The sequence below is a fragment of the Poecilia reticulata genome, chromosome 2, assembly GCF_904066995.2.
Source record: "Poecilia reticulata chromosome 2, P_reticulata-male-v2, whole genome shotgun sequence".
NCBI classification, from domain to species: Eukaryota; Metazoa; Chordata; class Actinopteri; order Cyprinodontiformes; family Poeciliidae; genus Poecilia; species Poecilia reticulata.
The window spans coordinates 41,382,242-41,955,424 of NC_088831.1; the positions used below are offsets into that span (position 1 = coordinate 41,382,242).

Sequence of the window (573,183 nt, forward strand, 5' to 3'; positions counted from 1 at the left end):
GAGGAGATCTGAGAGGAGCAGCAGGAGGAAGAGAGTGAGGAAGAGGAGGAGTCCTGCTGCTGAATGAACGGCTTGTTGGAGTGAAGAACAGGATCTGATCAGAGACTGAAGTTCTGCTGCTGCTGCTGCTTCATCAGGTTCCTCTGCTGCTGCATCAGGTCAGACCTGCTCACTAACTTTCACCTTTAGCTGCTTTTTGACCTCCGACCTCCGAGGTGGGCGGAGTCAGAGCTGCTTCACCTTCATCTTTAATGTCTTCATGTCTGAAAACAACCTGCAGATGATCTCAGTTTCCAGGTCAAAGGTCAGTCTGATGGCCTTTCTGCTGCATGTTCTCCTGATGTTGGTGATGAAATGAAGAGTCTGGTTCAGTTTCCTGTTTTCTTCTGGCTGCTGCAGAGAAATGGAGATGAAGGATCATCAGTCAGACTGAACTGCTGCAGCCTGTTCAGAGCTGAGATGAGATTCAGTCTCACATGATGGAGAATTATCACCTGGAGGCTCTTTAAATGTGTTTTATCACATTAATGTGTCTCATCTGGCTGTTTCTATCAGGATCTGAGCTGATGACCAGAACCAGATCAAAGCTGGTCACTGATCAGAGTGAGATCAGCAGCTGAAGCTGTTTACAGTCAGACATCATGAATCAACCAGCAGCTTCATCACCTGATGGTTTCCACCTGATCTCAGACTCTGATCTGCTCTCTGGGAATCAAACGTGTCGTTTCTGTGTGAATCTCTGAGGCTGAATGTGGAACCAGAATCTGAGTCTCTCAGCTGTGAAGGATGTTTGTGAAACGGTCGACTGACAGGAAGGAATCTGCTCTGATTAAAACCTGCAGCATGATGAGAAGTTTTCAGGACAGAAAAGCTTCAGAGGAACCTGAGGATGAACTCAGTGCAGCTGATGGAGGTTTAGATCTTTAGTCAAGTTGATCATCATTAACTGTTTAACTAGTCGAGGAGAGAAGAGCTTGAAGAAATTAAAGCTCCTGATGATAAAACTGCAAAGAAAAATAGATCTGCAACTTTCAATTATTTTAGAAATTGATTATATAACTAATGAGAGATTTTTTTTTTAAAAAAAAGGTACATTCTGCATATTTTTAATTGAATCACATAAGCCTTTTTTATGCAATATTAGAAATACATTAGTAGATGCAAATAAATAATTCAGTTCTTTTTTTAAAATAAATTCAGGGTTTTAAAATGCAATAGCATCATTCCTTTAGTTAATGGCTGCTGGTTTATAGCAAATGAAGCATCTGCAGCTAAAATAACACTTTTAACATAAACGTGAGAATTTTTTGCTTCACTGGACATCAATACAGTGAACAGCTGAAATGTTGACTATTTTAATTATCGGGCAGCAAAATGTGTTTAATAAATGATTTGTTTTTGTACAGAATTTAATCCAGTTGAAGCTAAAACTGCCACTTGAAGAGTTACGGGTTATTTTAAATACAAATACATTTATTTTTGGGAAATTTTACAGTAATTAATTCTCTCAATGTGACGTTATTTTAGAAAATGATTTTTTTTGTCTGTAAGCTTCTGTTAATAATTCTTCAATTACTGAATTTGTTGTAGATTATTTAAATAATTGATTAATAATGATTAATCTAATGAATCATTTCAGCCCTAAAGAAAATCCATCTTTGTTCTTCAATGTCATTTTTCTATTTTTCATTCATAACTTCTTTCTTCTCCTCCTGAAGCTCTTCAGGTTTTCTTCACACCAAATTATGATTGTGTTATAATTTTAAAGCCTATCGCTGCATTCCCTCCAGGTAGATGTTATTAAATGATAAAAGCAGAAACGTCCTGCTCTGTTCTGAACAAACTCACATTTTCTGAACTAAGATTCAAGTGGTTTATTATCAATGACAAGAATATTTTCTCCTTATTGAGTTTATTCTTCATGTCTTTTCAGTTCAGAAATTAAATTTTGTGTAACCTGGAAAGAAAATAGATGGACTCATTTCTGCACAGTTTATTAACGGGACGCTGATGTCACAACTTCTAAATGTCAAAGAATTTTGTGTAATGTGTGGTTTGAGAGCGACCTCTGGTGGCCACAAGTAGGAACTGCAGTTTCTTTAGCATCATCTTTCTCTGGGTGGAAAATGTAACAGACAAATGATCCACAGCTCCCAACTTTCCCTTCCTTCATTTATTTTCTGACTCAAGTCTTTTTAGTTTTAAAATAAATAAAATTAGATTACCATAAAAAAAACATGTTGCACACATTTAATAGCTTGAGTTTGATGTAGGAGCTGTTTGTTTGGGAGACATGGGTCAAATCATTTAAGTCATAACTGACAAAACCTCTTTAGAAAATAAAACTCATTTACATCCATCCTGTGTTGAGCAGTCAGTAACTGTACAGATGAATTTATTCAGTTATTGTTTGATTCTAGTGTCTTCAGCCTTATTGTCAAGGAAGGAGACCTGGTTATTGTTTCAGGCTGAATAATGATTATTAGCTCTAGTTTGATTAACTTTCACTAATCATTGATCTGGAATATAAGAACAATATCAGTTTACTACAATTCAAACATTTATTGATTTAATACTTACATGAATTATTTCAAGTTGTGTTTCTTGTGCTCTGAATTTGCTTTTACTGCACAGAATGTTATTCTATGTTTGTTAATTTGCATGTTTTGATTTTTCCTGTCGCTTTGCTTCTGGTGTAGTTGAGTTTATCAGTAATTTCTATTCCATTCTGGAAAGTTTGAATATTACAGAAGATCAGTGAAAATGTTATTTTAAACAGAAATGTCAGCGTTCTACAAAGTGTGTTAAAGTATGTTTTGCTTTCAACAGGAAGAGGAAGATGAGCCACCAGAACCTAAAATGTATTTGACCTGAAGGTCGTTGTCAGAGCAACCTGGACTTCCTGAACATCCCAGTAGAACCACAGGCTGATATTCATCATGGCTCCACGATGATTAATGAAAATATATTAGTGTCACTTTCTGAAACAAGAGACAAAAATGTTACTATTTCATTCAATTAGCATGTTTTGAGATGTACCTGAATATAGTGACATTTGAGGTTAAACATATGGAATAAATACTTTTAATAATCATTTATGAAATTTAATGTATTACTAACATTTTCCTCATGTTTTGAAGAATAAATGCCATTAAAGGACATTAATAGCTGCAGTGTGAAAACATGTCATTGTTTTCACACTGATTCTCTCCCCAACCAAACACTGAGTTAAAAACAGGATCAACTTATTTCTGCAGTGAGTCTTTAAATATCAGAGAAAAGTTATAAGTTAACTTTTAATTAATCACAGCTGATATTTTTTTACAGTAAATCATGTGTAAAACTGATTCTTACTAACAATAATTACCTGAACTCCTCTTTTGATGTGCAGTCTGTATTTTCTACAGTTGTGCATCAGAGCAACCAAATCATCCAGTTAACAAAATGAGATTTTCAGATTTTAAACAAATTTTAGTCTAGAAATGTTCTTTGATCACATCTAAGAAATAGTTTTTGAAGGCATTTCAGGAAGATCCTGTAGAGTTGATCTCAGGTCAGGGTTTGGTGTGTGTGTGTGTGTGTGTGTGTGTGTGTGTGTGTGTGTGTGTGTGTGTGTGTGTGTGTGTGTGTGTGTGTGTGTGTGTGTGTGTGTGTGTGTGTGTGTGTGTGTGTGTGTTTGGGTGTGTTGGACCTGCTGATCCAGTTTCTGGCATTTTTTTATGTTCATTTCCAGAGAACTTATTATGAATCAAACCAGAAACTCACCTGAGGGGAAAAATGTGTTTATAGAAACGAGTCATCAAACTTTTCTTTGTCTCCTGAACTTGAACCGATTTATCTGTTAACATTCACCATGTATGACTTTAGGAAACATGATATTGTTTCATATTCAGTGGATTTAATGTTAAGGGCCCAATAAATATTCTATTTATTTGTTTCTATTTTGATAATTTATACGTAGTTTGTTCATTATTGTCTTTAAGGTCTTACTTTATCGTTTAATTTTCTTTGTTTTACTTATTTGTCTTCTGTTCTGTAGACTCTGGTTAGACTCTTTTCTTTAGTTTTTCTCTCAGTATTTAAACTCCTTAGTCTCCATTGTTTAGTTCTAGTTTCTTCCATCCTGATCGTCCATGTCCTGTTCTTATGTCATCGTTATAAGTTTATTAGTTTTCATTATTATTACATTATTCAGTTACATCTGGTCCTTCTTCAAGCCTCTCAGGAAAACATTTTTTTTCTGTTAAAAGAGTGGATCATAATTAATTTTTGTTTAAAATACAGTCATCCTGTATTTAGGCAAGTCAACTGATTCCCACTACTGTCAGATGGATGATTATTATATAATTTTAATTTAACTGGTATATTTGCTAAATTAGATTCCACTCTAGACTGCAGCAGTGACTTGAAACCATTCAACTTTTTTTAAAGAGCTAAAACAAATGTTTTTGCAAATATCTTCATCCATCATCCTACATAGGAAGAAGCTGGAAGCAAAATGCACCTTAAAGAAATTCACTTTAGTTCCATTCAAATCAGTAAATAAATGGAGCACCAACATCTGTGTTAAACATAAATTTGATCGAACCATCATTTAATCTGTAATTCTTGTCCGGGCTTCGTTTATTTACATCCCACCAACTGATCTGATCCAACCCGGAACAATGAAAACTGGTTTTACTAGGAGATCTTTGATCAACAGCAGAGTGAATTTTCAGGTTGCTTTCAGTTTGTCCAGAGAAACTTTTTCAGTTATAAAGAAATAATTTAGCAAAGACTTGGTGTTTTATATCAACGAAGATGGAGTTTTATGCTGTGTTTTTGTTCCTGCTATACGGTAAGATTTTTTTTCCTCTCTATAAGCTTAAGTTTATTCAGCTGCAGGTATTTTTTTACCTTCTTCAGAGTCACTAAAGTAAGATTAAGCCCACGGCAATGTTTTAAAATGTAGATCATTGCTCTTAGTCATAAAAAATGTGATTCTTTCAAGTTTATTGTGAAGTCATTTTCAGAATCAGCAGAAAAAATATGGCAAATAAAGAGTCTCTTTACAGTAAATACATCATCTAGAGATATATAGCATCACTGTAGCATCATGTCTTTTTAGAAGCTTAACAAGAAATAGTGTCAAAGTAAAATCTATATCTCTACTGTAACAAGTTCTGACACGTCTGATTGACAAGAGATTACAATCTGCTTCCCTGTGAGCTGAAAGTAGCCGTTCACAGTAGAAACAGAAAACTGTTTAGTGGATCATTTTACCTCAGAGATGCACAAATGAATCTATTTTGCTGTTTTTCTTTCCCCTCATTAGTAGATATAACTGTGCAGACTAGTTTTGGTCTGCAGTTAGCAGCAGCTATGTGTAGCTCTGGTTTCCTCTGAGGTCACAGTTTTCTTCTATCATGGTTACAACACTGGATTAGGATTACAGGAGTAATGTTAGAGTGGCTCCACTCTTGAGTGACAAGACACTTTGTGTTAATGTTGTCCATGTTTATTCCACTTCAGCACCACTTGCATGCAGGGTTCCACAGGGTTTGATTCTGGGGTCACTTTTATTTCTATTGGGTCTGTTATAAGGAAGCATGATCTTTGTTTTGGTTGTTAAGCAAACCCAACTGCAGTGAGACTTCTGTGTGAACAGTTTACAATCCCAAAGCGACCCAATTGTTCAGAAGAAGAACATCACTGAAGTAACAATAAATAGGTAAGGTAAGGTAAAACTTTACTAATCCATAGGAAAATTAAGGTTGTCTGTTGCTCACACATTAATTCACATCCACACAGCATTAAAAAAAATCTATAAATGGAGCCATTTATGGATCAGTTTTAAAGTTTATTCAGCAATGGGAGCCGACAGTATCATCACAAGATCAGAACACAAGGGAAGCTAATAAACATAAAGTACAACTAATAGCAAAGGCCTTTTGTGGAGCATCGACTGCAATATCTGTAGGGAACTGTAGTCGGAGCCAGGAGGGGTTTGATTGTGATGTGATTTAGTGACAACCTTCTTACATAATAATAATCATAATCATAATTTTCATCTGTTGTTTACATTCTGGCTTTTTCTGCTACAGAATAATGATGCATGTCTCATCAATGACATAAAAGTCACATAAGATGCAACATGACTGTTTTGACTGCAAATACTTTGAAAACAATCAGATTTGTATCTGAATTAGTGTCACTCATTCAGATACAGTGTTGGATTGAGTGACTCAGATCAGATTTTTCCAGAGGTCAAAAAATCGAATGTGGGTCATAAAGACTGAAGTGAAAAAGTCACATACAGCCCACATATCAGCAAAAAATAGGATTTGGTCGTATTTGCTTGCTGTGTGATCGTAGCCTGTCTTGGGGTCTGGTCTCTCTTTCATTTACTCCAGCTTGTTCAGATTGTTACAGCTCAACTCTTAACAAGAACTCATAGGTTTGAACCAATTTAAAGTATATTCTGTGATTCTATCGGTCACAGAATATAGTTTAAAATCCTCTTATTGACTTATAAATATTCAAAGAAGAGTTGTATGCATGGTTAGTCTGAAGAAGTACAGACATCCAGACCTGAAGCTGTTAATAAAACGGCTCTACCTCACGTTAGCTCCAGCTAACGTGAGGTAGCTGGAGCTACCTCAGGTAGCTCCAGCTACCTGAGGTAACGATCCGATTCCATTCAGGAATCGGATCGTTCCTGAATGTCAGATCACTATATTAGTAAATTTATAATTTACTAAAAGTAAACTATAAATTTACTTTTAGTAAATTTATAGTTTACTAAAAGTTGTTTTTCAAAGATCTACATGTTGTTAGCAGGTGATTCTGTCCTCTCTGCCTCTTGCATCCTCAGCTATCGATAGTATTATTCACATATGAAGAAATGCAGGATTATTGTAAATAATTAACTAGCTGAAATTGTGAAAATTATTATTTTCTGTTTTTCAATCACTCTTTATAACACTGAAAAATTGTTTAGAAATACAAAGAAATGGGACACAGTTTGATCAATAGTAAATTACGGTAAATATGTATAGACTACATGTTTTTGGTTTAAATGCATTTATTTTAACAGACTGATTTACATGTTCTTTATTTATCTTCCAGCCTCTCAGGATTCTTTGGCTGTGACAGTGGAGGTTCAGGAGGGAGAACCGTCTGTCGTTCTGCCCTGTCAGTACAACCAGAGATTACAAGAGATTGTTACAGTGAAATGGAGTCGCTTTGATCTCAGTCCCAACACTGTCCATCAACGGGACGAAGCAGACGACCTATATGGACAAAATCAGGTTTTCAGAGGAAGAACTTCAATGATACCTGAGGCTCTAGACTCTGGTGATTTCAGCCTCACTCTGAGAAAACCTCAACTTTTAGACAGCGGCATCTACATCTGCAGCCTGACTAAGAATCAGGAGGAAACAGCTCTGTCTGGGGTTCAGCTGCAGGTCAAAGGTCAGCTACCTTTCACACCTCCCAATTATTAAAACCAGTTGTTTCCTGGTTTGTAATGTCTAATAAATAATCTTGGTTAAATATGGTCACTCAGCAACCATCCATCCATCCATTTTCTTGCACCCTTGTGCCTTAGTGGCGTCAGGAGGTGCTGGTGCCCATCTCCAGCTAACGTTTCAGGCGAGGTCGCCAGTCCGTCGCAGGGCAACACAGAGACACACGGGACAAACAACCATGCACACACACACCTAGAGGCAATTTGGAGAGGCCAATTAACCTAACAGTCATGTTTTTTTTGGACTGTGGGAGGAAACCGGAGTACCCGTAGAGAACCCACGCATGCACAGGGAGAACATGCAAACTCCATGCAGAAAGACCGGGGCCGGGATTCGAACCCAGAACCTTTGAAGTTCTGGGTTCAAAAAAATTTCAGGCAACAGCTCTACCAACTGCCCCACTGTGCAGCCCCACTCAGCAACTATCAGTGGTGGAGAAAGTACTCAAAAAATGTACTTAAGTAAAAGTACAAATACACAGACAAAAATGTACTCAAGTAAAAGTAAAACTACCACATTAACATTTGTACTTAAGTAAAAGTAAAAAAGTACTGGCTTTTTAAAATACTTAAGTATTAAAAGTAAAAGTACTTGCTGAATGGATTAATTGCTAATATCATTAAGTGAACCGATTGTATTTAATTTTAATACATTAGAAATGTGCCATTTTAATGAACAATGCCACACAAAGCATGTTTTTATTGTTTACTCTGTAATATAGTTTAGACTTAGATATGTGATTCTATGCATCATAATTTCAGGGATGGAAACATCTTGTCTCCTGTCCTAACATAACATGAACTTCACTTTTTTTGCCACTAATGGCATTTATTTTGAAAGAAATCCAACAGAAAAGGGATGGAAAGAATGTGGGTGGGAGAGGACAGGCAACCAAGGAGCCACGTAGCAGAGTTGTAGTCAAGACCAGCACCCAGTGCTACGTGACACAAAAAATTAACTTTTACCTAGCAAAATTACTTCTCAAATTGATCTGAAAGATCCACATTCCCATAAAAAAACCTAGATATTAAATACTTAGAGCTGAAATAAATTTAATCAGTAAAGATCCGTCCAGAAGAATCGGATCGTTCCTGAATGTCAGATCACTATATTGCACTTTGGTACCAGCGTTGTCCCATATTTGCCACACCTCAGTCAACACCTCCACACAATAATTTAGCATGAGTGACTTTTTTTCATCGCAGATGCAACATGTCTCCGTACAGCTACCTTTGCTAGCATCTCGTCCACGGAGCTTATCTTTCTTTAAGCTTTCCTTCCAAGTGATGCTAAAAGTTGGACGAAGTCCCCACCGTCTGTGAAAGCGAAGCGCTGCTGATTTTACATGTCGCCATATCAATTTATGCAGCACTATTATATTACTGACGATTAGACAGACATCGCCTCCCACTCAGAGGAAACAACTGCGCATGTCTCAGAGCTGCGTGCGAGTAAAGGTGGACGCGATGGTGCTGTTCAGTCTCAGTGACCAGCTTGTTGAAATAACCAACAGGTTGTCAAAGTTTATAATCTCCACACTCCAGTTGTACCAAATGTATGAACTGGAAGGGACAAAAATTAAGAGTTTAATCAAAAACAAACAGCATGTTTGTTGACTAGCAGAGATAGTCAAAAGGAATCCAGCAAATAATAATCAATATTAATGATGACAATATCACTCCAATGCTGGGCTGGAAGGGAAATTTTCTGTTAGCGTTGACCAACAATTGTTCACACATATTGTTATCCTATCTAGAATTATTCACACAAGAATTGATGTGATGAAATTGTGAAAATGATCCTTTTTCTGGATTTCATTAACTCTGGAGATTTTCCCCTATTGCTTTATAACACTGCAAAAAGTAGTAATGTAGAGAACTGGGATTATGTAATTAAATGGTTAAAAGAAAAGTTTCTAATGTTTAAATTTAATAATTTTGACACACTGATTTATAACTTCTCTATTTGTCCTTCCAGCCTCTCAGGATTCTTTAGATGTGACTCTGGATGTTCATCAGGCGGATTCATCTGTGGTTCTGCCCTGTCTGAACAGCCAATCATCAGAAGGAATTCTCACAGTGAAATGGAGTCGCTTTGACCTCAACCCCAACACTGTCCATCAACGGCGAGAAGGAGACGACCTACAAGCTCAAAATGTTCTTTTCAGTGGACGAACATCAATGAGGCCTGATGCTGTAGATGTTGGTGATTTCAGCCTCACTCTGAGAGAACCTCAACTTCTAGACAGCGGTGTCTACATCTGCAGCATTCGTCAGGAGACAGAAGAAAAAATGCTGAGGGGCATTCAGCTGAATGTCAAAGGTCAGCTACCTTAGTTTATGCACACATTCACGCGCGCGCACACACACACATGCACGCACGCACGCACGCACACACACACACACACACACACACAGTATATATCCAAAAGTATTGTGTAATGCATCATTTCTCTCTCTCCTTGGGCTGCCACCTTATCGTGGTGGAGGGATTTGAGTGTCCCAATGATCCTAGGAGCTATGCTGTCTGGGGCTTTATGCCCCTGGTAGGGTCACCCAAGGCAGACAGGTCCTAGGTGAGGACCCAGACAAAGCGCAGCCCGAAGACCCCTTATGATGGACACAAACTTTGGACTTGGTTTTCCCTCGCCCGGACACGGGTCACCGGGGCTCCACTCTGGAGCCAGGCCTGGAGGTGGGGCACCATGGCAAGCGCCTGGTGGCCGGGCTTTCACCCACGGAGCCCGGCCGGGCTCAGCCCAAAGAGGAGACATGGGTTCCCCTTCCGATGGGCTCACCTGTTGGAGGGGCCAAAGGGGTCGGGTGCATTGTGCTATGGGCGGCAGCCGAGGGAGGGGACTGTGGCGGTCTGATCCTCGGCTGCAGAAGCTGGCTCTTGGGACGTGGAACATCACCTCTCTGGTGGGGAAGGAACCGGAGCTAGTGTGCGAGGCTGAGAGGTTCCGGCTAGAAATAGTCGGCCTCACCTCGACACATGGCTCTTGTTCTGGAACCAGTCTCCTTGAGAGGAACTGGACGTACTTCCACTCTGGAGTTGCCCACGGTGAGAGGCGCCGGGCAGGAGTGGGCATACTTGTTGCCCCCCATCTGGGCGCCTGTACGTTGGGGTTCACCCCGGTGAACGAGAGGGTAGCCTCCCTCCGCCTACGGGTGGGGGGACGGGTTCTGACTGTTGTTTGTGCTTACGGGCCAAACAGCAGTTCAGATTACCCAACCTTCTTGGAGTCCTTAGAGGGGGTACTGGAGAGTGCCCCTCCTGGGGACTCCCTTGTTCTACTGGGGGACTTCAACGCTCACGTGGGCAATGACAGTGAGACCTGGAGAGGCGTGGTTGGGAGGAACGGCCCCCCCGATCTGAACTTGAGTGGTGTTCTGTTGTTGGACTTCTGTGCTCGTCACGGATTGTCCATCATGAACACCATGTTCAGGCATAAGGGTGTCCATATGTGCACTTGGCACCAGGATGCCCTGGCTGCAGTTCGATGATTGACTTTGTCATCGTCTCATCGGATTTGCGGCCGTATGTCTTGGACACTCGGGTGAAGAGAGGTGCGGAGCTGTCCACTGACCACTACCTGGTGGTGAGTTGGCTCCGGTGGTGGGGGAGGAAGCCGGTCAGACCTGGCAGGTAGTGAGGGTCTGCTGGGAACGTCTGGCGGAGTCCCCTGTGAGACGGAGCTTCAACTCTCCTCTCCGGCAGAACTTCGAACACGTTCCGGGGGAGGTGGGGGACATTGAGTCTGAGTGCACCATGTTCCGTACCTCCATTGCCGAGGCGGCCTATCGGAGCTGCGGCTGCAAGGTTGTTGGTGCCTGTCGCGGCGGCAACCCTCGAACCCGTTGGTGGACACCTTCGGTGAGGGATGCTGTCAAGCTGAAGAAGGAGTCCTATCGGGCCTTTATGGCCTGTGGGACTCCAGAAGCAGCTGATGGGTACTGGCGGGCGAAACGGCATGCGGCTCGGGTTGTCGCTGAGGCAAAAACTCGGGCATGGGAGGAGTTTGGAGAGGCCATGGAGACAGACTTCCGTACGGCTTCGAGGCGATTCTGGTCCACCATCCGGCGTCTCAGGAGGGGGAAGCAGTGCAGCACCAACACTGTTTATAGTGGGGATGGTGTGCTGCTGACCTCAACTCGGGACGTTGTGGGCGGAATACTTCGAAGACCTCTTCAATCCCACCAACATGCCTTCTGTTGAGGAAGCTGAGCCAGGGGACTCTGGGTTGGGCTCTCCAATCTCTGGGGACGAGGTCGCCAAGGTGGTCAAAAAGCTCCTCGGTGGCAGGGCCCCGGGGGTGGATGAGATCCGCCCGGAGTTGCTTAAGGCTCTGGATGTTGCAGGGTTGTGTTGGCTCACATGACTCTGCAATATCGCATGGACATCGGGGGCAGTTCCCCTGGACTGGCAGACTGGGGTGGTGGTCCCCCTATTTAAAAAGGGGGACCGGAGGGTGTGCTCCAATTACAGGGGGGTCACACTCTTAAGCCTCCCTGGTAAGGTCTATTCAGGGGTCCTGGAGAGGAGGGTCCGTCGGATAGTCGAACCTCGGATTCAGGAAGAGCAGTGTGGCTTTTGTCCTGATCGTGGAACACTGGACCAGCTCTACACCCTCAGCAGGGTCCTGGAGGGTGCATGGGAGTTCGCCCAACCAGTCTACATGTGTTTTGCGGACTTGGAGAAGGCGTTCGACCGTGTCCCTCAGGAGGCCCTGTGGGGGGTACTCCGAGAGTATGGGGTACCGGGCCCTTTGATACGGGCTGTCAGGTCCCTGTATGACCGGTGTCAGAGTCTGGTCCGCATAGCCGGCAGTAAGTCAGGCTCGTTTCCGGTGAGAGTTGGACTCCGCCAAGGCTGCCCTTTGTCACCGATTCTGTTAATTACTTTCATGGGCAGAATTTCTAGGCGCAGCCGAGGTGTTGAGGGGATCCGTTTTGGTGGCCTTAGGATCACATCTCTGCTTTTTGCGGATGATGTGGTCCTGTTGGCTTCATCGGAACGTGATCTGCAGCTCTCACTGGAGCGGTTCGCAGCCGAGTGTGAAGCGGCTGGTATGAGGCTCAGTGCCTCCAAATCCGAGGCCATGGTCTTGAGCCGGAAAAGGGTAGAGTGCCTTCTCCGGGTCAGGGGGGTCGTCCTGCCTCAAGTGGAGGAGTTTAAGTATCTGGGGATTTTGTTCATGAATGAGGGAAGAAAGGAGCGGGAGATCGACAAGCGGATTGGGGCAGCGTCTGCCGTGAAGCGGGCGCTGTACCGGTCCGTCGTGGTGAAGAGAGAGCTGAGCCAAAAAGCGAAGCTCTCGATTTACCGGTCGATCTACGTTCCCACCCTCATCTATGGTCATGAGCTTTGGGTCATGACCGAAAGAACGAGATCACGGGTACAAGCGGCCGAAATGGGTTTCCTCCACAGGGTGGCTGGGCTCTCCCTTAGAGATAGGGTGAGAAGCTCGGTCATCCGGGTCCTCCACGTCGAGACGAGCCAGTTGAGGTGGCTCGGGCATCTGGTCAGGATGCCTCCTGGACGCCTCCCTGGTGAGGTGTTGCGGGCACGTCCCACCGGGAGGAGGCCTTGGGGAAGACCCAGGACACGCTGGAGGGACTATGTGTCTCGGCTGGCCTGGGAACGTCTTTGGATTCCTCCGGATGAGCTGGAAGAAGTGGTTGGGGAGAGGAAAGTCTGGGCCTCCCTTCTGAAGCTGCTGCCCCCGCGACCCGACCCCGGATAAGCGGAAGAAAATGGATGGATGGATGGATGGATGGATGGATGGATGGATGGATGGATGGATGGATGGATGGATGGATGGATGGATGGATGGATGGATGGATGGATGGATGGATGGATGGATGGATGGATGGATGGATGGATCATAACATATAATCAAATTCAGATGTTTCAATCACTTCCTTGGTTGCTGATATAAAATCCAGCATGTAAACATTCAGGTTATAACCAACATTAGTTGCTCTGAGAAGGTCAGTGGATTCTAAATTGGCATCTTGACAGGATCCAATTCAAGTTCAATTCAGTTTATTTATATATTTACATATATATATATTGTGTTTTTTACAAAAATAATTTAAATTCAGTCAAACATACATTCCAATTAATTCTGGAAATCAAACAGTTAATTTAGTTCAGTTTATTATTCAAATTAGTTTAAAGGTTTTCTATCTAAGGAAACCCAGCAGATTGTATCAAGTTACTGACAGGATGAATCCTGTGGAATGAGTCTGAGATATTCTCTCTATTATATGTTTGACTTTAGTGATAAACTGACAAAGAATGACAGACAGCAATATGAACCGATGTTAATAGATCAGCAATCTAAATGTTCACAACACAAGTCTGGATGCCCAGATATGAGTTTTGATACGGATGTTATGAACAACTCATCATTATTTCTGTAGGATTCTCCACTCTTGATGGTTTATGCTTCAGTTGTTTTATGTCTAAAGGGCTTTGCTGGACACCAGCATGATCACACAGGGTGAAACTGGTTGTATTCATCCTGAAGTGATATTAGAGATGTTTTCACTTTATTATTGAGTGGTTTGCAGAAGTATTTACTAAAGTCATAGGATCTTAGGATCGAGTCCGACTAGAGTCACAAATTTTAAAACTGTAAAATTTACTTTCACACTAAAATCTCCTGGCTGGACTTTGACTTGAACCCTGATAACTTTCAACAAGCAGAAGGTTTGTTACAATGGAAACTTACCTAATGCATAACTGTGGATCCTCACTTTCTACCAATATATTCTCATCCTGTTATTGTCAAGTTTTATCAGGTTTGCTTTACTGTGTGATTCCCCACTTGAAAGGAATAGTCTCTACTATGAAACTTTTAACTGGTTTTCACTCAAAGAGTCTTCAATTTAGCTGATCCATTTTTATTTTTGTATGATGGTCACCATGGTGATTTAGCCTTTTTCCAACATCTGGTGAAAAACCTCAGAAGAAACATAAACACGTCTATTACATTCTGAAATTAAGAAGATAAATACATTGTGAAATAATCAAACAGATTTCCAGCCCTTTAAACCAATTATTCCAAAAGTGTGATAAATTAATATTTTATAGTAAAATTCAACACCAATAAATAAATTAGCATATTTATCAACAATTTGTTAAATATGTTTTTAGTCAAAATTCTATTCAACATTTCTTTTTCACTTTCTACCACAAACAATAAACACCAATTTTTTAAGTTACTCCTTTGATTTCAATGATAATAAAAACTGTTCAGTTCAACAATCGGAGCCCATTTGCTGCTCCAATCAGATTCAGGAAATGAACAAAAGCATCGTGAGGCTTAGCGGCTGTCCTTCAGTTTGTAGAAAACTTTTGCACAGTTCTGAATCTACATGCTACCAGCACTGTTTGCTTCTTGTGCTGTGGTACTTTTTTCAAACAGGAGTGACAGATCAGTCACAAAAAACAGTAGCACACTTTCTGATTATATGAGATTGAGTCCACCTGGTTCTCATCACCAGGGGTGAAAGTAGTTTTAAATTCTTGGGGGTATGATGAAAAAAAAACCATACATATATATATTTATATATAAATATATAGCTTCTTTGTGTGCTTTGGAGTTGCTGATTAATGTTTTGTGAAGCGATAAAAGCTGGGTAGCTCTTGAATCGTTGCAAAATAAAGCTGTATTTCCTTCAGCCCACTGGTTGCAATGTTGACACCTTGAGATGGCATGAGACCTAAATCCTGTACACCATGGCATGGAGTGCATCCCAGTTTTCCATGTCTGGCATATAACCATTCATTTTAGCTTTTAAACTGGTTATATTCATCCTGTGTCCAGACAGAGGGATAATCAGTAGCCCAGCATCATGACCTGTTTGTTCTGAAGATCCTGCAGCTTCCACTTCTCTTCCTAACATGGCGCCTCCTCACCCCCGACTCTCATAACCATAGAGCTCTGTTAGGTTAAAGCACATCTTCTGAAGTTGGGATATTTTTCCTCCAACAGTTTCCAGAGGAATCACCTCAAACCAGATGTTGGACTGGATTTTATTTCACCGTCATTTTTAACAGTGGAGCTATAAAGGTTGAAAAAGGTAATCATTTTGGAGAAAATCTCATCAATATTTCCACTAAATAAGAGGCAAAAAAATAAAAATAAATAAAATAGTTTGATAAAGGAGAAGCCTCTCGGACTTGGAGCCCGACAGCACCAAACTATTTTTTTTACAATTAATTTCACATAATTATTGTGGTAGAAGCCATTTGTTTGTTCAACACTTAATGAAACATATTTACCGTGTTTGATGTTTGTTGTAAATGACGTAAACTCACAAAGAACGAAATAATTAGTTCAAGTTTGTCGTTTATTGAACGTTCAGAAATAACAGCGGCTGTGATGAGCCACAGCAAAAAGTAAAACAACCCGAACAGGTGATCAACTCTAAACCACTCGCACCTTTTTACTCTCCGTCTCTCTCTGTCGTTAAAGCACAGCCATTGCCATGGCAACCTCCTGCGCTCCAAAAGCTGAGCAGATATTACTTTAAAAACATTCAGTCCATTACGATATTAGTGTGGCAACACTAAGATAGGAGTCTGGTACTCTGCTCCTCACAGCAGGGTAACCAGAAGTTGTCAACAATGCCACCTTGGGAATTGCACCCAAGGAAATACACTGCCAGAAGGCTCGAGGTTTGTGACCAGAGAGAACAAGACTTTTCCAAAAAAGGGATTACATTTATTGTTTCATGTTAAAAAGACAATCACAACATAAGGAACACAATAGGAAGGGGTTGTACAGTACTGAGGCCTACCAGCAGCGGGAGGGCGGTCCAAATGGGAACTGGGTCCTAAAATAAATGTATAAATCCAAAATAAATAACCCCAAACACTTGTGAACAGGCATTCAATCGTGAAGAAACCCCAACACCGGCCACTCGCACAACACACAGTTCCAGTCTCCCAGGAGGCCCCTCCCACTACCGTCAGCTCTCAGCCTGGAGACAAGAGGGTGGGGTTAAACAAGCAAATACAAAAACACAATTACTACAATTTAAACTTGGCCAAAGACTAAAATGAGGTTACCTCCAACATAACCAATTAAAATCATCAATGCTTTAATAGAATAATCTAAAACAATCCATGGCTGTTACCTGCAGCGAGGCTGGAGGCTACACAAAACAATAGAATGTTCCAAAGTAACAAATTCAAACCAAAGAAAACCCAAAACTAAAGAAACAAAACAGATTAAACAAAGCAGTTGCAAAAATAAAACAAAGTCAACCAATGAAACAAGATAAACTAAACAAAAAAAATTAAAGAAAATACTGAAACAAAACAGCAGGGTCTCCAGTGAGCTGCAGCAGTGTCAGAGCAGAGCTGGATGACTTTACCCCAAACCAGAGGATCCTTTCCAGCCCACAGCAGGAGGATCAGCTTTCCAATATGTGCCGTTTTGTGTGAAAACTGCACTGGGGAGGGTAAATTACAGCCACACCCCAGTACCAAGCAGGAGCTTCCAGTGGTTTTTGATGTTAGAGCTTTAAACCTGCATGCTACCCAAGCAACCTTCCCAGCGACGTGCGACCAAATGACAGCATAAGCAACCATCTTCTTTTTCTTCTTCTTCTTTAGGTTTTAACGGCAGCTTGCATCCATTTATGTTGCACAACTGCCCTCTATTGACTCCTACCATCTACCCCTCAAATTCTCTTAAAGATCCCAGTGTTTTTAAAAAAACGAAAAATCTTCTTTTTCTCCTCAATACTATTCAATTGGTCGATCACCTTCTCAAATACCAATTCCCTACTAACACCTAGTTCCGTTTTTAATAATCTTCTTTGGCTTTCATACTTTCTACATTTGATCAAAACATGTTCCACCGTTTCTACATCATCACACCATCTACATAAACCAGTAAGGTGTTTCCCCATCTTAAAAAGAGTTCCATTTAGGAAACTATGCCCGGTTCTTATTCTATTTATAATTACCTCCTCCCTCCTGTTTATTCCTCTGATCCTTACTACATCGACTGTATTTTGTATCCTAAATAAATGTTTACCATTTATTTCATTTACCCACATAGCTTCCCATATCTTTTTGCTTTCTTTCAAAATTATACTTTTACCTTCAGATTTAGATAACTTTATTTGCATGTCAATATCATCTTTTTTAATCGTCTCCTTAGCCAGCCTGTCTGCTCTTTCATTCCCTATAACACCTACATGAGCAGGAGTCCAGAATAATATAACATTTTTATTTTATTCACATAGCCTATGATGAACCGCTATAATCTCATATAGAATATTTTGATGATTTTTTGTACGTCCCTTTCCGATACTCATCAACGCAGATAGAGAATCACTACAAACTATTATTTTATTCCTATTAGTTTCCTCCACCCATCCTAAAGCTACTAAAATAGCACACAATTCCACTGCGAATACACTCAAATAATCAGATGTTCTTTTTGAAATACTAATCTTTAATTCAGGAATCACTACAGCTATACTGGTTGCTTCACTTTTAGGGTCTTTGAACCCATCAGTATAAATTTGCAAGTAGTCATTATATTTATTCTGCATTTGATTATAAAATTCTTGGCAAATATCTAATGTGTTTCTTTTCTTAACATGTGTTAGTGTTCCGTCTACATTAATATATTTCCAAGTCCATGTAGGTCTCAAAGGCCACAATACAGTTGGACTAAATTCCTTATAATATACATTACAAATTTTCGCTCTATCATCCTCAACCCACCCAAAGCTATCAATTTGTTTCTTTCCTCTTTCCCAACACTTTTCTAATACTTTCTTAACTGGGTGATCTGCATTATGTCCTTTTAAACTTATCCAATAATTGACTATTAGCTGCTGTCTTCTAATGCATAATTGCATTTCTCCTGACTCTACTTGTAAAGCACATACTGGCATTGATTTAACTGCCCCTAAACAAATTCTCAATGCTCTGGCTTGAATCACATCTAACTTTTTTAACCTGGTTTTGGCTGCTGAACCATACACCACACTCCCATAATCTATTCTTGATCTAATTAGTGACACATATATATTTTTTAGGGAATCATAACTTGCACCCCATGTCAATCCTGCTAAACACCTCATAATGTTTAGAACCTTTTTACTCTTCTCCATAACATGTTCTGTGATTTCCCCAAGTTAGTTTCTCATCAAAAACTACACCCAAAAACCGAAACCAATCAACCCTTTCTAACTCTTTCCCATACAAATACAACTTTTTATCAACCCCTATTTTCTTATTTGTGAAAAACATTACTTTTGTCTTTTCAATTGAAAATTTAAAGCCCCACTTTACCCCCCACTTACCCACTTTATCTATACCTTCCTGAAGTTTAATAAGATGTTCCACATTTCTTCCCCTTTTCCATAGTGCTCCATCATCAGCAAAAAGTGACTTACCAAAACTGATAGATAAATCTTTAAAAATGTCATTTATCATAACTGAAAATAATGTTGGACTTACCACACTTCCTTGAGGGGTTCCATTTTCTATTTTACATAATTTAGAAACATGATATCCTATTTTAACTTGAATATTTCTATCCCGTAAAAAATCCCATATCCAATTAAACATATTACCTCCTATACCTATCTGATGTAATTTAATCATTAACCCTTCCCTCCATAGCATATCGTATGCTTTTTCCACATCAAAAAACACAGCAACAACAGTTTCCTTATTAATTTGAGCTTTTCTAATATCATCCTCTAAACATAAAATAGGATCTATTGTTCCTCTCCCTCTACGAAAGCCACTCTGATAAGGAGCAATTAAATGTTTTGACTCCAAATATTGTGTCAATCTCTCATTCACCATCCTTTCCATCAGTTTACACAAATTAGATGTTAAAGCTATTGGTCTGTAATTTCCAGGGTTACTATGATCTTTCCCAGGTTTCTTCAACGGAATAACAATAGCTTCTTTCCACTTACAAGGCAGTCTCCCCTCCTTCCAAATCTTATTGTATAAAATTAATAATTTATTTAAAACTTCCTCACTTACATGTCTTAACATAATATAACACACTTCATCTTTACCTGGAGCACTATTCCTAGTTCTATCCAAAGCTCTTTTCAGCTCTCCAATAAGAGAAAGGATAATTCATCAGATTATTATTACTCTTTCTTCTTAAGATTCCATCATTTTCCTTTCTAGTTCTCTCCCTTCCCTCTATTTCATTAACTGATAAATTTTTCCCACTATAAATCTCTACAAATGCTCTCACTAACATATCAGCCTTTTCCTTGTCAGTTACAGCTACTATATCATTTTTTATTTAGTATAGGATAACTCCATTCCCTTCCATCTCCTCCCATTTTTTTGATCATCCCCCAAACATTCCCTAGTTTTGTACTACTGCCAATTGTGTCACAGAAACCTCTCCAGAATTCTCTTTTTGTGCTTCTTATTGTTCTCCAGTGGTGGAGAAAGTACTCAAAAAATTTGTAAAAGTACAAATACACAGACAAAAATGTACTCAAGTAAAAGTCAAAGTACCACATTAACATTTTACTTAAGTAAAAGTAAAAAAGTACTGGTTTTTAAAAATACTTAAGTATTAAAAGTAAAAGTACTTGCTGAATGCATCACCTAATCGCTAATATCATTAAGTGTACCGATCATATGATCATATGCCACAGATAGAGCATGTTTTTATTGCGTTTATTCTGTAACATAGTTTAGACTTAGATATGTGATTCTATGCATCATAATTTCAGGGATGGAAACATCTCGTCTCCTGTCCTAACATAACATGAACTTCACTTTTTTTGCCACACATTTATTTTGAAAGAAATCCAACTGGCACAGGAGGACATGGAACCAAGGAGCCTCGTAGCAGAGTTGTAGTCTGGACCACTGAACCCAAGACCAAATCAAAACCAGCACCCTGTGCTACATGACAATAAAATTTAGTGCACCTATCAAAACTGCTTCTCAAATTGATCTGAAAGATTCACTTTCCCACCTAGATATTAAATACTTAGAGCTGAAATAAATTTAACCAGTATCATTTCAAACTCTTCTTCATTCTGTTTTGCTTTCTTCTCTGTGCCACAATCCACAGAGGTCTCCTGCCATCCCTAAAAAAATAACGCCTTGTGCGGTTGCCCATATTGCCAATGTCAGAAATAATAATTGTCTGCACCATTAAACATAGCAATTAACAACGCTCAACTATGAACACTGTCCAAGGCCCAATAAGCAAGAAGTAACCAAGCAGGAGGAGCACAGTGACTGTTCTCATCCTCCCTCCTGCTGCAACGTCTGCCACCATGACAGGTGATGAAAACAAAGAGCAATGAGCATGCTCTGTGTTCCTACGTTCTTGTTTTATTTATTCGCCAATTAAATATAAAGATATTTTTCATGAAATAAAATAGCTACTGCAGTGTACGCAGAGCATTACAAGAACAAAGAACGGCTCTCAGTGAGGCTTCAGTACTATATGACTTAGTCAAGATCCGTCCAGAAGAATCGGATCGTCCATGAATGTCATATTACAATATTGCACTTTGGTCACAGCGTTGTCCCATATATGCGACATGTCAGTCATCGCAGATGTAACATGTTCTCAGTCAATACAGCTAGCTTTGCTAGCATCACGTCCACGGAGCTTACCTTTCTTAAAGCTTTCCTTCCAAGTGACGTTAAAAATTGGACGAAGTCCCCACCGTCTGTAAAAGCGAAGCGCTGCTGATTTTACATGTCGCCATATCTTATGATTTATGCAGCGCTATTATATTACTGACGCTCAGAGGAAACCACTGCGCATGTCTTGGAGCTCCGCGTGCGAGTAAAGGTGGAGCCGATGGGTGACAACAGACACTAAGTCACGTTATTGCTCGGATTTTACGGCGCCACCTTAAGACCCTGAACTTCACATTTTAACGGGAAAAAAACACAATGCGACTTGGATGTAACGAGTAACGCGACAGTTTTGTAGAAATGTAGTGAAGTAGAAAGTACAGATATTTACTGTAAAATGTAGTGGAGTAAAAGTAGAAAGTATCCATTATTAAATCTACTTAAGTAAAGTACAGATACACGAAAATTGTACTTAAGTACTTCCCACCACTGTGTGTTCTCCTGACTTTTGCTTGTGACTTTTTATATTCAATTAAATGTTGAAAATTATGAGACCTTTTAACCAATTTAAATGCTTTATTTCTTTCTCTAACTGCTTTTCTACACTCTTCATTCCATCATGGAACTACCTTTCTCCTATTTTTCCCTGATGTTTTTGGAATAGACTCCTCAGCAGCAGTTAAAATACTCTGACTAATCTCTTGGTTCATACTTTCAATACTCTGATCATTTTTAACATTTAAAATTTTCCTATCACATAAGTTATAAAAGTCCTCCCAATTTGCTTTCTCAAATATCCACTTTCCTCCCATCATTTCAGGTCTATGCACCTGGCCCATCCTTATTTTGCTGATTATAATGTAGTGGTCACTACCAAATGTCTTATTTTTAACTTGCCACACACATAATGGAGCTAAACAGCTAGAAACAAATGTCAAATCTAATACAGATTCCTTACCTGAATTTATAACAATTCTTGTCTTCTTACCATTATTCAAGCAAACCAGATTATTACCATCTAGAAATTCTTCTAAAATTTTCCCATTATAATCTACTTTTCCACTACCCCATAATGAATGATGTGCATTAAAATCTCCACACCAAATAACATTTCCTTTCATATCCATCTCTTCAAGTTTGCTTAACTCAAGCTTTTTACAAGGATTGTAAAAATTTAAAATCAACATTACCTTCTCTTCCACCCATATTTCAATTGCAACATACTCCAAGTCTCCTTTCCTTCCAATAATTTTATATGGAATACCTTCCTTAATCAAAGAAAGACATCCTCCCCCATTTCCTTCTTCTCTATCATATCTAACTGCAATATATCCATCTATTTTAAAATCCAAACAAGGCCTCAGCCAAGTTTCCTGTATACAAATTATATCAGGTTTCTCTTTTAATTCATAAATAAACTGTTTAAAATCTTGCCCATTTGACAAAAGACTCCTCGCATTCCATTGTAATATTGAGACTATGCTTCTTGACTTGCTTGACTACACAGCTCTCCCCTTATGTCTTCCCACCAAATATTCTTTAAGTCTAAGCTATGGCATGCTGCCTTCACAATAATCTGAATCCTTTCCGTTTTTGATTTCACGTCCGATGTTGCATTTGTAATTCCTGCAATAAAAGTCACCATTTTCTTTTTTTTCCTCTTCTATTTTCTTTTCAATCATTTCCATAATTTTTGAGATTATTTGCTTTTCACCTGTTAGAGATTTCCCATTTTGTTTCCCTTTCTCAACTACTTTACATGCTTCTGCATATGTTACTTTCTGCGTAACTTTTGTTTTCTGTATAGTTGTTTGTCGTTTCATTACTTCGCATCCCCAAAAAGCAACACTATGCTCTCCTCCACAACTACAGCACTTTGGTTTAACTCCAACTCCACATTTACCATATTCATGGTCTCCAGAACATCGGGCACATCTCCTTTTTCCTTTATACATTTTTGCAACATGGCCAAATTCCTGACAGTTGAAACACCTCACTGAACGTATTCCCTGACGCTAAATCTTATCAAACCAAAGAAAACCTCCTTTGGCATTTCTTTTGTTTCAAACTCCAACAACACAGTTTCTGTTTCAATCTTCTCTGTACCCCTTGTCATTCTCCGTGCTCCTTTTATTTTCTTGTTTCTTTCTTTCAAATTCTCAACTAAGTCCTTCGTTAACACTCAACGGCACTCCTATGATAATTCCTTTGCTTTCATCATTTTTTTCACCCACTTTAACAACTGCACTGACTTTAACTTTACACACCCATCCAAGCTTTTTTCGCCTTTTTAACTTGCCCTTCCGAATTACATCCAATCAAAAGATTTCAGTCTCTCAGTATTTTAGCGTGTTTAATTTCCCCAACATGTGTTTTTAGTGCTTTTGTTAGCTTAATTGGATCAATCTTCTTGACTCCTTCTCCTTCATCAAATCTTATTATAATGTTCAGGTTTTGTCTTTTTGGTGCTTCTTTTCCTTCCTCAATTCCGTCATTATCGGTGTCTTCAGTGCTTTCCTCATTTCCTTTTTTCCTCTTTCTTTCGGCAGCTCGCTGCTTCTTTCCACCCTTTCCCACCAAGTCCCACTCTTTATCTTCATTCTGCCCACTCCTTCCTTCCTCTTCACTACAATCCATACTATTACAGTCACTTCTTTCTAAATCCAACGTTGTCATGTTCCGATTTAAATCGCATTTATCACCAAACGACTCTCGTCTCCCTGTCTCTCAGTGTGGTCCAAAACGCATAAGCAACCAGGTGAGAGAGTCTGCCTTTATACTCTCCTGAGGTGATTGGTGATTGTTTTGAATATTGGGGCAGGCTTCTTCCCGATACATTAGGTTATCAGGCTTGATATTTATTTTGCGATCATTAATAAGCCTCCCTGAACACAGCAGTGGTTGATTAGTTCATTTTAAACTCCTGCTCTGCTCGTTATTTTGGTAATGGAACCGAAACGCACAGAATTACGCAGCACCTTGTTGAAACAATAATCACTGAGATTATTATTGTTGTCGGGTCATTAATTTGAAAATGTTTTGTTGATTTTTTTTTTTGTTCTTTAATAAAGTTACGAACGTTTTGATAAGCTAATTAGAGGAGGACGTGCTGGTCTCACCGTCCTGGCTGCGTCCAGTTTGTCATCTAATGCCGGGATCAACTCAAGATCGACATGTTGCACCGCTGCTCTAGCAAAGCACGAACAGATCAGAAACAATATGAAATGGGAAAAAAGTTATTAACTGATTCGTTTTTCAAGAACAATCTAAAACACAACTTAATCAGTCACGGCTGATTAGTGGTGCACTCACGGCTGCACAGTGAACCCGTTGAATTTTTTACAGCAGACAGCCGCTCCGCTCTCTTGCAGGTACTGCGTACTCCTGCTAAATATTTTGGGGGTACGCAGTACCCTGCCGTACCCCCTTACTTTCACCCCTGCTCATCACTAACAAGAAGAGAAGCTGCAGAAAGGTGCAGCAGAGGGGAGTGGCTACCTGTCAGTTCACCAGAACAGTTATTACAACATGCATGCTGTATCAGGTGTGATGCATCACAAATATATGTCATACTTTAGTAACTGTTAAAAATGTATTTTCCACATGAAAATTTGTAAGATATAAATTGCCAGCTACAATGAAACACATTGTTGTTCAGATGATCCTCATTATTTTCTAAAATATTTTTTATATATATTTCTTTAATCAGTTAAAGATTTATTAATTTGCAGCTTAACTCCTCATTATTCCCAAATCTAACAAAATTGAAAAGAAAAATATTAATTTTTATTAGGAAAACCAATTGGTCAAAAACCTACAGAGGTAACAATATCTAATTTCCATACCATATTTAAAGCTGCAGTAACTTTTATTTAAAAAAATGTTTTTCTACATATTTGTTAAAACTCTCATGTCATGACAGTTTAAGACAGATAATCTGAAAAGATCACCTCCTCCCTGTGCTGCTGTCATCTGCAGAAATACACCACTCAGTCAGAAACAACCAATCAGAGAGAGAAGGAAGGTCTTACCGCTGTCAATCAAGCTCATGCATGTGCTGCTCAATCTGCTAATGGACAGGAAAACATTTTAACTCAGGGGTGTCAAACTCCAGTCCTGAAGGGCCACTGTCCTGCAGTTTTTATTTAATGAAAAGATTCACAGAAACATAACGTGGTACCAGCTAATCAACTGGTTCCTTTCAAGTTCTGCATCCAATCAGAACTCAAAATCCCAAATTGACAACAGTCTGAATCCTGAACCTGAGAAGAAGAAAAAATGAGACGGAAAAAATAAACTGGCTGGCAGATATGTAACAGGTTAAGCAACTTGATTCGTATTTTAAGTTAGTTAAAAGTTTATAACTCAAATCAAGACTTAAATGTCTTGATGTCAAACCCGCCCTGAGACTTTCATGCATTTACTTGGATGGAAAGAAATAAGAAATTAGTCCAATATTTTCTATTTTGTGAAGCTTCAAGTAAAACAGGTTACTGATTTTGAATACGTGAGAACAGCTATGGATAATAGATTTTACTTGAATTGTATGCAGATTATTTAAAGTCAAAACAGCAATTTTTTTACCTTGAAACAACTGGAAGCTTCACTGCCAGTAAACACACATTGATCATAGATTATATGTCACTTACTGAGTGTTTTGCCCTGAAAAGCTGATCAGACAATTAAGATTATTAGCTCTAAACAATTCTTACTTTATGATAAATACTTCCATAAGAAAGTCATCAGGTCTATAAAGATTCTTATTTAGTTCAGCTTTTTCCATCTGGTAGAAGATTACATTTTCTGGTCTGAAAAAACTGCAATGGAAAACATTTTTTACTTTAGATGTAACTTTTTAAAGAAGGAAATAATGAAATAGCTAATTTTTTCCAGACATGAATATCTCTATGTATGTTTTTGTTTGGAATTATGTACTTTGCTGATTTATTGATGCTATGAGTTTTGTACATTTTAGGATTTCCATTTGTCTAGATTTATAGTCAAAGTCCATTTTATTGTCAATCACATTTATTAGACATTCAAAGAATCAAGATTTACATCTCTTGCCATCTGTGAGGGATTTACCCTCTTCCTAAAAGGTCACCTGGTCATGTGTTGCCTGAAGTGAAGTGTGTGAAACTGAAGATAAAAAAATATTGAGAGCTCTAAAACTGCTGGTTCCAGTCTGGTTTCTTCTTGAATGCAAACTAACACCACCCCTATAAGCTAAAACAGCTATTATACAATTAAAAAAGGTTTTTAGAACCCATTAAAAGAATAAAGTTGGAGTTGCATTATAAAATACAACTTTTCTTCATAACATTTTGTGTTATGAAGATAAATAAATCATGACTTTCTTCCTCTCCCAGGTTTATCTGGGTTTTCAAAGCCAAAATGCCCTGCAAGGTGGACAGTGAATTATCCAACCATATTTTACCTTTTCTAGTCATATGAGTGGATTGAATTTACTACATGAATTTTACTGAAAAATAATTTCTTTTGGATCAACACTTTAACTGAATTAAGTTCCTAAAATTTTACTATTTGGAAAAAAAAACATTCTGACATGGTGCTTTTTACTTCAACTAAATTACTAAAAGGAAATAAAAAGTAGAAAAGAGAAACAGGTAATGAAAGGTTCACCCCAGGGAAAAATGATGGAGGATTTAAGCTATGGAAAATCAAAGGCATTCAGAAAGTTAAAGATCTATATGCCGATGGCATGTTGCTTACTTTTGATCAGCTATGTAATAAATATTTAATACCTCCAAAACATTTTTTTAAATACTTGCAATTGAAAAATAATATGTCATCAAAACGGAAACAAATAGTGGACATTCCACCCTTAACAAAAATAGAAGAGGTGTGTGTTGGGGACTTAAAAGGGAAAGGTTTTCTTTCTGTGTTCTATAATTTGTTGATGCTTTCCTCTAAAGATTCTGCAATGGATAAGTTAGACGCTTGGAGAAGGGATACTCTTGAAGATATAGATGAGGAAGACTGGAATCAGGCCTGTTTGAAAGCACAAAATCAAACGATAAACACACGATTTAAACTTCTGCAATATAAATGGCTCATGAGAACCTATATAACACCAGTTAGGCTTCATCATATGTCCAGTGACATTCCAGATACTTGCACTAAATGCTTATTTGTAAAAGGAACCCTTCTCCATTGTATGTGGGAATGTCTTGAAATTCAGGAATTTTGGAAGGATGCTATAAGGTGTCTATCTGAATTGTTTAGGGTGAAAGTCCCATTAGAGGTTAAAATCTGTGTTCTGGGAATATACCCAGTGGAGTTTAAACAATCACAGATTAAAACTAAATTGATAGACTGTGGACTTCTTCAAGCCAGAAGATCTATTGCATTATGCTGGAGGAGCATGGACGCGCCCTCCATGGGACTCTGGAAGAAAGAAATTGCAAACTCACTCGGACTGGAAAAACTAACATACATCGCCAAGGGTAAACAGCGGGACTTTGAGAACTTGTGGGAGCCATATATGAGGATCATAGGGACTGAAGACGGAGCTTAATAATGGGTGTCTTGAATGGATTTCTTGTTTACAGTTTTTATTTAAATACTGTCTTGTTAATTTTTCTTTTTGTTCCAATTTTAAGGGCCTTTTTGGAATCAAACAAATGCAGGTTTGAATGGTGAATGCGTGAGTGAATGTGATGTTTATAATGTTAAGTTGAATGTTTGTAAATTTATGTCCTAAAAGAGAAAATTCAATAAAATATATTACAAAAAAAAAAGATGGGAGAAAGTAGATGTGCTCAAAGTCTACAAAACATCATATTTCTGAGGTATTACTTTGTGTTTTTACAGCTATACAAAGAACTTTAAGCTATCAAATTATGACATGTGCTAAATCTTTATGTTGGATGTTCATATACACACAAAGCTACAAGGTAACATATCAAATCTACAAAGAACACATTTGTAATTCCAGTGTTCATGCTCCATGCCCAACTGAGCTAAGTCACTTAGAAATATACTATCAGATATATGCAGGGTTGTAAAATTAGTCAATGCAAACATCCTCTAAAACCCCCACCAAAACATTATGTCATGTTTTCCTTGATCGTCGTATTTCACAGCTCTTTGTGAATTTGCAGTTTGTTTAATTGGCAGCAGAGGGAGAAATTTTGAAGCCTTGTTCAAACTCTGGCTAAAAGTGGCTTGTTCTTCACATGCCTTCATCCCCGTTGCCTGCTGCTTTGTGTGTGTGAACATTTGAGATGCTTAAATTGGAGTAAATGTGAAAAAACACAAATGTTTAGGAAATCCTAATGTGTACATCACAAAAAAAAACTTTGTTTTACAACCTAATAGAGAAAAGCTTGATTGTGGAGGAATGCTGCACTGCAGCGAAATGCAGAAATATTAAGCCGCCTTGGGCCTTTTTAATATCTTATGTTTATTTGGGAGGATTTGAGAAAAAAGGGACGAATAAAGCTGCATTCCACCATTTTCAAAAAAAAAAAAAAAAAAAAAAAAAAAAAAAAAAAAAAGAAAAGAGAAACAAAATGTGACCAGCAGGAGGAGTTTCTTTTAAAAGTTATGTACAAGATGCACCGGAACACAAACTGAATACACAATATTTTGTTAACAATTTTCTTAAAACATTTCTTTTTTTAAAACGTGGCTTCAGGCCAATCCTGAAAAGAAAAGTTATGAGGCGAGGACAAATTTATTTATTAAAAAAAAAATGCAGTGCAAAATAAAGCAAATTAGTAAGTCAAAACAAAAAAAAGCAAACACAGAAATTTCAATAATGCACAACAAATACAAAATGTAAAAGAAAAACACTTCAAGCAATGGAACAAATTGTCGTTGTTCAGTTTCAAATGCCTCAACAAGGACAGAGGAGTCATGCCACACATCCTGTCCAACCAGCAACAGGTTAACAGGTTTAGTCGAGAGCGACCAGGTAAAATTAATTAAAATCTAAATAGGTAGCTTAGCCAGGAGTGGAAACACAACCTGATCAGGGGGGAGCAGATCAGCAGGTGAGGACTAGTTGGAAGCCGCAACAACCTCCAGCTGCAGCCAGCAGAGCAACGCTGCAGAAACACACAGCAGGTGAAGAACCTAAAACCAGCTATAATCCCAGCCATCGATTGCAAAAATGGCCCTTATGATCTCAGATGAGCTGATCAAGAAGCCAACATGTAGCAGGGGAAACAAAGACACACACACCGTGATTGATGCTTCACACACATCGTGATTGATGCTTCACACACACCTTGATTGATGCTTCACACACACCTTGATTGATGCTTCACACACACACACCTTGATTGATGCTTCACACACCTTGCAGTGACCTGCCCAACTATGACGGTGTCTGCCCCGACCACCAATCAGCGGAGTGCTTCTGATTGCATCTGGTGCTCAGAGTGGGGAGGGTGGAAAACCATCCACCACAAAAAGAGAATGTGGTGGGATGGTGTTCCACCCTCCCCCACTGGGCATCCTTGATTGGTGGGCGGGGCAAATGCCTTTAAAGTTGGGCGACCGCTGCAGGGTGCATGCGTCTTTGTTTCTCCCACTGTTGCTACGGTCGGCGGCTACATGTCGGCTTGTGGGTTTGGTCGACTTGTCTGCGATCGTAAGTGGCAGTTTTGCTACTTACGATCAATTTGGAATAATTGAACTTGTCTGTCCTTTTTTCCTTATGTGTTCCTTTTGTTCCAGGGACCAAGTAGTGGGTAACTCGTTTTTAAAAACTGTTTTAAAGAATTGTTAAATACAATATTGTGCACTAATAAATCTGTGTTCGGGTGAATCTTGTCACTTTAAAAAAAGAAGATCTCCACCTGCTGGTCACAAAACAAATGTTCTCAGAATAGAAAAAATGTCTAAACTCTAACTGGTCTTTGTTTTTCCATAGAGATTTTTCCAACTTGGGCCAAAATTTTCCTGGTTCTGCTGATTCTACTTCCTGTTTCTGGAGGCCTTTTATTTAATTGCCGACATTATTTCATGTCAGGTGAGTTCCTCTGACATCAGTATCCATACTAATGTCTAACATGTTGAGGTTTTCAGAGTTTTCCTGAGACAGATTGTGAATATTTCACACAATGAAGCCTGTATTGATACAGAAGCTTCATAGTCGTGATTTCATTGTTGCCATTTATGATTATGGGTTAGATTCCCTAAATGCTGAGTTTTCATGGTTTCTATGGTTAGAAGCTGAACCCACATGAACTCGATATACATTTGTGGGTGAATGAGAATAGAAATAATCTACAAGTTTATAATGGAAAGTACTGCATTACTCCACAAAATGGTTGAATTATCCGTCTTGTTATGAAGATAAATAAGCCATTTGCGTCCCTCCTCCCATCAACACTCTTCAGGTTCACCTGGGTTTTTCTGAGCCACAATGGAAAAACACATTATGAAAACTTATGAAAGTTTCCACATTGCTTTGAGTTATGGCATTTTGTTTCACTATAACTATAATCCTGCTGTTGAAGACCATAAATTCTAAATTGGAAACATTTATTACGGATGTCCAGATCAAGTTTTTTGCCCCCAAATCAGTCTTTATTTTGAGTATTGGCCGATACGGAGTCCCAACCTTATATTTAAAAAATAATGAACAAAGAAACAGATCGACAATAAATATACATTTATAGACGATCCGATTGAGATTTAATGCTCGATTCCGATTGAGTCTGAAATTACATTATGTCCACTCATGTGGTGTATAAAACATTAAAATTGCATATAAATATTGTCATTGTTTTATTTTCTCTACCATTGTACATCATTAAAGGCTTTAAGCTGCTGCTGTTTCTGGCAAAAAAGGCAAATGTCTGATTAGTTAACCTGCAGCTTCAGAGCAGCAAACAGTGAATGTAAATCATTCACCGAGTGATTTACGTTTGTAAGGTTGATGCACTGCAGCACAAAACCTTCAAATGCAATGATGAAATAATTGAACTTGAATGTAAGACTTTTCTAACATCAACCCTAGTCTTGTAGGGTCGATGAAGTTCCATAAAAGGACAAACTGAAATTCCCATATCCAGAGTTCTGATGAGTTTGTCTGTCCTGCTGAATATTCCTGTTGTCTCTCATCCACTAAACGTAAATCAAACCCACATTACAGGATGATGACATGAAGTCATTGAAACCTTTCTCTACTTTGGATTCATCAGTCAACTTTTTTTTTCTCAGTAAGATACTACAATAATGTGATTTATCTGTTGGTTAAAAAGTACAAATATATTTATAACCATGTGGATGATAGTGGATCTTTTCTTCTGAGAGTCTTTTACAGGAAGTTTAGATCACATGGATCCTCTGTCAGCATCTGGTCACTAAATCCTGAGCTCCACTTTGTGACTGAGGTGTTTTTCTCCTGGATCATCACTGAGGCTCCATCACTATGAACATCAACATCATCAGTTCTGCTGCTGTCAGTGCAGCTCATCTGTTTGTTTCTCAGTCTACAGGGTGGAGGTGGATTCAGGAGAGGAGTCTGTTCTGCTGCCATTTAAAACTGCAGCCTGTCTGCCTAAAAAAGTCACAGTAAAGTGGAGACACAACACTGGCAGGATGGTCTACTGGTGTTACAGAGAGGTCTTCATGTGTTCTGTGGATTTTGGGAGCTGGTCTGAACAACATGAACAGTATAAAGACAGAGCAGAGAATGTGAAAAAAGGTAAATTTGGAGACTTCAGTTTGACCCTGAAGAACCCAACAGACAGAGACACAGGAACCTACAGCTGCACCGTCTACAATTACGGGTCAAAAAAAATCCTGACCTTGAAACAGGTGCTGCTTAGTGTAAAAGGTCAGTACAGAAAATATAGATCTTATTTCATCAATGATATATTTAATAATGGTGTTTGTCTTGAGTTATTAATATGAAGATTAAAATGAGGAAATATGTTACAAAATATAATCTATAATAAAGCAATATAAATTATGTAATAAACGGCAGTAATACTAATTATAGATGCTATGAAAAATGTTTTTTTATGCAGAAATATTAATTTTTAGCAGTACCAGTGTTATGGCAACAGATCCAATATATGTGTCATTCCTTAGACACTGGAAGTAAAGGACGCGTGCAAACGTGTATTTAACAAAAAACTATCTGTAAAATAAATACAAAATTGACGATAAATCAGTCCTTTTTCTTTCTTTCCAAAAATGCAGTCTACACGGTCAAAAACTGTTTTTGTTCCGTGTCCAAGTAATCAGAGAATGGTTCCTTTTTTTTTAAGGCAATATACAACCCAACAAGAAGTAAGCCTTTCAAAATAAAACTAAATTTCACAATAAAAATGCCTAAACAAATATCAATCGTCTTAACTAAAATTTATAAAATACAAACAAACCATCTTACAAATAACTTAAATATTTCCTATTTATGGCTCTGACATTCCGGCCCCTAATTGTATAGGCAGGATGCCTAACAATTACATCTCAAAAAGAGCCATATAGTCATCAACCTAAAAAAATCTACCAAGGTTTTGCCTGTGAGTCAACTAACAGTCTTTTCCTGACTCATTCTGCCTCCTGTAACAGAGTTTACTTATAGGTCTATCTAACAAACTAGACTTGGTTTGAACTTGAACTCATCGCACAATTCCTTTGGAGTCCGGGAAGGTCTTTTGGATTCTTCCAGTCAACCAAGCATTCCTTGGTGCTGAATTGTCAACAATGAGTACAAGATCTCCAGTGACAAAATTTCTCCTTTTGGTCCGCCATCTTTGCCGCTCTTGTAGCAATGGAAGATATTCCTTCGTCCATCTTGACCAAAACAAATCAGCCATGTATTGTGTCTGTCTCCATCTTCGTCGTGAGTATACATCATCACTGTCAAATAAGCCTGGAGGAAGGATTGGCTGCTTCTTTAACAGAAGATGGTTTGGGGTCAAAACCTCCAAGTCATTTGGATCATCTGATGCAGCAGTCAAAGGACGATCATTTATGACTGCTTCCACTTCACATAATAATGTGTGAAGGCCATCATCATCTAATGTTTGTTGCCTCAACACAGAGATCAACACCTTCCTCATGGTACGAATCTGTCTTTCCCATATTCGACCTTGATGGGAGGCAGTTGGTGTGTTAAAGGTCCATGCAATACTTTTTGACATCAGATCCTCTCTTATTTTGGAATGATCAAGCTCAGCTATGGCTTCTCCAAGCTCTCTTTCAGCACCAATGAAATTAGTGCCATTATCTGAGTGCAAGGTAGAAACTTGACCTCTTCTACATATAAACCTTCTGATGGCATTTATGCATGATGAGGTATCCAAAGAGTGAGCAACCTCTCTGTGGACTGCTCTCAGTGCAAAGCATGTAAACAGTAAGCCATAGCGCTTCACTATGCTGCGTCCCCTCTTTACACCAAAAGGTCCAAAATAGTCCACTCCCACGTGTGTGAACAGAGGTTTGTCTGGGAGTACACGTTCCTCCAATAAGTCTGCCATTTTTTGAACTGCAGGCCTTGCATGTATTTTCCTGCATGTGATGCATTTTGATATTATTGTGCGAGCAGCTCTGTTCAGACCTGGTATCCAGTATTGCTGTCTGACCTTTGCTACCAGCTGGTTTCTTCCGCAGTGACCATTCTGTCGATGAACCTGTTGCAGAATCAGCTTAGCAATGTGATGTTCTTTGTGCAACACAGTTGGGCATCTTGCCTCCTCTGGCATGGCGGATTTGTTCAATCGACCTCCAACTTTGATGATGCCATTGTGAAGAAAAGGATCTAATTTGGAAAGTGGATGTGACCTCTTTATTTCTGAATCATTACTTAAGAGTGCAGACAACTCCTCTGAAAACATCTCTCTTTGATTATGACGTATTAACTCAACTTTGGCATCTTCCAAGTCCTGCACAGACAAAGGTTTTCCTTTCTCTGACTTTCTCAGTCTCATGATTTCTTCATGCACTTTCTGGTCCTGCTTTAATGATTCTGTCTCTTTCAGGGCAACAACCTCTTTACATTCTCTTCTCAACAAGGTAGTGAAGCAGATCTTTCATGCGTAGCATCCATGCAACCGCCTTTTTCAGTTTATGCCAGTCAGAGTAGTATTCCACCAGCTTTTTCATAGGTGAAATTTCAGTCATGGTCAAAAGACTGACTAGCGCTGTCTTTTTGATCTCACTGTCCTCATGCATGGTGCTTGGTATGTCAGGTCTGGTAGGCCACTTATACTCCTCTTCATAAAGAAAATGCGGACCACAAATCCAGTTGTGGTTCTGGATGAGAGTGGTAAATTTTGTACCACGTGAAGCCATATCTGCTGGATTAAGTGAACTATTCGCGTATCTCCATTGAGATGATGAAGTGGCTTCTCTTATGAATGCAACCTGGTTGGCCACAAAAGTCTTGAAACGTGAGGCATCATTCTGTATGTACCTAAGTACAGTCAGGCTGTCTGTCCAAAAAACAGACTCTCCCAGGGGGGTCTCCAGTTTTTGTTTTAACAGTCTGTCGACCTTCACTGCTATGACTGCAGCAGTCAGTTCCATCCTAGGAAATGTTATTTTCTTCAGAGGGGCAACTCTGGATTTAGCCATGAGCAACCCACAGCTCTTCCGTCCATCTTCATTGATCAGCAATAGATATGAAGCAGTGCCATAACCAATATCGGTTGCATCTGAGAAATGGTGTATCTCTGCTTTAAATGTGGGGCAGAAATCTTCTGGCTTCATACATCTCTTTATGTGGAAGCTAGAAAGCTCCTCGAGTTCTGAAACCCACTGCATCCATCTTTGCAAATCTCCTTCTCCAACATCCTCGTCCCAGCTCAATTTTCTTTGACAGAGTTCCCTCAAAATCAGCTTGGCAGGAAGAATACATGGGGAAATTAAACCCAGAGGATCATAAACTGAGTTAACAACTGAGAGAATTCCTCTCCTTGTGGCAGGTTTTCTTGGTACATTCACCTTAAATGTGAAAGTGTCTGACTCTGTACACCAGTGTATGCCCAGAGCTCTTTCGGTAGGCAGAGCGTCTTTGTTCAAGTCTAAATCCTTCATCCCTTTAGCTCTTTCCTTTTCAGGAATACATGACAGAACCTTTCTGTTGTTACTGACCCATTTTGTCAAGTTAAATCCACCCTGCAAGCATAGAGCTTTCAGAGATTGTGAAAGGGTTATTGCTTGGTCCTCTGAAGCCACCACTACCAAACAGTCATCCATGTAAAACTTTCTCGATTGTTTTTGATGCTTCAGCTGTTGTCTCTCCTTCATTGTTTTCGGCTGTCTTTCTTAAGGCAAAACAAGCGCAACTGGGAGATGACGTGGCTCCAAAAATATGTACTGTCATTCTGTACTCCTCCAGTACTCCATTCAAATCTCCATCAGGCCACCATAGAAAACGCAGAAAATCAGAGTCCCTTGAGGGTACCCGGACTTGGTAAAACATTGCCTCTATGTCGGCCATCAATGCAACCTTCTCCTCTCTAAACCTTGTCAACACTCCTATCAAGGTATTTGTGAGGTCTGGGCCTTGGAGTAACTGGTCATTCAGTGAAACTCCCTGATATGTTGCATTGCAGTCAAACAACTCTGATTTTCTTCTTCTTTGGATGGTACACCCCATGATGTGGGATGTACCACACTTCTCCGGTGTTGCACTGGCTGTCTGCAGGCACCTTTTCTGCATAACCAGGGGCGGATCTAGAAAAATATTTATGGGGTGGCAAGAGGGTGGCAGGGACTTTTTCAGGGGTGGAAGTATATATATATATATACGAAATATTGTTTTTAACTTGCATCGTTTCAAAATGAGCTTCATGTAGCACCGAGGCTTAAATACAATTTTTTAATGTAGTATAGTTAATTATTTTTGCGTCCTTCATACTCCTGCTAATTGATATGTATTACTGGACTGGACAGCACCTATTTCTCGCTATGTGATTCATTGTGTCCAGAAAACCATTTTTTCCCCAATAAAGGACAAGGAGAAATCTGTCGCAAAAATATTAGTAGTGCCATCATTTGTTATATCTATTAAATACGACTTAAAATAAAGATTAGAAAACTGATGTTTGATCAATTCTCCATGATATAAATCTATAAACAGTTTAGTTTCTGTTAGTTCTGTGAAGATACAAGAAAGGGTGAATATCTACTTATATTGGTCAATCGTTTTATTTTAAATATGATGTAGGAGCCGTAGTTTGACGACTGTTATAAATATCACCATGTTTTTAGAACACAGGGGATTAGCTCAGTTTTTGTCGCTTGTTTTTAGGAATTGCAGCGGCTGCAGTGCGCCGCAATAAAGGTACAATAAAGCTGATAAACAGGTGAAGAACCAAACAGAACCACTTCTGACTGTTCGCAAAGCCAAACATCCAATAAAAGTTCCACTAAGGCACTAGGGTCATGTTTCTTGACATGGGCAAAACAAGATTCAATGTCCAAACTTATTAATTGTTCTTGGTGATTTATTTTCCTCTTTCACCAAACAATTACAAAGATCAAACTTTCATTTGTTCTCATGTTACCACTCTTAAAAACCATCGGCCCCAAACCTAAATGCCTGCTGGTCCTTCTCCAGGCCCCTGCACTTATCTATGTGGACTGACCCACATTACTTCCTGTCTAAATTTAGAAAATAAATAAGAAAATAATAAAACAAAAAAATAAATAAAATCAACAATTATCAACCTACAAATAAACTATGTAAATAATACAAAAAATAGAAATTTAAGAATAAAGTAGCAAAATTCAAATGGATAAAGAAAAAATAGCTCCAAAAACTTTTATTCTGCCTTTTGTCACACACGAGCCGTTGCCATGGCAACCGACATACAACAGCTCAACGAGCACATAGAGCAGAGATTACCGATCAGGGGAATCAACACCAAAAAACAAACATTTCCCACACAAAAAAATAGCAAAAACACTAAAACAGAACATCCAGTCTGTTACATTATGCTGTCAGGCTTAATGTCTATATTGTGATTATTAATAAGTTTTCGCCTGAGCACAGCGGCGGTTGATTAGCTGATTTAATAAACAGCTGCTCTACTGATGACGTTGAGGGCGGATTGACCCGTTTTACTGCTAACGAACCAAAACACACCGAACTGCGCAGCACATGCTACGGTTATCAGTCAGTAGCAGGCTAACAGTTAGGCTAGCATAACTGACCCACTGCTCATTTGTTCAATGTTTTCTTTAAATTAAAAGTTTTCCTCACCTGTGAAATCTGAAGCCCTTATTACCATTAACTATGGTTGAATCAACTGCTAAACATTGCGTCCGTTGTTCTGATTATTTGCGTAGTATTTTCCTGACCACCGATATTCCTGACTCAATGGACAGCAATGGCGCATGTGTGACTTATGATAAATCACGTAATGTCCAATCCAGTAACATATACATCCATCAATGCTGCTGCCTCGCGCTCTGTCCTTCTCTCGCACTTCCCGCTACTCAGCAGTGGGTGTCAGGTTACATTGTGTTGCATTCAATGTTGTCTGGGAAAAAAGAGTTTCATGCGCTTAATGTCCGATTTGCCATAACTATTTATTGAATTCACTGTCGCTAGCTAGGGGTGGCGAGGCTCTCGTTTGGGGTGGCAACTGCCACCCCGCTAGATCCGCCCCTGTGCATAACCCTTTGCTATAATGTCATGCATGAAGGCTTTATAGTCAGCATGAAACTCAGGGTTTTTTATGAGTTTTTTTCTTCAAATTAATGGCCCTCTGCTCAACTAGACTGCGATTATTGGGCATCCTCAGAGGCTTGTTCTTAAATGGGAGACTTATACAGTAATGTCCGTCAATGAACTGACAAGACTGTTCCACATCTTTCATGAACTGTCGATCATCTTGTGACATCTCTGTTTTGTCTTCACAGCTACGCTCTGTGAAATCCAAATTATATTGCTGTATCAGCAATTCCTCAATGCTAGCCACTGATATCCTGTTCGCAGTTAACCTCGGCAACTCATTCTCACAGTGTTGAACGTCCTCTTCCCCCTTTACAGGACCATTGATAATCCATCCAATCGATGTTTTCACAGCGTATGGACCATCTCCTTGACTATTGATGACTTTCCATGGCTCTATGGCCTTGTGAGCATTAGCACCGATCAACAGGCCAATTTCTCCCTTGATACTTGGAAGGTGCACCTCATCCAAATACGTCCACTTCCGGAGATCTTTTTGATCAGGAATGTTTGCCTTTTTATAGGAATTTCATGTTGTGTGAACACTGAAGGTAGGTCAATATATTTTCCTCTTCAAATCCACTGACTTCCAGTTTTGACAGCATGTGACTATGGACGAGCTTCTCCTGTCCCATAGTTCGGAGCAAAATGTCCGTCTTTTTGCCTCTTAAGTTCAATGCTCTCATGATCTTCTCTGTGCAAAACGTCGCCGAACTGCCAGGATCTATGAAGGCATATGTCTCAATTATACATGTGTCTTTCTTGGACTTGAGCTTTACTGGAACAATGGCCAAAACCCCTTCTTTGCTCCCGGCCCCAGTGTATCCACACATCTCCTGGCTTACAGAACTAGTGGTCTGAGGTTCAGATGCGGTGTTTCTTTCATTTTTTGATAATGTCTTTTCTTCTCTTTGTACATGAAGGACGCTTGGATGTTTCCGCGAACATAACTGACATGTCAGTCTTCTTGTACAATCTTTACTCAAATGACCTTGAATAAGGCATCCGAAACACAAGCTTTTGGATTTCAAATATTCAATATTGTCCTTGTGTGTTAGTTTCTGGAACTTTTCACAGTTTTCAAGTTTGTGATTTTTGTCATAGTACAAACAGTTATTCTGAGATGCTTTGCCATTATCAGTCTTTGCAATTTGGTTTGACTGTGAAAATTTCTGTTTTTCTGTGTCAACACTTGTAACAAAACTGCTACTTCTTGGTGTACTTTCCTTTGCTTTCTTCACAAAATAGCTCCTTTCTTTTTGTTTTATAGATGGACTGACTTCCTGTAGATCACCAAACAATGGATCTGAGACAATCTTTGTTTGTCTGTCTGTCAATGTACTCTACCAGATCTGTGAACCTTGCTCTTCTTCCTTTAGTCTCCTGCATTTCAAATGCCACATTACGCCATCGCTCCCTCATCTTATATGGCAATTTGGACAGAACGACTTTCATGTTAGTTGGGTTGTCCATTTCTTCCATGTAGTCAAGATCTTGCATCGTGTTTCGGCATCCAATCAGAAAGAGAGAATAAGCGTTTAAGCTCTTAACCTCATCTGTCTTTATTTGTGGCCATTTTAAAGCCTTCTCGATGTAAGCCATGGCTATTTTTAAATTATCACCATATTGCTTATGAAGCATTTGTCTGGCTTTCCTGTAACCTTTCTCTGGGGTCATGTGTTCACAGCTTCTCACCAGATCTTGTGGCTCTCCACGTGTATATTGCTCCAGAAAGAAGAGTTTATCTTTCTCATTTTATGTCTTATTGTCAATAGCATTGTCAAATGCTCTAAGAAAAGATCTATAGGTGAGTGGATCACCTGAGAACACAGGAATGTCTCTCTTGGGCAGCAGTGATAGGCTTTGCTGCTTGACCAACATTTCAGTGATCAGGTTTTGATGATGCATCACCTCATAGATCCTGTCACCTGTAGATGTGGGCTCCTGAGGACTTGTAGGTGGGGCTCTTTCTGAGTGATCCTGATGACACAAATATGAATGAGATGAATGTTTTGTGATACTAGCAGACACATCATACATCGGATGATCTTCCTTCTTTTCAGCATCTGCTGTCATCGGAGCATGGACTTCAGGTACTGGTTGGGAGCGAGGAAGACTTGACAAAGGTTCTTCCATCCGGTATTTCACATTCATTCATTGCATCTCGGGGATCCTCATTGTTCTGGAAAACTTTGAGTTTAGCGGTAGAGGCTGCTATTGCAGTTTCAATCTCTAGCTCCTCCAACTCAGCCTTTAACTTTGCTTCCTGCAGTTGTATTGCCTTTTTCTTTTTCAACGATTCAGTTTGTGCAAGAAGAGCTGCTCTTTTAGCCTCCTCTTTCATGCGAGCCACTGAACTAGTGTTTGACACAACTGAAGACTTTCAGTCCTGGAACCTGATCTGCTCTCATTTCTTTGACGACAAAGATCAGCTATTACAGATATACTGTCATGTGGAGTAACCTCCTCTTCATTCTGAACATTTCTTTTACGTTCTTGAATCCAACTTTCAGTCTCATGCAAAAACTGCAGAATAGTAGCTGCCTTTGACTCGAACCAGTCACGCTGATCTAAGTCTGCTTCCTCCTCAAGTAACATCTGTATAACATTGTTGTTTAGCAATATGAACTCTTCATGCAGCTTGTAAAAACTGTTAAGTGTTTCTGATTCCACTTCATCAACATGTTCATTATTTTTCATGTTGTCCATTTCCTTAATTTTAGCCGTAATCTGAGCCAATTTTGCCCTTCTTTGTCCGATAAACCTGTGGAGTTTCTCATCGAGTGCCTTTTGTGTGTATTTTGGCTCCCTCTTGCGGTCACTCGCCTGCATTGCGTCCGATGCGGCAACAAACGATCGTTTCCCCTCCATATTTTAATCTCGACAATGTCCAACAAGTTTTTCAACAAACTATCAAACAATTACAAAGGGCCTTTATAGTCAATGAATGTGAACAATTTTCTTCAACTTTAATGTCTTCTTAACTTGCAAACGACTCATGACGTGTGAATAGACGCTCCCTCCGTTAGCATAGTTAGCTTCGCCATTAGCATGTTAGCAGGTCAGTTACTCACGGTAATACAATGATTCTTATGGCTGTCGTCTTCCAAAATCTTCTTTTCATTCGTCTCCTTCATTCTTGAATGTCCTTTTATCCTCCTGGAATAGTTTTTGACTAATGTTATGGCAACAGATCCAATATCTGTGTCATTCCTTAGACACTGGAAGTAAAGGACGCGTGCAAACGTGTATTTAACAAAAAACTATCTGTAAAATAAATACAAAATTGATGATAAATCAGTCCTTTTTCTTTCTTTCCAAGAATACAGTCTACACGGTCAAAAACTGTGTTTGCTCCATGTCTAAGTAATCAGAAAATGGTTCCTTTTTTATAAGGCAATATACAACCCAACAGGAAGTAAGCCTTTCAAAATAAAACTAAATTTCACAATAAAAATGCCTAAACAAATATCAATCGTTTTAACTAAAATGTATAAAATACAAACAAACCATCTTACAAATAACTTAAATATTTCCTATTTATGGCTCTAACAACCAGTACTCATCTTTTCATTGATCTATTGTTCATACCCTCTTATCCATTCAGATGACACTGAAGTTTTGGTTCCTTTAACCACTGGATTAGAAACGGGTTCAGCATGAATAGTTAGCCTTGACAAATGAAATATAAAATTACTGAGCTTTAATGTTTCAGTTTAGTTTTTCAGTTGCAGAATTAAACTGTGTCTATGCTTTTATTAAAGTATCAACTTTCTGTAAAAACGGAGTCAAACTTCTATTTATTCATATTCTAACTTTCTCCTCCTCCATCCAGCTGGATCTGACTCTCTCATCATATCCATAGACTTTGGTTCAGGATTCAGTGGCTACAGTTTCAATGTTAAACCCAGACAGGAAGGAGGTGAGACCCAAATAAGGAGATGGAGTAATGGACTTGGACTAGACACCCCAAAGACTCCAACCTGCATCCTGTTTGATGAACATGAAGAATTTATGAAGTTTGGTTATGAAGCTAAAATGGCATTCACCAAAATGAAAGAAGAAGAAGCTGAGAAACATTATTTCTTTGAAAGGTTCAAGACGGATGTCTTTCGCAGAGTAAGTGAAAGTAAAGATCTTTTCTTCTCATTTTCTCTCCACTTGAAGTAGATAGATTTTAACGCTTTGGGTCTCTAAGTGAACTTAGTTAACCTTTTTTATTCCAGGTTTTATTCTTACTGTTTACAAGACCATTTAAAAAAAGCTGAACATAAAAGCTGCCAACAAAATCTGACATCAAACATGACATGTTTATCTGAAGTAAAATCATCCATTTTATTTTCAGGTGGCACTTTGATAAAATCCTGTGGATTAATTTTGTCTTTCATAACAATATGTTTAATGTTTGCAATACACTGGAAATAATAATGTAAAATAAACGGCTAACCCTGAAAATTTTGTTCTCCCTTTTAATCAAAAATCCAGTCCCATTAGCTGCTTCATAAAATATGTAAATTGTATTTAAACATAAAATATTAAAGATTCATCTGTATCCTTTTCAGGGAACACTAAAGCACCAAGTTTGATGAAAGTATTTTAATGTTTACATATATACAGGGGTGAAAGTAAGGGGGTACTGCGTACCCCTAAAAGATTTAGCGGGTGTCATGATATGAGGGAAGACAGGAGAAGAAATCGTCGGTTGGAAATCCGTACTTCTTTATTTTATGCTAGAGCACGAGGTATCCACATGAACAGCTTCTTATTCGAACTCCCTTTTTGGTATATCTCCCTAGTGCTCCCCCAGTGGTCAGGAAACCAAACTACTTGATATACAATAGAAGCTAATCTCACAACATCTCCCCTCTTTTAAAGTTAAACATTGCAACATCCAAAACATCAGGAAGTTAGTTCAACATCTTAAATGATACTTAAATCCTAAATTTCTAATTCAATTAAGTACTCCGTTTAACTTAATCTTTAGGTGTCACATCTCTTTTCAACAAAGGCTTCTTTCAAACATTAAACTTGGATGTTTTCCGAACAACTTTCCTACTTTTTTTTTTTTTTTTTACAGTTATCAAATTTGGTACAGAACAATACAGGACATCGCAGGGATAGGGTGTCCTGATAGGGATTATTATGCCCTTTTGAATCTTATCAGTCTCTGAATCTCAGAGGCAGTCTTATTTCACGTCCCCTGGAAGTTGTTCTCACTGGTGTAGATGGTGGGAAGGAAGTTCCTGAGGAAGGGCTTGCTACTGGCTGATTTGATTGTGGTTCAGATGGAATGGCCACCTCTACAGCTGGGGATCTGCAGTCTTGCTGTGGCACTGCAGACTCAGCCATGTGTTGTGCGTCAGAAGCATCTGTCCCAGGAATCTCCTGAAGGTGACGTCTGTTGCGACGGGTCACACTCCCGTTGGCCATTTCTACGAGGTAGGATCTTGGCTCCTTGGACTTGCTGATTACTTTGGCAGGCATTGTCCACCCTTTTTCCCCATCAAGTTTCACTCTCACATTTTGACCAGGAAGAAGTTCAGGAAGAAAGCGAGCTGAATATCTGCGGTTGTAGAAGAACCTGTAAGAATCTTTAGCTTTGGCATCCTTTAAGTAGACTAGGTCTGGGTCGACAGCACTTTGCATCAATGTTTTTTCCAGGACATGAACAGTGGTGCGGATCTGTCGGCCAGTCATAAGTTGCGCTGGACTGGAACCTGTTGCTGCTACTGGTGTGGAGCGGTAACTCATAAGGGCTAAGCAAGGGTCCGGCTGTTTAAGGATGTACTTGGCAGTCTGAACAGCCCTTTCTGCAGCTCCGTTAGATTGCGGGTAATGGGGGCTTGAGGTAATGTGAGTGAACCCGTACCTCTGTTTGAATTCTTGGAACTCTGACGATGTAAACTGTGTCCCGTTATCGCTGACGACTTCCACCGGGATGCCCCATCTCACAAACATGTGTTTGAGCTTATTGATAACTTGAGTGCTGGAAGCGGTGGTGAGAGAAGCGATCTCAATGTCCCTAGAAAAATAATCAACAGCAACAAGATACGTCTTGCCCTCAAGCACAAACAGGTCCACTGCAATTCTCTGCCATGGACCTCCGGGCAGAGAAGTTGTCATCAGTGGTTCGTGTCTCTGTGTAGGTTTGTGCTCTCTGCAAAAATCACAGAACTTCACTTTGTTTGTGATCTGTGCACCAATATTCAGCCACCACACAGTCAACTTTGCTCGCTCACGACACTTGGTGAGGCCCTGGTGCCCTTCATGTAGTTGGTCTAAAACACCAGCTCGGAGTGCCGTTGGAACTACGATGCGGTCATGATATAGGACAAGCCCATCCAACTCTGATAGGTGACTTCTGGCTGCATAGTACCCGTGCAGTAGTGAGCTCTCTGCCATATTGCGAGGCCACCCTTTTCTGATAAATGTGATTACTTTTTGAAGCTCAGCATCTTTTTGTGTAGTCCGGCGGAGTTCCTCTGACACCAATCTGTTGGTTTGGTGACTTGATTGGTTTGCTAGCCACCATAGTGTTGACATATGCCTTTACTTGTGTTTCAATTTCTGGAACGTAACTGTCTTTCAAGGGATGTCTAGAGAGTGTGTCGGCAACTATGAGCTGTTTGCCGGGAACATGTTCTGCAGTGACATTGAACCTCATAAGACGCATAAGTAGTCTCTGGCATCTTAGTGGCGTTTTGTCAAGATCATAAGAGTTGATCAGTGGTACCAGTGGCTTATGATCCGTTTGTAACCGGACATGTCCCATCCCTTGGATGTAGCGAGCAAAACGTTCGCAGGCCCAGACCGACGCCAGACACTCCTTTTCAATCTGTGAATATCTCTTCTCAGCATCGATAAGTGTGCGCGAGCAAAAGGCAACAGGACGTAGCTCCCCCTCATGGTCTTGCAACAGAGCAGCACCAAGGCCGTAACTGCTGGCATCGGCGCTGACCACTGTTGGCTTGTTGGCGTCGTAGTAACACAGAGCTGGTGCAGCTATGAGCATTGCTTTGGCCTTGTTGAACGCTCGCTCCTGGGGTTCATCCCAAACCCATGCAGTCTCTTTCTTGAGCAGATTAGTCAATGGATACAGCACTGTGGACAGACCTGGCAGGAATTTCCCGACGTAGTTCACTAGCCCAAGCACCTGTCTCAGCTGCTCCACATTTGACGGACGTGGCATCTTAGCAATAGCATCCACCTTACTCTCATCAGGCTTTACCCCATCAGCACTAATGATGTGTCCGAAAAACTGTAGCTCAGTTTTCCCAAAGTAACATTTGGCCCTATTCAACTTAAGACCAGACGCCTTGATCGTCTGCAAAACTGCATCGAGTCGGCGGTCATGTTCCTCCTTAGTATATCCGTAGACCAGAATATCGTCCATCACGACAACAGTTCCTTCCAGGTTCCTAAGTAGATTACTCATCAGTCGCTGGAAAATCTCAGGAGCAGATGTGATCCCGAATGGTAAGCGCTTGAAGCAAAACCGGCCCATCGGGGTAATAAATGTGGTCAGTCTTTGACAGCTGGGGTCTAATGGAATTTGCCAAAACCCACTAGAGGCATCCAGAGTGGAGAAAATCTTTGCTCCAGCCAGTTTAGGTGTTATGTCATCTAATGTAGGTAAAATGTAGCGTTCGCGCTTAACCCCCTTGTTCAGTCGCTTTAAATCTACACACACTCTGACTTCATCCTTATTGTGCTTTGGAGCGGGTACCATTGGGGCACACCAATCTGTTGGTTCAGTGACCTCCTCAATGATCCCAAGGTTCAGCATCCGCTTTAGTTCTTTCTCCACCTTTGGAAGGAGGGGAAAAGGGACTCGACGTGGTGTATTAACGCTGTATGGAATTGCCTTTTCCGTCAGCTCAATTCTAACAGGCACGCAGTTCAGCAGTCCTATTTCCCCAAACACATCACTGGATAATAAATAGTCACCGCCGATAGCATTGACTCGTTTAACCAGTCCCATTTGCTTTGCCACTGCTCTGCCTAATAGGTTACTGTCAAATTGTCCTTTAATAACTGTAATTCAGTACTGGTATCTCTGTCCGTTGTGTGTGGTGGTAGCGAGGAACGTACCCACACATCTGACCTTTCCACCTGGACTGTACACTGTTGATCTGGACTTATGCAGTTTTGGTTTTTGCCGTAGATTATTGAAAGTTGCGTCTGTCATGACTGTGGTATCAGCACCAGTGTCAATTTTAAAATTCACTGGGCTACCGTTCACCAGCAGCTCAATGTCCCAGTCGAAGTCTGAATCCGACTCCTCAATGACATTTGACTTTGCTGTTGCTCTAAGGAACAGTTCACCAATAAAGAATGAATCCTCATCTGAATCTATAACAGCTTCAGCTCTGACTTGTTTTAGCATTTTAGTTTTACACACAGCCTCGAAATGTCCCGTTTTGTTGCACTTTCTGCATCTTTTATTTCGGGCAGGACAGTTTTCTTTTCTGTCATGCGTCCTACCGCATCTCTGACAGTTCTGTCTGTTCCCGCCGTATTTCTGCTGTGGTTTCTCATAGTTCCTCTTTGAGCTGCTAAACTGTTTCTGTCTCACCTCATTCACTGTAGTTTCCACGCGCTCTGCACTTTGCTGCTTCACTTGTTCACTCTGACGTGCAAGCTGGGTGGCTCTCTCCAGAGTCAGGTCCGCTTCAAGTTGAAGTTTTTGAGAAACCTCTTTATCCATTATTCCAATAACGATCCGGTCCCGAATCTGTTCGTCTTTCCCCGCGCCGAACTCACAGTGCTGCGCGAGCTCATATAAGCTCCGCACAAAAGCTTCGACCGTCTCACCGGCCCTTTGGCTCCTTTTGTGAAAACAGGCGCGGTCATGGATAACGTTTCTTTTTGGAACAAAATGTTCGTCAAACTTCTGCATCACTAGGGCGAACTCATACTCTGGATGTGGCATATCCTCCGTCGCAGCGGGAAACACAAAAGAGCCGTAAATAGGTTCGGCGTCTCTCCCCATAGAGTACAGGAGCGAATTTACCTGCACCTCGCCGCTCTCTCTGTCGAGTTTCGACGCGACTCTGAAGCGGGAGAATCTCTGCCGCCAGGTCGGCCACTCCGCCGGCTGGGTAAAATCGAACGGCTCCGGAGGTCCAAACTTTGCCATTGTGCTCTTTCCGTAGGCGTTTAAGTCCTTATTTCTGACACCATGTCATGATATGAGGGAAGACAGGAGAAGCAATCGTCGGTTGGAAATCCGTACTTCTTTATTTTATGCTAGAGCACGAGGTATCCACATGAACAGCTTCTTATTCGAACTCCCTTTTTGGTATATCTCCCTAGTGCTCCCCCAGTGGTCAGGAAACCAAACTACTTGATATACAATAGAAGCTAATCTCACAACAGCGGGGGTACGCAGTACCTGCAAGAGAGGGGAGCAGCTGTCAGCTGTAAAACATGAATGGGTTCACTGTGTAGCTGTGAGTTCACCCACTAATCAGCCGTGACTCGCTAGCGGAACAAGTCGACTGATTAGTTTTTCCAAGAACAATCTAAAACACGACTTAGTCAGTTAATGAATACCTTTTTTCTCATTTCATATTGTTTCTGAACTGTTCGTGCTTTGCTAGAGCAGCGGTGCAACACGATGATCACGGAAGGTTTTGAGTCGATCTCGGGATTAGGTGACTGAACGCCGCTAGAACGTCCTCCTCTGACTCGCTTAAAACGTTCGTAACTTTATTAAACAACAAAAATCAACAAAACATGTTCAAATTAATGACCCAACGAACAATCTCAGTAATTGTTTCAACAAGGTGTTGCGCAATTCTGTTCGTTTCGGTTCCTTTACCAAAATAACGAGCAGAGCAGAAGTTTAAAATTAACTAATCAATCACCGCTGTGCAGCGGCGCAACTACACATCATTCAGGTGGATGCGAAAACGGAGATCGGCGCCCCCACGGGGGAAGGAACGTCAGGGTGAAGGAGAGGCACTCACATTGGTGCCTTGGTGCATCACAGCCGCTGTAGTTTCTGAACGTTCAATAAACGACAAACTTGGACTAATAATTACCTTGTTCTTTGAGTAAGTCATTTACAATAAACATCGAACACGGTAAATATGTCTCATTTGGTATTTAACATGGCTTCTACCGCGATAATTATGTGAACTTAAATTGTTTAATATAAAAAAAATTGGTGCTGTCGGGGTCAGAGTCTGAGAGGCTTTTCCTTTATCAAACAATTTTGTTTTTTTTCCTCTTTTTTAATGGAAATATTGATGTTGATATTTTCTCCAAAATGACCTTTTTCAACCTTTATAGCTCCACCGTTTTAAATGAGAAGCTGACATTCACAAATGACATTGAAATAAAATCCAGTCTAACATCTGGTTTGGGATGATTCCTCTGGAAACTGTTGGAGGAAAAATATCCCAACTTTAGAAGATGAGCTTTAACCTAACAGAGCTCTGTGGTTCCTCCTATCAGGAGGAACCATGTTAGGAAGAGAAGTGGAAGCTGCAGGATCTTCAGAACAATCCGGTCATGATGCTGGGCTACTGATTATCCCTCTGTCTGGACACAGGATCAATATAACCAGTTTAAAAGCTAAAATTAATGGTTATATGCCAGACATGGAAAACTGGGATGCACTCCATGCCATGGTGTACAGGATTTAGATCTCATGGCATCTCAAGGTGTCAACATTGCAGCCAGTGGGCTGAGGGAGGAAATACAGCTTTATTTTGTAACGATTCAAGAGCTATCAGCTGTTATCGCTTCACAAAAAAATTAATCGGCACAGAAACTCCAAAGCACACAAAGAATATATATATATATATATATATATATATATATATATATATATAATTTTTTTTTTTGTCATAGCACCCCCAAGAATTTAAAACTTTCACCCCTGCATATATATATAATAAAAATCCAATCAATTCACCTTTATCATATTGTTTATGAAACAGTCCTCTGTCTTTAACAAAATGAGGTTTTTAATCAAGTTTTATCCAGATGATCTTCTTGGTCTGATCCTGTTTAGCTGCTGCAGTTTTGATATTTTAATATTCATGAAATATTTGGATTTGTCTATAGATTTCCTTCATTTAAAGAGGAAACCACTACAGTTTTTCCAAAAGAGGGAAAAGACGAATTCAATGTCAGTCTTAAACCTAGATTATAAAATTTATTCATCTATAATCCCCAAACAACTTGAAAGAATTTTGCCTAAACTCATTTTCACCAAACTGGATTTATTCATGCAATTCATTATTTTAAAAAGAATAATAATATTGAAGCGATGTTGATTGGTTTAGATGCAGAGAAAGAATTAACTCAGTGAGCAGTTCATGTCTTTATAAGGTCTTAAATAAATGAGCATTTTAATAAACTTAATCAATCCAATTAGTTTAGGATAAACCAACAGCTACAATAAAACTAAATGGCGACTTGTGAAGTTGATTCTTGTTACAAAGTTCATGTCACCATGGCTGCCTGCTCTCCCCAGCTGCATTTGCTCTATTTGCTGAACATCTCACACAGTGTGTAAAGCAAAGTGACTCTATTAGAGAAATACACATACTAGATGTCTAAAACCTATCCCTCTTTATGGCTGATACTTTAATCTATTTAGGTCAGCCTGAAAAGTTCTTACCTCAGCTAATGTCCAAACTAGAAGAAATATGGATCACTGTTAGGTTATAAGTTGAACATAAGTTGAAAAAAAAACACTTTTATTCCACAAGCATCAAAAACAAATACAGCTTTAATTAGGAACAGAACTCTATGATGTGTCTTGGAGAGGAATTATGTAATAATACTAATAGATTATTTGAAATGAATTATTACTGTCATGAGTTGTGGGTGATGCCGGTGAGAGAGAACGCTGAGATCCAGATGATGATGTTTTAATAAAGAGAAGCTCAAACACAGTCCAGCACAGGCGGCACGGCAGGAACACTAGCACACAGCTAATTACCGGTAGCAACTGAAGACTGAATACGAGAACTAAACCAACACAGGACTTAACAGTTCGACTGTGATGGCAAGCAGACAAATGACTTCAAACGAGGAACACAGGTAACAGGTGAGACTAAATACACTGGGAGGGTAATCACAGGAACGAGACACAGCTGGGATCAATCAAGACAGGGAGGACGGGACATCACAGAGAGACTCAGGAGAAAACGGGACTAGAAAGAGAAAGAAACTCAAAACACAGAACCTGACAATTGCCCTGTTAATTCAAAAATCAAATCTAATTATTAATAGAATCGGGTCAGTAGAAATAAGCATTTTACTTTGTCTGCTTTACTTATTCAAAACTCTTTATATTGAAGTTACAAAACAATAATAATTATCAGAATGAGACCAAAGGATTTCCAGTTATATACAACAAGAATAAATATTAAATATGATATACTGCAACTTTAAAAGAGTGGTGATGGTTTGTCTTTGCAATGTTTTGGAGATTGTTACGTTTATATGATTCTCTATTTTCTGCTGGATGGAAAGAACCAAACCAGAGATGATATTACAACGATCTGTCTACACCATGAATTCTTACCCACCATGATAAGAGATTTAAAGAATATGCAGACAAAGATCTTTACTCTTAATTTACCTGTAAACTTAAAGGACAGTTAGCAAACTTCTAAACTTCTAAACGTCTAAACAAAAAATTATTTGAATAATTACAAATGGAAAAATAGAAATGGTGAAATTCAGAAAACCAGTTCAGGAAAAGGTGGTGGAAAAATATTAAGTATATTTCAAATGGTAGATAACGATGATGTCATAACAAGGTTATACCAAGAAATCTGGGGAAGCAAATACTGACACTATTTATGTTAAAAAGAAATGTGGGGAAATTAGGCATAAGCATAGAAAACACTGATTAGAGAAATATTGAGTGAAATATAATGGAAAACAACTTATTCAGCAAACTGGAAAAAATAAGGATGGAAAAATATAATGAGGTTCTTCATCACTCCAACACAAAATATTCTAGAGACAGGCTGATGGAGACGATGCAGGAACACAACCTTTATCATAGACTTTGTCCCAAAGTGATGCATTCTGGGAAAAGATTATTAGATGTTTACAAAATATCTTTCAAATTACTATACATTTTGATTTTGCACATATTATATAATTGTATCTAGTGTCAGTCATGAAAACTGACAACAAAATGGCTCCACGTAAATATACCATTGATGATCAGCTCAACAGGGAATACCAATTATATGTAATGGAGAAACTTATAATGGATTCAAAGAGGAATCTTTTTTTAATTATTTTTTACCACCTATTAGTTGTTTTATGGTTTAGCAAAAAGGAAACTGGAAATTGGCAGAACAATCATGTTTTTTTAAGTTATTCTGATGTCTAAGGTGAAAGGTCAATTCAAGAATTTCAAAAGCAATACTGAGTATTTTCTACTTTTGCTTAAATACTGGATAGATGGATAGATTGACATTTACAGATATAATTTATCCATCTATATTGACCTACACAGAAATCTTAATAAAGTTGCTTTACTGCTATAAATGTATGTGTCTTATTTAAAAATAAATAACAAAAATAACAGTTTCTGCTTGGACTAGTTCTAAGAATAGTTCCCCATCAGTAGATTTGATAAACTAACCTGGTATGAATACAAACTAACAGACTGAAACCTGTTGACAGGATTACTGGAGGAAGGAAATTGAAGCTGCCAACAGGAAGAAAATGACGGAGCTGCAGGTTTTTACTGAAGTTCTGAGATTCCTGAAGGACGATGCTCTGAAAACCATCAGATCTCATCCAGAAGGAGGAGAGTTCACAGCTGATGACTTCACCTGGGTGCTGACTGTTCCTAAAATCTTGGATTGTTCCTCTAAAGAGCTCATAATAAAATCTGCAGTTCAGGTAACATCATGTTTTAAAGTCATCATTATCTCTGAAATGTTCATCAGAATCAGACTTCTGGTTTCTCCTCCAGGCTGGTCTTGTAACAGACGCCACTAAAGACAAACTGATGTTTGTTCTGGAGTCAGAAGCAGCTTTGACCTGGTGTTTGAAGCTAAAACCTGATGGTTTCATCACACAGAACCACAGCAGAGACTCACAGGATCAACCTGCAGGAGCAGCAGAACCTGATACCAGCTGTAACGGTACTGAGTGGATCTGTAACGGCTGGCAGACAAACATTATAGATCCACATTTGTATGCTACATTCAACATTTAGCAGGTTTTAAGCTGTTTATAGGACAAGTTCAACATATCAGTGGATTCTTTAGATGATCTGTTTGATCATCATATGGATGCAAATAGTGTAAAATGTTTTGTTGAATTTGCTCATAAATGTTTCATCCATCTTTAAAACCATGACAAATAATTTCCTCCTCGATCTGATGGTTATTTCAACCTCGAGCCAGAAACTGTGAATAAACCTTTTAAATCACTTAGGGGGAATTTTGCTTCACTTTTATTTGCTGAATAATTTAAATTCAGCCAGATTGGAGAGTTTTACAGTATCTGTTCATGTTTGAGGTGATGTCTCAGCATCTTCAACAGATTTCAGTTAAATTTTTCCTTTAACAAATCAGAGGCAGACTTCCTGGTTTTCTTCTGTTTCTTTAGAAACCATCAAAGATTTTCCAGAAATCTTGAGGATCAACAAAACTTTTTGTGACCCTGATCCTTTATGTTCTTTGAGTTCAGCAATGGTTTTGGTCTTGAAATTCCCATAGAGGCCATTTTTATTCAGTTTCTCTCTTTCTCATTGTTGAATCATGAACTTTGACCTTAACTGAACCTTGTGGCCTGCAGAGTTTTAGATATTTCTATATTTTTCTGTGACTTCCTGAAGGAGTTCATCTCTTGGACTAACTTTGGTTTGTCAGTTTGTGTCAAGATTATCTTTTCAGTGTTTTCTCCATTTGTGGATATTGACTTTGTGTTTTCTGATATCCTAGAGACTTAAAAATGGCTTTGCTAGGTTTTCTAGATTAATGTCAGTTTCCTTGTTTCTCTTCTTAGACCATTATTTTTGCTCTGTTGAATATTTTAACCTACATCATGTTGTCAGACAGGTTCTGTTTACCTGATTTGTTTTTGAAGGTCTGAAATTTCTGGTTGAATGATAAATATAGATTTAGTCTGAAACATGAAGGTGGACACAAGTTAATAAATTGATGAAATGATTAGTTGATATTATAAATAGGAAACTTGATTAGAAAACCACAGGAAGCAGCAAAGGTTTGTTGTTTAGAGTAGAGAGCCCAGAGTTCACATCCAGGAGAGTCAAACTCTTTTAAAGTGATCATGATCAATTGATTCAGGTTTTCTTAAGGTTTTAATTTCTTTTGACATTTTTCTCTCCTCTGACAACTAAAGAGGAATTTGTCTTTATTTCTTAACTCTCACCTTCAGAGAAAGCCCCTGAACTTAAAATATGTCAGTGATGATCAATAACCTTGTTATATAAACACCAAAGATAATCATTTGACAAACAGAACTTATTTTATCTCCAAAGTCTTTATCTGAAAACTTGGCATCTAGAAGACGATCAAGATGATGGATCAATGAGGTCTAAAGACTTTCTGATACGATGTTTTAATGTTTCAGTTTGATCTTCATGAATTTAATGCATCACAACAAAAATATATAAATTGCTTGAATTCAACCTTTAAAGATTTATGGTGTTAAAACTTAACAGGATGAGCCATTAATCTTAACAGCTGCAGCAGCATCTTAACTGCAGCATCCAGCTCCATCATCTCCTCCTCCAGCTCCTCTAACTTCTACCTCCAGCTCTGCAGAGCAACACACTGTGACCAAGTCCTTCCTCCTGCTGACCTCTGAGTTTCTAAGTTTAAGGAAATTGTTACAACTGGTTCAGGGTCGTAACAAAAACAGTAGACCATGCTGCAGCTAAAGTGTATACAAATGAATATTTATTAACAAAAACAAAAATGGATTGTGGATATCGGTATCGGTGGTGTAATGCAAATGCGTGGATGTGTTGTATGAGTGCATATGGAAGTATTGAGGTGCCAAAACAAAGACAAACTCAGAAGTGCAAAAGGAGGGGAACTGAGGCCTGGCAACCAAACATCTCAGGCGGCAGAGTGGACAGAGACAGTCAGGTTCAAGTACTCTGTGCTCCAAATGAACAAATCAGCAGCACCTGTAAAGGGGAGGAGCACCAAGATAGACAAGACCTGGAACCCAGACCCAACAAGGGTCTGGAACATTCAACATGTTGAATGTTGATTCAACAACCTGAATCAACATTCAGGTTGTTTTGGTTCAATTATTTAGAAATAAAGATGCTAATTGTGTCAGATGTCCCATAACTACAGACTTTGAAATCACCAGTGGATCTGCAAACATGATGCAAATAAATCAAAATCTCAATATGAAGAAATTAATATTGAGATGAAATAAAATGATCTCTAAAACATTTAACTACATACAGACACATTCAATTAGAACATTATTGAAAAGTTTAAAGTTTAATTTTAGATTATAATATCGAATCAGACCTAGAAAACAACATTTTTAATATAAAACTTTTGCTTAATAAAAAGTCTTTTTAATATCTAACTTGTGGATTTTATTTTCAAAAGGTTCTTTTAATCTGAAAAATTAGTCTTATCATAACTCACAATTTGATTAAATATGATGGTATAATTTATGTAAAGTTGTTTTTTCAGCAACTATAAAAATTTTATAAATCATTTTAAAGTCAGACTTCATGAAGACACGCCCACTTTGCTCTAAACACCTCAGACCTTCATCATCACAGTGACATCACTTCCTCTAATAATGAATCCTGACACCTTCAGCTTCATTTCTATTTATATTTCTGTTAGTCTCTTTGTCCATTTTTATTATTTTCTTTCCATCATCGGTCTGAGGAGCTTTGACTCTGGATCATCACTGATCTGGAAAATTGTTCTCCAGAGATTTCCAGCATTACCATGGCAACAGAGACGGGGCATAAATGACCTAAAAACCTGAATCTACCTGTAAAAACATTGATCATTGTTCATAGAGCAGCTCAGTGAAGTTTCTGTGTTTCTACAGATCCAGCAGGAGGTCAGGAGGCCGTTCAGTTCACTGTGGAACCAGAAGAAACCAAAGTCCTGCTGGAGACCCAAAGAGACGGGAAACGGTACCTTGTTGTCGACTGTGGAGGTAAAAGTTACTCACCGTCATTTAAAGGTTTAGTGAGAGACGAGTTTTAAAAACATTTTTATCCACAATAAACATGTTGAAGTGATGTTGTGTTGCACGGTGGATCAGCTGGTTTCTCTGCTGCCTTGCTGCAAGAAGGTTCTGGGTTTGAATCCCAGTCTGGGGTCTTTCTGCATGGAGTCTCCATGTTCTCCCTGTTCATGCCTGGTTTCTCTCTGGGGACTCCGACTTCCTCCCACAGTCCAGAAACATGACTGTTGGGTTAACTGGTCTCTCTGTTTGTCCCCCACAACTCTGTGGGGACAAATGATGGATGAATGAATCTCTTTGATTAATGTTTGTCGAATGTGAGTTAAAATGTGTGATAAGTTGTTTCCTGAGATTTTTCCATTAATATATTTTATTATCTTCCTTATTGTGAACAGGTGATTACAGTCACTTCACTGTTCATGAAGTCCTGGAAGGAGGAGCCATGAAGCTGCATGAGGCCTCTGGAATAAGTTGGGGAGGAAGATATATGGAAGGAAAATTCAAACAGTTCCTGAGAGAAATCTTCTCTGATGGATTCTGGAATAACTATGAACAAAACTTCCCCAATGAGGTTCAGAAGATGATGTATGATTTCACTCGTCTCAAACATTTGGATGAAGATGTTCGGATCAGTTGCCCGGGTAACCTGGTCATGTTGGCTCAGAAACAGAAAGAGATTGAAACTTTCTTTGATTCAGTGGAAGGAGCTTCCTGGGATGATGGATCCATCAGAATCTCCAGAGAGAAACTGAAAACTTTCTATGATTTTAGTCTGCAGAGAATCACAGAGACACTCAGAGAAATATTGGACAAAAATCTCAACATTGGGTTTATTGTGTTAGTGGGAGGATTTGCTGAGAGCCAGATTCTACGTCAGCACATCACTGATCAGTTTGGACCTCAGTATAAAGTCCTGGTTCCTCTTAGACCCCAGGAAGTGATTCTGAAAGGAGCCGTAGAGCTGGGGAGAAACCCAAAGATGGTGGAGCCTCAGAGGAAACGTCCAGCTTGGCTCAGATGTTGTTCATGAGATTTAATTTCTTTTTTTTTTGTTATGAATAATTCAGGAAATATGTATAGTTTTCTTATGTGTTTGTTTGTTTGTTTGTTTGTTTGGTTTATGATTGAATAACTTTTTCATGGTCCATTTTTTGCTCTTTTGTACCAGAAACCAATAAATCAGTTCTACAGACTGAATTAAAAATAAAAGTTAATTTGATTTATCCTGGTTCTCCTTCCTCCCTTCTGTTTGTTCTGGTTCTGATTCTTTATTTGGAGTCATTTGATTTTTGATTGCAGGATTAGTTTAGACCTGAAAGATAAGCACCAAAATGTAGGTGTTAATATTTTAAAAAACCTGTAAGTTTAATTGTTTTATTGTTGTGTTTACACAATGAAAGCTTTAGAAAACATATATTTGCTCTCAAATTTTAGCTTCAATTGATTAATAAACCATCTGAAGAGGCTTCAGGTGGTTTATTGTTTATGTCCTATTTTTATATAGTTGCACATTTATTAAAATCTCCAAGTAATATTTTTGAATAACTAGTTTTCCTATGGGTTTAGTTAGTGTGTAATGTTTTGTCATTAACATTATTTCAGAAAAAGTACAGATAAAAATACAAAAGCCACATTTGTAAACATTGATTTATTTTTAATTCTTATTCCTCTCAACATTTCCTTCAGGCAGCTGCAGTAACACATTTAATCACTAGATGGCGCACTTAAACTGAATATTTGCTTTAAGTTTCGCCACATTTAATGACGTCAGAGCCGCTAGAAGTTGAGTCTGAACAGAGACCTTCATCATGGTCTGAGCTCCTCCTCTTCCTCCTGTGACAGACAGAGGAGATCTGAGAGGAGCAGCAGGAGGAAGAGAGTGAGGAAGAGGAGGAGTCCTGCTGCTGAATGAACGGCTTGTTGGAGTGAAGAACAGGATCTGATCAGAGACTGAAGTTCTGCTGCTGCTTCATCAGGTTCCTCTGCTGCTGCATCAGGTCAGACCTGCTCACTAACTTTCACCTTTAGCTGCTTTTGACCTCCGACCTCTGAGGTGGGCGGAGTCAGAGCTGCTTCACCTTCATCTTTAATGTCTTCATGTCTGAAAACAAGCTGCAGATGATCTGAGTTTCCAGGTCAAAGGTCAGTCTGATGGACTTTCTGCTGCATGTTCTCCTGATGTTGGTGATGAAATGAAGAGTCTGGTTCAGTTTCCTGTTTTCTTCTGGCTGCTGCAGAGAAATGGAGATGAAGGATCATCAGTCAGACTGAACTGCTGCAGCCTGTTCAGAGCTGAGATGAGATTCAGTCTCACATGATGGAGAATTATCACCTGGAGGCTCTTTAAATGTGTTTCATCACATTAATGTGTCTCATCTGGCTGTTTCTATCAGGATCTGAGCTGATGACCAGAACCAGATCAAAGCTGGTCACTGATCAGAGTGAGATCAGCAGCTGAAGCTGTTTACAGTCAGACATCATGAATCAACCAGCAGCTTCATCACCTGATGGTTTCCACCTGATCTCAGACTCTGATCTGCTCTCTGGGAATCAAACGTGTCGTTTCTGTGTGAATCTCTGAGGCTGAATGTGGGAACCAGAATCTGAGTCTCTCAGCTGTGAAGGATGTTTGTGAAACGGTCGACTGACAGGAAGGAATCTGCTCTGATTAAAACCTGCAGCATGATGGGAAGTTTTCAGGACAGAAAAGCTTCAGAGGAACCTGAGGATGAACTCAGTGCAGCTGATGGAGGTTTAGATCTTTAGTCAAGTTGATCATCATTAACTGTTTAACTAGTCGAGGAGAGAAGAGCTTGAAGAAATTAAAGCTCCTGATGATAAAACTGCAACAAAAGTTTGGGCTACATTATTAAATTCCTTTTTTAATAATAAATAACAAATATTTCATGATCTAATGTGCAATAACATCGTTCCTTTAGTGAATGTTTGCTGGTTTATAGCAAATGAAGCGTCTGCAGCTAAAACAATATTCTAACATGAACATATTTAAGCTTAACATCAATACAGTGTTGGGCTGATCTGTTGACTATTTTAATAATTGGGCAGCAAAATGTGTTTAATAGGTGATTTATTTCACAGAATTTAAGCTTAAACTGCCACTTGATGAGTTCTGGTTTATCTTAAACGCAAAATATTAACATGTTTTGTAAAGTTTTACCCTAATTACTGGTCTGAGTGTGTTGCTTTCAGCAAATGTTTTTTTTTTCTGAGTCTGCATTTTCCAGTTAATGATTAATAATTTACCAAATTAGTTGACTATTGATTTAAATAATTACTGCTTTCATTTAGTTAAATAACTATGCCTCACTCTGCATTTCAAAATGCTCATTATTCAGAGTGTCTTTGGTTGTTTGCTGCTTCTGTAAGGTTGAAATCAGAACCAACATGTCATCTTTTGTTGGCATGTTGTTGGTTCTAAACATTTGTTAAAATCTGTGTTATGAAACAGAACTCCAGAAAGGCTCAGGTCTGACCTGCATCCAGTTTTGTTACTGGGAAGCTGTGTTTTTTTACTGGACTTAACCTCGGTTGTGTTGTTGAGGTTGTGAAGCTGAGGCGTCATCATCATGACCTGATGGGACATAAAGCAAACTGAACATCAGTTTATCTGGAAATAACAGTTTCTTTTCACTGGACCATGAGAGCTGCTCCTGTTTTGAATTGTGTTCTGTAGGTTCTGCAGCTTTAATCGGCTTTTTAGATTCATTTAAATGAAACCAGTATAAACCAGTAGATGTTGAGCTCAGGCTTGACGTTTCCAGCTGCTGTCAGAGTTTGTGGTTCAGTGTGAGAATCAGCAGCAAACCGTTTCCGTCCTGATAACAAACTCTGTTAATGACAAACACAGACGGTTCGCTGACCTCAGTCTGGCTCTCTGGTTCTGGTTCTGTTGGTTCTGACAGAATCAACAGAACCTGCTGATAACAAACATTCCCATCAGTTAGAGTCACAGTATCAGGTTTTATCTGAGGCTGAAACTGTTATTGATCTGCTATCAGCTGTTTGTTCGCAGGTCACATGACTTCATCAGAACCGGTACCAACAGAACCGAGGAGTTTCTGTGACCTTCAGCTTCTCTGTAGGAATCCAAGTCTTTATTTTCTGCCTGGATCAGATGAAGATAGTCCAACAAACTTCTGTTTCCTTCACCATCCTTCACCACCAGGCTGTTTGTTCAGAAAATACAGATAAAACAACCAACCAGCCGCACTAAGCCAAATATCTACGACATCCAGGAGACATGAGGAAAACATTCAGCTAATCACTAAAATAAGTCCAAGTTGGTCAGGAGTCACTATATGAAAGAGTGTTGGGGCCGTGGTTCATAGAAAAAAAAGATTTTAAGATGTATTTCACATATTTACAAAAAAATGTGGTTCTGATGTTGAAAAGTTGGCAAGAAAAACATAATTTTCCATGATTAAAGGCGTAAAACAAAACATATTTTCTGACATGAATTATGGAATTTGTAAGAAAAAAATAGAAGTTTACTGAGATCATAAAGTCAGACATTTGCAACAAAAAGGGCCAGAATTATTCCTAAGACTGAGGTGATTTATTAATGAGATGCACATCTGGATATTTACCAAAGTGTAAGTTGTAGATCTGGACTTTTTTAGTGTAACAGAACATCTCAATATGGACGCCTCAAGCAGGATCCAGAATAAAAGCCTGACAAGGTGAAGAAGAACCTTCAACATGGCTGCACTGAGTCATTTTGATACATGAAAAAAGCCCAAATCTTACACTAGGAAATATCCAGATATCTAAGATTTACCACCTCAGTGGAGTTTGGCCACGTTTTTTTTTTTGTTTTTTTTTTAGGTGGGGGGGGGGAATATGTGATTTTTATAATCTATTCTCAGAACTTGCAAATTAAGACTTTTCAACATCAGAGAGTATCCAATATTTTTCTTGTAAACATGAAACTAAAATCAAGGTTATGAGTTTTTTTTTGGAGGAAATTTTAACCCCATAATTCATTTACAAGAAAAAAAACATGGATATTCACTGATGTCAGAAAATTCTCTGTGGTCATTTTTTTTTTATCTACAATGACTTTGACACTTCATCATAGTTCTCCAAACTGCAACTCCACAAAAAAAGATGACAGATACATTTTAAGACTGCAGTCTTAAAATTGTTGGATTTGAACTCAACTATATTCAGTTAAAACCAGCTAACAGCCAGTTAGCATCCAGCCATCCACCTGATATTAACATCAAAAAGATTTTAATATTGTTTTTTATTATTATTTCCACATTTATTAATCTAATATTCCTGTTATGTGATTCTCCTAATGCTGTTAAAAGCAGTTTCTGATGGTTTAAGATGAAATATATATTTATAGTAATCTTTAAATATAAGTTTAAAACCTGTAATGAAAGTTGAAGTTTTCTTCATTAACTGATGATCTGATAGCTAAGCAGACGTCTGTCTGTGTTTCTTCCTAACAGCATGATGAGTGATGTCCGACTGTCTGCAGCTCCTCCGTCTCTCTGTGAGGTCACAGCTTCACCCACAGGATGTGGTTTCCATAGCAACGAACCTCCAGCTTTCATCCTGCCGCCTCGAAACGTCAGGGTCAGCCTGGGGGGAGACGCCCGACTGGAGGGGAAGGTGAGGCATTAACCCAAACAGGAACATGTCAACATCACGTGTTGACACGTTCAACACGTGAACATGTCAACAAACTAAATAATTTATAGTTTTTACTGGACCTGCAGTCGCTTTAACAGAAAACCGCTGTGGGTGTGGGTCTGAGTTCAAACGACAGGAAGCTGATTGATAAACAGAGCTGCTTAATTCTTCCTCATTTGTGGTTTTCTTCATGTTTATTATCTCTGAGTTTAGATCAAAGCCTCTGAGCTGAATGAAGAAAATGACTTTGCAGAATGTAAATAGAGTTTTACAGCCTCTCTCATCTCAGAGTTAATGGTTTCAAACTTAGTTTATAATGCAGAATAAAGCTGCTCTTGGTTTATAAAGAAGTTTTCTTCTTAATAATAACACTCTATCACTGCTTAGTTATGATCTCCGGAACATGCTAATATTTTGTAGTTCATTCAGTTAATAATAAATATGAATAGTTCATGTGACAACTAAAAGAAATTGTGAATGAAAAAGAGCAGAAAGAAAAATGAAAGAAAGAAAGAAAATTATCTATTCAGCTTAGAAAATTATTAGACATATTTGAAATGCACAAAAAAATAAAGCAGAAATACAAAATACATCAGTTTATTCCATTCCATGTTGCTTCATCAAAATTATTTTGACATTTATTTTAAAGGCAGAAGAAGGTTTAGATAGTTTTAGTTTTTTTACAACAAACTTTTGAAGAATTTTGAATTATTTGAGTTATAACAATGTTTAATTTCCCTTTGGGATTATGACAATACTTTTGAATTGAATTGAAATGAATCTCAAGATCGTTACATAAACTGACACCTTCAAATGAAGGTGCTCGTTGTTCTGAATCTAAATTATCTGAAAATCTAAAGAAGATATTCGTCATCCAAGTGCAGAAAACGAGGAGCAGAAAACGAGGAGCAGAAAACGAGGAGCATCTCGCGTCTGTTTGCTTCTGAACTCAACATCAGGAACAAAACTCAGAGCTGCTCTCAGGTCAGATCAGGACCATCTGACTGTGACTCAGTCAGCTGACTCAGTCTGCTCTGTTTTCACTCCTGCTTGTATGAAGGTCCAACGCTCTTAGAAACAGCATTTCTGCTCCGGCGCCTCAGATTTATCAGTAGGAAGAATGTAGGACTAATCCCAGAGCGCCTGAACGCACCGTCAGTCCTCAGGCATGATGGATGGAGCCGTAAGCCCTGTTGGCCGCTGAACTGGAAGTCATCAAACAGTCGCCACATCTGTACTCCACATGCTGCACAAACAAGTCCTGCTTCAGGCTGTTTGGGTTTCTGGCTCTGGTCTTCATGGGTCAGTCAGAACCGGACCAGCAGCATCAGCCTCAGTTAATGCTTCGCTTCACTGGTTCAGTAAAGCTGGTTTTAGCTACCTGTTGGCAGGTAGTCCTGACTTTTTAAGATATTAAACTGGTTCAGCAGGATGTTTTATTTGTCTCATGTGGAGCCATCTAGTGGTGAAGTTGTAGATTGCAGCCAACAGAATAATTCTAATTCTTCTTTGAACAAGTTAGGCTATCGGTCTGCACAAAACCATGTTTTAGCATAAAATCATTCTTATAAGATGAGATTTTAGGTCAGTTCTGCCTATTTTGAGCTCCTTTGAGAATCAGCTGGTTTAGGGTTGTCCTGTTACTTTAAATCCAAATAAGCTGCTGCTGGCCACGCCCCCTCTCAATTTTTACAGTCGCACAGGAAAATGGCTGCAAACAGACGTGCATTAATGTAACTGTACAACTTTGAAAAGCAGAAGTAGAGCCTCCTGCACAACCAACAAGAATTCAGCAATGGTTTTTGGATCACAAGTCAATAACGAAACACTTGTCTTTTCCAGCAGCCATTGTGCAGCAAATACACAGCAGTAAAACCAGCTGACCAAACATGATGGAGAGCAGATTGGGCTACTAAACAGGTTCGGATGGGTTTGCTAGGTAGCAACCCCATCCGATTTTTGATTTAAAAATCTAGAGGTTCTTGAAATGGCAAACTTTTCTGACACCAATAAACATTAACTAATTGCCATTTGTTGTCTGTTTTTCCTTTTTGTTTTTTAAGTGCTTGGGTTGTTTTTAGAAGCAGTTCAGGCTCAAATGGAAAAACAAAACTGTACAAAATGTGAACTTTACATAAGTTTTTCAAGTTAATTTAGTAGCTGTTGCTGGTAGAAAATAATAATTATCAGTTCCTGTTCAGACGATGCTTTCAGTGACCTATTGGAAAGCTGATTCTTAAACTTTTGGCTTGACGAACTTGAATTAGTTCATAGCAAAGACTTGAAACGGAGAAGTCTGAGTAGAGCCGTTTGGTTTTGTCAGTCTGAGTTTTTCTGCAGCTTTCTGTAGTTTGTGTTTTGCTTCTTCCATCAGAATGGAATGTTTTACTCGTAAGGCTGTGTGCAGTCACATAAATTACTGAATCTGTTCACCCTGTATGTTGAAATGTGAGCATGCCGGTCATATTTTCTACTGATATTTGTTCATACTTACCGAAAGTTAACTGAATGTGTTTTGTTGTTCCAATGGTAAACGCATGCTTAAGATTACTGTCTATAACTTGAGATTATAAAATCTGACTTTTGAAACTTTATGCAGAGAACATAAATCACTTTTACTCCTCTGTTAGACTGCATTTTATCTCAAACATATACAGTAAATCTCTGTTTTAAGAAATAAAGATTGATAGTTTAACAATTAAAGCTGAAAATTCAGTTTGCATGTTTGTTTCTGCAGACGGAGCCGTTACTGAGTTCATTCAGCTGAATGCATGGCAGAGAGGGAGCAAAGCAAAGAAAAATGTCAAGACATTGTGCCATTTTGAAACTTTCTGCCTAATCACTGTACATGTTTTGATCAAGTTACAAGACAGACGTTGAAGCTTAAAAATGAGGATGTGGTTTAAAAATGCAAATTAGATCTTAATGAATTTTCATTCCACCAGAATGTATGCAACATTCTGATGATCTGATATAAAGGGGGAAAAAACACATCAGAGCAGCTTTTTGCCAAATCAGCTATGTTGGATATGCATAAATAACCTTAGAGAAAATAAGAGAACGCTGCAAAAACACAAAATCATACAAAGTTTTATCTACTTTCTACTGAAAATGTATTAGTACATTTAAAATAACACAAAACTAACATACAAGTAACTTTTCATGAAGATACAGGAATTTGTTTTAAGTTAATAATTCCTTAATACTGATGAAAAATTAAATTTCATTGTCTGTTTAATTCACTTAAAACATGGGAAAAATCTCTTGTTATAACTGAAAAAATGTTAATGATTGTATTTTTTCATCAATATCAAGGAATTCTTATTTTGTTGAAAAGTTACTTGTAAGATAGTTTTGTCTTATTTCAAGTTTACTAAGACATTTAAACTAGAAACTAAAACACTAAGAGTTTGTGTTTTAAGAAAAGAGGCACAAACATGACATGATGAGATGTCATACATCAATAATTTCTTTCACTGAGAAATATATATTTCATAAACCTGATGTGAACTTTGACAACGCTTCCTTCAGGTAATCTAAGCTCAAAACCATTTTCCTCTGTTCGTTGTGCGTCAGGTCAGAGGTCAACCGGAGCCGCAGGTCACATGGTACAGAGACGGGAAGGCTGTGATTGGAGGAGGCCGCTGCTCAGTGGAGCGAGGTGGGCGTGGCACTTTCAGCCTCCTGGTGGGCGGAGTCACAGAGGAGGACCTGGGCTGTTACACCTGTCAGGCGACCAATGAGGCGGGAAACCGTCAGGTTACCGTGGAGATCCTTCTGGAAGGTACCGGTCCTTATTTCACACACACTTCTGGGATTAAAGCTATAGAAACTAACAGAGAGGATCTGATGACAGCAGAGTATTTTAGAATCCTGAAACAGCATAAAATCCTCCTGTCAGTCGCTCCGTGTCAGTCAATTGACCTGAAAATTGTGCAAATTGGAAATAAGAAAATAAATTAGTTGAATGCAATTAAATTAGAAACATGGCAATTTTGAACAAACTCACATGAGGTGGTTTTTCGGCTGTGTGATGTTCAGATCAGGTCTCGGATGATTTGATTGGTCAGAGTTAAAATTTGAATTTTGCCAGTTGAATCAAATTTTGTTGGAAAGTTTCACATTCATACAGATTTTGTTGTGAATTAAAAAACAGCAACAACAAAACTTTCTGTCCCATCCATCATTTTACTGGAAGAGAAGATCAATGAATCACTTTCTGGCCTCCTTTCTCACCTTGTTTTCTCTTTTTTGTACGATCAACTTACAGGAAACTTTACATATTTCTTGCAGTCTGGTGATCTTGAAAACTCAATTGCTTTTTGCCCTGATTGTATAAACTTGATTCATGCAATACATTTGTGCAGCTGTTTGAGTAAAACGGAGATAATCGGATTAACAGATTCTTCCACAACTTTGCAGTTTATAGGTGAACGACTCAGTAAATTATCGGTCCAGTTGGACCTTCCTCTGGTTCCCAGTTTGCAGTTTGGCTCATATTTATATTCACATGTTATTTCCACAGAAGCTCCTGAAGCTTTACTGTTAATCTGACAGAAACTGTAATCTGTTTAGAGTCACATTAAAAAAGGAATTCATAAATCAACTCTATTTTTTACAGCTGTGTCGGTTTGTGTCTTTATCTCAATACCTGAAGGATTGAACACTCATCAAGTCCAGCAGATTATAGTCATTTTCACCTGTTTATTGTATCAGGTGGCAGATAAAACACATTAGACACAGCAATGAGAAGAAAACATACTTTCTGTAATCCTCAAAGCACCTTATTAACACAATACAAACAGCTTTTTTCCAGTTTATTATAAATAAACAAAATCTATTCACATCTGCATGTGAAGCATTTGTAGGAATGTTCCACAATCTTAAGGTTTGCATTTAGATTGCAAATACATACATGTCAAGCATTTCCTGTAAATGATTCATAGCACTTCACTTAAACATGGACAGTTTGGATCAGTTCAGTCAGATTTGCCACGTTAAGCCACATTAAATACCCCAGTGAAAACGACCCACTGAGCTAAATGAAGTGTTTTCTGCTCCGCTGGGCTGCAGAACTGAACCGCTGATCAGCATCCAGCTGAGAAAACATTGTTCAGCAGATGGAAAAGAATTTGTTTCCTTAACAAGCAGCATAACTGATTGTGTTATTATTATTATAACGATTACGATGGTTTATATAACATGTTTCAGCAGATGGTTTGTTTCAGCTCATTATCTGATCTGTAATCAGGTGGAAATTTTAACTTTATGCCAGAATAAACAAACATGTCGCAGCTGAGTAGAAAGTAAAGGAATTCTGGTTCTGTTGTTAATATGTTGAGTCCAAACAAAGTTTCCACAGCTCAATCAGAACCTGAACTTTTTCTCTGATGGTCAAATGTTTTTCCACCTGCAGAAAACTTCGGGAAGCCATCCATCCTGCCGTCCTGGAGGAGATCAGGGTGAGTTCCTACAGTCTCTCTGTCATGTTGGAGGATCTCCTGCTGCAGATTAACTCCCTCTGCTGCTGCGGCTCCGTTAAATCATTACCGAGGTCCATTAAATGTCAGAACCTCCTCTGGAGGCTTCAGGCTCAGAACCTGCAGCTGCCTGAAGTCGCATCAGCAGATTTACCGTCACAGCTGCTTCCTCTGCAACATCTCAGACGTTATAAAACCACAGCCTCAGTTCACATTAAGCTGTATGGGACGCTGCGGAGAGGTGACTACATCTCCCATGATTCCAGGTCCCGCTCCTCAGCGATGGAGAACCGGACCAGCATCTGGAGCGAGAGTCCACCGAAGTTCATCTCCAAGCCCAGCAGAGTTCTGGTCAGACTCGGACAGAGTGGGAAGTTCTCAACCAAGGCCACGGGACGGCCGCAGCCGCAGGTCACATGGTACAAGGTGGGCGGAGCCTAACAGAGGCTGAGAGCTGAAACATGTTTGGATTTCACAGCTTGATGAATTTATCTGAAAATAAGTCCAGAAATCTGAGCAGAAGTAAAATGATTCATGCATAGCCGCCTTTCCTTTGGCCATGTAATTGAGTAATTTTGACATTTCAAAAATAAATTTGCCGAATCGAAACATGCCAGTGACAAAACCCCACATTGTTTGATATATGAAATATGGTAAAAACTATTCTGCAGACAGGAATCTAAAAATAACACTTCTAACTTACGTTCTGATAATTTAGTCTTTGTCCAATGGTCTTTACATATAATCATAAAATATTGCAGAATTGTCTTTAATCTCAGGAGAAACTTAAAGAGTCTGGTCTGAAACATTTATGTTGCTCTTTCTTTCATCAATCATTTCTGAGATGATCCATATGCAGGTTTTTACTCCATAAGAAGTTTTTTTATGGAAGGAAAATACAGAGGAGCTCAATTATTCTAACGTTTAGTTTGACCTGCAAACTGCATGGAGCCAAAAAAATCATTCAGAAATAAATAATTTATGATTATTAATGATGCAAAAACAATGACTGTATTTGAAATATGCTGTGTCTACAGGTGATTATAATCTGGATTTGAAAACGTTGTATTATGGTTTGAATAAAACAAACTGTAGAACCTGGAAGCTGCTGCACAGAAGATTTACTCAGAAAACAAAACAGATTTTTATAGACATGTTAGAGAAACATTTGGACGACTTGCTGGAGGAAACAGAAAAGATAAATCAGGAAACCGGAGAGAAGCAAACATTTCGCACGTCGTTAATTATGGCAGCTGACAAAATTTGCAGGTTGTTTTGTGTTTCTTCTGGAAGAAACGAGAATAATTCTATCAACACACATAGAGAGTCAGAAACATACCGTACACCATGAAGCTAAAAATATACATCAGGAGGAGAGGCCGCCCTGGGCATCTGCCATCTTCACCCCAATCAGAACCAGTTGCTGCTGGTCTCTGTTCCTGATCAGGAGGTTTATGATTAATATTGTTAAGCTGCTTCCTGTAGCTTGTCTCTGTTTCTATGTTTGTCCAGGGGGAGGCGGAGCTTCAGTCTTCTGGTCGGATCAGCGTGTTCGAACTTTCTGGTCGTCACTTCCTGGAGATAAAGGAAGTCCAGGCGGAGGATGCAGGAAGTTACACGTGTTCAGTCACCAACAGCGCCGGAGCGGCCACCGCCAGCGCAGAGCTTATAGTTCAGGGTGAGACAACCAATCAGAGCCCAGAATGGTTTACTGTTCAAGGCATCTTCACTCCTGCAGCTCTTTGTTTTCAGCCTGCAGAGGTCAGACGGGTCAGAGAAAAGGAGATATGAAGCAGTGCCGTCACTAGGCTGTAAGGACAAGGGGGGCTTAGCCCCCCCAGGAGATTCACAGGATGTCAGTAAACATAGTGTACCGGTACAACATTTCTCAAACAGCAACAAAAATGGAAAAGCTGCTTTTCCACTTTTTAAATAGTCTTCAGGTTAATAGAAACCTCCTCTACTACAAAATATGAGTCTAAAGTGTTAATCACTGAAATAAAACAGTTTTCTAGTAAATATTGCTAAGATAATTATTATTTAAAGACCAATTGTGCAAAGTTTCATGCTTGAATAACCGTATGAGCAATTCTAGCCATATTTTACACCAATCTTCCAAACTATTTATTATCTAAAGGGAAACTGACTTACTATCATGTTTGAGTTAAAAATGATAGTTTATATGATTATTTAAGCTCATATTCTGGCCACAGTTTTTAAATTTGGTGGTAGCTTTTTGTACAAAACCCCACAAAAATGTCAACATAAAGAACCACCAAGTTGTTTATGGAGGCTACAGCCTTGTGAGGCGACGGATGTGAAATCTGCTGCATGTTGTCCTGATCCAGTAGAGGAGCTGCTGCAGCTCAGACTGTTGGAGGAGTTGAAACTGGGTGTGGAGAACTTCATCTCTGTGTTTTTATCTGAATACAGATAAAATTGTTGAGGATTTCTGTTTGTTCCACCTTCAGTTTGGATCTCAGTGTGTGAAAGATTCCTTGGTTCTGTTTCCTTCAGGTGTTCCTGAAGCCTCGTCCAGGTGAGACGTTTCTGTCTCTAACAAACTTCTCTTCCAGCCTGTTGCTGTTTTATAAAACTGCTGCAGCTTCCACATCCTTACCAACCTGCTGCTTTGCTGAGTCATTCAACTCTAACATTTTCAGAGTATTAACACACCAAAGTTTATCTGAAACTATCTGATCAGGATGTTATCTCCATATCAAACTTTTTAGACTTTATATTTCAAGCTCTGCACAGTAACCACTAACCACTGCTCGCAAAATACAGCAGCTTTGACTACAAAATGCAAATATTACAAAGTATTTTTGATCTAGTTGCTCGTACAACTATCTTGGTATGCTTTCAATCAGACTAAGCTAACTTACAAGTAACTTTTCAGCAAGATATTGATGCTTGTTTTAAGCAAATCATTTATAATACAAGTAAATAATATAAATTCCACTGGCAGATTATTTCACTTGTAAAATCAGAAAATGTCTTGTTACAAGTGAAATAATCTACCAGTGGAAAAAGTCTTTTTTCCTCAGTGTGAAGGACTTATTAAATTAAGAGAAGTTTCTATATTTGGCTGAGAAGTTACTGTTAAGTTAGTGTGCTGAGATATTTGCACTAAGATTTTGTGTTTTTGCTGTGGTGAATTCTAGAGACGTTATAGAGGTTTCTCTCTTTTTTCTGGCAAATAACAAATTGAGTTTGTTTTTTCATAGAGCTGGCCACAGTTTGAAGACTTAAGCTGTCTTTTTTTCTGCACTTAATCACAAAACTAACACTGTCCTGCTGGATGCCTCATATTAAAACTTTAAGATGAAACAAAACATCCCACTTTTGAAAACTGCAGCGTTCATCCGTCTGAGGAGCCATCAGCCATTAAACCAGTAGAGGGCAGCATTTCTCCCAGTCCTGGCAGGTCGACTGGAGACCAGCAACGGGGAGAAACTGCATCCCGGAGGAGCAAACCCCCTGTAGAGCTCCCTCATGTGGCTGGAAAGAGTACTGCTGCCGCTCAGGTAACTAGACAACATGGATTAAATGTTTACTCCTTTCATTTTTAAACAGGTTCTTTAATTTTGTCGTTACTAAACAAGACCAAGCTGCTTACGCAAGTTTCATACATAGTTACTATGATTAGAATAGCTCTTAAATGACAATTTGAGACGGGATAAAGCAAATGATTGATGATTTCACAACTACACGGATCTGCCCAAGAGAGCCCTCTGTTGGCCAACAGTAAAACTACATCTCAGGTAAAATAAATCTCCCAGTGATACGTCAATTATATATTAAACTCAATACTAATAGTGAGTCTCGATCCAGTTTTAGGATGTTCTAATTGGAAGCCATTAACAAAAATCCCGAAACAAACAAAAATAATAACATAATATTAAAAATGACTGAGGAATTTTATGAAACAAGCCCAAATTGTGTTTGTTTGATTTGGGCGAAATTTGAATTTTGTCTGATTTTGCTATTTTATATTTTAATTAATAATATCATAAGTTACGATATTATGATCACCAAAATTATTCATATTCGAACACCTTCCACCAGGTGGCGCCATTGTCTGAGTTACGTCATTTCGACAATGTCGTGGCGTCAATTAAGAATAAGACTGTTGGAATAACCCGCTCGCTCGTTTTGGACTTGGTTTTTAAGAACATATGAAGTAAACCCTTTAACCTGCTACAAGTTGCATCCAAATGATAAAATAAGGAATGTAGAGCATTTGATTTATCATACAAACCCTTTTTTTGCAGGTTCGGTCCAGTCGAGTGGATCCGGTTCAATCAATCAAAGTGGCGCCATCTCCGTCCAGCTGCAGCAGGTTGGAGCCTCTTCTACAATTATTGTCGGTTATTTTATGTTACAGTTTAGAGTTTTGATCTAAATAATCATTTTAGAGCAGCTGCAGGCTTTGTGAAACTATGTGAATATGGACCTGAGTCTATTCCAGCTCTTTTATTTATTTCTTTCTCCTAAACGTATTTTCGTGCTAGCTGTCAAACAGACCTGTTTGCTTCCAGAGCTTTGAGGAAATCCACATCAGGTTCTGGTCTGCGGTTTGAGGCGGTTCCTCTGGACCAGGAGGCCACAGAGGGAACCCAGGTCACATTCACCTGCCAAGGTAAACCGAGGCTGCAGACATGGGAAAGAAGAGTTATTTGGCTAATTTAATGTTCAAATGCTTTAATTTATGCTACCAAAGGTAAACAAACCTTGTTGTTTTAGATTCTTTTTAAGTATTTTAATTGTTAATATCCAACTTTTCATGCATTTCAGGCTGAAACTTTTTTCAGAAAAATTGTTAAAGTAAAATTGTTGTCTCTTTGTAATTTTCTCATTCCCTCTCCTTCTTTGCTTTACCTAAACATCCCCCAGTCCTGCACTTTGTGACTATTACAGTCACATTTCCAGACAAATGCCACAAAGTTTTTGCTGTTTCAAAAACAAACAGCAACAACATGGAAATTAACAATTTCTATGTGACTGATGTGGTAAAAAAATATCTAACATTTGATGCTGATCAGATTCCTTTGCCTTCAGTCTCTTCTGTTGCTGACGCCATGGTAACGTGGCTCAGAGACGGGAACCCAGTGAGGACCGGTCCAGGACTTCAGCAGAGACGGGACGGGACTCGTCTGATTCTCACCATGGACAGAGTGACGCAGCTGGACAACGGGACGTTCGGGTGTCGGCTCACCACTCCTGAGGGACTCAGCGTTGCCTCGGCAACATGGATGCTGCGCATCAATCGTACGTCCATTACACCAGAGTTTCTCTGCCCCAGTCCCCCCCGCCCCCCGTTGGTCCATTTACAGAACAAAGTGTCTCGTTGTCTCCTCTCAGGTGCGTCCAGGTGTCCGGTGTTCCTTAGTGAGCTGCAGGACTGCAGCGTGTCAGAGGGTCAGTCCTTCAGCCTGCAGGTCTGTGTGGAGGGAAAACCTGATCCCAACGTCAGCTGGCAGCTCAACGGTCAGTTTTACAGAAAAAAAACTCTGCAGGGGTGTTTTCTACCACTGAGTATCAGGGCCAAGTTCAATAGAAAAAAATAAGTTTCAGCAAGAAATCTCAGAAATTTTTGAGTTTTGAAAGTCAGATATTTACAAGTTTTCTTGTAAAAAAAAAAAATATATATATATATATATTTATTTATTTTTATTTATATATTTTTTGGAAATTCTTAACTTTGGAGCTCAGAAATGTTCAAGACTTTTCTAGAAACTTTCAGAGATTAATCTAAAAAAAAAAATCTGAAATTTTGACTTTGTTTTTTCTAGAACATTTTGAGATTAATTCCAAAATTTCAGATTTTTTTCTGGCAAATTTCCAACATTTAAAACTCAAAACTGCATGTTTTTTTCTAGAAATTTTCTGAGATTAAACTCAAATTTTCTGATATTTTTGGCACAAATTTTAGATTTTTGGAACTTTGTTTCTTTTGTTAATTATTTTTTCTTAAAAATTTCTGAGATTAATTTGAAAATATATACCTTGTCTGGCAGAAATTTACTCTGTAGTTTCTTTCTGCATGTTTTCTTCATTTGCAGTGTGTTGACCTCATAGAGCAACAGTAGAAACATTTCAGCCGGATGAAATGCATGTGGCTGAAGTGTCCAGCAGAGGGCAGCAGACATGCAGAAACACAGCAGAAAATCTTTCTTCTCGTATTTCTTTATTCATTGAGCTCTATAAGAAGATATATCGTGTTATCATGTTTTGGCTCCCAGCATCTTTTTGCTTTACTAAACAGAGTTTGTGCCGGGCAACGAGACAGAATGCTGTTGGCTGAGCACAGAAAGAAAAACATAAATCCAGATAAGATAATAAGCAGCAGAGTAGAAACCTGCTGAGAAAAACCGTTTAAAGCCAGGAAAGATATTCTGTTTTTAGGCTTTATTTTTAGAAAACGGGAGTTGATTTAAAAAAAAAAAACTGAATGGAAAAATGGAAACAGAGAAACAGATCAAATCAACACTGTAAAACATCACACACAAGTCAAGCAAAGTATATTAAAAAAAATTGATTCTTTTTCTATCTGGATCCCAAAATTTTGCTGATCTAATTTTTAAAATGCAGAATATTAACAAAAAAGGATTATAGCCAAAGAATGTTTAATAAAAAGATGGTAAGCCATCACCATCTACAATTACCATTTTAATAAGTTTAAACAACATTTAATTTCGCTTTGGGGTCAATAAAGTTTACCTGAATTTGAATTTGAAGACAATGGAAACTGTCAGCAACATTTACATTTTAGGAGTCACTGAAGTTTGAGGAAAAAGTTGGTATTTCCAATCTCAAATTAAATAAAAGTGCCTTCATTAAAATGTTTCTAACTGTGGCCTTAACACAGCTTAGTTACGTTATGCTATAAAACATGCATTCATGTATTGGAGGACATATTAGGTGTTTGTTTTATTTCCAAAATGTTTAATTTTAATTTTCCCCAAGCTGACAATTTAAAGAGGAGAGATGTTTTCAGAGCTGGAACAGCCGGCCGTGTTTTACAGAGAGCTTCTCGTTGGACGGTTGAACAGCTTCAGAACAAGAGCTGGAAACCATATAAAGACAAAACATGCTGCTGCAGGGAGCGCACACACGGGAACACACTGAGAGCGCTTGGCCGACCCAACAAGGGCATGCACAGCGAGTTCACCGTGTTTCAGAGCTGCACTCCATCATGCTGTGGGACTCCTGCTCTCTGCCAATCCAGTCACTCCTCCACCTGCAGCCCAGAGTTACTCCACAGTCTGAGGGCCTGGAATAAATCTGCTCACACAGCAGCTGCTTTAAACCTCAGATGGTTGAATCCTCCTGCTGCGGCTAAAATAACTGAAACATAAAAACTTTCTGCACAATTAAATATTACAAACTTAAGTTTGTTCTACAGCAGAACAAACTTATCTGATGACTAATGATAACAGTCATCAGCTACACTTTTGGTCAAATTTACTCCCACATAAAATATCAGGCTTGACAATATGGATGATATAACCGTTTTGTATCAGTCCATACCGATAATTATCGATTCATTTTGTGTTTTTTTAAAGGGGCAGTATAATGCAAAATCCATATTACCATCCAGAAACCACTTGCTGTATTATTGCTGGTTGTGCAGGAGGCTACACTTCTGCTTTTCAAAGATTTATGGTTGTATTTTCATGTGAGTGTGTGAACATTGAGTTGGGGTCGCGACCAGCAGCAGATTATTTGGATTTAAAGTGACAAGACGCCCTATAACGGCTAAAATCTCATGATCTAAGAATAATTTTGTGCAATACTTATAATGAACATGTTTTATATCAACCATAAATCCTAACCTCCTTAAGGAAGCATAAAAGGTTACCTTTAAACATCTGATTTACTAATAAACTTGACTTTTCCTGTTTTAGCCACGTTGTTGCTAGGTAACCAAAGTGAGTGAGTTAATGCCACCAACCTTGATTAGCCGGACACTAAAGTTGTTGAGTAACTAAGATCTTTCTTCTGCCTACATCTCCCAACATGCTTTGCAGTTCAGTGAATATTCTATACATTGAATATTGGACATTCTATCAGATATATTATCTATTGATATTGATCAGGTGTTTATTGTAGTATAAATTGATTTATTTATTGTGTACAGTATAAATGCAGTTTATACTTTCTCAAATTTTAACATTGTTATTGTGACCATGTAAGAAAATTATACAGTTTTTATGGAACATTGTTATTATATCGGTTGATATCATGATATCTGCTGCTTGTTTCTGTTCTGTTGGGATGAAGATGATGAAGTTTCCTCTTCCTCCTTCAGGTCGTCCTCTTCCTCCCAGGACTCGGTCCTCACGTGTTGGGGGCGTGGCCAAGCTGATGGCCCAGAATGCATCACGCCACGATGGCGGCGTCTACGTGTGTGTGGCGGAGAATGTCCACGGCCGAGCAGAGACCAGTGCTCGGGTTCAGGTCAAAGGTCAGAAGTTTCACTAACGGTGATGAGGAAAGAAATTTGCAGGTCACAAAATCCATTAAATTAAAATGCAAAAAAAATTTAGAATTTTTCTTTCCTTTGTTTTAGTTTTGCCTGATCAGTAATTTTTAGGAGATCTATAAAACATTTTTAAAAAGATTATAATTTTCTATTTGGAAAATGTTTATTTCTAGTTTGTTGGCCACATTTTTTCCGCTCTTGACTTGCAGTCAGAGGGCCGATCAGAATAATTTCAAGGGCCACAAATGGCCCCTGGGCCACACTTTGAACAACCCCTGTTCTAAAAAGTGGTTTCATTTCAGGAATTCAAATTAATTCACATTTTATAGATTATCTAAGCAGAGTGGTTAATTTCTACCAGTTATTTTGGTTATTTAAACCAATATTTTATTCTGTTTAAAGGTATTATAACTGGCCAGTTATGTCTAAGTGTTTTTTATAACATGGGTGTTAATGAATTATAATAGATTAGCTACTAAATCAAAGTCACTGAGAGGTTTGTTTGAGTATTTTCTAATTAATTTGAATATAAAAATGTATTTGATCACATTTAATGTGATGTGAAACGGTAACAATAGTTTTATTGTGGCACAAGAAGATACTATATGACACAGAAACCTTCATCACATCTTTATAAGGAAAATCGTCGAACGGGAGGAACATCTGACAGAAGCAGGAAATCCCCAGCTACAAAAACTCAGTGAAATATCAGCAGATTCCCACAAACTGACCCACTCAGCCCACTGAGTCCTCAGGATGTCCATGTGTGGACATTAAAACCTGATCTGAGACCAGAACAAATATCTGTGTCTTACAGCTGTGGATTTAATCACCTTTTTATTTTCAGCTTCTTCTCCAAACAATTTAACTGAAATAATGACTCATCAGTTATTTAGTTACTTTCCACTTCCTCTTTTTCTTTCTCAATGGAAAACCACAAAAGATTAACCTGAGAATCTGTTAATGACAAATATTGTTATTTGTTATTATCTTGTTATATGTGAAGTGGTTTCAGCCCGTCACATTAACCTCACAGTAAACAGATCAGCCATTTTGTGTGATACAGCTAACAGTTAATGCATAGCAACTGTTGGCTGTGCTTTTTTATTCTGGCAAAGACAAAAGATGACCATGTCTTGTTTTGCTTTCTATTAAGAACATACAGCTATGTGGATCATGATGAAAAGAAAAACGTATATATGTTAAGCTAAAAACTAGATGAATTTATTGAAACTGCTCATTGAAGAATGAGTATTTTTAATCAGCAGCAACGTTTAGTCAGTTTTCATCTCTGAAGCAAACAGTGGAGGGTTAACCAAAGGCCAAGAGGAAGAACATCAACAAGGACCTTAGATAACTTTTAAAGTATTTAAAACATACATAGAAAAGGATTATTTACAAATTGAAAACATTTCAGATCTCAGAGCTCGCAATATTCAGAAAAAGTAGAAAAACATCAGTTTTTTCTTTCTTTGTTCCAGTTTGTCTTTCTGTTTTTCTTCTCCCTTTTTTATCGTTTTTTCTATTTTAGTTTCTTTCTCTCGTTCTCCCTCTGTCTCCGTCTTTCTTTCTTTCACACCGTGTCCTCTCTGGTATGTCTGATATGTACACAGAAGAAAAGAACCACTTGAGTACAAAAGTTCAGCCTTTCACGTGCCACACAGATACTCTTTTATGTTCACACACACTCAGCAAACAGAGCGTTGGGCTTGTGTGCCAGATGCAGGGAGGAAAAGGAAATCCTTTCTCCTTATAAGGAAACGGCTGAGTGAGGAACATGGTGATGCTTTCCGTCGCTGACTCTCCTCCTCTGGTCTGACAACATTCCCAGTTTAGTGGGAAGTTTGTGGAAGCTGCAGGAGGAGAACAGAGATCTGATCTGGAATCAGATCCAACACTGATTCGTCGCTGTTTGTAGTTTCCTCCATCAGTTGGAGCTTGGAAACCTCCATTCATACATCTGATCAAATGATGGAGGAAACTGACCAGAGATCAGATGTACATGGACTTTAGTTCCCTTTGAGTTCAGCCTGCAGGGCAGCAGCCTGAGGTTCTGCCTTAAAGTCAAACATGTGATTTTAAAAACATCTGATTCAGATTTACAGACTCAGTGGAGCTGCAGTGATGTTAGGAAACCTTTAAACGAAGCGTCCAGTTCTCTACGGCCTTCAGCATCTTGGGTCAGATGATTGCACTGCAAAAACTCTAAATCTTATCAAAACTGTCTGTCTAGTTTCTAGTGCAAATATCTTGGTATACTTGACAAAACTAACTGACAAGTAACTTTTCATCAAGATATAGGAACTTGTTTTGAGTCATTAATTCCTTAATATTGATGAAAAAATACTTTTCTTTTTTTATTTCCTTTATTTAACCTGAAAATATACTTTTCAGATCCTGATCTTATTTTCAAGAGGAATCTGGGCAGAAATCTGCAACACACAACGACTTGGTTACACAAAAGTAAAAAATTAAAGCATGCATTTTTTAGTTCCACTGGCAGATAATTTCACTTATAACATGGAGAAAATGTCCTGTTAAAAGTGAAATAATCTGCCATTGGATCAAATATTAAGGAATGATTGACTTAAAACAAACTCCTCAAAAGTTACTTGTTTGTTTTTTATCTTTTTTTAAGTGCACTAAGACATCTGCACTACAATTAGATTAAAAGTATTAGGTTAGAGTTTTTGGTTTTCCTGTGAAGTTGTCAATCTAACAGAGCAGCTGATTGTCATGTTGGACGATTTCTGACTTTTTCTTCTTCGTGTGTTTTTGTGCTGCAGGTATGGTGCGGTCTCAGAGGTCAGAGGTCGCAACAGCAGGTCAGGCTCCTCGCTTCATTCACCGGCTAAGTGATATGAAAGTGATGGATGGCAGCAGAGTCTCCATGACGGTGGAGCTGAGCGGTACGCCCTCGCTGTGTGTGTGTGTGTGTGTGTGTGTGTGTGTGTGTGTGTGTGTGTGTGTGTGTGTGTGTGTGTGTGTGTGTGTGTGTGTGTGTGTGTGTGTGTGTGTGTGTGTGTGTGTGTGTGTGTGTGTGTGTGGTATTTCCTGTCTGATCTCCAGGGACACGGTGCAGATGAGATGAAGACAGATTGACTGTAGTTCTGCCTCTTCATTTCCTCTGTTTGTGTTTGTCTTGTTGTTGGGACAAATATCTGGTTTGTCCTCATAAAACCAGTAAATACATCCTGGTGTTTGGGTCGGGTAAAGTTCAGGTTCCTGAGCAGAAAGACGGACGGCAGCAAAATTATTTAGTCTGAATCACAATCTGTGGCTTCGTCTAAAAAGCAGTTAAACAGTGCATAAAAACAAACTCTTACCAAATATTTTAGTTTTAGTTTCTAGTTCAAATATCTTATTACACTTAAAATAAGACAAAAAATATCTTACAAGTCACTTTTCAGCATGAAGCTTGTTTTAAGTAAATAATTCCTTAATATTGATTTTATCCACTGGCAGATTATTTTACTTGTCACAAGACATAATTCCGATGTTATAAGTGAAATAATCTGCGAATGGAAATGGTACTTTCACTTTAATATTAAGGAATTATTTACATCAAACAAGCTCCTATATCTTGCCGGAAAGTAAATGTAATTTTATTTTGAGTTCACTAAGAACTAGAACAGAAATGCTTGGTAAGATTGTATGTTTTTGCAGTGAATGTGTGTTTTACTCTGAAACTTCATCCCTCTTATCGCCCCCGTGTGTGTGTGTGTGTGTGTGCGTGTGCGTGTGTGTGTGTGTTATGTAATGAGTTTCCACAGAGACTTGTCTCCATATAAGCTGTTTGCTGATCGCTCTGCGTCTCTTTTGTTGCTCAGTTTTGAAGCGATCTGTTCGTCTGTCATTATAAATTTATCTGGGACAATAAATTATCCCAGAATTATTGCGATAAACGATGGTATTGTTATGTTGATACCATTTTCAATGAATGTAATGACAATAACCTAATGTAGGAATACATTCTCAAATATTAATGAACTTTAAATTCTAATTAACACTGGAACTGGAAGATATTTTAAATATCCAAAATAAATAAATAAATAAAACAGAAACGACAAATAAAATGAATTAATTTTCTGTAAACAAAGTTGTCTTTCATAAAAAAAAATAAAATGTATTTGAGACCAAAACACCAACTGAAAACTTTTGTTATCCAGTTTTTGTTAGAAAGAGAACAAAACAAAAAATCATTCAAATGGAAATTATTGAGCTTGTTTTAATTTACCATGTGATTAATTGACGAGACGAAGTTAATGCAGAAATTAATAAAAAATATTTAAATTCCTGTCAATGGCAAAAACACAAAGTGTAGGTGGAAGCTTCATTTTACCTTCACTATTTTATCTACAGAGCATTATCTAAACAAAACAGCAGAATCTTTTCTGTCAACATCAATTTGAGTTTTTACTGTTTGGAATAAAATTCAAGTAATATATTTTATGCATATTTGAAAGTTAAATTCTACATGCAGTTTTTCCTGATTTGGGTTGATAAATTACTCCTAGAGGTATTTCTTCTTTTTTTAATATGAAGAATTCAGTGATTGGTCCACTGCAGAGGGGACTCAGAATGAGATGACCTTTGACCTGCAGGTGAGCCTCCTCCTCTGGTGATGTGGCTCCATGACGGGCAGGAGGTCTCGGAGTCGGAGGACTTCCACCTCCTCAGGGAGGAGAACCGCTACACTCTGCTGATCCAGGAGGTTTTCCCAGAAGACACTGGGGTCTACAGCTGCCGGGCCTGGAACCAGTACGGAGAGGACCGGACCCAGGCCCGGCTCACCGTGGAAGGTCACACATAACATCTCAAACAATTCAGTTACTTTATTGATCCCTAAGGAAAACTAAATGTTGTTGTAACTCATTTAATTAAAGATTTATTGTAGATTGTGATGAAAAATGTGTCCTGTAGCAGTCAGTGTTACAACGCATTTAAAGAACATCGATTGAGGATGAATAAAAATGTGTCTGTAAATGTGAAAGGTCAATTAAAATTGAAATAAAGTCAATCACAACTAGATATACAATATTGATATCTGTAATATTCCTGATATGGAAAAAAATTCTAAATCAGGTATCAGTGAAAATGTCGAGATTTGCTTAAAAAAATTTGCTTAACAAAAAAAAGAAGTAAATTCCGGGGTTAGTTTAACTTTAAAATAAATGGCTGATCATAATTATTCCATCTGTTTAAAGGGAGTTATTTGTTTCCACTGTCACTTTATTCTCATGCAGCAGGAAGATTTGCTCCAAAGCCATCAAACTTTCTTCCTGGAAACCTTTTACCATATGACGTTTATTAAACTATGAAAACATCCAGTATATGTATTGAATTTTAACAATTTAACTGTTTGACCTGTTTGTGTTGTAAAGTGTCCTGAGATAAAATGTATTGTGAAAATGTGTTGTATAAAAAAAGATTTCAATTTAAACATCTGCAGTTTTATGCAAAAACAGCCTCAAAACTATTTGAGAAATGTTTAATATTTTAAACAGGAAAAGGAAAAGTCAGCTTAAACTGTGAAATCAAGATGTATCAGTAGTGACACGTTTCATCTGTAGGAGTAAAGAGTGAGGGAGTGAATTAGTGATCGATGACGGCATTAGGAAAGCATCTAACACGCTGACATAAGTAACAAAGCATTTTAAATTCTCCTGAGGAGTGAGGGAGGGTTTAGTTTATCGGATCTTCATGTCTTCCCTTGTTTTGACATTTTTTCACTGGATTTTCTGTTGTAGAGATTAAATGCTGACATGTCTGATCGATTCAATCGGCTGCAGATTTTAGGAGTTTTTTGTTGTTTTGTTTTTTTTGTCAGAACCTCAGGACGGCATCCAGCCCTGGTTCATCACAAAACCCAAAGCGGTGAGCGCCGTCACGGGTCAACACGTCCTGCTGTCCTGTGCCATCGCCGGAGACCCGTTCCCCCAGTACACATGGACCAGAGCGGACCAGAACCGGGCCCTGAGCTCCGGAGGAGACTACGAACTGCTGCAGAAGGAGGACGTCGTCTCGCTGCTCATCAGGTCTGAAAGTTTTACACCTGCAGCCTGAAACGCTTCCGAAGAACACGGAGAACAACGTGTCTGTTTCTGTTTCAGACGGGTCAGAAAGCATCACGCAGGAGACTTCCTGATCACCCTGAGGTGACACACTAACACACACTGCACGCAGGAAACAAACCAGAAACTGAGCAAACATGAAGGAATAATCCTGCATGATCTGCGGTTCAGATTGGAGGATTAAAATCATCCTCCCCCTGCCTGAATCTATCCATATATCCGTAATCTGTCAACCCCGCCACACTGCAGACTGACCGCCGTCGTCATCATGAGAAAACGTGTCAAATATGAAACACACAAACGTGTTTAGATCCTAAAATATCTGAAACCTCATGTTGATCGACTGCAGCAACATAAAGCATCACCTGAAGATTAATCTGAGGCAGAAATTGTTGCTAACGCACATAAACATTCAGACGTTTATAGTGTTTTCCAATTTATTACTGATTTATCAATCCTGTCCTATTCCTATTCTCTTTCAGAACTACAGGGATGTCAAAAAATGTTTGCTCATTCATAATTTCTGATTATTTTTTTTGCATGTTTGTCTCACTTTCAGTGTTCCAGAACATCAAACCAATTTTGATATTAGTCAAAGACAACACAAGTAAAAGCAAAATGCAGATTTTAAATTAAGGTGTTCATGGCTAAGGGACAAAAAATCTAATTACATGACCTTGTGTGGGGGGAAAAGTGAAGTTAGTTAATTTAAACATGCACAAACAAAGATAGGAAATCAGGAAGTGGGCAAATGTTTTTTCACACCACTGTATAATAGTTACTTATAATAAAAAGTAACTGATGTTGTGTTTGTGTGTCAGGAATAAAGTGGGAGAATGCAGCGCTGTGGCTCAACTGTCTGTCACTGAAGGAGAACCTGAAGGAGGAGACAGAAGGTGAGAGGAAAAATACATTTTATTTAAAAATCAGTTTGTGTTTCTACAGTAAGTGACTGACCTGAATGACATTTATTTATACTTAGGTTATTGGTTTTATTGGAGGAAAAGTATTAACACAATATGATGAAATCATAATTATCTGACTTTAAATCAGACATGATGAAGATGATATAGAGGTGGAGCAAAGAGAAGGTTTTATTTATTTAAGGGAAAACCTTCACAGTTATAAAATCAGGAAAAGTGGTGCATCATCTCCTAATGTATTTTGACATAAACATATATTGTGCCACCATCTTTGCAATTAAGAAATCAATTCAAAATCATTTGTCTACAATTCAATAAAAACCAGTCACATTGTAAAGCTGCTTGAGACTTTGAGAGCTGATGCTGCATGAAGAGGTTTAGCACTTTTTCATACTTTGGACAAACTTCTCTGATCAGTCAAAGGGAATCCGTCTCCATCACCATCAGCTTTTTGCTGATGTAGCAGAAAAATCCCAGCAGAGGAAACACAACAACACATGGAGGCTACTGGAAAAACTCAACCCATGGGTCACAGCTTTGTTTTGTATTCAGAAGATTCATTCACTGTTGGTAATTTTACAATAACAGACAATAAATATGGTAAAATTACTGCAAGTCGGTGAGGAATTGACCCATCTTAGTGATGATTCTAAAAAAAAACAAGGGTGTAAAGGTGTGGGGTGTTGGAGTTTGGTTAGGAATAGAGGTGAATATCAGTGATGCTTCATGCTGAGTGAGGAGACTTTAGAGGAAATCTCTGCCTAAGCTGCTGATGGAGGAGGTTAGGAAATGTCAGACAGAGTTTCTCTGTGCAAAGGACAGTGAGACGGTGGTGAGGTGTGAGGTGAAAATCAAATGAGGACTCAAAGTGGATCTGGACTGTCATTAGGCATTTTCTCTGTAATTCCTGTAGTTTGCAGTGGTGATGGTTAGTTTTATAGAGGAAGTCATGCTGGAGTCTCCATGGACTCTGATTCCCACAGACATCCCACTGGAGTGAGTGAAAAAACGACAGATGTTTAATGGATGAAGGATTTCTGTAGGGTTGGTGTGACAGAGCAGCTTGAAATGACAGGCAGAATATAAGAAGGTTTATTAATGTACTGTGCAAAATTCACATGTTGCTCAGTTTTGTATTTCCATTTGGGTTTCAACTGCTCATATAAACAGTTTAGAAAAACATGCTGAAATAAGACAAAATTGACTTACAAGTAGCTTTTGAGCAAAATATAGTTCCATTGGCTGATTTCTTTTATTTTTTTTATTTATTTTTGCTGACAAGACATTTTCCTATAAGTGAAATAATCTGCCCGTGGAACTTTTACATCTCATCAATATTGAAGAATTTGTTAATTAAACAAGCTCCTGTATCTTGTTAAAGTTACTTGTAAATCAATTTTCCCTTATTTCAAGTGTACAGAGATATTTCAAATAGAATTTAGTTTAAGATTTTGTGATCTTACAGATATTGTTCTCAAACGGCATGCTGCTTGTTGGTTGTGCAGGAGGTTCCACTTCTGCTTTTCAAAGATGTACGATTGAATAATTTTGCATCTGTTTGCAGCAGTTTCTTATGTGAGTGTAAACGTTGAGTTGTGGCCTGTGGCCAGCAGCAGATTATTTGTATTCAAAGTGACAAGAAGCCCTAAAACATCAAAATAGAAACTAAAATCTCATTACCTAATTCTAACCCTAAGAATGATTTTGTGGACAATATGTAATTAAACTGTGTTGTGCAGCCCATAGACTTCTCCTAACCTGTTCAAGGAAGCATGAGGGGTCACCTTTAATACAGTTAGCATGTTTTTACTGTATCCAACATGATCTGAACTGTCGGATGTGATTCTCCTCAGTCAGGTCTTTACATTCACGTTTCTGTTTTCATTCACCCGTCTCCTTCCCTCCCTCTGTTCCCATCAATCCGCCTGTTTCATATCCAACAATCCCAAAGCTTCTCTAATCTGTGCGTATCAGCCCAACCAATCAGAGCCAGCATTTCCTCCACATGGATCCTCTGATCTCTGCAAGCAACCAGCTGCAGCTCCAACACAAGGACGGAGCAGAACGAGGTGTAGAGGAGTCCCAGTCATGAAATGGGCCCGATGAAGATCAGTTCATTCATGCCCATAAAAGGAAAGCTGAGTCACCTGTGATGTAACGAGCAGTTTGAGTTGAACTCCTCATCCTCCTCTTTCCTGACTCCAAAGTGGGCGGAGCCTCGGCTTTGTTTATTCTCTCTACTTCACTCCATCTCTCTTTGCGCTTGTTTCTGCAGGACCGCAGCAGCCAGAGGAAGACCAGGAGGAGGAGGAGAAGGCAGGAGGGTCAGTCTGCAGAGGCAGGAGGCTGGTGAGGAGGAGGAGAAGAAGAAGGAGGAAGAGGAGGATCCCCGAGGACTCCTCAAGCGCAGCGTGGAAACGAGGGAACGGCGTGAAGAGGAGCTTCGACAGAGGGAGGCGCAGCAGCTGGACTTTCGCTCGCTGCTGGGACGCCGAGCTTTCCCCCCCGACGGCGACACCGACACCCAGCAGATGGATTTTAAGGCCAACCTCCGGGGCGTCAAAGGCAAGGCGGAGGAGAAGGCCAACTCCCCGCAGCAGGTGGACTTCAGGAGCGTCCTGGGGAAGAAGGGCGCCGCCGGCAGCAACGGCAACAAGCCGGCCGAAACGCCTCCGAAGAACGCCGGAGACTTCCGCTCCGTCCTCGCCAACAAGAAGAAGACAACGCCGGCGGCGACCCCCGAGAAGAACGGAGAGAAGGTGAACAACTGCGTGGATGGAGGGATTCACGACCAGAAGAACGAAGGAGGAGGAGGAGGTGAAGGTGGAGGAGGAGGGATGGTGCCGGAGTTCGTGGAGAAGTTGAAGGACGTGACGGTGCTGGATGGTCAGCGGCTCCGGCTGGAGTGTCGCCTCGCCTCCGCCGCCACTGCTGATGTCACCGTCACCTGGACGCTGGACGGAAAAACCGTCAAACCGTCCAAGTTCATCATCCTCGCCAACGAAGGTCAGAGTTCACACACACACACGCTTTCAGAAATGAAATTAGAAATCAGCGGCGTGACGGAGGGCTTGTTTGTTAGAAGTTTGGTGTGAGCCATGCTGATGGAGGAGGAAGAGGAGAAAGAGCAGCTGCCGATGAAGCTCAAAGGATTCAGGCTCTATTAATAGATCGCAGATGTGAAACAAAAGAGCGTAGAGATGCAGGATGTGATGTGAGACCACCGAGTATTGTGGCTATTTCAGATGGGAAAGATCACTTTACACACGCAGCATTAACTGGGCTCCAGACCTGCAGGTCACAGCGGCTCTGTTTACATTCAGATGACCCCTGACGCACAGCGAAGGGTCAACCTGTAGCTCCGCATCACAAATGACAACATGACTGCAACTTTTTCATTAATGAACTCTAAACATAGAGCTGGTTTATACGATTCCAGCAGGACGCTGTCTTTTTTCTGCTCTAACTTCAATTATTATTATTTTTTATTTATTTTTTTTGTAGCTTATAAAAGTTAGTGTTACGCTAGATTCTGCTGGAAGAAGATTAGGGCCACTAAAAACAAAAAAAATAGTTTTTCTTTCTCAAAACTCAAAACTTTTTTATATTAGATTAATCAGAATTGAGTTTAAAGTCAGAATTCCCCCATTTTTTTTATTTATGACCCAAATCCTCTTTCGTATATTACAACTTTGAGTGAAAACCATCTCTTATTTTCTAAATCAACTTCTACACTAACCCTCCACAGCGCCACCTTGCTTCTCCTCTTGATACTGATCTATTTTTAGTCATCCTCAGTTATGAAGAAACGTGACGGATTCCTCTTTTTCCAACAGCGGCACTGCCCAGTAGGAAAATATTGGCTTTTATTCAGCCAGCTGATCAGCAGTGTGTACTCTGCGCTCCAAGCAGCTGAGAAATAAAACTAATCTAGTTACGTTGTTGCTTTTCTAGCATCTCATTAAAATTTCTTTAACCCAAAGAAACTATACAGACATTTTGATCCGTTTTGGAACGATGGCTTTTTAAAAGTTTCATATGCAGTGAAATCATCACCAGCCTGTGCTGAGTGGGGATACACTAAGCACAAAATAAAAAACAGAATCATCAGATGTATTTTATTTATATATATATATATATATATATCATCTGTCCTGCTGAATCTCTGAATCAGACGCTGTTTGAGATCTGCTGCATGTTTAGAGCTTCAGCTGCTTCCAATTTTCTGCTCCTTCAGTTTTTTCTTTCCTATAAGTGGAGAAACTTTGGAGTTTGTGGATGAGAAAGGGAGAGTGTCACAAGTTTCTTTTGGTTATATTTACCCAGAATGCCTTGCTCTGTAGTTCACTTTCTTCATTTGGAACAGTTTCTGGTCCACTGGTGTTCACATATGCATTCAAACTGCACCAGAACTCAATTCAACCGAACCAGACTGAGGTTTGTAGGTGAACCAGTTCCCTTTCATGATTCATATCAGAGTTCGATTCCATTTTCATGCCTCCCCAAATGAACCAGAGATTCTAGACAAATGAATTGGAGTTTCATTAAACCAAAGTAATCTGGGCTGTTGTGACTCGGATCACTTTAGCTTTTTACTGCGTGTTTAATGCAGAAAACAGGAAAACTTTGAAAACCTGCCAAAATTAAATGGACCCAAATCAAAATAAGTTATCAGATGTTTGAAATCTGGAGTCTAAGAGTGTTTAACTGGCCCAGATGTTGATCAGGTGACTCAAAGAACCTTAGAGGCAAAGAAACCTGAACCAAGTCAGTTACTGCAGCATCAATTAATTTATATGGTACATTTAGAGCATTTTTTGACCAAACTGCATCACAGCTACATCCATAATCATAAAATACGTTGTCACACTGAGCTAGCTTCTGTTTGGGGTTTCTTTGTGTTTCTTTCTCAGGACAGATCAGCACAAGTTAAAGACTGAAATCAACTGGATAAAAAAGGTTTACCAGTTAAATGATCAACGGATTATCTCTATCAATAAGTTTGATCTAAACATGACTACATGATTGCATTCAATTGCTATAAACTGAGTTGATTTTATATATTTGCACTTAATTGAATTGTTTTGAATCAATTTAAAAGTAAAAAACCTCTAAAAACTTTCACACAGATATAAACTGATCAGAGTTTCTCACATGGATAGAAACATTTCCTTCAGCCACAGTAGAGATTTACTGTTAGATCTGCTTGAACACGTGTGTGTTTACAAACGCCTGGGACTCCCGATGGGTGGGTGTGTGTGTGTGTGCGCTTATGAACGCCTGTGTGTGTGTGTGTGCAGTAATCCTTCAGCATGTTATTTTAGCCTTCAGGCAGCCTCTGTTCCAGCGTACATTGAGATGGTCCAAGTTGAAGGTCAGAGGTCACAGCAGCCTCAGACATGCAGTGATGTGTTGTTGCTGTTATTTGCAGCAGGGAACTGATGTCAGCAGCTCCAGAACAAACAACATCAGAACAACTGAACATTCTGGTTTTAAACCACGAGATGAATTTACTCCATCGTTCACTGTGCTGCTTTAAACTCAAGTATCGGTTCTCATTATTGACCTCCGATTATTCACTTATTGTCAGAAATCTTTTATTTCATCTGTGGATGAGAATATTTATGGACTTCATGATTTGCTGAGACTACTTTGCAGTTATTCGTTGATTATTGCATAAGCACAACTCTTAAGAATGAAACGTCCTAATCTGTTTCAAATTCTGAAAACGATACTTCTGAGAAAAAGATGCTGCTTGACTTGTGCAGATTCCAAAGTGACATAAACACCTGATATTATTGACACATAAATACGGAGTCTGAGATCTCTCACTTCATCAGTAAATAAAACTAAACCCCTCTAAGTCACATGCCATTCCTCAGCTCCCTTCTTTTGTAACACATTCATATTTGCACCTGTTTGACTCTGATTTATTGCTCTTGATTGACGGATATAATTCACCAGCTGTCACAGTCAGAACATGAACAGTTACAGCAATATAAATTCACTAGCAATGAATGTACATGCATGACATGTTCCAGCTGCTGTACCTGTTTATTCTGTGTTGTCACGACTTTAATTTTGTATTTTTATTCAGTAGCTGTTGAGTTCAGATATCTTGAAGATGAGAAATTGTGTCCAAAGATCACTGTGTGTCTGATCTGCTTGTATTTTACACCTGGTCGGTTTAGTTCGCTTTAATCAAACATTCATTTGTCTTGAAAGTTCGATTTGTTTGGGGATGTGTGAATCCATAATCAAACTCTGATGTGGACCAATACAGCAAAAACATAAAATCTTACCAAGAAGTTTTGGTCTAACTTCGAGAGAAAATATATTGGTACACTTGAAATAAAACTAAATTATGACTTTTCTGCAGGATGTAGGACCTTTTGAGTCAATAATTCCTTTAATATTGATGAATTATTGACTTAGTCTGTTGGCAGATTATTTTCCATGTTATAGGTGAAATAATTTGAAAATGGATCAAGAACTTTTTCATCAATATGAAAAAGTTGCTACATCTTGCTGAAAAGTTACTTATAAGACAGTTTTGTCTCATTTCCACTACTCAAATATTTGCACTAGACCAAAATGACTTGGTAAGATTTTGTGTTTTTACAGTGAAAAAGTGAACTCTGGTCCATCTGAAAACCTAGGTCTCTGTTCGGTTAAAGTGAACTGTGGTACACCAAGCGGATCAGAGATCACTTCAAAAGCAGGAAGCAAACTACGGCGCAAGGCATTCTGGGTAAATGCAATCAAAAACACGGGAGTCTAATGCTGGCAGGAGAAATGACTCATGGTCTTTTAGCAAAGACAAAAGCTAAATCCTACAACGGCTAAAATTTGATGCTACTAAAACATGCAAGAGATTTGTAACAAAGTGTCTGCATAAGTTCACAGATGAATGCTGCGAGTTTTAGGGAACACCTCCCCATGTTTTGGTTCTGCAACTCCAGCTACATAATCTGAAGACACGGATGGCTCATGACTTTTGCAGATCATCTTGCATATGAAGAGACAAGTAGTTCTTAGTGGGGTGTTTGTGGTTGTGAGATTATGGTGAAATCTGATTAAAAAGTGACTTATCTCTCTGTCATCCTCAGTTGTGCAACCTGCTGAGTTTCCCAGTTTTCCATCTACTTTAAGTTTATCAGTCAGACAGTGGCTTTCACAAAACAAAGACATTTCAACACAGACATTCTGAAACCTCTTGACCAAACTGACTCGGCAGGAAGAGTCGAGTTGAGTTGTCACTTCTAAACCCATAACTATTTTCCTTCATAAACATCATGTTCAGAAAACTGTCTTCAGGCTGTTTACTTAGTTTCACTGTTAGAATAACTTTTCATCTCTCCTGCTGAACATTATTCATGCATAAGGGTTTTAGTGATTGATGCAAGTGAACAAATGCAGCGTTTAGAAACTTCTCGCATTTTGATAAAGGATACTAAACAAATTCAACCTCTAACCTCTATACGATCATTTAAGAAGTCTCAGTTGGAATAAAGCTTGACATATTAAATTCAGTATATCATCCGGCCTTCAAAGTAAGTGTGTAAAAGATTGCTTTTTTTGTTGTTGTCTTTCTTTATCTTGGTTGATTCCCAAGGAAACAAATTTTATAAATGGTCACAATATCATAATACCAATTTCATTACTTGAGAAGAAAATAAAATGATTCCTGTGCATTGTGATAAACAGTTACAACTCTATTTTCAAGAGATTACAATGATTGAAATGAAAAATAGGATAATGCAAAATGGAAAAAATATTAATCATAAGAAATACAGAGATATAAACAAACTAAAACCAGTATTAAATTACTAATGTGAGTCCATTGCAAGAGAGTTGATTTCAGTATTTAAAATAGTGATTAGATTAGACTAAGAGCTCCAAACAGTTCCTACAATTTACTTCTAAATTGGGTGCAACTGTTTTAATAGATTGTTTTTTAAATGCTAATGTGTTTAGTAATCAGAATCAGGCAGCAGCTTTCCTGTTATACGAGTGAAACTGTTTCAACATGGACGGCCTGCAGCATTAATGACTCTCAGATGCCGTGTGGTGAAACATCAAAGCATTCATTTGTTTTGCATCATAAAATGCTTGAGGTTTGAATTTTCCTGCTGATTTAGTGGTTTGTTTTTGTTGGGAGGGTCAGACTCAGTAGGAGAAAAATAAATATTATTTCCAAACATGACAAGACATTTTTCCTGTTTTAAGTGGAAAAGTGTAACTGATGTGTTTTTGCATTTATATTCAACCGTTGGTGACCTAAAACACACTGAAAGATGACTTTTAAGTTATTTTATCTTAATTTAAGTCTACTAAAATATTTGCACTTGAAACTAGACAAAAACACTTTGTAAGATTTTGTGGGGATTTTCCAGTGTGACTTTCTGGATTTGCTTTATTTACAAAATGACCCAAAAGCAGATTTAAGTTTTCTTCAAATCAGGAACTAATTGGATTTCCTTCCACAAGATGAAAAGTATCTGCAACAACTGGGGTGTGAAGAAATTATTTTAAAATTTATCATAAATTCAACTTAAAAATGTACAGCCAGCTTATTCACTGTCTGAAACATGAATAAATGGTAACATTGCATTATTAAAGCAAATCCTTTCATTATCTAAAGTCTAAAAATACCTCTGTGTGGCTTTTTAAATGCATGAACATGACAGCAGATTGTTGTTTTTTTCCTCAAAATGAGTAAATTGGAAATCTGGAGAATAAATTGAACCATATAAGGATCACCTGAGAGCTGATCATCTGCTCAGTGCTGAGTTTATGTTTAAGAAAGTTTTTATTGCTGGATTTTTATTGGTCGAAGGAAAAACTGAAAGATTTCCAGAAAACCTGGAAGACTGTTGATCTGGAATCTGGTCAAATAAGGGCTGGATGTGCAGCTTTATGCTGTAAATCCAGCTGGTTAGTTAATCCTCTGTGTTGTGGGTGATGAATGTTTTCTGTCGTGTTTTTCAGGCGGCCTCTGCTCTCTGACCATCGACAAAGCTCTGCCGGAGGACGAAGGCCAGTACAAGTGCAGGGCTGAGAACTCGGCCGGCAGAGCGGAGTGTTCCTGTATGGTTCTAGTCGACGGTAAGAACCTCATTGTCTCTCACACCTTTAGTCATAAATAAGAACTGAGGCTTAAAATAGATCAACTCTGGTTTTAGTGGTTTAAAGGGAATCATTCAGAGACGCAACAAAACCCCTTATGCTACGTTCACACAGCAGGTAAATGACCCAAATTCAAATTTTCACTACAGTTTGAGAGGCCTGATTCTGATCTTTTCACCTCAAAAAAATCCAATCTATGTCAGATTCACATGTGGGATTAAATTGGATTTATATCCGGTTGTTTTCAAAGCATCAGAACGGTAAAGTCTACATTTTATCAGGCTTTTATGTCGTTGATGCGAGACGTGAGTCAACATTTTGCACCAGAAAAAGCCAGATGGTGTAAATCAGGATGCAAATACAACTATAATTATTAACCTTTATAAAGAAGTCTGTTAGTGAAGCGCATCTCATCACAATCCCACCACTTTTGGTTCCTAAAATCCTAACAGATTCTCTACAGAAGTTGAGATGCTGTGTTTTATTTTTCATAGCTTCCTTTGTGGTCTTATGATCTTGTGACGATACTCTTGGCTGTTGTTGCTGAATAAACTTTAAATTTGATCCATAACCTGCAATATCCATTATTACTTCCATAAACCGAGTGTTGCTGTGTGACATCAACATTCTTCTTCTGCGCATCCTGGTCACTTTGGGGTCGTAAACTGTTCACACAGAAGTCTGATTATGGTTGAGTTTAATTAGTAACATGCAAAAAAGCATTTTATTTGAGCAAAAAATCTGAATTGCACATCCAGACCTGCTGCTGTGTGAGTTTAGCCTCAGAGTTTCCTTCAGTTTACACTCATTTTGTGTTTCTTCACAACCCATAGGATGAGCAGAGGGAGTAAACATAAAGATTTAGTGAAAGGCCATTGAGAAGTTGCTTTTTGTCAAGCATCCACTTACAATCTAAAGTGAGGTTGATTTGCAATAGTGAGGATTTTTGCTAAAACTAATACATTAATTTAAACATCCGAGTCTCTGCAGTGTGTAAGGAGCTGCAGGTCTGATCTTAAACAGCTGCAGGTTTGGACAGAGATCAGTTCAGGGACCACAGGTCTCCTCCCTGCTCCTCCTGATTCCTCCGTCTGTTTGTAGCTTCCTGTAATTAGAACAAATGAACACAAACAAACAGCATTTATCAAAGATCTCTAACAGTTACTGGGAGGAAGGGAACTGCTGACTGGAAATCAGCTACTTCTTCATTACATGAAGAGTTGGACATCAGCAGTTTGGTTTATAGGAGGTTCTCACTAAGAAGTAAAGAAAAATCCAGCTGGATGCTCTTCTTCTCTGATTTTTTTTTTCTTTGAAGATGTAACAGAATCATCAGAATATTGACCAGTTGACAAATTGGCTCAGGATGGATCGTATTCTGCTAACATGGAAAAAACATAATTTTGCAATTGCAGTGTTTCCATTAAAGAAGAAACACAATCAAAACCACACATGTTGCATTAATTAATGCAACTAAAGATAAACACATGGATGACTTTCTCTACATCTTGCTGTGACATTATTAGTCCTTTAACCCTGGAAATGTTCTTCAAGTGATAGAAGGCCGACTTTTTAACTGTCTTTACGTGGCTCTGAAGGCTCAGGTCTGAGTCCATCAACTCTTCTTTCATCTTTCGGTTTTGCTCCATCAGAATCGACTCTCACTTCTTATACTAACTGTTGATTTTAGGCTCTGCAGCTGCTGTTGCCTCATTCTGAGAGATTTCCAACCAAAACTCCTAGAATGTAAACTGTGACCCTGAGTGAAGCTGTTTGTTCTTATAGTCTCCTCTGTGTGTGTGTGTGTGTGTGTGTGTGTGTGTGTGTGTGTGTGTGTGTGTGTGTGTGTGTGTGTGTGTGTGTGTGTGTGTGTGTGTGTGTGTGTGTGTGTGTGTGTGTGTGTGTGTGTGTGTGTGTGTCCTCCTGCAGATCCACCAGAAAACTCTCCGACAGACAAGAAGTCTAAGAAGGCAGCTCCGACCTCAGAGAGTGAGTTTCCAAAATATGCAGCCGCACCAGCCTCTTTCCTTTTGTCCCAATAAGGAGCTACAGACTGGGATTACTGGTTCCCACACACACGCACACAGACACACACACATGCACACACACAGCGGGAGGTTTCTATTTTAAAGCGACTCTGTGTATCGTTGGAAACATCAGTTCGTAAATCACTGTCAGATTATTGTTCAGAGCGCCATTACAATAAACGGTGGATGTCCTCTGAATATTGGAACATCTCTCTGCTGATCTACACTGCAAAAAACACCAAATCCTACCAAGTAATTTAGTCCAATTTCTAGGAGAAACATACTTGAAATAGGACAAAACTAACTTACAGGTGTTTCAGCAAGACATAGAAGCAAACCAAAAAGTATTAGTTCCACTTTCAAAAGACTTTTTTCCCATTGAAGTGAAATAATCTGCCATCAAAACTAGAATTTATCAATGTTAAGAAATTATTGACTTAAAACAAGCTCTTATATCTCACCAAAAAATTACTTGTGTAAGTTAGTTTTGTCTTATCACAACTGTATGAATATATTTGCACTATATTCAGAAGAATATAGTGCAAGGTGAAGAATCAGAGGCTTTAAAGGTAAAGGAGAAATATGAATGCTAAGAACAGCTAGCTCATAATTAGCCACATAGCAACCATAACCTTTTAGAGCTAATGAGAAAATTCTCTATGAAATTTTTTATTTTTCTATAAATAATGTCACACCAAACATTGACCACTACAGGTGATATCAGATTTATAGTTTTTGACAAAAAAACAACAACAACAAAACCAGATCTTGCCTCATGACAATTCAAAACACTCCAGAGATGGTCCTGTAGCTTCCCAGTTCTTATTGGTTCTTTTCATCCTCAGGTTGTCCAAACTATTGCCTGTTGAAAATATACATTATAGTGTCACTATTTTGCAGTGTTGTTTCCTAATCGGTTGGTTTGCTGATGTTTTAAGGCAACAAATGTGACCTAGTGAGAAGTGAACATGTGTCCATGATGAAAACCTTTCTGTTACTTAAACTATTAGCTTAAATTTGTCCTGTTTAAAGCTGCATGGAGTCGGTTTCTCCATCACACAGCATCAGTTAAACATGTGTTGCACAAGCGTTTTATGACTGCAGACGACGTTTTCTGTTTTCTGTCTGCGGCCTAAGTGGAAAATCTGCTCTTATCTTTATGATCCGACTCTAAATCCTTCTGCTTGATGTGCATCTGAGCACATGTGCATTCCTCAGTGTCCGATTCTCGTTCCTGCTGCAGCTGGAACGAATAACCAGATGATAAAACGCAACGTCGTCCTCTTTTGTTCCACAGGACAGCAGCCGATACATTAAACCTGACTGTGGTCTTATTGCATTAAATCCTCAGTCGGTTAACAGAGTTTTTCTCATCAAAGCGACGTCCAGAAATCAACACTGTGCAGGATCTGATCCGATGATGCGGTCCGTTTGGAAAACACGGACAGAGAAAAACAGAAACTGAACCCAGAGAAGATTAAATTACTGCAGATTCTTAAAACATTAAGTCAGAAGAACAACAGACGATTTAAAGCTGTAATGGAGCATTGACAAGAAAATAAAAATAATAAAACTACAAGAATAAGGTAGAAATAATACAAGAGGTCATTGTATTATTGCTTTTTCTCTATTCTCACAATATTTCAACTTTATTCTTTTATGACTTTATTCTCATAGTACTATGACTATTATAAAAAAATATTGTAATTGTTTCTCTTATTACTTATTCTCATAATATTAGGACTTTCTTCTCATATAATTACAACTTTATCCTCATTTCAACTTTATTTTTGTGTAACTTCATGCATGTAATACTAAGACTTTCTTGTCTTAATTTTTTTTCTTCATATGGCCCTAATACTCGGTTGTAGAAATGATACTTGTGTATAAAGCTCCATAAAGTTCAATTTGTTTACAAGTTTTTCATAAAATAATTGATGATATCATGGATCAGTGGCTGCCAGCTCATTTCGATCTGTTTATATCACTCCTGCTCTATTTGATTAATTTAAATTGACCTAATTCCTCATAAAACTGATGTTATTTACAGATTTTCCAGCTTTAGATGGTGGGAACCAGTTTTGGTCTGAAATAGAAGCCTGGTGTTCCCATCTGAGGAATCCCTGATTTGGTCTCAGCAGGTCAGCGGATGGAACCGTCATTATGTAAACTAAAGGCAACGCCCCTGCTGTTATTTCAGCTGCGTTGTAATGTGGAGAGAAACGTTAAAAATGACAGATCGTATAAAACTGCAGGTTGGTCACCAGGAATCTCTTCCTACCTGCCGCAAAATCCTGCAAAGTTGGAACAAAAAATGTTAAGTTTTGTCATTTGCAACATGAGCTTTAATTGAAGGAGATGAATTCATACCAGAAATCAATACAAGACCTTCATAAATGTTTAGTACTGTAAAAAATGTTACACTTTTTTTTGTTTGTGCTTTTATTTCCATGTTTAAGATAATCAAACTATTTAAATTTCATGAGACAACCTCCAGTTATTGGATGAGAAATTCATTAATTGGTAAAAAAAAAAAAAAACTTCCTTTTGTATTTCTTCTGCTTCTAAAAATACCCCAAGCACTTAAAAAAAATAACACCCCGCCAATAAATAAATATTTTTTGTTGTCTGGAAAATGAGCCATTTCAAAAACCTCAGAGATGTAATGTCACTGCGCTGTTACCTAGCAACCCCAGAAGTCTATCCTGTTACCTAGCAACCCAAGCTGAGCTCGAGCACATATTGTCAGCTGGTTTTACTGCTGTTTGCGATGTACAATGGCTGCTAGAAAAGACAAGAATTTTGTTGTTGACGCTCCATCCAAAAACCACTTGTTGCATTGTTGTTGGTTGTGCAGGAGGCTCTACTAATGCTTCTCAAAGATGTACTGTTGTATAATTGCTCATCTGTCTGCAGCCATTTACACATGTGAGTTTAAAGGGACAGAGGCCCTAAAACAGCGGAAAAGGAGCTCAAAACAGGCAGAACTGAGCAGACTAAAATCTCATTATCTAAGAATGATTTTGTGCAGAGAAATGTTAATGAACATGTTTTCTGTTTATTCTAATCTGCCAAAAGAAGCATAACAGGCCACCATTAACCACCTGCATTTATTCTTAGTTTTCAAATTGAATCTGGCTCCTGAAATTGTTGCATCAGTTCCATAATGAGTGTTAAGTTTCTCCCTGCAGTGTTTGTAAAATGACTGATTGTGTTACATTCTTGTGGGCCTTCAGAGCTGAACTCTTCTTCTGCAGTCCTTTTATGGCAGTGATATGGCTGTTTACAACGCCCTGCTGAAATAGTTTGCTCTCAGTAAATACAAATACAACAGTTTAGAGAATATAACAGTTTGAAAAATTTAGAGACATGAAACCATCACTTTACATAAATCGTTATTATTCCTCCAACTCCAAGAACATCTGGACAAAAAAATTGATTTATGTAAAAGTTCATTTATGAACTGAATGGAGGATAAGTGAAATATTTCCAGAGTATTTTTATCCTGGACACCTCCCTGAAGGTCTGAGCTTGTCGGATCTGCAGAGAGACTCATTCCTCTGCAGAGTTTTCCCCTCAGAGGAAGGATGGCGGTGTCAGGGTTGGAGGGGGTGAAGATGGAGGCTGGGAGCTCCTCTCCCTCGTTTCCATTTAAGGCCTGCTCTCTCTGCCTCCGCCTCACTCTCACGTCGTTTTACTTCGCAGCACAGATGAAAAGCCTGAAAGTGAAGCAGCTTTCCTTTTAAGAAGCTCATCTTCTTGAACCTGCTGGTTCCAAGTTTGGGTCTAAATACTTAGCAGACTGGAAATAAGTGATTTCTCAGGCAGAAACTCACATTTCCTGTTGTTTTTAAACAAGTGCATCGCTGCAGCTTGAGCTTCACACAGCAGAAAGTTATTGAAAGTTTGGATCATTCAGTTTTGTTAGACTATTTCACTGCAAAAACACAAAATCTCAAGTATTTTTTATCCAGTTTCTCGTGAAAACATCTCTGTACACTTGAAATAAGACAAACCCAATTTACGAGTAACTTTTCAGCCAGCTATTGAACCTTGTTTTAAGACTAATTCTTTAATATTTATAAAAAACTTATATTCCCATTGGCATATTATTTCACAAAGATATCTTTTAACTAGTACTTTTTGTTAATTATGACTCTTGTGATGCGAAAACAATGTTTCCATTGCAGTTTTGTTAAAAACACCAATTTTGATACAACAGAAAATCACCTCATCCCAGCATAAAAACTATTTTATTGAAAAAGGCATTTTTAAATATAAGCATGTTTCTATTAAGCAAATTGATTTTGAAAATGTTATAAAGTTAATGGATTGCAGCTAATTGATTTCTACATTTGACTTTGTTGTAGGAGGTTGTTTCTGTTTGAGGTTGTAGCAGAAAGTATTGGTAATATATTGATCTTGTTAATCTTTTTCTATATATTTATATTGTTTCTGACACAATGAACGTTTTTGTGTGAACCTTTAAACCTGTTCCTGCTGCTACGCTTTAATTTCCCTGCAGAGCAATTAGACTTTCTATTCTGTTAAAATATTTATAAATAGTTGAATTTGCATTCAATCAGTTATTCCCATATTGAATATTTTTCACATTGATGTAATTTGGCAGAACACGGCTAAAAATGATTTTGATTTGATAAATATTTAAGCACACAGCTGTTTGAAGGTTTTGTTTATGTGAGGAACACATAAAAAGTTACGGCGGGCCGGGTTTGGCCCCCGGGCCTTTAGTTTGACACTATTCATTTTAGTTGTTTGACACTTTGAAAGCAATTAATCAACTGTGGATGCAATTAACTTGATGAAAAGTTCCTCTGGGCTTCAGTCTCACTGTAAATCACTCTGTCCTTTCAGAGTCTAAAAACAATTCATCGTTTATTTAAACAACTTTAGGTGTTCAGTAAGAAAAACTAAGATAATTAATGAGAAGGGAAAAGCCTGAAATGTGTTTCAGTGACGTTGAACTGAACCCAAATTTCTGACTGAAGGCTTTAAGATTACAGGATCAACCAGGTGGCCTTTAATTGCTGAGAAGAAATGTTTGGTTCTCTGTGTTCTGGTTCTGTTTGTTCTGCAAAGGAGATATTTAGAAAACCATAGCTCAGTTTTTGTCTTGTTAGTCATCCTGTGTGCAGCAGGGGGCGGTGTTCTCACATTTACATCAGTTTGGCTCATTAAAGACGCATAATAATGTGTAATATTTAGTTTTTATTTTAAGAGTAGAAATTCACTCATTAGTGATGACTCTGCTTTAGTGATATTGGATTTAACAGTGAAATAATCTGCATGAGGAACTAGAAGTTTTTATCAATATTCAAGAATTATTGACTCTAAACAAGCTCCTAAATCTTTGTGAAAAGTTACTTGTAAGTTTGTTGTCTTATTTCAACTGTATTACGATGTTTCCACTAGAAATTAGACCAAAGATACTTTGTACTAGTTGGTGTTTTGCAGTGTGTATCCATCTGTTTTTCCTACAGTTTATTTTCTCTGACTAAAGACTTGGAGAAATAAATCCTCCTGCTTCTGAAGCAGTTTCAGGGTATTTTATGCTGAAACACTGAAACATCAACACCGCCATCTGGACTATAAGGAATTACAGTTTGCTCTGATTTATTCTCTTCCCTGTTTCATTCTTTGTTCCTTCAGGCAGTAAATAAAGTTTTGTTAACCATATTAAGGTGTTTGCAGAGCTTCTGTCACATGTCGGGTTTTATTAACAGTGAAATGCCAGCAGGGTTTGTAAAACAGTTGAGTTAGTGAGTGTGTGTGAAGTGGAAAAAGTCTTGTGCTTCTGTTTTAAAAGCAGATGTTCTCCTGATTGGAGTTTATGGGAACCTGAAGTGACTGTGATCTTCTCTGAAATGATAAATCAGCAACAATATGGAAAAAGAAGGCAGGCCTTCACCTCCAGCATCATAAGATGAGAATAAATAACAAACTCCATGAGCTACTTCCTGCTCAGGAGGAACTATTAATAGGTTGTCCTTATTTGGTCGTCAGACGCTCCTCTGCCGTCTCACATTCTTGTTCTGCTGCTTTTCTCTGATGGAGTCGGGACTTACTGTTCCTAAACCGTCACTCCTGCACATATAAAGAAACTCTCACACGAAGAGCAAATCCAACTTTGATTTATGATGCAAGCTGTAAAAAAATATGAGAAAAAAGACAGAAAACTTGAATAAACTATCAAACTGAAACAGATCTGAGTTGTTAAAATGAAAGATCAGATTTTGAATGTTAACGGGGTTAACTGTGATGGATGTAACTTTGTCTTCTGCTCCTTCATTTTCATGTTTATGAATATATTAGCCTTTCAAACTGAAGCTAAATTGATTTTGTATTTTCCACACAAGCGGTTTTTGTCAACAAATTACAATCCTTCTGTAACAGCCTAATTTAACTAATAAAAACTAGCAAGCTCAAACTAATCAAATCACTAATCAAACTAACTGAATTAAACAAATCAAAAGTCACAACCACATCTGACGGACGGCTCTGTTTGTGTTTCCTTCAGGTGAAGCCAGAATAAAGAAGCCAACTCCAAAGACTCCTCCCAAACAAGGTGAAACACACCAGCTGATAACCAGAACCACATCAAATGTTACCTGCTGGTTTCCTGCTTTATTAATTATTATTTGTGTTTTTGTGCAGCTTTGCCTCCTCAGATCCTGCAGTTCCCAGAAGACATGAAGATCCTGGCAGGAGAAAAGGTGGAGATCCTCTGCAAATACTCCGGCGCTCCACCCATCACCTGCACCTGGCTGAAGTTCAGGAAACCGGTGAGTCTCTCATTCACACACACACTGGTTGTCTGGTTCAGCCTGAAACCTTCTGACTGGGAGTGTTGGCTGTATCTGTGTGGGTCAGATCCAGGAGGGATCCTCGGACGTCTCCATAGAGAGCACAGACAGCAGCAGTAAGCTGACCATCAGCAGCGGGCAGCAGGAGCACTGCGGCTGCTACACCGTGGAGCTGAGGAACAGCTACGGCCTCCGACAGGCCGCACTCAACCTCACCATCGTTGGTACAAAAACCAGCTAATTATAAAAACTATCTACACTCGCTGAACTCCAGCATGTTTGGTCAGCTGGTTTTACTGCAGTATGCGCTGTACAATGGCTGCTGGAAAAGACTAGTGTTTTGTTGTTGACTTAACATGCAGAAACCGCTTGCTGCTTTCTTGTTGGTTGTGCAGGAGGCTCCACTTCTGCATTTCAAAGATGTACGGTTGTACAGTTGCTCATCTGTTTACAGTTGTTTTCATGTGTGAGTGGAAACATTTAGTTGGAGGCTGTGGCCAAGAGCAGTTTATTTGGATTTAAAGTGATAAGAGGCTCTGAAACAGATAAAAATCTCATTAGCCAAGAATGAGTTTATAGGTTACTTTTAAAACACGCTTCTTGTTTCAAGTGCACTAAAACATTTCCACTAGAGACTAGACAAAAAAATTCTTGCTAAGGTTTTGTGTTTTTGCAGTGATAATATTCATAATTATAACTCCTCCTCAGACAAACCCGACCCCCCAGCAAAGGTCCCTGCGACCTCTGACATCCGGCGCTCCAGCCTGACCCTGTCGTGGTACGGGCCGACCTACGACGGCGGCAGCGCCGTGCAGACCTACCACCTGGAGATCTGGGACTCCGTGGACCAGCAGTGGAAGCAGCTGGTGTCCTGCAACAGCACCTCCTACAACATCCAGGTGGGCTCTCCTCTCCTAACCCCACACAGGAGCCGCTCAGGTCAGAGGTTAAGCAGACTGTCTGTGCTTCCAGAACCTTCTTCCAGAACGACAGTACAAGTTTCGAATTCGAGCTCAGAACATTTACGGCATCGGAGAGCCGAGCGCCGAGTCTGAAGCCGTAACAATGGGCCTGGTGGACGACGGTGAGAAACTCAAGCTAAACTTTCTGTAGATGTTCTGACAGAAACACATGGAACAAGGATTCTGATTGACGAAGCTCCAGTTTCTGTTTATCACTGTAAACAATAATGTAAAAGTAACTTTTTAGCAAGATATAGGAGCCAATAATTCCATAATATTAATGAAAATGTACAAAGTTCACTGGCAGATTATTTCACTTATAATAAGTGAAGCTTGTTATAAGTGAAATAATCTGCTGGTGCTACTAGTACTTTTATTATCAATATTGACAAATTATTGTCCTAAAACAAAATCCTTTATTTTGCTGAAAAGTTACCTTTGAGTTAGTTTTCTCTTATTTCAAGTGAACTAAAACATTTGCACTAGAAAGATGTTGTGTTTTTGCAGTGTGGCATAATAATGCAAAAACACATTTTTAGAAATTAATACATAAAAATCTTTTCATTAACATATAAAACACTGGAACTGGACGACATTTTAAATATCCAACATAAACAAACAAAACAAAAATTACAAATAAAATGAACTGTTGATTCAAAAGGAGCTAGTTGAGGCCAAAACACCAGACTGAAGACTTTTGTCATCCAGTTTTTGGTAGAAAGACAGAGAAAAGAGAAAAACGATCATTTTAATTTGTTCTGTGATTAATTGATTTACCCAACTCTAATCTGAATCCATCTGCTACTAAACCAGAACCATGTCTGACTAACTGGGCTTCAGTGGGTCAGCTGAATTACGGAGGCCGAACTAAAACGACTAACTGAACTAACCCGGCTGCTGTTTTAATTCCTCTAACAGATAACCAGGATGATGCTGAGGCAGAGGAGGAGGATGAAGGTATGAGCCTCCATCTGCACATAAACAAACTAACCACAAAGTTTATCAGCCATGAGAACCACAGCAACATGCTTCCTGTCTGTGTTTAGATTTAGAAAAAGAGCCAGAGTACCGAGATGTGACCATCAAAACCGATGTGAAGGTGAAGGAGTTTTACGACGTGGAGGAGCGGCTGGGAACGTAAGGCTCTGCCCACCGTCTCCTAGCAACCACGACTCGGTGGGTGCAGCGTAACGCGTGTCGTTTCTGTCTCAGGGGGAAGTTCGGTCAGGTCTTCAAGCTGATGGAGAAATCCACCAAGAAGGTTTGGGCTGGGAAGTTTATCAAGGCGTATTCGGCCAAAGACAAGGAGAACGTCCGGCAGGAAATCAGCATCATGAACTCCCTGCATCACCCCAAACTGGTCCAGTGTGTCGACGCCTTCGAGGGAAAGTCCGACATCGTCATGGTGCTGGAGATGTAGGTGCTACCTCAGGAGAAGACATTTTCTTTATTTTTGAACCAGGCAAAATTACTCCAGAAAAATTAAAATATCACATCAGAAAATCCTGGCTAAAATGTATTCAGTGTCCAGAACCCAGATCAGCTTTCACAGCAAAAACATAAAATCTTACCAAGTATTTTTGGTCTAGTTTCTCATCTACTTAAAACAAGATTAAATTAACTTAGAGTAACTTTTCTGCAATATTTTGAAGCTTGTTTTAAGTCAGTTAAAACAAGCTGACTTAAAACAAGCTAGATATTTAAAAATATCTAGTTCCACTGATTTCATTTATAAGATAACATTCTTCTCATGTTATAAGTGAACAAATCTGCCAGTGGAGAAGAACATTTTTAATCAAAATAAGGAATTATTGATTTAAAAAAAACTAATATATGTTGTTGTAAAGTTATTTGTAAATTAATGTCATTTCAAGTGGATTAGATTAGTTGAAGTAGAAACTAGATAAAATACAAGATTTTGTTTTTGCAGTGTTTTGTATTTACTTGTGATTCACCCACATCTTCTTTTAATTTAGTTTTGTTTTATTTTTTAAATAAAGTTACCTAAATCTTATTTTTATTGCTCAGAACTGACAAAAAGAAACATGCATCATCAAAAATCAGACTACTTTACCTGTTTGATTAAAGTTTTGCAGCTTGTTTATTATTGAGTAGGTGAAAAAAATCACATTTTGTTTTTCGTTTTTATCCTTTATGTCCATGTGCAGCAGCATATCACAGATCAGATCTCAGCTGTTTTTTCTCCAAGTACAAAATGTTTTTTCAGTGAAAAACACTGGAAAACAATTTCCTCCTCAGCTATGAGAGGAATTCAGGAGCAAACATTTCCTGTCTGCTAATTTTAGAGCCGCAGTTCGACCTCATCTCACCCTAAAACGTATCATTTCTTCTTTAGTCAGTCCTGCTGTCCAGCTGAACTTTCTGCTGATTTCCATTCAGAAGAAATTCTCATGTAAAAGAGGAACAAATTAACATGTAGCTTTCAATTTTAACTCTGATAAATAAACATTAGAACGGAAGCAACAAATAAGTGCTGACACGATGAAAACCGGGAATACAAACAGGAAGAGACGTGTTTATAGTCTGATTATCTGACTGCGACATTTCAGTCTGCAGCTTCTCTATGGAAATGGCAGCAGACGTCACAACGAAGAGACAAACAAACATGTTTCACCAGAGAATCAAACTTGGTTTTTTATTTTGAGAAAATTCTCCGTATGTTCATGAAGGTCATTAGTGAAAAAATAATACTGAGAATTTATCAGAACTGATGAAATAATACTAGCAATTAGTGAAATAAGAGGAATAAGATATACTGGCTTAAAATATGGGAAACATCTTGTTAGACTGACAGATTATTTCACTTATAGTTGTGGAGTAACTAAGTGGAATCAGTTTGAGTTGTTGGCGTCTCCTCTGTCTGCAGGATCTCTGGCGGCGAACTCTTTGAGCGGATCATCGATGAGGACTTTGAGCTGACGGAGAGAGAGGTCATTAAATACATGCTGCAGATCATTGACGGCGTCAACTTCATCCACAAACAGGGGATCGTCCACCTTGACCTCAAACCGGAGAACATCATGTGTGTCAACAAAACCGGCAGCAAGATCAAACTCATCGACTTCGGCCTCGCCCGCCGGCTCGGTAACCAGACTCAGATTAATGAAACTAGCTGCGTTTCCATCACAAATGTCGCAAAACTTAATTTCACAGTTTCTAAAAAGAAACGCAATTAAAGTCAGATGTAAATAAGTTTGGTTGAGCAATAAGTCATTAAAAAACATCCTGTGCCATCATCCCCCAACTACTTCCTGTTATCATATTCATCTTTTCTGCCTGTAGTAACATCGAGTTATCACATGACTCGTATGATGTAAAAAAAAAAAGTTGTCATTGCAGGTTTGTGCAGAGTACACTAATATTGATACAGCCATAAAACCATCTTATTCTAGCACAAAAACCTTTTATCAAAAAACATGTTTGTTTTTTTGTTTGTTTTTCCATAATTGGCCAGTTTCCTTTAAACAAATTTATTTTTGCCATTCCAAACGTTTTGTATGTTTCAGACTGCCGAGGAATTGGACTCTTTGAACACAACCAGACTTAAGTTTTATTCATCTATTATATTTTGTTTTTTGTGACACCATTTTATATCATAAATTTGTTCTGGGATTTTTGCTGTACAATATCACAACATAACACTTGACTAGCCAAGTTCAACAGATTCTAGTCTTTTCAAATTAAATTAAAATCAGTGCAAAAACACAGCAATGTAGATGTTTTGTGCTTCTCTGCTGCACAACTACATCTACTTCAAAATAATTTTGTACCTGAATATTTTCTAAAAACTCATCAAATGTTGTGAAAAGTAGCAGAAATATCATCAACCTGCACAAATTCATTTTTTCCAGCCCAACATGTTCAAAAGAAGCAACAATGCAGTTAGGTGTTTTTGATGCTGTTCTTCCAGTGCTACAGCTCCACCAATTGGCCCGGCAGACCTACTACACCATTTCTTAATTATTTACACAAATATATCACGCTTGTTTCCATGAAGACTTGAGAATTGATTTGGAATTGAAAAAAATGACGTGAACATCTTTGATGGAAACAGATGCAGCTGCTAACACGAATTGTTAAAACTAGTTTCTGTCAGTTCTTCTTCCTGTTCCTCCTCCTTCTGCTAAATGTGATGATTTAACTTTTGTTTTGGTCCTCCCACAGCAAACGCTGGAACTCTGAAGGTTTTGTTTGGGACTCCAGAGTTTGTGGCTCCCGAAGTGATAAATTATGAAGCCATCAGTTACCCGACAGACATGTGGAGTATAGGAGTCATCTGTTACATCCTGTGAGGAAACGACACTCTGTTAACTCCGGCTCAGCTAGCTAACCGTTAGCTAAGGTTTTCTTTCCGTTTGTCCTCAGGCTGAGCGGTCTCTCTCCCTTCATGGGCGACAACGACAACGAGACTCTGGCCAATGTTACCTCGGCAACCTGGGACTTTGAGGACGAGGCCTTCGATGAAATCTCTGAAAATGCCAAAGACTTCATCACCAACCTGCTGAAAAAAGACATGAAGTAACCCTGATGTTTCTACAGTGTAAAAGCTAAATATTTGTAATCACTCTGAGTGTTTACAGTGTAGCGTGTGACTCCTCAGGGCTCGGCTGTCCTGCCCTCAGTGTTTTGAACACCCCTGGCTGAAACAGGACACCAACACCATGAAGACCACCAAGCTGTCCAAGGAGAGGATGAAGAAATACATCCTGAGGAGAAAGTGGCAGGTAAACAACAACAACAACATGAGGATCAGTCATGTTTAACAGCAGGACTGGAAAACTCAGTTTCACTTCGGGCCATTTTCATCAACATCATGAATGTTTTCAAGAGCTGATTGTACCTGAATGTATTGGTAAAACTCACTAGCAAACTGTTAAAATATCAAACGGCTGTAACTGCATTCAATAAACACTAATATTCAACATCTTTTCGTGATCGATCAGTCCCTGCCCTGGATTTAACATTTGTTTTTGTGATTGTTTCAAATCAAAATTACAGTTTTGTTGTGTTTATTTCTTACAATTTTAGCAATATTTGCACTTATGTATGACAATAGGTCTGAGTTTTTGTTACTCGTATCACATCAAGTAAGGCTGAGGCAGCATTGTAGTAAAAATAAGAAATACTGCCACCTGCATGTGGGAGTTAGCATCACTCTAGCCCAATGTTTTTACCATTTTTGCAGAAAATTGGCAATAAACTCAAAATGATGCGTTACTGCAAAAAAATTACAGGGAGTTGTTGATTTTGTGTGAAGTTCCAGAATTGCAAAATGGCAACAAAAAAAAACTGGAGGGACTGATTGGTGTAATTAAAAAGTGTACAGATAAAAACTGATTTGATTTGATTGATAAAATAACATTTGAGTCACAACTGTTATTTTGAAGGTTCTATTTTAGGGTCCCACAGCTACGGCGGGCTGGGCTTTAAGTTTAACACATTTTCTACAGAAATCATCATCTTCATGTTTTTTCTTCTCTGACAGAAAACGGGTCATGCTGTTCGAGCGATTGGCAGACTCTCATCCATGGCCATGATGGCTGGAGTTAGTGCCAAGAAAGGCTCGCCCACTGAAGGTACCGAACCCAAATGGGTCGTTTTTCTACATTCAATCCTAATTACCAAACACTAGGACTCATATTCAGCTGACCATCTAATTTCAAATGGTAAAAAGTATTGCTTTTAAGTTAGTTTGGTCTTATTCAAGTGTAATGAGATATTTGCAGTGCAAAATCTGAAGATCAGAAGCTCAAAATGACTGAATGTTGGCAAAATTACAGCAGACAGAAAACAACAAACACTGATATAAAACAAGACAAACCGTCTCTAAGCCACAGAATTGATCTCTTTGTTTTCAGAGGATAATCAGTTCCTGGAGTGTTTGGAGTACGAACAGAAGACTGAAAGTAAACCCACTTTCACCTCAGTCATTAAAGACGTGGAGGTGGTGGAAGGCAGCGCCGCTCGCTTCGACTGCAAGATAGAAGGTACAGCTGATCAATACACACATTGATCAGCTGATGATTATAAACCTGGCTGTGTTTTAGTAAAGTACTTCAGTTCAGTATTAAATATTCTTAGGTTTCAGTTTCATACTCACTGATATTTTCTAGATTTATATTCTTCAGGATGATTATTAAAGTGGAAACTGTGAAACATTAAAAAGAGATAAGATGCTATTAAAAATTTACAGTAAAGGGAACTTTTTGAAGCATATTGATTGATTTTATACAAATAAAAATGGATTTAAACTCTACAAACGTTCTGCTGCAGGATACCCTGACCCTGAGGTGGTTTGGTACAAAGACGACCAGCCAATCAAAGAGACCCGACATTTCCAGATCGACTACGATGAAGAAGGAAACTGCAGTTTGATCATTTCAGAGGTCAGAGTTCAGCTTCTTTTAGGTTGAACGAACTGGAAACTGAAGCTGCTGTGTCAGTCAGAAATCCTGCTTCAACTTTTCTGCAACTTAAACTTTAGTTTTCCTTCCATTCAACAGTTTTGTTGTACTTTGTGTTGCTGCATCACATAAGATCTGCCTAAAATATGATGAATTATGTGGTTGTAACATGACACCGCAGTGTTTATGAACATAATGTTACTATATTTAAATGAATTATATTTACTAACTGCAAAAATACAACATCTCTCCAAGTATTTTTGACCTCGTTTCTAGTGCTAATATCTTAGTTCATTTGAAATAAGATAAAACTAACTTACAACTAATTTTTCTACAAGATATAAGAGCTTGTTTTTAGTAAATGTTTCCTTAATATTGATTTTATAAAGTTCTAGATCCACTGGCAGATTTTTTCACTGTCAAGACATTTTCCCAAGTTATAAGTGGAAATAGAAATGTTTCATCAATATTAAAGAATTATTGACTAAAAATGACCTACAATATCTTGCTGAAAAGTTACTTTTAAGTTGGTTTTGTCTTATTTGAAGTGTATTAATATATTTCCATTAAATATGTGGTATGATTGTATGTTTTTGCAGTGCTTCACTGTTTTCTGGTGTTAACCTGCAGGTTTCAGGTGACGACGATGCCAAGTACATGGTGAAGGCCGTCAACAGTCTGGGCGAGGCGACGTGCACAGCAGATCTGCTGGTGGAGGTGATGGCTGGAGAGGATGAGGAGGAGGAAGAGGAGGAAGAATAACGATTCCTATTGGATGTTACGGAGGCCTGCTGCTCCTCAGCCCGTCAGAAAATTCACCCACAGTAACAGTTGGGGGTTGGAGGCACGGGTGGGCGGAGTTTCTCATTCCTGAATCTGAGCATGTGCAGAGCTGCAGCCGATTCGCTCTGATTGGTCGGTTGATGTGTGACGATCTTAAAGCACATCTAGCTCCAGGTGATGGTAAGGCCCTGATTACAACAGGAAGTAGAGCGTAAAAAACTGAAACATGCTAACTTTTTTTCCCATATTTAAACCAAAATGTCTTTTTCACAAAACAATCTCCTATATTTTGCTTTAACACTCTGTTTTTTAGGGTGTTTTCACACGATAGGTAGACTCAGTTCAATTTGGAACCAAAATTGCAACATTTGTTTCATTCTCAGGCGGTGCGGTTCACTGTCAAACAAACTGAAATAATTTAAAAAGCTGTTCCCCTCCCAGCCTGTGGGGGTGCTGCAACAATAACTACTGAAGGGAATGGCACAAAAACCTCTGAAGAAGACGGGAGTGCAACTTCCTTCTTCAGAAAATGTAAACAAATGAAGCAGCATCACATTTTAGCAGTTGTAGGATTTCTCTTCAGTCTTCAACAAAAAAAACTACGAGCCATTTCTCCCAGTAGCAGTAAACTCTTGCCCTTGTTTTGGTTGTATTTACCCAGAATTCCCCGCGTCTGCTTCCTGCTTTTTTAAACTGTCTCCAGTAAGTTTGGCCTTTACATATACATTCAAACCGCACCAGAGTTCACTTCAACCAAACCGAGACCGAGGTTTGTAGACGGACCAGCATTCGCTTTTTAGTTTGATTCACATTCACATCTCCCCAAACGAACCAGACTTTCCAGACAAATGAGCTAGAGTTTGATTGAAGTGGACTAAACAGGGTTGGTGTGAATGCACCAAACGGTTCATCCCTGCAGCTTCCTGTTTTAGACTCCGCCCACCTGATTCCCCATCTCATCTGAGGTCACATGGGTTGAACTGTCTTCCTGTGAACAGCAGCTCCTCCAAAATAACCACACAGACACTTCCTGTCGTTTCACATGAAGATCAACCATAAAAAGTTCCTCATTTTACAAGATTCACATTTTAAAAGCATCAAATATCTTTCTCACATGGACTCTGGAGGTTCCTCCAACAGGCTTCTTCCTGCCTCAGGAGTTTGCTTTCATACGATTGGTCCGTTTATGGAAGATGTGATGTCACTGAACTTTAACCTGTACATGTTTAATTCATAATGCCTCACTTTGTCCCTGTTTGATTTGAAAACAACGTTCCGAAGCATGAGGAAAAGCATGTTTGCCAACACTTTAAGTTTAACCTTTTTGTCTGATCCAAGTGCAGAAGGGGACTGAGTGAAGATGGCCGCCCCGCCGTCTTTCAATTAAACATAATTGGTGTCGAACGTTTGGTATCTTTAAAATGACAGCAGCACAAATGAAGAGCATTTGACACCACTTTTGTTTTATTTTAAGAAGGTGTGGAGGCCATCTTTACTGAGGTCAGGAGAACTTCACCATGTCTGTGCCTTAAAGCTGCGCTGAGCCCAGTCTGAACTCGAGGTTCTGCAGTCATCACATTTGTTCTTTGTCTTCTGCAACTGAGCTGCTCCTGTTGATATCCGACAATCCAGCTTCGCTCTTTATCTTCACTTCGTGTTTCAGCTGCAGGTTTACGAAGCTTCAGTCACGTTTGGCCTCCTGCTGTGAGCCTTAAAGCGTCACCCTGAGTCACACTCAGAGTTTCTCCGTCACGCTGTAGGACGATTTTCTTCCCCTGTGGCCTTAAAAGCTGTTCATGAATCAGGAAAAGTGTCACGTTGGAGCCGATTAAATGTTTTATTGGATTGCTGTGAAGTCTCTGTGTGGCGGCAGAAACTCTGGGTGAAAGTCACATTCCAGCTGTTTGTGTTTGAACCTTTACATGAAATCTGATTCCTCTTAAAAATCAGACACCAAAGATGTTTTTGTTTTTTCTGCTAACTCACAGGCGTGTTTGTGTGCGTGTGTATGCCTGTGTGAGTGTTTCCTCTGCAGTTTTCATCCGGTTTGTGTGTTTGGAGTCTGTTTTTTGTTATTTAATGCACAGATTTTTAATTATATGATAATTCTTCCAGAAGGTGTTGCAGCACTTCATTTCCCTGCCTATTAAAGCAGAGGTGGACTCACTCTTTGTTTTGTTTTTGTATTAGATGTATGTAGATTTAATTACTTTAATTTTTATAAGAAATATACCAGTTTGATGAACTGTATGAGAACACTACGACTGTAGTTACTCACAGAAAATAAATAAATTTTTATCACTAAACAAATGTAGTCTTTTGTATGTTTCAAAATCAGGTTCATGGATGACAGTTTATGTTTATCATAGAATATTTTTTCTTTAAACGGCCCAAAGAGCCTCTTCTTATGTAATCCATTCAATTATGCAACAAAACGGTTATTTTTAAATCTGTAATTTTACTGTTTGACTCATAATTTGCCCTCGACCGTCTTTAAACTCACCGTAAGTGTACACATGCTAACAGCAGTTTTACACACCTGGTTCACCTTGAAAAGTCCTGTTGACAGAATTATGTTCAAGAAACCAACTATATATATATTAGCTTTACATCATGTTATAATGTGATTCAACAGAAATATATCTGGAGTGTTGCTCTTACTCCTTCATTCATGTTTGAGTCCTTTAATCTCCATGGCAACCATTCAGCTGTGCAAGACGCCTGGTCCTAGCTCCGCCTTCAAGACGCAGCTCCTCATCAGAGCTGCAGTTTCAAAGTTTCTCACAAAGCAACTCCTTCAGACTAGCCAGCAGCAATTAGTTATCAGGACAGAGTTTTCAATGATCAGAATTACTCTCATTCACACTCCAAAATATTTACCATGTGTAGTACAGGGAGAAGGCCATATGTATTCTACATTTGGACATTTTGTTCTTTTTATTTTCAGATACTACGTGCCATTTTTCTTTTTGCACGTCACATTTTGCTCAAATATTGATGTTTAGTGTTGTCACCCTTCTCATTGTCACTTCCATTTCATTTTGTGTGCCAAGCATTAATTTGCTTCAAAGAATTGTGTTTTACTGAACATTTTAATATGCAGCCTTCCCATTTAGCACAAAAATGACCTGGCTATTTACTATGTAGATATTTGAGGATAATTCTGTCAACCCAACCAGAATTTATTTTCCAGTTAAAACAAAGGATTTGGTTAGTATATAGTTTAAAAAACTTAAGTAGGTCTCTTGTTGTACTGTCTCTGTTGATGTTTGTTTTCTGTCATTAATGAGAGATGGGATTTAATGAATCAATCAGCCTCTGAAACATGTCTCCCTCTCTTCTGAGATAATGGTTACATCCTCGTCCCTGAGGAACTCCAAAGCTGATGAACTTGCCGTCTTAAAAAGTTTATTTCTGGCTTTTTTCTTTATAAGACCGAAGAGATCTACGTTTAAGAATTCATATCATGGACACAAGCTATCAATGAGCAAACCTGGTATAAACAGGTCAGTTTATTTTAATAACCTTGTTGATTTAGTCTCATTAAAAGCATCAGTGTGTGTTGAGGGACAGCAGCTGGCCAGTTTGTTTGGCCTTAATGAGCTCACCTGAGAGCCGCTCGTTAATGTCTGTTAGGACCAGCAGCTCGTTAATCCGTCCTCTCAGGACAACATGGACGCCGTTGCATCATTCTTGTTTGACTCTTGAGTTTTTTCCATTAATGTTCCTCTGAGGATCTAAATACAAAACACAACTAAACTTTACTTTCTGATTTCTGACTATTACTTTTGCTTTGTCTCTTTTTTTGTTTTAGATTTGTATTTGTTTGATTTCAACCCGAAATGAGAAAGAAACAGTCATTTGGATTGACAGAAACCTGTGGTGATGGAGCTCCTTAGTTTATCATCAAACGGTGGAAATAAGATCTGCACCGATGGTGAAGTCTGAGCCAAACAGGCTTTAATATTGCAAAATGCCTGGACACATTTCTGGGTCTAATCAACACTGTCGTTTTCTTCAGCAGCTGTGGAAATTATGCTGCCATGTGGAGAAAATGGTTGTAAAATCACCCTTACCTGAAAGCTCCTGCAAAGCTTTTACAGCCTGAGAAATCAGTAAATCTTACACTAACTGGAGCTTATTTGATAATATGTCTGCAGAAATGCCATGGCCCAAAAAAACCAATAACCCACATGGGCGTTTTGCTATAATCACGCTGTGTCATTAGGTGTTAAAAAACTTGACTTGGGTGGGACATTTACTGTTCAGTAGAGCTGCTGGCCTCAAAGATGTCATCCAAACAAAATGAAGGACAACCCGCGCAAGAATGAATCCTTCAACCCCTGAAAAGAAGCTGCAGCATGAAAATTTTAACAAATATATATTTTTTACATATTTGTTAAAATTGTCCCTGTTATGACGGTATGAAATATATGATCTGCGAAAAAAATTACCTCCTCCACCTCCCAGTGCTAACTAGAAACGACCAATCAGAGCTGGGGGCGGGTCTTAGCGCTGTCAATCACCCTTACATGCACATTACAGTTTCTTGATGTGAGAGCCTATCATGAGGCTAGTTTTTCTGAAACACTTTAAGTTGTTAGCACATTTAGCAGCTCGTTCATGAGGATGGTTGACAGCGCTAAGATCCTCCTCTTGGCTCTGATTGGTTGTTTGTTTGGAACAGTGTATTTGTTCAGACAGCAATAGCTCAGTGAGACGTGATCAATCTTTTCATAGATTATCTGTATCATATTTCACTGTCATGACAGTGACAGTTTTAACAAATATGTAAAAAAAAACATTTTTATAAAAGTTACATGCTGCAGCTTTAGGGTCAAAGGGTATGTGGAGTAATTAAGGTGGTTTTAGGGAAATCCTCAACCTGCACAACCTTTTGAAGTCCTGCTGCTGCTATTAAAATCTGTTGTAGTTTTCTGCTGCTACTAAGAAGATCCATGTCTTCATGAATGTAAAACCAGAATGATTGTTTATGGTCCAAACCAGGGCTGACCAAGGTTAGTGAATATGATTGTGGCCCTTTTTCCTGTTGAAAACATCAACACCATAGTTTCCTTACAGATTTAGTGGAATCTTGGAGAAAGTTTTAAAGTGTAACTGACCCCAAATCAACAAGATTTTTGATTTTTTTGCTGATGAATTGTCTAAATTGGTTCTTAAGAGTGCTATCTTTATGTTTATTTGCACATTTTGACTTTTTTGTGTACATTTATGTAGTTCTGCAATATTTTACCTAAACCCTAAATCTCAGTGGTGGCCTCTTCATTTTGAATTATAGGTACTAAAAATGGTCAAATCTAATCTAGGATTCTTCTAACCGAATGCTTTCCATGTTGAGTTTGTTTAATTCCCATTTTCAGTGCTTCATTCTTGCACATAGACTTTCATAAAAAGTTTATTTGATTTGACATTAAATTGCTTGTTTCATTCTCTCAGGTGATGAAAAAATTCAGTCACTAATTAGCTCCCCAGAGAGCAGAGACCCATAAAGTAACTCGTAGCTCATCGGACCAGAAGTTCTTCAGATTCTGACTGTGATCATGTTGTGTGTTCTGACTTTGACGTGACAATTAACTTGCTGAAGATTCAAACACTGATGGTTTAATGTTTATAAATCACAATAACTTTAATAATTGAATGTTTCCTTTTCAGATGTTCAGATATTGTTGCTCAAATATGAGTTTGGTGTACAGCTGTAGGGTGAAGTTCATCTGATCTCCATCTTGTTTTTCTGTTTACTTTCTGATCTTCTAATGTCCGCGACAGCCCTGAATTCTTCACTGTTCGTCGCGCAGACGTCGCTGACGCTCCACGGCCTGCAGCAGCTGTCTGATCACCGGCTGCTCTTCTTCTTCCTCTTCCTCATGGCTTATGTGTTCGCGCTGTGCAGCGACGGCCTCGTGCTGGTAGTGATCTGCACGCGCCACAGCCTCCATAAGCCCATGTATGTGCTCGTGGCCGCGCTGCTGCTGAACTCGCTGCTGGGCGGCAGCGCGATCTACCCATGGCTGCTGTGGGAGCTGCTGTGGGAGAGCGGCTCTGTCCTGGTCACACTGTCAGCGTGTGCGTGTCAGGTGTGGGTTCTATACACCATGGGCGGCTCGGCCTTCATGTTGCTGACGGCCATGGCCTTCGACCGCTACGTCGCCATCTGCCGCCCGATGCGCTACGCCGCGCTGGTGTCGCCACGGACAGTGAAAGCTGTGCTTCTGTTCTCTTGGCTGCTGCCCGCCATTACTGTTTTGATCACAGTGCTTTTAACAGTGTGCCAGCCGCTCTGCCGCTCTCATATCAATAGGCTCTACTGTGATGTTTACAGCTTAAACAGACTCAGCTGCGGCGGAAATGCGGCGCAGGTGAGCGAAGTTTTCGCCCTGTTCATCTATGTTGCTACTGTCCTGCTGCCCGTCGCCTTCGTTCTTTTCTCCTACAGCAACATCCTTTATGTCTGCTTGTGCCGCACACGCGGCTTTAGCAGCAAAGCGTTGCGCACCTGTCTGCCGCACCTGCTGGTCTTCCTAAACTACAGCGCTTGCACTGCAGTGGAGCTGCTGCAGCGCCGCCTGCAGGGCGCAGACCAGACTGCATCCTCTGTGCTCACTTCGGTCCTGGTAGTTCTGGTTCCTACCGTGTTAAACCCGGTAGTGTACGGCCTGAATATGAGCGCCATCACCGGATACATCAGGAGGCTGCTGGGCAGCAGGAAAACCGATTGATTTGAAACGAATCAGGGCCTGGAAAACTGTAAAATGTTAACAGATTGTTTCTGGATCTGGATATTTGAGGAAAAAAGTCATAGCTGAAAGAAAATAAATCACACCAGCCTGTTATACTAATGTATTTTTAATATTTTTGATTAATTTTAAATCTTGACTGATTTGAAAAAGAGTCTGTTTTGCACTTTTCATGTGTTTTCTATGATGTAAAGGACATATGTGTAGAAACTGCTTCTTTGTGAAATATTTCTGCATTTATAGGGGTTTCCTGATTGAAATTTTACATATGTGTAGATTTTGTTCCATAGGTTTTTTTTTTGTAAATCAAATAAACACAGAACCTAGATAACCCATTTTAAATATCCAGCTCCAGTATTTGTACAGCAGTAATCATGATAAACAGCTTAGTGTTGATCAGAAACATTGTCACATGAGAAGTAAGAAAACTGAGCTAAGCTGCAATAACAAAAAAAACTTAAAGAAATGTTGATTTTAACAATTGAAATTAAAGTGTTGAATCACCACTGCCATTTATTGCAGCAAAAAAACATTCTTGAACAATTCTGATAAATGTCTTGTGAGAATCCTCCATTCTCCATGCAGTTTGTGATGTATCAATGAGTTGAATTCATGAATTCCATTTATTAATACCAAAATACAGTTGGTGCATTATGACATGCTACCTCTAAGAGCTAACAGACAAGTAGCTACCAACAAGCAACAGTTGGTAGCTTCTTTTATTGGCCCGTCTAATCGACGCCCCAAAGAGGGCGTTCCCTAGTGTGTCATTTCCTCTAAGCAGAGCTCTCATTTGCATTTCCTAACATGTCATTTCCTGTAGGTTTAGCTTAGCTTAAGCTTAGCAATTAGCTAACAGAGACAGAAGGAAAACACAGAATTATTCTCAAAATGTTCTTATAGTTTATGACTTGGTTTTAAGAAAAAACTGGTCTAGTCAAAGTTTTTTTCCTTTAATATGTTTGTCAATGCACCCAAAGTGATATGATACTATGGGTGCATAATATCAGATCATAACTGATTTTCCAGCCAATAAACAAAGAGGAAGAAATGTAACATTTGCTAGATTTCTGTAAAAAGGACAATAGAAGAATGGATTGACCAATTTGAGGAACACAACATAAAGCTTTCACTATTTTTTTTAAATGAAGTAAATATGAAAACGTAAAAATGCCGAATGAAATATTCTGCTAATACAGCAATCTAGAAGAGAAGAAAGAAACGTGTTTAATGAGAAGAAAAAGGATGACAAAAACAATGCAAATGTTAAGATGTGAAATAAATATGAGCTTTTTCATCAAAAGCACAATTATTTTAATATGTAGGAAAAAAGTCATAAAATTAAACTCTGGTTATATTGGCAGGAAACTAAAAGAACCAAATGATGAACTGAAGACTACAGACTGTTATGATCAAGAATTGTTCGGTAATCAATAATCTGGTTTAAAAACAACTATTCAGAAAACTGAACTTATACTCTGATGTCCAAACATTAAGGAATGTTGCATTTGTCTATGTTGCAAATAAAATCCAAAATTAAGAAGAAAGATAAGTTTGCATTGGACTGAATGAAATGATTTCAAATGTTAGTTTATTCAGCAGAATTGATGGAATGTTGAAGAACAAAGATTTTTGATTGCAAATTAAAAATATGAACTTTTCTTTTTATTCTAATCGGCCCATAGACCTTTAAATCTCAACCTTTCCCCAGTCTGTATCATATCCTCACCATGATTATACCACCAGGTAGATTTCTGACCATTTTAAAATATGTTTTCTGGTTTCTCTTTTTCAAATAGCTCCATCTTTACACTTTTCTAACTGGATGGTTTCTGTGTGGATTTTGTTTGAGTCCAAGTTTCAAAAGTTTTTCATTCAATATAACATTTCAGAGTTTAAAAGGTTCAGATGATTTGACCTGAAAGCATCTGATGCTCTCAGGTGATGAAGATGTTCAGTCGCTAATTAGCTCCACAGAGAGCAGAAGCCCTTAAAGTAACTGAGCTCATCGGACCAGAAGTTCTTCAGGTTCTGATCCTGTTGGTCGGCTGGTCAACATGTTATTATGTGTTATGGTTTAGATGTGAAGATCAAGTCGCTTAGGATTCAAACGTTCAGATTATTTAAATGATGATTGAATGTTTGTAAATCTCTTTAGACGTTTCCCATTCAGTTGATCCAGTTTCTAAATATTGTTGATCGGATGTTTTGATTACGTTTGCAAGTATGTTGTTGATCAAATGTGTGTGTGGTGTACAGCTGTAGGGTGAAGTTAATCTGTTCTCCATCTTGTTTTTCTGTTTCCTTTCTGATCTTCTAATGTCCGCGACAGCCCTAAATTCTTCACTGTTCGTCGCGCAGACGTCGCTGACGCTCGACGGCCTGCAGCAGCTGTCTGATCACCGGCTGCTCTTCTTCTTCCTCTTCCTCATGGCTTATGTGTTCGCGCTGTGCAGCGACGGCCTCGTGCTGGTAGTGATCTGCACGCGCCACAGCCTCCATAAGCCCATGTATGTGTTCGTGGCCGCGCTGCTGCTGAACTCGCTGCTGGGCGGCTTCGCGATCTACCCACGACTCCTGTGGGAGCTGCTGTGGGAGAGCGGCTCTGTCCTGGTCACACTGTCAGCGTGTGCGTGTCAGGCGTGGGTTCTATACACTGTGGGCGGCTCGGCCTTCATGTTGCTGACGGCCATGGCCTTCGACCGCTACGTCGCGATCTGCCGCCCGATGCGCTACGCCGCGCTGGTGTCGCCGCGCACGGTTGCCGCTCTGCTCCTGTTCTCTTGGCTGCTGCCCGCCACTATGGTTTTGATCATCGTGCTTTTAGCAGTGTGCCAGCCGCTCTGCCGCTCTCATATTAACCGGCTCTACTGTGACCTTTACAGCTTACACAGACTCAGCTGCGGCGGAAATGCGGCGCAGGTGAGCGACGTTTTCGCCCTGTTCATCTCTGTTGCTACTGTCCTGCTGCCCGTCGCCTTCGTTATTTTCTCCTACAGCAACATCCTTTATGTCTGCTTGTGCCGCACACGCGGCTTTAACGGCAAAGCGTTGCGCACCTGTCTGCCGCACCTGCTGGTTTTCCTAAACTACAGCGCTTGCACTGCAGTGGAGCTGCTGCAGCGCCGCCTGCAGGGCGCAGACCAGACTGCATCCTCTGTGCTCACTTCGGTTCTGATCATTCTCGTTCAGACCGTGTTAAACCCGGTAGTGTACGGCCTGAATATGAGCGCCATCACCGGATACATCAGGAGGCTGCTGGGCAGCAGGAAAACCGATTGATTTGAAACCAGTCAAGATTCATGGGAAAATGTAAAATGTTAACTGATTATTTCTGGATCTCGATATTTAAGGATAAAAAGTAATAGCTTAAAGAAAATAAATCACTCTGTCCTGTTTTACGGATGTATTTTTAACATTGGCTGCTACCTGCCGCTATGGTTGTTAGCGCCGCGCTTCATGACGCGCCCCAGCCGCTCTAACATCATCCGGCTCCACTGTGACCTTTACAGCTTAAACAGACTCAACTGCAGCAAAAACGCGACGCAGGTTAGCGACGTTTTCGCCCTGTTCATCTCTGTTGCCACCATCATTCTGCCCGCTGCCTTTGTACTTTTCTCCTACAGCAGCATCCTCTTTGTCTGCCTGTGCCGCGGATGCGGCTCCTGCGGCAAAACGTTGCGCACCTGTCTGCCGCACCTACTGGTCTTCCTAAACTACAGCGCTTGCACTGCAGTGGAGCTGCTGCAGCGCCGCCTGCAGGTCGGAGACCAGACTGCATCCTCTGTGCTCACGTCGGTTCTGATCATTCTCGTTCAGACCGTGTTAAACCCGGTAGTGTGCGGCCTGAATATGAGCGCCATCACCGGATACAGGAGGCTGCTGGGCAGCAGGAAAACCGATTGATTTGAAACCAGTCAAGATTCATGGGAAAATGTAAAATGTTAACAGATTGTTTCTGAATCTGGATATTTAAGGATAAAAGTCATAGCTGAAAGAAAATAAATCACCACAGTCTGTTTTACTGATGTGTTTTTAACATTTTTGATCGATTTCTGTTTGTTTATCTTTGATTTTTAAAGACATATGTAAACTGCTGCCTTGTGAAATATTTTTGCATTTATAAGAGATTTCTTGCTTGAAATTTTACATATTTGTAGATTTTGTTCTCTAAAGGTTTTCATTCTTTAGTCAAAATAAAGTCAGAACTAAGAATAACCTCTTACATAACTTCCTGATGATCAGAAACATTGTCACAGGATTATGATTTGTATGATTATTAGTTAAATAAACTCAGAAGATAACCCATTTTAAATATCCATCTTCCTAATCTGTACAGCAGTAATCATGATTAACAGCTTAGTGTTGATCAGAAACATTGTCACATGAGAAGTAAAAAAACTGAGCTAAACTGCAATAATAAATCAAAAATCTAGAAGAAATTTTGATTTTAAGGATTTAATTTAAATGGTTGAATAACCACTGGCTTATTTCTGGCAGCAAAAAAGATTCCTGAACATTTGTTATGTCAAATATCGCCTTGTAGTTTATTACTTAGTTTTAAGAAAGAGGTCTAGTCAAAGTTTTTCCTTTGACTAGACCTCTTATATGTGTATCCATTATGTGATTTGTCAGCCAATAAACAATAGAAGAAATGTAAAATTTGATGGATTTCTGTTAAAGTGGTCATAGAAGAGTGGATAAACCATTTTTAGAAACATAGTAGAACGTTTTCCCTATTCTTTTTTTAATGAGACATAAATATGAAAATGTAAAAAGCAGGAGCAATCTAGAGCAATTGAGAAGAGAAACCAACCTGCATCTTCCATGCTCACTTTGGTGCTCATTGTTCTGGTTCTGACTGTGTTCAACCCGGTAGTGTACGGCCTGAATATGAGAACCATCACTGGATACATCAGGCGACTGCTGGGCAGCAGGAAAACTGATTGAATTAAAGTATTTCCTTTTGATATTTATGGAAAAAGAAAACTGAATTCAGTCTCCATCATAGTTTTGCTATAAGGCCATTTTTTTTTATCTTGAGCCTTCCTGGTTTGTAGGAAAAAAATCTATGTAAAAACAAATTGAAACAAAAAATAATTACTGTTACTGATGCATCTTTTTAATTGTCTGATAGAAATCAAATCTTGAGCTAATTTGAAAAAAGTAATCTGAAATGTCTATTTCTAACTAAGAATTTCTGTTGCCAAGCCCATACAAGAGAGCATGACCCGTAGTTTAAGAAACTTGTTTTAAGTTTGAGAAACTTTAAACTTTACACAAGTTTGATAAAAGTTTGAGAAGTCGCCTTTTTTGTTAATTTCCTGTTGATCCTCCTGGCCTGTAGGTGGCGGTAATCCACTTTTTACGCTGAATTCCGTGGTGGTTCCGCACCAGCAGAGGGCGTTGTCTGCTCGTCCAGCGAGCGGAAAAGTCCTCAGCCTGGTGTTAGCGGTGTGTGCTCGGAGCTGCTTGTTTGTTTTTGTTTAGTTGTTTTTGTTTACGCTTTGTGTCCGGTAAACAAGATGGCCGGCACCGCGTTAAAGAGGCTCATGGCTGAATACAAACGTGAGTAACTGAAGCGCCTGCTGATGAGGAAAAGCTAGGGGGAAGTTCTGCTGAACCAAACTCCGATACAGATTCCACAGGTTTAACAGATTTTTTGCTCCAGAGTTTAAAATCAACACAGTAAGATGAAAAATCTATAAAGATTCGTTTGGAACTGAGAATTTTGATTGATTCGGCATCATGTTTTTTAACTTAAATGTCTCCAGAATGACACATTTAGCGATTTTATTATAATCTGTCGGTGCGACTATTCTGCTTCATCCAGAACCTTCTTCCCTGCCTGTTTATGTAACTGAGTCTCAAACTGTGAGAAAAGATTAGAAATGCTACAAACAGTAGAAACTATAAATCTAGCCGGTAATTTACAAAAGAAGCTGTTAACTCTCCGATGGTCTGCATGTTTGGGTTTCAGAATCCAGCTTGGATCTGATGGACTCAGCTTGAAGGATTAATACAAGAACTGTTAAAGTCTGACTGGCAGCTGGTCACAGTCTGGATTAACATACGCTTTTATTAATATTTTCTTTCTTAATACATTTTACAAAATGTTGGTTTTACTAAAAATGTTTAGGATTTCATTGAGGTTTAGGCTAAAATGGAGTTTCGATAATAAAGTAAGAAAGTGTATTAATTTCAATGCAAACCATTTTGAATATAGCATTAAAGGACGGATAAACAAAACCTGTTATATAGAATTAAAAAAGCCAAAGTTACATTTATTGCCACCTTTGGTAATGATACTGTAAAATAAGATTAATCTTGCACTTATTTGCATTTATTTACTAATCTTGAGTGAAAACATTCAAATTTAAAAAAAAAGTATTTTAATCACATTACTAGTGTTGACTAGTTCTGGAACAAGATGGTTTCCATCTGCTGGCCAAAATCAGTGTTGTCACCAAAAAACATCCCAAGAAGGTTGGGATTATGTTCTTTTTGTCCGTTTATTGTGTGTGTACATGTTGTGTTATAACATGTTTCAGAAAAATAAGATATGTTGGACTTTCACGAATTCATCTTAATATAGCGATGATTTTTATTTAGAAAAGCAACCGTTTTTCCAAACAGGTACCAGTTGTCTGGTTTTCCTTTGTGAAATTCTTGGATTCATCTGTAAAATTTGTTTTTCAGAGCTGACCCTGAACCCACCTGAAGGCATTGTTGCAGGTAAGACTCTGTCTTTACATCTGAACACCTGAGCGGTTAAAAGCTCAGTTTAAGCCTCCTGGTCTGACCTTTGACCCAGTGTTACATCAGAACAGAACATCAGGATGAGACCATGACCATTTTCTCCCTCTGTCTGTGTGCTCTGCAGGTCCGGCCAATGAGGAGAACTTCTTCGAATGGGAGGCGCTCATCATGTGAGTACAGGCTGGAGCCTTTTTACTCATATATTACAGGTTGTCTCCATGGAAACCGACATGATGCACTGCCCTTCTTCATTTCTGTTAATTTGATTCTCAATGAGAATCATTTAACCTGAGATACTCGATGCTCATAGAACCCAAACCGATTTTATTCAACCTGTCAGCCTCTTCACGAGTTTCCAGGTGCAATGTGTCACTCTGACCAGCAGGTGTCACTGCTGATTCAGACAGCAGCTCAAAGTTGAGTCAGACTGTTTACATTTGGATTTTATCGGATTAATCAACACAAAGCGATGCTTGATTGTGAAACAAAGGGATTTTCTTGCCATGAGGTGGTAATCTGTGTTTTTTTTATTTCTTACATCATTTTCCATTCCACAGAAGAAAGAGATCCATTCTTTCTTGCTAATTTTTCTATTTTAAATTCTATAAACAGAAATGGCAGTTCTTTAAAAATGTCAACATATCTCCTATGTAAATTATAATGTGTCCTTTTTCAAAAAGTCGTGCGACATTTGCGGCAATGAACAAGTTTTATTTGGCTGGTCTAAGAGTAAAAATGACTCTTTAGGTTGTAAAGGTTGTAGACCCCAGGTTAGGATCAAACCTCATGTGTTAGAATGGCCTAGTCAAAGTCAGAGTATCGAATGGAGGTAAATATTTACTCTCAGTAGAACTCAACTGGAAAAAAACTGGACTGTCCCATTTAAGACCAGCCTAGTTCTCTAAATCAGATATTTTTATCACATTTTCTTCTGTACCTCACTACAAAAACGTCATATCTTACCAAATATTTCTCTAATTTTTAGTGCAAATATTTTAGAACACTGGAAATAAAACAAACCTAATATACAAAAATAATTCCTTAATATTCATGAAAATGTAATAGTTCCACTGGCCAGTTATTTCACTTATAACATGGAAAAAATGTCTTTTTATAAGTGAAGTAATCTAGCAGTAGTGCCTTTTTATCAATATTCAATCGTTATTGACTTAAAACAAGCTCTGATATCTTGCTGAAAAGTTACTTGTCGGTTAGTTTTGTCTTATTTCCAGGGTACTAAGATATTTGTAATAAAAATCAGACAAAGATACCGGATAAGATTTTGTGTTTTTGTAGTGAAGACCCTTAGTTGAAATAAATCCTGATGCATCTCTGACAGGAGACACTGCAGAGTCCGTGATGTCATTTAAAGCACCATCATTAGATGTTACTGCTCCATGCTGGCATGACAGAAGCTTCATTCTGCCCTTCAATTTACCTCGCGGCTCAGTTAAAGTCCAAGTCCACATACCGGTTCAGTCTGCAGAGTGACATCACTGAGGCAGCACACCTGTCATTATACCTCAGTCCTCTGTACCTCATTGTTCTGTCTTCCTCTTTCTGCTCCTCAGCTCATAGAGGAGGTGAAGCACTCTGCACTGTAAAAACACAAAATCCTACCAAGTATTTTTGATCTAGTTTTTAGTGCAGATATCTTGGTACACTTGAAGTAAGACAAGCCTAACTTGTTAGTCCTGTAGTCTTAGTTATAGTTGATGAAAACGGGTTGTGTTTTTAACCACTGAGTGTTAATAGTGTGTTGTCTCTTAAAGTGAGGAATTTCAAATCATAAATAATATGTATTTATTTGCTTATTTTTTGTTCACCGGCATCTATGTTTTTATTTTTTGATTGAGAAGTTTTGTGTTTTTAGTTGAAACAGTTAAATTTAGGGCAACACCTCCTAGTTTTATATTTAATGTTGGTGTGTTGTTGTTTTTATTGTGACTTTATTTATACCTATTGGGACATAAATGAATGTCTGAATCTGAGTTTAAGTGAAATTATTTGCTTTTGGGACTAGAACTTTTTCATCAATATGAAGGACTTATTGACTCTAAACAAGCATCTTATTTTTTTGCAGAAAAGTTACTTCTAAGTTAGTTTTGTCTTCTTTCAGGTGTGCTATGATATTTGCTTTAGAAACTAGACCAAAACCCTTGGTAATATTTTGTGTTTTTGCAGTGTGGAGGCCTGTTATCCAACTGCTATCCTGATAAACGGAAGATATCTGGTCAGAGATCAGTTGATGCTTAAAGAGTCAGAAATAACTTCAGGGAAGGAGGCCAGGCAGATCTGAGACCGGATATTCAAACTTCAGTCCTGATTATGACTCAGCATGTCGTGATCAGAAACTGAAACTTGCTTCATTTAACTAAAAGCTTCTGTTTCCTGCTGCAGCGTCTCAGTGATTTTCTCTGTTTGTGTCTCAGGGGTCCAGAGGACACGTGTTTCGAAGGCGGAGTCTTCCCCGCCGTCCTCAGCTTCCCCTCGGATTATCCTCTCAGCCCTCCGAAGATGAGGTTCACCTGCGAGATGTTTCACCCCAACAGTAAGTCTGCCACAGGCTCCGCCCCCGACGGCGGGTTTAGATGCTCAGAACGCCGAGTCGTGGATGAAACCAGCCTGTGTCTGGACCCTGTTATTGGACCCGTCACAACACGCCTCGTTAGCCTGCTGTCATTAACGCCAAGATTAGTGGGCAGGAGCCATGATGTCATGGTGCAGGAGAGTTCTGATTAGAGGACAGAGCGCTCGGTTCTGACCCGTCATCATGTTCCCCACCATCATCATCATCATCATCATCATGGCCCCGAGCTGAACTTCCTGCTGCAACTGTATCTTCTGATCCTGCAGCAACAACATAAACACATGAAGAAGAAAGTTGGACCAATCAAAACCTGCAGTTTGTTCGTTAGATATGATGGAAAATGTCTGAATGTTGGTAGCAGAAACTTTCTGTTTCTGTTTGATCAAACCGAGCAGAGATCAGTTCCACACAGGCAGGCCAGTCATAATGACAAATGTCCCTGGATGACAAGTTGTCCCAGAGGTTATTGCAATAAATAATAATATTGTTGTTCTGAGACCATTTTCGAGTAATATAATGGTAATGGCATAATAATACAAGAGTGTATTCTCAATAGACTTTAAATTCTAATGAACATTTAATACTGAACCTGGAAGACATTTAGAATATCCAAAATAAATAAACAAAGAAACAACAAATAAAACTAATTATAAAGTCTCTGTAAACAAAATTGTTCTTTAAAAAAGGGCAAGTTGAAACCAAAGCACCTGTTTTTGGTAAAAAGAGAAACTCCATAAATCATTCAAATGAAAATATTGACCTTGTTTTAATTTATCACATAATTAATTGATTTATTGCTATTTACGACAGGCCTACATACGAGTAGGAGCCCAATCAAAGCAGAACGTTTCATCTAATCAGCACCTAGAAACCATCAAATAATGTGGCTTCGCTCTGATTTCAGCCTCATCTGAATCACTAAGGGTGAAAATGGCCTAAAAAGAGCTGGGAACCAGAATAACTTCCTCAGAGACTCCAGGAAGGAGACAAAACCAAAATAACCTTCTGACTTTTCACATTTCAAAACGAGGGCTGAAAGGACTAATAGAGTTAATCATAATTAGTCAGTTACTTTAATAACTGAAGTTTACAGACTCAAAAAAGGCCATTTGCTGAAAAAACAACATTGAGAGCAGAATTTAAGCTAAAATTGTCCAAAGTATATGTATTTTGCATTTTAGATAAAAGCCTTCTTTTTCTGTACATATACTTTACCCAAAACTCCTTAAGTGTCAGTTTTACCTTCATCCAGTTCAGATTTACTAAAGTAATGCTTTATTGTTGCATTTAATCAGTAAAATGTTTATTTCGTGGTTTTAAAAATAAAGTGAATTGTTTTGTGCATCTTTTAATGTATTCTTTTAATCTAATATTGTATTTAAAAAACTTGAGATTAAATGAAAAATCTGCAGAATGTGCCAATATTTTTATTCAATTAATAGACTAATCGATGTAATAATTGATTACTAATGTAATTGTTCTGCTCCTCAGTCTACCCAGACGGCCGGGTGTGTATCTCCATCCTTCACGCTCCGGGCGACGACCCGATGGGATATGAGAGCAGCGCAGAGCGGTGGAGTCCGGTCCAGAGTGTGGAGAAGATCCTGCTGTCTGTGGTCAGCATGCTGGCAGGTAGAGCAGCTCACCTGTCACATGATCAACCGAACCGCGCTGGCCTGTGTTTATTACACACCTGTTACATGATTAACACACACCTTAATAATTTATTAAAAATCTCTGACAGGTTTCGTTCACACCTGCAGCAGGTTGATGCACACATGTCACATTGTTTCTATAGATTCACTGAAAACACCAATAAACACTGAAAACCACCTCATTTCTCGTCTGTCACAGGACGACAAATTATACCAGAAGTTACTGCGACAAACAATATTCTTGTTGTTTTAAGATCATTTTAAGTTATATAGTAGTAATGGCATAACATTCTCAAAGATTGATAAACTTTAATGAACAATTAATTCCAAATATCCAAAATAAATAAATACAAAAGCAAAAGGAACAATAAATATAGAACATTTGACTCAATTAAATAAGCTAATGAAATATGAGCAAGTTACATAAGAAGACTTATCTTTCTGTTTTAAAAGAAGCTTGATGGTAAATAAAACTCACAGTATGTTCAGAAATATTCATTTTGATATTTTCTTCACTATTTCTTACAGTATATCAGTAAATTTGAAAATATGATTAAATGCAGTTACTAAGTGTGTGCAGGTTAGTGATATAAGTCGTGATTTTTAAGCAAGTGGCGTCCTGAAGAATCCTATTTTTCAAGAACAATGTGTGTTTTGATGCTGTGATTTCATGCAGCTCAAGCCACAGTTACCTGGAAAATAACTAATAAATTGTTTTTTAATCATAATCTTAAAAAAGATTAAAACCACTAAAATATTGCAATAAAATTGTCAGTCCACATCACACGGCTGCCATGAGTCATCATATAGTTTTAATGACTCTTTCTTCTTCTCCTCAGAGCCGAACGATGAGAGCGGCGCCAACGTCGATGCGTCTAAGATGTGGCGCGAGGACAGAGAGCAGTTTTACAAACTGGCTCAGAAGATCGTTCGCAAGTCGCTGGGCCTGTAGAGATGATGTCATCACGCCGCTCTGCGTGTGTGTGGTGGCGCGTAGCTCAGATACAGACTGTGGAGCATCAACACTGTTACCATGGAAACCTCCGACGCACACATACACGCAGAGCTGCAGTTTGATACCTCAATGAACTGACGGATCAGAGGCTGATCGGATACAGTGACATCACCAGGAGACCCAGCAGCAGCCTGTCATGACCTCACTTCCTGTTTGTCGCCCCTCCTCCCCTGCTGTTGGCTCAGATTGAAGTTTCTCAGCCGACTGTTTGCACTTTATCTCCTCCTGGTGGTCACCGTGGTGGACTTCAGTTTGTTTTGTTTTTTTTACAGCTGAGCTGAAGGAGTTTCTCTGGGTTTCCTTTCAAAAATAATTGGTTGAAAACAGAATTTTGAGCTCTTTGTTTCTCTAATTTCTTATTAATTTCTTTGTTGAGAAACTAAGAGCTTCTTTATGTTTCTGTTTCTGGTGTCAAACTGATTTTAAAGCATGTTGACCTAAACTTAATAAAGCAGCGTTTCTGTTTCAGGATCTTATTGATCTCTGGTCACATGACTGGTGTAGAAAATTTAAATCGGAATTATGTTTATTGCCTCCAGTTTTTTTAGTGCAGTTTTTTTGCAGTTCAGATCCTCAAAGCTTTTCTAAAATATGATCAAACTGTAGATGACTAAAGGTTACTCACAATTTGCCTAGAGACAACACACCGGACTCTCTGATTCGTCAATTCTGCAAAGCAGACGACATTCGGAGGGTAAAGTCTTTGTAGTGACCATTTGTCTCTAAACTTAAATTCAAAAATCAAAAACCTCAAAACTCGAAGGTGATCTAAAGAAAAGGTGAATCAAACTCAAATAGTCACCTGATGCACCGTGGATTCTGGTTTACGCAGCAAAAAAGGATCAAAGGTCAAAATATAGTTATTTGGTTTTATTTGCAGATCAGGCAAAAGGTTACAGGCTTCTGCTCCTATTCCTGCACCTGCTCTCTGACTGACAATAAAAACCGATATGACTCATTGGCTGATTCTGTAGGCTGGTAAAAAAAAAAACCTTATGACCACCCACGTGCATAATATGCTACATAATATGCTATTTATACCGTGAAATACCCACATCCCAACCTGAAATTAACTAATTAAGTGAATTCCTAATCAAAGAACTTATTCTAAACAGCAAATTAAACAAAAATTCTAATGATAAATCAACTAGGAAATAAACAATAAGAATAAACTAAACAATTTAAATTCTAAGATTTAACCAAAAAAATGGGAAAATGGCTCCTATAGTCTTCAAGAAGTTTGATTTATCCTGGTATATTATGAAGGAAGAAGTATCACATTAATTATCTTCATTTGTCAATAAAATAAAATTTTAATCAAATTTTTATTAGGACTGAAAAAATTCATCCAATTAATCGTGATGACAAATAGTCATCAACCAACTTTGTAATCGATTGTTATTTCCAGACTCAAAAACAGGTAATTTACTAAAAAGAATAACATGATCAGAGTAGCAGTTAAGCTAAAACTGTACAAAAAAATGCACATACATATTTTGCAATTAAACCTTTAAAAAGTCTGAAAAATAATCCACAGATCAGGCTTATGACATAATACTTTTTAGCTGAAGATGAATCCTTTTCTACAAATGATCAAGCATAAACAATTCTGTTATTACATTTTAGCCAATTAAATGTTTCTTTTCTTATTTAAAAAAAGTCATTTAATTAGTTTATTTGCATTTTTAATGTTTTTCTATTGTATAAAAAAAGCTTATGTGGTTAAATGAACAATACGGAATGTGACGCTGTTTACCCGATTAATCGTCAGAATAATCGATTACTAAAATAATGGTACACATGACCACAGTGCGGTGCGGTCACGTGACTCCGAAAGTCTCTGAGTCCAGTCATGTTTCTGCCTGCCGGACTGGATCCACCTCCATGTTTAAACCGGGATTACTGGGATTGAAAACTCTCAGATCCCAGCTGCTCTGTCCTGTTACCCAGTTGGAACTTCACAGCTCCACATCTGAGAACACACACTCTCACACTGGAAGTCATCACACACCTGTAGGAGTGTGAGACAGGTGAGGGGGCGGAGCTACATGGGAATTTCTCTGATGGACGAACCTCAGATCAGCTGCAGCTTTGCTGTTTTCCACAGACCACAGAGTTCCCGATGCTGCCGCTGCTGCTGCTTCATGTCAGAGGTTCATTTATCATCCCAGAAGGTGTGGATGTGTTACAGATCTCACTGGAGCTGAAAACAAGGCCTCAGGGCCTCCGACCAACAAGTATGAACAGGTATCAGCGCTTACGTTTGCAAAATGATGTAAAAACTCTCAAACCTGCAGTCTGTCCGGCTGCCAGCAGAGGGCAGTACTTCAAACCATCTTTTTAGTTCAGTTTTCTTCTTTGGTGTTTTACAGTGGAATTGATGGATCCATCTGTCTTCAGTCTGGAGTGCCACAAAGATGCCTACTGGAATCACTGTTATTCAGTTAATAACGGATACAGAATAGGATTAGAGCCACTGGGGAAAAAAAACTGAATTCTGAGAAAAAAGTCAGAATTATGGGGGTAAAATCAGATTACTGAGGAAAATGGTATGTATGAATTCAAAGGAAAAAAAAAAATTGAAATCTGAAGAAAAAAAATTATACGTTTTTTCTTTTCAGCGACCCTAATCCTCTTCCATATAGTGATGATCAGATATGCAGATGATATTCTGAAAGCTGTCCAATGATTTCACTAAGGAAACTGAACATGGTGCTTTCGTGTTCGAATGCAGAAATGCTGATAAGAATCAAACTTTCTTCCATTTAATTTAAAATAATTACATTTTCATCCTCAGATCAATCTGCTTCAAACCATTTGGATGCATCACAATCATCATCATCTGAATCCTCCTCCTCAGGTGTGTCCAGGCAGGTGGATCACTGATCTGACATGTTTGTTCCCCAGGTGTGTTGAGGTGTTCAACCTCCCAGCTCCTCCCTCTCTTTTATATTTAAATGTGGGTCGTGCGAGCTCGTCCCGCTGCAGGTGAAGCCTCTCTCTCTCCTCAGTGGGACTCCACCTGAAGATCAGCTGCAGACAGCAGCCGTCACCTGGACAGGTGGATCTACTCAACTCTGCACAGGAATTTAAAAAATGGATCATCATCGTTCTGATTTTAGGATTTAAGGTTGGAACTGAGCTGCTTTGTGTTTTAATGGATCAGAAACATTTTAAAAACCAAAATGAAAATAAGTCATTTTTATTTCTGATTGTTTTTAGATTCTCTTAAATCTGATGGCTTGATTCCAGATTATTTCAACTGAACTGGTTATGGCAAGGATTTACTCTTAAATCAGAAGAACCAGAACCAAAACTGGACCTCAGTGATCACTTTTCAACCAGGTTTGACTTTATGTTACTAAAAAGCTCCAGAATCTGCTGATTAAAGAAGCAGAGAGATAAAAACCTGTTTTAGAGCTGACTTATGGCTCTTCTGAACTCTTTAAACAGATGAAAAAGTTTTATGTTTGAAGTGTTTCCAGAGTTTTCTTAGTCTTATCAAGAAATTACAGATTTGCTTCATTTTGTTTGACTTATATAAAACTTAAACTTTCTAAGTTATTACCTAAAAACATAAAAGCAAAACAATTTGCTCAGAAAATTCTGAACACAACCACAAAGAGTAAAACTTTAAGATGTGTTTTATCTCGTGTCTGATCTGGATTTAAAGAAAACATAAGATGCATTACTTTTTTGAAAAATAGTTTTTTTTTTTACTTTTATGGCCACCTTTGTTACAGTACTATTTATATAACAAAAAACCCGACTCAAAAATATGTTTTTGTTGCATGTATGAACGTCTAACGTCCAACAAAGGCATTTATACATGGAGTTGTGGTTACTAATGATGATGATATGGCTCTCTGCCCAGGTGGGCATAATGAGCAGGGCGACAAATAAGATGATAAATTCAACCAGTTTTCTATTTTTCTGCATGTTTAATAGAAAGTGGAGACTCTGTGTGGAGAATGTGAGCCACTGCTGCAGATTGATGATGTATTAAAAAGTTTACTGCTTACAATAAAAATATGGAATATTTTGAGTAATCAGACATCAACTGGATTATTATACACTAAATAAAGTTTTTTTTGCACTTATGAAACTTTTATTTGACTTTATAGAGCCTAATAAATGAGCAGCCATCCATCTGTTGAGATCATGTAATATTTAATCAATTTTTGTAGTTCTTAAATTACATCTGATTATTTATTTTATTACTATAATGATGAAATTTGTTTAGTTGGGAGACTGGAAGCATGTTTGTGGGTAGATCAGGTGCTTCATTTATTCAGAATCACCTCTATAAACACTTAAATAATCATTTTTGTTGTTTGCATGAAGTACAGATGTATTATTAGCTTCAGATGTGGTTTTTCCTGTTTGCATGTCAGGTTTTGGTTTGTTGTCAAAAAGTTGCAAAGACCCTGATTATGTTTTTATAGGTTAATAGGTGAAAGTTTCTCTCAGATTATTTGAAGTAAATTTCTTGCAGCTGCTTCTAATTTGACTCTTTTAAGCCAATATTGTTTGTTTAATACTCCAGTTTATTTAATGGCAATAAACAAAAATGAATTCTTCTGAAATCAGAACATCTGAGCAGAATTGATCCAAAGATCTAAAAAAATGCAACTAAATCTTCACACATTTTACAAACTTTATCCAGTATGTAGTGAGCACCTTCTCAAAATCTGCCTGGAGACAACACACAGGAGTCTCTGATTGGTCTACTTTGTTGCTAAAAACAGCAAATTAGACTAATTAATATTTAGTTGGAAAACTTTCACCAACTTTGATTTATTCTGCTAAATAAAGTTGGATCACTTTGATTACCTTCACTTTTTTATATAAAATAAAAAGAAATGGAGAATAAATTCAGATTTTTATTAATGCTGAAATCATTAACTCAATTTAATCACAATGAATCAATTATTGAAATAATTATTTCAATTATTATTAACTAATTTAGTAATCAATGTACCATTAAATGGAGTACACAGACTCAAAAAAGGTCATTTGCTGAAAAAAGCTCAACATATTCAGAGCTGAAATTAAGGCGCAGTTGTACAAAATATATTACTAAAGGATATGTTATTGTATTTTAGGGAGTAAAATATTTATTTTGTTTAAGAAAATAATTACTTGTCTTTTGCATCTTTTAATGTATTTCTAAAATTGTATAAATATAGCTTTAAAGGTTAAATTAAAAATCTGTGACTTTTTTTTTTATTCGATTACAAAATAATCAATAGAAAAACCGATTATTAAGATGATTGTTAGTTGCGAACCTGATTTCTTTTTTTTATATATACATCAACCTGACTTTTTATTTCTGATGTTTCTCCTCTCAGGCCTCTGAAGATCCTCTCCTCATCCTCATTCATCTCTGACCCTCATCAGCATCATGACGCTGCATGAAGCTGCGCTGAGTTAACCAGCCGCTAAAGGAGGCGCGATGTTGGCGTGTCGCCCCCTGCTGGTCACCTGGGCTCTGCTCACCTCCTCAGTCCGAAGCCAGAGCTGGAGGCCGTGCACAGGTCGGTTCTCACGCAGCTTTGTAAGCCACTGAGGTCCACAGATGAGTAGAGTAATCTCAAAAATTATACTCAAGTACTTCAGCATATTTTTACTCAAGTAAAAATTGTAGCCGTCCAAGACTCAAGAAAGAGTAAAAAAGTATTTACTTTTTTACTCTTTCTTGAGGGCTCAAGCACTGACTTATCAAAACATCAATCGTTTTGATATTTAAAAATATTTAGAAATCAGACAGACCTACATATAAAGTTATAAATAAACACATTTATTTGTATAGCCCTTTAATTTTTGAGAAAAAAACGTGGACATTTCTGAGCTTCAAAAGTTGAAGATTTTCTAGAAAAAACTTCAAAACTCAAATTCCCAAGTTTTTTTTCTAGATAATTTCTGAGATTAATGTAAAAATGTCTGGGGGAGTTTTCACTCAAATGAGTTTCTCTTACTCAGGAGTTTGTTTTCTCATGAGAATGTTTTATCTCAAAAATTTTTGGTGGACATTTTCTACTTTTTTCTATCTATACTGGCCCTTATACGACATCCATGTCGTATAAGGGCCATCCATCTTGTTCAGCAGGCTGGTTTCTACCAGGCTGATTAGAACCTGGAATCTTTCATTTAAACTATTGAAGACTGAAAGTCATGACACCGTGAGTCCAGAACCAAATGTTCTCTCCAGTGGATCGTCCTCTGTGTTTTTTTATGTGGCTCAGACGTTTCTGCTGCTTTGCTTCTTTGAAATGTGAGCCGTGTTTCTGAACTTGTCGTCCCCTCCCTCCATTCATCCTGCATTGATCTGCTGCTGCACCAAAACACACAGACGGCCTCAGAGGAGCTTAAAGGGGAATTCCAGCTGAAACTGATGTCGGATAAAATGAGATTTATCCTCCCTCGGCCTCCTTTACATCTGCTGGTGTTTAAGACGGAGATAAACCGGCGACGCCGCAGTGATTCAACTGATGGGTTTCTTCAATAGTTATGTAATCATAGAGTCTTTAATTAAAATATCAACCTGGAGTGAATTTACTGACTCATTGTCAAGAATCGATATTTATGTCCTCATGGTATCTTTAACTAGCTTTAAAATGTCAGCTTTCAGTGAATTTACTGACTTTTTACAGTCAAGTCATTCTTTTCATCTGAATAGTTCTGGAGATTGGTCCCCCGGTCACATAAGATTACAACCTGAACTGGACATTTAACGTCTTAAATATTCAGTTCGCATTGTAATCTTAATTATTTAATTTAATTTGATTCAAAAATACTTTATTAATCCCTTAAGATAGATTGGATGTTTTTCTCTCTCTCAAAATATCCAATATTCTACAAAGATGTTGATGGCATTAGGAAGGAAGGATCTTCTGCAGCAGTCAGTGTTACAGCAGTTCTGATGAAGCTTCTGACTGAAGACACTTTGTTGTTAAATGACACTCTGATGAAGAGGATGCTCAGAGTTATCTGTAATGTTTTTTGTTTTATTTGCAATCCTTCTTTTTTACGTTTAATTTAGGTGTAGATTTGGTAAATAATTCGAAAGTAGCTTGAAAATCCTTTTTGATTTGAGATGAAACGTCTTCAAAACAAGATAATATGTCCAGTTGCCTTCTATTTAACACTTTGACATTTTTATAGTTCAGTACTTGAAAACGATAGAGCTGTTCAGGTTGACTTATCAATTGTCCACCTGATAAATTCTTCTAAAATACCTTGAATGTTACATTTTGGGGCAGGATTTTATGCCTCTCCTTTTACTTTATCAGGTACACCTGATCTGCTACTTATTGATTCAGTCACTCGCATGGTAGCGACTTTGTTCATAATCTGTCAAAGTCCTACTTGTTCAAACCAAGATATTCAAAATACAATCACTGATTGTCCAGTTCTGGAGAAACCTTGTCCTACAAAAGCAGTAGATAATCAAACCTCTAAAACGGGAAACTGAAGCCACAATTCAAACAAGATGGCCAAAATTAGATGGTGACAGATTGGAAAAATGTCTGTTAAATTAATCTTGATTTCATCTGCAGCATTCAGATGGTAGAGTCAGGTTTTGGCTTTAATAACATGAAAACATGGATCCGTCATGATTTCTATAAACTGTTCAAGTTGGCCTGAATTTGCATTTAGAGGACATTTTTAGCTTTCACTGGAGCAATTTGACGTAGATTGGATGTTCTGGATCAGAAATGCCTTTTACCATTTTTCTGTGCATTTCTCTAAACATCCTCTTTATTGTACATAAATTGTTACCTTTTCTCTGTTTGTCCTGATTTTCTCTCAGCACATAAAACCATGAATAAATGCTATAGCAGCAAACATTGCAGTGATTTATCACTGTGATGTTTATCTGTGGGGACAGGAAGCTGAAACTGTTTCTGTTTTTAGATCCTGCAGCATCAAACAGAGGAGCCCATCTGACTCTGAGCAGATAAAAAAATAAATCTGACGATTTACAGTCAATGATACGGATCGATCTGAGAGAAGGCCGACTCGTTTATTGTTTATCAGCCTCTGTTGGAGGAAACGGATCTGGATCTGGTTCTAGTTTCCTCCAGCTGCTGGTTTCACTTCACCTCTATGAAAATCAGCTTTCACGGATCTGAACTGACCAGCAGCAGATAATCTGTCCACATCTAATCAGGATTTATTTTTGGCTCTAACAGTTTCCAAAACACCAATGATTCTAATCAACAACAACCTGAAAACCAGGAAGCTGCTGCCTCCCGGGGTTTGATAGGTTGGAGTGAAGAGGTTCAGTACCAAGTGGGAAAACTTCACAGAAACGTCTGTCTTTGAAATGTGTTGGAGTCCGAAAAGCAGGAATAGATATTCCAGTTTCACCGGGATGTGAAATACCTGTTGACCAGAGATTATGCAGGAATGACAAACTAATCTGAAAGTATAACAGCTAAAGGTTTACCAATAGTGTATAAAGCCTTGAAGGATCCTTTCTAGAAAAAACTTCTTACATTTCTAAAGTCTATTAGTTCATTGCTCCAACTTGAATTCATCTGGCCACGGAAATTATGATTCACCATTTGAGAAGTTACACAATCAAAGATTAACAGCAATAATTTGAGTTATTTAGCCTGTAATAAATGTAATTAGAAGTGAGGTACTAGGCAAGCTAAATATTTAGTTGGAAACTACATATTTTAGTGCGCTGATTACAAACAGAAAAATATTTAACTTGAATGTTAATATTTAGTTTGCCTTCTAAGTATTTAGCTTCAAACTAAAACTAAATATTAATTTTAATCTAATTATGTATTTAGCAAGCTAAATATTTAGCTTCAAACAATGTATTTAGCTAGCAAGTTAAATATTTAGCTGCACACTTTAGCAAAGATTTTAACTGCATATTTAACTTTATAAACATTTAGCAAGCTACCTATTTAGCTTGAAGTTAAATATTTAATTTGCTAACCAAAGGCAAGGTAAATATTTAGCTTCAAACTGAATATTTGGTTATCAAGACATATATTTAGTGTTCTAATTAAATATTTAGTTTGAATGAATAACCCCGTGAAAATATGACTTTACAGTCACTTTACAAACGGCATCCTAGAGGGAATGTTTTGCTTTAGTCAGCAGAAATCCTCTGAAATATTTTCAGTTTTTCTGAGTGAATCTCAACTCCAGAACCGACTATAGTCATGTTTTCCCCTCAGACCTGCGTCCTATTGACCTCCTGTCCAAAGCCCTGCCACGCCCCGGACAAGCCACGCCCACTCAGGTAGGACACTAGAAGAAACAGATGAAGGAGCTTTAACACATTTATATGACCAATGTTCTGTGCCAACAGGTGCAGATGGTTCAGTCCAGAGGGTCCAGAGGTATCAAGCTAACCGGCACCACACCGACAGCTCTGAGTTTTACCTCCTCACAGATATTCACCAACTGTGACCATTTTCCTTCTGAGTTCTCGTTGGTTGCCACCATGAAGATACAAAGACTGAGGAAGAAGGTAAACATAACAGAATCTGCACTGGTCCGGTCCTCTCCAGTCCAGCTCACAACCGTCTAACCTGCTCTCTTTCTCTCCGGTTTTAGACGAATCAGTACATCTTCTCTGTGGTGAAGGAGGGATCCGAGTCACTGCTGCTGGGGCTACGTGTCTCTGAGAACTGTCTTCACCTTCTGACCTCTCCCCCTGGTGGTGGGGGACGGAGAAGGATTAGTTTTAAAAATGTCCGACTGGACGACAACAGATGGCACACCGTGGTTCTGGCTGTGACCGGTCCTTACGCCACATTGACCGTTGACTGTGGACTACCTGTGGAAATGTGAGATTCTAGCTGGTTTTAACTAGTTCAGGGTGGTTAGAACCGGTGAAAACAAGTTCAAACCTGTTTATCAGGGTTTAGGTCAGTTTTTTATCCAACTCTTAGACCAGGTCAAACCTGCTTAAACTGGTTTGGTTGGTTCATTGTTCAACCCATAGACTTGTTGAACACAACAATTTCTTTAAAGATTTCAACCCATTTTAGAGAACTTGCCATTAGTATCATGGACCAGAGCTCTGTCAGCCTTCTTAACTGGTTTCCTGTCTCTCAGTAAACAGGTCCGGACCTTCCCAAGTACTCTGAGCACCAGAGGGTCCAGGTTCATCATCGGCAGCAGGGGCCACTTTAGGGGCCGCTTCTCTGTGAGTGTTTGATCAGAATCTTAACCAGATTGTTTTTCATGCAGAATCACACCGGTTCTTTTGTGTTTAGGGTCTACTTCGTCAGCTGGTTCTTCTTCCAGGCTCAGACGCGACACCCAGACTTTGTCCCAACTCTGAACCCAGTCTGGCGGAGCTCTCTGTCCCGCAGGTCCTCAAGTCCTCCCCGTTCCAACCGGACCAGCAGGGCTCAGCCTATCCATACGGTAAGAAGAAAAACCAGCAGCTCATACAGATCTTCATCAAATCAGAACAGTTCATCTCACAACAGAAGAAACCTTGTTACAATTTAAAGTTTTGACCCTAAATTATAGCATCAAATATGATGGCCATGATCCAACATTACTTCATCTAATGCTCTGTCTGCGCTGACGAAGATTCTTTCATCTCAGCATGCTGAATGCCTGAAACTGACAGCTTGTTTCTGATTAATTATGCTAATAACTGCCAGTTAATTTCAGAGCACTGATTTTAAGTGTAGCTAACCCCCTGGTAAAAGCATACATTTTGAAAAACTCCATAAAAGTGGGCGGAGCCAAGATACAATTGGGGGCGTGGCCAAATGTGTAGATGGGCGGCGGTGGTTAAGTGAGGCTGTGGTCAGGACGAAAGATGTACTCTTGCTAAATTAACAACTTTTTCACTATATTGGATGACTTTTCAAACCCCTAGAGCACACATAATCATCTAATTCAAATAATCACAGGACTTGATGTTCCACAAAAAGTACTTAATTTGTTTACATTTGCATCCACTAAACACACAAGTGGCAATACACTCGCATAAACAGCAAACCAGAAAACTGTGACAGCACCTTTAAAAACTCTTCCATCAAATGTTTATTTTGATTCAGTGTTGGAAACACTGATGCCTCCAGATGTTTAGTGTAGATTCAGGAGGAACCGAACTCACCTGTCTCACCTGTTCAGACTGAAAAGCTAAATATTTCTCCCCAGGGTTTCCATACTTTCACTGTGGCGTGTTTTCAGTGTAAACCTGGAGCTGTGATGGCAGCAGTGATTCAGTAACCTGAGCTCCAGACTGACTGACAACCTGAAGAATGGTTTTGTTGATCAGTTTTAGGCTCTGTTAGCTTCTGTATCTCTTCTGCTTCTGTGGGAAACGCCAACCCTGCTGGGATTTGTAGTTCTGCTGAAGCTGGGTGTCTGCTAAGGATTCCTGGATGTAGTTCTAGTTCTAGGGTTGTTTCAGGGCAGATATTTTGGTTTAGTAAAGCTGAGTACGAGTTGAAGGTTTGTCCCTCTGTTTGATGTGTGTTTCCGTGGCGACAGGCGGGTGAGGACAAGTACAGGTGCCGCGGTCAGGACGTCTGCTGAGAAGCAGTCTCACCTTTTCCTTTCTTTTCTTTTTTTTTTTTTAATCTGTCTGATCTCAGCTCTGTTGTGAATCTCCTTGATTGATTAGTCAATAACGATCACAGACATATTTCAGACATCTTCACAGGTTTTTCTTCCAGGCTCCTGATGACAAAGTTAATAAAGTTCAGCTGATTGAAGTTCAGCACCGATCCTGTCAGACTCATCATGACTCATGGTTTATATAAAGCCGCCCGAGGTGCGTCTTAATTTATGTACCTGCCTGCAGCTGAGCGAGCCATGCAAGCTGCCGTCGCCTGAACTTGACCTCAGATTTCTAAAGGGAACGCCACCAGAGATCACGTTTTTATGATCTGTGAAAGAGTTTAATCCACCCTCAGCTTTACAACTGAAAACACACCCAATCATAGAAAACCTCAACCCACAGAGAGTGGGAACGCAGTGCAATGAGGATTTATTTTTATTAGAGGCAGCACGACAATACAGTCCTGCATTTCAGGCTTGGAAATGTTTTGGAAAACATTGGGATTGGGAAAAATTACGGCAAATAATACTGTCTAAAAATGTTGCTGTGACTCTCAATTCCTTGTGTCGCAGAGATGGTCAGAGGACTTCCAGCTAATAAATCAAGTTACTCAAACGGAAACTCAAAATGGTTTGCATTTTTCTTATTATGCAGAGCAGAATATCAACAACATTCAAGGAACATAAAGGACATTTTGAGAGGACACTGTAGAAAACTTACAGAAAATAAGCCTGATGTAAACCTTGTCCAGTGTCCATTTCTCTGAACCTGGAGGGATGAACTTCCAATGATCCACCATAGAGTCTGAAACAGAAATGGGCTGGTTACCAGTATAAGAAAAACTACCTTTCAAGCACTTTCCAAAGATCTGACCCGGCTATTGTCCTAATCTGTCCCCAACACAGGATGCTGGAGAATATAAAAAATGAAAGATGAGACAATAACTTCTTTGAATTGTTGGACACATTAAGATGTGAAGAAGAAGAAGAATGGGACACAATAACTTCTGAAGTGCTTCAAATCCTCAACGAAAGAACAGTTTTTAGATGTCCAGAGAAAATATGGATACCTCAAAATATGGGAAAACTGCACGGCGTCATAGCTTCAATGGACGTTATTAAAGATTTATGTTCCTTGGGTTTAGTTCTGCACCAGATTTGACCTCTTGTTTTGTTTCTCTTTCAGAGGCAGAGGCCAGAGTGACTGCAGGCGATCGTCCTCCATGTTCTGGCCCAGAGAAAGGTCAGCTGTGGTTCAACATTCGGAAGAAAGGTCTGTTCATCTGTGACGGGATGATGTGGAGGACGCTCATGCAGGGTGAGTCTGACTGGATGAGACGTCACAGAACCCCAAACTACTTTTGTTTCCATTTACCTTAAAATTACACAAATTGGAATTATGAAAATAATTACAGTTTCTCATCCATTGCTGCTGTTGGAGTATGTCAGCTGTGCATCAGATTTACCGGGGTACCAGAAACGTGTGAATACAAAGGTTCCAACCAAAACCTATTTATCTTTTTTTTTTTAATAAAAATTAGCACAATTAAGTTCCGACCCTAGTTATTTTACACGTCATCAATTATTTTTGCTTAATGATTAGTTTTTGAGGTTCTCTAATTTAATAATAACATCTAAAACAAGTAAATCGGTCTTCTTTGCAGATAAAGAGCGTCTGGACTATGTGGAGGACTACCAGGACCTCTACACCCGCTCAGAAACCTTAGATGTGGAGCTCTTCTCCATCCCGTCTGAAGGCCTGTTCATGGCAGCAGCCAACAGGTACCAGAACCAGAATCCCTCCACATCAGCTCTCAATGATCTTTAATCTTCATGGTAACAGCCTTGTCTGTTCTTACAGGGATTCCCGACCTGGTTCTGGTATTTACAAATGGATTAATGGGTCGTTCCAGCTGTACCAGAACGTCAGCACACAGGAAGCTCAAGCCTGGAAATATTTCACCATCGATGACAAGGTGGGAGTCACTTAAACACAGCAATTGTCCGTGGTAACGCCAGGTTCGAGAAGAAAGCTGTGGTAGAAACCTGATCTAAGGTCATGAAAATAAAGCTAATGTGGAAAATAGTCTCCAGAAGTCAAGATTAAAAGGGTTCTGCTGCCTCACCTGGACCCAGAAAGAGTTTGATGCTTCTTTAGGGTGACCTGTGATCATGTGGCCTGTGAAGGTGTGTTCAGGCCTCCTGTGTTCTCATTGTGTTGGCGTGTTTGCTCTTAGAGGAGCACAGGTGTTAACACAAAGCTCTGCAGGTATTCACAGCAGCTGTGCACCAGCAGACCTGGACTGAAAGTAAAGATCGGAGAGAGGAAGGATCTTTAATTCAAAGAACCACAGATCCATGTTTGTCCTGGAGTTCTGGTTCCATCCAGTTCTTTAGTCAATTCCAATTCATTGGATGGATCCACGTCTCTTTGCGTGAATCTGATTTTTTTGTTTTTTATTATCCCTGAGTGGCTCTGATGGTTTTTTTTCTGTTTACTCCTTTGCAGGGATTTTACCTACATTTTTCATGTCTCAGGGTGAATCTTGTTCACCTGGGGGTTTTAATTACTTCCCACCAAAGGTTTAATTTTTTCCCAAGATTAAGTCGAGTTCCTAGACTGTTTTCTTAGCTGTGAACTTGGTAACCAAACTATAAAACGGCTACATTCATTTTTCCTCATCCATTGTCAAATGTACACAAACAAGCACAGCCTGGGACTTTATAGAGGCCCACTGAAAGTCCTTCTCCATGTCCTCTAAAGCATAACTTTTTGCTTTAACCACAGAAAGCATCAGATTGGAGTTGACCTTTGAAGCTGAGGTCTCTGAACATTTCTTGCATTGTTGTGGTTGATACAATGTCACACAATAAATCTGGGTGATACTCCCATTTCTGGTAGAGAACATCTCTGGCTTTGAATGCTGCAGCTCTTGATGGCTTTTTACCCTTAAATTTCTACTTTTGAACAGTTGTTTAAGTGCTTCTGGTTGTGGTCATACAAGGTATTGTTTTATAACCAAGAACAGCTGGTTAGCATCCAAAAAGCCCAATTAATACATGAACTACAACCCCAAATCCCTGAGGAGTTAATACAAAGGAAGAGCAGAGAGAAGGAGGAAGTTCTTCTTTTGATCATAGCAAATAATGATCGTATCCCCTACTCCAACATCTCTCTGTGTGGCTTTCTAACCATATGGCCAGACGGAGATTTGAAGTGGACTGGCAAAAGCAAATGAGGTAGACTAGCAGTGTATGCCATCATCCAGGTTGTGTTAGTGTAGAGTCTTTACTGGCCGGATGTTGAGTTCTAAGCATGTCATGACAGTAAATAAACTTTCATATAAAGTCTTCAGTCAGAGTCTTTTGATGTATTGCAGACTGACAGCTGCTGGGTTTCCCTCCTGCCTACATCACAACCATCCACAGCAACTCTTTGAAGACGCTGGATGATATGAATTACAACAACATTTAGATTATCTTTTTGATGAAAAGATATTATTGAATTGAATTGTTGGTTAAATCTCAGACTTAGGCTCAGCAGGGTGGTTTTCTTTTCTCTAGTTGGCCATTAGAGCCAATTTTCACCTGTGTGGAGAAACTTTGGGATAATGGTTGACGGTTGGTCAGTTGGTGGGTCAAAATTAAAAATTAAGGAAGAAGTGGTAGTTCTCCAAATATATTCAGAGCCCAAGCTTAAACTGGTTTGTGCTTCACGACAAAAGACCAAACTTGGAGTTGAAACCATCATCCTTACTGGTTTATTTGACAGAGATGAATTCCCCAAAAGTGAACGATGTAACTCACCAAAGCGTTGGAAAGAACTGGTTAGAGAAGATTCTGGATCATCAGACATTGTATTAATTAATCTTTAATGCAGACAAATAACAGTTGTGCAACAGATCATGGTTTGCTTCCTCCACCCTTCAGGTTTTCCTGGTGGTGGCGGACATGCAGAAGGCAGAACCTGAGCTGTCGACCATCTACCGGTGGAATCGTCGGCAGAAACGTTTCCTTCGCTTTCAGACTCTGGAGACCCACTCTGCTCGGGACTGGGAGGCCTTTCACATCCACAACAACAGCTTCCTGGTGGTGGCCAATCACATGCGAGGTGAGCTGGAGCAAAACATCCAAAAACAAAGTTTCCCTCATGTGAGGCAGTTTGATCAAGTTTTGATGCAATAATGGTTTTAGTCTTATCTTTGGAGGTAACTATCTACTTCTAACACAAGAAGACTCTCATTTCAGGGACATTTGCCACTCTGTTATAAAGGAATCAGTCTGTTAATAGAAGAATTTCTGCATCTTTATTACTGTTATGATTGTACTGACATGAAGCACATTTTATTTCTTCATCAGAGTGTTTTCTGAAACATGTTTTATCCCTGAGCCATCTGTAATCAGACGTGTTAAATAACAAGCTGCAGTGTGGTCAGGTTCCTGTGTCTCTGCTGGTGAACTGTAACAGGATCAGAGATGCTGATCCTTCTGCGGCTCGTTCGTTCGTTAAGAGCTTCAAAACACGACTATTTGATGTGAGGAAAGTCGTGGTTTTTCAGCTGATAAAACACTTTAGAGTTCAGAGAGCGCTGCTATCTCCTGGCCTGTGGACCTGCAGCCACTTCAAACACACCTCCATCTGCACGCTCAAATGTTTCCTGTAGAGATAAAAACAAACTCACTGGCCCAAAGAGATTGTTTGTGATCTGAGAGGAAAGAATGCAGGTGAACTGGGATCAGAACATAAACTGTAGGATGCCGTCTGAGACTCATCCGCACACAGTTTGAGAAAGCTGCAGTTCAATTAGGACTCCAAAAAGAATCCCAGTACAACCAGTTAGGGTACCAGCCATTATTGTAAGATAATTTTAAGACGGAACCACAAACTAGCTAGAAGGTTCATGAGAAGTACAGGGAAGACAGAACTCCTGCTATGTGATCCCCTTGGCAGTGAAGGTTTTATGTTGATTTTTGATGATGGACTGATAAACTGTGACAATCAATAGAAAAATCGTAGTTTTTTATAATCTGATACCCTCGTGTGTGGATGTTAAAGAGGCAAGATAAAATACAGATTTTAATCATCAATACAGCTGAATATCATCTGCATATGTGAGATATGATGAAACCATGTGAACAGATAACCAGACCATGACCATGACCCTACAAAGATAAGGGGACTGAGCACTCGGCCTTGGAGCACACCCTATCAGAGATGGCACCTCGAGTTGCACTCGGATCGCAAAGATAAGACATCAGACTTGACAAACTTTTTCCTTAAGATTTGAGACTTGACTTGGATTTCCCTTTTAAAGTAGTGAGACTTCACTTACATTTTCCCCTTAAAGACTTGGAACCTGATTTGTACTTGGAAACAATGATTTGAGAACATCTCTGCTTTCTATACTATGAGATGGAAAGTTAATATTTATTTTTAACAACTCTCTATATCAACTTGTACAGCAGTAGATCATAACAGAAAAAAATTGGTTTAAAGTTTTAAGGACAGACTTTTACCATTATTAACCACCAGAAGGCGAAATGTTTGTCTTCAGCTGTTAATATGAGAATCTGTGCCTGTCTGTCCTCAGCCAAAGACTCCAACCATAACATCCACAGTGTGATCTACAGGTGGAACCCTGACACAAAGGTGAGATTCACTGGCCTGATGTCAACATGAGAAGATGTCCAATACTCTGTGTTTATGTTTGGGATCTTTGTCCTGCTGTCTTCCAGCTGTTTGAGGTGAACCAAACTCTGTCCACGTCCGGAGCCTATGACTGGGAGTTCTTCACCATCGGCCCGTATCATTTCCTGGTGGTAGCAAACACCTTCAACGGTCAGAACACCACCATCAGCTCCACCATCTACGTCTGGTTGGACGGGCGTTTCCAGAGCTTCCAGAACATCACGGTCAGTGTTGAGATGCGGGTTTGGATCAGGGCTGCAGTCAGCATCTGATGTGAGATGAAATCCACCACAACTTTTTAACTTTAGCACCCTCTAGTGGTGAAATTCAGACATATACTGTTCAATTTAATAATATTCTGGTGACAGAGATGATGTGATGACACAAAAACACCACAATACTGAGTGACATCACATACAGGCTGCATTTGATTGGAGCAAGTGAGAGTTTAGCCTAATCCCTGAGTTTAGACTATCAGGCACAGTCTGTTCTGCAACCCTCCAGAAATCTGATTCTGATCCAGTTTATACATGAATTCAGTTACAACGGATAGATTGAAGTCCAGATTTGAACTTCAGTAAACAGATCAAAATAAAAAATCAGGTGCCATTAAGAACCCTTTTTGTACTGGAGCACCTTGAAGAACCACCTGCTGGCCTGACGGGTCTCCACTCCAGCAGCAGCTGCCTGTTTTTCCTTCACTCCGTCTATAATAAACCTCCTCAAACTGCAGTAAAACGTTTTAATGCGATGACAGAAGTCAGAACATAAAATAGAAACATAAAAATCAGCAGCAGATTTTTAGAAATACATTTTAATCTCTGCCTGCTGGTGATGATGAAAAGGAAAGTTCAGGAAACCAGCAGTGAGTAATTAATGAGAGAGGAAGAGGGGATTTTCCAGCTCAAGACTGAAGAGAGACTTTTACTGCATTTTTAAAACCGCAAAAACACATTAAATCCTCCTGCTGTGTAATTTAACCTCTTCCAGTAGCACACAGGTGACACATTATCACCAAAAACACATCAACATCTCACTCTGCTACTCATTTTTCTGAACAGACATGTACAGATTAGTTTACATTTTATTGATTTACACAAGAAATCCAAGGATCACAGCATTTCTAAAAAAAAATAAATAAATAAATATTTTTCTAAATAAAATATCCAAGCTAATCTACATCATTTTTGTAAACAAAAATGAGTGACATATGTGCAAAAAGTCAAATGTTTAAAGCTTATAAAGCTTCTCATAAGTGATTTTAATAAATCTGGATGGGTCTTATACACATAATTTATAACAAAATTCCAGTTTCTTGTGTTCCCAGGGACTTTTTTTGGAGCATTTGTCTCAGATTAAATAAATGTGTTATTTTCCCATAATGATATGATGAGCTGTAGTTGTGTTAACAGTCACCTTTTCCTTACAAACACCTACAATCAGCTTCCCTCTCCTGTTTACTTAGGCTAACAAGCTGATGCAGGTTCCTTATCATTTGATTTCAGGAAGGAAATACTGATTAGACATAAAATCTGACTTTTTTCCCCGTACAAGTCCCAATTTTCAGATTTTTATTAATTTTATTTTCTCTCTTTCATTCTAAAAAATTACAAATGAACTAAAATATTTTCAATAATTAAAATAACAAAAAATAATTTATTATTTAAATCATTCTTTCTGTGAGTTGTACAACAGAGTTGGCCAGGCTGTGGGAATTTTTATTTAATTATGAGGATGTAGTCGTAATATTAGCAAATAAAGACGCAATTTTACCAGAAAAGAACAACTAAAAAATTATGAGAAAAGAGTAGTTTTAAATTAAAAATAAGAATCTGTTGTGACGACTTCAGTTCCAGTCTGTAACGAACCCAAAATTATTTGGGGTTATTCATTTTAGTTGATGTTTTCCCCTTTTTGCACTTTACGTAATTTTATTTTCTATAATAGTTGATTGACTTCCGGTTTCAACAACCGGAAGTCTTGTTAAAGACTTGTTAAAACTTCCGGTTTTAACAAGATGCTTTTATTTTGATAAGACGGTTTCCTTTGTTTATGTGGTAGAACGGCGGCTTGACAACAGCGTTGGCAAAATGTATCTTATTATTAGCGGTCCCTTTTTTATAGAAGCACGAGGTATGTTTATTTGTATACAAGAATATTTCTTTTATCTATTTATCGGAATTGTAAATTTATTTAGTATAAAAATACTGGTTTAGTTTTTTGAGTCAAAGTTGATATTTTAATAGTGAACGTTATTTTTAGTTGAAACGTTACGGTTGTAAGAGCATTATTTGTAGCTTACACTGTCTTTTGTTTGTACACACAGCTCTTACGGTGAAACTCCCTATAAACCTGTTCATCAGTAAAGCCAATTCCTTAATTTAAAGAGGGGTCTGCTAAAAATTATAAATGAACAAAAAATATTTTCAATGATTAAAATAACAAAAAATGTTTTGTTATTCCTTCTGTGAGTTGTACAACAGAGTATTATGACCAGGCTATTGGAATTTTTATTTAATTATGAGAATGTAGTTGTAATATTAGCAAATAAAGACGCAATTTTACCAGAAAAAAACGACTTAAAATTACGAGAAAAGAGTTGTTTTAAATTAAAAATAATAATTTGTTGTGACGACTTCAGTTGCAGTCGTTCTTTTTTCTAAACAGTCACAGTTCTTGTGTAATCAATTCGAACTCCAGCTACTGATAAAAAAAATTCAATGCCGATGTGTTAAAAGATGAAGTATTTCTATTAGGTATTAATTATTATATGTAAAACCATTAACAAAGTATAACTTCACCAGATTCATTCCTCAATTTAATTTTTTGTAATTTTTTTGTTGGAGTTCTCATAAAATTCATAAATTTTGTAGCCTGACCCTGACTCAAAGTCCAAATAAATGGAATCAGAAAAAAAACATGCTTATCAAAAATGATGACATGACTCATCCATTGGCAAAAAATGAAAAATCCAGATATTCCAAAAATTTAATCTTCAAAAACCAAAAATTCAGTCAATCAATTTTCTCAATTAATCACCCAGCCCTAATAATAATCAGTAAAATTTCTCCTGAAGTCAGAAAACTTCCCTTTAAAATGTTTCCTTCATCCCCTGGCAGACGGTTGGAGCAACGGATTGGGAGATGTTCCAGATCGACGGCCGGTTCTTCCTCGCCGTCGCCAACAGTCAGCAGTTCTCCAGGAAATCCCAGAGTCTCTACAACATCAACTCCACCGTGTACGAGCTGAACATGTTCACCCAGACCTTCCTCCGCTTCCAGGACATCCCGACTCACAGGTCAGCCAATCTACTTCCTGTTGTCATTACCTGCTCTTTGTCTGTTTATTACAAATTCAAGCTTTGCACATCACTCTTCCATTTTTTTTTACCTGTTCTCTTTCTTGTTTGTTAGTGTTCATTATTTCTTCACCATTAGTTCTTTGGCTGTTTTTTTTTTACCTGCTCATTACACTGAAAAAACACAAAATCTTACCAAGTATTTATGTCTTGTTTCTAGTCCAGTTGTCTTAATACACTTAAAATAAGACAAAACTATTTTACAAGTAACTTTTAAGCAAAATATAAGGACATGTTTTAAGTAAATGATTCCTTAATATTATTTTAAAAAGTACTATTTCCACTGGCAGAGTTTTTCACTTATAACATGAGAAAATTTTGTTATAATAATCTGCCAATGGAGGAAATAGTATTCTTCTATAAACGTCTAAAATGAAAGATTATTAACCCTTTAAAATCTGATTGAGTGTTTTTATTGTTTTTTTTATTCAGCGCTCTTGACTGGGAGTTCTTCACAATCGGAGACGAGAAGTTCCTGGTTGTGGCGAACTCTTATGATGGCAGTTCGTACTCCGTGAACAGCGTCGTCTACAGGTGAGCGAACTTCATCTACACCTGTGCAGGTGTTGTATCTGACTTCATCTGACCAGCAGTGTGTGTGTGTGTTTTCCAGGTGGCAGGGCTATGAGGGCTTCGTCCCGGTCCACAGTCTGCCCACGTTCGGCTGCAGAGACTGGGAGCACTTCACCACTGAGCAGGGCTCCTTCCTCATCTACTCCAGCGCCACCTCAAGGCTCAGCAAGGTGTTCAGACTGAAAACGTACTGAGAGGTTCTGACTGGATCAGACTGATGTCCTCACGTCTCTGAGGGCGGGGCTTCAGGAGGAGTCTCCTCTCTGCCAGCTTCAACCTCAAACTCTGAAGAAAGAATACTTTATTTATAAAAGAAGCACTTTTTAAACTAACTAAATTATGATAAGCTCTGCAGACAGAACTGATCCAGATTGCAGATTTATTCTTCACACAGAGCATTTTTTATGCTTCTAGTATATCTGCCAGTTATTGGTAGGTTAACAACAGTTTTATTTGACGTAAAAATAAATTATAAACTAATAGATCTAAAAAAAAAAAAAAATCCATTCTGAAAAATATCACATTAGGAGGCTAAAAGCTGAAAATATTTGCTTCTTTTTGTGTCTATTTTCATGATATGAGGTTGCTTAGGCTCACGTGAAGATTATTTATCTGCTTCTGTTTTTGAATCAAAGTTCTGGAGCCCCATATATAAACACTTTTGTGGATTTCCTACTGAAACTGGGCGGATAGTAAAAAGTGAAAACATTATGTACATAAATAAATCAGGATGAATGAAATGGTAAGTATGCACAGTTTGAGAAACATTTCCCTTTTACATCCCAATCAGTGGTCTCCAACCACATCGAGGGGTTGACATTTAGTCGGGAACAGGTTGTGGTCTGTTTCCAGCCATTTTCTTCATTTGAATGAAACTTTATCTAGGCCAAGTCTATATTCAATGTAATTAAAATTACATTATTTATCCTGAAGGGAAATTAAATGTCATAACTCACATCATCCAAGTACCTTCAAAGAGTTGCTGTGGATGGTGATGCTTTGGAAAAGAAGGATTTCTGGTAGCAGTCAATCTTGCAACTAATCTGAAGACACCTCTGACTGAAGACTGTTGCTTTCTGACATTCTCTTGACTTTCTTCACATTCTAGTAGTTAAATTTCTGAGCAGCAGAGATAATATCTAACCTCCTAAGTGTCACCAATATTAATTTCAGAAATTGCCTCCTCATTCTTGAAGCATTTGAAGTATTTTGTAAAAATGATACTTGTTATGTTTTACTGTTTTACTAAGTCAAATTTCTTTGGGTGTGGTCATTCATCAGCATTACTGCCCGCTGCTGCCCTCTATAGGTTTCTCTGCTCAATCATATACAAATCTTCACTGAAATGTTCTCTGAGGTCTAAAATTAATGACTTAATGAAAATTGTTTATGTAAATGATGTTAAATATTAGAATTAATGATGCTTTAATGAATTTCTGTTCTATAATAGACTCTTTCTTTGGCCCTGTTTCAATCTGGCCTGTTTTTTTATTGCATTTATTTATTGATTTGTGTTTTTACTGCAGGACAGTAAACTCACTACTATTCGTTGTTATTTTGTAATATTGTAAACCCAATTTTCTCCTCAGGTTATAAAAGAGCTACTGTAAAGAAAGAAATTCTGAGTTTATTTTCAAGTAACTTTTTCTGTGATACATTTTCTGTGCTATATTTAAAGTGAATATAATATTTTGATAACCTAAATCAACTTTTTAATTGAACTGTTTTTATTTTATTTTGAAATTCTATAATTTATCAAATTCTTTTAAAACCAATGTTAATATAATGTTGTTTTCTGTAGCTACTGTTTGGTGTCAATTGAAGATGCATTTTGGAAACAATTTAATTAAAATAAAGGTTTTAAAGTTAAAGTTTTTGTTTGAATAATTTGTCACAAATCATTTATGAACTCGACTTTTTGATTGAGGCAGTAATAAGTTTATTTTTGATCGAGATTTGTGCCTCTTTAAATTGTATTTATGACTCTATTTCTTCAACAAGTTACATTTAAACCACAATGGATAGTTGCTATTTAACTTCTAAAAAATTTCAGCTAAATTTGATAATTTTCCTGCCTAATATTCACAGTTTCCATGTTTCCAGCGGTATAAACCGTTAGGTCGTTACCGTTACTCCTCCGGTCAGGAGGCGTCGCTATGGAAACTACGGGCGGTTGTTTAGCTTCGGTGTCCGGGTAAAAAGGTAAGGCTCCCGGTTTGAAAGTGAAAATTTCTTCCCGTTAAACCGAAAAAACTAAATTAACCGCAAGCCATTGTCCCGGTGACGGATTGTACCAGAACTTCACGGCATTAGTTCAGGTAGAAACTTTGGTCAGTCGGTGGTTCCGGTGTTTGCATGCTAGGCGGCTAACGGATCTGTTTGGTTCGGGTTTGACTTCTACAGTCCCGCTTGTCTGTTGGGGTTTGGTTCTGTTCGGGCACTGATGTTTGGGTGGTTAAGCAGTTAAGACCATTGTTAATCCGGTTCTGATTCGGACATAACAGTTGGAGCGTCAGCAGTTTACAGATTAAAAACTCAAAGCGACTGCAGCCGAATAGAGCCGAACTGAGCCGAGAGTCAGCACTAGCAGGACAGCAAATGAACAACAAATTCGTATTTTATAGAGATTCATTCATGTAAAGTGTTACATATCTGTGAGTTTTTATGTTTTTAGCTTACAGTTGATGGAAAACCTGAAATGCACTCATAAAATTAGAATATTGCACAACCAGTTAAAAGAGATTGTCCATAAACTTTACAGTATATACACTCAAGACTTGGTCAGGGCTCGTTTTGCATAAATTACTGCATTAGTATGCTAAAGGGTTGAGGTATTAGAAGCTGAAGTGACTCGATGCTTTAACGGAGCAGTCGATGTAAAGACAGAATGATTTTAGAGTTCATAAGTTAAACATTCCTTTACTGTTTTGGTCTCCTGTGGAGCTGCAACTAATGATTGTTTTAGTTTTTGGTTGATGTATCAATTATTCTGATGATTAACAAAATTAGCATGTTCTGCAGAGTTGAATTTAAGCATTATTATACAATATTATAAATACAACAGAAGATGCAAATAAACAGATAATTCAATTCCTTTTTTAAGTAAAAAGTAAAAATTGTATTGCCTAAAATTCAACAACAAAGCATTCCTTTAGTTTATGCTTGATCATTTGTAGCAAAGAATGCATCTGCAGATAGAAACTTGTAACATCAACATGTGAAAAGCTCAGCCTTCCTGCATCAGTACAGTGTAGAACTGATCTGAGGATTAGTTTTTGGATTAATCAGATAATTGGATAGAAAAAGTGCTTATTAGGAGATTTTTTTATTTTTTACACAATTTGAACCAGGTAAAACTAAAACTATAGCTTGTACTTATATATGTGATAAGTGGTTGTTCTTTTTTTATATTTGTGGTTTAATTACTGCTGAGTGTGCAGTTTGTTCAGTAAATGGTCTATTTCTGAGTTTGTATTCTACAGTTAACTAAATTAGTTTACCATTATTTGAATAATCAATTCATTGCGATTAATCCAATTAATTGTTTCAGTCCTCTGTAGTGAGACTGACAGATATTAATATGTTGTGTGGCTCTGTTAAAGTAATACTGAAGTTATAGTGGAAACAAAGTTACAGCTGAACACAGAAGATAAACCCTATTCTCTTTCCAAGCATGGAGTCAAAGCTGCTAAATGGCTGGCAGCAGCAGAAGGCGGAGCTGGAGGTGGAGGTGTGTCGACTACAGGAGGATCTGGCGGAGAGCCGAGCTGAGAAGGAGGAGCTGGAGTCCAGGAGCAAAGCTCTGACGGACAGGGTGAGGGGACTGATCACCCGGTGGAGCTCAGGTGATCAGCAGGAGATCAACGTTCTCAAAATGTTTCTCTCTCCAGCTTTGCCAGACTCTGAATCCTTCAATGTCCCTGCTTGATGAGGAGCAGAGGAGGTGGAAAAAGAAGTTGAAGGAGGGGAGGGAGAGGGAGGCCAGACAGGCGCTGCTGATCCACCGTCTGCAGAACAAGGTGAGGCCAGAGGGGGCGCTGCGGAGCAGAAACAGTTCATTCTGCATCTCAAGTCAAACATTCAGTCCCTTCAGGAAGTCATGATGTTGCGATCACAACTATGAATGCAAATTCAGTCATCATTCAGTCATCAAATTTTGCACTGACTTGCAATTTTCACCAATCATCGCAAATTTACAGCAAATCTGACCAATCACCTGTGGGTGTATGTCTATTCTGACCAATCCTTTTAGCCTCTTTTTAATTTAACTTCCTGTTCCACAACCACTCTTGAAAGCCAAATGTGGAAGATGAAAACGTGTGACGCTACCTGCAACATTCACCTTTTTTTTTTATTTTTAGTTTCTACAAAGCCATTTTGAGATGTTCTGAATGTCTATATTTATACAGAATTTTCCTTCAAACAAACCATGTAAAATAAGTGAGGGTGGTTAATCCATGCCAATATATTATACTTAGCTTGTGAACAAGAATACTAATGTTCTAACTTAGGTTATGGTGCTTGCTAGTTGGGTAATGCTAAGAATAAACCAAATCCTCTTCAATTTTACAGAAGTTGTGCTCGCTGTTGCTGTACACATATTTAGAAATAATATTTTATTGTCTCAATAAAAAGAGCGAAGAGTCAGGGAGGAGACATTAGACCAGTGACCAGCTGCTGGCTCTTCCCAGGTAAAGAGGGATAATAAGTTGACTAGAAAACTGAAGGAAAGGGAAGATTATGTGTTGCAATTTCAACATGTTGAGGGAAAAATAAAGCTTAAAAAATATGAAACTTTTTGAAAACTGTGAAATCTGCTATTTTAGGCCAAAGCAAGCACAAAAAACCATCACAACATCTTGGAGGGACTGAGCAGTGGACCCTGACTCCACCCACACTGATTGAAAATGGAGATAATGTTCCAGATGTTTTTCTGTAGGTGATCGAGTACAAGGAGCGGTGTCACCGCCTGGATCAGCATATGCAGGAAAATCACTCCAGGGTTCTGGTCTCTGAGGTCAGTCCAGAACCTCAGCGGTACCACAGAACCTCCTGGATACAGCAGGAGAACTGCAGCCGCTCAGATGTGTTTCTGTTTTACAGCGGAGAATCAGAGATGAGCACAGCCAGTCTCTGGAGAGCGCCCTCATCAGTCTGGAGCAGGAACAGCAGAGGTAGGCATTTGTGTGTGTAGGTGTCTGTGTGTGTGCGTGTGTGCGTGTGTGTGTGTGTGTGTGTGTGTGTGTGTGTGTGTGTGTGTGTGTGTGTGTGTGTGTGTGTGTGTGTGTGTGTGTGTGCGCGTTTCAGGCGGTTGGAGTCGATCACAAAGCTCACAATCTCTTCCCCCTCAGGTCTGCCAGTCTGGCTGACACCAACACTCTCCTTCGCCACCAGCTCAGCCAATCAGAGCAGACCAACGGGGAGCTGGCAGAAGACCTCAGGAAGCTGACTGCTGATTGGACGAGAGCCGTGCAGGAGGTGGAGCAGAAAGAGGCCGATTGCCAGAGAGAGAAAGAGGTTTGAGGATTGTTGGATATAAACTGATGTTCAAACCAGAACAAATCGAACCAATAGCTTGTGTGTGTGTGTGTTTCTATGTATTTAGTGTCGATGGGGTCACATAGGTCAGCAGCAGGCCCGGCTGCTGTCACTCTGGAAATCTGTACTTGATCTGAGGCGACACTGTCACAAGCTGAGAACAGCTGCTGACAGGTCAGTTCAGTCATCTCACCTCTGACATCATCATGGTTTCACTTCCTACTGTAAAGCAACATGGCTGCTTTAAACTCTTGAAAATGCTTGAATTTCAATTAAGTGTTTTCAAGGCTTGGAAGCCTTGAAAACACTGGAAGGTTTATTACAAAACTGCTCAGTTTTGTAATAAAGTCCAATTTACCCTTTGATTAAAAGCCTACATTTTTATTGTAAGCATAATTAACAGCTGAAACCATATATTTTCATACACCAAAAAAATACACATTTATTATCTCACTACTTGAAGACATATCAGACTGTCTTGTTTTAGGTCAGTTAGAACTTAAAATGTTAGTTAGTTTACCCTGTCCCTGATGGTATACCATCAGAAGACATTTTTATTTACAACAATAAACGATTAAAGATCCAAATCTTTCAGTGTGTAGCAATTAGGGTCATGATTTGATTCCGAAGCAATTTTTAATTCAGAAAAAAAAATTCTGTGAGTCACACTGTTTAAATGATGTGACTCACAGGAAGAGCAGAGACTGTAAACAAATAAAACATTTATTTAAAACTATTTCATAAGGCTCCATACTGTATCAAATTCAATCAGTCTCATGCTGACTAAAATCAAATTTTGATCATTTTAAATTGATTCAGAATTGCCAGACGAGGAATTTCAATTCTCTATAGATTTTTTTTTTTTCTGCAGATCTATAAGTTGCGTCATACAATAGTGAATTGAAACCAAAGTGTGGTCCTGGAAAAGTTTGAAAACTAACCATGAAACAGCTTGGAAAGTGCTTGACTTTTACTGTGGGAAACCCTGAGGTCAGAGGTCAGTTTGGTGTTTAAGCATCTTCTTGTGGATCATTTTCCTGCAGGGATCTGTGGCAGCTCAGGGCGGAGTTTTCCAGACTCTCCTCGTCTCTCCTCTGCAGCTGCGACTCCGTCTGCTCCTCACTGAGGCTCAGCGCCCCTCAGATCAAACCTGCCTCCTCTGACCTTCCTCCTCCATCATACTCATCTCCTCCTCTGTCCTCCACTCTCATCCTCCCTCCTCCAGACGTCTCAGGCTCTCTTCTTTGTCCCCGCTCCCCTTTTCCCCTTGGGATATTCACCTTAGCAGAAGATGAGGAGGAGGAGAAGCCACTGGACTTGAAGCTCCACCGTGAAGTGGACGTGTTCCAGCTGGAGCAAAGGTAAAAGACATGTTGGGTATCGAGGTTGTGTCGGAGGCTCAGGTCTTTACCTCCCTCCATCTGTGTGTGTGTGTGTGTGTGTTAGGATTGAGGAACTCAGTCGCTCCCTGGAGACGGCAGACAGAGCGAGGGAGGCATCGGAGGCAGAGGCGGAGCGGCTGAGGGAATCAGACAGGACACTGCATTCGGTCGGTCAGGCTGTCATCAGCATGGTGAGCCTCTCCTCCAATCAGATTCTGTTTCTTCCTGGCCCATCAGTTCATCTGGACGTTTTGTCTTCAGTTCCGGTCCCTGAGCAGGATCGGCAACCAGACGCCGAGCGTCTCCACGGACAGCGTCCTCAGTCTGGATCCGTCCTCCCTGCTGTCGGTTCTGTCTCAGACTGAGAGCATGCTGCAGAGGAAACACGAGGAGCTGCAGGTTGGTGACTGAAACAGGGTCAAAGCCCAAAACACACCATTTACATTCCACGATTCACACTACGACCACTAGACCAAGATAAAGACCCAGCTAAGTGTGCGTCTTTATCCACACTTAGCTGGGCCTAAGTGTGGACTGAGGACTCAGTCTGTGTGTGTCTGTGTGTTAGGGGGCGGAGTTAAGTCTGCGGCGGTTCAGCGAGGAGCAAACGTCTCTGCAGCTTCGCCTGAAACAGCTGGAGGAAGAAAAACAGCAGCTGGACATGAAAACTGGGAACAAACAGCAAGAACTGAAACACACACTGGACTCTCTGAGCAGGTGACTGAGCTGCTGTCCCCTGCTGGTTGCTTCTGTTTTTGATTTAATTTTGACCAGTCTCATTAGTCGTCACGCGTTGATTAAGTCCCTGCCCTTTGTACACACCGCCCGTCGCTACTACCGATTGGATGGTTTAGTGAGGTCCTCGGATTGGCCCCGCCGGGGGTCGGCCACGGCCCCTAATGGGGCGCCGAGAAGACGATCAAATTTTTCTTTCACTTCCCTCAGTGAAGGAAATGATCTTTTCTGAGATTCTGGATCAGATCATCAGTTTGATCATCAGTTCCCCAGGATGAACTCAGTTTACTTTTTAGTTTAGGGAGCCGTTTGATAAAATCTGTGTTTCTGTGACAGGGAGAAGGAGGCGTCCACCTCCCTGCGTCTGCAGGTGGAGGAGGTGCAGATGAAAGAGGAGGAGATGAAGAGGGAGATCGACAGACTGAGGAGAGAGAGAGACAGATTGGAGGAAAGAACCCGACAGCTGGAGGCAGAAAGATACAAACGGTACCAACAGGTTCTACTGAGACGTGTGTGATATTATGATATACTGTTATTTATTCTGCTTTTAATTGGTTCTGTTATAATGTTGTAATTTTTACAAATATTTTCTTTAAGAAATATTACCTGTAAAAAATAGATTCCCATTTATTAAGTTTTCTGTTGTTCTTACTGTTGGAGGAAGAAGGAGCACAATTATTGACCTGCTTTTACTCAGAAGCATATAAGAAAAAGAAACAATCAAAAAAGGTAGAAACTGTGAGCCTGTCTGATGCTAATGTAATGCGATATGGCATAAAAATAAAGTGTCGAGTTTTTTATAACCAAATCTAATTTTAATTTTTAAAAAATTCACGACTTGCTTTCTTTTGTAAAAATTAAATTACAAGTCACAGGAAACATTTTCAAAAAGTGTCTTTTATTTAAATAATTTCTTCTGTGAGTTGTACGACAAAACCTCCTCTCTTGTTTAAGTCAGAATATTAGCAAGACTTTAATGAGAAAGTCTGGATAACTAACTATTTCTTTTCTTCCTCATAAAATTACTACTTAATTCTCCTAATATTTCAATTGTATTCTTGTAATATTATGACTTTATTCTCGTAATTAAGAGAATTAGCCTGACCCTTATGCATTGTCGTAGAGTTCGTAAATAGAAACTGTAAAACATACTTCTCAAACAAGATGGCCACCCTGAGTTTGCTGACATCACTCTGAACTACGGAGACCCAAGGAGTGCATCTGTGAAAAAAGTTCCAATCTTCAAAAACCAAAATTTTGGTTTAATTGGTAAAATTGGTTTATGCCCCAGCCGTCGTTCTGCTGTCCTTTCTGGTTTTACAGCTGCTCTCTTTGCTGCAGGGTGGAGGAGGAGCTTCTGGAGAATGTCCAGCTGTCAGAGAGAGAAACTCAGCAGCGGATTGAGATCCACAGCCTGAAGGTACAAACTCTGCTTCCAGTTTTATTACCCAGAGAACTCACATCTGCAGGATAGAAACGAATAACTGCTGGTCTACCTGTAGGTGACGCTGGAGAGGGAGCAGCTGGACAGGCAGAGAGCAGAAGAAGAAGGTGCTGATGCCAGAGAAGCCCTGCAGAAGGTTTGAATGTCCCTGAGTGTTCAGTGGATGTCAGCTGTTCATTTTAACCCTGTGTTTACTGGTGGTGCCCCTCTCTGTCGCCCCCGGTTGGCGATCTCCGCTCAGTGCAGGGAGTCCGTGCTGCACCTCTCCTCCTCAGAGACATTGCTGAAAAGGGAGGTTCAGGAGACGCGGGACGCCCTGGAAAAAATGTCGGCTCTGAACTCGTCTCTGGCCACAGACAAACGAGATCTGAACATGCAGCTGCTGAAGGTAAAACTCTCTGCCGCCTGGCTCAGAGGCTCCAGGGCAGCTTCCCGTAGCTTCACCACATCTCTCCGGTCATGTTTGTTTCAGCTGGAGACAGAGCTGTCAGACACCCAATCACAGCTGCAGACTCTGAGGTCAGAGGTCAGCGGTCTGCAGAGAGACATTAAAAGTCTGAGGAGTGAGTGCAGCCTCCTGAGGTGAGTCTCTACACCTGGAGAAGAACCTCCACCCTTAGCGTTTTGGTCCGACCAATCAAATCTCCTCAGAGTTCAGTCGGAGACGGACGCTGACGTCATCCATCAGCTGAAGGAGCGACGCTCACACCTGGAGAGAAACTTGGAGGAGACGGAGAAGGAGCTGGCCTCCCTGGAGGAGGAGAAGAAGATCACAGATCAGCAGCTGGACGAGGTAAACAGGAAACCAGGCTGATGGAGGGCTGGAGAGTCATCGATTAGATCAATTTCATTCTATTCATAGTTTGGTAGATTTAACTTTTGGAATATTGGAATTTTTTTTCACCAATTCACTCCTTGGGTTTCCATAGTTCAGAGTGATGTCATCTTGTTTGACATGCATATTTTACACTTGTATTTATTTGGAGTTTGAACTCAGGTCAACTCTACCACAAAATATTAGGGTCAGGCTAAGATTGTTTTAATTACAAGAATTAAATTGTAATATTTGGAGAAAAAAGTAGTAATCTTATGAGAATTCCAACAGAAAAAATAAAAATAAAGGAGGAATGTTGAGCATTGTTTGCCATTATACTTAAAAATACTTAACACTTTATAACAAATGATTATCATTAGGAAGACTTTGAAACAATCCTGTTTGTTTTTATAAGACAGAACCACACAGGTTGAGGTGGTGACAATAGATCCTGATAACTTTTTTCTCGTAATTTTAAGACATTTATTCAGGTAAAACTGTGTCTTTGTTTGCTAATAAAATTATTACATTCTCGTAATTAAACTAAAATCCTCTCATCCTGGCCCTAATATGCTGTCGGGCAACTCAAAAAAAGTTTTAAAACAACATCCACTTTCTGAAAATATTTTTGCTTATTTGTATTTTCTTTTTTCAGAAGAGAAAGCGAGAAACATAAATATCAATTAAAATGAGAAAATTGAATCAGATTTTATTTTTAAGCCATGTCTCAAAGCCCCACACTGATGAGACTCATGTTGACCTGCATCGTGTTTGACTGCTCCTCTGTGCTCCTCAGTTATCCTCCCAGCACATCCTGGTACGTAAGATACTAAAGGAGCTGCAGGAACAGCTGTGGAACTCAGAGGGGCAGCTGAATCAGACGGAGAGGCAGAAGGAGGAGCTGCAGAGAGAAAGCAAGAAGCTGCAGGAGGAACAGGAAGTTCAGAGGAGATACAAGGAGCAGCTGGAGGAGGAGTTACAGGAGCTGAGGTAGTGAACACACCTAACGTCAGCCTCCTTCTCCTCCTAACAGGAGTGTCTGACCACAGCTCGTCTGCTCCTCCTGCAGGTCCGTGTCGGTGAACCTCCACCTGAAGCTCCGCCTGCAGCAGCAGCAGCTCTCCCAGTCTGAGGTGGACAGATGTCAGCAGAACACACACATCTGTACACTGCAGCAGGCCAAAGCCATCTTGCAGGGTCAGTCAGAGAGAGCACTGCTGTCGCTGGTTCATTACATGGGTCAGAGGTCACAGGTCAAAGGTCGATTAGACCTTTGACCTGTTTCAGTTTTTGTTCCTGGCCGTTCCCGGATAAAAAAAGCTGTTACAGGTCTTCAACATTGGAGCCACCTGTGCAGGTTGTTAGGCCTTCATGGCATTTTGCTGACTCAGGTCACAACCCCAACGTTGAAGACTTCTGGAAAAAAGAATCTGTTTCCAATCAATCTGCTGAAAATCAAAAATAAGGAATCTGTTCAAGTGAGAGAGGAAGAAGTTCAAACTCCTCCTGGAGATTTATTTAGAAAGTTCAGAGAGGAAAACGGAAAGAAGTCTGGTTGTGATTTAATGTTTCTGTCTGTCTGAAGGTGAGATCGAGTGTCTGAGAGGAGAACTGCAGCGAGAGACGGCAAGAAGAGAAGATGAGAGGGAGAAAAGGGAAAGAATGCTGGAGGAAACGAAAGAGTTGAAAGTAGAAATGGAGAGGCTGACGGAGGAGGTGAAGGAGCTGCAGACCAGGAGGATGGAGGAAGACGCCAAGAGGAAGGAGGAAGAGGAGTCGTGGCAGAGAGAAAGAGAAGTTCTGAACAAAGAGCTCGGCATGAGAGATGGAGAGGTGGAGGCCCTGAGGAGGCGCGCCGAGGGACTGATGGAGGAGGTGGAGGAGAGGCAGAGAGAGGTGGAGAAACTGAGGGAGGAGGTGGCTGAGGGAGAGACTGAGATCAGCTTCACGATGGAGAGACTGCAGAGAGTAGAGGTAGAGAAGGACAAACTGGAGGAGCAAGCAAAGAGGAACGAGGTCAGTCTAGAAGAGGAGGAGGTGAAGAGGAAAGAGGAGGAGAACCAGAGGGATTTAGAGACGGAGGCTCTGTGCGAACGGATCGAGAAGCTGGAAACAGAACAGAAAACAATGGAGGAAGAGCTCCGTCAGCTGAGGAGAGAGGAGGAGGAGAGGCGGACAGAGAGAGCTGTCGCAGATGAGGAAATCAGAAGGCTGAGAAAAGAAATCTCCTTTTTACAGGGGGAGGAGTGGAGACGGAGGGAGAAACAGCAGGAGGAGAAGGAGGAGCTGGAGGAGCAGCTGAAAGAGAAAGTTGGGGAGGTGGAGCTCCTGAAGGTCAGGCTGAACGTGGCTCAGGAGGAGTATGAAGAGATGAGGGAGGAGGTGGAGAAGAGGGAGCGCGGCCTGGAGCGACAGATCAGTGCCGTTAGGGACCGAGAGGAGGAGGTGGAGGAGCTGAAGGAGAGCCTGAGGTTGACTGAGGAGCAGAAGGAAGAAGGAGAACGGGAGCGGCAGGCGGTCTGCCACAAACTGAAGCAGAAGGAGGCGCAGGAGGAGCAGCTGGAGGCTCTGCTGACAGAGACTCAGGTGCTCCTCGAAAAGGAGAAACAAGAAAGAGGAGAAAAAGAGGAAACAATAACCTCCCTGGTCAAGGAGCTGCAGGAGGCTCAGGCTGAGAGAGAGGGAGCAAATAAGAGGGTCAGAGAGAAGGAGGAGGTCTGTGAGCAGCTGCAGGAGGAGGTCAGGATGTGGGAGCAGACATTAGAGCACCGTGATAAGGAGGTGAAAAGGCTCCAGAAAATCAATAATGAGCTACAAGAGGCGGTGCAGAAGCTGACAGGAGTGTTAGAGGAGAGAGAGGAGGAGTGGAAGGAGAAGGGAGATGCGAGGGTGAAAGAGGAGAAAAAGCTCAACAAGGTCATAAAAGGGCAACAAGAGGAGGTGCAACAGCTAAAGGCTGCACTGGAGGAGAAGGAGGAGGAGGTGAGGGAGTGGAAGGAGAAGGCAGAGCTGAGTGGGAAGGAGGAGAAAAAACTCACTAAGATAGTTAAGGAGAGAGCAGAGGAGGTGAAGCAGCTGAGGGCCACACAGGAGGATTTGGAGGAGCTGAAGGAGAGCCTGAGGCAGACTGAGAAGGAGAAGGAGGAAGGAGAACGGGAGCGGCAGGCGGTCTGTCACAAACTGAAAGAGAAGGAGGTGCAGGAGGAGCAGCTGGGGGCTCTGCTGATAGAAACTCAGGTGCTCCTCGAGAAGGAGAAAGGAGAAAAAGAGAAAATGATCTCCTCCCACAGCAAGGAGCTGCAGGAGGCTCAAGCCAATAAAGAGGGAGCGAATAAGAAGGTCAGAGAGAAGGAGGAGGCCTGCGAGAGGCTGCAGGAGGAGCTGAGGAGGTGGCAGCAGACAGGAGAGCTCAGTGATAAGGAGGTGAAAAAGCTGCAGAAGATCAATAAGGAGCTACAAGAGATGGTGCAGGAGCTGACGGTCACACTAGAGGAGAGAGAGGAGGAGTGGAAGGAGAAGGCAGAGGCAAGCTCCAAGGACGAGAGAAAGCTCTACAGGGTCATCAAGGAGCGACAAGAGGAGGTGCAGGAGATGAAGGCAGCGCTGGAGGAGAAGGAGGAGGAGGTGAGGGAGTGGAAGGAGAAGGCAGACATGAGTGTAAAGGAGCAGAAAAAACTCAACAAAGTTGTTAAAGATAGAGTAGAGGAGGTGAAGCAACTGAGAGCAACACTGGAGGAGAGGGAGGAAGAGGTGAGAGAGGGGGAGAGGTGCAGAAGGATTGAGGAGGAGAAGAGCAGGAGGAATGAGGAGAAGGTGAGGGAGGTGGAGCAGCAACTGGAGAAAGAGAAGGAGGTGCTGAGCACAGTGAGGGAGGAGAGGAGGAGGTTAGAGGATAGACTGGAAGCAAAGGAGAAGGAGCAAGAAGGGAAGCTAAAAGAAATGGAGGAACAGAGTAATGTTCTAAGAATGAAAGAGGAGAAACTGAGAAGACTGGAGGAGGAGCTGAGGGAGGTGAAAGAGGAGCAAAAGGCGCAACAGTTAGCTGAGAAAGAGCTTCATCTGGAGGCGGAGAGGAGGAGATCCAGACTGAGAGAGCTGGAGGAGGAGAAGGCAGGACTGCTGGAGGAGCTGCAGAGTAAGGAGATGGAGGTGACAGGTCTTACAGAGGAGGTGCAGAGGAAGACAGAGGAGCTATCTGAGCTCAGAGAGGAGGTCCAAAGAAAACAAATAGAGAAGGAGGAGGAGCTGAGATCAAGAGAGGAGGAGTGGAGGTCAAATGAGCTGATGAGTATCAAGAAGGCACAAGAGGAGGAGAGGCACATGGAGGAGCTGATTAAGAGTAAAAGGGAGGTGTCTAAACTGAAAGAAGATCTGTATAAAGAGCAAAGAGAAAAGGAAGAGAAGCAGGAGCAGCTGAGGAGCTTTGAAAAGGATATGGCCGCTCTGAGAGAGGAGATGCAGAGGGAGAGGAGACGGGAAAAGGAGGAGAGGAGACTGATGGAAAAAGAGCAGGAGGCGGCACATGAAGCAACGCGGGAGGAGCTTAGAAGGAGGGAGGAGGAATGGATGTCAAATGAGTTGATGATCAACCAAATGGCGCAGGCGGAGAGGAGACAGATGGAGGAGGTACTAGAGGAGCTGATAAGTAGCAAAAGGGAGGTGTCTGCACTGAGAGACGAGATGAATAAGGAGCAAGGAGAAAATCAGGAGAAACTGAGGACGTTTGAGGAGGAGGTGTCAATTCTCAGAGAGGAGGTGATTAGAGAGAAGGAGGAGAAGCAGGAGAAGCTCCGAATATTTGAGAAGGAGGTGTCTGAACTCAAAGAGGAGCTGGTGAAGGAGCTCCAGGAAGGGGAGAAAATCCGAGATGAACTGATGAAGAGGAAGGAGGAGGTGGAGGAAGAGGTTAGGACGACCAAGGATGCATTAAAAGTCATCACTGAGGACATGAAAAAGGAGAAGGAGGAGATGAAGGAGAAGTTAACAAGGACAGAGATGGAGGTGGGGACTGTAAAGGAGGCCCACAAGAGGAGTGAAGAGGAGGTGTCGCTGCTCAAAGAGAAGCTCCAGAAGGAGCAGCAGGAGAAGCTGGAGATGCAAGAGAAGCTGAAGAAAAGTAGAGAAGACATCTTGGATCTTAAAGAGGAAGCAAAGAAGGAGCACCTGGGGAGGGAGGAGGCGCAGGAGGAATTGAGAAGTGTTCAGCGGAACGTGGAGGTGAAGGAGGAGAGCCTGAGCTCCCTGCGGAGTCAGGTACACAAACAATCCAGGGAGGAGCAGGAGATACTGAGGAGGTGAAATCCATTCAGGGTTTCCTCCAGAAAACTAGCTAAGTCTGGTGGTCGGGGTGCTGGGCGGTCCGCCATGTTTTTAAGTTAAAAAATGATCAAAGTTAAGAGGAAATTTTAAAATATGACTAGATAACTACAGTAGAGTTACTGAAAAACATTATAATACGCAACATACAGCTTAGTCTTAAAAAAGGCAAACACAAAAATTCAATTAAAATAAATATTTTTTTCCCCTAAAGTTAAATCACAATTAAATAATCAGCAAACTGGATCTTTAATCAAACATCAATCAACTCCACAGTATTTACCTTTAGGTCCCAAAATGGTTCACCTTATAAAACTACGATGCGTCAAAAAACTATTGAACACATGACAAATTTTCACCCATCCATTTTCTAACACCCTTGTCCCTTAGTGGGGTCAGGAGGGGTTGCTGGTGCCTCTCCAGCTAACGTTTAGGCGAGACGCGGGGTCACCTTGGACAGGTCGCCAGTCCGTCGCAGGGCAACACAGAGACACACAGGACAAATAACTATGCACACACACACACACACCTAGGGACAATTAACCTGACAGTCATGCTTTTGGACTGTGGGAGGAAACTGGAGTACCCGGAGAAAACCCATGCATGTACAGGGAGAACATGCAAACTCTATGCAGAAAGACCCAGGACCTACTTGCTACAAGGCAGCAGCTCTACCAACTGCACCACTGTGCAGCCCATTTTCAAACATGCCTCCATGTCCCAGATTCCACCAAATCTGCAGAGAAAGTGTTAGTGGTGGTGATTTTCTTAACAGGATGAAGGGCTCTAAATCATGTTCTACTCTAGGCACCGTACAACACTGGACCAGCTTTGGTCACATTTAAACAAGTAATAATAAAAAAAAATCTAAAATCGGTAATGATAAGTATTTATTTGCTTAACAAAATTTTCTTAGGATAAAATATTCACTGTATTTCTTGTATGAAGTATTTTCTTTTTTTAGTAAGATATGCTGCTGGATGCAGTATTTTGAATTGTTGATTGAGATTAGTTGTTATTTATCCAAATGAATGCAGTATTTACAAGAAACACCCTGAATGAAAAAGGCCTATTGATGTAAGTGATGTGATTCATTTACATCAACTTCATTAAGTTGCAGTACAGACACAGACCCGGGCTTTTATTGAGCGAGCATATGAAACATACATGCACACGCCACACATCATTCTTCATTCACAAAGATATATGCGCTCATATTCTCACTAAACACTTAACACAAACCTTTAAAAACACAACTATGCTCACAATTTGTGTTGAGCTTTTGTACTTGATACTTACCTTGATGGTTGAGGTGAATCTGCTCTGCAAGATCACCTTTCAAATCACACAGGCCAACGCGCTAGGTGCCAGTGGTGGGACACGCTGCCATTTTCAATACATCAACTATAAACCATCTTTGTCTCCACTGTTACTGGTGTACTAAAAAAAAGCAGTTTAAAATGAAATGAATAAACAAGCTGTGCTAAGCCTGGTGGGAGGCAAGCCAAGCCAGGCGGCCTGCCAGGCTTGTGATACTCTGGTTTCTGTTTCAGGTGTGGAATCTGAGCCTGAGCCAGGAACAAGTTCGGAAGGAGTTGAAGGAGAAGGAGGAGCAGAACCAGGAGCTGAAGGATGGGCTTAGGGTGGCCCTGAAGGAGATCTCCCAGCTGGAGGCTCTCCTGAAGGTACAGAGACTCCCGCTGGACAGGGTTACAGTCTAAGGTCATCATGTTTGACCTGTCTGTGAATCCTTAAAAAGTCTTACATTTATTTACCTAAAATGAAGGCCTTTAAATGGATTACGTTCATTTTTAAAAAGTAAGTTAGCCTTATTTTAATCACGTCTTAAATTAAGCCTCAACACAAATATCTGAATATATAGTCTATGTATTTTTTTACATAGCTAACTAGCTAGCTTTTTCCATCTATCATGGGTAGTGCAAATTTATTGACAAAGTTCATGAATTTCTATAGAGGTACAGGTCTTAAATTTCATTCACAATGGTCTTAAAAAATATTAAATTAGAGTTTGTGAAACCTGCAGAAACCCTGTTTATCGCTTTGACTCCTCGCTTAGGAGAACCACGCTGAGGGGGAACGTCTGAAGACCGCCCTGATGGAGATGAAGAAGGAGATGGACAGAGTCAGAGAGGAGAGTCAGAAGGCGGCCATTGAGGAGCTGGATAAGCAAGGAGAGCTGGAGGAGCTGCGAGCCAAAGTTAAGAGCCTGAAGAGGAGAAAAAGTGAGATGTTAGAGGAGCTGGACAACGCAGAGAAGAGGAGGAAGGAGGCTGAGAAGAAGTGGAAGACTCGAGTGGAAGAGGTGGAGAAAGAGCAGGTGGTGAAGCTGAACGCTCTCAATACAGAAGTCCAGATACTGCGGAGGAAACAGGAGGAGGTGGAAACAGATTGGAGGTCCAGGGTGGAAAAGAAGGAGGTGGAGATAGAGAAAGCGAGAATGGAGGTGCAAGAGAGCCAAACAGAGCTGAACAAGTGCAAAGCCTTGACAGAGGAGCAGAAGAATCAGCTCTACATACTGACTCAGAGCAACAAGCAGCTGGAGGCAGACAGGGACCGGGTCCGAATGGCCCTGGAGCGGACAGAGTCAGCCATGATTGGCTACAGGGAGAGAGTGCACCAACAGGAGCAGAACCCGGGGGCGGGTCCTCACTCAGAGGAGGTCAGTGCAGCGTCTGATTGGTTGGGTTAAGAGCAGATGACCTCTGTGATTACACACTTACACCTGGCTGTCCTGATTGACCTTGAGAGAAATGTGTGTCCTCAGAGTGACAGACTGTTGGTCCTGCAGCACCAGGTGGCTGAACTGGAGCTGAACCAAAAACGGATGGACAAGAAGAATTCCCGTCTGGAAAGCCTGAAAGACAAGCTGAAGAAAGACAGAAGTGTCCTCAAAGACACGTTGAAACAGGTGTCCACCCTCTCATCTCCAGCACTAGCACTTTAACTCCGGGCTTTTAATGGAGCTCTTGGTTTTCCATCCTAGGAATGTAAACTGAAATTGAGGCACAAGGGTGCATTTATTCTGGAGTTAATTTAATACATACAGGCTTCAGTTCATATATAAACTCTAATAATTTTTTAAATGTCTTTTGGCAAGTTTCACTTTGTCATCATAATATTTCCTTTTTTTGCTTATTTTTTGGAGACATTAATAACTGGTGTTGAAATAATCAGCCCCTCCAGGCTTAAAATTGCAGATTTTACTGGACCTTTTTTAAAAAGTTGCAGTCAGTGATGAGTGAATTTTCATTAATAGTTGCGATCGCAGCTTCCTGAAGGGACTGAGTGGTGAGCAGCTCACAGCAGGCTGGAATGTTGTTCCTGTAGCTGCTGACCAGTTTCCCGGGGTTTGAGGGCGGCGGTTCATGGATGGAAACTTCCAACCACAGTTTCACAAACACAGATACTAAAAGTCCTGCTTTTACGTGTTTTGTGGTTTTTGTAAATTTGTGACCCTTTTGTCCGTCAGGTGGAGGAGGAACGATCGAGGCTCCAGCAGCAGCTTTCACTCAGCTCCAGGACTCAGGCGAGACAGGTGAGTCTGTGTGACGAGGCTTCACAGGTAAGCAGCTGTGACTCCGTGTGATTAACGGGTGTGTGTGTGTGGTGGTGTGTGTTCAGTCATCTGAGAACACCTCTGACGTAGAGCGCACCGTGAGGGAGCTAGAGGACCAGGTGAGATCACCACAGAAGAAGAGTTTTAACGTCTTGATTGGTCAGGTGGATGCTGATGATGTCATCATGTCTGCACATTCAAGGTGAATCGTCTCCGCATCTCGCTGGCGGTGGAGCAGGAGCAGAAGGCGGAGTTTATTGAGCAGTCGTCCAGAAACAGCGAATGGCTGCTCTCGATGAGGCAGGACCTGAACGATTCGCTGGCCGCCGTCTCACGCCGTCCAATCCCAGCAGTCCTGGAGTCTGAGACGCAGCGATTGGACCGCAGCTTGAAGGAGGAGGACCTTAGGTTGTCTCTGAGCCAATCATAGCACACGACCAAAAAGACTTCATATATGAGCAGCTTAGATTTCTGATTGGACAGATTCTGCCTACAGTGAGTCGTCATTTAACGTTGACCAATCAGACGAGACCAAAACATTACATCTAACGAACTCTCACCTGAATACTTGTTGGGATTTTTTTTGTTTTGTTTATTTTAAATGTTATTTATTTTTTTGTAAGCAGCTCAATAAACCAAAGGTTTTATAAGTGAGGATGTTTGTGGTTTTCATTTTTGTTGTGTTAGTAAATGAATCCATCAAATTCATGTTTGAACTCAAACTTTGAGCTCATTCAGGAAGTCTGCAGACTTCACCACCAAACTGGGTCCAGTCCTCATCCAGGTCTGAAGCTCCCAGTTCTCAACTGGTTTAGTTTCCCTCAGTAGATATTGGTTTCAGTAAACAATGGTTCCTCTTGTTCTGGTCCATTCATGGTGACCACTGTTCAGCATCGCACCGACTCATGTTCTGATTCAGTTCCTCATACTCAAAAAAAAATGCTAAGTTCAGGATCCCATTATCATGTTTATCCAGCTTTAATTAAAACTATTCTGTTGTCCTAAAATCCCAAACCAATATTTTGCTTTTCCTAAATTATATCAACAGTTTTGTCCACATCTTTAACCTACATGTGGTAATTTATAATATTCTGACTTAATAGTGGGTTTCTTATTTGTTTTTCTTTTGTAATGCTTTAAAATCTGTTTTATCAGCTGAATGTGACCATGGATGATTGAACAATCTCAAACTGCAGCTTCCTCTGCAGCACAGACCCAAACGTTTGATGCAAACCTGTTTTTTGTCTGCAGCTGGAAACATCTGTCCCAGTCCCAACAACACAGAACATTTTTGTTTTGTTTCCAGTTTCCTGCATCGTGAATCATCCGAGTGAAAAGAGAAGCTCCACCTGAGAGCAGAGCCTAACCTCATGCCAGCAGCTGCAGCTGGTTCATGTCTGTTGGTCTTAGACACAGAGTCCTACGGAAGAGCATTGAGGCCAAAAAGCAAAAAGAATTCGGGCTTTTCATCTCAGAATTCAGATTTTAAAAAGCCATTCTTAGGTGTATGGCAATTATTACCACATGAAAATGATCACATAATGAACTTTCTATTTTATATATTTTGTGAACCTGCACTTTGTCCCCCATGAAATCCAGTCCCAAAATCTTTTTTGTAGATTTACTAGATTTTGTGTGTAAACAATTTTAATACATTTGAGCCTGAGATTAAAATCATAATGGATCAGAATTCTACATCATTGTAGTACGCCTATTACAGATTTTTAAAAGTATATTTCTGCCAAAGGATTTTTGAAATACTGATCTCAGATATTTTCTAGAAAAAAAGTTGGAAATTTCAGAGTTTCCAAGTTTGGAACTCAGAATATTTTTAACTTTTCAAACTCAGAAATTTCCACGTTTTTTGTACTAGAAAAATAACAGATTAATCTCAAATTTTGAGTTTTTCCTAGCAACATTTTGATCTTTCAAATTCAGAAATGTCCGTGTTTTCTCTAGAAAATGTCTTGTATTAATAACATTTCTAAGTTTTTTCTTACAAATGTCAGAGTTTTTTTTAACGGAGATTCAGTCCTATTTTTTCTATTAACATTGGTCCTAATACGCAGCCGCGGAATTCTTATTTTAAAAGTCAGTATTATTATATTTTTTTCTTCGTGACCCTATTGCAAGTCCGTAGAGTTCTGTTCTGGTTCCTCATGTCTTCATTGTGCGTTGATGTGTTTACAGCGTGTTTTCTGTGTGTGTGTGTGTGTGTGTGTGTGTGTGTGTGTGTGTGTGTGTGTGTGTGTGTGTGTGTGTGTGTGTGTGTGTGTGTGTGTGTGTGTGTCAGAGAGCGCAGTGTTTGTTTATGGAAGGCAGATGTCTCTCTGTCACTCAGCTCGCTGATAATCCTCGTCTATTTTTACCTCCGCCGCCCCTCCTCGCTGTTCCAGCCGCGCTTCCCCTCGCACCGCTCCGGTTCCACTTGCAGCCAGAAAGCGTTTGGACCGGCAGCACCGAGCCTCAGGTACCGTGTTCCATGTGTTCTGCGTGGGTTTCAGGCCTCTGACTGTTTAAAGTTTTGGGTTTGTTGCGTTCAGTTCCGGCTCCAGCAGCTGTAAGCAGATCTCAGTGATAATTAACTGGAATCTCGTTTACATGTAATAAATGACACCAGCTGCAGGCCTGTAAAATAGATCTGTGGGATTATTAATGTTAAACAAATATAGTTAAAAGTGAGATTAGGATAAATGTTGCTACGTAATAATCAGTTTTTATTTTATGTCGTTAATATTTTTTCAGAAAAACAGATTTTATTGCGTTATTGTTATTAGAGAGGCGACTTCATTTCCAACAGGATGCTGCTTTACTTCCTCTGAGCTCTGTCACCATGGTAACTGATGCTGGACACCTGGCCATAGTAGCTCAGTCCAGCTGGCATGAAAACCAACTAAAAGCTTGAATGAAGTCTGATTTTATTTAAGTCTAAAACTGAAGATGTTTTAACTTTTTGAGATCTTGCAGGATTCCTGTGATTGATCTCGATGTGTTTGACTTTTTGGGAAGTAATTCTCAGAGGAATATATGTGCAGATGGGAATGCACATATATTGAGCCCAAAACAGGTTAAATATGTTAAAACATGACCTGGAACTGATTTTCTGCTCTGAATTTTCACATTATTTCATTGCTTCCTCTGTTGGTAAGTGTGTAGTGTCTCGTTAGCTGCTTATACTTTCATCAGATTTTGCTATGCTTAAAAACATTAGAAATCATCACCTCTTTTTTCTGCGGCAGGAAGGTTGATTTTGGTCTGTTAGAAAGTTCCAGAACTTTCTAACATGTTTGTGGGAACATCATTTCACAAACTAAAGCAGCAGGAAGCAGTCCTGAAATTTTAATTATTATTTTTTAAACAATTTCCCACAAAATCAGTGCATCTTTTACTTTTTAAGATTCTTATTCTGTGTATTTCTGTAGGAGATTCTGGCAACAGAGTTTAAAAACCAACCAAGAACCAGAGATACTGGGAAACTGGTTCTGGTTTAGTCCGACTTCAACTGCAGACTGCAAATACTGGAGCAAAAACAAGAAACGAGGATGGACGTTTGAAGTACAAACTAACAGGAATCCAAGGAGAAAAAGAAGAATATTTTTATTCTCTTCAACTAGCAACAGAGTGGTTTCAGTGTTTCCCCATGACGACTGAGAAAACTGAAGAAAATGAAGAGACATGTGGACGTCAGAGACAAGAGGACAGCAGCAGCAAAGCGTCCTTCACGACTCTGAGCTCCATCGCCATCCAGGCCGGCCAGACCCAGATTGTTGCTTCTGTCCTCCAGGTAACAGAAATACAGACATTCATGGTCCAATTAATGTTCTTTAATTTATATACAGAGACGAGTTAAAATACAACAAATCAGGGAGAAAAACCTTCATCTAATGTTTCCAAAATCAAAATAATTGGACAAATTATATCTGAAGGTGTGTTACTAATCATTCACTTTCTTAGGTTACAGTTAATATGAGTTTAAAGTTTTAATCATATTAACAGACTGTGAAGTAACAAACTTAAAGGATAAAAATGTTGAGCTTTTAAAACACAAAATTCATAAACTATGACTATAAACTCCACAGTATAAAACACAGTCATACTCAATAAATAACATTTGTTCCACTGAGGCTCGTTTGTCAGATTAAAATAACCTTCAACAGTTCTTACTTTTCATTAAGCCCACATTTCTGTTTTAAAATGTTATTTTATTATTTTCAGTAGTTTTAAGTGGAAAATAATAACAATTAGTTGACAAACAGGCTTGAAAACAACCTATGGGTAATTGATCAATATTACATGTTTCTTGTGAATTCAGTTGTAAGCTGACTGACTATAACTCTAGTATTAAAATATAAAAAAGGGAAGAAGGAAAAACTTGAATATTCTTGCTGATTTTGATTTCTAAATATTAATACTGTTGTCTGAAAAGTCACGTTAGCTCAAGCTTTAAAACATTAAACTCATTAGCTGAATGACCATAAGCCTCTTGGTACAAACTATAAGCACATTTCCTGAAAGCCTGAATTAGTTTGGTTATTTTTATAAAATAAAACTATTAGCTGACAGACCAGTCCACCTTAAATCTGTTAGCCTGCAGAGTGTTTTTAGATCCGAGTTAAATAAAGCATCTGGCTGACTCACAGTTTTAAATGTTAAAATCTATTGGCTGTCAGGCTGTGAATTTAGATAATTAAAAATATATTTGCTGATAAATCATTTTAGAGCAGAGTTTAGAGAATTAAAGCAAGACTGAAAGCGTTTTGCTTTAAATGAAATGATACAAAACAGTTTTTGTTGGTTTGTTTAAACATTAAAACATTTTATCTGACAAAGCATTAAATAAAGTCTTTAGCTGACAGAATATATTATTTTACTGAGAACTGAAACTTCTTTTAGTGGGGGGTTTAAATTTTAAAATCTGTTAACTGATGAGATGTTTTAGTTTATAATATTTTAAACAATTAAAAATGAGTTTCTGACATTAAAGCCATTAGCTCAAAGGTTGTTTTCTCTGGGTCCCTGTGGAGGTCATGTAGACTAACGCTGTCGCTCCACTTGCCACTTCCTGTTTTAGCTCCAGGTCAGCTGTGTGTGCGTGTGTGTGTGTGTGTGTGTGTGTGTGTGTGTGTGTGTGTGTGTGTGTGTGTGTGTGTGTGCGTGCGTGCGTGCGTGCATGTGTGTGTGTGTGTGTGTTAACACCATCTCCATGTGTCTTTTTTTGGACGACATGCCAGAGATACCGTATCAAGGGAGGAATGCTCCAACACAAACACTCGTGCAGAGATTCAGAGTCAGACCGCAGCTTCTCAGATTCACAGCTGATAAAGCTTCATATTGACACCGATTTCTGATCCATACATAAAATATTTCTATGGCCTCGCAACAAAAAGATCTGATTTCTGATTTATTGTTCTCTGTTCATAATGGCAACATGTTGGAGTAGCTCTGTTAGTTCTGATTTGTCCTTTAATTAAACTTTTGTTCATAGATTTTTTTATTTTATTTTAAGGGCCCACAGCTAGATGTTTTTTTAAATTATATAATTGTATTATTTATTTGTTTATTTACTAGGTTTTACATTTATTTCTTGAGTTAATAAGACAACTTTGTATGTATTTCTATAAAGTTAACATGATTCTTTGGGGGGCATAAGCACTTTTCAAGAGGGGACCTTGGCTCCCTTGGCCCCCCCCTGGGATCACCACTGGTTAGCTGACTGATTGCATGTTTGGATTCCCACTGGTTTTGGATGCTGTTTAGCTGGAAGAGTTTTTGCTCTTACTTTCTAACTTTCAGACAGTTGTTATGATTTTTAGTGTAACCGTGGCAACAAGCAGTCAATAATCATCTCAAAAGTTCAAATATATTTGAACTATGACACTAAATCCCAGAAGTGTTGAAAAGAAGGCTTCTTGGATGGAGAGCAGAGAAAGAGGAAGTTCAATCCAACTCTATCCCATCGTGCACATGGATCACATCCCCTACTCCAACATCTATCTCTCTGCCTGGGTTTCTAACTGTAAGGTCAGATGGAGATTTAAAGAGAAACAGGATAGAGTTTTTCCTGATTTTCTTTTTTTTAATCAAAAACTTTGAAATCAAACTACAGATAAAAATTATATCAACGTCGAATAACTTGCTAAACAGTTTCAATATAAAATGAAACATGTAGATTAATAAATTCTTAATTTTTTATTTGACATTAAGAACAAACATTGAAAACATTTCTTTGTTTTTTGGTTCTCATTTGGACCGTATGATATATTTTTTTGGGATTTTATTAGGCTAGGCAACAGTCAGTATTAAGCTAAAGAAGAAGTTGACACTAGTCATGAATAAAATGTCTCTGGCTTGTGTTTGCAGAGCGGCTCTCTGATCCACCTCCAGCTGGTCCAGTTCCAGCCAGGACTCTGTGAGATCGGATCGGACCAGGAGGAAAACCACATCCTGATCCAGGAGCAGCAGCAGCTGCTGGAGAAACTTCAGGTCCACAAGGACTCACACTCTCTGATCAAGGCGCTCTGCCTTTCTAATGGGGATAAAAGTTATCGATTAATGAGTTAATCTAAAGTTGATTGGTTTTATACATCGACTAATGATTAATTGATAAATGGCCATTTCTTAAAAACCTGAATTTTCTCTGTGATCAAGAGGGTGTCGACCGTTTTTTACACAAAAGGGCAAAATTCTTCATAATATGCTGAATTTTTATAAAGCATATTGTTGAATGTTAATATTTTGTATCAGTTGTACGAAATACTGACTCAATAAACAAATTTGTAGTTTTCTCACCTTATTAATCCTAAAAATATATATATAAAGTAAATCAAAACAAGAACCTCTTAGATCTCTGGATAGAAAAGTGAAACTTGAAAAGAATGAAATCAGAGAAAAGACTTTATTTCCCATAAACAGAGAGATATTAATACAGGAGTACCATCTGTTCCTTGAATTAACGTTAAAACTTCGCTCCATGAAGTGCATTGACTCACAACAGCCCTTAAAATCAACCTCGCTTTTAGCATCATGTTGTTTTTCCTTATTGTGTTACAATTTCTCTCTATTATTCTCTCCGCTTATCTTTCATCACATATCCTCACTTTCCTATCACATAAGTAAGTTTTTAGTCAACCGTATTAAGTGCATTTTGAACGCACACCTGTCTCTGCTGTTCTAGTCTGGCCGCCATCTTTATTTCTTTCTAAGAACGGCTCCGGTTAATGATGACCAGCGGTGCCCTCTGCTGGATGGCGGTCAAACTACAGCATTAAAATCTAAAAACGGAGGTTATTAGTTAAGGAATTAGGACTAATTTTAATATAGTAAACCATTAATCAATAATTACTTGTTAACATTCCTACTATCTATTGATATGTTAATATGTTATTGCAGAAGCATGAGCCTGAAGTGTTGACTATGGTGGAAAAGAAACACCAGGAGAAACTGAGGATGAGGAGGAGGGATGGAAGGAGGAAGCAGAAGGAAGAGGAGGAGTTGACTGAGGCGATGAAGGCTTCTCTGAGGGAGGGATGGTCGCTGCTTCTCCGACTGCTGGAGAGACGACTGGACGTCCTGAAGCAGGCTTCAGATTTCTTCTGCCAAGCGATGGAGGTGAAGAGGGATGAAGAGGAGGGTCTTATAGAGACAGTAACTAAAAAAAACTAAAAAAAAACAAGGCTCACAATGTGCTGAAAACATTAAAATATGCTCCATTAGACATCAGGAATAATGTTAGAAAATAAGAACAGAGAGTTGCCTTTAATGTCTTTAACTGCAGTTTTTTCTTTAATTTAGTTTACGTATCTTTTCTTTTTTGCTTAATTAAATAATTATATAAAAATTGCATTTTATTTTTACTCATATCTTTCAGTTTAATGTAACAAAAGTCCTCACAGAAACAGAAGACGTCTTTGAGGGGGTGAAAACTTCAGATACTGTGACCTTCCTCTGCAGTTAGCCAGCAGGGCTGAAGGTCGTTTGGTTCAGTCACACATTCCTCCGTCCTGAACCGGTTTTGGTTCTGAACTGCTTTCATTGGCTGGCTGCACACCTTTTCACCAGAAACACCTGCTGCTGTCTGGAACATTTTGCAGCCACAGATAATCAGGAAAGCCTGGACAGCTGGAATAATCCTGGAGATTAGATCGTTTTACTGCTCTGCTGTTCACTAAGGTCAACATGGGTAGCATTTAAACTGTAAAAACATGCAGCTGAATTTAAAAAGCTAAAGCTAATGAAAGCATTTCTTTCTTTTTATTGTTTATATGTCACATCATATAGTGATTTATTTTCCATAGGCATTGTTTGAGAAGTTTCAGACATTAAATGAAACATGAAAAATGAGGCATTTGAATGAGTTTTGAAAGTAATATTATTTTTTAGGATTTTATTATCACATCCAAACTCAATGTTCTGACAACAGGAACCACTTCTTCCAGCACAGACTTCTCTGACTTGGATGAGAATAAGCATTGCTGATGTAATTATTTTTCAGATAATTACACCAATTATGGGGGAAATGACTCATCACTAATATCTCAATCAGACAAGCTAACAGATTTGAACCAAAAACAACAAAAACAAACCCTTTTCCTTATCCCCACTGTTTTTTGATGGATTAATTCACATAAAAGCTAATTATTTTTCTGCTGACAGTTTCTATTCTGTACATTATTTTTACACCCTTTTCTTTTAAGTCCCACAGGGCTCCATTCTCAGACCCCTTTCTCTTCATCTAATCGAATAGTGATTTGATATTCGTTCTGAAAATAAACCAAAACATAAATAATAAGGTTTATACCTGTCTGACTCCTGTGCTTCTCTCTGTCTGCAGTTTGCCATTGGCATCGAAGGATTAGAGGATCTCCAGATTAAAAATGAAGACAAACTGAATGATGTTCAGGTCTCCTATGACTTCATGAGGAAAGGTATCAGAGCTCATGTTAGTTTTACTAATCTGAAAACGTGACTCGATTAGGTATTATTTCTGACATCTAATTTGATGTTTTTGTAGCTTCAAGTGTTGATAAATGTCTAGTAAAGCAACTTTAGTTGTTTTAACAGATTAATCTGGTTTATTTTTGACAGAGATGATGATGATTTCTATGTTGACCTGCAGATCTTCTGGGAAAGTCGCTGCAGGTTTTAACCAGCAGCAGCATCCTGCTGCAAAGACTCAGACAGCTGCAGAGGACCGAGGCCCTCCAGAGGAGAGGAAGAGTACTGCAGGGTGATGAAGAAGATGTGGAGGAGGTCAGAGTTCAACAGTACTGTTTGCAGGATGTCTTTTGATCACCATGTTGTCATTTATCAGCCAACAAGACACAGAATGAATCAGCCATTTTCTCAGTTTGCTGTTTGATCTCACTGATGTTGATGCTTCTCCCCAGAGTCCCCAGTACAGCAGAGGCCCAGTGCTGAGACTGGAGCAACTGGTGGAGGACCTGCAGGACCGAAGGCGGAGGGCCGACCAGGCTTTCAGACTGCAGCTGCAGCAGGCAGAAGTGGTTCTCAACACGAGGGAAGAGTCCAAAGCAAAAGCAAGTCTTGATGTTAGATCATCACTTTTGTTTTTATTGATCGTTATAAATCAGTTCACTTCCTTTTGATGTTCTGTCAGCTGATTTCTGCAGAATTCATGTTTTAACCTGTGAAAAACTGGAAGAAAAAGAAGAAATGTTCATTAATTTCTCACCAGCCCTGTTTAGTCTGCTTTAATCAAACTCTGGTCCAACTAAAAACCTCTGTCTCGTTTTGGTTGAAGTGAACTCTGGTGCAGTTTGAACGCACAGCGCTCCAAAAGCTGGAAGCAAACTATAGCACAGGGCATTCTGTTTAGTTCCACTAAAGGGTTTGGTTCATTTGACATGGTGCAGTGTGAAAGTGAACCACACCAGTTAAAAATGGAACAAATACTGCAATTGTGGTCTCAAATTGACCTGAATCTACCAGACTATGAGGTGTGAAAACAGCCTAAATCTTTGATTTCAGATGCAGATCTGCTTTCACTGATAAATAACTCCAAAAATCCACTGTTTGTCGCATCTTTCCCTGTGAATCAGCAGCTGTTCCTTTTGTTCCCCACAACTTTTCTGATCAGTTTTTATTATTATTTTACCACAGAACCAGAGTCTACTGAACCAGAACCTGCAGTTTGGATCGACATCAGACCAAACCAAAGATCTGGGGTTGAAGTCAGGATCCAGATCAGATTTCCAGATTAAATCCTCCTCAGAACAAAACCCTGTCAAGCAGACTGAGGATCCAGACATTGTAAAGCTGAAATCCAGATTTCAAGAGTCTGAACAAGAACCAGATGTAAAACCAGATTCCTGGTTCAACCCAAACTCCAAGTCTAGATTAAATCATTTCAAAGAGCTGAAATCTGGGTCCGAATTAGATGAAATTAAAGACGAACGGGAATCCAGATCAGAGTCCAGTTCAGGAGGAACCACTGAAACCAGATCAGAGGCTGCCAGAACCCTGCAGTCTGAATCCAGTTCATCTGAGAGCACAAAGCTGAAGACAGAATCTGGGTCACAATCTGATTCCAGATCAGACCTAAAACCCAGATCAGAAGAACCAGGATCTGAATCAAAGCAGGAGAATGATCTAAAGCTTCAATCTGGAACAGAAAAGACCAACAAACAGCAGCTGGAGTCCAAAACAAAGGAGACCAGAAACCCACAGTTCAGTTTTACAACCGTTTTCAAAACCAAGTTCAGATTAGATGAGCTGTACATATGTGAACCTGATGTGAATCCAGGATCCAGATCAGGAGGAATCACTAAAAATAGATCAGAAAAGTCCAGAAACCTGCCTTCTGACTCCAGTTTGGGTGAGAGTTCAGACCTACAACCTGACCTGAAAACAGAACTGGAGTCACAAAACTCCAGAGAATCTCAAACTGGGTTCAGATCAGAACCAAAGAACCAAATTCAATCAGAACTACTTATATCTAGTCCCAGACCAGTTTTCAAAACCAGGTCTAGATCAGAAGAACAGCAGCACACATCTGGGTGTGATGGAAAACCCGGATCCACTGGATCCGGTCCAGAGGGGATCAGAACCTTTGAGCTCAGATGTAATCCAGAAAACATCCCTGAAACCGGATCAGAGACGGCGCCTCTGAAATCTGCATCAATACAGCAACGTGGATCTGGATCAGAGAAACCTGAATCCAGTTCAGCTGAGATCACCAACCTCCAAACTGGATCCAGGTTGGACCAGAAGAACCAAACCAGATCAGAGCAGGGGGAGGATCTGAATCATCTATCTGGATCTGAGAAGGCAGGGAACCAGAGCCAGGAATCCAAAATGATGGAAACCAAATCCAAATTCAGGTCAGACGAGCCGCTAAGATGTGAATCAGATGCAAAACCCGGATCAGAACCAGAAGTGACCAAAACACCAGAGGTGAGTCCCTGGTTCGGGTAGATCCATCAGAACCAGAATCAGTTTAATTATTCCAGCCCTGGAACTGGAAATACATTGAAAAGTACATTTCTGCATCTTCCAGATCTCTGGATCTGGGTCGGACCCGGTATCGGTAAAGAACCGACTCGGTGAGCAACAACAGACGGAGGCACAGCAGCAACAGGAGGAGTTCAGGAGCGGATACCAGGAGAGACTGGTGAAGGTATGGAGCTCCGTCTGTTAGCGGGTTTAGCAGAGAACTGGTTCTGATATCAGAACCTGCTGTTTCAGACCCGGCAGGACCTGAACTGTGTCTCAGAGCTGCTAGACTCTTGTACCAGCATGGACCTGGGTTCAGAGCCGCAGACCAACAGGCTGCTGGAGCAGTTCAGACAGGCAGGACCACACTTCAGGGTAAGAACTGCTTCATGAATGGGTTTTTATTTTTTCAGTTTGATTCACATTATTTTTATAAAATAAGATAAAAATGTTAATAAAATAATATTGTTTATATATGTTTTTATTACATAGATGAAAAATAAATAAAACATTTTAAAATGTAACTAAATAAAATAAATAGTAAGGGACGGTAAAAGACGTTGCTTGTTTCGTTTTACAATAATTTCTTTGGGAAAATAAAAAATAGATTAAAAAAATTTTACTTTGTATTTGTTTCATAAAGATAAATATTTTAAAATGTCAATATTTTTTTTCTTTTTTTATTAATGTTTTGTTTATTTTTTTTATTTATTAGATTAAAAAATAATTTTAAAAATTATTATTAAATCTACTTTATTATAAAATGAAGAAGAAGAATTTGAACATCTGTGAGTTGCTTCTAAAACTGGAACCAGATGAACCTAAAGATCTTTGGGACGTTTAGAGACCGACTGGAACCGTCTGATGCTGAGGCGTTTGGTCTCTTCTCTCCACAGCAGCTGGATGTTGAGGTGGAAAATACGGTGAGGAGCTGGGAGAACCTGAGGGGAGTCCAGGCCCGGCTGGGAGGAGCAGTGATGGAGGAGGATCTATCAGAGCTGCTGAAGCTACAGCAAGCAGTGAAGGACAAAATACAGCAAGGCGAGTCGATCCTGAACCAGAGCAGCAGCTTCCATCTCACAGCCAAACAGGTGAGAAGAAAAGAAATGTTAGCATCCTGCGGGATCTTAAAAAGCTCCTTTTTAACAAAGATTGAATAAAAAATAATAACATGGAGTTAGAAATGTTTATTTAAAGGGGCAGCATTACATAAACTTTACTTTTTTTTTTTACTTTACAGCATCTTATTTCTTTATTTAAAACATACCTGAGTGTTGCCTTGATTCTTTCATGCATGTTTGAGAAACCCCGTGATTTTCATGGCAACCATTAAGCTGTGAAAAACGCCTGTGTGGACCAGGTCCAAGCTTCCGCCTTCAGATTAGCCAACAATAATTAGCCAATACCTGGTGGAACTGCACGTCTCCCGAGCTCATTGTAGGAGCGAGATGTTGTGGCGACTTACTCCAGAGAGCTGTGCCTAATTTTAATGTTAATTTTTCTGTGTCCAGCTGGAGCTGCTGCTTCAGTCAGAACCTCCCAGTCCTTTAACTGGTTGCACTGGTTTACATGAGTCCAAAGAAGAAGAGCTGAGTCGATTACAGGAGGCCCAGCAGCAGATCCAGAACCTCCTTAGAACCACGTCGACTATGAAGACGGACATCCATACTGCGGTTTCACAAAGCGTATGAATGAATAGTTTGCTGTTTTTACTGAATCACACGATGAAAACTTCAATCAGCGACGTTCTCTTGGTGTTTCAGAGCTGGGCTGGTTTCCAGGTGAACAAGCTAGAGATCCGTTTGGGGTCTCTGGACTCTCTCTGTGAGTCCTGGCTGAACAAAGCAGCTCAATGTGAGGAGGAGCTCCAAAGGGAGCAGCTGACTCACCTGCTGCATGAAGACATCACCCAGGTGAGGTTTCAACTCAGCAGGCCGAGCAGCAGTACATCCAAACAAAAATACCACAGAAATCAAACATTTTAATCTGAAATCGGTCAGAATGTTTCTAACCATCTGTCTATTTTCTAAATGTGTTCAGAAGAAATTTATGCTTTGGTTATTTTTGGAGATTCAACTCTAGAGATCCAAATTATGAACTTAGGAGAGCTCTTAACAAGTTGTCAATCAGCAAAGAGACCAGCAGAGGGCGCTGATGTTAGCCTTCATTTAAAATCCGACTTCTGCTTTTTACCTACTTATAAACTTAGCTGTGTTAATATTTATTATCATCTTATAATTGCTCAAAAACACATTTCAGCTCAGGAATTTATTACTTCCCTTAAAACTGTTTTCACTGCATCATAATTTATTTTCTCAATGAATTTTTTCTGATCAGTTTTCATCAATTGTTTCTAGGAAGTGGTGAAACTTTAAATTATCATTAATATTAATTCTTCAGCTGCTATCGGTTCACTTTAAATTAAGGTGACCGACTTCAAGGTTTTTCTGTAGATTTAAATCATCTCTGTCAAACTGTGTCATCTTTGGGATTTTATTGTGAGACTGTTAGCCTTTCAACAAAAAACTACAACATTTTCCGTCTATGTGAATATTCTTTGATGCGTGTTGATTTATCGCAGTGTTTAGTTGAGTTTGGGAGCCTTGTTCTGTTTGAATCATAAATCAGAGTTAAACACGTTTCTGTGAAGCAGATCTGAACAACCATTATATAAAGATTATAGGAAATATCTGTATGATAGGAAAATGTTGGGTGCACATTAAAAATCCTTAAAATAAATGTATATTTATTTGATCATATTCCGTTTTTTTGTATTATAAATGTCCTGATATGTTAGAGAGCTCATGCTTTTGCAAGACAAACAGACTCACAGCATCACAGATACTCCAAATTTAAACCATCCTGAAATATTATTACCTTAAATCTCAGTTTTACTATTATCTGTCTAAAGAAGTTACAAATAAAATCCCATGTTTTCCCAATATCGATTAGTGGTTGCTATGGTGACCAAGTGCCAGTCTCTGCTGTTATTCTCAGCTCTGGAGATGATTTTACCTCCATTACCATCGTCCTCACTGAACAAAGTGAAATGATAAACTTGGGTCACCATCCAGGTTAGTGGCCCAGAGAACTGGTGCCTCAGTGTCGCATCCTATTTATACCCCATGGAAACCTTTAGGTGGCAAACCAGTTAATGGTTCCTAGACATTGAAGAGAAGCTACAAAAATTAGAATTATAAACTAAGTTTTTTTTGTTTTTTTTTTTGTTTGATTATTCAATTGCAAATAAAATCTGTTTCAAGGTTTTTACACATGTTCACCAGTCTGATGGTTTGCTGGTGATACTGGGTCAGTGCAGTAACAGGAGAGACTCCTGAAATACAGCCAGCCAGACGACAGGCATTTCCCATCATGCACCTGGTGCAACATGTTGGCTATCACAAACACATATTAATCTGTGTTTAGGAATTAAACTGGCCACTAATCCTGACCAGTACGAACATGTTGTGACGACTTCCTCTGTAACAGTTTTCAAATTATTTCATACAGAAAATCTGAAAAGTGTGGCATGAATATTTATTTTCCAAGTTTTAATTTGGCATCACAGTGTAAACCCAAAATTAAATCTTCAGAAATTTGACAATCGCCTAGCTACTTTCTCCTGTTCCTTGCTCCATTGGAGCTCCTTCCTCTGACTCACCCCGGGTTTCCCCAGCCTCCTTTCTCCTCTTCCTGTCGCTGCAACCCGTCCAGCCGCTGGTTTTAATCGGTTCCGCTGACAGTCGGCTCCGTCTCTCTCAGCTGTCGTCAGCTGACAGATCAGACACCGGACACCTCCGCTCCTCCCAGCCGAGACAGAAATGTTCCTCTGCTCCAAAAATAATCCCATCAAAGACCAAAGAGGCTGGAGCTGCAGAAACAAACCACAGAACCCCCTGAGTCCCCTGAATGAAGAGGAGAACTCAGTATAACCCACAACTACCAACAGTTTCTCCAAAAGGTATATTGGTAATTTCTGAGTTGTCAAGAGGAGCACACAAAAACAAGATGATTGCAAACTGTTTAATTTGAGATAAACTTGGTCTACAGCACCAAAATCTAACAGGTAGCAGAAAGGTTGGTTTTTTTTCCCACTTAGTATCCAAAGTCTTGAAAAGCGTTAAAAGGCTTCCAAACAGGTCAGGTCTACACAAATCATGTTCATTACATTTTTTGCACAAAATCATTCTTAGATGATACTTTATCTGTCTTATGGCCTTTGTCACTTTAAATCCAAATAAGCTGCTGCCGGACACGCCCCCCATCTCAGCCTTTACACTCATATGAAAATGGTTGCAAACACATGCGCAATTATACAACCGTACATCTTTGAAAAGTAAAACACTTGTCTTCTCCAGCAGCCATTATACAGCGATAAACTGCTGGATCTCAGCTTTGGTTACTACTTGGTAGTGGTGCATGTCAGTTGTGACTTAACAGATGGGAAGTTTTGAAAAAAGACTTTAAAGAAGTATTAAACACATTTTATTGTCAATTCTCATTATTTCAATAAATACCACAAAATGCTGTGATAAAGTCTCACCCATCCCTATCGGATGCAGTGGGTTCTCCAACCAAGCAATGAACTTCTTAACTAGCATTCAACAAGCTTGTTGGACATTTACGCTCTAAATGAAAGTGACGGTTCTTCTTTGAGCTTCAGCACTAACAACAGTGTTTATCATCTATTTATAGAGCAGATAGTGCCTTAGAGGAACTGTTGTTTGGTGTAACATTATTCCTGTGAGCTCAACGCAGCTGTCGCCTTTATGGACAAATCACCTCCTGTAACTGAAACCTGGACTTAATCAGTGCAGAAGATGACCTTCATATTTTATAAAAACAAATACAAACAACACCATTATGAATCTGAATATTAAAGGTGACTTGCTTAGTTTGTCTATGGTTTATACAAATCTTGTTCGTTACATTTTTTGCACAAAATTATTCTGAGACAATGAGGTTTTAGTCTGTTCACAACCTTCTGTTTGACATTCTGTTTTAACGTTTAGCTTCGCGAGTCCTTTAAGGAGCTGAAAAAACGTTTCAGCAACACAAAGTTCAACTACTTGAAGAGAAACGACCGAACGAGGAACTTGAAGGCAGTCTGGAACCAGCTGCAGCAGATGGAGGTTTACCAGGAGAAGCTGCAGGTACATCAGAGTTTTACCTGGTAATTAACCCTGATATGACCCACCTGGTCCAATGAGCGCTTCAAAGCAAAGCTCAATGCCTTACTGATTTTCAGGTTTTATTACTAGAGGAACCAGTTTCTTTTTTATGGCACTGAAAAGGTATTGCCTTTCCTTCTTCTTTACTATAACATTTAGAAGGTAATGTTTCTATAAAGAGCTCAAAAATCAAGAATTGAAACAGCAGAACTGTAGCCCGGTTGCCCCTCCACCCATTAGAGGGTGCAGGTGTCTATTAGAGAGACTCCCTTTTTACGTTCCCAAAGGTTGGGAACCTCTGGAGTACAATTCAACCTTTTCTAGGATTCTCTGATGGTTTCGCCTGGAAATTTAAAGTGAAACTTTCAGGAACTCTGTACTGCTTTTCTTTTCTTCAACGTTTTGTCTTTGTGGTCGATGTCATATTGAGTTGACCAAATGTGGTCCATCTGGTCCTGCAGGGGCTCAGGAAGCGCGTTCATGGTGTGACGGCCCGGCTGGGATCGGAGGTCAAAAACACGGGCATGGCCCGGCAGCTGGAGGACGCCGTCAACGAGCTGCAGAGGCAGATGGGACAGCTAGAGAGAAACGTCTGTGAGCACCAGAAAACCCTGGACATGACGTGCAAGCTGCAGCAGGCCATGGAGGAGGTATCACTGCCAGCGATCAATTGGGATCATTGATGACTTGATCGATCAGAGGGTGTACAGCTGCATGTCGCTCTGCATCCACAGTACCATTTCTGGTGCGAGGAGGCGAGCGCCACCATCGCTCGCGTTGGGAAGTTTTCCTTGGAGTGCCGCAGCACCGAAGCCGTCTCCGTTCTCTACCGGCAGTTTGAGAAGTTTGTTTGGCCGACGGTTCCTCAGCAGGAGGAGAGGATCAGTCAAATCACAGAGCTGGCTGTCAGGCTGCACGGTGGGTGGAAAATACTACTGAGTTTTTATTCTTAAAAAAATGTATTATTGTTTTCAGATTTCAAACTATTATGAACCACACTGTTCTTGTGTTGTGTTAAAAAATATGTGTAATTTAAGAAACATACAAGGAATTAAATTGAATATTTTTGGTGTTTCAGGGGTGGAGGAGGGCCAGCGTTACATAGAGAAGACGGTCAGTAAACACTCAGAGATGGTGGAGTCCATCAGAGAGCTGAGTGAGGGACTGATGGAGCTGGAGGCCAAACTGAAGGTGAACAAACTCCATTCAAAGATTCCACTTAGATCCGACAGTCGATAATGTTTCTCCTTCTTTTGTTCTTTATGATGGATGTTGAATTCAGCTGGAGAATCTGAAACAGCATAAGGATGTAGAGGAGGAAGGAGAGAGGAAACAAGGGAGGCAGACAGAAGAGCAGGAGAAGACAGAGGAAAAGAGCAGGATGAAGCAGAAGGATAACCGCAACACACAGGAGGCTGCTGATATGGTAAAGATAAATAACTCAAATATAGAGGTGATTAATGTGTGATTTATGATGTTGACAAAAAAAAAATTATTTCCAGCATGAACTTAAAGAGACAGGCCACACCCCCGAACTGATCACAGAGAACGATAGAAAGGAGGCTGCTGCAGCCAATAGGAAGCCTCCGTCAGAGAAGACTCAGGCGGTAAACGGATCCACAGCCAACAGGTTAGTAGGACACATAATGCTGTAGATTATATAAAATTTTCTTTGTTCTTCTTCTTTTTGGCTTGAATCCAAATTATTATGAAACATTAATTTTTTTTGTGAATGTTCACAAACCCAAGTGGATCAGTTTCTTCTGATTTAACTGTTTATTGTAATAATATAATTTATATTAGCTTTATGTCCTCAGTATTGGTAGGCTGGTTGAAAAAAGACGTTTTGGAATAAAAACTGAAAATGTTTCACGTCTCTAATGTTCAGATTATCAATAAAAACTGGACATTTAAAGAAATCATTGAAACATCAGTTTGAAACTATTAAAACTGGTGTTATTAAACTGTTGCCTCACATTACTGTCTTTAACCTCAGAGAGTTACACAGTGAGAAGTTCACCTCCTCCTTCACTTCTATCCTCACCATCAGCTCACCTGTGGATGCCAAGCGGCAGGTTCAAGCTGCCCTCAACCAATCACAGACTTCTGCTTCTGAGCCTCAAGCCCCACCCTCTCAGTCTGTCATTAGCCCATCATTTCCTGATCACCAGGAAGAGTTTCTTAGGGAAATGGAAGGAGCGGAACAACACATCAGTTCAAACTTCTGTCGCTCAAGTTCACTACAGGTTAGAATCAGAAGTAATATTCACCACTATGCTGACGATACGCTACTATATATCACCAAAAAGCCCTGATTGCTCAGGTAAACTTGAAGTATTTAATATAAAGCATCACACAATGGAGTTTTGTTCAGACAGAAAGAGAATTGTGGCTTGAAGGTAGACATCTACAGTATTTATAGTCATGTTATGCTACAGTGGTTCTGCTGAGATGCCTCTGTATTACTTATCCAGAGCATTTTCCTAACCATTATTTAAAACAGTCTCCACAAATATATTATAAAACATTAAATTATTTTCTTTTTTACCCAGGAAACGTCTCCACATGTGGAGCTCCATCAACCAGAGGTGACGACCGAGGATTGTTTTTCCAACGATGAGTACGATTGTGCGTCCCCTGACGACATTTCCTTGCCGCCGCTGGCTGAGACTCCAGAGTCCAACATGTTCCAGTCAGATGTGGAGGAGGGTTTCTGTTTTAGCTCTCATAGCGTTCACATCAGCCAGGTCAGCCACCAATGCTGTGCCCAGTCAGAACCAACTAGTACTGATTCTGTCCCACAACATAAAGACTCAAGTCAGATGGAGAGTTGTCCAGCTCCTACAGTCAGACTACACAGCAGGACCAGGTTTGTTTGATCCACATTCACTCTGGTCTTTGATCAAAGGTCTACTTCATTAATGCTTCCAGATGAAAGATAATGTTTCTGTTGTACCACAGGTTCAGGTCAGAGTCCAGATCCTTTAACCCAAGTCCATCCACAGTTCCTGTTACAACACTTTTTACCAGTAGTCTGTGCACCATCCTGAAAACCAAAGAGTCTACCTCTGACCTCTCTCTGGACAACCCAGACCATGGGTACAACAAAAAACGCTGCTCTAAAGTTAAAAACGCTCCAAAGCAGAGATGTCCATGCACAACCCTTACACAGGATTTGAGTCAAAGCCTTCATCCGCAGTCCTTCAATGGTTCAGACAAAGGTCTCCACAATCACAACATTCCTAAAGGAGAGACTGAGGTTCTAAACATCCATCCTAGTTTCACCAAAACAAACAGTATCCTTCCTGAAAAGAGGGAATTACTTGAATCTCATCATTGTACAAGTCATACCCATCATGACATGAAGTCTGTCAAAAATTCAAGAACACCTCAACAAGACAGTCTTACTAAGATCAGCACAAGTTTAGTTTCCCAGCAAAACATTATCATCAAGTCATCTTTTTCAGGCAATCATTCTACCAACCCAATGGTCTGCAGCAACTCTGCACAGGAAAGTACATTCAATCCCTCCTCTGATCCAGTCCCCAAGTTTGAAGAGTCTTCTCACATGTCCAGTGTTACAGACACTATACCCCATAAAGACATAACCCAACCACAAGATAATAACCTTCTAGAACCTTCTACAACAAAGCCCCAAAGTTCAACATCTCAAGATCCAACCTTTTCGCAGACCAGAAGTGAACCAGATCAGGATGTACCTTTAACACTTAAAGACAGCAGTATTAGTACAGCCGCCACAGTCACCCAGAGCATCTTCAACCAGTCGTTGCCTTCTGGCAGATCACAGACCAACAAAACGTCAAACCAAGGTCCCAGAGATCCACCTGAAGACCTCATCCAAAACCCTCCACAGCCTAAAACCATCAGCAACACCAGTATCTGCTGCAGCAAACAGGGTCTTCAGACAGTCTTCCCTCTCCAGGACACCCAGCAGTGTGTGCATGGTTCCAGCATGAGTCCCAGTTCAGCCCAGCCGGCTCCTCCCCACCCAGAACCTCAGACCCACATTTCACCTGATCAAGCTAACCTGCATGGCACATCTCCATATTCTACACCTCATGTACTAACACTATCTCAAGATCCTGATATTTGTCAACCTATGGCTATCCGGGAGGAGATCAGACTTACTCCCCAGATCCAGGGGCCTCCTCTTCCTCAGCCCTCATCAGAGTCTCTTCCTTTGGGAAAAGTCTCTGAATCTGGCCTCACCTTGTTCACCAGGCCCTGGTCTCAAGCCACCGTCATGGAGGGCAGTCCAGTGATGTTAGAGGTGGAGGTGATGGGAAACCCAGAGCCCAGGCTCACTCGGTGGGTAGCTTACAACCAGCTCCATGGTAACACTCAAGCTTCATCAGATTATTCATAACTCCGCTCAAAAACAAGCAGCAATTTCATCTGTGGTAACAAACAATGTCATAATCATCATTTTTATTACATCCAGTGGTGGGCACCACGACCTAAAATGTTTAAATTACTAAGCTAAAATGTACTGATTACTACTGTAAAGCAGTAATCATAAACATTAGGACTGCTAATGCTAAAGCGTTAAGATATTGAATAGAAGCTAATGCTAAAGTGCTAAATTCAGTCATGTTGATACAAAGTCAAACATAGTAAATTTCTCTTAGCATGATAAACTTTACTTTTGTACACCTACCTGTAGCTTCAGGATGCAATTATTTGGTTTCAGTTTTATTGTTATTGCTAACTCAGTTACTAATTTTCCCTGTTCGACCATAGTAGGGATTCGGTTAGAAAACACACATAAGTCAACAACCAAAACTAAATTACTTAAAGTTTGAAAAACAGCCAAGTAATTTAGCACTTTATTCAGAAATGTATTTAATTTATTCAGAAAATGTATTCAATTTATTCAGAAAAATTAGCTCAGGGGAGCCCAGTGCACTAAGCATTTTCAAAGTTAGCTAGAGTGCTAGGCAAAAAATGAACTCCACAATTAGTGCATTAGCAAAGGTGTGCCCACCGCCGATTACAACCATTTCTGATTTATTGGTCGACTTGATGTGATGTTCATGACTCATGTTATTGAGTGAAATAATCAAAATGTTCCAACTTCTGAAGCTCAAATATTCTGTTTTTACTCTAGAATTTCTTTGACATAAATTTACTGCTTTTTTTTCAATCTACACTGACCCTAATACGGCATATATGGAATTTAGTGAAACTGCTGCAGATGATCACTGCCTGAATTTGCCTCTTTTTAATGTTTATGACTTTATCTTTCACAGACTTAACGATATAAACACCAGTTTGTCTTTTCACAGAGTGAGCTTGTTTTGCACACAGTAACAGACTGAAGATAACCCTCCACTCCCTCACATGTGATCAGGGGCAGCAGCTGCTTGTTGTGCTGTCTGACCTCTTGTCATGGTCACTGCAGGTTTAAACTTGAAGAGGACCAGAACCAGGACCAGGATCAGGACTTACAGCTGTTGACTGGAAGCAGCAGTGGTGCTGATAATAAATGGCTGATGTTGGAGGCGTTGGACAACATGATGGAGGACTGGAACACCTGGTTTGGGACCCTCTGTGTCCTGCTGTGGCTGCTCTACCTGGTTTTACTCTGACTTAAGCAGTTATGCTCAGACCTTTTTATTTCTGCTGGATGCATCAAATATTATCTGAATCAGTTTAATCTGAGCTGAAGGTCAATCTGATTTTAGCTTGTTTGACCTCTATAAACGTGTCATTTTCATAATTTTAAACTGACTGTAAACCCAAGCTTTCATGTGTTGTAATTTGGTTTGAAATGTTTGTAGTACTTTAAAATATTAAACGGAGTATGATGAAAAACTTTGGAGAAAAAAAAAAAGACAGAAAGACCAGTCTCTTGATTTTATAGTTATTAGATACACTTGTAATGGAATTAAACACAAACTCAATTTCTTCTCACAGCAGCAGCTGTATAAGTTCTGATTGCCAACATCTGTGGTGATTCTTTACTGTTTAAATGAGACGTTAATTTAAAAAGAGCCGTAAAAAAATTCTTCTCTGTGCTCCTGAATAATAAAATGATACGTTTTTGACTCAAACAAGGCTTTTCATTGGTTTAAACAGGTTAGTTTAAAACAAAATCATGGAAATTCGCCATTTATAAAACAACAGATATAAAAAACAGTTCAGTCCCTAATTTTTTTTATTTAATCTCCAATGCATATCGTTAGAAATCAGACGAAAAAAAGATGATCCAGAAGGACAACAAGACAGACGCAGGTTTCAGGTCAAACCCTTTAACAACTCAGAATAAAATTGCCACACTTGTGAATGTCACTTACCAGCAAAATACCTGCTCAAGTCAAAATGGATGCTAGGTCGCCCATCAGTGGCTTGCTGTGTGTTTGGGTTAAAAATGATGTTACATAAAGTCACAGATGCACCACAGAGGCATCATAATCCAGAAATTACAGCATGTGAAACTAAAGGGACAGCTCAATTGGTTCATAACCCTCACAGCCAGTTCAATGCCTCAAACCTTCAGCTAAACCTGTCTTTACTGCCACCAGTGTGGAAGAATCCCCATTTGAAACAACCAACAACCCATAGCCTGGTGGAGGACCAGGCTGATAAAACACTGGGGGAAACCCTGACTTCTGTCTAAAGTTCTACGCCGTCTTTGGGCTGCTCTTGGTCCGAACCCTCACCTAGGAGCCGTTTGTCCCGGCAGACCCGACCCAACCAGAGCCATGAAGTCTGACGGCTCCTAGGATCTCTGGGACACTTAAACCCCTCCACCACGATAAGGTGACAGCCCACAGAGGGGAAAAATAAAATCAGGAAGATTTATTAAGTCGATCTGGAAAGAGGCCTATAGGTGGCGCTTTGGCGTTAGTTCTTCCTCTACCGTCACTGTTCTGACAGTATTAAAATGGCTGCCTTCAATCAGCTTGATTCCGTTTCCTTACAGGCTTTTTCTCTTTTAAACAAACATCACATAAAAGATCTTTAATGACAAATATCACAATGCTACAATTTTTTTTAAAAAAAGACCAGACATTAGCAATATTGGCGTTAAGGTCTTATACAACACGTAAAAACCCCCCAAAAAACTACTATTACTACTTACCTACTAAGAATTAATCGGCACTTTCCGAAAACCCACACGAAAATATCACTTGAACAACAAAGTACCTGCAGAATTTCTTGAGGAAGAATGGTGAGTCCGGGTCACTAGGTCATTCATCAGCGAGGGGATGCCGATGAAGAGCCTTTCCGCTGAGCCATGGGGGCCGATGAAGGGTGAAATCAGACGCAAACAAGATGACCCTGAAGGACAACATGACACGTGCAGGTACCGGGGGGGGGGGGCCAAGGTGTCTGAATTGCTTTTGCCCTGTGGGTCATTGGTCTTGTTTTTTTTGTCATCGCTACCTTCTTAGTATGCAGGGTATGGAACGCATAGGGGCGCAGCACCAGAGGGGGCGCCAAAACCCCGTCTGGACGGGGCGGCGCGCCGATGACGTTTTCCCATATACTTCAGCGCGTGTTACGCTCCTTCACCTCGCGCACATAACGAGGTAAATGTAGCGAGTTTTACCTTTCACGTATCGTCGCCTCGGGGGGGAGGGGGGGAAAGCGGGAGCGTCGCTCCTTCACCCTGACGTTCCTTCCCTCGGGGGGAGGGGGGGCGCCGATCTATGTTTTCGCATCCACCTGAATAATGTATAGTTGCGCCACTGCCTGCCGCTCGGAATACAAGATTTGTTCTGGTTGCTGTAGAGCAAAACTCCTAACTTTCAAACACACAGCCTACCGTGTTTTTCCTGAAACAACCTTTGTGCCTGGAATGGATCCATCGCTTCGTTGTACTCCGTCACAAATTTCCTTGAACTCATCCGATGGCTTCAGAGCCTTGAGCAGTGGCTACAGGAAGTAGCAGACCACATTTCCTGCCGGTTGGTTTGGACTCCTGTTCCATAGCGACCATCTTGATATCCATACCGTCTACCAGTCTGAAGCCATCTGGTGTCTTCAGTCTCCATATCAACAAAAACTGTTGATAGTCTTCTATATCTTCTTCATCCATACACCATGTAGTGTTGACAAGGCCTTAAATTCTCAACCATGAGCTCAAAACTATTCTCCATCACCATATGCGGTGATACTGGAGATGAAAAACTTCACTTTAACAGGAAGACTTTCCAAGAAAAAAAAAACTGAAGTTATCAAATATTGGTTAAGAGTTAGGTAAAGCTAAAGCAATGCCTCATATAAAGGATCCATGTGGTGACAGTGGAGAGGAAAAACTTCCCTTTAACAGGAAGAAACTTGCAGCAGAACCATAGGTTGGTTCTGTATGAAGGTCACCTGCCACTCACCCCGGGGGATTTGAAAGGACAGAGCAAAGAAAGAAAAAATGAATCTGTTTTCTTATTTGTCTGTTTTGGTCATTTTTATATTACCCTTCATTAAAATACCACAAATTCAGTTTTAAACTGACACAGTTAGTGTTTGTGTTTGCGTTTCTGCAGATCGCTGTTCTAGTTTGACAGAAAGGCCTTTAATAGACGTGGAGACGGTTAAGCAAATAGTTGATAAAGAAACAAAGGTACTATTGTAATCAAGTCAAGCCATGTTAGTTGTACCATACTTGACATACTTAACTAATGAACTTAAAAATAAGGTTCACAATGTAAATTAGCTTTATTTTAGGGATGTAATTAAACATATACATAGTTTAAATCACAAGCAAGTTCTTATTCACATCATAAACTTACATTTTGTCTCTATCTAGAAAGCTGCAGATAAGATGCATTTTATAAGCTCTGTTATAACTTATGTTCTGTCTTATGATTAACTTGTCTTTGCGCTTATAAACAAGAAATTGTTCCTTCTAAGCAAAAGCATCACAACTCAAACAGGAGGTTAAGTTGTTAGAAAATTATTTGCACATTCTAGTCAACATTTTATCCACATACTTCAAAGACACTGCAAACTGTTCTTATATTCTTCAGAAATCTGACTTTAATCTCAAAATTCTGACTAATCTTCTGAAATTAAAGTCAGAATTCTGAGAATCTTCTGAGTTCAAGATAAATCCTCCTCTATAGATCCCTGATTCCTCTGAATCAAGCAGATTTCTCTTGAACTGATCTCTTGATTTCCGAGCAGCAGCTGCTGCAATGACTTGTATAAAGTGTCCATCCCTCCCAGGATCCCCTGCGGCTCCGACCAATCAGAGGCCTGACCCTGCGTGATGTCAGGGCCGTATAAAGCCCCCGGCGGTCGGTGGGCAGCCCTGAGCAGAGTCAGCGTTCCCGGCCTGGACGCCTCGGCTGGAGGGACTGCTGTCAGGAGGAAAAACAGAACTACACGGCGCCGGCCTGTAGTTTTGTTTTTTTCTGAGGGCTTCCTGCGCCGCTCAGCTGCTCTTCTGGACTTTCCGACCCGTTTCTGGATAAAGATTTTAGATTTCCTGCACCCCGCCCTGCCGCGGGCCCCCCAGGCATCCTTGCACTGACAGGTGAGTGGCAGAGTTTTAGTTGTTGGGATGGACTTTGGGTTTTCGGAAGCCATGAAGGTTTCTGCCACTTGCTGCTGGAGGTGATGCAGACGGCCCAGAATAGCTGCTGAGCGTCCCAGAGGCTGATGGCTTTTTAAGGGAATCAGCAGCAGGGCTATCAGCTCTCAGATATGTGCCCCACATGGTGGCTGTCAGTCAACCCGGGGGGCTGGAAGGTGTATTTATAGCACCTGGACCCCCCTCAGTTCAGACTGGGCTGATTGACAGAAGCAACACCTCACTGACGCTCTTATTTTGGAAAGCAGCAGCTGCAGGAGTCCTTCTGATGCTCCGACCACAAAGTTTCTGTCTGAGAGCTTTTTCTCTGGGGTGTCCAAAGTACGGCCCGGGGGCCATTTGTGGCCCTTGGACTGAATTTGTGCAAAAACACAAAATCCACTAGGAATGACTTTTGGTGTAGTTCCTTGTGGAAACATTTTAGTAGTATACTTGAAATAAGACAGAACTAAATTAAAAGCTACTTTTTGGAAAAATGGGAGCTTGTCTTAAGTCAATAACTCCTTAGTATTGATGAAAAAGTTTGAGTTCCTCCTGGCAGAATATTTCACATATAACAAGACATTTTTTTCCATGTTTTAGGAACTGATATTCAAGGATTATTGACTTAAAACAAGCTCCTCTAAATGGTTACTTGTAAGTTAGTTTGTCTACTAAGACTTTTTGCACTGGTAATTAGACCAAATATACTTGTTAAGGTTTTGTGATTTTGCAGTGAAACTGCAGTCGATTCAAAAGAGCCTGGAAGCACATTTGAATCGACAATTTTTGCCCACATGACGTTTTAGGCCCCTGTAGCTTCCTCCTGTAACGTGGATGATTCTGGGTTTTAGGCTGTGTTCATCTGCTCAATGTGGTTTATTTTAAAGAAAAAGGCTTATTTCACTCCAAAACTCAACAAATATATTCAGTTTTCTATTTTCCAATGAACATCTGATGATTATATAGTCTGAATGATCACTACGGGATTCAAGAACAAACCAATTTCAGAAACAAACAGAAATTTGCTGCTTTGTGATGAGAAAAGTTTTTTGTTTCTGCTGAAACTCAGGGCTTGTTTTTGATGTTCTGATTTAACTAAGAGAAATAAACTCACATCACAACAACACCAGCTTCAAATGTCACAGTTAAAAAAAAGAAAGGCTTCATAATTACTCAGGTTTAATTATAGACAGCTCAGATCAACCAGAACATTCAGAACCGGATGTTTACATGTTTATAATGTTTTAACATCTGATCATGGCAAACTCCTGAAGCACTTGCTGGTTATGACCTGTAGGGGGCAGAGTGTTTACGTAAAACATGAATAAAATATTATACAACAAATACAAATGTATTTTCGATGTTTAAACATGTGAAATGGCTACATTAAAATGCAAAAATATTTTTGTGAAGTTTCTAGTTCAAATAATTAATCAAATTGAAATAAAACAAAAGTAACTAAAATGTAAGCAAGATAAACGCTGATTTTAAGTCAATATTTTTGAAAATATTGGCCGATTTTTTTCACTTATAACGAGACATTTTTCCTGCGTTCAGCCCAGCAGGAACCAGTTCTGGTTCTGGTAATGTTCACCTATGTTGGTTCTGTTCCGTCTCAATCCTCTAAAGCAACAGAATAAGACGGAAACAAGCAGCTCACAGCAAGCATAAGAATTAAAATACTTGGTTTTGATTATAAAACATTAAAACTAAACAAAATTACCAGAAAAAAAAGAATTCTTGAAATTATCAGACTAAACTCATATCAGGATGCGTCAAAATTAAAATTTGGGAAGGTATCAATATCCAATTGAAGATCAATTGGGTCAAATTGGTTTAAAAGAACAAATGAACTGATGTCTATATAACAGAACCAGACAGAAAAGGACTGGTCCAGTCAGATTTAGACTGGGTTCATGGACCACAAAATGGTAATTAGAATCTGACGGAAGCTGCTGAGGTCCAAGCAGGAACATTCAGGGATGAGCAGAACCATCCAGGTCCAAACAGAATAATTCAGTTCCATTAATCAGAAATTAATGGAAGTGTGTAGAATGGGAACCTTCAGAACTGGATGAATCAGAACCAACAATTTGAAAAACAAGCCAATCTGGACCAAACAAGAGCCAATCGCATCGCAGCATTGAGTCACTGAAGAGATGCCAGTGTGTTGAACATCCATCCATCCATCCATCCATCCATCCATCCATCCATCCATCCATCCATCCATCCATCCATCCATCCATCCATCCATCCATCCATCCATCGTGGCGGTTTTCCGTGTTCCTGTTAAATCAGGATTGTTTCCTATTTCCAGCCCACAGGGAACCAGTTAGATGGCTCCCTGTTACCTCACAGCTGATGGTTGACGGTTTGAATCCTGGTTGGGATGTTTCTGTTTGGTGTTTGTATGTTCCACTTTGTTCTACTTGTGGATGTGTTGGTTTTGTCTGGGTACTCCTGTTTCCTGTAGCAGGTCTTATGTTCACTGGCTGCTATGAACGTCTTACCTGTTAGCTTCTGAGCTGAACTCCCACTCTGAGTAGCATTCAGGAGTTTAATGACTATGAACATCTCACTAGCTGCTCTTCTATTCTAGTCATATTTTATTTTACATATATTACTATTTATTTTTTCACCCTTAAATTAAAGCCATTTCCTAGCCTTGGATCTTTTTTACTGGCAATAAAGTGATTCTGATTCTTATTCTCCTCCAGTTTCAAACGGATTAACCTTCCAATGAATAACAATACTAACAATCCAAACCTTTTGCTTGGACTATAAACTAGTATCTTAATGTTTCTAAAACTTTGGATATTCAAGCCTTTCTGCTTAAAAAGAAAGTTGGGCGGAAATGACTATTCGATTATTAAAAATAACTGTCAACAAATATAGTAATCGATTAATCATTAACTGGAGTATGAAAGGCAGCTTAGTGAGAAAACAACATATTCAGAGCAGTAATTAAGCAATTTAAGATAAAAACACCTTTGTCTGTAAGTATGTCTTATGTTATTGCACTTTAGGCAATAAAATGTTCATTTTCCTATTAAAAAAAGGAATTTAATTATTTATTTGCATTTTTTTATGTATTTCAAATATATTTTCATATATTTCCAGTACATAGAAAGATGGAGGCTTAAGTGGTTAAATGACAATTTGTAGAGTATGCCATTTTTAAATCTAATTAATCGATTAATCGTTATAATAATAGATAGATTAATGGATTCATAAAATAATTGTGAGTTGCGGCACTAAAAGAAAAGTGTCTGCTGCTGTCAGAATGTAAATATTAAATCTGATACCAGTTTAGCTTCTCCAGCTCCGTATGTAGGTAGTTATGACTTGTAGACATAGTTTCAGGTTGAAGGGGAGCGTCTTGTTTTTGATGGTTCTGTGTTGTCGTCCTCAGGGTGCCGACCGTGATGTCAACACAAGCGCCGACGTTTACTCAGCCGCTGCAGAGCGTCGTGGCACTGGAGGGTAGTGCCGCTTCGTTCGAGGCTCAAGTTAGTGGTAAGAAAACATCTGATGGCAGCATCATGGAACTCTGCAATATCTGAGCATCACAAGCAAAAGCTGAGCTCACTTAAAACATTTCTTCTTCTTTTTTTTAAACACAGACATAAATGTACGGAATTACACATTTATTTGATAACTCTGCACTAGTAAAGCACATTTAAATACACCTAAAGCTTTACAAGCTTGTTCAAAAATGTAAAGACAATTTTAATTTGTATAACAAATAATGTAAAATAAATAATGAAACAGACAAAAACAATAGGTTGACTGCATTGGTAAACAAGTAAAAACACTTTATTGGTATTAGTTAGTTGCCATTTGTGGCCCTTGGATTGATTCTGTGCTACTTCCAAAACAACTGCAATTCAAAAATGATACAAATGTGGCCTGTAGATGCAGATGGAGACTTAATTTATAACAAGGGTAAAATTATGACGGGTATACTTTTCTTCCAAAGAAAAATGTAAAGTACAGTGCAAATGTTTAAATAACCAAGCATTAGCAAAATGTACAATTATTTATTCACAGACTTTTTCTGAAAAGAGAAACTTTGATGCACCCAAATCAAGTTATATTTAATTTATTTAATTTAAACATAACAAAGAGAAAGTGGCCCAAATCCTGTTTTTATTACTGAAAATAAATTTGTTAAATTGAGCCTAAAAAAAACTGAAAAATAGATTAGTTTCTTTTAATACAGCAAACATGCAAAATATACTATGGTGTATAAGGCAATTGTAGATAGAAAAAAGGAAGCGTAAATGACCATCAAAAATTTACTTCCCAAGTTTCTTCTGCAAAAATTGTGGACATTTTTGAGTTACACAAGTAATCAAATGTAATTTTTTTTCTCTTGAAAATTTCTGAAGTTGCTCCCACAATTTCTCATTTCTTTTATTTATTTATTTATTTTTGCAAATTTTCAACTTTTTAAACTCAGAAATGTCCAAGTTCTTTGTAGAAAATGTCAGTTATTTGGTGATTGGGCTTCTTTATTTGCTTGATTTTAAGGTGGTTTATTTTTTGGTGCTCTGTCTCTTGACTTACAGTAACTTTTCTGTGTTTCATAGCTGAGGTTCCGCAGCATGTAGTTCTTGCTTCCCTGACCTCTGAACTTCTCCTCTGCAGGTTTTCCAGTTCCTGAGGTGAGCTGGTTCCGTGATGGCCAGGTTCTTTCCGCCGCAGCTCTGCCCGGCGTCCAGATCTCGTTCAGCGATGGCCGCGCTGTTCTGAGCATCCCCGCTGTGACCGCCGCACACAGCGGACGCTTTTCTGTCAGAGCCACCAACGGCGCTGGACAAGCCACGAGCACCGCTGAGCTCCTGGTTACAGGTGAGACTGAGATGATTGGACTAGACCGTCGGCACCTCAAATAGACTGAGTGATTCTGAGACATTTGCTGATTAAAGCAGGTCAATTATCTCTAGTTGATTTTCTTCTACGTTTGATCATTTTATTGTTTTCCTGAAAACCAAAACCTCAGACTAAGAGTCAATTATGCCTGAAATGATTAATTGTATTAATTGTGATAAATTGATTTTTGAAATAATTGTCATTTAATTTAGTAATTGATTGATCATTAACTGGAGTCGGATTTTCAGCTTCAATTTGGTGATATATGTACTTCAAATCAAACAACTGGATTTATTTCATCCTCACTGATGTAATCAGTTTTTATTATTCACCAATTATTGATTATTGATCATAAGATATCTTTGAACTATACATACTTTAAAAATATTGATTAATTTGAAGAAAAAAACTAATAAAATACATATTTTTAAAAAATATATATTTTTAAGAACTGAAAAATTATTTTAAAAAATTAAGAAAATAGATAATAGATAATTAAGGAAGAAATTGACAAATTATAATTAAAAAAAAGGTGGAAAATTTAGATGTTAGTTTGAATAATGTGACTGCAGTTTAATGCGGTCTGGTTGTCTTATGGAGTTGGGTCAGGTTTGTACCTCAGTCTAGAGGAAATGGCATTTCCCACTGTTACATAATTGACTTGATTAAATTGAAGGTGTTTCGGGAGGCAACAAAGTTTACAGAGTGCAGCAAAAACAAAGATCAAGAGACGAAGGAACAATGAGAAGGGGAAGAAAAAACTTAGACTTTTTGCTGCTTCAGAGTCAGATCCTGGATTATGGATTACATGTTATGACAACAAGATTAAATTCCGATTGTGAAACTAATTTCACAACATTAAGTTATATTTTTCTCCTAAATTCACACATCGACACCTTCGCAGCAGCAGCTGGTATTTTATCCCTCAGTTTACTGACCGTCGGTGTTCAGTGTCATTTTAATGACAGCAGCTAACTGAACCGTGCCGTTGGATAAATAAAAGTTTAAAAGTGAAGCAGTGCGCTCCGGTCCGAGTCTAAATTTATCCCCCCATCAGCTGTGTGGGCAGAGCTTGTTATTTAATCCAGTGATAAAACCGATATAGATGCAGCTGCTGCAGCATAGCTTTCCTTAACTGGAATCTGGACTTTTATTACGCGGTGATGGTGTTTGAATCATCATTTACAGAACGACGGAGGTCAGCAGGGAATGCTTGATGAGGTCAAATTTCAGGGATGATCCTTTATTTCTGGTTTCAAGTTTAAAGTTGATGAAAATGTACTGATTTTACTTTGGGTTCCTGCAGCCGAGACGGCGCCACCGACCTTCATTCAGAGACTCCAGAGCTCCACGGTGAGGCAGGGCAGCCAGGTGAGGCTGAGCGTCAGAGTCTCAGGCATCCCCACACCGGTGGTGAAGTTCTACAGGGAGGGAGCCGAGATCCAGAGCTCCACCGACTTCCAGATCCTGCAGGACGGAGACCTGTACAGTCTGCTGATCGCTGAGGCCTTCCCAGAGGATTCTGGGGCGTATTCTGTGACGGCCACCAACAGCAGCGGGCGGGCCACGTCCTCCTGCGAGCTGCTGGTTCAAGGTGAGCTGAGTCCGGTTCAGATTCTGGTTCTGGTTCTGACTGTTTGGATTGGAGTTAAACTTTCTGCTGTGTGTCTGATGAAGGTGAAGAAGCAGTTCCCATTAAGAAAACAAAGACGATCATGTCCACCTCCCAGATGGAGATGTCCGGAACCACAGTGGAGAGGGTGAGTGGAGTCAGAGCGACACCTGGTGGCCATCAGTGGCGTTAAATTGAATCGATTTTATTTCATTTAAATATTAATGAATGTACAATATTGTTTTAATTTACATCTGTAGTCTCGTAAGACAAACAACACGAGAAAAAAAATTATATTAATACAATTTAATAAATAAAAATAAGAAATACTGTTAAAATAACATTTATATGTGGTTGGGAAACCTATTTTAAGAGGCTTTTCTTAAAGCTTTAGTGCTGTTTTGAAAATTATGTTTTCTCAAGATAACGAGTTAATGAGTTAAACTAACTTACTTTGAGAAAACCATTTAGAAAGTAAGTCGTTATTTTGAGAAAACCTTTGGGAAAAGTATATGCGGAAAGCGTCCACCTTAAAGATTAAAATAAGTAAATTGAATCAAAATTTGCTTTTGGAACTTTTAAAACCTGAAATGTTTCTCTGTGTTCTTCAGAAATCCATGGAGGCCAGTTTCCAGGCCACCACCATGATGGAGATGCACGTTGAAGGAGGAATCATGACTCAACACATTGCTCACAAAACCCCACCGAGGGTCCCACCGAAACCCACATCCAGGTCTCCGCCGTCCTTCGTCTCCAAGGTAACGGGAGGCCGCCAGCAGTCGCCTTCACCCGTCAGACACGTGAAGGGGCCAACGCCCGCGCCTGTCAGGTAAGCGTCCGCCCGCAGGTGGTTCAAACGGCTGAGCTGTGAGGTTTAATGAAGTGTTGTCCTCTGCAGACCCGTCTCTCCCTCCAGCAGGATGTCCATCTCTCCCATCCGACCTGTCCGGTCTCCTGTGATGACCAGAAAACAGGTGAGAGAGACCAAGTCCAGCTGTTTAACTATTAAAAACATCCTGAGAGTTGTTTGAGAAACATTTCGGGTTTTTATTCAAGCATGAACTCTGTTTACTTTTCTTGGTTTTCTCCATAACTTTCTGGCACAAAAAGTAAACATTCAACCTTATTCTGTTGTTTATTTGATTTTTTTACATAATTGTAATTGGAAAAAAAAGATGTGATTTTCAGCCTTTTTGTGGCAGCTAATAAAGATGCAGTTCTAGCAGAGGTTAGCTTAGCACAGTTTGATTCACACCAAATTTGTATGATTTTGTAAACGTTTTGGGGGCTGTTTGACCTTTGATGACCTCTGGAAACATTTATTAATATCTTTTAAAATGATAGCAGCACAAACAAAAAAAATTACGGCACAAACTTCGTTTGATTTAAAGAATGTGTGGGGGTCAGCTTCACTCAGGTAAGGTTTCCTGTTTTGTGCAGGATCAGACTTAGACTAAACAAACATTTAATTTCATTTATTGTATATATTCTGAAAATTAAGAATCTAATCTTTTATGCATAAAACAAACTTTTTCAGTAAATCCAATTTGCATCAGAACCAAAGGGAGTTCTCTTGCTGCGTCATCCAAAACCTTCCTCCTGTCTGCTTTAGATATCTGGGTCCGCTGAGGTTCTGCCGCCCTGGAAGCAGGGAGATTACGTGGCTGAAGGCTACACCAGTATGACCAGCATGACCAGTATGAGCAGCATCAGCAGCTCCACACAGCTGCACATGGAGAAACAGTGGGAGCATCAGGTGGCCACCAGCAGAGAGGTGAGTGGACGGTCCATCTCAGTTCTGATCCGACCTGGTGTATTCTGTTGGACGTGGTTGTATCTTGGATCTTCTGGATCAGATGGGAGTTGTGGTGAACTCAGACCTGAACCTTCAGAGCCACATAAAGACAGCTACAAAGCCAGACTTCTATCACATGATAGATGATGATAGATGATCCATGTGTTTATCTTTAGTCGCATTGATTACTGCAGCTGTGTCCCCACAGGTCTGCCTTAAAAAATCAATCAGAATGCTGCAGCTGACCCAAAATACTACTGTTGGCATTCTGACTAAAACCAGAAAGATAGATCACATGACACCAGTTTTAAAGTCCACAAACTGGATCCTTGTAGCTCAGAGGATTGACTTTAAAATCCTGTTAGTTCATGAATCACAGAACGGTTTAGCACCACAATATATTAAAGATCTGCTGTTATCAACCTTCCAGACCCCTCAGGTCTTCTGGTTCTGCTCTGCATCCCCAGAACCAGAACCAAACGTGGAGAAGCAGCATTCAGCTTCTATGCACCACAAACCTGGAACAAAATTCTAGAAAACTGCAAACAGCTGAAACACTGAATTCCTTTAAATCAAGACTTTAGAGCCGTTTCTAATTAGTAGCAAATGGAACATGGATGTATGTTTGCTTGATGATTTTGATGATGGTATTTCACAGAATGTAACTTTGAAGTGGCTTGTTGCTGAAATGTTCTATACAGATAAACTTGACTTCTCTCCTTTAACCTGACAGTCAGGTAGACTGGGTTCAATCAGGGACCAAACTTCCAACATTTCTTCCATTTTCAGCCGGTGTGATTCACTTTCACTGTGTCAAACAATCCAAATTCTTTCAGCAACATGTCCCCCCTCCTCACCTGTGGGGGCGCTGCACCAAGAACAACTGAAGGAAACAGCACAAAAACCTCTGAAGAAGACACTGAGCACAAATTCCTGCTTTACCAAATGTAAACAAAAACAGAGTGACATGATATTTTAGCGGTTGTAGGATTTCTCTTTTGTCTTTGGTGAAAGACCACAAACCATTTCTCTGGCTAGCGCTAGACTTTTGTGTTTGTTTTGGTTGTATTTACCCAGAATGCCCTTCACCTTCTTTTGGAGAGGTTTCCAGGCCACTTGGCGTTCCCATATGCATTCGAACCGCACCAGAGTTCACGTCAACTGAACCTTGACCTGGACCAGAGTTCACATTTTCGGTCCACATCAGAGTTTATTATACATTCACACCTCCCCAAACAAACCAGTCTTTCTAGACAAACAAACAAGAGTTGGATCAAAGTGGACAAACAGGGCTGGTGCTCCCTAAATCACATCTTCTTTCCAAACTTGAGTTCACTTTTAGAAAAGTTGAAGGTTTTAAGCCATTCTTATCAGTTCAAATTGGAAATGATAGTACTCATATGAAGAACCCAGTATCAACGTGGCTCCTTCTCCTTGTTTCCCTCTGATGTCCCCCATGTTGCTTCTTCTCCTGGTTGAATATTTTAAAGCAACCTCCCTGAGATCTGTGTGCTGTTCGTTGTACTTTAGACTGAAGGGGAGAAAAAAGCCGAGGCGGTCGCCACCGTGTTGGCCGCCGTTGACCTTGCTCGTGTTCGCCAGCCCATTCATGAAGAGGGGGTCTGGGCTGGAGAGGAGGAAGAAGAAGAGGAGGCTCTAGAGGTGAAGCAGAAGGCAGCAGTGATAACAGACAAACAGGTTGTTGCTGCAAAAACCAAAGAGCAACGACGAGTCCAGATCCAGGAGGTCCAGCAGATCCATCAGGTCTGAGGACTCGGCTGTTGGATCAAACCGGATCGGTCCAGACTCTCCCTAACGGCTCATGTGTTGGTCACTCCAGATTCAGAGAACAGCCGAGGTCTCCTCCCATGTGGACTCCGGCGTGGCTCCGTCCACAGTCCCGCATTTCACGGTTTCTAAAGTTTCCGTTCCTAAACACGAACCGAGCCACGAGGTAAGAGGTTCGGCTGCAGGGCCCCACCGTCGCCGCCCCAGAACCTCCATGCCATCTTTAACAAACACACATTTGTAACAGTTGTGGTTCACTTTGGTTCCCTCCTCACTGTCACCCATTCTAAACCTGCACAGCTCTCCGATCCTACAATGTCACAGTCCATCGGCTCCAAACTGATCCTCCTTCTTCCTGCTATTCACTTTTCACTCATCTAGTTATTTCACTCAAAGTCAATCCTTTAGTTTTTAGGTTTCACTAAAGCTAAATCAGGAGATGTTGAAACAATATGGAAAAGCTAAAAGATCCTCCAATTCTTGAAGATCTGATGTCAAGGTCAAGCTTCATTTTGGCTGTTTTCCATCCAGTCCTGCATTTTAGGCTGCAACACATTAGAGAAAAATTCTGCTTAGTTTTCCATTTTGATGCTGCTGGCATTTCTACTTCAAACACTTACAAAACTGTTTTATGATTGAGATCACAAAACTCAAGAGTTTCCGGTTTTTAAGATGGTTTTAGAAGCTGTTGGGTCCAAATGGAAATCTAACAACTTGTGAAAAGTTAATTTTTGCACAACAGGTCTTTTCTAGGCCGCCTTCCTGAATGTTTGCATTATGTGACTTTCTACATTCTGGCTGCTCCATTTTTGCTGACAAAGGGTTTCAAAGTAATACCATGTTGTCCAATAAGCTGTTGGTGTAGGCAGACATATACATTACCTGGAACCCGTTCAGTGCTTTTTTGTGCACTTTTCTTGTCCAACTGAAGAACCTCTCACAATATTTTTTCCTCATACTTGTCATCGTTCCTGGATCTGATGACCAAACAAGAATTAAAATTGTCTCTTGGAATACCTTCTTCTTTTTTGTCTTTAATGCTGAATTGCTTCTCCCCAAAGGATTTGGAAATGTGTTGCATCCAGAAATGCAGAAATGTTTGGATGTGAACAAATGAAATTGAAATAACATAAACATGAAACATCTGGACTTTTGTAAGAAAATTCAATAATTACTGGATGCTTTGTATTTTATAGTGTTTTCCATGCGGTTTCATCGTTTTCTGGTCCAGGGTATTTCTGTGCCTTGTAGGAGTATCTTTAACCCTGAACTTTAAAAAATCTGAATCTTCAGTGTATTTTATTGGGATTTTATTATACAATTACATACAATAGTAATAATAATAATAATAATAATTGTGAAGTGAACGAAGAATTGAGAATTGATGCCAGAACCGCCTTCTTACTGCTGGTGCAACTACAAACTAGATTGAACGGGGAGCATTTATTTCAATTAATTTTCAAGTCTTGCCACAGATTCTCAACTAAGTTTAAATCTGGACTTTGACTAGGACATTATAATATGTAGTTATGTTTTGATCTGAACCAGTTAGCTGGATGTTCAGGGTTTCTTTTGCAGCCTCCAACAGGTTTCCTTCCAGGATTGTCTTGTAGTTAGCTCCATCTGTCTTCCCATCAAAACCAGCTTCTCTGTAAATGCTGAAGGAAAACATCCCCACAGTGCAATGCTGCCACCACCATGCTTTAAAATAGCAGCGGTGCGAGAAATTGTTTTTTCAGTTTTCCCTTCAGATATTTGGATTTATCTCAGCAGATCAACAATCACTGTTTTCTTTAGTGATTCCAGAGTAGAAATTAAATCAACACTTTTCATTGTTATTTGACACAATTCTACACTTTTATATATTAGTTTATAACAAATGATCTCAAGAAACACTGGCAATGAGATGAAAATATTTAAGGGGTCTAAAATCTTTTGCACGGCACAGTAGTTTGTTTTATTTCTTCCCGGCTGCCTGCCGCCTCCTCTCAGTGATTTCTGACCTTCACTCGGCGTCTCCATCACCGTCTTCCCTCACTAATCGTGGACTTCCTGTTTGTCCCTGATCGTGGTGTGTAACCTGCTCTGATTGGCCGGTTCAGGTGTCCAACACCGGCTCAGCCATCGCTGCTCTGCACAAAGAGCTGGCCTCCCCCTCCGCCACCAGGAAGATCATCAAACCCGTCAAGTCTCCTAGTCCTTCTCGCAGGTCGGTGGTGGAGGCCAGAGTGACGCTGGAGCCCCTCCCACCACCTTTTAAGGACATCAGATATCAGAGGCAGTTTGAGGGCGGGGCTTATGCAGTGAGTGAGGAGGAGTTTGAGGACTGGGAACCTCAGGTTGGTCCTTTACCACTGTCCTCTTCTTTTTTAACTCTTACCTCAGTCCCTCCCTCCCTGCAGCCAATCACACTTCACCCTTCTTGAAGACTCCTCCTCTTGTCTCCTTCTGTCTTCATCTGCAGACCTCATCTTTTTTATCTGTGCTAACCAACTTCCTCTTCCATCCTCTCAGAACCCTGCAGACCATAAAACCCATCTTGTTTGTCTTTCTAACTCTTGTTTTGTCTTTAAAGGAGGCGGTCGCTGTGCCAATGAGAGCCCAGGAACCTGCACTCCCTCCCACTATCCTGGCAGTAAGTAACTTTTCCCTACACTTTCTCTTCCTATCCTTTTCAAATAGGGCTAAAGCGATTAATTGTGATTCATTGTGGTTAAGCAATTATTGCAAAAATCTTCAACTAATTTAGCAACCGATAAATTATTAACTGGAGTAAAAAGACTCAAAAAAAGACCAGATGCTTAAAGAACAACACAATCAAGGGAGTAATTAAGCAAAACCTGTACAGTAAAACCTATCTGTAAATATGTTCTACCCTAAACTCCTCTAGTGACAGTTAGTTTTGGTTTCACCTGGTTAAAATCTGTAAATTTTGAAAGATCTTCAGAAAGCCTTGAAAACAATTGATTAGGATCAAAAAATTATTTCCTCAGCTTCATGAAATTAAGTAAATTAAGTCTTTTGTTCAGGTCTCTGACCATTTCTCTGGTCTGTTTCAGGGCCTGAAAAACCTGACAGTGACAGAGGGTGAGTCGGTGACCCTGGAGTGTCAGATCAGCGGTCAGCCCGCCCCCATCATCATGTGGTTCAGAGAGGACTACAAAATCGAGAGTTCAATCGACTTCCAGATCAGCTATGAGAACGGCATCGCCCGGATGATGATCCGCGAGGCGTTTGCCGAAGACAGCGGTCGCTTCACCTGCACCGCCACTAACGAGGCCGGAACCATCAGCACCTCCTGCTACCTGCTCGTTAAAGGTAACAGATGGACACTCGAAAATCAACAACTTGTTCATGCAAAACTCTGACATTGTGTCACATTTCAACCACAAAAGACAATGTATTTTATAAGGATTTTATATGATAGACCAACAGAAAGTAGTGCCTGAAAGGGAAGTAGAAAGAAGGATTGTGGTATTCAAATAGCCAATCTGAGTCACTTATGGGTACAAGATGGGACTGGACGATATGCCTGAAAAACGATTCATAATATAAGTTTTTTTTGTATCAGTGAATGTTGATAATTATTGATAAGTTTATTGTTAAATATCTGACATACTGCCTAACTGGTGGTGTGACCAAAAATGTTCTCTTTGCTTTAATTGTCATTTCTACGGGCTGATTACTGACAAAAACATGCAAACTAACAACAAAACAGGGTCAGATTTGGGGTAAATACGTTAAAACCGTGAGAGAGACAAATGGCTGTCTAGAACCCATCTCTGTTCATGACTTTGTAATACACCATAGAGAAAATAAGATTAAACTGTACAAAAAACCAGCCTAATCTGGTGACCTTTGATTATGTTGCAGTTTCAGAGGAAATAGAGAGCAGAGAGGAGATGGTGACTGTCACAGAAACTGGGCTCACACAAGCCAAAACGTGAGTTTTAAACACCCAACCCTATTACGCTGCAGTTTCTGAGCTGAATGTTAATCCAGATGCTGCTTCTCCGCAGCGTTGCTGTCGAGATGAGGGAGCAGACAGAGATCAGCACAGGAGAAACTGCTGCCCCCTTCTTTATTAAGAAGCCCACTCCCCAGAAGCTGGTGGAGGGAGGAAGTGTTGTGTTTGAGTGTCAGATTGCAGGAAACCCAAGACCTCACATCATTTGGAAGAAGAGCGGCATTCCGCTCACCACTGGTTACAGGTACGACATCTGGGTTGCTAGGTAACGGGGTGAGCTTCGCTGGGGTTGCTAGCTGATTTGTGACATTACATTCAGACTTTTTTTTAACGGCTCATTTGCCAGATACTAAGAAACATTAACTAATTGCTAAAAACCTGCTGGATGTTTTTTTTTTTAAATAGCCTCAACTGTTTTTAGAAGCAGTAGAGATCCAATAGAAGCACAAAAAAGTGCAAAATGTGAATATTGCTTAATGTTTTCCCTTTTAAGTAATTGATGTCCTGAAGAAGCCTGTTTCAAATGGAAAGGTTTTTTTCAAGAGCAGAATTTGTGTTTGTGGCGCTAATGCGCTTAGAAACACTTAACTATACAAAATAAGTAATATATAGTTTATCATAATTCTTACCATTATTACAACAGCACCACAACATATCACAATAAAATTATAATCCCACATCACCCACTCCTATCCTCAACCCCTTTGGATCAGAGAAGATAACAGACTTTTTTTCTTCCTTTCAGATATAAAGTTGCCTACAAAAAGGAGACTGGCGAATGCCGACTGGAGATCTCGATGACCTTCGCTGATGATGCAGGAGAATACTCCGTCTTTGCTAAGAATCCTCTCGGGGAAGCGTCAGCCACTGCCCTCCTGCTGGATGAAGGTATCCGCATTTTCTGTTTTTTGTCTTTATTTCTGCTTTGGACCTCACTGCACAACACCAAATATTATGTTTTTTTTGTCTACTTTCTTATTGCACATATCTCATTACAGTTGAAAAAGTAGCTCCACTGGCAGATTATTTAACTTATAGAAATATTTTTTTTTTCCTGTTATAATTGAAATAATCTACCAGTGGAACTAGTACTTTTCTTAATCAATATTCAAAAAATTATTGATTTAAAACAATACATTTTGCTGACAAATTATTTTAAGTTAGTTTTGTTTTATTTCAAGTGTATCTAGATATTTGCAGAAGAAACTAGACAGAAATGTTTGGTAAGATTTTGTGTTGTTGCAGTTCAGCCTCTTACATTCTTTCCGCTTGCAGAACAATATGAAGCCTACATGAAGCAGCAAGATGTGACATATAAAACCGAAGTGACGACAACCGTGGTCCAGGAACCTCAGCCAGTCGTAGCTCAGTACGAGTTTGAACAGAGGAGGGTGACGACCCCCATGAGCTTCGTCTCAGAAACGGTAATCGTCTTTGCAGTAGTTTACATATATTTTTTGTACAGTTCTTGGAGTGTATTGTTCTTTCAGTTAATTTTCCTCAGATTTAATGTTCCGCTCTTTTTCTTTCAGGAGTTCATGATTTCAGCTTTTGAGGAGAGGATCATCCAGGAGATTGAGATCCGTATCTTGAGGATCACCTACAGAGAGTTGGTGACCGAGGACGGAGAGCTGATGGTGACTGTCGCAGAAGAAGAGGCGCTGCAGCCGGCCTTCGAGACGCCAGTGAAAAACTACCGGATCATGGAGGGAATGGGCGTCACTTTCCATTGCAGGATGTCTGGCACGCCGCTGCCTAAGGTGCAGAAAAATCTGTTTACCTTCATAGTCAAATTCATCTCTGCAATATGGAAATGAGTCCAATCAAATCTGAACATATTTGTGAAGTATGATGAAGTTAATGTGGTACTATTTGTCAGAGTTTTGTATTTATGACCTTTAATAATCTGCTGGAAACCCGTGTATTATGTATGTATTCATAAAACTCATTAGTGCACTTTTAAAATAAGACATAGCAATCTCTGCATTCATTGAGTTCCTAAATTTAAATAATATTGAACCTCTTTTCACTTTGATCAGTCCCTCCAGGATTTCATGATTGTTTTTGTGATTTTTTTGCTATTAAAATTAACAGTTTTGTTCTAATTTAGAAATATTTTTGCAATATTTGCACTTATGCATCATGGTAATTGTGACTTTTTGTTACTCACCACATCAATCACAGACTATTAACTTGACACCAAGTAAGATTAAGGCTGCAGTGTTGTAAAAGTAAGAAATACTGCCCCCTGTAGGTGGGAGTCAGTCACTTAAACAATGTTTTTGACTATTTTTGCAGAAAATGTGCAATAAATTCACAATTATTCACTCCATTAGTTCAGAATCGCAAAAAACCTGAGAGACTTATTGATGTAATTTGGCAGTATACAGAGATAACTGCTTTGATCATATTGATAAAATAATATATAGGCACACAATTGTTATTTTGATGGTTCTTTTTATGTATCTGGAGCCTAGAGGGCCACATAAAAAGCTATGACAGGTCTTGAGTTTGACGTGTCACTTACAGCAATTCATAAAACCTTCTGCAGATTGTTTGGTACAAAGACGGCCAGCGCATCCGGCCCGGTGGCCGGTACCAGATGGAGGTCCTTCAGGATGGACGAGCCAGCCTCCGTCTGTCTGTGGTTCAACCAGAGGATGAAGGAGTGTACACCGCCTTCGCCTCCAACATGAAGGGAAATGCCGTCAGCTCAGGGAAGCTCTACGTGGAGCCTTCTGGAGGTGTAACCCCTCCCAGTTACACACCACAGCCATCAATGCAGAGGATCAGGTCAGTGCTGAACAAATGTTAATGCTGAGAAATTATGAAAATGAATATGAATTGACAAAATGAACTATGACCTATAAACCAGGTTGGAAGTTTTGCCTCTTTAGAGGCTGCAAAGAAACACCAAAAACTGAAAATGCAAAATCTCTGCATCTGAAGTCTCGCCTGCTACCTGATGACACACTGCTTCCCCCTTTTAGATCCGCATCTCCTCGCTCTCTGAGCCGCTCTCCTGGCCGTTCACCTGGTCGTTCACCTGGACGTTCCCCAGCTCGCCGCCTCGAAGAGACTGATGAAATTCACCTGGAAAGACTTTACAAACCAGTGTTTGTTATGAAGCCTTCCTCTATCAAATGCGCAGAGGGACAAACTGCCAGATTTGACTTAAAGGTTGTAGGCAGGCCAATGCCTGAAACCTACTGGTTCCACAATGGTAAGAGAAACAGTGTTAAATATGTTCAGTGACTCTGTATTTGGTTCTTCAGCCTTTAAAAATACAGTCTTATCCTCCCTTTCAGGACAACAAATTGTCAACGACTTCACACACAAGATAGTAATTAAGGAGGACGGCACTCAGTCCCTGATCATTGTCCCAGCTGTGCCAAAAGACTCTGGAGAATGGACCGTTGTTGCTCAGAACCGAGCTGGACGAACATCTGTTGCCGTTAATCTCTCTGTTGAAGGTAAAATTTGGATTACAGAGTGCTACATCTACAAAAACCTTAAAAGTGTCTCAATATTAACTTCTGCCTTGTTCTGGGATCCGCAGCCAGAGAAAGCGTATCCAGACCTCAGTTTGTTGAAAAACTGAAGAACATCACCGTGAAGCAGGGCACATTGGTGGAACTGGCTGTCAAAGCCATTGGAAACCCCCTACCAGATATTGTTTGGTTGAAAAACAGCGACATCATTACTCCATCAAAGCACCCACACATCAGGTATCTCTACTGCTTTGTTTTCTGTCTCTGTAAAGCACCTTATTTGTACTTTGATTCACTTGGTTGCTTGCTTTTTACAGGATTGAAGGAACCAAAGGAGAGGCCAAATTCCAGATTCCTTCATCTGCTGGCCCAGACAGCGCCTGGTACACCGCCACAGCCATCAACAAGGCTGGCAGAGACACCACCCGCTGCAGAGTCAATGTGGAGGTAGATCACTCTGTGCCGCAAGCTGAGAGGAAGCTCATTATTCCCAAAGGAACCTACAAAGCCAAAGAGATTGCCGCTCCAGAGCTGGAGCCTCTCCACATGCGTTATGGCCAAGAGCAGTGGGAGGAAGGCGACCTTTATGACAAGGAGAAGCAGCAGAAACCATTGTTTAAGAAGAAACTCACGTCCATCAGGATGAAGCGCTTTGGTCCAGCCCACTTTGAGTGCAGGCTGACTCCAATTGGAGACCCCACCATGGTGGTGGATTGGCTGCATGACGGAAAGCCTCTGGCTGCTGCCAACAGGCTGCGTATGGTCAATGAGTTTGGCTACTGCAGCCTGGACTATGAGGCTGCTTATGCAAGAGACAGTGGTGTGATCACCTGCAGAGCAACCAACAAGTTTGGAGTCGACCAGACCTCGGCTACCCTGATCGTTAAGGATGAGAAAGGCCTTGTTGAGGAATCTCAGCTTCCTGAAGGCAGGAGGGGAGCATATCGAATGGATGAGATTGAGCGCATTGCTCATGAGGGAGGACCTGCAGGAGTCAGCCTTGATGATGAATCCGAAAAGACAAAACCTGAAATTGTCCTGCTTCCGGAGCCAGCCAGGGTGCTGGAAGGAGACATCGCTCGGTTCCGCTGCAGAGTGACCGGCTATCCGGCTCCAAAGGTTAACTGGTACCTCAATGGACAACTCATCCGCAAAAGCAAGAGATACAGACTTCGTTACGATGGTATTTACTACCTGGAGATTGTTGACATCAAGTCGTACGACTCCGGCGAAGTCAGAGTGGTTGCAGACAATCCTTTAGGCACAACTGAGCACACTGTGAAGCTGGAGATCCAACAGAGAGAGGACTTTAGAGCAGTGCTGCGTCGCGCTCCGGAGCCCAAAGCTGCTGAGGTCCCACATGATTCTGGCAAAATCGGATTTGACATCATCAAGGTGGACAGACCTGGTGAGGTCCCACAGGACAGGGAAGTAGTTAAGCTGCGTAAGGCACAGAGAATCGTTCATGAGAAAACCTCTGAGGAGTCTGAGGAGCTGAAGAGCAAGTTCAAGCGCAGAACAGAGGAGGGCTTCTATGAATCTATCTCTGCAGTAGAATTCAAATCTCGCAAGAGGGATGACTCCTATGAAGATCTACTAAAAAAGACTAAAGACGAGCTACTTCATCACATGAAAGAGATGGAAGAAGCTGAAAGGAGGAGGATGGAAGAGCAAGGCAATATCACCATCCCCACAATCAAACCAGACAGGATCCAGCTGTCACCCAGCATGGAAGCCCCACACATCCTCGAACGGATTGGAAGCAAGACTGTTTCTCCAAAGGACGAGGTTCGTTTCAGAGTCAGAGTTGTTGGTAGACCAGAACCTGAGTGCCAGTGGTTCAAGAATGGCATTCTTCTGGAAAAATCTGACCGTATTTACTGGTACTGGCCTGAGGACCATGTGTGTGAACTGGTGATTAGAGATGTCACAGTAGAGGACTCTGCTAGCATTATGGTTAAGGCCATCAACGTCGCTGGAGAGTCGTCAAGCCATGCCTTCCTTCTTGTACAAGGTAAAGTCAACCACAAAATTTCATCTGTAATTTCTTTTTACTTTATCTATGGAAGAGGATTAGGGAGACTGAAAAATAATAAAATAAAATTTCTCTGAATTCTGACTATAATCTCAGAATTCTTTTTTTTGTCCGAATTCTGACTAATCTTCAGAGATCAAAAGTCAGAATTATTTTTTTCAGTGGCCCTAATTCTCTTTGTATGCTGGATGTCAAATTCTAATTTTGTATTTCTTATGCAGCCAAGGCAGCCATTAGTTTTACCCAAAACCTGGCAGATGCCAGTGCAAATGAGAAGGACACCATGGTGACCTTTGAATGTGAAACCAACGAACCATTCGTCAAGGTCAAATGGCTGAAGAATGATGTTGAGATTTTCTCAGGAGACAAATACAGGATGCATTCTGACAGAAAGGTCCACTTCCTGTCTGTGCTGATTATTGAAATGAGTGATGACGCAGAATACTCATGTATGGTCATAGATGACGAGAATATCAGGACTAATGCAAGGCTCCATGTAGAAGGTTTGTACTCTGAATTCCTGTTTTATATCGTCTTGTTTGTGTGGAAAGCAGCTCAGGGTTCTTGACGTTCCTGTGTACTTCAGGTGCCGCCCTGGAGCTCAACAAACATTTGGAAAACATTGAAGTACCAGAGAGCTACGCTGGAGAGTTTGAGGTTGAGGTTTCTCGTGAAGATGCTGAGGGAAAATGGTTCTTTGGCGAGAAGGAGCTCTCTCCCAGCAGTAAATACGTTATATCCTCCCGCCGAGGACGGCACACCCTGGCTGTCAAGGACGTCAGGAAGGACGACCAGGGGACGTACAGCTTTGTTTGTGGAGATCTGAGGACCAGCGCCTCACTGAAAATGAAATGTAAGCTTTTTTTAGACGATTGTGTTGCCACAAAGTTCCCTGTTAGTTTAAAATATGTAGAATGTTTGATTAGTCGTTTTAGAAAACATCCAGAAAGCAGCAAACCACTGTTTAGACTTGCCTTTGATTAATATTAACTGACATTTTCTCCAACAATAGTATAATTTTTATTTCTTGTTTCATGATTGGTGGATATTTTTGTTATATAAAGCCCTTTGAGCTCTTTGTTACTAAAAAATGTAGTACAAACAAACTTAATTTGACTTGACTAGTCATTAATGAACATATGTGCGTTTTGTTTCTCTCCAGTGCGACCCGTGACTCTAATGCAGCCGCTGACTGACCTTACCATCTGTGAGGGTGACATTGCTCAGCTGGAGGTCAGGTTCTCCCAGGAGAATGTTGAAGGTACCTGGCTGAAAAACGGCCAGGCAATCTCTGCCTCAGACCGCGTCCACATCGTCATCGACAAACAGGTTCACAAACTGCTGGTGGAGAACGTCAGCAGAGAAGACGCTGCTTCCTACTCATTTGTAGTTCCAACTCATGAGATCTCCACCTCAGGCAAACTCAATGTGCAAAGTAAGTGTTTCCATATGAAAATAAACATATCACTTATTGATGCAAACAATTAATTGGCTTACAATTAATTGTCGATTAATGGTTTATTCGATTTAAATTAGTTCCAACTGATCAACTAATAATTTCGCCTAGAGCTTCTTTAGGTGTTGTTTGGCTGCCATCCAGCAGAGGGCGCCACTGGTCATCCGTAAGTGGAGCCAGTTGATACAAGATGGCGGCGCTATATCAAAACATTGAAGAGAAACAGATTGGCTCCATCTTGGTTTCGGATGGGAAATGTCTTTTATGCAGTTCCATTTTGAAATATTACTCAAAAAGCCTCTTAAGTTTTATCTTATTAGCACTTATTTAGCCATACTGCACGGTGGAGAAACTTCAACTTCAAAAATGACTGATGTGCAGAAAATGTGATAATGCAGAAAAACTGCAACATGATGGAAAAAACCAGCTTATCAATTAATCATTGGTCAGTTGATAAGTACAGTCAACTTTAGATTAACTCGTTAATCGATAACTTGCATCCTTATTATCGCTCCACCTTGGTCTCGTTAATCCTTACTTTAAAATGTTCTATCTTTAAAGCTATCGACATTGTGGTGCCACTGAAGGACGTGTCGTCCATCGAAGGCACAAAGGCTGTCCTTGAGTCCAAGATCTCAGCTCAGGACATCAGCTCTATCAAATGGTACCACAACGACAAGCTGCTGATCCCAGGTGACCGAGTCCAGGCTGTGGCAAAGGGCACCAAGCAGCGACTTGCCTTCACCAGGACCTTTGCTTCAGACGAAGGACATTACAAACTGGTGGTCGGCAAGGTCGAAACCAGCTGCAACCTGACTGTTGAACGTGAGTGAGATTAGATTTTCTCATCATTCATGTTTTCAGCTTCATGTCTTACCAGTGTTGTTCTCACAGAGGTCCATATTGTGAAGCACATGGAGGACAGAGTGTGCTCAGAGTCCCAGAACGTTACCTTCAACGTTGAGGTTTCATATCCTGGAATCGACCCACTCTGGACCTTCAGGAACCAGCAGCTCAAGGCTGGACCTAAATACAAGATGGAGTCCAAGGGAACGGCTCACTCCTTGATTGTATTAGACACCATGAAAGATGAAGAGGGCCAGTACATGTTCCATGCTGGGGAGAAGACATCCAGCGCTCAGCTCACTGTCTCTGGTAGGTCAAAACTCAGATACTAAAGGGTTAAATCAAAGAGCACAACTTATTTACAGCTGGAACCAGATATTTACATCCACAGTGTGACTTAACCTTTCCTTATTTAGATCAGATGGGATTACCAAAATTACCTCTACTAGCTAAAGAATTCCCTACAATTCTTTCATGAAATTATCTTTTTAACTATATGATTTGGGTCGAACCAGTTTGGTCCGCAAGCTTCTCGCCATATTTTGTTGGAATTTCAGCCAATTCTTTCTACTAAGTTATATAACTGAGTCAGGTTCGTAGGCTTATTTATACGTTTATTAGTGCTGGAACAAATTTTTTTTTACACTAAAATCATGGACATTTCACAATAATTTACTAATTTGGCTGCATGTTTGGTTCAATTTGCACCTCAGCTTTAATTTCCAGCCTGATGCTCTGAGATGTTGCTTCAATATTTCCACATGATGTCCTTTCGTCATGCCGCCACGTATTTTATGGAGCGCATCTGTTCCTCCTACAGCGAAACACCGCCACAGCAAGATGCTGCCGCCCCCATAGTAAAGTTGGGATAGATTAAGGCTTGCATACTTCCCTCTTTTTCTACCAAATATGACATCATGATCAAACACTTGTTAGTTTATTTAAATCACAGAAGATGTATTCAAAAATTAAGGTTTTTCCAGCTTTTTATGTTCCTTTGGTAGTAATGGCTTCTTCCTCTCTGAGTGACTTTTCAGCTTGTGCCTTTTTTATTAGCTTTGTTTCATTTTTTACATTGAAACTTAACAGCATCTTCAAAACATTTTGCTTTTGGTGTGAAGTTCATATTTCACACATTTCACAGCAAATCAGTTTCCTCCATGACAAGTTGGCTGAACATTACCATGGTGTGGTAAATAATAGTTTGAGCAGATGAACGTTGCACCTGTTTGGCATCTTTTCAGAAACCTACAACATCATCAACATCTTTGTTTTGACTCTGAACAAACATAATAATTTTGGTAATCTTAGCTGACTTAAAACTGGACAAGTTTAGTCAAGTTGTGTCATATAGAAAAAGGTTAGGGCCACTGAAAAAAAAATCGGACTTTTTTTTTTCTTCAGAATTCTCTCTTTAATTTTCTGAGATTAAAAGTCAGAATTATGAAAAAAAAAGTCAGAATTAGTTTTTTCTTTCCAGTGGCTCTAATCCTGTTCCATGCATATCACCCACCCTACATGTAAATATCTGCTTTCCACTGTAACTGAACACAAAGACTAAAACTCTTTACAGATGTTGGAACTGAGGCTATGCCCCACAGTCACAACTGTTCACTTATGCAACCACCAGGTGGCGCCATCACACGGCCTCTGCAGGATGTGACGGTGGCCGAGTCTCAGACCTCTGAGTTTGAGTGCGAAGTCGCCAACGCTGAAGCTGAAGGCAAGTGGCTAAAGGACGGTCAGCTCGTGAACTTCAACGAGAACGTTGTGAGTGAGGTGAACGGGTCCGTCAGACGCCTCGTCATCGTCATCACCAGGCCACAGGATGTCGGAGAGTACACCTACCAGGTGGCCAACTCCAAAACCAGCGCAAACCTCAAGGTGGAAGGTGAGTACCAGTTTTCTAAATGATTCAGAAACCAACTGACCCAACAGTAAAGGGTAAGTAATGATTAAATGTGGTGCTGTTGTCTTGTTTTCGTCTGCAGCTGTGAAGATCAAGAAGACTTTGAGAAACCAGACAGTCACAGAGACCCAGGAGGCCATGTTCTCACTGGAACTCACCCACCCGGACGTGAAAGGAGCCCAGTGGATCAGGAACGGAGTCGAACTGCAGAACAGCGACAAGTTCGAGATTATCTCAGAAGGAACGATCCAGACTCTGAAGGTGAAGGACTGCAACACACAAGATGAGACGGTTTATTCCTTCAAGCTGGGGAAACTGTCCGCCACTGCCAGACTCAATGTAGAGAGTGAGTATCAGCATCACTTATCACTACACACAGGGATGCAAGTTATCGATTAATGAGTTCATCTAAAGTTGATTTATTTTATTGATCGACTAATGATTAATTGGTAAGCGGATATTTTCTTAAAAGCCTTTTCTCTTGTATGAAAATGGCTGACCTTTTTCCATAACATAAAGTGCAAAATTCTTCGTATGTTGAATTAAAAAAAAAAAGCTGAATTTAATGTTAGCATTATTTTCTCAGTTACATTAAATACAGACTGAATAAATAGAAAATTGTGGTTTAGCCATTTTCAAATTGTTAAACATATTTATAAAATATAACAAAACAGGAACCTCTCAAGTTGTTCTATGGAAAAATAAAAGATGACGGAAGTTGTCGAGTGTTTACATGGTTCTGTTTTGAAATATAAAGTTCGTTTTGCATCTTATAATGGACTTTGTTTGGACCATTTCTCTTTCTCATTCTGGTGTGTATGACTGAATATTAGGGCCATACAATAAAAACTATAATAATAATAATAATAATAATAATAATAATAATACTATTATGAGAATAAAGTTGTACGAGAATAAATTCAAAATAATACAAGAACAAAGTGTCAATATAGAAATAAAGTCACAATATTTCAAGAATAAAGTTGTTATATTTTGAGAGAAAAGCTGTAGTATTACAAGCATAAAGTCATAAAGTTGTAATATTGTGAGTTTATTCTCATACTTCAACCTCTTGTATTGCTTTGACTTCATTCTCTTATAATACTGAGTTTATTCTCGTGATTCTATATTTTAAATTACCTAATACTTTGTAATACGTATGGCCCCGCCGTCTTTGTTTCTATATCAACTAGCTCTGCTAATCATCTAAGGATGACCAGCAGCGCCCTCCTCTGTACGCAGGACAAAGTACAATATTAAAATAAGGTCTAATTGAACATTATTAGTTAATCAGTTGGAACTAATTTTAATCTAATAAACCATTAATCGAGAATTAATCATACGTCGATTAATTGTTTGCATCCCTGCTACACACAGCACCATTCTAACAAGTTTTTTCTCTGCTTAATGACTGTTTCTGTCTTTGATCTTTGCAGCAATCAAGATTGTCAAGAAGATTAAAGACGTGAAATCCCTGTTGGACGGCACCGCCTCCTTCGAGTTGAGCCTGTCGCACGACAATGTCCCCGTCAGGTGGATGTTCAAAGGCGTCGAGCTGAAGGCAAGCGAGAAATGCAAGATTTTGTCGGAGAGGAAAGCTCACAAACTGATCCTGCAGAACGTCGACAGCAGCAACGCAGGAGAGTACACGGCCGTGATCGGACACCTGCACTGCAGCGCCATGCTTACTGTAGAGGGTACGCAACACTGAACACCCTGTCATGAATTATTAAGAAGGAAAAACTTTCAATAAAGAAAGTGATATAAACTACATTTACTCTACAAGTTTTTTTTCTTTTCTCCTTTAAAATTACGTCTGTTTTTGTTTGTGTTTTGTAAAAAAGAAAACAAGTTAGGCATTACATCGTTTTTTTAATTATTTAATGATTTAAAAAAGTAAATGCACTCGTGCCAAAAAAAAAAGTTAAGCCCCCAGATGGAGTGGTGCAAATGAAATTGTCTGGAAACAGACAGTGATTTGATACAGAACATTTTCAGAAACGTTTGTCTCCTCTTCAAGATGGCCTTTCAAATACAGGATGTCCCTCAAGTCCTTCCGATTCCCACTTGATTTAACCCGAAGCCGGATTCCCGTGGCTCTCCACACCGTAACACCCAGATGTCTGGAGTACCGCTAGTGCGTCTCATTGGCAGGATTGGTCCTCCACCCTTGCTGCCACCACACAATGATCATCCTTGGTGATGCAGAACTGAGATTACGATACCATACCTCCCAGTTGTGGCACCACTCCAAACACAGTCCTCTCTGCGTTTGTGTTAATGTCAGCTACATATGGAAATGGAAATGGGTATTTTGGCTGAAATCCGTCTTTGAAACCACTTCAGGTGTTTTTAAAGAGTTCAGTACCTGAGTTTGGTGCAGATGTCTTTGGGTTCTGCAGTACTTGGTGGATAAAACAAGGCTCCCCTCTTGGTGCGGTCTTTCCAAAGCTTTACAACATGCGTGGGTACCCTCATATACTCATTGGCTCCAACGTTGGGCCACTGGTAATGCCGTCTAAAATATCTGCAAGGCATCCTTTGTGTCGGCTGACTTTCACTCACTGCTTTGACTGAGTGCCGCATGTTTGGTAGCTGCCTGATAAAACTCAAAATGCCACCTTCTAGATTCCTGATCATTGAAGCATTCACATTGGTCTGCATGTGGACCATTTTACATCCAAATCACACCATTCCCTCTGGGTGCCTAACTGTTTTTTGTTAGCAAGTGTGTATTTAAGAAATATTAAACTCAATCTGAGTTAAAGTGTTTTTAAAACTCCATCAAAAGTCTCAGCTGGCTAAAACTGTCTGTAATTAGAAACTCAGGAATCCCCTAAGCTATTGAAAACAATAAAAAATTATCAATAGTTACAAAACTATTTAGCTAAAAGTCCAAAATAATCCTAATGATCCTAGATCAAAAGGCATGCTAATTCTAAACTACACCTAAAATGGTTTTGCCACATCTGTTTTTGAGCCTGAGTCCAAAAATATCCAGAAGCCCAGTTGATCTGTGAACCTTGGTGCTCTGGCTGAAGTGTGAAGGTGTGAAATTTCACACAAGTAAGGTGATAACAGCCCTCTAAGACCCGAGAAAGAAAAGTTACACTTAAAATAGACTGCAGAACTTTGTAAAAAAATATAAAAAATTTTTTTTTAAAAAGGCCAGCGCAGGTGTGGTACAATCACACTACTTGTGCCCCGCCCTCAGAAGTCGGGCCGCTGGGATTTGAACAACCAGTAGATGTCAAAGTGACAAGTCACGATTGACCAATTATAGTACCTATAGATGAGATGTAGGTTTGTGTTACTGTCACAAAGCCATGTCATAAACAAATCTAATCTTATTTCAGTTTTAAGAGCAGTGTGAAAATTCAGTGTTTCCATATATATCTGTGACCTCAACTTAATGGGTTCATAGAACTCTTAAATCTTTTATTAGAGTCTCTGTGATTACACATCTCTAAGATGACTTACAAGGCTTTAATATAAACATGTTGCTGTTTGTTGGAATAAGCAGATCAGAAAATGGTGAAAAGTTGTACTTTGTGCTTTAAAATGCACCGGATAAGGAGCATGTTTAACAAGAAGAGAAAGGGACCAAAGGAGGAGCCTTGTGGTACCCCGCAACTAAGTGGGACATTAGGAAAGAGTACTTTTCCAAACGATCGGAGAAGTATTCTTTCATTAATCATGTTTTCTTGTTGATGGCTGCAGAGAAACAGAGCTACCGGAATAAACAGCTCCTCTGAGAGCTCAAACTCTCAGAAAAGCTGTTTGTTAAAGTATTTGTCTCTTTTTTTTCATTGTGTTACAATTTCTCGCCTGCAGCTCTTTGTGTCACCAAACCAATGGAGAGTGTGGAGGTGCCTGAGACCCAGGTGGCCACGTTTGAGTGCGAAGTTTCTCACTTCAACGTGCCGTCCACCTGGCTCAAAGACGGCGTGGAGATTGAGATGAGTGAGAAGTTCAGGATCGTGGTTCAGGGGAGACTTCACCAACTGAAGATCATGAACACCAGCAGGGAAGACTCTGCAGAGTACACCTTCATCTGCGGGAACGACAAAGTGTCGGCGACGCTTACCGTCAACCGTAAGACCACAAAGCTTGATTTAGGCACTGCTAGACCTATTGCAATAAATCAATTGATCTCAATAATTTCCTTTGCATGATGTATTGCTTTTCTCTTTTCTCTTTCTCTTACTACCAAAAACTGGATGATTAAACTCTGGTGCATTTGTCTAGGCCCTTTTTTAAAGTAAAACTTTGTTTACAGGGACTTCATGATTGTTTTGTTTATTTATTTTTGTTATTTAAAATGTCCTCCAGTCCCAGTGTTAAATGTTCATTAGAATTTAAAGTTCTTTGCTCTTTGAGAATGTTTATTGACATGTGTGGCAACACAAAGTATTCATCCTGATGTTTATTTATTTATTTTTTTAATTCTTTATTTTTGAGGTATTGAGAAGATTACAAAAGCACAGTTTCAGTCTGTGATCCGATACATTTCTTCTCCTTACATTTTCATTTATGAAAGCAATACCAAACAAACAAAAAACAACAAAAAGCAAACAAAGTAAAACAAAAAAGAGAACAAGGGGGAATTGTTTTGGAGAGACATACTTTTATGTATATAACTAAGTATACTGATGTTTACTTTTAATTTAATTTATTAGTAATAGGGATCAAAAACATCCAGTGGCTTTTCTTAAAACACAGACATTTGCATGTCCATTTTATAAACTTAGAAAAATAAAGTAAGAGTTGGAAAATTCCTGTTGTTGCTAAAAAGACACAAAAAATCCAGAAAAAGATGAAAAATTTAGGCTATGGTTTGCTGTTTTTCTTATCTGCAAAACCCTCTTTTGTTTTAAATCTGCAATGATTTATGCATCACTTATGTGCAGAAATCTGACTGCTTTTGCTTATTTCATTAAAATAATGTGTTTAGTTTGTTATTTACAAAAAATTAAAACATATAATAAGTCTTTGCTATTATAATTAAGAAGAAAATACAAAAAAAACTTGTGTAAACCAGAGTTTCTGCAGCTCAACATTTTGGTCCAATCTTAAAATGTATGTTTCGTCTGTCCAGCTGTCCTGATCACCTCCATGCTAAATGACCTGAACGCTCAGGAGAGAGACACCATCACCTTTGAAGTCACCGTAAACTATGAGGGCATCACCTACAAATGGCTGAAGAATGGCGTAGAGGTCAAATCATCGGAAAGATGTCAAGTCCGCAGCCGGCAGCTCACACATTCACTCACTATCCGAAATGTCCACTTTGGAGACGGAGGAGAATACCAGTTTGTAGCAGGCTCTGCTGCTAGCGCCGCTAACCTCTTTGTTGAAGGTAACAAAGCATTCATTGGACTGTGTTCTTTTTTTTTCCTAGTTTTGGATGTTCTTTAAATCTACATTTCTTATTCTCAGCTCGTGTGATTGAGTTCACCAAGAAGATTAAAGACATAAAGATAACCGAGAAGAAGAAGGCGATGTTTGAGTGTGAAGTTACTGAGCCGAACATCCAGGTGATGTGGATGAAGGACGGCCAGGAGTTGGACTTAACTGAGGAAAGGTCTGTCTGCGATGATACTAGGGCTGGGCAACACAGCTGAAAAACACATTATTAAGTGTTTCATATCAGCCAATATCGATTATTTGTTATTATATTTGTTTTTTGTCTGAAATATCTGAAATACTGCCAAACTGGTGGTGTGGCATTTTCTGTTATATGCACAGTTTTCACTCCACACTGTTGTTTTTTATTTTTAAGAAGCTGTGAGGAACAGTAGCAAAATATTAAACTGCTATTAAGCAAGTTACTAAGCAGGTTGTTGCTAGGTAACCTAAGGGTGCGTTCACACTGCAACCTGAAGTGACCCAATTCCGATTTTTTTGGCAATTCTGATTTTTTTGCAGGGGGCGTTCACACTGCCAGTAATTGCGACCTATATGCGTTCAGCAGTGTTAAACGGGCAAACGACCTGAAAGTGTCCTGCATGCCCACTAGAGGGCGCAATAGCGTCAGCGTTCTCAGTGTTCTGCCAACCGCCATAAAAAGAAGAAGTGCTCAGTGTTTGCGGAAGTAAACATGGAGGCTAACGGTGGAGCTTAGCTTATATATTTGAAGTTGTTGTCCGGCTGGAGCAGCATATTAACAACTTAATCCTCATATAGTCCGTCATAGCTGTTGTTTTTCTTCCCGCTTGCGCGTAGAATAGTAAGATTTGATGAGAATCAGTGACGTTCAGTTCGGATGAATGCGACCTGAACGTTAGGTCGCATTTGAATCGGATACGTATCGGATATGGGTCACGTTCGACAAAGAATCCGACCTGTGCTGTTCACACTGCCATGAAAAGATCGGATACAGGTCGCATTACGTCAAAAAAAAAAAAAAAAAATCGGAATTGAGTCACTTCAGGCTGCAGTGTGAACGCACCCATAGGGTGAGTCAGTTAGTTGATTCCACCAACCTAGCTAAGCTGGCCGTCTTCTGCCTACATCACCCAGAATTCTGTGCGCTTCAGTGAATATTCATATTAAATGCTCCATAAGACGTATTGTCTGTTGATATTTATTTATTGTTCAGCCCAAATGAAACCTCTGAATTCATCTCAAGGAGGAACATTCCAAGTTAAAATCAGCTGGAAATCATTTTACCTGCTTTATTCACAGGTATGTAATGACAGCCGAGAAGTTTGTCCATCGTCTGATGATCCAGACGGTTCGTATGTCAGACGCTGGAGAGTATTCAGTCGTGGCCGGATCCAGCGTTTCCAAGGCCCAGCTGATCGTAGAGGGACGTGACGTCCGCATCGCTGAACCTGCAGAGCGCGAAATCATGGTAGGATGTAGTGACGTACAAGTACTTTTTGACTGTATTTAACTACTTTCTTCTTGTATCTGTATTTTACTTAAGTAGATTTAATCGTGGTTTGTTTTTTCAACTTTTACTCCACTACATTTTGCATTAAGTATCTATACTTTACATTCTTATGCATTCCAGTAATGTGTTGCGTTATACATTACATTCACATCACACTGCATTTTTTTATTTGTTTATTAGTTTGAAAGTAATCAATGACTTAATCAAGTTAATGGTACTCAACAAGTACTTTTACTTTCAATACAATAAGTAGTTTTACTCAAGTAAAATACTTGAGTATTTTACTTGAGTAATATTTTTACTCAAGTAAAACTATTAGTGTAATACTTTTACCAGCGTACATTTTTGTCTGTTTATTTGTACTTTTATTTCTCCACTTAAAGGCAGTATAGTAACTGCCTTACTATAAAATAGTAAGGCAGTTTTATAGTTTTACACCAGAAACAATGATATTTCTTCAGTAATCTCACCCTTCCCGTGCCTCCGTCAGGTTCTTGAGAAACACAGAGCAACCTTTGAGTTTGAGGTGAATGAGGACGACGTCGAAGGACGCTGGCTGAGGAACGGCGTGGAGATCCAGTTCTCTGTGGAGGAAAGATTCAGCTATGTTGCCATCAGGAAGCTGCACCGCCTCACCATCTCTGAGACCTACAGGAGTGATGCTGGAGAATATACTTTCATCGCCGGAAAGAACAGGAGCACCATGCACCTGAGAGTCAACAGTAAGTCGAGAAAAAGGTTCTAAACTGATGTAGATGAGAACTGTATCTTGGAAATATGGAAAGATATTCCTGCAAAATCTGCTCCAAATTTGTCTTTGTTGACAAAACCAAGGATGTTATAGTTAACTAAAACTAACAAAATAACAAAAATTTAAATTAAGAAAACATTTTTGTCAATTGATATAAATAAAATCAATTGACAAAAATTGATTTTTGTCAATTTTAATGGGGAAAATTTACAGCTAACTCGAACTGTATCGAGTGATTATAAAACTAACTGAAATGTACTGAATTTATAGATATAATATCTTTGTTTTTGTGAATCTATTTATTGGTCTTTCGAACTGATGCGAAATAGATTTTTTATCCCCACACAATCAGTTTACTTCAGCTGTGGGAAATTGCAGGACTCCGTACTCCTGGCAGCACAAAATGGCGACAGTCAGAATCAGTTGGTTGTTCAATAGTAACTGAATACATTTTTTTGAAAATGTCCTCTGTTCAGCATTCATTACCCAATTGATGTAAACATAATCACAATACAATACTGCGTTTTTGTTCATTTTGCACCTAAAGGTTAACCAGAGTATGATAAAACTAATACTACTACCGTAAACTAATAAAAACTAAACAATATCTAACTAATAAAACTAGCAAACACACTTAAAAACCAATCAAAACTAACTGAATTAGAACAGAAAGTCACAACTAAATAAAAGAAAACTGTAATTTTAAACCCTAAACAACATTAACCCTGGACCAAACATTTTACTTTCCAGTCCCGGAGCCTCCTCAGATCCTCCGTCACATGGAGCCCCAGTCAGTGGAGGCAGGAAAGCCGGCTCGCTTCTCCGTTCAGGTGAGCGGCGTTCCTCCACCGCAAGTCTCCTGGTACAAAAACTCCCAGGCTCTGTCGCCGGGCTTCAAGTGCAAGTTCCTTCACGACGGCAACGAGCACACGCTGCTTCTGATCGAAGTATTCCCCGAGGATGCCGCCATCTACAACTGCGAGGCGAAGAACGACTACGGCACGGCCACCAGCACCGCCACGCTAAATGTGGAAGGTAAGACCCGACGTCCTGCTTGAAGAGCAGAATGGAGACATGGCGGATGGAGTCTGATGCAGGTTTGTGTGCTGTAGTGTCAGAGGTGGTGTCTCCAGACTCCGCTGCCCCCATCGCTCCGCCCGTCATCATCTCACCCATCTCCAACACCTCAGCCAGAGAGGGAGAATCCGCTCACTTCCAGTGCAGAGTCCGTGGAGACGGTAAGAAGTCATTTCAGAATTTAACATTAATAATTTGGTTTGTTTAGACTGTTATAACAGAAAGAATGGGGGTTTATTTTTCTTAAGTCATATTTAACCCTGTTATTAATTTATTAAATGCAAGAGTTTCAGACAAAATGTTTAATAAGCAAGCTAAATATCTAGCTCCAGTCTAAGTATGTAGTTTGCAAGCTGAATATTTAACTAGCTCAAATTTAAATATGTAGTTGGCAAGCTGAATATTTTGTTTGCAAATAAAAATGTAATTAGCAAGCTAAATATTTAGTTATTAAACTAAATGTTTAGTTAGCAAGCTAAATATTGAGTCCCAGTTAGCTCTATTCTAAAAACTGTTATCAAATTAAATATTTAGTTAAATCCAATCTAAGTATTTTGTTTGGAAGATATTAGATCCTTTGGTGAAAATTTGTATTTCAACTTAAAATATAGAATAGCTCATTCTGTGTTAACTTGAAAAGTTGCTCATTGAGTGTAAAAGAAACAACAATGAAGAAGAAACATGGGCAAAATCTGTAGTCAGTCAGCCTCACTAGGAGTTTATTTAAAGGTTCAAAAGGTTTACTATCACAGTTAGCTTTTGGCTACATGCAAGTGACTTTGAATATTAGCTAAACATTTAGCTCTAAGCTAAGTATTTAGCTTGCAAAACTAAATATTTAGTTTGTAGCTGAACAAACTCTCCTGATTTAGATGTGAAGATCAGCTGGTTCCACAAGGAGAAAGAGATCAAGCAGTCAGACTTCTTCAGGATGTCTCAGTTTGACGACAGCTGTCAGCTGGAGATCTCCAGAGTTTACCCAGAGGATGAGGGGGAATACACCTGCGTGGCCACAAACGACGCCGGGAAAGTGTCCTGCTCTGCCACTCTCACACTGGACGGTGAGTTTTTCATCAAAACGATGATGAAAGCTACAAATGCTTGATTTATATCTGAGGCAGAACTTTTTTTTGGTTTTGTCTCAACATCTGTGTAAAATGTCAGAAGTTATTCATCTGAGGTTGTATTGAGTTCAGTTTAAAGGAGCTTTTTTATGAATCCTGATTTGGATTCTGATCTGTTGTTAAAAAGACTTTCATTTCTTTGGTTTGATGCAAAGCAATCAGTGGGATGAAATTTTCACTAAATAAAGAACGACCCCTGAACCTGCTTCGTTTCAGGGCAAATTCAAACAGTGAGCAGTTCTACCGAGCCTCAGTGGCACGTCTCCAGCCTAAAGAAACCGTCAGTTGGCCAAAAGCCGATTTTCATCCAACCAGTCACAAGCTGCGCAGTGACACACGGGGAGGTGGCCCGTTTTCATGCGTGTGTATCTGGCCTGCCGAAGCCGGAAATCAGCTGGTTCCACAACCGGCACCCGGTCCAACCTTCCAAGAACGTGGTGTTCCACTTCGATGAGGTGACGAACATCGCCACACTCATCATAGTGGACGCCTTCTCCGAGCATGCAGGGCAGTACACCTGCAGGGCGGTGAATAACGCCGGGGAGGCTGCATGCTCGGCCAGCCTCACCGTTATCAGAGAGGAAGAAGGTAACACCTGGATGTGTTGGTTTGTAGCCAGACTCCCCCCTAAATCGTCACGTTTTTCTTTCTTCAAGATTGAGGCACTCTTTCTAAAAATAAAAGTCTGAGAGGATGTCCCGAAGCAGATGAAAGCTTCCAAGATGGACAGGATTAGTTCTAGGTTTTCCACTTTTTTTATCTTGCAATGCAAATTCCCTGAAAATCTGAAAACACGGTCAATAGTAAGGACATGAAATTTTGTTTTTGTATTAAAGGTGACCTATTATGCTGCCTTGGACAGGTTAGGATGGGGCTTTGGGCTACACAAAACATGTTTATTACATTTTGTTGCATAAAATCATTCTTGGAAAATGGGATCTTAGTCTGGTCAGTTCTGACTATTTTCAACTCTTTTCAGAATGAGACGTTTTAGGATGTCTTGTCACTTTAAATCCAAGTAAGCTGCTGCTGACCACGTCCTCCAACTCCAACTTCCACTCACATGTTAACATGGCTGCAAACAGATGTGCAATTATACAACCACATGTCTTTGAAAAGCATTAGTAGAGCCTGCTGCACAACCAACAAGAATGTGACGAGTCAGCTTGGGTTGCTAGATGACAGGTGGAGCTCCGCAGGGGTCACTAGGTAACGGGCAGTGCCTATTTATTTTGAAACGGATCATTTTCCAGACACCAAAAAACATTAACTTAATGGGTGATTTTTTAAAATTAATTAATATATTTTTTAATCACTTGTTTTTAGAAGCAGTTGAGACACAAATGGAAGCACAAGAAGGGGCTAAATGTGAATTTTGCATAATAGGTACCCTTTAAATTTATGGACAGGTTTCCAAAATGGTGGGAATTCTTAGTTTCTATGTATTTAATTAGGAAAACTGGTAGAATTATTGACCAACCAATCAGAGCCAATTAAGAGAAAATTTTGATTTGATCTTTGTCAGACTGATTGGTGCAGCTCTAAAATGTGATAATCGGGACATCCCTCAGTCGTTCTTCATCTCTGACTAACATCACAAAGTCGAACCTCTTCTTTCACAAATTCACGTGTTTGTTTGAATCCTGGAGTTTTCACTTCCTCCTTCCTCACTTTTCCTCTCAGGAACAATCCCTTCACCCATGCTCCTCCTTTGTCTCTCCACAGTAAAACTCACGCATTTACCCTCACTGTCACTCCTGTAGGAACGGATCTTCATTTCTCTTTTTTCTACCAATCTGATTACCTTTGAAAAACTTCCCTTTCTTGCATTCCTCCTTTCTGGACACCAGCTTGTGCTTCTTCATTGCTCATTTAAGTGAGCAGGGATTTCTGCTTACTTTGTTGGATTTTGGAAAAGTTCGTTTTGGTTTTTAGGAACTGATATTTGAGCCAGAACATTTTGTAATTTTTGTGGAATAAATTGTCTTGTCACTGCTCTATTTTTAAACAATCTAGTCTGCTATAGTTGTACTGGATAGGCAGCAAAGAAATATTTGGTCCTCAGGGTTTATGTTTTAGAAGAAGGAAAAATAGCCAATTTTAAGAATTTGAGCGCACTTCAAAAACAAAACTTTAGTAAGTATTTTTGGCTATTTTCTAGTTCAATTGGCAAATTATTTCACAATGTCTTTTAATAAGTGAAATGCCAATGGACCTAGTACTTTTTAAAATAAATGTTCAAGAATTGTTTTAAAATACGCTCCTATACCTTGCTGAAAAGTTACTTGTAAGTTAGTTTTGTCATATTTCAAGTGTACTAAGATATTTGCACTTGAAACTAGACAGAAATACTTGGTAAAATGTTGTGCTTTTGCAAGTTTGACAAGTGGGCCAGTAATAATAACAAAAAGGCTGGGTTATGGTACTTTGGTTTTATCCCAGATCAGGGATGAATTCCATCAGTCTTAACCCGAACAGCGAGAAATGTGACAAAGGCATGTAGAAACTAATGGATAAACAATAAACTGGTGTCTGTTTCTTCCACAGTGACTGTTGTGAGGGAGCAGATCGAAGCCACAATTGAAGAAGAAGTTAAAGGTAAGACCTTGCCTCTCTGGCCATATCAGTCACAATTACTGCGATCACACCTGAGAAGATGATTCAGTGGAAAGGGGATAGTTTGACCACGTTTCCAGTTACATCCTCTGACTTTTCACTGTAAAAGTAGTCTGTCAGCAGTCAACTCTGACATAAGCTATGGTTCTGAGATGTTCTTCTTGTGGAGACGCCATGAAGGTCCTGATGAGAGAAACTGATGTGCAAATGCATGCTGTATGGGTTGGTTGGGTCAGAGTTGTCCTGCAGCAGCAGATTGCACTTACAGCTTGGAAACAAGTCAAATGTTGAACTGTCCCTTTAAAAAAAATCTTATTTTCTGCAGTTGCATGTCATATTTATGTGTTTTTATGGAAAAATACTTGTTTGTATCATCTGCTCTTTTATTATGATGGTATCCCATGGTTTCCTCCAGGAAAGCACTGACAAAACTTGCTTGTTCCAGTTTCTAAAGACTTTGCATCCAGAAAGTCATTTTGGCATGAAGGTTCCTCGGGTATTTCCAAGTAAAAGGTGCAGGATGTGTATCTTTTAAAGCTCTTTGAAATACTTGAAAGGCCCTTTAAAAGATATAGAGGCCTTCTGCATTTGGGACTGATACCTTCTTCCTGCAGAATATGTCCTAGCCTGGCTTGCAGATAGTGGGATGTGATTCCTGTGGTTTGCTTCCAAAATAACACCAGTCAAACTATATTAGTTCGAATAAACGCCTTTCTCGCCCAATTTTACGGCTTCAATTCTTAATGTTCTGAAATCAAAAATATGTATTGGAGAGCTTGTGCTTCATTCATTTCCTGTTAAGGATTAGAAAGGGCGTTTATTCTCCTGTCTGCAAGTCAGGTAAGGAACATTCAAGTAAAAACGCAACCATCAGAGAGAAAACAAGCGGATGTTGGCCGTCATGTTTTAACAATAATAAAATAATTTATGTTTTGAAGAAATTTCCACAGATGAAGGATCAAAACTTCCTGCAGGTTTCTATTAAAAAGAATCAAGTCTTGCGTTTATTCGAACAAATATGGTGAGTGAAATTATTTTTTATGGCATTGTGACTCCCAGCATGCATTTTAATATTTCCATTAAAGATCATCTTTTTCGTCCCTTTACCTCCAGACCTCGTGCCGTTCTGACTGTCGTCTGTTTCTGTTTGCAGAAGCACACGGCATCACTGAGCTCAGCGGCAGCCGACATCTCCGTGGAGCTTTCTCTGACACAGAGGAGTTCCTCGATCACGGCTTGGTATCAGCTAATCGCTGCTCAAGCAGAACTTCGTCAATCAGCTCCTGGACAGAGAACATTAAGCCGTCCTTCACAAAGAAACTCAGGTTTCAGTCAGTTCTGGAGGGAGAACCCGTGGAGTTAAAGTGTAAACTGATCGCTTGTCCTGTGCCGACTATTCTTTGGTTTCATAACAATAGATCTATCCCCAAGGAACGCAGACGTAGGATCTGTACCGACAGTAAGATGCACATGCACACTACGTGTCTTTTCATTGACAGTATCAGGGAGAAAGACTCCGGCAGTTACAAGGTGATGGCATTAAACTCAGAAGGTTCTGCTGAGTCCACAGCGTCACTTTTGGTTTCGCTTAGGGAAGAGCAGTCCGCTAACTACCTTGGCTTTGTTCGGCGCTCTGTCCAGGCCCATGAGAGTGTAGACAACTTGGCAGAGCAGAGGAAGGAGAGGAAGTTTAGAGTTGATCTCAGGTGTGTAGGATCTCCATTTGACAAAATGTCCAAAGTCCACCAGGGCAGATCCCGATCCAAAAGTGCTTTAGTGAGAACTGTGTACTTCAGATCTAGTACGGGTTCTTTAGACAAACCATCAGAGAAGGAATCCAAACGTTTAGAGACTGCTTCTGAGCGCGCTCCGTCTCCTCCCCCCATGTTTGACAGGTCTGAGCGTTTTAACGACAGGTTCAGTGATATCTACTGTGACCGGCGCACTGGGGCAAGATTCAGTGATAAGTTCAGTGACAGGTGCAGCGACAGATACAGTGACAGGTTCAGTGACACAGAAAGCCTCCACAATGAGGTCAGAGCAAAGCTTACAACCCTGCAGAAAGCAGTGAAAGAAAAGAAAAGGCTTTCTATTTCCACCATGTCCTCCTCTGAGTTTGAGGTCGAGTCAGTCGCCAGTGAGTCGAGCTACGCAGAGTATGTGGAGAAGTTGAGGGTCAAGCCCACCTCTCTGCCTGACGTCCAGCACCGAACATTGAATCAGGGTGAGAAAAAGTTAACCAAGGAACCTTCTCACCCTCGAAAGAGACATTTGTTTGAGCCTCAATCCAGAACAAGAGCCATTCAGATCATGAAGGGTGAGCTAGTTGACACAACACATCAGAGAGAAAGAAAGTCTGGTGACAAATTCACAGAGACACTGGAGAATCAAAAAGCCAGTGAGTCTCAGGCAGATGAAAGTGAAGAGCACAAGGTGGAAACGGCAAAGGCAAAGTTTGAGCTGCTCCACAAAACTGAAGAAACCAGGACTTCTGTTCAAGAAGAAGCATCTGTCTTTAGTGAGGAGGTAATATCTGAAGCCCCAGGACCATCTGAAGGAGATGAGTTCTATGAGGAGGAATCATTAAGGGCTCAGTATGGAAAGAGCTTAGAGGCCGACAGAAAAGAGTGTGAGGACAAGCTTCTTGCTTTGCGGATCAGGAAGTGGCAGCAAGGAAGTTTGATGTCAGAGCAAGAAACATTTCACGAAGAAACTGATGTTCCTCTGCCAGCTGAAATGCAATACATGGAACCTACAGGGCACCCTTACATGAAGCAGGAGATGGTTGAGAAAATATCAACTGAGGGAACTGAAGCCACACCCACCTCACAAATCTCCCCTCAACACAAATCTCCCATGTTGAAGGCAAGGCCTCTAGAGTTTGAAGTGGCACCACCAAAATCACCTAAAAAAGAAGTCAGAGGATTGGACGTTGATAAATCTGCTTCTTTTGATCCAGTTAAACCAGCAGATAAACCAGATGAGTCTCTGAGGGATCAGTATGAGAAAAGTCTGGAGGCTGAAAGGATGGAGTGCGAGGAGAAACTTCTGGCTCTGCGAATCAGGAAGTGGCAGCAAGGCGTCCGAATGTCAGAGGAAGAGGCCTTTCACCCTGAAACTGATCTGCCTCAACCAGCAGATAATCAGTACATGATGTCTGAGGAGGTAATTTCTTCTCAGCAGGAGATGGAGAAAGGAGCACCATTAGATGTAGTTAATTTACCAAATCCAAACCCAAAACCTGTAACAGTGGCAGGTAAAGCAGAACGTGAAGTAACATCTGCACCCTCTCCTAAAGCCAGAATTAAAACCCCAATACAAGAACAGGAAAAAGAGGTTCCACTCCTGGCACAAAAATCACCTAGAATAAAAGGTAAAGCAAAAGAGGAGGATGTTCAGTCACCTAGAACAAAAGTCAGAACAGAGAAGAAGTTGTTTGAGAAGACGAAAGAAGAACGGGAGCTCCAGCTGTCACGAGAGAACATCTCAGAACTGGAGAGTGAGAAATTTGTCAGCGAAGAGGAGGCCCTGACTCAGAGAATCATGAGATGGCAACAAGATGTTCTGATGGAGCAACAGCAGCCAGTGGAGCTAGAGTCTGACTGGGCAGAGCGTTATCCTCCGTTCCAGGCTGAGAAGACTCCTGAGGTTGGAAGAATCTTCCCAGAAACCTCTGCTGTGCCGACATTTCAGCAGCCCACTTTGGCCCACAGCAGGAGGATTTCTCCTGGTCAAACGGCTCAGGAGCATTTGCCAACCACCTCGGCTCCAGCAGGTTTCCAAGATCAGAAATCAGATATTCCTCAGTGGCCGCTAGCTGAGGAAGTGCCGACAGAGGGCCGCGAGACCAGACTGCAGACGGACAGTGAGTACTTTGTAAGCGAGGAAGAAGCAATGGCTCAGCGTATCCTGAAATGGCAGCAAGATGTTGTTGAGCAAGAGGAAGTGTCTGAGCTGGAGTCAGAGTGGGCTTTGGACAGTCAGTGCAAACAGCCTGGGCCTGTGTTAGAGCCCCATCTTCCTCCGACGGACCGTGAACTCCATGCTTTATCACCAAATGCAAGACTTTCCACTGAACGACAAGCTGCACAAAGTAAACAGTCTTCTGAAACCCAGATTCCTCTCCGAGGCACTACTTCACCTCTTAAGGTGGCTGCGCCTTTTGCTAATGAAAAAGCTCTTCAATCAGGTGATGTGGGTGGAGCATCAGAGAAAATTAGGAGCAGGGAGGAGTATAGTCTGACCACGGATAAATCCAGCCACCAGCGTTTCCAGACAGATGTAAGGGATAAGCGAAGGATGAAAGAGGAGGTAGAAACTGCTGGAGAGAGTAGTGGATGGCAACAACAGAAACGTTTAGCAGGTACAGAGAAAGTTGAAGAAAGTGAAGATTCAGTTAGACTTGGAGTAACTGGAGCAGGAAGTTCTGCACAAGCTGCTATAAAGAAGGAGATTAAACTTCCAGAGTCTCAGAGGGTTAAACAAGGGCATATGGATTCTCCAGGCTCACCCCCGGTATTTTTAAAAGAAATATCTTCACTTAAAGTTAAAACTGGTGAGATGACAGAGTTCACTTGCCAGTTTCAGGGTGATCCTCCACCTGTTGTTAGCTGGCTCAAAGATGGCCAGTCAGTGGACCACAGCCCAGATTATGACATCATGATCAAATCAAACAACTCTAAGCTCACTGTATTCTATCCAACGACAGATCATGAGGGGACTTATGAGTGCATCATAACCAACAAGCATGGTAAATCAATCTGCAGTGGTACTCTTGAGATTTTGGATAAGAAAGCATCAAAAAAGGCAGGTGTCACCCAGGAAGTGGTAGTTATTGAGGAGCTGGGGGGTCAGGAGAGTCTCATAGAGCAGGAGATTCAGACCTACATAGATTCAGGAAAGACAACGCTGCAAGTTCCCCAAACTGTGGTCCACAAACGTCGATTGTCAGATGAATCGTTCACGTCCTCACCTGTAGAGATTCGCATTACAGCTGCTACTCCTCTCCCTGAAATGTCTGAGGACAGCGGTGAGGACAGACCTCAAGCTTTGCCAGAGAAAACTCCAGAGGTTCCCAGTGATGATGGAACACCTCAGACTTTGAAGCACAAATTTACCTTCTCCTTTGATGTGGTTGGAGAAGCCCCTTGTGTAGTGACTGAATTGAAGAATGTGACCTGTCGTGAGGGCAGCACTGCAGTGTTGGAGTGCGTTATCACTGGTGATCCTGCACCTGAGGCCACATGGTATTTTAATAATACTTGCCTTGATGCTGCGGCCAATAAATACAGAGCAGAGGTAGATAATAAAATGTACAGACTTTATATTTACAGTTTTAGACGCACAGATGCTGGAATGTACAGATGTCTAGCTAAAAATAAGCTTGGGGAGGTCATGAGCATCTGTCAGGTGTCAGGTCAAATCCGTGATCCTGCGCAATTTTCAGAGCAAGGAGAAGCTGCGGAGGGAGAAGATATCTCTTCCTCTGAAAGAGTAGGCGAGATTCCTGCAAGACTAACTGAGGATTTCAAGAAACCTGCCACTGTGCATGTGCCTGCCATCTCTCGTACAGAGGATAAACCTCTAATTTCACCTCCTCTGTCAGATATGGATGTCAAAGCCCCCAAATCCAGATTTTCTCCTTCCAAAGAGCTCCCAACACTTTCAGGCTGTGGTCTTCAGGGTTCTGCTGCTATAATTAAAGTTTCTCAGATCAAACAGGCTTTTGAGTCTGACTCACCAGTTTCTCTAATGACACCTCCTTCACCTGAGGAGCAAAGAAAAGACACACAGTTTCCTGAAGAGTTTATTCCTGCTGTGGCCATTTCCCTAGACCAACAAGAGAAGGAGGAAGTGCTCGGACTTGACAGGGTGTCTGAGGAACCTGCTATATCAGTAAATCCATATGTTCCTGAAGCAACTGAACCTGTAGTGTCAGATACCTCTGAGGTCACTGATGTTGAACGAGGAGCAGGTGTGAAACAGTTCGTGGAGGAGCTGCAGAAGTCTCCACAGCTTGTGAGACCAAGGCCACAGAAACCAGTTTGTGTCCAAGATCCTACACAGACTGGTGATGTCGAGATGATTGGGAATCAGACACAACAGCCATTTGACAGAACCAGTAGTTTCATTCCTTTCAAGCCTGAGAAGGTTCCTGTAATGAAACGTTCTGTTAGGGTGCCTGTTGAGGAAGGTGTAACAGCTGAAACGATTTCTGGACATTTAGAGACTGAGAGGCAGTTTCCACCCCCAAATGTGGGTTTGGAAGCATCTTTTTGTCTTGATGCAGCTGACGTTATTGAGACATTGGTTGAAGGTGGAACTGACATGGATGAGGAGGTCAAAAGGTTCAAAGAGGGATCAGTTTTAGAGAAAATACATGAGGAGGCTGTAGGTGGTACTGAAGAATGTATGTCTATCACAGAACCATCTATGGACAGTGGCATTTTTGTCAGTATGCCAGACTCAAAGACTGATGTAACAGGAATATCGGAGAAAGCTGTCACTGGAGAAAAAGATGAAATTGAAAAAAGAGCTAAAATTGGTAGAGCTGGTGTTCATGTGAATCCTGAACCCCCAAAAATTATGAGAAACACAAACACCCAAGTTAAACCACCTGATGTACTAGCTGCTCAACCGGAACAGGAAGGAGATACTCTTGAAGAATCCGTGGCAGCTGAGTCTGAGGGAGGGGCAGCAGCAGCGGCGGCAGGTTCCATGCAGGAGGAGGAAGTAACTTTCGGGGCTGTATACGAGTATTACAACCCTCCAGCAGACTGGGGTAGGCCACTCACCCCCGAGTCTGAGATGTCCATAGAAATTGGTAGCACTATGAGTGAAGAGATAGCAGAGGTACCTGAAAGGTTTTTCACCCCAGGCTCTTCTACCGAGGTGTCTCAACCAATCGCAGAGTCCCTTCACACTCTCAAGTCACCACCATCCTTTCACACTCCAAACTCTGACATACCTAGTGGGTTTATGACACCGGATGAGTTTCCGTTCTCTCCAGTACATCACAAGAGACCCTCAACGGGAGACTCCACCGAGAAGTTTGTCTCACCGGTTCATTTCCTCAACTCTCCTGCTGATGAGGGTGTTAAAACCAATCCAAGTGGCGTAAGCTTGGATGAGAGCAGATTTCTCTCACAGGGCAAAGGGTCACTAGGACCGGCCACCCTTCAAGAGAAAGTGCAGGGAATTCCTCCAGCGTTCCTTAAACCTCTCATTAAGAAAAGAGTATTTGAAAACGACTCACTGACATTTTATGCTGAGGTTTTTGGCCTGCCTTCCCCTGATGTAAGGTGGTTTTTCAATAAAACCCAGCTGGTGGCAGACGATAGAGTTAGAATGGACAGAGATGGTGATAACATCACGTTAGTGATTCATAATGTCACTAAGGCTGACCAGGGAGAATATATCTGTGAGGCTGTGAACTATGTTGGGGAAGCCAGAAGTGTTGCTCTGGTGGTGGTTGTATCACAGGAGGTGAGGTTCATGCCAGCACCCCCTGCTGTCACCCATCAGCATGTGATGGAGTTTGATGTGGAGGAGAATGACTCCTCTCGTTCTCCATCCCCTCAGGAGATTCTGCTAGAGGTAGAACTGGATGAAAATGAGGTAAAGGAGTTTGAGAAGCAGGTTAAGATTATCACCATTCCTGAGTACACAGCAGACAACAAGAGCATGGTCATATCTTTGGATCTGTTACCCAGTATTTATGAGGAGGGTGCTGTGGATTTTGTCACTCAGGAGCATGATGACTTGAAAATAGCATTTGAGGTCACAGAGATGCCTCCAAGGTTTATCAACCCAATCTGTGACATGGAAACCCCAGAGGGTACTACTGTTATGTTTGAGTGCTCTCTCATGGGAATCCCGTCTCCAATTGTGTCCTGGTTTAAAGGAGACAAGAAAATTCCACATAATACAAAGAAATACTTGCACTCCTCCGATGGAGATAACCACTTCCTGAAGATCTGTAAAGTTACAACTCAGGATAGTGGAGTTTATACTTGTAGGGCGATAAACCTCGTTGGGGAGACTCTTTGTCGAGCCTCCCTGGTGGTGATAAGTGCAAAGGCTTTTTCAGGGAAGACCAGAGGCAGGGAGCTGACCGCTGTGTCCTTAGGAAGTGCTAAAGTACAGCCCCAGAAGTTTGACCTGATGGTTGGAAACACGTCGTTTGATGGTGAACAGGTGTCTGAAATCGAACTTGAGTTTGAGTTTGAGCAAGAGCCTGATGAGTCACAGCGGGCAGTGAGGTTGGTGGCCAACACTGACCATCAAACCAGTGAGCAAGGGCAGAAGTATGTTAGTGTTAACTTTGATGTGTTTGCTGAGCCAGCCAAGGATGAAAAAATTGAATTTAAAGGGAAGTCATCGGATATGTGCAGCTTTCACTTCCAGGTGACCGAAATCCCCCCTAAATGTGTCATCCCACTGACTAACGTAACTGCAGCTGTAGGGACCCCTGTCATTCTCCAGTGTTTGGTCAGCGGCAAACCAAACCCCACAGCTCAGTGGTACAAAGATGGAGAGCTGGTCACTGACAGCAGATGTATAATCCAGGAGAAAAGTGCTGGCCATTTCAATCTGCTTATTACCAACGTGACTCAGAGTGATGCTGGAGAGTATAAATGTTTAATCCAAAACTCTGCTGGCTGCATAGAAACAGCAGCACTGCTGAAGATTTTCTAGATATTAAGGTTGTAAGGTTTGGTCACACAAAGATTCACCAAGCAAAAGTAACCAAGAGGAAACAGAAGTTAACAAATTCCAAACAAAACCTTGGTCAGGATTTCAAACTAGAACCTTTTAGCAGTGTGGTTACACTGCTAACTACTGGTTACCATAACTAGCACTAAAATTAATTAGCTAAAAATTTCTTTCTTTCTTTCTTTTTTTTGTTTTTTTTAAGTCACAAATTTGTGTGACGACAACTTTTGGTTATGGAATAAACTGAGAACCTCTTTGCTTCACTGCCTTATATATGGACTGATTTAAAAGCAAAAGCTGAGACATGTAGCAGAGTGTCTGTTGTACTGATTATGAAAACAGAGTTTTAGTGTTTGTCCTTGTAAGTCAGAAAGTTGATCTTTTGTTCTTTATGTTAAACACAAGACAATATTAGTTTCTTTGATCGAAAAGTTTTGGTTTATGTTTTCTTTAACTCTTTGAGCTTGACTGATTGAATGTTGAAGTTATGCTGTTTAAATTATTTTTCAAACTATATATGAAGGAAATTGCTACTATAGCATTTCACTCAGTCACATGTAATAAAAGTTTAGTTTTATTGGTAGAATGTAGCATGTCTGCAATAACAATGCAGTAAACAAAAGAAATTTGATATTTTGTTCACTTTAAGTTCCTTGTTCTTACAGTATTTACAGACATACATATATATATATGTTTTTGAAATTAAAGACGCAATTCAGAAAATACTGACAGGACTTCATTTGAAAGGACTTAAATTATAAATAGACTATATTTGTTAAATTATAATTATTACTCATAAGCCTTACTGTTGTCAATCTATAAATTGGTCTAATCTTCAATAATATTAAAATTAAAGCTTAAAAACAGTCTTATCTGAAATAAATTTAAAAACTCAAATGTTCTCTACTGCTGACTTGAAATTATTTTGTTAGTTAAGTTTGAGTGGCCTTTAATGTGGATTTGTTTGGGGGGGTTGAGGCTTTCACTACCTGTGTATGATTTTTTTTTTCTGGTGGAATTATAAATCAAGATGAAAATGAAAAGGAAAGATAAGTTATTTTAAAAATGGACACTGTGAAACATTGTTTTTTTTTTTTTAGAAAACGACGGTGTGGATGTTTTGTAAATAAATGTAATGTTGGTAGTGTATGAGTGTTCAATAACGAGAGAAAAAAACAAAAAACTGGTGTTGTGATGAACATGTGTGGTTTATTTGTACAGATGTCAGTTTGTCTCAGAGTTTATATAATAAAAGGTTTGATGTAAAGTTTGAGTCTGGTCATGGTTTGTGTTTTCATGAATCATTAGCACTGTTATAATGAAGTGTCATGCGGTAAATAATAATACTTATAATGCAAAGTTGACCGTTTTAATTTACTTTTAATACAAGTTTTAATGCAGCGTTGCATAGAAATTGTCATTATTTACCAAATGGCACTTCATGACAGCAGTCGTAAACATTCATGAAAACCCCCTCATCTTCATGAGAGGTGTTATGTCATATTCATGGCAGTGTCACATCAGTCTTATGCTCACCCTGTCAAATAAAGTGTTGCCTAATTAAGTTTCCAATTTTTTGTGCAACTTGAATCATAAATTTGCTCAGCTTTAAATCCTGAACAAACCCCCATATATTCTCAAAGAAAAACTCGATAATGATTCACCAGTTAGGGTTTATATAATTATTTTTACTGGTGAATTTAAGACAATAACTAAAATGAAGCTCCTAATTAGTCATTTGTATTTGTGCAAGCATATAAGTAACGTCATTTGTCCTAGTAGCGTTGATGATCCTCACATTAGTGAAACATAATACCTAAAAGTTATATCTTAGCTGTGTAACTGATAAGTGAAAGTTTAGATTAATATTACACTGGATGTTAAATTGTGAAAAGGAATCCGGATCCTCTGAGTTTTACAAGAAGCATAAAAATATTGTTTGAGAAATCTTAACTTTAGAACATTCTAATCACTTGTAAATGTGTAAAAGCTGTTTGCAAAGTACACCTAAGGAGTAAAAAACTGCTGTACCAGCTGTCACGTGGTTGTCCTTTTCACTCTACTTGAGTTCTTCCAACCTTCAAAACTTGGTGCAAATAAATCACATACATATTGAGCAATTTTTGTAGCTATGGACTGCATTGAGTTGTTTTTGTGAGTTAATTAGTAAAATGATAAGGTTTTATTTGTGGACATTGTTTTCAGTGTTGCTCAATATTTCCCGACAGAGCGTTCTAGCACCACCATCACCACTGTGGAAGAACGAGAGGAAACCTTCTACACTGGTGTCCAGTTACCACAGAAATCTAAAACACTTGAACTCAAGCCAGAACCCAAACGTTACTCTTCCACTTTAGAGAAGAAAAAAGAGAAGCCAGTTTTCCTCAGCCAGCTATCCCCAGCAGCCGTAACCTCAGGGGAAACAGCCAGATTTACGGTCAAGGTGTCCGGCTTTCCAAAGCCAATTGTTCAATGGTCTCGCAATGGTAGGGTGATAAAAAGCTCCTCTGCGTACAGGCTGGTAGAGGAGAAGGAGGAATACACATTGGTGATCACCAAAGTTACGTCAGAGTATGAGGGCGAGTACTCGTGCACTGCCACCAACAGGTTTGGGCAGACAACATGCACCACATACCTAGAAGTGAAAAAGCCTGACATCAGCCAAGCAGAGAGGTGGGTGGAGAAAATGTTTAAGGTCACAGGTCAACCACCTACATTTACTGTTCAGATCCAACCTGTTAGATGTTCAGAGGGAGGGGAAGTTTATTTTAATTACAAAACCACAGGAGATCCAGTCCCTGATGTGAAATGGTTGAAAGGGGCTTTCCAAATCCAGCCCAGCAGAAATTGCATCATAGTAGCCAACCCAGATGGATCTGGCCTAATCAATATCAAGAGCGTCAAACAGGAAGACAGTGGCCTATACACATGTAAAGCCTCCAACCAGTTTGGTGAGGCAACCTGTAGTGCTGAGCTTGTTGTGTTTAGGGAGTCGGTCTCCGTTTCACACAAAGAGGAACAGCTGACCGTGGTTCAGAAAAAATCCTATAAGGTGTCAGTATCAGAACAGGCGACAGAGTCTCGTCTGTATCAGGTCAGCCTTCCAGGCCAGGACAAAACCCGATCAGATCAAATGGTTTACACCATTGGTACTGAAGACAGGAAGATCATTCCTAGTGAGCAGGTGGCCTCGCTTGGGGAGGTTGACATCTCTGCTGCAACCATCCATCGTGAGACACTGACCCAACAGGCAGCTGTGCTTCAGACTCATGAGATAGAGGAGAGGGTTTCTGTGGTTCCCACTCACCCGCCTCAAGCATCAGCTGTTCCTGGAAAGCAGCTTCACATGGCAGCATTTACATCCTCTGTGGAAGAGAGTCAGGGCCTCACAGAGCAGCACTGTGACCGCATTCAGAGTCCTGAGGTCATTGAACTGCAGTTGGCGAGAGAAAAACAATCAAAATTAATGTCTGCTGTGGCAGAGGAGCTCACCCCACTTTCAACTGTCAGCACAGAGCTTCTGCATGACAGGCAGCCTGCTAAAGTCAAACCCACCTCCGAACCCAAACACCTGGTCAGCGGGCATCAGGTAGAGTCGCAACTTGCTATTGTAAGAGAGCAGTCTGAGGATATCCCTGGACAACAGCAGGAGAAGAGCTACAGGGTGAAGGAAGGTATTAAAATTTTATATTCAGCTCAGTCTACAGAGAAACAAGTAATGGAAGAAGGCCACACAGCTGAACTATCAACAGCAGAATCTGCTGTCAAATCCGCCATTAAGAAAGAACAGCGTCAGCCCATTTTAGCCTCAATAAGTGAGTCCAAGCAAACTCTTTCCAAGGAGACAGGGTTCTCAATGGAGATGCCTGCTGAAGAAGCAGCTCAGCTTTCTAAAGATAGAATAATGAAGGCAGCTTTAAATGCTGAAGAAAGGCAAATACTGCAGGCTGAGCCGACTAAAGAACTGCCATGTCTGGACAGGGAAGTGACTATTCAGTCACATGTAGAAAGTGGTAAGGTACTGCACCTGCAGGTCATCACAGACCAAGATCTCCTTTCATCTGAAAAGAGCTTCAGTTCTGAAAAACCAGCACCTGAGCAGGCAGATACCAGGAAGAGTCCCACCCTGCTGCACACTGTAAGTCAGGATGAGCAAAGAACTGTTTTTTGTGAAGACATATCAGAGTTTGAAGCGAAGGCCAGCTCGATGGCCATTCAACCCCAAAAAGAGGCTCAGACTGTGCTGCATCTCCAGTCAATAATGCCTGTAGAGGTGCTGCCGAAAGAGGGCATTTTCACAGATGAAAAGCCTAATGAACAGGTAGCAACACAGAAGCATGAAAAATCAAGGAGCCATGCAGCTGTCTCAGAAGAAAGACGAGAACTCACAGCAGATTACCATGCAGAGCTAGATTTGTCAGTGACCGGGGTTCAGTCCAACATTCGAACTGAGCCCAAGCCTCAGAAAATCCTCCAGGTCTCCTACCAGCCCATGCAGCTGCCAAAGGAGACCCCCATTACTGTTGATCTCAAGCACCAGAAAGCTTTAGTTCAGAAAGAAGATCGCTGGAATGTGATGCATGTCACCAGTGTAGCAGACAGTCAGGTCCTAGAAGAGGGACACACAGAAACTCTGTCAGGTGTGGACAAGTTTAAGTGTCTATCAACCACAGAGCCTAAAATGCCCACTGAACCAGTCCATATTGAAGAGAAGGAGATCTCCACTGAGAGCAGCATCTCTCTGGAGGCAGCAGAACAGGACTTTGCTGTTCAGATCCAAGAGGGTCAGTCCGTTAGGCAGTCGATAGTGATGGATGAGAAGCGAGTGTTGACAGGGGAGCTTTCTCAAGAGATCTCCAAGTCTGAGTCGACTAAAGTTATAGTCAGCACACAACCAAAACTGTCCCTAATGGCATCAGAATCCAAAGACAGCACTGCTCTCCCCAAAGAGATGATGTTTGTGATTCAAATCCCTAAACCTTCCAGTCTGAATATACGGCATCAGCTCAGAGAGGCACTGCAGTCTGCTGTTGCCAGCGACCAGCCAGTCCTACTGGCTGATGTTGTTGGAAAGTTACAGGCTGTGGAAGTGCAGGAGGTCAAAGTTCAGCGAGAACCCAAACGGTCTATGTTTACATATCTGATCACAACAACAGGTGCCCCCATGGAGATCACACTAGCTTTTGAAGGTGAATACCCGCAAAAGGCTGATCTCAGGACCGAACTCCAGGCGGCGTTCCACTCTATTGTGTACCAGGAGGCTCATGTTCTTACCTCAGAGCAACCAGGCACCCTGCAGCTAGACAAACCCCAGAGGGCTCATGTTTCCTCAGCCAGGTCAGAACAAATGCTTTCTACAATGGTAGAGTCTGTGCGTGTGGCAGAGAGTACAGTAGATTTCACAGCTGCGAAATCTCAGGCTGCTGCACTGAAGATTGAGTCTGATGTCACAGTTGAATGTGCTGCAGAAGAGGGGCAGGTTGTAGTTCAAGAATCCAAGACAGCAAAGGTAGAAAAGTCCATCTCATCTAAGACCAAGATAACCACAGAGACTCAGGTGGCCTTTGAACAGTCGGTTCAGGTATCAAGAAAAGAAATGAGGTCTGTAATGGTAGAAAGTAAAGAAAAAGAAGTGGGAGCAGCTTTTGTCACTACTGCTCTGCCTCTTGCCACCATCCCCACTGAGCAAACACTAGATGTAAGCATCCAGCAGGAGCACAGGGAAGAGATCTACAAAGAGGAAGTCACATTATCCAGACCAGAGCAGAGAGAATACCCTGAAATAGTCACCTCCCTACAGGACTTGGCTATTGAAGAAGATGGTGAAGTCACCTTTATTACAACCATTAAATTTGCAACACAAGTAAGCTGGTTTTTCAATGGCCAATTGGTGAAATCTGGCAAAGAGTTCAAGTGTTTCAAAGACCATGACACATACTCACTGGTTATCAACAAAGTTGTCAAGGAGAGACATCAAGGAGAATATGTTTGTGAGGCTGAGAATGAAGCCGGCAGGACAACAACATCTTCAAGACTCACTGTGGTCCCAAGAGGTTTGCTAACAGGAGAAATATATGTACCATTCATTCACCCATCCATTTTCTATGAGCAACTAATATTTCACATGAATTTCCTCATTCCAAGTGTCTCTCATTTAAGTACTTTGTATTTATCACTTTGGTTTTATATCCATTTCATTGCTCAGCATGAGCACTGTTAGGGTTCCGCATGGGCACTGGATTGTACTAACTCACTGTGTTTTGTTTGTTCCACATCATTTCTTGATCTTTATGTCCTAAAGACCAGGGTCATCACAGCCATGCAAAGACCACCTTGTGGTCCCGTGGTCTATTACCATCTTTCAGTGCTGATTCTCATGGTCACTGGTCTTTAGGACATTTCACAGCCTTTTTAGGATCACCGTGGCATGCAAGAATCAACAGGTTTGTCTGTCACAGTATATATAGGTTCACTCTTGCTACATTGCCAGTCTTTCTGCATGTTTGAGGGCTTCAACTTGGCATTGCATCATTTTCACAAAGATTTTCCTCTTTTCAGCTTGAACCCTAGCCCCATGAGAACCTTCTGTGAAAACATGGGGCTAAAGTTCCTGCTCTTTTCTCCTCCACAGTCACTGCTGAACTGCCTTCCACCATTGCTGTACATTCCACCTTTCATGCTCCTGTCAGTTTTTTTTTTACTTACAACAAAAGCTGTGGATGTCATAACTAACGTCTATGTTTCACTGTCTCTGTGTGTGCCTCAGTGCCACCTGTTTTCAGGCAGAAAATCAACCCTGTAGAGATCAACGTTGGAGGCCATGCAAAGTTCGACTGCGAAACCGAGGATGCGCCGAACGTGACCTTCAAGTGGTACAAATCTAACATTGAAATCAAACAGAGTGAGAAGTACCGGATCATCAGCCGCCACACGGGATCTTCACTGGAGCTCCTGAATCCTGTGAAGGCCGACAGCGGTGAATATACCTGCAAGGCTTCGAACCAACACGGCTCCGATAGCTGCACCGCCTCGCTCATCGTGACTGGTAAGATCCCAGTGGGAACCTTTTTCATTTTCTATGCATGTTTGTGTTGGAGACAGAGAGAGAGAATTATATTCATGTTCTGTGTTAATGTGACTCAGTATGGTTTGGAAGCTGCTGTTTGATTCTGACCCAACATGTTTATGCAGAGGTTTAAAATGTCCTCAATGTTGAATCCACATCCCTCACTAAGTTTCAAAGTTTGGTTTGTTTCTGATGTTTTTGTGCTTCTTATTAAACGCTGTGTATGTCCTACCTGCTTTCCATAGAGATGTATCCACCAGTGTTTGTTTCAAAACCAGAGCCAATGACCTTATTTGTGGGCAAACAAGCTGTTCTCCAGTGCTCACTCACTGGATCTTCACCAATGGAGGTTGTCTGGCACAAGGACAACATAGCCATCGCATCTGAAGGGAATTATGTCATAAAAAGTGAAAAGAACAAGTATTCTCTTCACATTAAAAGTCTCGAGTTGACTGATCAGGGAGTATACCTGTGCAAGGCCTCCAACAGTGTCGGCACTGCTACTTTTACCACAGAGCTTACAGTTATAAGAAAACCCAGCTTTGTTAGGACCTTTGAACCAACATCAGCTGCTGTCAATGACCCACTAAAACTGGAGTGCCAGGTGGATGAGGACACTGCGGTGACCGTCACCTGGACCAGGGATGGCAAAAAAGTCCACCTGAGCATGGACTGTAAGATGTCCTTTGAGGATAAGGTGGCAATTCTTGAGATTCCCAAGTCCAAGGTCAAGGACTCTGGGAAATATGTTTGCACAGCCACAAATGAGGCTGGGAGCTCATCCTGTGAGGCTGTGGTAACAGTTCAAGGTAAGAACCTGCAGGTGATCACTGCTGGTAAAAACTTTTGGTGGTCTATCTGAACTGCAAGCTGCTGCTAATGTGTTGCAATGTTGTCCTTTGTTTTGCCTTTTGTCTTTGTTTTTTTTTTGCTGATGTTCTTCTGTGTCTGTTTTGATAATGTTTTTAAGTCTCAGTGTCTCCAAACACTCTTTCAGAACCCCCTGCTTTTGTCAGGAAAATGGAACCTAAGTTTACCTGGAAGCAGGGTGCAGCTGCACGTTTACAATGCAGCGTTAAAGGATCACCTGAACTTCACATCCACTGGTTCTGGAATGACAGAGAGCTTAGTGATGGAGAGAAATATAAAATCACCTTTAAGAACGGAGTTGCATCTGTGGAAATACTAAACCTTCTGGTGACAGACAGTGGAAGTTACACGTGTGAAGTGTCGAATAATGCCGGTAGTGAGAGCTGCTGCACTGTGGTTGCTGTTAAAGGTTTGTTCTGAGAGAGACTTACATGATTCTCTGTGTTCAGTTCAGAAAATTTTAGTTTTAACCCCACACACTTTTAATCTTTTGACATTTAGAGCCTCCATCCATTAGAAAAGATCTGCAGACCGTAGAAGCTGTGAAAGGTGCAGCAGCTCAGCTGGAGTGTGAGATTGCAGGAACGGCTCCTTTTGAAATCAGCTGGTTAAAAAATAAGAAGCCCATCACAGCTGATCATAAGTATAAAATCATCTCCCAAGACTCTTTGTCAAGGCTAGAGATCCAGACCTTTGAAAGCGCAGACATTGGAGATTATCAGTGTGTCGTTTCCAACGATGTGGGGAAGGTAACCACCAAGGCCTCAGCTAAGCTGAAAGGTTGGTAAACCTGTTAAAGGCTGAGGATTAGTGCTGCACCCGGAACTCAGATTTAACGTGTTATGTGTTTTTGTAGAGCCACCATCTTTCTCAAAGAGAATTGAAAGTGTTACAGCAGTGTTGGGAAATGCAGTGAAGCTACAAGGAACCATAAAGGGCTCAGCTCCCATCACTGTTAAATGGATGAAAGACTCTGAAATACTCAGAGATGATGATCCAAATATCAAGATGGTTTTTGAGAACAATGTTGCAAGCCTTTCTATAACAGCAGTGGCCATCAGCCATGGTGGCAAGTATTCATGCCAAGCAGAAAACGAGGCTGGGCAGCAAAAATGTGAAGCCACTCTGACTGTGCAAGGTCAGGGAAAATCTTTGATGCAGATGACATTGTATAAAACTCTTTCTCTTAATAATCACCTAATCTGTCTTACACCAGAACCTGCTAGAATTGTAGAACCTGCAGAGTCCATTAGTGTGACTGCAGGGGACTCAGCCACGTTGGAATGTACAATCTCTGGAAGCCCAGAGCTGAAAGTGAAGTGGTTCAAAGATGGGAAGGAGATGATAAGTGGGCGGAAATACAAGATGACATTGAAGGACAACGTAGCCACCATGAAGATTTTGACAGCGGAGAAAGGAGACACTTCAGAGTACAAGATGGAAGTGTCCAATAAAGTCGGGAAAGACCAGTGCACATGCTCAGTCACTGTCTTAGGTTAGCATACTGTTCTACAAATTATGTACAATATATAGGTCCTTCATAATGTTTGGGACATTGATCCATTCTTCTGTGAATTTAACTCTGATTGTCAGTGTGAAATAATTCAGACATGATTAACATGACCATTCAATACTGTCCTGAGGCTCTATCCACACCAACTTCTATATTTTGCAAAACTGTCTCACTCTTGGAACAAGATGCCACATAAACAATTAGGATTTTTTTAACACAAATTCTCATTTTCTCCTGAATCTTTCTCCATTGAACTTCAACTGTGATCTAAAGAAGTTGCTCCTTTTGGGTTGTCATGGAGTTCATGTATCTTTGTGTCTTGTTCATGAGAGACTGTAGGACGGATCAAGAAAGGGATAGGCAGATAAAAGTCTCTTCTACACTAATGCAGGCACCTGTCCAGTCGGTTAGCTCTCTTCCCTTGCACTTTCCTTTGTGAAGAAACATGGAAGGCACAAACCCCCTGGAGAGACGACATATCCCTTCTGCCTTGAAAATACCTTGGGATCCCCCAAAATGGACTGGAGAACTTCTCTGAAGAAAGGGAGGGCTTTTAGTATTTTCCTCCTTGTCCCAAATCCCATGACCCATTTTTAGATAAACGGATTAATTGGAACTGTCTGTGGACAGTAGTCTCTGACAGCTGCCTTTTGCAGGCTGATTCTCAAATGTTCACTTACATTACCATAGTGATGATTCTTCTTATGACAGCAGTGAAGATTTTCCTTTGCGATTCATGAGGCCACCATGTTAGATCTTATTCTTAAATAGATTCTGCACCTTTGATTTTGCTTTTGAGTTTGATAGTTGCTTGACTTAACTTTCATTTGTTCAGCTTTTCTTCTCATGTTGAACAACTACAGACTCCGTAGGATAGAAATGTTCCATATCACAGTAAAAAGCAATGAAACATAGCCCAGCAATTACAAGTATCTGGAAAACCAATTGTCCAAAGTAGCTTGACTGTGATTAAAAAGTTGTACTTTCTACTTGGGGGAAGTGGAATGTGCACTTTAAGCATGTCTGAAATGTGTCACACAGGAAAGAAGAATGGGGAAGCTTAGAAAAATAAATACCAAACATTATGAAGGACTCTGTGTACCAGGTTATTAGAAAGCAACACTTTTTACCTCTCAAAAGTGACTGATTTTGAGAGGCAAATTGCAAAGTTCTGAACCATTTTGATGACTTGTTCTTCATCAAAACATTAGTCAATATAAATTAAACTCTTTGTCCATTTGCCTTGGATTGGTTTTCCATGGCAGATGTAGAAGGAAGTTGGTTTTGATGATGATGAAAGTAAATCAGTATAAATACTTTGAACTTACGAGACAGTGTCCAGCATATCATTTTCTCTTGGGTTTAGTTGAACAACTCTTTACAGAAGCAACACGACAGTGTTTATAAATGAGGTACTTTTTCTTCAACTACCAGATCGGATAATGCCTCCAACTTTCACCAAGTCCCTGAAAAGAGTCGACGGCAACATTGGTAATGATGTGTCCATGGACTGCAAGGTGTCTGGGTCCCAACCCATGACCATTGTTTGGTTCAAAGATGACCAGGAAATAGAATTGGGAGCCAAATTTCAATCAGAGTTCAAAGATAGCTCTGCCACACTGAGGGTCAGTCGGCTGGAAAAGGCAGACTCTGGAGTTTACAAATGCAAAGCCACCAACTCGGCTGGCTTTAAAGAAACCAGTGGCACGCTCTACGTCAAAGGTTATGAGTCTTTGTCTTATTTTCCCTTTCTTTCTCTTGTGTGACGTTTGAAGAATTTCATGTTAACGTGACAAGACTATTTGTTTTTTGTTTATGGCCTCCAGAGCCCCCAGAGTTCACAGAGAAACCAGAAAACCAGGACGTTATACCAGGAGCCAAAGTCTCCTTCAGGGCAGCCTTCACTGGAACTGCTCCTTTGGCTGTTAAATGGTTCAAAGAGGAAAAAGAGGTTGTAACTGGAGGCATTTATTTTATAAAGAAAGATGCTTCTTCCAGCACTCTGGAGCTTCACTCTGTGAAACCCAGTGATTCCTCCAAATACATCTGCCAAGTGTCCAACGATGCTGGAAAAGTGGATTGCTCCACAGTTCTCTTTGTGAAAGGTTCTTGTCCTCCTTATATCTGCGTCCTTAAATCCCTGACATTGAAGTGACACTTACAAACCTTGTATCCTCTAATGAATGTTAACCTCTTCTCCCAGAACCTCCTGTGTTTGTACGAAAGCTTGACGCGACCAAGCTCGTCACAAGTGGCATCTCCATCAGGTTGGAGTGCAAAGTGTCAGGCAGTCCGGTCATCAGTTTCAAATGGTTCAAGGATGAGATGGAGATCAGCTCCAGTCCTAAATGTACAATCAGTGTGTCTGATGTAGAAGCAACTCTTGAAATATTGAACTGTGCAACTGGGGACAGTGGCGATTATGTCTGTGTTGCATCAAGTGAAGCAGGCAGTGATCGGTGCAGCAGTACAGTTACTGTCAAAGGTTGGTTCATCTACAGATCTCCTGAGTTTTATTGGTTAATTGCAGTTTTAATAAAGATAGTTTGATTTATTTAACTTTCAGTCAAAGATTACTGTACACTTTGTATTATACTTATTCAGTCCAGTTTTCTGCTCACTGACCGACATCATTACTGTCTTCTAGAACCACCGGTGTTTGTACGTAGCTTGGAGGCCAAAGATGTTGTGAAAGGTTCTGAGATGATGTTGGAGGGCCAAGTCTCTGGCTCTGCTCCTTTCACTGTGTCATTTTACAAAAACGCCAAGGCAATCAGAAATGACAAGAGACACAAAATCACAGTGAAAGAGGATCTGGTGGCTCTGCAAGTGCAGGCAGTCGAGGCTGGAGATGTTGGCTTGTACCAGTGCACTGTTGAGAATGAAGTGGGGTTATCAACCTGTGAATGTCAAGTGACACTCAAAGGTTGGTTAGATGCACCTATATTTTGTCCAAAACTTTAATCTGTAGTCAAAGACTTTCAGGCTTGATATGTGTGATATCTTGAGATTTTCATAATGTCCATCTTTGACTTGTAGAACCACCGTCTTTTGTAAAAAAGCTTGAAAATGTCAGTTCATTGGTGGGCAGTGATGTTTCTCTCCAATGCACACTGAAGGGCTCTGAGCCCATTACTGTGACCTGGCTAAAGGACAACCATGAGCTCAAAGAAGCTGAAAATGTTAACATTTCATATGAGAACAAGACTGCCCTGCTGCACATTAACGGATTGCACAACAAACATGGAGGAAAATACTCCTGCCAGGCACAGAATCAGGCTGGTAGCCAGACATGCTCTGCTGTTCTGACAGTCAAAGGTTGGTTAAACCTTTTAATTTTGGTTTGCGCTCTTTTTTTGTAGTTATAATCTTAGTCATTCATATTTGAATACAATAACAAGCAAGAGGTTTCACTGAAACAGCCAATGTCTTCATATTTTACCTAAAGTTGCAAAGTGTAGCAACAATCCACTACAAACTTCATGTCAAGACAATTTGCAACACAAACAAGTCCAATTTATATCCAGATCTATATAATTCATATTCTTTTTATCTTCATCACTAGATGTCAGTATTTTTATGCAGTTCTCATTTAGGTAATTGCCCTAACAGCTATTGATCAGATCTCCAAAAAACCATCTCAACATACAAATGTTAGCATTTAGCATTGGTTTCAACCATCAACCTCTACATCTACACAACCTGCAAGACTAGGTATGTCCAAGTGTTAGTTAGAAGGGAACAGATTGGGATTGGACCCATATGAATGACTCTGCAAGTAAACAAGAACCAGATGCTTCTCCTGAAATGTTAATTTTCTCTTTAAAATACGTTCTTCTTGATGTATCAGAACCAGCTAAGATCACAGAAGACGCTAAGTCCATCAGTGTGACTCAGGGGGATCCGGCCACATTAGAGGTCAGGTTCTCTGGGACAAAACCACTGAAGGCCAAATGGCTTAGGGCTGGCAAGGAGCTGACCTCAGGCCAGAGATTTAAAGTACAGACCACAGACACCAGCTCTGTGCTCAAAATTCTCAAAACTGAGAAAACCGACAGTGGTGAATTCACCTTTGAGATTTCTAATGACGTTGGACAAAGTTCTTGCGAGGCCACGCTCACCGTTCTTGGTCAGTACTTAATGTGCACGGGTAACGTTAAAGTAAACTTTGCTTGTTCTCATCAAAATTTACAACTTGTAACTCTTGTTTTTATGTTATTCATGTCAGATCAAATAATTCCTCCATCCTTTACGAGAAAACTGAAGCAAACAGAAGGTATTAAAGGATCATTCGCTCATCTGGAATGCCTTGTGTCAGGCTCTCTGCCGATTACTGTCCAGTGGTACAAAGACGAGAAGGAGATTCAGGCTGATGATAGACATAAATGTACATTCTTTGAGAATGTTGCTTGCCTGGAAGTATCTGATCTTCACCTTAAAGATGGTGGAAGTTATACATGCATCGCCAAAAACAAAGCAGGGACAGTCCAGTGCTCAGGAATCTTGTTCGTAAAAGGTCTGGAATGGTTGATTTGTCTAGTTTTATTGTTAACTGAAAGGATTTTTGGCTTCTCTTCACAAGCAGTGACTTGCTTCTCTCTTTCAGAACCACCATGCATTCTTGAAAAGCCTGAATCCATGAATGTGTTACCTGGATCAAAGGTCCAGTTTGATGTACTGCTCTCTGGCACACCCCCACTGAACATCAAATGGTTTAAAAACAAGAAAGAGATTTTATCAAGTGCTGATTGCTCTGTGATTAAAGACAACACATCCAGTTCACTGGAGCTTTTCTTTGCTAAGAGCTCAGATTCTGGAGACTATGTGTGTGAAATTCAGAATGATGTGGGATCCACTTCCTGCCAAGCAACGCTTTTCGTCAAAGGTTCTCTGTCGTAACTTTATATTTGAATCTCCTGCAGATGCACATTTAAATTTGTTTACAGATTGTAATTTTTTTTTTATGTAGTTGCTTGTTCTGAATAGTCATGCTTTACTCATTAAGTCTAGACCGGTGGTTCTCAATATTTTTATAACAAGTATCAACTAAGTAAATATTGACAAACTTGCTGTTAGTAGTTATGGTCACTAAGCACATCAATTAAATAGCTGGTGTCTATTTACATAAGTTACTACATTCATATTTACCTCAGAATTGATTAAAACCAACATTTCTTCTGAATGCTTTTAATCCAATCCAAATACCACAAATCATGCACATACCACAGTTTGAGAACCAGGGGTCTAAACCATTTGAAAGTAGTTAGAGAGAAAATTCTCATATCTCACATTTTAAGCCCCAGCTGTACTCATCATGATAGTTTCTAAAGATTATTTATACCACAGCTCATTTGGCTTTTTATTTTACTTCTCAGAGCCTCCTAAGTTCACTCGGACACCAGACCGTGTGTCCGTAGTGCGTCCCGGGCAAAGCAAAGTGTTTGAGTGCCAGGTGACCGGCACACCTGAAATAGACATCTATTGGTTCAAGGAGGGCTCTGAGATCAGCGCCAGTGATCGCTTCAAGATGGCCTTTGTAAACTCTGTCGCTACTCTGGAGGTTTGCGGGGCTGAAATTAAAGACGGTGGCCTTTACTACTGTGAGGCTCGCAATGAGGCTGGCAGTGAGAGCTGCAGCATGGAGCTCAAAGTGAAAGGTTTGTTGGGCTGGAGCTTCAAGACTCCAAACACTAGGAAATTATCCTTAAAGTTAAATTGTCAGAGTTTTTCATGCTCTGTCCGTTAACGAGAACGGAGCATATTTGGTAGATGTCTCTTTGAAGCTAAATGACGTAATGGACCTAACTCACTATAATTCGGTGGTTAAACACATGTATAGCATCAAATATTTACTAGAGCATTACCTGTTGAGGTAAAGTTATATGATAGTTTTTCTTCTTTTGTCTCAGAACCACCAACTTTTATTAAAGAACTTTCTCCAGCTGATGTTGTGAAGGGTTCAACGGCATCTTTTGAATGCCAGATTGCTGGAACAGGTCCATTTCAGATAACCTGGCACAAAGATGGAAAAGAGATCAAGCCCAGTGCAAAACATGGCTTTTCCCAGATAAATGATACTTTGACCCTAGAGATCCACAGATGTGATGGTGTAGATGTGGCTGGATATCAGTGTACTGTAGCTAATGAGGTTGGAACCTGCACTTGTAAAACAACTCTAAACCTCAAAGGTTGGTTTCTTTAGATTTAAACGTCCCTTATTTTTAGTTTTTGTAGTGAAAACCACTAACTTCACATTATTTTTTCCAATAGAACCTCCAACCTTTACCAGGAGGATTGAGGACAGTGTTACTGTCCTGGGTAAACTGGCGCAGTTTCAGTGTGTTGTTGTGGGTTCTCCAACTCTTTCTGTCCAATGGCAGAAAGATGAGAGCTGGATTTTGGAGGATCCAAGGATTGAGAGAACTTTTGAAAACAATGTGGCGACTCTCAGGATTTCTGCCTGTGAAGCGTCTCATTCAGGCAGATACAGCTGCCAGGTGATAAATGAGGCTGGGCAAGATAAATGCTTCGGTACTCTCACAGTTCAAGGTAATCTGCTCAACCAACAATCCTTACTCCATACTTTTCACACTTACAAAGCCATTTCATTATGTACACCTTGCTAGCACCGGGTAGGACCCTTTGTTCTCAGAAATATCCTAATTCTTCATCCCATTTATTCAACAATGTGCCTGAAATATTCCTCAGAGATTTGGGTCCATATTGACATTATATCATATTATGCAATAGAAAGGATGTACCTATAAAGTGGTTGGTGAGTGAATATTAAAGCAAGGAATCGATTTAATCCTGACTTTGCTCTGCGTTGTAGAACCCCCTCAGATCTTAGAGAAGCCTGAGGAAATCAAGGTAACAGTCGGAGATCCAGTCAGTCTGGACTGTAAGGTGAAAGGCTCACCTGAGCTCAAGGTGAGATGGATGAAAGATGGCAAGGAGCTTCAGTCCATTAGGCAGCACAAGCTGATCTTTGAGAACAACATCAGCAGCCTAAAGATTCAGGGAGCGCAGAAAGCAGATGAAGGAGAGTATGTGTTTGAGGTGTCAAACCACATCAGCAGCTGCTCCTGCAAAGTTAAAGTGGTCGTATTAGGTTGGTGTGACCATCCCCACTAATGAGCTACATCAACTACACACTGATTCAATCATGTTTACCTTCTTACTCCTCTTTTGGTGACAGAGCAAGTAATTCCTCCAAGCTTCATCAAACCACTGGTAGAAATGCAGGAGATTCTGGGCTCATTTGTTCAGATTTGCTGTAAAATATCCGGTTCCCTCCCAATCTCTGTGGAGTGGCAGAAAGATGGGAGTAAAATCTCCAGTGGTGTCAAACACAAACTGATCCAGCAGGACAACTCTGTGTCTGTGGAAATCGAACAGCTTGAAAGACCTGATGCTGGGTCGTATTCTTGCAAACTGACCAATGCAGCTGGGAGCTGTGAATGTAGTGGATCCCTCAGTGTCAAAGGTCAGACACTGCTCTTCAGTTTGACTGTCGTAATGTGCTGAAAGAAAGGTGAGTACCTCTTTAACCCGGTTTATTGTCTTGCCTTCAGAGCCTCCCAGCTTTGTGTTGCTGCCCGAGTCACAGGCGGCTCTGCCCAATGCCACAGTTCGCTTCAAAAGCATGTTTACGGGCACGCCGCCCTTTACGGTCAAATGGTTCAAGGACGACACGGAGCTCATGACCGGGCCAACATGTTTCACAGGCGTGGATGAAACGTCCTGCTTCTTAGAGCTCTACTCAGTGGCCGTCACTCAGAGTGGAATTTACTCTTGCCAAGTCAGCAACGATGCTGGTTCTGTACGCTGTAGTGCAGATTTGACTGTCAAAGGTTGGGACTCACAATTTTCTGAATCGATTCTTCATCTCATGCTCCAGCTAAACCCATCCTTCCTACTTTATAGTGCAGTGATTCTGTTCACTCAGATGTAGTACATCAAAATGTGTCTGGTCTTTGCATTGCATTCGCTGCTAACTCATGATTGTCAGCTTGTATGTTCTGTTACTGTCTGTTCTGTTTGCTTCCAGCTGCTGATTGTCTGTCTGTGTTTTGGCCTTCCAGAACCACCTGAGTTTGTGCTGAAACTTCCCGCCACTAAGTTTGTAAAGCGGGACGAATCACTCCGCCTGGAGTGCAAAGTCCGTGGCACAGCCCCTCTGAAAACAACCTGGTACAAACACGACACCAAGGTCTCGGACGGGGGCAACTACAGGACCTCGTTTGTTGACTCGGTAGCTGTCCTGGAGCTGGTGTCCAGCAGCTTTGATGATGACGGAGTTTACACCTGTGAAGCTCAGAATGATGCTGGCAGTGTGAGCTGCAGCACCACACTTACGGTTAAAGGTCAGCCTCCCACGGACGTCTAACAAGCCTCTAATACTTGGTGCTCACGGTTAAAGCTGACATCTGTAACATCTCTTTATCTCCATCTTGAATCTGAGCAACCACCATCAGAAGTGATCTTCTTCATCTTAATCATTAATCAGATTGACTTCACTTGTGCCTTCTTTTGAAATGAAACACAACTTATTAACAAACATGCTATAATAAATTCTAACATTTCCTCAACAACTCATATTCTAGCCATACTTAACTACATACTTACCAAACACTACTTCCTAAACATCTGATTCCAACTCATTCTACATCCCCACTGCAAAACCACAAGAAGTTACAAAGTATTTTTGTCTAGTTTTGAGGGTAAATATCTGATTACATTTAAAATATGACAAAACTGACTTGGTAACTTCTCAGAAATATACAGTGGCTTATTTTAAGTCAATAATTCTTGAATATAGATTTACATCCCCAATATAGATTTAAAAAATACCAGTTCCATTGGCAATTTTTTTTCACTTCTAACACAACATTTTCCCATGTTATAATTGAAAAAATCTGCCAGTGGATCTTGTACGTTTTACTGATATTCAAGAATTGTTTACTTAAAACAAGCTCACATCATACTGGAAAGTTACTCGAGTTAGTTTTAGTTTTATTTAAAGTAGACTAGGATATTTTCACTAGCAACAAAAATACTTGGTAAGTTTTTGTTATTAAGTTTATTGTTTGGTGTACAAGTCCTTTATTCCCTTTTTTACTAAATAATAACACAAGAAATTTTCCTAACACCTTCTAACATCATCTGGGCTTCGGTCCAGTCAACACTGATCCTCCAAGATGTAAACACACCATCTGAATGATTTCTTAAATCTTCTAATTGAAGATAATTCCTATAAAATGGCCTCCAAAGATTCAAACCCAGAACCTTCTTTGTGCTACCCCACTGTGCTGCCCCCTTTTAATTGTTACATTTGTTTAAGTTGACCTTGTTAACACCTACTAGTGATTTTCTTAAATTTTGAACTTGAAGCAAAATTCACCTTAATCCATCCAAACTCTTGAGTTTATAAACTCTATATTTGATCTTTGAACACATTAAGTGTTGTTTCTGCAAATTTACAGTTAACTACCTGTGGGTCGCATTTTTTTATTCTTTTAAATTTTTACAATGCAACTTTCTTTAATTTCCAGATAAGTTTCTACTGATCTATTAGCAGTTTTTCCCTCCACTAACTGCACACTTTGACCTTCACTAAAGTTACCAATCTCATTTAATTATCAACTTGTTTTTCTTTTTTAGGAGCTGTTGTCTTAAAAGTTTCTGACATAGTTCCAATATGTAAACCTTATTTAGCCCTGATTTCCACCAAATAAAAATCCCATTTAGACCAAGCAGTTTGGTCCTCTGGTGCATCTCAGTAATTTAGAAAGAAGTTCATGTATTTCATAAAACTCAAAACTCATTTATAGATTCATTAAACACACACTGGGGGTTTTTGAATTCCTATTATTATGGCTTATAACCAATTAAATCCCAAAATTGCTTTTTTGAAAATTATAATATTACATAAGACCAATTAAAACAAATGAAGCTCCAACCAATTATTGAATCCAAATACTGTGCATTACAATGTATGTATTATTTATATTAATATTTATAGGCTATTTGTTAAAATTGCCATTTAATTTGGTCTTATGTATCATTTTGAGTTTCAGTAACTGGAAGTCAAAATTATCACAATTAACAGAGCCAAGCAACTGAAAAATGTCACCCTATTTAAAATTACTGAAACATATTAACTATGCATCCCTGTGTCAGAAAAACCCCTCAAATTATCTAAGAAGCAAAACCAAAATCTGTTGTTTATGTAAAAAAAAAAAAAACACTTGAAAGCAAAGACTGAAACTAAATGTAAAAGTTATTTCCACTCTCATTTTAGTCAAGATATAGCAATAAAAATAACCTTTTACTTGTTTTAAAGGTAAAAGGTAGTTGTATATTTGATCACACATCTGGAATTCATGAATTAAACTATAAAAGAAAAATGGAGATTGTTTAGCCTGGAACTAAACCTCCAATCACAACTGCTCAACAACATGAATATAAATCGCAGCAGATTTATTCCTAAACAGAGTTGAAATTGTGCTGATAAAATAACATTTTCAGTAATTTTTTTTTTCATTTTTTGGCTAAATTCTGATCTTTTCACCCTCCTCCAAAATCTGATTTGCACCAGATTTTTGGAACCATATATAAATTGGACAATATCCGGTTTATATTGGTCTAAATCGGATATGGTCATGTCGCATTTTATTAAACTTTTACATTGATGTGAAATAGGCTTCATAGTCCTGCACCAGAAAAAGACAGATGTGGTAAATCTGGATGAAAGCAATGAGTGAAATTTTAATCATGAAATATTGAAAGAAGTCTGTGTCTTTGGATCTCACCACAGTGTAACTTGCTAATTTTGGCGAAATGTAAATATTTGTTAGACTTTCTAAACTCAATTTAGATGTTTACAAAGCTTCCACATTTAATTCATATGTAATAACCCAGACATTTAGAGACAGTTTAATAATTCAAGAAATAATATCTTCATTCAAGAAATACTCTGTTAGACCGCAGAGATTTCATACTTTTACAAAATCACCTAAAACTCCGGTTACAGCTGTCAGCTTTGAGCTTTTAGTTATGATTCATTTTTCCCGTTCTGCCTCTGTAACGGTTTCCTGATCTTTTCGTAGACCCCCCTGCATTTGTGAAAGTACCCCAGCCTGTTGAGGGGCTGATGGGTAGGGATGTGAGCTTGTACTGCGAGATGAGCGGTTCCGCTCCGTTCCAGGTCGCCTGGTTCAAAGACAGGAAACCTCTGATGGAGAGCAGGAAGTATAAGATGGTGGGCGAGGGCAGCTCAGCCACTCTGCATGTCATTGGGATAGAGCCTTCGGACGCCGGCGAGTATGAGTGCAAAGTTACAAACAGTGTAGGAAGTGACTCCTGCCACACTTCGGTTAAACTCAGAGGTCAGTATTGAAAGTAGTGGACCTTCAGGCTACCTTACCCCCCTCCCTCCGCTCCTGCCACCTTTTCTCACTCTGCCTTCTGCGCTGTTTTTGTCCTCAGAGCCGCCATCATTTGTGGAGAAACTGTCCAACATGACAGTGATGCTGGGAGAGGAGGTGACCCTTAAGGCCACCGTTAGAGGCTCTGAACCCATTACTGTGTCCTGGGTTCAGGACAAGGATCACATTCTCAGGGACAGTGACAACAGGAAAATCACCTTTGAGAACAACCAGGTGGCGCTTACTGTGTTTAAGGCGGATGCAACCGTTGCAGGCAGATACACCTGCCAACTCAGAAATGATGCTGGGAGTGTGGATTGTTTCGCTAACTTGACTGTCCTAGGTTTGTAATCGTATAATTCTCTCTTCCTCTGTCAGTGTTGTTGGACGGTGTATTGTAAATAGAAAAGAAAGGAGTAAATTTTCACCAAAAACTCAGATAATTTGAGATTAATCTCATAAGATCACATAAGTTTTCTAGAAAAAATAAGCAAGTTTCTGAGCTCCAAAAGTTGAAAATTTGCTGGGGAAAAAATATCAAATTTTTAGGTTAATCTCAGAAATTTTCTAGAAGAAACTTGAAAATTTCTGAGCTCCAATGGTTGAAAATTTACTAGAATTTTTTTTTTTTTTATCTTTAGTTTAATCTTGGAAAACGTCCAGGAAACACAAGAAAGTTTCTAAGATCCAAACATTTAAAATCTGCTAGAAATAAAATCTTAATTTTTTAGATTAATTTCTGAAATTTGCTAGAAAAATTAGAAAATTTCTGATCTTAAAAAGTGAAACTTGCCAGAAAAAAAACAAAATTTTTGAGATTAATTTTACAAATTCCCTCGCAAAAACATGAACATTTCTGAGTTTGAAAAGTCAAAAATTGTGAAACTCAGAACTTCAACTCAATTTTAAAATATCAGACTTTTGAACCTCAGAAATTTCCATGTTTTTCCTAGAAAATTTGTTATTTTTTTCTCAATGTTAAATTTTTCATAGTAAAATTTCTGAGATAAATCTAGAGGTTTTTTTCAAGCACATTTGACTTTTCTAACTCAGAAATTTTCATGTTATAAAATATCTGAGATTATTCCCAAACTTTCTGAATTTTTTGGCAGAAATGTACTCCTTCTCTGCTTCTATCTATAATGACCCCAATACGCCGTCGTATTCTTGTCTGTCAATCGGTGTCTTGTCCATGTTTGATGAAAAAGCATGTTCTGCTCCTTCCCACTTCCAGAACCAGCTAAGATCATAGATAAACCCGACACTTTGAGCGTGACGGCCGGCGACATGGCCGCCCTGGAGGTCAAAGTGTGCGGTACGCCGGAGCTCGTCCCCAAGTGGTTCAAAGACGGCATGGAGCTGGCCACATCCGGGAAGTACAAGATCTCCTTCTCGCAGATGATCTCCAGTCTGAACGTGCTTTCTACTGAGAAACTGGACTCTGGGGAATACACCTTCCAGGTCATGAACCAAGTGGGAAAAGACCTGAGTAAAATTAATCTCACTGTTTTGGGTGGGTGTTGAATCTGTGTTAATTTGGTTTGAAAATATGTAACATTGTGTGATTCCTTTTAGTTTGTGGTAAATGTGGTTTTATTATGTAAAAGATTAAGAAAAATCTACATCAACAAAAATTTATTTCAGCAGTTCAAGTCAAAAGGAGAAACTCATTATATAGATTCATTAAACACATAATGAAAAAACTAAATATTACCAAGTATTTTGGTCTAGTTTCTAGTTGCAAATATCTTAGTGCATTAGAAATAAGACAAAACTAACTTAAAAGTGACTTTTCAGCTAGATTTAGGAGTTTGTTTTTTAATATTGATAAACAGTTCTAGTTCCACTGGCAGTCGTTTTCACTTATAAGACATTTTCCCATTTTACAAGTGAGAAAATCTGCCAGTGGAGCTAGAACTTTTCATTAATAATAATATTTACTTAAAACAAGCTCCTCTATGTTGCTGGAAAGTTATTCTACGTTAGTTTTGTCTTATTTCAAGCATACTAAGGCATTTGCACTAGAAACTAGATTAATAAAAAGTCGTTTCTGCATTGAGATTCTCATAAAGTTAAATATAAAACATCTTTTCACCTTGATGTTATTTGGCACAATACAGATCTAACAGGTGTTATTAGATTGATAAAATAACATTTAAGCACACAACTGTAATGTCAATGGTTATATTTAGAGTTTGGAGGGCCACATGGAAACTTCTAGCGGACCAGATTTGGCCCACGGGCCTTTAGTTTGACACATGCTGTGGTGTATGTTGTTTTATTTTATCTTTACTTATTTTTTCTTAGCTTTTTAAAACATATATTTAGCATTCTTTGTATTTTCTAAAGTTGTAAATTGTATAAACCTTAAAAACCTAGAAGGGCAGACTCGCTCTGACTTCCTGAAATAAAAATATTTTAATGATATTGTGATTCACCGAGTTGCAGCTGCAAACCTGAGCATGTTCTTACAAACTGTTGCCTCCGTCATCAACAGATAAGACGGTTCCTCCATCGTTCACCAGGAAGCTGAAGGACTGTAAGATGACGGTAGGAGAAGCTGCAGAGATGGAGTGCAAAGTGTCGGGCTCCCCACCTTTTACTATTTCATGGTACCACGATGGTGAGGAGATTCAGAGCGGGCCGAACTGCGAGGTTTCCTTCAGCGACAACAGCTGCACGCTCAGAGTGCCGACCCTGAGGCTGACTGACTCCGGGGTTTACAAGTGCAAAGCCATCAACAAGGCTGGTTTCAGCGAAACCTCAGCAACTTTGGCTGTCAAAGGTCAGTTCCTGCTTCATGTTGAGCGCTTCTGTTTTGGTTCTGTTCAGTGAAACATCTAAGCTCACATTCTGGGGATGCAAATAATTAATCTACTTATGATTTGTTGTTCATTAACCAAAGATTAAAATTAGCTCCAACTGCCACTTAGACCTTCATTTAGTGTTGTAGCTTGGTTGCCATCCAGCAGAGGGCGCCACTGGTCATCTTTAAGTAGAGCCAGTTAATAATATAAGAACTGAAAATAGAAATTGTCAAACTGGGTCCGTTAAGAGATACAACATGAACTTTGTGCAGTTCTGTTTCGAAATATAAAAACTGGACAAAGTTTCATCTTAATAGCGTTTTGTTCAGCCGAGCTGCATGACGGAGCAGCATCAAGTTCTCATTTAAAAATTATTAATTTGTTAAAAAGCGAGGATGTGTCAACAGAAAAGTGGAGAGCATAACCGAGAAAAATTGTTACATGTTGGTAAAAAAAACATGAAGAGAATAAGCAGAGTTGATTTTGAAGGCAGTTAATTCCCTTCATGGAGCAAAGTTTTAACATCCCTTTAAGAGCAACAGACGGTATTTCTGTATGAACATCTCTCTGTGTTGGGGGAATTAAGTTTCACATATTTTATTCTTTCCGTATTTTACTTTTCTATTGAGCAACCTAAGAGGTTCTTGTTTTTTATATTTTGTCAATATGTTTCAGTTTAATAATATGAGAAAAGCACAAGTTTCTGCTTATTAATACAGTTAGCACAAAACAATGTTAAAATTGACTGTTTTTGTTTTTTAATTCACCATACTGTCAATTCTTGGTCCACTACAAGTCTCAGGTTTTTAAGAAAATAGCCTTTTATTTATTAAATTATCCTTAGTCGGTCAATCATTAATTAACACATTAATTGTTAACTTCTTTCTCTATCACATTTTGACTCCACCTTGTTGGATGTTTCCGTCTCGCCCAGAACCTCCGTCTTTCGTGGTGCCACTGCAGCCGATGGAGGCCATGCCGGGCTCCAACGTGACCTTCTCAGGCATGGTGAAGGGCAGCGCGCCGCTCACCCTGAAGTGGTTCAGAGGAACCAAGGAGATTCTGCCAGGGAAGGACTGCAGCTTCACCCTGAAGGACAACCAAGTGACTCTGGAGCTTCACAACGTGAGCCGATCCCATGCTGGAGAATACACCTGTCAGATCATCAACGACGCGGGAAAAGAAAGCTGTGCTGTGAATCTCACAATCAAAGGTCAGTTTCACTGCTCTACCTCCAGTTACAGTCCAAGAAGCTCCAGTTAGAATGAGGATGAGAGGAAACGGTTCTTCTAGAGTGATAATAGTTGTTTAGATAACTTAAGTTACCTAAAGAGATAACTTACAGATATGAAGCTAAACCATGAAGGATTAGGTCCCAGTAAGTTTGTATCTCAACTGATAAAAATGAGGAGTTGTCTAGATGATGATTCTTTTGCATGCTAATCAGCAGTTGTAGCTAAACTAACTTTTAATTTAGTGCTTTAGCAAAATTTGAAAATGTTTTGTGCCCTTAGCTTCCTCTATATTACTTCTTACAGATAACTTCTAAAATGCTAATTTTGTTGGTTGTTTTGTAAACTTTCAGTTGTGTTAAAGTTTTGGCAACATAACACAGTTTAGATGTCAACATGATTGAAATATGCACGTTAGAATAAGTGGCGCCAGCTTTTTAGTTTAGTTTATCTCATTAGTCTATAAGTTTACAGAGAAGGTGTTTAAAATGAGCAGAGATGATTTGGTTTCCTCTTTAAAGGATGTTTTGTTTGTGTCTGTCAGAACCGGCAGCCTTCTCTAAGAAGCTGAAGGACGTGTCGGTCGAGAAGGGCAAACCTTTAATGCTCGAATGTTCGTACACCGGAACTCCAAAGATCACAGTGAGCTGGTTCAAAGACGGCCAGCAGATCTTTGCTTCCTACAAATACAACATCACCACGACGGAAAGTTCCTGCATCCTGGAGTGTCTCAGCACAGACGACAAGGAGGCCGCAGGGACGTACAGCTGCCAGGTGTCCAACGACGCAGGAAAGGACACAAGTGAAGCTGTTGTGTCCATTTTGGGTTTGTCTTACTTCAATTCCGACTGATTTTCTTCTGCCGAAGAATCCTAGAAGTCCTCACTCCCATGTTTCATTGTGTCAACAGAGCCTCCATACTTTGTTGAATCTCTGGAGCCCATGGAGGTGACCGCTGGTGATGCAATGTGTCTGAAGTGCCAGGTGGCAGGTACACCTGAGATCAAGGTGTCCTGGTTCAAGGCTGACGGCAAAGTGCGGTCCAGCTCCAGCTGTAAGTTGGAGTACTCAAAGGGCGTCGCCAGTCTGAAGCTCAGCAAAGCCACCAAAGCTGACATCGGGGAGTACACCTGCAAGGCAGAGAACAAGATCGGCTCTGCCTCCTCCACCTGCAGACTCAATGTTCTCGGTAAGGAGGTTTTCACACCTGATAGTCCCATAGACTATTGGAACATTTCTTATATTTTCAGCTGTTGTGGTTCTTTTTCACACTGCACTGCGTCAAATGAATCAAACTAATTGAGAACTTGTTCCCCTCTTTGCCTGTGGCGGCACTGCACCAAAAACTACTGAAGGAAATTACACAAGAAGACACTGAGCACAATTTCCTTCTTTGCAAAATGTAAAAAAAAATGGAGTAGCATCAGATTTTCACAGTTGTAGGATTTCTCTTTTGTCGTTGTCATTTCTTTTTTTAGCACTAAACTTGTATTTCTTTTAGTTTTTATTTACCCAGAATGCCCTGCACTATAGTTTGCTTCCTGCTTTTGTAGTTTTTTAAATGGACCAGAGTTCACATTTTTGGTCCAGATCAGCTTTCACACATCTGTGTGAACCAGACTTTCTAGGCAAACAAACTGGAGTTTGAATAAAGGCGACTAAACAGCCTGATGTGAATTCACCCTAAGACAACATAGAACTGAATTTAGAGAAATCCTGACATCCACTGTTCCTCTGTTTTGTCCAGAGGCCAAAACGCCTCCTTCCTTCCCCAAAAAGATCACCAGCCTGCAGGAGACAGAGGGCCAGGCGGTGCGTTTTGAGTGCCGTGTCGCCGGCTCCTCACCCATTGAGGTGTCATGGCTGAAAGACGGCGAGCCGCTGACGCAGGGAGCCGAGTTCTCTATGCTGTATGACGACAACACGGCAGTGCTGCAGATCAGCCGTGGCGAAATGAGGCATTCTGGGGAATATACATGTGTGGCGACCAACAGTGTTGGCTCAACTTCCTGCAGAGCCAAACTCACCATGCAAGGTCTGTTATAGTCCCACTGTAGGATGTCCCACTGCAGGTGTCATTAGATACAGTTGAGTTCATGAACTTGGATCAAGAATGAGTCTTGTTTGTTTAAAGGATTTAAACATACAAGATATTTGGACACTACTGATGTTAAGACTATGTGTGTAAAGGAAAGTAAGGGGTGTAGAAACCTTTCTGTGCTGTAGTAGTGTGTCAAAACAGTTGGAGTCCATCTAAAGATATCTTGTTTTATCTTCTTGCTGCTCCTTCACGGGTCTGCAGAACCCAGATACGCTCCGGTCTTTGACAGAAAGTTGTCACCGCGGGAGGTGACGGTGGGTGACAGCATCGAAATGGAGTGTCACATGACTGGGTCCACCCCCATCAAAGTCACATGGTCCAAAGACCATAAAGATATCCGCTCTGGTGGGAACTATAAGATCAGCTGTGTGGAAAACACCGCCCACCTGACCATACTCAAGGCGGATAAAGGTGACACAGGGAAATACTTCTGCCATGCCTCCAATGACATGGGGAAGGACTCTTGTTCCACTGACATCTCTGTCAAAGGTATTTTGGTCTTCTCATCCAAAACCCTCAAACCCATCTGAGGGGAAGTCTTAGGTGAGTACCCACTTCTTCACCATTTCTTTTCCCTCTTGGTTTCAGAGCGTAAAAATCCGCCGATGTTCACCAAAAAACCCTCGGAGCACATCGAAGACATGGAGGGCAAACTGATAAAAATCGAGGGCAGAGTCTCCGGCTCGCAGCCCGTTTCTGTCAGCTGGTTCAAAGACGGCAAGGAAATCCACAGCTCTGACAAATATGATATCAGCTTTAAGAGCAATGTGGCGGTGCTGTGCATCAAGAGCAGTCAGGTGACTGACAGCGGCAGGTACTCCTGCCAGGCCTCCAACGAAGCTGGAAGAGCTTCCTGCGACGTCACTGTGGGCATCCTGGGTGGGTCTGGTGTTCAAAGGTCACTCATCTGCTGATGAGTCAAATGCTTTAAGACGAAAAAGATTTTTAAATAATACAAAGAAAAACAACCTGTGGCTGTAAAAGAAGTTAGATTCCTCTTAGAAGTAATAGTTCAAATACACTTTACAGGGGACCTATTATGCAAGATGTTCATTTTGCATGTCTTTATTCTTCCATTTGGGTCTCCACTGCTTCTACAAACAGCCCAATTGCTAAAAAAAAAAAAAAACACCCAGCTGTTTTATGGCAATGAGCTAATGTTTTTGGTGTCTTGAAAAGGAGCTGTTTCAAAAACTTTCTGTTACCTAGCAACCCCAGCAGAATTCCGCCAGTCACCTAGCAACCCAAGTGAAGCTCCAACCAGTTTGGTCAGCTGGTTTTACTGCTGGATTTACATGCTCTGGAAAGACAATTGTTATTTTGATTTAAAGTGACAGGAGGCCCTAAAACAACAAAATTCTCATTATCTAGGAATAATTTTTCCCATAGACAAATGGTAACATCTTCATGGAAGCATAACAGGTCCCCTTCAATTTCCTTTACTTTTGCTTGGTTAATATTTTTATTTGTTCCTATTGGTTATTTAGTTTGTTCCTGTCTCTGTTTTTGCCTGTTATAGTCTCTGTTGGTGTCTTCCAGTCTGTTATTTCAAGCAGCTAAAGGGTCACCAAAATCACAAATCTTTTGGTTATTTATTCTTTTTTCAGTGTGATAAACTGATGGCCTCTGCCCACAGGCCCACTCTGACTTTTTAATACCTTTTCAGAAACTTGTCTTTCGTAAAAATGTGCTGTACAGAATGAAGTGGATCGCCCATTGGTACCTGGTGCACAAGTTTTGTTTCTAAATTAAACTGATCGCTGTGTCTGCAGCTGAGTTCAAACCATTTGATCTCATCTGCAGAAGCCAAGAAGCCTCCAGTGTTTGATGTTCCACTCAAACCAGTGACTGTGGATGAAGGCGACAAGCTGAGCCTCAGGTGTCACGTCTGCGGGACCGCTCCTCTGAAGGTCCAGTGGATGAAGGACAGGAAGGAGCTTTCATCAGCCGGCAGCATCAGGATCGGCTTCTCTGATGGTACGGCCAGTCTGGAGATCAGCTCAGCCTCCAAACACGATGCTGGCGATTACCTCTGCAAGGCTACAAATGAAGCCGGCGCCGAGTTCTGCAAAGCCAAAGTTACAGTGAAAGGTAAAACCCAAACAGCCTCCTGATCATCTCAGTCAGTATCTAAACCTTCACTGCAAAAACACAACATTTTCCCAAGTATTTTTGCCTAGTTTCTAGTTGTATTACACCTCAAATAAGAGAAAACTAACTGATGAGTAACTTTTAAGCAAGATTTCTGAGATTGTCAATAATTCCTTAATATTGATAAAAAACTGCTTGTTCCATTGGCATTTCACTTATAACAAAAAGATTCCAAGTGAAATAACATACATTTCACTTGTATGTGAAATTTCTTGTGTTTTTTTTTTTCATTGATACTGGGTAAGGTGCAACACAAAAAATTCATCCAAGGTTTTGCTTTTAATTTAATTTATTAGTAATAGGGACCAACACACAGTCTTGAGCATGACCATTTAATAAATGTCTAAATAAAAATTTGTGAGCCGCAACCTGATATTGTTGCTAAAGAACAACAAATGTGCATATGGTTTGCTGATTTTTTTTTTTAATCTGGCAAACCTGCAGGATCCTTTTTTTTTTACATTTACAATAATTTACTAATTTATTTCTCTGCAGAAATCTAGCTATTAATGTTGTGTATTTAGTTTACTGTTTATTTAGCAAGATAAATAAAAATATTTCCTTGCGTTGTTGCCTTACAGAGAAACCAGGAGCAGCTAAACCTGAGACTCCAGCAGCAGCTCCAACCAAAAAACTGGATAATCTATTCTTCATTGAGGAACCCAAATCCGTACATGTTACTGAGAGTAAGACCCTCAAAGTGGAGAAAAGAAACCTTTAGAAAGTGTTTATTTCCTGCCCTGACTTCCACCTCTCTCTCTACAGAGGGAACTGCCACTTTCATTGCTAAGGTTGGAGGAGAACCCATCCCAAGCGTGAAGTGGATGAAGGGAAAATGGAGGCAGCTCACCCACGGCGGCCGCATCTCCATCGTGCAGAAAGGTCAGGAGTCCAAGTTGGAGATCCGAGAGGTGACCAAGTCGGACTCGGGTCAGTACCGGTGCGTTGCCTCCAACAAGCACGGCGAGATCGAGTGCAACGCCGACATGCACGTTGACGGAAAGAAAGAGGCGCCGCAGCTAGAGGGAGACCTCCGAGCCAAACTGAAGAAGTGAGTTCATTCAAGAAGTTTCTCAGCTGAAATCTGTGAGAACAAACTCCTAACATCTGATCTGTGTCCCCTCAGGACGCCATCGAAGCAGAAGAGTCCGCAGGAGGAGAAGGACATCGACATTGTTGAGCTGCTGAGAAACGTCGACCCCAAAGAGTACGAGAAATACGCCCGTATGTACGGCATCACCGACTACAGAGGTCTGCTGCAGGCCATCGAGCAGCTCAAGAAAGAGAGAGGCGAAGAAAGTGGAAGACCGGTGAGGCTCCCACAGTCTGCTGCTCATCTCACTGCAAAAACACAAACTCTTACCAAGTATTTTAGTTTTCTTTCTAGAGCAAATACCTTATTACACTTAAAATAAAACTTAACTAACTTATAAGTTTTCAGCCAGATAAAGGACCTTGTTTTAAGTCAATAATTCCTTAATATTTATTATTCTATTAGTTCCACTGGCAGAATATTTGACCTATCTTTGTTATAAGTAAAATAATCTGCCAGTGAAACTAGTACTTTTTATAAAATTTTAAGGAATTATTTACCTAAAACAAACTCTTATATATTATTGAAAAGTCACTTGTAAGTTAGTTTTTTTTTGTTTGTTTTATTTCTAGCGTACTAAGATATTTGCAAGAGAAACCAGACCTAAAATACTTGATAAGAAGAAATGTTTTTTTCAGTGCAGGACTTTTTAAATGAGGACGCTGCTGAGTAATGTTGTTGTTGTTGTTGACAGGAAGTGGAACGTGGAGACAGAGAGTCAGATGAGGACATGGCTCGGTTGGTGGCCGACCTGCAGAAGAGGATGGAGAGGACAGAGGTCAGGACACACCGACTGCTAAACACTTCAATGTTAAAAAAATACTGAGGAAATAATAAAGTGTCACCTTGAAAGTGTTGCCGTTTTTGTCACCATCATGAGCGAAAACTGTCTTGTTGGCCCTGCAGCCCGTTACCGTGGTGAAGGACATCTCCAACCAGTCCGTCTTCACCAACGAAGAGGCGGAGTTTGAATGCGAGATCAAGATCAACTACCCAGAGATCACGCTGTCGTGGTACAAGGGCACGCTGAAGCTTGACACCGACGACAAATACAACATCAGCATCAGCGGCGACCGCCACCTGCTCAAGATCAAGAGGTGCCAGCCGTCCGACCAGGGCAACTACCGGGTGGTGTGTGGGCCGCACATCTCCAGCGCCAAGCTCACCGTCACGGGTCAGTACCGACACCACTAGGCCTGAGCCGGAATGAAACTATGGCAGTATGATAACACATCAGCGTATTATTACTACAGCTCTAAAATGCGTTATTTTGCATTTTGTTTATCATGCTTTGATGTGAATTGGTGATTTGCTTCTTAAATGTTTAATGAATTGTGGATTCATCTTCACCATGTTTCTGCCTGAACTGAAGCTGTTCGAAAAGAACAATTAGGGCAGACATGTTACTTTGACTAGAAATTCAAATTAGACAAAATCTCTGTATTATGACTTTTTTTACCATGGCTTTTTTTTACTATGGCCCTAATACTTTGTTGTTAGATCTTCCAAAGAGAATTAAAGTTCACAATGACAACTCATATTATTATTTATGACTTTATTCTTGTATTATTTCGTCTTTATTCACGTGGGAGTTTATTTTTGTAATGACACTCTCAAAATATGATGACATTTTTCTCATATTAGGACTTTATTCTCGAAATATCAACTTCATTCTTGAAATATTATTACTTTAAACTGATTATACTCATATTATTCTGACTTAATTCACGTACAACATTATTCTTGCAATATGACTTTATTTTTTAAATATTATGAGTTTACTCTCATATTATTTTGGCTTTATTCTCGTATTTTTATTTTTTTTTTCTTACTATGGTCCTAATACTTTGTCGTACTTATACCACAAGAACGATATGACAGTATTTTTGTGGTTTTGAAACCATGACTTTTCATATGAAACCGCTCCCTGCCTGGACACAACCCAGCATCTCAAACTGAGTTTCCAGTCAGAGCAGAAGCTGAATTTCTGTGTCTTTGTGTTTCAGAGGTGGAGGTGGAGAAGCACCTGCAGGACACGTCGGGTAAGGAAGGCCAGGCCTGCACTCTGTCTTGTCAGTTGTCTGTTCCTAATGTCGAGGCTCAGTGGTTTAAAAACGGAAAGCAGCTAGAGATGAAGGGGAGATATTCGTCCGAAGTGAAACACAAAGTTCAGAAGCTTCTGATCAAAGACCTGAAGTCTGAAGACCGTGGGAGATACTCCTGCAGATACCAGCACCTGGAGTCCTCGGCGGACCTCAAGGTGGAAGGTTTGTACCTGGAAACCTTCCTGTAGACGTGATGGATGCTCTGCCCGATTACTAACCTCTTCCAGTTCTTCCGACTCTGAGGGTGAATTCACACCAGTCCAGATTTAATCGAACTCCAGTCCATTTGCCTGAAGGTCCGGTTGGTTTGGGGATATGTGAGCACATAATCGAACTCTGATGCAGACCAAAAAAATCAAACTCTGGTCTGCCTACAAACCTCAGTCTCAGTTTTTTTAATAATCATTTTTGAAATTAAATGTACTTTATTTTGAACAAACAGGACATAGAAATATCTTCAACTCTATAAGTAACACCAATCTGATGTTACATAAAAAATAATATAAAACAACTAAGTGTTGTAAAATGCAAAGTAAGGCTAAAAAAAGTTTAATTTATACATAAATAAGCAAAAAATAATAATTTGTACATTTTAGTTTTAAATGTTTAAAAATACATTCAAATACATATAATAAAGGCTTTGTTGCAACAAAAAAGATAAATAAAAGTAAAAACAGGTCAGCTTGAAGAAGGAAGTGGTGCTCAGCTTCTTTGTTGGAGGTTTTTGTTTTGTTTCCTTCAGTGGTTCTTGGTGCAGTGCCCCCGCAGGTGACTGGTGGAACAGGTTTTTTTATTGGTTGGGATTGTTTGAGCCCAAGCAGCGTGAAAACAAACTGCTCCAACTGAAAATGTAACAAATGTTGCACTTTTGTTCCCCAATCGAACCGAGTCCACTGGACTATCAGGTGTGAAAACACCCTAAAACTAATGTCGGCTCTTTGGCTTTGCCTTCTTTTTTCCTTTTCTTTTTGGATTTATTCTGTTTTAATATCCTCCATGATCGTCTTTCATCATCATCCTCAACAGCAACCAGTCATCATAACGTCCCATCAACATCCGTCTGGTGGTCGTCTCTAACCGTGTGGCTCTTGTGTTGGTGAAAAACTGCCACCCAGTTACTGTCACGTTCACCCATTCACGTCTTTATCTGTTTTAGCCGAACAAATTCATTTCACCAAACGCATCCACAACGTGGAAGTCAACGAGCGCCAGTCGGCCACCTTCGAGTGCGAGGTGTCCTTCGACAACGCAATCGTTTCTTGGTACAAAGACACCTGGGAACTGAAAGAATGCACTAAGTACAACTTCAGAAGCGAAGGCAGGAGACATTTCATGGTCATTCGAAATGTGACCACTGAAGACGAAGGTGTGTAGAGCCCAACCGGGCTCCAGGGGCCCCTGCAGATTTTTCTCCTCTTGCTGTTCTTTGTGACCTGAGTGTCTTCATCGCTAATCCTCCCATGTAGGCGTTTACTCAGTGATTGTGAGATTGGAGCCCAGAGGAGAGGCTAAGAGCACAGCTGAGCTTTATTTGTCTGGCAAAGGTACAGTTATTAGTCAGGCAGCAATTTTTCTGCTTCTGATCAGCGGTGGGCGATCTCAGACTTTAACACAAACCGCACTCTGTTTTTTTCACAGAAATCGAATTAGCGATGGTACCGACAGGTGAGTGATTTATTATTCAGAAAATTAAAGATTTTATTCAGAAGGGACACTTTTGGAAACTCTTGTCCATTCAGATGTGGTGTCACATTTACAGAAAATCTATATTTAAGTAAAAGCAGCACTATTCCAACAAATCTTTACTCGAGTAAAAGTAAAAAGAAAAACCCAAGAAATTACGCAAGAGTAAAAAAGTATTTTGTAAAAAGGCGACTCAAGAAGTACTGTAATATAACTGTATTGCAATATAAATAATATATTATTTAATATATATCATATCAATAATAATAATAATAATATATTATTTAATATATATTATATCTGTATTGTAATATAAATACATTTAATACTTAAAATTACATAAACAGATGGACCAAATTAAAGTTTTGTGGAATTTCTGGTATTTTATAGAACAAAATTAAAATAATTCCTATAAATAACAAAATTAGGCATAAATAAAAAAAAATCTAAATCAGTTTATTTTAATATGAAACTGCAGGTATACATCTGGTAAATTTTGGTTATAACAAGCTTGTTCTTCAGTCTGTGAAGTTTTCAGAAATTGTACTCAAATAAGAGTGTTGATAATTCATAACAAAATGACGTAACTTCAGCCTCAACACTCGTAGTTTAGCGTCTTAAAGGGACACGACCAAAGTGCGCACAAGATTCTTCAACGGTTTTCCTGCATTATTTTTCTCTTGCTTTTATCGCACTGTGCCTAATAAATATAATACCTACATCTCCAGGTTTCACTTTAACAGAATTGTTTTACCGCGGCAGCGCTGCAAGTAAATGAATTTGTGCGTATGCACGAAATATCCGGATGAAACAATAACACAGCCAAAATCAACTTACCAAAAACACAGATATGGCAGAAATGATGTCGATCATTGTCATAAATTTCTGTTTTTGTTAAATCCCCATTTTCAAATTTAATTATTCCAAAATGTATTATTAAATTTGGTATAAAATGTTTCAGAAGGTAAAAAAGACAGATGATGACAGTTGAGATTTACAGCCGGAAAGCTGTTTGGTTTTAACCGTTCTCCGTGTTGTGTAGATTTCCCAGACTCTTCAGTTCAGAGGCCTGAAGTGCCTTCAGCAGAAGAAATTCAAGGTAAGATTCACCGACTGCTGCAGGGACTAAAGTGAAACCTGAAACGGTTCTTCATGGCTACTAACAGACACAAAATGTGTTTTTCTTCAAGAATCTTCTGAGTTCTATCAGTATGAAGAAAAGATCGAACAGAGAGGTACTTATCCAGAAATCGTCCTCAACATGAGGATAATTTGTTCAAATTTGACTAATCAGATTAACTCAAACCTTATTAACAGTTAAACCAAGCATATTTTTATTTAATGATGGGGCTTAAATGTTTTGTTTTCCTTTACAAGAATCAGCTGAATATTCGTATCAGTATGAAGAGGAGGTGCAGCAGAAAGGTACCGTGTTTCTCCCTCCTCGTCCTCTTCATCACCTTCTAACCACCTGAGCAGATCTGGGACAGAAGGCAGCACCATCATTTATATTTTCATCCTGTTAGGATTAAAAACGCTTTAATGTAGTTGGTAAAATCTGTTCTTATTTAGTGACGTCCCTGGAGCTATCAGGTGGATTTGACCCACATCTGCTTCTTTTTTCCTATCCTCTTCTTTTCTCCTTCATAACCATTTTAATATCACCATCTTGGATACATTTAGCTTTTGTCCTGATTTTCTTTTTTCACTTTGTGCCTCACGTCTTCCTCTAACACTCCCTTATCTTTGGTGTTTTTGGTGTTGTCACACCTTTAAATTTAACCCACTAAGTGTGTGGAACGATGGTAACCACTTATTCTAACTTCAGATTTCTTCTACTGGTGTAAACTGGTTTGTTCTTCTCCTCTGAGACGTCAGAAAGCTTCGTTATTTAATGTCCTAAATGTTTGTCTCATATTTGTCTTCTGTGATTTTGATCGTCTTCAGTCGAGTATCAGAGCTGGACAGAAGAGACTGTAACACAACAGGTTTCAGAGACTAAAGGTATCACTGTTGTGTTTACGTTGCTCTTTTTTCTCTTTTAATAACCTCTTTTTAACACAAAATCAAAGAATATTTTCTACCAAGCAGATTTTTCTTTGGATTTTCTTGATGTTATGTGTTACAGAGTATTAGGGCCACAGAAAGAAAAATAAAAAATATAATTACAAGAATAAAGTCAAAGTATTTTGTGAATAAAGTTGAAATCATATGAAAATACAGTCATAATATTACAAGAATAAAGTGGTAATATTATGACTTTATTCTAGTAAAACTACGACTGGTCTCATATTATTGCAACTTTATTCTCATACAACTTTATTCATGTGAAATTATGATTATTCTGATATGAGTTCATTCTCCTAATGCTATTGATTTGATTCTCACAATTTTATTGCTTTGTTCTCATAATTGTATTTATTTTTTTGTTCCTTTCTTAGCGTGGCCTAATACTCTGTCATAGCTCTAAATTATGTTTTCAGACACACGCCTGATTATAAGTCTTTGTGTTGCTTTGTCTTATTTCAGCTGCCAGAGTTGCTGTTGAAGAAAAAGTGGAGACCATGAAAGTTGAACTGAGAGAGGAAATCCCAGCTAAAGGTAACACAAAGCTCCATCAAGATTTATATCCTCTAATTAAGTTTAAGAATGTTATTTTTTGTATTATTTCTGCAATATCTTTATCCAACGACACAAAAATCAGCGTGTTGTGTTCAGTTCTGATGAAAAGAAAACTCCTCCCTCTTTGGAGTTTCATAGTTGAGCCACATGTTGTAGCAGAAACATCATTCAAAGTTTGATTGAGACAGATGTCAGGGTTTATGCAGGTTTCACCAACTCAAATTTAAGATTATTTAAGACCATCATAAATTAAATCTGAGACCTGTATCGCGACAGAAATGTACAAAAGAGAATTGCATATTTATATTTAAATTTTTTGGTATTGTTATTTCTGACCTGTTTTAAAGTAACTTCACATGTGATTACTCCTCATTTATTCCTAACATGGTTTGTGTTTTATTTTTATTCCAAAGTTGAGAAGAAGACTGAAGAGAAGCCAACTGCAGCTGTGGAGGAACCCAAGAAAAGTATGAATGTGTTCAGGGATGGATTCATGTGTGGCTGTTCAGTATTCTTGAAAATATTCATACTATTTAACTAAAACGTTGCAGAACCAGAAGCCAGGAAGCCAGTAGAGGAAAAGGTTCATGCAGTTTCAGTCCCAGAGAAGAAGGACGTTTCTGCTCCCAAAGGTATTCCATGAATACTTTCAGTGTTGTTTATTTTTACCTTGATTTTCCTCTCAATGTGGGTTAATGCTCTTATGTTTTGATTTTGCTCCTTTAATTGTTGATTTTTAGCTTATTTTGTGTTTTAATGTGTCTTTAAAAGAACCAGAGGAGGTGAAGAAACCAGTCGCTGCTCCAAAAGAGAAGCCCGGACTTCCAACCAAAGGTCTGTATTTCTTCTGTGTGGCTCCCATCTGGAGTTTCAACCTCTTAACGTCTTCATGATGTTTGATCCGGGTTTGTTCTGTTCTGTTCTGTTTGGACTTCGCTGGTGTCTGCTTTTCTGTTAATCTTCCTCTTTCTTCTTAGTCTTCTACCTCTTTAAAACTCTTCTTCAGACTCTAATGTCAGCTAATGTTTATGTTGCATAAATGAAGATGAAGCCAAGCCTCAGGTTCCAGCTGAGCCCAAGAAACTGGTTCCTGAAGCAAAGCCCAAAGCGGAACCAGAAGCCAAACCCACTCCAACTCCAAAGGCAGAGCCAGAACCAAAGGCTAAACCCGCCCCGGCTCCAAAAGAACCAGAACCAAAGGCTAAACCAGCTCCAGCTCCTAAAGAAGAACCAGAACCAAAGGCTAAACCCGTCCCGGCTACAAAAGAACCAGAACCAAAGGCCAAACCTGCTCCAGCTCCAAAGGCAGAACCAGAACCAAAGGTTAAACCGGTTCCAGCTCCTAAAGAAGAACCAGAACCAAAGGCTAAAGCTGCTCCAGCTCCAAAAGTAGAACCAGAACCAAAGGTTAAGCCTGTACCAGCTCCAAAAGAACCAGAACCAAAGGTTAAGCCTGCTCCAGCTTCCAAAGCGGAACCAGAAGTGAAGCCAGTGACTCCTCCATCCAAAGGTATGCTCTAGGGCTGCAACTAACGATTATTTGTTTTCAATTATTCTGACGATTAATCGATTAGTTGATTAATCAATTAATCAAAAAAAAATTTACATTCTGCAGATGTTTCATCTACATTTTTATTTAAAATTGTTATTTGAGAAGTTGGGATAGAACATATTTAAACTATCTTAAATGCACAATGTATATGTATTTTTTGTACAGTTTTTAGAGTCTATGTACTCCTGTTAACGATTAATCGATTACTAAATTACTTGATGATTATTTCAATAATCGATTAATCCAGTTAATTGTTTCAGCTCTTGTGCGTTCTGCTCTGTTTGCATCTGTGTGTTGAGTTTTCACGGTTGTATGAAAACAAACCGTTTAGCTTCGAATGTGGAAGCGATTCTTTCACTGTCTTTGGTCTGAAACCATCTGAATGTCACTTTAAGCCCCTGAAGAGGCTGCAAAGATCAAACCTGAACCAGAAGCTCCAAAACCAAAGCCAGAACTGAAGAAAACAAAACCAGAAGTCCGTAAACCTGAACCTTCTAAACCAGAATCTGCAGAACCAACACCAGAACCAAAGGAACCTCAGAAGAAAGGTACACAACGTCTTCTAACACAAACCCCTCCTTCGTTTGCTCAAACTTCTGGATTATTTATCCCAGAAAATAATCTTTGTGTCAGTCCGATTGTGTCTTATTAACCTTTTTACCTCCTTCTTTGAGAGAACTGACTGTCTTTAGGTTCAGTTACCATAGTGACAGAGGGTAATTTGTTCTTTTTAAAGTGCCAGAAGAACCAGTAAAGAAGGAGGTGGCTGCTCCTCCACCTCCTTCAGTCCCACAGAAAGTACAGAAAGAGGCAGAAGAACCTCAGAAGAAGCCAGTTAAAGGTATCCGAAGCTCATTCTGTAGCTTCTGACATTAAAACCTGAAGTTCTTTTCGTGATGATGAGGATGCATGCCGTCCATGTTTGTTTCAGTCATGTCTTTCTATTCGTGACGCTCAGTGGAGTGTTTTTCCATTCTCTGACCTTGAAAAGTCTTGTAATATTTGTGAACGGTACTCTTTAAAGTTCCCGTGGAAGAAAAAGTTCCTGATCTTCCGAAAGCAGCGAAGAAACCAGAACCTAAAGCGGCTCCTCCCAAAGAAGAGCCACCTCAGAAGGACAAAGGTACTCTCTAGTTGGTCTTAAAATATGATACATTTTAGAAAATTAACCTCTCTTTTTTGCTTTGCTTGACAAAAAAGACCATATGAGTGAGCTATAACCTTTTATTGTGCGTTAGCACATTCTCTTCTTCCTTATGGTCATGTCTTCTGCATGTTTTTCTGTCAAACCCTCTTAAAGCTCTCAAGCCCCAACAGAAATCTGACCAGAAAATGCCTGATGAGGAGGCTGTGTTGGGCAAAAAGTCTGAAAAAATATCTGAAACGGCAGCAAGAAAAGCTGAGGTGACGGAGAAAATGCCGAAAAGTAAACAGGAAGTTGCACAGAAGGTGGTGGCTGAAAGAATCCCAGAGAAAATACAGGAAAAAATACCAGAAAAACTTCCAGAGAAAATTTCTGAGAAACGTCCAGAAAAAATCCCAGACAAACCTCCTGACAAAATTGTAGAGAAACCTCCAGAAAAAATCTCTGAAACACTTCCAGAGAAAATCCCCCAAAAAATTGAAGAAAAAATCTCAGAGAAACGACCTGAAAAAGTCTCTGAGAAGCTCCCAGAGAAAATTTCTGAAAAACTTCCAGAGAAAATTCCTGAGACAAAGCCTGAGCTTAAACCTCCTCAGAAAAAGGCTGAAGAGGTGATCAGTCAGAAAAAACATCCTGAGAAAGTTGACAAAGTGAAACCACAGAAACAAGCAGAGAAAACCTTTGAAGGTGAAACAGTTTCTGTTAAAACACCTGAGAAGTTCGGAGCAAAACGAGAAGAATCTCTTCAGAAAGGTACAGATGACAAAAACATCGACTCTCTTCCTCCCTTTGTCTTCTTCATCAAACATCTCTTTGAGTTTGGCATTCTTCACCTTCAACACAGAACGGGTTAAATGTTACAGAACGTCGCCACAGAAGTAAAACCGAAATGTTAAAATTTCTAGATAAATTCAGGTGTATTTGAAAGTTCTTTCTGAGTTCAGTTTTGCTTTGAATTATGAAAAAATCTACGTTTTGCATTTTTTAATGTCTCAAAATGTCAACTCATTTTGTGTAAAATGGACATAAAACTAATTGATGTTTTCTACAGAGTATTAGGCCCACACTAAAAAAAAATTAAATAAAATTACAAGAGTAACTCACAAAAAGTATGTCATAATATTATGAGAATAAAGTGAAACTAACACAAGAATAAAGGCGTAATATTACGAGAATAAAGTTGTAGTATTGTTACTCTATTTTCGTATTATTTCGACTTTATTCTCGTAATTATAACTTTATTCTTGTAATTTTTTGTGTATTTAAACCTTTTTTCTCTAACTTTGAGCTGCACGTATGATGAATATCTAGAACAGTTTTTCAAAGTGATGGCCACCGGGGGGCGCTGGAGAGAAACTTGGAGGGAAGATTGGAAAAACCATTTAGTCCAGTTACTCTGTTATGTAATATTAAGGAATTTAATGCATTAAGTTCTGAGGAATCACTTGTGTTAACGTTGACGGTCCTAATTTTCAAATGACATAGCATCCTGGACACAGAGTAAGGTTGGGAAAAGAAAGTGATAACTGTGCGATTAGTGAGAAAAGGGTTCAAAAAGTGGAGAAGGGCCAAAAAAAAAGAAAAAAGAAAGAAGGAAGTGATATGATGGAAAAAGTGAACTTCAGATGTTAAATATTAGCAAGTCAAGCCTTCACAACAATGAAAAGTTGAATCAAATAACTATAAAATATCATACACTCTTAATTATTTAAAACAGGGAACCTTGAGGAAAAATGTGTTAATTTTTAAACGTGACAGCAAAACTGACCTCAGAACATCAAATATAGCTGAATTTCTCTTAACTTTTTATCCACATTTAGGCATCATTGGACATCTTTTTGCCTTTAAACCTGAGTATTTACACCTTATACTCAGAGTTGTTGTCTCCTCTACATCTTTACAAAAGAAATCATCCTGCATTTCGTATAATAATCAGAAAAGTTCCAGATTTTGCTGCTGGTTTCAGAACATCTTCCACGTCTCTTTAAACTCTCATATCTTTGTGTTTTCTGGATCTTTCTGTGTTTGTTTCTAACTGTCTTAACTTTATTTCTTTATAACAATCTTTTTCGATCTCACCATCTTGGGCTAAAAACAACTTGAATAAAAGAACCTGTAGTTGAGAAGACGGAGAAGATTCGTCAGGAGAAGAAAGTCTTTGTTCCTGTTGAAAAAGGTACCGACCGTCTGAAAACGAGATGGATTATTGTAACCGCATCCTCGTTGTTAAATCCTGATGATAAAATCCAGCAGGTTGGATTATCATCAGTCTTTGTATTAATCCCTCTAACGTAGATGTTTGTCTCTGTGTTTTATTCTCACCTCTTGGCGTCGCTGCATGACGCCTCTTCTTCTACAAAACCAGTTCTAACTGAGAAACCAGAAGAAACTCAGAGGAAACGGGAAGAGGAGAGAAAATCTGTTAAAATCTCTGAGATAAAACACAAAGTTAAAGCAAAAGTGACGGAAGATGAGTCTGAAGAGATCGAATCACCAGCAGACGAGTTAACAAAATGTTCAGTTAAAGAAGAGTTGGCCAGAAAAACAAGTGAAAAATTAGAGCTTATCAGTGTGAAATCTGAGAAAATCTCAGGAAAACTCAGCAGATCAGGAGAAGAAACTCACAGAGAAGAGAAAGAGACAGAAAGTAAATCAGAGCTAACTGAATTGGTTGCATCTTTTGAGATAACCGAAGAGGAAAAGGTGAGGTCTGCACCAGTGTTTGATGTAAAACCGGACCACTGCTCTGTAAAAGCAGAACTAGAGACCTCAGAGTCGATCACAGAGCTGGAGTTTATTACCAAGTTTGTGCCAAAAGAAGAGCAGCTGAAGTCTGAAGACGTTCCTCCTCAGAAACCCAAACTCTTAATCCAGGATCGGATGAAACCTTCAGTCTCTTTAAAACCAGAAGAAGAGATACAGATTCCCTCAGAAACAGCCTCTGGAGGTACCATCATTACGTCATATTTAACTGTTTCATCAGACTCTGGTGGGTTGGAGGTTGTTTATTCTTTATGCAATATCCTCAGCAACCACCAGGGGTCACCATTTCACGTCCATTCTTCTGTTTAACATCATTTTTCATCTTTTTATCCCATTTCTGAGTTTGTTTTGTCGCCTTCAAGCCGCCGCCTGTTGATGTTTTTGTCGTCTTTTGTTTCTCTTTTGTTTCTCTTAAATGTCCAAACCTAAAACTTAATTTGATTATTCTTTAAAGAAACTGAAGACAAACTCAAGAAGCTTCCTTCCAAACCTGCTGAGACAAAAGAAAAGAAAGTGGAGAAAGGTAGAAAATCGCAACCATTTAACCTCTTTATTGTCGATCATTTAACACCAACTGTTTGTGTCTGTTTGTTTCTAATCTCTTGGCACCGCCTCATGGTGCTTTCTCTTCACAACTGTTCAATTTTTCCAACCTTCAGCATCACTCACAGCTCTTGTAGCGGACGGGAAAAGAGCATCATGTGCAGAACACGAAGGTCCAAGTAAAGAACGCAAGAATATTGAATCTGAGACACAAGAAACCAGCAAAACAACTGAAGAAATTTCTGTTACTGAGGGTTTAGAGGAAATGGGCTTTTTTCCTTCAACTGACGAAAAGATTAATGTGATTAAAGTTCAGGATAAATCTAATGAACATAGACGAAAGAGATTGGTTCCCAAAGACATAGAAGAGCCGAAAGAAGCTGCTGAAACTGGAAAACATGAAATTCTTAATGTTTCTGCAGCAAACGGATTAATTACAAACAATAAATTTAAATACAAACCAAAAATATCTGTAATGGTAGAACAGGATACATCAGAACAAGCTCCTCAGAAAGATCTAGACTCAAACATTCATGAAGCTGATTCACATGAGGTTGTTGAAACAAAAGTTTTAACAAAACTCGCTGACATTCATACCAGGAGTTTAAAGAAAGAAGCTGCAGAGAAACCAAAACTGCTGACATTAGGTGGAGATGACACTTCACTTCAAGACAAAGAAACTTTTAGTGAAGTCAAAGTTTGTGAAAAGCGTCACATAGTCCCAGACAGGGAGTTCCCAGTTCCTGAGGAAGTTCCTCAGAAAACATCAATATCCACCAAGATGAGAAGACAGAGGTTTGCTAAAACTAAAGAAGCTCCAGGCAGAAAGATCCGATCAGAAAGCATCGCAGTGGAGGATGAGACTGAAGCAGAGACGCTTAGAAAAGATGGAAAACCTGAAACAGTTCGGAGATTTATCGACAAGAAATCACCGCAACCATCTGAGGAATGTACAGAAACTCAAACTGTTACTGAACTAGATCAGGTGACCATTAGTACAGTTAAAGATAAAACTCTTAAAGTTTATCCTCTTAAAGAGACTAAAAGTGTGCAGGAAGAAGAAAAAGTAAAAGAGGAAATTTTAGAAGAAGATGAATTACTGGCAGTTCATGAGCAATCTGGTCAAATAGACGGTGATCCGAAGGATTCAAGATCATTTAAAGAGAAAAGACAAAAACCAATAAAAACTAAAGGTGCTGTGGATAATCAACTACCAATAAAAACAGTTTTAATGAAGAAAGGGCTGCCAATCAAAGACAAAATGGCTGAGTTAGGTGAACAAAACAAAGTGGTCTCAGAACAACCTACAGAGTTTTTAACTGATGACCAACAAATCAGTGAAACAGATTTTCCTCCAAAGGAAGAGCATTTTATAAAGTTTGAGAAAACTGCAGATGTTTTACAGAAAGAAATTCCTTCAAAACCAGTTAAAACTAAGAAAACAACAAAAGATGATGAGCAAAAAGAAAAACCAGCATCTGAAGAAATGTTAACTACAGAGAGAATGAGCAAAGCTCAGGGGTTGATCATAGGACAAGACCAGATAAACATCAGTACAGTTACAGATAAAATGTTGAAGGTTTCTCCCTTTAAAGAGAAACAAGCAACACGGGAACAAGCAGAAAGAAAAGTTTCACACATAAACGCAGAAGAAATTGGTAAAGAAACAGAGAAACTTCCAGAAATGAGACAATCAGAGTTTTCAATCATTGAGGAAGTGAAAGAGACAGATGTTTCTCCAGAGGAATCAGTTTTATTCAAGTTTGTAAAACCTACAGATTCTTTGAACAAACATATCCCATTAAAACCAGCAGTAGCTGTGGACAAAACCATAAAACAAATAGTCAGTGAAGACAAAACGATGGTTGGTGATGAAGAAACACTTAAACCACCAAACATCAAAAAAACTGAGTCAGCATCTGGTGAAACCAAAGATTTAGGTTCTCCAAAGGTTTTTATTTCCTCAGAGAATAAAAAACAAAAGTTTCCCCAAACAATTGATATTTCAGATGAAGAAGCTTCACTTGTAATGAATAAAAGCACAAAAATAATTAAAGATGATCTACTTGACAAAGATAAAGAACAAGTATATCAACCAGCAGATGAAGATATGTTAACCAAAGAGAGAATTATCAAGCCTCAGGGGTCGATCATTGGTCAAGACCAGATAAAAACCAGTGCATTTAAAGAGAAAACTTTGAAAATTTCTCCAGAAGGGTCAACATCTGAGATAATAACTGAAGACAAGCAAATCCTGTCAAAAACCATCTGCCATTTGGATAAAACCAGCCTTACCTCTGTCAATGACAGAGCTGACAAACCTTTACCTAGAACCATGAAGCAAGAAAGATCTGCTGAAAATCTGTCAGAAATACAAGAAGGTGGATTTGCAACAGGTGAAGCTGAGGAAATGGACCAAACTGTAGAGGCAACAGATCAAGACATTCAACCAAAGTTAGTCGGAGATGGAGACAAAACTAAAACTGACAGAAGAGGAAAATCTACAAAACAACCATTTAAAGTAAAAATCTTAGATAAGGCTGATGTTCCAGCTAATGTAGAAGAAACTTCAGTTAGGAAAGAGGTTCAAGTAGACCAAAAGGTAGCTGAAGGGAGCACATCAACAGAGGAAGCCCTGAAAACCCAGAAGCTACGAAAGGCTGATGAGTTTCAGTCATTGCTTAAGGCTCAAGACACAGAAGATCAGGCATCTCGGACTGATGAGGATGTATCCAAACAGAGACCTTCAAAGAAACCTAAACCAGGTCCATCTCAGTTAGAAAAACACAAAACATTCGCAGTTAAAGAAGTTCACGCCACAGAGGCGATAGTTGATGAGTTAGAGGGTTTTAAACCGACACAAAAAGAACCTGAGAAAGTACAGAGAAAGACAACAGTGGTTGGAAAGGAAGAAGCTGAAATACAACAGAAACCAGAAGATACTGATGATAGGGTCAGAGACTTAAAGATCTTTAATAAACTAGAGGAGACTGAAGTTCTGGGAAATATTTCAATAGAGAAACATCTAAGAGACACAGAAAATGCAGAAGGAATTATTGAAGTGGACAAAATCACCACAAGTCGTCCAGCTGAGGAGATGAAAACTTCAAACACAGAAACTGAAGCTGCAAGAAAAGGACAGAAAACAGAAGAATCCAACCAGATTTCACAAGAAGTAACTGAAGAGGAGAAGTTGGACCAAGCAGAAATTATACAAGATGGTGCAAGAAAGAAATCCAATTCTCTGAAAGCAAAAGATATAAAATTTCAAGACAAAGAGACCAAGGCAACTGTTTTCAAACATGGATATGGACATTTTACTCCAGCTGAAGAAGCTGAAACACCAAAAACATTAATGAAACTTTCTGTGGCTCCTGTGATGGACGTGGCGTTCGAAACATCTGGTGTAGCCGTAGATGACAGTGAAGCCTCGACTCTGAAGAAGTCTAAACAAATAAAGGTAGAAGATGGAGCAGACAAGCTGCCTACAAGAGTAGAGCAAGATCAATTAAAGTCTCAAGTTAGATCAGAACCAAAAGCCGAGGAAGTTCCTCTTGAAAAAGTTAAAGTCCCTGACAAACCAGCTTCATTTCCTCCCAAATGCATGAACCAAACCGAAACAAAAGATGGAGAACTTTCCAGGACGGTAAGAGTAAAACAAGAACATGGAGAAATTAGCCAGATTTTTCCAGAAACAAAACAGCAGAAAGCAGTCGCAGCTGCAACTTTGGTGGAGATACCGTCTGAAAAACATCTCATCACTGATGTTGGTGACTTTAAGTCAGACTGTTTACAAAGATCTACAGCTCCTGATAACCTGGAGACAAATGTTGAAACGGTAACAAAGAAAATGTTTGACTCAGTCAGTCCAGATGAGGTAGAGAACAAGGTGAAAAACCTCACAACAGACAAAGCTAGTGAAGATAAAACACAACAGAGGGTGAAACGTAGAGAGAAGTCACCAAACGAAAGCTTTACATCTAAAACAGAAACAATTAGAGGTGGTTTTCATGACGTTTCCCAGACTGCAATGATGGAGCAGCAGGAAGCAAAACAAAAAGTTTCAAAGACACCGGTTATGGATGTGGTGTATGAAAAATCAATGCATGCACGCACCCAAGAGATGCTAGATACCACACATACATGTATATCCCCTGATTCTCAAGTAAAAGACGTTAGACCAGAAGAAGCTGTTTATACGTCAGGTGATGTTTCTGTTCTAATAGAAAGATCCACAAAAGATCAAATACGTGCATTAGATCAGCCTGAAGAGATTGAAGTGAATGTTAGGGAACTAAAGCTCAAAACAGGAAGAAAATCATTTGTTGAAGCAGAAACTTTGCAAAGTCAAGATGAACTAATCAGTCCTACAGACCTTCCTTCACAAATTACTGCATATAGAGGAGATAAATCTGATGCTACAGTTCAGGCAAAGACGGTTCCAGCGAAAGAAAAGGCAGCAACTATTAGTTTAGGAAAAATAGTCTCTCTGACGTCTACACCCAATGTGACGTCTAAGGAATCGGACACAACTGAAGGAAGAAGAGAATATCTTAGAGATTCAAAGTCGTCAGAGCAACCAATTGAACCCAACATGTCTGCTGGTGTTCGACGTAAAGACAAACAGGCAGAGACAGAACTAACCCAAGGTCCGCCTGGCTTTGAGCCCTCAGTAACAGATAGACCCAAAGTCAGCACCACTGGCTACCCATCAGAACACGCCAGAACCACACCACATATCCACTTCATGCTTCCAAAAACACACGAAACCAGAACCGAGGCAGAAAGCCAAGGAATGCAGTCCGTCACAGAAACGAAGGGTCTGACTGCGGAGCCAGAAGAGACAGAAAATCTCTTTCTTCAAGAAACATCCAGAGGTACAGAGGAGGAAAACTATCACTGAGCACAAGTTTCTGATCTGAGCACCTGACATCACTTCCTGTGGGGATTCTCCACATCCATATCACCGTCCAGAAGGACCTCCATGTCATGTCACCCATTCTGTTCAAGCACAATCTGTCTTCACTTGCCTGGTATGTTTCCATTACAAATGTGTCCAAAACTATCTTGATATTCTGCTTTTATGTTGGAAAAAAAACGCAGTTTCACAATTGTGGTAATTCCATTAAATGAGGAACGCAGTTAAAATCACATAATTAAGTTTGTTCAAGTCTTTAAATAAATAACAGTGACATCATCATTATGTTATCTTTTCTGCCAGTATTATCGTCCATCTGGTAATCACATGTCTTGTGCTATGCAAAAAAAAACATTTCCATTGTAGTTTTGTGAAATAAACTAATTCCAATAAAGCCAAAAAACCAACTCATTCTAGCACAAAAACTTTTGACTAAAAAAATTTTTTTTTCTGTAAATTGTGTGTTTCCGTTAACATTTATTATCATATTTCGACTTTGTGCAATTATAAGATCAATGGAAATTTGCTACTGACCATTTAATTTCACAAATTGGAATTGCAAAAATAAATTAGCTTAATGGAAACATGCCACTTTTGAAAAAACTAATGTTTTTCTATAAACTTTTTGCGCTAAGATAAGGTGGTTTTTATCCTTTAAAGAGACTAGTGTATTTTATAAAACTGTAATGGAAGCATTTTTTCGAGTCACACCAGTCGTGATGAACAATCAGATGTTACAACTTAGGGAAAAGATGAAGAAAACGACAGGTAGGCGGATGATGGAACGGCAAGTTTTTAATGAAATATTGTGTGAACAAACTTATTCATGTGTGATTTTATTTGTATCTTATTTAATGGATGCACCACAATTGAAAAATTTTGTTTTTTCATCATCATCACAATATCAACAAAGTTTTGCACACATCTGTAATGGAAACGCAGCTGGATTGCGTTGGATTTTCCCCCTTGCCGTTTCTCTAACTCTTCTATCCAGTGTGTGTCTGAACCAGTGCGGTGAGGCTGTTTGGTTTTCCAGCTGCCTAAAGGCTGGTTTTTCTTTGCCGTGCTTCTGTTCTTACCTCTGTCTGAATGTTTGTCTGATTGTTGTCTTATTCATCTTTTAAGCTGTTGTGAAGGAGAAGGAGTTGTCTCCAGAACCCAAAGAAGTGAAGCCAGCTCCTCCTCCAGAAGGTATTCAACTTTCTTTGGTTTTAAAGGCATTCGTGACAGAATGCGCTCTTGGAAAAAAGCAAATCTTTGAAACTTTATCCTGAACGCCGAGGTCCGAAAATGATCTCTTGGGTTTAAACGTCTCTGAGTTCAGATTAACATGTTCTTAAGACGTTTGTGTACATTTTCATCTTTTCTTTGTACCTGAAGAAATCAAACCAAAAGTTGGAGAAGCCCCCAAAAGACCTGAAGTTACTCAAAAGAAAATCCCTCCAGCAGAGGAAACAATACCAGGTATTCAGACAGAAAACGGTTCAAGGAATGTTTGGGTGCTAGTTTGCCAAACATCTGATTAATCTAATTAATCTCTTGAAAGTGGTCAAGCCTGTTGTGAAGGCTGAAGAACTGACTAAGGTGGTTCCAGAAGAAGAAAAGCCAGCTCTGAAAGGTAGAGGACCTCCAGAGAACCGTCCTCTTTATCTTTTCAATTAAAGCCATCTTTTAAAACCTCTTATTTCATCACCAGACATTCGTGTCTTTACTAATATGGGTCATGTTGACCTTTTCCTTGTTAGTGCAACAAAAGCATGCAATTTTTTAAACATCTTGTTATATCTCACCTTAATTCTTCACCTCTACTGTGCGATAATTAAATGTTTCCTACAGTCTTCAAGGAAAACGAGTCATATTGTTATTAATAACCAAAACCTAATGAGTTTCTTCATTATCCTTCTGTATTAGATGAAACCAAAGGACCGGTCCAGACACCAGGAGGAGTCCAGAAAGGTAAGACCTCTTCTCACTGTACCTCGAAACAACCAGCAGATGGCAGCAAATCTACACCTGAACACAATGTTGGGCGCCAAAGCAAACCATCACTAATTGCTGCTTTGTTATGCTCAATACAGAAATTACTTGGCATTAACTTGAGAAATAAGCATCTCAACTAATCAGATATTTGACTTTTAAGAAAATGGACCCTGATTAATTGCACTATCAGCTGCATTTTCTGCATTATCTTGCAGCTTATTACTCACAAGGCAAATAGCATGTATGATATGCTAGCACCAGCACCAAAAAATGCATCAGATTGCATTTTTTTTGCTTCTGAATAAGAGAGGAAACAAGTTCAAATTCAGATCTACATCAGAGCGTGATAGTTTTAATGTAAAGCTACCTTACAGCTTTCTTTTACACTATAATCATTTTCAGCTAACAGAAGGTAAAAATTAAATCATGGTTTATGTAATCATGGGACGTTTCTGCTCTAAATGTATAATATAAAGTTTAAATATGGGAGACATTATTAGCTGGATAGTCCAATTTGAAGTGGAAATCTGTTTTGATGACGGCGTTATGAGTTAGACGGATGTGCAAAGTTTGATTTACAAGTGTTAGCAAACACTAAATATGCACTATAATAAATACGGCCAAGAATGTTTTCACAAATATAAAAGAAAATGAGGTCTGTGCAGTTTTATTTTAAATTTTCTCATTGTATTAATTAGTTTAAATTACCCTGCAGTGCCTTGCAAAAAGTATTGATGTTACCTGACTTTTTTTCACAATTTATCACTTCACAACCACCAACTTTAGTGTATTCATTGGCTTTTTAATGATTTTACAAAAACAAGTAGTGTGCAGTTGTTTTCAGTCCCCTTTACTTTGATACTCTAAAATAAAATTCTGAACATGGGCCAGTGAATCCACCAGTGTTTAATATGATGTTGGATCTTTGTTGAAATACGTTGGGATTTGTGGTTGTAATGTGACAAAATGTGAAATATTATTTCTCTTCTTATATCTCTGTGTTTAGCATATTTGTTGAACACTTTCTACAACGTTATATGTGTGTTCTGTGTTGAAAGAACTGTGATGTCAGTCCTGTGTCATTCAGTAATGTCAGACCTTTACTGCCTCAGAAACTGTTCAGCACAAAAAGGGTAAAATACAAGTCACAGAGGACGGGACGTTTGAGATTCCCACCTTGAAGAAAGCAACCAGAGTCATGAGGGAAGTGGAAGAGGAGCAAGAGGTCGTCACACTGAAGAAGGTCCCATCAGTTCCACTGACAGAATCTGAAGAGGAACAAAAACCTCAGAAAGTCACCAAAACCACCGTTTTCCATGCCGAAGAAATGGTGCAGGAAGAAGAGTCTTTTGAGATGTCTGTTGTCACCAGACGGACTGTTGAAGAAAGAAAACCCAAAGAGAAACCTGATGTGGTGAAAAAGCCAGACGTTATCAAGCCTAAAGTGGAAGAAGAAAAAGAAACTCCAAAAGACGCTTGGACCCGCCAGAAGCCCGCCCCTAAAGATGAGAAACCAGAAGACAAGTTCTCTCTTAAGAAAACCCCAAAAGCACCAAAAGAAGAGGAACCTGCTCCTCCCAGTGCAGCACCGAAAAAAGTGAAAAAGTTGCCCTTATCTGAAGCTGAACCAGAAGTAGTCAAGCTCAAACCTTTTGAGAAGCCTGTTGAACCTTTAGAAGAGCCAGAGAAAGATAAGAAGGAGAAGCCAGAGAGAGATATTGTGCCTTTCCAGAAGGGAGAAAGGATCCCGCGAGAGATGGAACCCAAAGAGCCAGCAAAGAAACCTGCGGAGGCACTCCCTGAGGTAAAGGAGCCTCCAACTAAGGTACCAAAGCCAGCAGATAAAAAGAAAGCTCCAGAGAAAGAGCCAGAGGAAATCAAAGCACCAACTAAAGGGAAGAAAATCCCAACAGCAGAACAGGAAGTGGAAAGCGTCAAACTGAAGCCCTTCTCCAAACCTTCCAAAGAAGCTGAGGAGCCTGAGAAGAAACCACCAGAGGAGAAAGACAGGAAACCATCTGATGACCTGCAGCGCCGTCGCACCAGTCCTGATGAAGAACCAAAAGCAAAAGAGCCAGAGGCCAAGCCCAAGAAACCTGAGGTCCCTGAAGCTCCTGAGAAAAAGCCAGAGAAGCCAAAGGAGGAGGTAGACACAGCTCTAACAGAGAAGACACCTGACAAGAAGCCTGAGAAGACTCCAGAGGAGGTCAAACCTAAGGCTTTGGAGCCAAAGAAAGGAGTTATACCCAAGTCTAAAGAGGAGAAGGAAGACGTAGCACTGAAGCCAGCGGAGCAGCTCAAAAAGGCAGAGCTGAAAAAGACTCCTTCTCCTAAAGTTGAAAAACTCAAGGAGGTAGAAGCAGCTCCGGCTGAGAGGAGGCCGAGCATTGACAAACTTAAAAAAGAGCCAAAAAGCGTTTCACCCAAAGACTCCGTTGAAGCTGCAACTCTTAAAAAGGTCCCAAAGAAACCATCACCAGAAGAGGCAAAGGCTGTCAAACCAGCAGAGCCTGGCAAAAAGAAAGTTCCCGCAGTGAAGGAGATCTCTCCCGGGGCTGTGCAAATAAAGAAGGTCGCCACTCAGCCAGAGGAGGAGGTGTTTGAAGAGGAGGCAGAGGAAGAGGCTGAGCTGGAGGAAGAGGAAGCCTGGGGCTGGGAGCTGGTTCCACGGGACAGCTATGGCTCAGAGGACTGGGAAGGTGAAGGAGAAGAAGGTGCCTTGGAGGTTCCTGGGGTAACCCAGAGAGGTGAGAAGGTGGCAACCCCAACGTGTTGGGTGGCGACCAAGAAAAATTTGAAAAATCCTCCATTCATGCCTTCAATAATCTCCATCCATTCCCACCATGCTTTCCATCTAAATCCCTCCTGCGGATCATTTAGTTGTGTTTTTTGTGTTTGTGTCCATCACATCCATCTCTTCCAGACGGTTTTGTTAAGTCATCTGCGTTTGTCTGCCATTTCATTCTCATCTGCCCAACATGTGTTCATCCCACCATAACGCCATCTTTACATTCATGTCATCACCTAATGGTGTGAAAACTGTGTCATTGTGAAAATGTAATAATAATCATAGTTCATTATTCTGTTTGTCTGCCTTCATTTAATTACTTCATGTCTTTAATTCCTGACGAAAACAACATTGCATATGGCCATCCATTTGCTTGTTCATAAAAAAAACAAACAGTTTCATTGTTAAGCAGTAGATTAATGGTAATTGTTTCTAAACAGAGGGGCAACCGGCAGAGGAAGCAGGAAGAGGCAGAGGCAGAGGGCTAAAACGTAAGTGTGCTTTTTTAATGTCCACACCAGTTCTCAAAAATATCATTGTTTAGACTCATGTCTGTATGTAAAAATCCTCTTTCAGCCAAGCAGACACCATCGCCCGGAGAGGGCAGAGGTCGGGGCATGAAGCCTGGTGGCAGAGGCGGCCCCACACCACCAGAGGAACCTTTTGCAGGCTTCAAACTCAAAGCTGTTCCCCTGAAGTTCATCAAGAAGCTTGAAAATATTGTCCTCAAGGAGGCCGAGTCCATCGGTTCATCGGCCGTGTTTGAGTGTGAGGTTTCACCCTCTACGGCCATCACCTCCTGGATGAAAGATGGCGGCAACCTGCGTGAAAGTCCCAAGCACAAGTTCACTTCTGACGGCAAAGATCGGAAGCTGCACATCATTGATGTGCAGCTGTCCGACACTGGAGAATACACCTGCGTGGCCAAGAATGCTGGAAAGGAGATTTCTTGCACTGCTAAGCTCATAGTTGAAGGTAATCCAGCTGCATTTGGTTAATCATACCAACGCTGTTTCAGATACTTTACGAGTCTTTTTATTTGGCCCTCTAGACTTCAGAGGGAAACGCAACTAGAACCTTCAGGATAGGGCTGGACAATAAATCAAAAACAATATGTATTATCTATTGGATACAGTATCAATTGATAATATATCCGATAGCATGTTCAATAACTTCACTAAACTCCAATTTACAACCACATATCATTCTGGGGGATTTAGACAAAGGAAAGGCTTTAGCTACTCAAACGATCAAGACTAGCTAAGCAAGGTTGGTGACATGAAATAAATCAGTCACTCATTCTTTGGTTACCAAGCAACAACCTGTTGATTAACTTGTGGTTACCTAGCAGCAACCTGTTAAGTAACCTGCACTGCAGCAGTTTAATGTTTCGCCACTGTCCTTCATAACTGCTTAAAAATAATTAACAACAGCAGGGAATGAAAACTGTGGATAAAACAGGGAAGGCCCCACCACTTTCTTGTGAGTTTTACAATATTTAGAGGTTTTAAACAAAAACAAATTGGAAAGTAATGATATCGGTCAATATGAAACTCTGATATGTTTTTCAGTCATATCTTCCAACCCTACTCCAGTATAACAGTTGTGTCCTTCATACATTCATTCCCAACCAGCCCTCTGAGAACATTCATGATCTTGACTTGACCGTCTTTCTGTATTCTCGCAGAGCTTCCTGTAAAATGGATCAAGGAGTTGGAACCAGAGAACTCGGCCATCCTGGGCCAGCCCATCTACATATCCTGCGAGCTGAGCAAAGAGAGGGACGTGGTCTGGAAGAAGAATGGTGAAGTCCTCAAGAAAAAGGAGGGCAAGATTCAAATCAACATTATTGGATTGCAGCATGCCGTGACCATCCAAGGCTCCACGCTAGAAGACGCTGGTACCTACACCTGTGAAGTGTCAGGACAGGAGGACGTCGTGACCACCACAAACGTCAAAGTGCTCGGTAAGACAAAGGGAGGTGTCAAATACATGTATATTAAAACAGAACTGGAAGTTAGGTGACCATGTCAGCCAATGTTAGGACTAATTCCTATTCCTCCGTGACCTTTACCCTCCATTTTTCAGAGGTATGGATCCTTTTATAGGGGGAACAAGGAGTAGCCATCGTCTTTCCCTTCAGCTGGGCTGTAAGGGGTCTTTTGGATGGTTGCATGACCATTATTCCTTGATCCCCAAAGGAAAAAGGGTGCATACCTTATTAGTATGAATGAAAAATGTGAAGGTTGGGCCAGGGCAAGGACAAAGCAGGAGTCTTCTAGAATCTAACCTTGAAAGATTAGATAAATTAACTTCAGACTAGGTTTATTTTTGGTTTATCTGCCAACTCTCACCAAATTAATCACATTGTGAATAGTATGCCAATCTCTGACTAAGAGATATTTAACTCCAACAGAGATTATTAAAGACTGGATAGTAAAACCACTTAGAGACCAGCATGTGAAACCAAAGGCCAATGCCACATTTAAGTGTGAGCTCTTCAGAGACACTCCCAACTGGAAGTGGGTCAAAGGAGAGAACGAGCTCACTCCATCAGACAAGGTTGAGATCACGAAGGACGGAAAGGAGCTGACGCTGACCATTAAGAACTGCCAGCCGGACGACGTAGCAGAATATGCCATGGAGGTGGAAGGACGCATCTATACCGCCAAGCTAACGCTAGGAGGTTGTATTTCTTTCGACTGCTATCCCCTGAAAGAGTTTCTACAGGTTAGTATTGACGGTGTTACATATTTACAAGCAGTAAATACCTGTTTCCAGAGCGTGAAGCTGAGATCCTGAGGCCTTTGGCCAGTATAGAGGTGGTAGAGAAGGAAGATGCTGCATTTGAAACAGAAATATCTGAGGATGATGTTCCAGGAGAATGGAAACTCAAAGGAGAGGTTTTGACCAGATCTCCGGTATGACTTTTTCTCATAAGGTTGTACATAATATATGTCAGCGTTGACTATTCTTTTAATAGTAGTGCAATGTAATCATCAGACGTGTGACATCCAAATGGAGGGTACGGTTCGTAGGCTCACACTGAAAAACTGCCAGTTGGATCAGGCCGGGGAAGTGTCATACCAGGCCCTGAACGCCATCACAGCCGCAATGCTAAATGTCAAAGGTAAGAGGCGTTCCTGGTCCCCCACAAAACCCCAATGGAGCCTGATTCTTGGAATTTAGCTGTGAAAATAAAGGTGTAAGGTCTGCGAGGAATCAAATAAAGCCGAAAGGCATATCAAAGCAGACCTTAGACCTTTATTCAAAAGGGCGGATGAGCCAGGTAAGATGAGAAGGAACTCCAGTGCTCGTTTTGTGGGGTTAATAGTTTATCCTGTCATGTTGTTTTGTCTGTCCTATCTATAGAAAATATAAAGATATATGTAGATCTGTTCATTATTATGTCAGTGTCTTTCAGTCCTGTGTTTTGTATGTATTCCTTTCAGCAGTGCCCTGTCTAGTTTATAGTTTCCTTATATTTAGCTAATATAACAACATTTAGAAGATCTTTGAGTTGGAGTTTGCAGAGCAGAAGTAAAGTGAAGCTTTCTGGAAGAAAAGAAAGATGTGCCATCATCTTCAACATTTCATGTCAACTGAACAAGAGGTTGGACACTTGAATCCAGTGACTAAGAAGTGCCCTGATGACACCGTTTATACTCTACATCTGCAGTCCTTGAAGACCACCAATTGATTTTTTTACACTTATCAAAGAGCTGGAAGATGAGTAGAGTCCATCTGAAGAACACCAGAAGAAATCTCTAACTAGCTTTCTCCAGATTCAACCAGGATCACTCAGAACGTAGATGACAGTGTAAACAGGGCTCTGGCTGTTGACTGTTGTGTTTTTGTGTTGTTCTGTTGTGTTTGTTGATGTGTTGTGCCCTGTGTCAACCCCACCCCAACCAGAAATCGAGATGGACTTTGTTGTCCCGCTGAAGGATGTTTCTGTGCCAGAAAAGAAACAGGCTAAGTTTGAATGCACCATCACCAAGGATGTCGCCAAGGTCATGTGGTATAAAGGGGCTGACATCATCACCCCAGACCAAAAGTACGACATCATCGATGATGGGAAGAAACACATGCTGGTCATCAACTGCTGCGAGTTTGATGACGAGGATGAATATACAATTGAGGTTTTGGGCAAAACTTCCACAGCTAGACTCACCGTCGAGGGTAAGTGCCAGCTTTCCATCACCGAGTGTCAAAATGGCACAGAGATTAGCCATTTTGACTTAACTCACTGAGTGGGTTCCCTCCTCCTGTATGAACATGTTTTATGAATATGATTGTAGGTATCAGGCTCAGATTTGTCTCACCACTAAAGGACCAAACCGTAAAGGAGGGCAGTACAGCTCGCTTTGAGCTGGAGCTCTCTCATGAGAACATCCCTGTCACTTGGTACAAGAACGACGTTAAAATTCATCCGAGCAGAACCGTCGTCACTCACACGGATGGAAAGAAACACATACTAGAAATTAAGGACGTGACTCTCGACGATATCTGCCAAATTAAGGCCGAGGCCAAAGGAATTCCTTCCATGGCCAACTTGACAGTTATAGGTATCCACATTCACTCAATTCTTTGCAAAGTTTCTCCATGTTTATGTCTGTTGAGGTCCCAAAAATGCCTCATTCTGTCTGTAGTAAGAAATTGTTGGACTGTGTTGTCTGTCTGTTCCTCCCATCCGTCTTTGTTGAGTTATCTTCTGTTGCATGCATTATTTGTCGTACATTCGGTTCGAAGAGTCATCATAAATCTTCCCGTTCCAGAGGGAGATCCCTACTTCACGATTAAGCTGCAGGACTATACTGCAGTCGAGAAAGACGAAGTGGTTCTAGATTGTGAGCTCAGCAAAGACGTTGATGTCATGTGGTACCACAACGAGGCCGAGATCAAGGCCTCAAAGATGGTGGCCATCAAGGCTGAGGGCAAGAGGAGAACACTAATCATCAAGAAAGTTGGTGACAAAGATAAGGGACAGTATGTATGTGACTGTGGGACAGACAAAACGACAGCTGAGCTTCACATCGAAGGTAACTGACTCACCCGTGTTGAGCCACCTTCATCTCCATGGATCCTCATCACCTTCACTTTCACCATCTTCTAACCCCACCTCAAAGCATCTTTTTTCTCATAATTTTTTGAGTTACTACTCTGTCATCTTTGTTCTCTCCAAGAGCAAAGCTTCTAGCTTCACCAAGTGATTCTGGTCTTTTGAAAACCTGGATATTGTCTCTTTTGAAGCAGAAGCACTCTTGTCTTCTTTCTAGATTCTTTTGCACACAGCTACTCTAACAAACCATCATTTCTTTATTAAAAAACTATTTTATTGATCTTCATTGCCTGTTGGCCAGTTTGGTTCTTTATGGTCCAAAGAGTTTGGCCTTAACCCCGAATTCCCTTTTATACTTCCAACAAATAACACTACTGTTTGTCTACTTTCACCTACCGTCTCCATATCTGTGTCAGTTAATGTTGTATCAGTTAATGTTGTCTTTGTGTTGAAATTTTTAATGTCTCCAATGAGAGAAATTTGTCCCCTTTCTTGAACGCCAGCTCGGCACATCAAGGTGGTTCGGCCCATGTATGGTGCCGAGGCCTCAGAAGGAGAGACGGTTCGATTCGAAGTCGAACTCAGTGAGGACGACGTTCACGGCCAGTGGAGGCTAAACGGAGAAGTCCTCAGTCCTTCTGCTGTACGTCCCATTAAACCACCTCTCTGACCTTCATGTGACTTTATTTTAGTTGACATGTTTAATTGAGGAATTGCCAGCTCCTCCATCAGCTTCCCCCCATCCTAATCACTCTTCATTGATTGCTCATGTTTTTGGTAAAATACTCAAGTTTGTTGGCTGCTTGCAGGACATTGAAATTGTGGAAGATGGCGCCAAACACACTCTGGTTTTGTACAACTGCAAACTGCCCCAAACAGGGGAGCTTGTGTTCACCGCCGCCAACGCCAAGTGTTCTGCTAACCTGAAAGTGAAGGGTGAGCTTCCTCTTCCAAAACTGTCAAAAAATAAAAGCTGAAGCTTGTCTTCCTGCTTTTTTGGCAACTACAAGATAGCACAGATGTAATAGTGATTTACAGTTTGGGGTAAATGCTATTACACTGCATAAAGGACCAACCATCCGTCATTGTGGTACCTTCAGGCAAACTGGCCTGATCGAAACACTCTCCCTTTAATGTTAACTCTTTCCTTCTGAACCAACAGAGCTTCCCATCTCTTTCATTACCCCATTGGCCGATGTGCATGTGTACGAGAAAGACGAAGCTAAGTTTGAGTTGGAAATTTCACGAGAGCCCAAAAGCTTCCGTTGGCTCAAAGGAACTCAGGAATTGTCAAACGACGATAAGTTTGAAATCCAAGTAGATGGAAAACGACACACTCTAGTCGTAAAATCTGCCAAATATGAAGATGAAGCCAAATACATGTTTGAGGCTGAGGATAAGAGGACGTCTGGAAAACTGATTATTAAAGGTAAATTGAGTTGGAGCCTCTGTATTTTATCACACAGGGATAGTTTTATTTGGACACCACTCACTGAACGATGTGAATGTTTGCTTAAAGCCTTTAAATTATAAAAATTATCAGGAAAAATCAACAGCTGAAACCTTTGTGGCATTGAGAAAAACTCCAACAGAGAATATTTCAAATAGTAGATCCAGGAAAACTGCATAAAAAATGTCCCTTCTTTTAGTAATTCAATTCATAAACTCATAAACTAACTAAATATTAAGTACAGTAGATTTGTTACATACAGACACAGTTCAAGTGTTTATTGCTGGAAAGTTTGATGCCAGCTTACAGCTAATGATCCAAAAGAAGAATTTTATATAAGACAAATAAAAATATTTTTATAGAGGAATGTTCTGACCATAATATGGCCTATAACTGCAGCTGGAGTCAGAGCTTCAAGAACCACCACACAAAGATGTATCCAGGTTATAGTCTTCAACTATTGATTTTCTGGTATTAAGGCAGCCCAGAACCAGAGGCAACTTCAGAAACTTCAGAATGCTCTGCACCGTATGGAGAAACTATAAACTATATATCTGTGGATATGTTTGTTAAAGTCTTTAAGCAAACATTTTCAAACATCCACACAACCTCACAATCACAATCTTCCCAACTGGAACAACATTGTATTTACTTCCCTGTAAATGTAATTTTTTATCAGGTATTCGCCTTGAGTTTATCAAGCCGATTAAAGACGTAACCGTGAAGGAACGAGAAACCGCAGAGTTCAGCGTTGAACTGTCTCATGACAAGATTCCAGTAGTTTGGTACAGAAATGAAGTGCGCCTGCACCCCAGCAAGCTGGTGCACATGTCGGAGGAAGGCAGATCACACACACTGGCCTTCAAGGAGGTCACAATCGATGATACCTCCATGATTAAGGTGGAGGCAATGGGAAAGACATCAGAGGCAATGCTAACTGTTCTCGGTTAGTATCAGTCTCCCTTCAGCAGGATGTGAATTCTGGCTGTTGATCAGCTGAAAACAAGATTAGTACCTCATCTCTGTGGTTTTAGTTTTGTTTTGAACTGCTTGTTACGGGTGTCTGCTTGCAGAGGGCGACCTCTACTTTACAGTAAAACTCCAGAACTACACCGCGGTCGAGAAGGACGAGGCGATCTTGTCCTGCGAACTGAGCAAGACCGCCGCCGAGGTCAAGTGGTTCAAAGACGGTAACGAAATCTTTGCGTCCAGGAACGTTCTCTTCCAATCCGACGGCAGGAAGCGAATGTTGGTCATCAAGAAATCGGCGAAGAAAGACAGGGGGGCTTACACCTGCAACTGTGGCACTGACAAAACCACAGCAGAGCTGGACATCGAAGGTAATGAATGCCTGCCGCCCTCCAGACCCCGACATTACCGCAGAGTCGGCGTCACTGAAACCTCACCTGTACCTGGACTGATGCTCACCTCGGTCTCCATTCTTCATCTTCATGTCTTCAACTTTCACTTTGAGTCTTTTAACACCTCATGATTCAACCATAACCTTTAGGATTCACAACATTCTTCACAATAATTCACTTTTAGCTCCATGTTTTCGTTTCTGACTCTCTCTCTTTGCACCATCGGTAAGGTGCAACACCCCGACCGGTTGCATGCCTTCATGTCTCTGTCTGTCCCCATCATCTCCATGGCAACCGTTTTCTCACGCGGACTGAGCCTCGCTCTGGTTTTGCTCTAAACGCGTCTCTGAACCTCCACAGAGCGCAACATTAAGATTGTCCGCCCGCTGTACAGCGTGGAGGTCACAGAGACCGAGACGGCCTCGTTTGAAACGCAGATTTCTGAAGACGACATCCACGCCACCTGGAAACTGAAGGGCGAGACGCTCCACCCGTCTGCTGTAAGACAACGCTGACCAATCCTCTAACGGGAAATAAATCCACGTTTCCCCAATAAGAGTTGATGTTTTATTTTTGACGAAACCTCATCTTTCAGTTTTGTTGTGCACGGTCAGCACTCCCGTTTGAATGATCGCTGACCTGTGGGTGTTTGTTGTCAGGATGTGGAGATAAAGGAGGAAGGAGCACGACACACTTTGACACTCTTCTGCTGCAGAATGGATATGGCCGGAAGCGTTGACTTCTCTGCAGCGAATGCAAAGTCTTCAGCGCATCTCAGAGTCAAAGGTGACAAAAAAAAATCACAGACACCTGGTTAAAAACGGGCGTCGCTTCTTTTTATTGACGGTTCTGGGAACCAGCTTCTTCTTATTCCGGATCGGGATGCCTTATGTTCGTATTGTGTGTTATGTCTTTATGTTTGTTGAGTCGCCAGATTTTATCTTTGTAATTTTATCCCAGTGGAATCGACGTTGGTGAAGATTCCTCAAATCGCATACCTCCCCGTGAAATAAAACCAACATTTAGTTGCTTCTTTTAACATTTGGTAGATATAAATATTTATGTTACTTCACAGGTGGAATATCTCCTCAGGTATGACGTGGAGAGATACAACCAATAAAGTTTAGAGGTTGGCGATGAACATCTGCAACAAAACAAACCAAACCAAGAAAAATTAGGAAAGAATACCCATAACTTTTACTTCACCATGAAGCCAAGATATTTCAGATTTAATTTCATGGACTTTATGTGTTCTATTGAATTCTTGCTTTCCAGAAGAAGTTAGATGTTTAAGTGATTGTAATGAAGATCCTTGAAAAACTGAGTCCATACGTGCGTTTCCATTACAAATGTCAATATGTTTCCTGTTGGAGACAAACAGGAAACATCTTGGCTCCACTCTGAGCCACAGGAAACTTAAGTCAAAGGAATCTGAGTGTTTTTTCGAACCTGTTGTTTTCATATCGTCCAGATGGTTTTGACTTTATTCAACACAAAAATCACCACATAAACCGATGATGTGGGATGCATCTTATATTTAAACTGATACCCAATGTTATTTACAGGTAGCTATGTTGCTTCAGATGCCTAGAGTGACTATAAACACATCCGCTGGCTGTCAACAACACTGTCAATCTCTCTTTAACTGGCTGTTAGTGGCTTTAATTCAGGCATGTGAAGAAGCCTGTTGTAAATACTTCAAAGTGCTTGTTTATCCAAACGGACATCCTGAAGCTCCACTTGGCCCGTGTTACCTAAACTTCCTTAACCGAATTACTTAGTTCTTCAATGAAGTGTTGGGTAACTCCCGCCAGGAGCGTCACATTCTCCTTTTCCAAGGAAAATGCAGGCGTGATTGACAGGAACAGATTGACTTCCCCTCATGGTTTTGGCAGACGTGGGCCGTTAACCAATCGGGCCCCTCAGTTATTTTAGAACCTGGATGCCTTATCAAGCGCAGGTCCTCAGTGGTTGGCAGTGGGAGAGGTCATGACCCTGCGACTAACTGGTTTCCTTAGACGTTGCTCCTCTGACGCCAGGTCGTATGCTAATGAGCCTGGCCTCAGTGCCAAGTTGCATTGCGGCTGGCTTCAGTCGCCCTCCGCGCACCCAGCACCCTGTCGTTACCTCAAACACCATGAGGATTGGCCACTGAGGATCTGCTGCATCTCTGTGGGGATTTCTTGGAGTCTATTGACCAGTTTGAGGGGAGGGACTGACCATGTCTTCTCCCCAACCCAAAGGCCGGGTGATCTCCCTGGTGAGGCCCCTGAAGAACATCACAGTGACTGCCGGGGAGACCGCCACCTTCCAGTGCGAGCTGTCCTGCGACGACATCCCCGTTGATTGGTACCTGGGGGAGACGAAGCTGGAGTCAAGTGACAGAGTGAGTCCCGTCACACCTGACACACCTGTTTGTCCACTTCCTGTCCAACCCAGGTGCTGGCTCTGGTCCAGAATCAGTCCCCTGTGTTTCCCTGCAGCTTCCTGTGCTGCGACTGCCTGTTCATATAAGGTCCTGCAGGTGGAGGTTCGGAATTACAGCTGAGCATTCGATCCTGGTTTTGAGATAACGCAAGCAGGGGGTGTTTTCTGCCCTGCAAGCGCTTCTGTGGGTTTATTTTTAACAGCCGCCAGAGGCCGCAGAGCAGGGCAGGTGGGAACTGCAGATATTTGTTAGCTTCAACTTTACATCTCTGGGCAAATGTCTCGCTAGTTCTGCTGGACCCGGAAAGAATTTCCTGTCATAAAGATGTATTAATTTGATAATATAGGGCAACTTGAGACCTTCTTAGGAAACCCAATCCCTCTGTGCAACATGCGGAAGGGGAGTAGGACACTGGGAAAAAAAATCTGGAAAAAGTCAGAATTCTGAGATTAAAGTTGGAATTCTGAGATAAAACAATCAGACTAATGGAAAACAGTCTGAATTATGAGGAAAAAAAGGTCAGAATTTTTATAATAAAGTTGCCATTTTGAAAAAAAAAAAAAAAACTCTGAATTCTGAGAAAAAAAGTTCTGAGGGGAAAAAATTTCAGAACTCTAAGATTAAAATGATCTTCCCCCAAACAGCTGCTTTATTTGAGAGATGAGGGAGAATTTTTTAAAAATATTCTCATATACAGTTTTGTGCTCTGACAGGTCCTGCATCACATACAAGCAGGAGTTGAAATCTGTCATCAGGGGTTAGAGGTCCTGTAGTTTAAATTTGAGGAAGGAAAGCAGCTGTGCTTTTCAGTTTTAGCTGTTAGGGCTCTGTGGTCAGGCCATGTATGAGCAGCTCATAGAGAAAATGTTCAGGCCAGAGTGAATGGTCAGTATAATGAATGGTGAGGACTGATATGATGTAGCCAGGAAAATCTGAGAAGATGTAAGAAAGAAGGACGTTAAAGTATAGGAGAACCTGTCTAGCCAAACAACACCCAGAGCAAATCCTGTTATCCTGCATTTCCATTACAAATGTTCACAAAACCATGTTAAGATTCATCTGTCGAAAAAACACACTTTTGCAATTGCAGTCTTTCCTTTAAATAAGAACCGCATCGCATGTGAATAAGTTTGTTCACGCAATAAGTCATTAAAAAACACGAGGTCCATCCTCCTCCTATCACTTCCTGTCGTCGTCTTCGTTTTTCCTGCCAGTAGTAACATCCGGTTGTTGATCACATGACCCGTGTGATGAGAAAAAAATGTTTTCATTGCAGTTTTGTGTGAGTACGGTCCAAACTCCTTACCAGTTGGTGGCGATAATGCTTCCTTTTGTTGTTTGTCAATCAGCAATTAAACAAAAAAAACTTTTTGTGCAAAATACACAAATTTTGAAATAGCCACAAAAACACCTCATCCTACTGCAAATTTTTATAGAAAAATGTGAGTTTCTTCTGAAATTGGTATGTTTCTTAAGTTTTTTTAAGCAAATTTATTTTCTTAATTCCAATTTGAGCAATCATATGGCAACAGAAACACAGCTAGTGTAGCAGGCCTGTTCTGCAGCTTAACAGCTGTTTAGTAGTTTAAATTATAACCTTGTTAGTTCAACCTGTTGATTTATTAAGTTAAGCAATACTTAAATAGATGATAATATTCAGCATGAGATGGTCTTTCCTGATGTCCCCAACAGGGCAGATTGTGATCATGGCAAGTTGTTCTTCTCTAGCTAACCTGACAGGCACAGCTCAGGGCCTCAATAACCCTTAAGATAACTCAAGCAGGCCTTTAAATTTTTAAAGGCTTTTTTATTATTATTATCAATAATAAAAAAATAAGCTAAAAAGTTTCCCATACAAATACCTCCTGTAAAGTAAACCTTGTGTAACCAACTTTGTTGAACCTTCAGGTTGTGTTCAAGGATGAAGGAAAAACCTACAGTGTCACGGTGAGAGACGTCCAACTGAGTGAAGCTGGACGAGTCAAACTCACCGCCAAAGACTTTGAGACGGAGGCCACCCTGACTGTCAAAGGTAAGGCTCCCACTCAGTTACTCTACTGGAGACACCTGGTTTATAGACCAGATTTACTCAGTTGAAACGTTAGAATTCACGCTGTAAAGGCCAACCTGTTATTGTAACTACAGCAGAGGCTTTTATTTTGGTGACTTTCTTGTTGAGGTAGCTATGGTAACGGAACAGAAAGGTTAACATCAAACAGCTTGAATTTCAATTAGATGTTTTCAAATTTTGGAAAGCCAACCTGTTATTGTAACTACAGAAGAGGCTTTTATTTTGGTGACTTTCTTGTTGAGGTAGCTATGGTAACGGAACAGAAAGGTTAACATCAAACAGCTTGAATTTCAATTAGATGTTTTCAAATTTTGGAAAGCCCTTAAAAATGCACAGTTTTGTAATAAAATGCAATATGACATTTGATCAAAAACCTAAATTTACAAAAGTGTTATTTACAGTTGAAACCAGATATTTTCAAAAACCTAATAATTTTTCTCACTATCACAAGCTAAATCAGACTAAACTTTTATTGTTGTAGGTCAGTTAGAATTTCCAAAATTGTTTCTATTCGATAAATGCCAGAAAATGTAACATGAAAATGTTTTTGATTTTTTTGTAACTTTCTTTGTATATTGTTTTTAAGCATTTAATTTGAGCAGGAAGGTCATTTACCTTTACACAATTTAAAGTTGGAAACATTATTCACAGTGAGTACACCTAATAAAAATACAGACATTTTTTTTCTCACTGTCTGAAGTTAAATCAGACTAAACTTTTATTGTTTTAGGTCATTTAGAATTGTTAAAATAATTTCTATTTTCTAAATACCAGAAAACTTTTTTTAAGATGTTTTTGTAACTTTTTGGATATTTTGAGCAGGAAGAACATTTACTTTAACACAAATAGTTTTGATTGTTTCAATGTCCATCAATCCATCCATTTTCTTTACACCCTTGTCCCTTAGTGGGGTCAGGAGAGGTGCTGGTGCCTATCTCCAGCTTGTTTCAATGTCATGAATGCTTATTATTCCTAATTTCTCAATGACTTATTTGATCTGTAACTGAAATAAAGGTTGACTTATATTTGTTTTATGTGAAACAACAACATTTTAATGCTTTGTTCTTGAACCAGACATTTCAAAGCATACAATTTTGTTGTATTTTAGTTTAATGTGCCCCTTTGTAGAATACACAGTACCGTCACAACATTACTGATAACAGTAATAATAGTGAACTGAAACTTGAAAAGGTCTTGAATTTTACTGTGGGACAAATGTACAAGCACTGCATGTAAAATACCTAAAGTAGGTAAATAGAAACTGAACCGTTGCCCTTTGCGTTTGTACATCCAGAGCCGCCTGTCGAGTTCACCAGACCTCTGCAGGACCAAACGGTGGAGGAGAAAACCACCGCCACGCTCGAGTGTGAAGTTTCCAGAGCAAACGGAGAGGTCCAGTGGCTCAGGGACGACCAGGAGATCCGCAAGACGAAGAAGTATGAAATCCTGGCAGAGGGCTGCAAGAGAACGCTGGTCATCCACGAGTGCACGCTGGACGACTCGAAGACCTACACCTGCGACGCCAAAGACTTCAAGACGTCCTGCTTCCTCACGGTGGAAAGTGAGTACAGCTGGAAGGGGAAAATTATAGGTAGACATGAAAAATATTATTTCAAATGCAATAAGAGAAACTTCAACCACTTGGAAAACTCACGCAGAGACGAAATAATTATTATTTTAGTTATTGATTATCAGATTAAAAAATTGGCTCATTATGCAGATTTCTCATTGAAGGTTTTTACAAAATATTAGAAATACATTAGAATATGCAAATAAGTAATTAAATTTCAATTTTAGATAAGAAAATAAACATTTTATTGCCTACATTAGTTATGAAAGGCATCTTCCTTAATCAAAACTAATAATTGGAGTTAGGAAACCCTAGGGGTGAATTCACACCAGCCCTGTTTGAGCTTCACTTCGTCATAGAACCAAAAATTCAAATTATCTGTTAAAGTAACTGTGTGGATCTCGTTTTGTGTGGACAGCTGCCCGTGTCGAGTTCTCCAAGCCTCTCCATGATGTTGAGGTTCGGGAGAAGGAAACTGCCAGGTTTGAGTGTGAAGTTTCCAGAGAGGACGCTAAAGTAAGAAAAGCACTTTTCTTTTTATTTGTTCATCAGAAGCTAAACCCAGTTCTCCTGTCTGAGTAAATGATCTTCTTCCTGCTTTCTCCACAGATCACCTGGCTGAAGGATGGAACTGAAATCAGAAAAGGAAAGAAGTATGAAATTATTGCACAAGGCCGCCAACACATCCTTCTCGTCCACAAGGCTGCGTTTGATGACGAAGCTGAATACGAATGTGACGCACAGACCTCCAAATCCTCCGGCATGCTCACCGTTGTTGGTAAGAAAAGAAAAACAAAGATCAGGTTTTCTCCAGTTGGGAAGAAAAAACAGGAGATCACATAAAGTGGACTGACACCAGAGTAGAGATGGTTCTGATGTTCTTGATTTTTTTTTTAAATGTTCAGTTTTACTCACATTTCTGTTGATCTACTGTTGCTCCAGTGGGACACATAGTGGCTGTTGTACATTAAAGAAAAAATTCAGCCAATAATCACAGAAATTTTCTTTAAAAACTTTTGAAACTCAGAAAATTTCCAAAAGTTGAAAATTAGTAGAGTTATTATTATTATACATTGCCTGTTTTATGTTTAAAGATGCATCTATTTAATTAATTAATGCAAATTAATAAAATAAACAAATAAAGATAATAAAAAGAAATTTAACAGAGCATTACTTAGTATTGCTAATCTATCCTTTGAGCTTCTCCTCCTTTTTATTTCTTACTTTATGAGGATAAATCGGTTGGGGCCAGCAGATGTTAATAGATTTTTTTAAAGGTTTTTCATTCTTTTGCTATAATTTAAATTTGTAGACTAAAATATTTTCTAAATTTTGACCAGCTACATATCAAGACATTCTCGATTTATTGATAACTGAACGTTTCTCTGCTGAATCTTTTCCTGTCGTTGCAGAGGAAGAAACTACTTTCACTAAAAACCTGCCGAACGTCGAGGGAACGGAGACGGACAGCGTGAGGCTGATCTGTGAGATCTCCAAGCCCAACGCTGACGTCACCTGGTACAAAGGCGACAAGGAGCTGCCAGACGGCGGCCGCTATGAACACATCATCGATGGCAAGAAGAGGATTCTCCTCATCAAGGACCTGAAGACAGACGACGCCGGAGAATACAGCTGCAGGCTGAGCACCGGCACCAAAACCACCGGAAACCTCAAGATCAACGGTAAAGACTTTTAAAAAGTCATGTTTAGTTGTTTACCGCATTTCAGCAACAAGGCAGTAAAATATAAACAAAGCAATCAATTAGTAAACAGTAATAAACATTAGATTTTGTCAAATGCCATCATCAAAATCGTCAAGCAAATACACATCAAATTATTCCTAAATGTTTCAGGAGTTTTGTTTCTGTTCAACTGGAGAAAGTTGTGGCACATCCACACTTTTAACTGTTCAGTCCTTGGATGGGTTCAGAGTCATCTGGTGGCATCATAATGTAGATGTGTTTATTATTTCTTGTTATAACCTGAGCTGGTGGGAGCATGCAGATATAGAATAGGAGGAGCCCCATGATTGAGCCCTGGGAAACCCCACATGAGAAGTTACTTATACACAAGAACACAAAGAAGTGCTTGTTCTTTAGGGAAAGTGATTCCTGATGTTTGTGCTCTAAAGCTTATTTATATAAAAAAAAAAAAACATAAACAGCAGTAAATGAGCAAGAAGCTTCATAAAATGTCACATAATAAAATCAATCTGGTGTTTCTGTCCTGCAGAACTGGCTGCTGAATTCCTGTCCAGACCTCAGAACCAGGAGGTGGTGGAGGGTAATAGGGCAGAGTTCACCTGCACCGTCTCCAAGGAAACCTTCAGTGTCAAATGGATGAAGGATGGCAAGGAGCTGGAGTCAGGAGACAAGTACGAGTTGGTGAGTGACGGCAAGAAGCGCAGTCTGGTCATCAAGGCGGCCGAGCTCAAAGACGAGGGCGGATACGTTGTGGCGATCGGAGAGACGAGAGCCAGCGCTGACCTGACTGTGGGCGGTAAGTAAGCTTCACCCACTGAACAAACGAGCCGCTGCAAGAACCTCGGTCCATGTCGTCAATGTTCACTCTTCCCTGCAGAGAAACTGAAGGTCATCACCCCTCTGAGAGACACAGAGGTCAAAGAAGGCCAGGAGATCGTCCTGAACTGTGAGGTGAACATCGAGGGAGCCAAGGCCAAGTGGCTGAAGAACGACGAGACTTTGTTCGAGAGCGGCAAGTATGTGATGGTTCAGAGAGACAACGTCTTCTCGCTGAGGATCAAAGACGCTCGGAAGGGAGACGAAGCCGACTACAGCATCACGCTGACCAATCAGAGAGGAGAACAGGCCAAGAGCTCTGGCAAACTCTCCGTCAGAGGTTGGTGCTTTACCTCCACTGACACAAGTTCGACTAGTAATATTATGACTTTATTCTCATAATACTGTCACTTTATTCTCATCTCATCTTATAAACAACTTAGTTCTCATAGTATGACTTTATTCTTGTATTGTTTTGACTATTCTTGTAATGCTATAACTATTCTTGTGGTTTATTCTTTATTCTCATAGTACTCTGACTATTTTCAAAATATTATGACTTTTTTATCGTCTTATTACAATGTTGGTTTTGTATTATTTCAACTTTATTGTCGTACAATTTTATTCTTGCAACATTGCGACTTTATTCTTGTACTATGTTGACTATCTTCATAATTAAATGATTTTATTCTCATATTAATATTACTCAATTCTTAATTTAGTAAAGTTTTTTTTCTTGTATTACTTTGAGTTTATTCTCATAATATTATGGCATATTTTTATTTATTTATTTTTATTTTATTTATTATTTATCTTTGGCATTTTTTTTTTTACAAACACGTTGAACAATGTCCACTAGGTGGCAGTGAAGCTCTGTTATACAACTTTTGATACAGTATAACTAAAAGCAACAAAAAAAACAAACAGGACAACTGATGATTGAGACGAGACAAAAATACTCAAAATTTTCACTATTGCATTTATTGGACTAATTTATCACGAGATTGATGTCAAACTGGGATCAGTAACTGTAAACTGTGTGTTTTCCAGAGGAGAGTCTGAGGATCATGGTTCCTCCAGAGGACATCGACACTCAGGAGAAGAAGACCATCAGCTTCTCCTGCAAGACCAACAGACCCAACGCCACAGTGAAGTGGATGAAGGCCGGCCAGGAGATCACCTTCAGCAAGCGCATCGTCTACAGGGTCGACAAAGAAAAGCACACGCTCACCATCAAGGACTGCACGCTGGCCGACGAGGGCGAGTACACGGTGGTCGCCGGGGACGACAAGGCCACCGCGGAGCTGATCATCAGCGAGGCGCCGACCGACTTCAACGTGCAGCTCAAAGACCAGACCATCACCGAGTTCGACGATGCAGAGTTCACGTGCGAGCTGACCAAGGAGAAGGCCGAGGTCAAGTGGTACAGGAACGGACGGGAGATCAGAGAGGGACCAAGGTACGGCGGCGGCAACTTAGCTCAAGATGAGTTTATTGGAAAACACAGGCAGCAATTCAGTGCGATAACAATGGAATAATACGTTATTAAAGGAATGTTTGGACTCTACCTGTTCCTGATGCACACACCTCTCACTCCAGATTTTATGGAAAAGCTAAAGCTAACACCAATAAGATGAACAATAGGGCTTGGCGATATGGTCTACAATCAGTGCTGTGACTAGTTCACCTCCATAACAATGAATGACAATTAAACCCCTTAATTCCACCCCAGAAAATGGACATTTCAGAATTTTGAAAAGTCAAAAGTTTGCTTTAAAAATTGATAACTCAAAAAAATTTGAGATTAATCTAAAAATTGTTTCCTACTTATTTTTTTGGCTGAAGTTTACTCCTTTTTTTCTATCTACTATGGCAACAAAACAACTTTTTTTATATAATACACCCAAAATACATACATGGGCAAAATTATTTCAGTCATCATAAATTTCAGTGTCTCCAATGATGGTGTAAAACGTTGCATAAAACTACAATATTCAGCTATAATATCTCAATTGCACATGTTCCTAGTGCCACATGGCATTTAATTCGAATAATAAAAAATTTTCTTCATAGCAATCGGTTGTTTTCTTGTTGAATTTTAATGTTTCAGGGAGTGAGAAGGGTTCCTGTAGATACGACTGTTATTGCTTTTTCAGATGCACGTTTGTGAAAGACGGGAAGTTCTGCACACTGCGGATCAAGGAGTGCAGGCCGGATGACGAGTGTGAATACGCCTGTGGAGTCGACGATAAGAGGTCCAGAGCCAGGCTCTTTGTTGAAGGTTTGTTTTCTCAGAAAGACCTCAGAGGAACCTGCACAGCAAAAACACAAAATCTTACTATCTGGGGTTTTTTTGTCTATTTTCTGGAGCAAAATGTTTTAGTTCACTTGAAATAAAGCAAAAATTATTTACAAGTATATTTTCATGAAGATAAAGGAGCTTGTTTAAGTCAAAAATTCCTTAATATTGATTAAAAAAATACTAGTTTCTCTGGCAGGTTATTGCACTTATAACAAAATATTTTCCCATGTTATAAGTGAAATAATCTACATGTGAAACAAATACAAGCTCCTATGTCTGCCTGAAAAGCTACTTGTAAGCTGGCTTTGTTTTATTTCAAGTACACTTAGATGTTTGCACTGGAAACTAGACAAAAACTGCTTGGTAATACTTGGGACTAATCTTCATGACCGTTTGTTTTTCCCACAGAAATTCCAGTGGAGATCATCAGACCTCCACAGGACGTGTTTGAGCCTCCGGGCTCGGACGTCGTGTTTGAGGTGGAGCTCAACAAGGACCGGGTGGAGGTGAAATGGCTGCGCAACAACATGACCGTCGTCCAGGGAGACAAGTTCCAGATGATGAGCGAGGGGAAGCTGCACCGGCTGCAGGTCTGCGAGATCCGACCCAGAGACCAGGGACTGTACAGGGTCATTGTCAAGGACAAGGACGCCAAGGCCAAGCTGGAGCTGGCAGGTGAGCGTCCAGTTCACTGGAGAAAGATTGATGAACAACCTTTACGTTATCATCAGTCTGCTGAACTTTAAATATTTCTACATTTATAAATCCTTCCACAGTGTGCAGGAGCTGGTCTTTCAGCAGTTATTAGTGGCTTCATTGAAAAGAGAAAAAGATGTTCAGTTTTTTAACCTTTATCCTCCTCCAGCTGTTCCTCAGATAAAGACCACCGATCAGAGCTACGTCACAGACGCCGGGAAGCCCATCGTCTTGGCCGTCCCGTACAGCGCCTACCCTCAGGCCGAGGCCGACTGGCTGTTCGACAACCAGAGTCTGCCCAAAGACAACATCTACACCTCCGCCGAGCGCACCGAGTACCGGCTGAAGGACCCGAAGAAGTCGGACCAAGGCCGCTACAAGATCGTCATCAAGAACAAACACGGACAGGGAGAAGCTTTCATCAACCTGGACGTCATTGGTGAGCTTCGAGCGGATTAAAATATGTCGACTTAAGTCAACTGGAGATGGTTACATGTTGGAGTGGCCGTTCCAATCCATAATTTTCCAAAGATATGGTTAGCACAAGCTGTTTGCAATGTTTGAAACATCTTCAGATGTTGCGAATCTTCATTCCAGATGTTCCCGGACCTGTGAAGAACCTTCAGGTGGTCGACACCGCAGACGGCGAGGTCAGCCTGGCGTGGGAGGAGCCTGAGAACGACGGCGGCAGCAAAGTGGTCAGCTATGTGGTTGAGAGGCGCGATGTGAAGCGTAAGACCTGGACTCTGGCCACCGATCACTCAGAGAGCCCCGAACACACAGTGACGGGGCTGCAGAAGGACTCCTTCTACTTCTTCAGAGTCAGCGCCCGAAACAGGGTCGGCAACGGACCCTTCGTTGAGACGGACGAAGCTGTGCAAGCAAAGAACAAGTTTGGTAGGGTTAACTTTGAATATATTCTTCTGCTCCTATTGATGGTGAATACAATCAACAATCTAAATTGGGTATTAAAAGGCACCTAATACACATTTTGCATGTTTTTATACTTCCATTTGGGTTTCTACTGCTTTTAAAATCAACTTAGCCGTTTGTTGTTTTTTTGGCAATAAAATGTTTTCGGTAGCTGGAATATGAAACATTCCATATTTCTTTTCCTGGTTTCAGACGTTCCTGAACCTCCTCTGAATGTTGACGTTGGAAACGTCACCAAGTTTGGCTGCACCGTCTCCTGGGACCCTCCAGTGTCAGACGGCGGCTCTCCCATCACCTCCTACATCGTGGAGCTGCGCGACAGGACGTCGGTGAAGTGGTCGCCTGTCCAGGTGACGAAAGCCGGCGAGCTCAGCGCCATCGTCAATGACGTCATCGAGAACAAGGAGTACATCTTCAGAGTCAAAGCTGAGAACAAAGCTGGCGAGGGCAAACCCAGCGCCGCGTCACGACCTGTTAAGATCATGGATCCAATCGGTGAGGACTGGAGAGTAAATTATGTTTACTACAAAATTATCATCCCAGTCTCAGCCTAAAGTTCCTAATTACTTTTTTTTTCCCTCCCTGCAGAACGTCCCAGTCCACCTCAGAACCTGACCTGGCAGGACCAGAACAAGAGCTCAGTGCAGCTCACCTGGGAGACGCCGCTGAAAAACGGCGGCAGCATCATCACCGGCTACATCATCGAACGCTGCGAGGAGGGAACCGACAAGTGGCTCCGCTGCAACGCCCGCCTCTGCCCAGACCTCTTCTACAAGGTGCAGGATGACGGCCTCACAGACACCCAGATGGCCCGTTTTCTGTCTGTAATGCCATGTTCTAACTAGAAGTCAGTCAGTCAGTCAGATTGTTGTCAAACAGTTTTCAGTTGACTGGATCTAATCGGTGATTGGTAGCTCAAGTCGCATTTTTGGAATGAATAAAAAGTTACATCTTCCTCCATTTTTAGCCCTTTTTTAAATTTTTAAGTTGCGTCTTGGTAGAGACATACCAAACACCTTATTTTATCAAATTCACCATATTTTGTGTTATGTATTACATTATTTATAGGTTTCAATATAAAAGAAAATGACATCACCTTTCAAACTCACAAAATTTCCAAAAGTTGTAAATTTTAACCCTTTCAAATTCAAATTTGAATTTTTGACTTTTTCAAGTTTTTTTCTCGAAAATTTCTGAGATGAATCCCAAAATTTCAGAATTCTTTAACAAACTTTGCTCCTTTTTTTCTCTATCTACAATGTCTCTCATACGCCATTGTATGGCAGCAATACAACTTGAAAGCAGTTAAAGTTTCTTACTTTTACAACTTCTGAATGACTAAAGACCTCATGCTGCTTTAAATCTATATTCCTCTTACTGAGGATCACAGATTTCTGTTCACTTTCTAACATCTTTCTATATTTTTCAGGTGTCTGGCCTGAAATATGGAACCAAGTACAACTACAGGGTGCTTGCTGAAAATGCTGCTGGAGTTTCTGAACCGTCAAACGTCGTTGGACCTCTGCTGGCAGACGACCCACATTGTGAGAAACGTGACATTTGTCGAATTAGCAGTGACTCCAAAAAATGAAAAATTTGTTTTTCACTAATGTAAGAGACAATGAGGTGTTAAAACAAGGTCTTTGTCCTCATCATGCCCCTCCAGTTGCTCCGTCCTTTGACCTGAGTGCTTTCAAAGACGGCCTGGAAGTGATCGTCCCTCAGCCTCTCACCATCAGAGTTCCCATCAGCGGATACCCGACCCCCGTCGCCAAGTGGACCTTCGGAGAGAAGGAGGTGACGACCGCAGACGAACGCGTCTCCCTGATGACCAAGTCCACTTTCACAGAACTTATGATCACGCCGAGCGTCCGGCCAGACAAAGGCATCTACACCCTCCACCTGGAGAACGACGTCACCTCTGTGTCTGGAGATATCGAAGTCAACGTCATCGGTACAGAAAAATACTGCAAGTCTGTGGGGATAATGGATTTTAATCGTTGTTTTAACTCATTGTGTTTTTGTTTCCAGCTGCACCCAGCGCACCCAAGGACTTCAAGGTCCTAGAGGTGACCCGGCAGCACGTCCATCTGAGCTGGGAGGCTCCAGAACACGATGGAGGAAGTCCTCTAACCGGCTATCAGGTGGAAAAACGGGACGTGTCCCGCAAGACCTGGGTGAAGGTACGACAACAGTGTCTGGATTTAATCATCATGTAACCGGGGAAAGGACTAAATCAGAAGTGAGGTAATCTGTGGCCTTGCTGGTAACAGAATCAAACTGTTTCAGGTTATAACAGGGATCCAGGATCTGGAGTTCACCGTCACCGACGTGGTTGAAGGGAAGGAGTATCTGTTCAGAGTCACCGCCTGCAACAAGTGCGGCCCAGGAGAGCCAGCCTACATCGATGAGCCCGTCAACGTCTCTTCTCCAGCCAGTAAGTCAGACTAACTGCACAGTTAAGAGGTATTTTGGCTAATATCTACATCTTAGAAAACCAAGTCAACTTTATTTGCATAGCACATCAGCAAGTACTTTACATCATAAAAACATCATAATTTTTATGCAAGGCATGTAGTCAAATACTATTATCAAAATTATTACACAAATATACATCGACTATTTTGATCCACATCTCCAAGTCTTTATATCTTCTTCTAACTTTCTAACCCTACACTTTTCCCTCTCTCCAGCTGTGCCAGACCCACCAGAGAACCTGAAGTGGAGAGACAAGTCAGCCAGTGGCATCTTCCTCATCTGGGAGCCGCCAAAATATGACGGCGGCACCGGCATCCGAGGCTACAACGTGGAGCGCTGCCAGAGAGGCACAGACAAGTGGGAGCCCTGCGGAGACATGGTGCCAGAGCTGAAGTGCCAGGTGACCGGTCTGATCGAGGGCGAGTGGTACGCCTATAGAGTCCGAGCTCTGAACCGACTCGGAGCCAGCCGGCCCTGCAAACCCACAGACGAGATCCAGGCCGTTGATCCGATAGGTAAAAACATGGACTGTCTCCTCGATAGAGATCAGTGTAGGGTGGCATTTACTGTATTATCATTTATCGTGATAAATTTCTTATTATGGTAACTTTGTCATGATAAATTCCAATTTGTTCAATAAAAGCAATAATAAATATCTAGCAAATATGATTAAAATGCAGTTGAAATTTGCGATTTAATGATATAAATCACACTTCTTTTTGTGACTGGTGTCCTAGAGAAGCTGATACAAATGGGAATGTTTTACAAGAGCATTATTTGTGTTTATGCATATATTAATTCTGTGACATGAAGGCCTGTCACACTGAGCTGTAAATTGCATGATAAATTAAAATAAGCTCAATTATTTCCAGTTGGACAACAATCGTTAAATAGATGCTCCACTTATCATTGAAAAGCCACTATTTAGAAAGATTAGTTTTTCTAAAAACAATAAAGGATCAGTGGAAAATGGTCTCAAAAATGACAATATCATCATTTATTGCAATAATTTCTTGGACAAATTTATCAACCAACAAAATGTATTGTGACAGGCCCAGTGACACAGTCTAAGAAAAATTCTAAATACTTAAGATATAATGAAAACAAGTAGTTTCTGATGAGTTTTTATCGTTATTCCGTCCTCAGAGGCTCCAGAGATCCAGCTTGATGCCAAGCTTCTGGCCGGTCTGACGGCCAAGGCTGGCAGCAAGATCGAACTCCCAGCTGAAGTGAAGGGAAAGCCTGAACCCCGAGTGAAGTGGACCAAGGCCGACCTGGTTCTGAAGCCAGACGACAGGGTGTCCATCGACACCAAGCCGGGACACTCCACTGTCACTATTGCTAAGACCAAGAGAGACGACACCTCCACCTACATCATCGAGGCAACCAACAGCAGTGGCCGCGCCACCGCCACTGTGGATGTCAACATCCTTGGTGAGAAGAGTTTACAACCCTGAAATGTAATGTCTATCTCAGTTTAAGTTGTAATTAAATGAGTATTTCTGATGTAAAACAGACAAACCTGGTCCTCCTGCTGCCTTCGACATTTCTGAGATCACCAACGAAACCTGCCTCCTGGCCTGGAACCCGCCACGCGACGACGGCGGCTCCAGAGTTACCAACTACATCGTGGAGCGCCGAGCTGCCGACAGCGAGATCTGGCACCGGCTGTCCTCCACCGTCAAACAGACCACATACAAGGCAGTCGGCCTGGTCAAGTTCAAGGAGTACATCTTCAGAGCCTTCGCTGAGAACCAGTTTGGTGTCGGTCCACCAGCTGAACACCCGCCCATCATCGCCAGATATCCGTTTGGTAGGTGATCCGACTCTGACATCAAGCAGTTAGACTTTATAAATGAAAACAACAAACTTTTACAAAGTTTCTTCAGCTAAGTTAGTTTCTGTAAACACTCCTAAAAATTCACATTTTGAACATTTTTGTACTTTCATTTGGGTCTATACTGCTTCTAAAAACAGCTAAAGCGCTTAAAAAGACGTTTTTTAGCAATAAGTTCCATAAAATGAGCCGTTTCATAAACCTTCTGAATGTAAGTTACAAATCATCAGAATTGTAAAATAGTAACCCTTACTTTCCTGACCCAGCTCATTACCTAGCAACCCCAGCAGAGCTCTACCCGTCACCTAGCAACCCAAAAATGAGGTCCAGACCTTTTAGTCAGCTGGTTTTACAGCTGTTATGTGCTGTACAATGGCTGCTGGAAAATACAAGGGTTTTGTTGTTGACTTACCATTCAGAAACCACTGCTGCATTCTTGGTGGTTGTTTCTGTTGTTTGGTCCAGACACCCCTGGTGCTCCCTACAAACTGGAGCCTTCTGACATCGCCAAAGACGCCGTGACCCTGAACTGGTACGAGCCGGATGAGGATGGAGGCAGCCCCATCACAGGCTACTGGGTGGAGAGATACGAACCGGACCATGACAAGTGGATACGATGCAACAAGCTGCCCATCAAAGACACCAACTACAGGTGAGGCCAGCTCAGTGTCTGGTCAGGAGTGTCTTTGGTGGGGATTTTACTGACATTGTCCTGTTTTCCTGCAGAGTGAAAGGTCTTCCTACGAGGAAGAAGTACAAGTTCAGAGTCCTGGCTGAAAATCTGGCTGGAACTGGAAAACCCAGCAAAGAGACAGATCCAATCCTTATCAAAGACCCTATTGGTACCACATGTTTCTAATCTTAAACAGGTTGTTTTATCATTTAAAGTTATAAAGTAAATTAAATCCTTCATGTTTGCTCTTTTTCCAGATCCTCCTTGGCCTCCTGGTAAACCCACCGTGAAGGATGTAGCCAAGACTTCCTGCTTCCTGACTTGGACCAAACCCGAGCACGACGGCGGGGCCAAGATCGACAGCTACGTCATCGAGATGTTGAAGAGCGGAACCACGGACTGGATCCGTGTGGCAGAGAACATCAACCTCCTGGAGTTCTTCCTGAAGGGCCTGATGGAGAAGCAGGAGTATTCGTTCAGAGTGAGAGCCATTAACGTGGCCGGGGAGAGCGAACCCAGCGAGCCCAGCGACCCGGTGCTGTGCAAGGAGAGGCTGAGTAAGAAAAACGAATACTCAGAAAGAGCAAATGCCTTTGTCTGAGTTAATGTAAAGAACAAAATGTTTAGGAGATACCAGATAATCCCAGATAATACAAGGGCATTTCCAAACATGGTAGATTCAGATTCACTTTATTTTAGTTTGGTAAATTTACAACTTTGCAAAAAATACAAAACAAAATGCTACATTACAAACTAATAACTTACCAAAAAAGGAACAAACTGAAGCCGAGGCTTTTACTTAATTACGTTATTCATAAACTCAAAAGTATGTCAACATTTTACAATTATTAGATCTTTTATTTTCAACCATATTCCAATAGTTTTTACAATTTTGTTTCTAATATATTCAATATGAGGCTTTCAACTAAGTTTGTTTTCAAGAATGATCACAAAATATATCTTATAAACACGATGGATTTCACCTTCATTTGTATGTACCTTTCCATTATTGTTATTGTTTATCAGAAAATACTATAAAATTAGTAAACTTATAATAATCAAGTCACTTTTTTTTAACTCAGCTTAGCTCTTTGCCTACTGTTTGTATTAGTTCGTCCATATTCATTAAAAAAAGTTTGTATTGTTTGTAAATGTTATACATTAAAAAAAAACTGGAGGCTGTAGAAATATCATTTAAATAAGGTATAAATAATTTAGGTCCTAGGACTAATCATTTTACAATTTCAATTTGTGGCTTTGTGTTGTTAATTTGTACATCCTACAGTATTAAGTAAGAATAACATCATAACCTCAACTTGAAGATGGATCTATAGAAACAACGTTGTAGATCTGAGTAAATGAAACTGAAGACGTTTCTGTTTAACCCTCCTCAGATCCTCCATCGGCTCCTCGATGGTTGGAGGTGGTGAGTATCAGCCGGAGCAGCGCTGACTTGAAGTGGACGGCTCCGGAGCGTGACGGAGGATCTCGCATCACCAACTACGTCGTGGAGAAGCGCGACGTCAGGCGTAAAGGCTGGCAGGCCGTGGACACCACCGTGAAGGAGCTGAAGGCCACCGTGTCTCCGCTCAACGACGGATCGCTGTACGTGTTCAGAGTCGCTGCTGAGAACGCCGTGGGTGTCGGGCCGTTCTGCGAGCTGGAGGACTCCGTGTTGGCCAAGGATACTTTTAGTAAGTGGCAGATCAGTAAACATTTCCATTGCAAACTCTTTTGATATGTTTAGTACTTTTTGGAAATTTCAACATGTTGTATTTTTTTACATTAGCGGAATAGCAACAGATTTTGCACACTTTTGTAATGAAAACATAGCTACATAAAATCTCTTGTGTGGTTGAAAATAAAACATGTTTGTGCTGCAGCTACTCCTGGGCCGCCCTATGCACTCACCGTCTACTCTGTGACCAAAAAGTATGTGGACCTGGAGTGGGAGGCACCTAAAAATGATGGCGGTAGACCGATACTCAGGTGATATTTCTTCACTCGCCCTCATTCAGGCTGTAGTGCTGTTCAATGTTCCCATTATGTTCATCTTCTGGCGTTTGCTCCATCCAGGTACTCTATTGAGAAGAAGGAGAAGCTTGGAACTCGCTGGGTGAAATGTGGAAAGACTTCTGGTCCAGACTGTAAATACCGAGTAACGGATGTTATTGAGGGAACCGAAGTACAGTTCCAGGTCCGGGCTGAGAATGAGGCCGGAGTTGGACACCCATGTGAACCTACCGAGATCCTGACCATTGAAGATCCAACAGGTCAGCCTGAATCCAATCAATCAATCTAGGGCTGTTGTAAACGATTATTTTAGTAATCGAGTAATCTGTAGATTTTTCTTACGATTAATCGAGTAATCGGATAAAAACAATTATGAAATAAAATATTGGTAAATCTTCCATAACACCAGTATTACTATCGGATATCAACATCAGTCTATTTTTTCCACATTTGAGCTTCCCTACCAGTTATTTTTTTGTAGACCGGGGGAGCAATACGGGATATTTACGGCTCCTCCGTTCAGAAACTCATCTACCAGCCATGTTCCGCCTCCCGTTTGTTCAGACCGGGATGATATAAGTTTATTGTGCGGTTCGTCCGTAAAGCTGCTCTTACCCTGTAAGCATCAACCCTCAGCCGCCCGCCGTGTTCAGTCTCTCTGCTCACCTGTATAAATCCTCCTCAGCTTCTTCCTGCCGTTCAACCAGCAGCTCCGGAGCAGAAAGGCTGCCGAACTCCCGGCATCGCGCCGGTCATTTTAAGGATGTTTATTGGTCCCACAAAAACGATGAAAACCCGGAATTATCACCAATCAGTAAAATCCCCGCGGGCCGAACTTGAAGATTGGACGTTATGCCGCTAACACGTAGCTTCCGTCAACAACTCAGAGGCGGAAGTCAGAGCTCCGCGCAACGCAAATAATGTTCCGGCTGAAACACGAATCGCTAAATGATAAAACATAAATTAACGAAGCTTCGAAGCAGGTCAATTTTCCTCGAGGAATTTTAATAATCGAGGTACTCGAATCACTCGAGGAATCGTTTCAGCCCTATATCTATCTATCAATCAATCAATCAATCAAATTAATTAATTTCTATAGCACATTTCAGCAATAAGGCAGCTCGGAGTGCTTTATATCATAGAAATATCATACAGTCACCGGTTGAGAAACAAGTAACAAGGGTTACATTTTGTCACGGGCCATCATCAAAATCATATGTTGATCAATGTTTCATATGTCAATGCGACTGAAGATAAATGCATGGATGAGTTTCTCTAGATTTTGCTTGGACGTGAGTTCTTTAATCCTGGAAATGTTCTTCAGGTGATAGAAGGCCGACTTTGTAACTGTCTTTATGTGTCTCTGAAGGTTCAGGTCTGAATTCTGAGTCTGTTTCTTGTTATCTTCAGGAATCCCATCTCCTCCCATCGAGCTGCATGTAACCGGAGCCAGCAGGGACTTCCTGTCCATCGCCTGGAAGCCTCCGCAGCAGGACGGCGGCTCCCTGATCCGCGGCTATCATATCGAGATGTGCGAGGCCGGAACCGAGAAGTGGATGAGGGTCAACTCCCGTCCAGTGAAGGAGCTGAAGTACCGAGTGGAGGAAGGCGTCGTCCCTGAGAAGGAGTACATACTGAGAGTGAGGGCCATCAATTCTGTAGGGGAGAGTGAGCCCTCCGACATCTCAGAAAACGTCTTTGCCAAAGACTCTGACTGTAAGCGCACCACATCTGTTTCCTAAACAAACAGAGAAACTGCCAAAGCATGATTAAACATGCTCCTCTTCTTCGTGGTCCCAGGTAACCCAACACTGGAGTTCCAGACTCTGGACCTCGTTGTGGTGGAAACAGAGAAGCTCCACATCCCAGTTCCCTTCAGAGCCGTCCCGTCTCCCAAAATCACCTGGCACAAAGACGGCAAGGAGCTGAAGGCTGATGAGCGTCTCATGTTCAGGTCAGAACCACGACTAACAGTTTAAGATCCAGACACAACCAACATACCAGCAGGGTCCGTACTGGTGCTTGAAATCCTTGAAAATGCTTGAATTTCAGATAGGTGTTTTCAAGGTATAAAGTCCTTGAAAATTCTTGATATTCAAACTGCACAGTTTTGCAATAAAGTGCAATTTCGCACTTGATTAAAAGCCTAAACTTTGAAAATATTATTTGCAGTTGAAACCAGATATTTTCAAACACCTTATAAAAATACACATTTTTTCTCACTGTGAAGTTAAATCTGACTAAACCTTTTGTGTTTTTAGTTAGTTAGATTTACTTAAATTATTTCCATTCCCTAAATTCCATAAAACTTTGTGAGAAAATTTATTTAGAGATTATTTTATAACTTTTTTTTTTATCGTGTTTAGGCATTTTATTTGAGCAGCAAAGTAATTTACTTTAACATTTGTTTGAATTGTTTCAATGTTTCAAATTGTTTCAAAATAAATATTTATTACTCCTAATGACTTTTTATTTCCAAAGTGTGGTGCTGGAAAAGTTTGAAAATGAAAATGCTTGAAAAGTGTTTGAATTTTACCGTGGGAAAATGTGTGAACCCTGACTGAGAGCTTAGAGATTAAACACAAAGAAATGTATATAACTCCTCATTCTGATTGTTTCTGACTGATTTGTTTGTTCGGAGCAGGAAGGAGTACACTTCCTGTCACCTGGAGATTGACAGCAGCCTTCACCCCGATGCTGGAGTTTATAAAGTGACTCTGGAGAACAAACTGGGAAGTGCCAGTGCTACCATTAACGTGAAAGTCATCGGTAATCACATGCATTCCATTTATTTGTCATTAAAACACATTAATCTCTTATGCTTACAAACAGTTCTTCAACATGTCTCTGTGTCTTAAGGTCTTCCTGGTCCCTGCAAAGAGATTGTTGCATCAGAAATCACAAAGAGCTCATGTAAAGTTTCCTGGGATCCTCCAGACTACGACGGCGGCAGTCCGATTCTTCACTACGTCCTTCAGGTCGGTTTCATTTTCAGTTTTAAACCATAAGAGCTTCTGATAGTTTTAATACCTCAACGTGATGGTGATCATGTGGCTGCAGCGGCGTGAGGCTGGTAGGAGGACCTACGTCAACATGATGTCTGGAGAGAACAAGGTGAGCTGGACGGTGAAAGACCTCATCCCCAACGGAGAGTACTACTTCAGAGTCCAGGCCGTCAACAAGATTGGAGGAGGAGAGTTCATCGAACTGCGCAACCCTGTCATTGCAGAGGACCAAAAACGTATGAAAAATAGTTTACTTTGTGATACTATTCATGAAAATTAACTCATTGCAGATTGTTTGCCTCAATCTGTTTATGGTTTTTGTGTATTGAAATGATGCTAGCTGATGGTAGCAACGGAGAATTACGGCCAAGCAAAGAAAAAAAACTATTTAATTGCGCAATAAAGTCATAGTTTTATAAAAAATAAAATTATAACTTTAATTTCTTGCATCTTACAAGAAAAAAAGTTGACTGTTTTAATAAAATTACTATTTCATTATCTTAATTTTGATTACTTTATTCTGATATTACAACTTTAATCTTATTTTATGTCTATTCTCAGATTTTTACAACTTTATTCTTGTTGCACTATGGCTTCAGTTTTGTAATAATCGAAATTAATTCTTCTATCTTTGTTCTTGTAATATTAGAATTTTATTCTTATATTATTGTGATTTTGTCCTAGTAATATTACGACTTTGTTCTCATATTTTTGGAACTTTATTCTTCTATTATTTTGGCTATTTTGGTAACTATGACTTTTATTTTGGTAATATTACAACTTTGTTCCCCATTTAGTGACCAAAGTAATGTCCTGTTAATAATTTAACTTTACTGTCCCATTTAAGATAATTGGATTGTATGTTTGTTGACCCAGATGCTCCTGACGCGCCAGTGGACGTGGAAACCCACAACCCCACTTCCAGCACTATAACCCTGACCTGGAAGCCTCCTATGTACGATGGCGGCGCCAAAATCATGGGCTACATTCTGGAGAGGCAGCAGAAAGGCGAGGACAAGTGGGAGAGGTGCAATGACTTTCTGGTTCCTGTACTGTCCTACACAGTCAGAGGACTAACAGAGGGCAAGAACTACATGTTCAGAGTCAAAGCTGAAAACGCTGCTGGCATCAGTGATCCGTCACGCAACACATTGTTCGTTAAAGCCTCTGATGCTGTTGGTAAGGATGTTCTGCTAAGTACCACTTTCCTCTTCTGTTGTTCCACTGTTGGGTTTTAGAGTCAAGTTTAAGTTAATTTTACTTTGTGTTTCAGATCCTCCAAAGGTTTTCCTCAGTGGTAGCCTGCAGTCTGGTCTCAGTGTGAAGCGAGGCTGCGAGATCTGCCTGGACGCCAATATTTCCGGCTCGCCGTACCCTCAGATCACCTGGTACTGGAACAACCAGGTGATCCAGCCTGAACCGCTCCGCAAGAGACCTGAGAAACCCCTGAAGAAGAAGCCAGAGAAGAAGGAGGAGGAGAAGAAAGAGGGAGAGGAGAAAAAGGAAGGAGAGGAGAAGAAGGAAGAGGAGAAAAAGCCAGAGGGAGAAGCGGAGGCTAAAGAGGAGAAGAAGGAGGGAGAGGAAAAGAAAGAAGGAGAAGAGAAGAAGGAGGAGGAGAAGAAGCCAGAAGAGAAAGCTGCTGAGCCAGAGGTGGAGGAGCCTGACTATCCCACCATAAATGAACGTCTGACCGTCAATAACAGCCACAGGGGCGTGTCCTCCATCGTCATTAATGAGTCAGTCCGCCCAGATCATGGGGTCTACATGGTGAAGGTGGAGAATGACCACGGCATTGCCTCAGCAACCTGCGAGGTCAACGTGCTGGGTAAGGGAACACTGATGTTATCGCACATTTGGACAGTCAGTTGAGTGGTCACACTATAACAGCTTATCGATTGTGCTTGCAGATACTCCTGGTCCTCCTGTGAACTTTAGATTTGAGGAAGTGAGGAAGAACTCAGTCATTTGCAAGTGGGATCCGCCTCTGGATGACGGCGGCAGTGAGATCCTCAACTACACCCTGGAGAAGAAGGACAACTCCAAGGTGGAGTTCGGCTGGAGTTGTGTTACCGGCACATTGAGAGGCTGCCGCTACCTGGTGCCCAAACTCATCGAGAAGAAGGAGTATATCTTCAGGGTTGTAGCTGAAAACAAGTTTGGCCCTGGTCCACCCTGCGTCTCCAAACCTCTCATCGCCAAGAATCCCTTTGGTATGCACATATAAGGGAATATTATCAGTAGGTTTGTCTGTGCAAGTAGTAGAAAAAAACTAAGACATTCTTTTTCATTTTCCTCAGAACTTCCTGAGGCTCCAGATAAGCCACAGATTGACGACGTCACAGCCAACAGCATGCTGGTCACTTGGGAGGTACCAAAGGACAATGGCAGCCCCATCCTGGGTTACTGGGTGGAGCGCAGGGAGATCAACAGCTCCCACTGGGCACGTGTCAACAGGTGAGTAAATCTGATTCTCATTTCATGTGTTCAAGCTCATGAAAACAATCCTTCCTGCTGTGTTGATTTCCAGGGAGATCGTCCCAGACACGGAGCTGAACGTTGAAGGTCTTCTGGAGGGACTAACCTACATCTTCAGGGTGGCGGCTGAAAACCAGGCCGGCCCTGGAAAGTTCAGTCCTCCCTCTGAGCCTAAAACAGCGCAGGCTCCAATCTGTATGTAAACTATCTAAATCTTCACAGCAGAAGATGCTAGTCAGCTGATACTTTTTTATCAACTTATGGCGTTTCTTCTAACCTTGTAGTGCCACCTGGACCTCCCATTGCCAGAGTGGTGGTAACCACTGACCACTCCATCGAAGTAGAGTGGGATCCTCCTGCCGACAATGGTGGAGGAGAGATTCTGGGATACCATGTGGATAAGGTCAGAAGATTTAGTTTCTGTTTTTGCTCAGGAATATATCTTGTTTTCTGGTAAATCATCTGAAAACCCCCGACTGAGACTAGACTGGTTGTCTGTTCCTCAGGCAATGGCTGGTACCAAGGACTGGTCTAGATCAACAGAACGTGCCTGGAAGCAGCGTAACTTCACCGTCTATGGAGTTCGTGAGGGGGCGAAGTACGCAGTCAGAGTCATTGCCTGCAATGCTGCAGGAGAAGGAACACCTGGTTTCACAGATGCTGTTTTTGTCCGGAACCCAGCAGGTCTGCCTAAAACAAGAACTTCTAGTTACTTTTGAACCATTTGTATTTTCAGCATTCTAACATTTCCTTGTTGCACTCCACAGAGGTCCCAGTAATTGACATGGACCTTGCCATCAAGAATGGTATAATCATCAGAGCTGGAGAAACGCTGCGTATTCCTGCTACAGTCACTGGTAAACCCTATCCATCCATCACCTGGACAAAGGATGATGGTAAACCAGATAAAGACCGTGTGGAGATCCTTAGTGAGGGCAACGACAGTGTTGTCTCAATCAAGAATGTCCAGAGGCAAGACTGTGGAAAATACCAGATCTCTGCCTGCAACCCCAGTGGCTCCAAGTCTGCATCAACCAGAGTGGAAGTGATGGGTAATTAAAAGTCCAGCAAACCTGCAAGAACCTGTTGTTATTGCCAGTACTTTTACATTAATGCCTTGTTTTATTTAATGTTTTAGATGTCCCTGGTCCCATCAAGGACTTGAAGCCAGTCGTTGTTACTCGTAAGATGATTTTCCTGAACTGGGATGACCCAGAAGATGACGGAGGCAGCGATCTGACAGGCTTTCTTGTGGAACGAAGGGATGCTAAGATGCACACATGGAGGCAGCCTGTTGAAACTCCTTCGTCCAAGTGCGAGTGTGTAGGAATCATGGAGGGACAGGAGTACTTCTTCCGTGTCACTGCCAAGAACAAGTACGGTTTGGGTGTTCCTGTTGAGCTGGGACCCATCAAAGCTGTGGATCCTCAGGGTAAGTTCAAAAGCTTTTTATCGCCAGGACAGAAAGAATTCAGAGCTGGGTTTTTAACTGAAACATAACTGGGTTTGATGACTGTGCAGGTCCACCATCATACCCTGAAAAGTTCCACTACACAGAGAGGACCAAAAACTCCATCACTCTGGCCTGGAAGCCACCGCGCAGTGATGGTGGCAGCCCAGTTATTGGGTACTTCGTAGAGAAGAAGAGGCAGGACCAACAGGCCTTTGAGCCTTGCAACACAGAGATCTGCCCCAACATGACTCTCACTGTTGAAGGCCTGGAGGAGGCTTGGATGTATGAGTTCAGAATCAAGTGTGCCAATCTCATTGGAGAGAGTGAGCCGTCCATTCCACTGACTGTAGTAATTCAAGATGATGAAGGTGAGACCACATTTTGTTAAAACTTCAAATGCATCATTTGTATTCAGAGAAACATTTATATTAGCAAAGTTATACCAGTAAGTATTCTGGTAATGTTTTTCCTCATGTCCTGAATTTTGCTGTCTCTCCCAATCTGTCAGTTGGTCCTGAGGTCCACATGCTGAAGCATTTTACTGCTGACTGCATTACTGTGAAGAAGGGTGAGCCTATTGAAATTCCTGCTGAAATCATTGGACTCCCCATCCCAAACATCGAGTGGTCCAAGGACGACGTGCTAATTGACAAGCCAACAGAGACACTGCTTCTGGAAACAGAGGTGACTGGAAGGCTGAATGCCAAGACCAAACTATCCATCCCAGCTGCCAACAGGAGGGACCGCGGCAGCTATACTGTGTCAGCATCCAACAACATGGGTTCAGCCAAACACACCGTCTATGTCATGGTGCTTGGTGAGTGGGCAACATGCGGGGAACATGCTGCTAAAGAAATGAAAAAAGTTAATAAAGATTAGTGTGTTGACTTTCTGTTTGTTTTCTCCTCAGACCGACCAACTCCACCCAGGAATCTGGCTGTGTCAAACATCAGGGCCGAGTCTTGCTACTTAAACTGGGACCCACCAGTTGATAATGGTGGAAGCGAACTGACCAACTACATTATTGAGAGGAAGGAAGTGCGTAAAGACCAGCCTGAGCCAGAAGAGGGAGAAGAGGCTCCACCTGAGCCGCAGTGGGAAGTGGTCAACAATGCCGTAATTGAAAGGAAATTAGGGGTATGTCACAACAAAAGCATTAACGATAAGCGCTTAGTGACTGTAAGTTGACGGCTAACGCTCTTCCTTTTATAGGTGTGGGAGATGGAGACCAACAAGACCTATCTGTTCCAAGTCAGAGCCGAAAACAAGTACGGCATATCTGACCCGTGTACAACGGAGGAAGTCCTTATCACAGATCCATTTGGTCTTCCTGGCCCACCACAGAAACCAACTATTGCAGAATACTCCAAGACCTCCATGACACTAACATGGGAGCCTCCTAGAGAGACTGGAGGCTCAATGATCACTGGCTACTGGCTGGAGAAAAGAGAGAAAGGAACGGACTATTGGGCCAAAGTTAACAAGACGCCAGTCACAAAAAGAGGCACGAAAGGTTGGGAGTATCAGGTGAGCTTCCTGGGGTTGGTTTGTTGCTTAAAGGTATTTTATTGTGGTCACTTTAATAGATGAAATATCAAAAACACTAAACACATTAATCACTATTTCAATCAGGTGACTCGACTGTTTGAAGGAACTGAGTACGAGTTCAGGGTTGCAGCCTCCAATTCAGCTGGAACTGGACCATTCAGTGGGCCGTCTGACTCTGCCTTTGCAGTTGATCCGATCAGTGAGTTCATCACAGTAGGGATATTTTGTGAAGCTAATAAATACATGGTTTACAAAAATGCAAACTTTTTCTCACCTCCCAGCTCCTCCAAGCATGCCTGCTGCTCCTGAGATTGCTGACAAGACGAAGCACAGTGTCACGCTGTCCTGGATGCCACCGGAGAGTGACGGAGGAAGCCCCATTAAGGGATACATTATCCAGATTCAGGATGAAGGCTCGTCAGAGTGGCACAAGATCAACGACATTGACAGCCTGCACCCCACCACAGAGTTCACTGTGCCCAGTCTCCGTGAGTTGAAGCGCTACCGCTTCAGGATCATCGCTGTCAATGACATCGGCGAGTCCGACCCCAGCCCGCGCACCAGCGAAGTTCTGATAGAGGATGTCCAACGTATGTTGAACCTTGAACTGTCAAAACAGCAAACGGACAGCTATTTACTTGTCTCTGACCTTCTGTTGATGTATTCTCTTTACAACAGTTCCTCCTGTAATTACAATTGATGTCTTGGCCGAAGAGCTAGTCAACATTCGTGCTGGAGATCCAATCAGGATTCCCGCAACCATTAAGGGCCGGCCTGCTCCCAAGGTTACATGGGACTACGAAGGCAAAGCGAAGAGCGAGAAAAAGAACAAACTGCACACAATCCCTGTTGAGGCTCAGGTAAGGACAGTTGATTGTTCTTTGGTATGCAAGGCTCATAAAGTAAGCATATCAAATCCAGACCTATAAGACTTCATATTAAAACTGTTTCCAGGTTGAGTCCACAGACACCACCTCAGTGGTGAACATCCCTGTGAGCTTGAGGAGTCATTCTGGACGTTACACCATCACAGCCAAGAACAAGTCTGGACAGAAACATGTCAACGTCAGAGTCATTGTCGTTGGTATGGACTTTTAATCAGCAGAAACGTTCTGTCTGAATTAACCTGAGTTTATGGTTTGGGATTCTTGGTTTGTAGAAAATGTTCATTTTATGTTTATGGATGTCTGACTTTGCTTTTGATTTTGTTTGAAGATGTTCCTGGACCTCCAAAGAACCTGAAGGTCACTGATGTAACTCGTTCCACCATGAGGCTGATCTGGAAGCTCCCTGACACTGATGGAGGAGAGAGGATCAAGAGCTACTTCATTGAGAAGAAGTCTGTTATTGACAAGGCCTGGACCAAGGTAAAAAGGCAGTGTGTTGATTTTCTGCCTTGTCATCTTCATGTTTCCTGTGCTTGAATAATAAATTTGGCCAATTTATTTTACTCCCAGGTGAATGCCACTTGTGCTAGCCAGGCCTTTGTGGTTCCAGGCCTGCTTGAGGGTCAGGATTACCTGTTCAGGGTTCGAGCAGAAAACAGACTGGGATTTGGTCCTTTTACCGAGACGACCGAACCCATCAGAGCCAGAGATCCCATCTGTAAGGATGATCCTTCTTTTCCAGAGGCACACACACACAACACTATATTTCCATAATTGTGTCTATAAAGTTTATTGTTCTTTTGCCACCTCCTCAGACCCACCTGACCCCCCGACCAAGCTGAAGGTAAACCTAGTCACAAAGAACACCGTCACTCTGAGCTGGGAGCCTCCAAAGAACAACGGCGGCTCACCTGTAAAACATTACATCATCGAGCGTCTGAGCTGGGACACCAGCGGCAAGGAGAAGGAGACCTGGAAGCAGTGCAACAAGAGGGATGTGGAGGAGCTCACCTTCATTGTGGAGGATCTGAAGGAGGTCAGTTTACTACCGCTTGCCATTAGATACACCACTCAGCAATGGTACTTCATCAAGGTTTTCTTCAAATATCATAAAAATCAATTTAGCAAACTTTTCTCATCACACTGTCAGCTAGAATTTATATGCATGCAGTAATTTATTTACCTCATATAACGTACTGTTATACAAGTGTAGTAAAACCCATCATGACTCTATTTGACTAGAAACCACCCCATTACCATGATATTTCAAACCTTGATTCTTATCAAATATCATTATGTCAGTCTTATTCTTAAGGTTTTTAAAAGGGCTTGCTTCACCACCATATGATGATTTTATTCAAGAAAAGGATAGTAAGATACAAACATACTGAGGTGCAAAACACAGTTTAGCCAGAAGGTGGCATCTATCAGAGGTGTGCGTTCATGGGATGGACTACTAGTTTATATCAGAGTGAAAACTGCAATTTATAAAAATTAGTTGAAGGCAAACAGTCATGTACTACTTGATAATGTCTTGCACTGCTTAATACCGAGAGTCTTGTATTTAGATTTACCAGTATGTTTTTCTTTATTCCGTTTCTTCGTCTTTGCTTCTTTTAATAGTATATGTACTGTGTTCTGTTATGTGATTAGTATACACTGCTATGAATTGTCCTAATCAAATAAATTAAATCAAACTTGACCTGCAGGGAGGAGAATATGAATTCAGAGTAAAAGCTGTGAATGCAGCTGGACCCAGCAGACCGTCTGCCACCGTTGGACCTCTGGTCATCAAGGATCAGACATGTGAGTGACAACTACCTCAATCATTTCTTAATGTTTCCCTTGGAAACATGTTTAACTATCTGGATTTTAGATTTGACTGTAAGCCAAAAGCTAATTTCTGATGTTTGTTGTTTTTCTACAGGTCCTCCCACCATTGAGCTGCGTGAAGCCATGGAGGGTGAGGAGGGCTGCGATGTCAGCATTGTGGCGAGGATCAGTGGCTGTCCCTTCCCAACCCTGACCTGGCACAAGGCCAGCCTGGCCAAACCCGAGGAAAAGGCTGCTGTCCAGTATGACCAGCACATCAACAAACTGGTGACTCCAGACAAGTGCACACTGTTGATCCAGCAGGCCAGCCGGAACGACAGCGCCCTCTACAGCCTGACGGCCAGTAATAGCCTGGGTACTGTCTCCAAGGACATCAAGCTGGCAGTGCTGGGTGAGTTTACCGTTATCACTAGATGTTGGATACACTCTGTATGTTGTCACCATTAAACAGCAAGCCAAAATCAAGTATTCATAAACCAGAAATTTTTTTATCAAGGTGTTCTTGACAGCTTTCAATTCTTTACTATTATTGGTTGAAAAGCTCAATGAAAATAGTTGAGTGAAACTAAAATATAAACAGAAAATAAAATATGCATCAGCTCTTTTTCATGTAAAATAAATGCACCAAATAAAATAGCTAGTGCCATAAAACTTGCCTAGGCGTTATCCTTAGCTGTTACTAATGATAAAGAGACGTTTTAGCGATCTTTTCATATTGTAACATCCGTTGGAAAATCAATGAAGACACAACGGAGTCAGACGTTCAGTACACTAACAACTTTAATGATGGAACACACAGGTCTTTTCACCCGGGCAGATACCTTTTTCACTCACGGTTCATCTCTTCTCTTTTTGCCGCTAAGCCTCATGGGAAAACACGTAACAACATAACAGCAGCCTATTGACCGCTACAATATGCTAATCAGGCCGTATATCAGCAATTAGACCGTTAGCGTCATTGCTAACGATGCTAACGCAAAACAAACTCTTTGGATAAGGCTAATTCCCGGTATCAGCATTTTCACAAAACGATCTGTAAATCAGCTCTTGTCAAACATAGAGTATTACACAGAACAGAAATGAATGTGTAAATAAATACTTAAAGCACATGAGGTGAAGTTTCCCATCTAAATATAGATGGGAAGGTTTTCTTTGTAAAACTGCTACCCATAATGCACTGCGACCTCAGAATTCACCTACAAAATAAAGATAAATCAACACTGGCTGTATAGACATTTTTAACTAAATGACCATCTTTTTAAGATAAACTAATATTTTTATCACTAAAACATAAACTGTTTTTAATCTTTTGTTTTGGGCAGAACACTAATGTTAGTCATTTTAGAAATCTTTTTATATGCAAATTAGATCTTTAGCATCATTGCTGTGCATAAAGCAAAACAGGGCTAATTCCTGATACCAAAATATTCACAGAATAATTTCTTAATGACATTTTTATCAGAAAACTATTAACTATTTTTAATGTTTTTCATTGTACTCAGTGGTGAGAAACAAAAATCATTTTAGCTCAACATTAACTAAGATGATTTAACAGAATGGAAAAATTAAATTTATATTGCATTTCTGACTTTCAGGACCTCCTGGCCCACCAGTGGGACCAATCAAGTTCACAGAGGTGTTTGCAGAGAGGATCGGCCTGGCCTGGAACCCTCCCACCGATGATGGTGGATCCAAGATCACCAACTATGTGGTTGAGAAGCGTGAGGACAACAGAAAGACCTGGGTCCACGTCTCCAACGACCCGAAAGAGTGCGCCTACGTGGTGACACGACTTACAGAGAACCATGAGTACGAGTTCAGAGTCATGGCCCAGAACAAGTTTGGAGTCGGACCGGCAGTGATCAGTGAGCCAGAGAAGGCCAGAAACCTCTTCAGTAAGTTTAGAGAGGTTTTAAATGTAACATGTTCAATGCTCCTGTGAATATTCTTGGTGACTGATGACCAACCTGTCCTCCTGTAGCTGTACCCGGTCAGTGTGAGAAACCAACAGTTACTGAAGTCTGTCTGGAGTCCATGACCGTCAACTGGGATGAGCCCAAATCTGACGGCGGATCTCCCATCACCGGCTACTTCGTTGAGAAGAAGGAGACCACTTCCAAACGCTGGACCCGTGTCACCCGGGAACCAATCCGTGCGCTCCCACTGGGCAACAACTGGGACGTTACAGGCCTGCTGGATGGCGCCCTGTACCAGTTCAGGGTGATCGCCATCAACGCCGCCGGCTGTGGCCTGCCTAGCTTGCCCTCTGACCCTGTACTCTGCAGAGACCCCATCAGTACGTCATTGTATTGCTCTGATCTTCCTGCACTTTAGAAAAACTTTGTTAGGCTGTACCTCCATTATTCAAATTCCTTGAGGCAAATCATTTGCTTCAAGACTTTGTTAAATGATGTTTTACTATTTAGCGCCGTGTGTTGTGGACGGATGATTGTTTGTTCGATGCTCTCACTTCCACCAATGAGTTGAGTGTTTTTGTTCCTGATAATGTTGCATCCAAACTGAGTTTTTACATTGTCTTTATGTAGAGCCTCCCGGGCCGCCTTACCCGAAGGTGATGGACTGGACTAAATCAACGGTGGAGCTGGAGTGGCTCCCTCCATCGACAGATGGAGGCTCCAAGGTGACAGGTTACATTGTTGAGCTGAAGGAGATAAACAAGGAGGAAGAGGAGATGAAAGCCAAGAGGAGGCTGCTGTTGAGCGAAGCCGAGGAAGAGAAGGAGCCTGAGAGCGACGAGAGCTGGAAGAAGGTAGAGTCTCTTCTGCAGTCCAAACTGCAAAAATACCAAATCTTTCCAAGTATTTTTGGTTTAGTTTCTAGTGCAAATATACTTAGACATAACTAACTCTTCAGCACAACATAGGAGCTTGTTTAAGTCAATAATTCTTTGATATTGATGAAAAAGTAATTGTTATATATGAAATAATTGATTCTAAACAAGCTCGTTTAACTTGCTGAAAAGTTACTTGCAAGTTAGTTTTGTCTTATTTCAAGTAAGATATTTGCACCAAAAATACCTGGTAATATTTTGTGTTTTCTCAGTGCAGATATTGATGGGTTTGTGTGTCTTTGCAGGCAAAGGACACAGAGATCAGAGGAACTAAGTTTGTTGTGACCGACCTGACAGAAGGAGGGCTGTACCAGTTCAGAGTCCGAGCTGTGAACTCTGCTGGCGTGGGAGACCCAGGTCTGGTGTCTGAGCTGATCGAAGTCAAAGACAGAACAAGTAAGGCTCCGATCAACAACTATTAAAGTGTCGACATATAAACTTTAAATGGGAAATATCATGTAAAATTCACATTTCGCACATTTTTGTATTACCATTTGAGGCTCAACTGCTCCTAAGAATTATGCAAGCACTTTTAAAAGAAACAGAATTTTTTTGGTAACAAGTTAATGTTTTTTGGTGTCTGGAAACTGAGCTGTTTCAAAAACCTATCGAAAGTTAAGTCACATTCGACAGGCACTGCACCGTTACCTAGCAAACCCAGCAGAGTTCTGCCTATCACCTGGCAACCCAAGCTAAGTTCCAACACATTTGGTCAGCTGGTTTCATCGCTGTATGCACTGTGCAACGGCTTCTGGAAAAGACGAGGGTTTTTGTTGTTGTCTTGTTGGTTGTGCAGGAGGCCCCACTTCTGCTTTTCAAAGATGTTCATATTATTGCATCTGTTTGTAGCCATTTTCACGGGGGGGGCGTGGCCAGCAGCAGATTATTTGGATTTAAAGTGATATGAGGCCCTAAAACAGCTAAAATGTCTTTATCTAAGAAATATCTTGTCTATAAAATATTTTAAAAAATGTGTTTTGTGTGGCCTAAGGCCCTATCCTAACCTGTTCAATGAAGTATAATAGGTCACCTTTAATTAAAAACCATCTGCATCCCCAGTTCCTCCTGAGATGGACCTTGATGCCTCAGTGAAGGAGAAGATTGTGGTCCATGCCGGAGCCACCATCCGTATCATCGCCTACGTGTCAGGCAAACCCGCCCCGCAGATCACCTGGTGCCGTGACGACGCTGAGGTGCCCAAAGAGGCCGTGGTAGAGACGACGGGCATCTCTAACTCTCTGGTCATCAAGAACTGCAGACGGCAGCATCAGGGCATGTACACACTGAGCGCCAAGAACGAGGGAGGCGAGAGGAGGAAGGCCGTCATCGTTGAAGTTCTCGGTGAGTGAAAAGTTCAGAAAGAAATTTTTTTTATTTATCTTTCTAAAGACAGTTCCTCATTGTTGGACTTTGTCCCTCTTCTTCCCTAAGATGTTCCTGGACCTGTTGGTCTTCCCTTCGCTGGTGAGAATCTGACCACCGACTCCTGCAAACTGACCTGGTACTTCCCCGAAGACGACGGCGGCTCAGCCATCACCAACTACATCATCGAGAAACGAGAGTCCGACCGAATGGGCTGGACCTCGGTGTCCTACACAGTGACGAGGAACAATGCTGTGGTGCAGGGACTGATCGAAGGCAAGGGCTACTTCTTCAGGATCGCAGCTGAGAACATCATCGGAATGGGACCTTTCATCGAGATCGATAAGATGGTCCTCATTAAAGACCCAATCTGTAAGTCCAAAACAGGGAAATTATAAATACAGAAAAACTGCAGTTCCGAGACTAATTTCTGTCTCCTGCAGCCGTCCCGGAGCGTCCAGAGGACCTGATTATCACAGGTGTTACCAAGGACTCCATCTCTGTTGCCTGGAGACCACCCAAATACGACGGTGGTGCAGAGGTGACCTCCTACGTCCTTGAGTCCCGAATGCTGGGCCGTGACACTTTCACTAGGATTGGAGGCGAGGACAAGCTGATGGACAGGAAGTTCACGCTAACTGAACTGAAGGAAGGTTCGAGTCATGAGTTCAGAGTCTCAGCCGTCAATCAGGTGGGGCAGGGCAAGCACTCCTTCCCCACCAAACCTGTGCAGTGCAAGGATGAGCTCGGTGAGTCACATACGAACATTGTCTTTTATTTATTTAACCAGGTGAGGAGATTGACAACAAATTCTCATTTTCAGACAACATTAAAAAATCATACATCAGAAAACAGAAGATATAAAACAGAGGAAAAAATAGAACTACTAAAAATACTATAATTCACATGACAACTTTTTAAAAAAGGATTTATATTGATCATGTGCTTATAAAAAACATGTAATTTCTTAAAGTTTTCAAACTGCTTTTGTCCCAATTCAGAACCACCTACTTTGGACCTGGACTTCAGAGACACGATGATGGTCAAGGTGGGAGATCCATGCATGCTATCAGGACGTTACAGCGGCAAGCCAGCCCCAACAATCACCTGGACGAAGAATGACGAAGAGCTTAAATCAGACGAAGAGATCAACCTTCACAGCACCGCACGCCACCTCAGCATGAACATCAGCAAGGCCAAGAGAGAACACAGTGGCCGCTACTGCGTCAGCATCGAGAACGCCGCCGGGCCTCGGACAGGAATTTGCACCATCACTGTAGTCGGTGAGTCACAACGAGACACTTTCATCCATCTTCAGGTTTGAAACATAATCTTCAATCATCATATCTTCAAATGCCCCAAAATAATAAGATGTGTCAAAACTGAAAACCTGAAAGGTGCTAATTTAGTTAGCCTGGCTATTGCCTTCATCTGTAATTCTGCTAGATTTTAATCTCCCGTCAGGGATTTTTCCAATGGAACTCAATTTCCCAGGATCAGTGGTGGGAAGTAACGAAGTACAAGTACTTCGTTACTGTACTTAAGTACAATTTTCGTGTATCTGTACTTTACTTAAGTTGATTTAATAATGGGTACTTTCTACTTTTACTCCACTACATTTTACAGTAAGTATCTGTACTTTCTACTTCACTACATTTCTACAAAAGTGTCGCGTTACTCGTTACATCCAAGTCGCGTTGCTCTTTTTTCCCTTAAAATGTGAAGTTCAGGGATTTAAGGTGGCGCCGTAAAATCCGAGCAATAACGTGACTTAGTGTCTGTTGTCACCCATCGCCTCCACCTTTACTCGCGCGCGGAGCTCCAGACATGCGCAGTGGTTTCCTCTGAGCGTCAGTAATATAATAGCTGCATAAATCATAAGATATGGCGACATGTAAAATCAGCAGCGCTTCGCTTTCACAGACGGTGGGGACTTCATCCAATTTTTAACGTCACTTGGAAGGAAAGCTTAAAGAAAGGTAAGCTCTGTGGACGTGATGCTAGCAAAGCTAGCTGTATTGACTGAGACACATGTTGCATCTGCCATGAAAAAAAGTTGTCACTCATGCGCTGAATTACTGTGTGGAGGTGTTGGCTGAGGTGTTGCATATATGGGACAACGCTGTGACCAAAGTGCAATATAGTAATATGACATTCATGGACGATCCGATTCTTCTGGACGGATCTTGACTAAGTCCTATAGTACTGAAGCCTCACTGAAAGCTGTTCTTTGTTCTTGTAATGCTCTGCGTACACTGCAGTAGCTATTTTATTTCATTAAAATATCTTTATATTTAATTGGTGAATAAATAAAACAAGAACATAAGAACACACAGCATGCTCATTGCTCTTTGTTTTCGTCTCCTGTCATGGTGGCAGACATTGCAGCAGGAGGGAGGATGAGAACAGTCACGGTGCTCCTCCTGCTTGGTTACTTCTTGCTTATTGGGCCTTGGACAGTGTTTATAGTTGAGCGTTGTTAATTGCTATGTTTAATGGTGCAGACAATTATTATTTCTGACATTGGCAATATGGGCAACCGCCCAGGGTGTTATTTTTTTAGGGATGGCAGCTGTGTATTGTGGCACAGAGATGAAAGCAAAACAGAATGAAGAAGAGTTTGAATTGTCACTGGTTAAATTTATTTCAGCTCTAAGTATTTAATATCTAGGTGTTTTTATGGGAAAGTGAATCTTTCAGATCAATTTGAGAAGCAATTTTGATAGGTGCACATAATTTTATTGTCATATAGCATGGGGTACTGGTTTTGATTTGGTCTTGGGTTCGGTGGTCTAGACTACAACTCTGCTACGAGGCTCCTTGGTTCCATGTCCTCCTCTGCCAGTTGGATTTCTTTCAAAATAAATGTGTGGCAAAAAAAGTGAAGTTTGTGTTATGTTAGGACAGGAGACAAGATGTTTCCATCCCTGAAATAATGATGCATAGAATCACATATCTAAGTCTAAACTATGTTACAGAGTAAACACAATAAAAACATGCTTTATCTGTGGCATTGTTCATTAAAATGGCACATTTCTGATGTACTAAAATTAAATATGATTGGTAAACTTAATGATATTAGTGATTAGGCAATGCATTCAGCAAGTACTTTTACTTTTAATACTTAAGTATTTTTAAAAGCCAGGACTTTTTTACTTTTACTTAAGTAAAATGTTAATGTGGTACTTTGACTTTTACTTAAGTACATTTTTGTCTGTGTATTTGTACTTTTACTTAAGTAAATTTTTTGAGTACTTTCTCCACCACTGCCCAGGATGCATTTCATCATGGCCAGTCAGCGAACAGAAATAAGAGTTATTGATTAAAGATTTAATCTAAAGTTGATTGTTCTTAACAAACGACTAACGGTTAATTGATGAGTGGTCATTTTCTTAAAAAGTTTTATTTTCTATCAAGAGGGCCAACTGTCTTTCCTTAACACAAAGGGTTGGATTTTTCAAATGCTGCATTTTTTGAATTTTTCAAATTCTGAATTTTAGCATAGAATCACATTATTTTCCAATTTTTTTGTCAGCTGTTATATACTGACTGAATAAACACAAAATTGTGGTTTTCTCACACTATTTAAATTGGGAAGCCCTCAAAATCAATCATAGTTTTTTACCACAGTTTAAACTTGTATGACCTGAAGATAAACTATAGCTTTAATTTGTGTGACTCTTTCCTCCTGTCAGACCGTCCTCAGCCACCAGAGGGCCCCATAGTGTTCAACGAAGTCTACAGGAACTACATGGTCATCTCCTGGAACCCTCCTCTAGATGACGGCGGCTGCGCCATCTCCAATTACATAATTGAGAAGAGAGACACCAACAGAGAGCTGTGGATGCCCGTCACCTCTTCCTCCACCAGAACCTCCTGCAAGGTCAGTTTTATTCTCCGAACTCTTAAACAGAAAAAATACTTTTAAAAATATACACAACCCAGAGACACAATAGTTTTTTTTCTGTATTTTCTGGTTTGGATCAGTGTGAAAAAAGACGGTGTGAATAAATTATTTACTGTTATGCAAGATTATTTTACCAATACTAGGTCCTTCTAATAGTTTCAGCTAGAATAGAGAGAGAGAACCCATTTTCAGTAAAGTTACCAGAAAACTCTGGAAGCTTAAATGTTGAAAATTGGGCAGTGGACGATTGGAGGGATTGACCACATCCCCGCTTGTCACTGTGTGCCAACAGGTGCCAAAGCTGATCGAGGGTCGTGAGTACATCATCCGGATCATGGCTCAGAACATGTATGGCATCAGTGACCCACTCCTGTCAGCGGAGACCAAAGCTCGAGACGTCTTCAGTAAGCTGATGCTGAATAAACAAATCCATTCTCCAGGTAGGATCAAAGTCAAATTGGTGTCTGACCATTAGACATGTTTCCATTGCAGAGGTGCCTGATGCGCCAAAGCAACCCACAGTGAAGGAAGTTTACCATGACTGCGCCCTGATCAGCTGGGAGCCACCTGCTGATGGAGGAAAACCAATCACAGGTTACATTGTGGAGAGGAAGGAGACCAAGGCCAACAGGTACATTACCCCACAGCGCTGATAAGCAACAATTGTAACTGAGAAAATGCAAGGTACAGCTTCTTAGATGGCCAAAACATTTCCAGGAAGATGGGAAGATTTCATTTTTCAGGCACATTATTTTCAACATGTGAAACTTCTATGTTTCAGATTATTAAAAAATTGGGTGAAATGGTTATTTTTGCAGATGGGTTCGCTGCAACACAGAAAGAATCTACCCCAAAGTGGAGTACTGTGTGACAGAGCTGCTGCAAGGCTGCGAATACGAGTTTAGAGTCAGCGCTGAGAACGTGGTGGGAGCTGGAGACCCCAGCCCACCATCCAAACCAGTTTTTGCCAAGGATCCCATCGGTAGGTTCACGTTTTAAAACTTTCAGTTTTATAAGCCTTACACTGTTAGCAGTAATAATGACTGAAGAACTCTTCTGCCTCAGTAAAACCTGGTCCACCTGTCAACCTTCGCGCCATCGACTTCACCAAAGAGTCAGTGACTCTGTCCTGGGAGCCGCCCACCGACACTGGACGAGGCAAGATCTTCGGATACCTGCTGGAGTTCCAGAAGGCTGGGCAAGAGGAATGGAGCAAGGTGAGATTAAAGGTGTTTTACACCTCATAGGCCGGTAGACTCGGTTCGATTGAGGAACAAAAGTGCAACATTTGGGGTTCACTTTCACACCGCACTGTGTCAACTAAACCCTTTAAAACCTGTTCCCTTCCTCACCTGTGGGGGCGCTGCATCAAGAACCTCTGAAGGAAGTGTAACTTATAAACAAAAAAAAGTGGCATCAGATTTGAGTGATTGTAGTATTTCTCTTTTGTTGTTGGTAAAAGACTGCAAGGCATTTCTCCCACTAGTGCTAGACTCATGCATTTGTTTTGGTTGTATTTACCCAGAATGCCCTGTGCTTTAGTCCACTTACTGTTTTTGGAACAATGCATTCAAACTGCCCAAGAGTTCATTTTAGCTGAACCAAGACTGATGCGCCAAAAAGCTTTTCGCTTTTTTGATAAACATCAGAGATTGATTTTACATTCACACCTCTCCAAACAAAACAGACTTTCCAATCAAACAAATTGGAGGTTTATTAAAGTGGCCTAAACAAGGCTGGTGTAAATGCACCATATGATTTTTATCTGAAGGACCTTATGTGCGTCTCCTTGTTCTTTGAGAAAAATAAGATGGTCAGCATTGACCCTTCTTTGGCCAACAGGTGAACCAGACTCCAGATTCCTGCCAGGAGACCAAGTTTAAGGTGATAGACCTGGAAGATGGTGCTCTGTACCGCTTCAGAGTCATGGCTGTGAACGCAGCTGGAGAGTCTGACCCAGCCAACCTGAAGGATCCAATCAGAGTGCAGGAGAGACTTGGTGAGTTCCAAATGAACAACCTCTAAATCTATCTAACTACACAACAAACTAAATTGTAGGTGATTTTTATCATGTATTGAAATAAATTGTCATAATTTGATATTTCTTATTGCAGAGCCTCCAGAGTTGATCCTGGAGGCTGGAATGACCCGCGAGGTGAAGGCCATGGCTGGTACTCACATCACCCTGATGGCCACCATCAAAGGCGTGCCATTCCCCACAGTCACCTGGAAGAAGAATGAAGCAGAGGTTCCTACCAGGGCTGACATTGAGACAAACCAGGCTGGTACAAAGCTAGAGATGAGATTCTGCAACCGTGGAGACTGTGGAGACTACACTCTGACCGTCGAAAACCCGGCCGGCTCCAAGACTGCTACCTGCACTGTGCTGGTTCTTGGTAAGTACAGCATTAAGGTAGACAAGGCACAATGACAGAAGTGTCACCTATGAAGCGTTGTTCATTTTCTTTCTATTATCTTAAGACAAACCTGGTCCTATTCAGCACCTCCGGGTGTCTGATGTCAGAAGTGACTCCGCCTACCTGTCATGGAAGGATCCGGAAGACAATGGCGGCTCTCGCATCACTAACTTTGTGGTAGAGAAGAAAGACACTGCATCCACTCAGTGGGTTCCTGTCTGCTCCACCTCCAAGAAACGCAGCATGATGCTGAAGCACCTGATGGAGGGCACATCCTACTCATTCAGAGTTGCTGCTGAAAACCACTATGGCCGAAGCGAATTTGTTGAGATACCAAAGGCTATCAAGGCAATGAACCCTCTTTGTAAGTATCACAACAGTGAATACTTATTCAAGGAATACTTTTTATAACTACTTTACCTTACTTACTTTACTATCCTATAATTCTGTGCTTCAGTCCCTCCTGGTCCTCCTAAAGACCTGCATCACGTTGATGTGGACAAAACAGAGGTCTGGTTGGCCTGGAATTGGCCTGATCGCGATGGAGGAAGTGAGATCACTGGCTTCTTTGTGGAGTATCAGGAAGAAGGAGCCAGAGAGTGGGAAGAATGGAAGACTGAGAGCATCCCAGAGAGTCATGTTACCGGCTTGGAGGAAGGAAAGACCTATCGCTTCAGAGTGAGGACTGAAAATGCCATTGGCCTCAGTAGACCTGACACCACACTGCCCATCCTCTGCCAGGAGAAACTAGGTAGGCAGCAGAACATAGAGACACTAATCGATACACATGTACAACTTTAATTATTCTATTATTATCCATGTGTCTTTGGCTGTGATACATCAAATTAACATGGAAATGTGGAGTAATTTGTGTTTTTCTGTATTCTCATAGTCCCTCCAATTGTGGAGGTAGATGTTAAGCTGATTGAAGGCATCATTGTGAAGGCTGGCACCACCATCAGGCTACCAGCTATAATGAGAGGAATTCCTGTTCCCACTGCCAAGTGGTCCGTTGACGGGGAGGAAATCACAAGCCAGGGCAACGTCAAAATTGATACTGACAATTTCTCAACTGTGCTTAACATAAACGAGTGTACCAGGAACCACACAGGCACCTACCTGCTCACTGTGTCCAATGCGGCAGGGACGAAAACCGTGGCCCTGAGTGTAACTGTTTTGGATGTTCCAGCTGCACCTATTGGACCCGTCAACATCATGGAAGTCACTCCAGACTCCATGACAATCGAATGGCGTCCTCCCAAGGACGATGGCGGAAGCCCCGTCACCAGCTACATTGTGGAAAAACGAGAGTCCAACAAGGAGACTTGGGGAGGCGTTAGCTCCGGCAGCCTTGAAACTGAGCTCAGGATTACCCGCCTGCAGAAAGGAACAGAGTATGTGGTTCGCATTCGTGCCGCAAACAAGATGGGAGTGGGTGCTCCACTGGAGAGCAAGCCAACCGTGGCTGAACACACCTTCATGCCACCCAGTTCACCTGGTAAACCGCAGCATTATGATCTGGCTGAAGATGCTGTTACAATCGGATGGACCATGCCTCTAGCTGATGGTGGCAGCCCGATCACTGGCTACCTCATAGAGCGCAGACACAAGGGAGGAAAATGGATCCGTGTTAATAGGACCCCTTGCAAGGACCTTCGATACAGAGTCCAGGGTCTGTTTGAAGGAAGTGAATATGAATTCAGGGTGTTTGCAGAGAATATTGCTGGCTATAGTGGTCCTTCTCCTACCTCTGACCCCTGCAAACCCTGCAGACCCATCTCAGTCCCAAGCTCTCCTATTAATCCCAAAGTTAAGGATTACAGTAAGAACACTGCTGACCTGGTCTGGACCAAACCCTCCAGAGACGGAGGCAGCCCCATCCTTGGCTACACAGTGGAAATGAAGAAAGCCGATAGCGAGGAGTGGAAGAAAGTGAACCTGGATGACTTCATTAAGCTGTGTGCCTACAGGGTGAAGGGTCTGGAAGAAGGTGTGGGCTACAGTTTCAGAGTCTATGCTTCAAACATGATCGGAGATGGAGAGCCAAAAGAAATGCCACAGTCAATCACTGCTCAGGATATCCTCATCCCTCCTGAGATTGAAATGGAGGCTACCTGTCGCGAGAGGTTAACCGTGCGTGTCGGCCACAATATCAACATCATTGGCTACATCAAGGCCCGTCCTGATCCTGAGGTCATTTGGTCAAAGGAGGAGACGGTTCTGGAGAACAGCAAACGAGTGACAATCATTCAGAACCTCCCGGTGGTTCACCTCAGGGTAAAAGAAGCTACGAGGAATGATCATGGAAAATACACACTGAAGGCTTCAAATGAGGGTGGTGAGGCTTCCTGCACCATCACAGTTAATGTGTTGGACAGACCAAGTCACTGCCAGAATCTGCACATAACCTATGCCACCAAGGACTCATGCATGGTCAACTGGGAGGCACCCATTGACAACGGTGGGTCTGAGATCACCAATTACATTGTGGAGTGCCGTGAGCCCAGCATTAGCATGTGGTCCATGATCTCTTCTAACTGCACCAATCGCAAGATCAAAGCCAAACTGATGGAAGGCCACGAGTACCTGTTCCGCGTCTGCGCCGTCAACAAGCTGGGACCTGGCCCCTGTGTGGAGACCAAGACCGCTCTGCTGGCCATCGACCCCATTGAGAAGCCTGGTGAGCCGGAGAACTTTAGAGCCACCGACATTGGTAAAAACTTTGTCTATCTGAGATGGAGGAAGCCCGACTATGACGGTGGCAGCCCCAACCTCTCGTACAACCTGGAGTGCAAACACAAAGATGCTGAACAGTGGGAGAAACTCAACACTAGCACACTAACGGATACCTTTTTCTTGGCTGACAAGTTGGTTGAAAACCACACCTACACATTCAGGTAAATTAAAACTTGATTATATTTCTAAGAAATATTCTTTGTTTAGCATATTTTTACTAGGACTGGACGATATGGCTGAAAAACATATCACAATAATTGATTAGTTTTTTGTTTTAGCTATCTGAAATACAACCAAAATGGTGGTGTAACCTTCTGTTTTACCCAGAGTTTACACTTTACACTGCTGTTTTTGATTTTTAAGCAGTTATAAGGCTCAATGGTGAAACAAACTATTGCTGCACAAGTTACTCAACAAGTTGTTGCTAGGCAACCACAAGTTTCTGAACAGATTGTTGCTACGCAACCGCAAGTTACTCAACAGGTTGTTGCTAGGTTAGCCAACATCGAGTGAGTTAGTTGATGCCACCGACCATGCTAAGCTAGCAGTGAGAGGTTGAATGATTAGAGGTTTTCCTCTGCCTACATTCCCCAGAATGCTGTGCGGTTCTGCATTGGTCATCAGACGTATTTTCCATTGGTGTTGATCGCGTCTTGATCACAATATAAATTATTAATTTATTGTCCAGCCCTAGTTTTTGCTGAGAAATGTAACTTTTTTTCTTGTGATTTCTTCCCTAGTACCTTGAACAAGTGTTTTTGAAAATAAAAGTCTTGTATTTTTTATTCAGGGTCCAGACTGTGAATGAAGGTGGAGAAAGTGCATGGGTAAAGATCCCTGACATCGTGGTGAGGGAGGAGATCCAGAAGCCAGTCATTGACCTGAAGGTAGCTGGAACTGTGACAGTGAAGGCTGGAGAGTCGGTCAGGATGGAGGCTGCCCTGAGAGGAAAACCGCAGCCTGAAGTCAAATGGACAAAAGACAAAGCTGTGGGAGACAATCCCAGAATGAGCTATGAAACTGGTTCCGATTATTCCAAATTTCTTTTGACCAAGTCCAGACGCTCAGACACCGGCAAGTATGTCATCACTGCCACTAATACAGCTGGCACCTTCACAGCCTACGCAAACGTCAACGTCTTGGATGTGCCGGGACCAGTGAGGAACCTGAGGATCACCGGCATCGGAGCTGACAAATGCAGAGTGGTGTGGGACGGTCCCGAGGACGACGGAGGCTGCGAAGTGGACAGTTACATTCTAGAGAAATGTGAGACCAGGAGAATGGTCTGGTCCACATACTCCGCCTCAGTAGTCACTCCTTACTGTAACATCACCCGACTGGTGGAGGGCAATGAGTACATCTTCAGAGTGAGAGCAGAGAACAAGATGGGAACTGGCCCCGCCATGGAAAGCAGGCCTGTAACTGTCAAGACTCAGTTCAACAGACCTGGACCCCCTGACGCCCCCGAAGTTACTAAGGTAAGATAAGGTCTCGATTTGGAAAGGTTGTAGCTGTAGAAACTAGGGATGCAAGTTATCAATTAATAAGTTATTCTTAAAAACTCAGTTTTCTTCTGTATCAAGAGGACAACATTTTTCATAATATGCTGAATTTTAAAAGGGATGATTGACTTTTAACATTTTGTGAAAGCCATATTAAATACTGACCAAATAAACAGAAAATCGTGGTTTCTGTTCATTATTAAACTTAGATATATTTATAAAGTCATAAGGAATTCAGAAAACCGTCTGTTGCTCTTGAATGAATGTTAAAACTTTGCCCCATAAAGTGCATTCACTCGCGAAAAACCCTCAAAGTCAACCTTGCTTATTGGCATTATGTTTTATTTCATCATGTTATAATTTTTCTCCATTATCTCCTTCACTTTTCTATTAGCAACACATCCTGGTGTTTGTAGTACATCAATAATTTTTAAACGAGATGTTGACGCTGCTCCAGCTAGGCTCAAAATTTTAAGGCAGCAACTTGAGGAGCTTGTCGAGTATTTATATTTCAAAACAAAACCACATAAAGTGCATTTTGCATCCCACATATTTCAAAACAAAACCACATAAAGTGCATTTTGCATCCCACACCGCACTCTGTTTGGACCGATTAGCTTTCCCGTTTTTGTATCCCTCTGCCATGTTTGTTTCGCTTACAACTGGCTCCGCATAAGTATGACCAGCGATGCCCTCTGCTGGATGGAGCCCAAACTGCAACACTAAAAGAAGGTTTAAGCAGATATATTAGTTACTCCACTGGAACTAATTGTAATTTAATAAATTGTAAGTTGATTAATTGTTCGCATCCCGAGTAGAAGTTAGTTCCTTGGTCACTGGACCATTTGCTGTTTTTGTGATGCAGGTCAGTAAGGAGGAGATGACTGTGGTCTGGACTCCACCTGAGAACGATGGAGGAAAGTCCATCACTGGTTACATTCTGGAGAGGAAGGAGAAGCGGGCGGTGCGCTGGGTGGCTTGCACAAAGAGCCCCATCTCTGAAAGACGCATGAAAGTGGGAAACCTGATTCCAAACCATGAATACCAGTTCAGAGTGAAAGCAGAGAACGAGGTCGGCCTTGGAGAACCAAGCAAACCCTGCAGACCTGTTGCAGCCAAAGATCCTATTGGTGAGTTCAGCTCAACTTTCAGTCTGGAATCTCTCCTCTTGCTTTTCCATTCATCACTGTCTTATATTTTCACCTCTACCTTCAGAACCACCTGGACCACCAGCATGCCTGAAGGTTTCTGACAGCACAAAGACCTCCATTACCCTGTCCTGGTCTAAACCCGTGTATGATGGCGGCGCCACCATTATTAACTACAGCCTGGACTTGAGGCTGAAGAGCGACGCCGACCCAGAGAAACCCTCAGAGGGCTGGAAGAGAATCGATACCCGTGGCCCGCTGGTGATCACAGAGTTCACTATCGGCCAGCTGGATGAGAAACAGGAGTATGAATTTAAAGTCTCCGCCCAAAACCAGGTGGGGTGGGGTCGCCATGCCTACCTGAAGGAGGCAGTGTCTCCCAAGGAGATCCTTGGTGAGTCTATGCACTTAAAAGGCCCCATGAATTCAGAAAACTCGGACAGAAATGTGGAAATTAACAAACAAAATGTAATCCACAATAAAACATAGAACTGGCGGATAATAGCGAGTTTTATGAAAATGACAGAAAACCTTTCTGTAATTTTTGTCAGCACATGGTCGAATGGAAGTGCAAGAATTAGACGATTATTCATAAAGAAGCTATTTAGCTAGCTGCAGTTGGTCATGTCTACTAAATCTGTAACATTTAAATAAATCAGTAGAAGCGGCAGCTGAAGCTGATTATTGAATCATATATTCATTTTGGAAAAGAATGAAACAAACATTTTTGGTAAAGCAACGCAAACAGCTCAAAATAAAACAACTAACAATCATTACTTCAGTGGAGATTCCTGTGACAGATGGAAAGAAAAAAAGGTCCAGATCATTATGGAAGTGTGCACATTTTTTACAAAATTTTTATTTTAATTTGATAAATATTTCAGACTTCAACTCTAAAGCAATTTTAAAAGGTAAATTTTATGTTAAAAACAAGATTCATTGTTTTGCACATACACTGCAAAAACATAAGTATTCTTGGTCCACTTTTTAGTACAAATATCTTAGTAAAATAAAACTCTTAGAAGTAACTTTTCAGCAAGATATAGAGTCCTAATGAAAAAACTAGTTCCACTGCCAGATTATTTAATTTGTAACATGAAAAAGTGTCTTGCTATAAGTGAAATAATCTCCCAGTAATCAATATTAAGGAATTATTAACTTAAAAAAAAATTCTATATCTTGCTGAAAAGTTACCTTTGAGTTAGTTTTATCTGATTTCAAGTGTACTAAGATTTTGTGTTTTTGCATTATGTTTGAGTTCTTTAAAAAACGAGATGGAAACACTTTTTAACACCTCATAAAAACAATTTTCTGTTAAACCACAGCAGCTGTTTCATTTGTGATACAGAAAAACAAGAAATGTATCTCCAGCTATTGATTTGTTAATCTTTTTCACATACTTTCTCAGTTAATAAATATGGTTCTCATGGAATAAATGGAATTGAGAATAATTAAAACAGAAACAGTGGAATTTGGGAAAACATCAAATGAATTTCATAGGATCCCATGTACTAAAATAGCTCATTTTTAGGACATTACATGAGCTCACAGCGTTATTTGTGCTTTCATGACCACAGAGGCCCCTGAAATTGAGCTGGATGCCAGTTTGAGGAAAGGCCTCGCCGTCAGGGCTGGGTGTCCCATCCGGTTGTTTGCTGTGATCAGAGGAAGGCCGGCCCCCAAGGTGACCTGGAAGCGCCTGGGTGTGGACAACGTCATACGCCGAGGTCACGTGGACCAGGTCGACACCATGTGCTTCCTGGTGATCCCTGAGAGCACCAGAGAGGACTCTGGGAAATATTCACTGACTCTGTCCAACTCAGCTGGAGAGAAAGCTGTGTTTGTCCGAGTCAAAGTGCTTGGTAAGAACAGGAAGCCATTGAAAGGCTCAAACTTGCTTGTCTTACAGACTCATTGCATGTTATTGTTCACATCTGGAAATTTCACGCTTGCGCAAAACACAAAAGAACAAAATGAGGATTTTTTTACTTTCCATCCATAGTTGTGTTGTCATGATAGAACAATTCTGTTAAAATGAAATCTGGAGATGTAGGTATTAATAATTCAGCACAGATAACAAAGGTAAAATAATGCAGTAAACCATTGAAAAACAACTCAAAGACACTTTTTTCTTGCTCTCTGTGTTGGTTACGCTACACACAGACACGTTAGTATGACAACAACTCCACTTGTCAGGATCCAATACAAAAAAAAAACGCAAACATTTCCAACACAAAGAACAAAACATTCAGTCTGTTATACTTCTTTTGTTTTTAGGTTTTATGTTTGTTTTGCAATTATTAATAAGTGATCGTCTGAACTCAGGAGTTCTAGATTAACTAATTTAAACATGTTGTTTTTTCAGAGAGTTCAGCGTGTGGGTCGGATTTTTTTCTTCTTTTTAATGGAACCAAGACCCACCAAATTCCACAGCACATCTACATGTTAAGGTTGTCAAAGTCAAGCTAGCATAACTGACCTGCTTCCCTTTTTATCAATTACAAAATTTTCTAATTGTTGTAGTGTTGACAGTTTGATCCACAGAAACCATGGCGTCCTTTTTTCTTTTATATGTCATGCATAGGTTTAAGTTTTAGCATGGTATGTTGACAACTTGACAACGGTAATAATCGTCAGCGAGTAGCTTTTTGCCCTCTAGCAGGTAGCTAGGCGGAAGGACCTTGGACGTGGGATGACACATTGTAGCTTGTCTATAAAATATACCTGATCTTTATCAACTAAATTTATTTCTAACTCTATCCAGACACTCCTGGTCCAGTTGGCGGCTTGGATGCTACCGACATAACTAAAACAACCGCTCAGCTCTCCTGGTTGCCTCCAGAAAATGATGGCGGCAGCCCCATTATTAATTACACTGTGGAGAAACGGGAAGTGGATAGGAAGACTTGGACCAAATGCACAGAGGACCTGAAGAAAACCAGCTTCAAGGTGACCAACATGACGCCAGGCATTGAGTACTACTTCAGAGTCATGGCATGCAACAAATACGGAATTGGAGTTCCTCAGGATTCTCCCAGATCCTATCTGGCTGTGGATCCTATAAGTGAGTAGAGCCTACAACAAATTATGTGAATTTAATTTATTTATTTAATTTTTGTCTAATAATTGCCAACTTTTAAATCAAGGTGAGCCGGACCCACCTAAGAAGATGGATGTGTTGGAGATCTCAAAGAACAGCGCCACGTTGGGCTGGCTGAAGCCCCTCAGAGACGGAGGAGCTAAGATCAACGGTTATGTTGTTGATTACCAGGAAGAGGGAGCTCCCGAGGACAAGTGGACACCTTACTCTGTCGTCAAAGACCTGACCATTGTGGTGGTTGGTCTGAAGGAAGGAACAAAGTACAAGTTCAGAGTGGCAGCAAGGAACTCTGTTGGAGTTAGCTTGGCCCGCGAGGCGGAGGGAGTGTTTGAGGTCAAGGAGCAGCTCAGTAAGTAGATCAGCTTAACTGCAAAATAACAGGTTCTTGTGAACAGTGGTTTAATTGTTATAGGGGATGTACTTTACACAATTGTGTACTTTTGTTTGGGTTTTTACTGCTTCTAAAAGCAACCCAAGTGCTTAAATAAACCACCCAGATGTTTCTTGGCAAAAAATATATGTTTTTTGGTGCCAGGAAAACAAGCCATTTCAAAACCTTCAGAATATAATGTCACAAATCTGCAGGCACTGCTCCTCACCTAGCAACCCCAGCGACACCCAACCCATTACCTCACAACCCAGGCAGAGTTCTAACCATTACCTAGCAACAAAACTGAGCTCCAGCACATTTGATCAGCTGGTTTTACTGCTGTATGTTCTATACAATGGCTGCTGGAAAACACAAATGTTTGGCTGTTGACTTACTATCCAGAAACCACTTACTGCAATCTTGTTGATTGTGCAGGAGGCTCCACTTCTGCTTTTCAAAGATGTATTATTGCATCTGTTTGCAGCCATTTTCATGTATGAGTGTAAACGTTGGGGGACATGGCCAGCAGCAGATTAATGCCGTAAAATTTCCAGAAATTTTACTCAAATAGGAGTAACAGTACTTCAGAATAAAGTTACTAAAGTAAAAGTAAAAAGTACAGCGTGATAAAAATAATTTAAGTAAATTTTTTTGTTTTGTTTTTGAGTTAGGGGGCGTGGCCAGCAGTTTCTCATTTTCAGATGCTCTAATCAGCTCAATCTGAAAGGAGCTCAAAATAGGCGGAACTAAGCAGACTGAAATCCCATCATCTAAGAATCTGTCATGAGCGTGTTTTGTGTAGCCCATCCAAACCTGTTAGAGGAAGCCTAATAGCTCACCTTTAATATTTGCTTTGCTTTCAGTGGCTCCAAAGATCATCATGCCCGACATTGTTACGGTGAGGGCCGGATCGAAAATGGTGATCGAGGGCATCGTGGCTGGTAAACCGGCTCCTTTCTGCAAGTGGAAGCAGGGCAACGAGGACGTACTGACCTCAGACCGCCTGTCGGTCGTAAAGACTCTGACAACCTGTACCCTCATCATCAAGAACGTGAACAGAAAGGACAGCGGCTACTTCAGCCTGTCAGCCGAGAACAGCACCGGCAAGGTCAACCAGATCCTCAGAGTCATCGTCCAGGGTCAGCTAAAGCACCCATCACTGCTTCTGACAACATAGCATTGACATATTAAAATTATTTCATCAATAACAACGTCCTCTCTGTTTCTCAGACATCCCTGGACCTCCTAGTGGCCCTCTGGAGATCTCAGAATTGGATATTGATGCTTGCACGCTGCTCTGGAACACCCCGGAGGAAGATGGCGGCAGCCACATCACTAACTACATTGTGGAGAAGTGTGACATCAGCCAGGGTGACTGGATCACCGTTTCAACTTCCTGCACCAAGACCAGCTTCCGAATGACCAAACTTACACCTGGAAAGGAGTACTGGTTCAGGGTCCGGGCTGAGAACAAGTCTGGCGTCTCTGAGCCCCTCTACTCTGAGAAGATGATTGCCAGATATCCGTTTGGTGAGTTTTGTTCATTATAAGACAAATAGGGGTAGGATGAACCATTTTTTATCTAATTAATCATTGGAATATTTGATAAATCAATTACTTATGTAATTGTTAATTACAACCCTCGTAGTAAGTTTATGGTCAAATGGCTCAATTTACCTCAAAGTTACAATTTTGAGTTTATTTCTTTGTTTTATGACCTCATATTGTAGCTCTATATAAAAACCAAATTGAAAATATCTATTGTGGTCTAAAGTCAATTTCTATTAAACTTATGCTAGACTAAATTCATTTTCAAGAGTGAAAAACTTTTTTAAAAAGAAATAAATATCTACTAAACACTTTAGCCAGGAGGTTTGGTCACATAATAAATGTTTTTTTGTTTTTTTCCTAGCAACACGGGGTGGCTCAACTTTCCTACCTTTCCAGATGTGACGTTATGTGTTAATATTTTGTTTGTTTTTTTTTTTTCTTCTAGATCCTCCAAGTGAACCCAGAAGCCTGCAGATCAACAAGATCAACAAGGACTTTGTCATTCTGTCTTGGGAGCGTCCCAGCAGCGATGGTGGAAGCCCCATCACTGGTTTCTGCATAGAGAAGAAGGAGAGGAACAGCCTGCTGTGGGTGAAGGCTAACGAGTCTGTGGTCAAAGCCACGCAGTACACCTGCACCGGCCTCATCGAGGGCCTGGAGTACACCTTCAGGGTGTCGGCCTACAACATGGCTGGACAGGGAAAACCCTGCAAACAGACCGACTTCATCACCGCCAGAACTGCTGTTGGTAAGTACATCTGTTCTTACCTCAGTTTCTAGTTATAAAAAGAAAAGGCCAGAAGTTATTATTTTTTATTTCAATAGAACATCAGTTCAAATCAAGCTGTGTAGAGAATATGACTATAATATTCATACAATATAAATTTGTACAAATATTTTCTCACTATAACCTATAATCTACTTTGGTAGCATAATACATTTTAACATGAAATATTCTTCCAGATTGATCATTAAGTTACTTCAGTATTGTTGATTATTTTTATGCTTATTCTTAGTAAATATAACTGATGACCTATGATCTTTTTTGAAGAAGAATCCCATTTTATGTTGGGATATTTTCAGTGACATGCTCAGATATTTTGGGGGTCAGGTGCTCATGAGGTAAAATGGGCACCTTAGTAAAGAAACTTCTTTAAAATGAAAAGCTTGAACATCATATTGTTTAAAATCAATAGCGAAATGCTGTCTTGTACGACAGAGTTGGGGCAGGGATAACCCAAAAAAGTCTGGTTTATCTTTAGATTCATCATTTAAAATGCACATTGAAGAGGATCAAAACTAGATAGCATTGCTCTTGTGAAACCCTTCTATTTTCCTCCCAGACCCACCAGGGAAACCCGAAGCAATGGATGTGACCAAGAACTCTGTCTCATTGGTCTGGAGCCGTCCCAAACATGACGGCGGCAGCAAGCTGATTGGCTACCATGTGGAATACACTAAGCTGCCAGAGGACAAATGGACTTGCTGCAACGCCAACTGCATGAACATCCAGACCGAGAGCTACGTGGTTCAGGGCCTGGAGGAGGGTCAGAGGTACCAGTTCAGAGTCATTGCCAAGACTGCCATCAACGTCAGCCTCCCGTCTGAGGTGTCGGATCCCATTGCTGTTATTGCTGAGAATGGTACGGTTCTGCTCAACCCGTTAAGAACAAATCAGATCCAGTGGCGGGTCATGAACTTCCTCCCTCTGTCTCCTGTACAGTTCCTCCTCGCGTTGAACTGGGCATCAACATGAAGGGCCTCATTGTGGTGAAGGCAGGCGACAACGTCTTCCTGGACGCTGAGGTTCACGGCAAACCCCTGCCTAAGGTCAGCTGGAAGAGAGACGGTGCGCCACTGGTGATCGCAGAAGGAATGAAGGCGATGCAGAAGAAACACGTTCATCTGCTGGAGCTCTACTCAGTCACCAGGAAGGAGACTGGAGACTACACCATCCTCGCTGAAAACCTGAGTGGTAGCAAGTATGCCACCATTAAGGTCAAGGTTCTGGGTAAGCTGCAGTAAAAACAGTGACGTGAATGGTGTGATTAATCGATTATTGAATGCTCCCTTAGGGTTGTGTAATTCCAATTATTTGTTCTTCATAAAGATTTTAATGTTGACACCCTTCAGAAGTGTTGTTAACTGTTTGTGGGGTCCCTTACCTTTAAAAAGAACTTCGTATCATTTTACCTGAAGTTAATTAAATTAAATCCATGTTTAGGATTATAAAAGAAGCAAGTACAAATATTTGCAAAATGTGCCATTTTTTATCCGATTAATTGTCAGAATAATCAATAACTAAAATTATCCTTAGTTCCAGCCCTACTGAAAAGCTCAACAAGCCTTAAATGCAGTCATGTTTGAAATTCAACCTTTCTTCTTCCTGCTCTGCAGACAAACCCGGCCCTCCAGCCTCAATAAAAATCTCCAAAGTGTTTGCCGACCGTGTGAAGGTTCGCTGGGAGCCTCCACACGCAGATGGAGGATCTGAAATCACCAACTACATTCTTGAGAAGCGTGAAACCAGCAGGGCCAACTGGGCGCTGGTGACCGCTAACATCCACGGCCACAACACCGACTGCTCAGTGGAAAAGCTCATCGAGGGTCATGAGTACCAGTTCAGAGTGAGTGCTGAGAACCAGTATGGTGTGGGAGACGCCATCATGACTGACGCCGTAACCGTGAAGAACCCGTACGGTGAGAATTCATTTTTCTATTTTTGTTTGTATGAGTTAAACCATTTATCTGAAAAACTTTGCAAAGAAAATATATGAATGTCTTAATGCAAGTCTTAGTTGAACCCAGAAACACCATTGTTGAGGAATATATGTAAAATATAAGGCAATTTTCTATACCCTCCTCCTGACTGATGCTTGTCTTTTGATGCCTTTTAAACTTCATTTTAAGTTTAAAATACTCTCTTAACAGCTCTATTTTGTTTTTTCTTACAGCATGAATACCTTTTTAAATTTCTGAACAAGTAAATATGACATTTGAACTATTTGAAACCACTTGCTCCATTCTTGTTGGTTGTGCAGGGGGCTCCATTTCTGCTTTTCAAATATGTACTACTGTATAATTGCACATCTAATTTAAATTCTGTTTGGAGTTTAAATTGTTTTAATTGAATTTGAATTGAATGGGTTTGTAGCCATTTTCACATATGAGTGTAAACGTTGAGTTGGAGGGGCGTGACCCGCAGCAGCTTTTTTGGATTTAAAGTGACAAGACATGTTTTGTATGACCTATAAAACCATCTTAACCTGTTCTAGGACGCATAATAGGTGTCAGTTCAGAGATGCTTGTTAACCTGGTCTTCAGTGTGACTCTCATGCCTTTATCTCTTCCATCAGATATTCCTGGGCCATGTGAGCCACCGGTCATTACCAACATCACCAAGGACTCCATGACAGTCAGCTGGAAAGCCCCCGCCAATGACGGCAAAGCTCCCATCCTGGGTTACCTGGTGGAGAAGCGTGAGGCCACGGAGTTGACCTGGGCTAAGGTTAACCGCCGACCCGTCATCGACAGAACCATCAAGGCAGCTCAGCTGACCGAGGGCTCAGAGTACGAGTTCAGAGTCATCGCCTTGAACAAGGCCGGCCTGGGCAAACCTAGCGATCCCTCCAACGCCGCTCTGGCTGTTGACCCCGTCTGTGAGTGTCTGATTAGCAGAAAAACGTAACTGAAAATATCCCTGATGTTTGTCAGACTTCTAAGCTTTCTGTGTTATTCTTAAGATCCGCCTGGCCCTCCTGCGTTCCCCAAGGTGGTGGACTCCACCAAGCATTCAATCAGCCTCAGCTGGACCAAACCAGCTTACGATGGCGGCTGTGAGATCATTGGATATCTGGTGGAGTGCAAGCGAGCCGACGCCGAGGAGTGGACCAAGTGCAATGTCCCAAAGAAACTCCAGGCCACCAAATTCGTGGTGACCAGCCTGACGGAAAACACAGAGTACCAGTTCAGAGTCACTGCCGTCAACAAGATTGGCTACAGTGAGCCCAGCGAGGTTCCTGGAAACCACACGGCCAAAGACATCCTGAGTATGTTCATCAGATGATTGTTGGCCTGCCACAATAAGCAATAAGTCCATTAATCACATGATAAATTAAAATGAGCTCTATCATTGAAAAGCCGCCATTTTGAAAAACACTGGAAGCATTTGACACCCAGTACGAAGTAGTTAGTTTGCACTTCCTGATACTTTGCCTGTTTCCCTGACTAAGTTGAATTTGAAATCCAGCTTTAGTCACAGAGACTAAAACAAGAATCCATTTGGATCCTTCTTTTGTTTTTTCTTTTGTATATTTAAAATGTTTTCCAGTCCCAGTGTTAAAAATTCTTTAGAAATGAAATTTTTTCTTATCTTTGAGTGAGTATATTTGTGTTTACAAGCCATTGTTATTATTATATTAGTTTAAAATCACAATATTATAGTTCAATTTCTGGGACAATTTATTGTCCAGTAAAATGGCTTAAAGGTTGGGTAGCTACCATATCTTAATAATCTGGCTCTCTGCAGTTGCCCCTGAAGGTGAGCTGGATGCTGATCTGAGGAAGGCTTTGGTTCTGCGAGCCGGCATCACCATGAGGCTGTACGTCCCGCTGAGGGGACGCCCGGCGCCCAAGGTGACATGGACGAAGGTGGACGCCAACCTGAAAGACAGGCAGGGCCTGCTGATCAAGACATCTGAGTGGGACACTCTGCTAATGATTGAGGACATTAACAGATATGATGCAGGCAAATATGTCCTGTCTCTGGAGAACAGCAGTGGATCCAAGAGCTACACCATTATCGTTAAAGTCCTCGGTAAGGATTTGTCTGAGTACACAGACTGCAAACAGTTAGGGTTTAATCAGAGGCGTTGCATTACAGTGAATAAATATAAACCTGAATTTGTTTTGAACTGTTGTTAAAAACAAAAAGAGCAGTTATAGAAACACATTTATGTTAAGCTTCAACAAATATGATTACACTACAAAAACACAGACTTTTCTGAAGTATTTTTGTCTAGTTTCTAGTGCAAATATATCACTTGAAATAAAACAAACTAACTTAATATCTTTTCATCAAGATATAGGAATATTATATTTATAAAAAAACTTCTAGATCTACAGGCAGATTATTTGACAAGGTCAACAAGATACCTTGTTAAAAGTGAAATAATCCGCCAGTAAAACTAGAACTTTCTTTTTCAGCATTAAAGAATTATTGACTGAAAACAACCTCCTATAATTAGTTAAAAAGTTACTTGTAAGTTAGTTTTGTTTTATTTCAAGTCCACTAGAAACCAGACAAAAGTATTAGACAATATTTTATGCTTTTGTACTAGATCCCTGAAGGTGTGTTTATTTTTATCTGACACCAAGACGTCAGATAACAGATCCTTTAATTACGGCAAGTTGTAAGGAGGAGCCTTCATGAAATCAAATCAAGTGGTCATAATGTTGTGCTTGTTTAATGCATGTAGCCTAATGTAAATTAAAATTACCATTTACCTTTCTATTTGTTCTTTGATACCCTGACCAATTGACTAAAGTTTTCTGCTGCTCCTCCCCCTCAGACTCACCTGGACCACCTGCTAACCTGACTGTGAAGGAGACCTCCAGGACCCACGCCTGGATAAGCTGGGAGCCGCCGCTGATCGATGGTGGAAGTCCAGTGAAAAGCTACATTGTGGAGAAACGTTTGGCTGAGAGGAAGGCGTGGACCTGCGTCTCCGCCGAGTGCCACAAGACCTCCTTCAGGATCACCAATCTGGAGCCGGGTCAAGCATACTGCTTCAGAGTTCTGGCTGAAAACGCTTACGGCATCGGAGAGGGCTGCGAGACGGCAGGCAGCGTCCGGGCCTCAGGTAGCGATTTATTATACTTCAGAGATTAAAGTCGACCCACTGAATCCAAAATTATTAAATCAGAAACGTACATTAAAAATTTGGAGGTGGAATTAACTTTAGTATTTTAAAGGATAATTAAGCCATTAAAGGGGGGACGTATAATACAAAATTCACATTTTGACATTTTTATACTTCCATTTTGGGGTTGCTGTTATCTAGCAACCCCAGCGGAGTTCTGTCCATCACCTAGTAACTCAAGCTGATCTCCATCATGATTGGTCAGCTGTACAGGACGAGTGTTTTGTTGTTGACTTACCATTCAACAACCACTTGTTGCATTCTTGTTGGCAGTGCAGGAGGTTCCACTTCTGCTTTTCAAAGATGTACTGTTGTACCTTTTTCTGAGGTTTTTGTGTCATTTTTTTTAGCAGTTCTTGGTGCACAGGCGAGTGGGTGAACAGGTTTTTCAAGTAGTTTAGTTCGTCTGACACAGTGCAGTGTGAAAATGAACCACATCAGCTTAATAATAAATGTTACAATTTTGGTCCCAAATTGAGCAAGATCTACCGGTCTATTAGGTAGAAAACACCCAAAGAGTTTGGGACTTTCATGTTCCATTCAGATCTATAAGAAAATTCATTCATATGTCTTCACAGTTGGAGGTTTTTTTGTATTCAAGTTTCTTAAGAGTTATGCACTGGAACTAATATCCATTTGTTCTTATCAGAAAATACGCTTCAACTTTTCCTAAATCCACTTTTGCAGAACAACCTGGTCCAGTGACAGACCTCAGAGCCCAAAAGACCACCAAAGACTCTATCACACTGAGCTGGAAGAAACCCATCAGTGATGGCGGAAGCTTCATTATCGCTTACATCCTGGAGCAGAGCGAAGGAGAGGAGAAGTGGAAGGAGATTATGAAGGGCAAGAACACCAGTCACACCATCAGTGAGCTGGCAGACGGCAAGCAGTATTTATTCCGGGTCAAGGCCCTCAACGAGTCTGGAGAGGGACCACCAACTGAGCTCACTGCTGTTGCCAAGGACCAATTTGGTAAGGAATCCACCTGGTTAGCCTTCATAACATAAACATTTTTTTGAAGGGGTAGTATTATATAAAGTCAACTTTTTCAAGCTTTACGTCATGTTATAATGTTATTCCCTCTTCAAAAACATAGCTGGAGTTTTGCCTTGCTTATTTCATTCATTTTTGAGAAATCCTTTAATCACTGTGGCAACCAATCAGCTGTGTAAAACACCTGGGTGGACATAGCCTCACCTTTTGAGGTGCAGCTCCTCCTCAGTGTTAGTTTCTGAGCTCCTCCACTCAGCTCCTTCAGACTAGCAGCAGCAGCAGCAATTACCAAGCAACTAATTGAGCTCATTGTAGGAGCTGCTTCTCAGTGAAATGCTTGTAAAAACATTGTTAAAAGTTTAAAAGAGGAGAGATGTTGTGATGACTTCCTGAAGGCGGAGAGTCAGAAAAAGAAGGAGTTTCTTAAAGAAACAGAAGCCCAATTTCAAGGTGTTAAATGAAATGACCTGATAAGACATGACAAAGACAGACGGAGTGGGAATCAAGCAGGCAACCCACCAATTGCAGGGCGAACTCATACCACCGTCTTACAAAATCACAATGTCAAATTTCTTCTGTCATGTTTGATATAAATACCATTTTTATAGTACAATCATGGTTACTTGGTTGTACTATAAAGTAGCACTAAGTGACTGAGAATGCATAATACTGCCCCTTTAAATGCACTTACATGATTTTCAATGCCAAAAAAGAATTTCTTATAGAAAAGTTTTTAACACCAATTGGTAACATTTCAGTGCTGCCTGACTGCAACTTGAGCAGTTTGCATGATGGTTGCTGCGTGGTGAAGGAGGGCACCACCATGCGCATCAACATCCCTGTCATTGGAGTGCCTAACCCTACCGCCACCTGGAAGAAGGGCGACATGGGACTTGGCGACACTGGCCGTATATGTGTTGAGGCTTCCCAGGGCATTACCACTCTACTGGTCAGAGACTGCCAGAGAGGAGATGCAGATACCTACACCATCAATGTCAGGAATAGCGCAGGCTCAAAGGACTGCAAGTTCCAGTTGAAGGTCGTCGGAAAGCCTGGAATATGCACTGGACCCATCAAGTTTGACGAGATTACTGCTGATGGCATCACTTTGGAGTGGGCACCGCCCAAAGACGATGGAGGTGCAGAGGTGTCCAATTACATTGTTGAGAAGAGGAGGACAACAGACAACAAATGGGCCACAGTGGCTTCAGCCATCCAGAAGACCACCATGAGGGTGATCAGACTCCACGATGGAATAGAGTACATCTTCAGAGTGTGTGCTGAGAATAAGTACGGCATCGGAGAGTTCCTGAGGTCTGACTCAGTCATCGCCCAGCATCCGTTCAGTGAGTACAACTCTGGTCTTCAAAACTTTACTTGAAAAGTCCTTTGATTTCTCTTTTTAATTACTGTAAATGTCAGTCTAGTTTTTGTAAATGGTTTGACAGGTAATAAGATATTAAAATAGCTTTCATATAGTTAAGATGGATATTCTCTGATCCAGAATTGTTCGATTCTGGTTAGACCAAGGATTATTGAGTTCCAATCCAATTCTGATACATTGATTTAAATATTTGTAGATACAGACATGATCCAACCCGAAGATTAATAATTACACTAAGCCTCAGCTTGTGTTGATGCTCTTTCCATGTTATATGATACACAGTACACTTACATTTGGATCAGTGACCTTAGGGCAGTATTCAGACATCAGTGAAGTCTGACAGGCAGCATTTGAATAAAAGACAAATTAATTTGATTAATGTTGAAAGGCACAGCCTGAAAATGTAGTGTTTACATTTTTCTGATGGCAAAAGTAATTGGTATTATGAATTAATCTTGAAATGGTTTGTTACAGTAAGTAAGTCTTATGTTTTTTTATGTAAAGATTTTAGTGAATTAACTGATCTCTAATCTTTCCTCAAGATGTACCTGAGGCACCAGCTCCTCCTGAGATTCTGAGCATTCGACATGAGTCAGCCATTCTGACTTGGGCTGATCCAAAAGACACCGGTGGCTCCCCAATCACTGGTAAAATACTGTTATTCATCTCTGTAAGTAGGTAATCGAGTGTCATCAGTCATCATTTATTATATCTTTTTGGGGGTTTTTCAGGGTATCACCTTGAGTTTAAGGAGAGAAACAGCCTGATGTGGAAGCGAGCTAGTAAGACTCCTTTGAGAGTAAAGGAGTGTAGAGTTACGGGTCTGGTTGAAGGACTAGAGTATGAGTTCAGGGTGATGGCTATGAATATGGCCGGCCTTGGAAAGGCAAGCAAAGTCACTGAGGCTGTTGTTGCCCTTGATCCTATTGGTGAGTCCAAACCATTTTCTTAAAGTTATACATAGAAACTTTTCTGTTTTTATTGTAAATGCCTGAATTAAATTGCACTGGCTTTGTTTTATTTCATGTCTTTTCTTTGATTTTTTTTTTTCAGATCCACCTGGTAAACCAGATGTGATTAATGTTACCAGGAACACAGTCACTCTAATTTGGACTGCTCCTAAATATGATGGTGGCTATAAGCTGACTGGCTACATGGTGGAGAAACTTGAGGCTGGTGGAAAGGCATGGATGAAGGCCAATCACGTGAACATCCAGAGCTGTGCTTTCACCGTTACAGACCTGACAGAAGGAGCTCAGTATCAGTTTAGAATCAGGGCCAAGAATGCTGCTGGTGCTGTCAGTGTTCCTTCAGAGACCACTGAATCACTGACCTGCAAGGATGAGTATGGTATGTATTTTTTTTTTGTTTTGTTTTGTTTTTTCATTTTTATGTATTTATTTTTTATTTATTTTTATTTATTTATTTCGAACACACAGAAAAGACAATCAAGAAAAAAGAAAACAAAATAAAATATCATGAAACAAACGTAAGAAATAAAAATGTAGAACAAATTCTTCTGCCCATGTGACATGCAAATGTTATATTCTGTTCGAAAAGGAGCAGATGGAAGATATAATATCTAGATATAATGTCCTACCCCTTTCCTACCTGTCCATTTATAATCAATTAACTGTCAGAACATCAAAAAGAGACAACTTGTTTCCATTTTACATGTTGGATTATGTACAATTATTTAAATACTATTTATATCATCAATTACATTATAGACTATTAAACAGTCATCTTATACATCATATTTTCAAATAAGCTCTGTTTTAATGAGTTTTTTAAATTGGTTTACATTTGTACTTTTTTTTAACTCATCATTCAATCCATTCCACACATTTACTCCACACACAGATAAACAAAAACTCTTCCTGCTGTTCTAATACGTTGTTTTTTAAAATATCCTTCACCTCTTGAACTATAACCACCCTCTCTGTCACCAAACATTTCCTGTATATTGTGTGGAAGTTTTTGATTTCTGACCTTAAACATGAATTGTGAAGTGTTAAATGTTACAAGGTCCCAGAATTTCAGTATGTTTGATTAGATAAATAGCTGGTTTGTGTGTTCCCATGTAGTTTAAAATTTAAGACTTATGCAACTTCAGGTTTTAAAAATAAAAGTTTTAATTATTGTTCAACATCTTCCTGTTTCTTAACAGAGCCTCCATCTATCACTCTTGACCAAGAGATGAAGGAGGTTGTGCCCGTCAAGGCAGGAGACACAATTGTTATCTCAGCTGCAAAGATTGTGGGCAAACCTCCCCCAACTGCTTTCTGGTCCAAGGGAGGTCGTGAATTCAAGAACTCTGACATTGTCAATGTAACTAGCACTCCAACCTCTTCAACCCTTTCTATCAAGTATGCAAGCCGGAAGAATACCGGAGAGTACACAATTAATGCCAGTAACCCATTTGGTATTAAGGAAGAACACATTAAAGTAAAGGTCCTAGATGTTCCTGGACCACCAGGCCCTATTGAAGTCAGTAACATTTCAGCTGAGAAGTGTACCCTGACCTGGCTTCCACCTGAAGAGGACGGAGGCTCCTCTATCAAGTCCTACATCCTTGAGAAGAGAGAGACTAGCCGCTTGCAGTGGACCAAAGTTGCGGAAAATATTATGGACTGCAGACATGTAGCCACCAAACTGATCAAGGGCAATGAGTACATCTTTAGAGTGTGCGCTATAAACCAGTATGGCACAGGAGACTCTAGCCTGTCTGGTCCTGTCAAAATGGCTGACAGCTATGGTAAGTTTACCTTGTTTAAGAATAAAGTTAAAAAAAACTGACATTGAAATGTTGGAAATATATATATATTTTTTTCTCATGGCAATTTTTTTTTCTTAGGTCCACCAGGTCCACCCTCAGCTCCAGAGGTAGATAATGTCAGTCGGAATGCTGTTACCATTTCATGGAAGAGACCTGTACAGGACGGAGGAAGTGACATTAGAGGATATTGTGTAGAAAGGAAAGAAAGGAGAGGAATGAGATGGGTGAGAGCCTGCAAGAGAACAGTTCCTGACCTTCGCTTCAAGGTGCAGGGCCTGAGTGAGGGAGTAGAGTACGAGTTTAGAGTCACTGCTGAGAATAAAGCTGGATTTGGGCAGCCAAGTGAGCCATCACGCCCTGTAATGACCAAGGATATTGTATGTAAGTAAAGAAGACTTTGCAACCAACTTTTAAAGCAAGCAGGAATATAGCATTATCAAAGAATGTTTGTAAGAATTTAGAATTCCTTCTGAAAATGCTTTCATTAACTTAACTAACGTGCTTTTTTCCTTTTTTTTTTCAGATCCACCTGGTCCTCCATCCAACCCTAGAATTACAGAGACCACAAAAACTACAGCAGCCTTTGCTTGGGGCCGTCCTCATTATGATGGTGGTCTTGAAGTAGAAGGTTACATTGTTGAGTATAAAAAGGAGGGTCATGATGACTGGGAGACAGAGACACAATATCCAATTAAAGTTACTGAATATGTCATTGGTAAACTTCAAAAAGGCGGCAAATACCACTTCAGAGTTAGTGCTGTAAACTCTGAGGGAGTTGGTGAGCCTGCAGAGGTCGAGAAAGTGACTGAACTAGTTTACCAGGAAACAATGCCAGACTTTGAGTTGGATGCAGAGCTCAGGAAAACTCTGGTTGTCAGATGCCGTGCTTCAATTCGTCTATTTGTTCCTATCAAGGGCCGTCCTGTTCCTGAAGTCACTTGGAGCAAAGAAAATACCAACCTGAAAGCACGTGCGCACATTGATACAACAGAGTCCTACACTCTACTGGTTATTCCTGACTGCACTAGGTACGACGCAGGAAAATACCAGCTCTCTTTGGAGAATGTTGCTGGTAAGAAGTCAGGCTTTGTCAACGTGAAAGTTCTGGACACTCCTGGACCTCCAGTCAACCTTAAACCAAGAGAGATCACTAAAAACAGCATAACTCTCCAGTGGGAAATCCCTATTATAGATGGAGGATCCAAGATTCATAACTATGTCATTGAAAAGAGAGATGCTACAAAGAAGGCTTACACCGTGCTTAGCACAACATGGCAAAAGTGTTCTTTTAAATTTCAAGACCTTGAGGAGGGAGCTTACTACTACTTCCGTGTTTCTGCTGAAAATGACCTTGGTGTAGGTGAACCTGCTGAAACCCCTGAACCCATAAGAGTATCTCAGGCCCCCTCTGCACCAGATAACTTGTACGTTACTGATTTGACCAATGACAGCGCAAGCCTTGCATGGACCAAGCCTCTTCATGATGGTGGTAGCTTGATTACAGGATATGTCATTGAGGCTCAAAAGAAAGACACTGATCAATGGGTCCACATAACCACCATTAAGGCTCTAGATTATACTGTGATAGATCTGATTGAGGGTGCTGAATACACCTTCCGTATAATGGCTGTCAATGCATCAGGCAGGAGTGATCCTCGTGAGAGCCGGCCAGCTGTGATTAAAGAGCAAACGTCTGCTCCATCTTTTGACCTGAGAGGAGTGTACCAGAAAACCGTAATCGTCAAAGCAGGGGACCGTGTTAAGGTGGAGATTCCAGTGCTGGGAAAACCCAGGCCTGTTGTGTCATGGAAGAAAGGAGACATGGCACTTAAGGAAACACAAAGAATCAACACTGAAACCACAGCAACATCAACAATCCTAAACATCAGTGAGATCAAAAGAACTGATGAAGGCCAGTATTCCATGACTGGAAAGAATATTCTAGGCACACTGACAGAAACCATCACAGTCCTGGTCCATGACATTCCAGGTCCTCCTACTGGTCCTGTCAAGCTGGATGAGGTCTCGTGTGATTATGTTATCATGTCCTGGGAACCACCAGAGAATGATGGAGGTGTTCCTATAAATAATTATATTGTTGAGATGCGTGAGACTACAGGTACTTCATGGATGGAGTTGGCAGCTACAGTTATTCGCACCACATTCAAAGCTGCACGACTTAATACTGGAACCCAGTATCAGTTCCGTATCAAGGCTCAGAACAGATATGGCGTTGGACCATGTGTTCTGTCTGAACCAGTGTTAGCTGCCTATCCATTTGATGTGCCAGGCCAGCCTGGCATTCCTGTAGTTACAGCTTTCAACAAAGATTCAATGACTCTTAGTTGGAATGAGCCATCTTCTGATGGAGGAAGTCCTATTCTTGGGTATCATGTGGACAGAAAAGAGAAAAACAGCATCTTGTGGCAGAGGATCAGCAAAGCTCTTGTGGTTGGAAACATCTTTAAATCATCAGGCCTTGTTGATGGCATTGGATATGAACACCGTGTTATTGCTGAAAACACGGCTGGTCTCAGCAAACCTAGCAAACCCTGTGAGGCTACGTATGCTTTGGACCCAGTTGATCCACCAGGTAGACCTGTGGCATTGAATATCACCAGACATGAGGTGACATTGTCATGGACCAAACCAGAAGGTGACGGAGGATTTTCTATTACGGGATACACAGTGGAGAGGAAGGAGATGCCTAATGGTCGCTGGCTTAAAGCAAATTTTAACAACATTCTAGAAACCACGTTCACAGTCAGTGGTCTGACTGAAGATGCAACCTATGAGTTCCGTGTGCTTGCTCGAAACTCAGCTGGTGCTGTTAGTGCTCCATCACAGCCATCAGAAGCCATTACATGCAGAGATGACATTGAAGAACCCAGGCTTGATATTGATGCATCATATAGCAGTAATGTTGTAGTAATGGCAGGAGAACCGTTCAAGTTGGAAGCCAGTGTAACTGGCAGGCCAATTCCTTCTCTAGTATGGACCAAGGAAGGAAAGGAGCTGGAGGACACAGCTAAAATAGAAATAAAGACATCTGACTTTCACACAACCTTAACCAGCAAAGATTCTCTAAGGAGAGATGGTGGTGCTTTTACCCTGACTGCAAGCAATCCTGGTGGATTTGCAAAGTTCACTTTTAATGTTAAAGTACTCGACAGACCTGGACCACCAGATTCCCTTTCAGTTACGGATGTTGCTGCAGAAAAATGTGTGCTTAACTGGGTGCATCCAACACATGATGGTGGTGCCAAAATTGAATACTTCATCATACAGAGGCGTGAGACCAGTAGGTTGGCATGGACAAATGTGGCCACAGACCTTCAAGCAAACAGGTTTAAGGTCACAAAGCTTCTTAAAGGAAATGAGTATATTTTCAGAGTAATGGCTGTCAATAAGTATGGCATAGGTGAACCCCTTGAATCAGAGCCTGTGACTTGTGTGAACCCATATGGTCCCAGTGACCCACCAACGCAGCCTGAGGTCACAACTATCACCAAGGACTCAATGGTTGTTTGCTGGGAGCGTCCTGAACATGATGGAGGCAGTAGAATTAATACATACATAATTGAAAGAAGGGATAAGACAGGTTTACGTTGGGTGAAATGTAACAAGAGGACTGTGACAGATTTGCGATTCAAGGTCTCTGGTCTCACACAAGGTCACGAGTATGAATTTAGAGTTTTTGCTGAAAACAATGCTGGTCTCAGTCAGCCCAGCCCTTCTAGTCCATTCTACAAGGCTGTTGACACAATTTTTCAGCCTGGACCTCCAGGAAACCCAAGAGTGCTTGACACATCTAAATCATCCATTACTGTTGCCTGGAATAAACCTGTTTATGATGGTGGTTCTGAAATCACTGGTTACATTGTGGAGACTTGCCTGCCTGAGGAAGATGAGTGGACAATCCATACTCCTAAGAAAGGATGGACAGCCACATCTTTTACCATTACTAGTCTGAAAGAAAACCAGGAGTATAAAATCAACATCTGTGCAACAAATTCTGAAGGGGTGGGAGAACCTGCTGCTGTACCTGGAACCCCTAAGGCTGAAGACAGATTAATTCCGCCTGAAATTGAACTTGGGGCAGAGCTACGTAAAGTTGTTTCCATCAGAGCCTGTAGCACACTCAGACTTTTTGTCCCCATCAAGGGAAGGCCAGCACCAGAAGTAAAATGGTCAAGAGAGCATGGAGAATCCCTGGACAAGGCTAACATTGAAATTACCCCATCATTCACAACTCTTCAGATAGACAATGTTGACAGATTTGATGGAGGTAAATACTTGGTGACAGTAGAGAATGCCTCAGGAAGTAAAACAGCTTTTGTTAACGTTAGAGTACTAGATACTCCTGGACCACCTCAGAATCTCATTGTTAAGGAGGTCACAAGAGATTCAGTTTCTCTGGTTTGGGATGCACCTCTCATAGATGGGGGCTCCAGAGTCCGCAGCTACATTGTGGAGAAGCGCGAGTCAACCAGGAAAGCCTATTCAACTGTATGTGCCAGCTGCCATAAGTCTAGTTGGAAAGTGGGAGACCTGGAAGAAGGAAAATTGTACTTCTTTAGAATAGTCGCTGAAAATGAATTTGGCATTGGTCTGCCAGTGGAAACCATTGAACCAATTAAGGCATCAGAAAAGCCTCTGCCACCAGGCAAAGTATCTCTCCGTGAAGTTACCGGAACAAGTGTCACACTAACTTGGGAAAAACCAGACCATGATGGAGGAAGCAGAATTACAGGCTATAATGTTGAGATGCAATGTAAAGGAAGTGAGAAATGGACACAAGTGATGGTAGTAAAGACAAACGAGGCCCAGGTAACTGGACTTACACATGGAGAGGAATATATGTTCCGAATCTCTGCATTCAATGAAAAGGGTGTTAGTGACCCTCGGCCGCTCAATGTACCTGTGGTGGCTAAAGATTTAATAATACCACCAGCTTTCAAACTGATTTTCAGCACATTCAGTGTGCTTGCAGGAGATGATCTCAAGATTGATGTACCATATGTTGCCTGTCCTAAAGCTACAGCAACTTGGCTAAAGGATGATGTCATTCTCAAAGAAACAACAAGAGTTAATGCTGAGGCCACAGACAAAAACCTTCTTCTTATCATCAAGGAGGCTTGCAGAGACGATGTGGGCAAATATACTATAAAACTAAACAATACAGCTGGGGAGGCTACAACAGATATCAGTGTTGTTGTCTTGGACAAACCTGGTCCTCCAACTGGCCCAATCAAGCTGGATGAGGTCACAGCAGACAGCGTTGTCTTGTCTTGGGATCCACCACAATATGATGGAGGTTGCTCAATCAACAATTACATTGTAGAGAAGAGAGATACCTCAACTACAAACTGGCAGATTGTGTCTGCTACTGTAGCTAGAACAACCATCAAAGCGGCTCGCCTGAAGACTGGTTCAGAGTATCAATTTAGAATTGCTGCAGAAAATAGATATGGCAAGTCATCTTTTCTCATTTCTGATAGCATTGTTGCTCAGTATCCATTTGAGGTGCCCAGTTCACCACGATCTGTTGTGGTAAAATCAGCCACTAAAGAGACCATGACTGTTGTGTGGGAGAATCCCAGCAGTGACGGTGGAAGCAAAATTCTGGGCTACCACTTAGAACTTAAAGAGAGAAACAGCATTCTCTGGGTGAAACAAAACAAGCAGATCATCCCAGAGACCAGATTTAAAGTGGTTGGACTTGAAGAGGGCATTGAATACGAGTTTAGAGTGTATGCTGAGAATATTGTTGGCCTCAGCAAACCTAGCAAGGTGAGTGAAATCCAAGTAGCTAGGGATCCTTGTGACAGACCCGGAAAACCAGAGGCTGTCATTGTAACAAGAAGCCAAGTGACACTGAGATGGACCAAACCTGAATTTGATGGTGGTATCAAAATCACTGGTTATGTTGTTGAGAAAAAGGAGGCAAGTGGGCGTTGGATGAAGGCCAGTTTTGCCAACATTATTGAAACTGAATTTGTTGTCACAGGACTTACTGAGGATCAAATTTATGAATTCCGTGTCATTGCCAAAAATGCAGCTGGTGTCTTTAGCCAACCATCTGATTCTTCTGGATCCATCACTGCCAAGGATGAGATTGATCCACCAAAAATTGACCTGGAAGCTAAATACTCCCAGGTTGTGGTTGTAAATGCCGGAGAGACATTTAAACTTGAGGCTGCTATTTATGGTAAGCCTGTGCCCACTGTACACTGGATGAAAGAAGGCACTGAGATTGCAGAAGCAGCTCGTTTAGAAATCCATAATACCGATTTTTCAGCTTGTCTAACTGTTAAGGAAGCTATTCGTGTTGATGGAGGGCAGTACACATTGCTGGTAAAGAATGTTGGTGGAGAAAAAGCTATTAACATTAATGTCAAGGTATTGGACAGACCAGGTCCACCTGAGGGCCCTATCTCTATTTATGGTGTCACTAGTGAGAAATGCTCAATTTCCTGGAAACCTCCTATGCAAGATGGAGGTTGTGATATCTCTCATTATATTGTTGAGAGAAGGGAAACCAGCAGGCTGGTATGGACTGTAGTTGAGCAAAAGGTTCAGACCCTAAATCTAAAAATCACCAAACTTCTTCCTGGTAATGAATACATCTTCAGAGTGATCCCTGTCAACAAATATGGTATTGGCGAGCCTTTGGAATCTGAGCCAATGATTGCCAAAAATCCATTTGTCACACCAAGTCCCCCAACTGATGTAGAAGTTTCTTCAATTACTAAGGTCTCTATGGTGATAACCTGGGAGAGACCAAATAATGATGGTGGCAATTCCATTCAGGGGTATGTCATTGAGAAACGTGATAAGGATGGTGTGAGATGGACAAGGTGCAACAAGCGCAGTGTGACAGAGTTGCGTTTCAGAGTGACAGGACTCATAGAAAACCATAGCTATGAATTCAGAGTAGCTGCTGAGAATGCTGCTGGAATTGGTACACCTAGCACACCAACAGTGTACTACAAAGCACTGGATCCTGTTTTCAAACCAGGCCCACCCAACAACCCCAAGGTAGTAGACACCTCTAGGTCTACTGTATCTCTTACATGGGGTAAACCCATATATGATGGTGGAAGTGAGATCAAGGCTTACATTGTTGAAGCATTTGATGTAGCAGCTGATGAGTGGTTTATGTGCACTCCACCCACTGGAATAACAGACACTAAATTCACAGTGAAAAAGCTTCTAGAAAAGCATGAGTACCAGTTTAGAGTTTGTGCAATCAACAAAATTGGTGTTGGTGAACATGCTGATGTGCCTGGTAAAATTCTTCTTGAAGAGAAGCTTGAGGCTCCTGACCTTGAATTAGAGGCTGATATGAGAAAAATGATCAACATCAGATCAGCTTGCACACTGAGGTTGTTTGTACCTGTGAAAGGGCGCCCAGCTCCTGAGCTGAAATGGGGAAAGGTTGACGGTGAGATTAAAGAGACTGCCCTAATTGACAACACAGGAAGCTATGCTTCACTTACCATTGAGAATGTTGACCGGTTTGACAGTGGCAAGTACACACTGACTGCAGAGAATGCCAGTGGAGTTAAATCAGTGTTCATCAGTGTCAGAGTCCTGGATTCTCCTAGTCCACCAACTAACTTAACAGTTAAAGAGATTACTAAGAACTCTGTCACTCTTTCATGGGAACCTCCACTTCTGGATGGTGGTTCAAAGATTAAGCATTATATTGTTGAGAAGCGTGAAAGCACAAGAAAGGTTTATACTACCATTACAACATGTAACAAGATGTCATGGAAAGTTGAACCTCTTCCAGAGGGTGGAATCTTCTTCTTTAGGGTTTTGGCTGAGAATGAATATGGTGTGGGTCTCCAAGCTAAAACTATGGAACCAATTAAAATATCTGAGAAGCCTCAGCCACCCGGTAAGGTTAGTGTTCTTGACGTCACTCACAGTACCGTTACTCTAAGGTGGGAGAAATCTGAACATGATGGTGGTAGTAGGATCAGTTATTATGATATCGAAATGGCTCCTAAGGACAGTGAGGCATGGACTGTGTGTGCTAGTGTAAAAGGCCTGGAGACAGTAGTGAGCAACCTTCTCAAGGGAGAGGAATATCAGTTCAGAGTTGTTGCTGTAAATGAGAAAGGTAAAAGTGACCCAAGACAACTGGCTCAATCAGTTGTAGCCAAGGACCTAATCATTGAGCCTTCTGTGAGACCCAAATCAAGTTCCTACAGTGTTCAGGTGGGAAATGACCTCAAGATAGAGGTTCCAGTTGCTGGTCATCCAAAACCAACCATTACCTGGACTAAGGATGGAGTGGCACTTAAGCAGACCACCAGAGTTAATGTCAGTGACTCAGCACATCACACCACTCTAACCATAAAGGATGCCACCAGAGAGGATGGTGGTATGTACACTGTGACTATTGCTAATGCCTTGGGTTCCAAGGATGCCACTATTGAAGTTATCACCCTGGATAAACCAGGACCACCAACAGGTCCAATCAAGATTGATGATGTTAGTGCTGAGAGTATCACTCTTAATTGGGAACCTCCCTCATACACAGGTGGCTGTCCAATCTCCAACTATGTAGTGGAAAAGAGAGACACAACTACAACTAATTGGGTTGTTGTGTCTGCCACTGTGGCTAGAACAACTTTAAAGGTTGCCAATCTCAAGACTGGAAGTGAATACCAGTTTAGAATCTTTGCTGAAAACAGATATGGAAAGAGTTACGCAATTGATTCAGTGCCTGTTGTAGCACAATATCCATTCCAAGAACCTGGACCACCAGGAACACCATTTGTCTCCTCATACACTAAAGATTACATGGTGGTCGAGTGGCATAAACCTCCATCTGATGGAGGCAGTGCCATTTTGGGTTATCATTTGGAGAGGAAAGAGAAGAATAGTATCCTGTGGACAAAGATCAACAAAATGCTCATTCAAGATTGTAAATTCAAGTCTACTCCTCTTGAGGAGGGCATTGAGTATGAGTATAGAGTATATGCTGAGAATATAGTTGGCATTGGAAAATGCAGCAAAGTCTCTGAGGTATATGTAGCCCGTGACCCCTGTGATCCTCCTGGCCGTCCAGAGGCTGTAATTGTAACCAGACATTCGGTGATGCTGAGATGGACACCCCCGCAATATGATGGTGGAAGCATTGTAACTGGCTATTTAATAGAGAAGCGTGACCTTCCAGAGGGAAAATGGATGAAGGCTAGTTTCACAAACATTATTGAAAATGAATTTACAGTTACTGGCCTTACAGAAGACAGTAAATATGATTTCAGAGTGATTGCAAGGAATGCCGCTGGTGCTGTCAGCAAGCCCTCTGAGAACACAGGATCCATAACAGCTAAGGATGAAGTTGAGCCACCCAAGTGTGAAACTGATCCTATATATAATCAGACTATTGTCCTTAACGCTGGCGAGACTTTCAGTCTGGAGGCTAGTGTAGAAGGAAAGCCCATCCCGACAGCCCAGTGGTTCAAAGGAAGTGTTGAAGTTGAAAACTCGGCAAGAGCTGAAATTAAAAACACTGATTTTAAAGCATTACTTGTAGTAAAGGACTCCATCAGAGTGGATGGTGGACAGTATACTTTGGTTCTGACAAATGTTGCCGGAACTAAGACTGTCCCGTTCACTGTGAAGGTTCTTGATAGACCAGGCCCATCCGAGGGACCCCTCACAGTCAGTAATGTTACTGAGGAGAAATGCTCACTGTCATGGCTGCCACCCAGGCATGACGGAGGAGCTAGCATTTCTCACTACATCATTCAAAAGAGAGAAACTAGCCGCTTGGCTTGGACTGTGGTTTCCAGTGATTGTGGAGCTACAATGTTCAAGGTTACCAAATTATTGAAAGGCAATGAGTACATCTTCAGAGTTTTGGCTGTCAACAAATATGGAGTTGGGGAACCTCTGGAATCTGAGCCAGTTATCATGAGAAATCCATTTGTTCCTCCTGGTTCACCTCGTGAACTAGAAATCACTAACATTACAAGGGATTCAATGACTGTTTGCTGGAACCGCCCACAGTCTACAGGAGGAAGTGACATTGCTGGTTACATTATTGAAAAGAGAGACAGAGCTGGAGTGAGATGGACCAAGTGCAATAAACGTAGAGTGACTGATTTGCGTTTTAGAGTAACAGGTCTCACTGAGGACCATGATTATGAGTTCAGGTTATCTGCTGAAAATGCAGCTGGAGTGGGCCAGCCAAGCCCACCTACACCCTATCTCAAAGCCTGTGACCCTACTTTTGAACCAGGCATTCCCACTAATGCCCATGTAGTTGACACAACAAAAGACTCCATCAGTTTAGCTTGGCACAGGCCTATATATGATGGGGGTTGTGAAATTCAAGGATATGCTGTTGAAATAACCAAGGCAGAAGAGGAGGAATGGACTATTTGCACACCACCCACTGGAGTGAATCTTGCTAAGTTTACCATCAAAAACCTGATAGAACATCAAGAATACAAGGTGCGTGTCTGTGCTATGAATAAAATTGGTGTTGGTGAGCCCACAGAAATTCTGGGAGTTGTAATTCCTGTGGATAAAATTGACCCTCCAGAGATGATTTTGGATTCAGAGCTCAGGAAGGGAATAGTTGTTCGTGCAGGAGGCTCAATGAGAATCTGCATTCCTTTTAAGGGTCGTCCCACTCCTGACATTAGCTGGGCTAAAGAGGATGGTGAGCTGCCCAGTAAAGCACAGATTGAGACTGCTGAACATTTCACACAGCTTTCTATTGACATTTGTGATAAATATGATGCTGGAAAGTACATCCTCAATGTAGCAAACAGTGCTGGCAGCAAATCAGCTTTTGTCTTTGTTAAAGTTCTGGACACTCCAGGGGCTCCATTAAATCTTAAAGTTAAAGAAATAAAGAGGGAAAGTGTCACTTTGACTTGGGAACCCCCTGTAATTGATGGTGGCTCAAGAATAAAGAATTACTTGGTTGAGAAGCGTGAGTCAACCAGGAAGGTGTACTCTAATGTAGACAATAAATGTACAAAGACAAGTTACCGTATCACAGGTCTGACTGAGGGAACAATTTATTACTTTAGAGTCTTAGCAGAAAATGAATTTGGTGTTGGCCAGCCAGTTGAAACAAAAGAATCTGTTAAAACATCTGAGCCACCTTTGTCTGTGGGTAAAGTTAATTTGACTGAAGTCACAAAAACCACAGCCTCACTCTCGTGGGAGAAACCAGTCCATGATGGAGGCAGCAGGATCATTGGATACTACATTGAGATGCAGCCTGTGGGGTCAGAAGAATGGGTTGTGGCTGCCACAACTAAGACCTGTGAGGGTACTGTTACTGGTCTAAGTGCAGGACACGAGTACCTTTTTAGAGTATCAGCCTTCAATGAAAAAGGAAAGAGTGACCCAAGGCCTCTGGCCGCAGCAGTAACTGCTAAAGATGTTACTGTTGAGCCTGGATTCAAGATGAGATTCAATACTTACAGCTTACAACAAGGCGAGGATCTGAAAATTGAGATTTCAGTACTTGGACGTCCTGTTCCAAAGGTTGAATGGAAAAAGGAAGGACAACTTCTTAAAGAGACAACTAGAATAAATGTATCAAGCACACCATCATCTACAAAGTTGGTAATCAAAGATGCCAATAAAGAAGATGCTGGAAAGTACACTATTACAGCAACCAGCAGCATTGGAACAGCTACAGAGGAGATTACTGTTATCATTCTTGACAAACCTGGACCTCCTACAGGCCCTGTGAAGATTGATGAAGTGAGTTCTAATTTTGTTACTCTGTCCTGGGAACCACCAGAGTATACTGGAGGTTGTCAGATCAACAACTACATCGTAGAGAAGAGAGACACCACTACTACTGTGTGGCAAATTGTTTCTGCTACAATAGCCAGGACAACCATAAAAGTCAGCAATTTGAAGACTGGCACTGAATATCAATTTAGAGTCTCAGCTGAGAATAGATATGGAAAGAGTTCAGCTATTGTCTCTCCTGCTGTGGTTGCCAAGTATCCATTTAGTGAACCTGCTGCCCCTGGAATACCAGTTGTTACATCTGCAACCAAAGAGAGCATGGTTGTTGAATGGAAACCCCCCACCAACAATGGGGGTAGTCCAATTATAGGCTATCACCTGGAGAGAAAGGAGAAGAACAGTCTTTTATGGGTCATACTAAACAAGCTTCTTATTCCAGATGCTCGATTCAAAACCACAGAATTGGAAGAGGGTATAGAGTATGAATTTAGAGTTTATGCTGAGAACATTGCTGGCCTCAGCCCAGCTAGCAAGGTCTCAGAGAGCACAGTAGCCAGGGATCCATGTGACCCACCAGGCACTCCTGAGGCTATTGAAATCACCAGAAACCATATCACACTTCAATGGACCAGACCCCAGTATGACGGAGGCAGTGCAATCACTGGGTATTTGATCGAGAGAAGGAAGCACCCAGATAAACGCTGGATGAAAGCAAGCTTCACCAATATCATTGATACCCAATACACTCTCACTGGTCTCACTGAGGATCGTGTTTATGAGTTTAGAATCATTGCTAGGAATGCTGCTGGTATTTCTAGTTGCCCATCTGAAAGCACAGGAGAAATAACAGCTAAAGATGAAATTGAGGCTCCAGATGCCACCATGGATTCTAAGTTCAAAGATCTCACAGTTGTTCATGCTGATGAGACATTTATCATTGATGCTGATTACACTGGGAAGCCTTTGCCTGAGGTCACATGGTTAAAGGATGGAAAAGAAATTGACAAAACTACCCCAAGAATGGAAATCAAGACCACACTAACCCGCACCATCCTGACAGTTAAAGACTGCATACGAGTTGATGGTGGCCACTTTGTTCTCAAGCTTGTTAATGTGGGTGGAGTCAAAATGATCCCAGTTAACGTAAAGGTTTTGGACAGACCTGGTCCTCCAGATGGACCATTAGAAGTGAAAGGAGTGACAGCTGAAAAATGTTATCTGCACTGGAGCCATCCTTCACATGATGGTGGAGCTAGCATCTCTCACTATATCATTGAAAAGAGGGAAACCAGTCGTTTGTCATGGACCATGGTTGAGCCAAAGATCCAGGCAATCAGCTACAAAATTACAAAACTGCTCCCTGGAAATGAATACATCTTCAGAGTTACTGCTGTGAATAAATATGGAGTTGGTGAACCTTTAGAATCTGAGCCTGTTGTGGCTCGTAATCCATTCACCACTCCCAGCGCACCCACCACTCCTGAAGCCAGTGCTATTACTAGGGATTCCATTGTGCTTACTTGGGAGAGGCCAGAGAATAATGGAGGAGCTGAGATTGAAGGATATGTACTTGAAAAACGTGATAAGGATGGCGTCAGGTGGACCAAGTGCAACAAGAAAAGGCTGACTGACTTGAGATTTAGGTGTGGTGGTCTCACAGAGGGCCATTCCTATGAATTCCGGGTCTCAGCTGAAAACGCTGCAGGTGTTGGAAAGCCTAGCACACCGACACAGTACATCAAAGCATGCGATGCCACTTATCCACCAGGACCTCCAAATAACCCCAAAGTCACTGACCATTCCAGCACTACAGTCTCCCTTTCCTGGTCAAGACCTATCTATGATGGTGGAGCACAGATTACTGGATATGTTGTTGAAATGAAGGAGGCATTAGATGATGAATGGATTGTTTGCACACCTCATACTGGTGTCCAAGACACTCATTACACTGTAAAGAAGTTAAAAGAGAATGCAGAATACAATTTCCGCGTATGTGCCATGAACTGTGAGGGAGTAGGGGATCATGTGGACCTCCCAGGGTCTGTGATTGCGGCAGAGAAGTTGCAGCCTCCTGAAATTGAACTAGATGCTGACCTGAGAAAGATGGTCAATGTTCGTGCCACTGCAACACTACGTCTTTTTGTGACTATCAGAGGAAAACCTGAGCCTGAGGTCAAGTGGTCAAAGGCCGATGGCACTCTAAATGAGCGTGCTCAGATTGAAGTCACAAGCTCATACACAATGCTTGTGATTGAAAATGTTGACAGATTTGACACTGGCAAATATGTACTAACCCTTGAGAACCTTAGTGGCTCTAAATCAGCTTTTATCAATGTTAGAGTTTTGGATTCACCCAGTGCTCCAACAAACCTACAAGTTAAGGATGTGAAGAGACATTCTGTCTCTCTTTCCTGGGAGCCGCCTCTGATTGATGGTGGAGCAAAGATATCACACTATATTGTGGAGAAGAGAGAGCAGAAGCGAATGGCTTTCACCAGTGTTAGCACCAATTGTGTAAGGAACTCATACATTATTTCTGACCTGCAGGAGGGAGGTAGATACTTTTTCCGTGTGTTGGCTGTAAATGAGCTAGGAGTTGGTCTGTCAGCTACAACAGATCAAGTCAAAGTTTCAGAGGCACCTTTGCCCCCGGGTAAAGTAACCGTGGTTGATGTGACTCGTCACACTGTCACCCTTTCATGGGAAAAACCAGATCATGATGGTGGCAGCAAAATTACAAGCTACATAGTGGAGATGCAGCCTAAGGGAGATGAAAAATGGACAGTGTGCAGTGACGCCAAAGCACTAGAAGCTACTATTGAAGGACTTACTACTGGTGAGGAATACTCCTTCAGAGTAACTGCTGTGAATGATAAGGGTAGGAGTGATCCCAAACCTCTGGCTACGCCTGTGCTAGTAAAAGACATCACAATGGAGCCCACCATCAACTTGCTTTTCCATACATACAGTGTAAAAGCAGGAGATGACTTGAAGATTGATGTTCCTTTCAAAGGCAGACCTCAACCTGAGGTGTCCTGGAAGAAGGATGGCAGTGCATTAAAGCAGACTACTAGGGTAAATGTCCTGAATTCAAAGACCTCATCAAAGATCATAATCAAAGATGCCACCAAGGATGATGTTGGAAGATATGAGATCACTTTGACTAATTCAATTGGCACAAAGACAGCTGAAATTTCTGTAATAATTCTGGATAAACCAGGCCCACCCAGCAACATTAGGGTGGATGAGGTGAGTGCCGACTTTATCTCTCTGTCCTGGGATGCTCCAATCTATGATGGCGGGTGCCAAATTAACAACTATGTTGTGGAGAAGAGAGACACTACCTCTACCACATGGCAAATTGTCTCAGCTACAGTAGCCAGGACATCCATAAAGGTTTCCCGCCTCACTCAGGGCACAGAGTATCAGTTCCGCATTGCAGCTGAGAACCGTTATGGCAAGAGTCCAGCAATTGATTCTGCTCCTGTTGTTGCACAATATCCATTTGAGCCACCTGGCCCTCCAACCAATCTTCATGTTGCCCATGCCACCAAGACTGGCATGCTTGTAGTATGGGGTAGACCTGCGAGTGATGGTGGAAGCCCTGTCATTGGTTATCATGTTGAATCCAAAGACCAAAGCAGCATTTTGTGGACCAAAGTCAGTAGAGGTCTGCTGACTGAAAACCAATTTAAGATGACGGGCATCGAAGAAGGCCTGTCATACCAGTTTAGAGTCTATGCTGAGAATATTGCAGGCATTGGTCCTTGCACTAAATCTTGTGAACCTGTTGCAGCCAGGGACCCATGTGAATCTCCACATAACCTTAAAGTCACAAATATTACCAGAAACTCTGTTTCTCTCTTCTGGGATCCACCTGAATATGATGGTGGAGTGAAAATTGTTGGATACATAGTGGAGCGCAAAGAGCTCCCTAATGGTCGCTGGCTAAAGTGTAACTTCACCAATCTACAGGAGACTTACTTTGATGTCACAGGTCTTACAGAAGATGCACAATATGACTTCCATGTTATTGCAAAGAATTCTGCAGAGATCTTGAGTCTCCCTTCAGAATGCACTGGTCCTGTCACCATCAAAGACGATGTAGACCCTCCATCCATCATCTTAGAGGATAAATTCAGGCAATTGGTTGTCATTAAGGCTGGAGAGATAATTAGAATTGATGCTGAAATTACAGGTCGTCCAATCCCAGTGGTATCATGGTCTAAGGATGGAAAAGATATTGATACCAAGGCCAGGTGTGAAATTACTTCCACAAACTTCACCACCACTCTGATTGTCAGAGATGTTATCAGGAGGGATTCTGGACAGTATGTCTTGACTTTGCACAATGTAGCTGGAACCAGGTCTGTAGCTATCAACTGTAAGGTTTTGGACAGGCCTGGACCAGCTTCAGGACCTTTAGCAGTGTCTGGCCTTACAGCAGAGAAGTGCACTATAACATGGGGTCCACCTCAAGAGAATGGAGGAGCTGAAATCATGCACTATATAGTGGAGAAACGTGAGACAAGCCGCCTTGCTTGGACTCTTGTTTATGGTGACATGAAGGCAACTACCTGCAAAGTTACTAAGCTGCTCAAAGGAAATGAGTACATTTTCAGAGTCAGAGGAGTTAACAAATATGGAGATGGTGAGGCTCTGGAGAGTGAGGCAGTAAAAGCTTTGGATCCATTCACTGTAGCTGCAGCCCCCACTAATGTCCAGGTCACCTCAGTCACTAGTGGGGCCATGACAATCTGTTGGGAAAGACCAGTTTCTGATGGTGGCAGCAGTATCTGTGGCTATGTAATAGAAAAGCGAGAGAAGACTGGCCTCCGTTGGTGCCGTGTCAATAAGAAACCTGTTTATGACCTCAGAGTCAAAGCTTCCAATCTTCGTGAAGGAAGTGAATATGAGTACAGAGTGTTTGCAGAGAATGCTGCTGGACTTAGTGCACCTAGCACCCCTTGCCCACTCACCAAGGCTGAAGACCCACAGTTCCTCCCCTCACCTCCTGCTAAGCCCAGGATCATTGACTCAACAAAGACCACAGTAACACTAGCATGGAATAAACCACTGTTTGATGGTGGAGCACCTGTAACTGGTTACCGAGTAGAATACAGAAAGTCATTAGATGATGAATGGTTCGTTGGAGTCCAGAACACCAAGAATATGGAGTTTACAGTGGTGGGACTGACTCCAGGAGCTGAATATGTATTTGTTGTCAGATCCATTAACAAAATTGGAGCAAGTGAGCCTAGTCCTGAATCAGACAAGCAGACAGCTAAAGAAAAAGAAGAAGAGCCAGTCTTTGAAATAAGCAATGAGATGAGGAAGACTCTTATTGTGAAAGACGGCAGCTCATTTACAATGACAGTACCCTTCAGGGGCAAGCCTATTCCCACTGTTAGTTGGACAAAGCCTGATATTGATCTTAGAGTACGTGCTGTCATTGACACCACAGACACCTTCACCTCGATCACCTTAGAGAAGGCAACACGCAATGACTCTGGAAAATACACTGTCACTTTGTCCAGCATTGCTGGAACCTCATCACTGATGCTCAATGTTAGAGTTCTTGACTCGCCTGGACCTCCTGCATATGTGGAAGTCAAGGATGTGACTAAGTCATCTGCTACTGTAACTTGGGACACTCCAGAGAATGAAGGAGGAGGACCAGTAAAGAATTATCTTGTTGATTTCCGAGAGGCAAGCAAAAAAGGTTGGACTAAGTTGACTGATACATGCCACAGACTGACTTACAAAGTGTCAAACCTAAAGGAAGGAGAAGTTTACTATTTCAGAGTGACGGGCGAGAATGACTATGGTGTTGGTGTATCAGCTGAGACCAAAGAGGGAACCAAGATCACAGGTATAAACATTTATGTTATGTTATCTGTAGTTTACACAAAAGAAAATATAAGAGCTTTGTCAATAAAATAAATTGTCCTCTGTTTTCCAGAAAAACCAAGCCCACCACCAAAGCTTGGAGTAACTGATGTCACTAAGGAGAGTGTGTCATTGGCATGGGCTAAACCTGAACATGATGGAGGCAGCAGAATTACTGGATACCTGCTTGAAGCACTGGAGAAGGGTCAGGAGAAGTGGGTTAAATGTGGTGTCACCAAGTTTATCCACTTTACTGTGTCTGGCCTAAGGGAGAAAGCCGAATACTTCTTCAGGGTCAGAGCTGAGAACCTTGCTGGATTTAGTGATGCTAAGGAAATGTTCACCCCTGTTATGGTCAAAGACCAGCTGGGTAAGTTACAAAATATATACATATTCAAATTCACTATTGTGACCCAGAAGAAAACATTTTTGAGTCTAACTTGTTTTCTACACTCGTACTTGTTTTGATACAGTCTAGTCAAAAATCAAAAGACATTGTAAAATCTGTGATCTTCATGTTTCCCTAGAATCTCCCGAAGTCAACATGAAGGACTTCCCCCACAACACTGTGTACGTTAGAGCTGGCTCTACTCTGAAGTGTGAAATTCCTCTGACGGGCAGACCCCTGCCCAAAGTCACTCTTTCTAAGGATAATGTAGAACTTAAGTCAACAATGAGGTTCAATTCTGAAGTCACTCCTGACAGCATCAAAATCATCTTGCGTGAAAGCGTTGCTGGAGACTCGGGACGCTATGATATAACTGCCTCCAACTCCAGTGGAACCACAAAGTCCTTTGTCAATATTGTGGTTCTGGATCGCCCAAGTGTTCCACTTGGACCTGTAGAGCTGTTTGATGTCACAGAAGACAGCGCAAGCCTCAGTTGGCTCCCACCTGCATATGATGGTGGCAGCCCCATCACTAACTATATTGTCCAGAAGAGAGAAACAACTACAGCAAACTGGATTGACGTCTCATCTGCTGTGGCTCGTTGCACCATAAAGGTTATGAAACTTACCACTGGCCTGGAGTATCAGTTCAGAATCAGGGCTGAGAACAAATATGGAATCAGTGAACATATTGATTCTCCAGCAGTCACAGTCAGTCTTCCTTATAGTAAGGGTTCTATTTGGCTTTCATTTACAAATGTAACATTTAATATTCAAGTTTAATAATGAACATGCACAAACCTTGTCACTTTGATTTTTATCTATCAGCTATTCCAGATGCTCCATCAACTCCAGAAGTTACTGCTGTAACCAGGGAGAGCATCGCATTAGCCTGGAAGGAGCCCAAGTCAGATGGAGGCAGCCATGTCTTTGGCTACCATCTCCAGATGAAAGATAGGAACAGCATCATGTGGCAGCTAGTTAACAAAACAGTGATCCGTGCTACACACTATAAGGTCACCACCGTTAATGCTGGACTTATTTATGAGTTTAAGGTGGCAGCGGAGAATGCTGCTGGCCTCAGTGATTTCAGTAAGGCTTCAGATGCTGTGTTGGCTATAGATGCCTGTGGTGAGTACCAAGTGAAACATTTTTAAAGATAAACATAATCAAATTGTGGTGAAAAAGTCTGTTAATTAATCTTCCCTGGTCATTTGCAGAGCCACCCATCAACCTAAGAATCAGTGACATCACCAAAAACTCTATCAGCCTTGCCTGGGAGAAACCCAACTATGATGGTGGATCCCCCATCACTGGTTACTTTATTGAGAAGAGAGAAGGTGTTAGTCCTAAGTGGTCCAAAGCTAACCTCACCAATATCACGGACTCACATTTCACTGTGGCTGGACTTACCCAGAATGAAACATATGAATTCAGGGTCATGGCCAAGAATGCAGTTGGTTCAGTCAGCAACCCATCTATGACAGCTGGACCAGCCACCTGTGTAGACACCTATGGTAGGAATTATTTTTGATCCTGGATTTACTCATAGTTGTTTCAGTTAAATACAATATAATCTATTGGTCATTTTTACTGTATTTTTGTGTTTTTACCTCTAGTAAGTTTATAATTATCTGTACAAATTGCCACTGTGATCTTTTTATGCATGATACCTAGCTACGTCAGAAATTCAACAAAAACATCTTTGTTTCTATCAGGTGCCCCAGAAATTGAAATTCCCCAGGAGTACCTTAATGAGGTCAAATACAGCGCAGGCTCAGATGTGGAACTTAAATTCAATATCACAGCCAAACCTACCCCCACGATTGAGTGGTTTAAGGATGGACGAGAGCTCAAACCTACTGCTCAGCTCACTTTCAAACACACATTTGAATCCACCGGTTTATTCCTGAGAGACACTACTCGCCTGAACTCGGGGACGTATGAGGTCAAAGTGAAGAACTCCCTGGGATCTTCATGTGCCATTGTCAGGCTGCTCATTCAAGGTATTCAGATGATAATGTTATTACAACATATTTGCATCAAAAGACATAATGTATGCCTAATTTTTTTGTATATATTTGTTCCTTTACCAGACAAGCCAGGACCTCCTGCTGGCGAAATTCAGTTTAAAAAAGTGATGGCCGACAACATCACCATCATGTGGTCTCCACCTGCCGATGAGGGCGGTGCCATGGTAACTCATTACATCGTAGAGAAGAGAGAGACCAGCAGAGTCATGTGGTCTATTGTGTCTGAGAAACTCGTAGACTGCATCGTGAATGTGCCCAGACTCATCCAGGGTAATGAGTACATCTTCAGAGTCCGTGGAGTCAACAAATATGGCATTGGAGACCCCTTGGAGTCTGAGCCCATTATTGCAAAGAACCCATTTGGTAACAAAACACAGCACATTTTTACTAATTTTTTTAACACAGTATAATAGACTAAACAGACTTATGTGAGCTGTGTTTTTTCATTTTATACAGTTCCTCCCAGTGAACCATCCAAGCCTAAGGTTACTATGATCACCAAGTCCACAATGACTGTGATCTGGGAAAGACCTGCACTGGATGGAGGCAGTGATATTGACGGTTATTACCTTGAGAAAAGAGAGAAGAAGAGTCTTCAGTGGTTCAAGGTTGGTTTATAGATTAATATTTACTAATTTCATGCTGATAAGAAGCCAAACTATTAATTACAATGGATATCTTTATTATTCTCAATAACAGTATCTTCTGTTTTTTCCAGGTGGTGAAGGGAACAATCAGAGACACCAGACAGAAAGTCAGCAACTTAACTGAAAATAATGAGTACCAATTCAGAGTTTGTGCTGTAAACAAGGCTGGAGCAGGAAACTACTCTGATGCCTCTGATCTTTACAAGGCCTATGACCCCATTGGTATGCCAGAAGATTTCATGTTGTTTCTGAATGTTAATCTTTATAACCTAAGGTGCGTTTATATGCAGCTACTAAAAATATTCACCTTATTTGGCCTCCCTAGATCTGCCTGGTGAACCCTCAAAGCTCCGTGTGGTCGACTCCACAAAGACCTCCATCACTCTTGGCTGGGAGAAGCCTGTCTATGATGGTGGCAGTGAAATCACACACTACTTACTGGAACAGATGAATGCAGGAGAGAAAGAATGGGTTATCACCAACCCACAGGTTAAGGGTTGCGAGTATGTGGTGTCCCACTTGAAACCTGCCACTTACTACTTTTTCAGAGTGTCTGCTGTGAACAGCAAGGGCAAAGGAGAGGACATCAAGATGTACCAGCCTGTGCAAGCCAAAGACATATTAGGTTTGGATTTTATTTATAATTGAGAAAAAAATATTGAAAATGAAATCAAATGTGGACATCTTTTTTTCTGGTGGTTTAGAATTTATTTTATTTAATAGTTCTATTATTATTATTTTTTTTTTTGTTTAACAGAGGAGGCTGATTTGGACTTAGATGTTCCTATGACAACTCAATACACAGCTAAAGCCGGCCGAGATGTTGAAGTGTTTATCCCATTGAAGGGACGACCAGCTCCCAATGTCACCTGGCGACGTGGCGATCGTAACATGGCTGGTGATAACCGCTACACCATCAACAGCACTGAGAGATCCACCACACTCCGTATTCCAAAGGTCACTCGTGATGACTGTGGGAAGTACGTGCTGGAGATAGAGAATGGTGTAGGTGAACCCAAGATAATCACCGTTTCCCTCAGGGTTCTAGATAGTCCATCATCCTGCCAGAAGCTAATAATCAAGAACGTAACAAGAGGAAAGCTGACCCTAAGCTGGGAGGCTCCTCTTGTTGATGGTGGTTCACCTGTCACAAATTACATTGTTGAGAAGAAAGCCTCAACCATGAAGGCCTACCAGGTGATCAGTGCAGAATGCCCCAACACGTCTTACAAGGTGACAGGCCTGGAAGAGGATGTTGCTTACTTCTTCCGTGTGTCAGCTGAAAATGAGTTTGGTGTGGGTGACTTCTGTGAGTCCACTGAAGCTGTCAGAGCAACAGAGACTCCTGGAGCTGTTAAAAACCTGGTAATGTTGGACTCTACAAAGACCTCTGTTACACTGCAGTGGACCCGACCTGACCATGATGGAGGCAGCCACATCACAGAGTACATAGTTGAAAAGAGAAGCCAGGATGAAGTCAACTGGAGTTTAGGTGCAACATGCAAACGTTGCACATGTGAAGTGACTGGACTCAGGGAGAATGCCATTATGGATTTCAGAGTGTTTGCCAAGAATGAGAAAGGAAGAAGCGATTTCTCTCAGATTGGTCCAATCCCTGTGATAGATTTTATTATTCCTCCAGAAGCCAGTCTCAGTGATTATCCAAATGGAGAGCTGGCTGTTCGTATTGGGCAAAACATCCACATTGAGCTACCATTTAAGGGAAAACCAAGACCTGCAATCAGCTGGCTGAAGGATAACCTTCCACTAAAGGAGAGCGAGAAGATTCGCTTTAGGACCACTGACAACAAGACTGCAGTCACAGTTAGAGGAGCCAAGAAGGAGAATGCTGGCCAGTACACTTTAGTTCTGGACAACAGAGTGGTCAAAAACTACTTTGACATAAATGTGGTCACTCTTGGACCACCAACAGCTCCTGTTGGTCCTATTCGCTTTGATGAGATAAAGGCTCAGAGTATCATCATTTCCTGGGATGAGCCAAAGGAGGATGGCGGTGGTGAGATTACATGCTACAGCGTGGAGAAACGTGAAACCTCCCAGGCCAACTGGAAAATGGTCTGCTCAAGTGTTGTAAGGACCAGCTTCAAGATTCCTAACCTAGTCAAAGGAGCTCAATACCAATTCAGAGTCCGTGCCGAGAACAAGTATGGAGTCAGCGAACCACTCAGCTCCTCAGATGTTATTGCTCAGCACCAGTATAAACCTCCAGGTCCACCAGGAAAACCAGTTGCCTTCAACGTCACCAGTGATGGTATGACCATTAAGTGGGATGCCCCAGGCTTTGATGGAGGTTCTCCCATCTTGGGTTATCATGTTGAGAAGAAGGACAGGAACAGCCTCTTGTGGCAGAAGGTGAATTCCACAATCATTTCCAACAAAGAGTACAGGATCATTGGTCTCATGGAAGGCCTGGAGTACTCTTTCAGAGTTTATGCTGAAAACAATGCTGGACTAAGCCCCATCAGCGAGCAGAGCAAACATGCTCTTGCCATATCCCCTGTTGGTAAGTTTAATGTAATTGCGCTTAAAAACTGTGAATGTGACAATTTAACTGGAAAAATGTTTTTAGAAGGATTAACAATATCCATTAAATTAAACCCAAATATTACACATTAACGGGTTTGTTCTCACTTTCCACAGACCCACCTGGCACTCCTGTCTGCATTGATACAACCAGGGATTCAGTCACCCTGCAATGGGAAGTTCCAAAGAGAGACGGTGGAAGCAAAATTGTGGCTTACAATGTAGAAAGGCGCCAAGGAAGAGGAAAATGGCTACGATGCAACTTTATTGATATAAGTGATACCCAGTTCACTGTGACTGGTCTGTCCCCTGGAGACAGATTTGAGTTCAGAGTGATTGCAAGAAATGCTGTCGGTACAGTCAGCCCACCCTCTAACTCTTCTGGATATATCATGACCAAGGATGAGAGCAGTATGTGTTTTTCTTAAATTAATCATTTAATTTACCAATTTATCACATATAAACTGATGTTAATTTTGTTTTTAATGTTTTTTGTCATCAGTTACTCCTGAAATCGAGTGGTCTCCTGACCAGGTGGTCACTCTGAAGGCTGGAGAAAATGTTAAGCTCAATTGCACCATCAATGGGCGCCCAGTTCCTCAGGTTTTGTGGTACAAGGATGGCAAAGAAATTGACAAGCGAACAATGATTGACATTGAGATTACCACAGGCATTGGCACCAGCAGCCTGTTTATCCGTGATGCAGACAGGAACCACCGTGGAATTTATACGGTGGAAGCCAAAAATAGCTCTGGCAGTAGGAAAGCAGACGTTAATGTCAGAGTGCAAGGTTGGTAAACCAATACATTTATGTTTCACTATCAGGTCTCTAAAAGTGGCCAATGAGTTAATTAGAATAAATTAGATGCTTTTTCACACTAAGACCTCTGAACCCCTATGTCTACACAGATACTCCTGGACCTGTTGAGGGTCCCATCTGCTTTACCGGCATCACTGCTGAAAAGTGCACCGTATGGTGGAACCCACCAGAAAATGATGGCTGTGCTGCAATCACCCACTATGTAGTGGAAAAACGGGAAACATCCAGAATTTCCTGGGCCTTGGTTACATCCAAATGTGAAGCTTGCTCATATAATGTCACCAACCTCATCAAGGGAAATGAGTACCAGTTCAGAATCTCTGCTGTCAACAAATTTGGGGTCGGCAAACCACTGGATTCTGATGCCGTTATTGCACGCATGCAATACAGTAAGTAAACCTTTAAATGATCATTCCTATGTCAGGACGTAAAACCCCAAATTTCCCACCTGATCCAAAGAAGCGTTTTTTTTCAACTTACAGTTTTGCTGTGCTTTCCCCTTAGCTGTGCCAGATGCTCCTGGTACGCCAGATGCAACTCACATAACTGGAGATAGTATCACTATGTGCTGGACCAGGCCCAGATCAGATGGAGGTAATGAGATCAAGCATTATATTCTGGAAAGAAGAGAGAAGAAGAGCCTTCGCTGGGTAAGGGTGTCTTCCAAGAGGCCCATAACAGAGCTAAGGCACCGTGTCACCCGCCTGACCGAGGGCAATGAGTACGAGTTCCGCGTCATGGCTGAAAATGGAGCTGGTATCGGACCAGCCAGCAGCACCTCCAGGCTCTTCAAATGCAGAGAGCCAACCAGTGCTCCTAGTGCTCCAAGTGTAATCAAGGTAGGACTGTTTGAGAACCGTATCCACATCCAAACCTTCTACTTGTAATGGTATACATGTTCAGTTTTAATGCTATTCTGTGAAGGATCATAAAGCAGTTTGAATTAATTAATTTTAAACTGATGTGTAAAACAAAAGTTACCTGAGCAAAAAATGAGCAAAGGGATAAATAAACTTTCTTTCTTTAACAGGTCATTGACTCCACTAAGTCCACTGTCACTCTGGAATGGACAAAACCCGTATTTGATGGTGGCTTGGAAATTATTGGCTATAACATTGACATGTGTAAGGCCAGTCTGGAGGAGTGGCACAGAGTCAATAGTCAGATTTGTATCCACAATAGATACACTGCAAAGGGCCTGATAGCTGGAGAGCTTTACAAGTTCAGAGTCAGTGCAGTGAATGGATCAGGAGAGGGCGAAGCCTCAGTTATGCCACACCCTGTTCAGGCTCTGGATAGACTTACATCTCCAGAATTTGACATCGATGCAAACTTCAAACAAACTCACACTGTGAAGAACGGAGGAATAGTCACTCTCAGCGTCGCTTTCAGAGGAAAGCCTGCTCCCCTGGCCACCTGGTCTAGAGTAGATGGTGAACTTCCTGTCATGGCGGATGTCAACACCACAGACAGCTCCTCCACTTTGACTATAGAAGGTTGCACAAGGTATGAGGCAGGAAAATACACCCTCTCCCTGGAAAACAACAGTGGACGAAAGTCTATCACATTCGCAATCAAAGTCTTAGATACACCAGGACCTCCAGGAGCAATCTCCTTCAAAGATGTTACACGTGGTGCTTTGACAATGATGTGGGATGCTCCGTCCAATGATGGTGGATCCCGCATCCATCACTACATAGTAGATAAACGTGAGGCAAGCCGCCTTGCTTGGCAGGAGGTCAGCAGCAAGAGCTCACGCCAAATGATAAGGATAACTGGTCTAGACATTGGCGTGCCATACTTGTTCAGAGTGACTGCTGTTAACCAGTATGGTCAAGGTGAACCAAAGGAAATGACTGAGCCTGTCGTTGCCACAGAAGAGCCTGCACCACCCAAAAGATTAGATGTTGTCGATACCACTAGTTCCACAGCTTCCCTAGTGTGGCTTAAACCTGACCATGATGGAGGCAGCCGCATCCGAGGGTACATTGTTGAATTCAGAGCCAAGGGTAGTGACCGTTGGATTGTTTATGGAGAGACTAAATTGTCAAAGATGCTGGTAGAAGGTCTGATTGAAAACTCTGAGTATGACTTTAGGGTCAAGGCCAAAAATGATGCTGGAGTCAGTGAGCCTCAAGGTACTTTCAGCTCTGTGGTCATTAAGGAGCCTCTCATTGAGCCAACTGCTGATCTCAGCAGTATCACTAACCAGCTCATTACCGTTAAGCTTTCCAATACTATCACAATTGATATCCCAATAAGCGGCAGACCTGCACCCAAGGTCACATGGAAACTGGAGGAAATGAAGCTGAAGGAGACTGACAGAGTCTTGATCAGGACCACAAAGGAGAGAACCACACTGATAGTGAGAGACAGCAAGAGAAGTGACAGCGGCAAGTATTACCTGATCCTGGAGAATGCTGCCGGTGTGATGACTTTCACAGTGACTGTGGTCGTCGTTGGCAGACCTAGCCCACCAACTGGCCCAGTCAAGATTTCTGGAATCTCATCAGAGTCTTGCACACTGTCATGGTCAGAGCCAGCTGATGATGGCGGCACCGAAATAACCAACTACATTGTTGAGAAACGCGAGTCTGGCCATGCTTCATGGCAGGTAGTGAACTCCAGTGTACAGAGAACGACAATCAAAGTGACTCATCTTACCAAATACATGGAATACACATTCAGAGTGTGTGCCGAGAACAAGTTTGGAGTCAGCAAGTCCATTGAGTCTGCAGCTGTTGTGATCGAGCATCCATTCAGTAGGTTCTGCTTCAGTAAGACAATATCACACATCCTGGCACTTTTTGGCTCTTAATAATCTCCACCTGTTTACATTTGCAGTTCCTCCAAGTCCTCCAAGTCGCCCTGATGTGGTATTTGTGTCAGCAAATGCCATTGGCATTAAGTGGGATGTGCCATATTCTGATGGTGGCAGCCAGGTGACAGGATACTGGATTGAGAAGAAAGAGAGGAACACAATCTTGTGGGTGAGGGAGAACAAACTGCCCTGCCTTGAGTGCCATTACAAGGTGTCCAACCTGATCGAGGGTTTGGAGTATCAGTTCAGAGTGTACGCCATGAACCTCGCTGGACTGAGCAAGGCCAGTGAAGCATCCAGACCAGTGGTGGCGCTCAATCCTGTTGGTAAGGAACCACTGGTAATTCCAATGTGTAATTGAATAAGATCCCGCTGCAGTATTTGATAAAGTCTTAACTTGCTTGTTGTAGATCCGCCTGGTAAACCTGAGATTACCGACATCAGCCGCTCCTCTGTTTCGCTGTGCTGGACTATACCCTTCAACGATGGTGGCAATAAGATCGTCGGCTACATTGTGGAGAGGAAGGTCTACAGCACAGATGAGTGGGACGACAACCGCTGGCTCAAGTGCAATTACACCACGATCACAGAGAACTACTTCACAGTCACAAACCTGGGAGAGGGAGAAACCTTTGAGTATCGTGTCATCGCCAAGAATGCAGCCGGGGTCCACAGCATGCCTTCTGAGACCACTGGACCAATCACATGCAAGGATGAGTACTGTACGTCCAGATGTTTCTCCTTATTTTTCTTTATATTTAAATTTCTAGATGTTTTTTTTTTTTCTAAAGTTCTGTTTACCATAACATTTACTGTATTTTAGCAGCTTTAAAAAAATTTGGTATTTCTCAACTTCGGTATGAGAAATACCAAAGTTCTTGCGGTATTTCTCATCAAACTGAAGATGCTCTTGAGTTTTTATTATAAGTCTCAGAGGTGGAGCTGAGTGTTTTACATATTTATCTATTTTTGAGACTCATTTTGAAGTATAAAACGAAGCAATTCTTTGGTTGTTGCCCAATAATGTTAACTGAATGAGTCAGTTAATAAAAGTGTTGTTAGGTTGGTAGGCATTATTTGATTACATAAACATTAAAGAAGCCTTCACCTATTTTAAATCGTCTGAATGGCAGCATGTTGAGGACTTTAAAGAAAAAAGACACTGATCAGAGAAGATGAGATTTGTAAGAACTGTGAGAAAACAGCAACTTGCTAACAGCCGCTAACAATGCTAGTTAGTCATCAAAACAAACCGCTTTTCTGCAATTTCCACTGTCTTAGAGGACTATGCCACAGCAATACTGCTTGATAAAACATGAATAACAGTTTGTTATTTGTAAAACTTGCTTTATGTGTGAAAGCAAGACAATCGTGAAATGATTTTCCTGTAAGCTTTTCTAAATTGTTGTATTTTTAGGTGGATTTATTGTTACAATCCAATTTTTTAACACCGAACAATTTAACTGAAATCCATTTTGAAGTTAAATTTTTTATCACAACTTAAAATTTTATGTTTTACTTACTGCAGCTCCTCCTAGAGCAGAACTTGACAGCAAATTGACGCGTGAGGTCATCACCATTATGGCTGGCTCTGACCTTGTCCTGGACGGTGCTGTGGGAGGCAAACCAGAACCCACAGTGTACTGGTCCAAAGGTGACAAGATTTTGGAGTTGGGAGAGAAATACTCTCTGACATACACGTCAACAAGAGCCATGGTCGTCATCAAAAACTGCGACAGATACGATACGGGTAGATACATCCTCACCGTCAAGAACCCCAACGGCATTAAGACCGCTTCGGTCAACGTGAAGGTTCTGGGTGAGTAGCCATGTTTCAACATTTAGGCTTGGGCCAGAACATGAACATGTCACAAAAATGTCTAACTCTTGATTTGTTTTCCTCTCAGACACTCCTGGACAACCTGCTGACAAGATCGTGATCAGCAGAGTCACTGAGGAGAAGTGTACGGTTTCCTGGAAGATCCCTCTGGAGGACGGCGGAGACATCGTCACCCACTACATTGTAGAGCGACGTGAAACCAGCCGGCTCAACTGGGTCATCATGGAGCCAGAGTGCAAGTCGCTGTCATGTGTCAGCTCCAGGTTGATCAAGAACAACGAATACGTCTTCAGAGTCAGAGGAGTCAACAAGTTTGGACCCGGAGTTCCTCTGGAGTCTGAGCCGATCATTGCCAGAAACGCCTACAGTACGAAACAGCTTCTCTTTGTCAAATATTTCACATTCAGACTTCAGGATTAATTTTATTAAATATTTCTCAATCTAGGTTTCAGAGGTTATTATAGTTTTGAGTTTTTCATTATAGTTTAATTTTCTAATAAATAGATTCATAAAAATGGAAATGAAGGATATTATATCTATAATTTCAGTATATTTTATTTTTATATATGCACAATATAGTTCCAGTTAGTTATGGTTCTCTCCTGAATGAAAACGGTTTCAGTTTCAGTTAATTTTAATAACAACAGTTAGGTTGGTTGGTATTGTTTGTGGTATGTTTTTCTCCTGGGAAACAGAATTATTTTTAATCTGACACCTGTTTCCCAGCTGTCCCATCCCCACCGGGCGCCCCAGAGGCCACAGCGGTGGGTAAGGAGCACATCATCATCGAGTGGCTGAAGCCTGAGAGCAACGGAGGCAGTGAGATCAAGAACTACATCGTGGAAAAACGAGAGAAAAGCAGCACAAGGTTAAAACATGTTCTGTGTACAAATATCATCTTTAACTGTCTCAGAAAAAAAACATCTAGCAATTTATCTGCTCTGTTGAATCAGATGGACTCGGGTGAACAGAACTTACACAATTTATGACATCCGTCTGAAAATCACCGGCCTGATAGAGGGAGGCGAGTACCAGTTCAGAGTCACAGCTGTCAACAATGCTGGAGAGAGTCAGCCAAGCGACGCCTCGCCGTACATTATCTGTAAAGATCCCACATGTGAGTCTTTTTACTTATTAACTACAGAGTTTCTAGATATTAAAACATGAAAGTACGTTAATAACCTATTTATATTCATCCCCTTCAGACACCCCGGCTGCTCCATCAACACCTCGCATAGTGGATACAACCAAGCACAGCATTAACTTGACCTGGACCAGGCCCATGTACGACGGCGGCTCCGATGTCACAGGCTACGTCATAGAGATCTTAGAGGAAGACACAGAGCAGTGGTACCGCGCCACTGCTAAGCCCATAAAGACCAATGAGTACGTGGCCGGTGGCCTGGCAGCCAATAAGAAGTACAGATTCAGGGTGGCAGCCATCAACGGCAACGGTACCGGGGAGTTCAGTGAACCGAGTGGAGAGATCGAACCACTGGAGAAAGTTGGTGAGTTCATTAGTAATAGTCTCATGACATACTGTCACGACATTGTGACATTTTTAACAAAGTTCTTAAAAACTTTCATACTGCAGGTTTAAAATGGTCTTAGCAATTCTTCAGCTCTTTTCAAATTCTTAAATTGTTTTTCTTTGGACATCCCTGAAATATAAACTCATAATTTGTCCGATTGTTATTTTCGCCTAAAAAATAGATAAGAAGCTGGTCTAAAATAGTACATTAAGCTTCTGGGGAAATATTTTAAAAACAGTTAATTTAAAAATATATCTTCGGTCAGTGATTTGAAACTCAAATTTAAAAGAAATTGTGGAATTTGGTTCTTTTCTGAGTAGAGATATTAGTTCGTCTCGAGTTGAGATATTTTTTCTAAGAAAAATGTCTTCAGAAAGATTTAAAAAATGGTTTTCTTTTAAATAACACCTTTATAAGAAGGAAATACAAAATATTTTTTACTTTTGAAGATGTCAAAATCTTTAAATAATCTTTTTTTTCTTCTCATTTCAAATGTAACAGTTGCATTTAAAATGTGAAACTATTTGGATGTCAAGTTTTTGTATAGTAACATGAGGTGAAACAGCAGCAAAGACATTCATGCATGAAGGTTAACAAAAAGTATAAAAATATGTTAAAAAAAACAAACAAAAAAAAGGACATTGTAAAATAAGGGCAAAATTGCAACATAAAATACTGTGCAGACATTAAAAAATATGCAACAGAGAAGGATCTCCTATTATTTCCATCTTCAGAAATGCCCGACCTGGAACTGGCCGAAGACTTGAAGAAGACGGTTTGTCTGCGTGCTGGCGGTACCCTCCGTCTGTTCGTGTCCATCACCGGCCGACCGGCACCAGTTGTTGCCTGGAGAAAGACCGGTGTGGAGCTGCAGAGTCGAGGCTTCATTGAGACCACCGACAGTCACACCTCTCTCCTGGTGGAGAAAGTTAATCGCTATGATTCTGGAAAATATGTTGTGGAGGCCGAGAATCCATCTGGAAAGAAGACGTGCATTATCCTGGTCAAGGTCTACGGTAAGTTCTGTCCAGTTGGTTTTTACTCAGGTAATTCTTCAAGACATAAATCTTCATTTTCTTGATGTGTCTCTTTTCTTCAGACACCCCTGGTCCTCCTGGTTCAGTCAGGGTGAAAGACTACACCAAGGAGTCGGTTGTGATCACCTGGGACGTCCCAAGCCTGGACGGTGGCGCTCATGTCAGCAACTACATCGTAGAGAAGAGAGAAGCCAACATGAAGTCATACAAGACTGTGACCACTGAGTGCAGGAAGACTCTGTACAGGATCACAGGGTTGGAGGAAGGCGTGTACTACTTCTTCAGAGTCCTACCTGAGAACATTTATGGTGTCGGCGAGCCTTGTGAGACAGCTGAGCCTGTGCTGGTGTGTGAAGTACCATCAGTGCCCATGGACCTCAGCATTGTGGATGTCACCAAGTCCACTGTGACCCTCCATTGGGAAAGACCATTGCATGATGGCGGCAGCAGGCTGACAGGTTACATCATAGAGGCTTGCAAGGTGGGATCAGACAGGTGGAGTGCCGTGGCGACAGTTAAGGCCTCTCAGTCCCAGCACACAATCCAGTCGCTTACAGAGAACGATCAGTACCTGTTCAGGATCCGTGCCACCAACAGCAGGGGAGTCAGTGAGCCCATGGACATTGTGACACCAATCATAATCCAGGAGATCAAGGGTGAGTCGTCGCACCATCAGCAACCTGGAACAAATCTATTGACCTCAGAGGCCACTAGGGGGCTTCAGAAAGTATTAGAAAAAAATTAGAAAAAAAAGAAAGAAAAAAAAAAAGAAAATGTTAATTATAAATGTTCATTTTATTATTAATCTAACTTTTTTTTTTTAGAAAAAGTTAAGATTAACTTTTTCAAAAAAAGTTAATCTAACTTGGTTTTGTGACAAACAAAAGACAAAAGTATTACACATTAATAAAGTCATAATATATTAGCTGATAAAGTGCTCCACCACCGAACTCATTGCCAACTAAAATCAGAAGGCATGAGGCAAGATATGCTGAATGAATGTAAAAATTGAATAGCAAATGAGAGTGAAAAGAAAAATAAATAAAATTCAATGTACCTTTACATATTTTGTGGGATTGCCTGTTGGTTTGCAAAGGGGCTGCCGGGCCAGAAAGTAATGCCGTTAGGGAAGCCCTGACCTAAAACATTTAACACACATTATATTTCCTTTCAGAAAGCCAGAATTTAACCAATTAAATATTTTATTTTTCAGTGATGCCAAAGATTGACTTGACCAGCATCCCTCAGAAGATCGTTCATGTGCACCGGGGCAAATCTATCGACCTGAACATCCCGATTAAAGCCAAACCAGCGCCGGTTTGCTCCTGGTACTTCAGTGGTGCCAAGCTGAAGGACAGCTTGGACCGCATCAAGATCGACAGCAACGGGAAATACACACACCTCGTCATCCGTGACACCACCATCGATGACACTGGAGATTACACTTTGGAGGTGAAGAATGCTATCGGCATGGCAACGGAGGTTATCAAGGTCGTCATCCTGGGTAAGAACACTTAATACAAATAAATATCTGATGTCAGAATTGAAGTAACATTTCTGAACATAAATTGTCTGTATTTTATCATTTCTGCGCAGACAAACCTGGTATCCCAGTCGGTCCCATGAAAATCGAGGAGGTTGATGGAGTCTCGGTAACAGTTAGCTGGGAGCCTCCAGAGAAAGACGGTGGTGCCAATGTCAGTGGCTACGTGGTGGAGCAGCGTGAAGCCCACCACCCAGGCTGGTCCACCATCTCTGAATCTGTGACCAGACCTTGTTTCAAGTTCACCAGGCTTAACGAAGGAACTGAGTATGTGTTCCGTGTTGCTGCCATGAATCGCTTTGGTTTTGGCGGCTTCCTGCAGTCTGAAGTGGTGGAGTGCAAGAGTGCCAAGAGTGAGTTCTCAGAGTTATCTTCATATCTTACCAGTTTGATAATTTAAGACATGAAGATCTACAATCAATTTCTTTGATTATTTGGTCAAAAAGATACTTTTTGTCCCACAGTTCAGTAAAACTTCCACCTTTTCTCCCCATGCAGCCATCCCTGGACCTCCAAGCAGGCCAGAAGTGATTGATGTCACCCATGAAGGCATGACCGTGACCTGGCAACCACCTGTGGACAACGGTGGCTCCACCATTGCTGGCTACATAATAGAACGTAAAGAGGCCCGATCTGACAGATGGTTGAGAATCAATAAGAATCCAGTCACTATGACCAGATATCGTTCTTCCGGGCTGATTGAGGGCCTGGAATATGAGTTCAGAATCACTGCTATCAACTCCAGAGGAGCTGGCAAACCCAGTGAAAGTTCTGCCGTAGCTGTTGCCATGGATCCCATTGGTAAGTGATGTAAAGCATAGTTTATTTAGTTTTACAATAAAGGAGGTCAGTTTATTTAGTAAATCTTTCTGTGCTGCTAAATAGAACCTCCAGGTCCTCCAGCTAAACCCAGAGTCACAGACAGCACACGGACATCGGTCTCTCTGGCCTGGCTGCCGCCTGAGGAAGAGGGTGGTTCTGTTGTTACTGGATATCTCATTGAGATGCAAAAGGTGGACCAGGTTGAATGGACTCTGTGCAATACTACACCCACCAAGATGTGCGAGTACACCCTAACACACATGCCCCAGGGAGCAGAGTACAGGTTCAGAGTCATTGCCTGCAATGCAGGTGGTGCTGGAGAGCCAGCAGAGATTTCTGGAGTGGTTAAAGTCCAAGAAATGCTTGGTAAGAGAAGAATTTTACACAGTACATGCATTTATATTTTGAATGGACAATTTGATAAGCAAAGCTGCTTTTTGTGTCTTTCCCAGATTATCCTGGCTTTGAGCTTGATCGTGTGTATGAGGAAGGATACGTGGTGCGGCAAGGTGGAGTCGTCCATTTGTCTGTTCCCATCAAAGGCAAACCTTTACCCACAGCTAAGTGGACAAAGGATGGTCGTGACATCTCACATCGTGCCATGATTGCCACCCATGATGACATCACTGAGCTGGTCATCAAAGAGGCACACAAAGACGACACCGGTACCTATGATTTGGTGCTGGAGAACAAATGTGGTAGGAAAGCTGTGTACATCAAGGTGAGATACAACACCTCAAGGAAATGTTAGGAAGAAAAAGGGATAAACTAAAAAAAATTTTAATAATGTTTATGCTTTTCACCGCCAGGTGAAGGTGATTGGTCGACCTGATATCCCAGAAGGTCCTCTAGAATTTGATGACATCCAGGCTAGATCAGTTCGCGTCAGCTGGAGACCGCCTTCAGATGACGGTGGATCTGACATCCTGGGCTACATAGTAGAAAGGCGGGAAGTACCCAAGGCCGCCTGGTACACAGTGGATGCCAGGGTAACTGAGACCTCCCTGGTGGTCAAGGGCTTGAAGGAGAATGTAGAGTACCACTTTAGGGTGTTTGCTGAGAACCAGTTTGGTGTTAGCAGATCCCTTAAATCAGATGGAGCTGTTCTGCCAAAGACACCTCTTTGTGAGTACTATTTCTGAAATTGTCCTTAACTTTCAAATCTAAGCTGCTCTGTTGTGATTCAAAATACATACTTGTTTTACTGACAATACCTATAACTGCAGGTCCACCTGAACCTCCCAGTAATCCACCAGAGATCATGGACATCACCAAGACCACAGTGTCTCTGTCTTGGGCCCGGCCCCGGGACGATGGTGGCTCTCGTGTCACAGGATACTATGTTGAAAGAAGGGAGGTTTCCACAGAGAAGTGGGTCCGTCACAACAAGACCCACATCACTACCACCATGTTCAATGTCACCGGACTTATACCCAACGCAGAGTACATGTTTAGAGTGGTGGCTCAAAATGACATTGGGCAGAGTGAACCTGGTCCTGCTTCAGAATCGGTGGTCTGCAAAGATCCATTTGGTGTGTTGTGTTATTTAATACTTATATTTGCATGAATGAAGTGATGAAACCTCGCTAGAAGTTTTAGCAAGGTTTCATTTGATATTTTTTCTATTATTGTTAACATCTTGCTGTCTCTTCCTGTAGACAAGCCCACCCAACCAGGAGATATTGACATCATCTCTATTACCAAAGACAGCATCACCATTCATTGGCTCAGGCCAGAACATGATGGTGGAAAGGAGATCCTGGGTTATTGGATTGAGTTCAGGGAGGCTGGAGAGAGCGCTTGGAAGAAATGCAACAAGGAGCGCTCCAAGGATCGGCAGTTCACCATGGGGGGCTTGATGGAGGCCACAGAGTATGAATTCAGAATCTTTGCTGAAAATGAGGCCGGACTCAGCCGACCTCGTCGCACACCCATGGGCATCAAGACCAAATTGAGCGGTGAGCTAGTTATACTACACCTAATGAAATTTTTATGTAACATTTAAGGTTGTAGTAAATATGAATCAAAATTTTCTGCAGTTGGTGAAGCTCCAGCTTTGAAGGAAGAGGTCCAAGATGTAACCACCAAGCTTGGCGAGTCTGGCACTCTAACTTGTGGAATCATTGGCAGACCTTTGCCCGAGATCAAGTGGTATCGCTACGGCAGAGAACTGATCCAGAGCCGCAAGTACAAGATGAGCTCAGATGGTCGTAACCACTCCCTCACAATTCTGACAGAGGAGCAAGAAGACGAAGGCGTGTACACCTGCAGGGCCATCAACGAAGCTGGAGAGATAGAGACCAGTGGCAAACTACGCTTGCAGGCAGCTCCCCAATTCCACCCTGGCTTCCCTCTGAAAGAAAAGTACTATGCTGGGGCTGGTACCAGCCTCCGGCTCCATGTCGTCTACATTGGTCGTCCAATCCCCCAGATCATGTGGTTCTACGGCAAGAAACCTCTAAATTCATCTGAGAACGTGATCATTGAAAACACAGAAAGCTATACCCACCTCGTTGTGAGGAATGCCCAACGAAAAACCAACGCTGGTCGCTACAAGGTTCAGCTCAGCAATGTGTATGGAACTGTTGACACCTCTCTGCGTGTTGAAATCCAAGGTATTGGCATACATCACTGTCTTTTTTAAAGTAACAAAAAAAATATTTTTAAAGTAAAATTCAAATGAACAAAGAATATTTCCATGCTTTGATTATTACCTGATTACAGTTTTTTTTATACATTAACACCATGAGCCGTTCCTGATGTCGCTTTACTGTTTCTTCCCCAGACAAACCTTGCATCCCTGAGGGTCCCGTTGTTGTTGAATCCCTGCTCAGGAACTCAGTTGTGATCAGCTGGAAGGTTCCTAAGGATGATGGAGGGTCTGTAATCACCAACTACATTGTAGAGAAACGCGAAGCCAAAGAGGGTGAACAGTGGCACCTGGTGTCCTCCTCTGTCTCTGGCACCACCTGCCGTGTCCCCAACCTGACGGAGGGCTCTGGATACTACTTCAGAGTCTCAGCACAAAACCAGTATGGTGTCAGTGAGTCTCTGGAGATTCCATCAGTGGTCATCATCAAGACTCCATATGGTAACCCCCATAAATTTTATTTTCTGCCTTGAGTTCTAGTTAACACAAAGACAGAATAACAGCCCTGTGTTGTTTTTCTCAGATAAACCTGGAATCCCACAGCAGCCGTTCATTATCAGTTCTACCAAAGACTCTTGTGTTGTTTGCTGGAAGCCTCCAACTAGCGATGGAGGAGCGAAAATCACCAGCTACTTCCTTGAGAAACGCGAGAAGAAGCAGAACAAATGGATGTCTGTAACAACAAAGACATTTACGGAGACCACCTATGAAGTCACTGGCTTGATTGAGGGCTTTGAGTACGAGTTCCGTGTGAAATGCCAGAACATTGGCGGTGAGAGCGACTGGTCTGAGATCTCTCTGCCAGTCATTCCCAAGTCTGAACAGGCTCCTCGTGCTCCTGCATTCAGAGAGGAGATCAGAGACATGACTGTCAAATACCATAGCAATGCCACCTTTGTCACCAAGGTATTTAGAAACTAGAAGAACCTTTTTTTATGTCATTTCCTATCTTTGATTTTTCTTCAGCAGGTTAATTTACTCTGATTATCTTTTCCTATTACAAGGTTGTGGGCCATCCAAAACCTGTTGTCAAATGGTATCGCAGTGGCAAGGAAATCCTGGCAGATGGAACAAAAATAAAAATCCTTGAGTTCAAGGGTGGCTACTATCAGCTGGTCATCACTGCAGCGGATGAGAGCGATGCCTCAGTGTACCAAGTCAGAGCAACTAACCCGTCAGGATCTATCTCTACAATAGCCAACCTGGAGGTGGAAGGTATTTATGCCACACATCTGCATTAGATTATATTCTAAGTTATCTTTTTTTTTTTTACAGTCTAGTGAAATATAATTTTCCGATTCTTTCATTTCAGTTCCTGCAAAAATATACCTGCCTAAAGAGCTCCAGGGAATGGGATCTGTACAAGCTGTGCGTGGCGATCACATCACCATCAAGATCCCCATTTCGGGAAAGCCTGAGCCAGCGGTCACTTGGCAGAAGGGTCAGGAGGTCCTCTCAAGCTCTGCTTATCATCAAGTTATCACCACAAGATCCTTCACCTCCCTGGTGTTCCTGAAGGGAGTACAGAGGAAGGATACTGGCTACTATGCCGTTACTGCTAAGAACAGATTTGGATCAGACAAGCAAACTATTGAGGTGAATGTGGCTGACATCCCCGATGCTCCAAAGGGACTTGTGGTCAGCGACATTGCACGGGACTCTATCACGCTGACCTGGGAGCCCCCTGCCAGTGATGGTGGCAGTGAGATTATTAACTACATTGTAGAGAAGTGCCCAACCACTGCTGATAGGTGGATTCGTGCTGGTCATACAACAGACTGCAGTATCACCGTCATCAACATATTTGGAAAGACCAAATATCAGTTCCGTGTTATTGCAGAGAACCAGTTTGGTGTCAGCCTTCCATCTGCTCCAACTGAGCCCATTACCACCAAGGAAGACAAATCTGTGATCAGGAACTATGATGAGGAAGTGGATGAAGAGAGAGAGATCACCAAGGAGGAAGCTGTGTTCTACAAGGTGAAGGAGCTGTCTTCCAAATACATAATCTCAGAGGAGCTTGCTCGCTCCCAGTTTGGAGTGGTCCACCGCTGTGTGGAGATTGCCACTAAGAAGACTTTCATGGCAAAGTTCATCAAAGTGAAAGGAACTGATCGCGAGTTAGTCCTCAGGGAAATAGAGGCTCTTAATGTTGCAAGACATAAGAATTTCATCTACCTCCATGAATACTTTGAAAGCATGGAGGAGATTATCCTGATCTTTGAATTCATCTCTGGAGTTGATATCTTTGAGCGGCTTGGTACCAGCAACTTTGAGCTGACGGAACAGGAGATTGTCCGCTACCTGAGACAGGTTTGCTCTGCTGCCAAGTTCTTACACAGCCAAAACTTTGGCCACTTTGATATCCGCCCAGATAACATTGTTTACACCACAAGGAGAAGTCTCAACATAAAAATTATTGAAATGGGACAGTCTCGACTGTTGGTTCCTGGAGAAAACATCAGAATGCTGTTTTCAGCTCCTGAGTATTATGCACCGGAGGTTCATCGCCATGATCTGGTCACAACAGCCACCGATATGTGGTCTATTGGTGTTTTGGCATATGTTCTACTCAGCGGCCTTAATCCATTTGCTGCCGAGTCTATGACAAAGATGATTGAGAACATCTCAAACTGTGAGTACGTCTTTGACAGGGAAGCATTCAAGGACATCAGCTTAGAGGCAATGGACTTTATAGATAGACTTCTAGTCAAGGACAGGAAGCTCCGTATGACTGCTCATGAAGCTCTAGAACATCCATGGCTCAAGATGAAGATTGAGCATGTTAGCAACAAGGTCATCAAGACACTGAGACACAGAAGATACTATCAGTCACTAGTAAAGAAGACTGATACCATAGTTTCAGCAGCTCGTGTGGCGTTTGGAGGTGCCTTCAGAAACCAGCGAGGTCTGGAAGTTGGTAGAGTTAAGATTGGAACTGAGTACCATGGCTTGCGTGCTGGGCCTGTCATGCATGCCTCAGCTGAAGAAGGTGGCCATGTCAGATTTACCTGTAGTATTGTGAACTTTGACAAAAGCACTCAGATAACATGGTACTTAGGTAACCGTCAGTTACATCCAAGCCCCAAGTATGAGATTTCCTACAGCAACGGCTTTGCCAGTATTTACGTGAAGGACATTGAAGAGTCTGATGATGGTGTCTACAGATGCAAGGTGGTGAGTGATGATGGAGAGGATAGTGCCTATGGAGAACTCTTTGTAGAAACTGTGAGGAGCATCAGAGAGCACTACATGAGCCGCACCATCAGGAAGCTGAGGAGGAGGGTTGACAAAACTAAACTTCTCCAGAGACCACCGGAGTTCACTTTGCCACTCTACAACCGCACAGCATATATTGGTGAGGATGTGCGCTTTGGTGTCACTATCACTGTGCACCCAGAGCCTCATGTTACCTGGCTTAAAAATGGAGAACAAATCAAAGAAGATGACAGGAAGTACACCTTCACAAGTGATAAGGGCTTGTATCAACTCATGATTCACAACCTTGACATTGGTGATGATGCTGAATACACAGTCATGGCCCACAACAGGTTTGGAGAAGACAGCTGCAAGGCTCGTCTCACTGTGATACCTCATCCTGTGCTCGAGGACACAATGAGGCCCATGTTCAAACGTCTCCTGGCTAATGTTGAGTGCACAGAGGGAGACAGTGTCCGCTTTGAACTCAGGGTGTCAGGAATTCCCGCTCCTTCTCTTAAATGGGAAAAAGACGGCCTTCCTCTACAGTTTGGTCCCAAAGTTGTTGTCATAGAACAGGACATTGATTATCATGTCCTTCACATCAGGGAGACTTTGCTTGAGGATGATGGAGTATACAAAGTCACAGCAACCAACTCTGCTGGCTCTGCAAGCTGCCAGGCCACTCTGAAAGTGGACCGTCTCACTTACACTAGAAGAGAGTACAAGAGCGAAGAGGAGAAACTCCGACATGTACAGAAACAAATAGAGAAGACCAACAAAATGGCTCAGCACATTGCAGCTACTGAGGAACTTGTACCTCTAAACCCAACAGCACAGGAGGCCCTCAAATTTGCTGCAGAGGTCTACAAACCCGCAGTAAGCACCAAGAACATCGAAGGCGAATTTGACATCACAGAGGAGAAGACAGAGACCAAGAAGCTAGAGGAAGAGAGAAGGATTTTCATGCCCTATGAAATTCCTGAGCCTGTGGTTCATGATCCTAAAGCTCTGGATGAAGACAAAGCCATTAAGCAGTTTGTACCTCTGTCTGACATGAAGTGGTATCGCAAGATACGAGATCAGTATGAGGTATCAGAGAGAACAGAAAGGATTGTGCAAAAAAGGCAGAGACGTATTCGTCTGTCCAGGTGGGAGCAGTTCTACGTGATGCCTCTCCCCAGAATCACTGACCAATACAGACCAAGATGGCGCATTCCCAAATTGACAATGGATGATTTGGAGACTGTTAGACCTGCCCGACGTTCACCATCTCCTGAGTCCGAAGTTTCCTTTAGATCCAGAAGGAGGTCTCTGGGAGATCTCAGTGATGAAGACCTGCTGATGCCTGTGGATGACTACCTGACAAGGAAGAGAGCTGAGGAGGAGACAATGATGCTGGAAGATGAACTTGAGCTCGGCTTTTCTGCCTCTCCTCCTGGTAGCCCCATCCGAGTTCAACGACGTGTCGTTGAACATGAGGAAAGGAGGCAGGAAGTCAGACATGAGGCCGCTGAGGTTGAGACAAAGAAGAAACGTACTATTTCTCAGTACACGAGAAGGAGAAGGTCACTGTCTCCTACCTACATTGAGCTGATGCGACCAGTCTCAGAGCTAATCCGACCACCACATGCTAGACCTGTGGAAACAGAGGGAGAGATTGTGGGGAGGAGATCCCCTACTCCAGAGAGGACCCGTCCTCGTTCTCCCAGTCCTATTAGGTCAGTGGAGAGGTCTTCCCGCTCCTCCTCTAGGTTTGAGCGATCGGCACGCTTTGACATCATGTCCCGTTATGAAGCCAGGAAAGCTGCTCTGAAGTCTGAGAGGAAATACCAGGTTGTGAGTCAAGCGCCTTTCAGCCTTGATCACGCTCCTCGTGTAACTGTCAGGATGCGCTCTCATCGCATCCCAACTGGTCAGGACACAAAATTCACCCTGAACATCCAAGCAAAACCAGAGGCTGAAGTTGCATGGTTCCATAATGGAGTGGAAATCTCTGAACATGTTGAGAAATACATCTTCACAAACATGAGTGGTGTTCTGACCATTACTATCTTGGACTGCCAAGAAGACGACAGTGGCACATACCGCTGTGTGTGCTCCAATTCAAAGGGTGAGGCATCTGACTACGCCACCCTGGAGGTGTCAGGAGGCGGATACACTACATTCTCCTCCCGCCGCAAGGATGAGGATGCTCCTAAAGCATTTGTCCCTGAAGTCACACGCATTGATCACTATCACACCACGCACTTTAAGTCTGGCTATACCTCACAAACCTACCTGGAGGTGGAAGAGAGCAAGTCAAAGCTAACAGAAACACGTGAGGTTATCACACGGGAAAGAATTGGTGCCTCGGCTGAGAGATTCTCTTCTGGAGAGCGATTCTCCTCTGCTGAGAGGTATGACTCATCTATCAAGTATGCCTCCACTGAATATCTTTCTTCTAGTTCCTCATATTCTTCAGAGAAGTTTTCTTTAACTGGAAAGCATGCAACGTCTGAAGATAAACTGAAAACATCCTTGACTGCTTCTGAGCAACTTTCGTTGCCCAAGGAAAAACCTTCTCTTCCTGCCAAAATCCTCACCAAGCCACAGTCCGTGACTGTTGCAGAGGGAGAGACAGCCCGGTTCTCTTGTGACATCGATGGGGAACCTGCACCAACTGTGACATGGATACACGAGAGCAAAACAATTGTATCATCTCTTCGTATCCATGTCACCACAACTCAGTACAAATCCAGCCTAGAGATTTCATCTGTGACCACATCTGATGAGGGCAGTTACACTGTGGTCGTTGAGAACTCAGCAGGTAGACAGGAGGCTCATTTCACTCTGACAATCCGCAGGCCACCTCCTAAGGAGGAAATCAAAGCTGTCAAAACCACTGAGCCACCTGTGAAGTCACCAGCAGCCAGTGTTAAGTCACCTGAGCCCTCAGCAGCATCCCCTGCTCCTTCCTCAGCACCTAGTATAAAGTCACCAGAGCCAAGTGTAAAGTCACCAGCTGTAGCATCTCCTCCCCCTGAAGTTAAGTCACCCACACCAAGTGTAAAGTCTCCTGAACCAGAGGAAGCAAAATCTGCTAAGAGCATCAAATCTCCGGAGCCATCAGCACCCTCTCCAGCACGCAGCTTAAAATCACCAACTCCTGGTGTAAAATCTCCTGAACCGGAAGGAATCAAGTCACCACGTGGGCTGAAATCTCCAGAACCCAGACTAAAGTCACCAACACCAGCCAAAACTTCTGGAGGTGTGAAGTCACCAGAACCTGAAGAGGCAAAATCTCCCCGTGGTGTTAAATCACCAGAACCTGCAGGTATCAAAACACCAAGAGGTCTCAAGTCACCAGAACCTGCAGGAATCAAAACACCAAGAGGCATCAAGTCTCCAGAACCTCCAGGTATCAAATCTCCAAGGGGACTGAAGTCACCTGAGCCTGAGGGAATCAAATCACCTCCGAGGGTAAAATCACCTCCTCCAATTATGTCCCCCAAGAGGGTTGTGTCTCCTCCCACTGTGAAATCCCCGACCCCGAAACCTCCCAAAGTCCTCAGCCAGCTAACAGCTGAGGCCTGCGAGGGTTCAGTCAAGATGTCCTGCGTCTGTGAGAGCAGTGTAAGGGATGTGGTGTGGTACGTTAGCGGCAGGAGGCTTTCACAGAGCAGCCGCTTTGAGATGCACTACTCTGAAGGATCCTGCAGTCTTCTGATTCATGAGCTGGCAGAGAGTGACCAGGGAGAGTACACCTGTGAGATGACCTCAGATGGAGGAGTGTCCAAATCCTCCTTCTCCTTCACTGGTCAGGTGTTTCAGTCCCTATACAAGAAAGTCACAGCTTACCGAGAGCAGCAAGTGGCACTTAAAGGTGAGATCTTCCTCCAGTGAAATATTTTTTTGTTCAGAATGTTAATTTAGAAATGATTGATGAGGTTTCTGTATTTCATGTTCCAACTAATTTTCAACAGGGTCAATGATGGTGAGTCACCAGGAGTCATCAAAGGCCTCGTCTATGATGACAAAGAAAGAAATCCATACGATGGAGGAGTCTTCGGCCTTTTCCTCCTCTGCCCACCAGACAATGATGTCATCCATGATGGAGTCCAGCTCCTTCAGCAGCATGGCAGCTGAGATGAAGTTTGAGACCATGTCAATGTCCAGCATGTCCTCCATGACATCTGAGACGTACGCCATGAGCTCCAGCAGTCTCACAGAAATGACATCCCACATGGAGGGAACCTCAATGAGAGCAATCGGTATGAGATTTCAACCTTTGTTAGTCTTTAGCTGCCAAGTCAGTCATTTCTTCAGAATCCCACTGACAAAAGTGCCAAGAATGTTAAGCAAATCAAGTGTTTTTGTGTTTCTGCTTCAATTAAAACCAGGAAATGTACTTACACCATATCAAAAGCCATTTCATTACCATGTCTGACATTAACCTCAAGGCACCTTAGTGGCCCAAATGAGAGATAACTGGTCTTTTTGATTATCCATATCTCCCTCAGAATAAAGGTTAATTCTATGAAACTTTACTTAAAAAGGTTTAATGAAGTGAAATGATTTTTTTTATTATACTCAAATAAGTGTACTGTCTTGGATCTTGAAGGCTAAGAGCGTTGGTTTTTGCTTTTAAGACTAATGACTCCAACAATGATGATGTATAAAAATCTATGATATCAAATTTGGTCCACAGTTCTTGATATCTTGCCGTATTTCTTTTGGTTTTTCTAGTTCTTTTCAGTGTTGTGGATTAATTTATGAGTGACATCAAGACTCAATAGCTTAAAGAAAACCTGCAAAATTCACATTTTACAAATTGTTTTGCTTCCATTTTCATCGCTACTACTTCAAACATTACAAGCACGTAAAAAAAAAAAAAACACCCTCTGTTTTTGCCAATAAGTTTATGTTTTTTGGTGTCTGGAAAATGAGCCGTTTGAAGAAAAACCTCTGCTAGATAATCAGCAGCCACAGCCAAGCCCAAACAGTTACAACTAGCAATCCCAGCAGGGCTCCAGCACATTATTTGGCTGTTCTAATGTGCTGTACAATGGCTGCTGGAAAAGAGAAGACTTTTGTTGTTGACTTACCATCCAGAGACCACTTGCTGGATTCTTGTTGGTTGTGCAGGAGGCTCCACTTCTGCTTTTCAAAGATGTACGGTTGAATAATTTCACATGTTTACAGCCATTTTCATATGTAAGTGTAAACGTTGAGTTTGGGGGTTGTGACCAGCAGCAGATTATTTGGATTTTTTTAAGTTACCTTAAAAAATCTCATGATCTGAGAATGATTTTTATGCAAAAATCATCTTAATCAACAAGTTAAGATGTAGTGAACATCTTAACTTGTTCCTAACTTGTTCAATAAAGCATATGTCTAATTTAAAAGTATTTAAATATCTGAATTTATTTTATCTTCATGTAACCGTCTTGTTAAGTTTAAATTACTCTGCCGCTTTCAGGTTCTGCTCCGAGAATTGAAGCTTTGCCAGAGGACATCAGCATCGAACCTGGCAAAGTCCTGACAGTCGCTTGTGCGTTCTCCGGCGACACCAAGCACATAGAGTGGTCCCGCTCAGGCAAGACGATCAACGTGTCCACGGGTGGACGATTCCACATCGAGACCACGGAGGACCTGACCACCCTCATCATCACAGGGGTGAAGGAGGAAGACGCCGGCGCCTACACCCTCAGACTGTCCAATGAGCTCGGATCGGACTCAGCAACCGTTCACATCAGCATTCGATCGGTGTAAAAAAAAAATCTGATATTACAAATGTCCCCTTTTCCCTCCTTTCATGACTTTTTATTTATTGATGAAACACAGTAGTCTACTTGATAAGGATCTGGAATATTCTTGTAAATAGGAACTATTTTTGTACCAAACCTGACGTTAATTTATGCCAAACTAGACTAAAGTCTAAAGTTGTAAAATGTGCCATATTGGATAACTATGACTTAGGATGTTTGATCCATTTTTCTTTGACATGTACATAATGTATATAGCCGAGTTTACCGGTTATGGGAAATGTATGCATTGTTATTTATGACAATAATATTAACTGAAACTTAAAGAAACTAAATATAGTTTAACAGGAGAAAGTTTCCGTTGGAACGAATACCCTGCTAAACTGGGAAACTAAACTCTGTGCCTCAACGATAAGTTGAAGTCTTTAAGTTTGCCTCAACAGGTAGAGAGGCTCCCTGTTGATGTTATGAACCGGAGACAAAACTTTGAGCGCGCCGCTGCGAAGGGAGCGGCGCTTTAGTTTGTAACAGGAGCATGAGATCCTGAGTGCTGTTTGCATCTACCCTCATGGAAGCAGGACGACTGGACCTCATGTGCCGACTGATTATGTCATACTGCCATTTCTATGACAGGCTCACAGTGCGAGCGGCCTGCACTGCTTGAGTCCAAAGTGGTTTTTTTTGTTTTGTGCTCTGATTCTGGAAAACGACCGTCGGCTCAGACTCTTCCGTCGTTCCATCAACCTGGCCAGAGTCCTGCCGGCGCTCGTTTTCAGAGGCAGAGCTGCCTCTCGGAGGTCTGCAGTGTGCTTGTGTGTTAGTTTGTAGAGGTTCACCCATCGGTCCACAGGGTGGCGCCAATGAGACAACAAGCAGCCACAAACGCCTGCGTGCCGTGTCCTTTGGTGTCATCCTGCACTTTGTTGGATTGTTGGAAGTTAGCTGTAGCTTTCAGTGTTTTGCAGTCTCCTTGAGTTTTTCTGCAATTATTGATTTAATAAAGCATGATCATCAGCACTACAGGATGTCTCTGTCTGGTTATTTGGTCCTTTATTGTTCTCTGCCACAGCATTAGAAACATAATCCATCCACCCATTTTCTGTACACCCTTGTCCCTTAGTGGGGTCAGGAGGTGCTGGTGCCTATCTCCAGCTAACGTTCCGGGTGAGAGGCGGGGTCACCCTGGACAGGTCGCCAGTCTGTCGCAGGGCAACGCATTAATAACGTAAAAGGCAGTAAAATGTTATGGAAAGTAAATAAGACGTAAAAATACAATTAATTGATTGCTATGTTAGATGTGATAAGTGTTAAGTAAAACTAAATAATTTGAAAGTATTTGTTTGGTTGTCCTTTTTAGGGACATGAAGGCAGCAGAGAGAACAGATTATAAACTATTTACCACAACCCATAGTATGATTTTTACATTTTTTTTACCATGATTCAATGTAGAATGATGGCTTTTTACCATCATTCATAGTCTGACCACTTTTTAATTTGTAACAAGACTTTGTGTCTTTCTACCATGAACCATAATATAACAACTTTTTTTAACCTTGACCATTTACATGCTCACAACCCCATGGCTTTATTTTCTTGTTCGTGGCAAATAATGAATACATTACTGAAGTAGCAATTGTTGGCTTTAAAATTATTTATTGAGCATTACTGTTTCTGTTGAAACTGGATTTATCTAGCTCTAAAATAAAATTAAATTTCAAGGCAGTATTTGGATATATCCGCTCACTTTGGAAATTTCCCAAATTTGAGCCTGTTTAGATGATAGGAACCTCTAGGAATTTTAGTGCACAAATATGTTAATTAAAGATGCCCATCTATAATCGTTTTATATTGGCATTGGTTTTTTTAATATCTGGATTTTGTACCTTAACAGTTAATTTGCATAGGTTCATCAAAAATGACAAGGTGAGGTGATTAAAACAAATACATGATCAGAACTTTGGGTTTTGTCAATTTTATTCTCAGATTGTCAAGAAAAACTCAAAAACCCATCACCAACATGAGGAACACAGGTTTAAAGACAACCTTGGATTATTTTGTTGATATATGAATAAAGGTTATTGCCAAAGATAGTGAAAAATGTTAATTTAGATTGACTGTTACTGCAAATAGGTAAAGATAATTTTTGCTTTTTTATATATGTAAAGCAAAGCACAACAACATAAAAACACAACCCCATTGATCTTACTGAAGTCCGATTCTATGTGTTCGGACTAGATGTTACTTTATGTGACTAATTTTACAGGTAATTTCATGTATTGTTACTGTTGAACCAAAATGTCCAGCATGAAGAAATGGGATGATCTCACGTTATCTCAACTAGAATCCCAAACAAACAAAATTTAATCTATCCTCATTAGTTTAAGAAAAAAGTGCAATTACAGTATATGATTTTTAAAAGTTTTGTTTGTAATTTTATTTGTGTCAGTGTAATTTGATTAATTTTGTATAGTTTATGGGGATGAAATGTGAAGATTTCCTGTCTCTCCTGTCTTAATGTTTCCTCGTGTCATTTAAAGAAAATATTCAGTGCAGGATCTTCTCAGCTCTTTGCACACAACACCAAGTTGTCTGTTACTACCCAATAGTAAGGTCCCGCCTACTCCTCACAAAACATAATCAACATTTTACTTCATGATCTCTCTTCTTCACACATTTATTATCAATCTTTAATAATCATTGATTAACATGCCGCGATCGAGTTACTTAACCCTTATTTTCCACAATGCATTATAACACTCAGTTGATTAAAGGTACAGAACATATATTTTTGATTACATATTACAGATATTCCTTCATTGGCATATGTATGGTTATTTTAACCTGTTACAAACCATAATCATTGTTAAATCATTATACAAGGTTTACTGTTATTTCTCTGGCTTTTAATCCGTTTTCTGCGTGTACCTGGACAGATCTCACATGCTTATACCAGATTTCTCAACAAAGTGAAGCAGATAAAAAGCAAAGGAAAAAAACATGCTGATGGTTATAGAACTCTCAGAAAAAACTGCAGCAACTTCTCTGTGAATCTCCAGCGATGAAGTCGTCTGATTCAGCTTCAGACTGCTCAGTGATGAGGCTCAGCAGCTGGCGAATGGAAGGCTCCCAGCTTGAACCGAGCTCCAGCCGCCTGCAGGCGTACGGATACTGCCGGTCGGCCCAGCGCACCCAGTCCACTGCCTTCTTCACCTGATGCCAGCGCTCAGACCTGCAGGAGAAAACATTCAGGTTAATCAGCCAGGAATACTGACCTGGAAGAAACATTCACATCTCTGCGCTAATTAGTAATTAAGGCAAAAACATGCATTTTGCATTTAAGTTAAAAAATACCATCGGTAAATATGCTCTACCCAAATGTAGGGAGAAGAACGGCTTTAGCCGATCAACCTCTCCCAGTTGGTGTGACAACCAGAACTATTTAAATATGAGAAAACATCTCCGTGTTTTAATTATGCTGTGTGGCACTGACTCATTCACCAGGAACCTCATGTTAAATAATTCACAGCTTTCACACTAAACAGTGGCATAAGGACACATTTTGAAAAGTGTAGCGTACAAAACTCAGTCGACTAAAACTGTGGCGCTCATTAAAAACTCAACAGACATGAAATGTAAGAGCTACTAAAGCCACATAAATTAAACCTCCCTGTTTGTCCCTTTGTGTCCAGCAGAGATGTGCAGTGCAGCAGATTTAGCTCATCATGCAGGGCCGGTCAAAGGTTGTATGAGGCCTTGAGCCAAACAGATTTAGGGGCCTTTCTTCCTGCACCACATCAGCACCATTGACCACTGACAGCAATCAATTAAAACTGTAGTTTACCGAGATATATTTGTGAACAAACAGAGCTCAAACTCAAAGATTAAGCTCACAGCATCAGACTGTAGCTATGGTAGCAAAACAATGTAACTATGAAGATTGTTTTTTGAACTTTTACAGACTTACAAAAAAATTGAAGGATCTTGCCATGTCCTTAAAATTAAAATCTTTTAATTTATCTTTGCTGAACCATTAAATCAAATTAAACATCATTGTCATTCTGAACAAACAAGTATTAAATTTCTATATCTGTGGTTTGTGTTAAAATATTAACATTTATGGGGCCTTTAAGTCCTGGGGGGCCTTAAGGAGGCGCTGACTTAATTTGGATGAAACAGAAGTGCAAATAATTGATATTTATTTTAATTGTGTTTTTTTAATTTGTTGTTTTTAAGACTATAGTTTTGGGTTTAAGTATGTCAGGAATTTCTTCCAGTAACATGTAATTACCCAGTAATAATTTACATTTCCTGTTAACATCTTTTAATACAAAAACACAGTGAGTCGCTATTGGACCGCCTCGGCGCCACGCCCACCGGGCTCAGCAGGTTTTCAGGGGGAAACGCAGAAACATGTTCCAGAATCGTTTCACTGTCTGGTGTTCATGTTCCTCCCATGGTGATCTAGTTTAGATAAAAGTTCCTGATGCTCCTTACAGACGGACCTCTGGGTCTGCAGAAAAGATTTACTTTCCACCTGGATCGTCTCTGGTGCTGTTTGGGTCCATTTTCATTCGTGTTCTGTTAAGCTAAGAGCACTCCACTACTGAATCTGTGTTCAGATTAGTCATTTAAAAATCACTTTTACGACCGACTGAATTAAATTTCCATGTGAGAGTTCATGTCTGTGTGGCCGGGTTCTTCTCATGTGTCTATGGTTCTGACCTGGACCCGGTCGGCTCCATCAGGTGAAACAGACTCTCCAGCAGTTTTCCTTCCTCCAGCTTCTCCTCCCTCATCAGCTGCAGAACCAGCAGAGTCGTCACCAGCCTCAGCATGCCTAAGTTGACCTTTGCATCTTTAACATAAACATCCAACACGGTTCAGTTTCAACACTGGAGTCAAGCAAACCCAGACGACTGAGATTTAAAACCACCAGGTTTATTTTAATCTTTCTCTAGAAGATAAATAGTACAAATAAGATAAATGAATGTCTTAATGTTAACAACTCTTACATAAAAATCTAAATAAACGTAAAGACAGTGGTGCTTTTACATACACAGGGTAATGTTCACCCAGAGAATAATTACCTATACACTTCAGGATCATGTTACGAAACACATCCTTATCGTCATTCATATGAACCAACAGCTCAGGATCGACCTTCCAGCATCCTTCCTGCAGAACACAGAAGATTAACACAAGTCCTGATGTTAAAGTAAGACGGTCAGTGTTAAGGATCAGCCTGGTGAGATTATGGGCAAGTTAATGGGAAGAGCCACAGCTGCAGAGAGAATAAGGATACGCAGTGACCCTTAAATACGTAACTTTATCTGATTACTGGATTTGAAACAGCAAAACGTTAAGATTACTTGTTATTGAAAAACATGTTAAAGTAACGCGTTAATGACATCACTGTCTATAGTATTGTTAAAATAAAATCCTACCACTTATAGTCAATGTAAAGTTTTACCAAGGGACTAAACATGGTTGGTGTGAATGCACACAATCAAATTTTAGATAACATATTAAATAACAATATGCAACAATGTTGAGGTGACATTAGGTTTATAGGACTCATTTTGCACTAGAAGAGCATAAATTGTAATATAAAATATAGATGGAGTCTTTTTAAATGATTCATAAAAGAAGTTTCTTCCCTGAGCTTTGAACCGATTTAAACAATGGAGCAAACATCTTACGGCCTCCTGCAGCTTGAAGATCCTCTTCCACTTCTGCTTCTGTTTGTCTGGCATCATCTGTAAAACAACCATAACATTCAAGTCCCAGTATTTTATCAATCATTTCTTCTATGCAAAAAATATTTTCCCTAGAGGGCCTCCAAGTGCAGCAGCAATTTATTTACCAGACTGAACAGAAAGCCGGCATCATATGTTCAGAAAATATATTTATTTAAATAACTGCAATGGTGGCAAAAAGAGACCGGCTTTTTCCCAGTTTAATTTTACATTTACATATTTCCTGCTAAGTTTTGGGATTGAAACTCCCTTTTCTGTGTAGGAGACAGGAAAGGGGTCATAGTTTAACTAACATCCAACAATCCTATCTGATATCAAGGCTCCAATGGTTTCCCTGTCCTTAGATCTGTGTTCACTGGATCGTTGGCACTAAAGCATCAAACCTATTTATGTAAACAGACCTGGTTTTGGGCGCTATAGAGAAAATGCATTCAACTTTGAGAAAGTTGCATTCCAGAAAAAAACTGTAATGCAGTGTAAACACTTGATTTGCTGCATGTGCCTTTAAGGGAGAAATATTGGCCTACAGTAACAAACTGTTAATAAGTAGCTAAAACAACAGTGATGGAAATTCTTTGTCACCCCAGGATGATCAACCTCATCGTCACACTCAGCACAGTCCACCTGTAACATAGAAACATAACATTCAAGTCCCAGTGTTTTTATAAAAGCAGTCAGTCAGAGATATTCTGAGAGTATGTCACAATGAAACCACAAATACCATCTGTTGGTTTGCTGTTGTGACCTTTAGGGGACTGAAAAATAACAGCCTATAGTAGCAAACTGTAAATAAGTAGCTACTGTAAAACATCAACAACAGTGACTGAAACTCCTTGTTACCTCAACAATAACTCTTCCTTCCGCATCAAAGTAATATACATCCATCTGTAACAGAGAAACATAACATTCAAGTTCCAGTATTTAAATAAAAGAAACAGTTGTTTCTTCTATTTAAAAAAAATCTGAGATAAATCAGAAAAATCATGTCGCAGGGAGATTAATGTCTCCATGGCCTGAGGAATGAGTGGATCAGAAATCAGGAAGATCAATCTGTCAGTGACAACAACCAGTGTTTCTCAAGCTCCATCAGGTTGAATGGGAGACGTCTGTGCAGCCATTTTCAGAGCTCTTCACATTACATTCAAGTCTGGACTCAGATTGCTGTGACTTTTGGGAGGTTTCTAGTTTGATTCCTGCAATTCTTTGGGGATTGGATCTCCCTTCTATGTGGAGGAGAGGGACAAAGGGGTGTGCAGGTTAATCGGCCTGATTTGTTTAATTTTTGGTGATGGGCAATCGGTCATGCTTTTTTTAAATATCGGTGATTGTAGTTTTTGGCCAGAAAACTACAATCACTGTAGCCCTACTTTGTTTTAATAACAGCATTCAGTGTGAGAGCATGTCATAGGTAAACCACAGACACAGTGTAAACACCAGTTGGCTTGCTGAATGCACCTTTAAGGCACTGAGAAATAACAGCCTAAAGTAACAAACTGTAAAGAAGTAGATAAACAATAATGGAAACTTATCGTTACCCCAGGAGGAACAAGAGGCAGGACAATATCATCATAGTAATGTAAATCCATCTGCAACAGAGAAACATAACATTCAAGTCCCAGCAGGTTCAGCAATCATTGCTTCTGTTTAAAAAAATTCTGAGATAAACCAGAAAGATCCATAAGTACTGAGCATGGAGATTAATGCCTCCATGGCCTGGGCAATGTATGGGCCACCTGAATTTATTTGGTGGCAAACCGGGAAGATCAATTTGTCAGTAAAACACAAAAATTGGAATCACAGAAATAAATTTGCTTAATGGAAATACAAAAATGCTGCACAGTGGCGCAGTTGGTAAAGCTGTTGCCTTGCAGCAAGAAGGTTCTGGGTTCAATTCCCGCCTGGGGTCTTTCTGCATGGAGTTTGCATGTTCTCCTGTGCATGGTGGGTTTTCTCCAGGTACTCCGGTTTCCTCCCACAATCCAAAAACATGACTGTCAGGTTAATTGGTCTGTCTAAATTGCCCCTAGGTGAGTGTGTGTGTGCATGGTTGCGACAGACTGGCGACCTGTCCAGGGTGTACCCCGCCTCTCGCCCGGAATGTTAGCTGGAGATGGGCACCAGCAACCCTCCTGACCCCACTGAGGGTCAAGGGTGAAAGAAAATGGATGGATGGAAATGCAAAAATTTTGAAAAAACTTGATTTTCGATAAAAAAGATTTTGTGCCAGGTTGAGGTGGTTTGTGTCAAACCACTTGGAAGCATGGAAACACTCGCCCACCCCCTCTCAAAGAGTGGAGTTATTTAGTCACTGGCCTCCTTGGACAATGTGCAGCTGGATTCATCTGAGGTCTCACAGCATCACATTGTTCATCTGAAGGTGAGTTTATCATTTGTAAGTATTGACTCCATATTTCTTCTGTAAAATTGCAAAATGCTGCATATCTAAGCAGCCGCTTCCAGGGTTTTGCTGCTCTATTGCCTAACAAGATGCAGATGTCTTATTGAGGACGATGAGCACCATCGCAGGGCTGAAATATGAATAAATCTAAAATAAGTGTTTAAATCCGGAGCCGACATGATTTTTAATGACTTATGTGAACAAATTTATTCACATGTGATTTTAATTGGATTTCCTATTTAATGGAAACACCGCAATTGTCCCACAACTATGTGACCACCAGAGATATTCTGTAGGTACCACTTTTGTAAATTGAGGATATTATCTCTGACAGCTGAAAGAGGAAGAGCTTATCCTCTTCTCATCGCTCTTGTCCTCATCGATAGCTTTGCATTTGAGCTATTTTATAGACATAGTTTTTATAATTATACTTACATTGTTGACATCATAACTGGATTACTTCTGATCTAAGGATTGTGGGATTTTTTTACTTTTCACTCCACTTTTTCCACTTCCAAGCTGAACCAGAGCAAGATGCCTCATCAGCAGTTTTATACAAAGCAGAACTGGACTGAGAGACAATTTAAAGACATTTGAAGGTGTTTTGAGTTAATTACCTGATTAGAGTGCAATGCATATAATATACAAATTTCAATATTTGAATGGCATTACAAAATGAATTAACTTTATGATATTCTACCTATAAGTAGCATGTTTGTACCATTTCCATATAGGTACTTCTAGATGCAGGTTTTCTACGTTTACGCTTCTAGTTTCCAAGGTCTTTCACGTGGACACCCTGAGAATATCTGACAAGTAAACACATATAGCATGAACATCTATTAGTTTGCTGTACATGTCATTTTCTAGGGATTTAGAAATAATGGCCTAAAGTAACAAACTGTAAAGAAGCAGCTGAAACAACAACAGTGATGGAAACTCTGTCCTTCTTACCTCTTCGGTGTCACTGGAAGCTCGATAACCCGCCATCTGCAACAGACAAACACAGCATTCAAGTGCCAGTATTTCTGTCAACTATTTCTTCTGTGTAACAAAATCTGAAGTAAACCAGAAAGACTTTGAGGTCAACAGTCACTTCCCTTGATTTCATGGTTGGTGTTTGACCTCTGACCTGCATCGCCCACTGTGGGACCTTATATAGGCAGGCGTCTTTCCAAATCAAATCCAATCAACTGAATTTAGGTTGATTATGTAAGTTATAAAGAGTAACTGTGTGGTTATAGCTGTGTCAAAAATATGTGGTGTCCCTCAAGGATCAACACTTAGGACACTTTCTTTTCTCTGGCCTCTCAGAGAGCAAATGTACATTGAAACATGGTTTAATCAAGTTAGAAGGGAGCCTTACTCAACTGTAAAATAGTGATTTTTAAAAAATATCAGAACAAAAATATCCTAACTTTTTCATTGTCCTCAGGAAGACTCCAGTTGATGTTTGGCAAGAAGTCCACATCCTCCTCTGCGATCAGCTTTGGGATGTCTGTGACGCCATCATCTGGCTTCCCAGAATCCTAAAACAGGAAAAATTTACTTTGGTTTGATTCAAAAATACAACTCTAAATGTGACATGAAAACAAACAGACCCTCTCTTCGATGGCCACGAAGCTGGTGAACTGAGACAGTATGGAGAACTCTTTGCTCAGATCGATGATGAAGGACTTCAGCTCTGCTTTTTTACCCTGAAAACACAAAAACAGGAGTTTCAACAAAGTTTAGCTCTGATTTGAGGTCAAAGGTGACACGCATGCTGACCTCGTGTTCAGCTTCGGTAGAATCTAGGATTCCATCCTCGTAGTCTCTGATCAGGGCTCTCGCTGTGAGCTTATGAAGAAACTAAAACAACAAATCCACAGCTGAGGTTGATTGTTTTTCATGTTTCAATGTGTTTATACAGATAATGAACAGCCGTACCGTTCCTCTGGTCTTTAGCAGCTCTGTTGTTGACACCATGGTTTGAAGCTCCTGACCACGCAAATCTCCAAGAAGAGTCGCCTGCATGAAAAATCACAGATTTTATTACTATTATCATTAATCGTTAGTTGCAGCCACTTCATAACCAGAACAGTTCATAATCAACTGAACTCTCCTTTGTCATTTCTCTGATCAACGATCCACCTGGCCCAGCAGGTAAAGCAGAGAAGAAGAACCAGTTGAATACCTGAGTGCAGTGGGGCACAAAGCCGTAAACCAGCGTGTGGCAGTCGTTGAACAGAGCGTTCAGCTGCTTCGGGGCTTGAACTGGAGGAGCTCTGGGGTTGGACTGCTGCCACTTCACAGAGACGGAGCTGCAGCCGGGAGACGACATGCGCTTCACCTGGCGCTCCACCTGCAGCCACAGCATGTTCAGGTGTCACAACGTCTCCAGTTCTACTGACAAGACTAAAATTAATCTTCATAATGAGTCCTGCTAAGTTTGAGATTTTCTAGGGCAAACTTTTAATATTAAACATCTTTTCACATCAAACAGTCCCTTCCTGTTTCTGAAATTTTGTGGTGCCAATTTAGAAATATCTACAAGGAATTTTGCCATATTTGTGCATATGTATGACATTAATTTGACTTTTTGTTGCTCTCCATATCTAGAATGGACTGTAAATTGACATCAAGTAAGACAAGCAGGAGTGTCATGAAACTAAGAAATACTGCCACCTACAGGAGGGATTTAGCATAACTTAAAACCAACATTTTGACAATTCTTGTGGAAATTTTTCAATAAACATACAATTATGAATTAGTGTGAAAAAATGAAGGCATCTACTGATTTTGCAGAATTGCAAGAACTCAACCTCTCCTTGGGCTGCCACCTTATCGCGGTGGAGGGGTTTGAGTGTCCCAGTGTTCCTAGGAGCTATGCTGTCTGGGGCTTTATGCCCCTGGTAGGGTCACCCAAGGCAGACAGGTCCTGGGTGAGGAACCAGGACCCATTTTAAGGGGTCTTCAGGCTGTGGCCTGAATACATTTTAATTCTAATAATGGTTCCCTCGCCCGGACACGGGTCCCACTCTGGAGCCAGGCCTGGAGGCGGGGTATGGGAGGTGGGGTATGTTGGCCTGGTGGCCAGGCTTACCCATGGAGATGGCCGTTGGTGGACACCTTCGGTGAGGGATGCTGTCAAGCTGAAGGAGTCCTATTGGGCCTTTTTGGTCTGTGGGACTCCAGAAGCAGCTGATTGGTACCGGCAGGCGAAGCGGCATGCGGCTCGGGTTGTCGCTGAGGCAAAACTCGGGCGTGGGGGGAGTTTGGAGAGGCCATGGAGAAAGACTTCCGCACAGCTTCAAGGCGATTCTGGTCCACCATCCGGCGTCTCAGGAGAGGGAAACGGTGCAGCACCAACACTGTTTATACTGGGGATGGTGCGCTGCTGACCACAACTCAAGACGTTGTGGGCCAGTGGGCAGAATACTTCGAAGACCTCCTCAATCCCACCATCATATGCCTTCTGTTGAGGAAGCTGAGCCTGGGGACTCTGGGTTGGGCCCTCCAATCTCTGGGGACGAGGTCGCCGAGGTGGTCAAAAAGCTCCTCGGTAGCAGGGTCCCGGGGGTGGATGAGATTCGGCCGGATTTCCTTAAAGCTCTGGATGGTGTAGGGTTGTGTAGGCTAACGCGACTCTGCAATATTGCATGGACATTGGGGGCAGTTCCCCTGGATTGGCAGACTGGGGTGGTGGTGTCACTGTTTTAAAAGGGGGACCTGATGGTGTGCTCCAATTACAGGGGGGGCTCACACTCTTAAGCCTCCCTGGTAAGGTCTATTCAGGGGTCCTGGAGAGGAGGGTCTGTCGGATAGTCGAACCTCGGATTCAGGAGGAGCAGTGTGGTTTTTGTCCAGGTCGTGGAACACTGGACCAGCTCTACACCCTCAGCCTTGGCTTTACATGAATTTAATTTAATACATGAATGTAATACTTTTTAAGGATGAAAAAGCTATGGTGGGCTGGATATGATTTTTTTTTTCATGTAAATTATAAAGTTTTACCTTATCAGCCCAGGTGTGCTTCGCTTTAGAGCCAAAAAACTCATAAGCCCCGCCCCCTGCCTGCGCCAGGGCTCTCAACATGTGGCGATTGGCTGTGGAGCTGAAATGACAAACACAACCACTTCACCTGGTTTGAAGAGAAACTAAACATGAAAAGGAAGCGAGGGATGGAGACCTTCCTCACCTGAAACCGCAGGTGAAGAGGCGGCTGTGCTGGGCGTTGTCTCTGAGCAGCTGCAGGGTGGCCGCCGCGTTCTGGATGTGGCCGTCCGACAGCAGCAGCAGGTTTCGAACGCCGGCGGACGGCAGCAGCAGGCTGAGCGTCCGGAGAGGCCGCCACAGCTCAGTGCTGCCCCCTACTGAAGAGCAGCTCTAACAGCAGACAGAAGAGAATTATTGGTAAAATTTGGAAATACATTTTAACTCCAAGTAGAACTGCAGCTAATGATTATTTTAGTAATTAAATGTTTAATCAGTTACTTTGATGACTAATCGATTAATCAGATAAAAGGAACTGGGACATTTTGCAGATTTTTAAATTAGCCACCTCAGCCATTTTAGACAAAATTAGAAATACATTAAAAGATGCAGATAAATAATTTAATATCCCTTTTGAATAAGAAATAAGAAAAATTGCATGAAACACAATAACTTATAATTCTTTAGTGTATGTTTGATTATTTGTAACAAAGGATTTATTTTTTGTACAGTTTTGGATTCATTACTCTTTATTTTCCTGTGTTCTTCCCTCCCACCAGGTTGTTATTGTAAATACAAATTTGTTCTTATTAACCCAGCTGTTTAAATAAAGGTTATAGGGTTGGTATTATCTGTTTTCCAGGCACATAGTGCCATTTTATAGGACAATCCAATAACTATATTACAAAAAATGCTGCATATATTAAATATGACTTAAAAGAAATTTTACTTGCTAATTTGACCCCTTAAAATTGGGCCTCTGTCTCTTTAAGAAACTAGCTTTTTCATAAACTCACTCCTCTATTAACCTTTTCACAACATTTTCACCAGCGTTGCACTGAGAAGCAGCTCGTATAATGAGCTCAACAGATGTGCAGTTCCACCAGGTATTTGCCAATTGCTGCTGGCTAGAATCAATCAATCAATCAATCAATCAATCAATCAATCAATCAATCAATCAATCAATCAATCAATCAATCAATCAATCAATCAATCAATCAATCAATCAATCAATCAATCAATCAATCAATCAATCAAATGTTATTTGTATAGGAGCTGAATGGAGGAGTCACAGGGGAGGGATGCTTTGTGAGGCACATCTCTTAGGAGGAGCTATGCCTCTGAGATGGAGCTAGAATAGACTGTTAAATTGTCCTGTCATGGCAGCTGAATGGTTGCCATGGAGATTAAAGGATTTCTTAGAATTAATATAAATAGTTCAGTCAGTTTTAATGCTAAAAATTGAGATTTTTATGAAATTCATATCTGTATTTCAATTTAGCTTATAATACAGTTCATGATATTATATAAAAACAGTTAGCATGTTAGATAAATGGAAAATACTAAAAATCAAGCATTTCTGAAATGCTTGGTTTTAAAAACCATTAAAAAATTTTTTAAAGCTCAAATTTTTATAATTTTGAGCAATTTCTCCAGGTGCAGACGACCCGGAGATCCAGGCCCAGCCGAGGTCCAGACTCAGAGGCGGCGCCGGCAGATTGCTTGACACGTTGTGGGGGCTGAGACCTGTGGGGGCCAACCGGGTCCATGACTGGGGAAGGTCCATGCTGAGGGAGCCTGGTTTATTACGTCTTGGGCTGCTGCCCATTATCCCCTAGACAACCATTTTTAATAAATGCCTCTGAAGGGCTTAAAAATGTTTCTGGTTGCCGTGTCCTCCCTATTTTTTGTTGTGGCCATCCGAGCCGGGCCGTAACATCTCCCCTCTCATAGAGTCTGAACTCACCTTGATGAACTTCTTGGCTTCAGCTTGAGCCTCGTCTAGCTTCTGAGCCGTCAGGAAAGCTTCTTTGTAATCTGAAAATTAAAAACAAGACGAATCAAGAGAAAAACAAAGCCAGGTTGATGAAGATCAGTTCAGAAATTACTTCAACAGATAAAGTGTAAAAGTTTATTAAAAGCAACAATAGTTTTAATTTTAGAGGTGAAAAATCAGATGCAGAAAATAACTGAAGGGAATGAAGATATTTCAGAATTAATAGCAAATAGTCTGTACTTTCCTATGGAGTCATTTTAAGTAACTTAAAGAAGCATCTCAAGGAAAAAATAAGGTCTTTTCTACATTTAATTTACAGGAAACTTTTAGAAAGTACACCTTGCATGTTGAAAGTTACATGAACTTCTTCCAGGATGGCAACTTGCAAGTTCAAGAAAAGTATATTGCAAGTCCTTGGAAATTAAAAACCATGTTCAATGAATGTAAGCTGTTAGTTTGAAAGTGATTTGTGCATTCCTGGAAACAGTTTGTGAAAAGTCTCTGAAACGTAAAGCTGGTTCACGTTTTGATTTGGATGATTTAAATAATATCCAGTCCCAAAATTGAACAATGAGTCAGAGTTCAGTTCTGACCAGTTCTCTGCTCTTATACCAACCTGTTCCAAACAAAACAATGTTGATTTTGACGTCGTTCTTCAGATTCTTTAAAACCTGCAGGGCGATTTTCTGGGCCAGCTGGAATGATTCTCCCCTCATGGACTCAGACGTGTCCAGCAAAAGAACAACTTCACTGCCTTCAGAGCTGGAGTCAAACTCAAAGCTTGGGTAGAAAACCAGCATGCAGGCCTGCAGCAGAGTAAAGGTTAATTCACTTAATGAATAAGCTTAGGAACAGTTTATAAATAGAATTATATTTGGAGTTCCTCAGAGGTCAGTCCTGGGACTCTTTAGCCCCTTTTGCACTGCACAGCCAAGCCTGGGCCGACCCGACCAGGGCCGACCCGGCTTCAAAGCTGGGCTGAGCGGTTTTGCATTAGCTCTTCCGTCCCGCTCCCTGGAGCTGTGGTTCCAATCAGCCCCGCCAGATGGAGATAGTTTGGAGTCACAGGTTTGGAACAACCTGTGGAACAACTGTGGGTTTGTTCCACAGATTAAAAGGGTTGAAACTCATCTCCACTTTTAAAAAACAAATAATAAACTGTTTTGTTTATGTACCCGAGTTCAGTTGACTGTTACTGACTGTTACCTCTGAACAGTCGGATTACTGTTCAGAGGTAACAGTCTGTGTTGTATAGGGATGGTTTGTGGAATGAATGAACGATGTGCTTTTGTTGTGTTTTAAATTTTATAATATTAAAAATTAATTGTATGTTCCCAGGCTCCCTCTATAAGCTGGAGAACTGTTTCACTCACCTCTTTCACAGCCATGATCTGTTTTAAGTGGGGTAAGACAATTTGTTTGTAAGTTGATTATGGAACTTGTTAAATTTGTTAAAAATAAACTAAACTATAAACTAAGTTGTACTCCGCTCAATGAAAAACAACCAGGGCCGGAGTATAATAGGACTGGGCCATGCAGTGCAAAAAGGCCTTTAGTGTGGAAGAGGGAAGGACAAACAGACCTGGCTGTCCTTGTCTGGGTGTTTCTCCACCCACATTCTGGGAAGATGAACCTCAGAGAGAGTGACAGACATCTGGAAACCATCTGACCCCATGACCTGACCCGGCAGAACACTGACCACCGCCTTACGGTCCATCCTCTGGACGACAGAATACAAACAAAATGAATTGCATAAAAATAAAAACTGGATGACAATGAAGATTCACTTTAAAAAACAAAAAAAACTGTAAAAAATAAACATGAATCTATAGAAATTTATTAAATTGCAGATAATGTAACAAAATGCAGATGATATGATTGTGTTTATTGAAAACATCACCTTAATTTTGACTTGATGAGTGATGCACGTCAGACTAGAGATCTCAAAGGGCATCTCCACCGAGAACAGGGGAGAACAGGATCCTCCCGTCTCTGACCACCAGCTCTGACACAAAGGTCACCTTAATGAGGACGGTGGCGCCGGGCGGCAGGTTGCCCACGCTGATGGTGAACACATCCTGCAGAGAGGAACCAATCAGAGGCTGTAATACTTTCCTGAAACCATCAGGATGTTGCTGGACATACAGGTGCGCTCTGGTCCATGAGGTACGCTCCGTGGCCTTTCTCTATCGCCTCCCTGTACTTCTCACGAGCCGCCGCCTTCTCCTTCACCTGAGAACAAACACACAGCAGAACGGTCAAATTAAAACGAAGCTGGGCTTCCATTGAAACTCCTCTAAACCTCGCATTGATGCAATAATTGATGCAATAGTTGATGCAAAAGAGTCCCAACCAAGAGTTAAGGTCATATTATCTACAGAACTTTCCGCACACATTGGTGCCTAAAGTCTTTATGTATAAAAAAGTTTTTTGTGGAGTGGGTTTCAATTACTGCTGCAAGTAACGATCATTTTAGGTATCAATGATTCTGACGATTAATTTTTTTAAAAAACCTGTCACGGTCTGCAGATTTTGTTTTTTAAGGTTTTATTGGCTCTAGTGGTCTTTATTTGATAGTTATTTGACAGGAAGGTGGGTAATGAGAGAGGGGGAAACGCATCCAGCAAATGTCGCCAGGCCGGGAATCGAACCTGCGACAGCCACGTTGAGGACTAAGGTCTACATATGTTGGTTGTGCTTAACCCCTGCGCCATTCCTCCCATTAAAAGGAATGAATTATTTCCTATTGTTTTGTATTCTGAAAATAATAGTAAATAATAACAGTGGGTTGAACTGTGTCAGCTCTGTCCAGTTCTAAATGAGGTTGTATTTTGCTTTGTGAAATATTTATCTATATATTCAGCTTCAGATTACCTCTCCCACCACGTGTTTCCCATTGATGAAAGCTTCAAATCCACACACAGTAGCCGAGTCCAGCGGGAAGACGTACTTCGCCTCGATGGGCACTGAGCTCTGATTGGTGTATTTCTGAAAGATGATGACCTGACAGAGGAAAAAGCCTGAATCAGAACCAGAACCAGGATTAGTGTGACACCAAGCTGATCCAGGGGATTCTCTTTCCAACCTGGGAGAGCAGATCCATCAGTTTGCACTTCACATAGACGGCCTGCAGGGGGAGCTGCTGGCCTGACCTGTCCAACAGACCAGCTTTAATGCGCTTCAGAGGGTTCTTCACGTTTTCTAGATCTTCTTCTACATGTTCTGAAGTCAGATCTGCAGACAGAGTGGCTTGTTAGATGTGAATGTGTTTAAAAGCAAAAAAGCAGATACTACACAAAAATAAAAACTGGTTAAAGACATCAAAAATACTGAATTTCATGTTTAATTTTATTTTTTCCAGAAACTGGATGGATGACTAATTATCACAGGTCAATGTTTGCTATGAACCCAAAGCAAAAAACACCAACACCTTTTTTTTAATGGTTCTGTTGGCTTTAGTGGCCTTTATTTGAAAGTAGTTTGACAGGAAGCAGGGTAATCAGAGAGGAGGAAGACATGCGGCAAATGTCACCAAGCTGGGAATCAAACCTGCGACCACTGGCACCAGGACCAAGGTCCTGGGTTGTGCTTTGCCCCTGCGCCACCACAGCACCAGCGACACTAATACCTCTTAATTACAAAATTATTTATAGACTTATGGTTACTGCGACATTTATCAGGTAACTATTTTTAAAAACTCATCTGAACTCGTTGGTTTTAAAGTCAAGAATTACATGTGTAAAAAAAATAGTTTCCTAGCTCCAGAATACTAATCTCAAGACGGAGACATTCATTCATATCCAGGAAGAAGAGCTATGTGCTGTCGTCATGGCGACCTAATGTCAGGTATCTGCAGCTCACCTAGGTTCTTCTCAGGCTCAATGGGTTCTGCAGTCAGGTTGATGTCCGGACTGAAGTCCTTCTGCTCGTCTCCTTCCACTCTGAACTGAACTACATATTTCATCTTCACTTGGTCAAGAGAGAAAACCACATACTCATCATCCTGCAGCGCAGACAGAAAACAGAACTCAGTTTCTTCAGTGCGTAGAAGAACTTTAACATGCTGATAAAGTTGGATGGATATGCAGCTTCTGTTCCCACCTCAAAATCAGATGTTGGGTTGATGGCACGTCGGACTGCATGAACGCTGTGGTAGCCCGGAGGAGCCTCGGTCAGAGTCTGGTCTATTTTATTAAGGTCCTTACAAACCCCCAGAGCCACATCGCAGACCAGCAGGAAGCGCGATCCGTCCGTTTCACTGGGGTGGGCGTACCTCAGACTGGTGCTGAGAACACAGAGAGAGTCTAGAGCTCAGGAGGCCAACTGGAACATCTGAAACTGTTCCAACATTGTCATTTTCACACCAATAAACATACAAGATGGATGAAGTTTGTTTACAAACCAACCTCACAGCATCACCAAAGTAAATCCCGCTGCCAAGGTTCCCGGCGTCCGTTCTCTTAATCCCAAATTGTTCCACTACAGCACGGGGAAGCAGTAGACCTCTGTGGAACCAGATACAGAAACAAACTTGTGTTGAAATGAAACAAAACATAAGATATTCAGCAATCAGATGCAAAATTCTATTTTAATCCAGAGATTACTATGTTCTGATAGCGGTGAATGGATTAAATGACTGATCCAGGGGTCTGAGAATTTATCTAGGGCAGTAAAACAAATTATCTATTTTTGAAAATTTAATTGGTGGAAAATCTGAATTTGTTTTCACCCATTTTGTTTGACAAGCGTGCTTTACGGCTTCTGTTTATTTTGACTGTTAATTCTTGAATGCGAGTTAACCCTGAAATTACATTGAAATGTAATTTTTTTTTTTTTTAAGTGAGTAAAATATTTTTTTAAAAATTGATTTAAAATCTTGGAAGACTATTTTTAAGTCATAGTGCTCAGTTTATAAATGTTTGACAAAGTGATGCACTTGAGAAAAGCAGAGAAAGTCCTGAAAACTCTCTTTAAAGCTTCCAATGATTATATTATTCTTTTCTAACAGTGGTGGGCACCACCAGCTAAAAAGTTAGTTGCGCTAACCCCAAGGCACTAATCATAAACATTAGTTCTGCTAATTCTAAAGCTTATACCAATTCCAAAGCGCATACTTAAGAGCATGAATGTAAACTTCTAACTTCTTTAGGAATTCTTAATAGCCAAAAAACAAACTTGAACACAGATGTAGAACTTTACTCAATTGAAAGTTTACAAAACAGTCAAGAAAATTAGAACTTTTTAATTTATCCAGAAAAAATTATTTAGGGGAAGCCAAGTGCAATAAATGTTTTCAAAGTTATCAAGAGCACCAGCTAAATATTCGTTCTGCTATTAGCGCATTAGCTGATCAGCAGAAGCGAGCTCTCCACTGATTTCCAATCTAGTCATTTTCAATATGTGACCTTCAGTGTGTTTTAAATCAGGTTGTTCTTGTTTGATTGGAAAACTGAGTTATTTTACTCCATCATTGCTGTTATTGGCTGATGTTTTTTGATGCCATTCGTGTAGTTTAAACTTCAGACAAAGGACACAGGATGATTTGATTACAGATGGACGATACAGACTTAAAATTTTTATCATATTATTACTGTGACTACAATAAAAGTGACAATAAGAACTTTTTATTGCTTTTCTTAGGTAACTGTATTGCTGTGTGTCACTAAGCCTGTCTCAGAAATTATTGCATTAAACAATAATATTTGTTTTTATTTATTTCCTTTATTTAACCAGGGAAAACCCGTTGAGATCCAGATCTCATTTTCAAGCGGGACCTGAGCAGAAGTCTGCAATACACAGCAACTTGGTTACAAAATAAAACTAATTAATATATATACACCAGTATAAAACAAACAAAACTATTTTAAAGCGATGACACTGGTTAATAGAATCACGTTACATGTTTTTAAGAACCGCTCGAAATAAATCCAATGAAATCAGTTCCGACATCTTGAATTCAGACTGGAGCTGATTCCAGGCTGGAGGAGCATCACACTGAAGGTTTGCTTCCCCTTTTCAGTTCGAACACATGGAACATGCAAGAGAAAAATGTTAGAGTGTAAAGAATGGGAAATAACAGAGAGAGTTTAAGTAGCTGCAGCCAAGCCGAGTGGAGTTTTATAAATCAGGATCATCAGGTGATTGTTTCTCCGTACGCTTAAAGGAGGCCATTCAGCTTTTGCATACAACTCACAATGCTGTGAGTTGTATGTTACAAAAGCATATTAATCCATGTATACCCACTGAAAGATAAAAAAAAAAAACAATATAAATTTCTAAAGAATATTTCACACTGGAACTGGAAAAGAATTTAAGAATAAAAAACAAAAACAGTAAAAAAAATGGATTATTAAGTTTCTATAACCAAAATTGCATTTAAAAAAAATATATTATTCTGATTAGGCGGGAAAAACAGGCAAAAGTAGCAGATAGGACTATTGTAAATTTAAAACACATTTTATTGATTGTGTATTTGAAAATTGCACCTTTTCAACAGTATTGACGGAGAGAATCTCTTTTACAATTGTTGTTCAATTGGAAATGATCAAACTTACTTTATTTTATCATGAGATTAATTAATTTAGTATTATGATGGGCCTATTTATCACAGCCCCACAAACACAAGTCCTGCTCTTGAAAAACACTAATATGTTTCTTTAGTACGCCACTTACATAGAGAAGTGTGATTTATATCACTAAGATAAAAACTGCATTTAGTTGTATTTTCTAATTTATTGATGCGTTCATTGAACAAACAGTGGAAAAAATAGTAAAACCAACAATCCCAATAATAGGAACTTTTTTTTAAACATTAACTGGAATTTATCATGACAATGATAAATCAAAATTCTTACTATGATAAGAAACTTATCACAATAAATGTAGGGCACATGATTCTTCCCTGTTACGGCATTTTAAAATCTTCAGTATCTACTAGCTGTAAACTGTGTTCTATGTCTCAGGATTCTGCTGAGACTCACCTGGACAAGATTCCTACAAAGTTGCTGGGGCTGGATGCATGGAGGAGGGGGGTAACATTCCCGATCTCGCTCTGAAACCTTTGAAGCTCCACCGCTCTGCTGACATGCATGATCTGCTGGATCTGCACTGGGCTGAAAACACAGAGATGTTTGTTGTTTTCTTTCCAGAAAGGCTTGTGGTCAGGATCTGTAGTTTTTTATTTTAAAGATGGACCTGTCAGCCAGCAGGGCGACGATGTTCTGGAACTCTGAGCTGCCCCGGGGAACAGCCTCCATGCCGCAGCGAAGAGCGCGGTACTTCCCCACAGAGGACGGCTTCGGGTTGTTCATGGTCATCTCGCTCACATTCAAAACATCTCGGATTAACTGGAGGAAAATCAGTTAAGTTCTCCCAGTAGAGCCTAACATCCCAACATAAAGCTGTGGGTTGGTGCTACCTGACAGAGGTCCAGCTTCTGAGACAGAAACCTGGCTGTAGGTGACTGAGGTCTGGGCTCCTGGTGAGGCAGCAGGAAGAAAACCTCGTCCAGGAGGGACGACGCCTTATCCTCGTTTCCCTCCTTCAGTTTCCTCTGAGCCTGAAGCAGAAGGCCTTCAGCTCTGCTCACCTGAAACAGCAACAGCTTCATCAGGACGGAGCCTCGGATCTGACCCTGATCCGACTGCAGATCGGTGCAAACCCACATCGTTCAGGCTGAGACCGGAGATGGGGACTCTGAGGATGTTTCCAAGGCAACCGTGAGCTTCGGTCCACAGAAACTCCACAAATGTCGCCACGTCAGGGGACAACTCATCGGAGTTCAGCTTCTCCTCCAACAGCAGCTGAAGGTCATTCAGAAAGAAGATCAGAAACATCAAGGTCAGAAGGTGACATATAATGCTTCCTGGAACAAGTTAAAAAAGGTCTATAGGTGGTACAAAATATGTTCATCGCATTTATTAAACAAAATCATTCTTAGGTAATGAGATTTTAGCTGTTTCATGGTGACACATTTGGCTGATGCATGATTAATTTTTCACACACAAACAGTCACACAATGCCACATGTGATGCAGTGTGTATCAGACCTGCTCCAGGGGGGCGGAGCCCAGGTGTGGCGCCTCAGCAGGTAAGCTGCTCATCCTCTGCAGCTCAGAGCGCTCCAGTTCTTCACTCAGGACCTTGTAAACGTCCACAGCTTCTTCTGAGGTGGACAGGAACACCAGCTGATCCATCACAGCTGCCTTCTGTTGAAAAACAGTTACAGATTTGTTTTCTTCCAACAAAAAGCAGAAATATTAAAGGAAAACCTGCTTGTAATCCTACTGAAAATGTTACCGTATCCATAGGCTTGTCGCAATAAACAATATCGTTTATCGCAATAATTTCTGGGACAATTAATCACCCAGCAAAATGTGTTATCGGGACAGGCCTATGTATCCATTTAGCACACATAAGCCCTGACAGTAGGATGGAGAATTAGGACAATACTAATAAAAAATTAAATTACAAGAATAAACTTGGACGAGAATAAAGTCAATCAAGAACAAATTTATAGCATTACGAGAATTAAGAAGTAATATAACACGTTACTCTTGTAATAACACAACAATAAAGTTGTAAAAATACGAGAATAGTCATAACTTAGGACTTTATTGCAACATTTATTATTTTCTTAGCATAAGAAATAATAAAAATGTATTATTTATGCTCATAAATTATAAATATTTATGAAGCTCATAATCTGTCTGTCTGATGTCTTAATGGTTTCATACATAGACATTAATCTTTATGGTTTCATACCTTCGACGCCATGTCGTCCTTCCGGTATCTGGCCACACGGTCCCTGCTCCCCTTTGGCGCTCTGCAGCTCCAACACGCAAAACCTGCTGCCGTTCTCCTGCAGACAAACCTCCATCAGTACGAATCCCAGCGTCAAAACAGAAATGGAGGATAAAACTTTTCCCTCACCTGTCCGAAAACGGAGTACTTCGCCACCTGGAAATCATCGGGGAACGTCGGGAGAGCAGAGACCGACTCCTTGTAGATTCTGGGTAAATTAATGAGTTGAGGGTTAAATGAGTTTTGATTTCTTGCTGCTGAAGTGGAAAGTCACAATAAGTTCACACTTGCTAGTTATATTGCTATAAGTTTATTCTAAGTTTCTGTATATTCCCACCAAAGCTGAAGTTATGTGGGTTACATGTACAAGGTTGGGACTTGATTCCCACAGCTGCATGAGAACCAGACTGTCTCACCCATTTGTTTTGGATCTTTTATCCTGGTATTTATACCAGGTATCTAGATGAAAAGCTGCCTGCGGAGCTTTTCATTCAGATCTGCTTCATTATTGATTGTCCTAAGAGCTCTCAGTATTGTGCACAATTCATAAATAAACCTGATTGAGTGATTTTACCTGAACAGTGCTTGGTAATAATTTTTTTCACAACAATTTTCGAATTGATTTGAATTTGTGTTGTTTCATCGTTAGTGACCAGCAGCCTGATGTTTCTGTTGTTCTCTTGGTTTGTTGTACTTCATGTCAGATGGATTTCAGAATTACATAGTCTCTCTCTGTGGTGGTGAAACTTGTAAGCTCCGATGTTGATGTTGTAAAGTTAAATTATCATGAGCTTTATTATTTGGGTATAAGGCCCGGTCATTAGCCCCGCCCCCGACCGGATGCTGACTTGTTCCGCCACTGAAAGACCATGAGACATTTCTCCCTGTAGTGCCAGACTTGCGTCTTTGATTTGGTTGTATTTTCCCAGAATGTTTTTTGTTTTACTTTTTATACCTCAGAGTGGCCAACTTTCTTTTATTTTTATCTCGATTTGATAAAACAGGGGCTCCTGCACTGGATCTGTGCCCTTTGTTCCCCCACTTTTTTCAGCAGCTTAATCCTGTAACACAGAGGTTCCCAAATTGTGGGGCGCGCTCCTTAGGGGGGGGGCGCGGGAAGCCGTCTGGATGAAAAAAAACTAAAAACATGAATGCTGTGCGCTGGCTTTTTACCTTAGAATGGCCAACTCTGTTATTTCTCTGTCGATTTGATACAGTAGGGGCTTCCGCACTTCCCATATCTGTGTCCTCTGTCACTTTTATCAGCAGCTACAACTGTTAAATCTAGCGGTTCTCAATGTGGGCGGTACTGCCCCCCAGGGGGGGTTCAGAGTGCGGCAGGGGGCGCTGGCGGAAATTTTTACAGAAGGGGGGCGCTGGGATTCCTCTGGGGGGCGTTTGGTCGAAGGTAAACTTTACACCTTATATGCACAACAATACCAGTTTAGACTTTGAGCAACTTGCTAAAACTGTATTGTGTAACATTAAAACATGCTTGGCTGCAACTGTATCGATGGCAGCTCTCCTATTCAGTGTTTGTAGCTTCTTGGCGCAGCTCCATTCCTGCTAGTAGCTTCACCATCAGGTCAGCGTTACACCGGCTGATGACGTTGCTGTGATTCACTTTGTCTGGAGTCTGATTTTAAAATATTTCATGTTTTATTGAGGATTTTTGTACATATGTTTTGGCAGTGCTGTGATCATGTCAAAGCGGCAACTTATATTAAGAAGTGTTTTATTTCCGTCTGGTTGCTGCACGCTTCGAGGGAAGGACAACAGAAAATCGCTCTTATAAACATGTAATTACTAAAATCACGATACCCTCACTTTGTATCCCTCTGAAAAATGAACCCATTTAAATAAAGAAATCCCTCCATGGGTGATACCACGATAGAGAGCGTTCATTTGATAGCGTTAACACGGTGCTGTAAGTGGTCCGGTATGAAACGGGTGTGATAGAACAATGGTACCACAGCACTTTTAAATTTCAATAATCAGGATACCGAAATTGTTTCCGTTGTTTTAAAAGGTTTATGTCAGTCTGCCTTTTTCCCATCGATACACCCTGTACCTTAGGGTGTAAAAAAAACAAAAAACGACGCGCACATTCCGCAAAACTCTGAAACAGAAGCGGGACATAAAACGGAGCGACGAACTAGATGTGAATTATGGCATAAAAACAGAGAATCCGACGCTGAACAGTGAAAAATCAACACATTATGTGAAACACATGACGATTAGGAAGCGCAGCAGGTGATGAGTGAAGATCACTGGTGGTCAATAAACGATAAAGTAAATCTAGCAACAGGAAAGAAACTAAAGTGAACTGTCGAGGAATTTGGTATGGGTATGTGAGATCTGTCCAGGTATACGCAGAAAAATGGAATAAAGGCCTGAGAAATAACAGTATACCGAATAAGGATTAAATGATGATTATAAGTGATAAGTGATTATAAAGTGACAATACACAGGCCAATGAAGAAGTGTCTGTAATGTATGATCAAAACATGTATTCTGTACTTCTGATTAAGTAAATGTTATAATAATGTATACTCTGTACTCCTAATCAGTTGATGTTCTGTACTTATAATCAAGTGAATGATAATGGTTTACATTATGAAAGGCTAAAGATTGTACTTTTGAGTTAACCAACAAATAACATGATTATATAAAGTTAACATGTATTATTAAAAATCATAAGAATACTTCTCACTGAGCAAAAGGCTAGGGACAGAAGGGTGAGTCATCAAATGGGGAAGGAAAGCAAGGGTGCGGCAGAATTGGAAACAGATGGTCTCAACGGAAAAGGGAACTGCCCCGATGAAGCGAGGAGGTAGGGATGAGTCATTGGAAACTTGAGAAAGAGCCCGGTGCTTTCCACCGGCAGCCCTGCCTTGCATGATCTCAAACAATGACATAATGCGATGGGCGGGTTCCATGGAAACACAGTGCATAAATACCGATGTAAGGGACAGAACGAGGGTTCTTCGTTCGCAGCGCAGAAAGGGAGTCAGCAGAGGAAGCTGCCTAAAGATCAGCGGAGGATTACACCGAGGGACCGAGGGAAACTACTCCACGATTTCACGCTGCCTAAAAGGGACGAGTTCCACACGCCAACACCCCTGGTTCCAGATCCGACCGAATCCTCTGCCTCTACCCAACGCTCTCAACCCCGGTGCGGCTGACTTGGAGAAGAGACGGAGGTCCTTCAAAGACAAGGAGTCTACATGTTCAATGGAAAGCGTGAGCCTTCTCTCCGCTTCTCTTCAGTAAAGAGGACTTTGCTCCGGCTGGACAAAGACTCTGACCAAGGACCTCAAAATATTACAGCTGCCGAGACCAATGACCATCGGGTATGAGTTATCCAGCTTCTCCCAAAGCCTCGCTCAGTGAGTTTAGTGAAACAGGTTAGGAATGAGAACAAGGGAAGGAGGTGATTAATCCTAGTTGATTTCATTATATTTTTGCTTCTTTTATAACTCTTGGAAATTAATTTGTTGTTATATGCCCCTGCTAAAGCTTGCTTAATAAACTTGTAATTCTAAAATTCTAATGAGGATTGTGAACAGTGAGTTTAATTGTGTCAGTCTTAATTATTGTTGGTTCTCCTAAATATAGTAAAACAACATACATGATGCTAGAGACAGGGTGGCTTTGTGTTTTCCTCTGGTGAGTGTTAAAATAATGACCTTGGGACTTAACTCTAAGTCACTAAATTTAATCTAGCCGTTAACAAGTGCCGTTATTTTAGGAAAGGAGCTACCGTTAACAGGAGTGGTTGTAGGGGTTATGTCGCTGTGAGGGCTACTCGGCGGATTGCCCCTCAACTGTAAAAGGTCATAACTTCTGGATCGAAGGTAGTCAGAGCTAGACGTGTCCTTTCCGACCCCAGTTTAGACAGATAATTCTCCACAAACTATCGCTAGGGTAAGACCCGAGTTTCTGGGGGTTTTCCGGACCTGTTAGACAGAGAACTGGGCAGTAGTGAGTCCAAAGAGTTGTGAGGAGTGGGCGGGACTTACTATTGGGTAGTAACAGACATGGCGTCCCTGGGTGGGCCCCACCCTAATGAGTAGGAGGGCCTTACTTTGACCAGGTCAGTAAAAACAGACGAGAGGGTCTGAATAGCTCACTTGGGAGACCAACTCTTAGGAAATAGAGTTGGGAGCGACTGATGAGGCTTGTCAGCCGCGACCCTTGCAGTAACTGTACAGCGTGCAGGCGAGGGAAAAGCTTCCACTGAGGATGAACAATTGCATCTGGAAGGGAAGCCAGTAGCCAACCTAGCCTAGACCCATCCCTGCTCTAAGGTACCCTGAGAGGCTTTGGGGGATAGGCGACTCGGAGACAAAGACAACCATGGATGCTGCAACTGAAGCATCAGGGCTCATACCAACATCGGACATGGAGCTGGATACCAGCCCCGACAGGACCGAGAAGGAAGAGGATCTTCGCCGCACCCGAACTATACTACGGCAACTTCCAGTAAGGCTGCTGCTGCTGGGCGACGGGTACGACACCTGGATAATACCAAACCAGCAGATGCTCGGCCAGGCCCATCATACTGGAGACCCAGAGGGATCGCGGGTCCTGATGGAACTGACATTGGAAAGTCGACCGATCTACTACTGCACCCAGCTCAGGGAGATGCACAGACTGGCGATCGCCCCGTGCCCGGTGAACGTCGTCAAAAGGACGGAAGTTAAAGAATGGCTAGAGTGGTTCGCCAACCTCCTGGAAGAGTGGCCTGACGGCCAACTACGGATAATGGACAGCCCGTCTAAGAAGTACGACGGCATAGTAAAGCTGGCGGCGTTAACTGCCGGCGTGGATGGGATCCTGGTGGAGCCAGCGGTCCGGCAAACGTCCCGCTACACCGAGTGCGCGGAGGTCTTGGAGAAAATTGGATTATACAAGGAAAAGAGAAAAGAATACCAAGCACGGGACCTTATGGAATCGGAGGTGGCTGAAGCCCCGTCTCGGCGGGATAGCCGAAACCCGTCGCCCCAGCCGGAACGGCCCCTGATAGATCTAACAGGGGATGATGATAGGGAAGTCCAGGACACACGCCCTGGGCCGTCAGACCAAAAAGACCATAGTGGATCACCGGGCTGGGCTCCGACCAAGGGGCAGTGGGATAAGGCGTTAAAGGAATGGTCTTTCTGGAATGAACCAAAAAATAAGCCCCTGCCTAAGGCCCACAGCACGGAGAGAAAGGCACCAGCTTCTCCGCCGCCGCCATCGGGAAACAGCTCGGACGACGAGGAAAGCGACAAGGACAAGGGAGGGACTTATAGCCCCAAGAAAAAGACTCAGAAATCAAACACCCGGAGGAGGCCTCGAGAACTGCCTCCGCTGCCAGCTGATACAATCAACATCAGAGTACAGTCTGGGCTCAAGGTGTATCAACTCATCGGAGAACCTTGGGAGATTGAAGGCGACGGGTTGATCGTATTCACGGATAAGAAATACAAAGTCCACAACCGAAAGTTCAGGTCGGAACTCAACCTCCAGGCTGGGGACGAGTACAGGAAGGATCTACACCGGCTGAGAACTGCGGACAGTAAAATGACGGATAGGGAAGTAGTCACATTGAATGGCTACAACCTGACCTATGGGGAGATTATCCTGGTCCCTATCGACGCTTACAAGAAGGGAGATAACCTCGAAGATTATCGGAAAAAGATGTGGCACGGCCTGGAGCGAGGCCTCATAACCGCCCACAACCGACGGATGAAAAGGGTTGTAGTGAGCGTGCAAGGACTAAGGTCACCGGATCTGCGGGGAGACACCGCTCAGTCGGTCGCGGAGAGAGGGGTGGTGTCCATAGCTTCAGCTAATGGCCACTTCTTCACTATTCGTGAGGTGGTGGTAATAGTCGACCCCTACCTACACAAACTTCAGACAGAGCAGGGTGTGCGGAAAGCGGCAGAGACGGAGAGACAGTACCGCGCCGAACGCCAACCTACAGAAACCAACGACCGTCCCCAGGGGATCCCGAGGGGTGACCCCCCGGACGATACTCCGGTTGGACCAGCTAAAGTCATCAAGGCGGCGAAAGTAAGACTGAGAGCATATCCAGTCGAACCGGCAGACAGGGCAGCAGAATACATCCGGAAGCTCTCAATTGAACCAGAAGACGAAGGACAACAAAACTATGACATGGACCGGCCAAAGAAGGGGCCGCAGACGAACGCGGAAGACGGAGTTACAAGACCAGCAAAGATTCAGCCGTTGAATGCCCCCGGAAGTACACCCCTGCGACAGGCCCAATACAGCGACCTCAGCGACCCAGAGGAAGAGCAAGGGCCGCAGGAGGACGAGGACCGTGCGGAGGAGGGGGAGGAGAGCGAGCACGAGAGCGCTTTTTCCGACCCGAGACTCCCCATGGCTAACTACAAACCACTCCGAACGGGCCAACATCGAGGAACAAAGAATGAAGTGGAGGTGTATGACATCGAGAGAACCTCCGAAAGACTGGCGAGAGACGTAACCTGGGGCCCGGTTCAAGCCAAAGATGGGAGACGGGCGTATGTACCGGAGGTCGGCCAAACCGACTATCAGGTACCTCCAGAATGGTCCAGCCGCCTGGAAGACCGAGTTATGCTCGGTGTCGAGGCGACCGTGGGAGAGTGGGCCAATATCCTGATGGCGCCCTCCCGTTCCACGCTGGGGGGGTACAATTCCCTGACTTCCAACTTCAGGATGAACTACATCGGAATCATGCACGACGTAATGCTGAGGCGTCTAAAGAAAGCCGCCTTTAAGCATTCCCGAGAGACTCAGCAAAGGCTGGATGAGGTGTCCGCCGACGAGGAGGAACCACCAGAAACCTCAGCAAGGCCATCGCCACGGAGCCCTGTGACTCCTGGGACGGAGCCGACTCCACCGGTTGCCACTGGTGCCGGCCAGGACGCCTATGCTGAGCTCAAGAACCTCAGACTGGTGATCAGAAGAAAGAATGGGAACGAAAGCAATGAGGAATATTTGAAGGATGTCTGGCCAACAGTATTGTCGACCACCACCCATGAGGGAGCTAAGAAGCTGTGGCTGACAAGTGTGACTGCGGACCCGATGGTTGGGTCAGAATCCGCCCAGAGTAACTATGAGCGGTTGGTGCTGGAAGACGCGGATGACGAAGAATCTCAAGTGAAAAGAGCCAGGGGACGGCTCGACAAAGGGAGTCGGTTAGAACCCCTCTGGCACACCCTCAAGCACACCATCCCCCCGGCAAAGTATGTGAAAGTGCTGCGTGATGTGACGAGAGGCCGGAGGGGAGAAATAGTGTTTGTAAAGATGCCAATTAGAGGCACCACAATCGCCCAGATGGATGTGGCCGTGAAAGGATTCGACCTGGAGCAGCAGTATTACGAGGAGAAGAGGAAAAAGGAGGCGAGTCAGACGGTGAAACCGACCAACAAAACCAACGTAAAGCCTCCCTCCAACTTCCAAGGAAGACCACCACCCAACTTCCAAGGAGGACCGTCACCCAGCTACCAGGGCAGGCCACCGCCCAACTTCCAGAACAGAACATTTCAACCAAGACCACAAGGACCGCAAGGGAGGCCAAGCAGCCAGCCAGCACCCCCACGCCAGCCGAGAGGAGGCCCCTACCTCTCGGAGGAGGAGTACAGAAAATTAAGCCCTGAGCAGAAAACGGCTCTCCGCGTTGCCCGTGAAAATGGGACCGGAGGGCCGCCACAGTAATGACGTCCAGGTCGCGGGTCACGCTAGAGAATGCCTACTGGGAGGGGGACGAGATCTACGCGAGAGTGGAAGGAGTACCCTACCTAGTGGACACCGGAGCAGAGGTGTCGATGACCCGCAAAGACCTAAAAACAACAGGACACCTAAAAGTTCAATTCGCCAACGGAAAAATAGAGAAAATGCCTTATGGAACCTGGAAAGGAGTGGTATGGATCAAAGGTCCATACAACCTCCTCACCGTCAGAGACTTGGAAGAAATAAGTAAGAAAAAGTGTAATCATCGTGCTCTCGAACGAAGGTTGACAAGTCTAAAAGCCAGACTGGTGAAAGTCGGCCCGACACAGACAGGACCAGAAGCGCAAGGCTGGTACAGACCAGTGGATATACCAGCAGTGACAGAGCAGAAAATCGAAGAGAGCGATTTCTCCCCGGCTGGGAGAGAGGAGTTGCTTAAGATCATCGCCTCGGCGGAGGTAGCCAGATTCAAGAACGATTGCGGAGATTTGGGCCAGAGGTTCGTGCACCAGATTGAAGGTGGGGTGCACCCCCCTGTGCGGCAATACCCCCTGAATCCAGGAGCAGTCGAAGAAATGGACAAAATAGTGAAGGAGCTGAGTTCCCTGGGAATCATCAGAGAGGAACTCAACCCAATCACAAACAGCCCCATTCAGGCGGTAAAGAAACCCGAATCGGCAGGAGGGGGTTGGAGGCCAGTGATCAACTTTAAGGCTCTGAATCGGAGGACAGTGGCGAACAGAGCCAGCCTGATCAACCCACAAGGCACCCTGAAGACACTACGGGTCAAGAAATTCAAGTCCTGCATCGATCTGGCTAATGGATTTTTCTCTCTCCGCCTCGCGAGACAGTCCCAGGGTAAGACAGCATTTACCCACAAAGGCAAGAGCTATGTTTGGCAGAGATTACCCCAAGGCTATAAAAATTCACCGAACGTTTTTCAGTCAGCCGTGATGGAAGTACTGGGAGACGTGGGGGCAACTGTATACATAGATGATGTATTTATTGCCGATGACACCGAAGAAGAACACTTGGTGAGGTTACGGACTGTGACCGAGAACCTCACCAAGGCAGGCCTAAAACTGAACCTCAAGAAGTGCCAGTTCGGACAATTCCAAGTGAATTACTTGGGGTTCCAAGTCACGTCGGACTTGGGACTCTCGGATGGGTACAGGGACAAGTTAATGGGCATTCAGCCCCCACAGTCAGAGAACGATCTGCAGAAGATATTGGGACTATGTAACTATGTCAGGGACCACGTACCCAACTACCAGAAGTATGCCAGACCATTGTACAACTGCCTGAGGAAAAAGGAGGAGGATGAAGACGCAGGGCAGAAGCAATGGGTTTGGACGGCAGCAAACCAACAAGATCTGGAGGAATTAAGAAAAGCAATCCAAGCTGCCGTGAGACTGGAACCGAGGAGTTTGTCAGCACGAATGGTGGCAGAAATCAGCTGTGAAAACGACGACGCTATGATCAAAGTGAGTAACGAGAACGGAGGCCTGGTTACTCTGTGGAGCTATACCCTGACTTCTGTTGAGAAAAAGTACCCCCAAGAAGAGAAAGAACTAGCGGTACTGGCTCGATACTGGAGTGTGCTAAAAGACCTGGCGCAAGGGCAGCCGATCAAAGTCATCACGCAAAGTCAAGTTCACAAGTACTTACGCAAAGGCACCGTCGAAAGTACTAAAGCAACGAACACACGATGGGGAAGATGGGAAGACATCTTGCTGGACCCAGAGCTTGAAATCGGGCCAGCACAGCCCCCGAACAAAAGACGACCACAAGAGGCACCAGAGACATCGGAACAGCCAGAATGGACACTCTACACTGATGGATCGAAGAAAGGGTCGGACCAAGTGGCCTACTGGGGGTTCATCCTGAAACAAGACGGTACGGAGAGGTACAGACAGAAAGGGAAAGCCCCCGGCAGCGCCCAAGTCGGAGAAGTCACAGCAGTGTTGGAAGGATTACTGGAGTTGGCCAAAAGAAAAATCAAGAGCGCCAGGTTAGTGACGGACAGTTACTACTGTGCACAGGCCCTGAGAGAGGACCTAGCCATTTGGGAAGAAAATGGTTTTGAAACAGCAAAGGGCAAGCCGGTGGCCCATAGAGACTTATGGAAAAAGATTGCTGAACTAAAGATGCAACTGGAGCTCCAAGTGGAGCACCAACGAGCCCACACGCATGAGGGAGCTCATTGGCGTGGAAATGATGAAGTGGACTGTTATGTCCAACAGAGAAAAATTGTCTTTGTCGGAGCCGAGAAGTGGGACACTACTCCCAGAGGACGGGAGGTCCCAGAAGAGTACGTGGATGAGGTCGTGCGGAGCGTGCATGAAGCCCTTGGACATGCAGGCGTACGGCCTACCCGTAAGGAGCTGGATGAGCATGAGCTTTGGATCCCAGTGAAACAAGTCCAACGCGTGCTACGGGGCTGTGAAGTATGTGGACAATACAACGCAGGTCGCCGAGGGCAGCGGTTGGAAGGATTGACCATCAAGAGCACGATTCCCTGGGGCTCAGTCTGCATGGATGTAGCAGGCCCCCTGGGAATAACGGGAAGAAAAGGTGAGAAGTACCTTTTAGTGCTGGTGGACTCAATGTCGGGATTTGTAACTGTAAAAGCAGCCAGGAAGGCTAATGGCAACAGTGTTGTCGGCATGCTGGAGCAAGTGTGCAGCGTCCTGGGAATCCCAAAGGAGCTACGTACGGACAATGGGACTCATTTCCGTAACGCGCAGGTTGACCAATGGTGCCAGAAGTTTGGCGTGATAAGAGTTTATTCACCCCCTTACACCCCTCAAGCCAACGGGGTGGTAGAACGGACCATTGGATTAGTCAAAGGCTGGATAGCTAAGAATGCTAACGACAGCAGCTGGAGCACCGTGGCTGTGGAAATAGGGCGGGCCCTGAATGACAGGAACAGAGTCGACAGGCCCGCCCCATCCATGGAACTCAACCAACGACCGTTTGCCACGAAGGAAACGGGGCGGGGCTCCGGCGATAAAAAGGAGAAGCTGACGCCCAAAGTGCCATTCAGAGTGGGACAGCGGGTGTGGATCAAGGCAAGAGAACAACCTGTGAACGCAGCAGTGAAACCTAAGTTTGAAACAACAGACACCGTCAAGCAAGTACTGGACAGGAATACAGTATTGCTGGAGAAACGGGGGATCCAAGGAGTTGAGCAGCTCAAGCCAGTTCCTGACTAGAGAGAAATAGAAGCCGGTGAAATGGCCAGTACATCATGTATCGTTCCACCCTATCTCGGACTGGCCACCGTGAAAGGGGTGGTTGTAATTAGGAGAACAACTTCAGGGATCTGGGCAGGACGAGCCCTGAAGAAATTGGATTGGGCCAAAAATGGAGTCCTGTCAAGCGAACCTGAAATGCTGAAGTGGAGTAACACCAAAGACCGTTGCCCGGTATGCCTAACAGTCCTCCAGCTCCCCCTCACTTGGGAAGGACCAGGCCGCGAGAAACCCTGGCGGCAGGAGTCGACGGCGGACGGGCTGCGAAGTCTCCCCGTCTCCCCGGTTTCGGTTATAAGTATTACTTTTTGTGGAAATTGCCGACTAGGATACCTGCCACGGACCCTGGTAATAAATCAATGGGGATGGCGAGAGGAAGAACCAAAAAGATGCCTCTGCCAGTGGGATGGAGAAAAACTGATCTACTGTGCAACCTGCGAGGAGCAAATTCGCAAGGACGAGGTGACGGCAGCGGGACAGGCTGATGGCTGGCAGGTGAGAAGATATTACAGTTCCCTAAGATTCTTCCAACCATGCGTGGGGGCACAACCGACTTATGGGAGCCCCATACCCTCAGTATATTGGCCTCCGGGACCTTCAGCTCCCCCTAACACCCCAGAGGGACCCTCGGTCAGAGAGGACTGGATCTGGAGAAAGGCGGAAGGGCCGCATGACTTTCTTTGGGAATCTGTCCACGCTGCATGGCCCTATGATCCTGCACGAGTAAGCCTGTCCTTTCCACCAGTGAATACCTCGTACTCCCCAGTCATCTTCCGAGTACTGCGGCCTCAGGTGGGCCCCAGTTCTGTAGAAGAGTTAAGTTGGCTCCCGGACGACACCTTAGCACAAGCGGTGAACGGAGGCTGGACGGGCCCCTGGGAACTGACTACCTGGGCGCATTTGATTTTGGAAACCATCAATGACTGCACCATCCCAATAGTGGATCTGCCGGACGTACCAAGAGAGGGTGAGATACGCACGTCGGATCTGTACTATTGCACCACTGAGCTGGATGGGTGGGGCAGCAACGCAGCAAGACCCAAGGAGAAGTCGGCCCTGTTCCGTGTAACAGCAGAATGCAACTTTCGTGACGGAGTCCTGCAGGTCCCAGGAGGCGTGGCCCATAGAGTGAAGACGCCCTCTGATCCTGACACCACCCGCTCGGTTCAACTGTCAGTGCAGATGCTCACAATCCCGTATAAAGGAGTCTATTCGGTAGGAGCAACAATAACCGTGGTTTCAGAAGACCAAGTCTACCCCACTGTGTCCTGTACTGAGCCGGAGAAGCCAAGAAGAAGACTCGGAGGCGGCGCTTGGCGGTCGCTCTCCTCCACTTTTGCACGAAGGAAGAAAAATTAAAAACTGATGGATACACCGGCAGAAGGGGGTCAGGTCGTCAAGTCTACAAATCAACGAAAGGATAAATATCAAAATGGGAAGAAGTATTTTATAAGCAAATTATTTAAAGTAGGAACAGAAGTCTGGTCCGGACTCTCAGACAAAGGACCCTTTTTGAAACTCCCAAATAGTTCAATCTTGTTGGATACCCCTCGAGAGGACTTTACCGAGTCCTACCCGCTTTCGGAGGCTTATTTCCTTAACCACCTCGTCTATGTTCGACCCACAAATCTACAAGAGGTGAAGGTAGTACGGGGGAGTGAGGAGGCGACGCCACGGCCGTGGCATGACTCATACTTCTTCCTCCCTGCGGAATTCCCGATTTGGAAAGGAAAGATGTCTCCAGAGGCCATTTATCACACAGGGAGTACGCCAACCTACCAACAACGACTCCCGTGGATCTTTAATACAGTGAACCTGCCATTGGGGGGAAAAGAAATACAAGTGCGATGGGGACCCCATTATCTGGAACCACTGCAAGGCCTGTACTGCGAGATATCAGTGAATGGCGTGATCATCTGGACTACGTCACCAGGTATGGCCAGAACTGTGGTGAAAATGGAAGCGGACCCAGAAGATTTCATTTTCAATAATACCAGACTCCCACTAAAATTGGAACTAGACCGAGTTTATCCCAACCCGCCACACCTGAAGATTTATACTCCACCACCGTGGGGATACCGCACACGACTGACATTACGTGGGCAATCGTTGTGTACGTATGTTACACTGCCAGTCCCGCTAGGCTACAAGCATGAGGCCTGGCAGGATCAGGCACTAAGAGAAGGCACGATCCAAGGCCCATTTCCTCGGCCAGATAGTTGGAGAGTATTTCTGTGGAGGTGGGTGTGGAGGGGGTTGGAACCTCAGTTGCCCTACCCCTCTCCAGTATATACCTCGCTACTACAAGGACGAGCCACCAGACGTGCAGCTACAACCGCGGGACGTCGGCGACGCCCTAGAGCCTTAGCAAAGATCGGCACCACACATGGTACGACAGATCCCCGACTACCACTGACCTACGCCTTAAAGAACCCAAAATGGAAGATACCCGCTTAAGACGAGTGGGGACAAGAGCGAGTTTACTGGATGACTTTACGGATTCGGATACCACCACAGACGACGAACCAGACACCCCTGAACGACCCTTGCTACGGAAAACGACTACGGGAAAGAACATACCACTTTGTATTAAAGCTTTGCTTACGCTTTTGGCGCTACTAGTTACTGCCACTATTCTGATCGCCATCCTATATTTCATAGGAGTTGGACCATGGCACCTTACGCATACAAAAGTTACCTATGGTCGCTCCAAGTACTTTACCTTCAATTGTTGGAATACCAGTACCACCTCTATATTTGTGCCGTGGGATAACGAGTCTTCTGTTCATAACCAAAGTCAATTATTCAAGAAAGAGAATGGAAAGAAATATGTGGAAAGCAGAGCTTACAATCTAAATGACTCCATGATCGATGACCTCCTAAATCGCACCTGGGAGATCTACAGCTATAGCCTCCTCAAAGAGGGAGTAATTTGCTGGGTAAGGATCATGCATCAGAAAGAGCGACAGACGGCCCGATGCAACTGGATCCATCCAGACCACGGCATGCCAGAATGGCATTGCAACAAAGCCTGCCGACCCCTAGCGCTGGCACCGTCCCAAGGATACTGGGACACCGAGGTGATCTATTCGGCCCCACATAGGTCCTCAGGCTGCAGGACTTGGCTCCCACGTAAGGAGTTTTGGGGAGATTATCACCTGAATTGTGATGAAGATGAAATTGACACCGAGACCCTGTATCAGAACCGAACTGCCAGTAACAGCACTCGGATACGACCAACGGGGCAACCAGAACAGTACGTCTGGGAAAACATCACAGCCTTTTTGATAAGACAAGGATCCAGACGGTTCATGTATCAAGCCGACCAGCAAGAATGTTATAAGAATAAATTTGGTATCCTAAACGCATGCCTGTGGAACAAATTTGTTAGTTGCGCTGGACAAAACCACGTAGTTTTGGCTCTGAAGGGAGATTGGTCCTTCTCGTGGACCCGAGCTAGAACCGTGCAAACAGAAATAGAACCTTGGTTGAATGACTCATTTCCCTGGACTGGTATAGCACAAGATCAAGTGTTCTTCATAGGAGACTTCCCGGAGGGGGCAGTTCGCTCCCCTGCCGGGCTGAAAGGACCACACTTTGCCGACATGCGCACACAACCGCTTCCAACTCCAGATGACCTCCTAAATGCCCCTAAGGACCAGTTTACACAAATTGATGAGTGTGTAGCCCGACGCATTTTTGATAGCCTTAACGACACAGAATGGGTGAAGACGATGTCCTCCCCGCGATGTGACCTTTGGCAAACCAGCAACACCTTCCACGCTGCATGGAAATATCACTGCCCGAGTCCTGATACCTTCAAAACAGCGAAACTCGTCCTCCGTGCCTGGTACGAGGACTACCATCGTGCCTGGGATTGGGAGTGGTGGGGACTCCAACAGGAAGAACTGCAGGCTTGGGTTCTGCCTTGCCTCAACGCGTCCCACAATTATTGGATTAAATACCAATACATCGCCACTGTCTACTCCAAAGATCGGATGATTTGGCCGGGTATTTTTTGGAGACCCGACAACTACGTCCTCCCAAGGCCCTGGCGCATGACTTGCAATGAAAACAAGACCCAATGTACCATTGGGCTGGCAAGAAAACCATGTCAGACAATCCCAGGTTGGGAAGATTACTGCAAGGATCATTATGCGGATGAATATGACACCCATGCATCCGAGGTGGTTTGGCGAAAGATTAAGGGAAAATGGCGAAGAGCGATTGTGAAGGCCAAAACCTGCACTGACGCAATTTTGGGATACCAGCTTCAACAGCGCAAAAAGATTGTAGATCTACCTGTCCCTGCCATCCCCGACACTCTCATAGCCATCGCAGAGGGCCATGCATTCCGGAAAAGTCTATGCGACGGAGAAGTGGACCCGGGTTTTGACTGGGTAGGCCCTAACCTTCTTTATTCTAATCTCACCTGCAACAGTTCCAAGGAAGTGTGGCAGAAATGTGGAACGGGTGAGCAACAGCATGCTTGCTACTGGTACGAAACTTTGGGCTCTACCCTGACTGCTACCGTCATGGATGTAGTTGAGGAGGTTGGAAATGTGGTTGGTGGAGGCCTCAGTATTATCGAACATTGGTTGCTAAATGCTCTGAGCATGCTATGGCCATATTTGCTGGGCTTCCTGGGCGGAGCCATTGCCCTAATCCTGGGAGTGGTTGTCGTGAAGGAGTGGCTAAAAATGCTTTGCAATCGCGAGAGGAAGGACTACCGGCCCCTCCCCCCAGAGGAGGAGCCTGTTTCAGCATAAAAGCAGGCTGCCGGGAGCCAGCGAGCCATTCGCCGATCTTCACCACTGCAATCAAGACTGGACCTGAACTAAGGGACAAGAAAGGACGACATGGAATCTAATTCTTCAACCAACTTCTCTCTTCCCTCTACACTTTTTGCACCCATCCAAGTGAGTACCACCGAGCAGCTCGGATTCATCCTGGCCTGGGTTGTCTATTGCCACACCGGGTCCTGGTCCACCGGACAGCTCCTGAGGGTGCTTGTCTCGGTTCAAGGGCTCATCAAGATCATCCTACGCCCAATCTTTTTGGGTCGATGGGATCTCGCACCTTCCCTCTTCGCCTGTTACCTCATGGGTAGGACCCGCATCAACTGGCGACGAGGCGCGGTGGCATGCCTTTGGCTTTCCATCGACACCGCGGCCTTCCTGATGGAATTGATCCTCGGGGGAACTCACGCTACCCGAGCGGCACCACTCAAGATTCTGGCCGCTATCGTCGAGGGCATTTTGGCCGTATCCATCCTCATTTACCTAGCCTACCAAGCCCTATCCATCAAAGGCAAGGGTAGGCTCCGCTGGCTTCGTAAGTGGGCTGCCCTAACCCTCTGGGCAACAGGATGGGGAGTTTTTGTGCTTTTGTATTGGTTAGGGAAGTCGTCCCCACTGCCCATTGCTGTATGGCTCATGACCCATGGGGCCATATTTCACGACCCGACCCCGATGTCTACTCCCGGGTCCCCGGAATATGAAGATCCTCCCCCTATCATTAATTCCCCTTGGCTCGCAGCTCAATCCGGCACAAGAGTATAGAACCAGCCTTGATCCCTGCTCCTGCTTATGCGCATTTTAGCTTCTTTTTATCGAATTATATATGTTGATTAATCAATAACCACTAATCATGAAAGTTACCTGAGTTGCTGTTTCTCCTAGGCTCCAACTTGCTGTGTGGGATGCGGAGCGTCCGTAGAATCCTTGGGATTCATGTGGGTAGCATCGTCTACCCGATGGTGTAACGCTTGCGTGCACCTTGATAACGTTACGGCGATCCTCTGCCTCAATGAGCAACGGGAACTGCCGTACGTCTCGGCCTCTGCATCTCGATCCCTGGAACAAGTGCATAAAGTCGTGTGGACCTCTGCGTTGAACCAAGACGACGATACTCTCCGCACATCGTACTTGGGGAACGACCGGATATTACCCATAGTCCAGAAGCTATGGGAGAACCAGATCACTCGTCAATGCCTACCCACTCTGCACCTTTTGGATGGCCGAGTGTTGGCGGTGGGTGACCCCCGTCCACCTGTTTGTCCAGCGTCACCTGACATGTACATCGACGTCGGGTGCCAAACCAGCATTGCAACCCACGTACAGAGTACTCAAACTGAGTCCCTCAGTTCATCTCAGCAAGCATGCCAGACCGACGATATACCTGTCCCATCACCCCAGTACCAAAGTAGCAACGTCAGCACCTCTGTCGCCTGCATCTGCCAGGCACAGTCTCCTTCGTTTGCTATTGACTTCGAGAACCTGCTGAAGGAACTCGAGGAAAGTTGCAGTTTTCCAGCGGCCCCGCCACAGGATTTGGCGACCGAAGTGCTTTCTCCAACCTCACCACCTCAGTTGGAGCGCCAAGACCCGTTTGGGCCGTCTGAGTCTACTGTAGACGTGGGACTAGAGGCTGAGATCTGGTCTTCTCCACCTTCCCACCTAACGGAATACGAGATCGTGGACACTTGGACGCCTTCATCTTCTCCTGCGACCTGCTACGAGAGAGACATTTTGACTCTCCATGGTGGTGATGAATTGGACTTTTGGTAGTCGGAATTTAGATTTTCTGCGAAGCCCCGTCCGATCTCACGGAGGGGGTGTCGAGGAATTTGGTATGGGTATGTGAGATCTGTCCAGGTATACGCAGAAAAATGGAATAAAGGCCTGAGAAATAACAGTATACCGAATAAGGATTAAATGATGATTATAAGTGATAAGTGATTATAAAGTGACAATACACAGGCCAATGAAGAAGTGTCTGTAATGTATGATCAAAACATGTATTCTGTACTTCTGATTAAGTAAATGTTATAATAATGTATACTCTGTACTCCTAATCAGTTGATGTTCTGTACTTATAATCAAGTGAATGATAATGGTTTACATTATGAAAGGCTAAAGATTGTACTTTTGAGTTAACCAACAAATAACATGATTATATAAAGTTAACATGTATTATTAAAAATCATAAGAATACTCTCACTGAGCAAAAGGCTAGGGACAGAAGGGTGAGTCATCAAATGGGGAAGGAAAGCAAGGGTGCGGCAGAATTGGAAACAGATGGTCTCAACGGAAAAGGGAACTGCCCCGATGAAGCGAGGAGGTAGGGATGAGTCATTGGAAACTTGAGAAAGAGCCCGGTGCTTTCCACCGGCAGCCCTGCCTTGCATGATCTCAAACAATGACATAATGCGATGGGCGGGTTCCATGGAAACACAGTGCATAAATACCGATGTAAGGGACAGAACGAGGGTTCTTCGTTCGCAGCGCAGAAAGGGAGTCAGCAGAGGAAGCTGCCTAAAGATCAGCGGAGGATTACACCGAGGGACCGAGGGAAACTACTCCACGATTTCACGCTGCCTAAAAGGGACGAGTTCCACACGCCAACACCCCTGGTTCCAGATCCGACCGAATCCTCTGCCTCTACCCAACGCTCTCAACCCCGGTGCGGCTGACTTGGAGAAGAGACGGAGGTCCTTCAAAGACAAGGAGTCTACATGTTCAATGGAAAGCGTGAGCCTTCTCTCCGCTTCTCTTCAGTAAAGAGGACTTTGCTCCGGCTGGACAAAGACTCTGACCAAGGACCTCAAAATATTACAGCTGCCGAGACCAATGACCATCGGGTATGAGTTATCCAGCTTCTCCCAAAGCCTCGCTCAGTGAGTTTAGTGAAACAGGTTAGGAATGAGAACAAGGGAAGGAGGTGATTAATCCTAGTTGATTTCATTATATTTTTGCTTCTTTTATAACTCTTGGAAATTAATTTGTTGTTATATGCCCCTGCTAAAGCTTGCTTAATAAACTTGTAATTCTAAAATTCTAATGAGGATTGTGAACAGTGAGTTTAATTGTGTCAGTCTTAATTATTGTTGGTTCTCCTAAATATAGTAAAACAACATACATGATGCTAGAGACAGGGTGGCTTTGTGTTTTCCTCTGGTGAGTGTTAAAATAATGACCTTGGGACTTAACTCTAAGTCACTAAATTTAATCTAGCCGTTAACAAGTGCCGTTATTTTAGGAAAGGAGCTACCGTTAACAGGAGTGGTTGTAGGGGTTATGTCGCTGTGAGGGCTACTCGGCGGATTGCCCCTCAACTGTAAAAGGTCATAACTTCTGGATCGAAGGTAGTCAGAGCTAGACGTGTCCTTTCCGACCCCAGTTTAGACAGATAATTCTCCACAAACTATCGCTAGGGTAAGACCCGAGTTTCTGGGGGTTTTCCGGACCTGTTAGACAGAGAACTGGGCAGTAGTGAGTCCAAAGAGTTGTGAGGAGTGGGCGGGACTTACTATTGGGTAGTAACAGACAGAACATAGCAATAAACCAAGAGAGGATAATATTAATCAAAGGAAACTAAATGGAACGAAGAACAAAATGCAAGAATAAACTAAGAAACTAAAGTAAATACAGAGGAATAAACTGGTATGGCAAGACCTTTCGAGCAATAATTAATACAGAGGACTGTATGGCAAGAATAAACAGACACTATTTCCAGATAAAAGGTAAAATAATATTGTTGAAGTGCCATGGGTTTGTTGAGACCATATCTAGTACTGAGAGTAAATATATCTTACAGACCATAACAGTAAATAACTGATCACTTATTTATGTTTTAATTAGATTTGATATACTTATTTCTTCAATATTATTTTTCATGTCAGTGTTAACGTCATGAGGCTGATGACTCCATGACACTTTCAATTTGACTCATTAGGATTTGATTAAGAACCAGATTTGTTCTTTGTAATTTGTGTCCAGTAAAACTATTATCAATAGACAGGTCTATATAAATATATTATCCATGTTTCGGTATCATATTTCTATGGTATTAAAAGGACCTGGAACTTTTGTTTTCCCACTGAAAGCTCTGGTTTGCACAATAAATGCCATGTGGGTGAAATTTTATGGATGATACTCTGATATCCCATTCTCCTGAAGGCAGCACAGAGCTGCACCACCAGAAACCAACAAACACTGAAGAGAAGAAGAGCTATGATTAATGTAGTTACAGTTCTATCTATGTTTTAATGTTGCAGAGCTCAGTCGTTTGCAAATAGTTAAAAGTTTAAATTGGAATTGTTGTACATCTTTTATCTGGTCATTTTGTGTAATATTTAACAACTAGAAAATGGCAAATTGGCTGCTGTTAGGCCTACCAATTTTAACTTGAATGTTCATTGCATTTCTTGTAGACGCCTGTGAAAATAATTTCTATTCCCATGGCTTTTTTATTCTCTGGGAAATTATCTTGATAATAAATACAGAAACAAGCATAAAAATCAAAACATCTACAATAGTGATAGTAATACTAATAATAAAATAATAGTCAGTGCAAAGTAGCCTACAAATTCTTTGGTGGGGGGCGGTGAGGGACCTGGATAAAGGCTAGGGGGGCGCTGGGCCGAAAAAGGTTGAGAAACACTGGTTTAATCCGTTGTTAACATGATATAGTTTGGAAACCACTGGGGGAGCCAGGAGAAAAAGTTTGGGAACCACTGCTTTAACATTTCAAAACATGTTTTTCTGAGGCACTTTTAAACACACATGACTGTGAAAAACTCGCACAAATTTTACTCTTTCTGCAGAACAGCACACGTGTTTATTAGAATTATGGCAACAATCCAGCAAAGGATAAAAACCTTTGAAATGGAAAAACTGTTTTTTCCAGCTGAGTAATCCTGTTAGATGCGCACAAAAAGCTGTTGACTGTTGTAATGACAAAATAGAAAGTTTGGCCTAATTACTGGGGAAAACGGAAGGTGATGACAAAGGCTTCGGGGAGATGTTTTTCTTCTTTAGTGAAATTCCTTTCAACAGGGTTTCGGTCCAGGCTTACGGGTGTTTCTTTGAAAGAAGCCTGAGGAAAAGACTCCCTGAGATGAGGGAGCTGGATGGGAAGTGCTGTGTATGTGACTGACTGAAGAAGATATTAAAGATAATTGTATGTGTTCACTTCCTCTTCTTCCTTCTCTACCTCTCTCTCTAGCTTGATCCCTGAGAATAAATGATTTTGCTATTACTCTGTTTTCCTAAATAAAATGTGCATTTCTCTGATTGGCTCAGTGTTTCACTATTATCGAAAGAATATTTTATTCCACTGTGTAATAGTTTGTGTTTTTTGAAATTGTATATGGCAACTGGTTTATGGGATTTTTAATATTACTGTTGTGTTTTTATATGGATTATGGAAAACTTCCTTACAATTTGTTCTTATTTATTGTTATGTCTCAGTTTTTCGTTTGACAGAGGGCTGGCAAGAAACATGCTTTTGATTATTTGTATGTCTAGCATATATGACGAATTGATAATAAAATATATCTTGACTAATGTTGCCTAATTTATGGCTAGTTAGTGTACCAGTACACCCCGCTAAGCTTGCTAAAAAGAATAACTAATAATTTTTTTTATCTGTGTTCAGAGGTGAGTAGTTCTAATTACATTTGTAGGAGTAGTTTTGCATTTTACATTTATGTATATTGTATGTATATTTTGAACTATTACTACTACTACTTGAGTAGACTGATTTTGCATTTAAAGAAATAGACTTCAGAGATGAGAAACAGATTTTTAAAATTCTGCTAACGTTTATGTGAGTCTGAGCATAATTACTAATTTTCTTCATGTTTTTTGTATTAATGAACAACATAATTATTTTATACAAAAGGTTACATAAAAGGTATGCATTTAAAATAAATTAAAAGCCTGTTTACTGAGCTAAATTAATCTGAAGTTGGGTCTGCTCACACTGAATCTGTGTCCTCTATCTCCTGCACTTTTTTCAATTAATATGATGCTTTAATCCGTTATTAATGTGTTGTAACTTGTTTCACTAACGCTACCTCTAAACACAACATGAGCGTGAGAAGCTTTTACACCTGGGGCAACAACAGAGACCTTCTGTTTCTGCAGAACTGCTCCTCTGTGTTCGTTATATCCATGGCAGCAAGCCAGCAAAAAGTAAAAATCTTTGGGCAATAATTTCTAAAGAATCTCAGAAATTTCAGTGTCAGCTACATGATGACTAGTCAACACATGCCAGTACAATAATGACCTCAGTTGGAATGAGCCAATCAGACACCAGGCTCTAATCCCACCCTGTGAGTTACAAAAAAATGTGTTTTTAAATTATAAAATAATTATGGCTACTTTTAAAAGTGAATCAAAACAATTGAGGTACATATTATTAATTATATATTTAATAAATGATTTCTGTATTTATTTCCAGTTTTAAGAAATTAATGTCAAATTAAATTTATTACTTAGCACTCTCCAAAAAATCCCCTTTATTCCTGGAAATCTTTCTGAGAAAGTCATTATTGTAGCTTTAGCCTAAATCTCACATTTGAAAGTCAGATACAAAAACTTCAACTTATTTCAAAGTAAAACCATCGTGATGTGAGGTAGTGTCAGGAGTGAAGGTGATGATGATGATGATGGTCCCACCTGAACTTGTGATTGTTTTTTTCTGCAGCTGGTCCCTTTGATAAAGTCGGACCTTTTGGAAGCTCAGCTGCAACATTAGACACAGAAACATATCATTATTCCAAGACTTCACTACAATTAATAGTTTTTTCCAATAAAGATAGTCTAATAAAAACACTACGGTGACCCTCGGGTCCAAAACATAACATCTTTTTCTTACACTAAATGTTCTGTCTAACACTAAGGCTGTAAAAATATCATGAAACTAAATCCCTGTCACACCATAAACCTTCAGCAATGACTGTATTTTATATCTAATTCTTATAGTTTGAGTTTTTCCTGCTCTCTTTTTGGATTTATATTTGCAGTATTTGGTTAGACCTTTATGTGTTAGCCGATCTCTCTTCTGTGACTTACAGTGAGAAAGACCTGGAGATGATGAAGTGTCCATCTTCCACTCTTCCACTGACAGAAGAACAACGCTCACGTTTGTACAGATAGCCCAAGCCGACCACCGATGTCTGGTTCTTCTGGATGCTGTGCAGCCTGTTGGAGCTCAGGATGGACAAGTTGGAGGTCACCACCAGAGAGCACTGTGGGAAATGTAGGCAAATATATGACACTGTATTTCCATATCTGGATTATTAATTCAATTTGGTAGATTATGAAGTCCCCACTAAGTCTTGTATGTCATAAATGCATAACAGTTTGTCTCAGCATGCCAAGTTGCAGAGTTCGTATTAAATGATAAAATCTGTTAAAATGTACATTTTCCTCCATATGTTTGCAAAAAACTATGAAAAAAAGTCAAGTTAAGTGTAAAGATCTTAGTTACTCAATGTAAAGCTGAAAGATACTAAGCTGATAACTATTAGAAGTAAAACTAACATATACTAAGGGTAAAGTTAGTTCAATCTGGAAAGACTCTGACAGAGAAAAAGGGAACAATTAAAAAATTTAATGACAGGAATGAATAACAGTTCTTTGGCGCTCGGACCCCAGCAGCTAATTTAAGCTGAGATTTGATGTGAACTCGATGAACATCCCAATAACTGATTAGGGATGCCCCCCACCCGGGGCCCGACACTGGTGGAGGTGGTCAGGAGAGTGTGCTATCCTGGAGCTGAAGGATGTGGGTGGAGAAGGGGTGGTGGTGGGTTGAACGCAGCTGGGAAGCGGCTGACGGCTTGGGTGTGGATCCTTTTATGCAGAGCCTGATTGCTGATTGAACGCGCCGGGTGAGGACCAGCGCTGAGGTCAGAGATGAGCATGACGTCGATGGGTGAACGGAGGGGGCGGAGTCGTCCAGTTTGAACTTTCGCTAACTCCATTATCTACGAAATGTAAATCTAATAATTGCTAAATATAACAATAACTCATACCAAGAATAAAGCTAAAACCCATCAATCAAAATATTGCCACCCTAAAAAGCTATAATTTACCATATTTAAACATAATAGCTAATTTTTTTTAACATTGCTAATGAACATTTACAGCACTGGCAATAGGTAGTTAACTGAAGTCTGAAAAGCAGCTAGCTTAAGTTGCTTAAATATCTGATAGCTTTAGTGGCTTATAGCTTGAGTTTGTTATCTTGACTTTAAATGGCTTTAAAAACCATAAAGGTTTTGAAAGACTAAAAGCTTTAAAAGCTCCAAAAGCCTTAAAAGCTTTTAGAGCTTAAAAGTCAAGACAGTCAGACTTAAAGTTGATGTTCTTTAATTAATTCAGAATAAAAGACCTATAACATGTGCTATAAATGTTGTATTATCTGGTTCATTAACAGTTAAAGACTGTTATTAAAAGTTTACCAAACGTTCAGGTAAAAATGCATCAGCTCACCTGTTTGTTGATTGTGGAAGAAATGTTGCTTCCGTTCTTTGTTGCCACTGATTTGAGCTTCTTCTTCTGTGTGAAAGGCAGGTTTTTGAGCTCCAGGAGCACAGAGCAGCTGTCAAACACGCCCATTCTGCCTTGAGACGAAAAAACCTTAAGTTACGCAACTGATATTAACTGAAGATCCAAAAGAAGGTCCAAAAGGAATGCTCCATGTTTGCTGTATTAAAAGAAAGGTATGTTGTGTTAGGCTTGATTTAAGAAATTTATTTTCAGTAATAAGAACACACTTTCTTTCAAAGCATTCAACTTATCAACTTAATTTGGATGCAGAAAAGTAATTTTTTTTCAGTAAAACTCTGGATAAACATGGTTCTACTTACTGTAAATCATTGGTTGAAAAAATGACAAAAATCTACCTCTATAGAGCTAAACTAAATATTTAGCATGTATACAAACATCTGATAAAATCGAATATTTTCAAAACTAAAATCTGATTAATTTTTCCAGTTGAAAACAAACACAGATGTGAAGCTGCAACGCCAACCTCAACCTCTCCTGCAAAACACCTGCATCTGTGAACAACTGTGAGAAATCACCCCAAAAAAACAAATTTTCTTGGTTATTTTTGCTCTATTTCCTTGGGGTGAATTATTTACCTGATTTAACACTAGAGCCGAGAAACCCGCCCTTCTGGAGAAATTCGTGCTTCAGCTATTTGGACCAGAGTCAAGTGACACAACTGGCAACATTCCGTTGGAGAGACTTTCAATGTCCTGACAGAAAAAAGATCTTAAAAGAAAATCTAAAGTTTCATTGAATAAATAATTTGAGAAACAGGCAAAAGTAATTATAAATAAATATAACTTGTGGCCAACCATACCAACAGAAAGCAGAAAATAAATATAAACATATTATTTTTTGCAAAAACCATTTAATTTATTTTCATTTTTACTTACTCAACAATAATCTAAAATAAACTATAAATAAATATAATAGGACAAGCAAAGCAGAACTGTCAGAAAGTTTGTAAACAGCATAACTTGATCCACATATTTTAGTTTTGTGACCCACAAAACATTTTTATATGAAAAATTCCAGTACATTTTCAAACAAAAAACACTCTAAGATAATAATTTATTTTTGAAGTTAAAGGAAAGTATGCTCAAACTGCTTTCCAGTAAATGAATAATAAATTCATGAATTTATGATTGCTTTTGTATGGATGAGGGCCGTACAAAAGCATCCCGATGGGCTGTAAATGGCCCCAGGGACACACTTTGTACACACCTCCTGGCATTCTTTGAATTTTGTTCAGAGGGTTTGTGAAAAGCACAACATGACCCACAGATACTTTAGCTTTTAAAGTTCAAGAATAGTATGATATTCTTTTTTTTTTTTACCATGACACGTAAGATTTGATCTTCTTTTCATTAAAATGTTTTTGAGCTGCAGGGACACCGAGCAGTTGTCAAACAGGTTATGCTGCCTGTAGAGAGTAAAAACACAGTAGTTATAGAATGGATGTATAAATATAAACTAAATATTGCACATTTGCTGTATTATAAGAGAAGCATCTAGTTTTCAGTTTCTTTTAGGCTCGTTTTCTTCTGGGCTTGATTGAACAGATTTATTTTCAGCGATAACAGAATTTTGGTGCAGAAAAGTAATCTATTCAGTAAAACTCGAAATAAATGTGGGCATACTTATCGTAAAAAAATGATTATAAACAGACAAACTCTGGTTTGTACTTAATATTTCCATTGTAAGAAAATTATTAGCCGCCAACTGTGCTGATGTGCTAAATAAAAGAGGGTAAACTGCGCGCGCATCCCACACAGTTCACTAGCTTAGCATAACTTCGATTCTAAGGAAAAGGTCACCGGGACTTCGCATATACCTCGAGATTCAAATCAAGTCGAAACGTTAATACCTTTTCAGGAACAACTTTTAAAGTCAACTTTCTCCAAAAATTGACAGCGCTCAACCGTCCATTTATTACCCCTCGACTGTCAACTATCAAACAGAATCTTCAAGGCTTGAGGGAGGGGCTGAGATTAGAAAAGATATCGCGAGATTTCTTTTGAAATAACATGGGATTAAAAGAATGTGCATCTCGGGTATTTCCCCTTTATTTTATGTATTTTATAAAGCTTTTTTTTAAATCTGGAAAATCCTAAAGCTGAGAGAATTAGTCTGAGTTGAGTAATTTACCTGGTTTGGCGCAAAAGCTAAACTCAGAAACAAGATATAAAACCAAAACAATCATAGGTTGGCATCTTTAATTTACTTACCAACATAACCATGCACCAACATACCTAGAGGCTCGCTTCATTCATAAACACATTATACCAACTACTGCAATGACACAAATTTTATTTTAGATCTAGATAAATTGAACAAAAACAGACACTGACACCTACGAAATGAAATATTGTAATTTGAAATACAATTGCTACATTAGTAATTTATTTGAATTTTGCTATAAACATGACAATGAAACAAGTCGATTAAACTGTTCATTCATCGAAAATGTCAATGTTTCAATAAGAGAATCACAAGATGGGATGATTAAAAAAAATTACATGGACAGAACTTTGGCTGCGTTCATTTAATTATTTAATTTTCATTTTACCCAAATGCCATTAAAAAAATTGATAAACATTTTTCAGATTACTATAGTCAGTCAAATAAAAATGATTACAGATTCAATAAACGTGGACATAAAAACAAACCACATCTGAAATTTTATTTTAACAGGTTACCGTCATTAATAGTGAAAAATATTGTTTCTTTTTCAGATTAACCGATACTGAAAATAGGTACAGAATATTTTTGCTGTTTGTATTTCTAATGCCTGCTACAATTTTCAGGTGACAGCTGATTTTATATGTAAAGCAATATATCAAAACAGGTTAAAACAGTAAAAACAAAGAAGGTGCCTTAAACCACTGCAAAACAACAAAAAAGAAAAATATATATTTTAGTTCCAAGCCATCTTCAAATGAAAGTAATATCTGAAAGGGAGATAAAAAATTAGCAAATTTCTCCCAAAAAATTGGTTTTATAACACAAGAATTAAACTCAAAAAGTATCACAAAAAAACCACATGGACAAATCTTTAATCTTTTATGATAAAAGCAAACCACCAAGATTCGGCTTTCTGAATTTGTTAGGAAGACGTTTAGATTGTGGGATCAATTATGTTCTCCAGTTTGTGATTGATAACGGCTCGTTTCTAATTCCATTTATCCTTCTGTGAGTGTAATTTTACTGATTTTGCATCATTTAAGTGGATGAAACAAATCTCTTTTCCTTCCTCTCATGTTTTAATATTATAAAATATTTTAATATTTTGTTATGTCATTTTTGATCTTCTTTACATCTTTGCAAAGCACAAACCGAAGCAGATAAAAAGAAAAACAAAATACAAACTGATATATGACTTTCAGAAAGTGTTGCATCATTTCCTCAGTGGACAGCCAGCGGTGTTGTGGTCTTCTGCAGCTCCAGGCTGATGAGGGGTGACAACGGAGGGAAGCGTTCGAAGCCCAGCAGCTGTCGGGTGGAAGACTCCCAGCTCCAGCCGAACTCCAGCCGGCTGCAGGCGCACGGATACTCCCGGTCGGCCCAGCGCACCCAGTCCACTGCCTTCTTCACCTGCTGCCAGCGCTCAGACCTGCAGGGGGAAAACATTCAGAAACACTCACCTGGAAGCAAACACTCACATCTCTGCTTCATGCAAGTAATTAAAACAAAAATGTATAAAACATATTTACTCAACAAAGTTTAGTACATAAGGATCGATTCTATTTTCTTAAATTACTTTGTCTACAGACTTAGCAGGAATTCCTTGGAGATGTTTTAGAGAATGTAGAGGAAAAATTCAGCTTTATATATATAACAAAGTGAAGGTGCAACAAACTCATGCTTTTATCTAGACTTTATCCAGGTTACACTTTGTGTTCCTGCGATTGATGAATTTAAATATTGTTTGTCTATTTCTGTACTTATTTTGTCTTGTGTTTTTTTCAGTATTGTATGTTTTTTTTGTTTTAACATTTGTGAAGAAAGGTTAAAAATGACCGCAAAATATAATATGATATATAAACCAACAATGTATATTGTGATATATACACAATAAATATCAATGGAAAATGCAACTGATAAACTACTAAAAATGTGATTTCTATTTTCACAGGTGGGTCACGATTAATCTAATTAATCGTTTCCTGGATGGTAGAAATATGAAGTTAAGCCAACATGTTCCAGAACTAGAGTGTCAGGTGTTCATGTTCCTCCCATGGGGTTCTAGTTTGGATCAAATGCTGCTAATTAATGGACCTCTGGGTCTGCAGAAGCAATTTACTTTCCACCTGGACCAGGTCTGGTTCTGTTTTGGTCCGTTTTTGTTGGTTCTCATGTGTTTATGTAATGTGTTGTGGTTCTGACCTGGACCCGGTCGGCTCCATCAGGTGAAACAGACTCCGCAGCAGTTTTCCTTCCTCCAGCTTCTCCTCCCTCATCAGCTGCAGAACCAACAGAGTCGCCACCAGCCTCTGGATGCCTGCGTTGACCTTTGCACCTTTAACGTAAAGATATCGTTCAGTTTCAACACTGGAGTCAACCAAACCTAGACGACTGAGATTAAAACCACCAGGTTTATTTAAATATTTTTCTAGAAGATAAATAGTAAAAAAGAATCAGATCAGTGAATGTCTTAACATTAACAACTCTTCCACACATAGCGTAACGTGAACGCTCACCCAGAGAATGAATCCCTTTGCCCTTCAGGAACACGTTAGCAAACACATCCACGTTGACATTGATCAGTTTTCCCAGCCCAACAGTTAACTCCCAGTATCCGTCCTGCCGCACACAGAAGATTGACACAAGTTACAACTCAGAAAGGTTGAAACCAAATATTTTTGCTCAATAAAAAAACAAAACTTAGTCAATTATCTCTGCATCTTTGACATTTAGAGAGAAAAGTGCAGTTGTGACAAAAGCAGGACATATCTCATTAACATACACAACAAACAAATCTTATACCCAGTATTGAGGCTCATGGGTCACCACAGGTCGTACTGAAGCATATCGAGACTGATCGGTATGTACAAATTGCCATCTTTTATCAAGATAACTTTATGTAACAGCATTTTTTAATTTATTGTATAATATGCCTTTTTAGGTCAATAGATATCCTGTGGACCTTCCACATGTTTTTCCATTTGGTTGGAACATTGGGAGAAACTTTGACTCTTTAAAATAATGAAGACCTCTGTAACAACATTGTTTGGACAGATGAGACCAGAGGCAGATGGTTGTAAACTAAACAGCACATCAGCACCTCATTGCAACAACTATCTGACTCAAGTAACGTAGAGTCAGATGAATCAATTAGTCCAAACAGCAGCAAATTTCAACACGGAAACGACAAAAACTTCTGAAAAAGATCCTGAGTGCATCTTCCTTCTTCAGAAAATGTTAACAAAAATGGAGAAGAGTTCGATTTTAGCGGTTGTAGGATTTCTCTTCTGTTGTCGGTAAAAGACCATGAGCCATTTCTCCTGCTAACACTAGACACGCATTTGTTCTGGTTGTATTAATTCCAAATGCCCTGCACTATCGTTCGCTTCCTGCTTTTAGAGCGGACTCTGGTTCGCTTGGTGTTCACATTCAAATCACACTAGAAGTCACTTCAACCGAACTCAGACAGAGGTTTGTAGGCGAACCAGAGTTCAGTGTTTTGGTTCCCATCTCTGTTTGATTACTCACACTTACACAAACAAATAGAACTTTGTAGACAAGCAAACTGGAGTTGAGCAGAAGTTTCTATTACTTCATAAAATAAAATATGGATGGAGATCTTCTTTATGTATTTCTTCGTAATATAATTTTGTTCTCTGAGCTTTGGACCGATTTAAACAACGGAGCAAAACATCTTACCGACTGCTGCAGCTGGAAGATCTTAATCCACTTCAGCTTCTGCTCTTCTGGGTCTGGACTTCTGGACCAACATCATACAACACAAAAGACTCAATTCCAGGTAATAAGATGGAAAATATCAGCTCAGTGCTGATAAAGACAGAATGGTTTGTGTGTTCAAGAACTCACTCAAAAGATGGATGACGTGATTGTGTCTCATATGCTTGACAAACCAGACTATCCACTAATTTAGAGAGGCTCTTGTAACGAAAATGAGGAGGAGGTAGTGGAGCTTCACTGGCCACTGGAGATGGAGGAGCTCCAAAGGCTCCTGGAGGAGGAGGAGGAGGAGGAGGAGGAACTCCAATGGGCAATGGAGGTGGAGGAGCTCCAAAGGCCCCTGGAGGAGGAGGAGGAACTCCAATGGGCAATGGAGGTGGAGGAGCTCCAAAGGCCCCTGGAGGAGGAGGAGGTGGAAGAGCTTCATGCTGTGCAATACTACTTCCTATACATCCCCCCAAGCGAAATATGGAGCCTCTTTTTGGAGATTCAGAAAATGGGAGAGGTTGCCCAAATAATGCTGGATTTATATCAGCAAGAGAGCTTGTTTTGGACCATACTGATACCGACTGAACCAATGATGATGCAGAACTAGCAGGTGGGGCTGCAGTGCCACCAAGTGAAGTTCCAAAACCAGTAGCTGCAGTACTACCAAATAATCCTCCAGAACCAGCAGGCGGGGCTGCAGTGCCACCAAGTGAAGTTCCAAAACCAGTAGCTGCAGTACTACCAAATAATCCTCCAGAACCAGCAGGCGGGGCTGCAGTGCCACCAAGTGAAGTTCCAAAACCAGTAGCTGCAGTACTACCAAATAATCCTCCAGAACCAGCAGGCGGGGCTGCAGTACTACCAAATAATCCTCCAGAACCAGCAGGTGGGGCTGCAGTGCCACCAAGTGAAGTTCCAAAACCAGTAGCTGCAGTACTACCAAATAATCCTCCAGAACCAGCAGGCGGGGCTGCAGTACTACCAAATAATCCTCCAGAACCAGCAGGCGGGGCTGCAGTACTACCAAATAATCCTCCAGAACCAGCAGGCGGGGCTGCAGTACTACCAAATAATCCTCCAGAACCAGCAGGTGGGGCTGCAGTACTACCAAATAATCCTCCAGAACCAGCAGGTGGGGCTGCAGTGCCACCAAGTGAAGTTCCAAAACCAGTACCTGCAGTACTACCAAATAATCCTCCAGAACCAGCAGGCGGGGCTGCAGTACTACCAAATAATCCTCCAGAACCAGCAGGCGGGGCTGCAGTACTACCAAATAATCCTCCAGAACCAGCAGGTGGGGCTGCAGTGCCACCAAGTGAAGTTCCAAAACCAGTAGCTGCAGTACTACCAAATAATCCTCCAGAACCAGCAGGCGGGGCTGCAGTACTACCAAATAATCCTCCAGAACCAGCAGGCGGGGCTGCAGTACTACCAAATAATCCTCCAGAACCAGCAGGCGGGGCTGCAGTACTACCAAATAATCCTTCAGCTCCAGGAACAGCAGGCGGGGCTGCAGTACTACCAAATAATCCTCCAGAACCAGCAGGCGGGGCTGCAGTACTACCAAATAATCCTCCAGCTCCAGGAACAGCAGGCGGGGCTGCAGAACGAAACAGTAAGGTACTAGCAGGTGCGGATCCAAAATTAAATGATGCTCCTGCATTAGTAAAATGGGCTCCTTTATTACCAAATAAACAACTACCAGTTCCAAAACAAAATGAGGCTCCAGAAACAGCAGGTGAGGGGGCAGAACCAGCAGATCTTTGTGCAAAACTAGCAGATGGGGTTGCAAAGTCCGTGGACGTGTATCCTTGCGGTGTGCCAGACCAAAAGGCAAATTTTGTGCTTGAGGACTCGAAAGGCGAATTCGGCTGCAGCAGAGAAATTCAGACACAAGAACAATTATAAATACTTTAAACAGCTCTGATTGTTGGATGCTGTTTCTTCAGTTTAAGCTAAATATTTTTGTGAACCATAAAGTGAAACTAGAAAACTGTGCAGGACATTATCTGGATGGACAATTTTATTCATTACTTGGTGGTTATTTTACTTGAAGGCGACCTTTTATGCTCTCTTTAACAGATTAAGATATGACTTTGGGTGATGCAAAGCATGTTCATTTCATTTTTTTGCACAAAATCATTTTTGGATAATGAGATTTTAGTCTAGTGAGTTCTGTCCATTTTGAGCTCCTTTCAGAATGATCTGTTTTAGGGTGTCTTGTCACCAAATCCATATAAGCTGCTGTGTCCCATGACCCCAACTCAACGTTTACGCTCACCCGTAAAATGGCTGCAAATTATTATACAACCACACATCTTTGAAAAGCAGAATTAAAGCATCTGGCACAAGTAACAAGAATGCAGCAAATGGTTTCTGGATGGTAAACAAACAACAGAACACTTGACTTTTTCAGCAGCCATTGTACAGTGCATACAGCTGTAAAACCAGCTGACCAAACATGCTAGAGCTCTGCTGGGGTTGCTAGGTAACAGCGCAGTGGTTGTCGATTATGACAAAACAATTGATTTTTGAAAATGCTAGTTTTCCAAAGACCAAAAAACGGAGCTGGGTGTCTGAAGCACCTTTTTGAAACATTAAGACCCAAACAGAAGTATGAAACAATTTATTTTGCATAAAAGGTCTTTAACGTTCACTTGTTCATTGAATTAAAACAAAATTTACAATGTATGAATATGTTCTGTGTTCTACACACATCACAATTGTTTCCCAGCATTTAAACACATTTAAAAGGTACTAACCATATCTTCATTCATGAAGTCTGATGTAGTCGGGAGGTCATTAGAAACAGAACCAACATGACTGAGTGCTTCATTGGCAGACGGGCCTGAGGCGGATCGGATGAGTTTAGAATAATTCCCACTTCCAGATGAGGCAGCAAAACAGAACGCAGGAACGCTGAGATCCTATAATGACATACAATGGAAAAAAAACACATTTATTGTTACTCACACTATTGAGTTTAGTGGAGAGAATCATTATGTATTGCATTTTCCGGACTATAAGCCGCTACTTTTTTCCTGAGCGTTGAACCATGCAGTTTATAATCTGGTGCAGCTAATAAGTGGATTTTTCTTCAACCATCATGGGGCTCAGATCTGCTCTTCAGCAGGAGGTGGTTGCCACCCATCCCGTAGAATACAGACTCGTCCCATATTTTACAAATGTCCAATGGACGCGCCAGTACTTTATATAGTAGCCTGCCCCAGTCATTGTTTCAGTCACGGTGTTGTGCCCAAATGCCTTCTGGGTAACGCACACTAACCGATACGCTGCCGCACAGCCGTGGACTCGAAGCGGACATCCTGGACATGTCCGCGCAAGGATAGATTTTTATGACCGCATATGTTGTTAAATAGCATTAACTGGCCAACTTTTTCTTTGTCAAGTAATAAATGTGATGTTCAATTCACTTGTTTGACTAAAATTTTGGGTGTACTGGTTTTTTTTTTAAACATTTTGGGGGTACTCGGTCAATAGCACAGAAGGTCATCATTGAACTTCATTTGGTAATAAATCAGAAAATCCAAATGTCACTAACATTTTCACCTCAGTAAACAGAGACATCTACTGTACATCAGTGAGAATAACTGTAAGCCACACCTCTCCTTAAAGTTTTAGCCGACTCTGCATAGGTTTAAAGAGTAATTGCTGTAACTTTTGGGGATTACTGGTTTCATTTATTTTCTTTCATTTTTTTGGCTATTAGAGCTCCAGGCCTTTATTTGATAGTGAAATGACATAAAAGTAAGTTGTGAGAGAGGAAGAAGACATGCAGCAAAGTTCAACAGATCGGGACTCGAATCTGGGATTGCAGAATATAATATAGAATATCTTATATGTGCAAGATAGAGGAACGGAGTCTTTATTACCACAGTTCATTTAACATCCATCAATCCCACCTCATATCCAGGCTCCATGGGTTTCACTGTCCTTAAACTTGCATTAAGTGGATTGCTGATGCTGAAGCACCAAACCTTTTTATATAAATAGGCCTGCTTTTGGATCCGACATCGATAATACATTCAACTAATGAGAAAGGTGAAGTAAAATGCTCCAGAAAAAAAATCCAAATTGATACCACTGCCTATAAAAGCAGCTTGAAGTTTCAATATAGGTACCAACTCCATAAGTACTGGTTTTTGTCAAGTACTACCATTAAATAAGACCCGTCTGAAACATGGATCATTCTCCAAATTGAAAACCATATCAGTTAAAAACATCTGAGAAACTGGATACAAATACTAGATTTGTGTGTGAAGGTTTGTGCTTCTACCTCAGTCTCTGAAGATCTCTGCAAAAGAAACACAAGCAGAAAGTGAGTTAGAAAGATATAATCTGCACCTGATCACTTATTGCTTAAAATATATTAGTTGTATTTAATCTAAAATGTCAAATTAAAATTAATTCCTTCCAATTGTAACTCTTGTTTAACATTTGTTGAGTAAATACATCATGACACCTATAAGTACCAGTACAGTACTCTGTTCTTGATCCTATTAATCTTCTCCAAAATACCTTTGGATCATCCAGTAAATATCCTGTAGTAAATACTCAGTAGTTTATCCCTACAGGTTGTTTTGGAAGCAAGTGCTCCACAGGTGTATGGCCGTATGGTTCCTATAGATTTCCATGTCATGAGCACACCAGAGGTACCTTGTGTGTACTTTATTAACATCATGTAATCCTGCTACACTTGTAAATAGCACAGAAGATACTTACATACACTACAAGTTTCTCTCTAGTAACTCAGAAGTATGGGTGACATAAAAGGAAAAGGGTCACATACTGGAAACCTGCCTCTGGCTAGCTTAATGTTTCCCAATAGGTACTGGTTCTTGTCAAGTGTTACCACCAAAAAGACCCAGATGAAACACTGACCATGAAAGCCATATTAATTAAAAAGTCATAACATATAAATGTGTGTGAATGTAGGTATTTCTACCTCGAGGAGCTTAGATGTCTGTAAAAGAAACACAAACAGAAAGCAGAGACAGAAAGTGTTGTTGTTTATCTAAAATGTCAGAAATAAATCAACAATCAATACCTAGCTGTCAGAGAAAATGCATCATAATGACACCATAAGGACACCTATAGATACCAGTATAACTGTACTGACACCTTTTTGTGCTTCTTCATAAAATCTTTGAATCATCTGTAAATATCCTGTAATTAGCCTACAATTACCTGTCATATCCACAAAGATGCTTCTAGATGCAAGTAATATCTATGTACTTGTCTAGTTTCCAATATTTTCACATCAGTATCCTGAGAGTAAGTCGGTTCCCATATTCATGGTTACGTAACAAAAATCACATCGTTCTGTTCACGGCATGTTCACGAAGGTTCACGTCCGACCTTCATGTCACCACTTCCCTGGCGAACATTTTGCACCCCTGGATGTTAAACTATTGTGTGATTGATTGAACAAGTGAACTCATTATGGTCGCTCCTCCATGATGTCACAATCACTGTGTTTGTTGTTGTAAGTCACACATATGACAAGAGACCATGACAAATACTGCAGTGGGAGGAGTTTCACAGGAGCTTGGCTCAGTGTGGACCTTGAACGTTGTGTGTGAAAACAACAATCCTGAAACCTGATGACTTAGATTTGACCATGCTGAGCCCTTCAGAAACTGCTGTGACTTTTGGGAATTAGTGGTTATAATTTCATTCATTTTCATTTCTGGGATTGGAGCCGTTTAATGTGGAGGAGAGAGGAAAGGAGTCCTGATCGCCAAAGTTCATTTAACATCCAACAAACTGTGAAGAAGTAGCTAAAAACAACAGTGGGATTAAGCGCTCCATTACATGAGAAATTAGCGGATATTTTATTTGGTGATAAACCAAGAAGGACCAAGTGTGACAGAAACAACCAGTCCGATTACCTCAGTAAAGGCTGTGAGTGACTTTATATAGGTTTCTAAGAGTAATTGTTGTGTCTTTTGGGGGTTTTGGGTAATGACATGGGTTTTCATTGTAGGGATTAGAACTCCATTCAATGTGCAAGAGAGAGAAAAGGATTCACGATTGTTACAGTATGTAACATCCACCAATCCCATCTGATGTTGATCTCTATTATTCTAGCTTCTAGCTGTCCTTAGCGAAGCTAGCTTCTCTGGATCACTGAAGCACCACACCTGGTTTATGCAAACAGGCCTGGTTTTGAACCTCATTGTGAAGATGCACTTAACTAAAGGAAAAGGTGAAATAAAAGATCCCAGAAAAATATTGTAAGGAGTTTAAAAACCTGGTTACAGGTATCCTGTCAGCACGATATCCATGTAGGTAGTTAAGGAAGCAAGCACACCGTGTGTACACTTCTATTTTCTAATATCTTTCACAGAGGTATTCTGAGAGTATGTCACAAGTGAACTACAGATAAAGTGTGAACATCTCTTGGTTTGCTGTATGTGCCCTTCAAGAGACAGAAATGGCCTAAAGTAACAAACTGTAAAGAAGTAGCTAAAACAACAAGTGATGGAAACTCCTTGTTACCTCAGAACGAACATCCTGGACAACATCATCGAAGCAACCAAAGCCCATCTGTAACAGAAACATAACATTCAAGTTACAGTATTTTTACCAATCATTCTTTATATGTAAAACACTGATGAATCAGAAAGATCCAAAGATGCTGAGCATGATGCTGGGAGACTAAAGTCTCCATGGCCTGAGGAATGAGTGGATCATAGAATTTACTTTCTGATAAACCAGAAAGATCGATCCGTCAGAAACTGTGTTTCCATTGACGTTAAAACTACACAGGTTGGAATTACAATAAAAAAAAGCTTAATGTCACTTCCCTTGATTTCATATGTGGTGTTTGACCTTTGACCTGCATTGTCCACTGTGGGACCTCATATAGACAGGTGTCTTTCCAAATCAAGTCCAATAAACTGAATTTAGGTTGATTATGTTTATTTCAAAGAGTAATTGCTGTGACATTTGGCGGTTACGAGTTATAATTTCATTAATTTTCATTTCTGGGATTGGAGCTCCGTTCAATGTGGAGGAGAGGAAAGGAGTCATGATTCCCACAGTTCATCCAACATCCATCTGATATCAAGGCTCCACTGGTTTCACTGTCCTCAGATCTCTGCTAACGTTACAGTTATCTAAGCAGGCCTGGTTTTTACTCCACAGAGGAAACGCATCCAACTAAAAGGAAGTAAAAGTCCCAGAAAAAACTGCTTTGGGTCATAGTTGAAGCCTTTATAGATACTCCATGACTACTGGTTTGTGTTAAGCATCATCACTAAATAAGACCCAGATGTAAAGAGAAAGTCACTTCAATAAAAACATCTGGGCCACATGATACAGATACTAGATGTGTGTGTGAAGGTTCGTACATCGTCATCGCTCTCTTCAGGTGACTGTAAAAGAAACAAGAGGAAAGAAGGAAAGTGAATTAGAAAGGAATTATCTACACTTGATCACTTATGTTGTTTAAAGATTTAATTGAAATCACTTAAAGTAAAATACAAAACATTACAATCCATTTCTTCCAGGTGTAAATCCATTTTAAAATTAGTTTTATAAAAAATGCAGTAACTTTAGCCTGTTCTTGATTTAGCAGCTTGTCTTTGAAAATCGGGCAGCAATAGAGGAGAGAAAAACGGTGAAGCTGTGATCAGCTTCTGTCTGAGCTGCAGTTTGTCCAAACATGAAAGACCAAATTACACAACATTAGTTTGGTGTAATGTGAATTTCATGTTTTGTTTAGATTTAAAACTAAAACAAAGTTGGGAATTTGTTTAATTTTTTTTACTCCATTATCTGAATCCAGAATGTTACACATTTAAAAAAATATAAAGTGCCAGAATGTAACTATATTCATATGTATGACACAATAATCAGCTGATCTGAGTGTTTATCATTATGTTTGGATCAGCAATGAATTTCTATGAAACCAAATGAAATCTGGTTTATTTGAGTCCATCAGAACCAGAACCTTGAGGTGAACATCAGCAGAGTTGATCACAGCCCGTCCTCAATAACGAGGAGCAGAACCGAACCGCACATTGACAGGTTAGAGTGCGACTTCCCAGTGGAAAACACCTAAAGTTACTTCAAGACGCAAGTAAATAAGACCCAGCTGAACCAGAAAAAAGGGTCACATACTGGAAACCTGCCTCTGGCTAGCTTAATACATTCAACTAATGAGAAAAGTGAAGTAAAATGCTCCAGAAAAATATGCAAATTGATACCACTGCCTATAAAAGCAGCTTGAAGTTTCAATATAGGTACCAACTCCATAAGTACTGGTTTTTGTCAAGTACTACCATTAAATAAGACCCGTCTGAAACATGGATCATTCTCCAAATTGAAAACCACATCAGTTAAAAACATCTGATAAACTGGATACAAATACTAGATTTGTGTGTGAAGGTTTGGGCTTCTACCTCAGTCTCTGCAGATCTCTGCAAAAGAAACACAAGCAGAAAGTGAGTTAGAAAGATATAATCTGCACCTGATCACTTATTGCTTAAAATATATTAGTTGTATTTAATCTAAAATGTCATAAATTAAAATTAATTCCTTCCAATTGTAACTCTTGCTCAACATTTGTTGAGTAAATACATCATGACACCTATAAGTACCAGTACAGTACTCTGTTCTTGATCCTATTAATCTTCTCCAAAATACCTTTGGATCATCCAGTAAATATCCTGTAGTAAATACTCAGTAGTTTATCCCTACAGGTTGTTTTGGAAGCAAGTGCTCCACAGGTGTATGGCCGTATGGTTCCTATAGATTTCCATGTCATGAGCACACCAGAGGTACCTTGTGTGTACTTTATTAACATCATGTAATCCTGCTACACTTGTAAATAGCACAGAAGATACTTACATACACTACAAGTTTCCCTCTAGTAACTCAGAAGTATGGGTCACATAAAAGGAAAAGGGTCACATACTGGAAACCTGCCTCTGGCTAGCTTAATGTTTCCCAATAGGTACTGGTTCTTGTCAAGTGTTACCACCAAAAAGGCCCAGATAAAACACTGACCATGAAAGCCATATTAATTAAAAAGTCATAACATATAAATGTGTGTGAATGTAGGTATTTTTACCTTGAGGAGCTTAGATGTCTGTAAAAGAAACACAAACAGAAAGCAGAGACAGAAAGTGAGTTAAAATGATCAGCACCTGATCACTTATATAGTCATTGTTTATCTAAAATGTCAGAAATAAATCAACAATCAATACCTAGCTGTCAGAGAAAATGCATCATAATGACACCATAAGGACACCTATAGATACGAGTATAACTGTACTGACACCCTTTTTGTGCTTCTTCATAAAATCTTTGAATCATATGTAAATATCCTGTAATTAGCCTACAATTACCTGTCATATCCACAAAGATGCTTCTAGATGCAAGTAATATCTATGTACTTGTCTAGTTTCCAATATTTTCACATCAGTATCCTGAGAGTAAGTCGGTTCCCATATTCATGGTTACGTAACAAAAATCACATCGTTCTGTTCACGGCATGTTCACGAAGGTTCACGTCCGACCTTCATGTCACCACTTCCCTGGCGAACAATTCGCCCCCAAGCATGTTAAACTATTGTGTGATTGATTGAACAAGTGAACTCATTATGGTCGCTCCTCCATGATGTCACAATCACTGTGTTTGTTGTTGTAAATCACACATATGACAAGAGACCATGACAAATACTGCAGTGGGAGGAGTTTCACAGGAGCTCGGCTCAGTGTGGACCTTGAACATTGTGTGTGAAAACAACAATCCTGAAACCTGATGACTTAGATTTGACCATGCTGAGCCCTTCAGAAATTGCTGTGACTTTTGGGAATTAGTGGTTATAATTTCATTCATTTTCATTTCTGGGATTGGAGCCGTTTAATGTGGAGGAGAGAGGAAAGGAGTCCTGATCGCCAAAGTTCATTTAACATCCAACAAACTGTGAAGAAGTAGCTAAAAACAACAGTGGGATTAAGCGCTCCATTACATGGGAAATTAGCGGATATTTTATTTGGTGATAAACCAAGAAGGACCAAGTGTGACAGAAACAACCAGTCCGATTACCTCAGTAAAGGCTGTGAGTGACTTTATATAGGTTTCTAAGAGTAATTGTTGTGTCTTTTGGGGGTTTTGGGTAATGACATGGGTTTTCATTGTAGGGATTAGAACTCCATTCAATGTGCAGGAGAGAGAAAAGGATTCACGATTGTTACAGTATTTAACATCCACCAATCCCATCTGATGTTGATCTCTATTATTCTATCTTCTAGCTGTCCTTAGTGAAGATAGCTTCTCTGGATCGCTAAAGTACCACACCTGGTTTATGCAAACAGGCCTGGTTTTGAACCTCATTGTGAAGATGCATTTAACTAAAGGAAAAGGTGAAATAAAAGATCCCAGAAAAATATTGTAAGGAGTTTAAAAACCTGGTTACAGGTATTCTGTCAGCGCGATATCCATGTAGGTAGTTAAGGAAGCAAGCACGGCGTGTGTACACTTCTAGTTTCTAATATCTTTCACAGAGGTATTCTGAGTATGTCACAAGTGAACTACAGATAAAGTGTGAACATCTCTTGGTTTGCTGTATGTGCCCTTCAAGAGACAGAAATGGCCTAATGTAACAAACTGTAAAGAAGTAGCTAAAACAACAAGTGATGGAAACTCCTTGTTACCTCAGAACGAACATCCTGGACAACATCATCGAAGCAACCAAAGCCCATCTGTAACAGAAACATAACATTCAAGTTACAGTATTTTTACCAATCAATCTTTGTATGTAAAACACTGATGAATCAGAAAGATCCAAAGATGCTGAGCATGTTGCTGGGAGACTAAAGTCTCAATGGCCTGAGAAATGAGTGGATCATAGAATTTACTTTCTGATAAACCAGAAAGATCGATCCGTCAGAAACTGTGTTTCCATTGACGTTAAAACTACACAGGTTGGAATTACAATAAAAAAAAGCTTAATGTCACTTCCCTTGATTTCATGTGTGGTGTTTGACCTTTGACCTGCATTGTCCACTGTGGGACCTCATATAGACAGGTGTCTTTCCAAATCAAGTCCAATAAACTGAATTTAGGTTGATTATGTTTATTTCAAAGAGTAACTGCGGTGACTTTTGGCGGTTATGGGTTATAAATTCATTAATTTTCATTTCTGGGATTGGAGCTCCGTTCAATGTGGAGGAGAGGAAAGGAGTCATGATTCCCACAGTTCATCCAACATCCATCTGATATCAAGGCTCCACTGGTTTCACTGTCCTCAGATCTCTGCTAACGTTACAGTTATCTAAGCAGGCCTGGTTTTTACTCCACAGAGGAAACGCATCCAACTAATAGGAAGTAAAAGTCCCAGAAAAAACTGCTTTGGGTCATAGTTGAAGCCTTTATAGATACTCCATGACTACTGGTTTGTGTTAAGCCTCATCACTAAATAAGACCCAGATGTAAAAAGAAAGTCACTTCAATAAAAACATCTGGGCCACATGATACAGATACTAGATGTGTGTGTGAAGGTTCGTACATCGTCATCGCTCTCTTCAGGTGACTGTAAAAGAAACAAGAGGAAAGAAGGAAAGTGAATTAGAAAGGAATTATCTGCCCTTGATCACTTATGTTGTTTAAAGTTTTAATTGAAATCACTTAAAGTAAAATACAAAACATTACAATCCATTTCTTCCATGTGTAAATCCTTTTTAAAATTAGTTTTATAAAAAATGTGGTAACTTTTGCCTGTTCTTGATTTAGCAGCTTGTCTTTGAAAATCGGGCAGCAATAGAGGAGAGAAAAACGGTGAAGCTGTGATCAGCTTCTGTCTGAGCTGCAGTTTGTCCAAACATGAAAGACCAAATTACACAACATTAGTTTGGTGTAATGTGAATTTCATGTTTTGTTTAGATTTAAAACTAAAACAAAGTTAGGAATTTGGTAAAATTTTTTGACTCCATTATCTGAATCCAGAATGTTACACATTTTAAAAAAAAATAAAGTGCCAGATTTAACTATATTCATATGTGTGCCACAATAATCAGCTGTTCTGAGTGTTTATCATTATGTTTGGATTAGCAATAAATTTCTCTGAAACCAAATGACATATCTGGTATATTTGAGTCCATCAGAACCAGAACCTTGAGGTGAACATCAGCAGAGAGTTGATCACAGCCCGTCCACAATAACAAGGAGCAGAACCGAACCGCACATTGACAGGTTAGAGTGCGACTTCCCAGTGGAAAACACCTAAAGTTACTTCAAGACGCAAGTAAATAAGACCCAGCTGAACCAGAAAAAAGGGTCACATACTGGAAACCTGCCTCTGGCTAGCTTAATACATTCAACTAATGAGAAAAGTGAAGTAAAATGCTCCAGAAAAATATGCAAATTGATACCACTGCCTATAAAAGCAGCTTGAAGTTTCAATATAGGTACCAACTCCATAAGTACTGGTTTTTGTCAAGTACTACCATTAAATAAGACCCGTCTGAAACATGGATCATTCTCCAAATTGAAAACCACATCAGTTAAAAACATCTGATAAACTGGATACAAATACTAGATTTGTGTGTGAAGGTTTGGGCTTCTACCTCAGTCTCTGCAGATCTCTGCAAAAGAAACACAAGCAGAAAGTGAGTTAGAAAGATATAATCTGCACCTGATCACTTATTGCTTAAAATATATTAGTTGTATTTAATCTAAAATGTCATAAATTAAAATTAATTCCTTCCAATTGTAACTCTTGCTCAACATTTGTTGAGTAAATACATCATGACACCTGTAAGTACCAGTACAGTACTCTGTTCTTGATCCTATTAATCTTCTCCAAAATACCTTTGGATCATCCAGTAAATATCCTGTAGTAAATACTCAGTAGTTTATCCCTACAGGTTGTTTTGGAAGCAAGTGCTCCACAGGTGTATGGCCGTATGGTTCCTATAGATTTCCATGTCATGAGCACACCAGAGGTACCTTGTGTGTACTTTATTAACATCATGTAATCCTGCTACACTTGTAAATAGCACAGAAGATACTTACATACACTACAAGTTTCCCTCTAGAAACTCAGAATTATGGGTCACATAAAAGGAAAAGGGTCACATACTGGAAACCTGCCTCTGGCTAGCTTAATGTTTCCCAATAGGTACTGGTTCTTGTCAAGTGTTACCACCAAAAAGGCCCAGATAAAACACTGACCATGAAAGCCATATTAATTAAAAAGTCATAACATATAAATGTGTGTGAATGTAGGTATTTCTACCTTGAGGAGCTTAGATGTCTGTAAAAGAAACACAAACAGAAAGCAGAGACAGAAAGTGAGTTAAAATGATCAGCACCTGATCACTTATATAGTCATTGTTTATCTAAAATGTCAGAAATAAATCAACAATCAATACCTAGCTGTCAGAGAAAATGCATCATAATGACACCATAAGGACACCTATAGATACCAGTATAACTGTACTGACACCCTTTTTGTGCTTCTTCATAAAATCTTTGAATCATATGTAAATATCCTGTAATTAGCCTACAATTACCTGTCATATCCACAAAGATGCTTCTAGATGCAAGTAATATCTATGTACTTGTCTAGTTTCCAATATTTTCACATCAGTATCCTGAGAGTAAGTCGGTTCCCATATTCATGGTTACGTAACAAAAATCACATCGTTCTGTTCACGGCATGTTCACGAAGGTTCACGTCCGACCTTCATGTCACCACTTCCCTGGCGAACAATTCGCCCCCAAGCATGTTAAACTATTGTGTGATTGATTGAACAAGTGAACTCATTATGGTCGCTCCTCCATGATGTCACAATCACTGTGTTTGTTGTTGTAAGTCACACATATGACAAGAGACCATGACAAATACTGCAGTGGGAGGAGTTTCACAGGAGCTCGGCTCAGTGTGGACCTTGAACATTGTGTGTGAAAACAACAATCCTGAAACCTGATGACTTAGATTTGACCATGCTGAGCCCTTCAGAAATTGCTGTGACTTTTGGGAATTAGTGGTTATAATTTCATTCATTTTCATTTCTGGGATTGGAGCCGTTTAATGTGGAGGAGAGAGGAAAGGAGTCCTGATCGCCAAAGTTCATTTAACATCCAACAAACTGTGAAGAAGTAGCTAAAAACAACAGTGGGATTAAGCGCTCCATTACATGGGAAATTAGCGGATATTTTATTTGGTGATAAACCAAGAAGGACCAAGTGTGACAGAAACAACCAGTCCGATTACCTCAGTAAAGGCTGTGAGTGACTTTATATAGGTTTCTAAGAGTAATTGTTGTGTCTTTTGGGGGTTTTGGGTAATGACATGGGTTTTCATTGTAGGGATTAGAACTCCATTCAATGTGCAGGAGAGAGAAAAGGATTCACGATTGTTACAGTATTTAACATCCACCAATCCCATCTGATGTTGATCTCTATTATTCTATCTTCTAGCTGTCCTTAGTGAAGATAGCTTCTCTGGATTGCTAAAGTACCACACCTGGTTTATGCAAACAGGCCTGGTTTTGAACCTCATTGTGAAGATGCATTTAACTAAAGGAAAAGGTGAAATAAAAGATCCCAGAAAAATATTGTAAGGAGTTTAAAAACCTGGTTACAGGTATTCTGTCAGCGCGATATCCATGTAGGTAGTTAAGGAAGCAAGCACGGCGTGTGTACACTTCTAGTTTCTAATATCTTTCACAGAGGTATTCTGAGTATGTCACAAGTGAACTACAGATAAAGTGTGAACATCTCTTGGTTTGCTGTATGTGCCCTTCAAGAGACAGAAATGGCCTAATGTAACAAACTGTAAAGAAGTAGCTAAAACAACAAGTGATGGAAACTCCTTGTTACCTCAGAACGAACATCCTGGACAACATCATCGAAGCAACCAAAGCCCATCTGTAACAGAAACATAACATTCAAGTTACAGTATTTTTACCAATCAATCTTTGTATGTAAAACACTGATGAATCAGAAAGATCCAAAGATGCTGAGCATGTTGCTGGGAGACTAAAGTCTCAATGGCCTGAGAAATGAGTGGATCATAGAATTTACTTTCTGATAAACCAGAAAGATCGATCCGTCAGAAACTGTGTTTCCATTGACGTTAAAACTACACAGGTTGGAATTACAATAAAAAAAAGCTTAATGTCACTTCCCTTGATTTCATGTGTGGTGTTTGACCTTTGACCTGCATTGTCCACTGTGGGACCTCATATAGACAGGTGTCTTTCCAAATCAAGTCCAATAAACTGAATTTAGGTTGATTATGTTTATTTCAAAGAGTAACTGCGGTGACTTTTGGCGGTTATGGGTTATAAATTCATTAATTTTCATTTCTGGGATTGGAGCTCCGTTCAATGTGGAGGAGAGGAAAGGAGTCATGATTCCCACAGTTCATCCAACATCCATCTGATATCAAGGCTCCACTGGTTTCACTGTCCTCAGATCTCTGCTAACGTTACAGTTATCTAAGCAGGCCTGGTTTTTACTCCACAGAGGAAACGCATCCAACTAATAGGAAGTAAAAGTCCCAGAAAAAACTGCTTTGGGTCATAGTTGAAGCCTTTATAGATACTCCATGACTACTGGTTTTTGTTAAGCCTCATCACTAAATAAACCCAGATGTAAAGAGAGTCACTTCAATAAAAACATCTGAGCCAGATGATACAGATACTAGATGTGTGTGTGAAGGTTCGTACAGCTTCCTCGATCTCTTCAGGTGACTGTAAAAGAAACAAGAGGAAAGAAGGAACGAGAATTAGAAATTAATTATCTACACTTGATCACTTATGTTGTTTAAAGTTTTAATTGAAATCACTGTTAAAGTAAAATACAAGACATTACAATCCATTTCTTCCAGGTGTAAATCCTTTTTAAAATTAGTTTTATAAAAAATGTGGTAACTTTTGCCTGTTCTTGATTTAGCAGCTTGTCTCTGAAAATCGGGCAGCAATAGAGGAGAGAAAAACGGTGAAGCTGTGATCAGCTTCTGTCTGAGCTGCAGTTTGTCCAAACATGAAAGACCAAATTACACAACATTAGTTTGGTGTAATGTGAATTTCATGTTTTGTTTAGATTTAAAACTAAAACAAAGTTAGGAATTTGGTAAAATTTTTTGACTCCATTATCTGAATCCAGAATGTTACACATTTTAAAAAAAAATAAAGTGCCAGATTTAACTATATTCATATGTGTGCCACAATAATCAGCTGTTCTGAGTGTTTATCATTATGTTTGGATTAGCAATAAATTTCTCTGAAACCAAATGACATATCTGGTATATTTGAGTCCATCAGAACCAGAACCTTGAGGTGAACATCAGCAGAGAGTTGATCACAGCCCGTCCACAATAACAAGGAGCAGAACCGAACCGCACATTGACAGGTTAGAGTGCGACTTCCCAGTGGAAAACACCTAAAGTTACTTCAAGACGCAAGTAAATAAGACCCAGCTGAACCAGAAAAAAGGGTCACATACTGGAAACCTGCCTCTGGCTAGCTTAATACATTCAACTAATGAGAAAAGTGAAGTAAAATGCTCCAGAAAAATATGCAAATTGATACCACTGCCTATAAAAGCAGCTTGAAGTTTCAATATAGGTACCAACTCCATAAGTACTGGTTTTTGTCAAGTACTACCATTAAATAAGACCCGTCTGAAACATGGATCATTCTCCAAATTGAAAACCACATCAGTTAAAAACATCTGATAAACTGGATACAAATACTAGATTTGTGTGTGAAAGTTTGGGCTTCTACCTCAGTCTCTGCAGATCTCTGCAAAAGAAACACAAGCAGAAAGTGAGTTAGAAAGATATAATCTGCACCTGATCACTTATTGCTTAAAATATATTAGTTGTATTTAATCTAAAATGTCATAAATTAAAATTAATTCCTTCCAATTGTAACTCTTGCTTAACATTTGTTGAGTAAATACATCATGACACCTATAAGTACCAGTACAGCACTCTGTTCTTGATCCTATTAATCTTCTCCAAAATACCTTTAGATCATCCAGTAAATATCCTGTAGTAAATACTCAGTAGTTTATCCCTACAGGTTGTTTTGGAAGCAAGTGCTCCACAGGTGTATGGCCGTATGGTTCCTATAGATTTCCATGTCATGAGCACACCAGAGGTACCTTGTGTGTACTTTATTAACATCATGTAATCCTGCTACACTTGTAAATAGCACAGAAGATACTTACATACACTACAAGTTTCCCTCTAGTAACTCAGAAGTATGGGTCACATAAAAGGAAAAGGGTCACATACTGGAAACCTGCCTCTGGCTAGCTTAATGTTTCCCAATAGGTACTGGTTCTTGTCAAGTGTTACCACCAAAAAGACCCAGATGAAACACTGACCATGAAAGCCATATTAATTAAAAAGTCATAACATATAAATGTGTGTGAAAGTAGGTATTTCTACCTTGAGGAGCTTAGATGTCTGTAAAAGAAACACAAACAGAAAGCAGAGACAGAAAGTGAGTTAAAATGATCAGCACCTGATCACTTATATAGTCATTGTTTATCTAAAATGTCAGAAATAAATCAACAATCAATACCTAGCTGTCAGAGAAAATGCATCATAATGACACCATAAGGACACCTATAGATACCAGTATAACTGTACTGACACCCTTTTTGTGCTTCTTCATAAAATCTTTGAATCATCTGTAAATATCCTGTAATTAGCCTACAATTACCTGTCATATCCACAAAGATGCTACTAGATGCAAGTAATATCTATGTACTTGTCTAGTTTCCAATATTTTCACATCAGTATCCTGAGAGTAAGTCGGTTCCCATATTCATGGTTACGTAACAAAAATCACATCGTTCTGTTCACGGCATCATGTCGTCCGACCTTCATGTCACCACGTCCCTGGCGAACATTTTGCACCCCTGCATGTTAAACTATTGTGTGATTGATTGAACAAGTGAACTCATTATGGTCGCTCCTCCATGATGTCACAATCACTGTGTTTGTTGTTGTAAGTCACACATATGACAAGAGACCATGACAAATACTGCAGTGGGAGGAGTTTCACAGGAGCTCGGCTCAGTGTGGACCTTGAACATTGTGTGTGAAAACAACAATCCTGAAACCTGATGACTTAGATTTGACCATGCTGAGCCCTTCAGGAACTGCTGTGACTTTTGGGAATTAGTGGTTATAATTTCATTCATTTTCATTTCTGGGATTGGAGCCGTTTAATGTGGAGGAGAGAGGAAAGGAGTCCTGATCGCCAAAGTTCATTTAACATCCAACAAACTGCGAAGAAGTAGCTAAAAACAACAGTGGGATTAAGCGCTCCATTACATGAGAAATTAGCGGATATTTTATTTGGTGATAAACCAAGAAGGACCAAGTGTGACAGAAACAACCAGTCCGATTACCTCAGTAAAGGCTTTGAGTGACTTTATATAGGTTTCTAAGAGTAATTGTTGTGTCTTTTGGGGGTTTTGGGTAATGACATGGGTTTTCATTGTAGGGATTAGAACTCCATTCTATGTGCAGGTGAGAGAAAAGGATTCACGATTGTTACAGTATTTAACATCCACCAATCCCATCTGATGTTGATCTCTATTATTCTATCTTCTAGCTGTCCTTAGTGAAGATAGCTTCTCTGGATCACTGAAGCACCACACCTGGTTTATGCAAACAGGCCTGGTTTTGAACCTCATTGTGAAGATGCATTTAACTAAAGGGAAAGGTGAAATAAAAGATCCCAGAAAAATATTGTAAGGAGTTTAAAAACCTGGTTACAGGTATTCTGTCAGCACGATATCCATGTAGGTAGTTAAGGAAGCAAGCACGGCGTGTGTAGACTTCTATTTTCTAATATCCTTCACAGAGGTATTCTGAGTATGTCACAAGTGAACTACAGATAAAGTGTGAACATCTCTTGGTTTGCTGTATGTGCCCTTCAAGAGACAGAAATGGCCTAAAGTAACAAACTGTAAAGAAGTAGCTAAAACAACAAGTGATGGAAACTCCTTGTTACCTCAGAACGAACATCCTGGACAACATCATCGAAGCAACCAAAGCCCATCTGTAACAGAAACATAACATTCAAGTTACAGTATTTTTACCAATCATTCTTTATATGTAAAACACTGATGAATCAGAAAGATCCAAAGATGCTGAGCATGATGCTGGGAGACTAAAGTCTCCATGGCCTGAGGAATGAGTGGATCATAGAATTTACTTTCTGATAAACCAGAAAGATCGATCCGTCAGAAACTGTGTATCCATTGACATTAAAACTACACAGGTTGTTGTTACAATAGAAAAATTGCTAAATGTCACTTCCCTTGATTTCATGTGTGGTGTTTGACCTCTGACCTGCATTGTCCACTGTGGGACCTCATATAGACAGGTGTCTTTCCAAATCAAGTCCAATAAACTGAATTTAGGTTGATTATGTTTATTTCAAAGAGTAATTGCTGTGACTTTTGGCGGTTACGAGTTATAATTTCATTAATTTTCATTTCTGGGATTGGAGCTCCGTTCAATGTGGAGGAGAGGAAAGGAGTCATGATTCCCACAGTTCATCCAACATCCATCTGATATCAAGGCTCCACTGGTTTCACTGTCCTCAGATCTCTGCTAACGTTACAGTTATCTAAGCAGGCCTGGTTTTTACTCCACAGAGGAAACGCATCCAACTAAAAGGAAGTAAAAGTCCCAGAAAAAACTGCTTTGGGTCATAGTTGAAGCCTTTATAGATACTCCATGACCACTGGTTTGTGTTAAGCCTCATCACTAAATAAGACCCAGATGTAAAGAGAAAGTCACTTCAATAAAAACATCTGGGCCACATGATACAGATACTAGATGTGTGTGTGAAGGTTCGTACATCGTCATCGCTCTCTTCAGGTGACTGTAAAAGAAACAAGAGGAAAGAAGGAAAGTGAATTAGAAATGAATTATCTGCCCTTGATCACTTATGTTGTTTAAAGATTTAATTGAAATCACTTAAAGTAAAATACAAAACATTACAATCCATTTCTTCCAGGTGTAAATCCTTTTTAAAATTAGTTTTATAAAAAATGTGGTAACTTTAGCCTGTTCTTGATTTAGCAGCTTGTCTCTGAAAATCGGGCAGCAATAGAGGAGAGAAAAACGGTGAAGCTGTGATCAGCTTCTGTCTGAGCTGCAGTTTGTCCAAACATGAAAGACCAAATTACACAACATTAGTTTGGTGTAATGTGAATTTCATGTTTTGTTTAGATTTAAAACTAAAACAAAGTTGGGAATTTGGTAAAAAATTTTTGACTCCATTATCTGAATCCAGAATGTTACACATTTAAAAAAAAATATAAAGTGCCAGATTTAACTATATTCATATGTGTGCCACAATAATCAGCTGTTCTGAGTGTTTATCATTATGTTTGGATTAGCAATAAATTTCTCTGAAACCAAATGACATATCTGGTATATTTGAGTCCATCAGAACCAGAACCTTGAGGTGAACATCAGCAGAGAGTTGATCACAGCCCGTCCACAATAACAAGGAGCAGAACCGAACCGCACATTGACAGGTTAGAGTGCGACTTCCCAGTGGAAAACACCTAAAGTTACTTCAAGACGCAAGTAAATAAGACCCAGCTGAACCAGAAAAAAGGGTCACATACTGGAAACCTGCCTCTGGCTAGCTTAATACATTCAACTAATGAGAAAAGTGAAGTAAAATGCTCCAGAAAAATATGCAAATTGATACCACTGCCTATAAAAGCAGCTTGAAGTTTCAATATAGGTACCAACTCCATAAGTACTGGTTTTTGTCAAGTACTACCATTAAATAAGACCCGTCTGAAACATGGATCATTCTCCAAATTGAAAACCACATCAGTTAAAAACATCTGATAAACTGGATACAAATACTAGATTTGTGTGTGAAGGTTTGGGCTTCTACCTCAGTCTCTGCAGATCTCTGCAAAAGAAACACAAGCAGAAAGTGAGTTAGAAAGATATAATCTGCACCTGATCACTTATTGCTTAAAATATATTAGTTGTATTTAATCTAAAATGTCATAAATTAAAATTAATTCCTTCCAATTGTAACTCTTGTTTAACATTTGTTGAGTAAATACATCATGACACCTATAAGTACCAGTACAGCACTCTGTTCTTGATCCTATTAATCTTCTCCAAAATACCTTTAGATCATCCAGTAAATATCCTGTAGTAAATACTCAGTAGTTTATCCCTACAGGTTGTTTTGGAAGCAAGTGCTCCACAGGTGTATGGCCGTATGGTTCCTATAGATTTCCATGTCATGAGCACACCAGAGGTACCTTGTGTGTACTTTATTAACATCATGTAATCCTGCTACACTTGTAAATAGCACAGAAGATACTTACATACACTACAAGTTTCCCTCTAGTAACTCAGAAGTATGGGTCACATAAAAGGAAAAGGGTCACATACTGGAAACCTGCCTCTGGCTAGCTTAATGTTTCCCAATAGGTACTGGTTCTTGTCAAGTGTTGCCACCAAAAAGACCCAGATGAAACACTGACCAAGAAAGCCATTTTAATTAAAAAGTCATATCATATAAATGTATGTGAAGGTTTGAACTTCTACCTGGACCAGGTTAGATCTCTGTAAAAGAAACACAAACAGAAAGTGGAGACAGAAAGTGAGTTAAAAAGATCAGCACCTGATCACTTATATTGACTAATAAAACCTCATCAGTGCTGATCAGGATTTATTAGTTGAAGTCAGTTTATCTAAAATTCCAGAAATAATCAATACCTATCTGCCACTTACTCTTTTGTGCTTATTCATAAAATCTTTGAATCAGAACCAGTTTCAAGTGAATTAGAAATGAATTATCTACACTTGATCACTTATGCTGTTTAAAGTTTTAATTGAAATCACTTAAAGTAAAATACAAAACATAACAATCCATTTCTTCCAGGTGTAAATCCTTTTTAAAATTTCTTTTAAACACCTAAAGTTACTTCAAGACACAAGTAAAGCAGACCCAGCTGAACCAGTAAAAAGGGTCACATACTGGAAACAGTTTGTTTTTCTATGAGCCTTTCAGTTATGAAAGGCTCATAGAAACTCCATGACTACTGGTTTTGTTAACAATCATCACTAAATAAGACCCAGATGTAAAGTGCAAGCCATATCAATAAAAACATGAGCTGGATGATACAGATACTAGATGTGCGTGTGTGAAGGTTCTTACATCCTCATCTCTCTCTTCAATTATCTGTAAAAGAAACGAGCAGAAAGCGCGAAAGTGAATTAGAAAGGAATATGATCTACACTTGATCACTTACGTTGTTTAAAGGTTTTTGTGACTTTTAGGAGTTAATGGTTATAATTTTATAAATTTTCATTTCTGGGATTGGAGTTCTGTTCAATGTGGAGGAGAGAGAAAAAGAGTCCTGATCGCCAAAGTTCATTTAACATCCAACAAACTGTGGAGAAGTAGCTAAAAACAACAGTGGGATTAAGTGCTCCATTACCTGAGAAATTAGTGGATAATAAGATTTTATTTGGTGATAAACCAAGAAGGACCAACTGTGACAGAAACAACCAGTCCGATTATCTCAGTAAATACAGAGATTTGCATCAGTGAAACTTATTGTAAGTCACACCTCTCCTTAAGGCTGTGAGTGACTTTATATAGGTTTCTAAGAGTAATTGTTGTGTCTTTTCAGGGTTATGGGTAATGATATGCGTTTTCATGGTTGGGATTAGAACTCCCTTCAATGTGCAGGAGAGAGAAAAGGATGCACGATTGTTACAGTATTTAACATCCACCAATCCCATCTGATGTTGATCTCTATTATTCTATCTTCTAGCTGTCCTTAGTGAAGATAGCTTCTCTGGATCGCTAAAGCACCACACCTGGTTTATGCAAACAGGCCTGGTTTTGAACCTCATTGTGAAGATGCATTTAACTAAAGGAAAAGGTGAAATAAAAGATACCAGAAAAATATTGTAAGGAGTTTAAAAACCTGGTTACAGGTATCCTGTCAGCGCGATATCCCTGTAGGTAGTTAAGGAAGCAAGCACACCGTGTGTACACTTCTATTTTCTAATATCTTTCACAGAGGTATTCTGAGAGTATGTCACAAGTGAACTACAGATAAAGTGTGAACATCTCTTGGTTTGCTGTATGTGCCCTTCAAGAGACAGAAATGGCCTAAAGTAACAAACTGTAAAGAAGTAGCTAAAACAACAAGTGATGGAAACTCCTTGTTACCTCAGAACGAACATCCTGGACAACATCATCGAAGCAACCAAAGCCCATCTGTAACAGAAACATAACATTCAAGTTACAGTATTTTTACCAATCATTCTTTATATGTAAAACACTGATGAATCAGAAAGATCCAAAGATGCTGAGCATGATGCTGGGAGACTAAAGTCTCCATGGCCTGAGGAATGAGTGGATCATAGAATTTACTTTCTGATAAACCAGAAAGATCGATCCGTCAGAAACTGTTTCCATTGACATTAAAACTACACAGGTTGTTGTTACAATAGAAAAATTGCTAAATGTCACTTCCCTTGATTTCATGTGTGGTGTTTGACCTCTGACCTGCATTGTCCACTGTGGGACCTCATATAGACAGGTGTCTTTCCAAATCAAGTCCAATAAACTGAATTTAGGTTGATTATGTTTATTTCAAAGAGTAATTGCTGTGACATTTGGCGGTTATGAGTTATAATTTCATTCATTTTCATTTCTGGGATTGGAGCTCCGTTCAATGTGGAGGAGAGGAAAGGAGTCATGATTCCCACAGTTCATCCAACATCCATCTGATATCAAGGCTCCACTGGTTTCACTGTCCTCAGATCTCTGCTAACTGAATTGCTGATGTTACAGTTATCTAAGCAGGCCTGGTTTTTACTCCACAGAGGAAACGCATCCAACTAATAGGAAGTAAAAGTCCCAGAAAAAACTGCTTTGTGTCATTGAAGCCTTTATAGATACTCCATGACTACTGGTTTGTGTTAAGCCTCATCACTAAATAAGACCCAGATGTAAAGAGAAAGTCACTTCAATAAAAACATCTGGGCCACATGATACAGATACTAGATGTGTGTGTGTGAAGGTTCGTACATCGTCATCGCTCTCTTCAATTATCTGTAAAAGAAACGAGCAGAAAGCGCGAAAGTGAATTAGAAAGGAATATGATCTACACTTGATCACTTACGTTGTTTAAAGGTTTTTGTGACTTTTAGGAGTTAATGGTTATAATTTTATAAATTTTCATTTCTGGGATTGGAGTTCTGTTCAATGTGGAGGAGAGAGAAAAAGAGTCCTGATCGCCAAAGTTCATTTAACATCCAACAAACTGTGGAGAAGTAGCTAAAAACAACAGTGGGATTAAGTGCTCCATTACCTGAGAAATTAGTGGATAATAAGATTTTATTTGGTGATAAACCAAGAAGGACCAACTGTGACAGAAACAACCAGTCCGATTATCTCAGTAAATACAGAGATTTGCATCAGTGAAACTTATTGTAAGTCACACCTCTCCTTAAGGCTGTGAGTGACTTTATATAGGTTTCTAAGAGTAATTGTTGTGTCTTTTCAGGGTTATGGGTAATGATATGCGTTTTCATGGTTGGGATTAGAACTCCCTTCAATGTGCAGGAGAGAGAAAAGGATGCACGATTGTTACAGTATTTAACATCCACCAATCCCATCTGATGTTGATCTCTATTATTCTATCTTCTAGCTGTCCTTAGTGAAGATAGCTTCTCTGGATCGCTAAAGCACCACACCTGGTTTATGCAAACAGGCCTGGTTTTGAACCTCATTGTGAAGATGCATTTAACTAAAGGAAAAGGTGAAATAAAAGATACCAGAAAATATTGTAAGGAGTTTAAAAACCTGGTTACAGGTATCCTGTCAGCGCGATATCCCTGTAGGTAGTTAAGGAAGCAAGCACACCGTGTGTACACTTCTATTTTCTAATATCTTTCACAGAGGTATTCTGAGAGTATGTCACAAGTGAACTACAGATAAAGTGTGAACATCTCTTGGTTTGCTGTATGTGCCCTTCAAGAGACAGAAATGGCCTAAAGTAACAAACTGTAAAGAAGTAGCTAAAACAACAAGTGATGGAAACTCCTTGTTACCTCAGAACGAACATCCTGGACAACATCATCGAAGCAACCAAAGCCCATCTGTAACAGAAACATAACATTCAAGTTACAGTATTTTTACCAATCATTCTTTATATGTAAAACACTGATGAATCAGAAAGATCCAAAGATGCTGAGCATGATGCTGGGAGACTAAAGTCTCCATGGCCTGAGGAATGAGTGGATCATAGAATTTACTTTCTGATAAACCAGAAAGATCGATCCGTCAGAAACTGTTTCCATTGACATTAAAACTACACAGGTTGTTGTTACAATAGAAAAATTGCTAAATGTCACTTCCCTTGATTTCATGTGTGGTGTTTGACCTCTGACCTGCATTGTCCACTGTGGGACCTCATATAGACAGGTGTCTTTCCAAATCAAGTCCAATAAACTGAATTTAGGTTGATTATGTTTATTTCAAAGAGTAATTGCTGTGACATTTGGCGGTTATGAGTTATAATTTCATTCATTTTCATTTCTGGGATTGGAGCTCCGTTCAATGTGGAGGAGAGGAAAGGAGTCATGATTCCCACAGTTCATCCAACATCCATCTGATATCAAGGCTCCACTGGTTTCACTGTCCTCAGATCTCTGCTAACTGAATTGCTGATGTTACAGTTATCTAAGCAGGCCTGGTTTTTACTCCACAGAGGAAACGCATCCAACTAATGGGAAGTAAAAGTCCCAGAAAAAACTGCTTTGGGTCATAGTTGAAGCCTTTATAGATACTCCATGACTACTGGTTTGTGTTAAGCCTCATCACTAAATAAGACCCAGATGTAAAGAGAAAGTCACTTCAATAAAAACATCTGGGCCACATGATACAGATACTAGATGTGTGTGTGTGAAGGTTCGTACATCGTCATCGCTCTCTTCAGGTGACTGTAAAAGAAACAAGAAGAAAGAAGGAAAGTTAATTAGAAATGAATTATCTGCCCTTGATCACTTATGTTGTTTAAAGATTTAATTGAAATCACTTAAAGTAAAATACAAAACATTACAATCCATTTCTTCCAGGTGTAAATCCTTTTTAAAATTAGTTTTATAAAAAATGTGGTAACTTTAGCCTGTTCTTGATTTAGCAGCTTGTCTCTGAAAATCGGGCAGCAATAGAGGAGAGAAAAACGGTGAAGCTGTGATCAGCTTCTGTCTGACCTGCAGTTTGTCCAAACATGAAAGACCAAATTACACAACATTAGTTTGGTGTAATGTGAATTTCATGTTTTGTTTAGATTTAAAACTAAAACAAAGTTGGGAATTTGTTTAATTTTTTTTACTCCATTATCTGAATCCAGAATGTTACACATTTAAAAAAAATATAAAGTGCCAGAATGTAACTATATTCATATGTATGACACAATAATCAGCTGTTCTGAGTGTTTATCATTATGTTTGGATCATCAATGAATTTCTATGAAACCAAATGAAATCTGGTTTATTTGAGTCCATCAGAACCAGAACCTTGAGGTGAACATCAGCAGAGTTGATCACAGCCCGTCCTCAATAACGAGGAGCAGAACCGAACCGCACATTGACAGGTTAGAGTGCGACTTCCCAGTGGAAAACACCTAAAGTTACTTCAAGACGCAAGTAAATAAGACCCAGCTGAGCCAGAAAAGGGTCACATACTGGAAACCTGCCTCTGGCTAGCTTAATGTTTCCCAATAGGTACTGGTTCTTGTCAAGTGTTACCACCAAAAAGACCCAGATTAAACACTGACCATAAAAGCCATATTAATTAAAAAGTCATAACATATAAATGTGTGTGAAGGTTTGTGCTTCTACCTGGGTTATGCCAGATCTCTGTAAAAGAAACACAAACAGAAAGCCGGGACAGAAAGTGAGTTAAAATGATCAGCACCTGATCACTTATATTGACTAATAAAACCTGATCAGTGCTGATCAGGATTTATTAGTTGAAGTCACCGTTTTTCTAAAATGCCATAAATAAATAAATAAATAAATAAATAAATAATCAATACCTAGCTGCCACTTGGAGAAAATACATCACATTGACACCATAAGGACACCTATAGATACCAGTATAACTGTACTGACACCCTTTTGTGCTTCTTCATAAAATCTTTGAATCATCTGTAAATATCCTGCAATTAGCCTACAATTACCCGTCATATCCACAAAGATGCTTCTAGATGCAAGTAATATCTATGTACTTGTCTAGTTTCCAATATTTTCACATCAGTATCCTGAGAGTAAGTCGGTTCCCATATTCATGGTTGCATAACAAAAATCCAGTCATTCTGTTCACGGCATCATGTTGTCCGCCCTTCTTGTCACCACTTTCCTGGCAAAGATTTTGCCCCCCTGCATGTTATGTGATTGATTGAACAAGTGAACTCATTATGGTCGCTCCTCCATGATGTCACAATCACTGTGTTTGTTGTTGTAAGTCACACATATGACAAGAGACCTTGACAAATACTGCAGTGGGAGGAGTTTCACAGGAGCTCGGCTCATTGTGGACCTTGAACGTTGTGTGTGAAAACAACAATCCTGAAACCGGGTGACTTTGATTTGACCATGCTGAGCCCTTCAGGAGCTGCTATGACTTTTAGGAGTTGATGGTTATAATTTTATGAATTTTCATTTCTGGGATTGGAGCCATTTAATGTGGAGGAGAGAGGAAAAGAGTCCAGATCGCCTAAGTGCTCCATTACCTGAGAAATTAGTGGATAATAAGATTTTATTTGGTGATAAACCAAGAAGGACCAACTGTTACAGAAACAACAAGTCCGATTACCTCAGTAAAGGCTGTGAGTGACTTTATATAGGTTTCAAAGAGTAATTATTGTCTTTTGGGGTTTATGGGTAATGACATGGGTTTTCACTTTTGGGATTGGAGCTCCCTTCTATGTGCAGGAGAGAGAAAAGGATTCACGATTGTTACAGTATTTAACATCCACTAATCCCATCTGATGTCGATCTCTATTATTCTAGGATGATACAGATACTAGATGTGTGTGTGAAGGTTTATACCCTTCTTACCTTCCACCGGTTAGATCTCTGTAAAAGAAACACAAACAGAAATCAGGGACAGAAAGCGAGTTAAAATGATCAGCACCTGATCACTTATATTGACTAATAAAACCTGATCAGTGCTGATCAGGTTTTATTAGTTGAAGTCATCATTTATCTAAAGTGGCAGAAATAAATAAATAATCAATACCTAGCTGCCACTTAGAGAAAATACATCATATTGACACCATAAGGACACCTATAGATACCAGTATAACTGTACTGACACCCTTTTGTGCTTCTTCATAAAATCTTTGAATCATCTGTAAATATCCTGTAATTAGCCTACAATTACCTGTCATATCCACAAAGATTCTACTAGATGCAAGTAATATCTATGTACTTGTCTAGTTTCCAATATTTTCACATCAGTATCCTGAGAGTAAGTCACAGGTGAACCACAGATAGTATGTAAACAACCAACTGTTGGTTTGCTGCGTTTGCCCTGAAAGGGGTTGAGAAATATGGATCTAAAGTAACAAACTGGAAAGACGCAGCTAGAAAAACAAGTGGTGAAAACTCCATGTTACCTTTCTACGTGCTCTTATGGGAATAGGTTCATCATCGAAGCGAGAAACACCTCGTAAGTCCATCTGCAACAGGAAAACATAACAATCAAGTTGCAGTATTTTTGTCCATCATTCCTTCAATGTGAAAATCAGATAAACCAGAAAGATCCAAAGATATTGAGAAATATTGCAGGGACAAACATTTCTGTATCTTTTCCAGAGTCGTGCCTCAAGACAATCGTGTCTCTGAGATCAGCAGACGGTTCCTGGATTCCCAAATGGTTGGCATTTAACATTATATAGACAGATGTCTCTATAATTAAAGTAAAATTAGTTGAAATTTTATTGTTTATGTTGGTTTTGAAGACTAACTGCTGTGACCTTTGGCAGTTATGAGTTATAATTTCATTCATTTTCATTTCTGGGATTGGAGCTCCGTTCAATGTGGAAGAGAGAGGAAAGGAGTCATGATTACCACAGTTCATCTAACATCCATCTGATATCAAGGCTCCACTGGTTTCACTGTCCTCAGATCTGTGTTAACTGGATTGCTGATGTTACAGTTATCTAAGCAGGCCTGGGTTTTACCCCACAGAGGAAATGCATCCATCTAATGGGAAAGATGAAGTAAAAGTCCCAGAAAAAACTGTTTTGTGTCATAGTTGAAGCCTTTATAGATACTCCATGACTACTGGTTTTTGTTAAGCCTCATCACTAAATAAGACCCAGATGTAAAGAGAAAGTCACTTCAATAAAAACATCTGAACCATACGTTACAAATACTATTATTGTGTTTAAAGGTTCGTACATCGCCACCGAGGTCGTCAGATGACTGTAAAAGAAACAAACAGAAAGAGGAAATTGAATTAGAAAGGTATGATCTGCACTTGATCACTTATGTTACTTTTTTAAAGTTTATTAGCTAAAATTACTGTTAATGTAAAATGCCAACCATTTAGATAGATTTCTTCTAGCTGTAACTCTAAACATTTGTTGAGAAAATGTGCCATAAGGACCTAAAGTAACAAATTGCAAAGGAGTAGATAAAAAAACAACAGTGGTGGAAACTCTGTTTGTTACCTCTATAGTGTTGCAGAACTCTGCTAACACCATCTGTAACAGAGACACATAACATTCAAGTTCAAGTAATTTTTATCCATCATTTCTTTGATTTAAATAAAATTTTAGATAAACCAGAAAAAGTCAAAGATGCTGATAAGAGCTCCATGTTGGAATGAGTGGATCATTGGACTTTATCATTGATAAACCAATAAATCAGCAACCAGTCCTTTATTTTTAAGTCACACCTCTTCCTAAGCTTTGGAGTGACTCTACATAGGTTTCAAAGAGTAACTGATGTGACTTTTGGGAGTTAATGGTTATCATTGTATTAATTTTCATTTCTGGGATTAGAGCTCCTTTCAATGTGGAGGAGGGGGAAAGGAGTCATCTGATCAATCTGATGGATTTAATAGCCATCAATCCCATCTGATATGAAGGCTCCGCTGGTTCTTAGAACTGTTTCAAGGATTGCCGACACTGTAGCACCAAAACCTATTCATCCATCTATGTAAACAGGTTTCTGTTTGGATCCTACAATATGGAAATGTATTCAACTAATGAGGAAGGTTAAGTAAAAGATCCCAAAAAAACTGTACGGGTCTCATAGTCTAAACCTGCCTACAGCTAGCTTAAAGTTTCCTAATAAGTACTCTATAAATACTTGTTCTTGTTAAGTATTAAAGTATCATAAAGTTAAAGCCATATGATACACATACTAGATTTATGTGTGAAGGTTCATACCTCTTGATAGCCTTCTTCAGATATCTGTAAAAGAAACAGAAAGCAGGAACAGAAAGTTGATTAGAAAGGTTTGATCTGCATCTGATCACTTCAGTAGCTGCAAATCTATTGGTAGGAATCACTGTTCCTCTAAAATACCAAACAGTAAGACATATTTATTCTAGCTGCAACTGTTTAAAATTTCAGTTAAAAAATAATCAGTACCTCTTCATCACAAATCACCACCTGAAAAGAAGAGAGCAGATAGAAGAAAATCAGTTACAGGGGCAATAATTAACTATTTATCACAATTGTTATCCAGTTCCTGCCGCAAACCTGAGGTTAGGGTTTTATGAAAAGCAGAACCATTTCTTTAAAACCCTTCAAATTATCTCCTCAGCTTTCAAAGCTTTTAAATTTGTATTTTACTGTAGCAGAGAAAACCAAAAATCTTAAAGAACTGATGTATTATGATCATGTTTTCTTTAGCAATAAATTGCCACGTGTCCAGAAACATTTCTTCAGTTTGGTTGTAGAAAACAAAGAGTTGATCCCTGAGGGACATCACATGTTTTCGATGCAGCTATTCCCACCAGTAGATCAAATGTACACTGAGGTGAATTAAAATGGAGTCCGATGCGGCTGTAAAACAAGTATTTTAAAAATAACCAAACAGATTAAACCTCTTCGTACAGTTTTGATACCCCGGGAATTTTAACAGAAATATTTTCACTTTTTCTTTGTCCTCAGGAAGAGTCCAGGTGATGTATGGCAGGAAGTCCACATCCTCCTCTGCGATCAGCTTTGGGATGTCTGTGACGCCATCGTCTGGCTTCCCAGAATCCTAAACCAGGAAAAATTTACTTTGGTTTGATTCAAAAACACAACTCTAAATGTGACATGAAAACAAACAGACCCTTTCTTCGATGGCCACGAAGCTGGTGAACTGAGACAGTATGGAGAACTCTTTGCTCAGATCGATGATGAATGACTTCAGCTCTGCTTTTTTACCCTGAAAACACAAAAACAGGAGTTTCAACAAAGTTTAGCTCTGATTTGAGGTCAAAGGTGACACGCATGCTGACCTCGTGTTCAGCTTCGGTGATATCAAGGTTCCCATCCTCGTAGTCTCTGATCAGGGCTCTCGCTGTGAGCTTATGAAGAAACTAAAACAACAAATCCACAGCTGAGGTTGATTGTTTTTCATGTTTCAATGTGTTTATACAGATAATGAACAGCCGTACCGTTCCTCTGGTCTTCTGCAGCTCTGTTGTTGACACCATGGTTTGAAGTTCCTGACCACGCAAATCTCCAAGAAGAGTAGCCTGCATGAAAAATCACAGATTTTATTACTATCATCATTAATCGTTAGTTGCAGCCACTTCATAACCAGAACAGTTCATAATCAACTGAACTCTCCTTTGTCATTTCTCTAATCAACGATCCACCTGGCCCAGCAGGTAAAGCAGAGAAGAACCAGTTGAATACCTGAGTGCAGTGGGGCACAAAGCCGTAAACCAGCGTGTGGCAGTCGTTGAACAGAGCGTTCAGCTGCTTCGGGGCTTGAACTGGAGGAGCTCTGGGGTTGAACTGCTGCCACTTCACAGAGACGGAGCTGCAGCCGGGAGACGACATGCGCTTCACCTGGCGCTCCACCTGCAGCCACAGCATGTTCAGGTGTCACAATGTCTCCAGTTCAGCTGATAAAGACTCAAATTCATCTTCATGACGAATGTTCACCTTGTAAAATGCAGCATGTAGAGAACTGTACAAATGAATTAAACTGACATTTATTTTGGGTCATATAAAGATCATAGATGTTGTCAAGGGCCAGTTGTGCCAGAATGTATTGATAAAACCCATTAACAAATTGTTAAAATATTGATAAATAGCTGTCTCTAAATTCTATAGATACTTCTTTTTATTGATCAGTTCATCCAGAATATTGTGATTGTTTCTGATTTTATGCAATCAAAATAATTGATTTTATGTTGCTCAATTTAAAATGATATAATGTATGACATTAAAAGTAATATTTTGTGACTCGCCGTATTGACCGTGGTCTATAACTTCAGATAGGCGAGTGAGGCAGGTGTGTGGTAAAATTAGGAAATGCTGCCACCTGCAGGTGAGAGTTAACATCACCCCACGTTTTTGACAAGTCCTGCAGAGAATTTGTAATAAACTTGTAGTCAGTGGCGGTTTCTGATATGGTCGACATGGGATACCACCCAGGGCGGTATCTTGTGGAGGGGGCGGCATGAGCTCTGCAGAAATGTACAAACGTCAACCGGACGACTGGCAATAAATTTGCACTTGCCTGTGATAGATCCAAAAAAGCTAATTAGCTAACAAGGCTATGTTAGGAGTGAGCGATAGCCTCGACTGGCCAGAGTCACACTGTGATTACGACTCAAACTTTTGCCCAACAGAAAAGTTGGATGCGAGTTTGTCATGTGAATTAGAAAGTCTCACCTTCTCAGCCCAGCTGTGCTTCGCTTTAGAGTCAAAAAACTCATAAGCCCCGCCCCCTGCCTGCGCCAGGGCTCTCAACATGTGGCGATTGGCTGTGGAGCTGAAATGACAAACACAACCACTTCACCTGGTTAGAAGAGAAACTAAACATGAAAAGGAAGCGAGGGATGGAGACCTTCCTCACCTGAAGCCGCAGGTGAAGAGGCGGCTGTGCTGGGCGTTGTCTCTGAGCAGCTGCAGGGTGGCCGCCGCGTTCTGGATGTGGCCGTCCGACAGCAGCAGCAGGTTTCGAACGCCGGCGGACGGCGGCAGCAGGCTGAGCGCCCGGAGAGGCCGCCACAGCTCAGTGCTGCCCCCTACTGAAGAGCAGCTCTAACAGCAGACAGAAGAGAATTATTGGTAAAATTTGGAAATACATTTTAATTCCAAGTAGAACTGCAACTAATGATTATTTTAGTATTTGATTTTTCTTTTCCTTTGACATTAATCATTTATTTCATTTAACCACTTGTGCAGCCATTTAAAAATTAAAAATGCTACAAATGAAAACACCTTTAAAAATAAAGCATTAATTTGTACAATTATTAGCATTTTCTCCAAATAAAAACCTTGCTAAAGAGTCTGAACTCACCTTGATGAACTTCTTGGCTTCAACTTGAACCTCGTCGAGTTTCTGAGCCGTCAGGAAAGCTTCTGTGTGATCTGAAAACCAAAAACAAGACAAATCAAAAAACGAAGCCAGGCTGATGGAGAGGAGATGGTGGTTGCTCCTGAATATAGAAGCTAAATAAACCAACACAAGTTTTAATTAAGGAAGAGTGCCTTCTCCGGGTCAGGGGGGTCGTCCTGCCTCAAGTGGAGGAGTTTAAGTATCTGGGGATCTTGTTCACGAATGAGGGAAGAAGGGAGCGGGAGATCGACAGGCGGATTGGGGCAGCGTCTGCCGCGAAGAGGGCGCTGTACTGGTCCGTCGTGGTGAAGAGAAAGCTGAGCCAAAAAGCGAAGCTCTAGATTTACCGGTCGATCTACGTTCCCACCCTCATCTATGGTCATGAGCTTTGGGTCACGACCGAAAGAACGAAATCACGGATACAAGCGGCTGAAATGGGTTTCCTCCACAGGGTGGCTGGGCTCTCCCTTAGAGAGAGGGTGAGAAGCTCGGTCATCCGGGAGGGACTCAGAGTAGAGCCGCTGCTCCTCCACGTCGAGAGGAGCCACTTGAGGCTCTGGCATCTGGTCAGGATGCCTCCTGGACGCCTCCCTGGTGAGGTGTTCCAGGCATGTCCCACCGGGAGGAGGCCTCGGGGAAGACCCAGGACATGTTGGAGGGACTATGTCTCTCGGCTGGCCTGGGAACGCCTTGGGATTCCCCCGGAGGAGCTGGAAGAAGTGGCTGGGGAGAGGGAAGTCTGGGCCTCCCTTCTGAAGCTGCTGCCCAACCCCGGATAAGCGGAAGAAAATGGACGGATGGATGGAAGTTTTAATTTAAGAGGTGAAAAGTCAGATGCAGAAATTACCTGGAGGGAATTAAAATATTTCAGTACTAATATCAAATATAATCTGTACTTTCCTACATTTTAGCAACTTAGAGGATCATTTCAAGGAGCCAATAGGGTCCTTTCTGCAACTTTTAAATTATTTACAGGAAACTTTAAGAAAGTGCACTTTGTATGAAAAAGGTTACATTAAATTCTCCCAGGATGGCAATTAGCAAGTTGAAGAAAAGTGACCTATTACGGAAAGTAATCTCCAAGTTCATGGAAAGTAACCTGCAAGTTCAAGAATAGAAATCTAGAAGTTTTAGGAAAGAAACCCTTAAGTTCTGGGAGAGTAACATGGAATTTCTTGGAAAGTGTCCTGCAAGTTTAAGGAAAGCAACCTGTGGTGTGTTTCTGGAAATTACAGTGCAAGTTTGGGAAAAGTCTCTGAAACGTCAAGCTGGTTCAAGTTTTGATTTGGATGATTTAAATAATATCCAGTCCCAAAATAAAACAGTGAGTCAGATTTCAGTTCTGACCACTTCTCTGCTCTTATACCAACCTGTTCCAAATAAAACGATGTTGATTTTGACGTCGTTCTTCAGATTCTTTAAAACCTGCAGGGCGATTTTCTGGGCCAGCTGGAACGATTCTCCCTTCATGGACTCAGACGTGTCCAGCAAAAGAACAACTTCACTGCCTTCAGAGCTGGAGTCAAACTCAAAGCTTGGGTAGAAAACCAGCATGCAGGCCTGCAGCAGAGTAGAGGGTTAATTCACTGAGTGTGGAGTATCTCAGGGTTCAGTACAGGGACTCTTCAAAAACAGAGGGAAAGAGGGAAGGACAAACAGACCTGGCTGTCCTTGTCTGGGTGTTTCTCCACCCACATTCTGGGAAGATGAACCTCAGAGAGAGTGACAGACATCTGGAAACCATCTGACCCCATGACCTGACCCGGCAGGACACTGACTACTGCCTTACAGTCAGTCCTCTGGACGACAGAATACAAACAAAATGAGTTACATAAAAATAGAACAACTTCACTGCCTTCAGAGCTGTTACTTTGCAAGTTACTTTCCAAACATTGATTGTATAAGAAACAGGTAAACAGTAAAGATTGACCGTCAAAAAACAGGTTTAAGAGGTAAAACTCTATAAAAATACTAAATATGAAACCAGAAAAATTAACTTGTAACAATATGCAGATGATGCGATTGTGTTTATTAGAGATGGCACCTTCATTTTGACTTGATGGGTGATGCACGTCAGGCTAGAGATCTGAAATGGCATCTCTACCGACATGTCCAACGTAAAATCTCTAAAGACCAGAAAGAACAACAGTCTGTTTCTTCACATTTACTTAACCAAACAAAAAGGTTAAAGGTTAAAATAATCCAACACAATAAGAAAACAGATCAGTGATGTCATGAGTTAAAAAAAAAAAAAAAAACTAAATTCAATTATTCTCACCTCGCTGCTTCATTGGCCACACAAACCTTCTCCACAGAGACCTGATGGGTAAGAAAATACATAAAATGATCTCTGATTAAAATTATTCCTAAATTGACTAAAGAAAATGATAGTAATACCCATTCCTTTTGAGAAATAAGTCACATTTACACTTAAAATTTAAAGATCCCGCTATATGATCTTTTAGAAAAAGATAAATATCAGTAATATTTACTGTAGTACTTACTGCTGAACAAGAAAAATTAGCTTGCCAACATAGCTTTTGTCAGTGAACATGTAGCCTACATGTCTGTTACTACATGGACTTACTCTGCCAGTCACCAGAACTTTGTTATTCATACGAAGAGTTTGTACGTCCTTTACAAAGCTGTTTAAACATTGATTGTATTAGGGTAAACGCCTTTGTGTTCACAAGGCAGTGAACTATGACAGCAGCCATTTTTTAGACATACGTTGCTCTTGCACTTTGGTCAAAGGGTCAATATGTTTTCTTTTTGATCTCAAAGCCACAGTTTTGCTATGCTTCGCGCTACGCTTGCCTACCAAGATGGCGGTTTAGTGGCAGAACCACTTCCGGTTCAGACTTGTGGAAACGATGTATTCTAGATAAGCGCAACAACACATCATTCTATTAAGTTTTGTACTTTGTTGCCACAAAATGGCAACTATTTTGAAAGAAATTTCCTCTAAAATGTTTCTAAACACCCACCAAATATTGGCCCCACCTCCGAGTACAGGCTCCGGCCCCTACCTGTGTGGTCTGGTTGAGCGCAGCGCTTTCCTGCCACGGAGCCACGCTGCCCGGCAGGGAGAACAGGATGCTCCCATCTCTGACCACCAGCTCTGACACAAAGGTCACCTTAATGAGGACGGTGGCGCCGGGCGGCAGGTTGCCCACGCTGATGGTGAACACATCCTGCAGAGAGGAACCAATCAGAAGCTGGAATACTTTCCTGAAACCATCAGGATGTTGCCGGACGTACAGGAGCGTCCTGGTCCATGAGGTACGCTCCGTGGCCTTTCGCTATCGCCTGTTTGTACTCCTTACGAGCCGTCTCCTTCTCCTTCACCTGAGAACAAAAACGCAGCAGAACGGTCATATTAAAAAGCAACCCGGGCTTCCACTGCACCTCCATGCTACGTCGCATGGATGCAGTAATTGATGCAAAAGAGCCCCAACCTTCTTTGGGATTATTTTTTTTTTTGGGGGTTTCAATAAGAGCTGCAAATAACTATTTTTTTGGTATACCGACGGTTAATTGGGGAAAAACAATTGGCCCTTTCTGCAGATTTTCCATTTAACAACTTCAGCCTTTTTTGTACAAAATTTGAAATATGTTAAATGTGAAAAAATAATAATAACAATAATAATTCAATTCCGTTTTTGAATAAGTAAAACATTTTCCTTCTCAAAGTTAAGTAACGGCATTCCTTTAGTGAACGCTTGACCATTTGTAGCAAATAAAGGGATCTGGTTATATCCCCTACTGCAACATCTTTCTAACAATATGGCCAGAAAAAGATTTAAAGAGGAGCGGCAAAAGCAAATGAGGTGGATTAGCCATGCCTGTCAAAATAACTTATGGAATAACTTGTAAATAAAATGTTTTTTAGCCTGAAATGAATCAATTAATGAACATATAAGACCAAATTGATTTTAGAGAAAAGTAAAAAACAGACAACACTGTGGGTTAAACTATGTCAGTGCTGTTGTTTTCTAAATGAGGTTGTATTTTGTTTTGTGAAATATTCAGCTTCAGATTACCTCTCCCACCACGTGTTTCCCATTGATGAAAGCTTCAAATCCGCACACGGCAGCCGAGTCGTCCAGCGGGAAGACGTACTTCGCCTCAATGGGCACTGAGCTCTGATTGGTGTATTTCTGGAAGATGATGACCTGACAGAGGAAAAAGCCTGAATCAGAACCAGAATCAGGATTAGTGCAACACCAAGACGATCCAGGGGATTCCCTTTCCAACCTGGGAGAGCAGATCCATCAGTTTGCATTTCACATGGACGGCCTGCAGGGGGAGCTGCTGGCCTGAACTGTCCAACAGACCAGCTTTAACGTCCTCCAGAGGGTTCTTCACGTTTTCTAGATCTTCTTCCACATAATCTGAAGTCAGATCTGCAGAAGAGTTGCTTGTTACTTTCAAACACATTAGATGGGAATATATTTGAAAGTAGAAACCACACTGAAGCTTTTTATTTTATTATTGAAACCTAGTTTATGAAATCACTAGATTTCATTTTTAATTAAATTTTTTTTCCCAGAAGCTGGATGGATTGCTAATTATCTCAGGTCAATGTTTCCTAAAAACCCACAGCAAAAATACACTAAGACATATTTATTACTTAATTCTTTATAGATACATGGTTACTGTGACATAAACTTAAATCAGGGGTGTCCAAAGTGCGGCGCAGGTGCCTTCTGTGGCTCTGAATAGTTTTGAGTGGTTTCTCTACCAATATTCTTGTAGAGTAGCAACAAAAGTACGTCGTCATGGCGACCTAATGTCAGGTATCTGCAGCTCACCTGGGTTCTTGGCAGGCTCAATGGGTTCTGCTGTCAGGTTGATATCCGGACTGAAGTCCTTCTGCTCGTCTCCTTCCACTCTGAACTGAACTACATATTTCATCTTCACTTGGTCAAGAGAGAAAACCACATACTCATCATCCTGCAGTGCAGACAGAAAACAGAAATCAGTTTCCTTAGTGCGCAGCAGAACTTTAACATGCTGAACAAGCGATGGATATGCAGCTTCTGTTCCCACCTCAAAATCAGATGTAGTTTTTTTGGTTTGTCTGACTCCATGAACACTGTGGTAGCCCTGAGGAGCCTCAGTCAGAGTCTGGTCTCTCTTATAGAGGTTCTTACAAACTCCCAGAGCCACATCACAGACTAGCAGGAAGCGCGATCCGTCTGTTTCACTGGGGTGGGCGTACCTCAGACTGGTTCTGAGAACACAGAGAGAGCCCAGAGCGCAGCAGGCCAACCAGAACATCTTAAACTGTTCTAACGTCATTTTCACACCAATAAACATACAAGATGGATGAAGTTTGTTTACAAACCAACCTCACAGCATCACCGAAGTAAATCCCGCTGCCAAGGTTCCCGATGTCCGTTCTCGTAATCCCATGATGCTCCACTCCCACATGGGGAAGCAGCAGACCTCTGAGGAGGGAGATACAGGGTCAAACTCGTGTTTTCACACTTAAATGAAACAAACGATGTTAAAGGTAACATGGTTTGTTGACTTTTACTTAACATTAGTTCTGCTAAAGCTCTAAACCATCACTGGACTTACTGGAAGCGAATGCTAAAGCGCTACACCAACCTCGTATATGGTGGAAACTAATGCCAAATCATAAACGTAAAACGCAATAAATAAATACAAAATAAATTATTTATATATATATATATAATTAATTTTTGGCCCCCTAAAATCTTTACTGTCCTGGTCAGGCCACTCTTATGAAATTTTCTGGTCACCTGGACATAATTCCTACAAAGTTGCTGGGGCTGGACGCATGGAGGAGGGGCTTAACGTTCCCGATCTCGCTCTGAAACGTTTCAAGCTCCACCGCCCTGCTGACGCACATGATCTGCTGGATCTGCACCGGCCTGAAAACACACAGAGATATTTGCCGTTTTATTTCCGGAAAGGTTTATGTTGAGGATCTGTAGGTTTTTTTCATTATTAATTTGACAACAGACCTGTCAGCCAGCAGGGCGGCGACGTTCTGAAACACTGAGCTGCTGCGGGGAATGGCTTCGATGTGGCAGCGAAGAGCGCGGTACTTCCCCACGGAGGACGGCTTCGGGTCGTTCATGGTCATCTCGCTCACATTCAGAACATCTCGGATTAACTGGAGGAAAATCAATCAATCAAGTTAGCCAAGCACTGGGGACCACCAGGGGACGCTAGCTACAAGGTTGGAGGAAAGAGGAGAAAAGAAATTAGCAACAATAAATATTAAATAAGTCACAATAAGAAATAAATTACCGTATTTTGCGGAATATAGAAGCGCACCAAACTATAAGCTGCAGCTACAAATTAAAAAAAACAAACAAACTGGAAATGTACATAAGCCGCTGGTATCTCCACTGGTCTTGGTTTTCCACAAGGACACTGCTAATAAATCCAGCAGATTTATTATGACGCAGCCCTCCGTCTTCAAAGCCAAACCATAGTTTCATTCATGCCGAGTTTACGTGCAGTGGCTCCATTTCCCTCCTGTACTGCCAGATCAATACTCAAATTTCTCGGTCCTACTTGCTGCTAGCATGAGCTTGTTCTAAATGAAAATTTGCCCTTTTTTCTTTGATTTCCATTTTTGACTTTCAATGATTCACTTCCTGCTAAAGTTAATAATAAAAATTAATAATAATTCAAGAATGTGTTCTTGCGTTATTTAAAAAACGGCATAATAATGCCGTTTTCAAAATTGAATAAACTGCCCAATATTTTTGGACAATTTATCGTCCAACAAGATGTGTTATCATGACAGGCCTAATAATAAATATTTAATATTTCTTATAATAAAAAGAGGGGACTGTGGGGAACAATTTTATTTTTTATTCCACCATAGTTGCCCTTAGTCACTGATTCAGCATCTTAGAGTGCCTTGAAAAGCGCTTTATAAATGGTTATAAAGGTAATGTATTATGGCACAAACATCATATTAATAATGTCATAGCATATTATCTGATAATAAAACTGTCCACTACAGAACTCAAGGCCAACTAAACCAGAAGACAGTTTAGTCTAAACATTTGTTTAGACTAAATGAATGTAATAACTATTGAATAGTAAGAAAAACACATTGTAATGTTGATGTGTCTTTACATATTTTGTAGCATATCCAGCCAGAAGCTAATGCTAATCAAAGTGTTAGGGAATCTCTCGTGTAAAAATCCCACCATAAAGCTGCATGTTGGTGTTACCTGACAGAGGTCCAGCTTCTGAGACAGAAACCTGGCTGTAGGTGACTGAGGTCTGGGCTCCCGGTGAGGCAGCAGGGTGAAAACCTCGTCCAGGAGGGACGACGCCTCATCCTCGTTTCCCTCCTTCAGTTTCCTCTGAGCCTGAAGCAGAAGGCCTTCAGCTCTGCTCACCTGAAACAGCAACAGCTTCATCAGGACGGAGCCTCGGATCTGACCCTGATCCGACTGCAGATCGGTGCAAACCCACATCGTTCAGGCTGAGTCTGGAGATGGGAACTCTGAGGATGTTTCCAAGGCAACCGAGAGCTTCGGTCCACAACAGCTCCACAAACGCCGCCACGTCAGGGGACAACTCACCAGAGTTCAGCTTCTCCTCCAGCAGCAGCTGAAGGTCATTCAGAGAGAAGATCAGAAACATCAAGGTCAGCAGGTGATTAAAGGTGACCTACTTGAACAGGTTAGGATCATACAAAACATGTTCATTACACTTTAATGTGCAAAATAATTCTTTGATAATGAGATTGTTTTAGGGCCTCCTGTCACTTTACATCCAAATAATTTGCTGCTGACTACGTCCCCCAACCCAACATTTACACTCAGACAGGAAAATGGCTGCAAACAGATGTACAATTATTCAATCATACATCTTTGAAAAGCAGAAGCAGAGCCTCCTAAACAACCAACAAGAATGCAGCAATAGTTTCTGGATGGTAAATCAACAACCAAATTCTTGTCTTTTCCAGCAGCCATTGTACAATGCACACCGCAATGAAACCAGCTGACCAAATGTGCTGGAGCTCCTCTTGGGTTACTAGGTGACTTGTGGAACTCTGCTGGGGTTGCTAGGTAACAGGCAGTGACTGCTGATTTGTGACTATATAGGCAGAAGGTTTTTGAAATGGCTCATTTTCCAGACACAAGAAACTTGGGTTTCTTGTGTCATTGCCAAAAACTCATTGCCAAATAACTGTTTTTTTAACTCTTAGAAGCAGTTTAGACCCAAGTGCAAGAGCAAAAATTTGTAAAATGTGAATTTTGCACAATGTTGTACAATTTGGTTAATACTGCTGTTATGACTGATAACCAATTTAAATGATGTGTCATGGCTGTTTGAAAAAGCAGGGAGAGGAGGCACTAAATGTTGTTCGGCTGTATGATGCCACGTGTGGTGCAGTGTGTATCAGACCTGCTCCAGGGGGGCGGAGCCCAGGTGTGGCGCCTCAGCAGGTAAGCTGCTCATCCTCTGCAGCTCAGAGCGCTCCAGTTCTTCACTCAGCGCCTTGTAAACGTCCACAGCTTCTTCTGAGGTGGACAGGAACACCAGCTGATCCATCACAGCTGCCTTCTGTTGGAAAAACCATTTAAGACCATTTTATTCCAAGATGATTTTAAGGAAAATCCAGGAGACAAAAAGCAGAAAGATTTAAGGAATAAGTCAGGGACTTCTGATCTGATTCAGTTTTTGCTAAAGACACCAAATATTTGGATTATTATGCATCTATTGTACTGGAACACTGAACTGAAAAATGCAGAATTAGATTAAAAAAGCCATTACCTTCTCCAAATGTCAAATTCCTTTGTTTTAAAATCCTACTGAAAATATCAGTAGGACTTTTTTTTTTTTTTGCACACATGAGCCCTGACAGTATGATGAAGAATTAGGGTCATAAGAACAAATAAAAAAAATACTATATTAAGAATAAAGCCATAGAATTACAAAAAGCAAGTCAAACATAATAAGAAAATAACGTTATACAAGAAAGTCAAAATATTTCAAGAATTATTCATAGTAATACCAGAATAAAGTCATATTTTTAGAATAAAGTTACGGTATTACAAGATTAAAGTCATAGTATTATCACTTTATGGTGGTAATTTTATGACTTTGTCTTAATTTTATTTATTATTTTCTTAGTATGGCCCCAATACTCTGTCGTACTGACGGAGCAGGGCTCATGTTTTACTGCCCGTCTGATGTCTTAATTGTTTCATACATAGACATTAATCTTTATGGTTTCATACCTTCGACGCCACGTCGTCCTTCCGGTATCTGGCCACACGGTAGCGCCGTCCCTGCTCCCCTTTGGCGCTCTGCAGCTCCAACACGCAAAACCTGCTGCCGTTCTCCTGCAGACAAACCTCCATCAGTACGAATCCCAGCATCAAAACAGAAATGGAGGATAAAACTTTTCCCTCACCTGTCCGAAAACGGAGTACTTCGCCACGTGGAAATCATCGGGGAACGTCGGGAGAGCAGAGACCGACTCCTTGTAGATTCTGGGTAAATTAATGAGTTGAGGGTTAAATTACAACTTTAATTTCTTGCTAATTATTTACTAGAAACTATGGGTGACCAACTCCAGCCTCAATATCGATAGTTTGATCTGCAGTATCTCTAATAAGAGAGCTCCCGTCGCCCTGTGTGGAGGAAGTTTCCGGAGAAGACATGATCAACGTTAGCTCCGCCCACTAGCTAACGACGGTTAACGCTCGTGAAATTAGAGATATTTCAGACCAAAGTAGAGATATAGAAGCAGAAGAGTCATTTTTCCTCACCTAGATATGTGGTAAATAAATTGAAACAATTAAATTATACCATCGAAGCTATTTTTTGCACTTTCCGGCGAAAATGTTGACTTTAGAATCATAGCTAACTGAATGTTTCAAGCAGCCAATCAGACTTCAGGGTTTCTATATGAATCGCTTTACTTCCGCCAACTGAGTAAGATGGCGCAGGTTTACAATTTCATTTAAAGAACATAAAAAAATTATTAAATCATAAGACAACTATGAAAACACTTATTTAAGGGACATATAATCAATTCTATATTTAATAATTTTTTTCCAGTAAAAAAATAAACTGATTCATTAAAATAATAATTTCATTAGTTATGTAGTCATTATAATTTCACTCTCCAAATCCCCTTTAGCCATTATTGTAGCTTTTAACCTAAATCTCCCCTGTGAAAGTCAGATAAAAAGACTTAAACTCAGATTAAGCCTGAAGTTTGGATGATGATGATGATGATGATGATGATGGTCCCACCTAAACTGATTGTTTTTTTCAACAGCTGGTCCCTCTGAGGAGGTGGGACCTTTTGGAGGCTCGGCTACAACAAACAGAAACAACGTTAGACACAGAAACACATTATTATTCAAAGTCTTAACTACAATCTACACGTTTTTTAGATAAAGATTGTTTAATAAAAATGCTACAGTGACCCTCAGGTCCAAAACAACACCTGTCTTTACACTGAGGAAGAAAAAATGTAATAAAATTAAATTCCTGTCGGTCTCTAAACCTTCACTAATGATTGTACTTCTTGTAGCCCTTCTACAATATTTTTGTACATGTTTTGAGACCTTTATAAGTTAGCGGAGCTCTCTGCAGTGACTTCCAGGGAGGAGGAGGATCTGGAGATGATGAAGTGTCCATCTTGTACTCGTCCACAGACAGAAGAACGCCTCTCTCCACACTTTTATACAGATAATCCAAGCCGACCACTGGCGTCTGGTTCTTCTGGATGCTGCGCAGCCTGTTGGAGCTCAGGTTGGACAAGTCGGAGGTCACCACCAGAGAGCACTGTGGAAAATAGAGGCAAAAATGTGACCCTGAATGTCTAACTTTAAAGTAATTGGCCAATAAATCCAATTTGGTACAAATCTCTCAATAAGTATTGAAATGGATATCATAAAAATAGATATTTTTTATCTCAGCATGCCAAACTGCAGTGTTAATTTTAAATCATAAATATGTTAACATTCTAATTTTATTACATATTTTTGAAAACCACAACTGAGAGCCAAGATAAAGGCTATGAAACGGGTCAAGAAACCAGCTACTAAGGGTACAGTCAAACGCTACTAAGTGTAAAGTTGCAGCTTCTAAATGTGAAGCTAACAGCTACTAAGTATAAACCTTAAAGCTACTAGATGTTTAAGAGATGTATCAAGAGTAAAACTCACAAATACTAAGAGCAAAGCCAACAGATACTAACTGTAAAGCTAACAGCCACCAGGAGTGTAGCTAACTGTAAAGCTAACAGCTACTAGGTGTAAACCTGCTAAAGGTGAAGCTAACAGCTCCTAGGTAAGGTAAAGCTAATAGCTACTAAATGTAAAGCTAATAGCTACTAGTATCAGTCATCAATCCAGATGTTGTCATCCTATTAGCTACTAAATTTAACTCTAATAGTTAAGCAGAGTATGCAATTTAAAGTCAAGATAGCACAAGCTAGCAGTTACTAAAGCTATTATATATTTGAGCTACTTAAGCTAACCACTTTTCAGAGTCTGGTTTATTACCTATAAATCTTTTATTATCTGGTTTATTAACGATGTTAAAGTTTGTCATTAATAGTTTACCAAAACGCTCAGGTAAAAATCGATCTTCCCACCTGTTTGTTGACTATGAAAGAAATGCTGCCTCCATTCAACGTCACTATTGATTTCAGCTTCTTCTTCTCCTTGAATGGCAAATTTTTGAGCTCCAGAAGAACTGAGCAGTTGTCAAACACACCCATGCTGCCTGAAGAGAGAAAAACAAACAATAGTTAAAATCAAACAAGAAACAGATCTCCAACTTTTCCAGTCCTCTAATCGTAGACTCAGGCAGTCCAGACTCACCTGCCCTTCACAAACCATATCAGCTTCCTAAATAGTAAAACTAGAAGACAATGCCTGTAAATCCTCCATAGAAAAGAGTGGACAATATGGACTGAACTAAACAAATTAACTAAGCTAAATCCCAAAAATGCAGACTGTTTTTTTTTTTTTTTGTTTTTTTTTACATAAAACATTGAAACAAAAATTATGTTATGACAAAATTCTTGTCATAAGAAATTTATAAAGATAATTGATAAACCATACGATAAATCCCAAAACGGAAAAAGAATTAAACTATAATCAATAACCCCCAAAAGTCACAGCAAACCTTTTTTTTTTAAACTGACGTGTTTCCATTAAGCTAGTTCATTTTGTAAATGCCAAATTGCAGTTATATGCTTCATCTGCATCAAGCAACTGAGCTGTGCAAGCCAAATTTGTATTGTTTTGAATTGTAGTTGGGGGCCGCAAAAAAACAGTGTAAAGGCCACCAAAGGTCCCCGGGCCGCACTGTGGACACCCCTCCACTAATCAAAATTCAACATAATTGGATTCAACATAATTGCGTTTTTATTGGTTCATGATAAACACCAGAAAATTGTTTAACCTTATAGGGAAACAAAACAGCTCAACTAGTGTTAAACTAAACATTTAAAGGTCATAATAAATAAACATCTGATACAATCTGATCTTTTCTACACTAACCCTCCTGTTGTAAATAAACACGGAAGTGAAGCTGCAACACCTTATCCTCTCCTGTAAAACACGTACATCTGCAAACAAATGCGAAAAATTACGGAAATAAAACCGATTTTCTTCGCTATATCTGCAGGTTATTGATAAAATGCTAAAGAGTTTTTAATCTTAAAGTGGAACGACTTAAAGTTTCCCACGGCGACATAAACAACTAAAACACATTTATTTAATCTTAGCTGACATTAAAGCTCAGAGGAAAACACATTTATTTAATATTAGCTAACATTAAAGCTCAGAGGATGAGTCTTTGAGTTGAGTTATTTACCTGACTTCACGAAAGAATCAAGAAAAGTTATTTCTGGAGAAATTTCTGCTCGTTGTTTGGAAAGGCGACAAACGGCAGCGACACAGATGGGAACATCCGGTTGTAAAGACTTCAAAAATAAAAGCCCCGAAGAAAAGGACAATTTAAAAACCGAAATCTCAGCTCAACTGAAAAAAAGGAACAAACAAACAAAAAAAACTTGGGGCCTTCCTTACCAACAAAAAGCAGAAATACATATAAAGACAAGGTTTTAATTATTTTTACTCAAAAAATAAGCAAAACTACTTTATTTTCATTTTAAAACTGAACAATTCATATTTCATACCACTCATGAATCATGGTTGAGGGCTGCATAAATACATTTTGATGGGCTGCAAATGGCCCCTGGACCGCACTTTGAACACCACTGCTGTTAATTTTGTTCAGAACCGCCCGGAAGTTGCATAATTAGCCCAGATTTTACCTTTAAATTAATTTAGATTTACTTACAAACCATTGTTTTTATCTGTAATGGTCTAGATTCGAACATTTTCTTTAAAAAGCCAAATAAACTGAGTAAAAGTATTAAGATTTATTAACCTCTATTTTTTTTATTTCTAGTAAATCACTAAAAAAATAACAAAAAGCACTTAGCTGGTTGTTGAAACAAACATTTGCTGCTTTGTTTTTTTATATGGCTTTGTTTTTACCGTTAAAATAAAAACGTGTAAATGAAAACTCGACTGCCCTGACAGGAAGTGATCTCACCATCGCTTAATGTAACTTTACAGGTAAACAGCTGATTTCCTGCTTTGGAGCAGGATTTCCAGTTACTGACGTGAAGCTGGAGCTCCATGCTGCCCCCTGTGGAAGAGAAGAGCAAGTACACACAGCTGATATTTTGTAATCAGTAATAATCAGACGGAAATTACTTTTTTATTTTATCCTTTTACTTTTTTACATTAATCTGTTTTCATTTTTACTTTGTGTTCAGCCTGCATCTTTAGATTGTAAATCAGTGGGATGTATTTGGCAAAACATTTAAACAAAGATCGATTAAAAATGTACCATATTTATAAAAAAAGCAAAATAAAACAGAGAACAAGGTGTTAATTTTTCAGAATAACCCTTTAATGACCGGCCTTTTCTTATGGACACTGACTCTTCTGCTTCTTTTTCATTAAAAAGGTACAGGAATAATAAAAACTCAAATATATCCAGTTTAAAAAACAATACAGGAAGTACAAGATCATTAAAAAACAAAAACACATTTCTATCGTACCCCTGAAAGAGAACAGATTAATGCTGTTACCTTAGCAATCACTGGATCCCTTGATTTAAATAAAAATAAAAACTAAAGTCTCTACAGCAGCAGGCAGATGCTTTGTCAATACAAAAATCTAAATATTTACATGTTAATAAATAAAATTAACATAACTAAAACAACAGAAACTGAAAAAAATAAATTACATACTTTACAGCTATAATTAAAAATGTTCCAGTGGTTTCAAAGTTCATAAATTACCCCCAAAGTGACGATAAAGAGCAGCTTCCATATTTACTCAGCAGAACCACATAAATAATTTAACCTGCGAGGTTCTGGACTCATCTGTTCTTTCTGTTTCCCTTTAGGATATACAAAAATCAGCCTGAAAGTCACTCTTTACCTGCATGTAAAACACAAAAAATATCCCTTTTGATATCTAATGTCAACATGTGAGGCATTAAAATCTAATTCTCATTTTAAAAAACTATTAAAAACATGTTTTTTAAACATGTTTTTAATATAAATGTAATATAATAATAATATATGTAAATATTCAGGAGCAGGGAATATTTACAGATACAGCAGTGACAAAGTCAGATGAAAAGAGTAAAAGGTGAAGACAGCAGGACGGCTCGCCGGTTAACCCCAAAGGTTTTCTGTGCGGCCAAACTTGTAGATCAGAGAACTGCAGACAAACGCTGTTGTTGGTTATTCAGGCAACTCAGTATGGTGGCCCAGAAGGGTCAACAGAGGCCAAATACACAACAGAACAATAAAACAGAATTTATGCTAAAATAAAAGTTATGCAAAAACAGTTTTAGGAATAATGGTAAAACAGAAATCATGCTATGCTAAAATGGAGTTTATCCTGAAATGGAATTTATGCTAACGCTGAAACTATGCTAAAACAAAAGTTATGCTAAAATGAAAACTATGCTAAAACAAAAGTTGACAAACTTGTTAGTTTCTTAACTTCTGTTGTGGCTTTTGCTGTAGTTAAATCTTTTTTTTTCTTGTGTCGTAGCTTTTAATTTTGGTGACTTCTCTTTGCCACCTTAACTTCCTGCGTCTTATTTCTATCTCAGTGTTTTCTCATCTGAAACACTTCAAATGGTAACTATTTCTAGCTTCAAGATCATTAAGCAGCATCATTAAGCAGCAATGCTTAATGCAACAAAACCCAGGAGCCGCTTGACTTTACATCTGAGTTCCAGGTTTTACTCACCTGAAGAAGATGAAGGCGTTCTGAAAGAACACGGCCAGACCCGGAGCAACATCTTTCTCTGAGAAAAGGGGAACATCAAAGTTTTTAATTGTTTTCAGACCACTGACATATTATTGTTAAAAGATTGTTGAAGCCACTGGAGAGTTTGATACATCACAGTACCATCAGCATAGAAGTGGAAGTTTGACCAGAACATTTAGTATTTAAGATAAAATACGAAACCTGATGCCAGAGGAATATCTTCGGGCAAATCAAGGCCGAGATGTCCAAATATTTTCTTACATGGGTCAATACTTTTAAACTGAAAGTACATCTGAGACCTAATTTTATACTTTTTATTTGTAAAATATACAGAATGAAATATTTTTTTTTTCTTTTGATCAATTTTCTACAACCAAAGTTGTCAGATTTGACTAGATAGAAAACAATTCCGTAAATCATTAAAGATCTTGACTGAAAGTGGGTTTTTGGAGGGAATCTTTTTGCATTACTAAAAGAAAGGCATAAAATATGCAAAAAATATTAAAACAAATACTACTTGCTATAGATGCAAATTTTAATGAGATTTTATTAAAATTGTGTAAAAAATTTTTTTTTAAATTGTCCGTCTTTATCAACATTTGATCAAATTTGCGTCATTCTGGAATTGCTTTTGGGGGCCGCACAAAATCATCCCAACAGTCACAAATGGACCTCGAACCATATATTGGACACCCCTATATTGGACACCTTTCCTATATTAAGGTATAGGAAAAATCTGCTTTCACAGAGTTAATTTATAAAAAAATCTAAAAGCAAGTTCTGAAGAGTATATGCTGTCTAGTTTAAATCTTGTTTTTTAATTTACACAGAAACCTGTTTCTTTCTTAGTTTTCTGTCTGAATCAGAAGAATAAAAACAAACAAACATGGAGGAGATGGAAGGAAACCTACTTGGCATGACGTACGCTCCAAATAGGATCCAGATGGAGCCGATGAACGACCCAAACATCATCATGAATCCGATGAAGAGCCAGAGACGAGCGCCTGGAGTTCCAGAAACACATCAGGTTTAGAAGGATGCGACCAAAAACTGATGGGAGCTTTAACTACCCCAGTGATCAGAACCAGAACCCAACAGAACCAGAAGCCATCAGAACCAGGGCTCAAACTCACCTGTCCGCCCAAGGCAGCCCTCGCCGTACGCGTCTCCTCTGACCTGGCTGTTGGAAACGGCGTTAATCCTGGAACAGAGAGGAACAGCGGCGGCTATTAAAACCGGGGCGGCCATTACTGAACAGGACAGAATGTTCTGATACTGGTTTTACTGGGACTACCTGGTTTTATGTTACTGGTGAGGTCATCCAAGCATCCATCCACTCACTCGTCCATCAAAGTATGGTTTCATCCTTCCATACATCCATCCATCAAATCATGGTTCACTCCATCCATCCACTCATCCAACCATTCATTGTTTCATCCATCCATCCATCAGTTTTCCATCTGCTATTTTGTTCCTCACATGAAGAAAGCGATGGTGGAAAAAACTCCACATGTGTGGAATGAATGGTTCATCATGTCCTGAGTGGGGTACATGACTGCAGCATCGATCATGATCCACCAGCCGGTGAAGAACTGCAGAAACACAGAAACTGCTCAGAAACAGGAACCCATGAAACCAATAAACTGTTATTCAGTTTAACACCCATCGGGGTGCCACTAACCAGGGATCCAGCCACCACCGAGGCCACGGTGTTCCTCCGCTCTCCCCAGTCAAACCAGTCACACTCCGGCCAGCGGAAGTTGTCCAGGAAGCCAGCCATCATCCGCAGGGTTTTCCTCCCAGCGATCGATCCGTTTCTTTGGCTCGGTCCTACTGGACTTCCTGCAGCTCCGCCTGGAAACCGAGGCTCTGAAAATATGCATGAAGACACTGAGCGGTCTAATTAACATTCTCAATTTCTATTATTCTGTCTCTAAAACTGGAGAGCAGCTATGATAAATAAAATAAAATAATGAATTGATTATTTGACAGTTTCTCAGTAAATGACTAAAAGCATATTTCAGCCTCTAAATGAAGCAGCTCTCAGGGTTTAGTTTCATTTTACAAAAATCCTTCTTTACATTTTAGCAACAGAAAGCTCTGCTCACTTTGAAAAAACGAATTTTGACACTTAGATAAATTATTAGAGCTTTTTAATTGGATTTAAAATCAAACGTTTGGTCTGTCGGAGCGACAAATGTCTATAACCAACCCGTATTAACGTCAGAATGAGTAAATCTGCTTCATAATGTCAACATGCAGCTTAATAACCTACTACTCACCTTTATTTACCCCGATTACCCTGAATAATACTCAGATTACTTCAAATCAAATACGGATGTTCCTGCTTCTCTGGGTCATCTTCCTTTCGTTTGCATACGGGTCGAGAAACAGCCGCAAGCGACGTTTCCGCCCCCTGCTGGTCGATAGTGCAACTACAAGGGGTTTAAACAATCTCTTTCATCTCAACTGACCTGCCTAAAAAGAACTATAGTTTAATCTAGTCAAAAAGAAAATATAATCAATTACGTACAAACAAAAAGCTAAATATTACTATTAAGAAATATACTGCTAAAAAAGATAAATTAAAATGTTGCAGAATTAAAAGAACATATGTAAATATAAGGCAACTTAATATGTAATAAATAAAAATGTATAAAATAAATGAAAAAATAATGTAATAAATAGAACTAAATGAAAGAATTTAAAAAGAAACAATTCAAATAAATGACATTTCAATCTTAAACATAAATGAATAAATAAAATCACATGGATCTTGCCGATTAAAAAAAAAGAAAAAAAATGACATGTACACATACTTGCAAAACAAATAAGCAAAAACTATAACTCAATCCCAATCAGTAATTTACTGCTATCAACTTGAGCTGTCAGACTGAAGCGGCTCCTTAATCTCTCATTTTATTTAACTGTAACCTTTTAGGATTCATGTCTAACTTTTGACAATGAAATCCAGCTGGATGTAAATCCTCAAATTTACATAGGCATGAATGTGTTCACAATAAAAAAGAACCACATAAGGAGATTAAACTTCAGGATTCATTTTAATGCTTTCGCTCAGTTGAGATAAAACTCCCTTTTGATGAATAGCTCAGTGGATGTACATAAAATGGGACTCAATATTAATGAAAATCTATTCTTACACTGGAATGTTACATATATAGCTAAATAAAAACATCAGAAAACTTGATTTTTTACCCTACATTTTATTTATTTTTCTACTGACAAGTTTAAACCAAAAGAAACCATAAAGTGAAACGTAAAGATCCTGGGTTCAGTTGCAGACAAGAATACAGGTTTATTTGACTCGTTTCAGTCTGTTAGGCACCACGATGAGGCAGAAAGATAAAGTCCTGAGCAAAAAATAAAATAAAATCACAAAGATAAACACAGATTTGTACAAACGTTACTGATCCAGTGGAGAAAACAGTTCAACACATTCTGGCTGCTGGATCTGAATCCAGGTTTTCCATTGTTGAATCCAACTTTGGCAGGATAGGATGGCACGTGAGGATCCAATCCACTTCATCCCAGCAACCGCCATTTTAGTCCACTGGAAGAGGAAGTTATCAGGCTGCTAAGACTCCGGAAGAATAAACAATAAGCGACTCCCCCATTTTCCAGGAACACAGAATCACTGGGACAGATGATAATTCCCTTTTTGTTCAGACTGTAGGAAACGTTCTGGTAAAATAAAGACACAAAAGAAGGTCGAACGTCCCGAGAGTGCCCTACTTCCGGGTCGCTGCCTTTCAAATTAAAAGCATGCAGCTTTAAACTCCATAACAGGAAGCAGGAAAATCGGTGAAAGTGGAGAGATTCATGGATCCTTTTGAGGACGTTTCAGTGATTGCTCTGTTAGCGTTCACAGCTATGAGTCAAAAACATTAAAACCACCGCGTAAAAACAAAGAAGCAGTCCAGTCCGACTCACTTTGGGACATTCAGAGGAAAAAATAACTCAATTTTATAAATATAAAAACCAGGGATTTGATTAGATTCTTACTGGGATGTCTGGACTTTAACTGGTGAGGATTTCTGTTGGGATCACAGGTGGGTGGTAACTAGTCACATTTATTTGAGCAACTTTTTAGAAAAAAGGGTACAGTTTCTGGCTCCTCTACCCAAATTTGGTCCGTCTGAACAAGTGCTGATGAACCTGGGGAAGCCGCAGTCCAGCTAATCTTCAGTATTTAACAGAAATATCAACATTGAAAAGTGCAAACAGCTGCTGGTTAAGGCCTGTTTGTAACAGAACCTCCTCCATTTTCCAGACCTCAACAGTTTCACCTGCCAGGACCAAGTTAGGAGCGCTCCTCCATGAAAGGAGAAGATTTACAGATTAAATCTGTAAAGTTTTTAGTCCCAGCAGGAAGCGAAGGTCAGACTCCTCTGGACTCATATGGAATTATAACGGAAACAGCGTCGTAACGTTCCTCTGAGGGACTCACGGCCACAGGCTGGTAGTTGTGCTGCGGAAGCGGCTCTTTGAACGTCTGGAGGACAGAAGATTATGATCAGTCAGAGTGAACACGAAGAAGAAAAACCTTTTTTAAAGTTTGAATGAAACCAGATTAACTGTTACCATTTTTACCTTCAGGCAAACCAAATAAAACTCATTTAACCTGCAAATGTCACAACTATTAAAAAAAAGACAACTTATAATTTTACATAAACACCTATAATGAGAAATTTGTTGTAATTTTTAAAGAACTGTCATTTTATTTCTACTTTAAAATAGCAAAGTAAAGATAATTATAAAATTTTGCAAACAGATGATGTTTTTTTTTCTTTGAGAGAAAATTACATTAAAAAATTAAATAGAAAAGCGCATTGGCACCGGAACCAATGGTGCACCATTGGCACCGGAACCAATGGTGCACCATTGGCACCGGAACCAATGGTGCACCATTGGCATCCCCTCAGAAAGCAAAGTTCACACATTTTCCTCCCATTCACTTCTGTTCTAATGCTCCTCTGAATCTTCCCCTCACAACGGGAAACCAAAGTTCTCTTTAACCTCTCACATCTACAACATCCCACACCGTAGACACAAAGATTCACGTGTCAGGCCATCAGAGGATTCTACCACGTCTGGTTCAAGAACTTTTTCAACACAACGTAACATTTTTACAGAGTGACGGTTTGTTTGAGGCTCAAAGTGATTTTCCATCCCTTCTAGAAAAGGAGGGAATCACCATAGCAACCAGTGACCCAGCATGCAGAGTTCAGTCCAACACTAAAATGCTATTAATTTACTGTTTATGTCCTGATATTAAAAATGAAAAAGAAAAATAGATATAAAGAGCACAAATCATTCTCATAAGAAAACAAACAAACAAACAAACTGATGTCTAACTTCCTGTTTGAAAAACAAAGCGGGTTCTCACCATTGGGATCATGTACGGAGGTTGAAGGATCTCTTTGATTTTCTTGGATTTGAAGAGGTGGACGTATGCAAAAACAACTAAAAGAACGATACCCAAAAGGACGATGCAGATGACGATGATCTGCGTCTGTTTTGATCCACCTGAGGAGAAAACAGGACCTTTTAAATAAATAACACCGACCTCCATAATCATCTTCAATCATCCTGGGTTGCATCCTACATGAAATATGTGGCTTTATCCAGTTAATTTCAGTTAGTGAGCAGTTAAAATGGGGCAGAAAACAACTGGAGGGGTAAACAACAGGCTCTTACTGGAGCTAGGGATGGTTTCACACTGCATACAGCTGGCTGGACCGTATTCCTTCAAATGAAAAGCAAACTGCACCGTCACACAGTACGTCTCGCCAACTTCCAGGCCATCGATTAACACTGAGGACAAGGTGACTTTCTCATTCTGAAAACAAAAAAAGAAAAAAAAAAGCAGAGTTAATAGTTGAGTTAATGAGAATATCTGGTGATAAAACATTTCACTCTTCACCTTCGGTTGCTCTCCTTTTTTCCAAAAGTAGATCCGATGTTTCAATTTGTCTGCATGCTCCTCATGCAGATTGTGGTTTCTCTTCAGGTTGACTGTGAGGGATTCAGGCGCTGCGGTCAGAGTGAAGTTCGGAGAGCACGGATGGCCTGGAAGAGACAGGAATACTGGTTGGATTCAGTCCGTTAACGACCCGAGACTCTGGAGCTCAATCAATCTTCAGAAATTATAAACTTATCATGACATATTCATCTCGTTAGTATGGCCCGACACTGAACCTTAACAGCTCAGTTACGAAATAGATCCTTCACTTTGAGTGTTTTGAAGATTTTCACACCTCTCACATCATACAAACCACGCCGGTCTGAAGGTTAACCACAGCTAGAAGCAGACTAACTAGGTTTTCTTTTTTGATGTGTGTCAGGTTGTTGACCTTCTTGGTATCCTCCTGAATTTCTTCCAGTTCTGAACAGTAACAAAAGGTTTTGCTTTTTTTTATTACTCGTACTTGTTCAACCAGTGTTTATGTACTATTTTACATTCTTTATTTCTTCGTCTGAGTTGTGGAGTGCCTCAGGGTCGAGTCCTCAGACTCTTTTTCTTTACCATTTTGTGCATTTGATCCTAATAAAATGAGGCTAAAATCTATCATCCATGATCTTTTCTTTAAAGTTGCAGTTTGTAACTTTTATAAACAATATTTTTTAACATATTCATTGAAACTGTCACTATGTCATGACAGTGTGGAATGAGACAGATAATCTGTGAAAAAATGTAGCTCCTCTGCCTTCACCCAGGGTCAACGAAAAACGCCCAATCAGGGCCAGGAGGATAGTCTTAGTGCTGTTAATCACTCTCAGAGTGGTGTTGCTCATCCCTAAAGTTTCTTCCTGATAGCAGAGCTTGTTGTAAACTCTAAGGCTAGTTAGCATAGCCACCGATTATGTGGATAAATGGTTTTCCCTTAAAGATGAGTTGTTTTTCCTCCATTGGCATATTTTGAAGCGAGCACATGAGGTTGATTGATGGCGCTAGCACCCTCCTCTTGGCTCTGATTGGTTGTTTTTGGTCGGGAGTGGTGCATTATTTAGATGATAGTAGTAGCTCAAGGAGGAGTTGGAGGAGATCGATCTTTTCATAGATTATCTGTCTTATATTCTGCAGTCAATTTAATAAATAGGTTAAAAAAACAGTTTAATAAAAGTTCATACTGTAGCTTTAAATTTGATTTTTAAAATGCTGATTATGCTCGAAAACCCTCTGATTTGGGGGTTTTCTTTGCAGATTTGTTTGCAGAATCAAAAATCTACAAAGAAAATTCCTCGACGGTGATGAAAAAGACTCATTACCAGTTATACTAAATGCGTGATATCAAGCGGCCATGTTGATTTGGATACATTTCACCATTAACAGATAAAAGCATCCCTTGAAAACTACATTTCCATCTACTCAGGTTATGTTTAATGATCTGAAACATTTACATATGCCAAGAAGGAAAAAAATAGAGCAAATTTATTTTGTATAATTATTCCATGGAGAAAAATAAAAAGTTATAAAGGACGACTGGAAAATTCCAGGTGATCATCGTTTAACCGAACAGCAGCAAACATCTGGCTTATTACCATCTCTGCTGCAGGCCTCAACAGGCTCAGACTCAATCCCGTTTCTCCAAGCTGTAACACGATGCCGAATGCAGCTGCTGCTGCTTTCCTCCCAACTCAAATCACAGGAAGTGAAGCGCATCTCTCTGCACGTCTCTATGGGCGTCCAACCCGACTCAAAGCTGAGGACAAAAAAAAAGACCAAAAAGTTATAAAATACACCTGCGATGCATTTATGAAATATATTCAAAAAAATCTAAATATAATAATTGAGACTCTAAAATATACAACTACTTTTAATTTCCTTTAGTTCTATATGATTTAAAACTTGTATTTTATTTTATTTTGAGCTTTATTTTCTCCCCGATTTTTTAACTGTCATAACTGATCTGTTCCTGTTTCTCTTTAAGTTTTATTTAATAAAATGTATTTATTTATTTCATTCATTCAATAATATGAACAGTTCATGCAACAAAAGAAATCATGAATGAAAAGGAGCAGAAAGAAGTATAAACGTATAATGTTCACAGAAACTAAAACTAGTTATTCAACTCAGAACCTACTAAAAACATATTTCTAATACACAAAAAATTTTAAATACACATCAACCCACCACCTTATTAAATGCCATATTGCTTCATCATAATTATTTTCATTTAAAAACAGAGAGACTTACTTTGTTTAATCTCACTCTCAAAATTATTCCATAAATTGACAACTTTAATTGAAATAAATCTTTCCATCGTCGCCATTCTAAGATTTTATTCTGCCTCAAAGTTAATATAGTTTTCAATATAAATATTTTCATCCATCCATTCATCCATTTTCTTTACACCCTTGTTCCTAATGGGGCGGAGAGGGTTGCTGCTGCCTCTCTCCAGCTTCATTTCCGGCGAGAGGCTATAAACATTTTCATCCAATTTTATTTTGATTTCCACCAAAAAATAATCTGGATTTCACCTGTTCCATATTAGACCATCTCCTAATTCTACCCCAATTTATGTTAGATGTTTTCCTAAAACATATTTGGATTTTGTCCTGATTTGATTTAATCTTCATCTTATGATTTTACCCAAATCGTTTCTGAATTCCTATCCAGACTTTGTTCCTGATTTAATTGGTGTCATCCCACATTAGCAGAACTTTTCCAGCAGAACTCACTCGTGAGACTCGACTGTAAACGTCACGTCACTCGCTGTTGAGGTCCAGTTCACACTTGATTGGTCGATCACAACGTCGATCGGCTGTGGCGTCGTCACAGGATCTGAAGAAAATAAACATTGTATTGTGAAAACCATGAATAAAATATCCAGATTCTATCCCAGGTATCTCTTGGCTTCTCTGGATTTTATCCTGGCTTTTATTAATCCTTTATTTTCCTCTATTATATTAAAATGTTATCATAGATTAACCCTGATTTTAAATCTGTTTAATGCCTTACTTTATTTTGGATTTGTTGTCATTTCATCTTGGCTTTACCTGGAATATATCTTAAATGTATCCTGATTATATTCCAAAATCATCGCAGCTTCATAATCAGACATCATTCAGATTTTATCCAGCTTTGTTCTGGTAATAACTTAATCCTGAAATTATCTCTGTTTTGTTCTGCTTTTACTTTGATTTAATGAAGGATTTTTATCCTTTCTTGACCTGAATCATTTCTTAAATGTCTTCTGTTTATATCTCGACTGTTATCCAGATTTTAATCTTGTCTTTTTTCTAATTACATCATGATTTACCTGGATTTTATTTATATTTTTTCTGACAGTATCTTGATTTCAATCCTGCCTTTTACAGGAATTTTTATAATTTTATCTTTTCATATATATGGATTATACTTTAAATGCATCCTGAAAGGTAATTCTGACTTAATCTTTGCTTCACATTGATTTTTTGTTGTTATTTAATCCTGTTTTTACTCAAGGTATTTTTAAACCTTAAATATAAGGTATAATCCAGGTAAAATCTGATATTTCCCATTGGGCACCAATAAAGTATATTCTATTCTGACATTTATTCTAAATGTATACTTTTTCTGGATTTTATGCCGTCTTTGGTTTTTATTATTATTTATTATTATTATTATTATTATTTCAAAAACATTTCCAAACTGTTTGATACGCCGAAAGAAAAACCTTGTTAACTCAAGAAAAAAAAAACTGGACTTCTTTTCAGTCAACACTACAGGTAAAGTTCCGACAGGTTCCTACAAATAAAAGCTTTATAGAAGGTGAACCAGGCCTCAGAGGCCTCTTCCCTTTTTTTCAGCGGCCTCCTTGAGAAACTTCCCTTCCGAATTCGGACAGTTCTACTGACTCAACACGAACATAGGAAAAAATGTTTAATAATAAAGGCTAAAATGTTTCATGTCCGAGTTAACTGACTGAACCCGAACCGACAGAATCAGGCCGAGCTGAGGAGAGAGAAGCAAATCAGAGAAAACGAAACATTCGGGTATTTCCGTTAAACTCACCTCCTGCGGCCCAAACTAAGTAGAACAGAACCAGGACAACGAATTTCGGGCGGAAAAGATCCGTCAAAGGACATAACCGTCTCCAATGGTCCATATTTACCAACATTTCCATAAAAACATTACTCCCGTCAAAAGATCTATACGCATTACAACAGTCACCTGACCTCAACCATCGACGGGCTTCTTCTTCTTCTCCTCTTTTATTGATGTGCATTGCCGCCATCTACTGGAGCGCAGTGTGAACACCGGGATGCTAAATGTATATTACCCACACCCAAAACGAACAAACAAAAAATAAATAAGAAAATCAAAAAAATATCTCTATATATTTTTTTCTATCAACTTCGTTTTCTTAAGGTATTTCTGTACTCACTTGCGTAACTTCCGCTTCATAAACGTTTCGGATACGTCGCTGTTTTTCTAAAGAATCGTGACCAGAGTTCTGTGATATTAAGTTATATTTACCTGAGTAATTTTTTTTTTGGGAGAAAAAAAACTCTTTAGGAATATTATTTTTTTACTACGCTGCACTTCTTACTTTTACTTTATCTAGAATGAACAAGTTAGCTTTAACCAAAAGTTTATTTTGCCTTGTTTTTTATTTTTGCAATTATGTTATTTATATAAATATAAATTACAAACATTTTCACAAAACTTTATATTTTGGTCTGAGTTATGATGTACTTTGTAAATATTATATCACTGATGTTTTGAACAATACCAAATATTTTTTACACATACTTGACAAATTTATGGATGGCTACCTTTTACTATTATTTTAGTATAGTAGAGCTATTATTACTTGAGTACAGCCTCCTTTGATCATTTATGTTTAAAACATAAATAAATTTAAAAGATCAAAGTTGGACTGAATCATTTTGCAACGAAGACCCAAAGTTTTATGTCTAAATCGATCGATGTTTGGGTCCATTTCTTCCACCACATCGTTAGACAATTTAAACCTGGACTAGATTATTCTAAAATAATCTTAAATTTCAGAAAATACAATGCTTAACCAGTACAATTTTAATTTTATTTAAGAACAGATTTTTTCTTCTCAAGGGGTCGCCAAAGCGAATCATCTCTCCATTTAGTCCAATTCTCTGCAACCTCTTGCTCCATGTCCTCTCTCAGAACTTCAATAGTTCTTTTTGGTTTTCCTCTTGGCCTCCTGATGCATTTTATAGTTTAATGTAGCCAATCAATCTGCTATGCCACCATATAAAGTCTTTATTTTGAATAAAACTGCAAACTAAACCCTGAAACACAACAGTACCACAGTGAAATGGGACCATTGTAGATCATTTTAAAATTCTACCAAAAATTCATAAATTTTATATTAAAAAAAGCTTGAAAAGTCAAAAAAATTGCAACAAAAAAAAATTGATTTTGAGGTTAATTTCAGAATTTCAGAAACTTTCTACAAAAAAAAAAAAAAAAATTGAACAAACATTTGCTAAATTTTGACATCTTACAAATTTTCCTGAAAAAAAAAATGAATTTTTTCTGGTAAATGTTTGACTTTTCAAACTCAAATTTCTAAAATTGAGCTAGCAATTTAGATCATTTTTTCCCCAGCACATTTTAAGATCGTTCAAACTCAGAAATTTTCAGTATTTTTTTTAAATGTCTTAGATTGATCGCAGAATTTGAGTTATTTTTCTAAAAATTTTTTTTACTTTTCAAGCTCACAAATTTCCTTGTTTTCTTTTTCTAGGAAATTGATGGGATTAATCTAAAAATGTCCTTGTTTTTTGGCATAATTTTTTTTTTTTCCCTGTCTATCATGACACTGATAGGCCGCCGTACACCAGAGCGCAAACAGGTGGCCGAGTCAAACACTTGGACCACAATTGGTTTATTAGAAATTACAGAAGCATCTCACAGATGGACAATCTGACACAACTTCATAAAATGTTTGCCTTAAGCCAGTTTGAAGCACTGAATTCACTATATCCTGTTTCATTATTCAATCAATATTCATAATTAATGCTCATTAATAAAAGCTGCGGCACGCCAACTATGACAGTTTACAACAACAAGATGACAAAAAGTAAAAAAACAAACAAACAAAGAAAAAACATCATTCAGTTCAACATGATTTACAACATATGATGATTAAAACAGCAAAGTCAACAGTCCTTCCAGTGGAACGGCGATCCGGTCTGGAACCAGAACCAGCATATGTCACCATAAGGCGTTTTCAGTTTCTGAGCGAACAGCTCCCCCTACAGGGGAAAAACGAGCTGCTCTTCCTTCAGACCTCCATATCTACGACTCCCTCGTCTTGGACGACGGGAGAAACTTTAAACTCTGAGTTCATGCTCAGCATATTCAGCTTCTCGGAGTTGAAAAGGGGATTCACGTCTGTGAAGGTCGAGGCGACCTTGGGCTGCAGGCCTGCGGAGTTTCCTCCCGCAGAATAAACTCCAGAATCTCCGCTGCTGCTGCTGTTCTGACGGCTGTGTCTGCCGCTGCACACAGAGAAATATTCAGTTAAAACACAAACGTCGACAAATAACCAGTTACAGAGAAAAACAGGATAATTTAAGAACTTTAAAGTGACATAATGTTCACAAATGTCATGAAAACTTTAGATCTTTTAGGGAGAAAATAAAGGTAATTCATCAGTCAGTCAAAGGTCACATTGAAGGTGGAAAATGTTGTGAAATTATTTATCTGAAACTCTTTACGTCTTGCTTATTGACACCACAAAAGATCCCAGATATTTTAATTGCATCTCAGAATTATTTTAGTAATCAATTATTCAATCGATTAATCGTTTAAAAATCATCACATTCTGCAGATTTTTCATTTATCTACTTCAACCTGTTTTTTTTTTTTTTGCACAACATTAGAAATACATTAAACGATGCAAATATGCAACTAACTAATAATTTTTTTCCATCCATCCATCCATCCATTTTCTTGCACCCTTGTCCTTAGTGGGGTCGGGACTAATCATTTTTTTAAATAAGAAAATAAAATGTTAGTTCCTGAAATGCGATATTGCATATCCTTTAGTCCCTTAAACATTTGAGCATCTATAGCAAAGAATGAATCTGTAGCTTAAAAAAAACACACTGTCTACTAATATGTTGATTATTTGGGATTAATAACTGGACAGCAAAAGTTGCTTAAAGGCTGAAGAAGCAAAAATGTCACTTGAGGAGTTCTAGGTAGTTTGTTTTCATCTTAAATGTAAAATGTTCATATTTTTGAACAGTTTTAGGTTAACTGTTCCTCTGAATGTGTTATTCTTTAAGAAAATCGCCTTTTTTGGGTCTGTGATCTCCAATTAACGATTAATCAATACTTAATAGCTGATAATCATTTAAATTATCAATTAATCACGATTAATTATTTCAGCCCTAATTTAATAGGGATATTTTTAATTCCCCCTGCAGATCTCAAGAGAAAAGGAGCTAAATGAACACCAAATGACCTTCTGTCCTGATCCAGGCCAGCTGGGGGCGCTGCAGAGTCCACAGCTGGATTATTCATCAAGATGGCTGACTCTGGGCAGACAATCACAGGATCGCACAGATCCAACTCACAGTCAGAGACGATGAGGCATGGGTAGTCACCTTCATGCTGGAGGAAGAAGAAACAGGAAGAGGAGAAATAAATAAATCTGCAGTTTTAGGAAGACAATAAAATATGTCCTGCTGTGGGAAACGAAGGCTGTACCTGTTTGATGTAGGAGGGCAGCTTCTCATTAGGAAGGAAAGTTGCTTTGCACATCTGGAAACAGCGATGGCTGCCGTAGAGGAAGAGCAGCACGACCAGGAAGCAGCTCACCAGAGACAGCAGGAAGAACAGGAAGATCTTCCACCAAGGAACAACACCTGATGCGACCAACACAAACAACTTAAAGCAATCTGACTACTAACACTAAATCTTAAAGAGTATTTTTGTCTAGTTAGCTCAAATAACTTAGTAAACTTCAGCAAGATATACGAGCTTGTTTTAATAATTCCGCCATGAAAAAAATACTCATTTCACTGGCAGATTATTTCACTTACAAACATGGTAAAATGTCTTGTTATAAGTGAAATAATCAGCCAGTGGAACTAGAAGTGGGTTGCTAGGCAACGGTCTTGGTTTGGCTTGGGTTGCTAGGTAACGGCACAGTGCCAATTGAATATGAAATAAGTGACATAATCTACCAGTGGAAGTAGTACTTTTTTTTGAATCAATATTAAGGAATTATTGACTTAAAACAAGCTCCTTTATCTTGCTGAAAAGTTACTTGTAAGTTGTTTTTTATTTTTTTTATTTTGAGTGAACTAAAATATTTCCACTGAAGACTAGACCAAAAACATTTGTAAGATTTTGTGTTTTTGCAGTGTACTTCCTTCTGCGATTCATCCAGTCCTCATTTATCTTTCTGTGATGATTATTTTAGTCATTTATTATTTTGACGATTAATCAAATTAAAAAAAAAATTTGTCTTACGGAGACAATTTAAACTTCCTTATAAAACTATTTTTCGACAAAAACAAAGCAAAAATCACACAAAAACATTGTAACATGGTAAATTTGTTGTGTTTTTACTCTGCTAACATTATGACTATACTCTCGCAGTTAAAATATTTTTATAGCCATCGTGCAACTCCCCGAAACCACTTTTTGATAATATTTTCACTAATTTCCAATTTCTTCTTAGAAAAGTAAAGTGAGAAAAGATGAAAAAAAAATTGATTAAAGAAAAAATAGTGCATTTAATTCAGTTACCTTCGGTCTGGGTACAGAGAGGCTGCGTGAATGTGCTGCTTTTGTTGTAGAAGTCGTCGTGGGATCGGATCTGCACGCAGTACCGGGTCCAGGGTTCGACCTTGGACAGGGTCAGCATGGTGACATCGGTGGTCATCGTCATCGGTGTCGAACCCTGAAAATCACACCGCAAATTAATTCACAAAGGCAGAACATGAACAGCTACAGCACGAAATGTCCCAAAAACTTAAAACAGTCACATTTAAAACAGAATCTAGAGACTTTTTTTTTTTTCTGAAGACAATGATAAACATAAAGGGGAAAATAATATCTCAATAAATGAGAATATTAACAAAAGCTTATTTTTTTGTAATTCAATTAGAAAGAAGAAACTTAACTACTTAAACCGTTTTCATGTAATATTAGAAATACATTAAAAATGCAAATAAATAATTGAATTTTTTTTTTTTAAGAAAATAAACATTGATCATTTGTAGCAACATTCCTTTAGTAAATCTGAACCAGGTGAAACTAAAACTGCACAACTTGACAAGTTTTGTCTAAAACATATTTACAGATAAATATGTAAATATGCATTTAGGTGTTTTCATCCTAAATGCAAAATGTTTGTATTTTTTGTTCAGTTTTGACTTAATTACTGCCCTCGATATGTTATTTTAATCAGTTACTAAATTATGACAATTATTTCAATAATCGATTAATCACAATTATTGTGATTAATCGTTTCAGCTCTAGTATCTGCAGTGTGGCAGGAGTGCTCGTAAAGGCCAATATCATCAGGGAATATTATTTATATGCGGGTCTGAACTTGTTTTTCGACGTGCCGTGCCACCCAGAAGTTTCAATTCTGCATACAAGAAAGAGATGCAAATCTTCTTGCAGCATTACTAAATAAACCTACACGCAGGAAGTGATTGCCCCACTTGGTGTCTGTCATTTATCATGAGATGCAGGAAGCACCTGTGCAAAGTTTCCGCAGCACGAGTGAAAAACCAACATTGTGCAGAAACAAACAGCTCAGTTGTGGGTTTTGAGTGACTGTTTTTAGACAGTGGCTGAAATTTCAGGTTTGTTCTCTGATAAATTTGGAGAACAGAGAGAAAAGTGGAGGGGAATTTAGAAAAACAGGTAGTTAACCTACCTTTCCATCTTTAGGCTGTTCCCAGTAAACAATCTCATAGTACAGCTTATTAAGTTGCTCCTTCATGGAGCCGTTGGAGCTGTTCTGAGGGTCGGTGATGAAAATATCCAGAGTGCTTCCTGAGACACCAAGCTGAACTTTAGACGGAGGTCCAATAGCAGCTGGTGGAGGAAAAACAAACACAAGATGAAGAGTTAAAAAAGAAAGCAATCTTGACTTTCTGGAGCAGAGACGACTGTGTGTTAACACTAGGACTGAGACGATTAATCGCAATTAATCGTGATTAATCGATTACTATAATAACTTTCACAAATTTCAGAATTTATTAATCATTAAGTGCAGTATACAGACTCAAAAAGGCCATTGGGTATTTAGGCCAAAACTGAACAAAAAAATAATATTTTGTATTCAAGATAAATGCTATGTTGTTGCATTTTAGTTCATAAAACCCTTGTTTTGTTTAAAAAAGGAATTGAATTATTTGTTTATTGTAATCTTATAATGCATTTATAAAAAAAAAGTTCAAGTGGTAAAATGAAATATTTTCTGAATGTGTACATTTTTAAAAATCAGATTAAATTGATTAATCGTCAGAATAACCGATTAATCGTCAGAATAACTGATTAATCGTCAGAATAATCAACCACCCTGCCAGCATGCCTAGATGGGCTCCACATGGCGGAAAGGAGGGCAGACATATGGGTCCCATATGGTTTTGTCCGCGGGTTCCACGGTGGCCCCACATGGGGTATGCCCATGTAGGGCCACAGCCTACGTGGGCCCTACATGGGCCCTAAATGGGCAAACCCATGTGGGCCCACCACCATGAAGGGCCCACGTGGGTTTGCACCGTGGAACCCGCGGACAAACTCATATGGGACCCATCAGGTCTGCCCTCCTTCCCCCCATTTGGGGCCCACCTAGGCATGCTGGCAGGGCAAGAGCTCTATCTCAGACTCTACAAACCTCATATGTAGCATGTTAAAGGTTAAAGTTCAAGCAGAATAAGATTGAACAAATGGCTCGACAACCCCCCAAAGCAAAAACTCTTCACACCAAAAACCAAGCACGGTGGTGGAGGAGTGATTATTTGAACTGTTTTTCTTACCGTCTTTATCGGGACAGAACTGTAGCGATTTCCACACTGAGTGACTTCCGTTCATGTTGGTCTGAACGCGAACTGTATAAAGGCCCAGGTAGTTCAGTCCTGACCTAGTGAGGTCACATGACCTCCCAGAGGTCTCTGCACACACTGTGGTCCACTTTGGGTTCCTCTTCTTCAGCTGGTGATTCCTGGGAAAATAATAAAAAAAAACATAAAACACTCCCTCCATTCTGAAGTTGATTTCTACCATAAAAGCTTATTGATTATTGGTACATTTGTTTTGTCATACAGGTTATGTTAGTGAACAGCTCTGAAAACACGCTTTTTACTTGAAAATTAATTACCAACAAAAGAATGCCTCTTATGGAGGACCAATCCTGTCATAATTAAAAATAAATATAGAAATAAATGACTCATTAAAATTATATCTCCAGATAGCAGCTTGACTAAATAAAATAGTGCCTTTAAATGCAATAAAATAATAAAAATGAAGAGATTTGTTTAATAAATTTTCCGGACTATAAGGCGCCATTTTCCCCATATTTTGGCTGGCTGAAGATTAAAATAAACAGGCACAAACAAAACTATTCGGTTACCAAAAAATAAGACTGGAGAAAATATATCAGCGTTTAAAAAATAAAAGAGCAGTAAAATATTTTGTAAATACATTTTAAATATATCATCACCCTCCAAAAGTTTTTTTTCCCCTCCAAATAATCTTTTGATGATTTTCTTTTTATTCTTTGGGGCAAAAAAATCAAAAGTCATATTTGGGTGGTAATAAATATGGAAGAAAAAAAAGCTTGTAATAAACAAAAGAAAAAAAATTTAAAATTCAAGAAAAAAAGTATGACTGAAAACTATCGGAATAAATAAAAAAATATGCATAAAAGCACATAAATAAAATCATATTCTGTTATGTGTAAGGCTACTTTTTGATCCTGTATCTTCTAATGAGTCATTTATTTATTCTTGTATTTATTCTAAATTATGGCAGCACCAGTCTTCCATAATTTCTGCTGTTCGTCTCTTATGCAGAGCTCTGAGGAAGGAGAAATGTGATTAATTTGTCAGGTGGGTTTGGATTAAATTTTCCAGCTCATGCTGAACATTTTAAAGCATTAAGTAGCAGCAGAAGTCCTCAGAAACACACGGTGTTATACTTTAGAGCAGATTTGAACTCTATGCAGCATTAATACTTTGAAAAAAAATTATCATAGCTTAAGTATCTTCTAGCAGAGTGGTTTCCAGTGCAACAACGTTTAGTTTTTCCCTTCATCAGATATATCAGGTTTATATTTTTATTGGAGATGTAAATGATTTACCCGGCGTACTGCACAGTGAAGGTGGCGGAGTCGGATCCGGCAGCGCTCTGGTCCCAGTCCCAGGTCAGAGTGTAGTTGGTGTTTAAGGTCAACATGAAGAGGTCATGAGGAGGGGTCAGCTCTGCTTCAGCTGCAACCGAAACAAATTAATCTGAATAAGATGATGAGTTGTCATGTATTTGAAATGTTTGAAACAGTTTTCTAAGTTGAATAGCCAATTTTTTTTTCAATGTAAATAAGTGTTTATAGGTTTATTCTTCTTTTTGGTGCTTTTGATTCTTTTAGTTGGTACATGAACTATTCATAGTTACATGAACTATGTAACTACTCATAGTTCATAGTATGAAATAAAAAATAAAATGAAATTAAATTAGATTATTTGCTGGACTTAAACATTCTGTCTAGCAACTCCAGAAACACTAAAATACTACGAACTCCAGCTAATCTTCAGTATTTGTAGATTTTCTGTGGAATGTAAATTATTTTCTTTTGTTTCCCTATAGTTGAAATAGCTGGGGAAAAATGTAGTTTAGGAAGCTGAAATAATGAGATGTATTGCTCCTTTACACACTATTGGCTGAAGCAGCTGCATTTACTTTCCTTTGTGCTAATTGGTTGAAGCCAGAACAGTGGAAATAATAAACATCTATCAATCAATCAAATTTTATTTGTATAGCTCATTTCAGCAGCAAGGCATTTCAAGGCAAGCTTGTCACAATAATTAAAAAACAGCTTGATAAATTAAGAAGTAAAACCAGTTGATCAAACATACTGAAACTCAGTTTGGGTTGCTAGGTGACAAGATGGGCTAGCCTGGGGTTGCTAAGCAACGGGTGGGGTTTCCAGGTAATGGGAGGGGTTTCTAGGTAATGGGCAGTGGCTGCTGATTTGTGATGTTACTGTTGTAAGTTTGTTTTTAAACAGTAATTTATTGTCAGTAAATGTCTGGATGTTTTTCTAAGTGCTTGCGCTGTATTAAGAAGCAGTAGACAACCAACCTGAAGTACAAAAACGTCCAAAATGTGATTTTTAAAAGGCGCTTTTTTGTTAAAATTGCATCTTTATTCTGCTATAATTATTACTACCTTCTCATAATTAAACAAGAATTATTGTTTAGCCTCTGTTGTACAATTCAGAGACGGGATGAGTGAATTTAAAGTCACTATTTGAAACCGTTTTCTTTTTCTTTTGTAATTTATTTTTTAGAAGAAAAAAAAAAGCTACAAAAAAAAGATTAAGATCTGAAAAAAAGGATCACATTTAATTTTTATTACATATGTCCCAGCCCTAAGTTGTTTATGCAGTTATCCACCTCCATCATTAAATCAATAACCGTGCTCGCCACAAACCCTTATTACCCTGCAGGGAAAGTTATGCATCATCACTTAAACATCTGAACACTTTGAAGACACTTAAGATCGTTTAAATGTTTGCTAAAGCACTTCAGACTCTCTGGATGCTTCAAATAATCTGATCTAAAGGTCACAAAACGGGTCCGGATGCCCTAAAACCTCATTTCTATCATGTTACTTCCCTACCATGTTGTTACTGTAGAGCTGAGCAGCAGGAGACGTTTTGCTTTCACCCAGATGTTGATGACAAACCGTTCTGGACTCTTGTTCTGTGTAAAATTATTCTGGGATGTTATTTTTTTTAGTCATAAAAAAGCCTGACATCCCTGAAAGGTTGAACGCCTTTCTATGATTTAGAAGCTGAAACCTCGGCAGCAGTCATGTGAGGAACTGACTCATTCTGAAACACATTGCACAATCTCACGTACAAACCAAACCCTGAAGGAGTCCGTCGGCACGACAACAAGCAGAGACTCATATTATAAAAGCACTTCCTGTTTTTGTTCTGTCTCGCAGAGGACCTGCAACAACCATGGCACAATGTATTTCAATGTATTACAGATTAGCTGTAAAACCACCTGACCAGCTAATCTGTGGAGGAACTTGTTCCTCTTTCTTCAGTAACATCCAAAGATTTGAGAGAAGATGGACAAGAAGAAGTCCTCACTTCCTTTATTCTGTTTCATCCTTCTATTATTCATAATATTTTTTGTTGAATTTGAGTTTGTTAGCTCACGCCTCTCTAAGCTTGTAGGAGTTTCTCTGTGGTGCGAGTTCCTCGTTCAGGAAAAGCATTGTGAGAAAAACCTGCTGCTGTTCTCGGATTTGAAGCGTCTCGGGTTTTTCTTTAGTTCCAGTCATTGTTTCTGGGAAAATATTCAATTTTCAGGGCGTTCAATGAGCTGAAACTCGGTTGCAGGAACGTTTAGAGTTATTCCAATGAAATCTTGGCTCATTTATCAGGCAGTCAATGAAACAGGACGGTACAAAAATTATGAGCAATCAGCTTCCAAATAAAGATTCTTGGCCAATAACCAATGAGGAATGACAATAACAGTGACAGGAATCAAGTGAAGAACGATTGTAATGATCACAATGATAATTGGGTCATTTTCTGCTCATAACTTTTTACTTTCGGTGCGTAACCATAGCAACAAGGAGTTCCAAGAAGAGCTGAGAAAGACGCAAGTTAAAACCATCTCTTCTATTGACCAAAATGTTCAAGGATCTTATCCCCTTCTCCATCATCTCTTTAATCATGATAATTAGGTCTTCTGCTCTTGCTTTTTTTTTTTTTTGCTTGTTAAAGTGTGTGACCGATGGCAACAGTGTCCCAAGAGGATTTGAAAAGAACTAGTAGGAAAAGTTAAAACGATCTCTTTCATTGACCACAATTTTCAAAAATCATATGCCCCCTACTCTAGCATCTCCCTAACCATAGTCAGAATAACCATTGGGTCTTTTTCTGATGCTTTTTAATTGTCAGGCAGTTATTAAGGTGTGTAACCATGGCAACATGAAGGAGTTGACAAAGAGGCAAGTTAAAACCGTCCATGATGTTAAAGGATCGTAACTCCTATTCCAGCATCTCTCTAACAGGAATCACCATGAAATTTGCCTTTTTCTGCTCTTACTTTTTCAGTTTTGGACAGTTATTAAAGTGAGTAACCATGGCAGACATGGGAGTCCCAAGAGAATCTCGAAGCAAATTTTTCCTCTCCACAAGAAGAAATTACTAAAACTTTATCATTTTCAAATACTTCAGTATTGTTACATTCATAAAAGTCTTAAATTATTATTATACCTCCTGTAATATGGGCTTATGAATCGTACATATAGAACAATGTCTGCAAAACATGAATTCATAAAAAACGTTAATGAATAAAAAATAAAGAACTAAAAATCTCCGCCAATCTGTGTCAACATTTAATTTTTGGATAAATAAAGTACTTTGGAGTTGAATTTATATTTTTCAGAAAACGCGGCATCCTCAAGACAACAAAACACAATTCAATGCAACGTTTTGGACTATTTGAGGACAGTTTTTGTCCATAGTAGTATTCTACAGAAAGAACAGGTTTGATTTTAACAAACGTTCTGGTTTCTTAGGATATTCACACACAGATTTAAAACTAAATTGTGTCACATAATCTAACTGCTTTTATTGAAGAACAACTAAACAACTGTAGTTTGACATGAGCATTCACTTAATAAGAGTGCTCCTTTAGTTCTAATAAATTGATTTTTAGGGGTTTTATTGACCAGATAAATTTCTGCAAACATGAATAAGATGCAGAAGTCTTTTTTCAGCCAGATGATTGGCAGTGTGTAGCAGCAGTAAGGTTGGTGGGTTTGATCATATCTGACTCTGTTCTCTCTAAAACCAAATGAAAACGGATGAAACATTTCACACGTTTTGAAACTGTTCTAAACATTAGTCTAAAACTTTCCCACATGATGTTGTTATGAGATTTTCATATTTCCATTTCAGTAAAGAGTTGAAACCAGTTTAACAAGCAGCCACTTTATCAAAAGCTTCAATGCATCTGATAAACTGAGGAAGAAGATAAAATCCTCGAGGAAAATATTAAGCATTCTGAACTTTACATAACCTATTTGAAAGTTGGCTAACAGAGCATACAGTACCCTCTTTATTGCTAGAAAACAACGGTGTGGCTGTTGGGAAAAATGTGCCCTCAGTTTGCAAACAATGTTTTATTATAAGCCAAATTTGTTTATAACTGCTTGGAAAAACCCTAAAAACAACATCAAAGCTGCAACACAGTTTTTAGACTATTTCTTATAACCTTAACAGGTGAAACATAATTTTATGCTTAAATCCACTGTGTAAATAGAGTCCTATGTTTATTTCACTAGAATTACTATCAAAATAGTAAAATACTATGTTAATTTCTGCAAAATAAGCAGTACTTTACATATAAACCAGGTGTCAAAACAGAAAAAAATAACATTCAGCAATCAGCGTATGACCACTACTGGTGCTTTCATATCTTCGTTTTGTACGCAAAGTCAAACCCTTTCTTAAACATCTACATGAGGTGTATATTAACTGTTGTTATATTTTAGTATTTTCATAAATTAGAGTTAAGTAGTCAGAAAAATACAGAGAATTCCACATATAATTACGTTTAATGTTTATTCACGTCTAAAAATGTTCTTTCAATGTATTTATCAGCAATTTATGATACTAAACTTTCAAGTTGTTACATTTCCATTTAATGTGCAGACTGTGCATGTATGGCATGTGACAATACAGTAAATCAAGCAGCTAGAGGGGGAAATGGAGACATTAAAGGTGAAACCACGTGGAGACACCTTCAAGATCTGCATCACAAGAAGAAAATTACTTTTTTTAAAGAATGGGAGATACATATAAAAACACATCAGCTGCTTTGTTTTCTGATTATTAACCACAAAAATATCCACGTCATTCAAACTCCAGTTGCTTTCATTTGACAAAGAAATTCAGAGAGAGAAGAATCAAAACCACGACCTTATCTAACCTGAGATGGTTCGAGATAAACTCTCAGATCAGTTCAGAAACGTCCTTTCTAGGTCAAATTTACCAGGGCAGAAACACTTAAGTAAAATCTAATCTGCGATGATTATTGCTTATGGGTGTATCCACTGCAAGTTTACAACATAATTTGAATTATATAATGGCGAAGCAATGCGCATTTACAATCGACCTTTTACTTTTGGGTTTTGCCCAAATGATTTGTTTTTTGCTAATAATGCTTGGATAGGGGTGTGATATTAGAGTATGAACATACAAAGCAAAACAGCTCCCACTTAATATAATTACATTGGAAGAATTCAGCAGCGTCATTGAACAAAAACACTTTCTGTTTCCTTTAACATTACACGCCAGACTCCGTTTAAACCAGATCAATTTTAACCTTTAATAGATAATAAAATCACCTCCGCAAACAATAGCATAATTTAATAAAGGAAATTCAAAATAAAGCAGCTATAAATCATTCGGCTTGCTAAAATGATTATGATAAACATATACAGATGATTAAAAATAGTTATTAAGAACATCACTCGTTCCGAATGATGTTCGCAGACAAATGTTAGCATAAAAACAGACTCACCTGCGCTGCCCTTAAGGCACACAAGCAGAAGGCAGAGGCGAACCAAGGCCAACATGGTTGATATTTGACCATATAAACCTTTTATTTTTAATTCCGATCAAGTCTTCATTGTGCTGGCTCGGACGTTGTCGGCTCCGATCCGTCCTGCTCGAAGCGACGTCGAACTTTCTGACTCTTGCTGCGTTTCTTCTTTGAAGTCTCGCAGTAGACGCTCTGGTGTTTGGTTGCATCTTTCGCCCCCTACTGGTCATTATTGACATTACCATCAAAAGAGTATTCACACTTTTTCATTTGATAAAAAATAAAACTCTAATCACAACCACGCAAAGACATTGAACAAAGCTGATCTAGTCCCATTTGGGACGTGAAAAACTAAAACTATCAATAATTATTACATTTTTTATATACACATCTTATAAACACTAACATTTTGCTCAACAATTGGGACTGAAACAGAATGTTGTTTTTAAAATATTAATGTGATGTAACTTGAAAATGCAGCAGCTGCCTCTTACGGAATTGTAGATACAACCTTCCAGACAGCATATCTCAGCCACAAGAAAAGGCTAATGCATTGATCGATATCACTTAGAGAAATGTACCACAAAAAATAAATACACTTTTAATTCATTATTTGCATGATTTAATTATGCAAATTTGTGTCCTAATTTTTTAAAATAATTTTTTAATTTAAATTAAAATTCTAATTATTAATGCTGCTGATGGGCAGAAAGGATCTCTTGTAGCAGTCTGCAATGGACCTTACCAAGCTCCGCCCAGAAACGCCCCTCGAAAGTCCCACGTGGCTGCATGTCTCACAAACAAAGCCTCGCGGTGCTTAGTTTCTATGTTTAAACATGGCATTTTTTATTTCGACTGACTCTGCAGAGTATTTCTGAGTCGATTAGTTTAGCATTTCTGCCGGATTTTCGCAAAATATTACGGTACTCAGTGCTAGTGTAGCTAACACGATTAGTTTAGTAAAAAGCCTTTTCAGGTAAAATAAAAATCTTTAATGTATGTCAGATACGATACACATTGCATATTGATCTGTTCAGCTAACGTAAGACTGTGTAACAGACAGACTTCAAGGTGTAGAAGTTGTATCGGTACTGCCATTATGCTGTACTTGGCTAAAAGGTTTTCATAATGGATGTGTTTATTATTGACTTTATTTTTTCATTCACTAAACACAAAGAAAGCAAAGCAATAATACTTACACCAGCAGACACTCCTTTGTTCTTATTGATCCTATGACGATTGAGCTGCAAACGCAGTCGTGCACAAGCTTTAATCCAAGCAAGGCATTCCGTTTCAGATTTTGGAAATCTGTGAACTTTAGTTCCACGAATACGATCAGGATACCTGACATCGCCTGTACAGATACCCCACTGACGGTGGAGTACCATTCTTTTTCGAGTCCTGACGCAAAAACTTTCTGCCGGTCTGCTAGTCCACAATGTACATTAGCATGTTTTACTACTGTAGCTTGTGCTTGTGAGACGGTCACGCACGTGGGAGCTGCGCTGTGACGTAAAATGGGCATTAGCCAATGAAACGCGGCCCCTGTGGAAAGGGGGCCTTCAGTTATTCATTCATGACTGACAATCAAGCCTCCAGTCACTAGGGGGCAGCAGATTTCAAATTAATCAACATGGCTGCCTGTTCAAGCTGTAGAAGCAGGAGCCGACAAACACCGGTGTAAACAGAGCTGGCGGATGTTTTGAAGCATATCTACCTTTCTTTTGTTTTATTTTTATGTACTTTATAATTCTGTGTAATATTTTAGCATCCCGATTCAAACTCTTTTCCAGTAGCTGACAGTAAGGCACGCCAAAACGGCACTTGCTAACGTCGATAAAAGAAGTAAAGGAAAAAGAAAAAGAGGAGGGGTGACAGAGAAGTTTGACAGTGAAAGGAAAAATGGCGGCAAAGCAAGTATGACTGTCATTAAAAAAAAAAACTAGATTAAAGTCATAATATTACGAGAATAGTTATACCATTACCGGAAGAAAGTTGTAAAAATTAGTATTTTTATTGAGGAAAAAAAGTTTTGATATACTTGCAATCAGCTCAAGTTCGTGGCTCTTTTTAAATGTATTCAGTAGTTTAAACAATTGATTTAACCCTTGTGTTTACAAATAGGATCCAACCGACCCCACACCCGTAAAACTTGCATAATTTACCACAGTCCTTTACGTTTGTTAGGCAAACATACGGAAGAGGATTAGGGCCACTGGAAAAAAGAAAAAAAAATCTGAGATTAAATTCAGAATTCTGAGATTAAAATCAGAAAAAAAAAATTTCCAGTGGCCCTAATCCTCTTCCGTACATTTGCCTCAGTCCTCGCTAGCGAAAGGGTTAAAGTCAAATAATCTGATGCTGATGTGTTAAAAGATGGTGTATTTACTTATTTGAAAACCAACTATAACTCCACAAGATGCTAAGCATTTTAACGCAGACTAATGAAGAGTTGTCATAACTTTATTCTGGTTTTTAAAACAAAAACAAAACTCTTAGTCTGGCCTTAATACTTCATCGTAAGCAAGTGACTCTAGCTCGCAGAAAAAGACCAGAAAATAAACCAAGCCTACATGGCCCTTGGTATACTGTGAATGCAAAATGCAATTCACTTTTCACCTTTTCTGACAAGCTGAAATATAAGCATTATTATTGCAAATTTTGGACAAAAAAGTTAAAATAGGATTAAATATTACTAATTGATCTTATAAACTGAATTTTAAATTGTTTTGAAATCCATCCATCCATTTTCTTGCACTCTTGTCCCTTAGTGGGGTCGGGAGGGTTGCTGGTGCCCATCTCTAGCTAACGTTCCGGGCGAGAGGCGGGATACACCCTGGACAGGTCGCCAGTCTGTCGCAGGGTAACACAGAGACACACAGGACAAACAACCATGCACCCACACACTCACACCTACGGACAATTTGGAGAGGCCAATTAACCTGACAGTCATGTTTTTGGACCGTGGGAGGAAACCGGAGTACCCGGAGAAAACCCACGCATGCACAGGGAGAACATGCAAACTCCATGCAGAAAGACTGGGGCTGGGAATCGAACCCAGAACCTTCTTGCTGCAAGGCAACAGCTCTACCAACTGCGCCACTGTGCAGCCCTTGTTTTGAAATTAAAACAGTAAAATGAGCTGCAACAAATTTAAACTGTTGCAACTCTGTGAACAAATTCCAACAGTTGTAATAGAACAGAGAAATATGGGAGAATCAAACAACAAACACACGTTCTAAAGACAAATCAAGAACTGCATTTTTATCATTTCAACACATAAAAATGTTCAAACACACTTTGTAGTTCAGTTTCATCAGCACCCGATAAAAAAAGCCAGTTCAGCTTTGGTTTTGAACATCTCTGGACTGGTAAAAGTGCAAACAATTAAATTAGTAACGTTTGATTGTGAAAACGTCTTCAGTTTTACATGTTTATAAACAATTCTCCCAAAAACCTACTTCCACGTCTTCAGAAACACCGTACAGTCTGACATTTTATGTCACCACAACCCAGCTAGTTATAATACAGGTACAGTAAATAGACAGTTTGTAGGATGACGGCATATATCCGTTTACAATCACATTATTTAGAAGTCTTTGTTCAAATCAAAATCTTCCATTTTATTGAGTCTTTGTGGTCAACTGCGGTCACATCAACAAGCAGGATGTAGACAGTTATTCTCCACTGTGCCATTTAGTTGTTTGCCGTAGTAGCTCTCTTTAGTCCCTTCATGGCTGCTTTCCTCGACTGTAACGATGCTCACCGGGGCGATCTCCTCAGTGGGCTGCGTGATTAAACAAACAGAGGACTCTGGTGTAGCCAGCAGAGACTGGGGAAGCAGAAAGAAGCGTGATGTTAGATTAAATCAATCTTACATCCAAGGCAGAAATTCTGAAAGCAGATGCACCTTTTCAAAATGCAGCGGAAGAGAAACCTTTGGCCATAAGAAGTGGGAAATACTTTTCCATTTCACTATGGCCAGCGCCGTCACAGCCACTGCGATGATGACACATGTGATCACAGCTGCAACCACCGGAGAGTTGTCTGAAACAGAGACTGCGATTGGTTTGGAGAACTTTTCCACCTCTGAACATGAAAGTAGCATAAACTCCACTTTACTCAGGTTTAGGGGAAGGGATTCATCATATTGTTTATAATGCATGGTGATAAATTTCTTATGATAAAAGCTTAGATTTTTTGTTGTCATTAGTAATTCTAATTAAGGAAGTTTAACCTCCCCCCAATAAAGTCCTTACTGTCAGGATTCATACATTTATCATTTGCTCCACTGTTTGTTCAGTGACAGCGTCAATAAATGACAATCATTTAAAATAAAAAATTACACTGTGCAGTTTATTGATACATGTTACACACACACACAATCTTTATGTGATTGGTGTCCTAAATAACCATATTACAAACAGGAATGTTTCTTAACAGTATTATTTGTGTTTGTGGGGCTTTATTTGCTGTGACACACAGTCACAGTCATACGGTTGTCTAAGTAATAAATAGTTATTTTTGTCAGTTATTGTTATTGCAACAAAACTACAAAATGTTGTAATATTGTTGCAATAACAATGACAGCTACTCAGGCTGCCATTGTTAGGAATCTAAAATCTATTGAATGATTCGAAAAGATTTCTTAAATATTTTAAATATGTTTTTAACTACTTATGTCAGTTTCACATTATTAACCAGAACAGATATAGTTTTAAAAGTAATGGCAATGTCCTTATAAACATTTCTGAGAAAACGCAACTCTTAGCTATTAAAACCATGTGATTTATTTTGATGCTTTTATTTTGAAATAAAACCGGACGTTGTCTGTTAAGACAAGGCAGGAGAAGTTATTATTATTGAGACGCTGCTAACATTGGACCAGATTAGGGCTGAAAAGATTCCTCGAGTGATTCGAGTACCTCGATTATTAAAATTCCTCGAGGAAAATTGACCTGCCTCGAAGCTTCGTTAATTTATGTTTTATCATTTAGCGCTCCGTGTTTCAGCCGGAACATTATTTGCGTTGAGCGGAGCTCTGACTTCCGCCTCTGAGTTGTTGACGGAAGCTACGTGTTAGCGGCATAACGTCCAATCTTCAAGTTCGGCCCGCGGGGATTTTACTGATTGGTGATAATTCCGGGTTTTCATCGTTTTTGTGGAACCAATAAACATCCTTAAAATGACCGGCGCGATGCCGGGAGTTCGGCAGCCTTTCTGCTCCGGAGCTGCTGGTTGAACGGCGGAAAGAAGCTGAGGAGGATTTATACAGGTGAGCGTTGATGCTTACAGGGTAAGAGCAGATTTACGGACGAACCGCACAATAAACTTATATCATCTCGGTCTGAACAAACAGGAGGCGGAACATGGCTGGTAGATGAGTTTCTGAACGGAGGAGCGGTAAATATCCCGTGTTGCTCCCCCGGTCTACAAAAAAGTAACTGGTAGGGAAGCACAAATGTGGAAAAAATAGACTGATGTTGATATCCGATAGTAACACTGGTGTTATGGAAGATTTACCAATATTTTATTTCATAATTGTTTTTATCCGATTACTCGATTAATCGTAAGAAAAATCTATAGATTACTCAATTACTAAAATAATCGTTTACAACAGCCCTAGACCAGATAAAACCATCTGTCTCCTGATATCGAAGAGCTTAAAGTGTAACCAACCCCAAGTCTTCTAATAGTCTGAATTACAACAACAAACTGTTGAAACTAAATAAAAATAATAATAAAAGGAAAATCCGATGACAGAGAAGTAAGCTAACAATACTTTCAAAAAGAAAACGTCGAATGACAGATGTTAGTTTCATCCAATCAGTCGTAATACTTGAGGTATGCCAAGCTGACTTGATATGTCCACCTGTTTCCAGTTAGGGGATCAGACCAAATCTGAAACGATTCCTCGTTTCAGATTGGCCAAGCTAAGGGTTGTAGCTTGGCCACCACCCAGAAGAGGGCGCCACTAAGTTGATATACAAAGATAGCAGTGACAGAACTGGAAAGAGAAACGCTGTGGTGTGGGATGCAATATGTACTTTATGCAATTCTGTTTTGAAATATAAATACAACTGACTCAAGAAAATGTCAAAATATATCGATGTTCCTTGTTTTAAATGCAGCATATAGTGAAAAATGAAGCCCTTATGTTATGGAAAGAGGATTGAATACCTCAATACAAAAAAAAGCTCATGTTATTAAGAAAAGAGCTGCTTATCAATTAATCATTAATCAATTGATAAGATCAATCAACTTTAGATCAACTCATTGATAACTTGCGTCCCTGTTCCGTCTGTATGGACTTCCTCACTGATTACTGTCAAACACAAAGAGCGTACCGGTGTCGCCGGTCCTCTCACACAAGACGCTGCTGGACTCAATGCGGCTCCTGTTTGTGAGGTTGATTCGGACCTGTACGCAGTACTTGGTCGAGGGATCCAGATTATCTAAAACGACCCAGTCCTGTTGGACGTCGCTGTGGGTTCTCGCCTATAGGGGGTGACAGAGAGGTGGTTACGCAACATCAGACCTCAAATTGGTAGATGAGACCAGGTAATGATCAATGAAATCAATCTTCCATGGATGGATGAATAAAGAGATGGGTGGATGTACAGACTAAATGATGGATGGATGGATGGATGGATGGATGGATGGATGGATGGATGGATCAATGAAAGGACACAGATACAATTGGATGAATAGATGGATGATGGACACAGACAGGCAGATGAATTAATGGATCAATGAAGGGATCGATAGATGGATGAATGGAGATACAACTGGATGGATGGACAGACAAGCAGATTGGTTGATCAATGATGAGACGGATTGATGGACATGCTGTTGATAAGCTGCTGCTGTTTATCTAAAAATCCAGCAGGTGGCAGCAGAGGGCCATTTCTACAGAGTCTGATCAGCCAGACAAAAAGCTGTGCTACACCTTCAGCCTGTTGGTGTTGAATTCACATCCACTCAGTAATCTGATCAACATTCTGGTTTTCCATGAACCGATTAACCTGCATCCCACCTGCTCCTCCTGTCCTTCCTTCCAGTAGGTGATGTTGTAGCGGACTCTGCTGTACACATCCCTCAGAGAGGACATTTTAAACTCTGGATCCTTAATGCTGACCTCCAGAGTTTGACCGATGGGTAAGAGCGACACGCTAGGAGGACCGATGAGGGCTGTAGAGGAAGGAAAAGATCATAATTCCTTTCTGGATTGCTTGGAAACTTGCACCACCAATCGCTTTTGTTGCCAGATCTGAAACCGATGCTTAAGTGAACTTTTGGGGTATGTGCGTTAAAGACTTACTGTCTTTATCCAAAGTGATGTTTTTACTCTCCACCCAGGCTGAGGCCTCTTCTCCCAGCAGAGCTCGGACTTTCCCACTGTATGTAACATACAGTGGGAATAAAAAAAATAAAAAAAACTTCATTGTCTGTAAATATGTTTACCCAGAACGCCTAAAGTGGCTATTTAAGCCTCATCTGGTTCAAGTTCTCCCATTAAGGACCCTGTTGCTATCCAAGAACTAATCATTTAATCTAGAAAATAATCAACCGATCAGCCCTACACTGTATTGATAAAACAGAAAAGGGCTGAGCTTCTCACAGTTGATGTTAGAATTATTTATTAGATGTAGATCCATGCTTCCCTCCTAATGACCAATGTTATGTTGTTGCATTTTAGTTCATAAAATTATAGTTTTGTTTAAAAAAGGAATTGAATTATTTATCATCATCTTGTAATGTATTTATAAAAAACGTTTACGTGGTAAAATGAAAAATTTTCAGAATTTGTACATTTTTAAAAATCAGACTAAATCGAGTAATCGTCTGAATAATCAACCAAGAGCTCTATCTCAGACTCTACAAACCTCATGTTTAGTTAAAGGTTAAAGTTTAAGCAGAACAATATTCAACAAATGGCTTGACAAACCCCCAAAGCACTTTAGCAAAGACTCTTCACACCAAAAAAACCAAGCACGGTGGAGGAGTGATGATTTGAACTTTTTTTCTTACCGTCTTTATTGGGACAGAACTGTAGCGATTTCCACGCTGAGTGACTTCCGTTCAGGTTGGTCTGAACGCGGACCGTATAACAGCCCAGGTAGTACAGCCCTGACCTAGTGAGGTCACATGACCTCCCAGAGGTCTCTGCACACACTGTGGTCCACTTTGGGTTCCTCTTCTGCAGTTGGTGATTCCTGGGAAAATAATAATAAAAATAAAACAGAAAACACTCCCTCCATCCTGAAGCTGAAGAAGAACGCTTATTGGTAGGTTTGTTTTGTCGTACAGAAGGTTATGTTAATGAACAGCTCAGACTACACCCTTTTTATCAACAAAAGAATGCCTCTATGGAGGACCAATCCTGCCATAATTAAAAATATAGAAATAACATTAAAAATTATATCTCAAAATAGCAGTTTGACTAAATACATTAGTGCCTTTAAATGCAATACATTATTAAAAATGAGGAAATTTATTTCATAACATATTTTCTGGACAATAAGGTGCCATGTTTCTCATATTTTGGCCGTTTGAAGATTGAAACAAACAGGTTCAGACAAAACTATTTGGTAAACAAAAAAAACAAAAAAGGAGAAAATATATCAGTGTAAAAAAACTAAAACAGCAGTAAAATAATTTGTAAATAAATCTCAAACATATCATCACATTCCTAAACCAGTGGCCAAAGTCATTTTTTGCTGAAAGTACATTTCTTTTTGCCTAAATCATCTTTTGATTTTGACCAAAAAAATCAAAAGTTGTATTTGGGTGGTTATAAATATGGAAGAAAAAACAAACTTATAAAAAAAGAAATATAAAAATTAAGAAAAAGGTATGACTGAAAACTATCAGATTAAATAAAAAAAATGCCTAAAAGCACATAAATAAATGAAATCATATTCTGTTATGTGTTGGGCTACTTTTTGATCCTGTAATTTTTTTATGAGTCATTTATTTATTCTTGTATTTATTCTAAATTATGGCAGCACCAGTCTTCTATAATTTCTGCTGTTTGTCTCTTATGCAGAGCTCTGAGGAAGGAGAAATGTGATTAGTTAATTTAACTTGTCAGGTGGGTTTGGATTAAATTTTCCAGCTCATGCTGAACATTTTAAAGCATTAAGTAGCAGCAGAAGTCCTCAGAAAGACACGGAGTTAGATTTTATTTAGATTAGATTTGAACTCTATGCAGCATTAATACTTAGAAAAAAAATTATCATAGCTTAAGTATCTTCTAGCAGAGTGGTTTCCAGTGTAACAACGTTTAGTTTTTCCCTTCATCAGATATATCAGGTTTATATTTTTATTGGAGATGTAAATGATTTACCCGGTGTACTGCACAGTGAAGGTGGCGGAGTCGGATCCAGCAGCGCTCTGGTCCCAGTCCCAGGCCAGAGTGTAGTTGGTGTTTAAGGTCAACATGAAGAGGTCATGAGGAGGGGTCAGCTCTGCTTCAGCTGCAACCAAAACAAATTAATCTGAATAAGCTGATGAGTTGCCATGTATTTGAAATGTTTGAAACAGTTTAAGTTGAATTTTAATTTTACATTTTGTTTTCAACGTGAATAGGTGTTAATATACACATTTATGCTTATTTTTGCTCCTTTTCATTCATGATTTCTTTTAATTACATGTACTATTCTGTGAATGAAAAAAAAATTTAATTTAATTAAATTAGATCATTTGCTGGATTTAAGCATTCAGTCCAGCAACTCCAGAAACACTAAAATACTACGAACCCCAGCTATTTACTCTTCAGCATTTGTAGATTTTCCGTGGAACGTTACTCTAAATTATGTTCTTATTTCTATCTGAAATAACTGGAAAAAAAATGCAGCTTAGGAAGCTGAAATAAGATGTATTGCTACTTTACACCCTATTGGCCAACATTAGCAAAGCACCCAATGAAGCAGCTGCATTTACTTTCATTTGTGCTGATTGGCTGAACCCAGAAAAGTAGAAATAATTAACTTTTATGCTTAAGTGCCAAGTAAGCATGTCACGATAAGCAAAAAGCAGCTTGATAAATTAAGCGGTAGAACCAGTTGATCAAACTACTGAAGGTCTGCTTGGGTTGCTAGGTGATAAGCTGGGCTTGCCTGGGGTTTCTAGGTAGCGGGTGGGGTAACTAGGTAACGGGTGGGGTTTCTAGGTAGCGGGTGGGGTTGCTAGGTAATGGGCAGTACCTGCTGATTTGTGACATTACATTTGGAAGTTGTTTTTTGTTAGTTTATCAATTTTCACAGCACATTCTTTGCAGCATTCAAGCTTTATACAGCACTGTCTCCTTTAATATATAAAACCCCAACATGAATCGGAAAATAAAAATCATACACAAAATAAAATTAAAATAAAAACACACACACACACACACACACACACACACACACACAAAAGGACAAATGAAAATGCAAAAAATGTGTTCACTTTACTAAAAGGATATAGCAGTAGTTTGGTTACGATGGGGTACTCATCCTGAATGTTTCCATGTATTGTAAAAATGGCTGCCATGCCTTGACAAATTTAGCAGTCGAACCTGCCAATGTACATCTCATCTTTTCTAAATGCAAAAACCTCATGAGCTCTGCAAGCCACTGTTCATGTGTAGGAGGGGCCTCCTGTTTCCACCTCAAAAGTATAAGACGTCTTGCAATCAACGTAGCAAAAGCTACTGTATTTGTATTATTCTTGGAAAGTAAAATATTCGGAGGCATGACTCCAAAAATTGCAGTTAGAGCAGAAGGATCAAATTTAACATTGTATATTTCTGAGAGTGTATCGAATATAGATGTCCAATAGGTATTAAGTTTTGAATATCCCCAGAAAGTGTGAATAAGGGAACCCACTTCTGACCTGCATCGGTTACACAAGGGATCAGTCCCTGGATAAAACTTAGCCTTCTTTTCTTTAGAGATATGCAACCAGTGCAGGCCATTTAACTGAAGGAGCCCATGTCTAGCGCATATAGAAGAGGAGTTTACCCTGTGAAGAATAGATTGCCAGAGCTCATCTGTTAATGTAACTGCAAGATCTTTCTCCCAATGTGACTTAATAATGGAAAAAGAAGGAGATTATAGATCTAACAGTATAGAGTAGATCTATTTAATTACCCCTCCTCTTATGAATGTTTATACCTATGATTTTATCCAGAGCTGTTTCCTCAGGTAATTCAGGAAATGAGGGATATCCATTCTTAACAAAATGCTGCAGTTGCAAATAGTGGAAAAAATGTGTATGCAGGATATTAAACTGTTCCATGAGTTGTGTAAACGATACAAATGTCCCATCAATCAAAAGGTGTTTAACTTTACTTAATCCATTTCTTTTCCAAATTTTAAAAGCAGAATCAGACATAGAAGGTAGGAACATATGATTTGAGCAGATAGGAGTTTTAATTGACATAGAATGTAGCCCAAATCTTTTCCTACATTGCACCCAGATTCTCAGGTAGTTATATATAACTCTATATAACTCTTTAGAGTTATATAGAGTTATATATAACTCTATAGAGTTATAGGTACATACTTCTAAAGGGAGAGCGGAGGTCAACAAAGAAGACAGGCTAGTCTGGCCACAATTAGACGACTCAATCTGAAGCCAAGACGGGGTTTCTGTAGAAAAGTCACTGATCCAATATAGCATGTTTTGTATATTTGATACCCAGTAATAAGACTGGAAATTTGGCAAAGCCAATCCGCCCACAGACCTAGGTCTCAGCATAAAATCTTTATGTATTCTGGGGGATTTACTATTTCAAATAAATGCAGAAACCTGTTTACCTAGAGTCACAAAGAATTTCTTTGGGATATAACATGGAATGCACTGAAATAAATAAAGGAACTTGGGTAATATGTTCATTTTTATAGAATTAACACGGCCTATTAACGATAGTGGCAAATTATTCCACCTTTGAACGTCTAATTTAGCATTTTCAAGAAGTGGTACAAAGTTCTTTTTGAAGAGATCTTTATATTTGCGAGTAACTTTGACCCCAAGGTAAGTCACGTAATCTAATTTAACTTTGAAAGGAAAGTTTGTAAATTAAATCTTCCTGGCTTTAGAGTTTATACTAAGTAATTCACTGTTATGTAAATTGAATTTGTAACCCGAAACAGTGTCGAATTGTTCAAATATTGTAAGAGCATGGGGAAGAGAACACAAAGGATCCGAGACATACAGCAGGAGGTCATCAGCATATAAAGATATTTTGTGCTCCTGATCAGCTCTGTAAATACCCTTAACATTATCTTCTGCTCACAACTTAAATGCCAAAGGTTCAATTGGTTCAATTGCTAACGCAAATAAAAAAGGGGACAAAGGACACCCTTTGTCCCCTTTAGGTAACAGGTGGAGTGGACAGTGCTGTCTTGTCCCGCAGTGGAGTGGGAAGTAACAAGAATATAATGAATTTGTTCGAACAAACACCATAGGCGAGGAGTAAAGTACCTGAACCCAAGAAATTAATTTAGGGCCAAATCCAAATTGATTTGATATGTAAAACAGATGGTCCCACGTCACCCGATCAAAAGCCTTTTCAGCGTCAAGCGATAAGGCGACTTCAGAGGTTGCAGTTCACTCCGTGTGTAAATATGTTAAAAAAATCAATGCAAATTGAAAAAGCCATGTCTTCCCTTTACAAATCCTGTTTGATTGGAATAAATAACATGAGATAAACATCGTTCTAGCCTGAGAGCCAGGATTTTAGACAATATTTTTAGATCCACATTTAACAGAGAAATTGGACGATATGATGAATACTCAAGTGGATCCTTATTTGACTTCAATAATAAAGAAATAGTAGCTTGACGAAGCGTTGGGGGAAGACATTGCCAGTTAAATGATTCAACAAACATATCCCGTAACAATGGAGACAAACTATCTTTAAAGGTCTTGAAAAATTAAACTGGGTAGCCATCTGGTCCCGGAGACTTTGCATTCTGCATTGAGTTAATTGCCAATTTAATTTCTTCTACAGTAATCTGTTCCTCCAATTGATCCCTAAATGTAGAGTCTAAAGTTGGAATCACCAGCTTTTCAAAAGAAAGCATCGAACAACCCAGGCATTTTTAAAGTAAAATATTTTAAAACTCTCATTTATTTTTTGTGGATCTGTAGTGACATTCAGCATATGACCTCTACTGATCTGTATATTAATTGTTGTTATATTTTAGTATTTTTATGAATTAAGAGTTAAGCAGTCAGAAAAATACCGAGAATTCCACATATAATTACATTTAATGTTTATTCACGTCTAAAAATGTTCTTTCAATGTATTTATCAGCAATTTATGATACTAAACTTTCATGTCGTTACATTTCCATTTAATGTGCAGACAGTGTATGTGTGGCATGTGACAATATAGAAAATCAAGAAGCTAGAAAGGGGATGGAGAAATTAAGGTAAAACCACGCAGAGACACCTTCAAGATCTGCAGCACAATATGAAAATTACATTTAAAAAAAAGAATGGGATAAATATATATATATATATATATATATATATATATATATATATATATATATATATATATATATATATACACACACACACACACACACACACACAGTCCTGCTCACCATTATTGGCACCCATGAAGTTTAAGTACATATAATGGAATATCTACTGAAGGAAATTCATCAAGTGAGTGAAACAACATTTTACTGCTGATAGCTTGTGCTTGATGCAAAACAGCAAATAATAAAAAAACATTTAAAAAAAACATTATGAGGAAAACAAAGAAAAACATCATTTTTACCATGCCAATGGTATTGGCACCCTTTGCTGCAAATCAATATGAAAACCCAATTTAGCTCTCCTGTTGCAAATCACACATAAAGATCACTTGTTATGGACTGCCTCCACACATGTGACATGAATTAACCAATGAATAATCATGTTGGTGCTTTAAAAGCCACCTGTTAGTTCATCTCCACATGTGACAATGGTAAAGACAAAGGAGCTGTCTGAATACATCAGAAATGCTATAATTTGCAAGCACAAGACCTCCAAAGGGTATAAAGCCATCTCCAAAGACCTTGGTATCCCTGTTTCAACGGTGCATAATGTTATTAAGAAGTTTTCCAGACATGGAACGGTCAAGAACCTCCCTAAACGTGGGGGGAAGAGAAAAATTTATGACAGAAGTCTTCGACGGTTGGTGCGAATGGTGGAAAAAACACCATTCGCATTCCAGGTTGCCTAAAGACCAACCTGCAGCCGTCTGGTGTGATTGTTTCAACAATTACCACATGTCGTACACTAAACAAAGTGGGGCTTAATGGGCGGAGGCCAGGAAGACCCCATTGCTGAAGAAAAGACATAAAAAAGAACGTTTGATCTTCGCAAAAGAGAACCTGGACATACCTCAATCCTTGTGGGACAACGTTTTATGGACAGATGAAACAAAAGTGGAGCTTTTCGGTAAATCACACAAACAATATGTTTACAGACGGCGCAATGAAGCCTTTAAAGAAAAGAACACCATACCAACAGTCAAGCCTGGTATAGGATCCATAATGCTGTGGGGCTGCTTTGCGGCATCTGGTACTGGAGACCTTGACCGTATCACAGGCATCATAAAATCAGAAGATTATCAAGCAATTCTAGAGCGAAATGTCTTGCACTGTGTAAGGAAACTTGGTTTACGGCGAAGATCCTGGGTCCTCCAGCAAGACAACGACCCAAAGCACATCTCCAAAAGCACACAGGCCTGGTTGAAAGGGGAAAAATGGACTGTTTTAAAATGCCCAGCAATGAGTCCTGATCTCAATCCAATTGAAAATCTTTGGGTGGAGCCGAAATCTGCCATTGGAGCTTGAGCATATTGCAAAAGAAGTGTGGGAGAAAATGCCACCCGAGAAGTGCAAGAAGCTTATAGATGAATATAAGAAACGTTTGGAGGCTGTCATTGCTGCCAAAGGCTGTGCAACCAAATATTAAAGAGGGGTGTCAATATTAGTGCACATGCTGGTTTTCTGTTTTGTCCTTTGGAATTAAAATATGTATGCTGAAATGGTAATAACCTTTGTTAAATTACTTTGGACCTCAAATTGAAAGATCCTGCTGATATAAGTTTTGAACATTTCCATTTATTTCTGAAGATATTCACTCAGCTATGCAAATCATGAAGGGGTGCCAATAATGGTGAGCAGGACTGTATATAAACTAACACCATCTGCTTCGTTTTCTGATTATTAACCACAAAAATATTCACGTCGTTCAAACTCCATTTGACAAAGAAATTCAGAGAGAGAAGAATCAGAACCACGACCTTATCTAACCTGAGATGGTTCGAGATAAACTCTCAGATCAGTTCAGAAACGTCCTTACTAGGTCAAATTTACCAGGGCAGAAACACTTAAGTAAAATCTAATCTGCGATGATTATTGCTTATGGGTGTATCCACTGTTAAGTTTGAAACATAATTTGAATTATATAAAGGACAAGCAATGCGCATTTATAATTGAGCTTTTACGTTTGGGTTTAGCCCAAATGATTCGTTTTTTGCTAATAATACTTGGATACTGGTGTGATATTAGAGTATGAACATACAAAGCAAAACAGCTCCCACTTAATATAATTACATTGGAAGAATTCAGCAGCGTCATTGAACAAAAACACTTTCTGTTTCCTTTAACATTACACGCCAGACTCCGTTTAAACCAGATCAATTTTAACCTTTAACAGATAATAAAATCACCTCCGTGCAAACAATAGCAGAATTTAATAAAGGAAATTCAAAATAAAGCAGCTATCAATCATTCGGCTTGCTAAAAATGATTATGATAAACATATACAGATGATTAAAAATAGTTATTAAGAAACTTGCACTCGTTCCGAATGATGTTCGCAGACAAATGATAGCATAAAAACAGACTCACCTGCGCTGCCCTTAAGGCACACAAGCAGAAGGCAGAGGCGAACCAAGGCCAACATGGTTGATATTTGACCATATAAACCTTTTATTTTTAATCCCGATCAAGTCTTCATTGTGTTGGCTCGGACGTTGTCGGCTCCGATCCGTCCTGCTCGAAGCGACGCCGAACTTCCTTCCTGACTCTAGCTGACTCTTCCTGACTCTAAAAGAAGAAGGAAAGGAAAAAGAAGAGGAGTGACGGAGAAGTTTGACAGTGAAAGGAAAAATGGCGGCAAAGCAAGTATGACTGTCTGGACATTTAAAAAAAATACTAGAATAAAGTCATAATATTACCAGAATAGTTATACCATTACTGGAAGTAAGTTGTAAACATGAGTATTTATATTGAGGAAAAAAAGTTTTGATGTAATTGCAATCATCTCAAGTTCGTGGCTTTTTATATGTATTCAGTAATTTAAACAATTGATTTAACCCTTGTGTTTACAAATGGGATCCAACCGACCCGACACCCGTAAAACTTGCATCATTTTCCACAGTCCTTTACGTTTGTCAAATAATCTGATGCTGATGTGTTAAAGATAGTATTTACTTATTTGTGAACAAACTATAACTCCACAAGCTGTTAACCATTTTCACGCAGACTAATGAAGAGTTGTCATAACTTTATTCTTGTTTTTAAAACAAAAACCTTAGTCTGGCCTTAATACTTCATCGTAAGCAAGTGACTCTAGCCCGCAGAAAAAGACCAGAAAATAAACAAAGCCTACATGGCTTGCAACAATTTAAACTGCAACAAGTTTAAACTGTTGCAACTCTGAACAAATTCCAACAGTTGTAATAGAACAGAGAAATATGGGAGAATCAAACAACAAACACACGTTCTAAAGACAAATCAAGAACTGCATTTTTATCATTTCAACACATAAAAATGTTCAAACACACTTTGTAGTTCAGTTTCATCAGCACCCGATAAAAAAAGCCAGTTCAGCTTTGGTTTTGAACATCTCTGGACTGGTAAAAGTGCAAACAATTAAATTAGCAACGTTTGATTGTGAAAATGTCTTCAGTTTTACATGTTTATAAACAATTCTCCCAAAAACCTACTTCCACGTCTTCAGAAACACCGTACAGTCGGACATTTTATGTCACCATAACCCAGCTAGTTATAATACAGGTACAGTAAATAGACAGTTTGTAGGATGACGGCATATATCCGTTTACAATCACATTATTTAGAAGTCTTTGTTCAAATCAAAATCTTCCATTTTATTGAGTCTTTGTGGTCAACTGCGGTCACATCAACAAGCAGGATGTAGACAGTTATTCTCCACTGTGCCATTTAGTTGTTTGCCGTAGTAGCTCTCTTTAGTCCCTTCATGGCTGCTTTCCTCGACTGTAACGATGCTCACCGGGGCGATCTCCTCAGTGGGCTGCGTGATTAAATAAACAGAGGACTCTGGTGTAGCCAGCAGAGACTGGGGAAGCAGAAAGAAGCGTGATGTTAGATTAAATCAATCTTACATCCAAGGCAGAAATTCTGAAAGCAGATGCACCTTTTCAAAATGCCGCGGAAGAGAAACCTTTGGCCATAAGAAGTGGGAAATACTTTTCCATTTCACTATGGCCAGCGCTGTCACAGCCACAGCCACTGCGATAATGACACATGTGATCACAGCTGCAACCACCGGAGAGTTGTCTGAAACAGAGACTGCGATTGGTTTGGAGAACTTTTCCACCTCTGAACATGAAAGTAGCATAAACGCCACTTTACTCAGGTTTAGGGGTCCCTGTTCTGTGCTTATGAACTTCCTCACTAATTATGAATACAAAGAGCGTACCGGAGTCGCCGGTCCTCTCACACAGGACGCTGCTGGGCTCGGTGGGGTTCCTGTTTCTGAGGGTGATGATTCGGACCTGTACACAGTACTTGGTCGAGGGATCCAGTTTTTCTAAAACGACCCGGTCCTGGTGGACGTTACTGTGAGTTCTCGCCTGTAGGGGGTGACAGAGAGGCAAGGTAATGATCAATGAAATCAATCTTCCATTGATGGATGGATGGTTGGATAAAGAGATGGATGTATGAACAGACCAAATGATGGATGGATGGAGATATAATTGGATAGATGAATGAATGAATGAATGAATGAATGAATGAATGAATGAATAGATGGATTGGTGGATGGATAGTTAGGCATATCGATTGATCGATCAATCAATGAAAGGACAAACTGATGGATACAGACACAATTGGATGAATAGATGGATGATGGACACAGACAGGCAGATGAATTAATGGATCAATGAAGGGATCAATAGATGGATGAATGGAGATACAACTGGATGGATGGACAGACAAGCAGATTGGTTGATCAATGATGAGACGGATTGATGGACATGCTGTTGAAAAGCTGCTGCTGTTTATCTAAAAATCCAGCAGGTGGCAGCAGAGGGCCATTTCTACAGAGTCTGATCAGCCAGACAAAAAGCTGTGCTACACCTTCAGCCTGTTGGTGTTGAATTCACATCCACTCAGTAATCTGATCAACATTCTGGTTTTTCATGAACTGATTAACCCGCTTCCTACCTGTTCCTCTTGTCCTTCCTTCCAATAGGTGATGTTGTAGTGGACTCTGCGGTACACATCCCTCAGAGAGGACATCTTAAACTCTGGATCCTTAAAACTGACCTCCAGAGTTTGATCGATGGGTAAGAGCGACACGCTGGGAGGACTGATCAGGGCTGCAGAGGAAAAGTCAGAATTAATTTCTGGATGGCTTGGAAACTTGCACCACCAATCGCTTTTGTTGCCAGATCTGAAACCGATGCTTAAGTGAACTTTTGGGGTATGTGCGTTAAAGACTTACTGTCTTTATCCAAAGTGATGTCTTTACTCTCCACCCAGGCTGAGGCCTCTTCTCCCAGCAGAGCCCGGACTTTCCCACTGTATGTCCCATAGTAACTGATGTTAAAATTGCTGAGTTCACATTGAAAGGTTGTGATGTTCACGCAGCCTGGACCGTAGTATTTAACAAAACTCCTGAGACAAAACAAGCAATAAAAGGACACACAGTTTGATAATGACACAGGAAAAAAGCAAACAAACCATAAAACAAGCTTTTATAATGGACAACTAGTCAAAACTAATGAGCCGGTTTTATAACCACTTTGACAACAGCGACTGTCACTATGGTCCTGGGAGAAGCTAAATCCGTCCTCACAGCTCTCAGTGGATTTAAGATTTGAGGTAGCAGCCACGTCTGGCCGATCGGATGATTAACTGATCTTCCGAGTGATCGCCTCTGCAGAAGGTGAAGTTTGCTGCTCTGCAACTCGACACCAATAAGACATCAACAATGACCTCAGAGGAGCAACTGGGGCTGCATTTAACAAGCTAACTAAGACTAATAGTGTCTGAGATCACGCTCTTGAAAAGTCTGTCTTTCTGTAGAAAGATTAATCTTAAACAGGCAGTTTGCATGGAAGGGTTAGAGTTGTGCGACTCTATGCAAAGATGCATCTGAATGAACAATGTCATCAGAACAGCTGAGACCAAAGTCGATGTTGGCTACAATACACATCACCATGTTTGAATAAGAGTTGGATCTGTTTTACAACCAGGGCAGTCTGCATCCACTAAGTCGACTCTGATCTCCTCGGTAGTTCGGACAACAACAGATTTACAACAGAATGGCTTAACAATAAACAAAGGTTCTGCAATGAACTAGTGAACATCAAGACCTCAGCCTTATTGAAATGCTGTGGTGGACCTTATTGAAATGCTGTGGTGGAACCACTAGGCAGTTGCAAAAACTTCAATGAGGTGAAGTGATACTAGAAATATGAGTGGATCAAAATTTTTCCTCAATGATTTAAGAAATTGATAAAGTCAGAAAAGTACTACAGAGAGTTATCACTGGTGAAGGTGATTCTAAAAGCTGCTCACTGGGGTGGACTTGCCCCAGTCAGTGGATTGTCCCCCATCTGCAGGGGTCCAGATCCACCAAATCTGGTCCTAAGTAGGAAAACCGGAGAACAGAAGATCGTATTGTGGACAGAATGACCACAGACCAACCAACATGTTCTTTGGATGTGAGCTTTGGATTCAGACCATTCAGATGTTGTGTGGATTGGTCAGATTTTAGATTCCTTGGACAACTAGTCATGTGTTACCTCAGGAACACATGAAATCAGGTGGGATCGTGGCAAGAACTCAAGCTGGTACAGAAAGTGGGATGCATTCATGTTCTTCATGTTTTGCTTTGAGATGCTGCACGTCTTTGTTGAAGAGGTATGCCCTTGTGGCAGTGGAGGGACAAGGTTTCCTGAATGATCTGAAGAACACAACAACCACTTTGAGGTATTCTCTTGGCTTCCAAATTTTTCAGATCTCAGTCAAATCAATGTTCTAGAATCTAGATAGAAGCGTCAGATCCATGGAGACTCCGTCTCCCAAATTACAAGACTGGACAGGATCCGCTCCTTATATCTCAGAGACATATCCCACAGCAAACCTTACAGATCCAGAGAAGATCATTAGGAGAAAAGTAAGGGGTATTGGCTGACATCATTTGGTCTTATGCCTCGTTCTCCGCTGAGCAGTATGGCATTTTATGGTCCGGCGTATTCAGGAGAGCATTTTCACCACAGGTTGGACTATTACTAGGCAGGTAAGGTTCAACCCAAACTATACCAATGTCCCATGGACCTACAACTGTTAACAGTGCGGAACATGTTGGTTGTACTTGACAATGGATGTGATCCACACTGACCTGTGCTGAACCGCCAGCTGGAAACAAGGAAGTATTATTATGGCTGATTGTTGTAAACATGTTTGCTCATTAACATCAGTCAGCCGTTTTCCTTTCCAGAAGAAAATCCTGATTCATAACTAAATAATTCTTCTCCAGTTGACTCCAACTTTCAGTTCACAGTTTTCTGTTTAAGGAAGATGCAGAGAAACACTCAGAAACTCTCTGTAGGCAGTTTTCTGGAAACTGACACCAGCGTATCAGAATAGAGGATGCAGCAGTGCAAATAAGCAGAACAACACAAACGTCTGCATGCACAGAGGCTTTCTTTAGTTTCTTCCTGTTTGACTATGACTGTAAATGTGATTTTTTAATCACATTCCAGCCACATAACGTCTCAGACAATTGATGACTATGTAGAAGTCAGTAGCTGCATTTTTATTGACCATATAATTGTGTAATTTGACATTTTGAAAATAAATTCACTGAAATAAATAAATAAAATACCACCATACCAATTTTGAAAAAAACAATTTTTTTGATAAAAAGCTTTATTACCATCATGAAGTGTTCTTTTTGTTCATATCAAAATTGGTGTAGTTTCCAAAACTGCAACAGAAATACTTTTTTTGCAGGACACGAGTCACGTGATCAACAACTGGGTGTTGTCATTGATGGAACCCCAAAGGAGGCGACGGGAAGTAATTGGAGGACCATGGCGCGAGATGTTTTGTAATAACTTATCTTGTGAACTGAACAAATGTGTGATTTTTTAATTGTGTTACTTATTTAATGGAAACACTGCAATTGCGAAGTTGTGTTATTTCGACATTAGTGGAATATTGACAAAGTTTTTGTGCAAATCTTAATGAAAAGAAGGCTAACAGGCCAAGAAGGAGAGCGAGAAAAAAAAAAACCTTGCTGGTTTATAATTGAGAATATATTCTGTTCATTCACAGAAAGACTCCATCTTCTGCTGCAAACAATAGTTCATTTCCTCCATCTTCCCTATGAAGCTCACGAGTCAGTTTCTCATTCTTCATCCATTTATTGTCTTCCATCTCTCCAAGGCTGAGCCATCTTTTCTTTCCCAGGATCCCAAGAGGTTCCTGGAGGAAATGGTTTAAATAATCCCTCCAAAGGGTTCTGGGTCTGTTTAGTGTTTCTTCCAATTTGTAATAACCTTCAAAGACAGCTGAGCCAGAACAGCCACCTGCAGAGGAAGCTCAGTTCAGAGGAGAATAGTGGTTAAACTTACTTGAACTCGGTGGTGTAGATCAATCCGCTGGGTGCTTCTGCAGGTGGATCCCAGCTCAGGACCAGGTTCAGGTCCCTGGAGGTCAGCTGGACATTAGTGGGACTGCTGAGGACTCCTGATACAACTACACAGACCCGAGAAACAAAGTTAGGAACGGCATCAGTCTCCTGCTCACATCTGATCATTTACCACTTTCTATTGTGCTTCCTTGAACAGGTTAGGTCTCTTCTATGAGATACAAAACATGTTCATTATATTTTATGCAATAAATCATTGTTAGATAATGAGATCTTGCTCTGCTCAGTTATGCCTTTTTGAGCTGTTTTAAGGTCTCTTGTCACTTTAAATCAAAATAACTCAACGTTTACACTCACACATGAAAATGGCTACAATCAGATGTGCTATTATGAAACAACACATCTTTGAAAAGCAGAAGTGGGGCCTACTGCACAGCCAATAAGAATGCTGCAGCAAGTGTTTTCTGGATGGTAAGTGAACAAGAAAACACTTGATGTTGCCAAAGTTGGAACAACCAATATTGGGCTATTTGGCTTGGGCCTAAGTTGGTTGGTTGACATTTTCTTTTTCTTTTAATGTGATGAATTTTAAAACCAGAGCTTTATATTTACTCTGGATGTCTTTGTCTAACATTTTACAAGTTACAGAAAAATAAAATAAATGAAAAAATAAATAAATGGAATATTTCTTTGAAAACTTTACGCCCTGGAAAAAAAAGAGAAAGAAAGAATGTGGCGACAATTTAAAATTGAATTTAAATTACTAGAACTTTTTTAATAGTTTACATAAATAGTGTCACATTAGGTAATTTTAGGCTCTTTTTAATGAATAAATCCCTAAAAGTAGCCAGCATGAACTATAAATCAGTGGTGTCCAAACCTTTTGTCATGAGGGTCAAATTAGCCGAATCACATGTATTTACACGCCAGAAATATAAATATATAAAAAAATTAACAAAAGTTTTATTACAAATTATTATCTACCTACTCAGTAATAAGCTAAGCATGTAATATTTTATCGTAGAATTTATTTAGTTAATATGGACAATGAGATGCATTGTTTTTACGCGTCTTAGCAAACAGCATATTAAATATATTTAATTATGTGTATGGTAGAAAAAAGATGTGCAAGTCATTATAGAACTAAAACTAAAAGAGGTAATTTGCCAATTCTTACAGGTCCAGCTAAACACATTGGTCACTCTTTCTTTTAAAATGCTTGCTCTATTCAGTCAAATTGTATAATTTAATTAAAATAATATTTGGGTGCACTAAAGTCAGCTTTTTAGTAAAAGTTACTGGGTACATATTGTTCTGTTTACCTTACAAGCTTAGTTATAAAAACATCATGAATACTTTGTGATGTACCTAATATTTCCCATTGCAAAAAGAAGAATTGTTGGTAATAATTTCCCCCAAATAAGAAATAAAAATGAGCCATCTGCATCGTGTTGAGGAAGTAAATTTACATGATTCTTGAACTGAAGTTGGTGGCCACACAAAATCAGTCCAGGACCCACATATGGCCCCCGGGTCACACTTTGGACATCTATACATGGTTTTAGTGTCATTTTTGTGACATAGATTTAATTTTTCATAGTTTCTTTTCTAAATAAACAAATCTGTTGACTTGGCAGCCAGAAGAGACTGAAGTAGAAAAATGTACAACAAACATTTCTGGGAGTTCGGTCTAAACCTGTTATGTCCATTTGGAAAAAACATGAATTAAACTACAATATCTCAGTACACACTATAAACTATCACGAATAAACCGATTAAAACCCAAAAATGTTCATGCAAGTTAATCAGAACAACAAAAGTCCTCCATTATCCGATTGTTCCTCTATATTTACGGTAATACGTTCACTGACCCACAAGAACAACGGAACTTTACCTCCGTTTAGTGTTGAAAGTGTCAGGATGAAAACACAAACAGCGACTGACATGTTGATCCGAAGGTTCGGTTCGGTCCGGTTCGGCCCCCGTCTCGTCCCGACTTCAGTACAGTGTCCCAGGGTTGGTCGTTTCAAACTCGCCGTTTCATTCAGTTCCCGTTTGCATTCATCAACAACAGGCGGGGGAAATACGCGGAAACAAATGTATAATAATAATTTCAGCGTGGACACGTCACGTTTCACGTCAACTCAGTCACTTTTCATTTCACTTCAGGGAAACACGACGTTACGGCAGCTCGCAACTCGGATTCCTTTCTGCTGCGCGCTTATACGGAGCCTTACGGTAACCTTTCGAAATAAAAGCTTCCAAATAGGATATCGTCGAAAAGCTACCATAATTTATTTCAGGTCAATACAGAGACATTTATAAAGAACAGGCAAAAACTAACAGCAATAATTTGGATTATTTAGCCTTTCAAAAGCTTAAAAAGTGGGTTTGTTTTTAAAATAATTTATTCATTTATTAATGCCAGTTTTAAAATAAATATTTAGTTATCAAGCTAAATATTTATTGTGAAATTAAATATTTAGTTTGCTAAAAAAAATAGTTTGTAGCTAAATACTTAGCTTCAGTTTAAATATTAAGTAGCATGCTGAATATTTACTTTCGAACTAAATATTTAACCTTCTAAATAGATATTTAACTTTGAATGAAATATATTTTTAGAAAGCTGTCTTTATTTTGAAGCTTAATATTTACTTATCAAGCTAAATATTTAGCTTCAACATTTAGTTAACAAGATAAATATTCAGTCTGAAGCTAAATATTTAGCTATAAGGTAGACCTCCTTCAGTTTATTAGTAAGAACATAGATATTTATGTTCTTACTAATGACATTTGGTTTCTGTATGTAACATGAATTCGTATATTATTACAACATCATAAAGTTTCCCCAATTATTGGCAGTAAATTATGATTTTAAAAACAAATGTTTGAAACAAAGACTAGGAAAATTCACAATTTATTTCATTTTTATTGCATTTACAATCAAATAAAAGGCTCAGAAATCTGTTCCTGCACAGACATCGAGAAGAATTGCCATAAGGACCAAATAAATTATATTTCTCGGTTATATTTCTGAATGAAAAAAACACAGTTTGGATCTTCTTACATCACAGTTTCGTCACATCACAGAATATGCTCAAATTTTTCACCAGAGTATAGATATTACTGGATTATTGATTCAAATGATTAATTTCTTTCCTCGGCAGCCGTTTCCTGTTAAAAAACTCCAGAAGCAGTTTGCATCTGTGCAGATTCTTTTACAGGTGTACGTCATTTGTCTCAGAAATCCAAAACACAGGTTTAAAAAAAGTGCAGGTACCTTTTCCAAAACCATGAATCATTCAGTTTTTTCCAACAAAATAATAAGATATAGATTTTTACACAATAAACACACATTCTGTTATTGAAGGGTTAAAACACACTGGCAGAAATTTCTTCAAGAAGAAGGAAAAAAACATATTTTAACAAAAGAAAATTAAAATAAACCTCAGTGAGAAAAGATAAATTAAACCCTTTGTGCTGATTAACAGGGATTATTTTACACTAACTGTATTAAAAATGTGAGGCAGGTGAGGTGGTTATATCCTGAGTACAACTCGGTCATAAAAGTAAATATACAAAAAAACAAAAAAAAACGAAGTTCCCTCCAGAAGAGGAACTCAAAGTAACTGAACTCCTGTTTCCTCAGGATGACTTAGGTCGTAACGCCGTCCCCCTCTGTCAGAGAAGACTTCAGGCAGGTATAGGACTGAGATCTGAACTTCATGCAGGGCAGATGCAGATTTTTAACCTAAAGAACAACAAAAACAAAAGAAAAAAAAAATCACATTTAAGGATGTCATTTAAGAATAGCCATTCAAAAACAACTTTTTATATTTACGTTTTATATTTATTCAGGTAAAATTAACATAAATTTATAACCTTTAAGATATGCAACAAACTGAATCAAGAGAAACCAAGTGAAACTTAGACTCCATCAACTTCTATGCTAAATGTTGCGTTCTGTATTTCTGAGCATTAAATTACTGAACTAAAACAAAAATAAAGCGATCTAATATCTTAATCAGCCGACCAGACACTGATCCTCTGACTTCTTCCTGAGTTATTCTTACTTTAAAGTAACTAAAGCGGCCATTTTGATTCCCAACAGGGTGTTCTTTGTGTGAACTGACCTGTTCAGGTGTCGTCTCAGTAATTCCAAGCTCACCTTGCTGCTGAAGATGAACCGGCCTACGACGATGACCACCAAAAGAGTAAACGTCCCCAACAGGCCGAGGACCAGGAACACTGAGGAACGGCAGGACGAGACAAGTCTGAACGCCAAAGTAGTCACACCAAAACAGCCAAATTAATCAGACGTTTTACACTCGGACGCAGGAATAACATCATTTGAAGAGGCGTACATGAGTGCTCGGGTGGGGGAGGACTGGTGAAGGCGCAGCGGCGTTCACTGGGGACGCTGTTCTGGTTTATGAGGGACTTGAAGGAGACGGAGACGCAGTACTCCACACCTGGCTGCAGGTACGAGATCACGGTCTCCTGCTGGTAGGGCTGCTTCCGTGTGAACTGAAACAGAATGGAAACGACAAAACGTCACCAAAGAGAGGATGAAGATGGTCATGTGGAAGACTGGTTGGAAAAGAAAATTAAGCTATAATAAAGGAGGATCAAAAGCTGCATTAGTTGCGCAATTTAACATTTCAAAAATAAATTAGCTTAATGGAAACACACCAATATTGAAAAAAGATAACTTGTTTTTCAATAAATAGTTTTGGCACTAAGACGGAGGTTTATCAAAAAAAAAATTGCTCTAAGCAGAACACGATTTTGGTAAAGTTGCAAAAATAATCTTAAAATTTAAACTGTAAAAACTATAAAAAAGTATCAAAATGCCAATTCGGTTTGGTAAAATCCAACTTTCTGCAAGCGATTCTCTCCTTCCTTTCTTTAAAATCACATTTTGTCACATTACTTTTGTATAATTTTGGTCAAAAACGATGAATTCATTATGCCATCCATCCATCCCCTCAACACCTCGGCTGCGCCTATAAATTCTGTCCATAAAGGTAATGAACAGAATCGGTGACAAAGGGCAGCCTTGGCGGAGTCCAACTCTCACCGGAAACGAGCCCGACTTACTACCGGCAATGCGGACCAGACTCTGACACCGGTCATACAGGGACCTGACAGCCCGTATCAAAGGGCCCGGTACCCCATACTCCCGGAGAGCCCTCCACAAGGCCCCCCTGGGGACACGGTCGAACGCCTTCTCCAAGTCCACAAAACACATGTAGACTGGTTGGTCGAACTCCTATGGACCCTGCTGAGGGTGTAGAGCTGGTCCAGTGTTCCACGACCAGTACAAAAACCACACTGCTCTTCCTGAATCCGAGGTTTGACTATCCGACGGACCCTCCTCTCCAGGACCCCTGAATAGACCTTACCAGGGGGGCTTAAGAGTGTGACCCCCCTGTAATTGGAACACAACCTCCGGTACCCCTTTTTAAACAGGGGGACCACCACCCCAGTCTGCCAATCCAGGGGAACTGCCCCCGATGTCCATGCGATATTGCAGAGTCGCGTGAGCCTACACAACCCTACACTATCCAGAGCTTTAAGGAACTCCGGGCAGATCTCATCCACCCCCGGGACCCTGCCACCGAGGAGCTTTTTGACCACCTCGGCGACCTCGTCCCCAGAGATTGGAGGGCCCAACCCAGAGTCCCCAGGCTCAGCTTCCTCAACAGAAGATATGTTGGTGGGATTGAAGAGGTCTTCGAAGTATTCCGCCCACCGGCCCACAACGTCCCGAGTTGAGGTCAGCAGCACACCATTCCCACTATAATCAGTGTTGGTGCTGCACTGCTTCCCCCTCCTGAGACGCCGGATGGTGGACCAGAATCGCCTCGAAGCCGTACGTAAGTCTTTCTCCATGGCCTCTCCAAACTTCTCCCATGCCCGAGTTTTTGCCTCAGCGACAACCCGAGCCACATGCCGCTTCGCCCGCTGGTACCAATCAGCTGCTTCTGGAGTACCACAGGCCATAAAGGCCCGACAGGACTCTTTCTTCAGCTTGACATCATCCCTCACCGAAGGTGTCCACCAACGGGTTCGAGGATTGCCGCCGCGACAGGCACCAACAACCTTGCGGCCGCAGCTCCGATAAGCCGCCTCGGCAATGGAGGCACGGAACATGGTCCACTCACACTCAATGTCTAAGTGGACGTGTTCGAAGTTCTGCCGGAGATGGGAGTTAAAGCTCCGTCTCACAGGCGACTCCGCCAGACGTTCCCAGCAGACCCTCACTACACGCTTGGGCCTACCATGTCTGACCGGCTTCCTCCCCCACCACTGGAGCCAACTCACCACCAGGTAGTGGTCAGTGGACAGCTCCGCACCTCTCTTCACCCGAGTGCCCAAGACATACGGCCGCAGATCCGATGAAACAATGACAAAATCGATCATCGAACTGTGGCCTAGGGTGTCCTGGTGCCAAGTGCACATATGGACACCCTTATGCCTGAACATGGTGTTTGTGATGGACAATCCGTGACGAGCACAGAAGTCCAACGACAGAACACCACTCGAGTTCAGATCGGGGGAGGGGCGTTCCTCCCAACCACGCCCCTCCAGGTCTCACTGTCATTGCCCACGTGAGCGTTGAAGTCCCCCAGTAGAACAAGGGAGTACCCAGGAGGGGCACTCTCCAGTACCCCCCCTAAGGACTCCAAAAAGGGTGGGTAATCTGAACTGTTGTTTGGCCCGTAAGCACAGACAACACTCAGAACCCATCCCCCCACCCGTAGGCGGAGGGAGGCTACCCTCTCGTTCACCGGGGTAAACCCCAACGTACAGTCGCCAAGACGGGGGGCAACAAGTATGCCCACTCCTGCCCGGCGCCTCTCACCGTGGGCAACTCCAGAGTGGAAGTACGTCCAGCCCCTCTCAAGGAGACTGGTTCCAGAACCAGAGCCATGCGTCGAGGTGAGGCCAACTATTTCTAGCCGGAACCTCTCAGCCTCGCACACTAGCTCCAGTTCCTTCCCCACCAGAGTGGTGACGTTCCACGTCCCAAGAGCCAGCTTCTGCAGCCAAGGATCAGACCGCCAGGGTCCCCTCCCTCGGCTGCCACCTGTTACACACTGCATCTGACCCCTTTGGCCCCTCCGATAGGTGGTGAGCCCATGGGAAGGAGGACCCACGTCTCCTCTTCGAGCTGAGCCCAGCCAGGCTCTGTGGGTAAAAGCCCGGCCACCAGGAGCTCGCCATCATACCCCACTTCCAGGCCTGGCTCCAGAGTGGGGCCCCGGTGACCCTCATCCGGCGAGGGAACGCTAGATTCAAGGTTGTTGTGCATCATAAGGGGTCTTCATTATGCATATTCCTTAATTAAAATGATAAGCTGTCTTCAAACGTACACAGCAAGTCTCCAAAATATGGTGCTATCCCCAAAATTAATTAATCGTCTTTTACAACCATTTCTTTCCTGTAATTTCTGTGAAATGGTGAAGCACATCACTTCCTGCTGCACAGGAAATGTCAAGCATAACCAGGAGTCAACCACTGAGGTGTGTAGACTGAAACTGGAAGTTCAGTTTCAGTTTATTCAGTAAAGAAACTGTCAAACTTTGAGCTCTGCTAAATAAAAAAACAACATCAGCAGGTCTTAAGATGAGCTGAAAAACATCACATGGTGAAGAGAAAAAGCAACCACAGGGGAAACGTCAGAATGATGACATGAAGGCTGTAAAATACCCCGAGGGAACGAAAACAACCAGAAACCAAACGCAATTCATCACAAAACAGGCCGGAGAACCACAAAGACGTAGAAATTTATGTCTCTGGGTCAGTTTGTCCTTTAAAGTATTCATACCCACACTGCCATTTCATCCCAACCATGCTCTGAAACCACAAACAAAGCTTCTTTTTTTTTTATCAGTTTAACATGCTGCATTTGATGTGTTTTAACTACACATTAGCTTTACATTGTGCCTGGTCACCAATGGTTGGGGTTTGTTTGCGGCCGTTGATAAGACATTTGACAAGATCTGATTCCTGACTGTAGTCACAACTAGTCCATTGCAAAAATATTCACACCAATGGAGTATTTTCACATTTTGTATCATTACAATCCCAATTTACAAAGTATTCAACTGGGTTAGATGTCAGCTACATGAAGTAGCTACGCTTTGCCACTTTGAGCCCATCAGCTTTCCTTCCGTATACATAAACAAACTATTTCCTACCATTCCTTCCACTTTATTTCTCTATCAAAATAGCTTAAAAATGCTGAATTTCACACATCGTTTACTTTATATTAATTTTTCAAGGTTTAAATTTCACGAGCTTAAACCACTGATTGCAGTTTAATCAGTGGTTTGGGTTAGTTGATAAAGAAATATAACAGATTACGACTCTTAATAGGAGTCACATCATTGCAAAACATAGTGACACCAATTGAATATTTTTCACATTTTGTATCATTACAACCCCAACTTACAAAGTATTCAACTGGATTAGATGTTAGCTACATGAAGTAGCTACGCTTTGCCATTTTGAGCCCATCAGCTTCCCTTGTGAAACTATAAACAAAATATTTCCTACCATGGGATTCCGTTTATTTCTCTATTAAAATAGCTTAAAAATGCTGAATTTCAAATATCGTCCACTTTACATACATTTCTCAAGGTTTTACATTACACTTGGTTTCCACTGATTGGGGTTTGCTTTTGCCAGTTCATACAAAATATGACAGATTATCATTGGAGTCACATCTCCTACATTGCAAAAATATTCTTATCTTTGGAGTATTTTCACATTTTTTTCACATTTTGATGCCAAATTACAAAATATTTAGTTGGATTAGATGTGACAGATCAACAGGAAGTAACTACGCGTTGTCATTTTGATCCGACCTGGTTTTATTCTGTTTCCTTCAGGATTTGTTAAATGGAAGGAAAAAATAGGAAAAAAGTCACATGCATTTATATTCAACCCACTTTACTTTGATACATGAGAGAGATACGCCGTTGACAATCCTGGAGAAAAACAAGCAGGAAAACTAAGCTGGTAGAGACATCGCCCAGAACACTCATTGTCAGAAAAAGTGGTTCACATTCAGATGGTGTAACAGGAGAAACCAGCAAGAAACAATAAAACCAAGCAGCTGAAATACTGAGAAGGAGAGGAAAGAAACATAAAAACCAAGTGAGACCAATCAGAGGAAGCAGAAAGCAAAGAGAAGGAGAATACTAAACACAGAGGAAACCGAACCACAAATGTAAAGCAACTAAACCAAGGAGGAAAACACAAGAGTCAAAACTAGAATGCACTGAAAGAAAAGAAACTTGACACAGTTCTGTCTGGTAAAACAGAAATAACAAGAATAAAAACCCAAATGTTGGTGGATTATCAGGACGTCACTGTAAACAAAGATAACAAGTTAGAGAGAATCTAAATTACTGCTAATCAAAGCAAATAACAATTAACATTTGAATGATACAAAATGTCCTGTGGAGAAAAAGTTGTGAGATTATGAAAAATACAAAATATTAAAGGTTGAAGTTGCAAAATGATCAATTCCTGAGTCAATCACAATAAAGAGGCAGAGAACTAAAGATGCACCAAAGCATAATAATGTCTGTAATGGGTCACGGTGTAACAGTTTATTTTTCATTTTAGCTGAACCTTTTCATTGGATTCAAACTGATTTATTAAAATCAGATCAACATGGATTTTAAAGACTGCCGTTTTAAAAAATAAATCAGTAAAACGCTATTTTCCATTTAATTATTTTTCTCTCAACTAGCACCTTTTTATTTACAGAGACTTCAGTATTAATTTTATTTGTTGTTTTGTTTCTTTATATTGGACATTTAAAATGTCGTCCAGTTCCAATGTCAAATATTTATTAGAAATCAAAGTTTACTGATCTTTAAGAGGGTGAACTTACTTGAATTTTAACTTGAAAATGGACTCAAAACAACAATATTATCACTTATCGCACTAATTTGATCGTCCAGAAAAATTTGCTCTCACAGCAACGACGATGAAACACAAATGAGGGACGCCTGAAAAAAACTCACATCCAAGTTGAGGAAAAGAGAAGGAAAACTATTGTGAAATAAAGAATAAACAGGATCTTTGTCAGGAACTCTCACCTCTGCGCCGTCTCTGGTTCTCCTCACGTTCAGTTCCATTTCCCTGTGCAGATCCGTCAGATCCGCGTTGATCCCAGGACCGTCTCGGATCTGCAGGACCAAACAGTTCCCACAGCCGGATACGGAAACCTCAGGAGGTCCCAGAACGGCTGACGAAAAGAAGACATAAATCTGCTTTAAGGTTTTAAACTTATAAAAGGCTCAGGTTACACTATAAGTGAGATAAATACTAATGATGTAAATGCTGACATTGTCAAATTAGGGACAGTTAAATCGTTTACTGGCAGATTTTTATCACCAAAGTTTAGAAAAAACTGTTAGGGTTAAGTAAGATCAACCACAATGCTCTTTGCTTGGTTCAAAACTTTTTAAATTGTGGTTAAATCGCATAAATTATGCTACAAACACTCTAAACGTCACTTTATATGCAGATGACACCACATTATACTACTGATAAAGGTTGAACCGGGTTCAGATTACAGAAAGACAAAAGGGAGGGAGTTAATTTTGAGGAAATGGTTTGATACAAACAAATTACGCAAAATATGATTAAAATACATAATGTGTATATTTATATTTCTATGTTTGAAAAGTTACAGTCAAACTTAGCAGCAATAATTTGGGTTATTCAGTCAGAGAAAGAAATAAGAGTTCAGTTTTAAAGTAATATTTTCACCATGTTACTCATTCATTTGTAAATTTCTCAGTTTCAAACTAAATGTTTAATCAGAAGCTAATTAAATATTTAATTAGAAGCTAATTAAATATTTATAGTATAGTTTACAAAGTAATATTTAGTTAGCAAGCTAAATATTTTGTTTTAAAACAAAATAATTCAGATTAGAGCTAAATATTTTGTTTGTAAACTAAATATTTAGCTTGCATTTTAAACTGAACCCCCATTTTTTTCCCCTACAGGCTAAATAACCAAAACTAGCACTGTTAATCTGTTGTGTTTCTTTAGAAACATTACTTCTTCATAAATCTGTAATTATTTGCCCTTGGTAAATACTGTTGGCAGTTAGACCGTTGGTAAATAATTCTTTAATATGGATTTTAAAAAGTACACTGGCAGATTATTTCACTTATAACAAGACATTTATCCCATTTTATGAGTGAATTAATCTGCCAGTGGATTCAAGAATTGCTGACTTAAAACAAGCTAGTATTTATGCTGAAAAGTCAGTTGTGAGTTAGTTTTGTCTTATTTTGGTTGCAATAAGATATTTGCACTGGAAACTAAACCAAATTACTTGGTAAGAGTTTGTGTTTTTGCAGTTTGCAATTGCTATCACACCTTAATTTATGGTCATTTATGTTTGAGAAAACAGATAAATAAAGCTCGACTTTTCTCGACACATGTTACCAAATGATTGGTAAACAAATGATCCTGACAATAAATCTGAAGTTTTCTGTATTCACGTGTTTTGTTGAAACATGTCAGGTCTGAATGATGATGTTTGTCTCTCACTGTCAGCCAGAGGGTGGAACAGATTCGATGTGGTCCAGCTGGAGGTCTGGTTGGTCCTGAAGGCTTGGACTCGGGCCACGTAGAGGCCAAACGAGTCCTTTAGTTTGCTGGTTAGATTGCACGTCTGTCCGGCCGTCAGCTCGGCGCACTCAGCCACCGTTTTCCATCGCTGCTTCCTACACAGAGAAAGCAAACAGGCAGTTAGAACGGAGCGAGGGCTGCTGTGTCACACTACAGATATTAATGTTTCCTAAATGCTGAGGCAGGAAACTCACAGCTTTTATGAAACTTTCACAATCACTCAGAAAGAAAAGCACTCGGTCAGAGGAGCTCCCAGAAACAGAAATGAAACTTAAGAGCGGCTCTGTGGAGAAATAATGGAAACATCAAAGTGCAATGAGGGATGTTGATGTTTCTGCGGATGTTTAAAAACCTTTTGAGCTTTTTACCAATTCACATGAGTGTCTGCACTCATTTCCACAAACCTCAGCCATGTCCACTGTTTCATATTGTTTTATTAGCTGCAGTGGAGTATGAATTATCCCACAACACATTCACAAGTAGAAAATGCGTTTTAGCTACTTGTTGCATCAGATTAATATATATATGGCTTTATTTTCTGAGAAGAGACATATTTGTTCTCTGGATCACTTCCCTGCAAAATCACAAAATCTTAAAGTTTTTTTTTTTTTTGTCTAGTTTCTATTGTAAATATCTTTGTACACATGAATTAAAACTAAACTAACTTACAAGTGGCTTTTCAGCAAGACATAGGAGTTTTATGTTAACAATGAAAAAGTTTAGTTCTACTGGCAGATTATTTCAGTCATATTGAGACTTTTTTTTACATGTAAGTGAAATAATCTGCCTGTGAAACTAGAACTGGGTTGCTAGGCAACGAGGCGGGCTTTGCCTGGGTTGCTAGGTAACGGCACAGTGCCAGCTGAATGTGAAATAAATTAAATAAACTCCCAGTTTAACATGTACTTTTTCATTAATAATAAAGAATTATTGATGTAAAATAAGCTCATATATCTTGTTGAAAAGTTACTTGTAAGTCAGATTTGTTGTATTTCAAATGTACAAAGAAATTTAGACCAGAAACTAAACAAAAATACTGACCCAGAACCAGATGTTTAGCTGCATGTCATTCTCAGAGTTGGGTAGTAACTAGTTACATTTACTCAATTACTTCAACTTGAGTAACTTTTTGGCAAAAATGTACTTTTACTTGAGTAAAATATTTTGAAGTATAGCTGCTCTGAGTCAATTTTACAAATAAGTTTTAAACAAAAATACACCAGACAGAACCAAAAACCTACAAACATATTTTTGCTAAATTAAAAGTCAAAAGTAGCCATCTAATAAATCATTCCTGTAAGAGTAAAAAAGTATTTGGTAAAAAGGCGACTTAAACACTGAGTAACTGATCAAAACATAATTTAATATGTAAAAATTATATCACCAGATTGACCAAAATATAACATTATGTAGAAATTTTGGTGTTTTAAGGACCATTGTGAATCCTCCGTCTGCTGACTGATTCGGCTGGGTAGATTCAAGCAAATGTTTAACTAAATAACTAACTTTATTGCTGATCATGACAAGCTAAGTAAGCACAAATATATCTCATAGTTATAGTTTAAATAAGGACATTTAACAAAAACAATGATGGGTAATTTCCATTACTTTTTATTAATGTTAATTTTATGTTGTTTTTCAGATCAACAGAAATGTTTGTGAATCCAAACCTGGTTCTTATTTTGTCCAAAAATGCGGAAACAATAAAAGTTTTTTATTTAAATAACATTTTTAGCTGTAGACTTATAAATAGTTGCTCTAAATAATGGATCAATTCAATTAAAACTTGAAATATTTTCACTAATTCTGGAATATCCACATATTGACTCCAAAGTCAAGTCCACACTTGACTTTGGACAAGCTTGCACTTGTTTTTAAGTGCAAGCTTAAAAACAAGTGCAAGATTGTTTTTAAGCTTGCCCTAAAAAAACAAGCTTAGTTATAAGATGTTAATTAGAATGAGCACTTTAGCTAAATTTAGGAGAACATTTCTTATTCTAAACATCATACTTGGTAGAAATATGGCCAGACTGTATTGAAAACATTCTAGATTTCCTGGAAATTATTTGTTTTCATTAAACTCTGCCATCTAGATAAACTGGGTGGCTGAGAGTGATGAAACCATCTGAAATGTTGCTGAAAGGTGATTGGTTGAAACCAAAACCAAACACAAAAAAGCTCATAAACCTCAAACATAACACCTGGTTATATGTGTTTTCAGTGTCAGCTTCTAAAAAATACGTTCTCAGTAAAGGTTAATTTCTATCCCAGTTATACACATGTCTGGCACCAATTCATTCAGAAGTTTGAGTATTTCAATCTCTATTATCAGTTTAGACAAATCATTCCCACTTTGTAATGCTTACTTTTCACTGTTCATGTGCAAAACTTCACCAATTTGGAACTTAAAAAAAACAAAAAAAAACTGGAAATTATGTGAGAAATTCCTACTAATATGTCTAAGATTTATAAAAATAAAGGCTTCATTTGGGGAAAAACAACAGATTACAACTCTTTCTTTTCTAGAAAATGCCTTAAAGTGAACAGTATTAGTCAGATGATCAGATCTGATGTGTCTCTTCTATATCCTGTTTGGATTTTTTACATTAATATTTTCACAATGGAAAAAAGTCCCAACTCAAATGTTCACCTTTGACCTAAATAATGATGTCATATTTAGGTCAAATATGACATCATTTGACCTAATGATGTCATCATCATTTGGTGAAAATGGTTACTGCTCATTTTCTCAGCAGTAACCAGTAATACCTTGTCAAAAACATTATAGGATTGTTTACTGCTTACTGGTTTCATTTTAGGGAAACAAACATGGAGGAAATTATTTTAAAAAATCCAGAATGATATCATCTGGTTTGTGTGGAAGAATCACACCTAACAGGCACGTCTAGATCTGTATCCTGACAAACTCTGAGGCATCTAAAGCATTCATATAGCGAAAAGAAATCATATAAAGTCTCAGCGCAAACATTCACCAACTTTCTGATAGATTAATATTAAAAAGAAGAAGTTAATCATTAATTAATATAACAACCAGATAAAAATGCTCAGTGACTGGTTGCTAGGAAAACTCCTTAGAGCTCACCCTGAGTAGTTGACGCATTCTAGGTGCTAAACCGCTAGCTCCACCCAGCATGAAGTTTTTTTTTTTTACTTCGTTCAGCTCATTTAATTTCAACCGAAGCGAGTTGAAATGGATGGAAATGTAGAAATGTGGAGAAGGGGAATGAAGATGAGGAGGACCAGACGGAGGGAGAGCCGAAAGTCGGTCATGTTTGTGCTTCTGCTAGTTGCAAAATGCTAACCGGAAATGCTAACTGGAAAGGAAACTCAAACTGCTTACAGTAGGCATCAGGATCAAAACATTTTCTCAGATATATTAGATTGGTTTGCTATAAAACTTTCATTTTAGACATCTATTTGTTATCTTTCAATTTGTTTTGATTTCGCGCTAGCTCACTACTTTAGCTCCTGCTAATGGTTTTGGTTACAGTGTCAGGCATTGCGCAGGTGAAAAAATGGCGACCTCCGTAGGTGGAAAATATAGTGAAAAAATACAGTTTCGTAACTTATCACAAACACCAACTTTTAGATAAACAGGAAAATCGCAACATATTTAGGCCAACATGTTTCACAATCCCTGGACGAATTTATAGATTAACATATTTCCATGTACATGATTGTTATTTATTTTATATTTAGGTCATATTTAAATGACTTCCAATATAACACTTGTTATTGTTTTTAATACAAATTTTATATTGTTTATGGTTATATTGTATTACTAATAACACGTTGGATGGAATAGCTTGTGAACAAGTACATAATTTCCCCTGCTCACATTCTTTCTAGTTGTGGATCCATTTAATGCAGAGCCCACAGCATCACTCTTTTTATCAGACGAAAATGTAAACCCCAAACAAACACATTAAAGTAATTATCGAACCTTCTGTTGGCAAAATGACCTTTTTATGTATCTCTAAGAGATAAAATCAATTTAATGAGGTAAGGTCCACCTTCAAACTCTGAATGTAGTTTCTGCTGTTAAGTAATACCGGGTTTTCCCTCTTTTTCGACAAAATTTCTTTACTAATTCTTTGTAAATTCATAAAAATGGTAGCATCACTTGTAAAAGTACTTTTTTTTTAAACTCTTCAGGAAGAAGCAGCAAAACGGCCCTGACATTTACACTTCCTGTTGTAATTTGTGGTGAAAAATACGTCACAAAAGTTCTTCATGACGTATCTGAATCCAGTGAACAAAAGTATTTTGGTCTAGTTTCCAGTGCAAATCTCTTAGTATATTTTAAATAAAACAAAACTAACTTACAGGTAACTTTTCAACAAGAATTAGGATCTTGTATTAAGTTATTAATTCCCTAATGTTAATTTTAAAAAATACTGGTTATAAGTGAAATAATCTTCCAGTGGAACTATAGACATTTTCCCCATTATATAAGTTAAAATATTTTGCTCCACTGGCAGATTTTGTTACTTATAGCATGCACTTTTTAATCAATATTAAGCAATTATTGACTTAAACTCATGTATCTTGCTAAAAAGTTACTTGTAAGTCAGTTTTGCTTTATTTCAATTGAACTAAAACATATATGAGGTACAAAGTGTTGGAAATTCAACCAAAAGAAACAGAAAATTAGCTCAGGAATTAACTTTCTCTGCTTATTTTATCTGGCAACTGTTGGTGCAACAACAAAGGAGGAAAGGTTTAACTCCAAGTATGGTCACACCTTAACTCATCCACTAATGCCTAATTAAAATAGGCTTAATTAGGCGTTAAACCTACTTTTAAAATTAGAATGAGTCACTCTGTGTTGTACTTCTGAAGTAGGTCAGTGAATTTGTTTGTGGGCAGTACCTGGTGCTGTGGATCTGGACCGTGAAGCGGGCGTCTGGGGGGGTCAGCGGGTCTGGCCAGAACCTCAGGATGTGCTCCATGTTGTAGGAGGTGATGGAAACGTTGGCCGGCGCTGGGAGGGAAACGCAGACTGCTGCAGAAACATGCAGAGAAACATTTAAAAAACACGCAAAAACAAAAACACAGACTTCCTTCTGGTCAAAAAACAACAAGGACAGGTGGTAGAGTACCCAAAAACTGTAGTAAAAGTAAAAGTAGAACTACTTCAACATATTTTTAGTCAAGTAAAAGTAAAAAATAGCCACCCAAAAGGTTACTCAAGAGTGAAAAAGTATTTGGTAGACAGTCTGATCAAAAAATCAATCATTACATTTTGAGTATTTTATGAACAAAAGTGACAATAATTTATATAAATAACATAATTACAAAGTAACAAAATCAGGCAAAAAAAAGAAAAAATCCCAAATCCTTTTATTTTAATGTAAAGTTTATGAAACTTTGACAAAAACACCAGCGGTGTCTCTGTGTCAGGTGAAGTTTTGGTTAAGAAATGTTTTTAATTCAATATCAACTGTACGAGTAGAAATACTTCAACATATTTTTACTGAAGTGAAAGTAAAAGGTGGCTATCCATGAAATTACTCAGGTAAGAATAAAAAAAGTATTTGGTAAAAAGTCAACTCAAGTACAGAGTAACCGATCAAATTATCAATCATTTACTATTTAAAAAATACATCATCAGATGGACCAGAATGTAAAGTTAAGTGGAAATTGTGGTATTTTAAAGATGAAAATGACAATAATTTATATGAATAACAAAAAGGCAAAAGAAAATGTTTCCAAATCTGTTTTTTCAACAAAAAACCGATGAAACTTTAACAAAAACCTCAGGTGTGTATCTGAGTCTGCTGAAGTTTTGGTTAAAACATGTTTGTTTTTTATTTGGAGGGTAGAAAATCCAGAAATTTTACTCAAGTAAGAGTAGAAATACTTCATAATGAAGTTACTCAAAGTACAGCGTAGTAAAAATACTCTTAAAAGTAAATTTCTTCCCCACTCTGCTGTGTATGTTTATGTTGCAGTGAGACTTTTTGCTGTTGCATAAACTTTGTTTTTATGTCTTATTCTCTGTGCTGAGCCCATTTTGCCATTTGTAGATGAAGTGAATGTACCATAAATACCATAAACACCATTATTACTGGAAGTACTGGTATGTAATACTATATTTAGCAACTTTTCAGACAATAAAGAAATTAGTTTAGGACAAAATCTGTTTTTTAATGATCTAAAATCTGTCATAAAACTCCCCTAATATTACTTAGCATTAGTGCAAGTTTTATTGGAAAAGTCTATTTTTTCTGAACTTGTTACTTTGCATTGTATTTTACATTATTCTTTTAATTTTGGTCCTTAAAATATTAGAATTTGCTTATAAATGATAATTTTCTTAACCTGTTTACATCACTAGTTACTCAGTACTTATGTTGCTTTTTATACTCTTACAGGAGACATTTATTTACTTTAAAAAGTACAGCGTAGTAAAAAGTAATTTTTTTCAAAAAGTTACTCAAGTGAGTAAATGTAACTAGTTACTGGAAATAAGAGACACTAAAGAACATCAACAAGCGAGTAAGTCCAACAGAGGCTGAGAGATGTTTTGAAGTGAAGGCAGGTGAGTTTACCCAGGTGTAGGAGCAGGAGAAGCAGCGTCCACAGCCCCATCGTCCCCCCATAGGGTTGAAGCTGGCAGCGGCCGGGGAAGCGTTGTTGTCTTGTCAGAGGTAAAAGACGCTTAGAGGGAGGTGATGGAGGGGGGCGGAGGTGTGGGGGCTGGGAAACCAGATCCGTCACTCAAAGTTTCTGTTTCCTGAGAAGTCCCTCCCTGTGTGTCTGTGTCTGCAGCCTGAACGGACGGCGACACACACACACACACACACACACACACACACACACACACACACACACACACACAGAGAGAGAGAGAGAGAGAGAGAGAGAGAGAGAGAGAGAGAGAGCACCGTTCTGAAACCAGAGGATCCAGACGCCACAGAGAAAGTCATGAGATAAACTGATCAGATGATTTTTTTAATCTCTAGTTTAACTCCTGTAATCCAGATGATCCTGCACTGCAAAAACACAAAATCCTACCACGGTTTTTGTCTAGTTTCTGCTTTACCTAGTGCATTTGTAGGAGCTTATTTTAAGTCAATAATTCCCTAATATTTATTTTTTTTAAAAAGTATGTTACACTCGTAAATTATTTAACTTATAACAAGGAAAAATGTCTTACTGGTGAAAAAAAAATCTGAAAATCAATATAAAGGAATTGACATAAAACAAGCTTGTAAGTTAGTTTTGTCTTATTTCAAATGCACTAAGATGTTTGCACTAAAAACTAGACAAAAATGCCAGTAGGACTTTGTGTTTTTGCAGTTCAGGAACATCTCTTATCACACACTGCAAAAATAAAACTTAAGGATCTCTGGTCTACTTTCTACTGTAAATATCTTAGTGCAGTTGAAATAAGACAAAACTAACTTACATGTAACTTTTCAAAAGATATAGGAGCTTGTTTTAAGTAAATGATTCTTTAATATTGATTTTTTAAAGCACCAGATAAATAGTTTCTTTTCACTTTAACAAAAAATTTCCCCATAACTTAAATAATCTATCAATGGAATAAGATATTTTAACTTGTGCCACATTAGGAACACGTCTAGTTCCAGTGACAAATTATAAGTGGAACTGGAACCTTTTCCATCAATATTAAGGAATTATTGACATAAAACAAGCTCCTGCATCTTGTTGAAAAGTTACTCCTAAGTTAGTTTGTCTTATTTCAAGTGTATTAAGATCTTTGCACTAGAAACTAAACCA

General features: G+C 40.3%; 17 protein-coding genes and 3 long non-coding RNA genes across 53 annotated transcripts; 9 read left to right on the forward strand and 11 right to left on the reverse strand.

Annotated features, from left to right (window-relative positions):
• Positions 1 to 51,513: 51,513 nt before the first annotated feature.
• On the forward strand, positions 51,514 to 56,173 carry LOC103461470 (heat shock 70 kDa protein 12A-like). The gene is made up of 4 exons (XM_081612660.1): positions 51,514 to 51,693; positions 51,767 to 51,938; positions 54,859 to 54,969; positions 55,395 to 56,173. The coding sequence occupies exons 1-4, from the start codon at positions 51,514 to 51,516 to the stop codon at positions 56,027 to 56,029; spliced, it is 1,098 nt and encodes a 365-aa protein (XP_081468786.1). The 3' UTR covers positions 56,030 to 56,173.
• Positions 56,174 to 56,865: 692 nt separating this feature from the next.
• On the forward strand, positions 56,866 to 110,085 carry LOC103461832 (myosin light chain kinase, smooth muscle). Of its 3 annotated transcripts, XM_081604642.1 has the most exons (37): positions 56,867 to 56,996; positions 60,477 to 60,639; positions 64,237 to 64,444; positions 66,077 to 66,122; positions 66,407 to 66,566; positions 67,653 to 67,818; positions 68,658 to 68,679; positions 69,499 to 69,667; positions 70,415 to 70,482; positions 70,682 to 70,782; positions 71,202 to 71,411; positions 71,505 to 71,630; positions 74,455 to 74,610; positions 77,415 to 77,537; positions 79,233 to 79,430; positions 80,459 to 80,666; positions 80,742 to 80,786; positions 81,524 to 81,598; positions 83,901 to 84,631; positions 90,617 to 90,733; positions 92,684 to 92,743; positions 99,320 to 99,367; positions 99,457 to 99,584; positions 99,673 to 99,829; positions 100,314 to 100,504; positions 100,578 to 100,689; positions 101,486 to 101,524; positions 101,614 to 101,704; positions 101,780 to 101,983; positions 103,455 to 103,672; positions 104,753 to 104,876; positions 104,954 to 105,106; positions 105,189 to 105,312; positions 106,074 to 106,164; positions 106,447 to 106,575; positions 106,862 to 106,974; positions 107,623 to 110,085. In XM_081604642.1, the coding sequence occupies exons 2-37, from the start codon at positions 60,478 to 60,480 to the stop codon at positions 107,752 to 107,754; spliced, it is 5,205 nt and encodes a 1,734-aa protein (XP_081460768.1). In that variant the 5' UTR covers positions 56,867 to 56,996; position 60,477; the 3' UTR covers positions 107,755 to 110,085. The 3 variants fall into 3 exon arrangements, with proteins under 3 accessions (XP_081460769.1, XP_081460768.1, XP_081460770.1); XM_081604643.1 differs by lacking the exon at positions 101,486 to 101,524 and having other exon boundaries at positions 56,866 to 56,996; XM_081604644.1 differs by lacking the exons at positions 56,867 to 56,996; positions 60,477 to 60,639; positions 64,237 to 64,444; positions 66,077 to 66,122; positions 68,658 to 68,679 and having other exon boundaries at positions 66,435 to 66,566.
• On the reverse strand, positions 65,407 to 67,641 carry LOC145550875 (uncharacterized). The gene is made up of 2 exons (XR_014086656.1): positions 67,480 to 67,641; positions 65,407 to 66,594 (listed from the first exon to the last, which is right to left on the reverse strand). It is a non-coding gene; the product is annotated as an uncharacterized LOC145550875 (long non-coding RNA).
• A 3,148-nt stretch (positions 110,086 to 113,233) lies between the features above and the next one.
• LOC103461833 (olfactory receptor 10J4-like) lies at positions 113,234 to 114,731 on the forward strand. The gene has a single exon (XM_008404184.3). The coding sequence runs from the start codon at positions 113,550 to 113,552 to the stop codon at positions 114,510 to 114,512; it is 963 nt and encodes a 320-aa protein (XP_008402406.2). The 5' UTR covers positions 113,234 to 113,549; the 3' UTR covers positions 114,513 to 114,731.
• Positions 114,732 to 116,222: 1,491 nt separating this feature from the next.
• Positions 116,223 to 119,412, forward strand: LOC145554265 (olfactory receptor 10J4-like). The gene has a single exon (XM_081613802.1). It carries the CDS (start codon positions 116,850 to 116,852, stop codon positions 117,810 to 117,812), a length of 963 nt encoding a protein of 320 aa, XP_081469928.1. The 5' UTR covers positions 116,223 to 116,849; the 3' UTR covers positions 117,813 to 119,412.
• A 519-nt stretch (positions 119,413 to 119,931) lies between these two features.
• Positions 119,932 to 127,020, forward strand: ube2g2 (ubiquitin-conjugating enzyme E2G 2 (UBC7 homolog, yeast)). The gene is made up of 6 exons (XM_081604645.1): positions 119,932 to 120,098; positions 121,230 to 121,265; positions 121,414 to 121,459; positions 123,722 to 123,840; positions 125,371 to 125,511; positions 126,374 to 127,020. Exons 1-6 carry the CDS (start codon positions 120,056 to 120,058, stop codon positions 126,484 to 126,486), a joined length of 498 nt encoding a protein of 165 aa, XP_081460771.1. The 5' UTR covers positions 119,932 to 120,055; the 3' UTR covers positions 126,487 to 127,020.
• A 1,645-nt stretch (positions 127,021 to 128,665) lies between these two features.
• Positions 128,666 to 148,660, forward strand: LOC103461779 (thrombospondin-type laminin G domain and EAR repeat-containing protein). Of its 2 annotated transcripts, XM_081604653.1 has the most exons (19): positions 128,666 to 128,796; positions 129,347 to 129,456; positions 129,561 to 129,679; positions 129,772 to 129,894; positions 131,901 to 132,086; positions 135,753 to 135,817; positions 135,887 to 136,048; positions 136,135 to 136,367; positions 136,639 to 136,729; positions 136,800 to 136,953; positions 139,295 to 139,426; positions 139,773 to 139,890; positions 139,970 to 140,084; positions 142,039 to 142,219; positions 143,700 to 143,758; positions 143,845 to 144,021; positions 146,917 to 147,095; positions 147,588 to 147,689; positions 147,769 to 148,660. In XM_081604653.1, the coding sequence occupies exons 5-19, from the start codon at positions 132,005 to 132,007 to the stop codon at positions 147,920 to 147,922; spliced, it is 2,004 nt and encodes a 667-aa protein (XP_081460779.1). In that variant the 5' UTR covers positions 128,666 to 128,796; positions 129,347 to 129,456; positions 129,561 to 129,679; positions 129,772 to 129,894; positions 131,901 to 132,004; the 3' UTR covers positions 147,923 to 148,660. The 2 variants fall into 2 exon arrangements, with proteins under 2 accessions (XP_081460779.1, XP_081460780.1); XM_081604654.1 differs by lacking the exons at positions 128,666 to 128,796; positions 129,347 to 129,456 and having other exon boundaries at positions 129,522 to 129,679.
• Positions 148,661 to 149,838: 1,178 nt separating this feature from the next.
• LOC103461780 (uncharacterized) lies at positions 149,839 to 167,188 on the forward strand. Of its 3 annotated transcripts, none has more exons than XM_081604647.1 (26): positions 149,839 to 149,930; positions 151,401 to 151,542; positions 151,619 to 151,747; positions 152,668 to 152,745; positions 152,832 to 152,902; positions 153,080 to 153,245; positions 153,334 to 153,440; positions 154,310 to 154,627; positions 154,713 to 154,839; positions 154,910 to 155,047; positions 155,217 to 155,365; positions 155,720 to 155,869; positions 156,725 to 156,803; positions 156,886 to 156,963; positions 157,069 to 157,215; positions 157,300 to 157,409; positions 157,479 to 157,620; positions 158,438 to 158,631; positions 158,711 to 158,838; positions 159,227 to 162,894; positions 164,511 to 164,642; positions 165,035 to 165,637; positions 165,743 to 165,886; positions 166,448 to 166,513; positions 166,600 to 166,653; positions 166,737 to 167,188. In XM_081604647.1, exons 2-26 carry the CDS (start codon positions 151,402 to 151,404, stop codon positions 166,962 to 166,964), a joined length of 7,347 nt encoding a protein of 2,448 aa, XP_081460773.1. In that variant the 5' UTR covers positions 149,839 to 149,930; position 151,401; the 3' UTR covers positions 166,965 to 167,188. The 3 variants fall into 3 exon arrangements, with proteins under 3 accessions (XP_081460773.1, XP_081460772.1, XP_081460774.1); XM_081604646.1 differs by having other exon boundaries at positions 149,924 to 150,046; XM_081604648.1 differs by having other exon boundaries at positions 149,924 to 150,046; positions 159,227 to 161,265.
• A 105-nt stretch (positions 167,189 to 167,293) lies between these two features.
• Positions 167,294 to 189,197, forward strand: ccdc141 (coiled-coil domain containing 141). 4 transcript variants are annotated; one of them, XM_081604649.1, is made up of 23 exons: positions 167,294 to 169,004; positions 169,957 to 170,318; positions 172,895 to 173,017; positions 173,924 to 174,142; positions 175,365 to 175,458; positions 175,650 to 175,783; positions 175,921 to 176,082; positions 176,654 to 177,946; positions 178,050 to 178,169; positions 178,238 to 178,360; positions 178,882 to 179,076; positions 179,497 to 179,670; positions 179,749 to 179,898; positions 182,998 to 183,138; positions 183,618 to 183,806; positions 183,891 to 184,074; positions 184,235 to 184,347; positions 184,439 to 184,582; positions 184,659 to 184,786; positions 185,153 to 185,402; positions 185,709 to 186,025; positions 186,118 to 187,485; positions 188,579 to 189,197. In XM_081604649.1, the coding sequence occupies exons 2-23, from the start codon at positions 170,175 to 170,177 to the stop codon at positions 188,763 to 188,765; spliced, it is 5,952 nt and encodes a 1,983-aa protein (XP_081460775.1). In that variant the 5' UTR covers positions 167,294 to 169,004; positions 169,957 to 170,174; the 3' UTR covers positions 188,766 to 189,197. The 4 variants fall into 4 exon arrangements, with proteins under 4 accessions (XP_081460775.1, XP_081460777.1, XP_081460776.1 ...); XM_081604651.1 differs by having other exon boundaries at positions 185,207 to 185,402; positions 188,579 to 189,196; XM_081604650.1 differs by having other exon boundaries at positions 175,921 to 176,070; positions 188,579 to 189,196.
• On the reverse strand, positions 175,578 to 178,887 carry LOC145550877 (uncharacterized). Its single transcript, XR_014086658.1, has 2 exons — positions 178,807 to 178,887; positions 175,578 to 176,188 (listed from the first exon to the last, which is right to left on the reverse strand). It is a non-coding gene; the product is annotated as an uncharacterized LOC145550877 (long non-coding RNA).
• A 3,222-nt stretch (positions 189,198 to 192,419) lies between the features above and the next one.
• ttn.2 (titin, tandem duplicate 2) lies at positions 192,420 to 406,906 on the forward strand. 23 transcript variants are annotated; one of them, XM_081604655.1, is made up of 255 exons: positions 192,420 to 192,658; positions 196,110 to 196,213; positions 197,348 to 197,551; positions 198,879 to 199,166; positions 199,250 to 199,332; positions 199,796 to 200,013; positions 200,083 to 200,158; positions 200,797 to 200,958; positions 202,510 to 202,743; positions 202,820 to 202,933; positions 204,870 to 205,106; positions 205,343 to 205,402; positions 205,827 to 206,085; positions 206,641 to 206,710; positions 206,787 to 206,978; positions 207,480 to 207,622; positions 208,010 to 208,158; positions 208,267 to 208,494; positions 209,286 to 209,527; positions 209,725 to 209,957; positions 210,043 to 210,207; positions 210,294 to 210,462; positions 210,543 to 212,239; positions 212,482 to 212,763; positions 212,847 to 213,113; positions 213,423 to 213,695; positions 214,278 to 214,541; positions 214,611 to 214,871; positions 216,193 to 216,453; positions 216,554 to 216,817; positions 217,908 to 218,168; positions 220,306 to 220,566; positions 221,570 to 221,830; positions 221,911 to 222,055; positions 223,159 to 223,327; positions 223,860 to 224,091; positions 224,871 to 225,155; positions 225,233 to 225,358; positions 226,070 to 226,258; positions 228,869 to 228,919; positions 239,881 to 243,705; positions 244,419 to 244,697; positions 244,964 to 245,527; positions 245,716 to 245,997; positions 246,090 to 246,368; positions 246,445 to 246,726; positions 246,805 to 247,083; positions 248,536 to 248,823; positions 248,928 to 249,206; positions 249,305 to 249,586; positions 249,749 to 250,027; positions 250,141 to 250,419; positions 250,952 to 251,230; positions 251,330 to 251,617; positions 251,708 to 251,986; positions 252,477 to 252,758; positions 253,011 to 253,289; positions 253,372 to 253,650; positions 253,934 to 254,212; positions 254,300 to 254,587; positions 254,676 to 254,954; positions 255,186 to 255,467; positions 258,213 to 258,491; positions 258,592 to 258,873; positions 259,765 to 260,043; positions 261,028 to 261,315; positions 262,272 to 262,550; positions 263,114 to 263,395; positions 263,480 to 263,758; positions 264,317 to 264,604; positions 264,872 to 265,159; positions 265,259 to 265,549; positions 266,474 to 266,761; positions 267,403 to 267,507; positions 267,587 to 267,872; positions 267,948 to 268,131; positions 268,609 to 268,692; positions 268,821 to 269,088; positions 269,921 to 270,181; positions 271,176 to 271,385; positions 271,486 to 271,563; positions 271,658 to 271,684; positions 272,745 to 272,801; positions 272,893 to 272,937; positions 273,080 to 273,127; positions 273,650 to 273,706; positions 274,232 to 274,303; positions 274,738 to 274,791; positions 274,876 to 274,956; positions 275,096 to 275,158; positions 275,370 to 275,834; positions 276,272 to 276,424; positions 276,613 to 276,717; positions 276,901 to 276,999; positions 277,177 to 277,773; positions 279,131 to 279,196; positions 279,386 to 279,967; positions 280,238 to 280,306; positions 286,370 to 286,435; positions 286,625 to 286,708; positions 286,791 to 286,862; positions 287,156 to 287,200; positions 288,337 to 289,971; positions 290,453 to 290,503; positions 290,589 to 290,987; positions 291,700 to 291,978; positions 292,429 to 292,698; positions 292,794 to 292,933; positions 293,016 to 293,142; positions 293,928 to 294,194; positions 294,314 to 294,580; positions 294,791 to 295,054; positions 295,578 to 295,717; positions 295,884 to 296,010; positions 296,237 to 296,503; positions 297,204 to 297,470; positions 297,598 to 297,864; positions 298,246 to 298,385; positions 298,545 to 298,671; positions 300,129 to 300,271; positions 302,222 to 302,345; positions 303,679 to 303,945; positions 304,373 to 304,470; positions 304,564 to 304,732; positions 305,367 to 305,636; positions 306,187 to 306,453; positions 306,535 to 306,813; positions 307,524 to 307,932; positions 308,630 to 308,754; positions 309,184 to 309,450; positions 309,641 to 309,910; positions 310,069 to 310,368; positions 310,597 to 310,899; positions 310,993 to 311,180; positions 311,834 to 311,948; positions 312,071 to 312,358; positions 312,436 to 312,587; positions 312,694 to 312,841; positions 313,098 to 313,397; positions 314,029 to 314,316; positions 314,399 to 314,695; positions 315,185 to 315,371; positions 315,446 to 315,561; positions 315,650 to 315,949; positions 316,787 to 317,086; positions 317,276 to 317,381; positions 317,469 to 317,665; positions 318,816 to 319,121; positions 319,206 to 319,359; positions 320,050 to 320,174; positions 320,265 to 320,383; positions 320,466 to 320,646; positions 321,287 to 321,589; positions 321,684 to 322,235; positions 322,318 to 322,620; positions 322,708 to 322,864; positions 322,938 to 323,080; positions 323,170 to 323,288; positions 323,392 to 323,569; positions 323,653 to 323,937; positions 324,024 to 324,317; positions 324,407 to 324,706; positions 324,847 to 325,155; positions 325,249 to 325,475; positions 325,551 to 325,865; positions 325,971 to 326,085; positions 326,168 to 326,476; positions 326,565 to 326,746; positions 326,841 to 326,970; positions 327,102 to 327,253; positions 327,344 to 327,491; positions 327,589 to 327,809; positions 328,483 to 328,579; positions 328,701 to 328,997; positions 330,202 to 330,501; positions 330,588 to 330,902; positions 331,153 to 331,376; positions 331,703 to 331,853; positions 332,517 to 332,798; positions 332,889 to 333,191; positions 333,263 to 333,568; positions 333,821 to 334,102; positions 336,515 to 336,702; positions 337,019 to 337,130; positions 337,219 to 337,357; positions 337,545 to 337,708; positions 337,792 to 337,943; positions 338,569 to 338,725; positions 338,841 to 339,122; positions 339,208 to 339,507; positions 339,601 to 339,894; positions 340,036 to 342,040; positions 342,670 to 343,357; positions 344,247 to 344,511; positions 344,597 to 344,923; positions 346,107 to 346,391; positions 347,294 to 347,593; positions 347,676 to 347,978; positions 348,863 to 349,138; positions 349,230 to 349,529; positions 349,996 to 350,298; positions 350,894 to 351,193; positions 351,274 to 351,561; positions 351,948 to 352,250; positions 352,907 to 353,209; positions 353,294 to 353,599; positions 354,079 to 354,366; positions 355,121 to 355,411; positions 356,159 to 356,446; positions 357,226 to 357,813; positions 358,394 to 358,498; positions 358,583 to 358,780; positions 358,905 to 359,201; positions 360,022 to 360,609; positions 360,709 to 361,011; positions 361,154 to 378,247; positions 378,338 to 378,634; positions 378,792 to 379,379; positions 379,481 to 379,783; positions 379,873 to 380,169; positions 380,371 to 380,658; positions 380,749 to 381,048; positions 381,142 to 381,293; positions 381,404 to 381,554; positions 381,658 to 381,957; positions 382,090 to 383,856; positions 383,994 to 384,287; positions 384,379 to 384,666; positions 384,786 to 385,085; positions 385,201 to 385,535; positions 385,727 to 387,458; positions 387,541 to 387,843; positions 387,928 to 388,239; positions 389,046 to 389,336; positions 389,425 to 389,724; positions 390,084 to 390,225; positions 390,311 to 390,474; positions 390,563 to 390,865; positions 391,624 to 391,905; positions 391,989 to 392,582; positions 393,140 to 393,430; positions 393,523 to 393,822; positions 393,968 to 394,270; positions 394,355 to 394,657; positions 394,744 to 395,012; positions 395,101 to 395,416; positions 395,518 to 395,823; positions 395,950 to 396,249; positions 396,331 to 396,906; positions 397,077 to 397,382; positions 397,465 to 397,847; positions 397,946 to 398,156; positions 398,254 to 404,004; positions 404,105 to 404,392; positions 405,601 to 406,906. In XM_081604655.1, the coding sequence occupies exons 2-255, from the start codon at positions 196,123 to 196,125 to the stop codon at positions 405,891 to 405,893; spliced, it is 94,833 nt and encodes a 31,610-aa protein (XP_081460781.1). In that variant the 5' UTR covers positions 192,420 to 192,658; positions 196,110 to 196,122; the 3' UTR covers positions 405,894 to 406,906. The 23 variants fall into 23 exon arrangements, with proteins under 23 accessions (XP_081460781.1, XP_081460782.1, XP_081460791.1 ...); XM_081604656.1 differs by having other exon boundaries at positions 269,921 to 269,956; XM_081604665.1 differs by lacking the exon at positions 288,337 to 289,971.
• Positions 406,907 to 408,544: 1,638 nt separating this feature from the next.
• Positions 408,545 to 428,213, reverse strand: LOC103461782 (protein mono-ADP-ribosyltransferase PARP4-like). The gene is given in 31 exon segments (XM_017303693.2): positions 408,545 to 409,115; positions 410,609 to 410,741; positions 410,974 to 411,061; positions 411,586 to 411,642; positions 412,225 to 412,266; positions 412,483 to 412,527; positions 413,178 to 413,228; positions 414,995 to 415,030; positions 415,459 to 415,569; positions 415,642 to 415,737; positions 415,811 to 415,891; positions 415,970 to 416,050; positions 416,217 to 416,384; positions 418,037 to 418,136; positions 418,221 to 418,408; positions 419,982 to 420,052; positions 420,628 to 420,817; positions 421,594 to 421,731; positions 421,912 to 421,981; positions 421,983 to 422,089; positions 422,157 to 422,243; positions 422,886 to 423,014; positions 423,097 to 423,245; positions 423,873 to 424,014; positions 424,113 to 424,296; positions 424,418 to 424,516; positions 426,992 to 427,123; positions 427,206 to 427,357; positions 427,429 to 427,599; positions 427,676 to 427,813; positions 428,059 to 428,213. Coding segments are annotated over 31 exon segments (3,594 nt in total). The 5' UTR covers positions 428,206 to 428,213; the 3' UTR covers positions 408,545 to 408,904.
• A 546-nt stretch (positions 428,214 to 428,759) lies between these two features.
• LOC145553768 (uncharacterized) lies at positions 428,760 to 453,859 on the reverse strand. Its single transcript, XR_014089810.1, has 6 exons — positions 453,728 to 453,859; positions 453,075 to 453,205; positions 451,650 to 451,825; positions 451,254 to 451,320; positions 428,942 to 429,020; positions 428,760 to 428,870 (listed from the first exon to the last, which is right to left on the reverse strand). It is a non-coding gene; the product is annotated as an uncharacterized LOC145553768 (long non-coding RNA).
• Positions 453,860 to 455,495: 1,636 nt separating this feature from the next.
• Positions 455,496 to 505,628, reverse strand: LOC103461836 (protein mono-ADP-ribosyltransferase PARP4-like). Its single transcript, XM_081604679.1, has 51 exons — positions 505,511 to 505,628; positions 504,282 to 504,412; positions 503,248 to 503,467; positions 502,931 to 502,994; positions 502,083 to 502,161; positions 501,907 to 502,011; positions 501,071 to 501,229; positions 500,132 to 500,269; positions 499,885 to 500,055; positions 498,655 to 498,806; positions 498,430 to 498,561; positions 498,013 to 498,111; positions 497,711 to 497,894; positions 497,473 to 497,614; positions 496,916 to 497,064; positions 496,702 to 496,833; positions 495,920 to 496,006; positions 495,688 to 495,852; positions 494,937 to 494,977; positions 494,703 to 494,784; positions 494,320 to 494,457; positions 494,029 to 494,218; positions 492,620 to 492,690; positions 492,173 to 492,360; positions 491,989 to 492,088; positions 491,002 to 491,169; positions 490,758 to 490,838; positions 490,599 to 490,679; positions 490,430 to 490,525; positions 490,247 to 490,357; positions 489,739 to 489,759; positions 489,535 to 489,558; positions 488,812 to 488,844; positions 488,540 to 488,563; positions 487,753 to 487,815; positions 472,316 to 472,333; positions 471,645 to 471,662; positions 470,588 to 470,611; positions 469,734 to 469,781; positions 468,145 to 468,162; positions 467,474 to 467,491; positions 466,421 to 466,444; positions 465,567 to 465,614; positions 464,011 to 464,028; positions 463,342 to 463,359; positions 461,807 to 461,971; positions 459,186 to 460,915; positions 459,018 to 459,078; positions 457,835 to 457,937; positions 457,521 to 457,653; positions 455,496 to 456,747 (listed from the first exon to the last, which is right to left on the reverse strand). The coding sequence occupies exons 2-51, from the start codon at positions 504,405 to 504,407 to the stop codon at positions 456,540 to 456,542; spliced, it is 6,468 nt and encodes a 2,155-aa protein (XP_081460805.1). The 5' UTR covers positions 504,408 to 504,412; positions 505,511 to 505,628; the 3' UTR covers positions 455,496 to 456,539.
• Positions 505,629 to 506,598: 970 nt separating this feature from the next.
• Positions 506,599 to 510,433, reverse strand: LOC103461783 (transmembrane protein 50B). The gene is made up of 7 exons (XM_008404135.3): positions 510,285 to 510,433; positions 509,684 to 509,871; positions 509,482 to 509,594; positions 509,136 to 509,203; positions 508,914 to 509,006; positions 507,982 to 508,039; positions 506,599 to 507,441 (listed from the first exon to the last, which is right to left on the reverse strand). Exons 2-7 carry the CDS (start codon positions 509,783 to 509,785, stop codon positions 507,396 to 507,398), a joined length of 480 nt encoding a protein of 159 aa, XP_008402357.2. The 5' UTR covers positions 509,786 to 509,871; positions 510,285 to 510,433; the 3' UTR covers positions 506,599 to 507,395.
• Positions 510,434 to 511,206: 773 nt separating this feature from the next.
• ifngr2 (interferon gamma receptor 2) lies at positions 511,207 to 518,225 on the reverse strand. Its single transcript, XM_008404137.3, has 7 exons — positions 518,021 to 518,225; positions 516,706 to 516,808; positions 515,566 to 515,726; positions 513,947 to 514,092; positions 513,721 to 513,862; positions 513,410 to 513,549; positions 511,207 to 512,515 (listed from the first exon to the last, which is right to left on the reverse strand). The coding sequence occupies exons 1-7, from the start codon at positions 518,130 to 518,132 to the stop codon at positions 512,402 to 512,404; spliced, it is 918 nt and encodes a 305-aa protein (XP_008402359.3). The 5' UTR covers positions 518,133 to 518,225; the 3' UTR covers positions 511,207 to 512,401.
• A 1,637-nt stretch (positions 518,226 to 519,862) lies between these two features.
• LOC103461786 (interferon alpha/beta receptor 1b-like) lies at positions 519,863 to 531,993 on the reverse strand. Its single transcript, XM_008404138.3, has 8 exons — positions 531,799 to 531,993; positions 526,329 to 526,458; positions 525,007 to 525,191; positions 523,899 to 524,059; positions 522,758 to 522,911; positions 521,711 to 521,868; positions 521,466 to 521,614; positions 519,863 to 520,494 (listed from the first exon to the last, which is right to left on the reverse strand). The coding sequence occupies exons 1-8, from the start codon at positions 531,851 to 531,853 to the stop codon at positions 520,278 to 520,280; spliced, it is 1,209 nt and encodes a 402-aa protein (XP_008402360.1). The 5' UTR covers positions 531,854 to 531,993; the 3' UTR covers positions 519,863 to 520,277.
• A 3,062-nt stretch (positions 531,994 to 535,055) lies between these two features.
• LOC103461788 (interferon alpha/beta receptor 1a-like) lies at positions 535,056 to 547,972 on the reverse strand. Its single transcript, XM_081604680.1, has 7 exons — positions 547,722 to 547,972; positions 541,169 to 541,298; positions 539,851 to 540,035; positions 538,856 to 539,010; positions 538,167 to 538,317; positions 535,730 to 535,866; positions 535,056 to 535,651 (listed from the first exon to the last, which is right to left on the reverse strand). Exons 1-7 carry the CDS (start codon positions 547,774 to 547,776, stop codon positions 535,475 to 535,477), a joined length of 990 nt encoding a protein of 329 aa, XP_081460806.1. The 5' UTR covers positions 547,777 to 547,972; the 3' UTR covers positions 535,056 to 535,474.
• A 392-nt stretch (positions 547,973 to 548,364) lies between these two features.
• LOC103461787 (interleukin-10 receptor subunit beta-like) lies at positions 548,365 to 555,953 on the reverse strand. The gene is made up of 7 exons (XM_008404139.3): positions 555,635 to 555,953; positions 553,724 to 553,847; positions 550,582 to 550,754; positions 550,302 to 550,456; positions 549,556 to 549,709; positions 549,271 to 549,413; positions 548,365 to 549,192 (listed from the first exon to the last, which is right to left on the reverse strand). Exons 1-7 carry the CDS (start codon positions 555,684 to 555,686, stop codon positions 549,016 to 549,018), a joined length of 978 nt encoding a protein of 325 aa, XP_008402361.2. The 5' UTR covers positions 555,687 to 555,953; the 3' UTR covers positions 548,365 to 549,015.
• Positions 555,954 to 556,641: 688 nt separating this feature from the next.
• crfb2 (cytokine receptor family member b2) lies at positions 556,642 to 572,485 on the reverse strand. Of its 4 annotated transcripts, none has more exons than XR_533186.3 (7): positions 571,989 to 572,482; positions 570,307 to 570,439; positions 565,333 to 565,508; positions 563,862 to 564,010; positions 558,105 to 558,267; positions 557,874 to 558,014; positions 556,642 to 557,491 (listed from the first exon to the last, which is right to left on the reverse strand). XR_533186.3 is itself a non-coding variant. In XM_008404141.3 (7 exons), exons 1-7 carry the CDS (start codon positions 572,026 to 572,028, stop codon positions 557,396 to 557,398), a joined length of 837 nt encoding a protein of 278 aa, XP_008402363.2. In that variant the 5' UTR covers positions 572,029 to 572,485; the 3' UTR covers positions 556,642 to 557,395. The 4 variants fall into 4 exon arrangements, 3 of the variants coding, with proteins under 3 accessions (XP_008402363.2, XP_008402364.2, XP_008402365.2); XM_008404141.3 differs by having other exon boundaries at positions 557,909 to 557,988; positions 571,989 to 572,485; XM_008404142.3 differs by having other exon boundaries at positions 557,874 to 557,988; positions 571,989 to 572,484.
• Between the last annotated feature and the right edge of the window lie 698 nt (positions 572,486 to 573,183).

Excerpts from the sequence above, each read along its gene's own strand:
- LOC103461470 (XM_081612660.1), top strand. The coding sequence starts at position 51,514 with ATGACGGAGCTGCAGGTTTTTACTGAAGTTCTGAGATTCCTGAAGGAC. Across the intron at positions 51,939-54,858 it reads ACCTGATACCAGCTGTAACG|ATCCAGCAGGAGGTCAGGAG; the intron begins GTACTGAGTGGA and ends GTGTTTCTACAG. Across the intron at positions 54,970-55,394 it reads CCTTGTTGTCGACTGTGGAG|GTGATTACAGTCACTTCACT; the intron begins GTAAAAGTTACT and ends TATTGTGAACAG.
- LOC103461832 (XM_081604642.1), top strand. The coding sequence starts at position 60,478 with ATGATGAGTGATGTCCGACTGTCTGCAGCTCCTCCGTCTCTCTGTGAG. Across the intron at positions 92,744-99,319 it reads GGCAGCTCCGACCTCAGAGA|GTGAAGCCAGAATAAAGAAG; the intron begins GTGAGTTTCCAA and ends TGTTTCCTTCAG. Across the intron at positions 99,368-99,456 it reads AAAGACTCCTCCCAAACAAG|CTTTGCCTCCTCAGATCCTG; the intron begins GTGAAACACACC and ends GTTTTTGTGCAG.
- LOC103461833 (XM_008404184.3), top strand. The coding sequence starts at position 113,550 with ATGTCCGCGACAGCCCTGAATTCTTCACTGTTCGTCGCGCAGACGTCG.
- LOC145554265 (XM_081613802.1), top strand. The coding sequence starts at position 116,850 with ATGTCCGCGACAGCCCTAAATTCTTCACTGTTCGTCGCGCAGACGTCG.
- ube2g2 (XM_081604645.1), top strand. The coding sequence starts at position 120,056 with ATGGCCGGCACCGCGTTAAAGAGGCTCATGGCTGAATACAAAC. Across the intron at positions 120,099-121,229 it reads GCTCATGGCTGAATACAAAC|AGCTGACCCTGAACCCACCT; the intron begins GTGAGTAACTGA and ends TTTGTTTTTCAG. Across the intron at positions 125,512-126,373 it reads TGTGGTCAGCATGCTGGCAG|AGCCGAACGATGAGAGCGGC; the intron begins GTAGAGCAGCTC and ends TCTTCTCCTCAG.
- LOC103461779 (XM_081604653.1), top strand. The coding sequence starts at position 132,005 with ATGTTGGCGTGTCGCCCCCTGCTGGTCACCTGGGCTCTGCTCACCTCC. Across the intron at positions 139,427-139,772 it reads GTGGAGGACGCTCATGCAGG|ATAAAGAGCGTCTGGACTAT; the intron begins GTGAGTCTGACT and ends TCTTCTTTGCAG. Across the intron at positions 143,759-143,844 it reads GGTGGAACCCTGACACAAAG|CTGTTTGAGGTGAACCAAAC; the intron begins GTGAGATTCACT and ends GCTGTCTTCCAG.
- LOC103461780 (XM_081604647.1), top strand. The coding sequence starts at position 151,402 with ATGGAGTCAAAGCTGCTAAATGGCTGGCAGCAGCAGAAGGCGGAGCTG. Across the intron at positions 152,746-152,831 it reads CCAGGGTTCTGGTCTCTGAG|CGGAGAATCAGAGATGAGCA; the intron begins GTCAGTCCAGAA and ends TCTGTTTTACAG. Across the intron at positions 165,638-165,742 it reads CGGGTCCTCACTCAGAGGAG|AGTGACAGACTGTTGGTCCT; the intron begins GTCAGTGCAGCG and ends GTGTGTCCTCAG.
- ccdc141 (XM_081604649.1), top strand. The coding sequence starts at position 170,175 with ATGACGACTGAGAAAACTGAAGAAAATGAAGAGACATGTGGACGTCAG. Across the intron at positions 177,947-178,049 it reads AAGTGACCAAAACACCAGAG|ATCTCTGGATCTGGGTCGGA; the intron begins GTGAGTCCCTGG and ends TGCATCTTCCAG. Across the intron at positions 184,787-185,152 it reads AACGGATCCACAGCCAACAG|AGAGTTACACAGTGAGAAGT; the intron begins GTTAGTAGGACA and ends CTTTAACCTCAG.
- ttn.2 (XM_081604655.1), top strand. The coding sequence starts at position 196,123 with ATGTCAACACAAGCGCCGACGTTTACTCAGCCGCTGCAGAGCGTCGTG. Across the intron at positions 275,835-276,271 it reads AGTGACTCCTCCATCCAAAG|CCCCTGAAGAGGCTGCAAAG; the intron begins GTATGCTCTAGG and ends TGTCACTTTAAG. Across the intron at positions 346,392-347,293 it reads TGTCCGAGTCAAAGTGCTTG|ACACTCCTGGTCCAGTTGGC; the intron begins GTAAGAACAGGA and ends AACTCTATCCAG.
- LOC103461836 (XM_081604679.1), bottom strand. The coding sequence starts at position 504,407 with ATGGGTGTGTTTGACAACTGCTCAGTTCTTCTGGAGCTCAAAAATTTG. Across the intron at positions 498,562-498,654 it reads GCCGCCCTGCTGGCTGACAG|GCCGGTGCAGATCCAGCAGA; the intron begins GTCTGTTGTCAA and ends GTGTGTTTTCAG. Across the intron at positions 492,089-492,172 it reads CTCTTCACCTGCGGCTTCAG|CTCCACAGCCAATCGCCACA; the intron begins GTGAGGAAGGTC and ends TTGTCATTTCAG.
- LOC103461783 (XM_008404135.3), bottom strand. The coding sequence starts at position 509,785 with ATGATGGCTGGCTTCCTGGACAACTTCCGCTGGCCGGAGTGTGACTGG. Across the intron at positions 509,595-509,683 it reads CGGTGGTGGCTGGATCCCTG|TTCTTCACCGGCTGGTGGAT; the intron begins GTTAGTGGCACC and ends GTGTTTCTGCAG. Across the intron at positions 507,442-507,981 it reads AACGCCTTCATCTTCTTCAG|TTCTCTGATCTACAAGTTTG; the intron begins GTGAGTAAAACC and ends GTTTGTCTGCAG.
- ifngr2 (XM_008404137.3), bottom strand. The coding sequence starts at position 518,132 with ATGGAAATGTTGGTAAATATGGACCATTGGAGACGGTTATGTCCTTTG. Across the intron at positions 513,550-513,720 it reads TGAAACCATCCCTAGCTCCA|GTGGATCAAAACAGACGCAG; the intron begins GTAAGAGCCTGT and ends TTTTCTCCTCAG. Across the intron at positions 512,516-513,409 it reads CTCCGTACATGATCCCAATG|ACGTTCAAAGAGCCGCTTCC; the intron begins GTGAGAACCCGC and ends TCTGTCCTCCAG.
- LOC103461786 (XM_008404138.3), bottom strand. The coding sequence starts at position 531,853 with ATGTTGGCCTTGGTTCGCCTCTGCCTTCTGCTTGTGTGCCTTAAGGGC. Across the intron at positions 521,869-522,757 it reads TCTCTGTACCCAGACCGAAG|GTGTTGTTCCTTGGTGGAAG; the intron begins GTAACTGAATTA and ends TGGTCGCATCAG. Across the intron at positions 520,495-521,465 it reads GGCCTGGATCAGGACAGAAG|CGGCAGACACAGCCGTCAGA; the intron begins GTCATTTGGTGT and ends CTCTGTGTGCAG.
- LOC103461788 (XM_081604680.1), bottom strand. The coding sequence starts at position 547,776 with ATGTTGGCCTTGGTTCGCCTCTGCCTTCTGCTTGTGTGCCTTAAGGGC. Across the intron at positions 538,318-538,855 it reads AGGAAGGACAGGAGGAGCAG|GCGAGAACCCACAGCGACGT; the intron begins GTGGGATGCAGG and ends CACCCCCTATAG. Across the intron at positions 535,867-538,166 it reads TGAGAGGACCGGCGACACCG|ACAACTCTCCGGTGGTTGCA; the intron begins GTACGCTCTTTG and ends TCTCTGTTTCAG.
- LOC103461787 (XM_008404139.3), bottom strand. The coding sequence starts at position 555,686 with ATGTCAGTCGCTGTTTGTGTTTTCATCCTGACACTTTCAACACTAAAC. Across the intron at positions 553,848-555,634 it reads ACTTTCAACACTAAACGGAG|TTGTATCAGGAGTCCTCAGC; the intron begins GTAAAGTTCCGT and ends GGGTCTGTGTAG. Across the intron at positions 549,710-550,301 it reads AGGAAGGACAAGAGGAACAG|GCGAGAACTCACAGTAACGT; the intron begins GTAGGAAGCGGG and ends CACCCCCTACAG.
- crfb2 (XM_008404141.3), bottom strand. The coding sequence starts at position 572,028 with ATGGGGCTGTGGACGCTGCTTCTCCTGCTCCTACACCTGG. Across the intron at positions 570,440-571,988 it reads TCTCCTGCTCCTACACCTGG|CAGTCTGCGTTTCCCTCCCA; the intron begins GTAAACTCACCT and ends ATGTTTCTGCAG. Across the intron at positions 557,989-558,104 it reads TCCCCCACCCGAGCACTCAT|TGTTCCTGGTCCTCGGCCTG; the intron begins GTACGCCTCTTC and ends GCCGTTCCTCAG.